Here is a 521,890-nt window from a genome sequence, read left to right on the forward strand (position 1 = left end):
ACCTGACATACCTGCTGTCATCTGACAAGCTGAGCAGAGCTGAAGTCTACATCAGTGTGACGGAGCTGATGCTGGGAGGGGTTGACACGGTGAGGAGGTCACGCTTCTTGAATTTCTGCTTTTTGAAAGGTTGTACACAATTGTGAGGCAAAGCCAGAAGAATAGTAAATTAAATACAGGATTTTGAAGATCAGGATCATACATTGCAGAATAGTTTTGTTGTGATTAAGGAAGCAGTCTGCACAGTCTGATTCTTATCTGATACTTCTAAGTGTGGTTGCTGCATGTTTCTGCAGAGATGTTTGTGCAACTCAACCTACTTCCTTCACCTCTTCTGCTTTTGTTTTGTTCTGATGGTTTTGTTGCCCTAATCTGTAAATGAACAGGAAAGCTGTTAAAAGAGCATTTTTTAGAAATGTTATAATTAGATTAAATGTATTTTGTAATGATTGTCAAAGAATGGTTTTGGGTTGGACCAGCTTGCAGGGAGATACTCGGGAATCTTGAGGTGAGGTTTTGTTCCATATTTATTTGGAGGTTAGCAGCGCAGGACGCTCAGCCAGTGATTCAGGAACAGTAGACAAGTCGAACAGAAACTTACAGGAGCTGAACTGGAAACAGACACAGATACTGGAAACAAAGCAGGAGCATGACAGACGATAGCAGGTATCTGGCAGAACGAGGCGACGGGGATCAAATGAAACCAGTAAGCTTATATACAGGGAAGGTGAATGATGAAACAATGGGAAGGAGAGGAGTAGTAATCAGATGAATGCTTACAGGTGTGGTGGTCAGGTGAAGGGAACTGAAGTAATGGAGGTTGCTATGGTGACTGGAGCTAGGAAACGCAAAGACAGGAGGGGAAACTAACACTAAACTAAACTGGGAGGAACAGGGAAAAGAAACCTAAACATAAGCTAACGTAAATAGTAACTCTAGGAAGAACTAAATCTAAGGACGTGGAAGGAACTACGTAAATGAGCAGAATTACTGAATGACAGAATATAACTGACTGACAGGAACTAAAACATGAGGGATAAACAAAGAGAACCATTACTATAAAAACTAACCAAGAGGAAACTAGACTGTAAAACAAGGCTGGGGAAAGAACAACGAATAATAAGGGGAACAAGCAACTGGGTAAATAATAACAAAAAGGGGTCTAAGGCCAAAGGGGAAAGGGAACTAATAAACTAGAATAATGCCGTAAGAATAAAAAAACCTAACTAACAATGAACAAGCACATAAACACTAGGCGAGAAACTAAACAAGAAAAACCAAAGAAGGAAAAGAGAACTGTACTAATAATAATAATAATAATAATAATAATAACCAGAGGAGAAAACCATCCCAAGTAATTAATAAATGAGAAAGAAACCACCAAGGGAACTATGGGAGAGGGGAGAAAGAACTACTAAACCCAAAGGAATAGAAACACCTAACTGAAAGAGTAAACAAACACAAAATGGCAGATCCTGACAATGAACTAATACTCTTGGTTTTTAAGCAGATAGCACATTAGTTTATCCATCAAATACTGTATTTAGTTTCCAGAAAATGAAACATATGTAAGTTTTTCTCTGTTAGGAAGTTCTGATCATAGATAAAACATATGTGTAAACACTACAGGATCTATTGAGGCAGCCATGATGGACTAAAGCAGAGCTGCTGAGCTACTGGTTGCTACGGTGGTTCCCGCTGTTTCTGGGGAACCATCATCAGACAGAAACACAGACACCTTCATGTTCTTCTGAAAGAATCGGATGTTTGAGTCTCACAGGACTCTAAATACCCAAAGCTAAGATCTGACGTTTATTAGAGTTTATTACAGTTTATTACAGTTTATTACAGTTTGTCCAAATTGTTGGAACTGCAGTGAGATTGAGACTGGAAACATAAGTGATTCAAACTAAAAAAAAAAATCAACACAGTGAGATACTTTAATGGAAAAAATATCACTAAATAATAATAGAGGTGTGGACCTTAGTCACAGCTTGTTTGTCTTGCCTTTCTGCTTCACCTTTAGTCACATCTCTATATTTACCTGACAAACCTCAGGATGAGTCAAAGTTAGAAGGTTTCACCTCGTTTCTCTGCCTCTTGCTGTTGTAATAATAAAATACATGCCCAGACCTGACAGGGAGATAAAACAACAAAGAAAACACATTATCTTTGAGATAATGTTCTGGTCCTCAGCACACTGTGGAGTGGCCTGAGGGAACCAGAACCGCTGCAGACATGTGATTAGGGCAGAGCAGGAGGTGTCACAGAACCTGTCTGGCTGCTTTCCCGGGTTTGGGCTGAAGGTTTCTTACTTGTAGAAATAAAAATCGTCCCAGATGTAGCAAAGATAAATCTGACATGCCTTGATCTGTGTTCACGGTTATTTGTATATGATTAAAAACATACTAATTGATAATCTAATATTTATCTTTTGTTACCCGTGCAAATTATTATCTTTAATTCTGACCTGCAGGGATTCAACAGCTGGACATTTTTAAGTAGAAAAACAAAAACACTTTGTTGTCTTAGTATTTAGAGTTAAGCTCAACGCCTCCAGCCCCCTAGAAATATCTAGAATGTAACTTTCCTGCAACAGCATCAGTATTTCCAGCAGCATGGACAACTATGTCCTCAGTGAACATCTGAGGATCCACATCAGGACACAGATCTTAAAGATAGATCCTAGTAGAATTCCTGTTAGAGCATTTTGTGAAGAAAACTTGTGCCTCAACTCAGACTAGAAATTGTTCCTTCTTTTCCCACCTGATTCCAGACGTCCAACACCTTGTCCTGGGCGTTGTACCGTTTAGCAAGGGACCACAGGGTTCAGGACCACCTGTACAGAGAAGTAGACTCTGCCTGTCCTGACAAACAGCAGCCCACCACAGACGACCTGAGCAGGATGCCCTACCTGAAGGCGGTCATTAAGGAGACGTTACGGTGAGATCTAAAAGCTGAAAATTGTGCTTCTGTTTTCATATCTGCAGAGGACGTGGTTTGGTTGTCAGGTTAATCCAGTAGATTGTAGGTCTGGTTTCAGAGAGGCAACCAAAACCATGCTGAGAGGATGGTTACCTCTAATCTTCTTTTGCTTCAGTACTGATTTCATTTTCTTACTAATGGAAGGTTTGGAAAACTGAAATGAATGATAAGAGGTTTTTCGGAGCCTGATACATTGCCAAGGAGCAGGATGGATTTTGACCTATCACTGAGCAGCCATGATTACGTAGAGGAACCATCAGGCAGCTTCTTACCTGCAGGCAGCATGATGAGGAGATTAGGCACAGGTGTGCTGCAGTCTGCCCCGCCCCCTGGAGTGGATCCAGAAGGAGAAAGACACAAACCCAGAATCCTGGCAGAAAGTGGTTATTCTCATTACCATCAGTGATCAGGCCTGCCGCTGTGGTTCTTCCTGCGTATTTCAGGCTGATGCTGTGCAGATGTGTGGCTGCAGAGTCTCTATAGTCGGTCTTCCATCGTTACTGAACAAGTTTACAGATTTTCCTCAATAATGGCATCATCTTTTAAAGCAAACCACAAAATGCTGACGATGGGGCTTATTCTGCTGTTTATTTAAACAGGACCTAAAGACTCAATATTATTTAGAAACATTCAGGAATTTTAGTTTTCAAAGTATTACATTTTGGCCTACAAGTGCTTCCAGCTTGACGATTTTGGCCTATGTGACAAAAAGTTTGGACCCCCCTGGGATAGACTGTCCACTGGACATTGATCTGAGTGACCAAGATGCCAAAGCTGAAGCATAGAGGTGGGGTTATCATGAGGGGAGGGGAAAGAAAACACAAAATAAATCTAATATTTAGGAATAATGTAATAAATGAATGTTTTTCTATGTAGTTTTGACCCATTTTGGTTTAACTTAACTTTGTGCCACAAATCATTTAAATCAATGAGCAAAATGTGTTTTTTAGGCTCAGTGGAATGAAAAATGCCTTCAAACTTGCATATTCTTCCTTTTATGACCTTTTCCATTAGATTATACAATGCATGGGTTAGAAGCACGGTTTGGATCGAGCTCGCAGCATTTTTCTGGGTTTATGAAGCCTGAAGGCAAAAGTTGTCCAGGAAAGATTTCATTGTTCAACAGGGTGATTAATGACTTGTGTGATTATGATTATGGAAGTAGCGTTAAATTAAATCGCTCTGAGACATTTATGAGTTACTTTACATAAACTGCTGGCCTCAGGTTTCTCATTAGGTTTACATTTATATTATCTTTACTGGTCTGTAATCATTTATATGCAGAAGGTTGTTAACTTTTACCTGGACTCGATTTTCTTTGGAGATTAAGATGCAACATCACTGGACCAAACCATGATACCACCACCACCGTGTTTTATGCTGGAGTCGAGTGTTTCTCTGTCTTCTTTTATCATTTATCATGACAACACATTTACTTAAACATTTCTCTGTTCTTTAACAAGCTGGAGACCAGCATGATTTCTGTTTTTCAAGAACATTTGATTTTCTTTTTCTTTCATTTGCCTGGAAACTCTCTGTCCAGGTGATACAGATATATTGCACCAACAAAAATATACATAACTTTCAGCTACTTTATCATAAAAGGCTATTCTCCGTATCAACTTAGAGGATTTATTTAATGACCTAATCAAAAATAAATGTAATGTGCCCACTTTATTGAAATGCCCCATACTTTAAATCTGCTGAGAAGGACAGAGGAAGTTTTTTTGAAACCGTGCACCACATGTTGCCTCATATCAGAGCTCTGTTTGCACATGCAGCATTAGCTCTAATGTAAGAAAAGTAACTTCTGTATTGTGGCGGCGCCTCTGACCAGCTGTTTCTCTTCAGCCTTGCTCAGCTCAAGCAGGATCCGTGTTTTCTCCTTAAAACTGCCTAAATGGGTCACTTTGTATTTTATTCCTCAGCCTGTATCCTGTGGTGCACGGAAATGGACGCTTCGTCTCAGAGAATGAGGTGGTTGTGGACAACTACTGGTTCCCCAAGAAGGCAGGATCACTGGTTGCTGATTAAACTCCATGATTCCAGCTGTTTCACTCTGTAAATATTTATTCTTGTTTGTCTGCAGACTCAGTTCCACCTGTGTCACTATGCAGCCTCTCACGATGAAGCAGAGTTTGCGAACGCAGAGGAATTCATCCCAGAGCGCTGGCTGAATGTGGAGCCTCCCAAGAGCCACGGTGGCAGAGCCAATCCCGGCTTCTACCAGCACCACCCATACAGCTTCATCCCGTTTGGAGTCGGGGTGCGGGCCTGCGTGGGGAAGAGGCTGGCAGAGATGGAGATGCATTTCGCTCTGTCTAGGGTGAGTGATGGAGACACAGAACGCAGCTGAGAGGATTTATGTCTCAGGGGTCAGACCGTGTGTGTTTTTCTGCAGCTGATCCAACATTACAAGGTGGAGCCTGAAGACGGAGCGCCGGTCGTGGAGCCAAAAACTCGAACTCTGCTCATCCCTTCAAAACCCATCAACCTGCGATTTCTGCCCAGAACCTGAAGGTGGCAGCACTGACAGTCAGCAGTAAAAACACCTTTCTTCAGGTGTCTTAAAATAAAACGTTTTTCCATATTCCACCAGGTGATGTTATAGACTGATTAAAGGTTGGGAAGCTGTTCCTCATGGAGATTTGAAATATTCCCCTCCTATAACACACCTGATTAAAATAAGTGGGTCATGTGTTTAAAACCTGCAGGTTAGTGGCACCTGAGGGCCAAAGTTTGAAATCTCCTGGAGATTAATACAGAACACATTTAATAATAAAGAGACAAAAATGTGATTTTAAGGAAATTATCTAGTTTGTCCTACAAATTAATATATTAAAGGAATGCTTACATTGCAGTGAGCATTTCTTATAATTACATTTTATTGCATCCATTTTAACTGCTGAGTCATACATTTAGGTTAATTGAGCTAAATGCACAGATTTACTCGTACTCGTACTCGTCGTCTTCCGCTTATCCGGGACCGGGTCGCGGGGGCAGCAGACTCGGCAGAGACGCCCAGACGTCCCTCTCCCCAGACACCTCCTCCAGTTCCTCCAGGGGGAGCCCAAGGCGTTCCCAGGCCAGCCGAGAGACATAGTCCCTCCAGCGTGTCCTGGGCCTTTTCCCGGTGGGACGTGTCTGGAACACCTCCCGAGGAAGGCGTCCAGGAGGCATCCGGTATAGATGCCCGAGCCACCTCAACTGGCTCCTCTCGATGTGGAGGAGGAGCGGCTCTACTCCGAGCCCCTCCTAGATGGCCGAGCTCCTCACCCTATCTCTAAGGGAGTGCCCGGCCACCCGACGGAGGAAGCTCATTTCAGCGGCTTGTATCCGGGATCTTGTTCTTTTGGTCATGACCCAAAGTTCATGGCCATAGGTGATGGTAGGAATGTAGACCGACCAGTAAATTGAGAGCTTTGCTTTTCGGCTCAGCTCTCTCTTAACCACAACGGACCGGCACAGCGCCCCCATTACTGTGGCAGCCGCACCGATCCGTCTGTCGATCTCCCGCTCCATTCTTCCCTCACTCATGAACAAGACCCCGAGATACTTGAACTCCTCCACTTGAGGCAGGAACTCCCCTCCAACCTGAAGAGGACAAGCCACCCTTTTCCGGTCGAGTACCATGGCCTCGGACTTGGAGGAGCTGATGCTCATCCCAGCCGCTTCACACTCGGCTGCGAACCGCCACAGCGCATGCTGTAGGTCTTGGCTTGAGGGGGCCAGCAGGACCACGTCATCTGCAAAAAAAAGAGACGAAATCCACTGGTCCCCAAACCAGACCCCCTCCGGCCCTTGGCTGCGTCTAGAAATCCTGTCCATAAAAGTTATGAACAGGACCGGTGCATGTTGGACTCCGGCAGGGCTGCACAGATTTAATTCAGTTAATATTCTTTATATGTAGTTTCCTGCTGCTTCTCTTTGTCAGTATTAATGTTAGCTGGTATTTGTTTATGAATTATTTGTGCTGTTATTTATGAGTTACCAGGAAGAGACGGGATCTTGACTGCTCGGCTCCGTTTCTCTGCAGACTCAGACTGCAAATCAATTAAATGAATCCAAACACAGTCGAGGGAAAGATAAAGCATTTTAAATATTCTTATTAGGTCCTAAAATAAGATAGAATCTCCCCCGCCACCACCTTTTAGAAGAAAAACAACACATATGGTCTCTTGCATTGCCACAAAGCAGTTTTTTCTCACAGCTTTCCAACAGTGCTTTAGTTCTTTGAGGTTTGCAGACATTAGTTGCAGCACAAAACTCTTAAGATCCCACCACAGCATTTCAGTCAGGTTGAAGTTTGGACTTTAACTAGCCTTTTAGTAATACTGTAGACCTGTGTGTGGAATCACTGTCCTGTTGATCAGCCCAAGTTTCAGCTCCTGGACAGATGGATTTATGTTTGACCCTGAAATACTTTGGTATATGGAAGAATTCATGTGGCTGCAGAACAAGCCCGCATCATTATACCTCCTCCACCGTGCCTCACAGCTGGTTTGAGTTGTTTGTGTTGATGTGCTGTGTTTGGTTACCTTCTGGTGTGTTGAACAGTACTTGTTCACGTTTATTCTACCGGTCCTTCTCAAAATATTAGCATATTGTGATAAAGTTCATTATTTTCCATAATGTCATGATGAAAATTTAACATTCATATATTTTAGATTCATTGCACACTAACTGAAATATTTCAGGTCTTTTATTGTCTTAATATGGATGATTTTGGCATACAGCTCATGAAAACCCAAAATTCCTATCTCACAAAATTAGCATATCATTAAAAGGGTCTCTAAACGAGCTATGAACCTAATCATCTGAATCAACGAGTTAACTCTAAACACCTGCAAAAGATTCCTGAGGCCTTTAAAACTCCCAGCCTGGTTCATCACTCAAAACCCCAATCATGGGTAAGACTGCCGACCTGACTGCTGTCCAGAAGGCCACTATTGACACCCTCAAGCAAGAGGGTAAGACACAGAAAGAAATTTCTGAACGAATAGGCTGTTCCCAGAGTGCTGTATCAAGGCACCTCAGTGGGAAGTCTGTGGGAAGGAAAAAGTGTGGCAGAAAACGCTGCACAACGAGAAGAGGTGACCGGACCCTGAGGACGATTGTGGAGAAGGGCCGATTCCAGACCTTGGGGGACCTGCGGAAGCAGTGGACTGAGTCTGGAGTAGAAACATCCAGAGCCACCGTGCACAGGTGTGTGCAGGAAATGGGCTACAGGTGCCGCATTCCCCAGGTCAAGCCACTTTTGAACCAGAAACAGCGGCAGAAGCGCCTGACCTGGGCTACAGAGAAGCAACACTGGACTGTTGCTCAGTGGCCCAAAGTACTATTTTCGGATGAAAGCAAATTCTGCATGTCATTCGGAAATCAAGGTGCCAGAGTCTGGAGGAAGACTGGGGAGAAGGAAATGCCAAAATGCCAGAAGTCCAGTGTCAAGTACCCACAGTCAGTGATGGTCTGGGGTGCCGTGTCAGCTGCTGGTGTTGGTCCACTGTGTTTTATCAAGGGCAGGGTCAATGCAGCTAGCTATCAGGAGATTCTGGAGCACTTTATGCTTCCATCTGCTGAAAAGCTTTATGGAGATGAAGATTTCATTTTTCAGCACGACCTGGCACCTGCTCACAGTGCCAAAACCACTGGTAAATGGTTTACTGACCATGGTATCACTGTGCTCAATTGGCCTGCCAACTCTCCTGACCTGAACCCCATAGAGAATCTGTGGGATATTGTGAAGAGAACGTTGAGAGACTCAAGACCCAACACTCTGGATGAGCTAAAGGCCGCTATCGAAGCATCCTGGGCCTCCATAAGACCTCAGCAGTGCCACAGGCTGATTGCCTCCATGCCACGCCGCATTGAAGCAGTCATTTCTGCAAAAGGATTCCCGACCAAGTATTGAGTGCATAACTGTACATGATTATTTGAAGGTTGACGTTTTTTGTATTAAAAACACTTTTCTTTTATTGGTCGGATGAAATATGCTAATTTTGTGAGATAGGAATTTTGGGTTTTCATGAGCTGTATGCCAAAATCATCCGTATTAAGACAATAAAAGACCTGAAATATTTCAGTTAGTGTGCAATGAATCTAAAATATATGAATGTTAAATTTTCATCATGACATTATGGAAAATAATGAACTTTATCACAATATGCTAATATTTTGAGAAGGACCTGTAGATGTCCTGTCATGACCTCTAACCTTTAATCTGCTAAATGATGCATGCAGAGTCTCAGCTGAAGGTTTTGGGTTTTTTGTCGTCTCTCTGAGCGTTGGACTCCCCGTCCGTGGAGTGGATTTGTTGGGACGTCCATTCCTAAGAAGACTGTTTTCCACTTGTGATAATCAAGCCTTCAAATGTCTATAATTTACTTATATTTACTTTTTTAAAGAATGTAACTTGTCATGATCCAGAGTTGTTGGTTATTGTTTTTATTTGTATCCATGTTTTCAGTAGTAGTTGTTTTGTTGTGTCAGGTCTTACCATATCAGCTCACTTTTCTGTGCTTATATTAGGTGGTTTTCATGCTTCTGTTTGCATCTTAGCTTTCTAGTTTATTCTTCTGTTTTTATTATTATTCTGTTATTTCTGTCAGTATTCTTTCTTGGATTATTTGTAGTATCTTTGTTTAGTTCTAGTTATGTTTTTACCTTTACTCGCTCCCACTGTCATGGTAATCTGCTTCATTCTGCTTATCAGACCTGTCCACCTACTATTTATGCTTCCATTTTCTCATTGCTCCTCGCTGGTTTATACTGCAATACTAATAAAATGTCCATGGCTGCGTCTGCCATTTCCATGTCTGGCTGTACGTTTTCCTCTTTTTATTTGATTAAACTTTTCGACTCACTGCTGCTTCTGTCCGTCCGTCTGCATTTGGGTCCTTCCTGACAGCTACCTTCACATGTGCCCCTTGTCAGTTGTTTCTGTTTAGAGGAAGTTAATGATTACAGAGAAGTTAATGTAACAGAAATATGCCTTTAATTTTTTGTGTGTGGTATAACATCTGGCTTCGGCATGCTCATCCTAACTCGTAAACAATTAACAGTAATATTGATTTCTGATGTATTGTTGTGGGGTTTTTCTTTTGAAGCATAACAAACTAATTTCAAAATTCACAATAAAACAAAATGGACAAAATGCTGTTTTTTCTGTTTTGTATGTTGTTGGGTTTTTTTACCAGAAAAGGCTGCTAGAATTGCTGCAACTTAATCCTGTTGCACATTTTTGTGCTTTTTGTCATAATATTTCAGTTTTTTCATCACTTCCTAGTTTCAGTCTGAGGTTTTATGTCCTAACCTCAAAGTTTTAAATTATGTTTAATGTGTTTGAAAACATTTAACTGCAAGGATTTTTAAAAACAAGAATTGAGTCTGAAGGTTTTAAATTATTGTAGATTTTCTCTTTTTGACACTGGGTCAAATATATACATACACACCACTGATATTTGCTTTAATGCGCCAGACTTAGAGATACTGGACCACTATTCCTGGCAGAACTGGTAGAGTTCATTTCAACTTGTTGGTTTTCTTTTTTAGTCTGAATCTTTATGAGATACAGTGCCTTGCGAAAGTATTCGGCCCCCTTGAACATTTCAACCTCTTGCCACATTTCAGGCTTCAAACATAAAGATATTAAATTCTAATTTTTTGTGAAGAATCAACAACAAGTGGGACACAATCAGGGAAGTGGAATGAAATTTATTGGACGTGTCAAACTTTTTAACAAATAAAAAACTGAAAAGTGGGGCGTGCAATATTATTCGGCCCCCCTGCATTAATACTTTGTAGAGCCACCCTTTACTGCAATTACAGCTGCAAGTCGCTTGGGGTTTGTCTCTATCAGTTTTGCACATTGAGAGACTGAAATTCTTGCCCATTCTTCCTTGCAAAACAGCTCAAGTTCAGTGAGGTTGGATAAAGAGCGTTCATGAACAGTAGTCTTCAGCTCTTTCCACAGATTCTTGATTGGATTCAGGTCTGGACTTTGACTTGGCCATTCCAACACCTGGATACGTTTATCTGTGAACCATTTCATTGTAGATTTGGCTTCATGTTTTGGATCATTGTCTTGTTGGAAGATAAATCTCCGTCCCAGTCTCAGGTCTCTTGAAGACTCCAACAGGTTTTCTTCCAGAATGGTCCTGTATTTGGCCCCATCCAGCTTCCCATCAATTTTGACCATCTTCCCTGTCCCTGCTGACAAAAAGCAGGCCCAAACCATGATGCTGCCACCACCATGTTTGACAGTGGGGATGGTGTGTTCAGGGTGATGAGCTGTGTTGCATTTACGCCAAACATATTGTTTTGCATTGTGGCCAAACAGTTCGATTTTGGTTTCATCTGACCAGAGCACCTTCTTCCACATGTTTGGTGTGTCTCCCAGGTGGCTTGTGGCAAACTTTAAACGAGACTTTTTATGGATATCTTTGAGAAATGGCTTTCTTCTCGCCATTCTTCCATAAAGGCCAGATTTGTGCAGTGAACGACTGACTGTTGTCCTATGGACAGACTCTCCCACCTCAGCTGTAGAGAAGACTGATCAGAGATGCAGCCTAGAGGCCCGAGATTAAAGTTTAGAGGGATGGCCGGGTCTTGGTATATTTGCAGTGGTCTGATACTCCTTCCATTTCAATATGATTGCTTGCACAGTGCTCCTTGGGATGTTTAAAGCTTGGGAAATCTTTTTGTATCCAAATCCAGCTTTAAACTTCTCCACAACAGTACCTCGGACCTGGCTGGTGTGTTCCTTGGTCTTCATGATGCTCTCTGCGCTTTGAACAGAACCCTGAGACTATCACAGAGCAGGTGCATTTACACGGAGACTTGATTACACACAGGTGGATTCTATTTATCATCATCAGTCATTTGGGACAACATTGGATCATTCAGAGATCCTCACTGAACTTCTGGAGTGAGTTTGCTGCACTGAAAGTAAAGGGGCCGAATAATATTGCACGCCCCACTTTTCAGTTTTTTATTTATTAAAAAAGTTTGACACATCCAATAAATTTCATTCCACTTCCCTGATTGTGTCCCACTTGTTGTTGATTCTTCACAAAAAATTTTAATTTTATATCTTTATGTTTGAAGCCTGAAATGTGGCAAAAGGTTGAAAAGTTCAAGGGGGCTGAATACTTTTGCAAGACACTGTACATAAACCTTCATAAAATATGAACCTTTGAAAAGAATCCAAACATCAGCCTGATTTGTCCGTTCCAGAACCAGTTTGGATGTTTGTTTGGGATCATTGTCACATTGGATCATCCAGCTGTGTCTAAGCTACAACCTTCTAGCTGCTGATTTGAGCAGAACTTAAAGAATTTGGAGAACTTTTAGTTTTTATTTAATGTGTTCTTCTGGGTTTTTGATAAGCTGTATACCTCCAATCAAATGAGATTACCTAGGTGTAATTAAAAACTCTCCCTGCAGGTGTCGCTGCAGAACTCTTATTTTTCCTTCCAGCCAGTAAACGCAGCTTCCCACGGGCCTAAACTCGTCATTATATGCAGCTGAGGCTTCCTCCTCCTCCTTCTGACGCACCGCCTTCTCCTCCATCATCAGTCCATCATCTACTCCCCCCATCCGGACTGCAACCTGGATGCTTCAGCACACTGTTTATCCGATCGGAATGTAAGCCGGGTTTTTCCTGTATTCCCAGCCCGGTTCCTGTCCCTGATGGATGGTTAATCAGGTCGGGGATCAACGCCCTGCAGCCTGCCGGGGACTCGGGGATGAAACCGACGGAAATGATCGGTGTTGGGGACTCTGCAGGGCCCCAGGGCCGTGTTGTGAAGGTGGAGACCAGGAGTCCAGCTGTGGAGGAAGATGGTGAGGGTTTTCACTGTGCAGCTGCTGCAGGCAGACAGAGACGGGTTTATCTGGAAGGTGGAGCAGCTGCAGGGAGCAGGACTCTCTGTGGGGATGGGTTACTGCAGGTCAGCGGGCTGTGGGTGATGGATGGTGAGGGTTTGACCCGAATGGACGCATTAGAGTCGATAATCATGTTGGTACTTCTGATTAAAACGAATGGATCAATGCATGGTGTGTTTGTAGGTCTGAGTTGTCCCACAGTCCGTGAAGTGGTCTTTAATTATGTCTTTTACTCTCATATATTTGTATTCTTTAGACAGAAATGTAAAACCTCCTTCTCTTTCTCCTACTTATTTACAAAAATCAGATTCTTTCTCGTAACTCTTTTTTTGAAATATCTATAGATCTAAATGGGAAGCCATAATGTAATGGTTCCACCCTGGAAGATATGACATAAAGAAACAAGAAATTGTTCCAAGTATGAGATAAGACCTCTCATATCCAAGAATTGAATTATTTTAGATATTTGATCTGTTGAACAATTAAACTAGTTCCATATAAATCTGTGATTTGACCAAATGAAGAAAACAAGACTTTAAAACTCACTGATTCTCTTTCATATATCACTAATTGAACAGAAAATGTATTTAATATCTTGACACACAAAGAAAAGCTACAGCGTACCACAATGAAAGTCTGAACACAACTCAAAATACCACAGAAATGCTTTAATTTTCAAAAACAAACCACAGAAAGTGTCTCCTGGACGTTTTGTTGTCTAAAAATCTGATCTAGTGGAGTGATCAGTAGTTAGTTGCTGTAAATGGGTTTTATTCTGACCTGAAAAGCTTCCAGATCAAAGCTAGAGGCTTTAATGCATTTCTGTTTCTGGATGGTTGGATCTGTCTCCAGGTTGGAGAGACCCAGGTGATGAGCTGCATTCCTGGGTTATTTTTCTCTGTTGTTTGCTCTGATTTTAAAAAGAACATCAACGTCTCCTGCTAGTCCAGATGAAGGGAGTTGTTAGAACCACCCAGCTTCATGCAAACCCTCAATGTGACCCAAATCAAAGCCCATCAGGTTCTGACAATGTTCTGACTCTTTCAGATACTGTATATAACATGGACATGGTCTGTGTTTTTTTATTTGTTAAAAAAGCTCCAATCTGTTATTTTTGGAGCTCTTGGTGGTACATTGGTGTTGAACTAAAACTAAACCGAATATCTCAGCTTGACTAAGCTGTGCAAAGCATCACCTGAATGAACCAAAAGACCTCTGGAAGAACACCAACGTGGAGATGTTTGGCCTTAATGCGCAGCACCTCATACCACGGCACAGTGGTGCAGGGTTTATGATATGGGCTTGTCTTGCAGCCACGGGACCTGGGTGTCATTAATCAGTCATGAACTCTTCTGCATATTTTAGCTCTTTCTTTGTTTAATCTGTTTATTTTTGTACACCTGAGGTTACATTTAATTGGCCAGATCAGCTTCATTATGTCCAGGCAACCTAGAAGTGAAAGAGGGTGTACTTTCTTTTTATTGTGACTGTACACCTTCTAGATGTGCCAGCTGCAGTGGTTAGTTTGAAACCAACGTGTCCCTCTGGTTTCTGTCAGATTTAATCGGTGATGTTGTGGTCCATTCGTTAGGAGAAATCTTCTAACGGTGCGTTTCAGACTCATTACAACATGGCTCAGTAGTCAGTCAGACCACCTCATTATTATGCGGGAACATATCAGCTCATCTTGTGTGTGTTTAACGATCTGCAGCTCTAATGTTGTGGTGCTTTTGGGATGGATGTTTACAACAATTACCCAAGAAGAGCCCACTTTAACCACCTCTTTATGCACTTTGTGATGGAAAATGATTCCATTTACAGTATTTTTTAGGGAGACGGTAAAAGTCTGTTTTTATACATAGTAAGGTGGATGTCTGTTATCTGCTGTGTGTGTGTGTGTGTGTGTGCCAGATTACAGAAAAACTGCACAGCTGGATTTCATGAAACCGGTTGAAGATGAGTTAGAGCACTGGTTGAGTGACATCGCTGGAACCGTTTGTGAAGATCTGCTGTAGGGACACATGAAGGATGCAAACCATAAATGATGGCTTTAATTTTTTACCTTGTTTGCTGCAACAATAGGGTGCTGAACCCGATGCATTCCTGCAGAATTCTTGGGACAACGAGCATTTAAAATGATTCAACCTCCCTGAGTGTAAACTGTGTCCTGTGCTGCCATTTTCTCATGTATCTGCAGCTAAACGGCACAAACTGATCACAGAAGAAGAAGAAGCAGAGCCCTTTCTGCATCCACCAGGCCCTAAATGCACTGCTGCTACTTTAAATGTTCCTTTAGTGCAGTCACATGTCTGAGCTTCCTGGCACGCACTGAAAGGCGTTCTGGGTCATTGCTAACTGAAGCAGCTGCAGCAGGTTGAAGGAGAGTGAAAGGCAGCATCTCTGCACAGTGACTCCTGCTGGGAATTTGTCTGTGCAGGACGAAGTTCTAAAACAGATGCAGAACTCGTTGTGTGTTCTCAGGGATGTCAGGTGGCACCGCTCTGGTTCTGCAGCCCATCGGGGGAAGGAAAATGCCACAACAAGTCACATCGGACCCTGCAGCAGCACAGCAATGCGCTGATCTCATGAGTCTGTGTGATGTGGAGTAGGTTGATTGTCGCATGAAGACGCAAACTGCTGAGCAGGTCTGGCATCAGGAAAAATAACGGAAACTTTATTCACTGTGTATCAGATTAAAGCTGCTCTCCAGCCTGGATGTTGAATAAATCCAACTGTTACTGAACTGGTGATGACTGGGATTTAATGGTTTCCCCTGAGATGTGCCTGTAGCTGAAGTTGGTTTCCATAGTGTCAGTGCCAGGGGGCCCTGATGGTCTCTGTTCAGGCTTTAATTAGTCTCCTGTGTTTTCCGAGCTCATTGGGGGCAACTAATGGTGTCCTGAACCTTAGTGTGACTGCCGGGTTTTTAACTTGGAGTGATTTTAGAGGCTAAACCGTAATCCAGAAATATTTTCTTGGTTAAACAATAATTTTGAAGGTTTAGTTTGATTTAATTTAACCAGCTGGAGTTAATACTCTGAATAAAAGACTAAGAGTTGGATGTTTTTATTTAAACCAACATGGCTGCCTGCTGTTTGCTGCAATATTGAGCTGTTTATTGTCACTTCTGTTGGTTTGTGTCCCTTTTCAATTTGTCCACTTTGCTGCTGATACACCTGAATTTCCTCACTGAGGAACAATAAAGGATATTTCTGTTCCATTCTTTAAATCAGTCAGGCACACAGTGCTGTCCTGCCTCTGTTAGCCAACATGTTGCTGCTGCTGCAACATTAGGCTGGTCCCTCATCACAGCACTGAACAAATTCTGCTGGGTTTCTGAATTTTCCAAGCTCAGAGCTGCATCACTCCCAGATTTAAATTCCAACATTCCAGAGGAAATTGAATGCATCATAAGATTCCCTGAAACCCAATCCTACAGCCATACATTATTTTAGTGCATGAAGCTTAAATAATTGATTAGCTTCACTATAAACACTTTTTTCTGACTTTAAAGATAATAAAACTTGTTTCTGACCGCAACCAGTTGGTTTTCTGGAATTCCGAATGATTAATGTCATGACGTTAGCGTCCTGTAGTGACTTGGTCCTGTTTAGGGTCTTGGAGCCTGTTCCAGCAGTCAGTGAGGTGGGTTATTTCCAGAACTGGTCCCCAAACCCATCATAGAACCCATACAGTTGGAGGTGTGTTGGAGCAGGGATGCATCCAAACCTTCAGGACAATGGCACTCGAGGACCGGAGTTGCAGACCTCTGCTTTAAATAATACAGGAGGGCTCCTCAGACTCTGCACACAGGTCCTCCCCATGTTACGGTTTATTACAACAGAGTCCGATGCCCCAGGATTCATCAGTGATCCAGTCAGGGCCCTGCACTGTGCAGCACCGCAGGCGGCTGAGCACCAGATGCTTGTTCAGCTGTTGGATCCGACAGGTGCACAGAGGCTGTTCTCTGCACACAGATGGAGGTCACAAGAACACGGAACAGAGTTCTGTTCTGTTCTTCTGAAAGCAACAAACGGAGCCGGAACCTTTGATTGTTCCTGTGGGAAGCTGCGAGCGTTATCGATGACTCCATCAATGAGCCATGATGAGTGTTATCAAAGCGGGTCTATCAGGGCGAGTTCTGCACGTGAGCTTAATTCCAGTTGTCCCAGCAGAAACCAGAGCAGAGCTTTTGGTTTCAGACATGGTAACAAATTCAAGTAAATCATTCATCCACGTGCAGGCTGGTAATTACAGCACGGTTTGTACTGATGGTCCGTTAATGGATCAGTTGGAGGGTTTATCCTTTTAGAGGCTGGATTCTCCAGGCTGCATCAGAGAAACTGGTTTGTTCCTCTGTCTGTGTGAATGTCATTCAGCTCAGTTGGAGATGCTTCATGTTTGTGAAATTTACTAGAAACATTTCCTGGAGAGGCAGGAAGATTTGAAATGTAGTTTCCTTCCTGCTTGTTCCTGGTTTTAACAGGATCACTTCTCCAAAAACTCAACTTTTAAACTGTAAAAATCGAGGAAAGGGATAAACTATCACTTTAAGGCATCACATCCTACAAAATGATTGAATAAGTTTCAATAATTAGACCAGTTAACTCATATTTCTCTGTTCTGTTATGGAAACCACAGAAATGACTAAACATGTGCCAGAAGAGAGCCCCAAACGGATTTTCAAGCAGCAAGAAGATTTAAATTGCTGCAGAGATAAAACCATCAAAACATCAACAAATGGGTTTGAAATGATAAAAAACAAACAGAAGAAGATATAAAAGCATACAAATCTAAAGCAAAACAATAAAAACAGATACATAATGACCAGAAAAGGACAAATAATGGCTTTAACCAGTTTTAAAATGACAGAAACCTGACACAAAATGACCAGAATTAAATGTGAAAGATCCTGAAAGATGCAAATTGATGATAGTCACACAAAAAAAAGAATATAGGCTTAAATATATGCAAAAGACCAAAATGGAAAATGAAACAAGCATAAAGAGAGAAACAATGGTTGAAAGTCAACATATGAAGGTAGCGGAACAAACAGAAATAGATGCACCATGAGCACAGAGAGGCCTAAATAATAGCTGAGGCAAAACTAGATTTTAGAACCCAAAATGGTTGATAATGGAGGCAAAATGTCCACAAACAGATAACGAATGGCTGCAAAATGAGACAAAAAATATGACAGAAATTCAACACAAATGGAAACCTGCTGCAAAGGGGTAAACGATGATAGATGAACACTGCGAAAATAAGAAAAAGAATGTAAAAATGGTGTTAATGGATAAACAAAAAAGTAAAAAAACAATCATGTGGTGCAGAACCATTAAACCCACATTCAAAATGAACATAAACTCACAAAGTACCAAAAATCTGCTACAGATCTGATCTGAAAAAATGCAAAAAAAAAACATAAAGGAAAGAATGAGTTCAATTCAAGAGCAACAAAAAAATAGGAAAACCAGCACAGAGATTGAAATGGTTACAAAGATACAGAATGACTAAGGACCATTAAAGAGGCTACACTGAGACCAAAATAATCCAAAATCATATGAAAGCTTTCAAATACGGCCACAAAAATATTAGTAAAAGAAGAGAGGCAGAATGTTGACAAAAGACATGTGAAATAATGTGAAAAATAATCAAATCTGGCCTCAGTGAAAATGAAAATCCAGATAAGATGAATAACACTGAAAAGGTGGTGAAAAATAATCACAGAAAGCATCCTAGGCAGAAGTCAGGTTAATATAATAATTTGTACAAAAGAACAAAAAACATAACATTGCAGGGCTGATGGGGCAACACCCAGGATCCACGGTGATGTTCTGATTCTGTTTGCCTTTTCTCCATGGGAGCAGGGATCAAGGATGTTCCTGAGAGGCTGGGAGCTGGATGGATCCTCAGGGAGATGTTAACCTTACTGAGCTGCAGCAAGAAGAAAAAGGCAGGTCTTTGTTGTAGGATGGAGGCGGTTACATAAGAAAGAAGAAAACAGGATTAGGATCTTATTTGTCCTTGGACATGCAGCAGCAGGAGAAACTCAGGACTTCATCGGCAGCTTTTAAACAATTCTCTGGTTGTTTGGGACAGAAAGTGTTGATCTGGAGGTGCAGCAGCAGGTCTGATGATGCCACAGATGTTCAAACCTCAATCTGATGCTTTTTTAGACAATATTCTGGTTGTTTTTAAAGCTCTTGACCCAGCCTTCAGCTACACTGCATCCAGACAAGTCTGATCTTTGTAAAAAAGATTTTAAAAAGACGCCGCAGATAGTAGGAGGATGGAAGCTCAGAAAGCACAGCAAGAAGCTAACAGTCCAAACAGTCCATTAATATCAACCATAAATACTCAGAAACGACGCATTTCATCCACTTTCAAATTCCAGATGAAGGTCCAGCTTTACAAAAATAAATCCGTTAAACATACTTTAGCTTTGCCTGTAACAATGTTGAGAGCCTATTTTTATTTTATAATCAGCTCAGCCAGGGTCTGTTTTGTCCTGATCATAGAGAAGACAGGGATTTATATTAAACATCTAAAGGGGCCTGGATGGAAAACACAGTTCTCTGCTGTGGATTTTAAAACCTTTTACCTTTGAGCTGCAGGAGTTTCTGCCACCAGGTTGGTCATATTTAGCCACAAAACAAACAAAGGAAGGAAGTGTTACATCAAGTGTTAACACCTCTGCAGCACCCTGTGGGAGGGTGTCACATTGCTGATTTCTATCAACGCAGCAGGATCCTGTTTTTTTTCCTAAACTAAACCAGCTGAAAATGAGTTATTAAAAGAAAACGACCAGAAAAAAAGGAAGACAATGACTACATCTTGACAGAAACGGCTGCAAAACAAATATAACGTGACACTATAAAGACAGATTAAAAACTGCTAGAGAGGAATGCAAAGGGAGCAGAATTTAACGAAAAATGACTTGGATCAATCCAAACAGAGTAGTTACAATCATAATCGACGCATGGAAGAGTCGTATAATATGTAAAATAACCAGGACGTTCTGCAAAATGACACATTCTGTTATATTTGATTCCAAACAAGCGGCTGCACAGAACATGAAGTGATCAACAGAACCACCTGAAGGAGACATCAGGTAAATAAAAACAAGATGATCTTCTCTAATTGTTTCAACAGGAAGTTTCTTTTCATCAACAAGGAGATCTCCTCCACCAGGTTCTCTAGTTTAATGGTCCAGGTTGGAGATGTTAAGTAGTCTTCTCGTGTGTTTGGTCCTAAAGCAGGCTACAGGTGTCCATCTACTTGAGTTTCTACCAGAGACCATCATGACCTGCTCTGTCCAAAGCTTTTATTGGAATAGCTCATGTTGGTTCCATGACTCTAACTCTTCTCCTGCCTGGGTTGCAGCCTGTTAATGTTGCTGCTGGGCATCTCTTTGCTGGGGTTTCTAATCAGATTCATTGTTCTGTGCCGTTGTCTCAGGTTGGCTTCAAGTAGTCTTGAACCTACAGAGTTTTCTACAGAGTTGACCAGGTTAAAATCTGAGAATCTTCAGCAGGACCTTGGAGCAGTTTTCTGGGTGTTTTTCAAACCTAAACATTCATCTGAGCAAAGAAATCCACATCCTGTTGATGTACAGGTCCTTCTCAAAATATTAGCATATTGTGATAAAGTTCATTATTTTCTATAATGTAATGATGAAAATTTAACATTCATATATTTTAGATTCATTGCACACTAACTGACATATTTCAGGTCTTTTATTGTCTTAATACGGATGATTTTGGCATACAGCTCATGAAAACCCAAAATTCCTATCTCACAAAATTAGCATATCATTAAAAGGGTCTCTAAACGAGCTATGAACCTAATCATCTGAATCAACGAGTTAACTCTAAACACCTGCAAAAGATTCCTGAGGCCTTTAAAACTCCCAGCCTGGTTCATCACTCAAAACCCCAATCATGGGTAAGACTGCCGACCTGACTGCTGTCCAGAAGGCCACTATTGACACCCTCAAGCAAGAGGGTAAGACACAGAAAGACATTTCTGAACGAATAGGCTGTTCCCAGAGTGCTGTATCAAGGCACCTCAGTGGGAAGTCTGTGGGAAGGAAAAAGTGTGGCAGAAAACGCTGCACAACGAGAAGAGGTGACCGGACCCTGAGGAAGATTGTGGAGAAGGGCCGATTCCAGACCTTGGGGGTCCTGCGGAAGCAGTGGACTGAGTCTGGAGTAGAAACATCCAGAGCCACCGTGCACAGGCGTGTGCAGGAAATGGGCTACAGGTGCCGCATTCCCCAGGTCAAGCCACTTTTGAACCAGAAACAGCGGCAGAAGCGCCTGACCTGGGCTACAGAGAAGCAGCACTGGACTGTTGCTCAGTGGTCCAAAGTACTTTTTTCGGATGAAAGCAAATTCTGCATGTCATTCGGAAATCAAGGTGCCAGAGTCTGGAGGAAGACTGGGGAGAAGGAAATGCCAAAATGCCAGAAGTCCAGTGTCAAGTACCCACAGTCAGTGATGGTCTGGTGTGCCGTGTCAGCTGCTGGTGTTGGTCCACTGTGTTTTATCAAGGGCAGGGTCAATGCAGCTAGCTATCAGGAGATTTTGGGGCACTTCATGCTTCCATCTGCTGAAAAGCTTTATGGAGATGAAGATTTCATTTTTCAACATGACCTGGCACCTGCTCACAGTGCCAAAACCACTGGTAAATGGTTTACTGACCATGGTATCACTGTGCTCAATTGGCCTGCCAACTCTCCTGACCTGAACCCCATAGAGAATCTGTGGGATATTGTGAAGAGAACGTTGAGAGACTCAAGACCCAACACTCTGGATGAGCTAAAGGCCGCTATCGAAGCATCCTGGGCCTCCATAAGACCTCAGCAGTGCCACAGGCTGATTGCCTCCATGCCACTCCGCATTGAAGCAGTCATTTCTGCCAAAGGATTCCCGACCAAGTATTGAGTGCATAACTGTACATGATTATTTGAAGGTTGACGTTTTTTGTATTAAAAACACTTTTCTTTTATTGGTCGGATGAAATATGCTAATTTTGTGAGATAGGAATTTTGGGTTTTCATGAGCTGTATGCCAAAATCATCCGTATTAAGACAATAAAAGACCTGAAATATTTCAGTTAGTGTGCAATGAATCTAAAATATATGAATGTTAAATTTTCATCATGACATTATGGAAAATAATGAACTTTATCACAATATGCTAATATTTTGAGAAGGACCTGTACAGTCTTTGTTTAGAGCTTAACAAGGTTCTCCTGATGTTTGTTGAGGAATAAATGGTATTAAAGGTAACTCTTATTGGCTTAATTGGATCAGGAAAAAAGACAAAGACAAACACCTTGGTGCCTCTACCTCCTCTGACTCCATCGACAGATTTTCCACCTAGCAGGAAGCCACCTTCCTTTGTGGATCGGCTCATTCCCTCTCATCCTTTATGTAATCTGCTGAGGAGGTGTGAGAACGCCTCGGCGTTCCTGCCTCGTCCTCGCAGAGTCACGCAGCTGTTTGTGGGTGAGAGCGCTGAAAATAAGCTGCATGATCCACAGAACGAGTCATAAGATGTGACTCACCTTCTTCCACTCATCTTCACAGAACTTAATCTTCTTCTGAGACAGTTGTCGGGTTATCTGTCTGACTCTGACTTTAAGATCTGCTGTTTTTCAGGTGTTGCTCGATGCTCGAGGTGAAGGCTTTCCTCATTCTAGTCTTGAGGCTAATCCATTATTTTTAAAGCTTTAGTTAACTTTCAGCACCACAAAGATTTAGCACTTATGTGGAGCAGAAGCAGCTTCATTCATTTGGAGGATTAGAAACATTAAAACATGGAAGGTTAAAGGTCTTGCTCCCATCACTATTTATTATTATAATTATGAATGGCATAAAGAAGTGAAGTGAACCAGATTCCTTCACAGTGTCCGTCCATCCATCACTCTGGAAATTTGACGTGGAAGAATGTGTAGCACCTCTTAGTGAGGCTTCAGGAAATCAGATTAATAATTTAATGTTTATGTTGATTTTTTTTTAGCATTTAGACAGTTAGTGTTACATAGTGGTGCAGATGTTTCCCAAGACTTACATTAATGTTCATAAACATTACTCCCACCTCTCCTGTGGGAATGTATTCACCCTTCCCTGGACAGTCTGTCTCTGTTCCTCTGTGTTGGAGACATGTGCCGCCGCTGCCGGTGGCGGCCTCATCTCGGTCACGTTTTCCCATCAGTCCCAGCTCATATTGATGAGCAACAGCACAGCTTCATCCGCAGACCCGATTGACGCCAACAGACCTCTCCGGAAGCTGACATGTAAACCGGTGACACACTCAGTCCTCGGCTGTGAGCGGCGGGACGCTGGCAGCTCATCCCTGGCTGCTCGCCCACCAGCCTGTTACCTCCTGAATCACTCGGGGAGCTCATCAGAGAGCCGGTGTTCAGGCGCAGGGAAGAGAGGCTGGGATGAGGACATGTCAAATCCTGGGCTCTTCAGGTCGGTGATCAGCTTTACCTCTTACAACTGATCAGATTATCCCGTTTCTGTAACTTTGTACCACTTCTTAGATCCTTTCATTTTATCCTGATGGTTAAAAGAAGATATGTACTGCGTTGTATGTTGATTTTCAGAACCAAAACTGGAATTTCTGTGGAAAAGATGGATCTAGTTGGCAGACAAGTATTTGTTTCAACTATTAGGATTTTACCTTCATCTGAATATCAGCAGACTTTAAAGTAAAGACGATGTATTGAGTTGCCATGCAGAAAAAAATCATGTCATGTTTTTATGATTTCTGAGTCAGTTGCTGTAAATAAATCAGATTTACTTATTTCGGCGTATTTGTTAAAAATGCGTGGATGTAACAGAACAGAGAGTGTTATTTTGAACCTCTGAGGGTTTATTTTCCTCTCGCTGCACCTGTTCAACATGTGCTGCCGCTCCATGTCTGTCCTTCCTGCTTTGAGACCCGGGAGAGGTTGCCCATGCAAAGTGACTTGGAAGCAGCTGAAGAGCAGTGAGTAATGTTTTATGAGGCTGTTGCATAACTCAGCTCAGTGGGAAGGATACGGCTGCTTTTATTCCCATTCATCCTTTTTATTCATCCCTCCTCCTCAGCCTTCTTCTTTTTACCCTCCCTTGCTTTCATGTCAGGGAATTCTGCAGCAGTTTGATGTGAATTTAGATAAATCATCATCTGAAAAACCGAAGAAAGTTAAAACTTTAAGAAAATCATTAAGTTCTCTAAAGAAATCCCAAAATTCGGATAAAAAACTTGAGTCAGGTTCTGTTGAGTCAGATTTTGTTTTGAAAAATGAAACCGACTATGGAAAGTGCTTTCTCCAGACTTTATTCCCTCTGTCTACATAATCCGTGTCCGAGTTTCAAAGCTAAAAACTTGCTCCAGGTAGAACGTTTTGATTCTGTTTGTTTAAAATGTTGGATTCTTTTCTTCATCGGCCACATCAGGTCTTCTATTGATCACCTTAGGCAGAGCGATCTCTGTTGTTTTAGTTGGTGGCTGAAAACCACAGATGCAGCTCAAACACCTCTAAAGGTTACTTGATGTTACTCAGGTGGTAGAAGAACAGGTGTGTTGAATTCATCATTTAGGCTTTTCCTCAAGTACCTTAAATATTTTTGACCTTTTTAATTAAAATAAATAGATTCAGTTATTCTTATTGGCTGACTAACATGATGTGCCCTCACAATTCCCAAGGTCTGCATCTGATTGGCTGTTCAGACCCTCATGATGACTCCTTCCCAGGAACAGAACACAGAACCACCCAATCAGATATTGACTTTTAAAATGTGTCTAATAGGCTGGTGTTTTGGTTTGTGGGAAGGAGTCATCAAGGGGGCCTCATCTGATGAGAAAGTAAAAAGCTACGCCTGACCCATAGTAGGCATCTTTTCCCATTCTACCTCTGATGTTCTGGTCCAGTTTGCTGGATGTGCCAGAACTTCAGGAACTTTAATTTTTTCCTAACAAATATCAGATGTTATAACTCAACATTAGGCTGCAGGAGAAAGACCAGTAAGACTTTGGATAGGGGTTAAGGAAATTTTGCAGATTGTAGAATTAATGTTGGGGTCTTTGTTTTGTTTTCAGTTTATTTAATGAAATCATTCGGAAAAAGACATTTGGAAACTTTGGAATGTTCTTTCTGTGTCCAGCTGAGGGATCAGGATGATCTCACTCTGGCAGCAGCAGGTCCATGGATGCTCCTCACCACCGCTTAGGACTTGGTCACGACTGACACACACACACACCGGTCATGTTGTGAGCTGTCAGTGAAATCTGTTCTGTGACACATCACCAGCCGACACGGTTTCTGTTCAGCCGTGAAGTTTTTCACATTTACAAGAAGGTTATATCCTTCACTAACGCGGCAACACAGAGTGTACAGAAGTATTGTTCTGTTTGTTGCTTTGGTGAGAAAATGTCAGCAGCTTTTTTGTGTTCTGAGCTCATACTAAATAAGATAAATAAACACCGATTAATAAATACATTTATTAATCTGTGTTTAATTTAGATAGGTTTAAAATGTATTTCCTTGAAATTCCAGTCTGTGTTTCCTCTTATGACGAATAGAGTTTTGGGTGAAGGTAACATATCCCACCAATGAGGTCACTGAGATGTTTGTCGACTGGTTAGCTAAAATAAGGCAACAGGAAAGGTCAAAACCATCAGACCTCTAACTCCGACCAGTGGTCAGGGAGTTTGTTCCCAAAGCAGTGAGTAGTATTGCTAAAAATGGCTGCATGACTTCATTCATGTTTAATTTAGACAGAGCTCCAGCTAGAAGAAGTGCTTCTTTCTGATTTATTCACGGCGTTGAGAGCAGAACAATTCTCCATGAGTCAGAGGTTATGAAACAGCTTCAACCTACTGTTCAATGAGCAGAAACTGAACAAATTTAAACTGATAACTCAGGGTGAAGATATCTTCATATGAAAGAACAACCAACACTGATATAAAGTCTCAGAGTTTGGATGCTGAGAGAAAAAAACTGGCTCCCTCTGATGATCTATATGCAGTTAGATGAATTAAAGTTTAAATCTAGAGATGTTTCTGTCTGAGCTCCTTAGGAAGCAGAACTGTTACACAGATAAGACTCATTTAAATATAGAACGGACTTTTTCCTGCAGGGATGGTCGACTTTTCAGTCTTGAGACAATTCTGTCTTGTTTGACTGAGTTTAACTGAGTTTGTTCCATTTTAGAGTAAATAAATACATGTAGTCGAGCTTGATGACGAAGACTTTAACCAGGCTGGAATATTTTTAGAAGTAAGAAATATTTTTAATCCAACACCCAGAGTTTTTAGTATGATTTAAACATTATTCTTGCTCTAGTAACCTCTGAAGTTCCTCAGGGATCAATTCTTCTACCTCTTTTTGTTCTCCTTCTATCCTTTAGGCACAAGTAGCTGAAGTAAAAGTGAAGCTGTTTGTCATACCCTGTGTTTTTTATATCAGAAGCACATATGTTTCTTATTGTACTCTTTTTCCTTCACATAGTTTGGTTATAGTTTGCATGCTTAAATATAAAATTCACTTTTATCTGCTCCCAGGAAACATAATTTTTCATAATGGAAACCTCAGGTCATGCAAACTAACTCTGCAATGTGAACACATAAGAATTTTAAACGTTATTATGATTTTTTTTAATTATCTAATTCGGCTAAAAACTTCCTCAAATTAGATTATTTGCCATATTATACAGACATTAAACACAAATTATTGTTTCAAATAATAAATCTCAGACATTGGTCGAGTTTAATGTGAAGGACTTATTGGATCTAGGTCTTTGATCCGGCTTTGTACAGTTAACATCCATCAGGCGTTTGTCTTTAGAAATATGGTCTTACTTTAATAAGGTTTGGACATTTAATAGGACCTGCTACCATGTGTCCATCTGCCTTTAATTGGGTTGGCTTACTAAGTCTGTGTAAGCTTTTTGTGCAGTTTGCAACCCTAAGTCATGTAACTGCCGGCATCATTTAACAAGAAGCGTATGTTACTGTAATAAGTGTATGTTACGGTTTGCAGTATCGGCACTTCCAAATTTTCCTCCACTGTGTACCGTAAGTTTTTTTTTTTTTTCAACCCGCGATACATCAGCTGTGGACAACTGATATAAATGAGAGGCCCGATGCGCTTCATTAGTTAGAACAACCTGGAAAATTCCTCTGAATCCATCAGAAATGGAAATAAACAGTTTATTTTCATGCTGCATGTTGTGCTAAGTAACCTGATTAGCTTGCAAAACAGGCTACTACCAATCTGTCTTTCTGCATTTTAACATTAGATAAATATGTTTTCTGACATAGTTTGGAAAGTGTGACTGATTTTGATGAGATACAAACTTTCAGATACAAAAACTATTTTTTTTATTCCAACATCTTTAACATAGTTTTATACATGTGGCAGTCATCTTGGGTTTGATGTCAGGGTTGGTCCAACCTTTCATGTAAAACAAAATCCAACTTATAGAGGTTCCAGTTGATTTTTTTCTACTCGGAAAAGTGGATTTACAATTTTTTAACACAGATGGGGTGGACCGTAATCTTTACCATAGACTCAATACAAGAAACATGAATGTTGCTATAGTTGCTAACTCATGACCCGCTCTTCTCTGCTTTTGATTAGGTTGGATTTAGGTTGGTTTGTCGGTAAAAAAAAAACAATTTAACTGATTTTTATGCGTTTTATTCCTTTTCATAATTTTTTTAAGGATTTCAGAATCTAAAAAAATTGTTGAACAGGTGTCAAAAAGAGAAAAAAGCTAAACATTATCAACAATCACATGCAAAAATACTAATCCCACTAAATACCATGAATAACTATTAGAAAACTAGAATGAAATGTTGGTAAAATGAGGAAATGCAATCGGAAAACAGGAAAACCATGAAAATTCTGGTATTCTGAAACCAAATTATTAAAATATGTACTTTAACCATAATAAAAATAAAAATAGATAGAACATAGTGAAACCCAAATTAAAAATATAACCAAACAAGGGTGGGCTAACTTAAAATCTGAGAACAGAAAATAAATATTAAATGAAATGGGGATAAAAATAAGACATAATTATGATGGTTTATTAAAAAGTTAAAATAGAAGCTTTAGCTTCAGGTTTAATAGCAACATTTTTCTGTTTTGTGTCCTAATTTAAAGCTGTGCTGCACAGATACTGAGGTTAACCTTCTGATCCATCACAACCTCTCCTTCAGCCTGAACCGATGGTTTAGGATCACATGGCTGCCTCTTTGTCCTCCGGCTGAAGTCGGGCTCTTAGAGTGCAGGCGTGTAAACAAATGAAGGTCCTCACAACGTGAGCAGGAAAAGGCCAAACACACTCTGACGGGATCTCTGATTGGCTCTCACACTGTTACTATGGGAGCTCCGGCCGTGTCTCCGATTGGTCTAGGTTCAGACTGAGATGAATTGCTCTCCTGTCAGTCAGCATCCCTCTGTTGTCATGGCAACAGACAGGAAGCAGGAGGGTGGGAGGAGAAGACTGTTGTTATTGTTGCTGCTGCCGGTCTGCCGGACAGCAGCAGAAGAAGAAATTCCTGACATCTCTTTATTCTTTAATCAGGGGATGATCTGCCTGCAAACACAAAACCTGCAGCTTCTTATCTTCAGAGCAAAATGGCTTTATGCTTTCAAACACACACACACACACCCTTACAGTCATGCTGCCAGGTCACTCGGCTGCGACCTGCTAATCCCTGACCACAGGATGATTATTAAAATGACATGTTTGGATTGAAGAAGCAGATAAAACCGTTCAGCTGGCGCACTTGCTGCAGCATGGTGAAGCGACGTCGGGTGTGTTTTTGTGCATCTGTCTGCAGTCATTTCAGGGCTGTGTTGCATTTTTATTTATCGGCCCTGAGTCTGTTTTCATGCATTCAGATGTAGATGAACCTCAAACACTGCAGGTTTTATCTCCAGCAAACACTAAAACATTAATATCTTAGAAGAATCTCTCTGATTTGTTGCCATGCTGTCATTTAATCGGATGCGTTAAGGTCGACTCTGACTGTGTCAAAGCTTTTTTTTAGCAACCTTCCCTGCAGAAAACTTTTTCTGCCTTCTGTCAGCTACAATAAGCTTTGCAAATGAGCAAATATAACTATAGGAACATTCATTATTTTTACTTTTAAGGCCTGTAATAACACTTTACATAATGCAATATCACCTAAGGGTCTTCATAACTGCCTAAACAGAAAGCATTCACTACAGTTTGGTTCTTTTTCTGTAAATATCTAATCTTTGGGATTTTATACCATTAGTTTTGCAATGTTTTTGCTTTTTCTATTTCAGGTTGATTAAACAGTTAATAGGAGGAAATTTCTTACAGAAGCTCTGAGAAATGTTTGTTATACTGGCTGCAGGCATTGAGTTGCAGCAAAGCCAGAGCTGATTTGAATTTAGCAAAATTTGCACATTTCAAATGAGGCGAGTGAGCAGAGGTACATCACCACTTCCTGTTTTTAATAATAGCTTCAGTTCTTCAAAGGTTCCAGTTAAAAAGGGAAAATGATTGAAAATAATCTAAAGTGTAGTAGATTTAAAAGGGATATACAATCATCTTTACTGCTTTTTATTTTTAATTGTGTTCCCGCTTGTAGCTCAGGATAGTTTTATTTATTTCCATAACTGAAATAGCAACATATGCAAACACGTAAAAGCAAAAAAGTGAAGACAAGGCAGCCGAGAATGAGGGCAAAAGCTGCTGAAGAATAGTGATTTTGCGTTTGGAACATTGAACTCAGACATCAGTGCAGAACACAATGTCCACCAAGATCAGAGTTGTACTACCAAAGTCTCCTGCTCAAATTTAAGGTCATAAGGTGAATATTTATTCAATTATTTGTGAAGAAAGGAGATCAGGAGAACCTTTGTGTGAGACCAATAGCTTTGACACCTAACAAACCAGCACCCTGTCCAGTGGTTTAAAAGTAATCTGTGTTGATCCTGGTCTGCCTGTAATTCATCACTGTGGAGAGAGGCCACATATGATTAAAACGTATTCAAAAAACTTAAATTTTGTTATCATTCAGATGGGCGATGTAATTTCGTACCAAGCAGTGGAACATTTGGTCTCCACCCAGACAACCCACAATTTAAAATAATTTTCTATATTCTACTCATGGTCAGCTTGTAAGAAAATTTTATTTTATGACTCCAAATTATGTGGACGTTACTTAGATCTAATTTTGTTATTAGGGGAGATCATATCATATTTTATAAGAGTCATTTGCCCCAAATAGGGATCAGAACCAAACTAAATGGGAAAATAAAGTGGAATGCAACATTTTTTAGAAAATAGAGATGAACTGACTTAAAATACGTGTGAAATTTGAGTATTTGTATCAACATTTATCTTCACAATTCCTGAAAATATTTTACTACAATGAAAACTAACCCATATGCAAGGGTTTAAGTACATGGGCTGGAAATGGTTAGCTTAATGCTTAGAATGTTGGACCTGTTGTGATTGGTTAGTTTGGAAACATTTTAAAGGGTTGATTTCTGGTTATATGCTGACCCCAGCCATATGCACTCTTTGAAGAGCTTTAGAAACGAGCTGTTTGGGTTAAACACAGAGCTGAAACCTTGTCAAACCTGCCAGACCGGTTTCCATCTCTCTGCAGGTCAGAAGCTAAACCTCACCCACCCGAGGTAGTTCACTGCAGGGGAAAAAAGGAGTTGAGGGGAGGTGTTCAGGGAATAAAAAGGCTGAACAAACAGGGGAAAGAAAAACATTTCTTAACAAAGAACAGAACATCAGAAGCTAGCATATCGGAGTCAGGTTTTCCTCACGCCTGTTGTATAACTACCTCTGACCCAGAAAGCTCCTGCAGTCGGCCTGAGCTCACTTTGAGATGGAGAGATCAAAAACAGCCTGAGGGGGAGGAGGAATGATCTTCACATCATAAATCTGTTTGTCCTGCATCATATACTGAGCTCCTCTCACCTGAAGGGGTGGGGATTGCTCAAAGACAGGCAGTAGAGACCGAGAGAGACGGGAGCTGAAGGATGAGCTGGAATTTGGCAGGAAGTCTGGCAGCAGGTAGCTAAAAGAGGCAGGAGGACGGGAAAATTAAGGAAAAACAGGTGGGAAAAAGGCAAAGACTAAAGCACATTCATGACTGGGTGGATAAAAGAAACCATTGTCCATTTTTCTTCACAGTATAACCCAAACAAGCATCTAATGGGTTCTGATGGATATAAACATCTGATCTACCCAAGGAGCAACAGAGCAATAATTTTCCATGATATCAAAAGTATTTACTAGAAAAATCTGCATTTATTACGTTTTTTACAATAAAAGAGACCTTTTATTGAGGTTTATTTATCGTCTGAAAACAACACTTCTTTTGATTTAACCCTTTCTTCTCGTCTTCTCCCTTTCTGCAGGTGAAGCCATTCTTCACCTGAGCATCGGTCCATAATCTTCCTTCTCCCTCATCTCCTTCCCAATTACCTCCTCCTCCTCTCGCCACCATTGCTATGACGACCACCCTGGAGACGATGTTGCTTCCTCCGGACCAGGAGCTGAGCCCTGAGCGGCTGGACGCCTGTGAGAACCCTAGTGGACGCTACACGGTGGTTCCCTCCGTAGTCTGCTCCATGTGTTGTCTCTTTGGCATCATTTACTGCTTCTTTGGTGAGTGATGAAGGTGCTGAAGGTTCGACCCACTGTGGGATTGTTCTCACTCAGTTTATGATGTGTTCTTTCAGGCTACCGCTGCTTCAAGGCAGTGATGTTCCTGACGGGCCTGATGTTCGGCTCTGTCGTCATCTTCATGCTCTGCTACAAGGAGCGCGTGCTGGACACCCAGCTGAGCGTGGAGGCCTCTGTGGGCATCGGGCTGGGCATAGGGACGCTCTGCGGCCTCGTCACCATGCTGGTTCGCAGTGTGGGCCTCTTCATGGTGGGCCTGCTGCTGGGCCTGCTGGTGGCTGTGGCCACCCTCGTGGGCATGGTGGAGCTTTCCGAGAACCCATCGCGCTCCGTCTGGGTGCCCCTGGGCGTGCTGCTTGGCCTTGGCATGCTGTTTGCCGTGCTGACCCTGCAGTGGCAGCGCCTCTTCACCACACTGTCCACGGCCATGTTTGGTGCTGCAGTCATCACTGTGGCATTGGACTACTTTGTAGAGCTCTTTGCACTCATGATTTACATTTACCAGCGGATTAAAGTGGAGCCTGGGAAGCCTGTGTGCTGGATGACATGGTTGGTGCTCGGAGTGTGGCCGTCCCTCACCCTGCTGGGGGTCATAGTCCAATGGAAGGTCACTGCTGAGGGATACTCCCACACCAAAGGTGAGGAAAACTAAATTGAAATAATAGTGCGATCAAATTCTCCTTAAAAATAAAAAATAACTCCGAGTAAATCTTAAATGTGCACTGCAACTTTAACTCGGCAGCAATATTTTAAAATACAGAATCTCTCTTTTTTTCATTCTTGCTCAAACCATATGACACCATTGCTTACGTACGCGATGCCATAAGAAGAAATATTGCCTTACTGTGCAATTAAAGCTGTAGCACCATTATTTGATCCCAACTTAGCCAGGTTGCCACAGATTTCTGAAACGTTTCTCAGCAGGAGTGCTGCAGCTTTCCTCCAGAGTGTGTACCGCACCTATACACCACTGCTACCACTATTTTTGTTAATTCTGAAGGTTTTCCACTTAAATCTACTGAAAACATGACATTTTAGATTAGAATATTACACTAGACCAATAAAAGCATCTACAATACAGAAATGTGGGCTTAATGAAAAGTAAGTTTAATACCTGCTTAAAGGTTATTTTTTTTTCCAACACATACTTTAAATCTGACCAAAACTTATTGGTACACATATTCTGAATGTTCCTGTATGTCCGCCCCCATTAACCTTCCTATGTCCTTTACAGTGATAATTAGTCGGCAACAGAGGAGGATGCAAGTTATGCGTATTCGTCAGCGAGACGACCGCTATCGCAACAAGAAGAAGAAAAAGCAGCAACACGGCTCCTCACACCATCACCAGGCCAAGCAACTTAATGCAGAGCCCGCCTACCGCCGCAAGCCCAACCCCATCCGCCGCTACGACACGGATGTCCTGTCGCCGGTAGCCAGAACCAGAGACCTTGTCTATTTAATTACCTTTACCTCAAAACTACAAACCTGATGAAGAGTTGGCAATTCTTAGGCAGTTTTTTTGTTGTATTTTTTTGCAGAGTTACATCCAGAGTTTCCGGGACCGGCAGGTGCAGGCGCAGCCCTTCACAGACGGACTGGTCGGAGGCTCTCATGCTGTGGTGGAAATGGGCTACGACTGTGGCTCTACGACGCCTCTCACTGGAGCAGCGTTGCCTCCTCTGCGGGCCTGACCACTCCTCCACCTCCCAGAGGTTTGACCAGGGAGGCACCAGATGCTACAATCACTAAATTTACCACTGGAAAATAATTTACCCAAACACATTAAACTCTTTACTTTACAAAATCCTGGTTCAAAACCTCAGCTGGCTGTGGTCACTATATTCCATTAGTTAATCAAACCGCTCTTTTTGTGAAACCAAATTCACAAAAAAACACATGCAGACATTTAACACGAACACACCCCGCAGCTGCAACCTCGAAGCATGTCATGGAGACCTGAAGGAGCTTACAGAACCAGTTCTCAGAGATTTCTGCCTCCATCTTCAGTCAAAGATCGGGTATCGTAATTCCACTGCAAACTCAGCTCAGGTTCTAATACGAGATCTATCAAAACCCAACTCTGGTACATTGTCCCATCTTTCAACCAATGCTGCAGAAGCAACCACCTCCTCAACCTCAAAGAAATTATTGAATTTCATCAGTAAAGGGACAGCTAAACACCAACTGGAAGTCTTTGTGCTTTCTGTGCCATCTGGACCACAACGATTCTCATTGAAACGAGAAGAGACATCTTTAATGTAATGTTTTTTTTTCACTTTTATGGAGGGGAAACATTTTGTCACCCTTGGTGCTGAACAGTACTCTGCTTCAAGTGTCAAACTGCTGTAAGACAACCAAGGAATCTGTTTAAAGTGGTGCCTCGCCTCTCCTTGGACGGCACAGGTCAGCCAACAGGAAGGGGTCAATGGGAAATTTCCCTTCAGTGGTTTGTTGAACAAACAGAGGCGGCATCCATAGCTACATCTAACAGGGTTTAAGTTGCTTTGCTGTCCTTATAAATGACTTCATAAAAAAGCTAGAAAGCTCTGTTTACACTGGCACCTCCAGAACACATGGAAAATACCTTTCTGTTTTTCAGCTTGAAGCCATCAGCAATCAAAACAATCTGCATATAAAGAGAAAATCAAGAGACCTACATTTTTGTTGGGGACCAGATTACATCAGTTTGATTTATACACACTGTTTTTGAACGCTACTTATGGTCCCCATTAGCATTTCTGGTTCTTGATTGGCATCTATAACCAGAGATGCAAACAGAAGATACACTAACTCTTTTAGGTAGGCACTCTAAGCACTTGAAAAGAGCTGACACTGTTTATAGATCCAGACCTGTTGGGCTCACTTTTTATTCCTGTTGAAGCTCCATTTTTTTAATTGTTTTTGCCTTAAATCGGGCAGATTAAACAAGAAACTCAATTAGTTGTTAGTTTATTAATTTTGTAAGTTGGTTTGTGTCAATTAGTGGATATTTATACAACAAAGAATAGCTGTATTAAATGTATTTCTGTAGTCAGAACTTGGATTTGAGAATAACATTTCACATAATTTTGTCACCTGGAAGTCAGTCCAAGCTACCAATAATTAGCAATATGAGCCAAAAACAGTGTATTTGTTTGCATTTTTTATGCGTTTTTAAGCATTGCATCATGTAGACCAACAAAGATTGGAGAGTATTTTTTTTAAATGTAATAAGAAATGTGACTGTTTTCTACTGTACCCGTTTGCACGGCAGCCATATTGGATTTTGAAGTCAGGGTTCATGAGGAACCTTCGACTTTCCAAGTTAAAATGTTGGTTTCAGGTGGAGTTGGAGATGATTTGTATACATGCCTAAAAAAAATACATACATATACTTATGCACGTAACCTTATGCATCGATAAATGTTGGAAGAACAGCTTAAAAACAGTGGTGCTAAATCTTGACTGCTACCAGAGTTAGCCAATCACAAGAGGGCGGGTTTTCAGAGGAGGGTTTTACAGATACGTCAACTGATATGATTCATTAAATATAAACAAGAAATAAAATGGTTCACTATACAGAAAGGACAGTGAGCGTAAACAGAGATTAGCCAGAGCGTGCAAAGGCAGAGGTGGACCTTTTAAAGCTGAAAAGCCAACATAAAACCAAAGTTATGGTTAAAAATGTGCCTCCTTGAATTCAAATCCAGATTGAGGTGCCAGTGTAAATGAGATGAACTGGATTAGCAGCCATCTAAACTTGTACTTAGACCAACTTTTTCCATCATGTGCATTGTTTTTCTTTATTTAGGATGATGTAACATCTTTGTCTGCGGTAAAAATGTGAAAACTTTAACGTCTTGACCTTTTTAAAGGAAAAAAAGAAACTGTACAGGAAGAGAGGAGCAGCTGGTAGGTTTGAATTTGTCTGTGAGAAGCTGAAATGCATGAAGTGCATCCCAGTTACATGCTGCGATCCGCCCTGAGCGGCAGCGACATGCCCCAACTTCTCATCTGCATCAATATGAAATGTGTACATAAAACACGGCACTTACGTTTTTTTAATGTTTTAATATAGATGGGGACATTTTGTTTTCCAGTGGGATGTATTTATTTGATGTTTTTATTTTCTGAGACGTTTTGTTTAGCAGAGTTTATTATCTCTATTGGCCGGCGACGTCATGCTTTTTTTTAAAACTGAACTATGACTAAGAAAATTAAAGCATGTGTTCCCATGAGCCTGTACACAACTGATGTGTGGGAGTGGTCTTTTAAAGCCAGAACATCCCGAAAGCCATCAATCATAAAAATCCACTTCACTTTTATCAAAGAGTCACAGGGCGTTACCCGTCTCACTCATTTGGGCACAATTTATAAGGTTCCTCATGATAATACAGATTTTATGATACAGTTAATATCTAAAGCAGTCAACTTTCTTCCCTTCAGTTTGTAAATATCTTTTAATATTTCCCCTAAAGAAGCAACTCTTAAATAAATAAAATGACCAAGACAAATAGAAGTGTGCGTCCATAATGTAAAGGACCGGCTTAGATGTAATAAAGGGTTTATTTTTAAAGATTAAAAAAGAAACTTAAATGGAAATAAAAATATGAAATCTTAAAGAATTTGACCAGTTTTGTTTAAATGTGTTATGATCTAATGAGTCATTTACTGTGGAGGGGAAAAGGTTTCACAATTCAGTACAAAGTCTTTAAAGACGTTTATATATGTGATAAATGTATGTATTACAGAAAGAATTTATGTTTAGAAATTTCCTTAAAATTTTCAATACTTTGTAACAATAACTAAATATCAAAAAATATATTAAAATTTGTATTTGTTATATATTAAGAGCAAACATAAGGATTTCTGTAATTATTTTAACTAATTATTTTATTCTGATGTGTTGCAGCTCGTCATGAATTTCTTTTATGCGTCAGCTAAGATCAGTGGGCGGGACTAACACTGCTATACAAGAGAGGATTGGTCTGTTGCTGCGTTGCTGTGCAGGTTAACCAATCAGATATTAGCATCTATTTTACATGCCAGTCTGACAGTTGAAATTATGTCATGATTGACTGCAGCACAGGAAAGATTAAATAAAGTTTTAATGAACAATTTTGGCATTAAATAATAACTTGAAAAAAAGTTTAGTTTGCTACATTTAGTTCTCAGTTTAAATGGCCGACCTGATTTAAGGGTTACTTGTTAAATGAACCAGTTTTTGTTCACTATAGAAATCTGTAACCACTAGTTTACATAAAACTCGCTGAGGTGAATAACTTGAGTGAATAAAAATAAATGTGACTATTATTATGAAAAGGCCAAAAATAAAACGTATATTACTGTTAATGTCTTTGGGTAGTTAGGGTGCCTTATTTTCTGAATGAAGATACTTGTCACCAGAGGGTTAGATATCATTTAGAACAAAGAGTGACCCATGCATACTTTCTAATCTCTTCACCATCTTCTCCTTCAATCACTTTAACTTTTTCCTCATATTTCTGCAGCAATGATCTCTGCATGACCTATAGAAATGCAAATTAGTGAAAAACACTGACAGGCTGATTAAAGTCTACCTGAAAAATAAATGTAGAGACGGCTGAATGTGGGGAAAATGTGAGGTTTCTGTGATATTTAACGAATAGCAGAGCAGCAGTGACTCATCTATCAGGTTTTCTTAAGGAACGTCTTCTGCATTCAACTGCAAACACAAGCGAGGACAAATAAATCTTTCACCTTTAAGATAAAATCAGTACAGTCTTTTTTTGGTTTAGTTTTATTTGCACATCTTTGTTTCAGTAATTTCAGACTGCTGTGGAGCGGCTTCTTGTCTCTTCGTCCTCTGCAGGTCCTCACATGATGTCCTGCTGGTGCTGCGTCGACTCACTGACCACCTGAGTGCAGAAACACAAGTCAGGAGCAACATTCACTAATGCTTTGCTTTATTATCCACACACGTTCAGCACCTAGAAGGACTCATCCAGTCGGGTCCACATACAGACCCACAGTCCAGAATGTTTTAGGTGACTCCCTGCTGCTGCACACCTGATGTAAATGATTGTGTGATTGATAAGTATCTGCAGCCATTGATGGCCTGCTGAGGAGTTAATGCAATCGTTTGAATTCATTGTGCAGGAGCAGAGACACATCTCAAACCTCAGAGTTGGGAATTGATTTAGAGTCCCCGTCTTAACTACTGTTTTGTTTTTGTAATGTTTGCTTATTTTTTGTGTCCACCCTCTGAGTGCTGTATTCCATTACTTATACTATTTTCCAGGTAACTTGTGGTTCTGTGTTGATTATCGTCCTACATTTGTTCTCAGTTCCAATTTCATCCTGAAAATCATTGTTCTCCTGTGAGCTTTTTTAACTTGCTTGTGTTCCTGATTGTGTGCCTGTTTTTTCACAACATTTTGTTCCTCTACAACCTCACACCATGACAAAAGCAAAGTAACTGGAATGTCTCTCTCTAATTTATACCACGCTTTGACATTGATGGACAGGAACTGAAGAGGATAAACCAGATGAAGACCTCAGGTCCCAGGTTTTATAGGCTGGAAACAACTTACCTGATGCCTATAAAAGGGTCAACACGACATGGATCAAATGAAAGTTACGGATATGCTACCAGAAGATGTCCAGAGATGTCAAAGCAGGAAGCTACAATGCTGTGCTGTACCCAGTGGCCCTTTATGCAGCTGAATCCTGGCCCACAGTAAAGAAGCGTTGGCAAACACAGCACGAGATGGAGCTGCTTTGTTAAATGCTTTGACTCGGTTTGACCGAGCTGCATTGGATGACTCAAAATAGCCTCCTACAGACAAGACCCAGCCTTTGATGGTACAGCCACTTTATGCGCCACGAGGAGGACTCAGTTGGAATAACATTCCTCTGTTTTGATGCAGGGAGATGATGCCCACATGGCTGACCCAAGAAAGGTCGAGTGGATCACTGCGCTGAGGGTAGGCGTAGCCTCAGGAAATGTTTAAACGCATGTAAGAAGAAGAGACCGAGCCATGCTGCAGACTTTATGTAGCAGAGCTCAAAGGCAATACCCTGTGTAACCTCATTCTCAGGATAATTTCTAGATTTAAAAAAAATATGTCAAAGACAGGAAAAAAAACAAAAACTCTTGTTATTTTTTTTAACGGTATAAAAAGCATAAGGTATATTTATTATCTTTAAAGGGCGTTGTGTGGTATCTGAAAATGTCAACTCTTTAAATATAAGTTTCTATTTGAAGCTTTTGTTACCATGGGGAATTATTACAGGGCAGAAGGAACTTGTTTCAGCAGGAAAGCTTGCAGTGTGTAAAGATGGAGCAGAGCATGTCCGATTTTTAGTGAGAAGAACCTGCTTGTCCCGGCATGTCTGGGATGTGTGTTCCCCCTGGAAGCTGCAGGTACAATGTACTTTCCATTGGGTGGGACTGGATGTTTCTCTGGCACGTGTTGCTGCATGTGCTGGGCTGTTTACTCCAGAGGGCAATATCATGTGAGGAGCTGATTTAAGTGCTGATTACAGCAGAAAATGAGAACTTTTTTCACATGGTACTCTAAACGCGCCACTTTTATCAGAACCAGAGGGAAGATGGTTATTTAGATTCAGACATTTAGAGCAGAATTAATTGAAAATCAACAGTGATCCTGTTTAAATGCTGATCAATACAGATTGGGGGAGATTAAACTCATCAATTGGGTTAAGGCTTAAAAAGCTGCATGTAAACAATTTTTAAATCAGGAAATGATTCAGATGTTCTGAGATACAAAAGTTAAATTTTACTTTCAGCTGTGAGATGCTTTAGGGGTTTCTAGCATTTAAAGCCACAGCATCTCAATGGGATCAAGATCTGGGCTTTGACTAGACTCAAGGCTTTCCATTTCTTGGTTCTTCGCCAGTCCTTGGTGGAAGTACTGGTATGTTTTAGGTCACATTGCATGGCCAAGTTCTGCTTCAGCTTTGTTTTTTACAGATGAGCTTCCCCAAACCATGACACTTCCACCTCAATGCTTCACAGATAATATGTGGTTCTTTTTCTGAAATGCTGCATTAGGATTATGACAAACATGTCCTCTGTGCTGGTGTCCATGTAATTCATTTTTAACGCATTTGTCCAAACAACAGAGGGTCTAGTCTTTGTCTATGTTCTCTGTGACAGACTTTCGGGTTTTCTTGGAGAGCAAAGGCTTCCTGCTGGAACACCACCCCATGAATTACAGGTCCTTCTCAAAATATTAGCATATTGTGATAAAGTTCATTATTTTCCATAATGTCATGATGAAAATTTAACATTCATATATTTTAGATTCATTGCACAATAACTGAAATATTTCAGGTCTTTTATTGTCTTAATACGGATGATTTTGGCATACAGCTCATGAAAACCCAAAATTCCTATCTCACAAAATTAGCATATCATTAAAAGGGTCTCTAAACGACCTATGAACCTAATCATCTGAATCAACGAGTTAACTCTAAACACCTGCAAAAGATTCCTGAGGTCTTTAAAACTCCCAGCCTGGTTCATCACTCAAAACCCCAATCATGGGTAAGACTGCCGACCTGACTGCTGTCCAGAAGGCCACTATTGACACCCTCAAGCAAGAGGGTAAGACACAGAAAGAAATTTCTGAACGAACAGGCTGTTCCCAGAGTGCTGTATCAAGGCACCTCAGTGGGAAGTCTGTGGGAAGGAAAAAGTGTGGCAGAAAACGCTGCACAACGAGAAGAGGTGACCGGACCCTGAGGAAGATTGTGGAGAAGGGCCGATTCCAGACCTTGGGGGACCTGCGGAAGCAGTGGACTGAGTCTGGAGTAGAAACATCCAGAGCCACCGTGCACAGGCGTGTGCAGGAAATGGGCTACAGGTGCCGCATTCCCCAGGTCAAGCCACTTTTGAACCAGAAATAGCGGCAGAAGCGCCTGACCTGGACTACAGAGAAGCAGGACTGGACTGTTGCTCAGTGGTCCAAAGTACTTTTTTCGGATGAAAGCAAATTCTGCATGTCATTCGGAAATCAAGGTGCCAGAGTCTGCACCAACAGCAGCAAAATGCTGCTGTTGGTGTTATAATTAAGGCGTTTAGAGGTTTTGTTTAGCCTTTTAACCTTGCTTTGACTGTCAGACCTGCTCATGTTAGCAGTTGTTTTGAATTATATTAAATATCCATGTGTATAAATGTTAAAAACACAGATTTTCACAGTGTCCTGCATTTAATTAGCATAAGATAAAACTTAATTTTTTCTTTAGGTGAAGCTGTTCAGGTTTAATGTGAACATCTCCTGACTGTGTTTAACAGGAAAAATGCCGAATTAATTAGTAGAATAAAGGTTTTACCTCTCCATCTCGAGTCTCGATAGTCTTGATCAGCACAGTTTTCTTTGAGTGCATCTCAGAAGAACGCTGCTGGTGTTCTGGGTTGGTCTCTGATCCAACAAAACAAAACAGGACAGGAAAAATCATCATCTTTGTTACCTTTATTCAGATTTGGTTGAGAAACTTGGTCTGGTAAAGAGAATGCATCTTCTGGTGGTGCTTTCAGGGACTAGCAGAAGAATCCGTACCTCGGAAACTCACAGTCGAGTAGCTTTGCATGGGCAGGGCGATCCTGGAAGGAAAAAGAGTGGTTAGGCCTGCAGAGATCATTAAAGAAGGATAGAAGGACTACATTGTAGAAACATTACCTGCTCTCCTCTCCTTCCAGTAGCTTCCTGTAGGTGGCAATCTCCACATCCAGAGCCATCTTTACATTGAGCAGGTCCTGGTACTCCCGGAGGTGACGTGCCATCTCGTCCTTCATGTTGGCAATCTCAGCCTCCAGCCTCGTTATGGTGTCCTGGAAGGTGCCAGCCTCACGTCCGTGGCGGTCTTCCAAATCCCTCATCTGCCTCATCAGGGACTCATTCTGGATTATTAAGAGATGGCAATAGTATAAAATACAGTCCAATTTCCAGTATATTCTGGGAAGCTAAACTGTAAGTTCTAGAAAGGTAATCAGAATGTTTCAGGAGGAACCTACAAGTTCCAGGAAAGTGTGTTCGATGAAAGTATCCTGGATATTCTAGGAAAACAACTTGTAAATGATTTCTAGCAAGTTCCATGTTCTGGACTGGTTTCCTGTACTTGAGAAGCATCCTGTAATGGGCAGGAGCACTGTGTCATGAAAGAATCCTGTAAGTTCTGGGCAAGTAACCCGTAGGTTCTAGTGAAGGAACTTGTAGTTCTGGAAAGGGATCTGTAAGTTCTAGAAAAGTATCTTATAAGTTGTAGGAAGGTTACCTGTAAGTCTCAGAAAAGTAACCTGTGAGTTCCTGATAGGTAGGAGCTGTAAAATTCAGATATGTGTCTTACGTACTGTGCCTTTAAGTGAGTCAATCTCGCAGGTGTAGGCCTGGATCTGGTGTCTGAACTCCATGGTCTCCTGGCGGGCCTGCTTCAGGGCTTCGTTGTTCTTACTCACAGCCTGGTTCAGGTCTGAAACCTGCAGGGACAAAAGTTCTGCATTGTTTTTAATGCTTTCCAGGATATTTTCTTAATATGTCAGTGTTTATAGAGAACCTCTGTGCCACTGTGATCATTTAAATAATGTCTTTTAGTTTGCTGTTTTTCTTGGTGTCAGTCTGAGTGCTCAATTTGTGTTTGCTGACCTCTAGTGGTAGGCTCATATATGACTGACAACAACAGTAAGAAATATTGAAAAAGATTAAATTTAATCTATTTTCTTATTTAAATTGTTAGTTGTTTTTTTTTTAGCTAAAAGCTGAATGAGAAAAATCACAAAGCCCATCAGAATATCTCTGTCTAACCTTGGATTTGTACCACTCTTCGGCCTCTGCGATGTTCTTGGCAGCGATGCCCTCATACTGTGCCCTGATGTCTCTCAGCGCCGCCGTCAGGTCCGGCTTGGACATGTCCATCTGGATCTGGACCTGAGACTCCTGCATCTGATTTTGCAGCTCACGGATCTCCTGCAAGGGGACAATGAGGGGAGATCACAGCTCTATTATGGAGGTTTTCAGGTTTGACTGTGGATGGTTTGGTGTCTCAATTCAGGTAGGATGTGATGTCTTTGAATTTTCCACTGATGCAGTATTTGAAGGTGAAAAAGAGCAGTGAGCAGATAACCTCTTCATGGATCCTTTTCAGGAAGGCGATCTCCTCCTGCAGTGTCTCGATGCGTCTCTCCAGGTCCAGACGGGCCAGAGTGGCAGCATCCACATCCTGCAACGATGGAAAACAGAAAGCAGCTTAGAGGAGACTAATTCTTCCTCTAACCAGACCAGAAATAGCTAAAATGACTTAATATGCTGCTTATTTGCTAAAAACTAGTGTAGACGGAGAATATATCTGGTTGCATAACATAAATGATCTAAAGTATAACTTATTGAAACATAAATAGATGACAGAAAACAGCTAAAATGTTCATAATAGGAGGATAAACCGCATACAGTTTTCTTTTACAGTGTCACAGAAGACATTTTAGACATTAGTTTTCATAATGTAATCAGAAGCTGCTGAAAGGCTTTTGTCTTTTCCATTCAGGTTCTGTATTCTTTCAGTAACTTTCACCCAGATTTAAATTTAACTGATAATCATTATGCTAATGTGAGGATTTTCTTGTTTTTAGGGTTGAAGTGGCATTAAAAGGATCCTGAATGAGCTCCCATTTATGAATGAAACCAGAATAAAAACCTTCATTTAACACAGAGGTGGACAAAAAAAAAAAAACACTTAAACAAGCAAATTCTAATGTGAATGTTGCAAGAAAAGAATATGTATCCATGTTAACAAATATTTATGGTAAACTCATGCAAGTTTATTTTCTAAATGTGTTCATTGTACAGATAAAGTAGTTTCAGGAACCGCAGGACTTACTGCTCTGAAAGCAGCCAGGCTGTTCTCAGCTTCCTCTTTCTGCAAAATCTCCTCATGCAATCTAGACAATAAGAGGCAGAAAAATCACTCATAAACAATGACGGCATTTAATTTCTGCTTTAAATAAAGTCACATCCTGTTTAACTTCAACATTATCACAAACTTCATTTTATCATGGTTAATTTATATTTACTTGCTATCAGAGTTAGCTCGTAAAGATAAGATTAAATAATTATACTCTAAAACAGAGGTGTCTAAAGTGCCGTTTGTGGCCCCTGGGCTGATTTTGTGCCCCCACATTTGCCCCAGTTCTGGGCCCTCTCTCTACCCTGGGCTCAGGACAGCTGACCCAGTAGTCCCCCACTGTCAGCAGCTGTATTTATTTTATTCAGTAAACCCAAAAATCTTTTTTTAAAAGAAACAAACCTTTAGGAATGATATAGCAGGGATTCAATATAATATCCTGGCATTCCCAAGACAAAAAGGAACAAAATCCCTCCTGAAATCCAAGATTTTCTTCGCTATAAGCTTTTTATCTTCTTTAAACGTCTCTTATGATGAAAGCAGTAGCACTTTAATGTTGTTATGAATGATTTTAAAACCAATACTACCAATAATGTCAAGGTTGGCACCAATACTGTAAACTTCAGACAGAGAATGAAGAAGGACAGATCACTGGAGATGTTTCAGACATGGGAGAACCATATTCCTCTCCTTTTATAGAAGAGAGCAGCGTAAACATGTGATGAAGGCTAACTTTGGTCACATTTAAGCAGTGACACACATTAGTAAGCTTTAAGGTTCTGGAGAACATCACTGATCAGACAGCAGAGTCTTAGTTACATCAGCTGTAGTTGATAACCAACGCTTGTGTTTAGTTAGACTAACAATCCAGCTGCTTAAACGTCAGGTATTCATTACCATAACCTGGAGTAGGAACAGCAGTTTCTTTGGTCAGCAGTGGATTATTTTGTCTTTTTGTCACTTTAACATGAAAAACAAAATAGTTTAGACTAAGAACAGAGCTTGGGCAAGTTATACCAATTAGTTGTAATTACATAATTAGTCCTGTTTCAGATCTTCAGATCTTGGTATTAAATTGATTTAATATTAGAAATCTTGTTAAATATCACACATTTCAGTTAAACAGTCGACAATTGTTGTTTGAAAATGTGATGTGGGGCATTTCTTAGGCAGTTAACACGCTAATTATATTCAGCTAATTGTATTAAACAAATTTAACCCCCACAAATCAGAGGTCCAACTAGTTGTCGCCAGTGACATTAGCTTATACTAATAATTGCTTTTTATATTCAGTTTTTCATACTAAACTTGATTTAGTTCATGAAATATTATGGAATTTGTTAAACTTTTAAAATTTCAGTTGCATATTTTAGTGCAGATATTTTTCAGGGAACCCATTGCTCAAATAATCTTTAATTAGCTGCAGCATAAATACATTGCAGCAGCATTAACTACACCTTGTTTCCATGTCTTAAGCTCTGGTGCAGAATAAAAAAAACAAAAAACAGATTAAACATTACAAATTTTACATATTTTTGATTTATTTATAATCACTCTGAAAGGAACAAGTTTTCAGCTTCAGTGTTTTTATTTGTCTGATATTTTTGTGAAATGTTGAAAAATTGCTTTTTGGACAGCAAGAAAAAAACTACTTACATGTGTTTTGCTTAAATAAACATATTTACGTACATATTCACATTTCCAGTATTTCATCATTGACTTTTCTGTATTAATTTCTGACAGTAGGCAAAAAAAAAAATCACCCAAAAACAGTCAAAGCATTTTGTTACAATTAAAAGTGTTACTTTGTTTAACAATTGTCTTTTTGTGTCTTTCTTGTTGCATTAATTTACAGTTTTAGATCCAGTTAAAGACCTGAATAAAAAGAAAGATGAAATGCTACAAATCAGCACTAGTTGCCTAAAAACATGGTACAGGATTGTCTCCGCATTAATATTAAGCAAATAGTGAATCCCAGGCATAAAAAAAAGACTTAAATAGTTCTTTGCAGACAAGATTTATGTGTTAGAGTTTAAAAATACCTCCTGTAACTACAACAGCCGATAACACCACTCCATCTCCTGCAGCCTTTGTTTCATCACATTTCTCCATTCATCCAGCCCTCCATCCATGTGTTCACTGTCAGCAGTGAAACCTCACTTATTAAAACGCTTGACTTGTTCAGTGTGTCAGCACAGCTTCACTTTCTCACTTTATTCCCTGTCAAGGTCAAATATCCTTTTAAAGTCAGCATTTTCACCTTCTTTAATCAGCATATTTATCATGTTTTTGCTGCAGTGTTTTCATCTTTTGCACACGAACCTCTGCTTTTCTTGGTCTATTGCACACAGATGTATGGAGAAACAGGAATACAACAGAATATCTGCATACAGACTGCAAAATCAGGTTCTACGAATAAAAATAAAGTTGAAAACTACATATAATACCTTTAAATAACTATAATACATATTAACTTTTACTGTTCAATGTCCTTTAAGCTGTAATGCTTTTCTCAGATGAATCCATCCTTACCCTAACTTCAACCTTTTATCATGACCTCATCACCTTGGAAAGTATTTATCCCCCTGAATCTTTTCTATATTATCATACTACAAAAACAAACTTGACTGTATTTTATGAGGTTTCACCAACATAAGGTAGTGCATCATTGTAAAGTGGAAGGAAAATGAAAAGTGTGTTTGTATGCAGCCCCTTGTAGTCTGATCAAACCCACGGTGTGGAATGTTATCTCATTATAAATCCAGATGTTCTGTTTCTGGCCTCAGAGGTTTATTAGAGAACACTGGAGAACAAACATGAAGACCAAGGACCACAGCAGACAGATCAGAGAGTAAATTCTGGAGACATTTAAAGCAGGTTTAGGTTCTAAAACAATGTCCCGAGCTTTGAACATCTCCCAGAGCTCTGTTCAATCCATTATCTGAATATGGAGAGAAGATGGACCAACTGCAGACCTACCAAGATATGAAGGTCCACCTAAACTGACAGAAGAGCATTAGATAAAGAAGCGGCCAAAAGTTAAAACCCTGGAGGAGCTGCAGAGATCCCTAGCTCAGGAGGGAAAGTCTATTGACAGGAAAATATTAGTTAGAAATCTGTCCTTTACAGAAATATGGAAAAACATAAAGCAATTTTTTTAAACAAAGCCATCAGGAGTCAATTTTCTGTTTGTGGCAAATCCAGAAGAATGTGGTCTGGTCAGATGAGACCAAAACAGAACTTGTTACGTACAAATCAGTGCACATCCCCCCAGATACGGTCTGAGTTGATGGGAAGATGGATGGAGCTAAATCCAGGACAATCCTGTAAGAAAACTAGTTAGAGGCTGCAGAAGACTTTAGACTGGGGTGGAGGTTCCCCTTCCAGTAGAACAACACACAACCAGAGATACAGTTTGAGGGTTTGGATCAAGGGAGATTCATGTATTAGAATGGCCTAGTCAAAGTTCAACCCTAAATCCAGGTGAAGCAAGACTTAAAAATTGATTTCCACAGTTGCTCTCCATCCACTCAGACTGAGTCTGAGCTTTTTACGAAGAAGAAAGAGGAAAGATTTCAGACTCTAGATGTTTACAACCAGCAGAGATGTGCTCCACAAGGCTTACTGCAGGGAAAGGTGGTTCTACAAAGTGTTGCCCCAGAGGAGCTGAATAAAAATACACATCAAACCAGTTGCTACCCATGCTAACTTTAACCTAAACACTTAACTGTAGAATAAGTCCAGTGTTCTTGTAACTGCTGTTTTTAAACGGTGGCATTAGTACCTCAATTAATTGTTTTAAACTTTAAACTAAAAGACCAATCTTGGTCTAACATTCCAATAGCAAAATTGAAGGTCCTTTCCTCTAACTCCCCGTAACCCAAGCTTAGCCAAGATAACCTGAGTCCCAAGACTTCCTGTAACCACGTCTTCAACCAAGCTTGAAAACCCAAGAAGAAGAACCTTTACCAAACCTAACCTTGCATTACAACAGATCGGTAAAAAGACTTACACTGACTCAACTCAAACCCATATCTCACAACATCAGCCTAAGCCGGGTCTAACTTAAACTAATCTCTTCTTAAAGTGATACACACCCAGCTCTACCCTCCTACCTGATTTTGAGCTTTTCCAGGTCATCCACCAGGTTGTCTCGCTCAACCTCAAAGCGTGACCTCTGATTAGTCAGGATCTCCACCTGCCTCCTCAGCTCACTCATCTCCTCCTCATACAGGTCAGCGATGCGCGTCGGTTCTCGCCCCCGCAGACGCTCTACCTCCACTGACAGTGCCTGGTTCTGCTGCTCCAGGAACCGGACCTTCTCAATGTAGCTGGCAAAGCGGTCGTTCAGGTGCTGCAGCTCGACCTTCTCGTTGGTGCGTGTGGTCAGGAACTCCTGGTTGAGGGCATCTGCCAGGCTGAAGTCCAGCGTCTCACCCATGCCAGCGTAGGAGCGTCCCATAGAGACCTTGGAGGTTCCTAATGGCCTGCCGTAGTAGTTGGAGGACACGCGGTAGGCAGGTGTGGCGCTGTTTCGAGTCACCTCATAGACCCTAGAGGTGACGTGACCCCCACTACCTCCGCTGGGTCCCAGGAAGGAGCGGTTAAGGGAGGGTGAGGCGTAGGTGCCATGACCAAAGGTGCGGCGGTAGGAGGAAGCTGTTTGGGCTGAGGAGGAGTAGGAGGTCATGTTGGAGGACACAGAGATCCTGAAGGGGCTGCAGAGCACTGAAGAATAAAGGACTGCCCTGGGTATTTGTAGTTACCCCCTCCCTTATGATTTGCCTCCTCCTCCCTGTGAACAGCCCTCACTCTTCCTTTCCTCTCTGGTTCTGCCTCTAACCCCTGTTTTCCTCCTGTGAAACTAACGCATTAGCTATGGAAGTTAATGTTGTATTTAGATACAGTCTGTGTTTCTGAAAAGAGATTAATGTTGTAGGACGTAAGCACTTAAACATCACGTAGCTATGGGTTCTTCCTCACCTTTGTTTTCATAGTCTTCAGTGTTTTTCTGGTCATTTTAATTTTCTTCTTTGTTATTTTCTTTTTCTTGGGCATATTGTGTACCTCCTTGGTGGCATAAAGCCTAATAAAATTTAATTCAACTGCTTGTTATATATATATTTTCATTGATTGTTGTTCAGATCCCAGTCTGGGCCCATCGATATTATTAGAACACCTGATCAAACCAAAATACCTCAAAGCAACCTCCTGGTGGTAGATATGATTTATTGGGGTCTCATAAGGATATTTCCTTACTGTAGACTATAACTACATGATAGAAAATGAACCATTGTGGATACAGATTGACTCATGTATGAGTATGAAGGGTGATTTTTGGGCACCAACACTAATATTGGACTAATAAGTGTTAGAGGATGTTTTTATGACGGGTTTGGGGGCCAGAGATGATCATTTCTATTGTCCTATTGTTGATGTTTGGAGGCTGGTTATTTTGCCGTCTTGCTTTTTCACATCGTTGTAGTTTGGGTTATTTTGGATCTGACTTTTCCAAGTGAGGGAGAGTGCCATCTACAGTAGGATGTTTACTAACGTCCATCTAGTCTTCCACCAAGAGGGTGTTTCACACTGATTTTGATAACCTGATATTTAAAGTAATTTTCTATAGTGTCCTCATAATTTACTGTAGAGGAATGTGGTTATATGACCCTGATACATAACACCTACCACTATAATCTATCACATTTCATAAGATCAAATGGATCAGAACCAAAATAAATGAATCAGGTGGAATTTGTGCCGTTTTATGACCACTTCTTGTCATAATTCATAAAAATACTTGAGTGCTCTGTAGAATAAGCTGATACACATGGTTTAAGTTGGGTGTGAAGTGGTTTGTTAAGTAGGAGCGGATGAAGTGGAAACATGAAGGTGTGAATTGTTGAGAAAGGACCCTTGATGTTATTGTCTCAAAATCATTTCAACTCATTCTTCCTGACTTTGTGTTGTTGTCACCATCTTTGGACCTATTATGGTATTGTTTTCAGGTTACAGAAGTTAAAGGATTATTTCAGTTGTGTAAGTTAATGTTTAAGGACGTTTATTTAAGTGTGTTTTATGAGTCTTCTAACATATATTTATTAAATATTTCATTGCCATCTGAATCTATATTTCTGGTCATTTGGCTGGTTTTTGTACCGCTCTCGGTGTTGATAATGTTTGAGTTTGAATTCGTTATTTTCTGTTTTATGATAAATGTATATCTCATATTAAACAAATTGGTTAAAAAAGTGAAGAAATACATTGTTTTTTTGCAGTTAAAGTTTTACAGTTTTACCCTGAAACCTTGTGGAGGTTTTACAGATGACACGTTGTCCCCTCTCTGGCTCTGTGATCTCAGGACATAACAACGTGAGGATGCTCTTCATCGTCCTCACATGGCGAGGTTGCTCCGTTTGTTAATGACAGCGCTGGAGAGGAGAAAGCTGGAACTACCCTGCCTTAAAAAGGGAAAGTATCCCTGCAGTCAGAGAGGTGCAGTCATTGTGTTTCTCATAAAGAACCTCTGAGGATCTTTGTTCAACCCAACATCTGTTAACTCAGACAGTTCTCAGATAATGAGCTTAAAGGTGAAGAGCAGCATCTGACTGAAGCTTTTTGGGATCATAGTCACTGGTACGAATAATTATTAAATAAATCAGCTGTAAATCTCTGAAATCTCACAGCAATAAACAGCTCACTATACTAAGGAGCTGCTAATCTTATTAATAAAATGTTAAATGGAGGAAACTGCAGAGTTAAGGGTTGCATCTCCTTACTGCAGAGATCTCGTATTTACTCTCATGCACATCATATAAAAGACGTTAAAGGGGCAATGCTGACTTGGTTTATTGACTGTAACTTTCCAAATTTAAGGTTTTTACACTTGTACTATTCAGATTTCTTATAAAATCTTATAAACATGAGGATGATACAGGGGATCTACATGCAGAAACCTTTTGTCTTTTCACTGTGTCTTTATTCAACATGAAACAATGTTGTGGATCAGACTGATGAAGAGCATAAACCTGAGGAGAAAATGTTTCTGGAGGAAAGAGTTCATGGATTTATATCATCTTTGGTGCAAGTATTTCTGAAACTTCTACCACTTCAACAAAATTGTAATTAGTACTTCCTTTAGAATGATGCAGGAATATGTTGCAAAATATAATTTACACATGCATTTTTATTATGCAAACCAATGGTATTTTTTTTTGTCATGTTTTGGTCAAAAATATTTCTTTTTTGTACCAGGCTTTAAAGGATTAACCCAGTGTGATGACAGAACATATCAAATCTACATCCAGTACAAAATGTAGCAAAAAAAAAAACAAAAACCCTCAAAACAACTAAAAAAGCATTTATAGAGCGCAGACCTTCACCAAGGCAAAGCGTCATTGACACAAGTCAGCTTTTTTCTATACTGATGAGCTAAACTCTGGATGACTTCTGGCCACCGTATGTCAGCTGCTGACAGGGTGAGGAACCATGTGGGCTTTCCAAGTTGATGCTCCATGGACAAGCAATGATCAAAATTCCTTCAAAACTATCCTGGATCCAGAAGGTTCTTCACATCAACACCAAAGTTTAATCATCTGTTCCTTGTTCTAATACGCACCCTGTCTGAGAATTTCATCAAAATACATAACTTTTGGAGATATTTCACAAACAGACAAAACAACACTGACAAAAACAAAAACATGACCTCCTTGGTGGTGGTAATGACAGTGGCATCACACCCACTAACTGTAAACCAGCAAGAAACCAGCACAGTTTGCTCATTGCTGCACATAGAATAAAATAGAATAGAATAGAATAGAATAGACTGATGTCATTTTCATTTACATAACAATGAGACTGAAGTGTGTCTTCTGCAGTGTAAAACATAAATAACCAGACTAACTGCTAACAGCAGATGGTCCTGCTGCTGCTGCTTAGATCATAAAATCATCATAAAAGCAGAGCACCACGTTCATTTTGAGACATTCGTCTCTGATCTAATCATGTTCAACACTTCCACTGCAGCCTGTTGCTCTCACATCTATTAATAGAGTCTGAATGTGTGCTCCGGTGTGCTTTCATCCCTCTGGGTTTCTTCACAGAGTTGTGGTGAAGATGCAGGCTGACAGCTGAGGTAAACATCTCCTCTATGTCTCCCCTACGCTTGTGTCTGCCTCCTCCTCTGTTGGTGTTCAGGACTATATAAGGCAGGTTCCTGTGATGATAAAGTGAGAAATGTCTGTCTGCTTGGAGAGGTTTAAACTGAGGAAAAATAGAAAGTATTAAACGCAGACAAATTATTGAGTGTTGATGGTAAGTTTCTTTTAAATTTTCTTTTGTGTTAAATAAATAGCTGAATCTTGGGACAAATGTGTTAATTTGGAATTTAAGTTATTTACTGGGTAAAAAGACAAAAATGGCAAATTTCTCTTCATAAAAAGCTTAAAAAAACCCATGACCACTATGCTGTTGAATAATTTTGGCCCAAGATTTTGGCCCAACCACAGTATCTCACTCAGATTTAAGCTTAGACTTTGACTAGACTATTGCAAAATCTTTTGTTTGTTTATTGATCCATTCAAAGGGGAACTCCCTGGTGTGCTTTGGGTCGGTGTTCTGCTAAACAAAATGTTTTTAGTCAATCTGAAGCGGGCCTTTTTAGTTCTTCTGGGTCGGCATTGGTTCTGGCCGTGAAACTCTCCCACTGGCCTCCTGAATGAGTCGTTGATAAACTCTTGGAGTAATTCTGGTAGGTTGGCTATACCTGGGAAGGTTCTCCACTGTTCCATGATTTTTCAGTTTGTGGATAATGGTTGTCTCTGTGAGTCTCAGTCTTAGTAACACTGTTCAGATAGATGTCAGTGACTTTGTTTCCCATCTCTTCTCGATTTTCTTTTTTGTGTGTTGATTTTGAGATTATCTAGTCTACTTCATATTTGTCTTTCAAGTGCTATTTGTGTGAATTATTGATTTTACAGGATTGGGGTAACTCAGCTATCACCAACATTAGTTAATCACACTTAATTCATGATTTAACAAGTAGGAAAAGTACTTTATCATATAGGACCAGGTTGGTTTGAGTATCTTTTTTCCTTGATAAATAAAATAATCTTTTTTAATCTCTTTTTGTTGTATTCATTCAGGTTCTCCTCACCTGATATAAAAAATGGTTTGATGATCTGAAACATTAAGTGTGACAAAAAGCGAAAATTGCAGAAAGCTGTAAGTGGGCAACTACTGTTTCCCATTCTAAAAAATGTGACATTGCACCTCCTGGCCGCTGGGTGTCGCTGACCGTCTAAGGCGGTGTGTGGTGGATAACATTACCTACCTCTTTCCTGTGTCAAAGCTGTGGAGTTTAGACTTTGAAAGTGTAATTCATGCTGGTAAGCGTCATAAAATGATTATTTGGTGTGTGAGTCTTGTTGGAGGTGTTATTTTCTCACTGAAAGCTGATTTGGTTTTGGTCAGTAGAACAAGAAAAGCAGGAGAGAGGAGCTTTGTTTTGCAGGTTAGCTATCAGGTGTTTCCTTTATCGGACAGCACGTCAATTTTAATTTTTACCTAAACGTTACATAGATTTGTAGCGTCTTAATCTAATTTATATTTACAGTTTGTATCCAGTAGGTGGCCATTTGTATATTTTACCCCTAAAAAATAAGTTTGGCAGCTGTTGTTCCGGAGTTGTGGATAGTCACTCGGAGCTTCTAACCTTCTGCGGAGCTCTGATTTCATTTAGTTTTGTTTCTCTTTATTTTGTCTTTTTCAGGGTTTGATCATGAAGAAAGAGGCAGTGCAGGCAGCAGCCAAAGAGTTTCTACAGTTTGTCAACAAAGGAGCATCTCCATATCATGGTAAAATGTCTCAAGAACAAATGTCTCAGATTAAACACTTCTTTACTCCCTGGTTATAACAGCTTTTTAATTCGTCTTGCAGCTTTTAGCTGAGAGACAAGTACTGATTATAAGGCTATTTAAAGGTCATCCTTTTAAAGTCATGGACAACATTTAGCGACATAATTCTGATTATAAATAATAAACAGTTTCTGAAGACACTCAGAAGTTCAGAGGACATTAGTTGTTGCTTTTAGTGTTTTTGGTGTCCATCATAGGGTTGTTTGTGTGAACACGACCCTTCTGGAAATGGTATTGTGGATCTCAAAAGGTTAAGGTGAGATTACGTTAAGAAGCTACCAGTCCTTACATTAGCAGATGTCAGACAACGATTTGGACCTGGTGCTGGTCCTGTTTCTTGCACTCATTGTATCGACATAAAAAGATATCACTGCTGTGTTTGAAAGTGGAAGTTTCTTTAGAAACTAAGTCTAAAAGTAAAGATTGTTGTTTCTGTTTTATTTTATCGGTTCTCATGTTTCTTCTCTGGTTTTCTTCATTACAACCAAAATTATTTGTGAATCGCTGCTTGGATTTTAAACTCTTTAGATTCGGAGTGAACAGATAGTTTTTGTCGGCAGTCGTGTGTGAAGAATGTTTCTCTCTGTTAACAAGACGGCGAACAAATGTTGCTTCTGTCAGCGTGAATTTAAGCAGAACCTGTTTAGATTACTGGACAACTTTGAGCTCAAGATAAGATAAAGATGGAACAGATATTTCCTCAATAGGTCCTATTTTTCTTTCTAGTTTGATTATTGCAGGTGATTTATCCCTAGAAAAAAAATGTGGGAATCACCATAGCAACCATTTGCTCAGTATTTCAGAGTTTTGTATCAGCTTCTTCAGAAATGTTCCTGTTCTTCTTCTTCTGTTCCTGCAGTGGTTGAAGAATGCAAACAGCATCTGCTGGAGGCCGGATTCACCGAGCTGAAGGAGACGGAGCAGTGGGACATCAAGCCGGCCAGCAAGGTGGGTCGGGGTCAGAGGTCAGAAGAGAGTTACCAGTGCCAGCTTCAGCTTTAACAGATTAAAGATAATTGATGATCTTTGTAGTACTTTGTGACCAGGAACTTCTCCAGCCTCATCGCCTTTGCTGTGGGCGGACACTACCTGCCTGGAAATGGCTTCTCCATGATCGGAGCCCACACCGACAGCCCCTGCCTCAGAGTATGGCCCGGCCCACTCTGTGCAGCTTTGGTTGGAGAGGATCAGGTTGTTGAGTGTGTTTGTTGTTCCAGGTGAAGCCGAGGTCTAAGAGGACGAAGCAGGGCTGTCTGCAGGTGGGAGTGGAGTGTTACGGTGGCGGCATCTGGAACACCTGGTTCGACCGAGACCTGACGGTCGCTGGCCGGGTCATGGTCAAGGTATCATCATTATTATTATTGTTATTATTATTATTATTAGCAGATGTATTGGTAGTGTTATTTATATAAAACAAACCAAATAGTATTTTTTAAAAATGGTATCATTGCTATTATTTTTATTGTTAAAATAGTTATTTATAGTTGTAGCTGTGTCATGAGAAAAATAATACTAAAAATTTATTTTATTGTTATTGGAATAACAAAATAAATACATAAAATAAACAAAATAAACATAATACATAATAAAAAGATATAAATAAAAACATTATAATCATGTACTGTTAGTAATATTAGTATTCACTATGTTATTTTTATTATTAGCAGCAGTAGAAGTAGTATCATATTAAAATCATTTTAAAAAACAAGAATTTATTATTATTACAGTTCCTGTCTTCCCCTTTTTCTTTTTTCTTTTCTACTTTGTCTTGATCTGTATATTATTTCTGTAGAATGAAAATCATCAAAGTGCGTTTAGAGGCAGAAATGTTCAGATTATCTCTGTGAACTGATTTAATTTCCCTTTTAAGCTCTGAATAAAACAGATTTTTAACTTTAAATAAACACCCTGTTGTCTTTTCCCTCTCAGATGCTGTAGAAGGGAATGCAAAAGGATTTAGTTTGTGATAAAGTTAAAATTTAGCCTAAATATTTCAGGTTGGTTTTTAATTTCTAGCATGTAGACGAAGAAGCATTTGAAATCTTTACTGTTGAGCGTAGATGGTTACCTGCTCTGGTCAAGCATCACCTGCTGTCAGGGTTTCGGAGCACGCTGATGAATCAGGAACGCTCTCTTCCTTCCTGCAGAGCGATGGGAAGCTCGTCCAGCGTCTGGTCTACGTGTCCCGGCCTCTGCTCAGGGTCCCCCACCTCGCCATCCACCTGCAGCGCGACATCAACGATTCCTTCGGCCCCAACAAGGAGAACCACCTGTGAGGAACCACACCAGCTTCATTAGTTTCAGAGTTTCAGACAGTTTCTGCAGGAACGGCCATTGGTAGAAAAAAAGCAAGCAGTAGTTTGGAGTTCTGATTTCCGAGCTGCAGTGAATGCGCCGTGTAAAGCAGAAAAAGATGAGACAAGCAGCTGATTAGACCTGAAGGTTTTTCTGCATGTTTGTTTGTCAGAGTTCCCATCATCGCTACGGTGGTTCAGGAGGAGCTGGAGACGGGTTCCTGTTCATCTGGAGACGCTTCCTGTGCCGCCAACACGGTGAAAACTCCACATCAGATCTGATCTTTACTACAGTAACGCCACATGTAGCATCAGCAGAAACACTTTAACCGTTCTCTTCATATTACAAGACACAGCCAAAAAAAGTCTAGAAATGTTTAAGGTCTGCATTAATATGGAAAAAAAATAAGACTGGAAAAATCTTCGTATTTCCAAACTTGAATACTGTCGTCTAAACGCTTTCCATCCTTCTGTCCTTCCTTGTTTCCTTCCTTTCTTTCTTCTATGTGTCCTTTCTTCTTTTTAGCTGTCTTTTCTTTCTTGTCTGGATTTTTTTTCTTCTTTTATTTCCTTGCGTCATTCCTTCTTTCCTCTATTTACTTCATTGTGCCCTTTCTTCCTTCTTTTCCTCCTGGTATCCTTTCTTCTTTCCTTGTACTTCTTTCCTTCCTTGTGTATGACCTTCCTTCTTTCCTTGTGCCCTTCCCTCCTCCTTTCCATCTTTGTGCTCTTCATTCTTTCCTTCCTGGTTGTCCTACCTTCCTTATTTCCTTTTGTTGTACCTCTCATCCTTGTGTCCTTCCCTTCTCCCTTTCATATGTCCAGGTTCTGATTGGTCCAGGGTCCATATATAAAGGTTCTAGCTGTATTTATACGTGCCAGGAACTTAGAGGGAACCTGATTATTGCATATTTTGGGGGATGATGAAAGTTGAGTTTGGAAAAGTCTAAAACGTTGTAGCAACCCGGAGGTAAAAAGTTTATGGAGTCACAGCCTTAGTGAGAACATTACATTAGAAAAGGTTCTGACCGTAACCATCTTGTTCTGTGTGCATCCAGGCGGAGAAACACCACCCGGCCCTGGTGAAGGTTCTGTGTTCAGAACTCGGCGTGCAGCCGGAAGCTCTGCTGGACTTTGAGCTGTGTCTGGCCGACACACAGCCGGCGGTGAGTCTGCACTTCCTGTCGGTTACCGTGGAGACCACACAGGAAAAATGATTGAACCTGGTGGCTTAGAAAGAACCGTAACCCAGAGCAGTAGACGAGTATCTTCACCTGGTCAAAGTTTGTGGGGAAAATATTTCTTTTCATGTGTTTTAAAACATTCTCATCAGTAAGAAACCTTGAAGTCTCCTCCTGTTCTGCTCCATCTGCAGGCTTTAGGAGGAGTTTACGAGGAGTTCATCTACTCTCCTCGTCTGGACAACCTGCACAGCTGCTACTGCGCCCTGCAGGTCAGACTGACACACAACCTGACAGCTGACAGCACATCTTGTATCGCTGCTGATTATAAACTCTGGTTTAGAGATGTTTCAAACAGTATCCTGTTGCCTAAAATCACAGAGAAGCAGGTTTTCCTTCTTTTAGATGACTTGTTTTCTCCTCATGCCTGGCCCTCCATCTGATCCCTCTTTCAGGGACTGATCGAGTCGTGCAGAGGAGACTCTCTGGCCAAGGATACAAACATCAGAATGATTACTCTGTACGATAACGAGGAGGTGAGTGGAGATTCAGCAGGTTTTATACCAGAAAACTGGTCAAGTCATCAATAAAAAGCTGATGGATCACAGAAGGATATAAAGACTGAGCTATTTGCTGCAGGTGGGATCTGAGAGCGCCCAGGGAGCTCAGTCCAACCTGACGGAGCTCATCCTCAGTCGGCTCGCCGCCTCCTCCTCCAACCTCACCGCCTTCCAGCAGGCGGCGCCACTCTCCTTCATGATCAGCGCAGACATGGCGCACGCCGTGCACCCAAACTACACGTCAGTACCCACAATGCTGCTGCTGCTGCTGTGGGCGTCGGCAGCTTCATTACTGCAACACAATCACTTAAACAGAAGCGTTTCATAAAGATGCAGAGTGAGAAACTGTTAAATGAACTGGTCCTCAGAGACCAAATGATTTTTAAATCTGGACGTGTGATTTTATTCTGGGTTTTCTCACAGAACCAAAATGATCAAATATATACAAATATTCATCTACATATCTAATAAGTGGTGCTCATGCCTGTATGTATGATCGATCATGTCTCTCTAAACGTTTGTTTGATTATCTTCTCAGGGAGAAGCACGAGGAGAACCACCGACCTGCTTTCCACAAAGTCAGTCCATTTATTTTCCCACTAAACTCCTGTCCTGCTTTATATCTACTGTCAGATTTACACTGAGGAGGTTTTATTGATGGGAACTCTTGTTTTAGGGCCCCGTGATCAAGTTCAACAGCAACCAGCGCTACGCAACCACGGCCGTCACCGCCTGCGTCGTCAGGGAGGTCGCCGGCAGGGTCGGCGTGCCGCTGCAGGTACGTCTACATTTCTTACTGTTCTGTAGACCATCAGGAGGAGGATTTAAGAAGGCATCTGAGTCTTCAACACAGCTTCAGCTGCGCACACTTTATACGAAGCTCCATTAATCACCCTGAAAGTCATTTTCTTTTATTATTAAGGTTGACAGTCTGATGAATCACCGTCACATTAGAGGAGACGAAACACTTGGTTCTAATCATTAGTAATGAGTGTGTGGTCTGGGTTGGATCACTTTTAGTTTTATCCTTTCATCAGTTTTATTTGAATAAATAAATTGACTCACGGCAGAAGAGAAACAATCAGCAGGATAAATGACCTGGATGGTGGAGATAAGCAGGTAAAGAACGACATCAGATAACATCTGAGTTGTTTTTATGACCACAGAGACCCTGAAAGAGCTTCAGCAGCAAGGTTAAGCATTAAATCTAACCCAGGATGGAACAAACTGGAGCCAAATCAGCTCTGATAGTTCTTACTTTTTATGCAATAACCATTTAAACACCTTTCACAGGATAAAAGGTGCTTCAAAGTTGTCAAAACAAAACAATATAAAAACTTTAGGCCATTAGAAACAGAGGGATACAAAAGCATATGAAGGATAAAACAGGAAAAAACAAGCAAATTAAAATCATCCAGGTCAGATAAGACCAAAAATGAAGGTAAAAAACCATCCCCACAGTCAAACATGGAAGTGGAACCATTATGCTGTGGGTCCACTGCAGAAGGGGATACTAGACCCAAAATCAGCCATCAGATCTGGGTATATAGAAAAACTTATACAGCCCAAACTACTTACCAACCTGTCGTATTGACGGAAACGTGGAGCGCATGTCCTGCTGCATAACTGTAGCTTCTTAGATGGTTCTGAAGGAGGGTAGCCGGTTCTCTCATGGTTCTCTCTGCCTTCGATCACCTCACAGTATTATTTAAAACAAATGAATAGAGGTTTGTATTTCAGATTCTTCAGACTGTTTTTACTTCTATAAAAACCTAAAAAGACCAGATGTGAACAGCCTGAATCTTTGTGAAAAGCCCAAATTTGCACATTTTTAATGGTATTTTGTTTAAAGTCAGAAACCACATATAATAACATATAAAAATGAAACTTAAAACTCTGAACAGTCCAAAGCACCAAATAATATTAATAATCTAATCTTAGGTAGTTTTTCAGTTTAGTATTTGTTGAAGCTACAGTTCATAGCAGTGGCCACCAGGGGGCACCCCAGCATATTGAAGGATGTTCAGTGAACTAAAAGCTAAGCCTGAACCCAGAGCAACTTTTTCCTGTGAAATCCGTTGAGTCCTTTCAGAATAAGACTTCCTGTCGTCGCCCTGCAGGACGTGATGGTGCGTAACGACAGTCCCTGTGGGACCACCATCGGGCCCATCCTGGCCGCCCGTCTCGGCATCCCGGTAGTGGACATCGGCTCTCCTCAGCTGTCCATGCACTCCATCAGGGAGATGTGCTGCACCTCCAGCGTGCTGCAGAGCACCACCCTCTTCAAGGTGAAAACACCGCCTGCGTCCTGGTTTTTAGGGTGCAGTTCTGATTGTTCTGTTTGGTATTTCTCTCTGGAGACCTGAGCCTCCACGCAAATGTTTTTCTTTGGATCATTTTTTGTAAAAAAAAAAAAAAAAGCATATTTTTGCCATCTTCTCCTGTTTTAATTTAGCATATTTTATTTGGTCTCGTCATGGTGTGGTCATATTATTTATTTCGTGAGTTTAAATTCAGCCTCGGTTCAAACAGCCGATCGCTCTGAGACTATTTTGACCTGATAGTGTTGCCGTAGGAGCTCAGTTAACAGTGTTGAAGTTATAAATCAGAGACGACGAAGAAAAGCAGCTATTCCTTCCTCTAAAGCAAATGAAATATGTCTGAGAGTATTTAAATACATTGTAGATATTATGTTACATATTGGTGTCGATGCATTTATGCTAATCTTCAGTAATAAAAGGGATTTTCCCTGGAAGTTAGAGCTAGCTAGCTTTCTTGGAGCTAACCTTGTGTAGCATTACTTTAAACATTTAACTTGTCGGATTTCCTACATAAAAAGGTTAAGATTATTACTTAGTTTTCACACTGTAAAAACCAAGACATTTATTATATTAATTCCTAACCTAGTGAGTTAAAAGTCAGAGATAAATCATGCACGGTGTTGACAGTATCATGCTGCGGGTTTAAATCCAATTTATTTTTACAACAAAGTGAACTCCAGGCTTCTGAGCATTGATCTTCCACCGGCGGTCTGTCCTTGAAGGAAACGAGCCCCATCAGTGTTAGCTGAATGCTAAATGAAGGTGTTGTCCAGATGTTTTACGGCTTTTCAGCCAAACCATCCATTCCCTCCGTAACGCAGCTGAGGAACACATGAACCACTGATTCAAATCTTCTGCTGTGAGATGGTGTTTGTGTTAAACCTCCAGCTGTCGCCTGGAAAACAGATGTAAACAATCCTCGCCTCTCATTTGTTACTCATCATTAAGCAGATGGAGATCATTTTCTCACATTCTCATCTCTGCGAGGCTTGAGTCACTCTGTTTCCGCCTCGGTTTTTACTTGTGTTTTAACTCCACATGTCCGCATCCTGTCTGCTTCGTCCTGCAGGGCTTCTTTGAGTTGTTTCCCACCATCAGGACCTCGCTGGTCGTCGACTGAGGACCCCTTGCTAATTTCCAGCACAGAAAACAACTACTGCTCACATTTTTCTCTGTTAAATGTCAGAAATTCAGCTTGTTTTAGCTGACAGAGATTTTATTTCCTCCTTCTGAAGAGCTCATTTAGAAATAAACCTCTGAAATTCTTTGTCTGTGTGGTTTTTCATTGTTTCTCTGTTTTTCCTGCAGAATTGTATTGTGTTAAATATGCAGATAGAGTAAAAGTGATGCTGCAGGAGCTGCTGCAGTAATTTAATTTCACCGACTTGCTTTTAATAAAATGCAACGAGTCGCTTCCTCTGCTTCTCTGCCAAGTTTCTGAGAGGTTTCTGGCACGGTGACATGAAGCAGGGAGCAGCCAGACTTTAATCAAAGTGATTTAGCTGTGAATTTAGGAAATGGGTGAAAAAGTCAAAGCTAAAATGTCCCTTCACAGCACCCATAATGTTGAGGTCTAGGCTCCAGTCCATGGCTAGTTATGTTGCTGTGTTCACTGCTGGTAGGAGGTCATCCAGTTGCACTGTTTACATCAATGTTTGTTAAAATTCCCAGGATTTCCAAAAAGTCCCAACCCATGACAAGACCACCGCCGTGCTTTACAGGTATCTCCAGAGTTACTGAATAACTTCATCTTCAGTTAAGATCTATGATGTTTCAGCATTAGTTGATGCTCCTAAAGGAACTAAATGGATCTTTTTTTTTTTTTTTCTTCAGGTTTTCCTCTTAGTTTTCTTCTAAAGAGCTAGAATGAAACACTTGGACATGGACCATTCATCAGTTTTAGTACTTCTTCTTTGCCTCGTCTCTGGGGGCTGCATGATGGCCCAGATGGTCGCACTGTTGCCTTGCAGCAACAACATCTGGGGTTGGAATCTTTCCGCAGGGAGTTTGGATGTTCTTCTCTCTGTGTATGCATGGTTTCTCTCTGGGTACTCCGGCTTCCTCCCACCAACTAGAAACAGGAGGATAGTTTCTACATTGCTCTTAGCTGTTGAAATTTGAGCAGTGAATGACAGAAACCAGGACGGCATTAGTCTGCGGCGATTATGGATGCTTTAAAACAGTTTGTGATTTATTAACCCTTTATGTTCAAAATAACGCACTAACTTAAACTATTGAATTCAGATCCATATTTATCTGTTTCTAAAATGTTGCTTTTAAAAGTTTAGTTTAGTTTTGCAAAATGGGCTGCAGTGTGTGTGAATTTATGTTGCATGTCTAAGACCTTCTCTGCTACATTAACTAACCTGCAGGATGATGGGCCGCATGGAGGCCAAAGTCCGGCCTCTAATGCGTCAGAACTCTATTTTTAGGGTTAGAGAGATATTGTGTGAAATAATGTTAGTTAGGCATAAATGCAGTTACTAAAATCATTACAGTGTTTGTTTAGTTTAGTGGGGTGGAGAAAGGGGAGGCTCACCCAGGTCGCCATTAATGAAGGAGCCGGCTCTGCGCATGTTTTATTTTATGTAGCAGGAGATATATATATATTGTGTGTGAATCAACTCCAAAGGCTAAAGTGGTCAAATTATTCAGATTTCTCTCAATAATCAGACTAAATTACATATTTTTAAATAGATCTGGTAGTTTAACTAAAGTTCTTGCGGTATAGCGCCCCCTGCTGCCTGTTCTTCCCATCCACCCCCTTCCCCTCCTCTCCATCCTCCTCCAGCAGCAGCTGCCTCTCCTCAGACATGGAGAGCTGCTAGAAGCGCTGCAGCTTCGGTCCTCCTCTCCTCTCCTCTCTGCCCCGCTGGGTGCTGGATCTACCATGGGGTCTCCGGGGCTCTGGGCGGCCCTGTGCCTCCTCCTCACCGCCTCCTGCCGCCTGTGCACGGCCGCCCGACACGGTAAGACCGGCCTGGGCTCTGATGGAGAGGGTTTAATGGAGTGCGCTCTGCGAGGCGCGGTGCGTAAATCACGACTTCCTCAGGACAAGTCCCTGTTATCGATAACTGGCTGCCTGGAGCGAGTTTGCAGCACTTTGGATCGATTTCAGGTTATTTCTGCCGAGTAATGAAATCCATACATTTAGTTTCAATGTTTCTCAAAAAGTTATTTGTTTTGTCTGCATATATTCTAGATTACACCGGATTATTCTCTCATGGAAGTAAAACGTGACCATATTCTCAGTATAAAACGGGGTATCTGATCCATTTAGACTAACACTGAACTCCGCATTTCCTGCTCCGTGTATCTGCCTCTCATCTGGCGCCATCACTGACGCAAACCCTCGGATGCGCCTGTTTGACTCATGGATCATTTTGTTTGTTGTGCAACAAGAGAAGAAGCAGAGAACCTGAATGAAGGATCATGGAGAAAAACCAGCAGCTTATCGGATGTATTGGATCTCCTTCAGCAGAAGCTCTGATTAAAATAAACACAAATATGAATAAATTAGAATGAATTTAAGGAAACTCAAGGCTAACATACAACCAAAGCGGAGCTGTATCACCAATGAACTGTTCTGTTAATGGAAAATCATAGTTTGACAGACAGAAAATATATATTTTTTTGCAACAAACAAGATGATTTCCCAGAGAGAAAACCAAACCAAACATGATAAAGGATGGAAAACACGAGCTGTAGAAGAAGCTCAAATCTGATCCTAGTCGTTGTTTCTCACACTCCATCCCGTTTGCTTCCCAAAAACCCGCAGAAAATCCTAAATGTTCCTTCCAGATAAGATCACAGGGCTTTTAAATCGCGGTGTTTGTGTACCATGCTGGTGTGTGTGTAAATGCAATCAGAGGAGTGATGAAACATACGTCAGATAGTTCTGACTCATAGCTGATCTTTTCCTCAGTAATCACACCGACTTCCTGCCTCAGAGACTCAACACGCTCGGCGTTTCAGCACCACGGATAGATCCCAGCTCCCGTTTTGATCTTCAGGGCATCAACCAATCATCTGTCACTCTTCAGACTCTTTTCTTGCCTAGTTAAATCGGGGCGTTGTTTCCTCAAAGCTATGAAATAGTCAAATCTGACCCAAATATCCAATTTGCGACCTAGAGCTGATTGTTGGATAAACGATCTGAATTTATAAACCATCTTCAGTTATTGCAGAGAGATGTATCAATATTAGCATTCAGAATAATAATGATTTATTCCAACAAATATTGTATTTCTGAGTTTCAAAACAAATGACTGGAGGCTGACTTGAGGTTTGAGGATAAATGAGCTGTAAAACAGCTAAAACAAAACCAAAACACGCTAAAGACTCATCAGTGTGAAACATCCTGACATTTTCTACTACCTCTAGTCTACGTTTCCAATCAGACAGTCTGCAGGTTGTATTTCACTGGATCAGCGTCTGGTGATGGTCCCTAAACACTAGACCAAACCCAACCACGATGGAGCCTCCAGGCTTTCACATCTAAATGTTATTTATTCACTGAGGTTCACTGAAGATGTTTTAATTCGGGTTAATTAATAATGAGTTTCAAACAGATTAATGAGGGTTGGCTTTAGGTTTGAGTAGCAAATCCTCTGTAAAAGAAATAAACTTCTGTCGTCCTAAAATCTACAAACCAAGAATGTTACTCTGAGCTTCTGCCTTTTAATTAGCCCCGGGGGAATGCTTCTCTAATTCACACTTTGCTGTTTCCACCACAGCTGGGGGTTTGTTTCTCCACACTCAGTGTGGGAAGAACCAAACAAAATTTATATAGATTGAGATGAGTGTGCTTTGATTTTTATTAATACTAAATATGTTGTACAGTATTAAAGAAATTCACAACAAACTGTAAAGAGCATAGAAGGTAATGAGGTTTTGGTGAGGATTGAGAGAACCCAGCCCTCTTTGGAGCTCCACAGATCAACCAGACTTTACAGCAGGAACACCATTCATGGTTTCTACAGCTCACAGAAAGTTGGCTTTTACCCGACAGATTTCTCATTTTAATACCTTTTACAGTTTTTACGCAACAACAGTTTAAGTTTGATGATTTTTTTCCCACAGAATGTCCAGCTGTGATGATGTCACACACCTGAATCATACAGAAACATTTTGATGTAAACTATTTTAATTACAAAAGTTTTATTTCCACATGTACAGTTTATACATCAGATTGTGGTTATTTCGATCTATTTTCACCCAACGTGTCTCCCGCTGATGTAGGAGTCACACCTTTCGATCGAGAGAGTTGAACTCTTGTCAAACCATCAGATCTCCGACTTTAGACGAATAAAAATGTACACGTGCTCATCTGAAGGTTCTTGTATTCTTTGATAATTCTTTTTGATTTAACTTATATTTTCACACGGTGAATGTCTGGGTTTTCCTTATTTGCCTGTTTCCAAGACAGAGGCAGGAATCACCATAGCAACCAGTGACTCAGCACTTTTTGACTGGTTGTAAAATTAACGCACTCAGCAGATTCTGCCTTCTTATAGTAATCTATTATGGTGGCCATCATAAACTCTGTATAATTTTATTAATAATAAAATAGGAAATATTATTCTAAAGACCTTGAAGAGCAAACAGGAAGAGATTTTAACTGGACTTTCAAAATAAATCTCATAGATGCCCTTTAAAGAAATTGTCTGTAAATTTAGAAATGTCTTGATTCACTTTAATGCTTAATTTATACTTGTTTAACTCATCGTTGTTCTAAATATGAACATATAAACTACAATCAGACACACACGGTTTTAGACTCCTTAAATGCTCTGTTTCATTTCCAAACAAATTACTGCAAGAAACCCGTTTGTTTTCAGCTCCTGCAGAGCAGCAGCATGAGATCTGAGTAGCTCTGATTCCCAACCAGCAGAGATTCGCTGCTTGTTGAGGTTAATTCAGTCTGTCAGAGTGTAAAGGGAGCAGGTGAAGGGTTCCTCTGAACTGTGGAGAGATGCTCCCCCTGTTGCCTTCAGCTGCCGCTATGCTGGGGTTTTCCAGCTGAATCAGTCCACCTTAAAGCCCGCCTGCTGGCCTAAAGATGATGAAACCAAAGCCTGACAGGAACATAAAGATGCTGATGATAAGCAGGATAAGGAAATGGTCTTTAGATGTTTTACTGCTTCAGATCACTTTGCTGCTTCTATATTTTTGTGACAGCTGGAGAAGCAGTGAACGAGCCCAGCTGTAATCACCCTATCAATCTATAATGGATGGAGAGACGTGATTGGAATCGTCTCATTGTGTTAGCGGCTCAGCCATCATCACGATGGCCTCACATGCTGCCAAGAACACAGACTTTTCCACATGGTGTCATGTTACAGCTACGATCTTGAATGTACTCAGTTCATAAATGTAAAGCCAAAAGAACATGATGCATGGTTTTCAAACGTTCCATTAAAAACTGAAAAGTGTGGAGTTTATATATATATTCAGCCTTCCTGAGTCAATCCTTTGTAGAACCAACCTTCTCTGCAGGTCTGTTGAGGTTTGTCTTCACCAGAAGTTTTTACTCCTTCTTTGTAAAACAGCTCAGGTTTAGTCAGATTGAATGGAAAGCGTCTATAAACATACTTAATCTTGCCACATCTTCTGAGTTGAATTTAGGTCTGGACTTTGACTAGGCCATTCTAACACATGACCATGCTTTGATCTAAACCATTTCATTGTAGCTCTGGCTGTATGTTTAGGGTGATTGTCCTGCTGGAAGGTGTACCTCCACCTCGGTCTCAGGTCTTTTGCAGGTTTTCTTCAGGGATTGTCCTGTTATTTAGCTCCATCCATCCTCTCATCCACTCTGACCAGCTTCCCTGTCCCTGCTGAAGAAAGGCACCCCCACATCATGATGCCCCCATCTGGGGTATGGTATGCTCAGGGTGATGTGCAGTGTTAGTTTGCCTCCACACATAGCAGACCACCTCTTTCCATGTTTGGTTGCCCCCCTACATGACTTGTGACAAACTGCAAACAGGTTTTCTTTCCACAATGGCTTTCTTCCATAAATGATTCTCCCATCTGAGCTGTGGATCTCTACAGCTCCTCCAGAATTACCATGGTCCTCGTAGCTCTGATTAATGCTCTCCTTGCTGTCGGTTTAGGTGGACGTCCATGTCTTGGTAGATCTGCAGTTGGTCCATCCTCTCTCTGTGTTCAGATGATGGATTGAACAGAGCTCTGGGAGATTTTTAATACTTGGTATATTGTTGTAGAACCTAACTCTGATATACGCTTCTCCAGAACCTCTTCCCTAACCTGTCTGCTGTAATCCTTGGTCTTCATGATGCTGGTTGTTCTCTAATGTTCTCTAACAAATTTCTGAGGCCTGAAACAGAACAGCTGCATGTATAATGGGGATAAATTACACCCAGCTGGTTCTGATTAGGTTCTGAAGCTTGCTTTGGATTTAATTTAGCTAAAAATCCAGCGTCAGTTTGCAGATTATGAAGCCGATGGATGGTTCTCCTTGCATACATTTACGATAAAAATTGTTCATCTCCTAAACTTTGAGGTATACCTTCTGTCTGGATGCTGTTTGATGTAAAATGTTGCAGAAGGACTTCGGAAGTCAGTCCCTTTCAATCCGTTAAAACCTTTTCTACTATTGACAGTTCCAGCATGACACAAACATCCCTGCATGGTGTTTAGATCATTTGGGTTTATTTAATGTCTGCAGCTTGTTTTGCTTCCTTTCTTTACCTGCTTTGAAGGTTAACAGATAACTGATAAAGTTGTTTCTTTGATTCTATCTTTGGTTCGTGTTTTTGTTGAGAGGGAGCCTCGACTGAAGCTAGGCTGACCTGCAGAGCAGAACTGCATCCATCTCTCTACTCGTTACAGACTTAATTAGGCTGAAATTAGTCATAGCAGAACGCTGATGGAGTCTAACAAGAGCTCCTGGAAACAGACGGATGGAGGGATGATGTGGAGGAGAGGACGCCGTGCAGATTAATCACCATGAGGACTGTGGTCAGGGATGGAGGTTTAGCCGAGTGTCTCAGTTTGGGGAGATTCCCACATGGATGCAGCTGAGGCAGATTCTTTGGGTTGTCATGGAGACCAGGCCTCAGAGGTGTTTTCACTCCTATTTGTAGCGTTCTGGAAAACAATGTCAGATGATGAAATCCTCATGAATAATGCACTGTGGCATTATAAATCAGACGGAGGTAAAACGTCTGGCTCATGTCCTCCTGCAGCCTTTCATCATGGAAGTTCTCCTCTGGTTCTGCACTGAGGTCCGGTGGCTTTCACTTTCAGAGCTGAACAATTGGTTTGCTGCTGTGGTCAAAAGCTTCCAGTGACAGATTAATCAACAATCGCAACGAAATGCATTCCTCTAAATCTGCTCCCTCAAAACAAACCTTTTTTGACTTTAAATATAAAATAATGTTGATGAGGTTGAAATGAGCTGATTCATGATCACTGGATTCAGATCAGAAGCTATGATATACATTTACCTACAGATCATTAAAACATGAATAAAACTATTTAATTTAAATGAATTTTATTTTAATTTATTCAAAATAGAATAAATGAAGATTTAAAGTACCAGCTTGTTGCCAAGAGTCACCTCGTATGATTTTAATATTTTTTTTTATCATTTTGTGCCTGCAGGTTGTTTGTTTGAAAAGAAGCTGTGTCCCAGAGATCATCGCTGCAGTGAAGGTGACTTTTCCACTTTTGTTTGCTTTAAATACATTCATTAATAACATTATGAATAATCTTTCACAGCAGAACTCATTGCCGGTTCATAAACATAAACAGATTAAACACCAATCAGCTTCACAGTCTAATCGATTCCAGACTGACCAGAGGATATTGATTACTTCTGTAGGGACAGGCGTTTCCTTTAACTACTCTTCAAAATGGGAAAGACTAGAACACATGCCACTTAAGTAAGGGAGGTGCGTATTGTTCTTCACAAGTCAGGAAATAGTTTGTGGCCTAAAACTTGGTAAACATGAAGAAGTGAAAAGATTTCTGAATGTCAGGTTCCAGCTCTAAAGAGCAGGAATGTTTTTAATTTTTGGCATGGAGAATTATGAACAGCCTCCCTGGTAAGGCCTACGCCAGGGTATTGGAGAGGAGAGTCCAGGCGATAGTCAAACCTCGGCTTCAGGAGGAACAGTGTGGTTTTCGTCCCGGCCGTGGAACACTGGACCAGCTCTACACCCTCTACAGGGTGCTCGAGGGTTCATGGGAGTTTGCCCAACCGGTTCACATGTGTTTTGTGGACCTGGAGAAAGCATTCGACTGTGTCCCTTGTGATGCCCTGTGGGGGGTGCTCCAGGAGTATGGAATCGGGGGCCCTTTATTAGGGGCCATCCGGTCCCTGTACGAGCAGAGCAGGAGTCTGGTCCGCATTGCCGGCACTAAGTCGGACCTGTTCCCGGTGCATGTTGGACTCCGGCAGGGCTGCCCTTTGTCACCGGTCCTGTTCATAACTTTTATGGACAGGATTTCTAGGCGCCGTCAAGGGCCGGAGGGGGTCTGGTTTGGGGACCAGTGGATCTCGTCTCTTCTTTTTGCAGATGACGTGGTCCCCCCTTAGAGATAGGGTGAGGAGCTCGGAGCCGCTGCTCCTCCACATCGAGAGGAGCCAGTTGAGGTGGCTCGGGCATCTATACCGGATGCCTCCTGGACGCCTTCCTCGGGAGGTGTTCCAGACACGTCCCACCGGGAAAAGGCCCAGGGGACAGCCCAGGACACGCTGGAGGGACTAGGCTGACCTGGGAACGCCTTGGGCTCCCCCCGGAGGAGCTGGAGGAGGTGTCTAGGGAGAGGGACGTCTGGGTGTCTCTGCTGAGTCTGCTGCCCCCGCGACCCGGTCCTGGATAAAGCGGAAGACGACGAGTACGAGAATTATGAACAAGGGGCCCTTAATATCTCACTCAGACATTTTTATCAAAATCTTTGATGCCACAATTATTGGCCCGTTCCTTTCAAATACAAAATTGTCATTTATGCTTTACTTTTTACAGTTTATCACTTACTAGGAACTTTTTCACAATAATCCACGACTTCTAGTTTCCCTGGCGTATAAAGATGATGTGAGACATAGGCTAATTTCTTTACACCACTCTTCAAAGTGGGAAAGACATGAGAACATACCACTCAACTAAGGCTGATGTGTGAGAAATATCTACAGACCAGGTTTATCCTCTGACACAGACAGTAAAGAGGATGGAGAGGGAGGTAAAACCATTTTCAAAGCTCCCCGCAGCAAAGATTGCCATCTTGGGTTCACCAAGTCTCCATGACCACCATTAGACACTATCCACATACCAACAGATGTGGAGCTGTATTCTTTAAAGGTCCTGGGAACATCTGGAGCCCTCTGACAGAAAACTGGACCTGAGTCTTTCAGCAGGACAATGATCCAAAACAAGAACTGGTTCCTCAGACACTAAGTCAACCTTCTTCCACAGTCTTCTCAGTCTGCAGACCTAAATCCTGTAGAGAACCTTTTCCATCTGAATAAATGTAGTTAGATTAAAGGTCGGATTGTCTGACACACTCAGTGTGGGTTTATGATGGTCCAGTAAAAGATGAATTTATTTTTTAGGCTTTTTGTGCATCTTTACAAGGGAGCTAATAAGAACAGGAACCTGTATTAATGACAAACTGCCCTACCATTGTTCCCAGTATAAACATTCAGCTTGTTCTGCTGGATGAGCAGAACAAACATCCAACCAACAGGCAGCTCTCCTCCATGGCGGTCAGGCTGGTCAGTGCTGTTTGTGTGGGAGTTCGACTCTGTGGCACAAAGATGGCAGCAGGGAGAGACAAAAGAGCCAGAACAGCGTAAACAAGGCCTCTGTCTGGGCCAATCGCAGCTAGGCCTGGGCGTCTCCGTGACAACAGTGACATCAGTAGCCTGGCGACGTGTGTCCCTCGTGTTTGTTTGATGGTGGTGACTCACCATGGCCTGCAGACTCTCCGGCTTCACTGAGTGAATGAGCTGCTGCTCGGCGTATTTCTGACACCAGTGTTTCTGTGCGTTAACGCTGTTAATAAATGAAGTATTATGGCCCCTGAAAATACGACAGAAAGATCATATCTGAGGAAAACAGTTGAGGATGTGGGGAATCATTTCTAAATTCTAGGAAAGTGATCCAACCTTCAGTAGCAGATGTGTTAGTCTGATTTCCATCAATGTTTGTTGCTTCCAGGAAACATTTCTTCAATTCTTAATTATCTCTGAGCTTTTGTTGTTTCAGGGTCATGATCTGGTTCTGGTTCTTGAAACCATTTTTCTTCTCCCTGTATTCAAGAAGAAAAAATCTTTTGGTTATAGTTGTAGTTGCAATAATCAGTGGAAAACAGCATCATGCCATCAGAACAATAAAGTCTGCAGATTTGAGAGCAGTCGTTTGCCTTCCACCAACGTCTCACTCTGACACAACAGCTCCTGGTGCACCAAGCACCCTCCTCTCCTCGGACCCCCGGCCTGGGCTCAACATCTCAGAGAAAGATGTAAAGAGGCTCTTTCAGCGTCGGACGACCAATGGAAAGAAAATGCTCCAGGACCTGACAATGTCTCCCCCTCATGCCTGAGAACCTCCATCTTCACTCAGATCTTCAACAAGTGTCTGGAGCTCTGTGAGGTTCCCTCCTGCTTCAAACGCTCCACCATGATCCAAGACTCCCAAGAAACGGACCATCAGAGGATTAATTGACTACAGGCTTGTTGCTCTGACGTCTGTGGTCATGAAATCCTTTGAACGGCTGGTGTTGAAGCATCTGAAGGACGTCATAGGCCCCCCCGGTGGACCCCCTGCAGCTTGCTCGGGGTCAGTCAGGTCAGCAGATGATGCAGTCAGATGGGACCTCACTTTATCCTGCACCACTGAGGTTTCTTCCTTCTCTTCTTTCAGAGAAATGAAGGAAGACAGTCTTGTAGTTAGAAGGAAGCTGTTAGATCAGCAAAATGAGTCTTAATCTTTTGGCTTTAGATCATGCAGCATTAGTTTGATTACATTAAACTGTTCTCCTGTGCAGATGGTTTGTTTGGACAGTGCCAGGCTCCACACCAGGAGCCCGTCCAGTACCGGGTCTCTGTGCCGGTTCTGCATAAGCTGCAGAAAATCCTCAAAGACCTGATGGTGCAGGGTGAGTTTCTAAACGCGGCAGCTTAGTTTCAGCTTTCAGTTCTGCTCTTCAGCGTTAAAGTAAGGTGTATGTAAAACCTTAGGTCTGACGTGGAAGGACGATCTGACCCAGGCCATCATCAGCCGGGAACTGAGCCAGGTTCCAACCGTCGCTCCTAAAAAGGAAAAGAAATCATCCAAACAGTAAGAAAAGTCCTGTTTCTTAGATGTCAACGAGAAAAACTCTCAGGTGAGTGAGCTGTGTTATTTTTTCAGGTCCTCCAGATTGCTGGGTCCTGGTCCTCAGAGGGATCAAGATCCTGAAGGTCCAGCAGACTTTGAGATGATGCAGCAGTACCTGGACTATATGGTCCTGGACCCGTCTCGGTCCTCAGTGCACATGCAGACGCCCCTACCATACACCTACCACAAGGTAGGAGCCTACTAACCCCCACTTAAACCCATGGCTGTGCCCCCTGGTGGCCACAGGAAGAAATGACGTGCTGTGTTTGTGTGGCTGAACAGCAGTTCGGCTACCAGGACGAGGAGGAACGCTCCCTCAACACCCTGGATGATAATCCAACCTTCCACAAGGGGAACTCTTTGGACCGGGACCGACAGCTCCTCCAGGACCTGATGTCCTTCTACCTCAGCCCCTCAACTTCATCCTCCTCTTCCTTACAGTCTCTGCCCCGTCATAGGGGGGCGGTAGCCGCAAGCCTACCCTCCTCTGTGTTTCCTGAGCTGGACTTCCCTCTGGACTACAGCGAGGACTACGTCTCCCAGGTTTCCGAGCTGAGAAAGCAGCCGGAGCCAGAGACAGAGAAGCAGCAGCAGCAGCAGCAGGAATATGACATCCTGTCAGGACTGGATGGTCAGATGTTACCTTTTTTGTCCTTTTTATGTAATTGTTTTTACTGATTTCCTTTGTGTTAATTTGTTTGTCCCTACATTTTAACTCTGGTTATCACCTGTAATTGTTTGCCTCTACATCACACCCAACAGTCACTAATCTGCTCTCTCCGATGTGTTTTCAGGGCGCTCTCTGCAGAAACTGGCTCTTTTGCTCGACCACTACGGCCTGAATGTGAAGGATCTGTCTCCTGAGCCGAAGGACTACCTGCCGGCGGCTCTGAAGCAGCCGCAGCTCGATGCTTCCTACATTCCCAAAAAGAGCAAAGGTCGGTGAACGAGTTCGCACTGCTGCAGTCAGAGCTGCAAGACTGTGCACAGCGAATGTTACTGCATTCATCAGGTCAGAGGCCCACTAATATCTCTATAATCCACTTTGTTTTCGTTTATCATCAGATACATACGGAGATAACGCAGCAGCAAAGAAGAAGGTGAGCTTCTCTGTGGGTTATCAGGTCATTTGTGTCTAAAGAGGAATTTTAAAGACAGCTGAAAAAGCTTAACTAAGCTCCTAGAGACGATGAACAGGAAAATCGGTTAATTAACACCAATGATAAAGTACTGAGGGGTTTCTGAAAAGTTCAAGATTTTTTGTAACCCGTTTCAGAAAGTGAAACTCATATATTATATAGATTCATTATACATAGAGTAAAGTATTTCAAGCCTTTACTTCTTGTAAGGTTGATGATTCTGGCTGACAGAGAATAAAAACCCAAAATGTAGTGTCTCCGAAAATTAAATAATTACATCAGATCAACAAAATGATATTTTAAACAGAAATGTCCGAATTTTGAAAAGTCTGTTCATTTCTATGCACTCAATACTTGGTTGGGGCTCCTTTTGCATGAATTACTGCATCTATGCAGTGTGGCATGGAGGTGATCAGCTTGTGGTTCTGCTGAGTTGTTCTGGAAGCCCATGTTGCTTTGATAGAGGCCTTCGGGTCAACTGCCTTGTTGATTCTGGTGTCTCTCATCTTCCTCTGAACAACACTCCATTGATTCTCTATGAGGTTCTGGTCAGGCCAGTTCGCTGGCCAATCAAGCACAGTAACATCATGGTCATTGGACCAGCTTTTGGTACCTTTGGCAGTGTGGGTCGGTACCAAGTCCTGCAGGAAAATGAAACCAGCATCTCCATACAGCTTGACAGCAGCAGGAGGCCTTAAGTGCTCTATAATTTCCTGGTAGATGGTTGTGTTGACTGTGGACATCAAAAAACCCAGTGGACCAGAACCCTCAGATGACATGGCACCCCAAACCATCACTGAATGAGGAAACTTCACACTGGACTTCAAGCAACATGGATTCTGATCCTCTCCACTCTTCCTCCAGACTCTGGTCATCTGAAAACAGGCCTTTGGACCATTGAGCAACAGTCCAGTTCTGTTTCTCCTCAGCCCTGTTAGACACTTGTAGCCCCTGTGGAGGAATCATCTCTACCTAGTGGCTTCTGGTGTGACTCCAGCCTCAGTCCACTCCTTGTAAAGCTCCTCCAAGTTTTTTTTAATGGCTTGATACTCCTCTCAAGTCTGCAGTTATCCATGTTGCTGGTGCAGCTTTTCATACAACACTTTTTCCTTCCTCTCAACTTTCTATGAATATGCTTGGATACAGAACTCTGTGAACAACCACCTTCTTTAGCAATGACCTTTTGTGCATGTCCATGACTGTGTCTCCTACTGACCCCGACTGAGACCATTTAGAGGCTCAGGAAACCGTTTTCAGGTGTGTAGAGTTAATTGGCTGATTAGGCTGCTGTCTAATATTCTGAGACACTGAATTTTGGGTCTTCATTATCTGTAAACCAGAATCATTAACAAGAAATAAGAGACAAAAAGGAGTGAACTTTTTCTAAATTTTTTCTGATTGTTTTAGATGTACCTGTAGTTTACAGAATCACCGTTTAAAGTTCCCAAAGCGCTGGACTTACCTCCATGACTGAGTTTTTGTTTTTATCAGTTTTACAGTTTAACTCAGTTTAGAGTTTTTTCAGATTTTCTCACTGAACCTTCAGCTCAGAGAGGGAGGATGTGTTACGCTCATCCTGTAAAATATTTAGAAACCTTTTTATTTTAAAAGCTCTCATGCTCTCAGTTTTATCTCCACATGTACAGAATTGTCCCTTTCAAACTGGAGTTTCCTCCATAAAATACTGAAAAAACACAAACATTCACACATGTGACCACCAGAAGATTCTGGTTCTCACCTTTCTGTTTTGTTTTACCTGAAGAAGAACCAATAAGTCATCATTAAGGTTCTTAGAAAAGAAGAAGAAAGTTCAATGGATGCATAAATTCATCAGAAATCCTGATATTGATCATATTTGTCTCCACCAATCAGCTCACGGAGGCTTTAATGGCATATAAGACGGTTTTCCAGAAGGCTCCTCCCCTCGCCACCAATGCAGGTGGAGAACAGAAGGAGGCACCTCCACCTGAGGCAGCGAATCAGGATAGAGGAGGAACAAAGGAGTTTGGATTTATCATCACCAATCAGAGGTGCAGCAGCTTTAACTTCCTGTCTGATCAACCAATCATGAGTCACATGTTCTGTTTGTGTGAGCGGAGTTTGTTCGTCATGTCAGAGGGGGAAAACGTGACCTCTGATTTCAGCAGATATTGACCTCATTTAGTCATGGAGAGAAAATGAAGAGAGAATACACGAAGAGAAAGAAGATGAAGGAAAAGTAGGAGAGGAGGAGTGACCTGGGTTGAAATAAATGGAAAGAAAAGGTGGGATAAAAAAAAAAAAGACATGGTGACCTGTAAAATAATTGTAAAGAAAAGAGTAAATGAAAGAATACATGGTTGCAAATTATATAAAGTAACAGAAATAGGAGTAAAATGGAGGAAAGTAAAGAAATTCAAAACAAAAAATACATTATAAGGCAAGTAGTATGAAAACAACTGAAAACTAGCCAAGATTCATCTAGTACTGACTTTGTATTTTAGATTTTAGACCAGAGATGGTCAAAAACTGTCCAGACCCCTAAAAAACACAGTCCTTTAATATTTAACACCAAATTCAAATTTATTACAGTGTGTGCGTCCCACAGACACATGCAAATATACTTTTCTCCTGCCACCCCACACGTCATGCCGCCCCGAGCTCAAAGCCATGCCGCAGATATCAAAAACCACCAGTGAGGACAGGAATCAGGAGTTAATGTAGACGGCTCAGAATACGCTGAAAAGCTAAATAAAGTGACGATGGAGGCAGAATAACTTAAAAATGAAGAGAAGGATGAAGCAGAACGAGCTTCAAGCTGCAGTTGGTCTGTTGTTTAAACCCCTCACTCTGTGTGTGTGAGAGTGAGTTAAAATGTGTGTGTGTGTCCATGTGTGTGTTTGTCACCGCAGCCCCCTCAGTCTGAACGACGGGGTGCGACTGCTGCAGCTGCTGTCAGAAAGAATCGGCCTCTCCGCCACCGCCATCATCAACATCAGGTGGGTCAGAGGTCAGCAGCTCATGACCTAAAGGTCGAGCTGCTGCGTCTCTGATGAATCAAACAGGACAGAAACTGGGGATGTTTCCTTGTTTTCCTCATCATCTCTCCAGCTTTCAGTCCAACTCGGATCTTCTCATCTGTTTATCTGCAACATCTTCTGATCCACTTTTTATCTAAAACCAACAAAAAGTCGGTCAGAATAAGTCCGGACAGGAAGGCGATGTTCACCACATGATTAAACCAATAAACAGTCACCAGCAAGTAAAAAGGACGGCGTTATTAATTCTGAAGAACTTTTATGCAAGTTTGCATTTTATGCTACAAAATGATAGATGATCAGTCACATCACTTGTAAAAAACAATATTTTGGGATCCATTTTTTTTTTTTTGAATATTTATTATTTAATTAAAAATAATTTCATTATTTGAATTGTATTCAGCTTTCTTAAATTTGATCATTTTTATGTTTCTATTTTATTATCATATCATTTGTTTCACAGATTCATTTATTTTTCTAAAGATTTTTGGTTTTTTAAGTGATTTGTTTTATTTTTAGTCCAGCTGATAAATAATAAACAAAGCAGGAACAAAAACTGCCAAAAATACACTAAAATATTTCTTCTAAGATTTCTACAATAAACAGGTAGAATAAAAATATAATTCTAAAACTTATTTTGTGCAAATAAACTTTAGCGTTATTTCAATAAATTTAACTATAAATAAATACAGTTTTTAATTATTCATCCAATTCCTGGTTATTAAAACAAAAACTTAAGCAAGACAAATATTATTTGGAAATTTGAATTAATAAATGTAAATGAAATTATGCAAGAAGAAGGGATTATTGATGTGTTTGTTTATTAGAACTATTAAGGAATAAACTACATTTTAAACTATAATTTTTTCATTTAATATTTGTTGAAGAAACTATTAGAATAAAAACTAATACCTTTTCTCCTTTGAAAAATTCAAATTTATTTGACAAAAGCATTTAAAAACGTTTTGAGGAGAAAAATGTTGATGAATCAGAATAAATAAAAAACGAATATTATTTTTGCATGAATTATAAATAGTCACTCATGTCTGCTTGAACAGTAAAATCAAGAGACTTTAGAGAAGAATGTTTTCTTCTACGGGATCATCAGTATTTTTATCGGAGGTTCAGTCTGTTTGCTCACCGTTTGTCCTCGGACCTGTTTCCTCCTCTGCAGCGTGGTCGGACCGGCCGTCACCTTCAGAATCAGACCCAACTCCAAGAACCTGACGGCTGCAGATGCTGCAGATAAAGCAGGTAGGATCAGCAGCTGAGAGAGGAACAACCGGTCCTGGTAGGAAGGTCTGAGGATGAAAAAGTGAGAAGAAGCAGAAAAAAAAAAATGATGGACTCCCCAGTTTGACTGAAACCTTCGGTCCATATGAGAGTCGTTCTTTGTGGTAAAACCTAAAGAAAAGCTATTTTATTTTTCATGCATGATGTCTTTGGTTTGTAGTTGCAGAGAAGAACTTCCTGGAGTCGGAGACGGGCTTAAAGGTTCTTCAGAGCGGCGCTGAACAGGTGAGAGCTGAGAGTCCATTCACCAGCATGTTTTCTCTGACTTAATGTGATATGAATGTTTCGGACCAGCACAACCAGAGTACCGACTAGAATTTGATGGAGAACTGGTGGAGGGTGCTAAAGATTAGGATGATGGCACAGAGGCCTTCCAACCTCAAATACTTGGAGCTCATTGCAAAACATAAAAGGTTAAAAGTACAAAGAAGCACATAAAACCTGCTCACCTAGTTTCTGACTCAGGTTGATCCTGGTGAGGATGAGGAATGAAGAAGATTCAATTTTTATAGATGAGCTTGTTCTTTATGTCAGACAAATGAGGGGAAGTCGTTGCCCCTGGCAACCAGAGTGCAGCCCAACTCCCGCTGGGTGTTTGCCACGCTGGTGTCCATGGCCTGCATCGGTGGCATCCTGGTGGCGGCCATGACCATCGCCTGCCTGCGTCACCACGCCCATCGACTGGCAGCAAAGAAGCTGGGCCTGGGACCGGAGGGGGGCAGTTTCACCCACCAGGAGTACCAGGTGAGAAGTCCACCCACCTGCATCATCTGGCTCCAGCTCCGTAAACGTTTTCATCTACAGACCATTAAAAAAGGAAACTAAAGCATTTCATTGGTTGAGCTTCTTCTTCACCTGTTTCTAATGGTGAGACATAGAGGTGAGAGTGTGATGTATGGGTTCCTATGAGTCTCACTGGATAAACCAAAGCTTAGGGCTGCGGAAGCCTAGCAGAAAAAACATATTTCTGTTCGGTAAGGATCCAGAAGCAAAATATTAATATCACAAAATTTAATCTGGTGGAAATATCAAGATTTAAATGAAATATATTATATTATATATTATTATATCATATTGTGTATAAATTTGTATACCGTGTTATATTACAAAGTACTATATGGTGTCATATATCATATTGCATTATATCATATCATAGTGGGAAAAAACATTTTGAAGCAAATTTTAAAGGAATAATTTCTTCAGGGCCTTCATTAAACATCTCTGCATCAATCAAAATGTATTTTCTAAAGCTTCCAGTGTTGTAGAAATGTAGCTGTAACAACATGATGCATGCCAACGTGCTCACCAGGACCTGTGTCGCCAGCACATGGCCTCTAAAGGTGCCTTCGGACGGCTGGAAGCCGCTGCCCTGGGCGCGGTTGGAGGGAGTGGCGGAGCGGCTGGAAGTGGAGGAGGCGCAGCAGGTGGAGTCGGGGCGGGAGGAACAGGAGGCGAAGGGACAGACTCCAGGGTGAGCAGCGTGTCGTCCCAGTTCAGCGACGGAGCCCAGCCCAGTCCCAGCTCCCACAGCAGCACACCGTCCTGGTGCGAGGAGCCGGCGCAGGCCAACATGGACATCTCAACTGGTCACATGATTCTGGTCAGGAGCTGAAGCTAACATCACATTGTTTTAGTTCAAGTTAATATTACTTTCTGCAGGACGTCAGATGAAATGTAACTCATATTTAAAAAGTAAAACACAAATATGTCTGACAGGCCCCTCCCCTTTCCTCTCTGCTGTGCCAAAGCTCTGCCTTTTAAGCTCCGCCCACATAGAGGACAGTAGCTTTAATAAAATCAAAGACAGGCTTCCCGAGTTAAAATACATGGTCTGTTTTATCGGTTCTGATCTTCCTTGCTTAAGGCTTACATGGAGGACCACCTGCGGAACAAGGACCGTCTGATGAAAGAGTGGGAGGCTCTGTGTTCCTACCAGGCAGAACCCAGCTCTGTATCCGTGGCTCAGAGCGACAACAATGGCAAGAAGAACCGCTGCCCCGACTCGGTGCCCTGTGAGTCTCTGCAGATGAATGAAAGTTGAACTGAATCACGATGAAGCAGTTAGTCTTGCTTCCGCATTAAGGTTTCACTCTTAACCGATTCATGTTTCCACATAACCTTTCTGCACATGTCTGAACAAGCTAAGAAAGCACAAGCAGGGTATTTGTGGAGTTGAACTGGTAAAACCAGGACTTAATGGGTCACATGTTCTGCAGATGACCACTCGAGGGTGAAGCTGAAAGCAGACGGCAACCCTTCGCGCTCCGACTACATCAATGCCAGCACCATTGTGAGTCACTGTAGAAGTGTTCAGCCTTACAGTTAGATTTCTGTTGGTTCTAGCTGGAGAACTGATGTTTGTTTGAACTCCTTCTGAACCTGCAGATTGAACATGACCCCAGGATGCCGGCCTACATCGCCACTCAGGGGCCCCTGTCCCACACCATCTCTGACTTCTGGCAGGTCAGCTCTTAGGAGAACCTGGTCCTGTTTAACTCATTTTCCATGATCATGTATTATTGATGTGTTCTCCTTGTTGTTCTGCAGATGGTTTGGGAGAACGGCTGCACCGTGATCGTCATGATGACGGCTCTGGTGGAAGATGGAGAGAAACAGTGTGACCGTTACTGGCCCGATGAAGGCTCCTCTCTCTACCACATCTACGAGGTGCGTGTTTTTGACGTGACGGAGGACCAGCTTAGGTCTTCAGATGTAACAGGTTGGAGTTTCTTCCTCTTCAGGTGAACTTGGTGTCAGAGCATATCTGGTGTAACGACTTCCTGGTGCGCAGTTTCTACCTGAAGAACGTGCAGACCCAGGAGACCCGCACGCTCACGCAGTTCCACTTCCTCAGCTGGCCGGCGCAGGGAATCCCCACCTCCACACGGCCCCTGCTGGACTTCCGCAGGTACTATTTTAATTGGTTACAGTGCTTGGTGAAAGTATTCATACCCCTGGTTACAGTGGTTTGTAAACTTTTTCACATTACAACCTCAAAATGAGGTGTCTTTTATTTGGATTTTATGTGACAGACCAACACAAAGCAGTGTCTGCATGTGAGGTGGCAGGAAACTGATGTATGGTTTTTAAATTCTTTGGAGGTGAAAATCTTAAAATATTTGGCAAGCATTTGTTTTCAGCCCCTTTGTAGACCGACCTTTCTCCAGGTCCAGCTGCAGGGTTATGTCTCTACCAGCTTTGCACATCTACACACTGAAACTTTTGCTCATTCTTCTTTGCAAAATAGTTCAGCACCTTTAACATCAGTTCAGAGTTGGATTCAAGTCTGGACTTTGACTAGGCCATATTAACTTTAAAACATTCTATGATCTAAACCATTCTATTTTATATCTGGCTGTATGTTTAGGGTTGTTGTCCTGCTGGAAGGTGAACCTCCACCTCCATCTCAAGTCTTCTGAAGGCCTTAACAGGTTTTCTCCTGGAATTTCCTGGATTTAGCTCCATGCATCTTCCCGTCATCTCTGACCTGCTTCCATGTCCCTGCTGAAAAACATCCTCATAGCATGATGCTGCCACCCCCATGTTTCACTGTAGAGGTGGTGTGTTCAAGGTGATGTCCAGTTTGAGTTTCTGCAAAGCCTAGCATTTTGCTTAAAGGTCAAAAAGTTCAGATTGGTCTCATCTAAGCAGAGCAGCTGTAGATGTTTGACTTCAAGGCTTCTGGCTAACCTTACATGGAAGAACTTTCTTGTAATGTGGGCTCTTTTAGATAATTCAGAGAGGGACTGTATTGCAGCTGAAAGACCTAAGGTTCAGCTGCCGTAACATCCAAGAGTGTCCAACAAGCTTCAGGATGGTTGCATGATGCCACCGATGCAGAGCTCGCTCAGCATCTGCAGCAGGTGGATGCCAGCGAGGTGAAGATTTTTGGAGAACAAGGGCAGCAAACATCCAGCTACTTCTGTCCCAAAAAAATCCATCTAGAAAAGGCTGAAATTATGCAGGAAGAATAGGAATGGACTGCAGAAGACTGGCGCAAAGTTATGAATCCCAGTAAAATACTTAAAGTTTGCTGTTGTAATGTGTTTGTGTTACTTCATTATGACTCAGTTAGAGGAGTTTAACATTTTTTCTTCATGTTTCCTTCTCATTTGGTCCCAGGAAGGTGAATAAATGTTACCGAGGACGGTCCTGCCCCATCATCGTGCACTGCAGGTAAAACCTCCCCAGCACATTCACCCTGTCACTCTGACGTCAGCTTCACACGTGATGAAGCATATGAAATAAACTCATGTTTATTTCATATGCTATAACAAAGGGACTTTTTTTATGCTTGTGCACAAAGTTGCACATGCAACCATTTGATTACATTTTGCTGTGTCACCATAGTGATGGTACTGGCCGGACTGGAACTTACATCCTGATTGACATGGTTCTGAACCGCATGGCTAAAGGTGAAGTAGAAATGATAGGGGTCCAGACTACTTTAAATCTCTAGATGTTTAAAGGAGATTGATCCTGAGAGTCTGTTTTTCTTGCAGGGGTGAAAGAGATAGACATCGCCGCCACACTGGAACACGTCAGAGACCAGCGGGCGGGGATGGTTCGCACCAAGGTGGGTTTGGACCGGACACAGCGGATGGGTTAGAACACAGACAATTCTGTCCAGAGACCTGAAAAAATACTAGACTCTGCCATAAAAATCTTGAACCAATCAGAACAAAGCTCTGCAGGTCCATAACTGTAGTGAGAGGTATTCTGGTGTGTTGGAGAATGGATCCATCCCAATGTTGAAGGATAGCTGCTCTCCAGGGCTGGATTGGGCACCCCTGCTCTACAACTGGGTTTCTTATCTTTGATAGTCTTCATATGGTTGACCACCAAAACTTTGGAATACAAATTACCCCACAGATTAGAATAAATTCTCACTGATTGCAAAAGTGAACGAATGACCAACACTGCCACCTGCTGGTAGCAAACAGCCTAGCCTTTAGCAGAGGGATTAATCCAGTGTTGCCAGGTGTACGATAATTTTGCTCTCTGTACGATGAATATTCCTAAAAAAAAGGTCAAATGTACGATAATTTGACCATTCCGTGAATGTGTGGTTGTAATCAGTCGTCATCAGCGTATCGCCAAAGTCTGTCGGAGGTTTTTTGTGAACCCTGAAGGCATCTGTGTCCGGATTCGGAAACAAATGCTGGAAATTCCAGCCAATCGTGCTTTTCTAAATGTGACCTACGTGTGACGTGTATGCGTTGGCCTCAGAACAACGGCCATGATTGGCTGAATAGTCCACTGCGCCCGCCATGATAGAAGAAAAGAAAAGAAGAAGCAGAGCCCAGCCCTGTGGGGCTGCAGCTGTTGATAAATTCATTTCATTCTGACGCCACAAAGCTGCGAGTGTTTATTAGACGTTATTCAACACATCAACAGACTTGTTACTTTAGTTATGACGAGTGTACGATAATTTCCCTCAAAATACGATCATTTTATGTCTCTAGTTCGATAATCCTACATTTCTCACCTGGTAACACTGGATCAATCCGAACCAGACGTGTTTTATATTTGCTGTGAAAATAACCAGAGGTTGGGTTAAGAGTTTCAGGTGGAGTTCTGGAGAACTTTACATTCCCACCATCTTTCTCTCCTCTCCAGGACCAGTTTGAGTTCGCACTGACTGCGGTGGCAGAGGAGGTCAACGCCATCCTCAAAGCTCTGCCCCAGTGAAACCAGGATAATCTGGACCGGTCTCCTCACATTTATAGGGATTGAGTGAATGCACCACAAGATTTATCCATTTAAAAACACCTGGTTTTATGTCCTGTAGCTGCAACTGTGCTTCATTTTGGACGGAGTTTATCTGCTTCTTGTTACATCTTCCTGCTCGTGATTTTCTCCTGTAAGGAGGCTTTGTGCCATTTAACTCATTTTCTGTCTCTGGGTATGTAGTAGTTTACCTCAAAGCAAGATAAAATATAAAAAAAAATAATTTAAAAAAGATATTTTGTATATGTGAGACGTACAATAAATCTTTGTGTTTAAGTGTTGCAACAACTGTGTGACTTCCTGTGTTTAAATTAATGGATTACTGCAGAAAGATCCCAGAAGGTAGTCTGGACCAGAATCACTAGTGCAAGCATTCCTAAAACCCACAAAACACACAGACCATTAAACCAGGCAGAGTTTGGGAACTTTATTTGAAGACATGATAAAGCTGTTCTCTGCACACAGATCTCTGTGACAGAGGTATTACAAGCTTATTGAAAACTGCCAGAACACTTCAGTACTCCTCTCCCTCATCTTCATCTCCAACGCTGTCAGTTCCCACCTCTTCGTAATCCTTTTCTAGGGCAGCCATGTCCTCCCTGGCCTCAGAGAACTCTCCCTCCTCCATGCCCTCTCCGACGTACCAGTGGACGAAGGCCCTCTTGGCGTACATCAGGTCAAACTTGTGGTCGAGTCGGGCCCAGGCCTCTGCGATGGCTGTGGTGTTGCTCAGCATGCACACGGCTCGCTGCACCTTAGCCAGGTCCCCTCCAGGAACCACGGTGGGCGGCTGGTAGTTGATGCCAACCTTAAACCCAGTGGGACACCAGTCCACAAACTGGATGCTGCGTTTGGTCTTGATGGTGGCGATGGCAGAGTTGACATCTTTGGGTACGACATCACCTCTGTACAGCAGGCAGCAGGCCATGTATTTCCCATGGCGGGGGTCACACTTCACCATCTGATTGGCTGGTTCGAAGCAGGCGTTTGTGATGTCAGCCACAGTAAGCTGCTCGTGATAGGCCTTCTCTGCGGAGATGACCGGGGCGTAGGTGGCCAGGGGGAAGTGGATCCTGGGGTAAGGCACCAGGTTGGTCTGGAACTCTGTGAGATCTACATTCAGGGCTCCATCGAAGCGCAGGGAGGCAGTGATGGAGGACACAATCTGTCCGATCAGCCTGTTCAGGTTGGTGTAAGAAGGACGCTCGATGTCCAGGTTCCTGCGGCAGATATCATAGATTGCTTCGTTGTCCACCATGAAAGCACAGTCTGAGTGCTCCAGGGTAGTGTGGGTGGTCAGGATGGAGTTGTAGGGCTCCACCACAGCTGTGGACACCTGAGGAGCTGGATAAACGGCAAACTCCAGCTTGGACTTCTTGCCGTAGTCAACAGACAGACGTTCCATTAGCAGGGAGGTGAAGCCAGAGCCAGTTCCTCCTCCAAAGGAGTGGAAGATGAGAAAACCCTGGAGACCTGTGCACTGGTCGGCCTAAAGCAGGAGAACATTCAAGATGTCAAATCTCAACCGGACATACTCTGGTAGAACCGAACGAACCAAACCTGAACCCACCAGTTTGCGAGTCCTGTCCAGAACCAGATCGATGATCTCCTTGCCGACAGTGTAGTGACCCCGGGCGTAGTTGTTGGCTGCATCCTCTTTGCCGGTGATCAGCTGCTCCGGATGGAAGAGCTGCCGATAAGTTCCTGTGCGAACTTCATCTGTGGAACAAAGACACTTAAAACTCTTCTGCATAATTCGGTTTCCTGAAATTATGTTTAGCTTCATTTTAAAGTTTGTGGAGTTTATATTAAACACATTCTGAAGTAATTTTGTTCTTAAATGGCTGTACCAAAAAAAATTTAAAAGTAGAGATGTTCCAATTTACCCAGATTTGCATTTTGATGGGAGAATTAATGCATTTCTAGAGATTTGTTGTATGCAGGCAGAATTTACCAATCACTGTTGGTTCCAGATCCACAAAGATGGCTCTGGGAACATGCTTCCCAGATCCGGTCTCGCTGAAGAACGTGTTAAAGGAGTCATCTCCTCCTCCAATCGTCTTGTCACTGGGCATCTGACCGTCAGGCTGGATGCCGTGCTCCAGGCAGTAGAGCTCCCAGCATGCATTGCCCATCTGGGCACCGGCCTGGCCGACATGCATAGAAATACACTCACGCTGTGGAGGAGATGAAGAAAAAAGGATCAGACACGTTTTCTTTACAGCTTATTCACCATCCCTAACCCAGTTAAAAACAGCGCCCCCATCCTTTAAGATTCTATTTTATTTTAAGTCCACTGTTGTGAGCAGCTCATTGTTTGGTGAAGTTCATCCATTCTACCCCACAGCAGCAACTAAACTCTAGAAACACTGGACACCAGACTTCTAATTTTATCCACCACGACGACTAACAGCTAACAACCGTAAAGTCTGCATCTGCTTTGTCATTTCCCCATCTGCTAAACTAAAACAGCTACAGTTTCACGGGTAAGTCAAAATCCCTCTTAAATAAGTCATTCTACACACGTACAGATTTTGTAAAGACAGATCGGCATTTCATTTTCGCAATTTTGATGCATTATGGGTAGAAGGAACTACCCATCAAGGGTTAACAAGAACGGGGAAAAAAAAAAATCCCGCCGAAAGAAAAGATCGTAGATAAAAAATACATTAAATTACTACAATACTCAACTCACTTTCTATTTATTTTCCTAGTTATTTTTAGGGCGCCCAGTTAACTATAATTTTGTCATATTCTTCATTTCATCTAGGATATCCGAATGCGCATTGAACGCATCACCCCATGTTTCTCCCTCAGGTGGCGCGTTATGCAGACCTGCTGGATCATTCTCGAACTGGGTCACATGAGTGCTTATAATCCCGCCACACACCAGGATGGAGAGCCCAAAAGAGAAAAAAAAAAAAACCATTGACGCAGACAGGAAGTCGAGTTTCTCCCTGCCCCCACCAAGCGCCATGTAACGTTCACGGACCTGCAGGGCGTTATCTGTCCGCCTTAAAACACTTAAGTTACCGCCTAGAAATTACCGTTTGGGCAAAGTACGCCAAGCAAAATGTACCTGGGTTTATTTAAAATAACCAGACTTAATGTGACAACACTGGCTGGTTGTTAGGTTAAAATCCCTACGTTTTAAGAGGTAAAACGTCATTTTTGCTCATTTTCAGCTGCGCCAGCTGGGCCTTGTTCGACGGAGCCTGTAAAAATGTGCAGAAAAACCTCGATATAAACGAACATTAGCTAGATTAAAAACAAGATGAAGCTTCAACAATTTCCACCAGTAGCCCTTTGATTGTAATTTTTATGATTTAAACGGTTTCCGCCGTTTTACTCACCATTTTTTAGCTATCTGTCTCCTTTTCTCCGACGTTCAAGGATCGGCTGTTGGAAGCAGTGTGTGATGCAGCAGTACCGATCACTCCTATTTAAAGGTTCATCCGGGGGCGGGGCTAACAGCGGTTTGAATCTGCTCTTGGCGGGAGATGACGGTGAGCAGATAAACGGACTGTTATAAACAGGCCTGTCATAAAATACTTAAAATACAGACTTATTAGCTCACTTGTTCTATTAATAGTACAATAAATACATTGGCTATGTTATCCACATTACAAACCCTGAAATAGGATTGTTTAATACTGTATAGTGTTTGTAGTGGTCATTAAAAACTATACTTTATACGCTCATATATTTAAAATAGGATATTTTTAATGTGCCTTAAATACTGTTTTTTTAATTAATGTGAGCTTGCATCTCCCTTACTAAGGTGAAGCACACACTTACATTGATTAACAGGTTTGTTTTTGTAATCCTCTTATTTTGAAGACCACTAACCTCACTCTCTTTGAAGTCAACGTCCTGAAAGCAAGATTCATGAACTACAGAGGTTGGACAATGAAACTGAAACACCTGCCATTTTAGTGTGGGAAGTTTCATGGCTAAATTGGACCAGCCTGGTAGCCAGTCTTCATTGATTGCACATTGCACCAGTAAGAGCAGAGTGTGAAGGTTCAATTAGCAGGGTAAGAGCACAGTTTTGCTCAAAATATTGAAATGCAAACAACATTATGGGTGACATACCAGAGTTAAAAAAGAACAAATTGTTGGTGCACGTCTTGCTGGCGCATCTGTGACCAAGACAGGAAGTCTTTGTGATGTATCAAGAGCCACGCTATCCAGGGTAATGTCAGCATACCACCAAGAAGGACGAACCACATCCAACAGGATTAACTGTGGACGCAAGAGGAAGCTGTCTGAAAGGGATGTTCGGGTGCTAACCCGGATTGTATCCAAAAAACATAAAACCACGGCTGCCCAAATCACGGCAGAATTAAATGTGCACCTCAACTCTCCTGTTTCCACCAGAACTGTCCATCGGGAGCTCCACAGGGTCAGTATACACGGCCGGGCTGCTATAGCCAAACCTTTGGTCACTCATGCCAATGCCAAACGTTGGTTTCAATGGTGCAAGGAGTGCAAATCTTGGGCTGTGGACAATGTGAAACATGTATTGTTCTCTGATGAGTCCACCTTTACTCTTTTCCCCACATCCGGGAGAGTTACGGTGTGGAGAAGCCCCAAAGAAGCGTACCACCCAGACTGTTGCATGCCCAGAGTGAAGCATGGGGGTGGATCAGTGATGGTATGGGCTGCCATATCATGGCATTCCCTTGGCCCAATACTTGTGCTAGATGGGCGCGTCACTGCCAAGGACTACCGAACCATTCTTGAGGACCATGTGCATCCAATGGTTCAAACATTGTATCCTGAAGGTGGTGCCGTGTATCAGGATGACAATGCACCAATACACACAGCAAGACTGGTGAAAGATTGGTTTGATGAACATGAAAGTGAAGTTGAACATCTCCCATGGCCTGCATAGTCACCAGATCTAAATATTATTGAGCCACTTTGGGGTGTTTTGGAGGAGCGAGTCAGGAAACGTTTTCCTCCACCAGTATCACGTAGTGACCTGGTCACTATCCTGCAAGAAGAATGGCTTAAAATCCCTCTGACCACTGTGCAGGACTTGTATATGTCATTCCCAAGATGAATTGACGCTGTATTTGGACGCAAAAGGAGGCCCTACACCATATTAATAAATTATTGTGGTCTAAAACCAGGTGTTTCAGTTTCATTGTCCAACCCCTGTACATACATGATTATGACAGCCTAATGACTTCACCTGTAGGGAGTTCCCTAATCATCCACCTCATTGGAGCAGACCAGTGGAGATGAGGGTGGAAGTGGACTGAAACTTTAGTTTAATTTGATTCTTGTTTGTTTTGTATATTGGTTATTCTCTATTAGTTGGCAGCCTGATGTATGTGTGTGTGTGAAAAAACTTTAGTAGCAAATGGTATAGTTTTATGTGTAAATGCACTGTTCAGGTGAAACCCCTAAGATGGATCAGTGGTAATGTCTCTGGCTATTTAGGCAGGATTGTAGTGCAATTAAGGGGATCTACAACAACCACCCTTGACAAAACTGACGTATGCTCTAATAGCTCAGCCTGAGAAAAAACAAAAGTGTTAAAAAAAAAAGTCTTACAGTAACCACTGCTTTTTGTGGGTGTGTAATTGGTTAAATTATCATAAAAGACATGTTTTAATGAAGATAAATAATTCCTCTCTGCAGCTAAGATTTACATTTGGGGTCCATATATGTGTAGGAAATCTGCAACAAAATAGGCCCCACATGGGATGGCTCACAGATAGCTTAATAGCCTCAAGTTAATCATCTATATGCTGTAAATCTGATGCAGAGCAACTCTGGGAAATCTTAGACCCAACAATACTAAGTTAGTCTACTGGTTTTGCCAACAGGTATTATATTTCAGTCACCTATGTGGGTCTCATACAAGAAGCTCATTGTGAGTCCTGGCCCTCTAGTCTAAGCAAAATGTGTATGTGGCCCACATACACATGTTGGCTGGACTTGCGTAAGTCTTTCAATTAACTAAAACAGATAATGAAGATGTTAGAATGATCAGAACAAATGCCAAGAGATGCATATTGTTCATATTGCATTTATAACCTGTTTGTATTCTGTTGTATCATTAATATCTGATGGATGCAATTAATAAATTGTAGGACTATTAGATGAATTAAGAATACCTCAAAGTAATTCTGAGTAGTTTAAGGGGAAAAATGTTTAAAAGAATAAAATATGCAGTGATGTAAAACTATGTCACATTATATTGAAGTTAATAAACCAGACAATCTAATAACTCCTAAATCCTCAATAAACATAAGGACTAACAAAGTCAAACAATGCAACTCAATCTACATATCAAATGACTAAAGGTGAAATTTAAACAAGGAATTGGGGGTTCCAAATTACCACAAATAACATGTTTAAGAATCTCCTGTCTGCTCATTGGCCCAACAAAAACCCAGCAACTCATGACAGTCAACTTTGCCAACACAAGAACAACAGAGCCTTACGTTGGTCTGGCACAGGTTAGATCACCACTCTTAAGGAACCAGCTTGGATCTTCATTAACATCTCCATATTCACTGGAAAATTAGCTGGGAGGCCAATGAGCCTGACAATGACCTCTCAGGTCCCTCCTGACATTGGGCTTGGTAGATCTTGGTTGTTTCACTACTAAAACAGCAAAGCCAATCCAAGTGATCTGGAAGAGAAAAGCTCCTGTAGGTGAAAGGCCAAATCCTTAGTGAGTGTGTGTGTGTGTGTGTGTGTGTGTGTGTGTGTGTGTGTGTGTGTGTGTGTGTGTGTGTGTGTGTGTGTGTGTGTGTGTGTGTGTGTGTGTGTGTGTGTGTTTGTGTGTGTGTGTAAAATAAAAGCTGTCAGAATAACAATCTTTTCTATAAAAATTTCTTGCAAACCTCATTAAGACAATGATTTAGGTTCCTTTATTGGAAAACAGTAACAACATGAACTATCATATTGCCATCAATGCAACATCTACAGAGCAACACAAGTCTAATCCTGAAGTATTTTTGTTATGTAAGACCTAAATCTTAAAGCTTATTTGGGAGGAGTGATTTGAAACCTGAGCTTCACGGTGTATGCTCAGCGAAACATGACTTGTTTCAGGACAAACAAAGGAAATGCAATATCTAGGCAGACCTCTGTGGAACACAATGTTCTGTTAGATTACATAAAGTAAATCAGTCTTTGCATTTTTATAAATTAATAAAATCTACACAACATACTAAAACCTAGCTCTGTGAAACATTTTGTGTATTTCTTTCTTTGTACATCATCACATCAGGCTTCCATGATGTTCTACTCGAGCATCATATCATTGAAGCCTCAAGTAAAAAAACAGTTTTTAAAATCAAACGTCATAGCTTCCAACTGAGAGGCTGTCTTACAGACTCGGTTAATCCAAATGAGTGATGAGGCTGTACTGGCCATATATGGTGGAGGCCTCTGCTTAGGAAATCTTTCATTTATACCTTCAGGTGTCTGCTGTTGACTATATATTTACACCTCTGGGTGTCTGGCCAGCTGGGGCCTGTCTGCTGTTTCTCTTGAGAAACAGCAGACAGGCAGAGAAGGACTGCAGTTTCTGAGACTGCAGAGGCTAAAGCTTGGGCCTGGGAGGAATTCTGAGATACGATGGAGAAGGATTTTTAGCAGGCCTTGAGGAAGTTCTTGCAAGCCATCGAATGACTAAGAAAAGGTCCATTGGTTTGCTGGGAAATGCAGACCCAGACTCAGGATTTTGAAAGAGAACATCAAAGATCTCACCCATCACCATTTCTTCTGCAGACGAGGCATTGTCTAAAGACCTTGATGTGTTGTTGGTGATGGTAGGATGGAGTGGTTCCTGGGACTTTGTCTGCAGTAATGCAGGCACTACTCTGGTGGTTTGGTGAAGAAAGAGCTGAGCTGAAAAGCAAAGCTTTTAATTCTATGTTTTGACATGCTCCTGTGGTCATAATATGTATGTTGTGACTGAAAGAATGAGATCCTGGATGCAAACAGCTATATTGAGATTCCTCTGTAGAGTGGCTGGTCTGTCACTGTTACAGAAAGGGTGAGGAGGTTGGACATCTAGGGGAGCTTGGCGTAGAACAGCTGTCATGAAAGGGGTCATCTAAGGTTTTGCAGGTATCTGATCAGGATCCCTCCTAGACAATTTCTTTTGTAGGTTTTCTGTTCATGGAGAAGACCCGAGGACAGACCTACAATTTGCTAGAAAGGACTATAAATATCTACATGACCCAGCATATCATTTTGAATCTAATTACATAATTTAAAACAAAAAATAGAAGTTTCTACTTTACTTAAATTTTATGGCAGGGTTTGCTGATTCAGTTCTGATTGCAGAAAGATTCTCTTTGATGCAGCTTTATTAAGGAAACAGCCTGGTTACTTCGGTATACTGAAGGAAGAAAGTACACAATAAAGACTAGTGAGTGTAAATTATGTCCAGGACAACCCGATCAGTCTTCGGTTTAGACTTTTAACTGTTGATTTAAACTGCTTTTGGAGTTCTTAACAGTAGGTGATTCATAGAAAGACAGTCCTATGTCTTTAATCTTGCAGAGAAGAAAAAACGGATATCTCCATCCGTGTGAGCAGAACTGGCTTTTGTAACAAATCCCTCATTACATCACCGCACTGCTGATAAGATTCATTTGAAATGTAAACGTAGAGAAAACTTTAGAACCCAATGCCTTTAAAACATTTCAAAATTCAAATCAGTATTTATCTTCCAGCCGTTTAATGACTGAACAGAGAAGCAGGATGGTGGAGTAGCTGTTTGCATGAGTCTTATACCTTGCTTGGAGATTGAAGAATTAGGGTTGCCTCTGGGAATTTACCTAAAGAGTTTAACACCACTGAATTTGAAGGATTTTCCTTTTACATTAAATTTTTATGGGCTGAATATTTAGGAAGTCATGAGCCCCAGACAGAAAAAAATATATATAAATATATATAAATATATATATTAGAGGTTATAGTGTATATTATATTAGAATATAATTTAGGTATCAAACTTTACTAACCAAAGTTTTAAGAATTCCCCATTTTATGTTTTCAAGTGACTCTTTCTAAAGTGGTGAAGGAAAAAGTAACTGGGTTTGTACTTCATATTGTTTATTTTCAACAGTTCTCTGCACAAACAGTCCACAAATGACCATCATAACATGTATATCGTCAGTGTCTTGTGAGCAATCACTGGATCATGATGCAGCTGCTTGAAGTAAAACTCTGAGTTATGCATTGTCAGTATTCATCTTCCTCTCCATCGGATATGCTGTACGTTCCATCCTCTTCATGATCCTTCTCCAGGGCAGCCATGTTCTCCCTGGCCTCAGAGAACTCCTCCTTCCTCCATCTCCTCTTCACAGTGGGTGGCTGGTAGTTGATCACTACCTTAAACCCAGTTGAACACCAGTCCTCAAACTGGATGCTGCGTTTCGTTTTGAGGTTCTCAATGAACACAGGGTTAGGGGGTTACTTCTTCAGGCATTTTGTCGCCTTCTTAGGTAGGTGAAGCTGGTTCCTCCTTTAAAGCAGTCGAACATGAGGAATCCCTGGAGACTTGTGTGCTGGTCAGGCTACAGGTAAATAAAATAGAACACCAGTACAAGGTTGAATTTGTATTGACTGGAAAGGAATATGTTGCTGCAAGCAAACTCACCAGTTTACAAATCCTGTCCAGAACCAGATCAAGGATCTCTTTTTCAGTGGTGAAGTGACCACGAGCATACTGGTTGATGACCTCTTCTTTGCCAGTAATCAGCTGCTCTGGATGGAAAAGCTGACAGTATCTCCCAGTACAACCATCGTCTGTAATCAGTCTGTAATCATCTTGTATGTTCTTGTAACCAAGAGAGTACTACCTAAGACTTTTATTCTTTGGACTACATTATCTTACCAATAATAGTTGGTTCCAGATCCACAAAGATGCCTCAGCTGACATTACAAATGCTGTGTTTCCCAGCTCCAGACTGACAGAAGAAAGTGTGAGAAGAAACACCTCCAATCATCTTGTTGATGGGCATCAGTCCACCCAGGTGAATGCTTGGGAGAAACTTAACAAAACAAGTATATCAGTACATGCAAAGAGCCCTATGGCTAATGGTTTTGTTATGTCAATGAGATCCACAATGAGATGCAGCAGAAGCTTGCCATGACTGAAATACTGCTGCTGATGTTAAGGATCTGAGGACAGCTGCTATCAGTGTATCTATGAAAGCTTCTGATACTCAGTTTCTCACTGCTCCATGGCACAGGAGTCAAAGTCCAGTCCTAGAGGGCCGGTGTCCTCCAACCTTTAGACGTGTCTCTATTTCAGCATCCCTGAATCAAATAATTAAGTCATTAGCAGGACTCAGGTGAACTTCACTGCATACTGAGGAGGTAATTCAGCCATTTGACTCAGGTGTGTTGGACCAGGGACACATCTAAAAGACACCGGTCCTCGAGGACTGGAGTTGATACCCCTGCTCCATGGTAAACTTAGTTTGGGTTAAATGTTACTGAAATTTAGCAGAACATGTGCAGGCATGCTACACCACACATCAATAACCCTTCATTCTGCACAGAGATAATGTGTAACCCCTATTCCACATGACAGGCATGTAAAACTCATTTATTTCCAGGCAACGGAGCACACAGACAGTTATTTGTGGTTGTGTTGCACACTTGAAAAAACTCAGCACTCCACAGAGGTCGAGGATTTCTATAGAAATTTGTTAAGGTGAAGGTTTACCATTTTAGCTAAACATTAATTAGCTGTAAGTTTTTACTGCTGATTGATATGTTGTGTCAGATTCGCAAATGTGAAGCTGCTTTGGTCTGGATTATGTGTGTAAATGGCCTTGGAAGCAGTGCTTAGCAGACACTTTCTTTTAGTTGAGAAGGAAATTATTTGGATTAAGTCGCTCATCTGGGATTCTCTCGGAGAGGAAGAACTTTTGGTAATTTAGTTACTGACTTGCTTTAATTCATTTCCTGGAGGACGTAGTTACCATGTTATCCAAAAGTCCATTTGTGATTGGTTGATCAGTCCTGGTTGAACTAGTCTTGGAAGAAGACCCAGTTTTAGAAATGCCTAAGCTTGTCCCAATAGAGTCAGAACCACTGACTGATCATCCTATTTAGACTGCAGTTACTTGTTTGCTACTATATTTGAAAACTCCTGTAAACTATGTGAGATAATCTGTTCCAATATGGTCAAAGTGTGACTGTAAAACCTCTCCGATTCCTCGTTGTTGAAGAAAAGGAAGTACATTTCCATGTCTCTGTGAGGCCCAGCTGGGCGGTTGTGTTTGTTTTCCACACGGTTGATCATTAGTTTATAATAGAAACACTGAAGGTCATCCTGGTGCTGCAGACTTGGAGCTCAGTCACCATGACAACAATGTGGCGAGGAGGAAACTGATGGCACTGTAGGCCATCTGTAACGGTGTTGCAGCTGTCCTACAGGTAGAGAAAAGGGACACCAATGGTCTTCTGTGCTGCTTTCAGAATGCGCTGGAGGGACAATGTGGTGCAGGGTCTGCACCACATTGTTATGCAGCTGGTCAGGATGCTTTCGATAGTGCCCCAGTAGAATGTGAACATTGGGCGTGGTGGTGGCACAGGGGTAAAAGCGAGCCATATTCAGAGGCTTCAGTCCTCAAAGCAGTCCGTTGCGGGTTCAACTTCCGGCCCAGGCAACCTTTGCTGCATGTCTTCCCCCTTTCTCCACCCCTTGCCTGTCAGCTTACTGTCGGAAAAATTTGAAAAATAAAGGCCACTAGTGTCACAAAAGAACATTAAGAATGTGACCATGATGGGGGGGCTGCAGCTCTTCAACCTTTGCGGAGGAAATAGAGATGCCTTCTTGGTCAGTGATGAGGTGTTGGTGGTCCAGGTGAGGTCCTGTGACTGGACACTGAGGAACTTGATGCTGCTCACCCCACCACAGCTCCATTGATGTCCAGAGGAGTATGCTGGGGGCCTGTGTTCCTGAAGTCCACAACAATCTCTTTCTTCTTCTCTACTTTCAGAGAAAGATTGTTGTGGCTGCACCACTGGGCCAGGACGCTCACCTCACTTCTGTAGACTGTGAGGGTGAGTAGTGTCACCAGCAAACTTGATGAACAGGTTGAAGCTGTGCAACAGTGTGAAGTCATGGGTCAGCAGAGTGAAGAGGAGGGGGCTCAGCACACATCCTTGGGGGGCCCCCGTATTTAGTATGATGCTGTTTTGTTGCTGGAGGTAGGAACTAACAAATGTTCAACACATTTATTTCAAACAATAATCAGTTCTACGTTTTAATTTGTTGGGATGTTCTCTTGTTTTGGAAATTTCTGGATATTTAATGTGCCCACAGTAAAACTGCATTATTAAAAACAAACATATTAAAACTTAGACCTTTTTCCAAAATAACAAATCAAAAACACGTTTCTTTACATTTGTTTTATTTTGCTTGCACAAATTTACTAAAAATTCATTAGAAAGCAGTTTATCAACTTTCAACATTGCATAAATGTGCATCGACAGGCACTGTTCTCCATTGCTGCGTTAATCATACAAGATGTTATGTTTCAGTGCACATTTCTGGCTGTAATCATAGTCATGTCAGGGTATGCATGAAAAACAACATTATTGAGGAGCTGGAGCTGGGATCAGTGTGCAGCATTGACATCAAACCTTCTGAGTAAAGTTCTCAGGGAAAACACCTTTGGCTGAAATGTCTTTCTTCTGGAACCAGTGAGACTCCTTTACGCCTAAGAGCCAGCCATCATCCTGCAAACAGACACCACGTACAACAGTTCTCAGGCAACCACCCCAACGATTAGGTTACAAATAACTAGTTGCTTAGGATATCATTGTTTAAAAACAAGTAAACCAGCATATGGAAAAAAAAGCTATGGCTAATTATGGTTTTGCAGCACAAACAGCTGTTGACCAACTGCAGTTTAACTAATCTGACTAATTTAACAAATTTTCAGGTGAAATGTTTTTTTTGTTTGTTTTTTAATCTTACAATTTTGTTATTTTGTCAAAGTCTGCAAATTTTGGAAGCAGATTTAGCTTTAGGGATTAATATCCAAAACAAGAACAGTGTAGCAAGAACCTGTAATATGATTATGTTTTAAAAATGCCTTTAATGTGCGAAGCAGATCTAAGTAAACAGCGTTTTGGTTAAAAACCAAGTTTTAAGTAAAATCCACTATCTGGAAACCAACAGTCATCCAGGTCTGATCATCACGGTCGCAATAATTATTTGCCATTGTACTCTATGTTGTCTATTTTTGACTAAAGCTCGGCTAAACACCAAATTTGTATTTCTTACTCATCACACGTGTTTAAGCCTCCAGAAAATTGTTCCTGAGTACACACTTTGGCATTATTAACAGGGTTCTGACTAAATGCAGTAGACTCTGGACATCCCAGAAGTCAGAGCCAGCAAAGGCCAGCTCAGCTTGACTATTTAGGGGTAACCTATAGGCAGACTGAATGCTCTGGCAGCCGAAGCTGCTACGCCTTCAGCAGCAGGTGGAGGACTATCACTGTGACACTGAAGTTGATTTTATTTTTGAGTCCAAAACCCATCCACGAGCAATCTGAGGTGTACTCAGATTGCCTGACCTCTACTCGTTCTAACCAAGGCTCATCCTTCCTCCTCATTGGAGAATGTGTTGACAATTCATTTGTTTGACAGCCAAAATCCTGAATTAGTCTTATTCATCGTAATAAATCCTCTTTTACACACAAAATACAGTGCTCCCAATCCTGAATTATGGTGACGTATTTTACAGGTCAGCCTCAAAAACCCTCCTCCACAAACTGGATATTATTTATCACGTTGCCATCCGTTTTGTTACTGGTGCTTCACTTAGCACTTACCACTGTCATCTCTACTTCTTGTGGTGCTTGCTTATCTCTATTCTTGTAGGTAAACCAATGGGTAGTTGTATATTTACAAAACTCTCATCAGAAAACCCTGACATATCTACAATAATTTCTTATTTTTCGCAGCATAAACCGCAGCCTGCCTCACAAATATACACTCAGCAGTCGGTGTTGCCTGGCTTTAATCCTGTTTTGGGTTGCTAAAGACATATGCAGATGATACTAACCTGTTCATCAGGGTTGTCAAAAGCCAAAACCAGCACAGCATCTCCAACCTTCAGCTCCAGCTCATCGTTGTCAGTGGCTGTGTACTCATGTACTGCTTTTACCTGGAGAAAAGTACAAAGCAGTGTATTAATATGACATAAACCAATATATAGACTTTATGGTTGCCATTACTGGAGATAAACATAAGGTGGATTCACCTTGTAGAGGAACCCTGGAGGAAGTTCAGCATCAGAGCCATTGGTCACAGAGCTCTGTAGAAAGAAAAGGCCGGGTGTATTAGGAAAAGAGATTTTCGGTAAACACAGTGGAAAAGGGCTCAGAGTAGAGGAAAAAGTAAAAAGATTAAGAAAAAAGATCATCATTTAGGAGATCTGGGGTTGATCAAGGTCTTTTGAAGGTTCAATCTACTTCCTCTAATTTTCAACTCTACCTCCTCCTCCTCGCCCCAGTCACCCTGTCCCACACTGGCACCATCATTGTCCCAGTTTGGCTCGATGTACGATTGAGCTGCATATTCCTGGTCTTCAGTCCAGCTCTCCTGACCCTCAGTTGTCTCCGTATTTTCCCTGCTTGGCTGAGCAGAGTTCTGATAACTGCTGTCGCTGTAATCCCAGCCACTTTGGGTCTCTTCTTGGTGCTTGTCATCCTCATGCTGGGATACCTGATCTGTGTTGGTCTGATCTTGCTATAACAACAAGGGTTGTGCAGCAAAGCAAAGGGTATTTGGGATCATAAGGAAGATCAACGAGATATGCAGGAGAAGGATGAAGGAGATGCCAGAGTGTTTGAGTTTAATGTGATTAAAATCACAAGAGAGGAAGGTGTGGGATTGTAAAAAGCCAAAGGAAGTAGGTATAGAGTTGGAAAGTTGATTTTTACACTCCATAACAATGGATATAAAGAGTAAGATGTACAACTGGAGTTTTCTGAAGCAACATGATAAACCTCTGCTTACCCATGATTCCCATGATGGCGTCTATAGCGAAGCAGTGAGGAATAAGAGGAAAGACCTTTGTCATGACATTTACCCAACATTTGAAATTTACCCACAAATACGATTCCTGATAACTGGTTCTGCAGCTTTTGTCTTTCCTGTTCATGCATCCACCTAAATATGTGTTTATTCCTTAACTCTAACCCTAAAAACAAACTACACTAGAGGTCTCTACATTGTAGAGAAATCAAAATGGCTGTCCTGGAACTGGAAGGGACCTTGGATTGTTGTCCTCAAAATGTTGTCATTATTATTACTATGAATGGTAAATTGGTTGTTGAACAAATTTTGTGTCTCATCTGAATTCATTTTTAAGTTGGTGGATAAAAAACGCCCTGTGGGTTGTCTGGGTTGTTGCATCTTTAAGAACCAGGAAATATTCTGTTTAAATTTATTTTTTTTAAAGGAATCCCGGTGATTCCTACATTTTCTGACACAAAAAGCAGTTTTTAGGTTCCGGCCTGCCTATTCACAAATTAAACAGTGGATAAATTCCCAGCTCAAAAAACCAGATAGAAGAGAAAAGTCAAAGGTTGTTCGTGCAAACTGAGGTAAACTGAGCTCAGATACTAGAAATGCAAAGCCAATGAAATCAAGAGGCTTATTCCCCATTTGAGACACACATTAGTTGTGTTTACATGCAATCTGAAGATTTAGAAAAAAAAAAAAACATTTTAACAGACCAAACATCAAATTTCAAGATGATAAATTGTGAGTACTTACAGATTGCAAGCAAGACTTTTGATAAGCTAAATTCAGACATGGAGAAATTGAAATGCATGTAAACACACTCACTTCTGAAATAAACCGTCCACACATCACACACACACCCACCTTGGGAACTGGAATTGTAACAGGCTGAAAAACCTCAACATCCCAGTCCAGCAGGTTCACCCCTGACCAGGGCTCACACTGCTACACACACACATTTTAAGTTAGAGGATCCAGACAAATATCTCCGTATTGTAAGCAGAAATGAACAACATAAAATCAAATGGTTCATTCAACCAGTCTATGTTAGCATATGTCTTCTGCATGCTTGTGGTGAAACTATCAAATAGTTTTAATAAGAGTTTAGAGACGAGGAGTTCTACAGGGTTGAATCCTCGGGTCTCTTCAGTTTAACCACTACAATCTCTCTAGAGAGTAAAATATTGGAAATGCTTGAAATCTTTTAACAGTATTGTAATTAACAGATCATAGACTGAATGTGTATGTCTACAGACTTAAATAATAGCGATATAATTTTTTACTGGTATCAATACTTGCAGATAAAATTAGGGATGTCACAGCAGGAATCCGGGTCTATTTGATGGAGGTTATTTCTATTTTAAATTAGGATATTTTAGTTTCTGTCTGACCTTTTGTGTTGTGCTGGTGGAGTTTGTGTTTGTATCTGGCGGCGAAGCCTCTTCCTCAAACATGCCAACGTTTTGCTGTTTTGGGTCTGGAGACGGTGTAAATCTGGGAGGAGGTCGGCTGGGAGGAGGTCCAGGCTTCTGCACCACAAGCAGGTTTAAAAACAGCAATCACCCATGCATGCATGCAAATGCAGTAAGGAACACACAGGCATGTTGACAAATACCACAATATATTAGGCTGTTATGCTGTGGAGGTTGATAAAATATTCATAACTGTATATTTATTTGTTGAGGAAGAAAATCAATCAACAACCATCTTTAAACCAGCAAAGCTTCATTATTTTTTCTGAGACGTTTACCTTTGGTGCTGGGCTTGTTGATTCACTGTGGTTGGCTTCCTCGCTGAGATGAGAGAGGAAGATGACAGGGATTAAAAGCCATGATAAAAAAAAAAAATCGGATATAAAGGAAGAGGAGGAAACAATCTCAGAATAGGAAACTTTAAAGACACAAAACCATCACCGCAGCTGTTCTATGTTTTGTCCATACGAGGGCGCCAACATGCTTTAAATTACAGAATTTCTTCATTATATTCAAGTACATTTTGGGAAATCGGTCATAGTGGAGAGCAGCAGAATCAGCCAGGGCCATCTTAAGTTTTATTAGTACTTTATGCAATGCCATATTGGTAAGTTTGATGATGCAGTTTATTTATCAACTAAAATCCAGCAGATATAGGATCTGCAGGCTGGGCTATTATAGTCCACAAAACACATGCAGCAGGAGAAGCATGCATGCGGCACATTTTACCTCTTTGCACCGTCTCCTTTCTTTGTTGCTGCAGTAGCATCTTTTCTGCACCAGATGGCGTTCTGACGTTATTTATTTTAATTTCTGGCTGTTCATGATTCTTTGAAAGCATCAGGTTGAACTTACTTGAGCTCCCGCTGCTCCTCCAGTTTGGTCATGACGTCGTTCAGGTTTTGGCTGAGCTGCTCAGAGGAGACTCAGGTATTACTGACTGACTGAATAACCTTTAGTTTGATTGATGGAAAGGAAGAGTTTTTACTCACTTTGCTCATTTCTTTGTGGAACCTGTCCTGTTGACCTGCCAGGCTCTGGAATGTGCCAACATAGACACCAACACGACTAAAACACAAACAAACACATCGTTGACAGTTTCATCCAACGGGTATGAATACCAGGATCTGTCAGATTCTCACCTGTCCCACAGAACTGGGAGCTCGTCCTGTAACTCCACATTCAGCTCCTCGAAGATCTTTTGAGCCCGGCCCAGTTCCTCCTCCGCCTGCAGAAACAAAACCAAAGACAGTGAGAAATGATGAATATTATTAGGTGTGTCCAACAGAAATCGCTGAGGAAAGACATCCAGCTGGCAGACAAGCAGGGTTTCATACAGCAAGTTCAGAAACATGAAGGTTGGTGAGATTCTGGTTGAAACCAAAAGGTCCGGTTCTAATGAGTCTCAGCATCAGCAAATAATTTAGTAATCAATGCCTAACTATTGACGGTATTAGTCCATTACCTACTTGTTAACTTTGTTTATATGTCAGCCAATTAGCTAATCATTTAATTTGATTAGTCATTCAGTTTGCTTCCTTGTTATTCTGTAGCTAGTCTGTCCTTTTGTCTGTATGATTTTGTTAGTTCAATTAGGTCTATTAGTTGTTAGTTAAATAATTTGTTGTATTTTTCTGTAAGTTAGGCTCTTATTTTTCAAGATTGGTCCCTTAGTTAGTTAGTTAATTACTTAGTTAGTTAGGCAGCTGGTCAGTTCCTTAGTGTATTGGTCAGCATGTTAGTTATTCAGTAAGTAAGTCAATTATTTATTTAGATAGTTTGATCATTTTTTATTCACTAGTCAGTCAAATCAGTCAGTCAGTTAGTTAGTTAGTTGGTTAGTTTGTTTTTTGTAAGTAAGTCAGTAGTTTAGTTTGTTCATGTTAATTTATTAATCAGGCAAATTATTTGCCAGTCTATTTTAGTTAGTTAGTTAGTTATTAGTTAGTTGATTTGTTTAGAAGTTAGTTCAACACTGACGAACATGGTCAATTAGTTGTTAGTTAAATAATTTGTTGTATTTTTCTGTAAGTTAGGCTCTTATTTTTCAAGATTGGTCCCTTAGTTAGTTAGTTAGTTAGTTAGTTAGTTAGTTATAAACAAGTCAGTCATTTGGTAATTAGTAAATCAGTTAGTTAATAAATATTTTAATAATTAGCTAACTTGGTTATGAGTTAGGTAATTTAAAATTAATCATTCAGACAGCTGTCAGTAAGTTACTTTATCAATCAGTTGATTGGTTAGTTATTTAATTTGTTTAATAGTCAGTAGTGTTTTTTGTCGATAAATTGCTTAAGTTTTATGGGAACCCAACAACTCCAAATAATCCAGTCAATCTTTAATTTAAACAAGGTGATTGACTTTAATCATATCAATAAGATGGACACATTTAAATTTATTCAAAGGATTTAGATGAAAAATTTGTAAAATAAAATCTGTATAAAACAGATAATTGTTTGGAAGATCAATTATTAAGTATTTAAGTTCTGACGACAGCTTTACTCTGCGATGATCATGAGAAGGAGACAACTCTTTATTTCTCTTTTTTTTTTTCAAAAGTGAGGAGGATGAGAAGAACCAGAGCTTCACCTGGTTGTAGGAGAGGTTAGTCTGAGCCACCTGGTGGGCAGAAATCAAACCCTGAGCCCAGCTGGGAGCGGCCATCTCCAACAAGGCTGCTGGCTAACACCACACACCATGCAGGACGGTCAGAGAGGGGAGGAAGAGGAGGGAGTAGAGGCGGTGAAGAATAGAAGGAGCAAGACAGAAGGCAAACAAGAACAATTCAAGACAAATGCAAACATGTGCATTAGTTTCTGCGTAAAGGAAAACGGATTATTGCTTTAATACATTTAATTAGCTGCAGATTCATGTGAAACTGTAAGTCTGATTGATTCAAGGTGGTATAAATCTAAAAGGAGCATGGTAACAACTAAACTAATGGAGCATCAGTTGTTCATGAGCTAAGAATGACACTACCCCTCATACCCCCTTAAATAAAAATGCTTTCAGTTTTTCAGTTTGTTACCAGCCATGCTCAAATCCAAACCATTGAAACCAGCATGCGCTCCCTCCTGGCTGCTTACCTTGGCGATCTTGGCCTCATCCTTCTTCTTGCCTTTCTGTAAGGAGGCAAAGTGATGGCGGGCGCTGTCAAAGTCCACCAACTTCCTCTCTCGCTTCGCTATACGAGCCTGTTAGACATTGCAGTGACATGTGCATCAACTCAACTTTAAGCTTTTCATAAAAGGGGTTGCTGGTATTATGTGTCAAGATGTGTCCCTTATAGTCACTTTATGCCCCCTTGAGTCTTTTTCTTGTCCCTCTGTGGTCAAGTTATGTCTCTTTATGGTCACTATATGTCCCTTTGTGTTCGTGTTGTGTGTCTGTGGACAAACTGTGTCTCTTTTTGGTCTTTTTATGTCCCTTTGTGGTGTATTGTGTCTCTTTTTGATGATGTTGTGTGTCTTTTCTGTCGTTTCATGTTTCTTTGTGGTCTATGTGCCTTTTCTGTGTCTGATTCTCAAGCTCACCTTGATTTCCGGAAACTGAGCCAGGTACGTGTCCATGCACAGCAAAGTTTTGTCTGTCAGGTTCTGATGATAACCCAACCACAATGTGTCTGTGTCCTGGGAGGAGAGAATTATAATCTTGTTTATTGTAAAACTCTTTGATGTTTTCACTCTGCCAGGCTGCTTCTGCATTATACTTCTAAGCATAAAGATGTGGACTGTGATTTAGGCGTCTCTGCTGTGAAAATAAGTGCTTTGTGTTTTTAGTATAGTTTTTCCTGTTGGAGCTGATTGCATGCGCTACAATTTTACTATTGAACGCATCAGAGCTTAAATGTTGCTGGACGATCCCTGTGGTCCAATGCTTGTGTCATGTTTCATGCATGGCACTGTGAAAACACTGTGATGATCTCATCTGCACTTGGTTACTTCCTTTCATTCAATGTGTCTCAAGACACCAAAGTCTCTGATCAAAAACGTGTGATGAGCGGAACAGACTTCAAGGTATATAAACTTTTTTACCTCCAGGTTATTGTCCAACTCCTTCTCTATCATCTCCTTCAGGATGAAGCATGAGAGGGGCATGCAGTTAGAGAAGAGAGAGTATCAGCAGGAAGAAACAGGAGGAAAAACGCTGCTCAGCTTCACAGAATCACAAACAGCCATAAAAGGAACACAACAACATGCAGGAAAGTCAGATACGTCTTCTCCAGCTCTTTCATGCACCTTTCAGGATGTAGTGTTATATAAACTCAGAGGAACCTCTATAGGTGTCTCACCTCCACCAGTGCATCCATCTCCTCTTTTCCAAACCAGTCCGGTTCGTACATGTCAGCGAGACAGTCCTGCAGCCGCCGCGACGCATCGTGCATTGCTAGAACAAACAGAAACGCAGTCATGCAAAGCAACCCTAACTTCTTTGATTGGCTGCTGTAATCTGCACACATTGGATCTGCAGGGAAACCTTCAGACTGCAGTGTGTCTAAAGCAGACTCACCTTTGACTGCTGCTAGGTAGGCCTTGAGGTCTCTCTGCACTTTGCTGCCTTCAGTCTAAAAACAGCAAACACAGACAGTGAGGAAAAGGAGCAAGAAGACGACTGTGAAGTTGGTGCCGTTGAACGAGGAGAACTGTTGCCCACCATCTGCTTGTTGAAGTTAGCCACCAGCTCCTCGAAGGCAGTGTCTCGAGTCTCATCGGCTTTACCGAGCTTCTGCAGGACCTGCAGGGAGAACCGGAGAGATTTTATCCATCCATCCATCCAACTCTGGTTTGGATCAGTGTCTCAGGACTGAACAGAACATATGAGCTCAAGACAGGCTCAGGGCCCCTGGAGAGTAATAAAAATAATCCCAAAAAGAGGCAACCGCAGAGAAGGATTTTGTTCAAAAGTCACAGAAAAGCAGACTTTTACCTTCAGTCTACAGGAGTAAATGTGGTAAACAGTAGAAGGTGACGGTGAAGCTCGATTGCTGTTAAAATGTGATTTAATAGTTGTGACCTTCTTATTTATGTGAATTTGAAGAGCATGTTAGGCCTGAAAAAGCCCAACACTATATTGTTATTTCTGGGCTTAACAAAGACAATGGTTGGCCAAACTGAAATGGCCTAGAAAACATTTCCATGGACATTCAATGTTTGGAGGAGAGAGACAAAATCATCTAAAATGACCTCAAATGTGAAGAAGATATGCAGAAAACCCATGTGACACATGACAAAAAACAAAGACAAACAAAAGACTGCTAATTTATACAATTAGTAGATGGAAAACAACACATTTGGGCCACTTAAATAATCCAAAATGGCCTCGACACCAGGAAAAAATAAATAGTTACTAACCAAATAAAAATCTAGCTAAAGTCAAGTGAAGTCTACATAAAGACATAAAACAGTGAGAATAAAGAGCAACGGTAAGGAGGAAGCAGATTTCATCTGGGAGTTCAGGGAAGTTTTATTAGGATGTGATGGTATGTGCAGGTCAAAGGTCAAGTCTTTAGCACCCCAATTTTAGTTTGAAGCATTTGAAATGATCGAATTTAGGTCATGTGTGTTTCAGTATTCATCTTTCTGTTTTCTATACTTATTATCCAACAGTTTCAGAAGGAGTTTAAAAAGAGAAACATTTACTGAAAAGAAAAATGTGACTTCTTGGTATATATGTAACATGATAAATCCAATCAGATGAAGCAAAACAAATATTATCTATAATAATAAGTATAGAAAACAAGTAATGTTTCTGCTTTTTTTCCACTCAGTTTGTAGTAAATCATTGACCAATCTGAGCTCTGCCTCTTCTCACAGGTGAAATGAGTTACTCTGATTCTACTCAGGTGTGTTTTCAGAACTCAGGATGTTTTTGGCTGCAGCAGGTGAGAAATTCAACAAAATAAAAGTTTATTTTCTGCAAAAACTGAAAGGATGAATCTGCATCCTGACAAACAGAAGGTAATTTATATTTATAAAAAAAGAAAAATACAGAAATATCACCTTTTAATCAAATGGTTCCTTTAAAAAGTGATTTGTTTAATATCAGACATTTTTCACCTTATACTTCTTTGTTTTCAGTATTTCAAACTTTCCTAAAATTGTTTTTTTTTCTAATTAGTTTGAAATATTTTTTAATGTTTGGATTATTTGAAGTTTTACACTGATTTTTTTTAAAGTTTACTTAAAGATTATGATCAATTTATGCATTTGTTTTATTTTTTGATTTATATAATTTTATAATCAATTATCTTAAAAAAATGTTAAATGAGAAAGACCAGTTTTTTTAATTTAATCGAATTTTTTAATAAATTGGAATAATCGTAGTCTGATAGATTCTAATTTGTGTCATATATTTTCCTAATTTAATTGACTCTCTTGTCTTCTCTGGTCTCCAATTCCTCCTCCGTTCCTTTCATCTCAAACTCAAACATACGGCAGCAGATGAGGTGGTCACAAACATGTTTCTCTGTTGTTGTCAGGGGAACGAGGTCAGCAGCTAATCTGATCAGATGACTGACTGCGAGCACATGGACCAGCCTCCACCACCGCCACCTCCACCACCTGCCGCCGTAATCCGGTGACGAGGCGACGTAGGGGACTTCCCCTCTGCTGCTCTGAGTATGGCCATCAACACCTCACTCTGTAAGACACACCATCAGTCAGGATGAGGTTCAGTGAAGCTGCTCTGAGGGACTAAGCTGGTTGAGTTCAGGCAGCAGAATGCTGCTAAATCCATCCTTATTCCGGGAAAAAATGACCATTGTTTCTGATTCTCAAGATCAGACCTTAAGAAAGTGTCAACCAGGTGAGGTTCATAGCTCATCAGGGGTGGGTTCTTGCCCACCTGTCTGTGGAGGGACCTGTCAGATTTACAAGGACATTTAGATTCAGTTTGGAATAACGAAACATTTCAGGTTTTCACAAAGACAGAAGAACAAAGTATCAGTCCCCCATCTGCCAGTGTTTGGTTTCAGGCACCCAGAAATACCCCCAAACATATTTACAGGCAGGCTGAGGGGTATTAAGGGCTGTGAGGAGAAGGTCTGAGGGTTAAATATAGCTGCCCTGCCCACAGCAGTGAGACAGGACAGGTGCTGAAGCCAAGCAGGACAACTTCCATGTATGAGGAGGTTGGATTGAAATGACTCTTTTTAGAGAGCCTCAGACTCCAGTTTAATATCTGTAATTTTGACTGTAGATGGTTGTTTTTACATTATAATGAAAGAAAAGGTGCTATGTTCAGTCTGTTGTTCAGAAGCTCTTAAAAGTATACACACCCCTGGTAAAATAAAACACAAGACCATGATGAATAATTAAAAAACTATTTCCACCTTTTCTTACTGAAAACAAACACATCTGCTGGAAGGACCAAAATGTGATTGTTGCAATAATCTGGTTGCATGATTGTGGACCTCCTCAAACTAAGACTTAAAATCACTCTTCATCTTCTTTGCTTTTGAAGAGAATGTAAGGCCTAAACAAGTTCAACCTCCATGTTTTACTGTAGGTGTCTTTAATGTGCCATTTGGACTGATACCTTTGTATGATAACATCCTTCAATTTTTGTGGAACCTCTTTTCAAACTAGCCCTTTAGCTAAATTATGCTAATGTTAAAAAGTCAGTAAAACCTTCCACAGACGGCTGAACCTTATTTTAGATTAATCAGATTCACTATAACTGATGGCAGGTGTCAACTAGAACTGAAAAAAAAGCTGTTTAATCAAAGTTATTAGCCCTCATGTGGATAAACACAAACACACAGCAGTCAGCATGTTCTCACCTTTTAGGGAAAACATGGTGACTGGTTTCCGCATAAAGAACCAAAGTTAACCCGGGTATTTTCCAAGTTTTAAATCTTTAGTTCACTCCTAAATAGAGCGCTGTTTAACACCATTAGGAAGAGCTGCGTTAAATTGAAGGTTCTAAAAAAATAATTCCTGCCAAAACTTTCTTTTTCTACCTACAAAGGAAATGTCAACGTTCTTATTAGTTGGCTTCAATTTATTAAATCTCTAAATAAAGTTTTAATTCATTAACATTCTTGAAGGCTAAGTTGGTTTTCACCCCACCACCAAACTGGGTCTTCAGTTGTTCTATAAATGCCTTCCCTTCCATTATTAAAACTCCACTATTAAAACATTATTAAAAACACTGTCAGACCAGCATGAAGAAGGTCTTTATGCAGGACAGAGTCGGACCCAAAGTCTGATCCATTTGATTAGGTCTTTTTAGTTTCTGTTCCCTTGTAGAACTTATTAATGATTCAGTGCTGCTACTTCAGAGACAGATGAAGTCATTGTGGTTTCAGTTAGGAGGCTTCCACTGATAATACTAAATAGGTCAGAGGAAACAATACTAGAGGTATATTTACTAAATATTAAGGGAAATTAGTTTTACAGCAGTCAGTTGGATGTAGAAAGTAAGAATGATCGCTCACAATGTACACAGTTACACATTCCAGTTGAAAATATGACTGATGATGTCTTTCTGAGCTAATTAATTCTTCCATTCCATTAAACAAGCTAATAACAGCATTTCCTGAATGAGTTATTTGTGAGTTTAGTGGTATGTCTCTGACAAACAGCCACATTTCTGCAGGTTATCATTCCCAGACTCTGAGCTGACTGCAGGGTAAATTAACCAGATCAATTTCTTGCAAATCCGAATAACTAATGTAATCAACTGTCGACTACAAAGATTGTAAACGTAAAATTTAATAACAACTCATCGTTTTGAACCACGACGATGATTTTTATAACTGTAACTCTCTACAGGACGCAGTGGTGAGGAAATCAAATGCTGCATTGATTGTTTTGAGGCCTAATTTCCCACATAGAAATTTAACAAATGTATTCCGATCTTCAAACATTTAGTTTTTTTATGAGTTGCTGTGTAAGTGGTCACGGGGGAGCTGGTGCCCATCTCCAGCAGTCTCCAGGCGAGAGGCGGGGTACATCCCGGAAGGGTCGCCAGTCCATCGCAGGGCAACACAGAGACACACAGGACAAATAGCAATGCACATATCCATATCTAGGGGTGATTGAGAGAGAAAAATTAAACTCTGTCATGTTTTTGGACTGTGGGAGGAAGCCGGAGTATATTGCAGCCAATATAAATATGCATTTATGTTGTAAAGGAATTGGAGAATAACACCTCTCAATGTTGAATTTCTGAATAAATCAAAGTGCTTTGTAATGACATACAAACTACCCTCACTGCAGCACTTTACAGACACATAATGAATTAGAACATTAGTGTATTTTGGTACTTTAACTTAAAAAGTGATATACTTATATAGATGAATTACACACAGAGATATATTTTAAGGTTTTTTTCTATTTGATTCTAGCTAACAACTAATGGTAATAAAAAATTTACTTTCTCAGAAAATTTCAACGTTAAATAAGATCAATTTTAATTGTGTGGATTTCTCTTACAGAAATGTGGATCTGTGACTCTCCCCAAAACTCTATAATTTGCTTTTACTGATAATCCTCTCAAGGCTGCAGTTATGCTTATTGCTGGTGCACCTTTTTCTACCATACTTTTTCCTTTCACTGAACTTTCCATTAATTGTCTTGAATATAGACTCTTTCGTGGCTTACCCTCCTTGTGCAGGGTGTCAACGACTGTCTCCTGGACATCTGTCCAGGCAGCAGTCTTCCCCATGATTGTGTCGTCCAAAATGTAACATTTCTGTATTACACACTATATGTAGGGGTTTGGACCGCGGGGAAGGGGTGAAGAGAAATGTGACTGAACCTTTTGTGTGTTGTAGGCCCAGGGGTTTATTATAAGTACAAGTCCTAAGTAGGGTTACGAGTTTGTAGAAAGAGGAGATCTCTCATTGGTTCTGATCTCAGTCCATTTCCTCTGTTTCCTATAAATGCAGAGACACTTCCTGGGTGACTGGAATGCTCCTAAATAAGATCCCTCACCAACGTGCTGGGAATGTGGAGGCTGTTTCAGTCAGCAGAGAGTCGCAGAGGCAGCAGCTGTTCTTCACTGTTCATTACTAGTACTGGTCCGAATGTCAGCAGAAAGGCTCGTTAGACTCACTTTCATCAAACAATGACTTGTTTTTCACAGAGACATAAATGACTCAGCAGTAATGATGAAAGAAAAATATTTAGTCACAGCTAAGGGGGAGTTAAGGGAAGGAGTTTGCATAAAATTGACCAGAAGCTTGATTAATCGCTCACATTCAACATGAGCATGAAATACTTAAACAACTAAAATAATCTACATTAAAAGAGTGAATGAAACCCATACATTTGTCTTACTATCCCCTTTAACTAATTAACTTAGACCTTAGGGCAGGGGTGTCCAAGCTTTTTGTCATGTGGCCCAAACTGGCAAGTCTAATGTTCTTCAAAAAATAAATTTCTTCTAAAAACTAAAGTCAAAAAAATGATGTTGAGAATGTTTTTCACCTGCTCAATGATTAAAGTAGTCAGAAAGAGATGTGTAAATCAATGTGGATCAAAAACTTAGAGGGTTTTGAACGTTTGCCTCATTAAAAGAAAAGCATCCAGTTTACAAATTATTTTGGGCTTGATTGGAAAAAAATAGAACAAATTGAGTCTGTTCTCAACAATGCGAACAGGATTAAGTTAACTGTTCCTTTTTAAAAACTCCAGCTGTATTTAGCTAAGTGTAATATATTAATTAAAAGCAGATTTGGTGCAACAAAGACTTTCTTTGACTAAAAGTCGCTGATAGATGAGGTCCTAGTTACTAAAGCAAAAAGCTCGGTTAAGATGAGTAAAAGACGAAAACTGTGTTGTACCTAAGATTTTTTATTGTGAGAAGATTTTAATTTGGCTGTAATAATTTTGCGTTATTCAAAAATAAAAAGTCTGCAGCTGCATCAAGCACCTGTGCTGGGGGGTTGCGTTTGGTTCTTTATCGAATTGCAGTCAGGGGGGGCCCACAAAATCAGGAAAGGAGCCGAAAATGGCCCCCGGGCCGCATTTTGGACACCCCTGATTTTATTTCTTATCTTTGAAGAATGTCCTTTCGCTCAGGGGTTCCTTCATTTTGTGCTCCAGCCCTTAGAAACAGAGAATAAGCTAAAAACAACTAAAGTTCAGCAAAAAATACAATAAAAAAACACAGAAAAGTGACCCAGGAGGTTTAAACCCATTAATTTATGCATTAAAGCGGTGTATTTATTCCAAAAGTGATGGAAAGTGGCACAAAACATGTAAACATTTTAACACTGTTATAAATATTTTCATATTTTCTTATAAAAACCACAATGTCTAAATGTTCTCCTTCACTTCGTATTTTTCTAAAAGCCGATCAGCGGCTTGTTGATCCTGAACCAACCTGCGGCTGATCCAGCCCTAAGTGCCTCTCAGAGCTCACGTATGGAGGCTGAGGGATGGGTGTGGGGCAGAAGGTTGAGGAGGAGCTGCAGTCTGGACCATGTTGGAGATTTTAATGTGCTATAAAGAGAACCAAAGCATCCAGAGAGAGCCGAGGAAGCCCCAAGCCTGAGCTGTCCGGGCTGACAGAGTGACGGCACTCCTGGTGTGGCTCCGAGGCGATTAAAGGGTAACACCTCTGCAGCTTAAGGAACAAGTGATTAGAACCCACAATAATAACTCTGAGCCCGACACAGACCGTTGATCGGGTTTCGTCTAAGCACTTCCACACTTCTTTACAGGATGTCTCAAATCTAACGCTGCTGCATTTATATTGTTTGAATACCATGGAGGGGTAGAGGTCTGCAAACTTGATTCATGCAGTAAAAACTAAGATGCTTATAAAAAGGCTACACCCAAAAGCTATGTTTACAGTCTAAGAAAAAACTAAGTACACCCCATGATCCTGAAGGTTCTAGAATCAGCTTCAGCACCAGTAACACCCAGTAATAATTTTCTGCCTAACTATATAGTCTTTCACTTTACTGTGGAGGAATTTAGATCCACTTCAGGTCATTGAGGGTTCTCCACAGCTCTAGCAAAGTTCAAACCATATCATTTCAGTAAGGTTCAGTCTGGACTTTGACTAGGGCATTGCAACCTCTTGATTCAGCCATTTTGTTGTAGACTTGCGGCTGTGTTTGGGATCATTGTTCTGCTGATGATCCAGTTTGGGCCAAGCTTCAGCTGTCAGACAGATGGACTCACATTTGACTCTAGATTACCTCGGTGTATGGAGGAGTTCATGGTTCAAATTTAAAGGATAAAGAGCATCGAGGATTAAAATAAAAATTCTGTGAAGGGTCACCGAAGGAATAAAGAACAATACAAACTTTGCCCTGGTGCTGAACTGCTAACGTACAACAGCTTCCTGTTTATTTTCTATTTATTTAGAATTCAGAGCTGCTTCTTCATTATCAGAGACCCATAAAAGCCTTTCTTCATTATTATTTTAATTTAAAATGTGCCTTTGATACATTAAGAATTTTAATTCATTGTTTATGGTACCTTAAAAACACAGTAGTATAATTGAAAATTCTCCACATTTCGTCGCATTACAACTGCAGACTTTAACGTGCTTTACTAGGATTTTCTGTGCCATCACAGTTGTGCATAACAGTGATGTGGAAGGAAAATGATTAATGGTTTTCAACACTTCTTACAAGTAAAAATTTGAAAAGTGTGGCATGCATTTGCCTTCAGCCCCCCTGAGTCAATACTTTGTAGAACTACCTTTGGCTTCAGGTCTGGCCATTCTTTCAGAGTGTCTGTGGTCATCTTGCCACAGATTCTGTTGGATTTAGCTCTGGTCTTTGACTAGGCCATTCTAACACATGGATCTGCTTTGATCTAACCCCTCCAACTGTATCTGTGGTTGCATGTTAGGGTAGTTGTCCTGCTGGAAGGTGAACCTCCACCCCAGTCTCCAGTCTACTGCAGCCTCTAACAGGTTTTCCTGTAGGAATATCCGGGATTTAGCTCCATCCTTCTTCCTATCAACTCTGACCAGCTTTCCTCTCCCTGCTGAAGAAAAACATCCCCACAGCATGATGCTGCCACCAACATGCTTCACTGTGGTCATGGTGGGGTTAGGGTTTAGTTTGGTCACATCTGACCAGAGCGCCTTCTTCCACCTTATTTGCTGTGTCTTCTCCATATCAAATTAAATACATTCAGGTTTGTGGTTGTAACATGTAAATTAATAATTTGCTAACTTAATTTAACGTATTTTGTTAAGCCTCTTTCAGTTTTGAGTTTTTCTATTAGTTTAAAACGTTTTTAAAGAAACATTATTTAGTGTATTTTGCTTTGTTCAATGGTTTTAAAATTTAAAACTCCGTAGTCAGACCCTTAAACTTAATGCCCGCATGAAATACCCTAATATTTAACATTTAATTGTATTAATTAGAAAATTATAGCCCTCATCTTTAAACTTTTCTCTTAAATTAAAACAGAAGCCTACTAAAACCCCTGCCATTTCTCCTGGGAGCTCCTAGACCTGATCCGGCCCAGTTTAAACTGCTGCTGTCTGACTGGACTGAGCCCAGGGATCCAGTTTCACTCTGACACCATGTCCCGCTTCCTACCTTCTCCTGCGCCCTGCTCAGTCTCTTCTGGACGTTCAGGGCCAGTTTCCCGGCGGTGACCCCTTTCCCGATCTCGGCCATGTCACGCTGCGTGGAAGTGGTGTCCGGACCCACTAAGGGGGAGAACCAGAGGGACAGATGTCGCTCCTCGGTGCGTAAAAAGCGCTCCGGTGCGCAACCTCGGTCAGCCGTGCGTAACTCTAATCCTTCTGACAGTTTCTTAAAGGCGCAATGCGTAATTTAATCCGGCCCGTGTTTCTGCGTGTGTGAGAGAAAGAGACAGAGGAGAGAAAGCAGAAAGAAGCAGTTTCAGTTCGGGAAACAGAGCCGCAGGTCCAAACTCTTCTCTTCGTTAATTAACTCAAAGTTCAGCGGGGTGTGAGTAGATATTAAATTAAGCCATCAGCCTCTTAAAGGCGCAGCGGGCTGGTATTATTAGCCGACAACTGTCGCACACATGCGCTGCTGCTCCTATTTAAGAAGCTCCGGGTCAGATGTGAGGCTAAATCGGTTCTGAGACCCGCAGAGGAGCACAGTCATAAGCAGCAAAGGGAGCTGCGCTCACCTGAAGCCGTCAGGCAACAGCAGGGGGCGCTGTCTGGGACAGGTAACTATTCAGAGGTCCAACGGCGCCACCAGAGGGGGCCGGAGGGGCAGCAACACCCCCAAAGAGCCTTATGTCTCCATCCATTTCCTCAGCATTTGGTGGAAAAACCTTTACTGCCCAACTTGGGTCAAAGACTTTGGGTTTCGTTGTGAGAGGGTTTGAGGTGCCTGCAATACACCCATGTATGTGCCTCCAATTAACTCAAATGCAGTTTATTAACATATAGGAAGCTTATAAAGCCATGATATCATCACCTGGGCTTTCCCAAGAATATTTGTCCATGTTAATGTCTGACTTTGATTGACATCAATTATTCTGGCATTTAGCAAATAGAAATAATTTGGTCATCCTAACTGAGCTAAAACAGGAAAAGTTTAGTCTGATTTAATTTCAGGGAGAGGAAATAAAATAATAAAAAAAAATGTCTCTTTATAGAATATATAAAACACATAAGGTATTCTGCTGCAGAATCCAGAATTTACAGGAATGTTTTTAACACAGATTTTTATATTATGACGAACAAAGTCATATGGAAGACAGCACCTCCACAAGGAGGGTAAGTGACATATAGTCACTGCTAAAGAACATTGCTGTTCAGTACTAGATATTATTTAAGGATATTAATTGAAAGTTAGGTGGAAGGAAAAAATGTGGTAGAAAAAGGGGCACAAGCAATAAAGATAACTACCGTTCTGAAACGGCAGAGAAACTGAGTCCATTCCAGAGTTTTCAAGGAGATTCATAAGGTGTGGACTGATGTAGAGTCAGTTCTCAGTCTCCGAAAAGTTTAAATGGAGATGCTGATTTCATTTTCTAGCAGAACCTGGTACCAGCCCACACTACCAAAGGTACCAAAAACTGGTTGAGTAACCATGGTGTTACTGTGCTTGGTTGGGCAGCAAACTGGCTTGACCAGAACCCCACAGAGAATCTACGGAGTTCTGTCAAGAGGAAGATGAGTGACACCAGAGTGTCGTTTGAGGTTATTTTATTTTTGCTTTTGTGGTCTTATATTTGGACCAATACGTAGAACTGAAACATCACAACAAAGACAACAGCTTATTTCCACATAATTTAATTTCAAAAAATAAATCTTTGTATTTTCAATAATAATAATAATAATATTAATAATACATTGACGGATTTTCTGTAAACAAACTTAAATACAATCTAACCTTTATCCTAAAATCAGGTAAATATTTACAAACCTCCCATCTCACCATGAAACAAAATCCCTTAAAATTCCACCTTAAATCTCCACCAGTTTACTCATTAACTTGCGGCAGGACTGGACCTTTAGCATAAACAAGCTTTAATAAAACACATACGCTGATTTTTAATCATGATCAACTGTTCAAAATGCTTGATTTTCTGAAGGAAGCAAAAAATACTCATCTGCTTCAATTATCAAATAAAGTCCATTGTTGTGGTTGATTTTATAAAGTGCTAATGAAATATTGTATTTATGTCAAAGTATTTCCCCCTAAAAAAACATCTTAAATCAATGAGGGAAATTCAATGAAACCTTGAAACCTGCTGAGATTTGAAAATTTGTGTTTTTGTTTAGAGTAAATCTGTGATATTTTAACTCCTCCAACCACCGTTTGTGTGCTGGTTGGAGGTGTTCAAATAAGGCCTCTTAATGAGGTTTTAAACAGGATATTTCAAAGGGATTTTTGTGTCATGGTGTTTTTAATGTCTCTGTGTTATTCCAGAAACTTTTCCTCTGTTTCCAGTTTGTTTCTGGTTCTTCTGCCACCTCAGCAGGAAGTCCATCATGGTCCCATTAGGGTTCAAAGTTGAACTTTTTCTGGTCTCACGTGTCTTCCCGAGCCACGCCCAGTGGGTGGAGGCGCCCTGAGTCCAGCACCGTCCTGCCCAGCCAGTGTAAAACCCAGGAGTACCAGTGCATCCCGTCACTGTGGCCCCCAGTGCTTCCAGTCCAGCTGTACATCAGCCTGAGGGGGGCAAAGGCCCAGTGGGCCAGCCCGTGTTGGTCCACTACAGCATAACAGGACGTCATCACCCCATCCACCACGATGGTCCCCTGCCGGGTTAGTGGGGCAAACGCCCCCCTGGTCACTTTCATACCGACCCGACTGATCCGAGACAGATGCCCTGGTCCCCCATCTGACACCAGGACACATTGTCCTGGCCGGGCGTCGCTGGCGTACATCGTCCTTAGGACGCCGGGGGCTGGAGCCGTCCCCTCTGAGCAGTTCTTCTGTGAGGCAAAGATGAGGTGGGCGGCGGTGAGGGAGATTTGAACCCCAGCTTCTGTCTGCAGGGTGACAAAGAGCCTGAGGGTGGTCGGGTCCTGGTCCAGGAAGGTCAGGACTTCACTGAAGACCAAATCCCCATGGCTGCCCAAGGAGGCCAGGACCCGCTCACCAGGCTGCAGGTCGCTGATGGACTTCTTCGCACCGCTCTCCAACGTCACGGAGGCGTTGCCGGGGAAACAGCCGCCAGACTTGGCTGCCACTGAGTGGTCTGAGGACGGAGAGAGACAGGACAGTGAACAGGGGATCCATTAGAGGGGAAGATGATGTCTTGCCAACAATAATTAATGAAATGTGAAAATTATAACTATGGCTTAGGAAAAAATCTAATTTTTATCTGATCTGAGTGTTGATCTTTTATTTCCTACAAGTTAATTTGGACCCTTTTGACAGTTGATACTTGAATTTTTTTAAATCATGATGGGAAACAATGAAAACAAGAAGTTAAACATTATGCCATATAGCAACTAATTCAAGGAAATTCTAACCAAGTAAAATGATAGAGAAACAACTTTACTCATCAGTATTTGTAAAATACTTTTCCTAGTGAACATATTCTTCAGTATTTAGTTTCCATACCGTTTTTGTATAATTTTCACTATGCTAAGCTGTTTCTGCCAGATAAAAATCGAATTTTCCTGTTCTGACCTTTCTTTTCAGATTTAAAGTCTTGTTTTTTGCTGGTTTATGTTGGTGAAAGTATATTCATACTCTTGTAGTATGACCATGTTGTTGTTAGGACCATGTTGAGTTTATGTGAGGATAAATATTTGTAGGAAGGCAGGACAGTGTGAGGGTTAGACAAGATAAAGTCAACTGAAGGAGGAAGGAAAACCAGATTAATCATCAGACAAAAGCAGGACTGTTTAGGTGTACAACATAAATTTACTGCTTAGATGATAATGGCATCTTGAAATATGGGAGCAATATGGTTTTACCGTTTTAATCAAGTCATTGAACACATTCCGGGATCAGAACCATCACTCAACCGAATATATTTTTTACGATTTTGGCAGAAAAAAATAATATTCAGGCGTTTAAATCAATATCTTTTGTTCGAAGGACAGGCAGGACATGATGATTGTGCAGATTATTCAGCCGTCCTCAAACTGGTAACTAATTACAGTTCAACCTTTGAAGAACCAAGGCCCCCTTTTCTAAGACCACCCATCGGTCTCCATGGTGTTTCAAACGCTGTTGGATCGCAATAAATTGGGATAAACCCTTTTAGTGTGAAGGCAGGGATGGTACCTCAGCACCACCCAAACACAATGCTCCCACTAATCACATCTACACCACAGTGGATCTGAACAATCCATTTATTTGTTCAGTTTCTGTACCTCTACCATTGGTTTCAGCCTCAGACATGAGGCTGGTGTGGTTAGTCCTGCTTCTTCAAATATAAATCCCTGTTGGTCCCTGTTTAAATATATCGAGATGCATTCGGAGGTCTTCTCATTATTTATTCCAATCAATATTGTTGCTTTGTCATCCTCTAGTGGTCATTTTGTCTTGTCCAATTTCCTCTAAATTGCATGAGGATGATTGTTTTATTTTCTGTTTTGACAAAAACTGAGTTTCTGACGTTAAGTTTTAAAAGGGGAAAAAAGAAGGAAAAATCAAAAATACCAACTTGATTGGTTTCCCTTCTGATCAAGTCAAGGACTGGGCCCTCGCCACCCGATCTGGGGGGGAAGAAGACAGGAAGAGGAAGGGAAAAGAGAGAGGAAGCAGAAGAGAGTAGAAAGAAAAGGGAAATCTCAGTTACCAATCAGTGGAAAAAAATCTCACGGGTGACGTTTTTTTTTTTTTTTTTTTTTTAAGTGGGCCTTTCAACTTTCAACTGCTGCATTTTAACAAGAGGTTGTGACTTTCTGCACACCTGTGTTCATCTCTGGATGACACATTTTGCTTTTTTTCTTGTGTAGGCTGGACATTCTCTCATCATGCAGCAATGTTTTACACTGGTGATGATTTGACTGAAGAAGCCAAGATTCAAAACCCTTACAAGATCAACAAACCAGGAGCTTGTTTGGGTCTGTTTTAAAGTTGATCTAAAGTTTGTTCGGTCTACAAATTTACAAACAGACTACTAGTTACATTTGGCCAAACTAAATCCCAGTTTTCTTTAAAGGTCTGGTTCGGTTTGGTTATTTCTGACTGAATGCTCATGTTCTAATCTTCCACAGGCTCTACAATTACTTAAAAATCACCGCATGAGTCTTAAATCACAAAAGCTTCTGTTTTTCTACATAATTTAAGAGGAAGTAGCAGCCAGGTGCTGAAATGATAATTTAATTACCGGATCATGGCCTGTTTGAGCACATTTATAACAACAGGAACCTGTATGCACTAGATGATACATGTGTGTTGACACAATGCCAAGATGGAAGGTCATCAGCAATGACCTCAGAGAAGCAACTGTTGCTGTCTGTCAATCCAGGAGGTCATAAGACCATTTCCAAACTCTGATGCTTGCAGAAAAACAAACACCTCAAACCAACTGTCAAGCATGGTGGTGGAGGGTTGATGATGTGGGCACCTTGCAGTTGACCATGAACTCCTCTGTAAAGCATAGCATTCTAGAGGCAACATGAGACAGCTGAACCTTGACCCAAACAGGGTTATAAACAGAACAATAATCCCAAACACAGCAGCTAATCTGACACAAAATGGCTAAAGAAGAAAAGAATCAATTGTGATGCAATGGCCTAGTCAAAGTCAGGACCTCAGCCTGTTTAAAATGGTGCAGTGGGGAGTTGAAAAAGCTTAGTGATTAGATTCAAATAAGTATAACCAGAAGATTTTTATGTCATATACTAAGACTGAAACAGGATGTACCTTCTTTTTACCACGACTGCTTATGTTGACTCATTTTGTCAAGTATTACAGAACATGAAAGTAAAAGTGGTTCACTAAATCATTATGACAAGTGGTGTTTTTTCTACCACCTGTGCTGGAGTTTGAAAGTAAACTTTGGGGTAACTTTTAGGATAAGGGAGAAATCCTCATTATGGACCTGGTTTCTCTGAGGTTCTATCTCACTTGACAAAGTAAAGAAACAAAGACGCAGCAGATTAACTCAAAAATCGCTCGAGGGATTTCTCATCTGAATAAACATGGAGAGCTGACAGGTGCCCATTTAGATGCAAACAGGAAGCAAAAAGAGGAAAAGGGTAACAAAGCAACCAGTAAAAGTTCTGTTGAATTTTTTGTGATTTGTACAACATGTTAATGATAGATAGTTAAGCCTTTGCAGGTGATTGTTCACCAATAAATTGCTTTATGTGTTTAGGAAAACATCCTCCTTTGAGGAACCCCATTATTGTTTTATTACGCCATCCCAGGAAAATATACAGGAGTGACCAGATTGGATAAAGTATAACTTTTCTGCATACATTAAGTTAGTTAAACAGGATAAACTTCCAAAGTTTTATATTCTAATGGCTAAATCCAATTGTTTATAAGGACTGGTCCAAAATGTCATTTCTTGATGTCTCAGGTATGGCTGTTTTCAGTTTGGGTAAGAATGTTCTCATCCGTCTCCATTAGAACACTAAATATAAGATGAGTAAAAAACTGAATTCACTGGCATTACTTGTGTTGTTAATTTTGAAAATTAGTGGCACAACCAAGAACAAGACAGAGAAGTCTAAAGTCGACATTGTTACAGGTAACAAAGCACACAGAGGGAGGTACATGGACCATGAATAATTTTGCGAAGAGAACACTATGGTTCAATCAGTTTGAAACTCCTTGAAAAATAAGACATAGCTTCTTGTAAACAACAACAAAGCAACAATACGGATATACATGCAATGACCAAACACTGGAGGAAAGATATTTATAGCTAGCTTAAAACAAAATTCCTCAGGTTCTTTGCCCACCTGACTTGACGCTACAGTGGATGTGGGCTCTGGACTCGTAGTGGACCCAGTCAAACCCGGCCTCCACCGCCAGCCGCGCCAACATGGCGTACTTGTCCCTGTCCCGGTCCGAGGTGGTGATATCCACTGCCCGGCCCTCGTAGTGCAGAGAGTTGGTGGAGTGGTGGCCGTCCTCGTCCCAGCCCTCAGTGACCCTCAGCCGTACCCCGGGCCAGTGGTTCATCACAGAGATGGCCAGGGAGTTCAGCTTGTCTTTGCAGCGCTACAGAATGAGAGACATGAAAGGTTTAGGTTCGACAAAAAGTAAATCCCAACTGAAATTTTATTAGAAGATAACAGATTACTGAACGTCAACAAGTATTCATGTCTAGTGAAAGCAAGTCCGAGTCTACACTCCTTCCCTGGGTAATGGAATAATTGACCAGATCTTTACATTTGCTGAAATGCTAAGGGAAGTCTTATAATCCTGTCCATATTGGTTTTGTGGATCTGAGGAGGTTCCTCAGGTATTTTGTGATGGGTGACATGGTCATCTCAATTAACTATCCAGTATCTGTATCACTAAAGTGAGAGCTATGTCCACATTCTTGGCACAAAGACTTGTACCCAGTGCAGGTTGAACTCATATACTGCTTGTGGAGTTGATGGACAGTATCTCATGGTTTAGTCGTACAGAGGAGGGTTTTTGGCTTGGGACCCTCAGGGTCTCATCTGGGCTTTTGGGGGATGATGTGGCTCTGTTGTCATCTTCAAGTCATGACCCTCAGCTGGACTTGGAGGCCATCACAGCCAAGTGGGATGTACTCAGGATGGGAATTAGCTCCACTATAGGCAAGGCATCAGTTCTTAACAGGCAAAAGGGAACTGCTTCCTCTGGGTCAAGTTGGAGTTAAAAAATATCGGTGTTTTGTTCTGGTTGGGAGATTCCTGTACAATAATGCATACGATTATGTTCTACTTTGATATGAGGGCAATGGTAGTAATACGGGTTAAACATCTATGCAGATGACAATCTCATGCACAGTGAAAATTAACTTCCTGAGAGCAGTCAAAAAGGTCAACACTTCTGTAAAAAGTGATCAAAACAGCATGTATTTTAATTGGTAATGTAAAGTCTTTCCTCCTTCACTAAATTGTTATGCTAAGCTACAATATGTGAAGGGAATACAATTTAGTCTTTAATGCATATCCCACATTGTTCTTCTAATACCCTCTTAGATAATCCCATGCATACATCAAACATTGAGTATGTGCGATTGAAATGCCTTAATATTTATTTAAACTACTCTGCTTCTGTTCATTTAAATCCCCATAATTTGGTATTCAGGTCCCGTTCTCTTCTTCTCCTGCACAACTTGAGAATCATTCAAAAAACATGGAGCTTCACAAAGACCCATTCAACCTGCAGCAATAGACTCCCCACTACCCCCACCTTACTGGTAGCTCCAGCCTTCCCACAATGCACCCCTGCTGTCCCAGGTCAGCATGGTGTTTACTCTCTGTGGTGAGGTGAGGGGAGCAGGGAGGTTGTTAAGGATGTATGAGGGGGTAAGGGGGGACTGTGAGGTTAGACGGGTTGGTTGGTCCTGACGTTCTGAGCGTTTCTCCAAACCTTGAATCTGAACAGGGTGAGCAAACAGGCGGTCAGATGGTCTTTTAAACAACTCATTGAACTCTTTACTTCTTCAGCTTATTAAAAAAAAATCCTGCAGATTATTATCTTGGATAGATCCTTACAATTTTAGTTGACCTCTTAGCTACACCTGATCGGGCTTCCATTACAAGGAAAACTAGAACTCATGAAATCATACCAGCTGTCTGAAGCTTCAAACCCAGTTTACCAATAATCTTTTTGTCAGTTTTTTGCATTTTATAGATGTTGTTGAAATTACTCCATTTGTGGTTATAGGCTTTAAATAACCAGTCCTCAGCATAGATTCGGTTTAGAAATAAATTTAATTTAACACAACCATAGGGCTTCACGCAACCCCCAATGTAATCCCTATCAAATTCCTTCCAGTGCTGCTGGTATCTGATGTTTCTACAAGGCATCTTCTGTGTCTGCTGACCTTCACTCAGTGCTCTGACTTACTGTGGGACACTCTGGTCACTGCCTGATAATAATCACTACACATTTTAATGTCTCCACTTCTGCCTTCTAGTGCTACTTAAATGTGTCTCAGCTCCTTGCAAATCAAATTATGTACATACATGTGTGCTTAGGTAAGTGAAGCTGTGTTTTTCATCAGTGGTGTGATTTTTTTTTTTTTTTTTCACATCCAGCTCATAATACATCCATAAAACGCTGTTAGCGGTGGAAGAGGGGCCCCAAATCAAACTCTGCTTAAGGCCCCATAAGACCTTGGGCCAGCCCTGTTTCAACAAACTGTTGAATTCGGAACCAAATTCAGTTTAATAAAATAAATTGTCTTAAATAAGATCACTACTTTAGGACAAACTTCATTGGATAATTTACGTCGCAAATCCTGTCAATTCGTCACAGGATGATCAAAAATATGAACCAAAAAGAGGATAAACATGCTGTATATATCTCTAGTAGACTTCAGTCTTCTTTCTTTCACAACAAAAAGGTGTCTAAAATCTAATTTCCGTGCTTCAGTCTAACTACCTTTTAAAACGTTTTTACAGCACTTACAAGGCTGGAGCATTTCAGACCCAACCCGCATGTCACAGCATCTAAAGTGACATTCTTTAAGTTTCCAAACGTTCAAATTTTCACGCTTTAATGCATTTCTGTTTATAAAGATCCGAATAGTACGTGTGCAGTGTGAATGAGTCAGGTTTGTTCCCCGTGAAAGCGGCCCTCAGTGAATTAACCTCGCTCTATCAGGCCTGCAGACTGGGATTAAACCCTATAAATGTCTTTTTCCATGCTGCCTGTGATAAGAATAGCTCTGGGCTCGGTGGCCACAGATGCCTTTTCACGGAGTTCAGTGTGGATTTTCTGCGGTCAGCGCAACGAGCTGGACTTCATAAATCAGACGATACATGTTGTTGGTTTTCTTTTTAAGGTATACACGGAGCGACGGGGGTTTCTGTCGCGGCGGTCGCGGCACTAAACCGCTGGCTGCACAAATACTGAAAGCAGCGGCTGACAACATGCGCCTGTGCGCACCTTTGCGCTGTAAAAAGAGTCAATTTGAGTGCCCGTTTGCGCTTAAATTAGCATTTTTCTTTGGAATAAATGACAATATATCTAAAAAATAATTGTTCTATTATTGATATGTTATTTAATTTCTTTTACAGTTTTCTTGGAAATAATCTGCAATACGCGGTTTTTTTTGTGTGTGCAAAAAACATTCTCAGAATAGAAGAGAACGTAATGATTTCTTTATTTCGCTTTGCCCGCACGATATAAATATAATAAACAACTGTTTAAGAACGACTAATTAAACATGAAAGGTGCCACTTTTTACAGTGTGGCTTCCCGTTGAACAGGCGCGTCTGTGTGCAGCACAGGAGCGCCCAGGAAAAGCGGATAAAAACTAAAGTATGGTGGCAGGGCTTTAAAAAAACCCCGCATAATTAAGGCTCCAACACAAGTAAAGAGGGCTATTTTCACACACGAGCGCTGCGAAAACAAACCAAAAAGTCACAGGGAATAGTAAAAGACAAACAGGAGGCTGTCTCCTGCGGCTTGGAGCCCATAAATTGTGAGCAGGTCTGCGCCGAGAGCGCTGCAAGAAAATGCGCTCAACGTATAATGGAAATATATAAAAATACTACATTGATCACACTTTTATTGCCATTTAAATAAGTTTCAAAGTAACACTGGAAATTTTAAGAGAGAAAAGCAAGTGTTTATTTTTTGCAAATAATCGGATGCAATCGTGCATGTTTGCGCCGCTTTCCAGGTGTGTTTTGCAGACGCTTCAGTAGAAGTCTGTTTTATGCGGTGCGCGCTCCCGTTTGACAGCTCCGAAAGGGAGCGTGTCTGCCTTTCCCACGTGGGTTTGTGGACATCCACGCTGCCGCTCGGGAGGAAGCCCGCGGTCGCAGAAAGCAGATATAAATACTCTATTCCAGGGGAAATTGGGAGCCCAATAAATTCCACGCGGGGCCACATCAATGCAGACGTCGTTAAAAGTTCTGACAGTCCAAAAGGCGACTGTTAACTCTGGCCAGGAGGGGCTAAAAGCGGTAAACATGGGGACACGCGTGACCCGGGCTTTAACCAAATAAGACATTTGGCTGTTTTTCCACCAAAAAGAAGCTGATGTGAAACAGAGGACAGAGTGTTTTAATTAAGAGCGGCCGCCGTGCAGACATTTTTAGAAGGGGTCGCCCTCTTTTACGCATGAGCTGCCCACAGTGAAGCTCTGAAACTCCAGCTTGGACTGTTCACCTCAGTCAGACTCCACTGTGTCAACAAGCCGCAGGCAGCTCTAAGAATGGGCTGCAGAAAGAGCTGCGCAAACAGGCTGCTTTTATAAACCAAGGATCAAGCTGGGGGAAAATTCCATTAAAGCTCGACATTAACAAAGTTACTCATGTATTTAAAACAATCTGTGCACATTAAACCCCAAATGCGTTTGCGCTGCAGTTAGAAGGAAAACTTGCCGCAGATAAGAGCGAACAAAGTGCAGCGTGTTACCTGTGTCATCAGGCGGTCTGCACCTGTGTTCTCCTCATCCTTGAAGATGATGTCTGGGTTATAGTTGGGGATGAGCTCCTTGAATCGCTCCGAGCTCCTGGTGATCTTACCCTCGAACTTTCCGCTAGCCCCTAGCGTTTGCTCGGCCACGTTGGGACTGAACTGCTTTAAGATGAGCGGCACCAGTTTCCGCGGGGCCCGCCTCCGGCCGTGGCCCTTCCCCGGCCCGCAGCCCTCGCTGAGCGGCGACAGGAGGAAGGCGCAACCGGCCAAGCACGTCACCAGCGTGGGGAGCTGCATTACCCCCGGCGGGTGGCCAAAGATGCGTGAAGGTGTCCCCTTTACCTCAGGTGGGCTCCCCTCTGTGATCTAAACTAGAGAAGGTGGAGCAGGACTCATCGCAGAGTCCCCACCAGTGACCATCCCCGCGCGTAAAAGTGTCCAAAGCGCCGCTGGAGAGGAGCTGCCCCGAAGCAGGGGCATAAATAGGTGAGGTGAGTTTATTTTGGCAGGCAGGTTCAAAGCTGCCCCTCTCTGTCGCAGCTGTGAGACAGACGTGGAGGCGCGCCGCTGCGTGGGCCGGCAGGATGTCCCGCAGCGGTTTGTTGCGTCTCAGTGCGCTGCTGGCAGCTCAGTGGAAATGGAAGAGATCCCGCTGCAGGACCGATGATGAGGAGGACCGCGCCCTGCTGGACTTGCCCTCTGCTTTGTGCTCTCCTCCCATCGCGATGGCTCAGGATCGCGCTCAGACTGGCCCTTTGGACCCGCGTCCTCAGCACAGCAAGGCAGGTGTTTTCTCTCAGCACAAAGACCCCAGAGTGGTGTCAAACCGAAAAAACAAAACTAAATTATGTTTAAAAAAACCTCTGGTCCGGTCCTGGTTTGTTCAGCCGAAGTACTAGAACAAGAATCGGTCAAATGTTGTCTAGAGTCAAAAACAACTAAATAACCTTTAAATTCAGCACCAGCCAGCAGCTGTGGTGCTTTATCCTCCCATAGAGGGGCGCCCTGGGCAGAGAGCCACATCAGTACTCTTGAAGATCTTTACATGCATATAAAATCTTTTATTAGGTAAATACTGCCATTGAATATATTAGCAATGAAATTAAAAAGTGATATTTATGATGCACGTGTGTAAGATCTGTGAGTTTCAGAGAACTGAAGCTTTTCTCATGACGTCTGCAGCAGAGAGAGACTTAAAAGGATCTGGGAACCAATGGGGCAAACAGTGACTCCTCAAACGAAGACTTCAATCACATTCCCGGGATGCTGCAACACCTTGAGTCAACATCTCGGTGTGCTCTGAGGAAGAGGAGCATGGCTCATTGTGTCAGTCAGAAAAATGGAAAAAAAAAAAACTTCTTCAGTACCTGAGGGAGCAAATCATACAAGAAAAGAAAAAAAAAAAACTCCTAAAAGTTTAAATCCAAGTTTATTTGACAGAAAGTAAAAACTGCATGACAGCTGATGGCTTAAAACAGTAAAAATGGAAAATCTGAGCAGGTTAAAGTTTAAAAGCTGAGCTCACTGATGGAACTCGGCAACATCAGAAAATTTAATCTAAACAACCATTAAAACCCAGTTGATTGTCTAAAACTTTCCATCAGAGGTGAAGTTTGACTTAATAAGAAGCTCTGAGTGAATAAATTTGTTTCTGCGTCGTCATTTGAACAGTCCCACTTTCTTCTTCTTTGGTTTGGAGGTGGGTCGCTCCACAGGACAGGTTGTGATGGGTGCAGGCTGCTGGAGGGAAGAGAAACATTTTAAATCAATCTAATTTTGTCCTCCAAACTCATGAAATAAAATCTACTTGATTAACTACAGAAGGAACATTTTTAACTAAGAGGCTTTGGTCGGTTTTTTCGATATATTTTTGTCAAAAGTTTTTAAAACCCTTGAATTCATCCTGATTTTGAGCCGTTCCGACCACAAACATCAACGCGTTTTTGGGAATTTATTTGATTAAGCAACACAACGTAGAGCCTGAAGATGAATAAAAAAAATTGACACAGTTTTCAACTTTTTCTCCCAAATGAAAATCTGAAAAGTGTGGCCTGCATTTGTATCCAGGCTGCCTTCAATCAATACTTTGTAGAACCACCTTTATTTGGAGGTCTAGCTTCAGGTCTTTATGGGTTTGTTTCCACCAGATTTGAACATCTATAGACTGAAATATTTACTCTCTGCAAAACAGCTCAAAATCAGATTAGATGGAGAACATCTGGGAACCTAAGTTTCCAAGTCTTGAGACTGATTCTCAGGTCTGGACTTTGACTAGGCCACTCTTACATGACTATGCTTGGATCAAAACCATCCTATTGTATCTCTAGCCGCATGTTCAGGGTGGGTGTCCTGCTGGGAGGTGAACCTCCACCCCAGTCTCAAGTCTTCGGCAGCCTCTAACAGGTTTTCTTCCAGGATTGTGCTGGATTTAGCTCTAACTCCGCAGCATGATGCTGCCACCACCATAATTCACCATGGCTATAGTTTATTTAGGGTATAAGTTTACGTCTGTGCATAGAGTTGCCATGCAGACTAAAAAGCTCAGTTTCTTCTTCCTTTTTCCACGTTTGCTGTGCGCCCTACATGGTTTATGCTGATGTGCAAAGAGGACTTTTATTTCGACAGCACGTTTCTTCTTGCCACCCTTCCTTAAAAAGGCAGATTGGTAACAGTCATTAAATCCTAAAAACTGGATCAGTGAGAGTGTGCTGGTTGTACCTTGGTCTGTGCTGCAGGTCTCCTAGCCTCAGATGGTTCAACCTGCTTGCTGGAGTTTTGATTTCCCTCGTCCCTCGTTGGGTCATCTCCATCTAATGGATGCAGGCATTGGAGAAAACGAACAGAAAATAAGTCAGAAAACATCAACAGAAAGAGTCTTTAATTACTGCAGGTCTTCTTTTATTTAGAGGTATCAGGTTTTTCAGATTTTTATTTGTAATAAAGTTTGAAAACCTGCTTTTCTTCAGCCAGTCATTTTATGCTTCAATGTGATGGCTTCAGACAAACGTTCTGGTCCATCACAGTCCATGACTGCTTCTCTTCAGCCCACTGGAACCTTGTTTTGTCCTGTTTCGTTGACTTTTTGTCCTTCAGCTGATTTCTTCCAGATCACAAACACTAGTTTCTGTTTCTGACCATTTCTTTTTCATTTCTTATGTTGGAGATTTCTGAAATCATTCTCAGGCATTTTGCTTTAGGTTATCTGTCCTGATGCATCGCCTGCCTTGGTCTGTCCAGGCGTTTCCTTTTTACATCCAGAACATTTTGTTTGGACTTGCTCCAAATGTTAGATCCAGCTGAATGAGAACAGCCAACATCTTCGTCCACACTTGTCACCTTGTTGGCGGGGTTTATAATCTTCTCCATTGTTTTGGGGGTCGTGCTTTCTGTCAGTCTGCTCAATATTGTCTGCAAGTTCTCTCCATAATTGCAGACTGATCTGCAGGATGAGACTTGTGCAGGTATTCGTTTCAGATTTGCAGTTTTTCAAATGAAATATTTTATTTTTCAGCCAATTTCTGAAAAGTTCTAAAAAGTTGTGAATGCAGCAACTTCTTACCCTAAAATAAAACTTAGTTTCACTTTCACTTTCAAAAGCAACATTTGGTTTCCCCAATCTCAAAATGCAAACTCAACTTCAATTTGATTTTATTTCTTTATGTTGATATTTAACATTTTGACCCTGATGTAGCTCCGTAGGTTTTCCAAATTCAACAGAGAAATACCGAACTTAAACTTCCTAAACTTCTCCCTAACTGAAACAACTGAAGTTATCAGAAAGTCGGCCCTGCAGCCAGATCCTCGTTTATGTTTTCAGAAACAGGAGTAGAGAAATATCAACTTTGAATCTTCCCTAACCTAACTGTCTGAGATAAAACTCACCTGGAGTTAACGTCTGGGCTGATGGTTCTGGCAAAGGCTGGTTCTGTTCAGCACCCGTCTCTTCGGGCCGCTTGCGCTTTCGTGCGCTCCTGTAAGCGACGATGGTGGCGTGCAGCTGCTGGAGGTCGGCGTTGAAGCCCAGAGCGTCTGATGGTTCAGACCACAGCAGAGGAAGAGTCTGAAGGAAGGAGGAACGAAAAGAAACTGTAAGGAAAAGTTTTCAGATTGTTACAGTGACATGAACAAAGTATTAAAATTCAAGTATTTACAGCCTGATATTTGAGAATTTCATTCCCAAGGAATTTAAACAATAGCTTGAAATAGTAGAAGAAAAATGAACATTAATTTCTCTGAAGCCCATTTTTATTTCCTCTATTTGGTTCATAATGTTTTAAGGAAAATAATTACCCTATGGGAAAAAAACAAAAAAAACATTGTTATACAGTAGCACACTTAAAGACACTTGAGATTCCATCTTTTATCTAAATTTTCTTGCCGGTTTGTAGATCTAATAAAAACAAAAAGATTTTCAAAATATGAAGCATACCACCTCCTCAGTTATCTTCTAAAAAATGTTTTGCAGAAATTTCTGCAAATTTATTTCAAGTCCCGTCTTAATTTCCAACTCCGCCCGGATGACACATCAATCCGTGCTGTCTGCTAGCACAGTTTCAAGAGCATGTAGGAGATTAAAGGAGACAGACAGTTCCGCTAGGACATCTGAACAGGGCCGTCAGAGGTCCTTTACCCATCAGCAGGACCGGTATCTACTGCTGTGCAAGGAGGAAGGGGATGAGTACTGCCAGAGCCCTACAAAGTGACCTTCAGCGGGTCACTGAGGTGAATGTCTGATCAAACTAGTAGAAACAGAATTCATGAGGGTGGCTTGAGGGCCGACGCTTGTGCTCACTGCCTGGCACCGAGGAGCTTGACTGGCATTTGCCAGAAAACACCGGAATTGGCAGGTTTGTTCTTTTCACACTTCTCTCAAGGCTGCAGTTATCCCTGTTGCTTGTGCACCATCTACTATCACACTTTTTCCTTCCACTTAACTTTCTATTAATATGCTTTGATACGGCCAAGCCAAAGACCTTCCTTCAGGCTCTAACCATCCTTCAGGGAGTCGATGACCGCCAACAGGACAACGGTCCTGTCAGCAGTCTTCCTCTTGTTATAGTTAAGTAGACCATAACATGACCACAATATAGCATTTTTTTTTATTGGTCTGATGTAATATTCTAATGTTCCAATAAAATTAATGTTGGTTTTCATTAGCTGTAACGCAAAATTAATCAAACAAAATAAATGCTGAAATAAATCACACTGTGTATTAATTAATCTGTGTATTATATAACTTTTACTTTTTGAATTGAATTACTAAAATAAACCAACCTTTTGACGATATTCTAATTTATTGACATGCTCCTGCAACACTTCCAGCTCCCTGACCCAGCCTAACTTTTTCAGTTTTACTTTTCCTGTACAACAAGGAATCAGAACCAGTTTACATCCCATCCATCAGTTCTATGCCAACTTAATCCTGCTTAAGGTCAGCGGTCTTTATGTTTGAGATAATAAACAGAATAACTGTCAGCATTTGTTTTCCAAAAAAGGCTTAATTTATTGTCCAAATTGTAGCTATTTTAAAACCTGCCTTAAGTTTTTAGTGGGATATCCGTTAAACAGGAACAGTATGGAAATACAATTTATTTTTCAGTGTATTTATCGTTATTACTATATAAAATCACATAGACCAACATGTAAACATCAATCCTCCTGAAATCAAAACTTCTCATTTTATAAAAGTACTATTTCTTGCTAGTTTTGGATGCGGCTTTTACTTGTAATGTTTTTGAATGTTTTTTTTTCTAATTATTTAATAACTTTTAAATGTACTTAAATTAAACTACACTTTGAAATTACCCTTGTTTTTATTGAACTTGTTTTTATTCGATGCTTAAAGGATTATGCTCTTTCTGTGTCGGTTTGATTTTTTTGTTTTGTTTTTTGGAATGGATGATTTCATTTCTTACATGGAGAAATTTCTATTATTAAGTACAGTATGAACATATGTAGACGTGTATATATATATCCACATTTTATTTCTAGTTTTTATCGACATGGATATTTCTCTTTATTTTCCGCCCTGGTGTGACTGGAATTGGAGGTCATGAATCCTTGAAAAGACTCGTCCCTCGGTGCCTTTGAGCCGAGTTAGATTTACGGCGCTGCTGCAGGAGTCACATGCCCGAGGTGTGATGCAGGGCGTGCCGGCGCTGCGATAAGCCTCTAATCAAAGCTACATTATTGGCACAGCCGACCACATGCGGTGAGGCGAGCAGCAACAACTGACAGATAAGGCAGTGGGTCAGCTCCTACTACATTATGCGAATGCACGACTGATAGAAAAACACTCGCTATTCACTAAATCCCTCTTTTTTTCTGCAAAGGAGAGGACAAACTCTCCAAATTAGCTCCTCAAATATTGACCAGGAGAAATTGGTGGTCTCCCCCTCGCTGACAGGGCAGAGGGGCTCCTAAACACACTTTGGTCAGGTTTCGAGGTTTCTCATTGATTTATTTTTATTTGTTTGTTTAAATATCGTAAAAATAAATGTCAGCTCTGGTGCTGCTCAGGACAGAGAAACCAATGTGTTGGGGGTAGAGAAAGCAGCAGAAAGCCCACCTTATACTCTCTTTATTCACGTTTTCCCTCCCCCTTCGTCTCGGGCTGCACACCAGTTCACTTCATATCATTAAATGTGAAACGCTAAGCTCAATTTGTTGGATCCGGTTGCCCCGAAGCAATGAAATCAACACTACATTTAATGGTTTGGATTCTCCTCCTGACCTCCGTATAGAAGCCAATTAGCATCACTGACAGGATATTTTAACTGAGTGCTTCCGGGCTATTTATAGCAGCCATTTTTAGCCTTGAATTTGAGCTTGAAGAGCATATGAATGTCTGCTATGGAAAATTGCCCTCAGATGAGAAATCAAACAAAGAGGGTTTGAGGATCTGAATGAAGGAAGACCACAAAAATTGCCAGGGAGGCTAGGACACCCTACTAAAGCCAAGCCCGGGTGGCGAGGGAGCTTCAAGCAGCTGGTGGTAGAGTCTTGGACCCTGGGCCTCAGCTAGGCTCAGAACTATCAAAAATCAGGAAGCCCTCACCAATTGGGTCCACTAATGGTATGCAGGGACACTGGTGCTTCTCTAAACCCTTTAGGTTTCTCGGTCGCTGCTTGACAATTTGAAGCTTCAGCTCCCTCCAGAGTTTCAGTAGGACTAAGGTTTGGAGACTGGCCAGACCACTCAATGTGATTTTTCTTTAGCCACCCATTTGTTACCATGGTGGTATGCTTTGGGACATGCAAGTGTACTGGCTGAGAGAAGAAAGTTCTCATTTTTCATGTATATATTGCGCAGTCCATTGGCCTTTCAAGCAGACCACAAGCAGTTCAATGCCATTGTTCCTATTGGACACAAAAAGTAAATATTGCTTTCTCTAAATACTAAAATTTCTACTTTGTATGCCACCTTTGGTTTATACATTTTCCTGGTTACTTTTTGCTAAACCGGCATCTTTAAACCAGCCAAAAGCAAAATCTCAAACCTGTGACATCTTAAGGTCAATGGGAAGCTCTATAAACCTGCAGATTCAGTGGGTAATCTATGGAAATCACTGCCAAAGTAGAATAGAAGATCTTTCTCCTCTGGCAGAACTGGGCTTCCATACCACTGTATTTTTGGAAATGAGGCCCCAGGGAGTGTGTTCACTCGATTGTTAGCTACAGCTGACCAAAAAGGAAACACCAGACGAGGGAATAACGAGGTGATTACAGCAGGTCAATAAACTCACACTCATTCTGTCGAGATGTGTAACCTACTGAAAATGTCCTCCCTGCTTCCAAAACAGAACAAAGTCCACTAAGGACAAATGAAGGAGGAGGAAGGAGGAGCTCACCTGGTGTCCCCGCCTCCACAGCCGGCCTTTCAGACCACAGTAAAGCATCATGTGTGAGAAAGGTGATGAGAGGACGGGGAAGAGTTGGCAGCCTGTTGGTGTTTTCTCTATTATTAGCAGGTAAATAGGTCTGATTTTAGATGAGCTGCTGTTGTTTTTTCAGTGTGGGGTCTGGTGCCAGAGAGTCTCCCATTCCTCATCCTCGCTTCTGACCTCATATTTACTCTCCCCCATTTCTTTCAACATCGTTTTCGCTCATTGTGACCTCAGCTTCCCCTTCTGACCCAACGAGTACACTTTAACCCAACGTCCTTAGAGATTGTGTTAAATGTTCTGAAACACCATCGGTTTGATAACATTTAACAACCATCAGACAAAGCCATTTCTACATCATAAATGAATAATAGATTTGGGCCTGCACTATTCCAGAAGGGTTTGTGCATATATGTTCCTCAGTTTGGGAGAGGATATCCAATCAGGACAGAAATCTTAAAATGTAATTGGGAAGATTTCATAACAAAAACTCTAAATCTTTAAGTTTCTTAGCAGATGAATCGTCTTCTCTCTCCAAAGACTTTCCCTGAACTTTATGTGAAGCTTCATTTACCGCTCTGTTGAACTGGTGATGTGTTTGTCATACTGGAGGTTCCATCCATGACCAATCTTCAATGTTCTACCAAAGGGAAGAAGGTTCTGGTCCAATATTTTAACTCTTCGTGGTCCCGTTCATGGGCTGCTAATCATGCTGAACTCGTCCTGTAGACTTTGCAAGAAAAACAGCTCCAAAGCATGATGCTTCCTATGTGCTTGACTGTTCTGATGGTGTCTATTGGGTTATACTTTGGCGATATAATTTAGATGCTTTTATTGAAAGAGAAGAAGAAAAGCTTCCAAACAAGATGATGACTGTAGTTAAACTAGAGCAGGAAGCATGACGTAAGAAAACATGTACCCGAAATGTCATCATTCGAAGAGCAGAGGTGTCTGTGTGAATTGAAGCTTTACATAAACCTCCAGCCTCACCCACACCTTGACTTGATTTACCTTTCACCTGCTTCACATCGTCGTCAAGTCTGCGGTGGGCAGCTGACAGACAGAGCAGGTTTGGATCAAAGTTTATATGTGGTGCCTGATAACATCAGAGCTAAAATGTTATGAGTGGAAAGCTCTGAAAACGGCGGCCGTGGTCGGCCGAGCAGAGCAACTTCACATGCAACTGCTCTCATGTCGCTCACCATCCCATGATGTCTTAGAGGGACATCTCGCTCGGCCGGTCCAAGCTGGGAGCGGGCCCAGAAGGCGGGGAGCGGCCCGGCCACAGAGGGCCTAATTACAGGCCCTGAACCAGAAACTGTGCAGTTGACACAAGACTCAGGAAAAAGGAGGATCTGTCACTGTTTGCAGGATGGATGGGATTTGTTTTTACCCAAACTGTGGAACGTCTGCAATTCATTCATAAGAAACTCAGAAAACGCTAAAGACTCGACATCAGGAGCAGAGATTTCAAACAAGCAGAGAAACCAACCAACCCAAACAGTTAATGAAACGGTGAATCAGGTGACTCTAACTTGCAGAACTCCTTTTTTGAGGTGGTCACACTGATGAAGATTGATTAACCAATTAATTTAATCAGCAGCATGTGACTGCTACTATCCCCCTTAAATCCATCACTTTTTATTTTATTATTGGAGATAAAATTAGGTACGACCTTGAATCCGTTAACAACTGAACTGATTTTGGCCTCCAAATCAGATCTCAAGTGTTATCACTGATTATCTGGATGGTAACATAGTGGCATTCATCGTTTCATACCTTCCCTTAAATGGACAGTGAGATATGGGTGTAGTTTAGATGGTTTTGTGTAAAAAGACGAGAAAGGATCTAAAGGATATGATCATCACCACCTGGTTGCTTCTTTCTTTACTCTGTGGTTTTTGAACACCTGATGTTAGATTTAAGTAACTTTAGAACCTGATAAGGCCAAATTAGTTTTATAATGTCTTAAAACTTGAATGAACATGTGGTATCTGAACTGTTCGGTTTGTTTTTGTGACGTCACCATCTAAAAACAAGAGAAAATCCTGGATTTCAGCACCTTGTTGGTCTGCGGGGGGGTCAACCGATGTCCCAGCTGTCACATTAACAACCGGCTGCCTGACATTTTGGTCTCCCCGTCTCGACCCAGTTTCAGTGACAGGTGGATTGATGTGGATTAAACCCCTTGATAAATCAAAGCAAACCTGTCAAACTAAAGAAGGTCCTGGATTGTTGAGCACTACCTAAATGAAATCATAGACGAGTAGTTTTTAATTTGATTTATAGATATACAACAAATAAACCGTAGAAACTATTTAAGACTTAATTCCTTAAAAAGAACCGGCTAGGACTCAATCATGAGTCAGAACCTAAATTTATCTTTTAAAATAATCTGACAAGCATTCATTGAAGCCTCCCAGCTAAATATCTCCATGGTTTTCACACCAATGTGTGTGTTCCCACTTCATATGAAAACCCAGCTCCTTCCAGCTTCACCCACTTCCCACCTCAGCCATGAATTTCTAACACAGGTGAGATAAAGAGTCGGTAGCTGCTGTTTGTGAGCGCAGTCAACGGTTTACTGAAGTAGAAGACAACTTCCCATCTTCACTTCTCTACAACCCCTGGTGAAACATATGTGATCCCTCTTCTTAGAGGATGTTCAGTCAGAAAACAAAGCGTAGATATGACACACAGCTATTTCTATTGAACAGCCGGATATTCTGGTTTTGTGAACCATGCCATAAAATCTAATGACATTGTTGAAGTTGTTGGCGTATCTATGTTTTTAGAAATAGCAGAAGGAAAAGTGCTGGAATCGCGTAACATTCTGGAAAAGAACATTTTAAATCCGTAGCTTGAATTGTTTGAGGACTTCAATATTCCAATATTCTCCTTTCCCGAAGAACAGATGAATGCTCTTTGCTCACTGGAAAGATTAATCTTCATTATAAAACAAAATCACTCCATCATCAAACCTGCTTCCTTTAACCAATGTAGGTCTTTATCCTCAATAATGGTTGAATTATGCTGCTTTTTAAAAATATATTTAAACATTGGTTAAAGAGAGTTTTTTAGACCGGACCAAACAAAGTAATGCAGTTGCAACTGATTGTTTCGGGGGGCAGTATCGCGCTGACTGAGAAGAAACAATCACCATGACGTCTGTCTAATCTGGGTTTTGTTGCTACTTTGGTGTTCAAATCTAGTTGTGCACTTGTACCTCTTCACTACTCCACATAGCCCTACGATACATTCTCAAACTCCTTCGTCTTTGGATTCGTGCTCCTACTTTGTTTTTCCTCTACTTCTCACATCCTCTCTTTCTGCTTTTGGTACGCTGGCCCGGCATGGATTCACACTACAGGCGGACTGCTCCAGGGTCCGGATAAACCATTCCAAGGCCAGCAGTTGTAAACACGGCAGGGTATGGTTCTCTGGTCCATGATGGGTTCACATTGGCGTGATGTGCTCCAATAACTGGACTGTGACACGGTACAGTGTTCCAAAGGTTTGGTGTGAAAGCACCGTAAATCCACTCAATGTAGCTTGGTTTTTGTGCCAGATAGGGTGGTCTGAGTTTTTCAGAAACTACTGGATCTGCTGGGATTTTCATGCACAACCATTCCTCTGGTTTACAAAAAATTATCCAAAAAGGGGAAAAAATCCAGGGAGCAGCAGCTGTGTGAATGGAAATGTCTTGTTGATGTTGGAAGCAAAAGGAAAACAGGCAGAGTGGTCTGAGGTATGCAGAAACCGGTCTCTGAATGTTCAACATGTGGAACCTTGAAGCAGATGAGATACAGCAGCAGAAGGTCTCCCTGAGTGCCACTTCTGCCAGCCAAGACGGTTTTCAACTTCAGCTGAAACACTCAGGTGTGCGGGCCAGAAATTGGACAACATGAAAGGATGGATCCATCCTTCTGTCTCACAGCTAAAACTGGCGGTGGTGTCATGGTGAGGGCAGTATTTTCTTGGCACGAACTGAGAACCTCCACAGCCTACCCGAGTACTGTTGCTGACCATGACCATTCCTTTAGGACCACAGTGTACTCATCTTCTGATGGGTGCTTATAGCAGGATGATGCTCCACATCACAGAGCTCAGATCATTCCAAACTGGTGTCTTAAACATGACTGTGAGTTCACTGAAGCCCAGTGACCTCCACAGTCAGCAGATGTGGATGTGCAGAAACAGGGGAGTTGAATCATGGATGATTATCTGACAAATCTTCAGCAACGTTGTGATGCTGCCATGTCAATATGAACCAAAATCTCTGAGGAATGTTTCTGATTTGAAACTCTGCTCTGAAGAAACTATCAAGGTGCACCTATTAAAGCAGCTGATGAGTTCGAGATGTTCCAGAATTATCTTTTGGCCAAAGCAGATTCAGGATTCATCCCTAAATCCCACATTCATCCATTCAGCCACAGATCATGGCTTCTTCGCTTCAGTCCACTGGAACCGTACTTTCTTCTGTTTTGGTGTTAATCATGGCTCTGGTTTGGCTTCTTGGCTTATCTGGATTTTCCAACATGAACATTTTGCCACACTCGGTGTAGACTTACCGTCTAGGAGGAGTTTCATAGCCCTTTCTATTGTTTCAGCTCACATCTCTCTTGTTGTGGCCTTGTTTTCTGTCAGTCAACTCAAGTTGGTCTGCAAGAACCCTTTTAGGGTCTTGATAAACTGAAACCTACAATTCTTTAAGGCTTATTGTAGTCAGACAAGCAACACAAGCCACATTTTGTAATTAATCATCGCAAAAGTTTCTCTACAATGCCACTGAGGGCTAAACGAACGACTCAGTTCTGAGTTTAATCAGGCATTAAACTGATAATTCATCCGTGTTCTGTTAACGTGGAAGTTGTAGTTAGAGGATTAAACCTGTCCAGTTCTGCTGTTTTTGAATACATCCATCAGCTGCACAAGACTTTAATTTCATGGATAGGTGCACGTCTCTGTAAAGATGGGTTTTCCTCATTTATTGTTTTTAGGCTCATTCACTTGACAAATATTTAGCTGAAGGAAGAAAACCAGAAAATCTGGAGTCAGGAATGCCACATTTGGAACCCACAGTATTTTTGCCCAATTACGTGATTCATGTAAACCTCAAGTGAGGTGTTTTGGTCAGGAGCGGCCACAAATTGACAGATGCTGTTATACTGCTGACCGGTTGCCATGGAGCCACGAAGCCGTTGTCCAAAGAAACAGGAAGCGGGCGACGTTCCCAAACAGTGACAGTTCAGAGCTGCAAGCGCATGGCACGCGTCAGGGCGGCTCACAAACGTGCACACTGATCAGTGTAAACCAAGAAATGAAACGCACTGTCTGTCTCAGAGCCAGTTCAATCACACATTTATCAATCTCCACTGCTAGAGCTGTGACTTTACACTGGGAAAACTGGATCAACAGATCCCCAGCAGACTAAGTGGTCAAAATACCTCCTGTCTGAACATTTAACTGGCTTGAAGACAACTCTACAAAGCTGAAGCTTTCAAACCAAATAACACAACTTACTGTTGAGCATGGTGTCGGCAGCATCATGTTGAGGTGCTTGATTCACTGCCAGTGAAAATCTGAACTTCTAGAGGAAAGTTTTATGGTCAAACGAGACGATATCAAAATGATTGGCTGCAATGACAAGAAACATGTTTCAGTCAAGGTGAAGTAGAGCAGCATCATGTTGTGGGATTGTTTTGCTGGCAGTGGTACTGGGGCATTACACAAAGCGGGTGGAATAATGGTTGTAGCAGCATCATGATGTGGGGGCGTATGTGAATTACGTCTAGAAGTTGGGTTCGTGGCAGGAAACTAACCAGATCAAATAAGCTCCTACAATTGTGCCAAGAACAGAGGACAAAAAGCATGTGGTTGAGGGACTTTTAACCAAAACGTCACCAACTTTGAGTCCGTATGTATAATTTTGACCTTGTGCGAATGAGAAAATCCACAAGAAGGTAAACAGACTCCAACCATCATCCCTACCATGTGGACATGTTCCAATTTTTTAAAAGAGTACGAAATGGTTTTGAAGAGCTGATAAAATTGACCCTAGGTGGCGCCAAAGCTGTCACAGGCTAAGAGTATCCCAAGTATGACCATGGTGTTTATTTAGACAGAACCTTGTTAAAAGTAAAATCACAGAAGTTATTTTGTTGAGAAACTATGAAAAATTCCTTTATTTTAGAAAGATGCTGACAACACATTTACCACCATTTAAGCTGCAGTGTGAAAAACGTAGATCAATGGCTCACATTCTTGGTGACAGTTGGCCTTTAAATAGGGCAAAAAGGACAATGTAAAGAGCAAAGTCCCAATGGCCTTGCATGAAGAAACCTTCTAAAATGTTGCAGCTTAGTCTGAAGAACAAATACGTTAAACCCGGGTCAAGCGAGGCTTACAGGACACGTCATCCCTGTTATTATTAAAGCCTTTGTGGGATGCGACTCTGCAGTGTAATGGAAGTCCTCTTTGCAGTGAAGGACAATAAACTACAGAAAACTAGGAAGACTACTTGCCTTGTTTTCAAAACAGCATTTTACCAGCCTTCTTTAAGCGTAAAGGTGCTTTGTGAGGATGCTTGTTGACTAAACACCTTCCAAACCAACATACTTTTGAAACCATTTCAAAGTCTAAAACTGTGATATTTCTAGATAAAGTTCATTGACAGGGACCCGGCGACTAAAATCAAACAAAGCCAACCTGCAACTTAATTCTGACCCATCTTTGCTTACATGGTCCAACACCAAGGCCCTGACAAAGATAGGGACACAAGAACACGCACACCGACACATACTCAAAGAAGCTGATGTGATCCTGAAAGGATTTGATTTTTCTTTTTATCCTTCAGCTCCACAGCTAGCTTTAACCAGTGCCCAACTTCAATCCAAGTGTGTGTAAATACATCTGTGTGTCAGTGGGAAGCTCAGACTATTTCCACCCGTGTAAATGTTGACCTGAGCTGGGCGGGGTGTTTGTGTGGTGACCCGGTGGGGAGGGGCTCCGCAGGGAAAGCTGCAGTAAAAAATAAAAGCAGCAGCTCCTGTCATCATCGACTCTTTTCCGCCGTCCGTCTGTCCTTCACTCCCCTTGCTGTGGGAAATGAAAGCCACAAAGGGAACAAACACTCCCGGTAAAAGAGGGGGTTGATGAGGCGAAGATTTCTGGGGACGATATTTGCTCCATGTTGGCACATAAATAACCCTAAAATGTCAAAGAAGTTCAACTCCGAGGGAAAAATACTGAAGCTGAAACTGAAGCTGGGTGTTTTACAGGAACAGGACAAACCATTGAAGCTGTGACGTACCTGCAGCTCGGATCTTAGAAATGCACTTTGATGTTAAAGAGCAGTCTAACATTTCAACAGGCTTTATCTTTGTCTGCGATGAAGACGAGCTGATGAGTCTACTTCATGTGACGACTTTTACGTCACCAGGAAGAATTACCGATGACTCTTTCCACTAACATATTCCTCTTAAAAACATAATCATTCACCTTTTCTGGGTTTTTGAAAATAGAAAACATTAAAAAACCTCTAAAAACATAAAACTTTCTCTAATGATGTATTAAAATGTTAGAATATATTATAAATTAAAACGGATTTTCTAACTATAAAAGTTTGGACTAAATAAGAAAAAAAAAAAAAATTTAAATTAGAGGAATTTCCTTTGCAAATTGAAAAATAAATCCACAACTTAAAAAACGCATATCTTTAAATTGAAAACGACATTTTTCTTCGCAAATTACAAAACAGTTTTTTTTACAAACAACACTATGGATTTTAAATTCAAATAATACGATCCTTAACTTTAAATGTATTGTTTTAGATCAATAAGAGAAGCTCACAAGTCTTAAGACAAATCTTAATAGTTCTGTTTATTATACAGCAGGTTTTAAACCTGTTTATTTAAAATATGTAATAAATAAATAAAAACAACATAAGTGAAACAGATTCTCTGATTCTAGTTTTAGCCGATAATTTCAAACATTCTATTATTTAAGATAAATGTTACAATTTTCTCCTCGGCTTTTTTTTTTTTTTTTTAACTCCACATGTAAATTAAATTAGGGATTTTCTTTGGAAATTAAAACAAATTTATAAAAAAACAAAAGAGGCCAAATCTGAAATCTACAGAAGTTCTGAGCATGAGCAGAAGGATCTGTGAGGATGGTTGCCATGGAGATGGAGTCAGACAGCAACACAAACATAAAGTCAGCAAGTGCACAAAGGGTAAACTGACTGGCCCTACCCTGATAGATAAATACTGCACACACATGCTAAACGCCTCCCTGATTCACACACACACACGGCCACACACACATTCAGCCCTTATCCAGCGTCTGATCCGCCGTTTGACGCATCCTGGCGACATTTTTCCCCACACATGTTTTATTTCAGTCTGGACTTCGGTTCGTGGGTGGCTTCAACGCAATAGAGAGGAATTTGCCATGAGAGAGAGGACTTTGATCCACTGCAGCTTTTTCTTCTATGGTTTCTGACTGACCCCTTCGACAGACATTACAAACCAAAAGCACAGAGAACCCCTGTAACTCTGGACTAATCCTTCCTATTGGAGGTGCACCAATTGCGGTTTTTTGGCCGATTACCGATCTTTAATAAGCCTGACCAGCCGATTCTGATTTTCTTTATATCTGACACTGTCAGGTGTCATAAGGTCACAGCACACCTTCAGTGTTCCAATCTTATGTTGTCAACAGGTGTGAACTGAGCACGTGCAGACATGACCTGGTGGGCAGGTCTGTCAGTGAGTCCTCTCTCCCAACAGAGCAAGACGGGACAGTGGGTGATTTTCAGACCTTTGCGGAGGTAGATGAGATCGGTTTCACATTTAAGTATCGGCTGATCACCCAAAATTAAGGAAATCGGGGCCGATCAATTGGTGCACCCCTACTTCTGGTACCTGGGCTGAAAATGTGTTTCTTCTTAGATTAAAAAAATATCAAGAAAAATGTTTATTTCCTGAATAATTACAACCACCTGATGCATGAGCTATTCTGAAATGGACTCAATTGGATCATCTTCTCAAAAACTCATTCAGAAAGTGGAGATGCTTTAAAAATGAGTCGAATGAGAAATGTATTACAGATATACCCGATGGCCCCATTTCAGCACATTATAGCATGTTTTCAGCAATAATAGAAGTATTATAATGTTTTTATAACAAGATCTTTCATTTTTAAGCATTTTTTTAATGTATACTGCTAGTAAATATATATCAAGTGTTTCTGTATTCCTGTTTTTGTTTTAATACATCTAAACTTGTCAAATCTCCACAGACTCTTCATAATTATTTCTAAACAAGCCGGAAGAAGAAAACTGAACTGTTAATAAAACAAAAGCATAAGAAATAAGCAGTCAATGAGTGGTTCCCATGAAGATTTTAACAAACAAGCCTACACAGTGACTCTCAAACCACCCTGCTGGGGTTTGTTTGTTCTGAAACATCTAACCACAGATACGTCTTCAGGTTAAAAAACATAACAGAATTTAGATGAATCAGAAACATAAATACTGAAGGTGATGATCAGCAGAGAGAGATGAGAAATCCCACGCCTGAATGGAGCAAATACACCCACCCACACTCAGGGACTCGTTCTGATTGGCTGACAGCATCTGATGTTCAGATTCTTGGATTTTATTGTTCAGTTCGAGGGTAAAAGCAGCTCTCTCGTGTGTTGCTAAGCTCTTACCTTTTCAATGAAGTCCTCTGCGTAGGGTTGCTTGTCAAAAATGTCCGTCTGCAGGCGCTCTGTGACAAAACACACCTGAATCACCAACAAACACCTGTACAGTTAAATAATCACCGTCTCCACTCATCAGAACAGCTGAAGTCGGGGAACTTCAAACACTGCAAGTTCAATTAATTTCAGACAAAAAGAAAAAAACAACTACTTGCATCTTTTGGTAAGCTGTTGGCTTTATGTTTCTTCACACATTCATCTATAATGAATTCCATCATATATTAGTGTCAAGTTTTATATTGTTGAAAATATGTGAAGTTGTCCACCTTAAAGTTCATATTTCAACAAAGTTTCGTGCCAACAAACCTTCAAATGGTAAATGGAACGACTCACAAGCCTGCACACATTCATACACCCATTAACAGATCGGTGGGCAACTTTTGGCTTTAAGCACCTTTGCTGATAAAGAAAGAACAGAAAACGGAGGGGGGAAGCACTCCTACTTCCCCCTATTTGCAGAAGAACTGAGTGAGATTTGGGAAAGAGGGCAGAGTCCTCATCTTTCAATCACAACATTTATCTCCAGGACTGTAAAAGTTGTTCAAATTAAGGCATCAAGGGAAAGAACAATCTAAAGCTGACTGAAACAGACTATCTGAAGTAAAGTTAGCTGCCAGACCATCAAGGTGACCGTGGGTGGTGTTTGTAGGCATAAAGTTTCAGGAAAATGCTCTTTTCCTACAGTTTTTAGTTGTGGCCTCTGTGCAAACCTTCTGCGGATGCCCACAGACCACGATCAAGTCCTTAAAATAACATTTTCAGAGCCACGTTACTGTAGTGCAGATAAGGCCTTGAGATTGCAACATGGACTGGTTATGTGGAGAAAGCTGAAACTTCCAATCACTGCTGCTACGTTTAACAACCTCTCAGCTTGCTGATTTTCTGACAATGCACTGGTTTAGAGAGTTAGGAGTCAGAGTAATAATGATGGTCAGAACAGGCACAGAAACCACAACATTTACTTAAATTTACCTAAATGTTGCCAGAATTACTTTCTTTAAATCGAAATTCATTTCACAAGCAGTCATTTCCCACAGTGGTGAATTACAGGCAGAGTGAACTTTCTTCCACATGTTTCGCTCTTTCGGATGTGGAAATGAATATAACTGTCACGATGAACACACGGAAAGAAAGGCAAATATGTAAAAGCATGAAATAAGCCTTTTGAAGGAGCATCACTTCATGATGATCAGCAAAGCTGTAGTTGTTTAAGACGAGAACAAAGCAAGTGCTAATAAAAGTTAAGAAATCTGTTTTGAGTCTGAAAAATAAGATTTAAAGTAAATTCAGATGACTAAAATCAGAGAAAAACCTGGTGAGGTCCACTGCTGATGACAAATGAACCATCACCATGGTAACGGGTCAGAACAGGTCTGGAGGAGGAAGTGTCCTTGTCAGAGACTACTATCCACAGAAGACTACATGAACAGCAATAGAGGTGCTTCAGTACAAGTTGTGGACCACCAGTTAGGCACAAAAACAAGATGGTTGGACTACAGTTTGGTGAAAAAAAGTCATTAACAGAGGCTGCGGGAGCCTGGAAAAAGTCTTCTGGACAGAAGAGAACAAGATGAACCTGGACTGCAGTGATGGACAAAGAAACCTATGGAGATCGAAAGGAACCGAAGAGCAAAAGTCGAGAAGCTCTCAGGTAAACACGGTGGTGGTACTGTTGTGATATGGGTCTGTAAAGCTGCCACAGCTACAGGAACACTGGCTTTCTACGATGATGCCGATTAGGATGGCAGTTGAACAATCACCTCTGCGCTCTATAGAAACAACTCCTCTGCTCCAGTTTCAGCAAATGACCTCCAAACCTGCTGGATGGAGCGCCATCCTCCTACAAAACCATGACCCCAAACATCCTGATGAAGGCACCACTGGAGTTTCTTCCAGATGGAAAATCAAGCCGAGCACGATTTCACTATCCGAGGAAGGAGCTTAAAGGGAAAATCACCCAGAACGAGCAGGAGCTGAAGGTGGCTGCAGGGGAAGCTCTGAAGAGCATCACTAGAGAAGATCCTGTCTCTAATTCACAGACTTCAAGCAGTCTTTTCACTGAGATAAAAGTTAAGACTTTAACCTCCTCAACAGGCCTTATTCATTATTCTACGTTGTTATGTTACTATAATCTCTTTTATTTGTTTAATCCTTTGTTGTCAGACTTACATTTTTCTGCTTTCCTGCAACAATCTTCTTGTAAAGATAAAAATCACACTCTTTAATAAGTAAAATAAAAAGGTCTGGTGTTACTTTAATGTTCTGTTTCTTGGTTCTGTACCTCTGCTGAGCGTGGCTCCATTCTCCCGGTAGTCCTGAATCTCTTCGTCCTTCCGGACCAGCAGATCTTCCAGGTGCTCCACCTGCCTCTGCAGCAGGCGGCTCATCGCCAACAGAGGGCGCACCAGCTGAACGCAAACCTGAGATGCACAGACATGTTTAGATCTAAGGAAAGCATCAGCCGGGTGTTCCGATGTGTTGAAACATACCAGAGCAACAGGAGCGGGGCTGCAGTGGAACTCCCAGTAGAAAGGCAGCCCTGCCAGCTCGCTCTTCAGCCTCAGGGTGATGTTTCCATCCTCCCACCGTCTCACAGAGATTTGAGCCTTGTCACCAGTTCGGCCACCTCCTGACAAGCAAGGCTGAGCCACCTCACACAGGTGGGAGAAGAATGCTCTGACCGACGCTCGCAAACGCCGGTTCAGCCCCTGGAACAGCAGAGCTGGATTCATCAAGCTGGTTCTGATGAGGCTTAGTCATATGCTTAGGGTTCACAACGTACCTGCGCTCGGCTCTCAATGGCCACTGCATCCATCCTCTCCTCCCAGACACACTGCATGTCAGTCAGCAGGATACGGTACGCCGTCTCTCCAAACCAGCTCTTCACCAGGAGCTGGCAGCCATCGATGGTGACAGGGCGCCACGGATGCTGGTGGAGTACGTCCTCAGCAGGATCAGTTCTGGGATTCATCACAGCAGACGGGCAAGCAGACACTTTAAAGAAGAGGAGCACAAGTAATCATTACTAAACAGAAATAAAGATTGGAACTAATACAGACGCTTGGTTTCCTGCTACAATCCCAGCTTTTGTTGCAAAGTAGCAACTTGCTCAGGAACACAACCAAATATTACAGGAAGTGTATGTATCATTTTGAGCTTGCTCAGATTATAGAAAATCTACATGAAATTCTAACTTGAGAAGCCCATTATCAGTTTTAAAAATCATTGAAGTTGTTATAAAAGAGCTGAAAGAGTCAAAATCGTCACCTTATAGCCAATTTTACTTTTAATCAGACCTGCATTTTTTTTCCTGGAAATCTCTCACCTCTGAGGAATTTGTCTCCAAAGCTGCTCTGAGGTCAGTTAGAGCCAGGCCACATCACCGCCTGCCTGCACGGCGGGGCAGACCGCAGTAACAGGTCCTGTTTTTGGGAAAATAAGGGAACAATTTCTCGTTAAAAACACGGATCGTGTTATACAGACTGACTCACTTAGAGCTGAAAAAATAAACAGGGCTGATTCTGTGACTTTATGGCTCCTTTAAACACAGAAACCTGAAGGAGCGGGAAGTGATTCATAGAAAAGCCCTGAAAAAGTTAGGAACGCCCACCATGTTCCGTTTAAAAATACCGGATTTTACACTTCCATTATTTTATTTGCACAGCCAAAACATAAACAGCTTTTATATAACATGGACCTACATTAACAAATACTTATCTCCAATTCGGCATCACGTTTCGCCGCATTAAAAGGTGATATATATAGAAAAATGTGACACATTTTAGTTTAATATCCTAAAAGTTGACCTACCTTTATAAAATACGAGAGCTAATGTTAGCTGTTATATGTTTTTAAAAATAATTAAACACACCTAAGTACTTATTCTGCTAAAACTGCTAATAACACATTAAAATAGTTTAATAAACATGTAAAAACAAGATTATTCCTTTATAAAAGACTAAAGTTTCTAAGAACAGCAGCTCATTAGTCGGTTGTTTTTGACAAATTCCCCCACCGACATGAAACACTGAAACGCACTACTATGGTTCCGCTTTTGATTTAAGAACTGTGACTATACCGCCACCAGCTGGTTTGAAGTGAGAACTACAAACTCCAAATAAACATTTTCTCAAACGGAGTCTTTAGATAACATGTTGTATTTATATTAGTATAATGTATTTCAATAGGATCCAACTTTACATAGTTTTTTTTTTTTTACTGTGACATGCTTCTGACAGTACAGGAAAATATTCTCTTCAGTCTCATCATATTCAGTCAAATTTTACTAAGCATACTTTACAATAATGTTAAAGATAAGGGTTATGGCTAAGAATGGGCTCTTTTCATTCAGACACAAAATAATTAATAATAACCAGAATTTTGACTGATAAGCCTTTCATGATGTGGAAAAAACGACAAGATTAAAACTACAGAGAAAATCTTGAGAAGGTTGGCATCTGTAATCAAAGTTTGTTTCGTCATCTGTAAGGTCATGTGATCTATTCGGGTAAAACAGAAACTCGGGCGTGACGCTCTGTTGGCTGCTGCCCTGTAGGGAGAAGCCTTGAATGTGCAGCAGCTCGATTCTAATTCACTTCTGTCGGACCGTCTGTGGCCAACATGGATGGAGAACCTTCTGCAGAGGTAAAGGCGTCAAGCTGCACCCCAGTCGTGTCAGAAAGCAGGTAGTTAATGCATTCATTCATTGGCTGTAGTCCTGCTGCTACTGTAGTGTGATGCTTTCAAATGCGATGTTTTAAACTTTCCTTTTCTCCTCAGGTGATTCCCAGTATTTCAGCTTGAATAAACTTTTTCTCAGGCAGACAGCTGAGACCTTGAGAAGGTCTGATAAGCTTTGAAAGCTAGAGGATTTTTACTTAAAGAGAGAAAGTTGTAGTTAAATCATTTCAAATGATTTTGTAGCTGAAATTATTAATAATAATGTAAGTTGATATAATGCACTTTAATGTTTATGAATTCCGGCTTTGAATAATTTTAGATATCAATATGGTTACAATGATAATTTCCATGTTTATTGTATTTTGAAGTGTTTTTGAGGGAGTAAGGACTTCTGAAAAGGTCTGTTGAGAGCCATCACCCAAACGTAATGGCCGCCCACATGTCCCCTCCTGTCTGAGTCTCCTCCTTCGAGTAATGTCTCAGATGTGGCAGGAACATTTAGCTGTGGATATAGACTTTTAAAATTGGTAAATACATATGAATAGATTTATGTCTGACTGAAAACAAATCATAGGACTGAGAAATCAGTACACATTTAAATATTTGATATCAGTCCTTCCTTAATGCGTCGATCAACTGATAAAGATATGAGCCTAAATGAATAATTATACAGTAGTATAACTGAATATGTAGTGGTAGTAGCCTCTAAAGTAAAATAAATCTGACAATGACGCTGCTGTCTGCAGGGAAGGACCAACAGGAAGCAAAGAGGATGAGGAGCTGTCGCTGATCACCTGGAACATAGATGGACTGGATGGAGAAGAGCAGCCAGCAAGAGCCAGAAGCCTCTGCTCATATCTTTTGTCGTGAGAAGAAACTCCTCCAGTCTTTTAAATGATCAGTTTAAGTTAGTCACAGACATGTTTTTAACAGATCTCTCCACAGATACTCTGCTGATGTGGTGCTTCTTCAAGAAATGGTCCAGGCCTACATGCGCTTCATGCACAAACGTTTGGCTGATACCTACACTTTCATTGAAGGTCCTCCAGCCCATAAAGGCTTTCTGTGGAAGATCTTACTTTACAGGTTTGTGTTAAAGTGTCTCAAAGCTCTGTCTCCTGGTGCTGACAGGTGGACGGGAGGGTTATTTCACCATGATACTGCTGAAGAAGTCACGACTCACACTGCTGGACAGTCAGAATCTCTTCTTTCCAAACTCTCGCATGATGAGAAACCTGCTGGTTGCTCAGGTTCCTGCACATTTATAGCACCTTGAGAAAGCCAAATCCTGAGATCCAAGTTTTTCTTCTAAAAATAAGGTTTGTTGTCTCATGGGTCAGGTGCTGTTCAGAGGCCAGAAGCTGTGGCTGATGACGTCTCACTTTGAGAGCTGTAAGGCCAACTCCGTAGAGAGGATGAGGCAGCTGAGGGTCGTGATGAAGAAGATGAGCAAGGCTCCGGATGACGTGACGGTTCTGTTTGGAGGGGACACCAACCTGAGAGACTACGAGGTTTGATTCCTGCTTCAGATCTTCACTTGGAGGCACTTCTTGCTCTGTTTTAGGTTTTTTCCAGCCTCATTCCTGGTGTTCCATTCCAGGTGGCTACAGTTGGGATTCCCAGCAACGTCTGCGACCTGTGGGAGCAACTGGGAGAGCCGGAGAAGTGCCGCTACACATGGGACACCGTGGCAAACACTAACAAGGAAATTCCGTTCAAGTGCCACTTCCGCTTCGACCGGGTGTATCTACGACGGGCCACCCAGGACGGAATCCCCCAGCTGGACCCCGACAACATGCAATTAATCGGGCTGGAGAAGCTCAGGTGTGGCCTCTTCACCAGCGATCACTGGGGGATCTACTGCACCTTCTCTGTCAAGCAGAAATAAAAACTCAAAGTATTCAACTAAAGAGATTATTTTTAAATAAGATCGATTTTTTCTGTGATGTTCTGCATACAAGGTTGGAGAACTTCAGTTCAAGAATCTCTGACTACATTCAAAAGAAATATCTTTGATAACTCTTCATGCTCAAGCATTTGTTGTTCTATGATAAAAGTTCCTTTTTAGGCTCCCAGTACTAAACCCAGAATTGTTTAGCTTATGTTGCTGTTAGACAAAACAAAGCAGAAAACGGCTTCCTGATCTCGGACAAAACTGAAATAAGCTTTCCTTGTCCTGATTGATGTAGGCTGTGATGTTTGGTTTGGTAAGAAGCAGTCATTTTAAGCAACATAAAGAGAGCTCATGTATATCTGGTGACATTACATTGGGAACTGGTTCTACTGGTGTTTGGTGTTAGTTGGGAATATCTGTTTTAATATCTAAAAGTTAAAACGAAAGGAAAAGAAAACTAGACAAAGCTGCAGTTATCACCTTTTTGACATACAAGGCAGCCATCTTGAATTATGATGTTGCTGGGAATGAAATCTGGGACTGACATCACTCCCAAATTGTGATACTGGCTGATTATTGTTCGGTGACCAGGATAACAATTATTAGTAATACAATCTTCTAAGAATGTATTTATCTGCATTGTAGCAGTAGCAAGCATTTCTAGATCAAGGATAATACACTACTAAGATTTTTAAGTGATTAACAAGTCTAAAGTTGTCCGTGATGGAATTTCACAGTTTATTACTGCAGCCATATTGGATTTTTAGTTTGGGGTTGGAGAGAAACATCCAACTTCAAGTCCAACCTCTGGAGGTTTGCTCGTTTATATTTATAACTTGGAAGTTCAGACTACTGAATAATGGTTTGTGGGTTCAGATTATATAATCCATGACAAAAAGCATCACTTAAAGCGGAACGCACACCTGGAGTCCTGCAGTGCATTGCTCAGATGCCTTTAACACATTGTATACAATGTGTTGCAGTGCACTGGACCCATGGGCGGTTTTTCCAGAAGTGCTGCTATTTCTGAATAGAACAGATTCCAAAAGGCTTGCTTGGGCGTTGGACAACAACTAGATTTGGTTTTGCAGGGCTGGTGTGGATTTTTTAATAGAAAACAACAAAAGGTGTCATGCGACAGAAACACACCCTGGGCGTGCACCCTGTCACTTGGATGTTCTGTTATTTCGGCCATTCTGTTATTTAAGCTGAGAGGAAGGAAAAACTGTGGTAACAACAGATGCACCAGCAGTAGTGACAGGTCGTAACATAGTAGGAACATAAAATCTGTGTATTACAAAAACATTTTTATTGGTCTTATAAACTGATGAAATTGTCAGAACGGCAGAATTTGGGGTTTTCATTTGCTGTAAGCCATAATTATCGTAATTAGCATAAATAAATACTTGGAATATATTCCTCGGTGTTTAATGTGTGTACACTATGTACACGTATAACTATTTTAATTGAATTACTAAAACAAATGATCTTTTAAATGATATTCTGACTTACTGAGCTGCACCTGTTGAACAAAGTAGACAGAAACTCATAAAAACCCAGAGCTTTCAAAATCTGTGCTGCTCCTTTAAGAATTCAAAGCCAGCGCTTCGTATCCTAGGAGATGTTTTGTTTACTTCCGGGTTATCACTGTAGAGAACATCAACACGCCCAAAACACTGAGCAAAGCGGATTAAAGTCCCGCAGAGATGGCAGAGGAGTCTGAAGACGAAATACCTGGTAAAATAAATAGAATTAGTGTTTTATTACCTTATTGTCTTAACGGCGGATGTTTGGTTATTAACGTAGTGTGTTTGTAAGCTAGTCACATCCGGCTAATTAGCTGCGTTAGCCTCTGACATTAGCTTCTGACTTAGCTCGCAGGCTAACGAATAATGAACATTTAAGTTCGAACTTTTTCCACCGATAACTTTGTCAGTTCCGGTTTTTATTCTTCGTGGATTTGTTACATCTACTGCTCAGAACATTTTTATCTCTAAACCACCTGTTTGCTTTCATTTAAAGTGCATTAAAAGTCCTAGAATATTAATACCTGCGTCTGGTAATGTTGGTGCTCAGCTTGGAGCTCATTTCATTTGAGCCTAACTAATGGTCAACAGATCAAGGCTGAAGATAAGAGCTGGAAAAGTCCCAAAATAAATAAACACATTGGAATATGATGGATCATTCCTGACTCAGAGCTTTTTTATGTGCTTTCCATCCATCACCCTAGTATCCATCCATCCATCCATCCATCAATCACCCTAGTATCCATCCATCCATCCATCACCCTAGTATCCATCCATCCATCCATCCATCCATCACCCTAGTATCCATCCATCCATCCATCCATTCATCCATTCATCACCCTAGTATCCATCCATCCATCACCCTAGTATCCATCCATCCATCCATTCATCACCCTAGTATCCATCCATCCATCCATCCATTCATCCATTCATCACCCTAGTATCCATCCATCCATCACCCTAGTATCCATCCATCCATCCATCCATCCATCCATCACCCTAGTATCCATCCATCCATCCATTCATCACCCTAGTATCCATCCATCCATCACCCTAGTATCCATCCATCCATCCATTCATCCATTCATCACCCTAGTATCCATCCATCCATCCATCACCCTAGTATCCATCCATCCATCCATTCATCCATTCATCACCCTAGTATCCATCCATCCATCCATCCATCCATCCATCCATCACCCTAGTATCCATCCATCCATCCATCCATCACCCTAGTATCCATCCATCCATCCATCACCCTAGTATCCATCCATCCATCACCCTAGTATCCATCCATCCATCCATTCATCACCCTAGTATCCATCCATCCATCCATCCATCACCCTAGTATCCATCCATCCATCCATCACCCTAGTATCCATCCATCCATCACCCTAGTATCCATCCATCCATCCATCACCCTAGTATCCATCCATCCATCCATCCATCCATCCATCACCCTAGTATCCATCCATCCATCACCCTAGTATCCATCCATCCATCCATCACCCTAGTATCCATCCATTCATCACCCTAGTATCCATCCATCCATCACCCTAGTATCCATCCATCCATCACCCTAGTATCCATCCATCCATCCATCCATCACCCTAGTATCCATCCATCCATCCATCCATCCATCACCATAGTATCCATCCATCCATCCATCCATCCATCACCCTAGTATCCATCCATCCATCACCCTAGTATCCATCCATCCATCCATCCATCCATCCATCCATCACCCTAGTATCCATCCATCCATCCATCCATCACCCTAGTATCATCCATCCATCACCCTAGTATCCATCCATCCATCCATCCATTCATCACCCTAGTATCCATCCATCCATCCATCCATCCATCCATACATTCATCACCCTAGTATCCATCCATCACCCTAGTATCCATCCATCCATCCATCACCCTAGTATCCATCCATCCATCCATCACCCTAGTATCCATCCATCCATCCATCCATCCATCACCCTAGTATCCATCCATCCATCCATCACCCTAGTATCCATCCATCCATCCATTCATCACCCTAGTATCCATCCATCCATCCATCCATCCATCACCCTAGTATCCATCCATCCATCACCCTAGTATCCATCCATCCATCCATCAACCTAGTATCCATCCATCCATCCATTCATCACCCTAGTATCCATCCATCCATCCATTCATCACCCTAGTATCCATCCATCCATCACCCTAGTATCCATCCATCCATCACCCTAGTATCCATCCATCCATCCATCCATTCATCACCCTAGTATCCATCCATCCATCACCCTAGTATCCATCCATCCATCCATCCATTCATCACCCTAGTATCCATCCATCCATCACCCTAGTATCCATCCATCCATCCATCACCCTAGTATCCATCCATCCATAACCCTAGTATCCATCCATCCATCCATCCATCCATCCATCACCCTAGTATCCATCCATCCATCACCCTAGTATCCATCCATCCATCCATCCATCACCCTAGTATCCATCCATCCATCCATCCATCCATCACCCTAGTATCCATCCATCCATCACCCTAGTATCCATCCATCCATCCATCCATCACCCTAGTATCCATCCATCCATCTATCACCCTAGTATCCATCCATCCATCCATCCATCCATCCATCACCCTAGTATCCATCCATCCATCCATCCATCACCCTAGTATCCATCCATCCATCCATCCATCACCCTAGTATCCATCCATCCATCACCCTAGTATCCATCCATCCATCCATCACCCTAGTATCCATCCATCCATCACCCTAGTATCCATCCATCCATCCATCCATCCATCCATCCATCACCCTAGTACCCATCCATCCATCACCCTAGTATCCATCCATCCATCTATCACCCTAGTATCCATCCATCCATCCATCCATCACCCTAGTATCCATCCATCCATCACCCTAGTATCCATCCATCATCCATCCATCCATCACCCTAGTATCCATCCATCCATCCATCCATCCATATATCCATCCATCCATCACCCTAGTATCTATCCATCCATCCATCCATCACCCTAGTATCCATCCATCCATCCATACAGCCATCCATCCATCCATATATCCATCCATCCATCACCCTAGTATCCATCCATCCAGCCATCCAGCCATCCATCCATCACCCTAGTATCCATCCATCCATCCATCCATCACCCTAGTATCCATCCATCCATCCATCCATCACCCTAGTATCCATCCATCCATCCATCACCCTAGTTTCCATCCATCCATCACCCTAGTATCCATCCATCCATCCATCCATCCATCCATCCATCCATCCATCACCCTAGTATCCATCCATCCATATATCCATCCATCCATCACCCTAGTATCCATCCATCCATCCATCCATCCATCACCCTAGTATCCATCCATCCATCCATCCATCCAGCCATCCATCCATCCATATATCCATCCATCCATCACCCTAGTATCCAGCCATCCATCCATCCATATATCCATCCATCCATCACCCTAGTATCCATCCATCCATCCATCACCCTAGTATCCATCCATCCATCCATCCATCACCCTAGTATCCATCCATCCATCCATCCATCACCCTAGTATCCATCCATCCATCCATCCATCACCCTAGTATCCATCCATCCATCCATCCATAAAACTCATAATAGTTATTGGTCACAGTTTTTAATGTATGTAAAAACAGTGTAAAAGTGAGTTAAAGGATTGCACACATAGATCTGAAGATGTTGAGGAAGTTCATTCTGCAGTGGAAAGAGCAGATGAACACCCACTGTTTTTATCTTTTTTGTTCATAGTTAATTATCTGGTTTGATCTTCTGGTTTCCTCTGTGTTGTATTTTCCTGCAGAATCAGGAGCAGTTTTCACATTTGGAAAGAGCAAGTTTGCAGACAACATCCCCAGTAAGTTCTGGCTTAAAAATGATGTACCTCACAGGATCGCCTGTGGGGACGAACACACCGCCTTAATCACAGGTAAAGACTCTCTTCTCATTTTTTAAACACTTCATGTAGAAACGGTGGAGTTCAGAAGGAGCCGGCTGTGTTACTTTACCTGAACTTCTCTGTGTGTCTCCTCAGAAAACAGGAAGCTCTTCATGTTTGGCAGCAACAACTGGGGTCAGCTGGGCCTGGGCTCCAAGCACACTGTGCATAAACCCACCTGTGTCAAAGGTAGCTTTGATTTTCCACATGAAGGTCTCAGTGTGAGACTGGGTGCTATTACTGAAGAGGAAGGAGACACTATAAAACATAAATGCTCAAAATAAATCATTCTGATGGAAAGAAAAGCTGCAGATTAAAGATGGAATCCTAATCTTGGGTTTCTCTTTTGTTTAAACCTAGAGGAGCTCAGAGTGAGGGAGCTTCTCCTCTTCATCAGAATTATAACACAAGTATAACAAGGAGTCGTCTTGTGTTGTTTTCCAGCTCTGAAGTCTGAAAAGGTCCATCTGGTGGCATGCGGACGGAACCACACTCTGATCAGCACCGGTCGGTTTCTGGTGCTCAATCAAGGTTTTAGTCCTCAGTTTAAGGTTCGGCTCGTTCACTTTGGGTGTTTGTCTGCAGAGCGGGGACACGTGTACGCCTGCGGTGGGAACGGCGAAGGTCAGCTAGGGCTCGGCGACTTCGAGGAGCGGACCACCTTCCAGAGAATCAAGTTCTTCGACTCGCAGGGACCAATCAGGATGCTCGCTGCGGGTTCTAACACCTCAGCTGCTCTCACAGGTGAAACGATTGGAGCCGCTGTGGGACTGTTGTTTATTCCACATTTTCTTCTAAAATTAGATTTTAATACTTTACAGTTTATTCATTCTTTACAGTTCAAACCTGATTTCATTTTTAAATTTATTTTGATCAAAAACAACTTTTCTTTTTCATTTTATTTTTCCTGATATGTTCTAATTAGAAAAAATCTACAGTATTTTAAAATTTCATTTTTCTTATTCATTTTAAACCTAATCTATTAAAACATTTAATAAGTGAATGTGTTCTTCCTAGTTTTTATTCTGAAATGTAAAATTTTCCATTTCTAAATTTTAACAACAGCAACGTTTAAGAAAATTTAGGTTTTAAATGTTGTACTTTTTTTTTTTTTTTAATTAGTACAAATAAAGAATATTATAAAATTTCTAATTTAAAAAAAATAATGGTTAAAATTTTTGAGTTAAAAATTGAATGTGCTATTTATTTAAAGATGAACAAAAACTGATTGGTTAGATGTTTTATCGCAGTGGTATGATTAAGGATTTAAATAAATAAAATATAATTTAAATATCTTTTTTATTGTAATTTATGTGTTTTTGCTTAAATCCTTCATATTCGTATGTAAATGAACTTCATTCACTGCATTTGTCTTTTTAATGTTTCCATTTTCATTGAATTTTAGAGTAAATATTGCATTTTATTAATAGATTAAAGCTAAATGAATTGAATTCTAAAGAAAAGTAATTTGTTTTTTAATATTAACATTTTCTTAGTGAATAAAAAGCAGAAACAGTGGCTGTAAGTACAAAGAGATACATCTGTGTAACATGAACCTGGTATACTGATTGGTTTAAGTATTAATGGAAGTTAAACAGCAACACATCAAGGAACAAATGGCGGTTCTGTTGCAGTTTGTGTTCTGAAACAGCTCATTTTTTTTTTTGCAGCGAGCGGGAAGCTGTTCATGTGGGGCGAGAACACGGAGGGTCAGATCGGTTTGGGGAAGGCGAGCCAGGCGTCCTCGCCACAGGAAGTCAGTGTGGGTCGTCCCATCAGCTGGGTGTCCTGTGGATACTACCACTCAGCTCTGGTGACGGGTGAGACGAAGACGAGAACGACACAACTGATGAAAATGTAAACGTGGATTATGCTCAGCTTTATCCGTGCTGTCTGTGGCAGCGGACGGAGCTCTGTACACGTTCGGGGAGCGGGACAGCGGGAAGCTGGGTCTGGGCACGGAGCAGCTGTCCGGACACAGAGTTCCTCAGCGGGTGAGGAGCATCAAGGATCCGGTGAAGCAGGTGGCCTGTGGTGGAGGACACACTGTGGCTCTAACAGGTAAACGAAAATAACAAACCTACTGGGAAAACTGGGATTTACGGTAATAGGATGAAGTGAAATTAGTTTTCATTCGTCCTGCAGGAATAGAAAAAGCTAATTATTTAAAATTGTTTGGTTGAGGAAATGTAACAAAAAATTAGTAATAAATGTTTTATTTCTATAATTTATCTTGTCCTAGTTTATTATATTTGAGTTGTTTTAAACAAATTGAGTGTTTTAATATTATTTATTTAATATTTCTATAATAATTAGTTGAATCAATAGAAATGTTATTTTTGCTTCACTTTTTTTATATATATTACATTTTTAGCATTTGTATAAAATTGTATAATTTTTTTCCTGCTGAATGAAATGATCTGTCATCCTGCTCATTATGTTTGGGTCTCTTGACCCGTTTTCTACCCGCCAGTTTTGTTTGCTGAAGCGTTTCTCTGCTGGACCGTTTTGGTGGCTCTGTGACTCGTATTTAATACTTGGATGAATAAAGTTGTGTACTGGCTGACTTTCTGGGCTTTCCTGGCTTTCAGAGGACGATGTCTACTCGTTTGGACTCGGCCAGTTCGGACAGCTCGGTCACGGGACGTTTATCTTCGAGTCGCGCCTGCCTCGTCCGGTCGAGCACTTTAAGAAGGGCCGGGTGAGTCAGGTGTCCTGTGGGGAAAACCACACGGCTGTCGTCACAGGTGAACAGCGCCGGGTCCTTCCTTCACTGTCTGATCTGAACCGACGGTCCGAGGACTGAAAACCTGACTCTCTTCTCAGAGGGGGGGCTGCTGTACACGTTTGGAGACGGCCGGTATGGAAAACTGGGCCTGGGGGAGGAAAACTTCACGAACCAGTTTAAGCCCACTCTGTGTCCCCGGTTCCTGAAGTACAACGTTCGGGCAGTGAGTTTCGGATCTGTGTTCTGCTCTTATTGATGAAGTGTTGACCCATCAGATTTACTGCATCTGGTACATGTGTGTCCCTGCCTTCATGTCCAGGCGGTGTGTGGGGGCTGCCACATGGTGGTGCTGGCCCAGCCCAGAGATCCCGGTTCCTCTGACGTGACTCTGGAGGACGACGACGTAACGGAGGACATCTTAGAAAAAGCCTACGTAGAGCTGCTGGGGGACACGGCCGACTCCTCCACTCTGCAGCGGAGCCTCTCTGCCCGGGTTCGCCGGAGGGAGAGGGTGAGTTCTGAGGCTGGAACCTCCTCTTAATGAAGCCAGAACCAACCGTCCACTGATAGAACTTCCTTTACGGCCTTCAGGAACGATCTCCAGACCAGTTTGGAACCATAATCCGCCCGCTGCCCACTACGACTCCTGGTTTCCTTCAGCCGCCTCTTCCTGTCTCCGGTCAGACCGTCCCACCCAGACTGCCTCCACCTGAGCTGAGCCACAAGAAGGTTCTGAACGGGGCCCACCAACAGGGGAGCACAGACTCCATCCATCAGGGTACCTACGTCACCTCCACCTCCTCCTGCCAGGATGACACATAGTCCATTATTTATCCAGCGTGGTTCTTTTATTTTAATGATAGATATTATTTCATAAAAAATAAATTTATGTAAAATTAGATTTGATCTTTTTAACAATCGCTTTGATCATTTTTTTATTTGATTTTCATGACCAACCCAGAACAGGTTAGAACTGACACCACTCGTTAAAAAAGGATAATTTTATTAGTTTCTTCACTTTTTCTATTCAGTTTATTTTGGTTTAATTCATTTTAATATTTAAGCTTTCTTTGCATTCATTTAAATGAATTTAAAAAGTCTGTTTTATTTCTTTCTTTATTTCTTTATTTTAAGATTTTTCTAAAGCTTTTTCTTGTTAACCATAAAAGAAATGATATTTGGTAGCGTTGGACGCTGGTGAGTTCTGTTGTGTCTCTCAGAGCAGACGGGGGCCGGGGCCCACAGCGTGGTGGAGATCCTGACGGACACAGACAGCGTTAGAGGTCTGGGAGAAACCACAGACTTCCTCAACATGGTGAGAATTCTCTGAATTCCTCCTCATGTGGAAAAATGGGGATCTTCCCGCTCATTTGACTGTTTTTCTTCCACTAACAGACGCATGTGATGAAGATGGATCCCGGTGATAAAACACTCACTCTGTCTCCTCTACAGAAGGTCAGTCAGCTTCAGTCTCCTCTGGTCTTCAGGTGCTTCTGTGAATCCTCTGCTGTAAATCTTTCTAATCTCTCCGTCCTTCATTTTTTGTTCTGTTTCCTGCATGTTCCTTTTCTCTAACGCTCGCCTCTTTTCCGTCCTCTTCTTGCTTTCTGTGCTGGGATAGAGGAAGGGTAAGCACTCTAAGCCAATCACAGAGCAGAGTCAGAAAAAGGAGAGAGAGCCCTCAGATCGGAGGAGTTTCTCCTCCACGTCTCCGTCTCATCAGAGCGACGCCAGGTCTGCTCGCCGGGCGCTACCCACCAAGCTCCTGAGGGGCGGCGACACTTGCTCTTCGTCCACCCAGAAGCAGAAGACGGGTCAGAACAATGAGAATCTCCTCTTGGCTGCGGAGCAGAGGAGGAGAGCGGATAAAAAAAAAGCTCAGAGTGCTAATGAAGTCAGAAAGGGAGCGTCCAGAAACCAGCTGACTGGGAAGATCCAGAAACCAGTAGCAGACTGGAAACGACACTCAGAAACCAGACAGAAAGGTTCTGAATCCGTTTCAGCTGGAAAACAGTCCAAACCTCTGAGAGTTAAAGGTAAACCATCAGCTGGTTCTCTATCAGACTCACAGAGCTTTAACCGGACCACAGAGAGCTCTCAGCCAATCACTGAAGAGAAAAAAGCTTCCAGATCTAAACAGAAACCAGATTTATCCAAAAAATCCAAAGACGAGAGAAACAGGAAAGAAGCTGATAGCAGGGAAGAAACTGAAGCACAGAAGAAGTCTTCAGACCTGAGTCTGCTCACTGGAGCTGCAACCCTGGCAGCAGGAGGCGCCATTTTAGTCCAACAGATGGCATCCAGGAGCCGAGGCAGCTCCCCGTTTGGATCAGAGAGCAGTCGTGGTGTTCCTCAACCAGGAAGTGATCCAGAAGAGTCCGAGTCCCGTTCTGCTGAGGAATTCAGCCGCAAATCGGCTGTCAGCATCAACGTCATTCCTGCAGCTGAGAGTTCACAACAGAGTCAGGAGGAAGCTGAGGAGGAGAATGGTTCTGGTGCAACTGGACAGGAAGAGGAGGAAGAGGAGGAAGGATGGAGAACCAGCCCAGAGGCAAGCCAACGGGAGGAGGTGACGGTTAATGAGGAGAAAACAGATGAGGAAGAGAAAGACCGCGAGACTCTTCAAGCAGAAGACCTGTCCCAGCCTGAGGAAGAAGATGAGGAAGGTGACAGTGCTGCTGAGGAAGAGGAGGAGGAGGAGAAAAAAAGGGGCGCCACAGAAAGCGAAAATGAGACTGGAGAGAAAGGAAGCAAAGGAGGAGATATAGAGGAAGAGGAGGAGGAGGAAGGGTCAAGTCAGGAAACTCAGAGCAAAGGAGCAGGGACTGATGAAGAGGAGGAAGGCAGTTTAAAAAGTGAGAGTGAGGAAGAGGAGGATGGAAGTGACACTTTAAAGTCATCAGAGAGAACAGCAGTAAGTGAGGAAGAGGATGAGGCAGAGAGCAGTGAGGAAGAAGAACAAAGTTTTGAAGGGGAGGAAGAGGCAGAGAGCAGTGAGGATGAGAGTGACAAGAGAGACATGGAGGAAGAGAGTGAAACCCAAGAGGATGATGAGGAAGAAAGTGAAGAGGAAGAAGGTGAAAAAGAGGAAGAGAGTGAAAGTGAAGAGGAGGAAGAGAGTGAGGAAGAGGAAGAGAGTGAAAGCAAAGAGGAGGAAGAGGAAGAAAAAGAGGAGGAAGAAACAGAAGAAGATGAAGAAATTGAAAGCAAAGAGAAGGAAGAAGAGCAAGAGAGTGAAGAAGAAAAAGAGGAGGAGGAAGAAGGTGAAGAAGAGGAAGAGAGTGAAGAAGAAAAAGAGGAGGAAGGAAGTGAAGAAGAAGAAGAAAGTGAAGAGGAGGAGGAAGAAAGGGAACAAGAAGAAGAAGATGAAGAAGAAGAGGAAGAAAGTGAGGATAAAGAGGGGAAGAAAAGTCTTGATGAGACTCAAGATGAAGAAGGTGATGAAGACGAGAATGGAAGTGAGATTGAAGATGAAGAAGAGGGTGAAGAGGAGGAGGTTCTGAAGAAGAAACCTTCAGTAAGGAAACAACAAAGCAGCAAACCTGCGGCTAAAGTCCAGCAAAGACGAGGAGGAAGAGGTCCATCAGCGGGTGAGGAAGAGGAGTTCTGGGAAGATGTTTTACCTGAGTACCTCAGCCTGAAATAACCATCCATCCATCCATCCATCCATCCATCCATCCATCCATCGGAACCAGAACCTGGTCTCATTAAGAAAACCTGAAGCAGAGATGAGCTGTTTTCATTAAAAAACCATCAGGAACTCAATTCTTACACAAAAGTCTGGATTTTATTCAGATTTTTACATTTATTAAAGATTTATCTGTAAATGTTTTCATTTTTGTTCTTTTATAAAAGTTTGTTGCATAGAAAGCTCTCTGGATTTCTGGAAGATGTTTCACACATTCTATTTTATCACAAAAAACTAGAAGTCAGCCTGAGTTTATTATGGAACTTTATTATGGTTACTTCCTGGAACTTACAGGTTACGTCCAGGAACTTTGAGGTTACTTCCTACAGGTTACTTCCTGGAACTTACAGGTTACGTCCAGGAACTTTGAGGTTACTTCCTACAGGTTACTTCCTGGAACTTACAGGTTACGTCCAGGAACTTTGAGGTTACTTCCTACAGGTTACTTCCTGGAACTTACAGGTTACTTCCAGGAACTTTGAGGTTACTTCCTACAGGTTACTTCCTGGACCTTACAGGTTACTTCGTGGAAGTTACAGGTTACTTCCTGGAACTTTGAGGTTACTTCCTACAGGTTACTTCCTTGACCTTACAGGTTACTTCCTGGAAGTTACAGGTTACTTCCTGGAAGTTACAGGTTACATTCACAGAACCTACATGTTACTTTCACATAACTTTTAGGGTATTTTCTAAAACTTGCAGGCTATAAGGAGACAAGTCACTTCACAATGTTTCTAAAAGTAACCAATAAGTCCTTGGAAGGTAACCTGTAAACTCTGAGAAAGTAGGAACTTTAATTTGAATGTTGAACTCATTGGTTTACCAAAGAAAGCCAAAAGGGATGTTTGACATAAACATGTCTGTGATTTCTTGGTATTTTTATTCCTTAATTTAAAATCATATTTCACCGCTGGATGTTTAGGTTGAGGAATAAGTTTTGTTCAGATATTTTTTACATTTCTTATCAACTTGTTGGGAAGCTTATATGACTTCCAGATGTTGTTGTTGTTGAGTTTTCTTATTTATTTTTAAATAACCTTTCATGAAATGATGATTTCTTCTAAAAGATGTTTTGGTGCATTTGAAATGTTACATAATATTTTTATGAGCCCAGTTTATGACTGTAATATCTGAGGTTACAGATAATTGAGCATTTAGTGCTGAGCTATAGAGTCGCTCTAACTTTATTCTCTGTGCCTTTTATCCTGTTTCTTGTATAACTTGTGTCTGTGTAGTTTTGCATTTCGGTCCTGCTGTTTTTCTTTGGGTTTGTTTCCATCTTTGTCCTTGGCTGAGTTTTTCAGTTTTCTTCATCGGAGCTTCCGCCTTGTGTCTGGACTCATTAATGAACAACTTTCTGTTTCTCTCAGTTTTGTGTTTGTAATAAATCAATCCGTTCTCATCTTTTTAAACTGTTTGAGTTCTTAGAAAACAGGAATAAAGAGATTCTCTTACCTTTAACGGGATGCATTTAAAGCTGTGAACATATAGGAAGGACTAAATATTGTGCTGCTGTGTGTCTCAGAGATGAAATTGTAAGCAGCTCAACCACATGTAGCAGTTGAAGGCCTTAATCTTTTACTGCAGTAGCGTGATCTACCTCTGAATCAAACTCCAAAGCCTGGAAGGGCCTTTGGAGAAACAGGCCCACAGCATCACAGATCTTCCACTGTACCAAGTATTCATCCTTTGTTTTCGGCCAGACCCACTTGGAGTGGCGTGCAGATGGCATCTGTTGGTTGTTATGGAGACTTTCCACCTCACCTTACCATCCTCCTCACTGTGTACGATGACGAGATAATTACAGGTCCTCATCTAGCTGACTGCAGATAGGGGCAATTTTTCTGCTTTATGAAGATCAAAACTCATCTGCTTTACTTAGATGAGCGTCTGTGTCTCGTCATATTTATGCCCCATGAAAACAGGACGTAAGGGGATTACTTAAAGAAAGGTTCCTAGACACTCTAAACAACTTAAAAAAGAAGAAATATTAAAAATACTCTGGTTGTGTTTATTTAACATGAATTGTTATTATTCATACTTCTGTATGATGTCTGGAAGGGTTGTTCTCACTGCATCTAGGCTTAGGTTGTATTAATCAGTTAAGACTTCTTCACATGGAAGACTTGACAGCTGTACTCATTTACATTGTCAGTCACCCTGTTCTCTTAGTGTTTTAACTACAGTGTTCTGATTTTCCATTTCAGTTTGTAAAAATGTAGTTTTGTTATTTTTGTATAATTTCACGATGAAGACTAACAAACCTGCCTTTAAAAGTCAGTAGTTTGGAACAGCTTCAGCGTGGCACCATAGATACATATTTATTAAAAACATATTTTAAATAGATAATGAGTGTAGAATTTCAATAACCAATGATTGTTTATTTTATTAATATTGCACTATTTTCTTAACTTTCCTTAACTAAAAGAAAGCACTTTGGAAATCCAATGAAAGACAGATTTCTTCTATTATCACATTCACTTAATTAAATTACTGTCAGTTTTTATCCCACCGAAATTATATTTTGTGAAAACATTAGTGGTTCTAAATGGCCTCCCTGTGGTGCTCCATGAAAACTATAAAATTCAGCTCACAAATTAATCGTGTCATGACATTCTGATTGGTAAATGTTAAGATTTAGGGCAAGACTGTTGGAAGAAAATAATATCTGGTAAAAATATCAGTGTACCAAAACAGCCTCCTTGTGGTACACCAATGAAAACAAAACAGCCTGTATTCCATTAGTTAAAAGTCTTATAAATCCTGATTTGATAAAAGTTGCTAATTATTGTAACAAAATTAAAATTTGGACCCAGTTTCTTGCAATAAAATTCTCTTTGGGGCATGCTGAGACCTTCTAGAACTCTTGTTTAAAACAAAACCACACTAAATATGGTTTTTATGTCTGTTATGGACATCAGGATGTGGTGGAGACAGCTGACAGAAAGGATGTGGAGGAGGAGGAGGACAAAGCGGATGATGAAGAGGAGATTGAGACATCGGCTTCCTCCTCAGCAGAGAGTCCTGTAAATATGCCGTTCTCTGTTTCTCTAATCAAGGTGATCGTGTTTTTGGCACTAACGTGTTTCTTCTCTGGTCTCTGAAGCTGAAAGCAGAGTCGGAACCTGACCCAGAGCAGAAAGGTGACTGAGTTTTAGTTTCAATCAGCTGAATGTCTGAAGAAACTTCCTGAATATTCCCAGAACAACCTTAAATGTCTGATATCAACAGCAGGTGAGATCGACACATCATGTGGAGAAAAGACAGAAACTGAAACAAAAGCAGCCAATGGGGAAGCAGACGTCAGCTCCAACAACCAATCAGGCGCCAGCAAGAAGGTAAAATTACACATAAACACCCAAATCTGACCTGAAAAAATGGCTTTTGACGCTGTTCCATGTTTTCAGCTGTCTCTCTTCAGACGGCTGTCTTCGTCCAGGTCCAAGCAGACAGATGTCCCCTCCACTGAGAGCCCTGTCAGTGGGGACAGAGCCGTCCTGGGGGAGCCTCCATCCCCGGGTCAGGGGACTGTGAAGCCATCCGGAGCCAGAGGGCCTCGCTCCGGAGCCTGCAGCCTGCTGTAGTCCCAGGAGATGATCTCTCAGGTGGAATCGGCTTCTGGAAACATCACAGACCAATTAACAGCTCGGTCTCCTAGAGGAGACGAGAAGCAGAGCTGCAGGTCTGTTTGTTTAGCTCCTCACCACAAATCTCCAGAACCAATGTGTTTGTTTGCAGTGAGCAGCAGAAGCAGAGACAATTCAGTTCAACTCGGGAGGATTATTTCTGTCAAAATCTGTTACTTTTGGAAAATGTGAACCAACATCTACTAATTGAATTCTTCAGCGGATGAAATCTGAGCCTTGTGATGCAGTTGGCATTTAAATCCAGTCTTCAGGTTACTTTTAAAGGGATATTCCACTCAAATCCTGCCTGCCTTATTTTCCTGTCAGCGGATACCTGAACCAGACTGTAGTTCAATCTGATTGGACCAACTTCTTCCAGACTCTGCAGCCAAACGTACAAATAACCGTGTCTGTGACTCTAAATTAATCAAATAATAAAAGACAGGGTAAAAAAACAATAAAATAAAATAAAACCAACATGACTAGAATACAAATTAATAACAAAAATAAAATAAAATCATGCAAAACTATTAAGACAAAATACATGTATTAAAATAAAATATAATGGAAAACGGAGAAGTGCAAGATAAAGCACAATAAAAATAAATAATACAAAATAGGAAAAAATAAGGCAAAAAGACAAAAATACTAAATAAATAAAAAAAGATAGATTAAAAATAAAATAAAGCATAAAAAAAATTTTAATACCACAATTAATCAAACAATATGAAAACATGCAAGATCAAAATAAAGTAATACAAAAGAGTATTTAAATGAAAGGACTAATTAAAATATATTTAAATAAAAATCAAATAAACACAAAAAAGTCAATAAATATTTGCATAAACCGAACAGACAAAAACAAACTAACTCTCAGACTTGAGTTTGACGACATTCAGCCGGTTCATCTATAAATTTATGGACCTGTGCAGGTCTAGGGTCTGGAACAGGGCAGCTAGCATCTCTGCAGACCCCACACATCCTGGACACAACTATGCTATTCAGACGTTTACCTTGAGGGCGGCGCTACAGAGCGCTGTTTGTAAAAACCAGCCGCCACAGAGACCGTTTCTTCCTCCAGGCTGTCTCTGATGAACACAATGAACACCTAACAGTAGTCAGACTCTCTGCTGGGAAACTAAATTAGATTATTTGCACTTTGTCTTTTTTTTCTTGCCTTTATATTAAAGAAATGACTGTTCGTACATGTTTATATTGCTCTTTTTATCTTCATATTTATACTGAATGTCTGTGAACGCTTGAAACCGAAGTCAAATTCCTTGTTTATGCAACAATCTTGGCCAAGAAAGCTGGTTCTGATTCTGATGTTTTTAAGACTTCGATGCTGTTTATTTTTTAGATGCAGTATTTGAATCCAGAGAAAATCCCAAACATCTTATATTCAGCAGAATTTGTGGCCGTTCCTCATGTTTCTAACAGATCTCGTTTCAGCCATGTCCACGTCTGTCACCATTCGTTCTGTTGACTGGACCTGTGGGTCTTCAGAGCTCCCAGGTTAGCTGGATGTGGCTGATTGGTGCTGATCAAATCATGCTGATGCAGTAAAGCGAGATAAAGAGTGGAATATTCCTTTAAACTTCCTGTAAATCAGACAGAGCAGCTATTATCTTAGTTTTTACCTGAAATATTGGATGTTTTCCTCTCCGCAGCTCTGTGTGTCTGTGTGTGTGTGAATCTGTGTGTGTTATCAGATTATTTATTGTGACATGATCCTTAAGCACATTTTGCACTTTGACCCTGGACACACTTTTATATCCCGACACATTAATCTTATTTTAATCCAACCTGTGTTTTTCTATATCAGATCATTTTATTGACAGTAAAGAGTTTTGACATAAAGCTAAATGGGTTCTTTGTTTGACTCCTCAGAAGAACAGCAACATTTTCCTGTCTTATTATTGGAGTTTTATTGAAAAGAAGAGCTAAATGTTAAGATTAGGTTGAAGACATGAAAACTGTTTCAGGACACATTTTGGAAATGTGATTTATTTTTTGTTTCATGGTTTGGGAAATGTTCCTCTGAATACCAGAGAAACTTTCCAGAACGTTTCCACTTCTGCAACTGTCTGGACTGAACATACGGTACCACACCAAGACTGGATTACATGCTTAAAATCTACTGTAAACAAACCTGGACACCTGGAAACCTTTAAACAGGATCAAATGTTCTTTTATCCAGAGATAACTTCCGAAACATTTCCTGGTTTTATTCAAAGTGAAATAGTTGATGGAAAATATGAAGATTAAGTAAACCATTAAATGAGTTAAAGGTTAAATTAAGATAGGATAATAATTAAGTAATTAATTATAAAGATTATTTTTAGTTTATTTCACAAAAATAAATTGTTTTATTTCAAAAAATTACAAGGCCAGCTTACCTAGTTTGTTTATTTGAATAAATTTCATTTTTATTAAATTTGATTGTACAAAATTTGTTTTTAATATATTCTTATTGAATTAAGTTATTTTATTTTACAAACTCATTCCTTAGCATTTCACTTAATTTAATTACACTTCATTTCTTTAGATTTGAAAATATTTTCATTGTTTTTTAGTTTTCAGATAATTTTTTTTTTGATCAATTAAAAAAAAAAATGTTTTACCCTTATGCAATTACGTATGGTTGCTGTTTATATGCACTACATTTGTATGATGATCTGTAAATATATGAAATTTTGTGCAAAACGGAGAAAACTATGGAAACTTGTAGGGGTAAGACTAAAGAAAAAACGAGCAAGAAAACGATGTATGGATATTTATTTCTAAAGAATAAATAATTCATAGTTAATTATGCATAACTGGTTTTTTAAAAACTACAAAATTGTGTAGAAAACGACATGAAATTGAATGTTTGTTGTGCTTGTTCCTCGGAGCCACCAGCAGGTGGCAGCAGCTCCTCGTCTGTCCCTCTATTGACTGTTTCAGCTGTCAGGAAGTCTGGACCAGACTCCGGTTTTTCCTCCCAGTAAACCGGTTTATACTCCGGTTTTCTGCCAGTAAACGGAGTCAGAAAGCGGCTTGAAGCGGGTACATCTCGCCGGGATGGAGGAGTATCAGAACGGCAGCGAGGTTGGTCTCTGAGCCAATAGTTTCCTTTGGTTTCTGGAGGTTAGAAAGGAGAAGTTAGCCGGAAGCTAACCGGCTAACATAATCGCTCCCAGTATCCAGGCTGAGCTCCCAGCAGCACCAGGGAGGTTTTTAATAAAAATAACTGTCTCTTTCATCTGTTACCTGTCTGTTTAGACCAGTTTAACTGCTGCTGATCATCTGTGATCATTTTCAGGGTTCATTCAGCTCAGAGGAGGCGGAGAACGTCGTCAAAGAGGTAATGCTAACCAACATCTCTACCAACATTAGCCCAGAAAAAACCGCATCAAAAGCTTCTTATTTAACAGTTTGATCAACATTCCCATGTAAAAAAATGAGGACATTGACTTTTACGCTTATTTGACGTCTAAAATAGACAAAGTTAATCCTTGAAAACTGCAAAATAAAACATATTTTCCCTGAATTCAGAAAAGTTTGGGAATTTTCTTCACTTTGCCTTAATGTTTCGTTAGATTTTAGACCCTGGAAGTCATTGATTATAACGTCAAGAGTTCAGAAATGTGATGAAAAACATTCAGGTTAAAATAGAAATGTGCTGGATAATGTTTAAATTTTAAACCCCGTGTTTTCAGCTGGAAATAAACGGTTAAATGTGTCAGAAACTCAAATATGAATCTGTTTATTTTCTCAGCAGCTTAACTTTTAAGATGTTTTTGTCATAAGACAAACGTGGCTTTAAAAGGAAACATTACTCTAAAATAGTTTTTTACTTTTTTAATACCTTTTAGCTGGATTTATCTCTGAAGCTTGTAGATCATATAAAGGTTTTAAAAGATTTAAAATCTACTATAAATCCAGCTCTGTCACACGCAGGATGTCAAACATGGTTCAAAGGTCACACTGACTATTGGAGAATTTCTTTTATCTTTGCTGAGTTTATTTCTGGTTTCAGATTGAAATAATCTGTCCCTCTTTCTTGTTTTCACCGTTTCTGGCTTTGATAACAAAGAAAACAGAATTTTCCATCATAAGGAGCAAATACCAGACGTAAAGCCCGGAGCTCCTTATCAGTTCCAAGTAAAATGTGTTTCCTGTTAGATCTGCATCGTAAATCACCTCGTGTTGTTGTTTGGGATCAGTGTTCCCGCTCCGTACCCGCTGCCTGCGGCGCCGCAGCCCGGACTGGCTGCCACATGACTGATCACACCCGTGTGTTTGTGTCAGGGCATTGAGAGCGTGCTGGGAGGAGACGACTACAGCCAGACTCATGTGAACAAATGGACCGCCGGCATCGTGGAGCGCTGCCTCACTCAGCTCGTCAAACTGGGCAAACCCTACAAATACATCGGTACCACATCTATCAGCGGCTTTCACTGCTCCTCAGACGTACAGTTAGTCCAGAACCAGATGAGGGTTAGAAAAGTCCAGAGAACTAACTGGGTTTGTGTTCACAGTGACGTGTTCTGTGATGCAGAAAACTGGTGCCGGCCTCCACACAGCGAACTCCTGTTACTGGGACACCAGTATGGACGGTGAGCAAACATCTGCAGCTTCCTCACAGGTTCTGCTTTAGGAGCTCCAGATCCAGAAGGTTCTGAAGGTTTCTGGATGCTGAATACTTCGCCCTCTGATTGGCTGATAGTCTCTGTAGTTTCTCTAAAACCACTCACAGAGTTCCTGCTGAAATGTAGAAGATGGAGTTTGCTTTTAGCACTTATTCCAGTCTGGATAAATGTGGAAAAAACAAAAAGTGTAGCAGTTTAATGAACAAAAACTGGTTCTGCTGGATTCTCCTTCAAGGTTCTGTTTGTCCGTTTCCCCTGCAGGAAGCTGCACTGTGAGGTGGGAGAACCGCACCATGTACTGTGTGGTGAGCGTGTTCGCCGTCTCCATCGCGTAGGATTCAAACATTACACACACCATCAGAGGAGGGCTGCAGCGTGCTGATCCAAGCAGCAGGGGGAGACAAAGCGCCACAGTGTTAACGCTGAGATTCAGCTGCAGACGAATCACTTCTGCCTGGATCATGTAGGAGAGACTTTTGTATGAGAGCTGCTGCAAAATAAACACAATTTCTTGTAAAATCATCTTTTCTTGTAGTTTTGTATTTTATAGCTTTTACTTTTCATTTCAGTTTAAAGTTGCAGGTTTGACTTTCATTTTCCATCAGCGGCTCGGAGATGTTTCTGTCTGCATCAGATCATCCTAGATAAGTCTGCTTAGATGTTTGTTACTGCAGAACATTTAACTGATTCATACAATTAAACTGAATTCATTCTTATTTAAGTGGAAAAGCTGCAAATTTTTATGGGGAAAAAGCCTCTCCTGGTTCACAGAAACCAGCTTAGCAGCTGTAAACATAAAGAGAAAAAACAAAACTATCCAGAGATAAAAGGAGCTCAGGTTTAAGCAAAGTGTCTTTTTATCTTAGTAACTTGGTGGTACAAGAAGCATTTATTCAATCATCCTACAACCTATAGAAGGTGTTATTTTCATTAAAGCAGGACCATCTGACTATGAGGTCAGTTTATTTCTCATTCCAACCAAATCAAGCGTATTCTGAACCTGCATCCTAATCTAATATTTGTCAGTTTCTTCTGAAATGTCAGCTTGTTATCGACGTAATGAGACAAAGATGATCCCAACGTTTCTACTTTTAATGTGACATCCACCCTCTACAGTCCAGCAGTAAAATGACTCTACCTCGCAAAGATCTTTGACCTCGAGGACATTCCCTGTCTTCAGGTGACCCCTCAGAGTGTTCTGGTTACGCCGGTCCAAAATGTCCCTCTTAGGTTTTAGACCAAAGTCGACTCGTTCATGATTTCATCCATGTCACCATCTTTTTTTTTTTGTTTTGCCAGAATATTTTTGTTGAGATTTTGACCATGAAATCAATCAATCCTACAGAAGAATACAGTCTGATCCATACAAAGTTCCTTCATGACTGCTCGACATAGTTTGTTTCCAGAGAGAAAAAAAAAAAGTAACCCCTTGAACAGCTCTTCTCTCATCAGCAGAGGTAATTGAGCATTATAAATTAATATAACATGCATGTAATTATATACTTTTACTTGAATCCTGAAAACGTAGGTTACATTATCTCAAAGGTCCAACAAATCATCTGTTTTAACCACTAGGTGGCGATAGGTCCATTCACAGTCCTTCAAGCCAAAGCTGTACATTTCTTTGCAGCTAACTCTATGAAAGCTGCACGCAGCTTCACTGGAAATGAGCTTCTCAATTCTGCTTTTTGTTTCCTCCCAAAAGGGTTTTATTTGTCTACACTCCCTACATACAATGAAATCAAGTCCCTTTAGAGCAACACTGTATGCATACATCTGGTATGCCGTTATTATAGTTGTTTAGTTTAACAGGTCTAACATGTACTCACAGTAGTATTTTCTATCAAGCTGCACGTTTAGTCCTACAGATGTCCATTATTTGAAAGTTTCATATCTTCCTGGAACAAAGGACTGATTACTTCACACCGTGACAATAATCACGATTCTTTGAAAAAGTTTCATGCCTGACTTGAATCATGTTTTTCAGAACAGGATTTGTAGTTTTATTCCGTAGATTTTTGTTATGTCAGAGTATAAAAATAAGGGCAGGGCTCCAGACTCCATTTCAACCCAATGTGGATTGTCTGTGTTTGAGAAGTAATATATGATAGCCCTTAATTGTGTGGCCCAGTAGTAAAGCTTAAAGTTGGCAGCCCCCGTCTATCAGAGTAAATGGAGATGCAACCTAGGCCTTCAATCTTTCCATATAAACCCTGCAGTAGTTTTCTTCAACCATATAAACAATTCAGGAGGAGGCGGGAGGGGAATGCTTTAAAAAAGTTAGAGTAACTTTGGTAACGCATTCATTTTTAGACTATTAACTCTTAGTATAGGCAGGGTTGTCCATCTATTAATTAAAGCATTAGTTGTTTCCATTAAACAGTCATTATTAGTTTTGACAACCTCTTTCAATTCTGGAGTGATCTGAACACCTAAATAGTCAAAACTTCCCACTACATTAAATGATATAAGCTCTTGAATTATACAATTCTTGTGGCGACTGTGGCTCGATTCAAATTAATGACATAATAGAGGATTTAGAAGACCTAAAAGAATATAAAAAGTGAGATTAAGAACTGATTTATAGTTTGTGTTGTTCCCAACATTTTCCATTTTAAGATTTTAATGTCTATCTAATTTGCTCTAATTTAAGAAAAAAAAAAAAGGTCTCCACCTGTAGCTACCATCTGTGCTGACGGTTCTTAAATAGCGGACGGCAGCCGCACAAAATCAGTCCAAGGGTCCCAAATGGCCCCCTGGCCGTACTTTGGACACCCTGGTTTAGACCAGAACTCATTGTCCCAAAGGTTTGGGGAGCTCTCAGCCAGGCCTGGATGTTATCTTTGGAAGAAAGCTTCTGTATTTCCCTCCAGTACCTCTTGGTCCAGGCATGAGGACCATACAGGACACTGGTGTCACATGTAGATTCCAGCTGCTCCTTCAGTGTCTTTTTAGAACCTTATCCTGACTGATACCTTTGTGCTTCTAGATCCAGAAACAAATTTTTGTTTAAAGTTCAGTTTTATAAACAAAAACCAAGAAACTACATAGGTGCAAAAACATAAAACTACATTATCTACTTCTGAACGTTCCTTAAACATATGAGAAAAATGTAATATATTTGGATGTTAATTGATGTTTTTGTTTTAGCAGAAAATATCTAAAATCGAGGTTATTTAGTTGTAAAGAAGCAGAAACATTTCAAGCTTATTTTTTATTTAACCTGGAAAATGAACAACATGACACATACTTTTATTTTGAAAAGCAAAATTCAGACAAAAATATTAACATCATTAACATGAAAATATTAACAATATTTACATGTTTTTCACGCTGTGAGCTTAAAAAGCTTAAAAGCCTTTCTTTGTCTTTTTGTACTTTTGTTTTTAATGTCTTTGCAGCTGCAGCAGAAGCTTTCATGTGTTTCTCCAGCATTTATTAAGCCATCTGAAGATTAGTTCTTCTTCAAACTCTGACAAAACTCTGTTCGAATGAAAGGAAGTTTTGAAATGACGCTAAAGGAGAAGAAGTAGTAGAAGAAGAAGCAAGGTGGTTGGATTTCTTCTTTTTTTGGGTTAAAGCAACATATTACAACATATCTGTGGTCTGAAGGAGACCAGAAGCTTTCCCGCAGAGGTTATCAGAAGTTCTCCTTGTTGAAGATGAACTTGACGTCTGCCTCGGAGTGAGACAGGCACTGTTTCTCCAGAGACTTCCCGAGCTGAGGAGGACCACACAGGAACACTCCGACTTTGGACCTGGAGGCACAGAAGTGTTAGTGTTTAGTACTCAGGAGGCGTTTCAAGGAACCAGGGTTCTGATTTACATGAATGATCTGCAGGTTTCATCCATCCATCCTTGGTAGCATAGGTTTAGTACAAGGCAGCTAACCCTACCAGCAGCTCTCTTTGTTTTATTATTCTCATTCTGTTGCACATAGTTTGTCTTCTTATTGCATAAAACTGGATGTGAAAAGTACTGACAAAACAGTGCCTAATAACCGCTTGTTTTAATGAATATTTACTGCTGTCACATGCTACCAGCCTCACCGCGGGTGGTTCGATGCGATGTTGGCGAACTCATTGTCCCAGTTTGGCTTGCCGTAAAGAGTCTTCTGTTTGAGCCCAGTGATTGGATCATTCTCCGCCTCATGATGGACACGGAAATGAGCCGCCTGATTGAGGAGGAGGAAAAAAGATGTGTCTGCAAGTGCTTTCACTATAGCCCCAAATTTGGATAAAAATACTTAAGGTGGAAACTAGATGACTATAAGCATTATCAGAGGCATTGGTCATAATGTTCTGGCTTATGAGGTACCTCCGTGTCTTTCCAGCGGGTCAGGTAGATGTTGTAGCTGAGAAAGTCGGCCATGTCTTTGTCTGCCATTTGGCGCTCCAGAGACTGCAGCAGGTCCGCGAACCACTCGAAGGCCTGAGTCTCAGGACACAACCAGTAGAAGTAGATCTGCAACAGAACCACCTCATCAGATAAAGTTCTGAGCTGTTTTTACAACAGAACCTGATTAGCTTAATGCAGAGAACAAATAAACTGAAGCATGTGAAGCCCCTCCTTTTATGTTCTCATGCGTACCAGCACAAAAAAATGGTTCAGTAGACGAAGTAAAGCAGATTTAAACAGGTTGAAGTAAAACTGTAGCTAAAAAGGTTCTGCTAAAACCTCATATTGACCTCAGAAAAAACTTGGACCTTTGAAATTTGGGAGCTAGACGCTAAAGCAGGTAAAATGTGTCTGGGTTAATAAAAGCAAACTGTTTTGGGGGGAGAGGTTAGAAAGTTGCCCTTCCCTCCAAAATCACAGTCTGCTGTCAATGGCTGATCAAGCTCCAACAACCATTTCCATGTTGAATTGGACAAAACAAAAATCCAAACCCAATTTCTGGATTTATTCAAAAATTTTTGCTAATAATTTTCCAGGAAATACTATTAAACATCAATTTATTTTCTTTTTCAACCAAGATATTTACATTTTTAATTCATAAGCATTCTGAAAAGCTAAGCCTAAAATGTTTTCTTTCCTTTGAAACGCCAGCATTCAATATCTTCTCATGCAGGCAGAGGAGTTGCAGTGTTTTGGTTCCCTGGAGCCAAACTTACCTTCTTGGTGAAGACGTCTTGGTTGTTCTGGATGTGTTTGTACCACACAGACTTAAGGATGGAGGCGAAGGGAGTCACCCCGATTCCTGCTCCCACCAGCATCACCACCTCATACCGGAACACGTCCTCGCTGGCAGTCCCAAACGGGCCGTCTATGGCTACCCTGAAGGCCAAACAGTGAACAAAGAAAGCTGGTTATGGCTAGATTGTTGTCATTTTTTTTGCCACTGAACTCTGTTTGATGCTTTTTGCCGCATTACTTTTATTTCTCAGCTTTGAATTATTTGGTTTGAAGAAACGAGGTGAAGAACAACTTTAACCCTCATGATTTCCTGGACATTTTTCATTTTGGAATAGGCTTTGTTAATGCATAGTTGGCCCAGTTGTGTATGTTGGGCTGAATTTTATTTTTTTCTCTTATCATGTCTTTTATACACTTTTTTGAACTAAATCAAGAAATCTGTGTCCCTATGTCACTTTTTGTCCCAATGACCTTAAATACAATACCAGTGCATTTTTTTTTATTTTATATTTTTCATTTCCTGGCCTAGGTGAAGATTTGTTTTTGTAATTTTATATATGTACTGTAAATATACAGCTTTGCACAAAAAATAAACCTAATCAAAAAGGGTAATAAAAAAAGAATACCCTGCCCAAAAATGTCCAATTTCCATATAAAAAATAGGAAAAGAGTACTTTTTCTCTTTTATAGGAAACTTTAAAAATATCCGAAGCAGCCTGAAAGGTTACAGTCCCAACAGATTTGGTTTAGTCTAATAAAGACAAATTGACCATAAATTCTGGCAGCATTTGTTGAACATTATTTCTTTAGCTGCGATATTCTTGATTTGTCTGCTAAGAAGAAAATCCAAGTGTTTCGTTTAAAGTACTTCATCTTTTTGGGGATTTAGATATGATGACAGTTTAAATAAGAAAGCAACAGCCAGGTTTCATTGAGGCAGCAGGTCCTAATGGGCTTCAGGTGAGAGCTCCAACCTGCTCCACTGGATGTTGTGGTTGTAACTGCACCGTTTATATGGTTTCTATGGCTTCCAGCTCATTTTTAGAACAGACAGAAATCTACAATAAACCACCCGCAGCTTTGAATGCAACTCCTTTTGTTGGCTTCACAAAGCCAGGTTTGATCAGAGGGGAGCAATCAAAGCTGAAGCAATTTCACAATGTTTGCTTTAATATAAGCCAATTTTCCTAGATTTATACTTGGGCAATTTCCAGGCATCCTGCTGTTCAGGTTTATCTCCTCCGCAGGCTTCGTACAGCGCCTGAGTCCAGTCTCCAACAATGCGGATGTGGGCGCTGAAGTAGTCCTCCTCCGGGGCAGAGGTCAGGGTGAATGGGTGCCACTCTAGCCTGGAGACGGATGGACACTGGATGAAGACGTACTGTCCCACCTCCATGCTGAAGCCTTTCTTCTTCATCTGCAGCTCCAGGGTCTTGGAAGGGTGCATCACCACCTGTGGACCAGGTACAGAGTCAGACATTGTTCTCTGAATGGCTTATTATAAAAGAAATGTGTTTTTAGTATAGAGTGGATCTCAGAGGATTACACAAGCCTGTACAATGCCAGGTTTTTGGGTTTAACAATTAGGAAGTCTGATAGATATAAAACTGTCTGGAAGGTCTGCATGAGTCCAGCAGCAACACTGGAGGTGCAGCGGAAATGTCCAACAAGTTCTGGTTATTTTCTATATGATTTATATTCTGTATTTCCCTTGTGTCTGGTCCAACAAGTCAAGCCTGGCTGAAATCTCCCAAAGGTGTTCTGGTTTTGGACCAAAATTCCAACAGGTATGTCTGGCATCAGCAAAAGAAAACTATACCAACAGTAAAACACAGTGGTGGCAGTATCATGATCTGGGGTTGCGTTTTTTTGTTGAGGTGAGTGAAATTATTAACCGTTCCAAACACCAGCCCAAAACCAGCAGGAGTCTGCTAGAAAGCTGAAAATGAAGAAGGATTTAATACATTTGGTTGTTTTTTTTCCTTTGTTCAATTATAGAGAACCCAGAAAAATATCATGGTTTTAAAATGATTTGTGGTCTAAAAAAACTATATTTTTACAAGAGTGTGTGAACTTTGAAGATGCCCTGTAGAAAGGAGAAAAACCGCATTGGACATTATTTCTGTTCAAACTCTTTGAGACTGAAACACACCTTGGTGATGACCACTTTCTGATGGGACCGATAGATTCGAACAAGCCTCTCGCACACATAGAGGATCATCGGGCCCAACACCCACTTCCATGTCTGAGGAAAGCAAAAGGTTTCAGGTATGAAATCATGAAGTAAAAATGTGACTGGAAGTACCATATATCCCAGATATCCCTGTGTCAGCATCTCACCCCTGGTGGATTTCCTGCAAACTCGGGTACGGCACAGTTGGACTCGTTTTTACCCCAGTCTTCAAACCTGTGGGCACAGACGTTGGGCTTGTTCGTCTGCAGGCTAACTGGAGTCTGTCCTCGCACAATTCGCCTGCAGTCAGAAACATAAAGGGAAAAACACTAAATATCCACCAAAAAGTGTTACAGCTGAAAAATAAATTATCAAAATGCGTAAGCAGTATAAAAAAATCAGGTTAAGATCAGTCTAATGGTGCTTAAGCACATTTCTTTCTCATTTATTTTAAATTTCATCTGAAAAGTAAAGTAAAGATTTAAATTTAAACAGTCTCAGGAAGCTTCAAAGCCGAGCAAAGACCCAGTAAAAACTGTCTGTCTACAAACCCCAGTTTCTTCAGATTATTTCCAGTCAAGACAAGGTCAAATTAAGTCCAAACTATCTGAGTCCATTTGTCACCCTGCTTAAGTTAAAACCGAAAGCATCTTCGGGCCACAGGACATTTTTCAGAGATTTTAGAAATTAATAAAGAAAGTTCACACACTTAGAGGGGAATCCTGATACCCTGAAGCATTACTTCTTCTCTGTGGTGCAACGTCTCGGTCTTCGTTGTCCTCAACAAGCCCAAAGAGTTGTTGAAAGTCCAAAATTTTAAATGGTGCTCAGACCCTTTCAGGCTGGACTTTACATGGAATTAAGGTCCTTGCCAGGATCTTCTCCTACAGGTCCCTTATAGGTTAGGATTACATCCAAGGGTGAAGGACCTCCTCCTTCCACAAGGGCTGGAGTTCTGCATATTGTAGATGTTTCCCTGGGTCAGTAACGGGTATTTGCAGAACTTGATGACTGGCTGAGGAGTTAATTGAACAATTTCAGTCAGGTGAGTTTGAACATGAGATGCAGGAGACTGATCCCCTGGGACCCTGAGCCAGAAAGTCAGATTAAAGTAAAATCCCCATCTAAATGTTTCTTTGGGTCCACACTTTGCCATGGTGCTTTGTTTTGAGCCAGCAAGTGGCCAGGTCCAAATCACCTCAAAAAATATGCTTTTAGCAAGCAGTTGGTTCTGTAACAGACGCTTAAAAGTCCATTAGAGTTCAACCTGAAGTCAGTGAAGCTACGTTCAAGACCTATTTGTTCTCAAAGCCGTACAGACCAAGGTTAGACTGCCTTGCCATTACAGGTCACCCTTGGAGACTCCGAACCAAGAAGTGTCCCCGAAGGACAATGCCAACGTCAGTTGTACCAAAGGAGGTACAATCAAAGTCAAGTTTGTCCTCAAATATTGTCTTATTTGTTTCATTGCCTGATTCTAACGTGTTCCAGTCCATCTTAGGGGTGTAAAAAACATGAGTTAAAACTTGGTCTTAGATCTACAAAAGTTCTGGCAATTTTGGTCCCAGGCAGCTTCTCACCGCTGAAGCTACAAACTTTCACCCTGACCCTGTGTTTTTCTGATCTTACCCATAGCCGTGGAACACCAGGCCGATGAAGAAGATGACGAAGAGATGATGCGTGTACCAGAACACCTCAAAGTACGACCTGCGGATGACCTCCATGGACGAAGTGATGATGAGGATGAGAGCCAGCGTGATGGCCACGCCCGTCAGCCCAGCGATGGTGGTGAACATGACAATAGTAGGGCTCTGCACCAAAACACAGACATTTTACCTGTATATCAGGTGTTTTTGCCTGATAAAGTCTGGTCGGTCTGCATGTTGGGGGTTGGCACTACAGTTCCTGGTTTATTTTTATTTTAACCATCCTCCCTATGTCGACCTTAGCTGTTGACTAACTTCCCACATTTCCCGAACACTGTTTTGTCACAATGTAGTTCCTCTTACTGCTATAATTAAAGAGCACAGATAAGCCTGCATGTTGGTTATTACAGAAGTTAGTTTGAATAATGAATCAGACTCATTTTAAAAGCAGGAAACCAAAGAAGGTCCAGGCTCTGCGTTGGAGTAGCTGCACAACTCAAGGGTGTTAAACTGACCCGAGGATGAGATTGACAGGAAAGAAAGTGATTGAAGTTTATTTATTTATGCTGAAAAGATGGAGCTGTGTCAACAGCTCAGCAGAAATATGAATATTTAATGCAGGTTTGTGGTTCAAAGGAGATTCTTTAGATCCAAGGCTACCATATGTGAACCATTGGCTTATTTTACATATCACAAGGTTTTTCTGGAAGATAACTTCTGCTTTAAGTGTTTGATGAAACCAAAATATAATAATATTCATTATGATATTCATTTTGACATTTCAGTGGAAATCTGGACTGCTCATCGGGTCAAGAAAGAACGTCTGAGTCTTTTTAAAGTTCAAAAGTGGCGAGTTTCAGTGAGGGCAATTCAAACTCAGCGATTTAATAATAAAAAAGATTTGTGGATTTCATCATAAATGTTTCACAACGTCATAAAAAGCCCAGAGAAATCTCCGTATTCAAGGGAGAACGACATAAGGAAACTGATATGATAGTCTAGTGGAAATGTGTGGTTTAAAGATGGACCGAGGGGGAAAAGGAAAGTGTCCTGAGATCAGGCCAAGAAGAATCTGAGGTTTGGAAATGAATGAAGCTTTGACAACTGGAGTGAAGGGGAAAAGAAAGGCTCAGGCTGTTATTAGCTCCCAGTTTAAAGGATCAGTGATGGTGTGATGGTTTTACAGAGACTTTCAGTGGGAAAGTTCCTGAACTTTCTAACTTCTGGCAGAGAGCTGTGACTCCAACTATTGTTGGATCAAGTTTGCAAACAGCCTCAGCAACCTGAGCACTGTTTATTTTAACATTCAAGACTATGTTTCTGTCTTTATGGAAATCATAGTGAAAATATGATATTACTAATTATTTTCAACTTAATTTAGGTTTCTGGATCCTACCTTTAGTGGTTTATAACTCATGGTGAGGTCTTGACCCCAACTTTGGGATCCATTGGGATAAATCATTGCGTTCCCTACTGTTAGATCCCAGTATCTGTGGCTCTGATGCTAGTTGGCACTTAAATAACATTTGTGCGGATGTAATCTACCATCTAGTTTGCTCCCTTGTAAAATATGTTAGATGACTGTCTCTGTTTTTTGAACAACTAACAGTGAAAGAGAAATTCTGCATGCTGACCTCTTATTGTCTGAATGTCTGGTGTGCAACACTGAAGAAACTATGAAATCTCAGCTCAAAATTGTGCAGATGTGACAGAAACTACCACAGAAAAAATAGCGATACATTATACCTAAAAACCAAGGAGATGTCAAGCATCTTTCGAGGGAGATACAGCTGGAATATTACAGCTCTTCTCCATATTAAAGCCGTGAGAAACCCATTATATGTTCTGATGACAAAAAAGATGCATTTGTCATTATTGAGTCACTGCTTTTGAAGAAAATTATGAGAAGGAAAGTAAAAAAAGAAGTTTCCTTAATGACCAAAGACCCATACTTAAAGAGGACGTATTAGCTCATATTACTTCTGCATTGTTCAGTTGTGACACCAGATTTAGCAACTGACAGTTGGGATTTTGCCACATGTAGCAACACTGGAAAGCTTCTAAGTTGACCTCATTTGAAAACAACAAACAAAAAGCATTTCTTGTTTCTCAGGGAACCGTGACTCACCGTCTCATTGCTCCTGATGGGGTTCAGGAAGGAGGCGTTGTCTCCGGTGCCGATTTCAGACAAGATGAAAGGCAGATGGCTGTTGTTGCGATTCAGCTGAGCGTCCATGAAAAACTCAAAGTTGAACAAGTGTGCTATAATGTGTACAGCTGCAAAAAAACAAAACAAAGACAACGTTCATAAATATTTTGTAAGGTAATACATTCTTACCTTCAGCAAAGAGCTGGTTGGATAAAGTTCAAATATCAGCTGTTTTCATCCAAAAAACATCTTTTTAAAGTCACAATTAAACTAGATGTGGATGCTTCTTTGACAAAGTTTGCCTAGTTTGTGAAAGTACCTGCAAAAGTCATTTACTTATTTTAGTGGAGTACCTCATGGTTGTATATGCGACCCTTTCATATTTTATTTTTTCCCAGACTAAAAAAAAGTTAACATAAAAAATGTATCTTTATCGCTAAAAGCACTGACACGGGCCTTTGTTTTCCCTTCAGTCTTGGAGAAGTATGCTCTTACAACTGTACCTGTGTGGAAGGCAATCATGTAAGCCACCAGTTTGTGAAAAGTGAGGTTTCGGTCGAGCTGACGAGCTGCAGTCCGGCTGCAACACTGAGGACAAGATAAAAGAAAAACACAACCGTGGATGAACACATGCGATCCGACCCACCGGAACCCCAAAACCTGAGTGTATTTATGAGTTCACACCTGGATGGTGCCTCGAATTATGGACAACAGGTTTCTGCAGACTGGCAGCAGGATCAGCATGCAGTTAAAGTTGAGGCAGGCAGCAGGAGCTCTGGCCCATGACAAAGCTTGCTGTAGGTGAAAGAAATAGAGTAAATGCATCATTTAATGTGAAAAGTGTTTCACTTCTGCTCAGGTGAAACCATATGTGCTGCTGGCCATGAATCAGTGAAGCCAACAGTGAACACAGCTTAAACCTCCACTGCAGACCCACTTCCCCCTAGTTTCTGACAGTTTGCTTTGAGATGGGAACTCAACAGCTTCAAACTTGTTCATCAGCTCTGGTGTGACTAAAGATAGAGGCAGTCAGATGTTTGCATCCAGTCATCATGGGCATGAACATGTTATGATTTGTGGGTGTTTTTGGGTTTTGTTGGTCTGTTTCACAGTTAAGGTTTTGAATCATGTTTCTGTTTATTTTTCTGTTCATGTTTTAGTCTTGTTCATGTTTTGTCAAGTTTGGTTTTTGGATCTGGTTATGCTTTCGTTACAAGTTTTTCTAGTTCTGTTTCTATTAGTTTGTATTCTTGAATTCCTGTTTTGCTCCAGTCACGTTTGTTCTCTCCTGTCAATTAAGTTTATTCGGTTCAACTGCACCTAGTTAATCTGTCTTGCTTCACCTGGTTCACCCTCCATAAATACACACCTGTTCAGTCACACATCGCGGAAACATTTTTCATGCTCAAGTCCTGCTGTTCCTGTCAAGCCTGTCTTGCCAGCCTGCCCATGTCAGTTTTGCCTGTCCATTTATTGTTTTGGTATCTGCCTCCTAGTGAGTGAGTTTTTTGTTATTAAATCTTTTGCACTTACCGTCATGCTGCCTACTAGTCTGCATTCCGGGGTCCTCTATCTCGCGAGCCCTAACAGAACAAGTTGGGCCCCTGCTTCTAAACTGACACCTTCAAACCGGACGGAAAATCAACTACTCACCTGGACATTGTTCTGTCATAGATAAGGTTTGGACAAATCGGTTCTGGAGAAATATTTAACGGTCAGTCTACACACAAACTTAGCAGTTTGGTCACAATGACAAGAAGTTTGTTTGGAGGAATCGAGGTGAGGCTTTTAAACCTAAACTCACTGTGCCAACTGTCAAGCATGGGGGAGGCAGCATCATGCTGTGGGCCAGTGGAACTGGTGCATTCCACAAGTGAATGATAATGAAGAAGGAGGAACTTTGCCAAAATTCGTCACCTCAGAGCAACAGCCAGGTGGTAGAAAGTTGGAGAGCACTAGGTGTTCCACCTGGAGGTTGATCTAAAAGATGCATCCAGGCTTTGAATGGATAAAGGAGGCTAACATGAAGGTCTTAGAATGGCCTCTGCTTCAATGCTACTGAAAATATATGAACGATGTTAAAGAAATTCACTCTGCTACCAGATATTCAGTCACAAGCTTGTTTATGGTTGCAAAAAATGTGTGGTTGAAGTTCAGATACTAAACCAAATATTAATAGAGCTGTGTGTATACATATTTGAGCCTGTTTAGCCTCGCGGTGATTAGAAAACAATCCAATAAAGTGAAACTTGTCCAATTCTTGTTTCTAAATTTTATTGCAGCTGTATGTTTTCCATTCTGGGAAAAATTTATTTCATTCTAAATGCTAATTTTCCATATTGCAGCAAAAAGCCAAAATCCTACTTTTGGTTGTCATATTTTATTTAAATTTGTTTGATTCAACGTTTCACCCCTGAGCTCCAACCCTGCAGCCTTTTCCCCAGATGAAAAGTTTGATAAAAGAGGAAGAAGACGTGGGTGGGCTTACAGGTTAATAATGAGGTTGAGAACTTTAGGCAGCTGCTGTGTTTTAAGGAAATGAAAATGACTGGCTGCTGCTTTTTGACACATTAAAACTCAAAAGAAGAGATTAGTTGTTCTGTTTGTTAAAGCTTTCAAACTCACCTGTTAGAGCTGTTTGTAATGACTGTTTTGGGTCAGAAAGTGGACTTACCCCGAGCAGCACCCTGGTGTAGAACCACCGGTCCACCAGGAAGGCCATGTAGAAATGGACAAACAAGAAGGCGTTGATTCCCAGCCATACCAGCTGAAAAATGCACCCAGAGTTCAGTTCAAAACATAAAAATGGAAAGAAAATGATCAACAATACAGCAAAATAAGGCATATAAAGTACAGAATTTCAAAGGGAAATTTATTATTTAAAAGGCAAAAAATGCTTTGTAAATTCCGAGGTCTTGGAAGAGTTTTCTGTGATTTAAACCTGAAGAACTTTGCATTTTAGTTTTGCATTCATCAGGGGTGGACATTGTTCTGTCATGATGTGGTTTGGCTTAAAAAAGTCATTTTTGACCCACCATAAAATGCCTAATTATTTTCTTTCTGATGCTTAAAAGGACCAATATGTTGCAATTATTCACAAAAACAAATTAGAAAATAGATAGAACAAAACAACATTTTCAATTTCAAACAATTTGCAGCAGAAAATCAAAAGTAATAACTAAAATTAAATCTAAAATATTTCTAGATGAAGACAGAGGATCTCCATACCAGTAAGAAGAATCCTGAAGTTAAAGGGGTATTAATTGTACTCACAATAACAAAGATGGAGAGTCCCTCGTTGGCAACAAAGTTCCCCATGATGAGAGGAGCCTCTGAAAGAAGAGAGTTGATGTGAAAGTGTGATGGAGGAGAATGAGGAACTCTGAGGGCCCTCCACTCGTTTTGTACTGTCAGTTCAGAGACAAAGAGGAAGCAGCTGTTTCCTTTTAGAGTCTAAGCTGATAGATCAAATTTACATAATTCAGAAAGTCAGTCTTTTTAAAACCTCTCGACTAAATATAAGCTGCCAAAGAACATTAAAAAAGAACCTTACACATAAAGGAACATGTTGCACGTGTTTTCAGACCAAGGCTCAAGCTTAACAAGATGTAGACTGCATTTCACTGCAGTCAATGAATTATTTAAAGAAAAAACAGACCTATTTTTCTTGGATTAAGAGCTGTGTGGATCAAGCTGCAAAATAATAAAGTTTTTAGTGGCTAAAGATATTATAGGTGATGTTTTTGGGCACTTGGGAGTAGCAGAAACAAGCTGTAAACAGAAAATGAGCTAATTATCACCTTTTAAGTGAATTTTTCTTAGCACGCGTTAATGCACTAAAAATGTAAAGTTAAATGTTCTCGACAGGAAAACTGCCCCAGCTGCTAGAACCAATAGAGGGGTGACTTTGACCCCATGTTAGAGCAGCCCTGAAGAAGGCTTGTAAAGAGGCTACATTTTGTTTCTTCATCATTTCGGTAAAAGACCTTCAGACGGTCAAGCATGGTGGTGGTGGTAGTGTGATGGTCTGGGGACCGCTTTAGCCTGGGTGACCTGCTGTATCGGGTGGAACCATGTATTCTGCTCTCTGTGACTTTAAGCTTAAGTGCATGTGGGTTTTGCGAGTGGTCTAGTTAAAGTCCAGACTTAAAGTCGATTGAGATGCTGTGGCAGGCTGGTGGCTGAATTAAAACAATTCTGCATAGAAGAGTGGGTCAAAATTCCTCCACAGAGATGTGAAAGACTAATTGTCGGATGAACTACTTCACTCAACAAATTAGGTCATCACTTAAAACTTCAGTGTTTTCACTCGGCTTATCTTTGTCTCATATTAAAACCTGGTGGTGATTTCAAACATTTAAGCATGACAAAATAACAGAAACCAGAAGAAATCTTTGTTATTTGTTCATAGCAGAACATGGTAACCGTAGCAACGGTCAAACTATATGTGACAGCCAGAAGCAGCACTTCAAGCTGTTTCCATGGAGGTAATGATACCTTTTTGGGTATAAATGGTCACAACACTGTTATTTCATGTCACAAATAACCTAGAAATGAAGCGGTGCTGAAGAGATGAGGCACCAGTAAGTAGGAGCCACAGTGGGTTCAATACAGGTGAGTGAAAAACACTCGGGGTCAAATTAGTCCAGAACCTCAACAGGGAAGAAGGATGCAAGGCCAAACTATTCAAATGCAAACTCAAATAAATGTTAGAAAATAAGTTGCTCAGAATGTAAACCAGGCAGAAAAGTGTTTGTTTCATTAAGAATCAGAGAGTTTTATAGCAGCAAACTTTACATTTACCCGGTGAGTTAACTTTAATTGCTGAAACCTGAACCAAACATACAGATAATAAACACAAAAGCTAGAATTTCTGACACTTACAGAAATAAAGTGGATCTGGTGCGTCACGCCACCCAAAGCTGTTTGCTCCTGGAGGCCAGGTGGCAGTTTAGGAGGAACTGGAGACCCAATGTCAACACTGTGAGATTTAAGAAAGGAAGTGGCATATTTCTAAACCTGACGTAAAGCAGAAGACCGAGTGCTTCGAGCTTCCTGTTTCAGTGTGGCTGCAGAGAGGGAAACACCTGAACACAAACCTAATCCTGACCCAGAAAAAACACCAAGAAGATGGATGATTGTTCGTCTGAACGCTGTTGGTTGTGTATAAATCACAAGCCTTTAAAATCAGCTGAGAGGAGCTTTCAGAGCCTCTGGTAATGACTGAGTCCTGCAGGTCCATCATGATAAATGTTGGAGTTCAGGAGGAGCAAAAATAGCTGGTTAGGGTGTTTTTGAAATGAATGAAGAAATGTTTTATTCAGGAATCTCCAATAGAGGGTGTCGAGAGCTTTACAGAGTTTCCAAAGTCACTGATTAAACCATTTGTACAATCTCCAAGGTCTGAAGGTCAGATGTCCTCAGGGTGGATTTAAAGAATGCCAGGCAGTTCTTCAGATGGTCTTTTAAGATGGATTCTGTGTTGTAAAGAACAAGTCTGAGGATGAAAAATCTTTTGAGATCGTTGAGTGAAGTTCTGCATTCTCTGATATCTCTTCCATGGGTCTTCAACTTAATCATGATTTATTGATGGTGCCCTTATTGTTTATTTTCTATGGTTCCTGAAGAACCTTCAATAACGTTCATTAAGGTGGTCCACTGTCTTTTGTCTTTTCAAAGGTTCCTAGAGGGTTCCTGCAGGGTTTGATTCCTTCAGAACGATCTGTTGCTCTACAATGAAGTGATGATTTAAAGGACTCAAGGTTCTTCCAGCAGAGGGGGCTGAAGGTTAAAGATTTTAAATGGTCTCTGATTCTTTAATAGATCTACAGTTAAAGCTTTGTGTGATAGCTTGAAGGGTTCCAGGCATCATTTGAGGAAAGAAAATACTTTTTTAAAGGTAAACATCTTTACTTGGTGATGCTTGCCCACTTTGAATTGCACAAGTTCTTCAAATCCCTCGGACTGGGAGGACATCTCTTGTCCACAATCCTGTTCTGGCCATTGCACAGATTTTCTGTTGGGTTTAGTTCTGGGCTTTAGCTAGGCCCTTCTGGAACTAATATTTTCACACGGTGAAGTCATTCGTTTGCTGATTTGGACTCAGTGTGACGCTGTAAAATAAAATCCCTCTTCATCTTCATCTTTCTAGCTGAAACCTGAATGTTGGGTCAAAACTGACTGACATTCTTAACCGTTCCAGATTTCACCCACCTAAACCAAAAAACCCAGGTCTATCTGAAGAAACTTAAACCCTGAGCATGATGCTGCCACCTCCATGTTTCACTGTAGGTATGAGGTCTTTTTGGTAATTTTCATGCCTTCCTGTTTTTGAGCTCTGTCTGTTTTTAGACCATGTCTTGGGATTTTGGATTGGTGTTCTACCTGCGGAGTCTTTCAGTGTACCGACCTGGATTACCGCCTCTGTCTTCATCACTGACAGCTTTTATTGTCAGCGTCTGTTTCTCTGCCAGAGTAGTGCTCTGCCAGCTGAAGAGGACTGCAAAACAAATCCTCAGTTTCAGCTTCTCCAGAGTCCCCCTGCCAACCATTCTCTCTCTGACACCTCAGAGGCTGCTTCGTTCCCCCCGCTCGTCTCTCACCGCTGCTACGAAATGGTGATATGACCAGAGCATCAACCTTGATTTCAGATAAATAAATCTATTCTTTTCAAATGCTTACTTGTGTGTTGTGGCCGAATTACCATGTCTTCAGTGTTATCTGTTACAATCTCAAGCAAAGGTTCATGTCTGTAGACTAGATTGGGCAAAGATTTCTTGGTTCTGTGTGTCGCTTTGTCAGTCCATTGCTGTGTTTCTCCATCTCTCTGGTCTGCTTGATTGTTTTTGGCCAAACGTCTTTGAAACACGTTAACATACCAAGGCTGGAGAGAATATCAATAATTAAATCCTGTTTGTTTGCATGTTTAGAGGGAGAATAAGCAATAAGAACCAACTGGAAGCAGATGTCAAGGTCCCTGAGTGGGTTTAAGTATTCTTGGCAGGGGGAAAGCATCGGAATAAGATATTTTACTTTTTTAAGCATCATCTGAGACATATTCACATGCATCCCAAATATTTTATCGTAAAACCTTCAGTCATGAACATTCTTGACCATCTCAGAGGGAGACTGTGGAATAAAAGATGTTATCTCAATCTAATCTCATCTGAAAGAGACCCTTTTAGAATTTAAGAATTAAGAAGAATTTATTTATTTCAGACAATGATTTCAGACAATGACAAACAACAGTAAATAAATAAATCAATTTCAGAAATGCTTATAACAAACAAACAACCAAATATCCAAATACCATACGAAGAAGTGTTTGGTAAACATTAAATTAAATTAAATTTCCAGTTCCAAATAAATTAAATTAACTTAAACATTTTCCAATAAGTAAACTTGTCAGTATATTTAACCTGAGATCTGACATTGATTATTAATTAATATAAATTGTCTGAAAATTGTCTTTTCAACCATGTTGGTCACATCGATCCTTAAGGTCCGTTCTTGTCTGTTCTTCTATGCTTCAGGAGTTACAGCCATGTGTTTAAAAAAATCAGCACATGTTAACATGGGTGTTCATCTTTCACCTCTTCTTCTATAGTGATGATTCAGGTGATCTCCATCAAAAGGAAATTTTTTCTATCCTTTTTTATCCACTGCTCTTTACATAAGAGCTTTTAAAGGACAAGAGAACATTCCAGCTAAAAACACACATCGTTCTTAGAAAGTATTAAAGTCTGGGTAAAAAAAAGGCAATGATGGTCATCCTTTTTATAAGTTTTATCTGGCTTTAACTCCAGATAACTACTCCAGTGCCCAGGCTTTTACTCTGCACAATTGCTTGTTTGGAAATCCAACTTTCACTCCAGATTATTGACCATCAGATCACTGCTGATTGTCTCTGGGATTTAGCAGCCATGATTACATCACGCCCATTGTACTAAAGTCTCCAAACGCAACAACGTGATGTTCGCTGGGAAATTACAAGAGCTCTCTTTTCATCTGGAAACAACTACAAATGGCCGTCACTCTGACTTCCAGGATTTATTTCTTTGTTTTTTTTTTTGCTGCTGTAAATTCTGCACAATTCTCAACATTGTCCCAATAAAGATGATTCATAACTCATAAAGATTATACAGCCGGTCTTTACCCTGCAAATGATAAACATTATGGTGACTTTCCGTCACCTAGAAGGAAATGATTATGAGTGTCGGCTACAGGAGAGCAAAGGAGGGTCAGGAAGTCTCTTTTTTCCTCACAGTGAGGAAAAAAAAAGAAAATAAATTATCACAGTTTCATCATTTGTCCCTTTAATGAATATTCGACATGTTTTCACCTTCCTTATCATCCTGCTCACTGTGCTTGGTGGAACGCTAATCTTGTTATTACGATCAACACACATCAAACTTAGATGCCATGTTTTCTTGTCTTTCCCATTTTCAAGAGTGACTAAGAGAAATGGGCCTCTATGTCACGCCATATACATGTAAAAACAAATGTTTTCATACACAATATATGAAGACACAACAGTATTTCCTAACTGTCTGACATTAAATCTAACTAAACTCTTCCTAGTTATGGTGATGTCACGGCTTTATAAGCTTCTGATAGGTTCACAACATCTGAGTTCAATGGAGGCCCACCTGTGGTTGTATTTTAAGGCAAAAACTCAAACACTCTGGTTCCTTATGTAACATCACATCAAATCAGCCAAAACATCAGGAAGAGAACATAATCATAACGCTCAGGACATTCTGTGTCCCAGAGATAAACGGGTTCTGGTGGGAAACACATAAATCAACCCCAGAACCTAAGCTAAATACCTTATGTAGATGCTGGTTGAAGATGGAGAGAGTGTCATTATCCCCAGTGAAACGAGTCCTGGAGCAACATTGGCTGACAGGCAACTCAGAGAGGAAGAAGCAATCACTCTAAAAGCAACATAAAACGCCAGATTACAGTTTGCAGATGCAGTCAAGGACAAGAGGTTCATTTTTAGTATTTTAACTCACCACCTTCACATCTGACAGTTATTTTCACAATATTAATGATGCTAGCTTTTACTGAGGCCCTGAATGTCCTCCTGTGAACCTGCTGGCAGTCTGATCTAATCCCAAAAGAACAACAATGGACAGTCAAAGTGATTAATACAACAAAGAAAACATGTCTTGTTCTTTGAGATAAGAGGATATCTGTGTGAGCCAGATTACACACAGGAACAACTGTTGGTTAGAGAGCCTGAGCAGCTCCAGGATCCAGCAGCTGGGTGTCCTGATCAGCTCCTTTTCTATGCAGCTTTCCCTCCATGATGGTCATTCTCCTTTGAAGGCCATCATTCCCTTGTTTCTCAGCACATGAAACTGAAGGAACCTGGTTGTACTTGATTCCAGTGGTGGAGCAGACTGATGGCTGTGAGAGAGAGCGGTGGAGGAAATGTTTTATTCAGGCTGAATAAGATTGAAGTTTAATGGTAGAGGGACACACACAAGATGTGACAGAATGAGTCCAATACGACCCTCAACATTCACTCAGAGAGTCCCTGCTGAGAGCTGAAACATGCAGCAGGAGACTTCTGACATTTCCATGTTGATCTAATTATAAACATGTCCGTCTATCTGTAACTGCTCTGTTGACATCCTTCATACAAGTTGGTTTCTTGCCTTTCACTCATGTTTCCTCCCACGAAGCCATGATCCATCAGTCATCATTGTTAGAGTGGGACAAATAGACAATTATTTCAACATTTAACTACCACAAATAAACAGAAATGATCTTTTCTTTCTTACCTCATGAGCCTGAAAATCAACCCTAAATCTGAAATATTTGAGATGCAATAAAATAAAAGAAGTACTCTGACTTTGACGAATCTGGATATAGTATGAACTACAACAATTTCATGTTTTATGCAATGAAACTCTATTAATTTTGTCGATATAAATCTGTTACTGGGCTGCACAGCTCTGCTGTTGGTAGCGGAGGTAGCTTGTAGCAAGAAGGTCTTGTTCAGCCATCCGGGGGAAGCTCCGATCACAGCTGCTGCTCCTCTGCATCCAAAGAAGTTGGCTGAGATGGCCTTCCACTCATTTTTCTGGGCACATCCTACTGGAAGGAGGTGGCAGAACCAGAAACTGTTAAAGAAACTATGTTTCCTCTCTGGGAACCCCTGGGAATTTTCTTAAACGAGCTGGAGAGTGTCACTGGGGAGAGGAATGTAGGGATTCCCTCTTGAATCGGTTATGCTCACAACCTGTACCCTTATTCACAAAGATTCTCAGAGACCTCTCAGAGAGCTCCTATCTTAGTGAGAAGGTGTGGTTATCGCCGTTGCTTGGTGTGATGTTGTCTTCTAAGAGCTGTGATAGGTGGTTGCAAAAGACAAAACAAAAAAAAGCCAAAAGCGCTCCTAGTAATCAATGGAGAGAAATTAACCAATGACAGAATTTAGACTGGATTCAGAAATGTTTAAACCAAGATAATAAAACTTAGCAAATTTAAATTAATTGTCAGACAGCATCAAAATGTTTGAACGTAGTTCATTTACATGCTCGTCATTATTTTGATTTGCTTAATTACCTGCCATGCTGGTCGTTTCCCTACAGCATCTCTTTCATATTAATGTGAACACTCAGATGTCAGCATTTTACTGAGATCTCCTTCTTGTATAATGGGGTTTAGTTTGGTAAAACGACCAAAATAAGAAAAAAGGGTGGAAAAATCTGAACAGAGGAGCAGAGGCTGCTGGTGAAGGAGAAGAGAGGAGTGTTGAATGGTAGATTTGGTCCTGGGATCACGGTCGGAACCAACAGGCATTCCCAGCAGATCAATGCGTCGTTCCCTCTGCTTTCAGCACCAGGCTGGAATGTGAGCAGCTCTGGTACCTGCTGCAATCAGAAGCTAGAGAGGAGATAGCAGCACCAGAGAACTTCTCCACAGATGGGGAACGTTGTAGACAACCATTTAGGCTGAGGCTGCTGATATCATCATGTACAACACAGCAAATACTTCTTCACCTCATTTATATCTACCTTCTATGTATATAATGCTTAGATTATTGGACTGTATCTTTTCTAGAGTTTGTATTTATGCATGTATGTTTTCTTCAACTTTTCTCAATTTTTTCTAAATGTTTATTTTTGAAAGCATTTTATAGTAAATAATATCTTCTCTATTTTAATAATAATAATACATTTTATTTGTATAGGGCTTTTCTAAAAACTCAAAGACACTTTATAAGAATCAAGCAAAATTACAAAAAGAGCAGTTAAGAACATCATACAAATGAAGGAAGAAAAAACTAGTAAATACATAGTCATCCATTAAAAGCTGTTCTGAAAAGGTGAGTTTTATGATTCGATTTGAACGTGGATAGGTCTGTACAGACATGAATGTGTTTTGGGGAGAGGGTGGGAGCAGCTGTGGAGAAGGCTCTGTCACCGCAGGACTGGTGCTTGTTTTTATTTTTCATTTCATTTTATTGTTTGTATAGTTTTTCAGTATTTATTTATGATAATTCATTATTTGTCTATTATTTATCTTTACTAGAGGTTCACCTTCAACCTGTCCTGCTGCTAAAACTATTTAATTTCGCCCTAGAGGGATAATAGAGTTTATTCTATCTCTATATTGATAATTGTATAATTGTTATAGAAGTTATATTGTTTGGAGAATATCTCTCCTTTCTCTCTGTCTTTCCACCTTCTTAGACACTCTTAGGATCACTAAAAGTCCTCCTCATTACTCTTAACATTTCCTCACGTCACGAACACTTAAGGCCTAAGAGGGATCGTGAATACCATTTATCTTACCGAGGGAAAATTAAAAGAAAAATCTGAAGATTCAATGAATTCTCAGATTTTTTTTTTTTTTTGTGAGTGGGAACAATAAATTATTATATTCATCTGACTCCTGGCATCTCCTTCTCTGTACTTTGGTCCTACCCACAACCACATGACAAGCAGTCTTCAAGTATCTTGTGTTCTCTTCATCCTTCTTTCTCTCCTCCATTCTTTTCTCCTTCTCTCCCTTTTTCCTTTTGCCCCATCTTTCTCTCTTTCTAGCTTCTTTTTTTTTCCCTTTTCATTTCCGTCCCTGTGTCCATTGCAATTGAAACGATCCCAAACCAGTTTCCAATCAAGTTTGTTTTATATATACGTTTATCAAGCGGAGCATTGGTTGTAATGCTCCACTCGTGAAAGTAAATCTGTTGGGCTTCGTCTTGGCAGACAACAATTCTGAGTGCTACTCAGGGCACATAAAAAAAAATAAAGTAAAAAAGTAAGAAAACCTCTCCAGTGGGACAATACCAGGAGAAGATGAGATTCGCCCTGAGCTCTGGCCTAGCTGTTGCTTCATGTTGTCTGGAGGACTAGGACAATGCTGGTGGAGGCGCAGAGAGTGTGCTTCCATCACCAGGAGATTCAATTCAATTCAAAAATACTTTATTAAATACTTATTATAATATTATGAATATAGATCTGCAGCTGTTCAGTAGATCCAAATGAAGACCTCTCACCTAAAATTCACCCAATCCACACTTCAGATGTTATATTTTTTAGTTTTTTCTGAGATAAATATTAAAATAAAATCAGTGGACTTTCAGACGCAATGGATAGAGATATGCATATTTGATGCCATGTTCCCATGAATGAGGCAGCAACTACAGCTGCTTCCCCATCTTCCAAACTCTTCACTGTTAAATAATAATGAAGCTCTTTTTGATTTCAGGTTCAAGTAAAATAAGCCTCTTATGTTATTTTTAATTTCTGTGGAGTTCAAAAAAGAGGTCAAAGGTGAGCCCTGGTGTGAGCAGACAAGCATATGGTACCAGTAAAACCTGCGACAACGAGTGAAACCATCACATCAGGGTGTAATCTAGACAAAAGGCTTTACAGTGATTTTTTTCCCTTCCTAATCTGAGAGAAGGGGGATTAAATCTGTTGCATAGCAACTGTGACATCACTGCCGACCCATTTCACAACGCACAATCAAAAAGTGAGCTGTTGTGCTGCTTTTTCCTGTTACACCTGCAAGACACTGCAGCAGAGAGCTTTCTGTGAGAGAGGAAAGTCCATGGACTCTCTCCGTGTCTCCGTGTTCTGTGTTTCCATTAAGGCTGCCCCCCGAGATCCCACTTCACTCTCTGTTGTCGCCACTTCCGCCCTCAGGAAACACACAACAACATGGTGATATAAAACGGCTCAAGGAGAAGAAGAAAGTGTCCTGGAACAACACTGCAGTAGCCTCGTCCACCGATATTCCAAGGCTAAAACTGAAGATATTGCAAAAGAAATGTGAAAGTTCAACCAGGATGAGGCAATCCTTGAACGTTTACACAAAATGATCCACAACAGAACAAATTATTCATTTTTAGGATAATTATTTATTGAGTCTTACAGTTTTGAGGACATCAACCACAGGGTTTTTATAACCATTACCATTAAGCTTCTGGGATCATTCTGGATGTTTTTTGACCACTGGCAGGATTGGTGGAGCTCATTAAATATGCTCAGCTTTCTGTCACGGACCTCGCCACAAATTTGGGTTGAGGTTAGAACTTTGGGAAAAGCCTTTCCAGTTTAACGTTGGGCTGGGTGATCTAGTCAAAAAAAAAGTTGGGACATGTGTTTGGGATCAGCTGTGTCCAGGTTTTCTAATTATCCAGCTGCTGATTCCCGATCACTTTGCAACACACCTGTACCACTGTCAAGGAAACAAATCTACAGCATGATGCGACCACCTCCATGCTTGGCAGCTGGTTCAGTGCTCAAACGTCTGTCTACAGAAAGATAAATATACTTATCAAGTTTTCCAAAAATTATTAATTTTATTAAATAAGGAAAATCGTTCCAAACCAACCTGGCTCTATGGGAAAAAGTATTTACACCCTAAATCTTTTAACTGGTTGTTCCACCCTTGCCAACAACAACTGACATCAAGCAATTGTGATAGCTGCTAATGAGTCTTTTACATCACTGTCGAGGACTTTGACCCTCTCTGCTTTGCTGAATTGTTTTAATTCGAACACATGAGGTTTTCTCAGCATGAACAACCTGTTTAAGGTCACTTCACAGCATCTTGATTAGATTTAAATCTAAGGCTTTGACTAGGCCACACCAAGTCTGTATTTTCTTTCCTTTTTGAGCAATTCTGAAGTGGACTTTCTGATTTATTTTAGATCATTGTCCTTCTGCAGAACCTAATGCTTTAGTGGAAGATCACAAACTGATGATCAGACATTCTCTACCTGGATCTTCTGGTAAAGAACATAATCCATGGTTCCATCAATTACAGCAAGTTGTTTGGGTCCTAAAGCAGCAAAGCAGCCCCAGACCATAATTCTACCACCACTATGTTTAATTTTAGGCATGATGTTTAATTTTTTTAAATCTGTGTTAATTTTACACCAGATGCAATGGGACAAAAACTTCCCAAAAATAACTCTTTGGGATCTTTACTACGTTTTTATTGGTAAACTTGATATAGATCTTTGTGTTCTTTTGGGGCAGCAGTGGTTCTGGCCTTGGAACTTTCCCATGGAGGCCATTTTTGCCCAGTCTCTATTTATTGTTGTAAAATAGTGAACTCTGACCTTAATTGAGGGAGTAAGATCTGCAGAGCTTTAGATGTTGTTCAGGACTCTTCCGTGACCTCCTGAATGATGCACTCTTTGAGTAATTTAGGTAGGCTCACCATTCTTGGTAAGGTTCACAAGTGTTTCATGTTTCCTCCATTTGTGGATTATGGCTCTCGCTGTGGTTCTCCAGAGTACCGAAGCCTTAGTTTTGGCTTGGAAACCCTTTCCTGACTGATGGATGTCAATGACCTTCTTTCAAATCTCTTTTTGGAGATGCTCTTTGAATTTATACAGGTTATTTTTGTCTGATATTAGAATAACTTTAATGATCTGAAACTCTGAGGTATGACAGAGAAGTAAGTGAAAGTGTAAGTGAAATAAACACATCTTCACAACACTGTGATCTAACCATGTTAGAGCCGCATCTGTGGACAGAAATGAAGTCCAACTGCTTTTGCTTTCCTGGTCTGCTCTTAGAGTTTCACTGCTAATCTGCTTTATTTCTATGTAAGTGGAAGTATTTATGTCGACTGCTATCCATCCCAAACCAAGGCTTGAGTATAACACAGTTTTAAGTGCTCTCATGTGTATCGCATCCGTGTTGCAGCCAGTCGGCCGCCAGCAGAGCTCCTGTCCCATCAGCTTGCATTTAGCTGCTTGATTTTCCCCAAGGCTGGATCTCCTGATCTGAATCTGTTGGATGAATCATTCAGAGGAAGATGCTCTCTGCTTAATTTGACTCATGCCCCTCGGCTATGGGGAGCAGTCATGCTCTTCTTGCTGGTTAAACGTGGGTGAAGAGGCTGTGATTAAGGAGAGTCCTGAAACAAGGCTAGCTGCTTCTCAGAGTGATTAAATGTGTGTCTCCGTGAGGCAGACATCACACTGATCTGAGGTCAGTGGTTCTTCACACATTGTGTGAGCTCTGCTGCAGAATGGATAACCTCTTGAAAGCTGTGATGGCTTTATATAGGATATATTTGTTACTTTTGAAGTTAGTCGTAAGAAATCATCTTCAAGCTGGCACTGCTTACTCTGGTGCCCTTTGCAGTCTGATTTGTAGGCATCCCAACCAGTACTTTGTTGCAGAATGAAGCCTTGTCCCAGACCAGATTGTCCATTTTCCCTTAATAGGGTCCAGCTGGACATAGAGCTGTGTGCTGGTCACGCCTTTGATTTGATCTGCCATTCCTGAAGAAGAAATCGAATGTTTTTTGTTTGGTAAACAGATGCATTATCATCTTAAAATAACACTTTATCGTCAGCAAATTTGCAGACTTTGCATCAATACATCTCCTTATCATCACTGACTGTGGAAATGTCAATCGGTCATCATGATCTCATTGGTTAATGCAGATTCCGGATCCATCTGAGAACCTAATTTTTCATCTGGTCGTGCATTCATGTTGGAGCTAGATTATCCTGTGAGCTCAGCGATTATTCCCACCTGTCGTAGCGGCTGACGCGGTTGTTTTGGAACTGCTGACAGGACTTATGGTTGATGTAGGAAAATAAAGTCTGAGCATTTTAGTTTGACATGATTCTCCTTATTATTCTCCTTGCCAAATTTTCTGGAGACCTAGTGGGGTTTTCAACATGCAGCTTGAGGAGTTTTCTGCAGCTGAACAGAACACAAGTGTACCCAAACTGAAGAACAGATCTGAGTTAAAAACATTGATATAACAACCCAAAAGGTTGTTCTCTGAGGAAATTCTGGAGACCAACACCTACTATGACAGACCCATTTGAGTCCCGTGCACACAGTGTGGAAGGTGGTTTGCTGTATGGGTGGTTTTTTTCCCCCAGTTATTTACAGAATCAGCAAAACAAACTAAAGCTGAAACTGTGATAGTTTTTTTTTTTTTTTTTTACAGAGTGGGAAATAATCTCAAACCTTTTAGTGGTCGGTGTAAATGGAAAACGCTATATAAATTCAGTCCATTTACGTTCATCATTTAAAATATATGTGGATTAAGGCCATGACAGTGATTTGATTTCTCTTCAACCGTGATTTTATGTCTTTATCATAAAAATGTATACATATCTAATCATACAATGAAAAAACAAAAATAATAATATTGTATATTTTTTATGTACTTCTTTTCAAAATGAAAATCTTGTAATTGTTTTATCGGGTCGGTCCATGTCTGTTTTTCAATTTGTTGTTCTCATCATAAACCAAGTTGTTACCTGTTTTTGTTTTAAAATGCAAAATGTCAAATTGAAATATTAGTGGATTTCCTGCTTTTTAGGTCAAACACAGATGAGTTCAAGTACAATGGTACAAAGCCAAGAATGCCCTGAAAAATCTCTCTTTTGTGTGTTTTCAAAACTTAAAGGAACGTTTTATAAAACTCAAACTGTTCTTTTTTAATAATCTCAGTTTAGTAAAGAATAATCCAGTTGAGGTCTGACCAGTCTAAATATTTAAGATTTTAAACTACAGATAGACAGACCTCTTAAAAAATACCCTTACATTTGGCACCAAATTATTAGCTACAAACCAAATAAGTTCAGCATCATCAGGCATATGCAGTGTAGAGAAATAAACAATAGTAGTATAATTAAGGATGTAACTGAAGATAACCTTTAAATTTCTAATTATTCATATCCCACCCCTCTGTGGCTGCCCTGGGCAGTATGACATAGCCCATTATGGGCTCTGACATCACAGGATGAATTTGCTAGTTAAGTTTTGGGGGGCTTATTGCTGGTGACTATATGTTTTTATTTAAAATATAATCAGATGATTAAATAAAATTAGAACTTATCTGTGTTTGATGCTAAAATCGACTCATTTCAGTTTCATACTCCTTGTCTGTGTTTTTACTGCAAGTTTCTGAGCGGAAGATCTGTAGGAAAACATGCAAATTTAGTATCTGGAAGGTAGATCTTTTGGTTTCTGTGGAACCACCTCCCAGTTTGAGTCCGTGAGGCAGACAACCTGTCTACCGTAAAGGCTAGGCTAAAAACTTTCCTTTTTGATAAAACTTATAGTTAGAGTGGCTTAGGTTATCTTGAACTATCTTTGTAGTTATGCTGCTATAGGCTTAGGCTGCTGGAGGACATAATGACCACTTTGCCTCACTCTGCTATTTTCTCCTACTACTCTCCATTTTTTATGTTCTCCTTCTAGAGATGATACTGTCTTTCAGTGTTTAACCCTGTCTCTGCCCTAGCTATTGGTTGAGCTTTTGCTGTGACTAACTTCATGTGATTTCTTTCATCCTCTAGCCTTGAAAACTGGCTGATTTATCTGCTTAGCTGTCTTTCTTTGATGAAGCAACTAGAGAAGCTACTACTATCTTTAACATTCTACTTTTCTTTCACATTGAAAGTACTCCTGGATCAGTACTTTTGTGTTTCTTTGTGTGTTCTGCTGGATGTTTTTTTTTCCCGTTAAATGGTAGTTTTCCTTTCCACTGTCCTACATGCTCACCCAGGAGTGAATGCTGCAAGTCACTGACTCCATGCAATCTGCTGGGTTTTCTTAAATTGTTAACCAATTATTATAATATACTAAACTTGACTGCACTGTTTGATAATTAGGAACAATTAGAATGTAATTGACTTGAAATATGCATGAGTCGAATGAATTGGCTTTGTAAAGTGCCTTGAGACAACAGGGGCTGTGAATTGGCGCTATATAAATAAACTGAATTAAATTATATAGTACTTGTGCGGTGCCCTTCGGGTGCTTATCAGGCAGCTTTAGTTGTTCTCCGCCCAGTCAGAACGCTTATCGGGCCGCTGACGGAGCTCCACCCGCCGCTCCACAGCCTGCAGGGTAAGTGGAGGGGCAGGAGCTCCAGTTGGTGCTTGGCGGATGACGCGTGATCAGGTGGAGGCAAAACTCCTTACTGCGGGAGGGGGAGGCTCAGAAAGACTCCTCTTTTTCCGTTGGCAGCAGCTGAATGAGCAGCACCGACCTCTCCAGGAGCAGCGGCTGTACACCGACGGGCTGCCCCGGCCGCTCAGAACCGTGGAGCGGGCTGCAGGCTGCACTGAGCCCGAGAAGGAGGCTCTGAAAGCGTTTTGCAGGAGCTTCAGGTAAAACGGATTCCTGTCTGTCTAATCTGCTGCACAGGTGCGCCTCCTCGGTCAGAAGTTGATCCTTCAGAGTTCAGTTAAACTTAAAAGAAGAACCATAAAACAGATTTACTGCAGGAGGACAAACGGAGACAGAAGGTTAGAAACGGCTGTTTTAATCAGATTAAATCTGTATGAGCTGGGATCTGAAGAGCTGCTCCTGCTGCTGCAAATGTTCCTTTTCCTTTTATTAAGCCTATTCATGCTTTAAATGTTCAGTTTAATTATCAGCCAATTTATGCGTGCATTTATAATATTTTGCACAGTTTTGTGCAACAAAAACATGCAAAATGTGTTCTGTTATTTGTTTTTCAGAGTGCAAAGTTTATACAAGCTGCATGTTTAACTTTTAACACAAGCAGGTGGCTTATTGCACAGTGGTGCTGCAGGGAGAAGAGCTTTCCTGTGTTGGTTAGAGGTTTCAGCAGGCAGCCTGGATGCAAGCTCCTTTAAAACACTCAGATAAACAGTTTTCTACCTGTGGCGCTCTGAACTCCGTGAAGATGTTTTATAGCTGCATCAGCATTCAGAGCTGGACGCCGCTTCAGCAACGAGCGGCAAAATATGAAGATCTGTGTGGAGTTTCCTTTAAACAGCATGAAGACATCTTTAATTTACTTTGATCCGTCTAATGTGTGCTTTTTAGTCATTTCAATACCTTCCTCGTCTCTGAACTGCAGCTGCTGGACTTCAAAGATGTTTCTCCTCCTTGTTACTCAGGGATCTATACAGGTCCTTCTCAAAATATTAGCATATTGTGATAAAGTTCATTATTTTCCATAATGTAATGATGAAAATTTAACATTCATATATTTTAGATTCATTGCACACTAACTGAAATATTTCAGGTCTTTTATTGTCTTAATACGGATGATTTTGGCATACAGCTCATGAAAACCCAAAATTCCTATCTCACAAAATTAGCATATCATTAAAAGGGTCTCTAAACGAGCTATGAACCTAATCATCTGAATCAACAAGTTAACTCTAAACACCTGCAAAAAATTCCTGAGGCCTTTAAAACTCCCAGCCTGGTTCATCACTCAAAACCCCAATCATGGGTAAGACTGCCGACCTGACTGCTATCCAGAAGGCCACTATTGACACCCTCAAGCAAGAGGGTAAGACACAGAAAGAAATTTCTGAACAAATAGGCTGTTCCCAGAGTGCTGTATCAAGGCACCTCAGTGGGAAGTCTGTGGGAAGGAAAAAGTGTGTCAGAAAACGCTGCACAATGAAAAGAGGTGACCGGACCCTGAGGAAGATTGTGGAGAAGGGCCAATTCCAGACCTTGGGGGACCTGCGGAAGCAGTGGACTGAGTCTGGAGTAGAAACATCCAGAGCCACCGTGCACAGGCGTGTGCAGGAAATGGGCTACAGGTGCCGCATTCCCCAGGTCAAGCCACTTTTGAACAAGAAACAGCGGCAGAAGCACCTGACCTGGGCTACAGAGAAGCAGCAATGGACTGTTGCTCAGTGGTCCAAAGTACTTTTTTCGGATGAAAGCAAATTCTGCATGTCATTTGGAAATCAAGGTGCCAGAGTCTGGAGGAAGACTGGGGAGAAGGAAATGCCAAAATGCCAGAAGTCCAGTGTAAAGTACCCACAGTCAGTGATGGTCTGGGGTGCCATGTCAGCTGCTGGTGTTGGTCCACTGTGTTTTATCAAGGGCAGGGTCAATGCAGCTAGCTATCAGGAGATTTTGGAGCACTTCATGCTTCCATCTGCTGAAAAGCTTTATGGAGATGAAGATTTCATTTTTCAGCACGACCAGGCACCTACTCACAGTGCCAAAACCACTGGTAAATGGTTTACTGACCATGGTATCACTGTGCTCAATTGGCCTGCCAACTCTCCTGACCTGAACCCCATAGAGAATCTGTGGGATATTGTGAAGAGAACGTTGAGAGACTCAAGACCCAACACTCTGGATGAGCTAAAGGTCGCTATCGAAGCATCCCGGGCCTCCATAAGACCTCAGCAGTGCCACAGGCTGATTGCCTCCATGCCACGCCGCATTGAAGCAGTCATTTCTGCCAAAGGATTCCCGACCAAGTATTGAGTGCATAACTGTACATGATTATTTGAAGGTTGATGTTTTTTTGTATTAAAAACACTTTTCTTTTATTGGTCGGATGAAATATGCTAATTTTGTGAGATAGGAATTTTGAGTTTTCATGAGCTGTATGCCAAAATCATCCGTATTAAGACAATAAAAGACCTGAAATATTTCAGTTAGTGTGCAATGAATCTAAAATATATGAATGTTAAATTTTCATCATTACATTATGGAAAATAATGAACTTTATCACAATATGCTAATATTTTGAGAAGGACCTGTATATTTAAAGCCATCCGATGTTGTCCTGCAGAGCTCACCTTTATTCCAGTTAACTTTAAATTTCCAACATTCAGATCAAACCACACCGAGGCAGACCATTTGTTATGCGAATGAAAAGTTTAATCATTTATTGCCCAAAGATGTCTTACTGCAGGCATGTTGGCTTGTTTTGAATTGAAATCCTGGCAGATTTTACCCTTATTGACTCTGATCCGACTCTTAGCTTCATACTCGCATCAAAACTACAAAATAGACTATTTTCAGTCTATAAATGCACCAGCCAACAGCAAGACTTTGGAGAACTTTTTGTAGTTGAATAAAAATGAGTTGAAGATTAGGGGCAGATGCATAAATGGGAATAAAGGTGTGATTGTTTTTTTTTTTTTTTTTTTACGTTTTCTGTTTGATTTTAGACTGTTTTCTCCATCAGATAACTTGTAAGAGATTTTTCCTCTTCCTTTTTTTATTCCTTAGATTCCAGAATCAGAATGAGTAGATGAGACCTCAAAGACAACTAGAAATCTGTATCTTTCAGGAGCAGTTGGATTCCTAATTTAATGCTGGATTTAAGAAATAATGCTTGATGTCTATCAAACGGCAGAACCTTATCTTATCTTACCTTTCCTTATCTTTCTATGTAAAACACTTTGGTCGTGCTCCTGTCTCTTTAAGAACTCTCTCTTGTCTGATTGGTCAACCGATTTATAGACATCTATTTGATCTTTTCCTTTTGTTAGCCAAAATAGTGACTTGTCTGAGTAGAATACAGAAATGTTACATTATCTGTTTTGTGTCCAGTTTAAACTGAGAATGACAAAGATGCTGCAGAGTTTTCTCCAGTTGGATGTAGCCTAAAGTAGCACTAACCCTCCCCTACTTGTTGCTGCTAGCTGTCAGTCAGCTGGGTGTGTCAACTAAATAAGAGGCGGTTTGATAACTGGTAACTGCAAAAATAGCAGACAAGTAGTCTGATGAGCTGTTGTTAGCTTGTGAATTAGCCTATAGAAGGCTGTTTATTTTAGCGTTAGCCATGCTAACTCCTATAGATTGTTGTGTTTGCTTTCAAACTGTGTTACCTTCAGTTGAGTCATGGTGGCTCTCATCTAGTCTCCAAGATATGACCAGCTGTGGAAAACCAGCTGCTCATTAGGTAGTCATACACAGATGACTATCAGCTTGCAACAGGTGGGGGAGAGGCAGTGCTACGTTAGATGACATACAGCTGGAGGAGACTCTGAGGATCCTTTAGAGGATGTGGTGCAAAAAAGGTTAAACAGGAACCGGCCCATTAATGCCTCGTATGGAGAGGAATCAGTGCATTCAGGTGCTTTACTAGGACCTGGTAATTTGCTCTAATAGTGATTTAAACCCACTTTAAATGAAGAAGACAAAGCTAACGGAGGAAAACAGAGGACCCCTCTGAGACATAAAGCAATGTAAAGATAGAGAAGGTTTAAAATCAGCAGATTAGAGCAGAGGAAAATGAACTTCTGCCTCATGTTCCATGTCTGAGGATCTATAACAGTTTAAAAGTTTAAACAAACTCCAACCCAACACAACAAACATCTTATGGTTGGATTTCTTCATTTTTTAAATATATTTATTATTCAATGGATGTTTGGAACAGCAGGGAATTTCCTGTTATCTACAGGAATGTTCTGTTTCTCTGCTTATGTTTCCTGCTGTCTGAAGTGGAAAATCCATTTAGCCACATATTTGGATCTATAGGCATTATTGTGTCATGTGGCCTTTACCGCCACACATTCATCTTTCTTGCCGGAGGCATCTTGTTTGCCTGTGGGGTGAAATGTCTAAAAGCAGAGATAATCTAGTTGTCCTCACATGGTGGATAAAAACAGGAGAGGAGGCTAAAGCTCGCCTGTCCCATCTGCTCTGGAGTGATGGGTTTCCTTTTTAAATGTCTGGCAATGTCCGATCGGCTGGCTCTGAAAGAACCGATTGGCCCTGTTGAGGTCTCGTATGATGACCACTTGAGGCAGCAAATCTTTAAGTCAACATCACAAGCAAACAGTTGAAGGAGAAACTGATCCGTTTGGCAACAAGCCGAGGCTGCTGGTCCTCGCAGTGCATCTAACCTTGATTATTTCTTCCCCTGATGCAACATTGGTCTTGTTCTGACCTGATCCTACAGCTCCTGGGGTCTGGGGTGTAATATCTACAGCCATAGGTTCAATTTACGTCTGAACACTGAGAGTCAGGAACAACCTTAACCAGACAAGGTAGCTGGTTCCTCATATCCCTCGCTACAGACAGGGAAGCAATAAAACACCAAAAAGGTTCTGATGCTAATTAGTAATTGTATACTAATAAGATTGGACTCGTTCATGTAAAGTAGTCCAAAAGAGACTCACAGCAGTCCCATCAGAGCTTTAAGTCCCACCTTACCTTGGTTCTCACATCGTCTGGAGAAGTAAAGGTCCTCAAAGCTCGATGCATTCCAAGGTTTTGGTGGCACCGTATTGGGGTCCTGGGTGGAGCGGGGTAAATACTTAGCCATGATATGGCTTGGTTGTTTGGAGTTTAAAGCAGGACTGGGCTTACATTACCATGATGGAGTCAGATTTTCCTGGTTTTGCCCAGAAAGTGGTGCAGTCTTGGCTGTGTGTGATAGGATCGTCATGAGAATGTGCCTCAGAGTTATAGTCACTGGTGAAGATGTAGGACAGGTGCTCAGGGTTGGTAAAAAAACTTGTGCTGGTCTTTACGCTAAAGGAGGTTCTCCATATTGGGTCAGGCTGTAGGGTAGTCTTCATCCAGTGTGGAGGTACACTAAGTGATGGAAATAGAATCACTAACTTTTCATTCTGTTCAAATGTTCAACACAGTCTTCTGGAAGTACCAGAGCTTTGCAAGGACACTTTTAGCAACTTTTAACTTTTCCAAAAGTAGAAATATGCAGAAATTACTTCACCAAACAGCTAGCTGCGATACCTTCACCTGTCAATCCTTTCTGCACTATGACAGGTGATGTCTTCGGGCTTCACTCTCCACCCCGAGTCCCACTCCGATGACCGGCCGACCTCATCAGGTGTGATTTTAATGCAGAAGGTGTTAATGCTGTGAGAAGCACTTCAAGCACAAGTCAAAGCAGGAGAGGCTTGGGTAGAAAGTTCTCACGCTTGTTTTCATGGACCAAACACGGCAAATTTACAGCTACGTCTCTCAAGCTGCAAAACATGTAAAATAAGCCATGAATATTCAGCTTTAACGTACTTCTGCAAACTCCTGCTATGAAAATGCTGTTTAAATCAAACAAAATATGCTTTTCTTTTGGCTGCCGAGTTGGAACTAATCATTGGAGAAAGATTACAAAACATCAATAATTTAAACAACTCTAAAAGCATTTGGGGATAAAACATAAAACCTAAGAAGCAGACATTTTCTTTTTTTGTTTTTGTTAATATTTTGGGATTTAGTTTGCATCCACTCATCATAGGTGTAAATATAATTTTTATTTAGGTATTTTAATAATTTATTCAAACTGGTCTTTTACCAGGCCCTCATGAGATCACAGTATTCTTGTGTCCATGGCTTTAGGTTGAGCTCCCAAGGCCGAACAGAGAGGAATGCAGCGTTCCTTCCTTAGATAAAGCAGCGGCAACGACTGAAACATGTTCCCTTTGACAGGCACCAACCTCCTCTCCATGACGGAGAGCAGAGCAGGTGCATGATGGCAGCTGACGGCACGCCACCCGTCAGTCAGAGGCTTCTGGTCTCCTCAGTCCTTTCTGCAGGACCTGCAGGGCATGATTTAATGACTTCCTGATTCTAAAAGTGTGTTGAGTTAACATCATCTGCTTTAACGTCGGCACACAATCTGTTGGATCTACAATAATCTCTGCAGCTGATTATTAAATGAGCTCCTATCCAATCTTCAGGTGATCTCCCACCTTGTTTTCATCAACCAGGCCCTGATACGAGGCCTCCCTGCAGTAATTAGCCTCAGAGCATGTTCATGTTCAGGTTACATAACAGTGTTGTGTTTACAGCGGACCTGGCATGTGACTCCCAGCTGATCGAACGCTGCTGTCTGCTCATATCTGGGATCCCCGTCGTGTGAATGCTCTGCAGAGCTGCAGAGGGGTGTCCATCCTCCAGATAAGACTTATCGCCGCTCCATCTGCACATGATGGCCATGGCCACAAAGTACAGTTAAGTGAATGTAATCTGGGACGATATGAAGTTGTTTGCTTGGCTTCACAGGCTCTGGTTTGTGTCATCTGGAAATAAATTGGCAGAATTACCAAAGCCACCAGTTGCTGGGAAGCGTTCACTGAGCTTTGATCGTCTCCATTAAATGTTTTATTGTGGCTTTGTCATGACTTTGTGGACGAAGCTGTTGTTCTCTTGGTGATTTGTGGACTTTTAATGTTTGTCACAGCACACAAGCTGAAATGGGAACTGTTTGAGGTTGGAAACAGTGTGGGCCTGTTGCGTAATGCCCACGTTATTGAGCCCAAACCCGGGCTAGGAACCAGATCATATTACTGGTGTTTTTCCAGTACATGACCAGTGCAGCGGCCTCTAATGCTACATTGATCTGTGTCAGTGTAATGTGAACGCTTGGTAATACTCTGGGCATGTACACTTGACATTAAATCACACACAGGGATAAAACGTACGACCCATATTCAGAGGCTTCGGTCCTCGATGCAGCTGTCGTGGGTTCGGCTCCCGGCCCCTGCGACCTTTGCTACAGGTCTTCCCCCTCTCTACACCCGTTTCCTCTCAACTTACTGTTGGAAAAACGAGAAAATAAAGCCCACTACTGCCACAAAAAACATTAAAAGAATCCCCAGCAAAACTGGCAGCTAAACTGCCCACAGCATGATGGTCCCACCCCCATGCTTGGCAGTTGTTTGTATTTCTGGTGTTCCAGCAGTTTCCAGTTCATCTGACGGGGAACGTTTAGGTTGACCTTCACAGAGTGGCGACACATCTGAATATCAAGCAGCTTTTGAAACCTATGATGTCTGAAGGTGCGGTTGTTTCAAAATGGTCCCCAAAGACTTTCCCAACTTGTTCTGGTTCTCTAATTTTTACAGAGTTCCTTGGACGTCCCCATTTTTCAGAGTATCTCTCAAAGCACTCCTTTTTATGTTAGCAACCCCAAAGGACCATTTGCATTTGGTTCTGATCAAAACTAGAAGAAGATGAGAGTTTAAGCTGGTTTAGTTCCTTAACTTTTAAAAATCGCTAAAATGACAATCAGAATGATTTTGGTTTTACTTTGTGTCATTATTTATTTGCTTCTCAACTTTTCGATGCGGAAAAACAACAAACAGTGCCTGTAATCTGCTTGATAAAGCCTCTTTAAAATTACAGATTTGAAGCATTTGTTTTGTGGAAGTTGGATAAAAAGTCAATGCAGGATTTTAAGTTCTTTATGCAAACGTCTGGAAGCGTTTCTGCTCTTGTCAGCTGAGAAGTTGGCACTCTGATTCTTTTTAAATGCACTGCGTTGCTGTCCGTCAGTTTGCCAAGGTTTAATTAGCAGCATTGTTGTTGCCAAAGGTCAGCTGCTTGCCTGCAGGAATGCCACAGGGATGAAGTAGCAGCCGCTCCTTGAATAAGCCCCATCTGGTGTTTTAAAGGACGTTTTTTTACAGCCTGCTCTTTAGTTGATTATTAATCATTATTAGCGTCAGATAAGCAGTTGATTTCTTTATATTTCTGAGTTAGTTGCATGAGGAAAATGTTCCTAAAGCTGCTGTCTCTATTGGTTTTGTTTTGAAACAATTTCCTTCCAGAGTAGCTTATGGCAGCGACAGAAACCAAGACGTTATTTCTATACTCATGCAAAAGTTGACCTAAGGTTCAATAAATGAAACTGTCTCAACAAGCTGCATGGATCATGAAAGTTCGGTCTCGGTTCTGGTTAGATGAAATGTTTTCTGGATTCTAACATATTTTAAAAATTTTTTTAATTCCACATTTTTCAGGACTCCGAATTCCAGATTTCTTTGTCAATTTTAGCACTAACTTTACAAACATTTACTGAAATATTTGTCCTCCTTATCAGATGTTGTGACCTTCACTGTCCACTTTTTAAACCCATTTTTCATCCTTGGCCTTTCACACAACCAGAGACGTTTTGTTTTTTACTCTTATTGTTTTATCGATTTTTATTGTTGTTTTTAACTGTTGTTTTCTTGTTTTATGTTATGAATGGTTCTTGATTTTACATGTGCAGCACCTTGTTGCTGCTGTGGTTGTTTTAACGTGCTTACATAAATAAATAAATAAAGTAAGTAAAATTAAGTAATAATCTAAAGCCGACTGAAAAACACGCAGATGAAGCTTTTTATCCAGCTAAATGATGCTTAAAAGAAAGACTTTAAAGCAGAATTGACACATTTTGTACAAGGTTGAGGTCCGGTCTTTGGGTAGACCCTTGAAGAAGCTTAATCTCAGCCTGCTTCATCCAGTCTGAACCATCTTAATGCACATCCTCCTCATTGTTCTACTGGAACACCCAACTGGGTCCATGATTCAACCATCACCTGCTTCTTTTGTGGTAAAGTTAAACAGATTTAGAGTTGGTCCTCCTCCGTCTTGGCATCCACTTTCTCCAGTTTTCTAGTACCTCTAGCAGCCAGTCGCCGCTGCAGATTTCAGAACAGTTTTTTTGGTTATTGGCACCGTCTCAGTCCATACTGATGGGAAACTGGCTTTAATGTGGCAGTGAGACAAAAGAGTAAAACACAGATGGTTAAACTGTAAAATCAAAGATAAATCTGAGAAATGTAGATCTGGAAACGCAGCAAAGACTGCCAGCGAGTAGGTTTCTGCATTTTTGGGTATTGAAGTGAAATAAAAACTTTAAAACATTCTCATTTAAAACCCTGAGTTTGCTGAGAAGTGACAGATCGTTGTTGAAACGTGTCAGGAAATGAATGATTTTGGAGAGTTTACATGAGGTCTAATGGAGGAGAACCTGGAGGATCCAGATGTCAACAGAATCTTCACAACTTGCTTGGCTTTTGGGCTCCACTCCGCCTCAGCGGACCTCTCTGTGGAGTCTAGAGCTGACGCTCACGTCTGGACTGTGTTCTGGTGCCGATCAGATCTGCTGCCACCAGGAGCTGCGTCAGAAACTGATCTGAGAGTGAAGTTCTGCAGAGGGTTCAGAATCCCTTTTAAATAAATCTACCGTTCAGTTGTCGGGCCGTTTAATCGACAGTTTCAGCAGATAGTCTGATCCATAATGCACAGGTATCTGAGAAGTTTATCTTTGTCTTGACAGGGTTTTAAATGACAAAACGGAAAACGTTGTTCTCTCTGTGGATCCATAACTTTCTTGGAAAAACTGTGAAAGTCAGACAGGGGTCCCAGTCTCGGTGGGAGATGCTCTTGCTCTTGCTCTTATAGATTTCCAGAGGAGGAGGCGGTAACCACGGCAGCAGGTGAGAGATTCCTGCAGAGCCTGTGATTGCAGCGGCTTGTCATCTTTCAGCTTTTGAATCTTTGTTTGCCGGAGTGGATTTATAGGTCCTGGCAGACACGTGGAATATTTCATCCCTGAATCCCACGTTGATCCAATCATCTTCCGGCCGGGTCTGCTTTCGCTTTGCAGCCACTTGTCTGCGTCAGTCAGCTCATTAACGTCTGCAAGCTGTCTCTGAACCTCACACTCATTTCCACTATTAGATTTGTGCAGGTAGTTGTTTCAGAAATGCAAATTAAATGCTATTTGATCTGCGGAAATATTTACCATCAGTTATAAAAATTTCATTTTGTTTTTGTTTTAGGTATTTTACTGTTGACTACAATAGGTTATTTTATGTAGAAATGCACAAATATTGATAGGTTTTGCATAATAGAAATAATTAACTACGCTTTTTTATTTCACACGTTTAATTTTTCTTATTTTTGCAGCTGTTAATAAACAGCCAGCTGATGAATGTTTATTTGACTTGTCAAATAAAAATAAATGTAAGTAATTATACTAACAGCTGCTTTGGTCAGTTTTTACAGACCTTCTGTCTTAAAACAAGCTCACCTTTTAATTAATTTAAACAATGAAATGGGAACACATTTTTATTGTCATTCTTTCAGATTAAAAGAATTTTATGCAATATGTATTTTCAAATTAATTGAATTGAATTCAATTAATTTAAATAAATAATATTGATTAAATAATTTATCAACTAATTATTTTTTACAAGTTAGTTTTTACAGTGCATTCTGGCCAAAAAATAAACTAAAATAGTACTTTTATCCAAGCTGTTGCACACAGCTACATCAGTATAAATAAACATTGGAAATCAAAGTGGAAATGAGTCAGAAGCTGTGCAGGAAGTGGTGTAAAATTACAGGGATGTTTAAGCACAGAGCTGACCGCCAACCCTAACCTTCCTGGTGGGTTTAAACCACTCACATGGACTGAAATAATAAGACGGCTTGATTGGAGTTGGAGGAAGTGTTTCATTGGCCCAGTCAAAGTCCAGATCTCAGCCTGATTGAGATGCTGCTGTGGCAAACAAAACCTCAGTGAACTGAAACATTTGGAAGAAGTTTATTTGATTTTTAACTTGCAGAAAATGAGAAGGTTTCCTGAACTGAGTTTGGGTCTCAGACTTGTTTTTCCTCATGCTAACGAATTAATCATGTAGAAAAGATAAATTACTGCACAGCTTCTTACAAAATGTTTTAAATTCATATTTGGATAAAATAAGACACAGACTGGATAATAATTTAGACATTCCCAACCCCCGGGATTTGGATTTGGTGTGCCTTTAATGAGGCTTATTTGATCGTGGTGCAGAGTCCTTCAGTGAGATGATTTGATTACACGTTACACGAGTCCGGCAGCCCGTTCTCTGTGTTTTTAAATATCAAAATGGGCTCTATTGATTCTGACTCTGGCCCCCATTAATCATGTTCATCTCCACACTAGCTCCCCACTGAGATGATTAAATTCAGTTTTATTTATTCAGGAGAAGAAGTGGCCGCTCCGATGGAAAAACTACCAGGGTGATTTTACCATCACGTTACAACCACTTCAGTGTTTTTCATCTGATAGTAGAAGTGGAAGCATTAGGATACATGCTTTTCGACATTTTGCTTCATAAAAATCTGAAAAGTGTGGCGTGCACACTCAATTCTTCAGTCAGAACCACCTTTCTCAGCTGTAGGTTTATTTGTGCTTGTCTCACTCTTTACAAAACAGTCCAAGCTCAGTCAGAATCTGCCAAGTCTAGCCACAGATTCCCAGTTGGATTTAGGTCTTGACTTTGACTAGGCCATTCTACCACATGAACATTCTTTGATCCAAACATTGCCATGATAGCTCATGCTGTGTGCGTGTGCTGGGATTGCTCCATTCACCTTCTCATCAATTCTGATTGGCCTCACTGCCCCTGCTGAAGAGAAGCATCCCCTCAGCATGATGCTGCAACCACCAAAGGATGAAACCTTAAATATTGGTCTCATCTGACCAGAGCGCCTTCTCCCACATGTTTGTTGTGTGGCAAACTTTAAATGACTAACAGTTTTCCTGTTGACAGATCCTCCCGCCTGAGCTGTGGATCTCTGCAGCTCCCCCAGAGTTAATATGGGCCTGTTCACTGGTGCTCTGTGGGGGCAGAATATGTACACACACCACAGTTTTCAGTTATTTGTGAAAATTGTTGACAAATATGCATCATCTACACAATGCTACACTACTTTGTCACATAAATCCCAATAAACACATTGAAGTTTGTGGTTGCAAAGTGACAAGGGAAAGTTCAAGGCAGATGAGAACTTTTAGTAGCAAAACCACAACCTAAACAGACCATAAAACTAAAGAAAAGTTAAATATTTTTGCATTGTGTTCCTTTTTTTGAAGACATTTGCAGCTCTACTCTCCCAACCTGAACTGGGGTGTTGCATACCAACACCTCTAGCTCCTCCCACACTGTTGTTTAGTTTCGGATCTGATGCAGCATGGTCTGCTACCTATTGCTGTCAAAGGACTGTGACTTATGATAAAAACGTTGCATAAAGCGCCTGAAGCTGCTTTCAAGGAATTCACAATCTCTCAGGTGTTGGAACATTTCAGCTCGTGTACCTTGTGTTTCCAGGCCATAAACCAGGAGGTAAATATAATCTGAGAACAAAAGCTGCATTCTATCTGGGGTAATTAGCTTTAATGGCACATTAGATGGGTTGAACAGCGTTTATTTGATGGGAAATCTCAGCTTTAAGTTTGTTTTTTAGCATGAAGGAGCTGCATCAAAAAAGCTTTTTGTTTTTCTGCAGCATAAATGAACCACAGTGGACATTCTTTAGTTTATTTAGGCCCTCGGGTGGATTTATATCACGCATCATGACAGAAATAGACCTGTGTGGATGTTCACAGTCACATGTGTTGGGTTTAAAGGGGGCTTTTTAACCCCTCAGGCTTTTATATCAGCTCAATGTGAGAAGACATTGAGCTGATATAAAAGCTCCATTCACCTTCTCGAGGTTAGGCGGAAAGAGGCGACTCGCTCCATAAAAAGGCCGCTCCTAAAGCAGACCTGTGTTGATCGTCCAGCTGATCTGGAAAGTATTTATCATGTTCTCCAGCCTAAGAATGGAACACACTCATCTAATAATGATCAATTTAAACACATCAAAGAGGCACCAAATTACATTAATGGTAAAAACACCACAAAGACGTAAAATATAGCATTAAATTAACAAAAAAAAGCCCCAAAATGATACAAACTGAATCCATTAAGAACAAAAGTGTGACTAGATAAACTCTATATAAAGTCAGTCCTGCTAATGAAATCTGAGACTTGCAGTACCCAAGCAGATGGAAAGAGAACCATTAAATGATCACAGAGGGACCAAATAATCAGATAGAAAATAGATACCAGCACATGATGGTAAAACAATCAAAATCTAAAAACAACACTAAGCTATACTTTACCTAGGAGCATCAAAATATACGCTGAAAACACATTAAACGACGTGCGAAGTGCTGGGATTAGAAGAACATTCAAAAATGATATAAATATGACTTTAAATGTTTGTAAAACAAAATAAAATCATGAAACCAGGCCCTATAGCTGCAAAAGAAGCCCATATCACCAGCCCTCCACCATCGTGCTGGACATCTGGTATGAGGTGTTTGTGCTGTGTTTGGTTTTCTGGTAGCATGTATTGCTGTGTATGATGGTCTGCCATCTTTACTTTGGTCTCATCTGTCCAAAGAACAGTAGTATCGTTCTTCATTCAGATGCAGCTTTGCAAACATAAGTTCTGCTGCCATATTCTCCCTTCCAAACAGCCAGACTTATTCAGTCTTTGTCCAACTGTCTTTTCATGAACTTTACCGTTTAACCTGCCAACAGAGGCCTGTAGCGTCTGAGATGGAGCTCTTAGGTTTTTTGAAGATTCTCTGAGAATTGCACACTCTCGGAAAGCTCCTAACTTAGCCTAAAAGTTCCTGCCAAAGCCTCCTAGCTTATGAGGGATTCAGTTCGTTGCTGAGAGCGACTCTGAGCGAGGAGGTGACAGAAATTCCTATCTTAGTTAGGAGGTGTGGTTGACCCTGTGGCTAGGTGTGACGCTGTCTTCTAAGAGCTGTGATTGGCTGTTGCAAAAGAAAATAATCATGATTAAGAAACTTAGCAAGTTAATTGTCCCAGCATCAAAATGTTTAAACCTTATTTAGGGTTAGGGTTAGGGTCATTATGTTTACTCCATGTTGGTCATTTTCCTGTTTTATCTATATAATTTTAAGGTGGACACTCAGCTGTCAGCATTTTACTGTGATCTCCTTCTTGTATAAAGAGGTTTGATTTGACCAAAGCAGAGCCTGCTGTTGACACAGCTGGTGGAGGAGAAGAGAGGAGTGTTGAAAGGTAGATTTAGTCCCTGGATCACCATGCGAACACAGAGGCAGACTTGGGAGCACGTTACCAGTAGATCCATTCATCGTTCCCTCTGCTTTCAGCACCAGCCTGGAATGTGAACAGCTCTGGTACCTGCTGCATTCAGAACCTAGAGGAGATAGCAGCACACCAGAGAACGTCTCCACAGACAGATGGCCATTTAGGCTATGGCTGCTATATTGTTTGTAAAGTTGTTCAGTCTTTTTTGTTCTATTAATTATTTATCTTGCTAGAGGTTTACCTTTAACCTTTCCTGCTGCTAAAACTGTTGGATTTTCTCCTGGAGGGATGATAAAGTTAATCTTATCTCTATAGTAATAAATATATGATTGTTATAGAAATGTATGTGCTCATTCCTGCACAGTCGAGTCGGTAGCGTTTTATTGATTCACTGTTATTCATTGTACAGAGTATTTCTGTCCTTTCTTTTGGTCTTTCCTCCATCTTCTCTGTTTAAGACAGTCTTAGGCTCACTAAAAGTCCTCCTCACTACTCTTAACATGTCCTCCTTAAGGTGCTTCATGAAAAACGTTTATCTCACTGAGGGGAAATTCTAAGAAAAATCTGAGAATTCCAGAAATTCTCAGATTTTTCCAAAAAACACGACACTTGGAGCTACTTTTCTTCTTGGGATTCTTTGTGAATACGGACCCAGATGGTGTGGAAATGACCTTTATAACCCTTCCCAGATTAATGCAACAGTTGCTTCTTTAAGGTCATTGCTAATGTCTTTCCACCTTGGCATTCTGTTTACACACACCTGTGAGCTGCAGAAACAGAGACAGTCCAGATAGAGTCGTGCTCTGAGGTAATTGGAGTGAATTAGCTGGTAGGTGGATGCTTCCTGCGTTCTAAGGTAAACTGAGGGAACAACCAACTCTGATAAAGATGGATTTCATCTCTGTTTTAATGTGTAACTTGTAGACGCGGAGGATAGACTGCCCTGGCTGGCGTCTGTAATCTTCTCTCCTCTGAGATCAAGGCAGGGATTATTCTCTATGATTGTTGTCTTAGCACTCGAGGTCAGACCGAATGTCCTATTGTTGCTGTTCGTATGTTGGTTCTGTCATCTGTTACGGTATAACCAAACCGTGTAAAGATTCTCAGCCTCTCGTCTGACCTCATTACATTTTTATGTTTTTACATAAGATGCATTAATGTGTTGTTTTCCCTGACCCTGACGCTAGAACAGCTGTGAGCAGCTGGATAAGACCAGCAGCCAGACAAACGTCCACACATCCCGCTGTTGACAGAAAGTAGCAATTTCAGAGACTATGTGAAGGCTGGGACTGAGAAAGAGGTTGAAGCAGGTGTAGGAATGGGCAGAGAAGGAAATTCAGGAGGGAATAAAAAGGCTTAGAGCTGCCACTGATTTTGTTTGTTGAACTGGGTAATCAGATCAGCAAACAAATCAGTCAGCAAGGATTTTATTTTGGCTTCTGGTCAGTTCCCCTGCAGGAGGAAGAGGTGATGGAGGCACCTGGCCTGACCTTTAAACCAAATTTAACACACATACACACATAGTAAAATAGTAATGCACATGGAGCTTTCAGAAGTAGCGGACATGCGGGAGAGCGGATCAGAGGTTTCTACCTGAATGGACCACAAGGTTTAAGTCCACCATGGTTCAAATAAATAACAAGAGGCTTTAAAATCTGGGCCAGGCACTCCCAGACCAACCTAATCTATCTGCAGAGAACCTGTGTTGGGACCATCAGAGTGTCAGATGAACAGTATCAGAAGATCAGATGGGTAATGAATTCAATCATTGCGTGCACGGTTCCTGAGCCTCTTAAATGCTTCCAGGGAAGGTTAAAGACTATTTGCAGTTGCTTTAGCTGATTTACAGCAGGAAGCTTCCAAAAGTTAGGATCAGCAGCTTGTGAGGATTTTGACTCTGGTTCCAGGAAATAAGAAGCAGGTATTCAGTAGTTCTTCAGAAAAAATGTTCATCTGGATTTAGGGAAACTGCAGCACTGGAAAAATGGTAACTAGTATGGAATAGTGACAAAGGGATTTTTAAAATGGAAACTAGGCACTTTTGCTGAATTTTTTTAGATATAAAAAATATGTCATGATCAGCCAGAACCATCAGCTACCTGCACTCTGATCAGAGTCCGCAAACAGCGCCTGGAACATTTCAAATGGTGTCCAGGAGATCAGATGCATGAATCACCCCAGCTTACTCCTGTTGCTTAGGACCAGGAGGTCTAGTCCAAGCATCACCCAGATGAAGAACATCATTCCTGTGGATCTATAGCTAAGTCGGGTCATTTCCAGGATCTTGCTTCTCATCAGTCATGACTATAAGTGAGTGTTTTAATGTAGGTGCTCCTCTGGGCTCAGCTCTTTCTTCTCAGTGACAACCCGACCAACACCGCTACAGAACCATGACAGAAGTTGAGCTGATGTTCTGAGACGTCTGTCAGATTCAGATGATGACTTTTATTAAATGTTTATGTGATGTAATGTCTTAGTATATTACTTCTGCTTGTTTCATCATCTCCCTTTTTGTTTTAACGTACATCCCTAACCTGTCGCGCTGCATAGCCTCAGCGGTCAATGATGGAGCGGTTCACTGGACTAAGCGGATTAAATTCATGAGTTTTCAGCGGCCCTTATATCCCAACGTCCTACTGCTTTCGTGTTAGAGAACAGAAAGCTGCAAGCTTTCAAGTCTTTAGAATGTCCTGTTTAACCATTTTCTGGTTGTGTTGTGTGGGAAGGTCTAATTACTGGAGCTCCAGCGCCCCTAATAGATTAGCGAACATTGAGAAAGTTGGTGTAGTAACCAGCTGAGTGGATGAACCAGGATTGTTTGGAAAAAGTAGAAATCACCCAAAAAGCACCATTGTTACCAAGGCATTTCCAGAATCCTCAAAGTCTCTTTAAACTCTTTCATAAACAGGATTTTGTTGAGCAGATTAAAAGTTTGTTTTGGAAATATTAGGTGTTCTGATTTGAACTCCAGCATTTGGTCTTGATCCAAATCAGAGGGTTTGATTGATGCAGCCACATCTTTGCTATGTTCTGTTTTATATCAGCTGTAACAGTGTGTTCACTGGTAGCTAATAAGCACATTGCTAATTAGTATGTAAATCCAAAGATATGTAAGCTGTCTGCAAAAATATTTGCACCCCCACAGATTTCTTCTATTTTTGCTTTTAGTCTCACTTAAATGTTTCAGATAATCAAACAGGTTTTAAAATAAGACAAAGGCAGCCTGAGTGAATACAGAATGCAAAATAATCCATCCAAACCAAGATGAGGGTATAACTGTTCCTGCCACTCTTGGCAGCAACAACTACCATGCAGAATTTCCAATAACTGACTCTTCCATCTCTGTGGAGGAATTTAAACCCACTCTGCTTAGCAGAATTGTTCTAATTTAGCCACATTAGAGGGTTTCCAAGCATGAAGGTCCTACTTAATGTCATTCCAGAGCCTCTCAAACAGATTTGTTTTTACTTTGCCACCCCAAAATGTTTCTGTTTTGTTTGAGGCAGTCAGAGGTGGACTTGTTGGTGTGCTTCAGATCATTGTCCCGCTGCATAACGCAGGTGTGCTTGAGCATAAGGCCATGAACTGATGTTGGACTTTCTCCTTCAGGATTGTTTCTCAAGTTTTTAAATTTTTTTAGATCGGGGCATGATGGGTTGCTTTTTGAAATCTTTTAACCTACTTCCTGTTGTCAGACAGGTTCTCTTATAATATTGATTTATTTTGATCTCTTCTATTCTTAAATGCCTTTTATGTACAACACTTTGGTCAACTTCTGTTGTTGTTGAATGTGCTTAGAAATAATTTAGACTTTCAAGATTTAACAGGTCTGGCAACAATCAGGCCTGGGTGGGGTTAGTGAAACAGAACTCAGATGTCCTAACATGCGGTTAATGACTGTCCATTCATGTAACAAAGTAAATCGTAAGCTAATTAGCAGTTAGCACAGCAGTAGGTTAATTAGCAGAGACATTTAAAATTAACACAAAGAAACAGCCTTTTTCTGGTCTTATTTAACACTGGTTAATAAAGTATCCACAATCTTTCCTGGTCTTATAATTAATATTTCTGCAGCAAAGAGGCCAGATGCAACTTCTGCATCCATGGAACATTTTCTGGTTTGGTTGTGTTGTCTTACTATTAATGTCTGCACAAAGTAAGAGACTTTCTGTAAAGCTGAGGGGGGAAATATGTTACAGAAATAAACCCCTGATTGTTTGTTTTGTTTGGGGAAGGCATGTGCCCCCTGTGGGACATGTCACGATGCAGCCATGTCATTCATGACTGATCTGAGTGGAAGAAAGAGGAAGTGGAGGGGGAGCTTATTCCTTGTAATGTGTACCATGACTGGAGGAGGTGATGGTCATGATACTCATGCAGCTGAGAGGAAATCACTCTCTGCCTTTGAAATCCTGTCTCTGGGGCTTCTCACACTGAAACTAGACATTCCCACAATCATCGAAGCACCGTGGGGACACAGATGGAAGAGAAGGACTTTCTCAGCTCATATTTGTTTTTGTTTGTGTGGACAGGTTGGCAGACGGTGGCAGGATGCTGTGGTTGCTGTTCTGTCTGCTTCCTCTGGGGGGCAGCAGCAGCATCATCGCTCAGGAAGTCGCTCATAAGGCGAGACACAACCACGGTAAGTTTACAGCTGCTAATTGGTTGATGTACAGTCAGTAAGACTACACCTGTACAAGTCCTTCTCAAAATATTAGCATATTGTGATAAAGTTCATTATTTTCCATAATGTCATGATGAAAATTTAACATTCATATATTTTAGATTCATTGCACACTAACTGTAATATTTCAGGTATTTTATTGTCTTAATACAGATGATTTTGGCATACAGCTCATGATAACCCAAAATTCCTATCTCACAAAATTAGCATATCATTAAACGAGCTATGAACCTAATCATCTGAATCAACGAGTTAACTCTAAACACCTGCAAAAGATTCCTGAGGCCTTTAAAACTCCCAGCCTGGTTCATCACTCAAAACCCCAATCATGGGTAAGACTGCCGACCTGACTGCTGTCCAGAAGGCCACTATTGACACCCTCAAGCAAGAGGGTAAGACACAGAAAGAAATTTCTGAACGAATAGGCTGTTCCCAGAGTGCTGTATCAAGGCACCTCAGTGGGAAGTCTGTGGGAAGGAAAAAGTGTGGCAGAAAACGCTGCACAACGAGAAGAGGTGACCGGACCCTGAGGAAGATTGTGGAGAAGGGCCGATTCCAGACGTTGGGGGACCTGCGGAAGCAGTGGACTGAGTCTGGAGTAGAAACATCCAGAGCCACCGTGCACAGGCGTGTGCAGGAAATGGGCTACAGGTGCCGCATTCCCCAGGTCAAGCCACTTTTGAACCAGAAACAGCGGCAGAAGCGCCTGACCTGGGCTACAGAGAAGCAGCACTGGACTGTTGCTCAGTGGTCCAAAGTACTTTTTTCGGATGAAAGCAAATTCTGCATGTCATTCAGAAATCAAGGTGCCAGAGTCTGGAGGAAGACTGGGGAGAAGGAAATGCCAAAATGCCAGAAGTCCAGTGTCAAGTACCCATAGTCAGTGATGGTCCGGGGTGCCGTGTCAGCTGCTGGTGTTGGTCCACTGTGTTTTATCAAGGGCAGGGTCAATGCAGCTAGCTATCAGGAGATTTTGGAGCACTTCATGCTTCCATCTGCTGAAAAGCTTTATGGAGATGAAGATTTCATTTTTCAGCACGACCTGGCACCTGCTCACAGTGCCAAAACCACTGGTAAATGGTTTACTGACCATGGTATCACTGTGCTCAATTGGCCTGCCAACTCTCCTGACCTGAACCCCATAGAGAATCTGTGGGATATTGTGAAGAGAACGTTGAGAGACTCAAGACCCAACACTCTGGATGAGCTAAAGGCCGCTATCGAAGCATCCTGGGCCTCCATAAGACCTCAGCAGTGCCACAGGCTGATTGCCTCCATGCCACGCCGCATTGAAGCAGTCATTTCTGCCAAAGGATTCCCGACCAAGTATTGAGTGCATAACTGTACATGATTATTTGAAGGTTGACGTTTTTTGTATTAAAAACACTTTTCTTTTATTGGTCGGATGAAATATGCTAATTTTGTGAGATAGGAATTTTGGGTTTTCATGAGCTGTATGCCAAAATCATCCGTATTAAGACAATAAAAGACCTGAAATATTTCAGTTAGTGTGCAATGAATCTAAAATATATGAATGTTAAATTTTCATCATGACATTATGGAAAATAATTAACTTTATCACAATATGCTAATATTTTGAGAAGGACCTGTATACTCGTAGACTTATGGTTGCTAGATCAGACAGTCAGACAGTTAATGTGAATATGAAGGTTTTATTTCGGCTCAATCTGGACATCATCTACAGATCCAGAGTGAAGAAGACCTAAAACATCACGGTTATCTTCTGTTACTGTAAGAAGGTGGTTGGAGCTGATGTTACCTTCAGTCTTTGGAGTTCAATATTTTTATAGATTTACATATTCAATCCAATGTATTTATGTAAAATATAAATGTAACCCAAAGTGTTTATTGACAGATCTATCACAAAACTTACAGTTATATAAGGACAGAAAATGAAACAATCAATAATATAGTAGTCTTTCAATACATCTTTTAAATTAACACTTAAAGGTTGAGAAGCGTTTTGATTAATTTGTAAACAGAATATTTGTATTTGCAACTAAATATTAAATTAATAATCATCAGATTTTTGATTTCACTCTGGAATTCACAAATTAAACTTTCGTATTTCCCAATATTTATACGTTTACTAAAAGAAAACATTCTGTGTTTGGGTTTGTCCCTAAAGACAATTTTTAAACATTAAACATTTTTCAAAGCCAACATTCAGCCACATTTAAAAGTAAAACTATTTGAATTTTCAAAACAGAATTTAACAAAAACATTGTACCATAATCAAAATGTTTGTATTTGCAGACAAATCCATAAACACCTTAAAAACATTTAGAAATTAGGAAGCACATGATTTTTTTCATATTATATACTTATTTACATTTATTTATTCTTTACATTTGCCAATTTAGAATTGCAAGTACACGTTTTAAACTTTGGGATTTGTTTCCACAATCTTGCATTTACCAAAAAAATAATAGTTTTTGCAATGATTTCTAAAAAAAAAAATATTCATAAATATAATTTTGCAGGCCAAAAGTGTGTGAAAAATCATTTGAATTTACAAATTTTGGATTTACAAACAATCTAAAGGTCCCAAAGAAATCAGTGTAGTGCCACGTCTACTGCATAAAAGCTGACTGAAGCAGATGTTGCTAAGTTTGCCGGGTCAAAGGTCAACATTTAGCTTAATAAAACATATGTATTCACTGACAGATTCTCACACATATCTTTAGGATTGTTCCAGACAACCCATACATTTCTTTTAGATTCAGAAATGAAAATTTTACATTTCTGAGCTGGAATTTTGGTTGCCTAAAACTGAGAAATTTCAACTGTAGCATTTGCACATAAAAAGAAATTGAAGTGTGGTTTTTAGTATTAACTTTAGACACCAAAATATGTTTTTTGGTTCTAAAAAAGCGACCATTGCATAAGGTGTTCTATTTAAACTTTATTAAAGTAAAACCCACCATTAATGGTGTCAGACTAGCCCAGCTGCTGAGATTAGAAAGGCTGTTAGTTGGAGACAGATGTAGGGCAGCAGAGGCCCAGAGGCTGAAACCCTGAAGGTACCGACCTGAACGTCACACACAGCTGAAGCCAGATGTTTACATACACGGTATAAACAGACATGGAATCTTTTATTCTCACTAACATTAAATCAGACTAGAATCTTCCCGTTTTAGCTCAGTTAGAATGAACAAATTATTTGCTAGAATGGCAACGAAGGATTTTCTTCAAATGAATGTTTCTATTCATGTCCTCAGTATTTGGTAGAATTACAGTTTAAACTGTATAACTTGGGTCAAATGTTTTGGGTTTCCTTTCACAAGCTTCTCACAACAGTTTACTGGAATTTTGGCCCATTACTTCGGAAAGAACTGGTAGAACTGGGTCAGGTTAGTAGGCCACCTTCCTCACGCACACCTTTTGAGCCCTGCTTAAATCTTCGTTGGGATCAGGGCTTTGTGATGCCGACTTTGTTGTCCTTCAGCCACTTTGTAATTACCTTGGTGGCATGTGAAAAGTCATTGTCCATTTAGAAGAGCCATTTGTCCCCAAGCTTCAACTTCCTGGATGGTGTCTTGAGATGTTGCTTTTCAAATAATGCCTTCCTGTTGAACCCATCTATTTTGGGAAGTATACAAGTCCCTTCTACACCCTCACATGATGCTGCCACCTCCGGACTTCACAGCTTGGTTGGTGTTCTCAGCTTAGAGTGCATTTATTTTGCTTTTGGATTGATGGTTTGGACTGAGCGGTCTTTTAGCCCATGTGGATAATGATATTCTGAAACTTCCATCAGGATGTTTGCAAACATTACTCTGCACACTGCTCAGTTATACATTTGACCCATTCATTATATATGATCTGTACAAGATTCCTCTAATAGTTTCTTTCACCTTCTTTCTTCTGATTGGACCCATAAAAATGACACTAGATACCAGCAGTAATTCAAGAGCAGCTCAGATAAATCCTTGTTATAACAACCACCCCAACAGCTGCTCCTGATCAGCTCCCAATTACCTCCTGCGTTGCTCTAAGTTAAATGTGCGCTGACAATCATCCTCTGGAGGCACACAGCTGAGATTTCCGACTCATGTCTGTGCACACGAACATGTCGATACCTCAGCAGGGAGGATGAGTCTTTGAACCTTTAAACATCCATATTCACCTCTGAGCGTCATGTGTTTTCATCCTGTAGTTGTAGTCCACTTCTGGAGAAAGAGCCTCCAACTGGCAGGTATCCAAGGGAAGTTTATTTAGTTCATGAAGCTGAGGATAACATCTACATCTCACTTTTCCATCATTAATGGGTTAGATATACTGAAAAATGCAGTGACCCACATGCTGTCTGCTTATTTGTGCCTCGTGTTGCATCGGAAAGGTCACATTCAGGGTTATTTTGCTCTGCTTCCTTTCAAATCTAATATTAGACGCTTAGACCTTCCTCACTCAGATGCTCCAAACAAAGGAACTCCAATTAAACCGTGTTATTTTAGCCCATGAAGGTCTTCTTGGTATTTTTACACCATTGAACTTCCATTTCCTGGAGGGGATTTGACTCATTTCCACTTTGATTTACAGCTTATTTGTGCAGCAACCGCAGTTAAGATGAAGAACAAATGTAACTTATTTTTACGTAGACTGGATTTTCAAAGGATGTTAAGAATGATTAAATTAACAAATGTTACTTATTTCATTTCTTTTAATTGACACATTCAACATCAAATTAAATATTTAAATGAAAAACTACCCCAATATGAGTAATACAGAAATAATTTCCAATTTTATGGAAAAAGTTATATTTTATCAATTAGTTTTGTCAAGTCAGATAGATGAGAACATTGTGTTTTTTGCTTTTGAGTCAGAATGCACTGTAAAAAAGGATTTTACAGGCTGTTTTATTGTTGTTTTTAAAGCTTGTTTTATTAATGGCTGCAACTAGTGAAATCAGACATCGGAAAGAAAAATTACTGTTGGATCAATTTCCAATATAGTCTGAACTTTGTAGAAAAAGCAGTGATATTTAATCTATTATTTTATTTTGCCAGCTTAATGTGAAGATTGTGTTTCCACTTTGACTCACAGGTTGTTTGCGCTACATTTAGGTCGGTTTTAGATAGAATATACATTAAAAAAGGATTTCAAAGACTATCAAAATTAATTACACAAACTAGATTTTTTCTAAGACACACATGTGAGACATGTTTTATTAGATTTCTTTTTATTAACACCTAGATCATAAGAAAATTAATCTTTCAAATACAAATTATATAGAAAACAATTTTTAATTTTGCAAAGAAGGAAAAATACAAAGAAATGTAGTTTTTTTTATTTTAATCCACAGTATCTCTATTATAGAGTGGCCAGGATGGACTGTGGCTCTAAAAGTACTAAAGGTATATTTTATTACTGATGTTGTAGGTCACCATTTATGTAAAAAAGATGAGAAAAGGAAAAAATAAACATGAGCTAAACGGCTAAAACTAGAACAACAGTAGAACTCTAAACCCAGAACAGAAGCCTGAAGAACAGTGACAAAAGAGAAGAAATTAAATATTAAAAAATTAAAATTGTAGTGATCAGTTGGAAACGTTTGACAGAAACTCAAATGTTTGACAGGCTCAGAGGCACCAAGGCTCTCTACATGGAGCTAATTGATGCAAGCAGAGAAAATCAGCTCCCAGCTTCATGCTTCAAGCTGCAGTTACCAAAAGACAGTTGAAGGGACCATGAGAAGGTGCCAACATTATTTTATTCATTAAGTTAATAATTTATTCATTTAATATCCAAAGAAAGTACAGTGCTGATGGCTAATCTGGGCGAATGGTTCCCCTCAGATCGGTGGTTTTGTGTCATTTCTCTGACTGAATCTGAGACAAACTAATTGAATATGCAAAGCACAGATTCACTGTTGGCTCCTGCTGAACTCACGGTTTTATTAGACTGCTGCCTCTAAAGCCTCATCAGACCTGTCTGCAGCTGAAAGGCTGGAAATGACAGTGAGAACAGCTTCGACGTCTGCCACAACAACTAAACCGATTGATGACCTGGGGCTGTTTGTGGCGCTGAACTTGGTAATTGCTTTATTTCATCTCCATGTGTGCATCTGCAGCAGCTGTTGGTTGGTCTGAGAAGCTCACAACGGGAGTTTGACTAATGAAATCCGCCTGATAAGCAGCAGCAATTTCACATGACTGTTGTTTTCTCTGAGCTCCAACACAAGCAGACATGAGAGAATCAGAACTCAGCCCACTTAATGGCCCAGAGACGGTTTCTATTCATGGTGTCGGTTTTGCTCTTCGTCTCTTCAGTCCTTCCCATAAAAATGTCATTATGAAGCAATCCGCATCTAATTGGATTATCCTCATTTCTTGTTACATTGTTAAACTCGATTTATGGTTGATTTGTTTTGTTTCTTATTGCTCTTTTGCTTGTTGACTTGTGTACACGCTGTGTATTTTAAACTAAATGATAATTTTCTGCTCAGTTTTTGCTGTTGTTGGCTGTACTGTCTGGTCATGGAGGCTAGTTTTTCATTTAGTTCTTCGCTTTCATGTCTCTATTTATAGTATCTTAAGCTGAAACCAAGTTGGTCTTATATAGCTAATCTCAGATGTTTATTTACGCTATATAAAAGGGCAAATAACCATTTCTCTCTTTCTCTGGTAAACAAAATTTTTTTAAATAAATTTTTTTTATTTCTTTGAAATTAGCCAAATTGATGATTTTTTTTGCTTTGCAAGCAAAAGACAGCATCTCAAACAGACTTGTGTGACAAGAAAACCACAGAAATATTAGGAGGACAATTTGGACCTCCCTAAGTCTAGGTCCTCCTTGGGTCCAATTTCAACATGCCTGAAGGTGCTGCGTTCATCTTTTGTGAAGATGCTGAGAGTGTCATCATCCACAGTGAAACAAGATCTGTACCGACATGGACTGAAAGGCCACTCAGAGAGGAAGAAGCCATAACTACAATGCAACACCAAAATTCAGATTACAGTTGGCAAGTCAATTGTCCTGTGATCTGAGGAAACTAAATTTGAAGTGTTTGGCCATAATGATCATTGCTACATTTGGAGGAGAAAGAGGGAAGCTTGCAAGCCTGAGAACACCATCCCAATTGTGAAGTACAGAGGTGGCAGCATCATGATGTGTATGTATTTTATTGAAGGAGGGACTAGTGCATGCCTCAGGGCAACAAAGTCAATGTTTTGGAGTGGCCATCACAAATTCCTGATCTTAGTTCAATGGGACATTTTTGTCCCTCAGTTTTATTCTTGCTGACTATGTGAGGGGGAAGGGGCCAAAATTACAGCAAACTAAAGTGAGAAGCTTATAGGAGGATGCCCACTGTTTGACCCAAGTTAGACAGTTTAAAAATAAACTCTACCTACAACACAGAAAATGTGTGTAAAACTATTGATTTGAATAGTTTTAAAATTTATAAAAATAATCCCTGCCATTATTCATTTTATGAATTTAGCAAATGAAAATAATTTTGGTAATCTTTACTGAACTAAAGCAGAAAAGGTTTAGTCAGATTTAATTTTAGTTTGGTTTTGATTTAATTTGGTTTCAGGTGTTTGTGACATTCAGGTTTGTACCTGCAGGGTTCCAACCTGGTTCTTGTGAAAGATATTGGGAACAGAAATTTAAAGTTGCATGTTGAATCTACTGCTGTAGACTTGTTGGTTCCTCCTGTCCTGCTTTCTGAGGAGCACTTATTGTTGGTTAAGTCCAAGCAGCCCAGCTTGCTGAGCTTTTTAAAGTAAACAGAAGGCCTTTGTTTGGTGCTCTCTAATGGATTACTCCCTGCCTCCCGTCAGGATTGGCAAAGACCACATGACTTTCTCATTGCTTACAACGGGATGATTTTAAAGTATTTTCTCCTGTACTTGATCTAAATAATGCATTCCTTAACCTCTTCACTTCCAACAGAAATGACCTAGTATTACTTCACCAGTACAAGTTGTATGTAGGAAAAGGCTAACATGAGGTTTTAGGGGATGAAAAGTTTGAGTAAAAATAAGTTTTTACCAAGTTTCCATAAACATTTAAAGAAGAATGTAATATAAACTAATATATGCATGAGTTATTTAAAACAGAAAAGCAACAATTCCTATTGCTGCTAAAATATCACCTACTGATTTTTATATTATCTGTAACATTCATCAGTGTTTTGATTTTGATAAATATCCCTAAATTAGCCAACAAAAGTAATGTCAGCATTGTTGCTACAGAATATAACTGTTTTGCAATATGTTAATGTTAGCATTTCAGCAAATGAATACTTTGAAGTTCTCTTTTAGCATAGTAGATAGCTAAGGTTAGCTTACACGCTACTGTTATCCAGCATGCTAATTGTAGGATATTAGCTAATTGTAGGATCTTAACAGTTTAGCTAATGGCACCTAATGTTAGTGTGTTTGCTAATAGCTAATGAGCTATTGTTAGCATAAAAGATAGTTTCAGCTACTGTTACTTAACATCATATTCGTAGCCTGTTTTCTAGTATATTACATAATGTGAGCATAATACCTAACAGTAGCGTAGTATAAAATGTTCGCAGACATTTCTCACTTATGTTTGTGTATTTGAGAACATTAGACTAAATGTTTTTCAAAGTTAACTATACTTTTTAATATTTTAAACTCTATTATATACCCATTGTTAGAATTGACTTTTGTGATTATTTATATTAGTCATTTACTGGTTATTAACTGTGTTTGAACTAACACCAGACATACTGGTTAGTTTGTGCGTCAGTACTTTGTAAGTTTCATTGTATTTATGTAACTTTTTTATTTTCATACAATGTTCTTAGAGCCAAGAAATGGTCTTCTCTCTAATATCAGTAGGTCTGTTGCAATTAAATACAGGCCTGGGAACAACACTCAAACGCCTTTGTAGTACATTCCAGTGACTCAGTGTGCAGAGGCGGCCTGCCCACAGGATTAGCATACGGCCAATTAGATCCCAGTGCATGCCTGAGTCCAGCATATTGTACGCTGCGCGTGTCCCAAGAAGATAATTATTTATTGTATACTAATTATGGGGCTCTTTTCTGAGTCCAGAGTTGTACAACTTTATATGTGGTCAAAAAAATTTGGTGTTGGCTTCTGAGAACTTAAGACTGACTCCAGCTCCTTGCCTTAGGCTTCCAACAAAAGAACTGGGTAATAGAAAAGTTGACTCCATCATGGGTTAAGATTTGTGTTGTGCACAGATTGAATTTCAGAGAAATCTACTTTGTTTTACGTAACTGTTTATAAACGACTATGAGAGTAATATTTTGAAAATGGTTTAGAGTTGAATTAGATTCTCAGAGTTTTAGTCAGCTGAGTTTTCCTGCTCTAATTTAAATTTCATTCATGGCACCTAGAGTCCATCAGGCAGACGCATGGATTGAATAATTGAGTGTGCGTTTGTGGTAGGAACTGATTAAATTAGAAAATAGATTTTGTGGGAGTGCTGCAGAGAGGGATGAAGGCTGGATAATTGATTTATTTCCTCCTTTGCCGTAGGGAGTTGTTGCAACTGGATGGCCATTTGGTTCCGTCATCCAGACTGTTGATGACTTCTCATTAGGTGCTTTTTAGACTGTTATCGGGACCACAGGTTTGATTTTTCCTCTGAGCAAAACATAGATGTTGTCACTGCTTCAGACAAGTTTCACCACGATGATGCAAGATTATTGGAAGTAGCTGGAAAGACTGAAGTTTTAAACAAAACAAACTCTATGTTCTGATTGTGGTTCTCTTATTAGAGATTTTTACAATGAAAGCACATACAATGTCTGTTATGAGATAAAATGGCTGTAGAAAAATAACAAAAATGGCTATGTATATTTATTGAAACATCTGCAGCATGTTTTTACTCAAATTCAAACATATTCCAGTTCGAAGGTTCTCCAGTAAACTTTGTCTTCAGAGCTCAGATGTGGTTGTGTGACGCTCAACTTTAATTCGAGACCAAAAAACTTGATTAATGAAAACTTGGTTGATGTGATTTAAAAAAAAAAATTTTATTTAACTTTTTGAAGTTGTTTGGATGATCTTGAAGTTTGCGTGATAAGTTTTTTCATCAGTTTTAAATATTTTTAATATGACTCTGACCTTAAATCATAGATATTCTTGTACAGTACCCTCATTAAACACTTGACTGACATAACCTGGATTCAAACTTCCAGAATCCAGGTTATACCAGGATATAACAAAAGGTATTTAGGATCAGAACTTACAGGTTACCAAATGCTACGTACCGGTTCCTTTTGGCACTTTTCTAGGATTTACAGGTCATGCACAGGGAAATTACAGGTTTCTTACCTAAACTTACTTTCTAACAACTTTTAGAACCTGTTTAAAATTTCAGGCCATTTTCCCGGACTTACAGGATACTTACCAGAACTTAAATGCTTCTTTCCAGATCCTGCATGGTACTTTCCTCAATTTTGAGATTATGATCTGGAACTTAAAGGTAGCTTTTTATTAAACTTACCGTTTTCCCATCTGGAACTTCTAGGTTACTTTCATGAACTTTCAGAACATACAGGTAGCTTCCAGAACTGACAGGTTACCTTCTGAATCATACAAGCATCTTTCTAGAACTTGTGAGTTGTGATCTGGAACTTACAGGTAATTTTCCAGAACTTTCTGGACCTCTCAGGTAGCTTTCCAAGTTTCCAGTTAATATATTTGTTATTTACCAATATTAATGTTTGTTAAGAAAACAAACTAAACTTATTTACTACACATTTTACATGTGTTTGTAGTTCTGCTTTTAGTTACTGTTGTGTATTTAAAGCTTTTTCTGAACCTGTGATCTACATGAATTAGATTGATTTTTATTTTAAGAGAAAATACATATTGGGTTTTAGTGTTTCTCTGATTGTTCTGGTTGTTTGTGCATTTGGAGTTGTTTGGATAAGTGTTGCTCACAAACGTGGCAGATGACTGATTGATCTGCACAAAGGGTCCTGTGTAACTCTGAGGCATTGTTTCCAGAGCTGTCTGTGCTGCAGAAACATATTGTGGTGTTGCTCTTATTAATGAAAACTCTGGCCAGCAGGCTGCTATATGAAACACAGCAGTGAGCCAGATTTGCTTTTCTCTCAGGGAACCTGTTTTAAAATAATTTAAGAGCTTTTGGTTCCTTTGAATAGCAGCCAAGAAAGGACAAAGTGAAACGTTGTTTTGACTGAATCAATATGTAATATCTTGTTGACAAGAGTTGAGAACATCTGCCGCTTTCAGATATGACTACAAGCCTGGTGTTTTAACTGCAGGCCTTACCGGTAAAAATACAGTGTGCTGTGTAAAGAAGCAGTCTGCTTTTAGGAGGTGAAGTAGATTCAGATCAACTAAAAACCTCCCAGGCAACATGTTTGAGTTGTGATATAATCGACTTTATCAGGGTTTGGGTGAAAGCTGCAGCTTTCCCGAAAAGCTGCACAAAACTGCATGGTCACCCACACTTTGTTTTTCTTACTCAAATCAGAACAAACAGGAGAGAAGTCTGTTTGGCTCAGATGGCTTCATTTAATTCAAGACAACATTGGAGTTACGGATGGGTGGTGAAATGTTCTGGAATCATCCATTTAGAAGTGCTTAATGGACCACAGAGAAGGTTCATGCAAGAGGATATGCAGAGGGCTGGTGTGACAGAGGTGGAATGATGTAGATGAAATGCAGTGGTGCCCCCTAAGGGGAGCAGCCATGGTGTAAAGCATGAATTGCAAAGAACAACTTCTAAAAATTGACTAGTCTTGTTAAAGATTAGTCCGCAGGTTGCGAAGGCAGAAATAAGGCCTCTTATGTGACGTAGCTTGGCAGTACTGCTTACAGAAATCCCTCTTTGTCTCATTATTCCACTGTTTCATAAAACTAAAACCTGCCCAGATTGAGACACCTTAATTCCTGGTGAAAAGTTTGGTTTTACTGAAATGTCATTCAGGGACACAAAGCACATGGAGTGACCAGAGGTAAGGAGAGGCCGATTCAAAAAGACATGCAGCAGCAGCTAATCAGGCAGAAGAAGGCCTACAAAGCTGTAGCACAACAACGTGATAAATCAGAGGTGGCAGGCCGGAAGTAAAAATACTAAGGATGAGGAGGGGATCAGGTGAGGGGTAGGTCATGTGACTCACAAGAGGAGGACGTGCAGGCAACCGGTCAACAGGTTAAATCCTATGACGTTCAGTGCACAACAACCAACATGAAGGAAGACCTGGTTTCACTAAAATGACTGTTGGCACAGTTATTTTAATATATGCTTCACTTATTCATGTGGTAAAAAATACTAATAGGTTCTGTAATAAATGACCAAATACAAAGAGACTTATTTCTCTTAGCTATTCTTCAAAATAGGAAAGACAAAAGAACGTAGCATGTGTGTTGATTTTCTTTTACTGCACGCGGTGAGGGAGGTAAAAAATCTTCAAAGCGCAGCAAAGACTGGCAGCTTGAAGTCTTCATAGCAACCGTTAGCGACCTGTCAGCAGCTAACCTTCTCCATGGTTTCTGCAGGTCTTAAATATTCATACATTTGAGAATCCAAACATTTGACCTGAAAAATTCTTAAATCTTGGTTTTAAATTACATTTGGTCAAGTATTAAATTAGTTTGTGTTTTCATAAATTTACCTTTTTTGTTTGTTTTATTTGTTAGATGTAGACTTGCTGCATTGCCTGGATCAGTGATTTGTAGTTCTGCCTGAGAAGTTCAACTCTGGCAAAACTACAAGCCCCATGGTACAGAGAAGCCGAAATCCTGTTTTTAAAAAAGAGCTTTTAAAGTTTGCTATAAACCTTTAAAGTAAGATAACGTTGGTGTAAAAACACTCAAATTACATGCCAGAAAACACCAATTTAAATGGATAAAATGCCATTAACTTAAAAAAGGTAAATATAAGTTATTAGAAAAGTAGGTTTTTATTGTGTTTTACATAATTCAACTAGGTCTTAAATCTAAACCTGAATGATTTCAAAAAGTAAAAATTTAACTAAAAGAAACTTGGCCTGTTTTCTGTCCAATCATCACAAATATAAACATGTGGAGCCAAACTTTACTAGAACCATCTGCTTCCGTCAGCTGAGACTAAGATTGATCTTCCCAGCAACAAACACTACAGGTGGGTTTAAGGTAAAATAATACGTAGAAAATAACCTCATTCCTACGGTAAACCACGGTGGAGGATGTGTGATGCTGTGGGTCTGTTTTTGTTTTCAAAACACTTGAACTATAAAGACAATTAAGTTGATATGCATTGGTATAAGTATGTGGAGAAAGGATTTGAACAATGTGTCCCTAAATCTTGAAGACGATGCATTGGCAGCCTCAGCATGTAGCCTGAATAATTAACTGTGGAAGTGATGGACTAATTAATTCATGCTGGGTATCAAAACACTTTTCAGTCTCAGTACATAAAGTATTATTCTCATTATCGGTCTCAAATCTATAAAATCAGAACCGAGTTGTTAGCAAATAAAACCTATTTTGCAGACAGATGAAAGAACTTTACTGTGAACAGAAAAAGAAGCTGATCGCATTTTAGATCAAATCTGTTTGTAGACCCGGAGGGTTTATTCAGAGGACTGAAAGGTAAGTAGAAAGGGACAAAATGGCAGTGCCTGGGTAAGAAAAGTTGTGCTGATGCTAGTCATTTCATTGGTGATTAAAATAATTTTATAAATGATCTCCAATAATTCATATAAATACCAAACTAACGACAGAAATAAAACAGCATGCAAAGTATGAGGTTGCCAGATGGAGGAAGGAATGGAAGAAACAGCAGCATGTGAGTTTGAAATGAGGGTGAGACTTGGTGGCAAATTAACTGGGAACTCTGGTTTGTTTGGGAAAGTTTTTAGATTTTATTTGAAACTTTTACTATTTTTGATTTCTTTTTTGTTGTTTTTTTAAAATGCAATTGCTTGTTGATTCTATTTGTTTATTAAACATTTTTGCTCTTTTTTAAATATCACAATGTTTTTTCCTCATATTTTAACCATTTTTAACTCCTCATTTTTTCCAGAATCGACCTTGTGTGTTTTTGTTGATTTGTTTTCTTGTATTTATGAAATCTGAGCTGTTTACTTCTCTGAAATGTAAGCGTTTTCATGTTTTTATGTATGACTCCGTATTAAAATCAAATTGTTCCCATTAATGGTTGGTTTGTTTTTGTACCAGCAGATGCAGCAGCTAATGTGACTGGGAGGCCTCAGATCTACTACTGCCGCTCACCCAACATGGAGGACTTTACCTGCTGGTGGCACCCACTGGACAACCTGACGGCCGGCGAGGAGGTCACCTACGTCTTCACATACACCAAAGAGTGCGTTCCAAATTTCTGCTACAATCTCACCTAAACAGTGAAATGATACAAAGGGTCAAACCCAGAGCAACATGAACGTGTAACACATCTGTTAGGTTTAAACACCAAACACTTTCACAATTCTGCACAAAGAAAGACACAGAGAAGTTAGTTCATTTTAACCTGCAGGTGAGAGTGTTTCAGAGGCTGCTCAGTTACAATCCTCCACCACACTCTGAGACAGCCCCTGCTCTCTCTGCCTTTTATTGATAAGAGAAGAGGCCCTGGTTACAAAATATTCCAAGCACAAAAGGGAGGCATGCACACTCATAAGATTAGAAACAGCTGCACCGACAGAATGTTCCAGAACATCCTGTCTCTATCTTGCAGCTCTTGTACATATAAGATATAATCACTCTGAACAGCAAGCTTCACTTCTATTAAAGTTAAAACATATATAATCATTAATTAACCCTAACATTTTCCTCCTCTTTATAAATGTTTTAAACACTTGATACATCAATCATTAACCTTTTCTTCTCAGATTTTCAGTTAAGACATCATGGTGTGTTTTATCTGTACATGTCATTAAAAAAGTAGCAGGAGGTCTTTAAGTTTACTGTATACAACTAATTGTCGTTAGGGTCAGGATACAGATCAGGGAAATGCAGAGAAGTCTCTTCTTCTTCCTGGTCATCATCATCATCATCACTGGCTCCTTCTGTCTCCTCAGGTCTCAGGAGGGCATACATCTCTGACATTTCTGTTTTGACTGGCTGAATAGCAGAGGTTATTATGCGAGTGCACAAAGCTCTTATACACGGAATACAACAACATCCACACAATGTGAGAATAGCTGCAAAGACTGCTATTGACATAAGGATAGATAGCACTAATTGTTTATATTTACCAAACATTTCTCCAAACCCATCCCACATTGTGGTGTCAACTCCAGAATGATCTTTCATTTTGCTGTTAAGTGACCTAAGGCCCTCCAGGGCCTTGGTGAGGCTCCCATCAGCTGCGGTGTTATTTGGAATAAATGTACAACATTGATGCCCAAATATTGAACATACTCCACCTTTTTCAGCTAAGAGCATATCGACAGCAATTCTATTTTGGAAAGCCATTAGAGAGGTAGCTGACAATTGTTCATGGATGGCTGAGAATCCTTCTTCAGTTTTATTTCCTAGTCGTTGCACATTGTAATGGATGTAATTGATTCTATCAACGTTTTTATTTATTGTGCACCACCAGCATATGGTGGATTCAAAACCTGCTGCTACTTGATCTGCTAACTTATATTCATCAGGAACTCCTCTTGGTATTCCTATGCTATCTATATAAGTAGGGTCATCTTTACTCCATCCTGATCTTTTTTCTCTATTTTTCCAGGTATGTGGAAATATACTGGCTACTGTTCCCAACAACTCTGCCACTGAGAGTGGAATGACAGACACGGGAAATATTAATGACACTGATGCACACAAACCAGTTGTGTTGTATGGCAACCTGTCATACAGTTTATCGTCTCCACACCACCACCAGATGTCGCTGCGTGCTTTAGGTTTAAAGCTGACACCTACTGTTATGGTGGAGGTACATTGATCTTCATTAAGTCTGCTTATGTTTGACCCCACACCTGTTCGGTTTATGCAAGAAAAATTTCCTGGAGCAACCTTATTTGAAAACATCGGTTTTTGTTTTTCAGCTGTAGTCAAGGGATAAATCTTATCCCACATAGTACAGTTTGTTGAGAGTCTTGTGCTGTTCATTACTTCTACTAAGCATTTTTCTGTCAACGTTGAGGGAACCACTTGTAGCAGGGGTCTGGCTCCCATGCATACTACACAATCTGTTTTTGCTGCCTGGGCAGCCTGTTCTGCCATTAAAAGCCAGTTGTTATCTATTTTAGATATTCCTGTAGATATTTTGAACCAGTCATCTGGGGTTACTGGTTCTGTCTTGAACTCCACTAATAGTTTTAGCCCCATATGCCATTTGTTTGTTTTGTTTTCAGGTGTGGCTGCATCATGCCGTATTACCGCAAGTGGCTCAGTAATGTTTTTAACGCATATTTGAATCTGCCAGTAATATTGGCCTTGGCTAGAATCTACATATGGTGCCGCCACAAAGTCTGTACATCCCGTGTTGTTGGGGGAGATCACAGTCAAGGTTAGACCTCCTCCATCTTTTATCAGGGTCAATTGTCTTCTCCATTTAATTGCTGGACCTGTGGACCAATCAGACCAGTCCTGTCCTGTTTCTGCTACTAAGTATTTCCAACTCCACCATTGCACATCTCCATAGGTCAAATACCACTCCCATTTCTTATACATTGAGGCTTGTTCATTTGTGCCATCACGTGCTGTTCCAAGCGTTCCCCAGGGTATTTTTACTGTAGTGGTTTTTTGTATTGGTACACATAGTTTTGTGGTTCTGATGCTTACATCATTTGGGCAGGAATTAACATTTATTTGTCTTTTACTCAAATCTTTTCTTTCTTCGTAAAAACGTTCCCATAGTAAAATAGCTCCTACAATTACCACTGAGATTATTCCAGCTACTAGCACTATTTTCTTGTGTGTGGGGGTGTACATCTTACTTATAGATTGGAACCTTTCCTAAGCACCTTTAAACAGAGTTGTGGAGATCTTCACCGGTTTGAGACAATTGTAAACTATAATTACAATTCCCTTTGTAGCCGGACTTTCCTCTGTAGGTTTGTTGAAAAGTCACAATGCTACAGCAGATACCACAATGCTATAACCACAACACAAATTATGATGGTTAGAATAAACACTGCTATTAAGAAACTTATTTTAGTCCCCTTTTTGGTCTGAAGTTCCCTTGTGCATTGTGTTTAGCACAGATCAAACATGTTCTACAAAAATTTTTTGAATAAGAGTTAAATCCATATGTTGTGTATATTTTGTTCACTAATCCTACCATTCCTCCTCTCGAGACATGAGAAACTCCATGACTCGAAATTGCTGCCCATTTGTATAGGTTTTTTGGTAGGATAGGTTTATTTTCTGCACAGTGTCTGTTCCTGTGGTGTGTGCTGCACATTTGCATATTGCAAGCTTTTTTGGCAGTTGGACTGCTTGCAATAGCTCTGTTAATAGTGCTGCATGTGTTACAGGTTTTCCAGTGGAGGTAATCATACCCCTATTTTTCCAATGTTGTGCAAAAGTATGCGTTGTTGCATATGCATACTGGCTATCAGTGTATATTGTTGCACTTTTTCCTGTCATTAATTTGCATGCTTCAGTTAAGGCTACTAACTCAGCAGCTTGCGCTGAGTAGTGTGAAGGGAGTGCTTCTGCTTTTAGTACTTTATTAAGAGTCACTACAGCATATCCGGTTTTTGTTTTACCTTTCTCATCCTTTTTGGAAGACCCGTCTACAAATAATATTTCTCCTTCTGTCAAAGGAGTATCTTTTAAGTCTTTTCTGCTTTTTGCTATTTCCTCAGATAATGTTTCACAATCATGAGTTTCTCCATCCTCCTCTGTGGGGATTAATGTTGCTGGGTTTAGTGCTGTACACCGTTCTATTTTGAGATGTGGTTGTGACAGCAGGATAGACATACAGGAAAGATGTCTTGCAGGTGACAGAAAACTCATTTTAGTTTGCAAAAGCAGTGCTGAAACTGCATGAGGTACTTTCAAAGTGAGTGGATGGAATAGTACAACATCTGCGCTAGACGTGACTGCTAGGGAAGCAGCCACCACTGCTCTAACGCAATGTGGAAGGGCACACGCCACTGCATCCATTTTGGTTGAATAGTAGGCTACTGGTTTATATTTACTTCCATGTAGCTGTGTCAACACGGAGGTCATGAAATTTCCTTTGCAGTCTACCATTTGTACAAAGTCTTTGTTGTAATCTGGTAATGCTAACACACAACTTCCCACCATAGTTTGTTTCAATTTACAGAGTGCATCTTCTGCTTCAGAACTCCATTTTAGGTAGTCAGACATTTTAAGTTCCTCTTTGTACATCAGGCTTTGCAAGGGTGCTGTTAGCTCTGCATAATTTGGCACCCAACTTCTACAGTAATTAGTGAGTCCTAAAAAAGACATCATTTGTTTCTTTGTCAATGGTTTTGGTGCTTGCAGAATTGCAGTTTTCCTTTCCTCCATTATTGTTTTTCCCCCTGAACTGAGCTGATGGCCCAGATATTTCACACTTTCCTTACAAAACTGTAATTTGTTTTTGCTGACTTTGTGGCCTTCTTTAGCCAAATGTTTCAGGAGTGCTATGGAGTCTTTTTTGCATTTTTCTTCGGTTTCAGATGCAACTAGTATGTCATCCACATACGTGAGCAATTGGCTCTGTTGTGGTGGGTCAAAAGTGGCCAAGCTGGATGTAAGAACTTGGGAGTAGATGGTGGGGCTTTCACAATATCCTTGTGGTAATCTGGTATAAGTGTATCTTTTCCCTTTAAAGGTGAAAGCAAACCAGTATTGACTGTCTTTGTGTAGTGGTACAGAAAAGAATGCATTGCTTATGTCCACCACAGTGAAGTATTTTGCTTTTGGGTTCAAAGAGTTTAATAACGTGTGTGGATCTGCTACACACGGAGATCTTTGTATTACTGCATTATTTACCGCTTGTAAATCTTGAACCATCCTCCATCCCACAGATGGGGGTGCCTTTTTTACAGGGAATATTGGTGTGTTACAGGGTGATTCAGCACACTCAATTAATACTCCAGCCTTCTTTAAATCTTCAATAACAGGTTCTATTCCCACACATTCACACACTACTTACTTATTTCTCTGTCAGAGTAATTTTTATTTGCAAAGATTTGAACATAATTTGACTTCTATTATTCTTAAAATGCACATTGTTTCCTCATAACCCCTTTTGTTTCCACAAGGTCTGTTTTGAACGCTTCAATTCTTTTTTTTTTATTCACCAAGAATCAATAAGGTGGTCTTAGTGGATCCACCTTAAAGGTGTTATCTGTTGGGTGTCATGTTATCATTGTCAGGTCAGTGAGGTTCATAAGTCAGTCAGAACCTTGGTCATTTGGTCTGTGCTCATAATGTTTCATAGATCCAGCCTATGATTAGTCAGCAAAACTTCCACCTATAGGAGAAAAAATGATTGTTAATGAATGAGCTGCATTTCCTAGGAACACTGTCTTCCTCCTGGATGAGCATCACCTGTTGAAAAACTTTCATCATTGTTTGTTTCACATATTCACTCACATCTGACATAGCCTCAGTATTATGGCTATGTCAGTTAAAAGCTGCTCTTATTGTTGTTTTTTTTAATTCATCTTTTTGTTTTAATCTGTTTATCAACTGTGTGCACTCAGGGACTGAAAAGTCCCCTTTGAAATTATAATCTGGCAAGGTTTTTTATTGTCTCTTGAATCTTTTAAATGCATAATCTCCAGTTTAAGATCCCCGTGTAGTTTTAGGATTTCAGTGATAATTAAGTTACCTGAAAATCCGTATTTTTATGCCATCGTGTACATATTTCTGTTAAATCAGAGCTTTTTCTCTGTTCTTCCCCCATTGTTCTTTGTTATTTTTCTCTTTTTAGTTTTCATTATTGCTAATTTTAGATCCCCTTGTAATTTTAAGACATCCTTTGTATCTAATTTGCCCAAAAACCCATGTTTTTTATTTTTTATTCCATCTATGACAGATCATACCTGCTCCTTTTACATAGTTCTCCATAAACTTTACCTCCCCTTCTAAGTCAATTAGTTTACTTTGTTTCTCTTTACTTTGCCCCTTTCCCATTTTGAACTAGATTTAGATCCAGTATGTTTTTTAATACCTGGTGTATTCTAAATACTGGATTTATGTATTTGAAAACAAGATGGTGATCAAGAAGTCAGTTGTGGTAAAATCCACTTCAACCCTGTTCAGGTGGGATTTTCTTGCCTACAAGCATCCACAAAGGCTCACCATTTACTATTTGTTTTCAGTTTATATGAAAGGTAAGGACCTAATGGTCGTTACGATTCCATTCACTCTTCCACTCGTTTTTCAGTCACACTTTTTTACGCGTTTTACTCTTACTTTAATTACTTTCACAAAAATATAACAGAGGACTCCGCCGTCCTGTGTAGAGTTTAATTAGTCTATTTCAACTAAGGGAGTCTACCCTCCTGCGGAATTTAACTGTCTATTTTAATACAACAGAGGACTCCGCCGTCCTGTGTAGAGTTTAATTAGTCTATTTCAACTAAGGGAGTCTACCCTCCTGCGGAATTTAACTGTCTATTTTAGTTCACCTGATAGTGTCTAGAATTGTCAGGGTTTCTCTATACTGTACTATTTTAGGTCATTTGCATTTCATCACTCATTCCTTTTAAATGAAAGACCTACTCACTGGTTCTCTGTGTCCTCGGGAGTACCGTCAGCCGTCAGACCCCAGCCTGTCAGGGAGGGACCAGTCCCGGAAAGGGTATTAGTACTGTGGCCACAGATTTGTCTGGAATCTCACTCACCCACTGGGATCGTCAAGCATCTTGGTCTCCGGCTCGAAGGACCATTTATGTTAGGTTTAAACACCAAACACTTTCACAATTCTGCACAAAGAAAGACACAGAGAAGTTAGTTCATTTTAACCTGCAGGTGAGAGTGTTTCAGAGGCTGCTCAGTTACAATCCTCCACCACACTCTGAGACAGCCCCTGCTCTCTCTGCCTTTTATTGATAAGAGAAGAGGCCCTGGTTACAAAATATTCCAAGCACAAAAGGGAGGCATGCACACTCATAAGATTAGAAACAGCTGCACCGACAGAATGTTCCAGAACATCCTGTCTCTATCTTGCAGCTCTTGTACATATAAGATATAATCACTCTGAACAGCAAGCTTCACTTCTATTAAAGTTAAAACATATATAATCATTAATTAACCCTAACAACATCCATGACAGGAGCCTCAGCTTAAAGCTCCTGTTTTCTCTGAAACTTGGAAACCAGCTGCAGATCTGCAGCACTCAAGTTTCAGGGTCAGGCTGTCGCTTAAATCCCATTTGATTTCGCCTGCCATGTTCCGGCGTGAAGCTTTTAGGACGTCGATATGTGAGAGCAGGGCTTTGAAATCCTGAACGCTGTGGCATGTGGGCCCGGACGGTTGCCAGGCGTCCCGTGTGGCCTGGAGCGCGACGCAGAAATACCCTGTCAGTAATCAGGACAAATTGGATTGTACCTCTGCCCCCATATGGCGAGAAGCGCTCTCAGACACATTGATTGTTGTCGTTCTGCTGCTGCCGTGTTTCTGTGACAACAAATTTAAATCTGGAATTATCTGATTAAAAAATGACCAAAGCAGCTGGAAATGAATCAGCACTTTGGATTTGATTTGTAGCAAATACACCTGTCAGTTTCACTCATTTCTACACTAAACATCCTTCTGTTAAAATCTTTTCAGGCTAATTTCATGAAAAACAAAATGCTGCTCTAGAAATTCTGTTTACAACTTTGTTAACATATCTAATTAAAGTCTAAATGTTTTGATGCTGATTTGAATTAGAGGCATATTTGTCTTTTTGTATTTAAATCCATTTAATAAGTCCGTGTTAACATTTTGATGGCGTCACTAACGCCTCTTTTAGACATCCACAGGTTTCCATTCGTGTGTGAACATGTTGGTGTCACGTCTGAGTCGCCCCTGCAGTGCTTTTCCATCCCACAGACAACCTCAGACTAATTAATCAGGATGGAGTAACATTAATCACTAGTAATGAGTTTACGCCGCCTCAGTCACACCAACAGAGAGCCGACAGAGAGAGGCATCCGACACAATTTAATCTTAATTTAATCAGCAACAGCTCTGTTCAAGCCTTCCATTTCTACTTTTGTACCTGAAATGCAGCAAAAAGTTCAGGTTTCTTTAGTTGCTTCACCGTTTTTGAGTGATCGTTGATTTGCTTCATGGCATTCAATTTAGTTCATGGTTTTGGGGTTCATAATTTTGGGTTCATGGCATTGGGGTCTTAGTTTTTGGGTCATTGTTTCCAGTTTGGTTCATGGTCTTTGGTTCATTCACAGTCTTTCGGTCATACAGTAGTTTTTGGAATGGTTCATGTTTTTTAGGCGATAGTTTCAGGGTGGTTCATGGTTTTTAGGTTTATGGTTCATTTATGGTTTAAGGGTCAAAGTCTTCCATCTTCTTCATGGTTTTTGGTTCATTTTGCAGTTATAGTTTCATGTTTCCAAGTCTGCCTTAAAGGTTTGGGGTCACATTTTTAGTTCTGCTAATAGTTCTTAAGGTTGTGGTTTTATGGATTTTAGTTCAATTCGCAGATAAGGGTTGTGGTTTTTGGTTCAGTTCTTGGTTTTTGGGTGATGGTTTTCAGGCTGGTGTTTGGGTCACAATTTATGGTTCATTTACAGTTGAGAGTAAAAGTCTTCCATTGTCTTCATGGTTTTTGATCAATTTTATGGTTATGGTGTCTCAGTCTTTGGTCTACTTCAAGGGTGTTGGATCATATCTTTAGTTCGATTAATGTTTATTGAGGTTGCTGTTTGTTCAGGTTTTAGTTCAGTTTACAGTTTTGGGGTTATGGTTTTTGGTTCGGTTCATTGTGCATTCATGGTTTTGGGGTCTACATTTTCAGTTTATTTTCATGTTTTGTTTTCATGTTACGGTGTTGGGATCACATCTTTGGGATGTGGAGTCGTGTTTTCAAGTCACAGTTCAGACAGGATTTTTTAGTTCAGTTCAGTTTAAAGGTTGTTCACAGTTTCGGGGTTATAGTTCTTCGTTAGCCTCATCGTTTTTGGGTCACAGTTGTTTCAGTATGTTCATGGTTTTGTGGTCATTGATTTTGTGACAGCTTGTGGGTCACTCTTTGTGGTATGGTTACTGATTATTGGATTATGGTTTTAGATTAAGTTCACCTTTTTTATTTCCGTTTCTGTCGAGACTTCTCAAAGTTCTAAATAGTGGACAAATAGTGCCAAATTCGGATTACAGGAGTAAGATTTACTGATGCAAAAATTATGATAATGAACGCATACAGACTGGACTTATATATATATATATATATATATATATATATATATATATATATATACATGGCTTATATATATATATATATATATAAGCCATGTATGGTGTGTCTGGCAATTCAAATCTAAAGTGCACAGAAATCATAGAGTGATCTGGTCCACATGTACCTTATACAGGTCCTTCTCAAAATATTAGCATATTGTGATAAAGTTCATTATTTTCCATAATGTCATGATGAAAATTTAACGTTCATATATTTTAGATTCATTGCACACTAACTGAAATATTTCAGGTCTTTTATTGTCTTAATACGGATTATTTTGGCATACAACTCATGAAAACCCAAAATTCCTATCTCACAAAATTAGCATATTTCATCCGACCAATAAAAGAAAAGTGTTTTTAATACAAAAAACGTCAACCTTCAAATAATCATGTACAGTTATGCACTCAATACTTGGTCGGGAATCCTTTGGCAGAAATGACTGCTTCAATGCGGCGTGGCATGGAGGCAATCAGCCTGTGGCACTGCTGAGGTCTTATGGAGGCCCAGGATGCTTCGATAGCGGCCTTTAGCTCATCCAGAGTGTTGGGTCTTGAGTCTCTCAACGTTCTCTTCACAATATCCCACAGATTCTCTATGGGGTTCAGGTCAGGAGAGTTGGCAGGCCAATTGAGCACAGTGATACCATGGTCAGTAAACCATTTACCAGTGGTTTTGGCACTGTGAGCAGGTGCCAGGTCGTGCTGAAAAATGAAATCTTCATCTCCATAAAGCTTTTCAGCAGATGGAAGCATGAAGTGCTCCAAAATCTCCTGATAGCTAGCTGCATTGACCCTGCCCTTGATAAAACACAGTGGACCAACACCAGCAGCTGACACGGCACCCCAGACCATCACTGACTGTGGATACTTGACACTGGACTTCTGGCATTTTGGCATTTCCGTCTCCCCAGTCTTCCTCCAGACTATGGCACCTTGATTTCCGAATGACATGCAGAATTTGCTTTCATCCGAAAAAAGTACTTTGGACCACTGAGCAACAGTCCAGTGCTGCTTCTCTGTAGCCCAGGTCAGGCGCTTCTGCTGCTGTTTCTGGTTCAAAAGTGGCTTGACCTGGGGAATGCGGCACATGTAGCCCATTTCCTGCACACGCCTGTGCACGGTGGCTCTGGATGTTTCTACTCCAGACTCAGTCCACTGCTTCCGCAGGTCCCCCAAGGTCTGGAATCGGCCCTTCTCCACAATCTTCCTCAGGGTCCGGTCACCTCTTCTCGTTGTGCAGCGTTTTCTGCCACACTTTTTCCTTCCCACAGACTTCCCACTGAGGTGCCTTGATACAGCACTCTGGGAACAGCCTATTCGTTCAGAAATTTCTTTCTGTGTCTTACCCTCTTGCTTGAGGGTGTCAATAGTGGCCTTCTGGACAGCAGTCAGGTCGGCAGTCTTACCCATGATTGGGATTTTGAGTGATGAACCAGGCTGGGAGTTTTAAAGGCCTCAGGAATCTTTTGCAGGTGTTTAGAGTTAACTCGTTGATTCAGATGATTAGGTTCATAGCTCGTTTAGAGACCCTTTTAATGATATGCTAATTTTGTGAGATAGGAATTTTGGGTTTTCATGAGCTGTATGCCAAAGTCATCCGTATTAAGACAATAAAAGACCTGAAATATTTCAGTTAGTGTGCAATGAATCTAAAATATATGAATGTTAAATTTTCATCATGACATTATGGAAAATAATGAACTTTATCACAATATGCTAATATTTTGAGAAGGACCTGTACACTCTAGTCTACGCTGTTGCTAAAATGCAAAAACCAAGATTTAACTTGTATCCTATGTTAACATGCTAACGCTGGCATCCACAGCTAGGAAATGTAATTTTAAGATATAGTTTAGATCTCTTACCCGATCTAAATAATCCTTGTATGTTAAAGCAACAGAATTGTGCAGAAATTCACAGTATGGTGATGGAAATTAACCTTTTATTAACCACAGCCTGAGCTGATGGCAAACAAGGTGCCGCTGGTACTGAGTTCATTGGACGACCGTGGAGAAGTTCTTAAGCTAACCTGTAAGAAGATTGTTGAGCATTAGCCATTTGTGTCTCTGAGGATTTAAAGTGTCTCAGTGTCTAAACGTAATCAGCTCTGTTTTAAGACAATCTGCTGCCTACGTCTTTACCAATGAGGGAGTGTTTGATCTTATCCTGCTGTAAAAAGAAAAACAAAGTGCTAAACTTCAAAGCACAGCTAAATCTCTAGTAACTGGACCAAATATGATTAAAAGGAGAATATTGGGCAAGAAAAAATTTTAAACAAGTGGCTTTTATCAGCATCTTTTCTTTAATTTTTCAGTAAGGGGCCCAAACATGAGTGTCCGGACTACAAATCTGCTGGTCCCAACAGCTGCCACTTCGACAAAAGGCACACGTCCATCTGGATGTTGTACTGTATGAACGTGACTGCTGTGACAGCCCAGAGGAACTACAGCTCCCAAAAGCTCTGCCTGGACGTGGAAGATATCGGTAAGGACTGCCCAACATTAATTAGACCAAAACAAATGAAGGAGGAAAGGTAAGAAAAAGGTTTCAGGGCTGACCAACCTCTGTTTCATCCCCTGGCGCTCATTCAGACAGTAAAGCTGCCCGTAGAGACTCGAAACACACAGAGCAGAAAATGATATGAAACACCTTTAGGACTTGTTGGTTTTTATTTAGTCTGGGCCTGGAGAAGTGATGATGTTCATAAGGATGATTTAATCCTGTGCATTCCCAGATGAATTTGGGTTGATTACTGCCTTAAGGCAAGCTGATTTCAACTTTAAACATAGAAACCCACAACCTCAGAACATGATGATATGGTAATCCTGAAGAAACTGAAGAAATGGCAGGAAAATAGAAACGTAAGCAAGTTAAACAATGCTTATTGTTCCTCATTAATAAATATTGACTTCAAGAATACCAGAAGCTTAAAATAAGCTTTGTGTGACGTGTCTATTCAATTTTTACCAAGTCAGCTGTTTTTTTTAGTGGTGTTAAAAATGTATATCTTTTAGTACAAGTGCACCAGAGAGTTATCACTTTAAACAGTAAAGTTAAAATAAACCATAATGGATTGTGTCCTGATCTGATGAAACATACCATTCGGCAAAGGTATGCTAAAACTACAACTGACATTACCTATATGTGCTAATTTAGCATGCTGATGGTGAGACCCACAGCTTACTGTTGCAATAAAACTCATTGGCTATAGACACTAATCTCAGCATGCTAATACTAACATTTATAGCGATTTATTTCAATGTTTAGATTTGTTTGTGTTTTTTGGATTAGAAATACCACATGAAGACATGGTAAATGACATTTACAGCAGTCATGCAGAATCTTAGTCAAAATGGACAATGATGCAGCCTAAGCTCTGACAATTTGCACTAAAACTGTTATTAGCTATAGAAGCTAATGATTGCATGCTAACACTAACATCCAAGGCTTATTGCTGTGTACACAAACAGCTTTTTGTTTTGTCAAATTAAGGGGAACATCAAGTAAAACATAAGTGGCATTTCAAAAAGTACATTTTGTCAGGATTACACAGTTATGACTGTTCTACATGAACTCACTAACCGATAATGAAATCAGGACCCTGAAGCTCTCCTTCTGTTTTTATAACATAGACGGTCCCCGCAGGAGTTTTCAGGACAATTGTTTCGGGCTCCAAGATGGGGTTAACTGGCTTTCAGAAGCTAAAAAGCTAAATAATGTGCACCACCTGCAATAGCTTTGCAAGCTGTGCACGAAACATTGGCTGCTGTTGGATTAAAATAGGCTGCAGAAAGCATGGCCGCAGGGGTCACTGACTACCACTGTGCTGTAAATAAAGGTTGATCTACAGAAAGAGCAGAACAATTGACACAAGTTCTAGAAGTTCTTTAAACATGTTAGAATCTCTGTCTTTGGACAGAGAGAGGAAACCGGAGCAGTTGGAGAAAACTGGTCTGTTTCTATCTGGTTCATCTGGTACTTTTTATTAGCCTGGTTTTTCACAGATTCTGTTGGGTTGGGCTTGTCGATCTTACCCTGCTGCTTACTGGGCTCAAAGCTTGGAATCGGACTCCTATTGTTCAGATTCTGCTTTTATTTACAAAACCCCTGCAGCTTGGAATTTAGATGTTTGAATGACTGCGGTCATTTGTGATAATTAATTAAAACAAATTAACTAAAAAATAAATGTGCTTAATTGTGTTTCAAATGATGTCTGTTAACCTTGATTTATATTAAAATTATAATTTTAGAAACTGGACCTACAGATTATCAAAGATCACAAGTTTTATGTTAAATTCATCATTTATTGTAGAATAATCCAGCCCAAATCAGTCAACCAAGTCAGTCAGTCAGTCAATATATAACTTTCCATACACAATGAGGGCCAAAAAAAGTGTTTTAAATAAGATACAAACAGGACACCTTACTTTCATTATCATTTTAACATTTTAATTCCTTAAACTAAATGTTTAATAGAATGAATCAATGTTAAAACATATGAATATTTAAGTTTAAAAAAATACCTAATTAATGACAATCAATTGGAAAATGTAAAATTCTTATTGTCCAAACTTGAGCTTTAGTGTCTTTAAAAAGAATTGGAGAAAAGCCTTTAATTGGCCATTAATCTGATTGACCATTAATCTGAGGATAGGATTTCACCTGAAACAAATAAGTTAATCAATGATGTTTTAGAGCACCTAGTCTGTCTTTAAAGGCTCTTTTATTATTAATTTAATAATTACCTGGTGATGATCAAAAATTTGAAACTGGCTGGGTGCCAACATTGTACCCTGGGGAACTCCACAGGATGTAATGTTTTATAGGAACTAGGCCACCTGTTTTAAAGCTGAAAATAGATGCTGTCAGGATCCTAAACATTCTGGTGTTGCAAATACGATGTGTAAATATGAGAGGATGAAAGAGTTTTTACTGCAGGAATGTGGAGAGTACTTGCTTTGAAATGCCACATCCTTAGCATGTTAGCAAGAGAAATGTGAAATAAGCAGTCAATTTGTGGAAATTTGAGAAAATCTGTAAAGAACATATTTTTTTTTTTTGCAGCCACCTGTTATTTTAATGCATTTTAGGAGCAAATAACTCCTAAACATCACAAACTCACATTTTTAGTAAATCATTTGCACAAAGTAGCATAATAACTGTTCTCCATCAGTCAAGGCTGAACTTTTGTACGATACAGTTTGAATTTGCATCAAATCTATCATGTGTGTCTTGGTCATAAAAATGATCTCATCCACTATGAAATACCGGTTTTAAAAAAGTTAAATCAGATGGTTAAACTTCATGGTTCCTTGTTTTCACTCATATAATAGAGGCTGCAGATGACTTTCATATAAACAGAAAGTTACTGTAACATTGTGAAGGTCATAAAAATCCATCATAAGAAACTAGCTTATTATTTCAAGAACATTTAATCAAATTATAAAACCAGTCAGGCACAAGTTAGATAAGGAGCAAAGCTAACACATGCATGTCTTCAGCCATCCATTAGAGGGTGCTGCAGCAGCCACCACACCTCATTTCAGAGTAGCCTGGTTAGTTGTAGTTCTTGACAACACCTTTAACTCGACCTTTGTTGAACATTTATTACATGTGTGGTTTTGACACCACTGTTGACTAGTTTTTGGACTGAGGTCAGTGAAAATCTGATCTCCCTTTGTTTCAGTGTTAATTTTGTTTTTTGGGAATAAACCGGGTGTAAAATGGTGAATAAATAAAATAAGCTTCTGGATGCAGCTCTCGGGTGAGTTTATTGTCCTTTTACAAAACAGTTTCTGCAGTCCGGCCATAAAAACAAGCCGCTCTTTAAGTCACTGCTGCCTATTTTATTAATCACGAACAAAGAAGCCAAAGTTGTGCAACCAAAGCAGACATAAAGTTATTGTCTTTGAAACAATGTGTTCAATATGGGAAGAAGCCAGAGTTTTATTAGTTTTAATCTGACTGAAAATGTTCCCAGAGTTCCTGATTTTTACCTGAACTTGTCTCCATTCTCACAGTTTTACTAATACCTCCATAAAATCCCCCCCTGACCAACCTTCCTAAAGCCTGTTTCATAGATGAACGCCTGAGTGAAAAGCTCCTAAAGCCTGCACTTATGTTGCAGCAGATGTTTAGTATGAACAGCATGAGTCCTCTGCCACAACTTAATCTCATTTATCAGGAACCAAATGTCTGTGGTTGTTGTTGTTGGGATCAGTCTACTTCTTGCATCACGGGACCAACCACAGGTCATATGTGTGATTTTTCAGTGCTGCCATTCGTGCAGCGTCTGTACTGCTGGCGTGTGGTTGCCACGGTGATCTTTGAGTTTGTCTCAGATGTCGGAGCGTACCGGGGACGTCGCTCTTATCAGACTGGTGCTGGGTGGCAGCCACAGAAAGGTCACTGTTTCCTAATGTCGGAGCTCATCCACCAAAATGTCGTGTTACTGAAGTGACATTCAGCTAAAACGGGCCTCACATGCTTTCATTATCAGTTCATCCTTCTGGCATGAAACTATAGGTCAGCTTAACCAATAAAGGCAGATGGTAAAGCTCTGATTTATGCGCCTACATCTTTTCTTTCACAGATTTGGAAAAACTAAACTGTTGCACAATAAGAACATGATTTAGGATCAAATTTAAAGGCCAAGTTTGTGAGCACAAACAAGGAATTTGACTTTGGTTTTCATCTCTTACATTGTATATCAAACATCAGTCCAAAGCAACAACCACCATATGTAAAAACACTTTAGAGTTAGAGATTAAATACACAGAAAATTATTAGAAAATACTTAGAAGAGGATTGAGAGAGCAAACAGTTTCCAGGGGAGCTCTGACTTTGACCATTTTGAGATTTAGAAGCTACGTGTTAAATAAACTCTTAATATCTGGACTGATGTGATGTTCTTGCCATGAGACCATGTTGAGGTCCTCTTTCAGCTCGGGTCGTCTACCAGAGGACCTGTAGCTCCAGGGTTTTAGCCATTCCTTGGACTGGGCTCTTCTGGACATAGGTCTCAAGAATCTACCAAAACCACTTTCCTAGTCTGAAGCTCTCAGATGACCAGGGCCTAGACTGTCCACAACCTCTCTATTTCCCTGCTGAGCCTTGATTCTTCAAGCTTCTCATGATCCTTCTTCTTAATGTTGCTGCCATGTGGGAACACTACGTCCATTACTGTGGCCAGTTACTATGTTCACCAGTGCAGCGTCTCGTTTTTTAGACTTCACCTGTAGATCAGTGTGGATCTGAAAATCCCACAAGAACTAAGAACATATTATGCTCAGATCTTCTTCTTTTCCAGTATCCCACACCCTGCTATTATTTGCTTGACTGTTTTATGGTCATCGTTGCACAACCCATATCTTGGATTGCTCTTGTACTGAGCGCGAACCTGCTCTTTTGGAAGGACTCCTTGATGTGAATCACTCTGTTGGCATCAAAAAGGCCTTAAAAACGCTGTTTTCTAGAAGAAGCCCCACCAAAGTTACACTGTGTCATTCTACTGGCTGGAACAGTTGCTAAGCAAATTTACCCCTTGGTCCATTAGAAAGCAAACAGAATCTGCGAGAAGAGAGGCCGGACCTGAGTGAGTTGCTTTCAGACTTGCAGGACGGGAGTTTGAGCGTTAGGAGAAGGATGCAAGAGGAGGAGAGAATATTTGTTTAAGAGTTCCATCTTCTTTCTTTTATTCATGTGGGTTTTGCAGTTGGTGAGACTGAGTAGATGAGAAAGTCCACCTGCCATGTTGGATTGTCTGATTGGTAAGAAATTAAAAAATGACTTCAGTCGCTGCACTGCATTATTTCAATACTTTTGACCAGAGTGTTTTGTGAGCCAGAGATGAATTCACAAAATAAATACCAAGTTTGGAACAAAATAATTCTACGAGCCTGAGAGAGAAAAAGATGAGATGTAGGGAAAGAAAATCCAGGCTGGAGACGGAGGAAAACCAGTGACTGGTCAAAAACAGGTAGAGGAATCAGGAAGCATGAATTCAGTAACACAACAAACTTGGGTTTAAGAAATACAAAAAGCATAAAATTACAAACTAATCCAACAACTTTTTAGTGGTTTGTTTTCTGTCTTTTCTATCAGACTATTTCCTGCAGTCAGGATTGTGTAATCTAATTTTTCCCTCCTGAAACTGTCAGGAAGTGTTTGTGAATCTGAAATAAGGATGTTGTTGCATGAGAAAGAGCTCGGTTACATGCAACAGCTCCAGGCGGACACTGTCCTCTCTGTGGCTGCAGCACAGTTAGCTCATTGTAAACATGTGATGGAGCCATTAGTTCCAGTCCTGAAGATGTTTTAAATGTTCCAGGCCGATAAATAACAACCTCTGAAGTCTGAACAGGCCTCTCTTCATGTAACTTGTGTGTTTGTTCTCCATGAACAGTGGAGACGGAGGCTCCAATCAACCTGACCTTCTCGTTGACGGACGCCGGCGGCGACGAGGCGGGCCACAGCGCGCTGCTGTCCTGGACGTACCCGGTGCCCGAGGACCTGCTCTATGGCTGGATCACGCTGGTGTACGAGCTGCAGTACAGACGGATCAACGAGGCCGACAACTGGAAGGTTCGGAGGCCTTCACTGAGTCCTGATGCATCCTTTTAAACAGGAAAACCAACAACAACCTGTAAAAAACAAACTGAACCGTTATTGGTATTCAACAGACCAGTGTTTGGGTCAGATTTAATCATTTTTTCAAAGTAAAACACGGAAAAACTGCACAAATATTCTTTAGGAACCGGACTATAATGTTTCCATGTCACAATGAGAGATGAAAATTTCATAATTAAAAATGTAGTTATGACAAGATAATGAGTATGTTGCGAAGAAAACGACTCCTCATTCTGGACGCATCCGTCCCACTGCTCATTTAACCAGAACCCTTCAACTCTGTCGCTGATGGTTCGAATGCTTGAGGTAAAGTCAGGTTATTGGCTACTTTGTACCAATGAAGATTAGCTGTTTTCAGCTGCTTCACCTCCATATCTGACCATGGTGTTCCTCCGGGAGACAGACTCTGGGTTTAATGAGCTGAAAGTTGATAATGAGGACCGTAAATACCTCTGCATGTCTTTATGGTAATGATCGAATTAATCCATCAGTAACGGATGAGATAAGATGAGAATAAATATGTGACTTTTCTCACCTCCTCCACATCTCCGATGGATTCAGGGCATTATTCAGGTCAGGTTCTTCTCCAAAAAAATCTGCTCCTTTACAGATAAGAGCTTCTGAATCTGATTTGGCGTATTTCAAAAACAGTTACATTAAGATGCAAAATCTAACATGGAATTGTAAAAGGCCAGGCAAGGTTTTTGTTTAATGAGAGGGTTAGAAAGTAAAACGAAATGTTTTAAATGAGTTATTAAAGATAAAATCACTGAGTAATGTGTGCATCCTTCAACATCCAAGTAGTTTTTTTGTTTGCTCTGCCTAAAATCCTCTAGTTTGTTCAGAAAATTAGCGAGCTCCACTTAATCTTATTCATTAAGCTGAACATTGTGAATTAGTGAAAGTGGTTAAGAACCTGATAAAAAGTGACAAACAATATCACAGTGTCATCAGCACAGAAGTAGGAAATAACAAATAATTGATGTTTGGTGAGGAACTGTCTGGTTTATAAAATTAGTGTTGAGTGGCACTAATAATATGAGTGTAAAGTGTAAACAAACTAAATCCAGCAGACCTGACCAGAAATTGTGTTTCTGATTATTTTATCCAAGTGCCTAATGATCCAACTTAAAACAGTTTTTTTTAATTGTCAGTTATTTTGACCCAGTTCTGTTTACAAACTTGAGTTTAGGAGCCACTTTGCCTAAATGATCCATATGTCAGGTTTGTATCTTTTCAACAACAAAAACCATACAAGCCTGCAGTTTCCTGATGTGAACTGTCATCTGTCCGCAGGTGAAGCATCCGCTGCGCGAGCCTCACGTGGAGCTGCTTGGGCTCCGCGCCGGGGACTACATGGTCCGAGTTCGGTGCCGATCACACAACTATGGCCTGTGGAGCAAATGGAGCTCCACACTGCTCATGAGCATCCCCAACAGTCCACCCACAGGTACGAGCAAACTTTGGGTTTCCATGGCGATGAGGATGCTGAGAGAGCTTTTATTTTGACAAAAAACAACTTGTGGCAGGTTTGCCGTTACTGTCCTTTACATTTTGTCCAGCTTTTAGTTACTAGAACTGTTTAACCAAATAAAGTTGTTTCTTAAGAGTCAAAGAACGTCTGTGGTTTTTCCTCTGCAGGTAATGTTTTGGTTCTGGTTCTGGTGGTGGGAGTCGGTGTGGTAGCTCTGCTGGTCATCGCCTTTGGGGTGATTTCTCAGAGCAGGAGGTAAGGAAACTCTTGGTTTTTACCGTAATGTAATTGTGTTGCCACAGAGGGCGCCATCATCCTGTTCCAGCTTTGGAGAAAAGAAGCTAACGTTTTATTTTCAGTAGGCCTCATTTAAAGTTCTTGTTGTCCTGAACGGCTCCCAGCTCTGTGTTTGCACTCTGAACTCCATCAGGGTCAGTGAGCTGCAGCTGAAGCATCGCTCTGCACAGAAACAATGTTTTTGCATTAAAGCAGACTCTCTCCTGAGCTCCTGCTGCGTGATATCTGTAATCTCTGATGGGACCAGCAGCTTTTCAGACCCGACTTGGTCAATGTATGATTGTTTTGAGCAGATGCAGCATCCAGCAGCCACAGATACTCAAATTATCGGGGACAGTTTTAAGCTATTTAATGGCTACTAATGTTTAACCAAAACCTTACAAAATCAACCATCATCATGAGTTTTAAGGTGGCCTAGTTCCCAAACTTCTGACTTACTGATGTTGTTTTTAAATATGTAGTAAAAATAGTCAAATCAGAAATTGACACACTTCCCCATTTTAAAAACAGGCACATTTTTCTATATTTTCCATATTTACGTTTAATATTATTTAATTTATTCAGGAAACCCTTGAAGACAAAGCTGTCCCTGCACTTCCTTGTATGCCTGCTCTCTATTTCTTTACTGTCACCCCCGATTGAACCTGATCGGTCTCCTCTCTAAGTAGCTCATTGTTAGCTTTGATATTAACTGTATTGTCCTGTCCTCTTTATAAGTTACTTTGGATAAAAGCGTCTGCCAGATGCATAAACAGTGACGAGTTCAGCTTGCTGGTCCGTGACCCTTTGGGAAGATTAATTAACAGAACAGTCCACGCTTATTTTGAAGATCATTTCCAGCCACATTCAGTTGTTGGGTTTACAGCTGTTAAAGTGAGGTAACAGTTTAGTTAGACAGGGGAGTTCAGATTTTGAATCCTAATTAAAAACCTTCAGTATTAACTTGCTGGGCTTATTTATTGGCCAGGCTTCGTTGCTAGAGCATAGGGTAGAGATTATGTCTGTAGCTTATTATTAAGAGAGTAGATGCTTTCTGCTTCTGGTTATATATTTAAATAAGAAGGAATGCATTTCTTATATTAAAGTGCTCCCTTACCACTATACCACCACCTCTCTGCTATATTTTCCATGCAGTTTACTAGAACTGAACATTCTTAGTTAACACTATCTCACGTTTTGGAGATAAACCTGTAAGATTCAGATTTAACCAATACTGTCATACACCCTTAGATAGAGAAACATATCAGACTTCTCCGGTGAAATTACGGATACAGCAGGGAGGTGCCTGTCAGTGTATGCGGATGGGTGGGTCCCATGAATCATGTTAGGAAAGATCTGGTCTGAATATGTATCTATTTTTAATTTGATTTCTGTATTTTCCAGTGTGAAAATAAGTTCTTCCTTACGTTACTCCCTTTTTTACTATTTCCTCGCTCAGTTTTTCTGCGGCTTCCATATGTAAATCCAGACAAGTGTTGAAACATCTCCTATGAATCCGTGGAGAACTGTAGTATTTAATATTTTCCAGTAAGTGAATAGGAGGTCTGAAAGTTGAGTGTTACTATGAAACCTTTTAGGAACCCTGTCACTCCCCTAAACATCAGATCCTAGAATCGTTCCTGCTGATCGCTCCGTGGACTCACACAGACTCTTGGGTTGAAATTAAACGTATGGACTGTGATGTGGATGAATAAAGACGTGTTTGGCTCGTTTCAGGGTCAAAGGTCGGACCGATGCTTTGTCTGTCTGTGTGCATTTGTGTGATGCTTTTTCATACTTCCTGTTTATCTGTTTTTATCCTTCAGAATAAAGGACTACTTCTTGCCGCACATTCCCAATCCGCGGATCATCGGGATTGATCCACTGCTTCTAAAGGTATCATGATGCATTCTGGGGAATGTGGTGGGCTTTTGTACTGACCTATATGTCCTTTCTTGTTTGTCCATCATTTGTATTCTTTTATTTTCATGTTTTCCGACTCTTTCTGTCGTCCTTTTCAACTTGCTGTTCAATTTTTTTCCCCTTTTTCCTCCTCTGCATATCTTCCCCCTCCATCTTTCTCACAAATTCTAACTTTTTTCCCCTCTTTTCATTATCTTTTCATCCTCAGAAGGGGAATTTTGAAGAAATAAATCGTCACTTCAGTAACTTCCACGGCTACAGACCTCCGAGGTACTCTGTGGAGTTCTGGGACCAGGTCAGTGCTGATGGGATCTATCTGAGCACGCCCAAGGACTTCAGCATTCTGGCTAATGTCCTGGACAGAGATAAAGGGACGCCAGTCACCATCCAGAATCAGTTTCCCATCCAGAACCCATCGTCGTATTTCCGGAGCGTGCCCTCCTACTGCACCTCGCCTCCTGAGGCTTTCTCTTCGCTGCAGGACACTCTGACTCCGGGGCAAAGGCCCGAGATGGTGTCTGTTTCAGAAACTGACTACAGCATGATGGAGCATCCCGGCCTTCCAAACACCACTGTCTCAACTCCAAATCCAGCCAACCAACAGGTCCAGGATTTCTACACCTGTGTCCAGCTCATGAGGGACAGTGGCGAAGTCCACCTGGTACCATGTTTGCCCTCAGTGTACTGCCAGGAGTTTTTCCCAGGTGTGGACGCAGCTAAGAAAGAGGAGGAGGAGGAGAAGAAGAGAAGGAGGCTCACAGAGTACCAGGCAAGGAAGACAATAATGAAGGACGAGAACGAGAGGAGTGAAGCCGCCGACCCGCTGCTGCCCATCGGGGCGGAGGATACGAGCTAAAGGACGGGAGACCTCTCTGATCCAACCTGGACTTCTGCTCCGGATCCGTTCTGTTCCCGCCCTCTCCACGACTCACAAAAAGACCTTTTAGCTCACAAAAACGTCAACCCTGCTTTGGAACCTGTTGGCAGCCATGTTTCCTGTGGATGTGAATCACACTATGACTGATTAATCTTACAATAAGTTTATAAAATGACTGCTTCTGGTTTTGGTCTCAGCAAGTTTGTAAAATCCACATTTTTTAGGAGCAAAAATCCCAATAGGCACTCCGCCCAGAAGAAGCTGGACTTCCTGATTAGTTTGGTTGTGAATTATGGGTAATGTAGTCCATGAAACTTGCATTTTTAAATAGGCCAGGCTATTCAGGGTTGTCTCTCTCAGGAAACAGGAAGGTGTGGTGGCGTTTGATGAAGAGGATTCAGGTTTTCCACATCCAAACCCTGCTGGTTTTAACTCCTCTTCCAGGAGATTCACGTAAGGTTCACGCCAATAAAACCCAATGAAAACGCATTTTATTTCCACTTCACTCTCAATGTGCACTCACTCCTTAATTATCCACGTGCTGGGATGCGAATAGGTAATTATCCGGAACATGAAGGGAGTCTAAGTGGACCTTGAGATTCGTTTGTCTTATTATCATCGGTGCTGATATGTCCTCAAAACATTTTTAATACCAGCAGATTTTATAACAAACACAAAAAATCAGCAATTAAATCCAGAAATATGTAAGCAAGATGAATTATTTGTGGTTTTGGTCAAACGTCTATATGTCTCTTTATGTTCCTGCAAATATAAAAAGGTTTGTTCCAATGCAATGCAAAGCTAGCTGCCTCTTTAAACATAGCACAAATATATTTTTCTAATAAATCACTGCCGTTCTGTGTGACACTGTTAGCAAAACAGATTTTGTATATTGTGGAAAAGCTAAATGACCGATCTCAGGTAGAGTTTTGTCTTTTTCTGACACCTTGAAGACAAACTGAATCATAAACCAGAAGGTCTGACAGGAAGTAGGAGGAATGTGTTTCAGCTGCTGCTTCTGCTGGCCATTGGTGCTGGGGGTCGGGTCGCCTTCATCTTTTTACTTGGTTGTGTTTAGTACAGGGTTCCTACAGTCTGGAAAAGTCAGGAACTGCATTTTAGTGTTTTCTAGTTTTTGATAAGTTTGGCAAAAGTGAGAATATTTATGGAAAATTGTATTTTCAGAGATGATTCCCTATTCCATTGTTTAAACATTGTCCTTCCTTCCTTCATGTCAATCCTTCCTCATATACTTCCCACTTTCCTCTATTCCTGCCTTCAATCCTTCTTTCCTTCCTGCCTTCCTTCCTTCCTTCCTTATCTAGAAGATTTTATGTGTAAATCGAGTCCACTATTGAAATAAGTGCCATACATTTATGGTAAACCTTAATATTTAGGAGAACCATAAAGGAAAGTTAAATCTGGGTTTTGTAACACTAAAACATACAGTAAGGCTGTCATTTAAAAGCCACACTCCATACTTGTAGATCTTATTTTAGGATGTTGTCACCACGATCCAACCATTACAGATTTGTTTGTCCAGTCACTGTGCTGAAGTCCTGACCCGGTTTATCAGAACAATCGGACCACAGCTTGATGATGACTCTCTCTCTGTCAGTTCAGAACAGCAGTGTTTTTGGATTTTTCCTATTTGTAGAAAATCGTGCCACAGGTTCCTCCATGCACCAAAGCAGAGCCACTGACATTCCTCCAGTTGGTTAAAAACTGGAAGCGCAGCGTTGTAGATGATCCTGTGACCCTTTAGTGTTTGATGTGAACCATGTGAAGGATCAGTGGAAGCCCCTTCCTCCTGCCTGATGTTGGGAACTCCACAGTCCACAGCGATGTTTTGTCTCTGCAGTCTCGTAGTCGCCGTCATCTCTTTGTGCCTTTTGTCTCTCAGAGCGGTGTTTCTCTCTTCTACACCTCTGTGAGCGTCTGATGGGTGAACATCTGCAGTTTCAGGAAAGCAGCTCGCTCAGTGTCGGTGAACTTCTCCTTTTTGTTTGCTACTGAAACAGAGCTCCAACTAAATGAACTTTGGGTTTGATGTAATACAAGGTAGAAAAGCTCCTGAATTTATTTTTGATTTTGTTAAATTGTTCAAAGTTACTGATTGTAAGTGGAACGGCGACTTTTGGTGCCTATACAAAAGTAGTGACTTTGTAACCTTATAAATAAAAAAAAGTTAAGACAATCTTCTTAACCTGGTTTAAATAAATTGAGGGTATCTGTGAAGACGACTAAACTTTAGATGAACTTTCCCTGAGTCCTCTCAAAGACTGAGTTTAAATAATGTGCGTCCGACATTTATTTCAGTGTTATAATGGACCTGGAAGCGTTAATCTGCTGTGTGTGAGATGAACGTCTGTTTTCAGGGTTTCTGTTCACCTCCTTTCACCCTCTGTAGAGTTGTGTTGTTATGTGTCATCAGCTCAACGCGCTTTACCATCAGAGTAAATAAAGTCTGTTCATATTCACATCGTCGTGCCTTTATTTGCAACACAAAGGGGATTCTGGGAAGGGTAAAAATCATACAACTACACAAAAATCGAACTTTTAATAGCTGAATGAGTTAGTTAAGCTGTAGGAACTTATTTGACGACAGAAAGATGAGTCTGGCGGTTACCATGGTTACTCCAACCTTTTCTGGGGAGTGCAGAGGAGGACGTTCCTGCGTGGAAACTATTACTCATACCATGAAAATTGTTGATTCACTACTGATAGAACCCTCTGGTGAAAACACGAGTGACTTTTAATGAGGTTAGAGTGTTCTTAGTTAAAGATATTACAGTTTAAAGAGAGCTTCCAGTTTTAAAAAGATTTACAATGGGGGAGGGTCATAAATTAAAAACATTAAATCCTAAAACTTAAATTATAAATCTGTAAAAACCATAATAGTTATTAAAATGCTGATCCAGTTAGGTAAAGTCCTACTTTCTGTGTGTCATTTAAACCTTGAGGTCTGGCTGAGTTGTGGAGCTCCAAGGAGAGGCAAGTGTTCTTCCTCCTTTCATCCGCATCCCATTACTCGTGCAAAATCTTCTGTTTTGGGTTCATTTTGTTAACGGTTATTGCAGATTGAGCTCCACATTTTGACTGAATTGATTTCCAACCCTAGGTGAGGAGCAGCAAACAGTTGTTGCAGAAGCAGAATGATAAGAAAAACTCTGGATGATCTTATCAATTAGGAAAACTGGTTTAATAGAGCCGTGATGACATCATGTGACTCATCTGAAGCATCATCTTTTTATGCTTTTTGCTGCTAAATAATTAAAACAATATTTTGTAAGATGTAAGACAATGGCTGTAAGTCTTTTATGGTTGGTGTTGCATTGAAATCCCTTCAAAATCTTTACGTCTTACTGTTTTCCACTAATAAATCAGTAAATCTAACAATCTTACTGTATCCGATGAAAACACATAAACCTTTTAACAGGTTTTTAATGACTTTGCATGAAAAAAAACGATCAGAATCCCAAATGGAAAAAATTTGCAAGACATTAATGGCCAAAACTGACATTTAAGGGGATAGAAATTTAGAAAACCTGAAGAAATTTAATATTTGAAAAACAGAGGAATACAATCACGTGCACTCAAATACATGTACTATTATATAATTGCATTTATGTAAATGGATAATGTTTAAAAAACCATTTTATTGAGGGTCATTGAAAGAAAACATGCCACATAGACAGAAATCTATTAACTTTAAAATCTGCTTGGATTTTATGAATTTTGCATCAACGTAACCAAAGTTCAGGGAAAATAGAGCAAATAAAACTGTGAAACTATTCAGGGGCCTGGGAGAATTGTGTCTTAGTGATAAACACTGATTTCTCTACAAAGTTTTTACAATAATGACTGACTGATGAGAGCTAAATATAGCTTAAATACACATAAACATCAAAATGGACACTCAAGGATCAAGGATGCATGAACTGCCCTAACTTGTCCCCTGTCCCTTGGAAGCACAGCTCTTATCAGCTCAGCCTCAGTTAGAATCCATGAACTCACACTCTGACACTATGATCAGCAGCAGTCTGGGTAAAAATAGTCCTGATGATGGTCAGCGGGCTGCAGATAAACACACAGGCTAGGCAGCCTTGGAGCCATTCTTCCTGACGGAGTGAGAGCATCTCATCTGCTTCTGGAGACCAAGGTGAAGCTCCACATCTTTCAGTATCTTAAACATGACTTCATTCATGGTCAGGTTGGAGATAATTAGATCTAAAATTGCTGCTTACTCTTTTTTTTTTTTTTTACCACATTCTTTAACCGAGAAGAAAGTGAGCAACAAAAACATGATCTCCTGCTAGAGCCACTCTCTCTTCTCAGGCTTTCCAACCAATTTTTCTACAGATCCATCAGGAACTACTGAAACTCATCAGGGATTATTTTACAAACGATTTCTAGATTTTAAAGTTAATAAAATAAAAATAATTAATGTGAGACAGGTATCAAGTCAGGACTTTGGTAAACTGTCAAAGTCGTGCAAGGGCATCTTCAAGGTACCTGGATGAGATATCTGGGGGGTTCGTGGTCATTCCAAGAGAAAGAATGGAAGAAACAAGAAAATCCGATGGTTACGGGGAAGAAAATGGGAAAGACTGCTCCAAGAAATGTAAATATGAGGACAAAAGGAGAAATGGGATAAAAGATCACAGCAAAGGAATCATGTGATGGAGAAAGGAAAGCTTTTGATAGGAAAAGGATGGGAACTAAGGAAACGGGAAGGAAACAATTAAAGAAAGATATCAAGAAACTTGCAAAAGATTTAAAGAAAGGGTAAAAATGGAAAGAAATAAACTGAAGAGAAGCACAGATGAAAATCTTAAGAAATAGGAAGAAGGAAAGAACATTGTTTTTTTACAAAAGAAGGAAAGAAACATAAAATAAAAATTTAGGAATCAGGAAATGATTACCGTGAAGGAGAGGAAGAAGGAAAGGAAAGCATTCAGGGAGTAAAACTACTCGGATACCTGCAGGCGTGGTGTCGGGTATCTGAACGTCCGCAGGCCTGTTGGAGGAGGGGAGGAGGAGGAGGAGGAGGTGAGGGTCTAAGTTTAGGAAGCAGAGTCAGAGGGGCCTCGGTCAGCTTCAGAGGAGCAGCTTTATTGAGCCCGAGGTGAGAAAACACACACTGACACACACACACACACACACACTGAGGTAAGAAGGGAGGTTGCTGTTCACTTTCTCATGTTTTACAGTTTTCTGTGTGTCTGATCTGAGATCTGCTGCTCTGATTTTGAACCTCAGAGGTTTCTACTGCTGCTGAGAGGCCAGCAGGCCGAGGCAGCTGTCACTGGCTTAAAATAGATCTGCTGGAAGGACAAACACACACTCCACATCACGTTTGGTTTAATAACCTCAGCTCGGTGGAGTTTACACGTCAACAAGGAACGTCTGAGAGGGAGTTCTGACAAAAATCATTTCTATTAAAGAGGATAAACAGGTTACAGCTTCGGGTTGGTTCAGATACGGCCAGAACTTTAACCAGGAAGGCCTTAAAGTGAAGAAGAACATTTCAGTCTTTTATTGGCTTCAATATTTTAGTTGGAAGACAGATAAAAACAGAATAAAGCTGCTAGATACCAACAGTTACAGCAGGTGGAATCTGCCTCTCAAACCTTTTATTTTGCTTATGGTATTTTTTTTATTTAACTTTAGTATTTTCTTTAATTTTTTTATGTTATTTATTGAATTTAATTTTTTTATTTTTGTTGGTTTATTTGGTATTTTATTCTATTCAGTTATTTTTTATGTTTAAACATTTACTATTTAAGGTTTATTTTAATTTTTTTATTATATTTTTATGTATTTATTTTATAGCCTTTTTATTTGTACATTACTTTAGATTTTTTTTATATTTTATTTAAAAGAAAGATTAAAAACATAATAATCATTAACAGCAGCTGTAGTCAGCTTTAATAAACGGTTATTTAAATTTGTTTTAAGCATCTTAATTTTATTTTATTGTATCTAAATAGTCTTCATTTTTAATAAAAGGTTTTTGCTTTTTAAATTTTTTGTGTGTGTATATTTTATTAACTCATTTATTTATTTATTTAATGGTGTTTTTTGTATTTCATTACTTTTTTTTATTTCCTAGTAAATTTAAGTTGTATTTTATTCTAGAATGTATTGATTTTGTTATTGTTTTTTTTTTTTTTTTTTTTGGTTAAACTTTTTCTGATGGTTTAAATGTCTTAGTTAATTTATTGGTAAATTAACTAAGCAATACAATTTTAGCTCCAAACTTTCAGGAAGGAAAATGACAACAAACATTTGTTTTCAGAGGAACAGAGGTCGCCTCATAAAACTTGTAAAAGGGATTCTTTAAAAACTATTTCCACCAAAAAATCCGACTCATGTTTCAAGAAATTAAACGTAGAGTTAAACAGGCTTCTGCTCATTTTACCTCTTCATTCAGGTGTGTTTCCCTTTCATTAGTGGTGATAAGGAGGGATCCTGGTTGCCATGGAGTCAGCCAATGAAAACAAGGAGCGCAGCGATCAGACGCCACCTGATGGAGGTGAAGAGCAGGAGGAGGAGGAGAAGGTCAGAGGAGTTCAGGCTCATTACCTGCGTTGCCCGTCTCCCAGGTATGAGGAAGAAACCTGGTAGCTGCACCTTTTATAATATTGTCTTTTAGCATTACTGATGTAGAGACATTACATTTTTATTTATTCTGTTCACCTTTAATAATCTTTAACTATGAAGCCAAAAAACAAAAGGACTTTAAAATCTAGTGGAGCAGATGTTGAACTTTCAAGAGGATGGTTTTCAAGGCCAACTTAATTTTTGCCTCCATAAATTTAACAAAATCAGCACATTAACAGTTTGCTGAACATTTTTAAAAGTCTCCTTTTATTAATTTCCCAGATTAACCTGGACTTTTCTTCCTTCTTTGTTTTCATTCAGCTTCTCCATGGCCTCAGACTCAAGGTTTTCCATGATCTCTGGCTCTGACGCTGCCAGCATCTTCATGGAGCCGATCCATCTCTCTTCGGCCATCGCTGCCAAGAAAATCATCAACGAAGGTGAGACAGAAGTACAGAGGAAGCCTATTTCAGCAGTTTGTACCTCCTCCTTGGGGTCTTCTTGGTGGGTGATGGTTAAAACCAGTAAATCCAGATCTTCATCTTTCTGACTCTTCATTCTGCAGGTTTTCTGATGAGGATAGCAAGTTTTCCTCCCTCCTCATTCTCATGCAGAAAGTAAATTAATAAAATCTCTAAATGGGTCGAAAGCTTCTCATTGCCAGCAGATCCACGTTCCAGCCTTTCGTCTTGTTAACAGATGGACAGATGAGGACATGCTCCTCACAGGAGGAGCAGAGTGACACTAATTGATGAAATTAGCCCCAGTGGCACATCTCTAAGATCAGTTCCTGTGTCTGTCCTTGGTGGCAGCTTAATGGACGATCCTTGTTCCATCGGCAGAAGGATGTTTTCTGCATGATCAGATGTTTGATTTCAGGGCAGCGGCGTTCAGAAGCAACAGAAACATGTGTGGCTGTTCTTCGGGATGACAGTTGGAGTGCTTTTATTCCCTCTGGATGTTCCATCAGTCTGCATGTATTATAGTAGTTAAACCATGCGGAGCCCATTGCTACATTATAATGGAGAATCTTCCATTTTAATGTGATCCTCAGTGCTTTAGGGAGGGTTTAATACCATCAGTTTTACATTTCTTCTGCTAAATTTATTTAGAATTGGATTTTAAGAGATAAACGTCCTAAAACTGAGTTCATCCTCATTGCTTCAATTAGATTTAGAGCGAGGAAATGAATACACTTCATTATCATTATGAGTACCTCCATAAAAGCAGTGGTTCTCTCAGTTCACAGCTCTGGAGCATACAGATGTATGCCAACACAGTGCCAAGATGGAAAGACATCAGCAATGGCTGCAGGGAAAAAAAGCTGCAAGTCTTCTTGGGAGCGGGCGTCCCAGTAAATTCCCCCCAATGTCAGTGTCAAATACTTAGAGAAAAAAAAAGACTCAGGAGATTCATCCCAGACCCCACAGGCCTCAGTTAGCATGTCAGATATTTATGTTCACGACAGAATAAACAGATAAAAATGGGATAAATAATAAAAATAAACTTATTTGAAAGTGTTGAAGGAGAAAGCCTCTTCTCTATAAAGGAATATTTCAGCACATACGAGAAAGTTCATGATTTCTTGGACCGATGTTTGGGCATCAAACCCAGTGCCATGTTTAGGTAAAACCAAACACACAGGGTGCTGGTCGTTTCACCTCTTCTGGGGCAGGAAATGATGCTGTCCACTGCGGAGCATTTCATACCCACTTTGACATCCAATTATTAAAATTAGTTTTCTTTATTCTACAAAAAATCTGCTGTATGTAAATGTGATTTTGTGACTGAAGGTTATCTATGTTGGTTTGATCAGGGTTTCTAACTGGTCATATTTCACAAATCTGCAGAACCATATCAGAACCAAAATAAACTGGAACGGAGAGCAATATAAAGTTTTAATCAACTGAAATTTGTGAAATCTACATTTTTACATGGAAACAAACAGTCTCCTGCAGAGCAAATCTGAGTAAAAAACATTTGAGAACTTTTGCATAATAAAAGGGATAATATTGTCATATCAGTGCCTTTGATTGGGGCGATGAAGCTTCTTCTCTGCTGGCCTGGTGGGGTCAGGATTTTCATCCATCCTGGGTGCTTTAAAATGAGATTCTTCTTCATCCACACTCGTCTGCTGGTAACAGATGAAAAATAATCCTCTGATGGGAGGAAAAATCCAGGTTGCCTTTAAATGTGTACTGCACTCACTAGCTGAAACCACTGGTTCTTTGTCTGATTGAAGCCGCAAACAGCACAACAAGCAGGTCAGACATGTCCCCAAGAAGCTTGGACACGTCCTTACGTGTGTGATTATCTTAGACTGAAAAGAAGCAATTTAGCTAAACTTTAAACTAGTTGATTCAGAAACACTCCAGCTGCTGATATCATATTGGAAGTAGCAAACAAGTAGGTCCTATAGCAGCACTGCCTGGAATAAAGAGGATACAAATGATTCAAATGATGAAATCTGAGTAGTTTTATGTAATTTTATTGCAATAGTCCAAAAAATACAGACAAATAAAATCCCACTCAGTTTAATAACAGCTTATGATTGTTTTCAGGTACAAAATCTAAGTGGGAAGGGACAAAATGGTAAATTGTGGATGGCGTGGATTAGTGAAAGGGTGGATTAACCTTGAACAACAAAGCCAATTCGCACCTCTTACCAGCTGTTAAGCATGGTGGTGGCAGTGTGATATCATGGGCTGACCCCGCCTTGCAGTTACAGGGCTCTATTTCAGACTTTGCTGCCATAAGTTAGCAAATGAAGGTCAAAGTTTATTACAGAACAGTTCGAGTAAGACTGAACTGCACAGGTGGCTCAGTGGGAGGAGTAGTCTTCTTGCAACAAGAAGGTTGTGGGTTTGACTTCAGCTTGCTAATGCCTCTTCTTGATGTTGGTGAACCGCAAGTTGCTCACCGATCTGCTAATCGGTGTCTGAGTGAAGTGAAGTGAAGAATTACAGCTCCATGTTTGGAGAAAACCAAACTCCCTTCTGCCAGCATGGTGGTGGCAGTGTGATGATTTGGGCTGACGGTAGCTTGTAGTCACTAAGTCAACCATCAACTCCTCTGTATATCAAAATACTCTACAATCAGATGTGAGGCTGAAGCTTTGTCCAAACTGGGTCATCAGCTGGATAATGATCTTACATACACACAAAAAAGAATGAACGTGTTGCAGTGGCCTAGTCAAAGCCCAGGCCCCAACCTGATTAAAGTTCAGTGATCGGACCTTCATAGCACTTTGCAGAAACAATGTTGGTAAACCTAAATATACGGAAGCAACGTTGAAGAGAAGAGTGGACCAAATTTATTGCTCCTAAAAGCGGTTCTGCTGTTGATCAATCATTGCTCCAACCTCATTTTTCACTCACAGCTCCAGGTTTTATGAGCTAAATGTTTGTCTCATGCTTAGGTTTTCAGTAAAAGGCAGCTTAGCCAAAAGAATCAACTCCTCAACACTCCATGATTGTTGTAAGGTAATTATCATCTTCATCCTCAGAGCTGCCACCTCGAGCCATCCGGACCGAGTCCATCCCAGAGTCTATGCTGGAGTCCGCCGAGCAGCTGATGGTGGAGGACCTCTACAACCGAGTACGGGACATCATTGATGACCGCAGCCCCTACAACACCCCCTGTGTGCTGGACATCCAGAGGGCCATGATCCAGGACCGCCTGGAAGCTCCCATCAACCCCGTGGACGAGGTGTGGCCCAACATCTACATCGCTGAGAAGTGAGTAGCCAGAATTGGAGAAAGAACGAAATGAATGAGAATTTATTTATTTTTTTGATGTAAGATTGAACAAATATAGTTTATGATTTCCTGGTCTAGGACATACATTGTTGTGTGGAGGAAATAATTGTATTTAAGAAGGTTTTTTGGAGAGTTCCCCTACTTTTAATCTAATACCACTAGAATATGTTTTACATTTTGGGAAAGGGGAAATTTTCTTGACTTTTTGACCTCTGTCCCAAAAGAATCCAATATGTCTGAATGCTTTGGTTTTCCATTTCAGATCCATTGCAGTCAACAAGGCCCGTCTGAAAAGAATGGGCATCACACACGTCCTGAACACCGCTCACGGCACGGGGGTCTACACCAACGAGTCCTTCTACGTCGGCATGAACATCCAGTACAAGGGAATCGAGGTGGACGACTTCCCTGATGCGGATATCGCGATTCACTTTCGACCCACTGCTGAATTCCTGGACGAGGTTCTGCTCACTCACAAAGGTAGGAACTGATCCGTTAGTCTGGTCGAACCCTCGCTTTCCCTTGGTGCAATTTCTGTCTGTCAACCATAGAAATTAGGTGCTTTCGCTGACCGTCATCCAGACTTTGGAATTTATTACCTTAAGACATCTGTACAATAACCCACCTGCTTCCTTTCGGATTACATAGTGAACCCCAGATGTCTAGATTAGCTTTCCGCTGATGTTTGGTGCCATCATCATCACCACAGTTACCAGTCTACTTTTATTTGAAATCTTTTTCTTGTTTATTATTTTATAAAGCACCTTGAGAAAGTTTTCACATGCCTTGAAATGTCACTTTACAACCACAGACTTGCTCCTTTTGGGGTGTGTGTTTTTCAGCTCTGCACACCTAGAAGCTAAAAATGTTGCCCATTCTGCTTTGCAAAATAGCTCTAGCTCAATACTTTGATCTAAACCATCTCATTGTATCTCTGGCTGGATGTTCATGGTGGTTGTCCTGCTGGAGGGTGGACCTCCACCCCAGTCTCAGGTCTTCTGCAGCCTCTAACATGTTCTCTTCCAGGATTGTCCTGGATTTAACTCCATCCATCTTCCCATCCGCTCTGACCAGCTGTCCTGTACCCAATGAAAAAAAGTATTTCCACAGCATGATTCTGCCACTACCATGTTTCACCATGGGAACGGTAGGTATAAGCTTACCTCCACACATCTGTCCTGCTATGACCAGGGCACCTTCTTCCACATGTTTGCTGTGTTTCCTACATGGCTTTTAGCAAACTGCAAACAGGCCTTCTTATGACTTTCTTTCAACAGTGTCCTTCTGATTGCCACTCTTCCAAAAAGGTCCAAGGTCTTTGCATCTTCTCCAGAGTTACCATGAGTTTCTTGGCTCCTTCTCTGATCAGTGCTGTCCTTGCCCAGCCTCTCATTTTAGGTGGACCTCCATGTCTTGGTAGGTCTGCAGTTGGTCCATCCTCTCTCTAGGTTCAAATGAAGGATTGAACAGCGCTCAGAGATGTTCAAAGCTTGGGATATTGCTGTAGAACCTAACCCTGCATTAAACTTCTCCACAAATTTGTCCCTGACCTGTCTGCTGTGGTCCTTGGTCTTCACGATGCTGTTTGTTCTCTGATGTTTTCCAACAAACGAGAAACAGAACAGCTGCTTCTGAAGGTGTCAGAGTAAAGGGGGCTAATAATCATTCATTTAAACTGCTTTGCTTCACTTTTACCAGTAAAACATGTTTTGTGTCCGTAAAGTGACAAAATGAGGACAAGTTCAAGTTCAAGGGATTTATTTAATACTATTTTTTTGATGATGATGAATAAGAATTGAAACTAATGGAGCTTCAACTAAGACAAATTGAGTGTTTCTCTGCGTTAAGCAAGATAAAGTTCAATAACTGAACTCGGAACAACAGTTTGTGTTTTTCTGACAGCATTTATACTTTTAAAAGCAACCAAAGACTTTGCATTGAAACATGCTTTTATAATATTTGTGGTTTTATGTGTCCCTTGCAATTATTTATGCTTGTTCCAAAATGTCTCTCTCTGCAGTTCTCTTTACTTCAACTTCTATGCAATTAAGTACATGTCCATACATTTCTAAATGAGAGAATGGAAATGAAACCATGTTACAGAACCCATCAAATAAATGTTATTTCATTTGAAAATGAGACATAGGAGTTGTTTGCACATTTCCCATAATTTTCCTCATTCCCAGAATTCAGTCATTAAATAAAGTCATCAAAATGTTCGGTTTGTTGGGTTTTCTGGGGTGTTTTGAGGTCTGCAGAATTTTCTTATTTATTCATTCTTCTTGTTTTCACCCTGAAGGATAAAGCACAAAGCACTTGTTTCACTACATTCAACTGAAAGCAGAGTTTTATCCGTGTGTGTCCCTGAGCGGCAGTCATCACTGACGCACTAAAAGATCCAGAACAGCTGATCTTTAATGTCTATAAGCTGCTTTCTGAGAATATTTTATGAGGCTGCAGATTACAGTTCTTGGAAAAAGTATGATAATGTCCACTGTAGTTATTCATGGGGTTCACCCTGGGAAAATAAGCCCCCAATTAGCTGAAGACTTTAAATTTCAAAGGCATCTTTTCTTTTTCTATCAACATGCCACTAAACACACAACTAAATGGTTCACTGTCCTTAAAAGCCTAGACTTACTTAAAAACACTTTCTTTTGCTTTGCAGGAAAAGTTCTGGTTGTTTCCATGATGGGCATCAGTCGGTCTGCCATTCTTGTGGCGTCCTACCTGATGATCTTCCAGAATATGACAATCATGGAAGCTCTGACTGCCATACGGAAAAAACGTGCCATCAACCCCAACGAAGGCTTCCTGAAGCAGCTGAGGGAGTTTAACGAGAACCTGATGGAGGAACGTGACGACGATGATGAAACGCTCAGCCAGTGCTCTGTGATTGACACTCGTACCCGTGCCCGGATCTTTGGTGAAGAAGAAGGAGACGACGATGACGAGACAGATAAAGAGGAAGAACAAAACATGGTGGAGGTGAAAGCTCAGTCCATCATGATGGAGGAGGAGGAGGATGGAGAGAGTGTGATGAGCAGCATTGCTTCTTCTGCAGCGGCTGCAGTACTCCGTAGTGGACTGATCCAGAATGGGATTCAGACCCAGCAATCAGGTCAACAGGAGATGGTCCTGCCAGGTCAGATGGACAGGAAGGATAAAGGTGATGATGATGACGATGGTTTGGACAGCATGATCCGCGAGTGGCAGCGCAGAAATGAAAAGTACCAGAGTGATGAGTGGTGGGAGGCCCAACTCAACAGTGAGGGGGAGGACAGGGCCTCTGTCATTGCCAGTCATTCGAAGAAAACAAAGCAGGAAGATGACGATGGAGAGAGCATCTCTAGTGAGGACATACAAGCTGTAAAAGAGAGGTTAAAGCACAGAAACAAGAGAGCATCCTCAGACGCAATGTCCACCTCCAGCTGCACAAGTTACTCTGATCTTTGGAAGCAACGTCTAAAAGAGATTGAAGAACAAGCCGCAGCTCGCTACCGCAAGAAAGAGGATGACGAAGGTAGTGAGAGCACAGCCACAGAAGGAGGAAACAAGAACATTGATGATGAAATTGACAGCATCCTCTCTGACACAAGTTCCATGTACAACTTTTGCCAGAAGAATAAGGAGAAAATGACGCCTTTGGAGCGTTGGCGTGTCAAAAGGATCCAGTTTGGCTGGAACAAGAAAGACCGTGAGGATGGAGACAAAAGTTCAGTAGCTGATGGTGAGGAGGAATCTAAAACTCCATCCTTCCAGGATGTCAATCTGACAGCATACCAGGCATGGAAGCTACGGCAGCAGAAACGCCTTGGTGAGGAAAACACACAGGAGATTCTGGAGCTAAGCCGGGGTGAGAACTCTGCTACCATCAAACGACGGCAAAGACGCGAGGAGATTCTGGAGCGTTCGAAGAAAACTTTGGAGGAAAGTCAGTCCATGTGCGGGTGGGAAACAGAAAGCTGTGTCAGTGGTGGTACAATACCTCTGTCTGCTTTCTGGGCTGGAGCAGGGGTCACTGGACCACCGAGTGTCGCCAACGATGACAATATGTCCATGCTGAGTGGTAGATCATCTGTCATATCCTCGGTTTCACAGCCTCGAAGTATAAGATCCACTCAGTCCGCTGTTCAAGGAGTGCCGCCAATCCTCCCTGTTCCAACGGTACAAGGGCCTGGCGGTGAACCAATGGTCAATCTGGCCAGCATACAGAACTGGATTGCCAATGTTGTGACTGAAACAATCAAGCAGAAGCAAAGTGAAATGAGCCTGCCTCCTCCGTCACGTGCTGGATCTGAGCTCAGCTTCAGTGGAGCACCGAGTATGCTTGCAGGCCGTGGTATGGAAGACGACAAAACGTCCTTGTTAAGTGGTCCTTCCTACTCTAGCACTCTTTCGAAGGATCATGGCAGAGCAACATCTGTCCTCTCAGCTGACAGGTCGACCAACATCTCCGGTCTGAGTGGGCGACACTTAACTCCGGGTTCGGAGTTAGGCTCCACTTTGGGCTCCAGGAAAAACAAGATCACCACTACCAGCGTTCCTCTTTTCAGCCTCTTTCAAGACCAGGTCAACCTTGGAAAACTGAATGCCATAGAGAAGGAAATTCAATCTGAAATGAGGGACAAAATGGAAACCTATGAAAAGAAAAAGATCCTGGAAGACAACAAACGCAGCACTCTGTACAAGAAAAAAAAGCCAAAGGAGGATGAAGACGAGGAGCAGGACAGAAAGAGAAAAGAGGAGGAGTTTCTTGAAGAAACAAAGAAAAAAGAGAAACCGAAAAGAAATTATGGCCTTTCCGGCTGCCTTAATCTCAACCCAGCTTTAGAGAAAGACAGGACCACCAGCATTGATGACTGGCTAAAAAGTGTAAGACCTCCTCCAAAGAAATTGTCTTCAGGTGCAGAAGCTGATGCATCTCAGGATCCATACGATGATCTTGAAGCATCTGCTTCTGAATTTGACTTCTCGAGTCACAGAGGCTCCTATGCTGTTGAAGAAGACGATGAGGAAACATTCGGTGTAACATCCAGATATCAGTCAAGGTTCCGGGAAGATCCATCAGCTGAAGATGCAGACTACTACCACAATGGGTTCACGCAATCCCACAGCTTCAGTCGAGTAGGAAGATCCTATGGAGCTTTTGAGGAGAGCGACGAGGGAACAGAAAGATTTTCAACCAAAAGGAGATTCACTCATAATTCACAGTACGAAAGCAGCGAGACAGAAGAGATCAGAGGGAGGAGAGAGCAGACTAACGAAGATGACGAGGATGACATCGAGACATTCATTGCTCAAACCAGGCAGAGGATCAGGGCTCGGGCTGCCGCAGAGGCCGAGGACGATGAAGTCCTGGCAGCATGGAGGGCACAGCAGGAAGCCAAGTCCCAGCTTAGAACCTTAGAACATCAAGAATGAGAGCTTTAATTTGATAACGCGGCCGCTAAACACAACTGTTTGGTGTTTCTCATCCCAACCAAGGCCAAGTCTGGGATAATGCAAACTTTCTTCTGTCGTTTGGACTGCTTTTCTGCATCTGGATAGCGTTTCTTTTTATTGGTGTTTAAAATCTGTCACCATGTGCCACACATGGGTATTACATCACTTGTTTAATGTTTTGCTTTCTTATACGAGCAGTAATTTTTCTTTTAAAAACAAAGAGAAAATATAACTTTGAGAATGTCTGGAGCAACGCTGGTCTACAACAGGAAACATTATTCCAAATCTATTATTCTTCCCTTCATGCATTTAGATTTTAACTAGGAGAAAATCTTTACAGACGTTATCAATACAATAATTATTAATTATTAGTATTTTATTTCTTCATTTGCACCAGTGTGAAATGTAAAACTGTTATCAAAAGTGCATATGTTCTTCTAATAAGGTGAAACTACTGATGAAAAGGAAAATTTTCCTTGGTTTTTACTGCTATAATTTAATAATTTTAATAAATGTTCTTACAAACAGTCACTTGCATTTTTATTTTGTTGAGCAGGGAGACAAATATGAATGAAAAAGAGGGAATTTCCATAGTTTAGTTGTTCTAAGATGGTGTATGCTCCTATTGGACCATCTTACACTGTCAGATACATGGACATCCACTCCTGGAGAGCTACCATCCTGCAACCTTTAGATGCATCCTTTCTCCAACACTGCTGAATCAGATGGATGATTCGTTACCACGCCTCTGCAATACAGAATGACGTGCTGGTGAGGGAATTCAACCATTTAATTAAGGTGAAGAAGGGATGCATCTAAAACGTGCAGGAGAGTGGGTCTCCATGACCAGACTTGGGCACCCCTGTGTTAGAGGCTGCAGAAGTCTAAAGACTTAATCCTACAGCAGGGCAACAACCCTAAACATGTAGCCAGAGACAAAATGGAATGGTCCAGATCAAAGCAAAGTGGTCCAGTCAAAGTCCAGATCCAGATCCAAATCCACCTGAGAATCTGTAGCAGGACTTGAAAATGGATGCTCATTGCATAGATGCTCTCTGCCCATTTTCCATGAGCTTGTGTGCTTTGGCAAAGACAAATAGGAGAGATTATTTAGTCACTAGTCACTGACTCGTGTAAAAAAACAAGAGTGCTGAGGACCGCACAATTGTCTTCCTCATATTATATTGCCATCTAGAGGACAACAAGAGGAAGTGCTTCTAATGTTTCAACTGAGAGCTGTTGAAGTGTTTGTAAAATCACATTAGTTTCTCTAAATGTACTCAGAGTATGAAATGGTACATACTGTGGAGGTTTACATGCTGCAGGGGAGTGTGCTACAGCAGAGATGGAGAGATGAGGAAGAAAAGAGGACTAAAACACAGGTGAAGGTTAAAGAGGAAAATAACTTGGAGGAGAAAAGTAAGAAGAAGACCCAGGATGATGGGAGAGAGGACAATATTATAAGAAAGCAAATCAGGAGAAGGAGATCATGATCAAGAGAAAGGGATGAAGGAAAACAGACTAGATGAGGCGTCTGCAACCTGCGGCTCTGGAGCCCTAAGTAGCTCTTTGGACCTTCAACAATGGCTCTTCGTAACTTTGGCTAACACTAACTGTTTTCATGGTAACAAGTGCAGGTTTTACAAGTTTTCTGTTTTTTATGGAATAATTGCATTAAATTTTTACAACAAAATGACCAATTAGTGGGCTGTACTGTGGCACAGTTGGTAGCACTGTTGCCTTGCAGCAAGAAGTTCCTCAGTTCGACTCCTGGCAAGGGGTCTTTCTGCATGGGGTTTGCATGTTCTCACTGTGCATGTGTGGGTTTTCACCAGGTACTGCGGTTTCCTCCCTCAGTCCAAAAACATGACTGTTAGGTTAATTGGTGTCTCTGAATTGCCCTTAGGTGTGCATGTGTTTGTCCTGTGTGTGTCTGTGCTGCCCTGCCCTGTGCTGCCCGGCTCTAAACGGGTTTATGTTGCTGGGCCGAGGGCAAAAATGACTCTTTGGATTGTGAAGGTTGCAGACCTCTGCAGTAAGGTCAGGTAAGTTTATGTATATAGCACTTTGCATTAACGAGACACTCGAAGCACAGTAGAAAAAGAAGAGAAAGAAAAGAACTGATCAAAAAATCAATTACTGAAGAAAATGTAGAAAATGAGTAAGAAGGTAAAAAACATTGTTTTAAAAATGGTAGTGAATTTAAACAGAAAAGCTGGATGAAGACCAAACAAATGCTGCTGAAGACCACAGAGAAAACATTGAAGAAGAGGAGAAAAGATGGAAAGAGGAGGTGAATAAAGGACTAGAGAACCAGCCTGATTGGTCTAAACGTTTTCCAACTCCAGCAGATCCAGAATCTGTTTAAAGATATCTTCCAAAAGCAGAAGAACAGCCAGACTGAAAGTCTGCCAGACTCCATCGCTGTGGGAACATTTATCCCACACCACTGAGCAGCAACAAAGACTGGGAAGACCTGGACTTGCTGCCAAAACAGGCTCGATTAAATCCAGCAGCGGGTTTATTTAAACCTGCGTCAGAGGCAGGAGACGTCAGACTGAATCTGCAGAGACAATTCACCTGAAGGTAAACAGTCTTTATGTTTCGCCTTGAATTCTTGTAAAGATTTAATCCTGGGTAAAATGGCATAACCTGTAGTTCCAGAAAGTAAAGTTAGTTTGCTTTATTTATTTTAAAATAAGTTAGAATTGCTGGTGAAAGCAGTTAAACAATGTGTGAAAAAATTTAAATGAAACAAAAGAAAAACATGTCAACCTGCTGTTGAAAATTATTTCAGATTATCTAAGTGTAATAACTCAGTTTATCTACAGAAGCATGTTTCTTATAGAGATCCAAGGAGTTTACCCACTGCTGGTTGGATAGTCACTCAATCAGTAATCTCCTTGGCTAAAATAAGTCAAAGAAACATCCACCCTGACTCCAACAAGATTTCTGCTGCAGACTGCAATCAAACCCAAACACTATACTAAATATCTCTACATACATTAGACTGCAAAGAAGCTCTAATCTGCTGGTAATTAATGATGTTTTCTAGACATACCAGCTCCTTCACACACTCTTTCCAATAGAGAAGCTTGTGATTATTCTAGTTAAACACATTTATGTTGGAAATAATATTACTTTGGTTTATTTAATTTGGTTTAGGTGGAATACTGGTGAAAATGAATTTGAAAAGAATTTGAAAAAGAAAAGGAAAATCTAAAATTTTAACTGCGCAATAGATTGAAGAACAATTTGTTGTTCTAGAACAACTACATACACCAGGGAGTGCTAGAGAGACAGATTCAGTGATATGTAGGATTTGCTATGAAGTTCTGCAAATGCATGAAGACAATATAATGAAACAAGCCCCAGATGCATAAATGTGGCAAATAGTTTCTCCCCTGCTTTTACATTGTTGTAAATGCAGATTTTTGGGGTATTTTAATCTGTAAACTGCATCCTCTGTTTCTTTTGCAGTGTTAGTACAAGTTACATAACATTGCTAACGACTGGCTGAGCACAATATCTGCCAAAATCTAATTAAAATTCCATAATGATGACACAAACCCGTTTATGAAAACAAAACAAGCCTCTACACAGCAAATGACATTCCTTTATCTCATATTTTACCGACCATTTCAAATAAACAAAGAAAGTCACAGAGAACATTTCTGTTTCCTTGAACTGCAGATTTAAGGCTGCTGGACGGAGAGAAAAGTAAGGCTGATGGACGCTGCTGTTCAGCCATCTGTGGAGGACAGAAAAAAGGAAGCTACAAATGACAAAGCAAACAAAGAAGAAGGAGGTCATAACTCCGCAGAGATGAATGATGAGCCTGATGCGGACAATGATGAGAAGACAAGCGGCAGTCAATCAAAATACAAAACTGTGTCTTACAAGAAGATCCGCAGAGGAAACACAAGACAGAGGATTGATGAGTTTGAGGCCATGTTTAACTTGTGATCACAGGTTAAATAAAATGGAAACTAAAAAGTAGAGGACTGAGGACAGAGCTTTATGGTGCTCCACTTTCAGTAACTAGACATTCAACTCAGTTTAGTTCAGTTTATGTAGCACAAAATCCTAACAAAACATAACCTTAGAGCACTTTGAACAAAACATTGTCTAATTAAAATCTAATTGTTTTGAGTCAAGCCACAATAGTTTTGTTGTTTTGCAGTCTTAAGAGTCCAGTTCATGGATCAGCTGCCATGACAGTACCTGACCCAGCCGGGTAGTCCAGGATTCCTGCGCACAGATCTTATCCTCACACTGGCGTTTCTCTTGAAATTTCAGAAAACTGAAACCTAATGTTTTAATTTCCAGAAATCCAAATGTTTACAGTCAAGATTCAAATGTTTTAATGGGGCAACAGAGAAAAAATATAATTTGTTAGGATTATTAGAGTGTGTACTAGTGGAAAAGTACTTGATAGAATAAAATAATATATGTAGTCATTTCTGATTAACATTTTCAGGCATATTTAAAACACTTTTAAAATATTGAATTCGTTTACATGCAAGTTATATTTAAGGAAATAAAAGATGGCTTCAATATCTGTATAATGTTTGCTAAAATAAAGACCTTCTAAATTGTTATTCAGACTTTTGTTGTTTTTAATGCTAAAAAATGAATATCTATTTCTATCCATTTCTAAACCTCAAAACTAAAGTCAATACTTGGTCGATTTAGACCTGACGGTGAGAGGAAAGCTTTACTCAATTTTTCATTTTATCATCATGCATTATTTTTACTTTACATTTTTATTTTGTAAGCTATACATCTACTAAGCTCTTTAGGCTCCTTCAGATCATACAGTTTATTAATCTGTTTAAACAGGTTTTTTTTTTTTTGTATTTGAAAGCTAGAGTTTTACATGTTCCATAAATTGGATAAAAACTAGTTTATTACAAGTGGGATTTGCTATTTGTTTTGTTGCTAACAACTATTAGCAACACAGGCTGATATAAATGAATACCTCTCACTTGTATGTGCTCAAACACCGAGAGGCCATGTTCTCTGATATAGGCTTCTCTCGTATCTACAAAATAAGAATTGCAAAACCCTTAATTGAGCGTTCTGTTTCTTCAAAGGTTGGATTTTCACAGTTCCCAATCGTGAATACAACAAGAACATCTTCTGAACTCTGAGTTGTGACTGGGAGAGTAGGAGCTTGCCGAGCAGCCAAGGGCATAGCAACCAATATAAGAGCTGCAGGTAACAACTGTTTATTAGCGGTTCTGTTGGTTTGTATCTAATGCAAGCTGTTGAACACATATCTATTTGTTAACATGTTTTCAGAGTTTGAACACGCTAAAGGGGGAGAATTTTATATTTATTGGTTTGTATTGCCAACAGTTGTTTGTAGCAAAACAAGTAACAGTTAGAACACTCTTAACAATCATTCCCAACTACGAGCTTTTACTTCCAGGACACATGAAACGCAGCATAAATAGTTGAAACAGGGACCTTTTACTATGGTTTATTTGCATGGCGGCCATATTGTATTCTGAACTCTGTTCTTCTTGGTTTTCCAACTCTGAACTCGAATAATCCAAGTTTCAATCTAGTGCCAACACTTGTTCATGCTGGGTAAGGAAAGACTTGTTTGGAACTGCATCTCCCACAATCCCCTGCTGCTAAGTGAGGTCACGTGAATCGCAGACGCCGGTGTCAGCAGAGTCGGTCTGACAGCAACAAACTGGATGTAAAGTTTTAGCGTAATTTTCCGCCCTCGGCTCGTTCCTGGACTTTATCGCAGGTAAGTCTGTTAGTGAACTGAGACCTGAAGCTTGGAGGTTTAGCTTCAGTGTGAAGTTTAAACAGAGTCTTGTTTATGTTAAGACGAAATGAACTGGCTTTAAAGCGGAATGGCTCGGTCTACTTGCTGGAAAACAATGAGAGAGACAGCTCAACTCGTGGAAAGTTAAAGTTGTAGATGGGTTCGTTGTGTTGTTATGTGTTAAACCGCAGCTGATCATCCGTGTAGTTTATTTAGAACTGGTCTTATTACAGTTTTAGTTGCATTCAAACACTTTTCTGTTGCTCGGTTCCAGGCGGCAGTCGGTCGTGATGACTCCGCCGCTGCTGCTGTCCGTTGGAGGAAGAGGAAGAGGAAGGAGCTGATGATGATGAGGGTGAGGGTGATGATGACATGCAGTTAGCTGGCTGCCCGGCTGGCTGACGGACGGATCGGAGCCTCCGGCAGACAGAGCGGTGTCTCCCCCGGCAAAGAAGCGCAGGATCCCGGCTAAGAGTGTCCAGCATGCCGCGGAGGAAGCAGTCCAACCCCCAGCCGGTGAAAGGTGAGTTTACCTCCGACTCTCTGCCCGCTGTCCTCGCCGCCCAAATCAGAACCGCAGATTGAGGAAGTGCGTCTGTGTTTGCCTCAGCTCAGCGATGTCTTGTTTTTAACACAAACTTGAGGTTTCAGCAGGGATCCTCAGTAGTTAAAAGTGGTCTAACTGGTCTGACATGCTGGAGGCTTGTCCACTTCCCCATTATCTGTCACAGAGGAAGACTCTTGTTCTTCCTCAGGGCGCTTTATCTCATCCTCCTCTCTGCTTCCTGTCTCCACTTCCTGACCTCCCACTGGTCCCCTCATCCTTCCTTCCCTCCTCACAGTGTTTCCAGTCTGCCTCCAGAACTGCGACATACTTTAAATCTCAGATTTTCTAATCTGATCCAGTTACGTTTAGCTCATTCTGTGCTAGTCGGAGCTGATTTCCGTTTTCAATCCATAAGAGAGATGGAAACAACTCATGTAAAAGCTAAAGCTGTGTGCCATTTAATCTCAGTATGAATTACTGCATCTATGCAGTGTGGCATGGAGGTGATCAGCCTGTGGTTCTGCTGAGTTGTTCTGGAAGCTCAGGTTGCTTTGATAGCGGCCTTCGGGTCAACTGCCTTGTTGATTCTGGTGTCTCTCATCTTCCTCTGAACAACACTCCATTGATTCTCTATGAGGTTCTGGTCGGGCCAGTTTGCTGGCCAATCAAGCACAGTAACATCATGGTCATTGGACCAGCTTTTGGTACCTTTTGGCAGTGTGGGCCGGCACCAAGTTCTGCTGGAAAATGAATTCAGCATCTTGAAAAAGCTGTCAGCAGAAGGAAGCATGAAGTGCTCTAAAATGTTCTGGTTGATGGTTGCGTTGACTGCGGACATCAGAAAACCCATTGGACCAGTACCATCAGATGACATGGCACCCCAAACCATCACTGAATGAGGAAACTTCACACTGGACTTCAAGCAACATGGATTCTGATCCTCTCCACTCTTCCTCCAGACTCTGGGACCTTGATTTCCAAATGAAATGCAGGATTTACAGTCATCTGAGACGAAGACTTTGGACCTCTAAGGAACAGTCCAGTTCTGTTTCTCCTCACCTCTGTTAGATGCTTGTAGCCCCTGTGGAGGATCTGTACGTAGTGGCTCTTGATGCACTGACTCCCGGCTCAGTCAAATCCTTGTGAAGCTCCTCCAAATTCTTGAATGGATTTTGCTTGACAATCCTCTGAAGGCTGCAGTTATCCCTGTTGCTGGTGCAGCTTTTCCTATCACACTTTTCCCTTCCACCCAACTTTCTTTGAATATGCTTAGCGACAGAACTCTGAACAACCATCTTCTTCAGCGATGAGTTTTTGTGGCTTCTCCTCCATGACTGTCTTCTGGACATCTGTCCAATCGGTCTTCTCCATGAGTGTGTCTCCTACTGGCCCAGACTGAGACCATTTAGAGATTCAGGAAACGTTTGCAGGTGTTTTGAGTTAAGCATGAGTTTCCAATATTTTAACTTTTTCACAATATCCTAATGTGGGGTTTCAATCTCTGGAAGCCATAAGTCATCAAAATTACAAGAAATTAAGGCTTGAAATATTTCACTCTTTGTGTAATGACTTTATATAATATAGAGTTTCACTTTCTGACAACGTTTTGGACTTTTTCATGAAACTCTTAATTGTTTTAGATGCACCACATCATGAAAACCATGTTTCCTTTTCTTTAAGCTTTACTATTCCGCACCACTTTGTGTTGCTTTTTCTCATGAAATCCCAATAAAATAAAATGTTGGTTTTAGTCTTAATGTGAAAACATAATTTTAACAAAATAAAAGGGGGAATCGTCAGCTTTTTGTGCTCCTTCAGAATAAAGCTGATCATGATTTGGACACAGCTCCTCCCTGTTTTTTTGGTTTTGTTTCAGTTTTTTTCTTCGTGGTTTTACTTCCTGTTTAGGACCACTGCTCTAATTTAGTCCTGCCACATGAAAGCTTGCCGTTACCATTATCTACTGACCTCACCACCAAGCTGGTGTGTGCACTTCTCTATTCCTGCAGAACGTTCTCCTCACTGACTGCAGAGCAGTTGGAGGAACTTGTTTTAACGGTGCTGTTCAAATGCATTAAAGGCCCAATGCAAACCTTTAAACATTGTTTAGGGAAAACGTACAGATCTGCTCATTAGGTGACAAAACCTGGTTGTTTCCATAGCGATGAACCATTTTTTTTCAGCTCTGTGATTGCTGCACAGGTCCCTTTAGATCATGTTTTCTGAACATGTTTCCCAGCAACGTTCTGCATCTCCACTCTTCCTCTTCTCAACTTATCTCATCCTGACTGATTTCCTCCTGCATCCATCCTCCGTCATCTCCTCCTGTTCTTCCTCTGCACTTCTCCTTTTTGTTGTTCTTTGGTTTTTCTCCAGTTTCTGCAGCCATGTTTAAATTTTCTCTGCAGCCCCACAGTTGTTGTTTCATCCTGCTGATTCAGACACTCGTGGCTCTGTTATTTGTAGAGACTCACAGAAGTAAATCTTCTGACTGGGTTGGACATGTTTAGGGAAACTTTTGGAAATGTCTCTTTTGATAATTCCTGGTTAAATTCTGGTTCCTGTCTGCAGTGGAGTTGGGGGATGGAGCGGCACTGTGTGAGCCGAGCTGCCTGGTTCTGGAGAGCGACTTCCTGCTGAACGCAGAGCTGGAGTTTGGAGACTCGGAGATCATGGGCCTGGACAGAGACGCAGGTCAGTGACACTCAAACACCATCTGAAGACACTGACAGGTTCTGTCCATGTTGTGCTTTGAAAGAGACAAACTTTCTTTAATACCGAAGCTTAAGAGGAAACGCTGGATAGATAGGTACTGACTTGATGGTGGGTTTGTGACTACATCATGAGGTGTATCGGGGGCGTGATATTGGTGGAGAGAATAAATGTGTAGTTTGGTTCTCAGACTGACGTCCTGCAGTCTGTTCTCCTTGAATCGTGTTGGTGGGGTAGAAGTGCTGTGCAGCAGGAGCTTGTGTTGAAGGTTTCTCTCTCCTTTGTTCTTTAAGGTGTGACTGTTTTCTCTCTGAGCGTGGAGGAGGACGAGCCCTCAGCACCTTCAGCCTCCACCTTCCCTGCGTTCCTCTCCTGTAAGGGCTGTGGTCAGCTGCTGGGGGACACTCCTCTGGGAGCCAGACTGGGGCTCGGTAACTGCTCTTTATGTTGAGTTTATTTGTTAGATCTTCACTCTGACACCTTCTTCTGAATCTTACTTTGCTGTTTTTCTCTCAGGTGTGGGGCTGGACCTGGGGGCGGAGCTTTACTGTCTCACCTGTGAGGAGAACCAGCAGAACTCCATCCCCTCCTCTCAGGAGGACAGCTCTGCGCCCTCTGAAGGAACCGTCAAGAAGAAGAAATCCGTCAGTAAGACCGACATCCCCTCCAAGCTGTTCTCATGCTCTTTGTGCGCCTTCACCTCGCGCTACTCCAACCACCTGAAGCGCCACATGAGGATCCACGACGGCCAAAAACCCTACCACTGCCCCGTCTGCCCGTACTCGTCGGCCCAGCTCGTCAACCTGCAGCGCCACCTCCGCACCCACACCGGGGAGAAACCCTACCGCTGTCCACAGTGCAGCTACGCCTGCAGTTCCCTGGGCAACCTGCGGAGGCACCAGCGCATGCACACGCAGGAGAGGCCGCCGAGGAGGGAGAGGGAGAAGAAACAGGGGAGGAGGAGAAAGACGAAAGGTGGAAGTGAAGAAGGTAAAGTTAACATGAAAACCTTAAAAAGAATGATATTGTATAAAATGAATGTTTTAAATGACAGATAATAATGATAATAATAAAATAAATTTGTAAAAAACAAATATTTATTGAATTAGTGTATAGAATAATAAGAGTAAATGGCCAATTTATTACTGATCATAATAATAATCATTTATTATAAAATATAATGAAAGACAAATTAAATATTTAATAATAGTAAATCATTTTTACAATAAAAAGCTGTATTTGTAACAAATAAGATGCATGTGTTGAAAAATTATCATTTTCTAAATATAAAATAAATGCAGAAAAATAAGTGGACAAATTAATAATTGTACCATATAAATGAATCAGTATTATTTATGTAATAATAATAAGTTAATTTAAAACTGAATCAGTGTTTACATTGATAAACAGCTTCTTCAGTCCCTCTGCTGTTAGTCTGGTGTCCTGCCAGGTTCTTTTAGAGCTCGAACTTTCCTGTCACAAAATATTTCTTATCCAGATAAATTACAGTTATAACATACAGTAGTTTATACATATATTAAAGCTTGTTTCCTTGCCTAATTTATATTCTTCTCTGTTCAGAGATGAGTTACAGTTGTCATCACTGCAGACTCTACCAGGTTCACACTCATCTGTAGTCCTTAGTGATGTTGTAAACATTCGATTCTGTTTCTCTGTCCTGCCATCTTACTTCTGCTCCCTTTTAAACCTCCAAGGAAGGTTTCTTTGCACGTCACCATGAAGCCACAGAACAAGTCAGATGCTTCACAAAACAACAAGAAGGGAAAAAAGCTTTGAAATTTCAGCAGAAGGGATGGTAAGGCAAGTTGTTGTACTCTGTAATCACCGCTAGGGGGAGTACATAGGTGGTGAATAACAGTGGGCTGAGAGTGCAACCCTGAGGCCTTCCACATGTGATCCTTGTTCACTGAGATTTATAACTCCCAAATGACACAAACTAGTTCCGCTTTTATGCAGGAACGTCCAAACATTGAAGCAGTTTTTATGCTTCTTCATCAGAAATCTGAAATATAACACACCATCCTACATTACCCATTATGCAACATTTTAACATTGATTTAGACACATGACGCAGTGTATAAGTTATGATGTCATAGAAAAAGAATCTGATGTTGTCAAATGTTATTTATCTTCGACGTACCGAGAAGAACACAGGAAGCAGAAAAAGAGGAAGAGAAAATCTTTCTGGTTGGTCGATGGAGCTAAAAACGAACCTCTGCTGAACTGAGGCGCATCAGATGAATGTTTAGGAAAACGCCTTCACAGCTGAGAATACTACGTTCAGACGGTCCTTTTACGGTTTTTCCTCTCTGTGTTGTTCTCAGAGCTGACTCTGAGAGTGTCCCAGGAGTCCTCCTACCTCCACACACTGGGTGGTCTCGGCTCTCCCTCCGGGCCCCTCCCGGTGCTACTCTTTCCCCTGTGCTGCCAGGTGTGCGGCCTCACCCTGGAGGAGGCTGACCTGGAGGGGGACAAGGGCGAGGGGGAGGCGGAGGGTGACGGAGGACAGGTGAGTGATCTCTGGACGGAGTTTCTGCTGTCAGACAGATGTTAAAACTTCATGGGGTGTTCCTGGTATCCATAGCAACAGCAATCAGCTGTAAGTCCACCGCCCACTGCTCATGTTCCTCATCATTATCTTTATGACTTCCTGCTTTATAATGCTTTACCATTTTTAGCCATTAATTGATTCAGCTGAGTCTGGCTCAGCCTGAGGTTCCTCTCCATGATGACATTGTGGTTTCTTCTTTTGGTACCACTTTGGCTCAGATGAGTTCAGTAAAAGTTCAGAATGGTCTGAATCGGACTGATTCGGGACTTTTTGAAGCAGCAGTTCTTCTCAGCTGATGGACCAGCTTTAACCACATTATTCTGGTTTCAGGTGTGTCGGCGCTGCTCGCCAGACCTGTTCTCCAAAGATGGGGCCCTCTGCAGCCCTGACGCTCCTCAGGGGTCCCATCGGCGTCAGAGGGGCAGCAAGCTGTACCGCTGCCCCCACTGCCCCTTCCTGTCCCACTACCCCAACCACCTGAATCGCCACTCCCACACACACTCTGAGGAGAAACCCCACTGCTGCCCCCACTGCTCCTACACCTCCTCCCACCTCGACAACCTCAAGCGCCACATGCGCGTGCACACGGGCGAGAAGCCCTACCAGTGCCCATCGTGCAGCTACGCCTGCGGTAACCTGGCCAATCTGCGGCGCCACGAGCGCATCCACTCGGGGGCCAAGCCCTTCCACTGCGGCGTCTGCAGCTACTCCTGCAACCAGAGCATGAACCTGAAGAGGCACATGCTGAGGCACACGGGCGAGAAGCCGTACGCCTGCGCAGAGTGCGGCTACACCACGGGCCACTTGGACAACTACAAACGGCACCAGAGGAAGCATGGACACAACACGGACAGCTGGGACAAGCACAACCCCATCAATAGGCTGAGCTTGGGCCCAGAGGTTCCAGAGAGACAGAGTCTGGAGCAGGAGGAGCGCTAGATCTTCTGCAGCCATCAGTCAAATGAGACAAAACTGAGACGAGTCATTTCTTCAAGTTCATAAAAACAAAAAGGTCAATTAAACTTAAACAGAACATTTGTCCCTAAACATTTGTCCCTAAAGACAGCAGTTTAACTAATGTCTTCAGGAACCAGATTTCTGTCCCGCTTTGGTTTCCCAGTAGCAACAACAAACCCTAGCAAAGCCTGCTGGGATTTTTCTTCTTCTTCTGCTGAAAAGACACTGATTCAGATTGAAACACTGTGAGTCATCCGTTCGGGTTGCTGCTGACTAAATTAAAATGGACAAATAGTAGAAGAAGAAACACCACAGTGCCTGTCCTGTGAGGAAGCCCGTTTCTGCCTCGTCTTCCTCACAGAGGAGCTCAGACTCATAACTTTCTGCCTTTGCAGGAATAAAACCATAAAACGTCTGCAAAGAGAAACGTTTTAATGTCAAACCTGCAAACAAAACTGATTCACTTTAATGGACTGTGGCTGCACTGGTTTATATATGCAGTATAATGTGTGTTTGGGTGGGTGTGTGTGTGTGTGTGTGTGTTGTTAATCCACTGGCTGGCCTGCAGCTCAGGTTGGAGCTAAACTCAGGAGCCTTTACCAGATTGTACTGCTGCACTGACTGCTTTAAAACGAGCATTAATGCGTTTTATTTACACTGATATTAACCAGAGATGTGAACTCTTTTCCTCTACATCTATATTTTCTAAAGATGGTCTCTATTTTATTTAACTCTGGATCATCTCAGCAGCTTTAAGGTTTATGTTTTTATTCTGGGTTGTCTGCTGCTGCTGTCCTGTGTTTCTATTGGCTGAGTCTGTTTTCTGCTAACCAGAGATACTCGTGGTGCCTGTGGCCACATCACTGTCAGTAGTAGATCACTGTGAGCTCAGGGCAAATTAAATCAACTTTAAACATAAAAAAATAAAGAATGTTTGCAGCTTTTTTAATTTCAAGCTGGATATTTTGGGCTTAAATGTTTATAAATTCCAGTTGTATTTGGTTATTATGTTTTTGCTTGAAAACATTAGTAGTTTCCTGAATAAAAGTCAAAAAAATGACAAACATGTCCTTTTCGTTATTTCATTTTTTTTCTTTCTGTCCAGATAAATTTCAGCTTTAGGAGTCAAGTTTATGTTTTTTTTTGTTGAGATGCAAATTAATGATGTGTGAGGAGAAAACAGCTGGGAGAACCAATAACCAAGGTTTCCTTGTTACTTTGTATAAGCTGGACTCTTTGGTTCATGGAAACAACACAGGCTTGTTTCCATGGAAACTGGACAACATGCAGCAAAGCGAGCCTGTCCAACTGACTCCATGTGGTCCGGTCTAACAAACCGGGGTGTCTGTAGTCCAATCTACAGAGAGCTGCAGATTGGACTACTGCAGCTCTCTGTGCTTTGGTTCGGACCGGTCATCTGCTCATCGCCTCCAGTCGGTCCAACATCCAGCTGCTGGCTGGTAGGACGCAGAAGGAGCGTGGAACCCCAGTTTTGGTGTCTTCTTCCTGTTGTTAAATTAGCCACTTCTTACCTGCCTGGACTTCTGTTTGTTCATGCTCCAGGAGGAACCATGAGGTCCAGTTCACAGCTGATGTGATCCACTCCCAGCTCAGAGCTGGAGGTGAGGGAGCCTCCTCTGAACGAACCAATGGACACTGGAGGCACATCTTTATCTACTGGCTTTTAGTTCAACTTGACCTCAGTCATCATCTTTTTATTGTTTTTCTATTTCTCTGTTTCTATTTTTATTGCATCATTGCCATAAATTTGATTAATTTTAGTTTGTAAAGCACTTTTGACAGCGTGAGTTGTTTGGAAATGTGCTGTAGAAATAAAGCTGACCTTATTTTTGTCATTTAAGTGCAGCTCTTACTTACCATGACAAAATGGCCCTAAAAGCTTCTTTACATTTTTCAAATGATGGAAAAATTTTAACAAAAATTGTTAAAACAAATCCCAAAAATGTTGTTCAAGCTGATTTTCTAATCTGTTTTCCATACATTAAAGGATGTTTATCTGAAGGCCTGAAACGTTGAGAAACAAAGTGCTAATCTGACTTAGATGAGAAGGACTTGATGGTTTTTATTTTTAGCCTGAGCATCAAATCTTTTGATGGCTGATGTAGTTTCGAAGCTGCCCTGTTTCATGTAATTTTCTCATTCTTTCTACTGTCTTATCTCTAAGAAGAAAAAAAAAAACCCAAACAGACCTGAGCTAGTTCCTCTTTCAGCTGATCTGCGTAGGAAACACCTGCTAACACACCCAGAGGTCCTGGGAAAAAGACACTTTATGTTTTTTTGGTATTCTTATGCAGAAAAAAATCATTTAAAACCACCAAACTGAACCAAAAAGCCAAGTGGAGCCTTGAAGTTCCCTCTGAAGGAGGACCAGAGGAGAAAGTAAGCTGGTAACAGGGAGTGTTTCTCTTGGAGGTGTGATTTTCACATGCTTGGTGGACCGTGGCAGACTGATGGACTTCATCGTCACATTGGTTTGGTCGGTATGTAAAGCAGCAGTGGGTTCACTTTCTGAACAGTGGAAGAAAGCTGCAGAGAACATCAACAGCCATGGGCCTGGTGAGTAACCTTCAGACATTTACAGAAATATAGTGAGCTGCTGCTTTTTGACTCTGTTTATGTCCAAGGTTTTTATTTTAACTCTCTTTCCTGGTCAAAAGATGTAGAGGAAGTTAATATTTGTTAACAGAAGCTGGGATAGAAAATATCTGGGAGTTCATTTGCTGGAAATGGTGAATCTGTTGGCTGAACTACTGGCAGAAAGTCTGTTTCTCGTCAGAACGTGGTTTTATTTGAATCAGTGGTGTTAATGTAACAACTGTTGTTTTCCAAATCACCGCCTGCTGCCATTATGTTGCTACAGTAGCCCATGAGGGATAAACTGTTCTTCAGGCCTTCACCAAGCTCCTGGAAAACGTTAGGCTGAATATTTGACCGCTTTTCCAAACAGAACATCCAACCTTTAAGCTGTTGGTTTCCGACACACACTCGGCCTGACGTTAGCCTGTGGTACGAGTTTCGGAACCAGTTTGGATGTGTCCAGTTGGGACACAAACTGGGTCCATTATTCAACCTTTTTATCTGCTGATTGGAGGTGAAGTTTGAACTTGGAGGTGGTCCTCCTTTATCACTTCCCTCCACTTTGCAGAATTCACCAGTACCACTGGAAGTGAAACCACCCCACAGCATGATGCTGCCACCACTGAGCTTGACAGTTAGTACAATGTTCCTCCCAACATACCTTTGGTCACTGTGATCAAACAGTTCAGTCTTCATCCTGCCTGACCATTAAACCTTTCTGAAGGAGACATTAGGCTCGTCCACGTAAAAAAAAACCTCAAGCTGATATGAGATTCATACCATGAACTGAACCGTAAATTCAGGTGATGATTGCTACTGATGTTGAGTTCCTTATTGTGTTCTTAGAAAACTGCTAAAATGAAAAGACCTTTGGTTGGATTTATCTGTATACAACTCCTTATCTTACATTCATTACACAATGTACTGCATTTTATAACAAACTATTTAATAAATTGCACCATTAAAAACATTGTTCAACAAGCCTATATTAGATTTATATGTTAGACCTACGTTAGATTTGTAGGATGACTTGATTACTCACACCTCAGCTATAATCACAAATTTTCTATGGGACTAAGATCAGGACTGTGATGTACACTCTAAAACATTTACTTTATTGTCCCTAAGACACTTTCTAGCTAATTGGGAGGTATATTGAGGGACATTGTCCATTTGGAAGACCCGTTTGTGTCCAACCTTTAACTTCCTGGCTGATGTCTTGAGATGGTTCCACATAACGTTCTGTCCTTATGATGCTATCTGTTTTAAGACGCCACACCATGACGCTTCCACCTCCATACTGAAGAGTTCCAACGCTATTCTCAGAAGATTTACCCTTTTATTTTCTGATGCTCTGATGCATCCTCACATGGCCTTCAGCTTTAGTTCAGAAGCTTATTAAACCATGACATCATCATCTGGGGGTTTCTCAAGGCGTTTACATTTAAAAACATGAGACTAATTGTAATAATAACACCTCTTTCAGAACAGACAAGTCTATCCTCATTCTTTCAGACTAGCACCACCATCTGGTGACAATTATAAAGAATTTTGCCTGTTTCAACTTGAACAAAGTTGCTGAGCTGCATCAGTCATGGAGGACATTTATTTGTTGCTTCTGCAGAAAGTGGAAATATTTCCATGACTCCAGTGCAGTCTGAGTAAAAAGGAAGAAATGATTAAGAGGGACTTTTAGCAAGTTTATGATAAAATGAATCAGAGTTGCTGGGTTTCCACTTGGGAAAAACGAGGGCGCAAACTCTGTTGTGATTGGTCAGGACTATCCACCGTAGCAGGCTATCTTTTGTTTAATGCAATTTAAACCACATAGAAACTGCTGTAAATCATATTTCAGTTACATCTGAGATGTTTTAAGCGTCTCAAAGCCAACCAGGCTGTGTTTTCTCTCCCTGCAGAATCACTCCAACCCTAAGCTGTTCCCAGGAGACATCGTGGAGTATCCTAGGAACAAATACTTCTCTCATTTTGGAATTTATTTTGGAGAAAGGGACGGCGTTCCTTACGTGGCACACCTGACATGCAGAGGTCAGCGTTTGCCTTCAAAACCCCAACATGCAGAAATCTAGTTTGACCATTAATTTAAAACAGCAGTACATGTTTAAGTGTTACAGCCTGATTAAAAAAATGATGAATTATGTTCATAGAGTACAGAAAACATTGTGATCATGCAGGTTTTCTTCTGAGTCACAAAATCCGAAAATGCTTAAATATTTACTGTTGATTTGAAAATGACCCTGAAAACCTGCATAAAACGAGGGAAGGGTTTCAGAAGACAGAAGATCTAGTCCAAGAAGCCTTCCTGGTGGAGCTGTATCTCCATCATTTTTCTTCCTGCAGGAAGCTGATATTTTAGGGGTACATTACCTTACCAACGTATTTGTACCCCATGAACCTTTTCACATTTTGCCACCTTAAAACCAAAAACATCAGTTTTTGGGAAGATTTTATGTTGATGAACCAACACAAAGTAGCTATGAAGGAAAGTGACGGTTAATCTTTATTTTTTTTACTTTGTGGAATGCATTTGTATTCACACCCCTTGCTCTGATAACCATAAATAAAATCCTGTGCAAACAATAGCCTTCAAAGGTCAGCTAATTATTAACCACACTCTGGAGGAGCTGCAGAGATCCACAGCTTAGACTGACCACACGACAACTATTGTTTGTGTTCTCCATAAATGTAATCTTCATGGAAGAGCAACATTGTCATTGTTGAAAGAAACCTATAAGAGGTTCTGACTGCCTCGTATAGACGTGGAAAAAGCTGTTAACATGTTAGAGGCTGCAGAAGACCTAAGACTGGGGTGGAAGTTCTCCTCCCAGCAGGACAACCACCCTTAACATACAGCCGGAGATACAATGGATGGTTCAGATCAAAGCAGATTTATGGGTTAAATGGGTCAGGGTTCAGGCACTACTTTGTGTTGGTCTGTCACATAAAAACCCCAGGAAGAAACAAAGTGTAGAAAACCACAAGATTTGAATCCTTTTCAAAGGTTCTGTTTGATATCTTCAAAGAACTTCTTAGGTTTTTAACAAGTCAGCTATAGTTTATTCGCTTTAGAGAACATTTTCATTATTTTCTGTCTCTCCACAGCCGTGGCCTCTCTTCTGAGGTTTCCCTGATTTCTTTAATTTTCTGGTTAAATTTGTTAGATGCTGACACAAAGATCCCGCTGTTCGGCCGAGCCCTGAGGTCAGAGATCAAACTAGATCCTCTGGAGATGCTGGGAACTAAATACAAGGTGAAACAGACCCGGATCCTGCAGCTCAGACCATTTCAGTTCAAAAGACTAACCCTGAGAGATGTGTGTCTGCAGGTCAACAACATGCTGGACGACACACACTCTCCCAGAGACTTCCACTCTGTGGTGAAGCCGGCCATCGAGGACATGATGGGCCGAGAGGTGACCTTTGACATGCTGTTTCACAACAGCGAGCACCAGGCGACACTCTTCAGATACGGCGTGAAGAAGTCGCAGCAGGTGAGCCGAGCAGCAGGAGGAGAGGAGTATGGGTTAAAGGTGGGAGGAGGTTAACGAAGCTGTGTTTCTGACAGATCGAGCTCATCTACAAGCACATCATGCCGGCCTGGAAGAAGCTGTTTGACAAGAAGCAGCTGTGAACGGCGCTGTTTGTACAGTTTACCACCAGAGGGAGCCCTCGCCTTCAGTCTTAAAGACTCAGTTTTAACCACCTTTTCCATCCCTACTTCTTCCAAACTTTCATCCACTTTATAAATATTCCTCCCCTTTGCTATCCATCTGTTGTTCATTCCGTTCTCCAGACTTTCTCAACTTAAATATGTGTTTTAGTTATGTTTTTATATCTGTAAATGACTTACAGATTTTTTGGTCAGATGCTCGTTAAGTTTCTAATTGATGTAGATTCCTGCAGGGACTTGATAATGTTTCAGGATTTGTTGTTAATGATATATGTTAATATTCAGGTTGTGAAATATTAAATCTTAAATATAATGTCTTTGATTTAAAATGTTTAAAAAAACACCATGACTAATAATTAATAATGTAACTTGAAAGCACCATCACATGATCAGCATAAAACCTTCTGTTTATTGTAAATCGTGCTCAGATGTAAATTAGTCTAATAAGTAAAATATGAATTAAAAAGGCTCTGATTGGTGAATCTTTTATTTTGAAGGTTTCTATTTTTGTGATATAGAAACAAAGCCTTTATTCATCTATGATGCTTTCAATCCTTCCTTCTTTCATTGTGTTACGCCTCCCCTCAGCTTCCTGTTATCTTCCTTTTTCCTGTTTTCCATCCATTTTCTTCTTTTCAATCTAGTTTTTCTTTGTTAAATTTATTTTCTTTTTGTTTTAATTTCTTTTTTCAGTATTTCCTTCCTTCTTTCATCACAGTTTGGGGGCCACTGGGAGCCCCCCAGCCTTCCCGTGTGTCTCTTTAAGCCATGATATCAGGATGTTGTTTGTCTCTGCCGGTTTGTCCATCTGGGTCCAGTGTCCACAGTCCTCGATGTGTCCTCTGCTCAGGTTGGGGATCTGCAGGGAACAGATTCATTCGTCATCGCTTGTCACTACTAGGCTGGTTGGTTTTTTTGGCGGGCCCTCTTACCAAGTCCTCCATCCCGTGTGAGAGTGCCGGCAGCAGGACTGGGTCTTTACCTGCTGTCACCATCAGCGCTGGCATCAGAATCTGGAAACATCACAGTGTGGTCGCCACTTCTTTAATATCTGAGAGGTGCAGTTTTTTAAACGTTGACCTGCTGCACCAGCAGCTGAAGGATAACTCATGCAGAAGAATGTAATATATATAATATATTATAATACATTTCTGTAGACCAGAGGTGTCCAAATTCAATCCTCAAGGGCATGTCCAGGAGCCTCCTGCAGAACCTGATGCCCAACTGAAGATACAGTTCAACCATCTGAACCACCTGTGTTGGAGCAGGAACCATCTAAGCTCCTGAGGACTAGAGTTGGACAACCCTGTTTTAGATGTTTTCCTGCTCCAACACACCTGAAACTCATCAACCTCTGCTGATGACCCTCCAACCTTTCAGGTGCGATGAAGCAGGGAAACATGTTACATGTGCAGAACAGTGGGCCTGAAGAACCGGAACCGAGAGAACATGATATGGTTCTTTAAAAAAAAGGTAAACATACCTTCAGAATCTTTCACAGACATCTTAAAAAATGCTTCTGATGACATTTTAGCACATAAAACATAACTGAGCCAAACAAACATCTCAATAATTTAACAACTTAAATATGCAGGTTCTGCTGTCTGGATAAGGTTTCTTCATGAAGACTTTAACAGAAAATCTTGAAAAATGAGGTTATGTTCCCAGCTGTTTATAGGTCAATAAAGGATGATAAATAGCAATAAATAACCCAGACAGCAACATGCATTATGTGGCTCTAAATTTCACCATTGTACCTTTAAGCCTAAAACTTAACACCTAAAAATATGCCGAACATCATGGTTAAAATGTAAAAACTCAGAGTGTCGCTAGCATTAGCTTATGCTTTGGGATACATTTTTTTTTATTGGAAATTTAACCAAAAAATTTGTTAATTGTAAGTTACCTTTTTAAAAGGGAGTTGAATGTAAGCCGATGGTCAAAACATGCAGCAAACTGTTAATTTATTTACTCTTCCATGTAAAAAGCAATGCATTTTTATGTCTAAAAATGGATATACGTAATTCCATGTTTCAGTCTGTAAGGGTGTTAATGTGAGCAAAGAATGAGTCCAGGATCTACTTCACAAACCTTCCCAGTGGGCTGCGAACACATCCACTTCCAGTTGGCCTGGTTGTTTCGATACCAGTTCAGTGGACCCCTGTTACACGAGATAACAGTACAGTTATCACCTTATTATCCAGCTCTATTGTTTAATCCTGTAAAAAGCACAAACTCCCTAAAGCCAACAGTAATATTATTTAACACCTCAGTGTCTCTGGTCAGCATGATAAACACAGAAAACCATCTGGAATTGCAGAATATTCCTCCAACCCTCCACAGTGATGCCATCAGAGTAAAATCACTGGAATCTAATGAAATGGGTCAACCTGAAGCCGCTGTGTTTGAACTGGCTGACGTAGTAGTGTAGGTCGGCCTCAGTCAGCATGGAGCTCCGAGGAACCTGCTCCGGCAGACCCACAAACAGTCCGCCTGAGGAACACAGAACCCAACATGAGCTCCAATCATTCACTTTAACCCAACAAGTAAACCAGGAGCTCTTCTCACCTCGAGCACAGACTCCTGAAGTGCTCAGAGCAGGACGGCTCGCCTAAAGAAACACTTATCAGATTTTATTCCAGCTTTTCCGACCTTAAACAGCATGATGTGGGTTTACTCACTGCTTCGCTGCTGCTGCAAAAGAAAATCTTGAATGTTCTCTCCAGATCCTTCTCCAGCTCAGCCTCGGCTACTCCCTGAAACATGCAACAGAGTGGTGGAAATGCACAAAACAACCTCTAAATGTTTTAGCTCTAAAGGCTGGAGAACGGCAGGTACGTTTCAATATCATGGTTGAGAACAGAGAAACAAAACTGGTTTGGTTGGAAGCTGCAGTTTCAGTTCCTCCAATTAATTCACTGCTCTGTTAAGCTTTCGTTTCATGGTTGGCCTCTTTAATCAAATACTATTGTCTTATGATTCTGAGTAAAGATATGCGTAACATCTACTTCTGGCCTTAAATGTTTGGTCCCCAGCAGCTCTGTGGGGACCCAAGATGTTCCTGAATATGTTTGAGAAGCTCCATGTCTTTAAGGGTTCCTTTGGAAACTTTGTAGGAGTGTTTTTTGTTTCCAACGATAAAATCAAACATGGTTTTATTTGATTAAATTCATTAGCTAAGAGTCAAAATCCAACACTGAAATTCTGGACTTTAGGACAATTAAGAGAGAGGAGTTAGAGTACCAACTATGATCTACTTTACTCTCATACAACCAAAGGAAACAAAACTAAGCCCTTCAATGAGTTAGTAGAGGGCATGTCCCTCGACTTCCAAACGCCCTTTAAGATGCATCTTTTGGAAGATAATCGAAGAAATGTGACAAGATGGAAGAAATCTAACCTGGCCTTATTTATCCTGGTTTATAGAGGGAGATTGTGTGTATTGCAGAGATGGGACCTCGGCAGTCTGAAATATCACCTAATGTCTAAATCAGAAGAACATTAAAATTGTTTTTTTTAATAATTGGCTTGTCATGATTGAATTAAATTTAAATGGTTGGGCCGTTTGTCCCAATCACTTATACCCTCGTTTGATTAGCTAATTAATTCAGTAGAGCTTATGTATGATGCAGTGCAGTTGATAGCAAACTACACAGCCTGTGTGTCCAAAACTATGTAGTCCAAAATAATTCAATCCAGTGAAATCAGAGCTACATCCACTGGCACATTCAGATTTGGTGTTAGTAAAAAGTTGTTTATCTGAATAAATCAGTATTTTTGCTTTGAATCTTAACCCTGTCCATGAGCAAACTTTTTAAAAATTTTAAAGTGCAAATTTGTCCCGATTGGTCCAAGTGGTGAACCCTGAGGAACTCCCTAACTAACTCTGGAGTGAGGAAGATGAATCTTAGCCATGAGTTGTTCCATTTACTGCATTTAAAATCAGGCGTTTTCTTTGAGGAGACTGCATGTTGTGTACATGTGTGAGAATGGTTGTTTCTTGTTTGTTGTGTGTCTAATGAACTGGTAACCTGTACAGGATGTACCCTGTCTGTCGCCAACAGACTTCCTAACCAAGATGTGCATGTATAGATAGTTTGTCTGTAGGTAATGGTTGGATGTTCTTCAACCAGTTATTAGTTGCAAATTTGTACATGTGGTGGTTTGTAAGTTGAAAGCCGAGCATTTTGGGAACAACTGGTTTAGGTGATCCAGCCTTTGTTCTCCTAGCATGACTTGGGAAGCAAACACTTACTGGCTTTTGGAAGTAAATCTGGTAGTCAAATATGGGCAGAGCCTTTAGTTTTGCTGAAACAGGAGCCGAAGGGTCCGCTGGGAACAGGGGAGTATTCAGGGAGGCCACCGCCCTTCACAGGAACAAAAACATATTTTACTTTGACCATCATCTACCTTTTAACCTTCACTAACATAGAGAGTGTTTTTGTTTTCACCTGACTCTCTCTGGAAAATACCAGGCCATTGTCCAAACCAGCGCTCCCCCCCAGTCGTGACCCACTAGGGTGACCTGTGGTATGGACTTGGAGAAAAGAGACAAGTCAGCTAAGATAAACCTTGTATATGAGTATGTTAATTTATTTCTTACCATTTTGTCCATGAAAGTGATTAGATCCTGCAGAAAGAGAAGTAAATAGTTAAATAGTTTTATATTTTCAGCCGTAATATGTTGCTAAGCTAGTACCTTGCAAAGCTGCTCTTGAGAGTATTCCTCTATGTCTGGGACAAAACATTTGTCAATCATAAAATACAAATAATGAAAGATGCTTCAGAAATGTAACAATAAATGCATGAAAAGATTTCAATATTTGCACACCAGGGGGCGCCGTGGACCCGCCGTATCCCTTCATGTCCAGAGCCAGGACTCTGAACCCTGCTGCAGCCAAAGCTGGAATCTGCAGGAGGAAGAAGGTATGAAAACACAGAACAAACCACTACTCTTCTGAAACTTAGAGCTTCAATGGTAGGCTCACCTGGTACCTCCAGGAGTACCAGCTCTCAGGGAAGCCATGGCACAGCAGAACCGCTGGACCGGAGCCCATCTCCACATAGTGGGTCCGAACACCAGGCTGAAAATATACCACTGATTTAACTGTATTTCTATGGTTTGATTATTTGCTGTCAGACATATGGATTATTACTTTGATGGTGATGCATCCATGAGACACTTGGTCAGGGCTGCAGATTGTTGGAGGACTCTCTGCTCCAACAGTCTGGAAAAAACAGACAGATATGTTTTAGCCTAAATCACAAAGATTCGGTCCATTTCTCATAATGGGCATTAATATCAATTAATCTACACTTTTAAGGATTTATTTGAACAGTTCTACAGCTTCAATGAGTTTAAATTTCTTGATTTTAATTTGACCCATTTCTAAACAATGCATGAAGGTCAATGTTATTCACATGTGTCACCTCTTTGCTAAAGTCTTTGCTAAAGTCTTTTTGAAGGAGTCATCTTGAGGCTTTCAAGCCCTGGAGCACTGTACCAACTGTCAAGCATGGTGGTGGTACCATCATGCTGTGGGGCTATCTTGCGTCCAGTGGTAAAGACACAAATCATATGGGGAATAATAAAGAGGAAAGGCTACCTCTAAATTTTTCAGCCTCACCAGAAATAAACAGCTCGATGGCTGGACTTAATATTATTGACAACAAAAGGAGTGGTCAAGGTGTGACCAGCGTAACAGATATTTAACCAAACATTAATGGGGATGTATGTTTATACTTGAAGCTCTCAGTATAATTCCGATCTTCTGTTGATTAGAGAAAATCAACAGTACAGACAGCTGAGAGGGTGGAGATGTACCTGAACTCCAGTAAAGTCAGTCAGTTTCTGCAGAGCAGCCTCCAGGTTTTCCACCAGGATGGCCTTCATCCCTGCTCTCTCTGCCACCTTCACACCCTCCTCCTCCACATCAAGCCACAGAGCCTGAAACAGGGTTTGATGAGCTCAGATCCTCCATCAAGGATCAAGTATTGTATTTCTCATATAGGCGAATCAACCACCTGCTTTGATGAGATCCCCAGCTGATCCAAAGCAGAGTTGAACATGGCCAGTTCTGGGACCCTGTGACCTGAATGGCAGGACTGCAGGACAAGGTTAAAATTGCTGCCTAATAGACAGAGAAGACGAGCCGGGTCATCTCGAGAGGTGCTGTCGTCCAGCCAGTGATTGGCCAGAACCGCGGTCAGTATCCCTTTAAATTAAGATTTAGAGTAAAAACCTGCTCTGAAAGCTCCACAATGAGAAAACTGCATGAAAACCTGTTCATTGTTTGACTGCTGTGTTCATTGCGTGACATTCAGTTTGTTACCGTTGCACTGCAGACTTGCAGACGTCTTTAGCACAATCTCTTGAATGTCCATCATCGCCTTTCTGACCTCCTCCAGCAGAGAGTTGATGCACCAATCAGCCGGCAACGTCACTCCTCTGGCCTTAGCTTCTTTTGCACACTCAGCTTGGAAAGCTGGGATCATCTACACACAAACACACACGTCTCCATCTCTTTAGTAAATAAATAATCCCAAGTGGCATAAACGTAACATTTTTACCCACCTGATTAAGAGTCATTTTGCCTTTTTCTGCCTGCATCAAAGCACCTTTATTTTGGGACGCCACACTGGACAGAAAACCTCTGAGAACAACAGAGAATAAATCTAAAAACAGCCTGAGGTATAATGACAGAAAATAACCTGTAAATGTAGGAAAAACAAGACAATTTGTTCGTTACTCATTCAGAGAGTAACATGATTCAATTCATGATTCAGTTCAAAAAGCAGAATCGACCTGGACCTATGTAAAAAAATAAAAAATTACCTGAGTGATTAACTACATTGTTTTTGTTCACTTTCATCAGTCACACCCTGGCCTGATTTTCTGACCTGTACAATCAAGCTATAAGATCTCAAAAAGAAACTCATCATGTCCCAATCTAAAGAAATTCAAGAACCGATCGAAGTCATTAATGGATTACAAAGCCATTTCTAAGGTTTTGAGACTTCAAAAAAACCACAGCAGTTCTTAACCTCAGGTTCAGTTGGGTTATGCATCAGGATAGTGACCCAAGTCACACCTTCTAGTCCACCTCTGATGGGCTTTAAGAGACTAAATTAAGGGTTTGAATCCCCTGCATAGTTAATGAGATGACCTTAAAGAGGCCATTTGTGCTGAACACCATCAAATATCTGATTAAAATAAATTCTGCATATAAGAGTGGGTCAAAGTTCCTCTACAGAAGACTCAGGCAGTTATCACAAACACTCGAGGGCAGCTGTTACAACCAGTTATTAGGTATAGGTGGCAATTACTTTTTCATATAAGAAATCATTATTTGAAAACTTTAAGTGTGTATACTCAGGTTATCTTTGTCCAATAGTACAGTTAGTTTGAGGGCCTGAAACATTGAGGTGGGACAAAAAAACAAAGCCTGAATTTGAACAACTTTCTTTATGCAAAATTTGAACATTTAAGTACCAATAATTAAACAATTTCATGTATTTCTCTAGGCTAAAATGGCTAACAAGTGGTGACAGAAGTGGGTTTTTGGAACAAGTCCCTTATTGATTAACTTTTTGCTGGAGTGACCACCACCTGTTCAAAGTCCAGTGTCTGAGCACTAAATCTGGTGCTCAAACACTGACTATTTTTTGTACCATTTGTTAATTATTACATAAATTAATAAAAATAGTCCAGATTATAAACATTTTAACAGTGTTTACACTGCTTTATTATTCAGATTTACTAGTTGTGTTTGCACAACCAGTAAATCTCCTCCCCTTGGGGCCACGTCCAGAACCTGATGTGGTCCAGGACCTGTCCTGGGTGTAGCCCTCCTCTCCCCCAATGACCGCTGGAAATAGGAAGCGGCTCCCACGCGACCGTGCATGGATATGTGGGAATAAACCATGGCTAGATGGTTCTATTTTGTTTTCTATAAATGCACTGATGATAAATAAAAAATTAAACTTAAATTTGATGAAGTTGTTTAGATTTTCTTGCTGGAAATTATTTAAATGCTCAAAATAAGTACAAATACCAAACTCTGATATTTTTCGCAGCCTACAATAATCCAATCTAACTTCATTTATAATGAACTTAAAAACAATAGAGGTCAAAGTGCTGTACAGATAAAAACAAGACGGCACCAGTAGAACCATTAAATTTAATACGAGGACATAAAACCAACACCCCACAGAGTATTAAAATAGATTTAAAAATGGGGAGGATGCCTGCCTACAGCGGCAGATAGTTCCAGAGTTTAGGACTGGTGTGTTACAATAATCCAGCCGTGTGATCACAGAGGCATGGATTACTGTCTCAGAATGGGCCCCAACCCCAATCTCAAATTATCTACTCACTTTGAGTCACGGTTTTGACAGATATACAGTGGCTGTCCTGGTTTACAATCTTGATGTTCCCACTGTATGCACAAGACCCATGTGACAAGCAGTCCCTGAGTGATTGTTGTGCTTGCTGTTGTGCCAGCAGGAACATGCTATAGTCTAGCAAAGAATAAAAACTATTGTAACTATAGCTCCCCCTTTTTAAATCGGTAATAAGTGTTTAATTATACATCTATTGTGTAAAGTCCATCATAATGGAACACAGAGAAAATAAGTTACATTATGATTTAAAAAACCCTAAGTGCTCTAACCTCAAAGTCAAGTTTCAAATGAAAACTGACAACTATTTTGAAAAGTTACACAAAAGAATGTTGTGACAGCGCCCTCTAGGGGGCGAGTTTTAGCGGCTGTGACAACCAACCAACCCCTTTCTTCCCTATAAATACGTCGAAATATGTTCAGTAGATGAGTTTATATGCAGTTTTTAACTGGATCCGAGCATACATGTATGGTTATTGTTTTACAGTGCAGTCAGAGCCTCTCACCCTGGCAGTTCGTGCAGCTCCTCCAGCTTGTGGAAAACATCACCGGGTCTTGACGGAACAACAACACCCCAGAAGTTGAACAAAACCGCCTTTTTCTCCACCATCATGCTCTGAAACCTGCAGGCTGTTGATGTGTCAGCCTGAAAACCCTGATGTTTGTCTGCTGCGGCTGCAGGGATCAGGGGTTGTCATCAGGCTGCAGAGCCCTCTGTACACACTGACGCTGAGGTTCCGCCCACTTAACACGCAACCCACGCTCAAACTCACTTTAGGCTTGTTTATATGGAAGCAAATCGTTACCATATTTTCAGAAATGCTTTTTCATTTTAAGAATGTGGCTGCATTGTTTGACTCATAAATGAAATTAGTAATCAATCATCCTATTTGCATTTTAATTTTCTTCTTCAAGACTGCTCATTCTTTCACTTAATTAAAATGAAAAAGAAAAAGACATTTGAGATTTATTTTTCAAAATATGCCCCTGCAAATAGATACCAAAATTCGATTTGAAATGTAAAATTTGAAAATGAAAAAGCATTTCCAGAAATGCTTTTTCATTTTAAGAATGTGGCTGCATTATTTGACCCATAAATAAAATTAGTAATCAATCATCCTATTTGCATTTTCTTCTTCACGACTGCACATTTTATGCCATAATCAAAAAGAAAATAAAGCAGACATTGCTTTTGCGTTTTCGTGGTCTGCCCGCAAAGTACTGCCCAGAACTCGAAAACGAAAAAGGATTCCGAGCTGCGGGCGCAGAAGAGTGACGTCAGCATCCGCTCTTCTTCAGCTCCTTGCTGACCGAGCTACCCAGCTTGTTCGGTAGGGGGCGCTGTGGGCGTCTGCATTGCATTACATTGCAAACGTGCCGAGAAATTGATTGAATTGCAGCAGGACCGAGCTCAATTTGTGGCAGTGGCAGGCAGAACTGGCAGTTCCGGTGGCATCCTCATGGCCTGGGAGATCCAGCGTGTTTTTAAGCATTTATTTATAATTTTCTGTGAGTGATGATTCAGAATAGCCGCTCATGCTCTATAATAAACCGGCTGTTTGTGCAATAAATCTTCGTCATCTTTTCAACACGTCACACATACACATAGTGCTATTTATTTTCCATGTCAAGTAAATACAATCACCTCATGTTATGGGTCTAAAGCTGTTTATTAAATAATCAATAATGAAATCATAATTTAAAGGTAACAGGCTATAACAATAATGACAATCCATTTGCCGATAATCAGCATTAGCTTCCACAAAAACAGCGGCAACCGCATTGGCAAACTTTTACGGCCGGTCTGGCACCTTCTGGCATCCTCGCGGAATCCCCTGTCACCCTGCGGCAGGTTGTGGCAGTCCTGGTGGCAGCTTCGGTGGCAGGCTGTGGCGGAACTGCCACAGCCTGCCACCGGAACTACCAGTTCTGCCTGCCACTGCCACAAATTGAGCTCGGCCCTGCTGCAATTCAATCAATTTCTCGGCATGTTTGCAATGTAATGCAATGCAGACGCCCACAGCGCCCCCTACCGAACAAGCTGGGTAGCTCGGTCAGCAGGGAGCTGAAGAAGAGCTGCTGCTGACGTCACTCTTCTGCGCCCGCCGCTTAGAATGCTTTTTTGTTTTTGAGTTCTGGGCAGTACTTTGCGGGCAGACCACGAAAACGAAAAAGCAATGTCTGCTTTGTTTTCTTTTTGATTATGGCATAAAATGTGCAGTCGTGAAGAAGAAAATGCAAATAGGATGATTGATTACTAATTTTATTTATGGGTCAAATAATGCAGCCACATTCTTAAAATGAAAAAGCATTTCTGGAAATGCTTTTTCATTTTCAAATTTTACATTTCAAATCGAATTTTGGTATCTATTTGCTGGGGCATATTTTGAAAAATAAATCTCAAATGTCTTTTTCTTTTTCATTTTAATTAAGTGAAAGAATGAGCAGTCTTGAAGAAGAAAATTAAAATGCAAATAGGTTTATTGATTACTAATTTCATTTATGAGTCAAACAATGCAGCCACATTCTTAAAATGAAAAAGCATTTCTGAAAATGCTTTTTCATTTGAAATATGGTAACGATTTGCTTCCATATGTTCACACATGAAACTTCAGCTTTAAACAAGTTTTAACTTGAATTATTGTAACAGAAACTCCACCGAAGAAATACAAACCGGTATGACAACCTCTATGCAAACACAAAATTGGTAAATGACGCAAGTATTTTGTGTGTTTTGCATATAGTCCCAAAAAAAAGAGTGACCTGCCTTGTTTTTTTTAAGGGATCTTCTGACTTATTTTATCTGTGATAAATGTCAGGGTAGAAATGCAGCTTGTACTGCTTTGTACTGGAGCGGTACTGTTAACTAAGATACAATAAAAAGTTCTGATAACCTGCTGTTAATGGATGGCCATGGTCTGGCAGTATTACCAGGCAAAAACTTAAACTTTAACTTATTTATGCAGAAAATAACAAATGCATGTCTGAAGTTGGAGCTCCAGGGTTGGTTTTAGAGGCTATAAAAGGCACACTTCTCACACAGTTTGCAAAACCATTCACAGTCATGGTAGAAAGACAGTACACCGTTTTCAGTGCAAAGGTTTTACTTATGAGGAAATGGTCCATTCTAAATTTCAGCTTAGATTCTAAATCTATTGAAATCTAACCTGAGAAATGAGGGACATGAAGCTGTGAGTCAGTTTCTAACAACCCAGTCTGTTTTACATCAGCTGCTCTGTTTTGGATCATTGTCCTGTAGACGAACCAGCTTGAGATAAACTTCAGCTTTCAGACAGATGGTCTTACATTTGATTCTGGGCTAAATGAAAAGTTTGTTTAATAGCTAAAAGTCCTCACTACTCTTAACATTTGTTCACTTAAGGAGCTCTCTTAAGGCCTAAGGTGCTTTGTGAATAACTTTCATCTTACTGAGGTAAAACTCTAAGAAAAATCTTCAAATTCGAGAAATTTTGAGAATGGAACTGTGGGAGATGCAGTTCCATGAATGAGCTTTAGATCAGCAAAGTCGGCACTCCCTTTATTGCTTTCTCTGCTAAGGGGTTTACTGTTAAAATGTATGTTTTTAGGTGGTTTAGATTCCTCTAGAACTCATAGTATATGAACTCAGGGTTCTATGCTGTTATACCCTTTCTTTAAACTAGTGAAAGAGACCAGTAAAACCTTTTGATAAAAAATGCCTTACATTATATTTCGAATGCTTATTTCTTATTCACAAAAATGTATCCTTTTCCCTGTAGAAGGAGATTGTAAGATTAATGCTGATGCTTTTGTTTAATCTTGTTTATGTCTTTCATCCTTAACAAATCTTTGGGAAATAGACCTAAAAGTAGTGTGATTTACAATAAATAAAACGGCTCATTGTGCGTAATTAATTTGAATGGTAAATAAATTATCACAAATTATTACAATAAAGCTGTTTCTTTTTTTTTTTGTAATGTGAAGTAAAATGATCAATCACCAGAGCAACCTCAGGTGCCATCAAACTAGCTCCACTGTTGTAAACTTTATATGGAAAATGCTTAACACCCTTATATTAGTAGTAGTAGTTTCTTTTCTTCAGTGCCATACACCGCAAAGGTGCCCAGCCCTCACAAGCTTATAAGACACACAATCATATTCACAGATGCAGACAGAGATCAACATCCTTCATCAAACACAGTGTCCTTAAACAGTTTTAATTAAAATATAAGTTCATAGTTTTGGTTTATGCAAAATGTTCAATATTACATCTCAGCTTATTTCTGTACATGTAAATTGAACCCCCTCTAATATGCTCTCCACCTGTCAAGCACAAGTGTATACGTTGGACACGTACCAGTTAAAGATGTTTAGTTAATCCATTATCTGACATATCAATAAACCTGTTCCACAGTCGCACCACATCTCCAATGTATTTGACTTCAAACGGTTCCCATCCCATGTCTCCGTATAAAGCTATATAAGTAAAATTGACAACTTTATATGTGTAAAACTGTTCGCTCACAACACTGCAGAATGATCACATGCATTCAATGAAACATGGTTTCTACTGCCTTTCTAACTCTTCAACTAACTAGTAGTCACATATGGACACTGATGTATTTAGCCCAGACCAGAAACCAAATCCTAGGAATACAGTCGGTGAAGGTACAGTAGAAGGAGTGGAGGTGGTGGAGGGTATTAGAAGCTACAGTGTAGAAGGACAGAATTCCTGCAGGTTGGTCCAGAAAGACTCCTACTTTCTTGGTGGATGAGGAGCAAGGACAAGCTACAGTTGTGGTTTTGTTATGCAAAGCATGGTAACCATGTTTATCACAGTGTAAGCCCCAAGAGTGCTTGTTGCCTCCAAAAAGGCTGTCTTCACCTTCTGTGGTATCATTGTAAGTCAATACTATGCTAATGTCTCCTTTCCACTCAACCTCCCAGTGACAGCAACCAGTCAGACCTCTTCTGCACCGAACTAGGGACCAGGTGACATATCTTTCTGGATGATAGGAATATGGCTGCTGTTCATTCAATGGTATGACCGGTCTGTTGCCGTCATATAAGAAGAGATATTTATGTGCTGTGTTTGTATCCAATCTGGGATCACAGGCATCTAATTTAAAAAACATCATATGTCAGAGATTTAAAATGGACAATAAATTAATTTTGTAAGATTGTAAATAAACAGAAGAACGGGCTTACATTTCCTTAACCCTGGTTGTAGCCACTGTACTCCACGCGGGTATAATCTATGGGAAAAAAAATAGCTTTAAATATCAAGACTATCTTATTTTCAGCCACCATTTAACGCCATCTTTGGTTTTAGCTTGATTCTCCATATCTGAGTGTCCAGTCTCCAGTGTGGAGCATTTTGTCCTCTAGGAAGGAGCTGTACTCCTGCCTCTCCAGGAGGATTGTTGCTAAGGTCCAGCTCTCTTAGATGAGATGGGTTGGAGGTAAGAGCTGAGGCCAGAGAAACACAGCCTTGCTCTGTGATGAGACAGCCAGACAGCCTGTACAACCAGCATGAAGCAATGGAGAGATTAAGCAAATGTAATAAAGATTAATCTATTTTAAACCAAACATCTGACCTGAGAGTTTCCAGTTTACAATGTGGACTCTGCAGTCCAACAGACAGCACCTTCACTCCTGAATCCTGCAGGTCGTTGTTACTGAGGTCCAGCTCCTTAAGACAGGAGGACTGAGAGCTGAGGACCAAGGCCAGAGCTTCACAGCTTCTCTCTGAGAGGTTGCAACTATTTAAACTGAGGAAGAAACGAAAAAGGCAGTGTTAAAGCAATACTTTTTAATTTTTATGATTTGTTTTAATACCTACAGAACTGTTTTGGAAGCTGTGACCACTGTAAGAAGCCTGAGAAGAGCCTTCTCCGAAGCATAATATTTCTTCAGGTCAAACACATCTGATGACAACAGGATGAAAACTAGAGCTGACCACTGAGCTGGAGATAGTAAATCGGTGGATAGGCTTCCTGATTTAATATACTGTTGGATCTCCTCTACTAGAGAGCAGCATTGAGTTCATTCAGGCAGTAAAACAGATTGATGCTCCTTTCTACTTTCAGATCATCATTTAGCTATTCCTTTGTGTACTGGATTGCCTGTTGATTTGTTTTGGAGCTACAGATTCCCTCCATGTCCAGTCCTCCAATCCTCGGACCTCGCAAAAGACTCTGATTAGTTTGTAGTGAAAGGCCAAGAGGAAAGCGAAGGGAACAAGTCCAGCTGTCCATTGAGACTTTGCAACGCCTTCTCCACAGCACGCTGATAGAAGTGAGTCGTTAAAAATTATTTACTCTGAATCAGTGTTGTTTGTTCTTGAGCAAGCAGGATAACGGAATAATTGATGAAGGTCAGATGGACATGAAGAGCAGCCAGAAACTCCTGAACACTCAGATGGACGAAGCAGAACACCTTGTCCTGGTACAGCCCTCTCTCCTCTCTGAAGATCTGTGTGAACACTCCTGAGTACACTGAGGCTGCTCTGATATCGATGCCACACTCTGTCAGGTCTGATTTATAGAAGATCAGGTTTCCTTTCAGCAGCTGATCAAAAGCCAGTTTTCCCAGAGACTCAATCATCTTCCTGCTCTCTGGACTCCAGTGTGGATCTGTCTCAGATCCTCCATAATACTTGACCTTCTTCACTTTGGTCTGAACCACCAAGAAGTGGATATACATCTGAGTCAGGGGGCTGGGCAGTTTTCCTCCCCCTCTGGTCTTCAATACATCCTCCAGAACCGTAGCAGTGATCCAGCAGAAGACTGGGATGTGGCACAAGATGTGGAGGCTTCTTGATGTCTCAATGTGGGAGATGATCCTGCTGGCTTGCTTATCTCTGAATCTCTTCCTGAAATACCCCTCTTTATGTGGGTCAGTGAACCCTCTGACCTCTGTCACCATGCCAACACACTCAGGAGAGATCTGATTGGCTGCTACAGGTCGTTTGGTTATCCAAAGGCGAGCAGAGGGAAGCAGGTTCCCCCTGATGAAGTTTGTCAGCAGAAAATCCACTGAGGCAGACTCTGTAATATCAGTCAGGATCTCCTTGTTGTGGAAGTCCAGAGGAAGTCGACTCTCATCCAGACCATCTAAGATGAACAGAACCTGGAAGTGTCCAAAGCTGCAGATTTCTTTGGTTTCAGTAAAGAAGTGATGAACAAGGTCCACCAAGCTGAACTTTTTCTCTTTCAGCACATTCAGCTCTCTGAAGGTGAATGGAAATATGAACTGGATGTTCTGGTGGGCTTTGTCTTCAGCCCAGTCCAGAGTGAACTTTTGGGTTAAGACTGTTTTCCCAATGCCAGCCACTCCCTTTGTCATCACTGTTCTGATTGGTTGATCTCTTCCAGGTGGGACTTTAAATATGTCTTCTTGTCTGATGGTTGTTTCTGGTCTGTGTGGTTTCCTGGATGCTGTTTCAATCTGTCTGACCTCATGTTCATCATTGACCTCTCCAGTCCCTCCCTCTGTGATGTAGAGCTCTGTGTAGCTCTGGTTCAGAAGGGTTGAACTTCCTGCTTTAGCAATCCTCTCAAACACACACTGGAACCTCTTCTTCAGACCAGACGTAAATTTCATCTGTGACACAGGAGTTTCTGGGTGAATGAGAAAATAAGGTTATAAAATACTTTTTCAGACTACATGTCAGAAAAATATGCACATAGATTTTAGTTTTATCTATCCATCATTTAGTCGCAGAGTTAACAGATCCAGGTGGGTAACCTGGATAAAACTCTTTGAAGCCTCATTCCCCAATGTTTCCTACAAGAGCAGCATTCCTAGGCCAGGAGAAATATATAACTCCTAAAGCAGGGATGTTTTCATGACTACTTCTAGGAATGAAACGTTTCACAGCTGGAATCACATGATGTTATAGAACTACAAAACTCTGCATGGAGCAGTGTTCTTCCTCTTTGCCCATAGCTCTTCACAGGTTGCATTGGGGAGGACACGTGCATGGACATCTTAATATTTCTAGCCAAGTAAAAGACTGCATCCTTAAAAGAACCTTGGATCCAAAGTAAAGTACAGTCTGTTTGTGTATATGATGACCAAACAATATTTAAATAGATGTATCCTAAACCAATTTTCTCTGCCCAGACACAACCTCCTACTGTAAAGTGACTCTCTGTAGCATTCTCAGAATACAGAGTCCAGGAGTTCCAAGGGCAGAGAAGACGTGGCAGCTACTCTCAGTTTAGCAGCTGGGGAGAGTGTATGCTCGGACTGGCACATTCAAAATTTTAATTCACATCAGAGATATCCTTTTTCTTTTCAAGTAGCCCCCTCTAGGTAACTATTATTGCCCACGTGGGCATTGAAGTCCCAATGAAATATGACAGACTACCTGGATATTCCCCCTACTAAGGCACCATCCAGAGAGTTCAAAAAGGCTGGGTAATTGAAACTGCTGTGTGTTGCAGAAGTAAAAACCTTCCTGTTGCTGAAATTGGCAGATAGGTGACCCTCTCACCTTCTGGGGGGAAAGCCACTCTCTAGTTACTGAGCGGAGTTCTTGAGTGTTCCCAAATCTGATGCACTATAAGAGTACAGCTCTTCCCAAGATTTTTTGTTTAAAGGCTTAAGCCAAATGTATCAAACTCCAGTCCTCAAGTACTAATTTTAGGTATGCTTGGATGTGTTTGTGGTCCAACACATCTGAATGTTTTGTTGGCATGCTCTGGCCAAAGCTGGATAATTTTAATTCTGAACATTTTCTGGGGACCGATTTTCCATGGCAGATCCTAACAAGAACTGACACTCCCAATTGTTCTGTTGATGAACCATCTTGAGCTGCTGGACAGACTTCAAATTTGACTCTGCAATACTTTGGATAACAATGGAGTTTGTAGTCACTTTAATTACTATTTTGGCTGCAAAATAAGCCCAAATCACCAGCCCTCCACCACCATGTTTGACAGTTAGAGGTTTACATGCTTATAGGCTGTGATGGGTTTTCTTCTAACATTGTTCTGTGCTTTATGGCCAAAAATGTCTGCTTTGGTCTCATCTGCCCAAAGGACATTGTTCCAGACGCTTTTTGCCTCATGTTCAGATAAAACTTTGCAAACCTAAGTCGTGTTGCCATAATTTGTTTATGGAGATGGGGCATTCTCCTTCAACCATTACAAACAACCCATACATATTCAGTTTTTCTAATTGTACTGTCATGAGCTTTATTACATGACATACTAACTGAGGCCTGTAGAGTTCGGGACATCTTATGGGTTTTGTTTCAATTTCTCTGAGGTTAGGGTAGAAATGGCTGGGATGTTCAACCCTAGGAAGTTGGCAGTTGCCATGCATGTTTTAAAGTAGTCATTCTTACTGAAGGTTGATTAATCAAATGCATCTTGTTAACAGCAGATGCAGGCTACCTTCTTCCCCTTTTGTAAACAGATCGTTCCCATTGTTTTGCCTAAAAACAGAAGTTTGTAATCTGTTCTATGTTTTAAAGATGCATTTAATCATTTCAGATTAGGTCAAGATGCTGGAATAGATGAGATCATTTTTTACTATGCCTGGAGTGTAACGCTTTATAATGCCCTGCAACAAGGCATGATTTGTTTTACCATGATGGGCAACACTCAACAAGTTTGGTCTTTTCACTTAATTAATGTTCAAGCTTATTTTTTGTGTCCGAGATATTTGAACATTATTTCCACAAATAATCTTTAAAAGTTGTCTTACTGCTCTGCAGACAGTCAACCAGCTGCTCTTGCTTCATGTTTCTCAGAACGTTCTGTACAATCTTCCGTAAAGCCTTTTTGCTGCTCCTCTGCTCCTCATTCTCCTCTTCTGGTTCTTTCTCACTCTTGTGTTCTTGATGATTTGGATTGAGAAGACGACACAGTTCATTCTTCATGTTCTCTACCTCATTCATCATAAACCTGCAAATGTTCTCCTCAAGAAGCTGTGAAAGAAACAATGGTTCAGCATAACCTTTCTACACAGGTTGCTCTGTATTCAGCTACGGTGTTCTTCTACAAAAAACTTGTGCTTACCAGAAATATGTGTTCCAGATGTACTCGAGGATCCAAAGCAGTATGAAAATGGGATACTTTCTCTTTCATTGTGCTTAAAAATAAAAAGATAAATCATATGTTTTTCAAAGTTTTTATAGCTGACCTTTTCACATTTTCCGCAGTCTAAACAAGATGAAGTTAAGCAAAGAGATGAGACCACATCTGGTCTCAATCTCACATTTTCTGAATATCCACCTATTTAATATTTATTCTGTAAAATGACCATTTATTCTAAGCAGTATTGTGTAGAACTACAGCAATGACCTCCAGGGGGCAGGATAAACACAATATAGGTTCAGAGGAACATTTGCTTCTGCAGGACTAATTTCACCCTTAAGTAATTATAAAATGCAAAGGTCTAAAAAGTTTATTTAAAACTTCTCACCTTTCAACATGATTTTGTTCTTCTTTGAAGTGAGCAGGTTTACCCATGGATTTCTCTCTCGTTATGGACACAGAGTTTTCTGGTGCTGCTGATTTGTCCTGCAGGATGCTGTAAGAAATTAATATTCTATTATTTGTCATTCAGTAATTTAATAGTTTTTTTCCTCAAAATACAAGGATGCCACTTGCAGATGTAGGTTATTTTCATTTTTCAGACAACAAATTGTCACATTAATTATGGGCATTATTTGCAACAAAGCTGTAGTTATTAATAAAAATAAAAAAAAGAAAATCAACAAGCAGAATACTGAGTACTTCCTGCCTGGTAATTTCAGACAGAGTAAACCTTAATGCAGAGTCATTGTTTACATATGAAACTAATTCTTATTTTAGTAGACAACATCCCCCTGTTAAAATTTCAATTATAACATTGCAATTTATCTTCATTTAGCAGAAGCTGGCAGCTCGGAGTGAAACGTCTTTATTTACTTCTACTGCTCAGATTGGTTGCCCATCTAGGATGTAGAAAAAGTTGAAAAACCTGCAGTGCCTTGTTAGATTATGAAGTGACTTTCTGGTGTTTGTATGAGGAGGGACTCGGCAGCTTGTTTTATCTTGAAGAATTTATGAAAACAGCAATTTGAACCCTTTGAATCACAGTTTTCCTTCCATAATCATTCTTTCTTCACCACAATTGTCATATATTTAGCATCTGTTCTTTTTAATGGTAACTATAATTGCAACTTCGATTTCATTTATTCTAGACATTTTACAAAAAAAATAAAACCTCATTATCACACATAAACCCAATGTGACTGAAAAGGTGTAGATTGAAGTAGTGCTTATTTTACCTGCCACTTTTTGAACAGGTTCAGTATGTAAAATTTTTGACAGAACTAAAAGCCCTTTTGTCAGTTTACAGTTTGCAGAGTCAATGTATTTCAAATATTATGATCAACAAAAGACGTTATTCAATAGAAATTTGTAATTTCCAGAGAGATTTATGTTTTCAGTTTATCTGCGGCGTTCCTGAAAATTAACTCCAACTGAAAAACTGGAAATGGGCTCTGAAGAATCTGCCACCTCCTAATAAATCCTGATACAGCAAAACAGGTATGAAAAACATCAATTTTCTTTCTGAAATCTTGAATAGAAGTGATTCGTAACTTGCAGACTGAAAAACAATGTAATCATTCTACTGGCCCGAGATGAGTCAAAGTTCAGCACTCTCAAGATAAAGATTAAAATTAGTTAACCATTAATCAGGTCAGAGTTCAGTTATAAACTGTAATTTGTATTTCATAGCAATACATTTTTATAACCCCTCCTTGAATCACCACCTTAACGTGGTGGAGGGGTTTGAGTGCTCAAATGATCCTAGAGGCTATGTTGTCTGGGGCCTAAATGCCCCTGGTAGGGTCTCCCATGGCAAACAGGCTCTAAGTGATGGGTCAGACAAAGAGTGGTTCAAGAATCCCTCATGAAGAACAAAATATCGAGGCACGTGACGTTGCCCGGTACGGCGGAGCCGGGGTCCCACCCTGGAGCCAAGCCTGGGGTCGGGACTCGTCGGAGAGCGCCTGGTGGCCGGGTTGCTACTCGCGGGACCCGGCCGGGCCAAGCCCGAACGAGAGACGCGAGGCCATCCCCCAGTGGGCCCACCACCTGCAGGGGGAACCGTGAGGGACCGGTGCAAAGAGGATTGGGTGGCGGACGAAGGTGGAGACCTCAGCGGTAGAGGGTGACACGGGAGTGGATTTTCTCTCCTGTCCCATCCCGCTCCCACAGAAAAATGTCTTGTCCCATCCCAATCCCAGGCCAGCATAACGAAAAAAATCCTGTCCCGTCCCACTCCTGGTAAATTGACTCCAACTCCCGTCCCGCTCCCATTCAGAACGACTCCCACTCCTGTGCCATTCCCATTTTTGTTTTCTTCATTTAGTCTTTTGGCAATTTCTTTCTTTGAAGGACCAGTTAGGTCCCTGTTTTTAGCTGTAGTAAAGGCCAGTTAAAGTAAAAAGAATAATAATGAAGAAATAATAAAATATTAAACAAGGAAACAGACCATGCCTATCTTAGTTGAATAAACAAAATGTACATAGTTGTATTTTACTCATTTATTAAGTGATTGTTACCTTTGAACAATGACATTACTTTTATGTTTCAAGTTGCTGAAACGAAAGAAAAATGCACCTAGCAAGAGAACTGTACTTGTTGAACAAAAGGCCAAAAAGGCATTACCTTCACAATTTAGAAACTGTACCTTAATGGTTCACAACCCTGGTCCTCAGGGACCCCTTCTCTGCAAGTTTTAGATGTGTTTCTGCTCCAGAACACCTGATTTAAATTCTGTCATGACCTCCTATACAGGCATCAAGAATGGAGGGTCAAACTGGACAAAATTAATACAATAAAATCATCATTAAATAAATAAATGTTGTGAATGTCCCATAAGTGAAGTAAATGTAACATGAAAAAAATGTAACATTAAATGTGCCATTAAATTAAAGGTACCATTTATTTATTTAATACATCATTAGAAACGATAAATGTACCGTTATATCATGAAATGGACTATAATGCAATGAAATATGCCACTGAATAATTAAGTATAATTTTAAAGATGACATGACGTAATTAGTGGTACACTTAATATTTAATGATGTATTAAATAAATTGTACATTTAATGGTACATTCAATTTTTTTCTATTTCACAACATATTTATTTAATATCTTCCCTTGATGAAGCCTTTCTACGAGGTCTGCGATGGGACATGGGGAATTTTTTCTCTTTTGTGTCCCCACGCAATAGTCTTTGCGTTATTTCGCAATACTTTGTGGGATAGTTTCCAAACCAGATAACTGCAAAATTGAAACAAACACTACACCCGTTTTGAGATTTATTGAGTTTTATTTTGAAATCAGCATTAAATAAAATTATCTTCAATCAGACTAAAAGACAGTTTTTATCCACAAGCTGTCAAACAAACTACTGAACTCTGGACCATAAAACTGCACAAAACCACATCTGTGACACTTTATTTCCTTATTACTGCTGCATGATGTGTACTTTTTTTTGTACGCCATTGGTGTTTTTGTTTTTATCGTGATTTGAACGGTTCTTCTTATCCTAAGCATTTTATCACATTGTTTACTGCGTGTTAACCTGCATATGACAAATAAACCATATCAATGACATCAGTGCTGTTTGTTTTATGAGCAGTTTATCATCTGTGCTGTTGCTCCAAAATGCCAAACACAAAAGTATTGCGTTGAGACGCAAAAGTAATAAATTTCCCCATGTCCCCTCACGGGCTTCCGTACCTTACCTCTTAAATCTTTAGAGCACATGCAGCAATTTTGTTGGTCAGACTTGACACATGATGGTACTTTTGGTTTGATGAATGAAGAGATGCAGAGTTGATTTAATCCAGAATCTGTTTTACAAGTGTCCCTTAATCACTGGTGAACTTGATTACAACTAAACACGATTTACAAGCAGCAGACTGCGTGTTAACAGCGCTACATTCAACTCTCCTGAAGTTCGGTCATATTTGCGACTTTCTTGTCAGCTCTATGAGTTTAATAGATAAGTCCTTATTTCTGACTTTATGTTACAAATCCAATTTTACCACGTCCAGTTCTCCACCTGCGTTTGTTCCCTCCATCCTGAACGCAGGTGGAAAACACCGAGCAGAAGCACTGTTGGCTTGTGGGTCGTGTAGTTCGTTTGACTCACATTATAGTATAGGCTTCTTGGAAAAAAACTACACGATCCAAGTTTTTTTTTCTTAAAGTTTATAACAAAGTCTCAGTTTACATTTCCAGAGACAATTGATCCTTGTTTATTTTTCCTCCTATTGGTTAGCTCCCGCTCCCGTCTGCTCCCGTACATTTTTTATCCTGTACCGTCCCAATCACGGGATCTTTACTGATGCTGTCTCCCGTCCCGCGGGTTTCCCGTGGGAATCCCGTGACCCGTGGGACTCCCGAAAAAATGTCAGCCTCTACTCAGCGGCCCGATCCCCGGATGTTTAGGCTGGCTCTAGGGACGTGGAATGTCACCTCGCTGGGGGGGAAGGAGCCTGAGCTTGTGCGGGAGGTCGAGAGATATCGACTAGAAATAGTCGGACTCGCCTCCACGCACAGCGTGGGCTCTGGAACCCATCTCCTTGAGAGGGGTTGGACTCTGTTCTACTCTGGAGTGGCCCACGGGGAGAGGCGGCGGGCTGGTGTGGGTTTGCTTGTTGCCCCCCAGCTCAGCCGTCTCGTGTTGGGGTTTACCCCAGTGGATGAGAGGGTCGTATCCCTGCGCCTTCGGGTTGGGGAGAGGTCTCTGACTATCATTTCAGCCTATGGGCCGAGTGGCAGTGCAGAGTACCCGGCCTTTTTGGCGTCCCTGTCGGGGGTGCTGGATAGTGCCCCTCCCGGGGACTCCATTATTCTGCTGGGGGACTTCAACGCCCACGTGGGGAACGACAGTGACACCTGGAGAGGTGTGATTGGGAGGAATGGCCTCCCTGATCTGAATCCGAGTGGTGTTTTGTTATTGGACTTCTGTGCTAGTCACGGATTGTCCATAACGAACACCATGTTCAAACATAAGGGTGTCCATCAGTGGACTTGGCACCAGGACACCCTAGGCAGGAGGTCGATGATCGACTTTGTTGTCGTATCATCAGACCTTTGGCCGCATGTTTTGGACACTCGGGTGAAGAGAGGGGCTGAGCTGTCCACTGATCATCACCTGGTGGTGAGTTGGATCCGCTGGAGGAGGAGAAAGCCGGACAGACTTGGCAGGCCCAAGTGCATAGTGAGGGTCTGCTGGGAACGCCTGGCAGAACCCTCAGCCAGGGATGTATTCAACTCCCAGCTCCGGGAGAGCTTCGACCAGATCCCGGGGTATGTTGGAGACATAGAGTCCGAGTGGACCATGTTCTCCGCATCTATTGTCGATGCTGCTGCCCGTAGCTGTGGCCGTAAGGTCTGCGGTGCCTGTCGCGGCGGCAATCCCAGAACCCGGTGGTGGACACCGGCAGTAAGGGATGCTGTTAAGCTGAAGAAGGAGTCCTGTGGTTGGCTTGTGGGACTCCTGAGGCGGCTGACGGGTACCGTGAGGCCAAGCGTGCTGCGGCACGGTCTGTGGCAGAGGCAAAAACTCGGGCCTGGGAGGAGTTCGGTGAGGCCATGGAGAAGGACTACCGGTTGGCCTCGAAGCGATTCTGGCAAACCGTCCGTCGCCTCAGGAGGGGGAAGCAGTGCTTCGCCAACACTGTTTATAGTGGGGATGGGAGACTGCTGACCTCGACTGAGGACATTATCGGGCAGTGGAAGGAGTACTTCAAGGATCTCCTCAATCCTGCCATCACGCATTCCGTGGTGGAAACAGAGGCTGGGGACCCAGGGTTGGACTCTTTCATCCCCCAGGCTTAAGTCACCGAGGTGGTTAAAAAGCTCCGCGGTAGCAAGGCTTCGGGGGTGGATGAGATCCGCCCTGAGTACCTCAAGTCTCTGGATGTTGTAGGGATGTCATGGTTGACACGTCTCTTCAACATTGCATGGCGGTCGGGGACAGTGCCTCTGGACTGGCAGACTGGGGTGGTGGTCCCCCTTCATAAGAAGGGTGACCGGAGTGTGTGTTCCAACTACAGGGGGATCACACTCCTCAGCCTCCCTGGTAAGGCCTACGCCAGGGTATTGGAGAGGAGAGTCCGACCGATAGTCGAACCTCGGCTTCAGGAGGAGCAGTGGGGTTTTTGTCCCGGCCGTGGAACACTGGACCAGCTCTATACCCCCTACAGGGTGCTCGAGGGTTCATGGGAGTTTGCCCAACCGGCCCACATGTGTTTTGTGGACCTGGAGAAAGCATTCGACTGTGTCCCTCGTGATGCCCTGTGGGGGGTGCTCCAGGAGTATGGAATCGGGGGCTCTTTACTAGGGGCCATCCGGTCCCTGTACGAGCAGAGCAGGAGTTTGGTCCGCATTGCCGGCACTAAGTCGGACCTGTTCCCAGTGCATGTTGGACTCCGGCAGGGCTGCCCTTTGTCACCGGTCCTGTTCATAACTTTTATGGACAGGATTTCTAGACGCAGCCAAGGGCCGGAGGGGGTCGGGTTTGGGGACCAGTGGATTTTGTCTCTTCTTTTTGCAGATGATGTGATCCTGCTGGCCCCCTCTAGCCAAGACCTACAGCATGCGCTGTGGCGGTTCGCAGCCGAGTGTGAAGCGGCTGGGATGAGGATCAGCTCCTCCAAGTCCGAGGCCATGGTATTCAACCGGAAAAATGTGGCTTGTCCTCTTCAGGTTGGAGGGGAGTTCCTGCCTCAAGTGGAGGAGTTTAAGTATTTCGGGGTCTTGTTCACGAGTGAGGGAAGAATGGAGCGGGAGATCGACAGACAGATCGGTGCGGCTGCCACAGTAATGGGGGCGCTGTGCCGGTCCGTTGTGGTGAAGAGAGGGCTGAGCCGAAAAGCAAAGCTCTCAATTTACTGGTCGGTCTACGTTCCTACCCTCACCTATGGCCATGAACTTTGGGTCATGACCGAAAGAACGAGATCCCGGATACAAGCGGCTGAAATGAGCTTCCTCCGTAGGGTGGCCCGGCACTCCCTTAGAGATAGGGTGAGGAGCTTGGCCATCCGGGAGGGGCTCGGAGTAGAGCCGCTGCTCCTCCACATCGAGAGGAGCCAGTTGAGGTGGCTTGGGCATCTATACCGGATGCCTCCTGGACGCCTTCCTCGGGAGGTGTTCCAGGCACGTCCCACCGGGAGGAGGCCCAGGGGACGGCCCAAGACACGCTGGAGGGACTATGTCTCTCGGCTGGCCTGGGAACGCCTTGGGCTCCCCCTGGAGGAACTGGAGGAGGTGTCTGGAGAGAGGGACGTCTGGGCGTCTCTGTTGAGTCTGCTGCCCCCGCGACCCGGTCCCGGATAAGCGGAAGACGACGAGTACGAGTACATTTTTCTAAGATACAGTGGAGTTTAAAGGGAAGCACAATATGTATCTCTATCACCACCAAAGTTTAGCCAAAGTAAACAGGAAAACATCTCAAATTTAAACACAAACTTTACTCTTGCAGGAATTCTGTTTTTTCAATAGAATTTTGTAATATCTGCAGAGTTTTACATGTTTTCATCTGCAGTGTTTAAAAACACTAACTCTTCTAACTGAAAGACATCAACTTCCTCATAATTTGTACTTATTTAACCAAATTTAGAACAACTTTTGGACAAAAGCTTGGAAGCAGATAGTTTATTATTTGAGCAACATAAATATACAAATCCTGAAAGTTTTACGGTATTTGTTGTGAAAGTATGATAATCTGCTTTAACAATCATTGTTTGCCCCTTTTTTGCATAACAACAATTTGCTTTTGACCATATATGACCACCTAAAATTGATGTCCATATTTCAATTTCTACAACTTTTTTTGTGTGCTGAATAATACCAAATTTATATCATATTTTTAGTTGAATTTAAAGAAAATAGATTTTCCTTTTTACATTGTCATCTTTTTAACTGTTAGGTTCTTACTGCGTCCCACAAGCTGGCCTAAATTCTCTTTAACAAACATTTTGGAATCATCAGCCAACAAAACAATCTTAACTTTGGTCAATCATAAATATCATTAATTTACAAATTAAAGGACTTTGGTCCTAGTATACAGGTCCTTCTCAAAATATTAGCATATTGTGATAAAGTTCAATATTTTCCATAATGTCATGATGAAAATTTAACATTCATATATTTTAGATTCATTGCACACTAACTGAAATATTTCAGGTCTTTTATTGTCTTAATACGGATGATTTTGGCATACAGCTCATGAAAACCCAAAATTCCTATCTCACAAAATTAGCATATTTCATCCGACCAATAAAAGAAAAGTGTTTTTAATACAAAAAACGTCAACCTTCAAATAATCATGTACAGTTATGCACTCAATACTTGGTCGGGAATCCTTTTGCAGAAATGACTGCTTCAATGCGGCGTGGCATGGAGGCAATCAGCCTGTGGCACTGCTGAGGTCATATGGAGGCCCGGGATGCTTCGATAGCGGCCTTTAGCTCGTCCAGAGTGTTGGGTCTTGAGTCTCTCAACGTTCTCTTCACAATATCCCACAGATTCTCTATGGGGTTCAGGTCAGGAGAGTTGGCAGGCCAATTGAGCACAGTGATACCATGGTCAGTAAACCATTTACCAGTGGTTTTGGCACTGTGAGCAGGTGCCAGGTCGTGCTGAAAAATGAAATCTTCATCTCCATAAAGCTTTTCAGCAAATGGAAGCATGAAGTGCTCCAAAATCTCCTGATAGCTAGCTGCATTGACCCTGCCCTTGATAAAACACAGTGGACCAACACCAGCAGCTGACACGGCACCCCAGACCATCACTGACTGTGGGTACTTGACACTGGACTTCTGGCATTTTGGCATTTCCTTCTCCCCAGTCTTCCTCCAGACTCTGGCACCTTGATTTCCGAATGACATGCAGAATTTGCTTTCATCCGAAAAAAGTACTTTGGACCACTGAGCAACAGTCCAGTGCTGCTTCTCTGTAGCCCAGGTCAGGCGCTTCTGCTGCTGTTTCTGGTTCAAAAGTGGCTTGACCTGGGGAATGCGGCACCTGTAGCCCATTTCCTGCACACGCCTGTGCACGGTGGCTCTGGATGTTTCTACTCCAGACTCAGTCCACTGCTTCCGCAGGTCCCCCAAGGTCTGGAATCGGCCCTTCTCCACAATCTTCAGGATATCAGGATATCAGGATAATTTGAGTTCCAGGTCAATACAATAACATTTATGTATATAATACATACTATAAGAACATTTATATCTTGTTTTAAATAAAGAGTTAGTTGTGATGTACTGCTCTCAAAAATTTGTCTTCACTTAAAAGATATGAAACAATGATCTGAAAGTCCTAAACCGTTTAGCAGAGTTTTAATCCATCAGCTCACAAAGAGATAGAAGAACTTTGTAAAGCTCTAAATGCTGGATAAAGAGCTTCAGTAAACGTGGTGCTGAAGGTATGAAGGTGGACCAGTTTGTCAGAGGACACTCTGTAGAAGGACAGTGTGCCAGAAGGTTGGTCCAGATAGACTCCCACTCTGTTGGAGACAATGGAAGGTGGTGGGATATATTTTCTTTCGTCATTGTGAAACCCAAAATAATCATTTTTTGAACAGTAGAGCATCCAGGACTTATCATTCCCTCCAAGCAAACGACTGGACTGACTTCCTTTCCTGTTGATGCCTCTGTAAGTCACTCCAATGCCCACCGTCCCCTCCCATTCAACCTCCCAGTAATGGCGACCAGACAGAGCTTCTGCACAGAGCAGCTGGACCCAGTGGTCAAACCTTTCTGGATCCTCAGTACATGGTTGTTCCTCTGTCATCACTGTGGTCTTTCTGTTGTTGTCAGACAGTTTAAGGTTTCTGTGAGCTGTTCTTGAATCCATAGTCAGTTGATAAGTATCTGTAATTGAAGAGAGCAATCATAAGAAATTCAGGAGAAATCCTTCATTGTTTTGTGCTTTTTAGTGAATTCAGGTGGAAACATGCTTACATTTTCTCAGTCCTGCTTGCAGTGTCCATTCTCCACCACAGTCCACTCTAAAACGGAAAAAAACAATCTATTTACTCAAATATGGACATGTGCAGAAAACCCTTTTAAAATGACATGTGGAACCGTTCTAAAAAGGTCTACCTGTCAGTCGTGTAATCCAATGTTCATTTCCTTTTTAGTTTCATTGAACTGCTTTACGCAAAGAAAGCCCTGCTTATGTTGAACTCACTTTGTAGTATACGTCTCAGGTTATAGTTGGTCAGTTGAACATCAATAGTCATCATACTCCTAACAGTCTCATCTCAGGCCAGCTCTGCAAGTCTCTGTCTCCATCCAGATGGTCAAGGTTGGCCTGCCTCCAACAGCTCCAGTTCATGTCACCAACAAGGGGAGCCAGGAGGGTTTATCTCCTTCAGTTTGTTTTTTGTGTCCTATGAGGGGACCAAGATGGTTTGGCCTCCTCATTTCTTGTTCCTGTCTTGTTCCTGGGCCACCTCCTCAAGTTCAAGTCTCTGTCTACCACAAGGGAGCCAGAGAGGGTCAACCTCTTTAAGATCTTGTTCCCGTGGCCCACAACTGAGCCAAACGGTCTGCCTTCTGATGTTCCCGTCTCTGCTGAAGGGCTCTAGAATGTCTGTTGCAGACCATGTAGATCCCTTCATGGAAATGCTATTCTCTGATGGCTGTGGCCTCTATCATCAGGATAATGCACCCTGCCACAAAGCTAAAATGGTGTAGAAATAGTTTGATGATAAGTTTGCTGTGTTGACCTGGCCTCCAAATCCCCCAGGTCTCCACCCAAATCCGCAACTGACTTATGTATTATACAAACAAGATTGATCCATGGAGGCCCCATCTGATAACTTACGGCACTTGGGGAGCTTTTCTCTACTCTGTTGTTAGAATCTCAAGCACAACTTAAGATGACCCACTGAGCTATGTCTCATTGGGTCAGGTCTGTTTTGGGAGCAAAAAATAAATGAACAAACTTTTAAGGAGGTTATGCCTGATTTTTGTATCTTTCGAGGTGTACCCAGCCCCTCACCCTGTGACCACTGAAGATAACCCTGCAATAATTGATGGATGGATGGACATGGTCAAATTGACTACGTTTTTTTTTCTTTAGTTGCAAAGCATGAAACTCTATCAACTATTGTATTTTTATAGGAAAAGAGGTAATGATGAATTCGAACATGACTGTAGATGTTAGTGGAACAGCAGTGGTCACCGTAGCTTTCAGACCATAATCATTTGTGACTTCAGAATATCTTTTCATACCTGAGTGTTTCTAGCCTCCAATGTTGATTGTCAAGTCCAGCAGAAAGGAACTTCACTCCTCCCTCTCCTGGATGATTGTAGCTCAGGTCCAGCTCTTTTAGATGAGAAGGGTTGGAGGTGAGGGCTGTGGCCAGTGAAGCAAAGCCCTCCTCTGTGATCAGACAACCTGACAGCCTGTAGAAACAGCATGAAGCGAAAATAAGACTATTAAACTCTTTTACTTGGTGTGTATACTCAGTCAGATGTTATCCCTATATATTTAAAGAGATGTCCTTTTTTCATTTTAGCCAACCTCAGACTTTCTAGTTTACAGCATTGACTCTGCAGTCCAGAACACAGCTGCTTCACTCCTGAATCCTTCAGGTCGTTGTTACTCAGGTCCAGCTCTCTCAATTTAGAGGACTTTGAGCTGAGGATTGAAGCCAGAGCTACACAGCTTCTCTCTGAGAGGTTACAACCATCCAGCCTGAAACACAACGGCATAAAACAGAAAGATATATGTTTCAGCATAGGCTAAAATTGTTTAATATGTGTAAACTTACAAAGCTTTGTTGGATGTTCTGAGGACTGGCAGTAGCTTCAAAAGTGACTTCTCTGAAGCAGAATATTTCTTTAGGTCAAACATCTCCAGATCTTTTTCTGATGACAGCAAAATGAAGACGAGGGCTGACCACTGAGCAGGAGACAGTTTTTGTCCAGAGAGATTTCCTGATTTTAGATACTGTTGGATTTCCTCCACCAGAGAATTATCTTTCAGTTCATTCAGACAGTGGAAAAGATTAATGCACCTCTCAGGAGATGGATTCATTTCAATCTTCTTCTTGATGTATTTAGCTGCTTCCTGGTTGGGCAGAGAATTGCTTCCTATCCACTGAAGACCTTTTAATAACTTCTTATTGGTTTCGAGGGAGAAACCTAAGAGGAAGCGAAGGAACAAATCCAGATGTCCATTTGGACTCTGTAGAGCCTCATCAACAGCAGTCTGGTAGAAGTTTCCCACTGGAGAAACACCCTTTCTTGTTTTTGAAGTCTTGAAGGTTTTCTTTTGTTCCTCTGGCAGGTTAACCTCAGACTTGAAGATGTTTAGGTGAACATGAAGAGCAGCCAGAAACTCCTGAACACTCAGATGGACAAAGCAGAACACCTTGTCCTGGTACAGCCCTCTCTCCTCTTTAAAGATCTGTGTGAACATTCCTGAGTACACTGAGGCTGCTCTGATATCAATGCCACACTCTGTCAGGTCTGATTCATAGAAGATCAGGTTTCCTTTCTGCAGCTGATCAAAAGCCAGTTTTCCCAGAGACTCAATCATCTTCCTGCTCTCTGGACTCCAGTGTGGATCTGTCTCAGATCCTCCATCATACTTGACCTTCTTCACTTTGGTCTGAACCACCAGGAAGTGGATGAACATCTCAGTCAGGGTGTTGGGCAGCTCTCCTCCCTCTCTGGTCTTCAACACATCCTCCAGAACTGTAGCAGTGATCCAGCAGAAGACTGGGATGTGGCACATGATGTGGAGGCTTCTTGATGTCTTCATGTGGGAGATGATCCTGCTGGCCTGCTCCTCATCTCTGAATCTCTTCCTGAAGTACTCCTCCTTCTGTGGGTCAGTGAACCCTCTGACCTCTGTCACCATGCCAACACACTCAGGAGGGATCTGATTGGCTGCCGCAGGTCGTGTGGTTATCCAGAGGAGAGCAGAGGGAAGCAGGTTCCCGCTGATGAGGTTTGTCAGCAGAACATCCACTGAGGTGGACTCTGTAACATCAGTCAGGATCTCCTTGTTGTGGAAGTCCAGAGGAAGTCGACTCTCATCCAGACCATCAAAGATGAACAGAACAAGGAACTGTTCAAAGCTGCAGATTTCTTTGGTTTCAGTAAAGAAGTGATGAACAAGTTCCACCAAGCTGAACTTCTTCTCTTTCAGCACATTCAGCTCTCTGAAGGTGAATGGAAATATGACCTGGATGTTCTGGTGGGCTTTGTCTTCAGCCCAGTCCAGAGTGAACTTCTGGGTTAAGATTGTTTTCCCAATGCCAGCCACTCCCTTTGTCATCACTGTTCTGATTGGTTGATCTCTTCCGGGTGGTACTTTAAAGATGTCTTCTTGTCTGATGGTTGTTTCTGGTCTGTGTGGTTTCCTGGATGCTGTTTCAATCTGTCTGACCTCATGTTCATCATTGACCTCTCCAGTCCCTCCCTCTGTGATGTAGAGCTCTGTGTAGATCTGGTTCAGAAGGGTTGGACTTCCTGCTTTAGCAATCCCCTCAAACACACACTGGAACCTCTTCTTCAGGTTGGATTTCAGCTTATTTATATAGAGCGGTGCAAACATTTCTGGAAGAACAAAGATGATTCAGCAAAGTGTAAAACTAAACACTAAAGCTGTTACAACCTTGACAAGTTTCTCTTACTGCTGTACAACAAGTCAGCCAGCTGCTCCTGCTTCATGCTCTTCAGAAAGGACATTGTGATATTTAGAAATGCCTCTTTGCTGCTCCTCCTCTGGTCTTCATCTACACCCTGCAACACCTCCTCATCCTTCTTCCCACTCTGTAAATGTTGTGTAGGATCTGGATGTAGAAATGTCTGGAACTTCTTCAGCTCACTTTTCACAAATTTAACAATATTCTTCTCAAGTTCCTGAAAAAGTGTTGCTTAAATTAATCAAAACAAAAAATAAATGAAATAATAAAACAATGCTGGGTGACATAATGAAACAATTTGTATTTCAGTTCCTTCTAAGGTGTTATTTTAATTAAAACATATGAATGGATACTTATTATCAGTTTAACCCTTTACTGGAAAGCTCAGCAATAAGATATTTCTAGAAGTTGGTCACCAGGTTGCCCATCCAGCTGTAGGTAGATCTACTATCTTCTACTTTGGCAGCTTTCTTTAAACTTTTGGAAGTCTTTTTAAACCCCTGAGCTGGTTCAATAATAGATGCATCATCCTCCATAAAACTTTATAAAAGCTGATATAGCAGCCATTATCTGAAGATATTAAACTAGGTGGAACAGATGTTTCATTATTCAGGGGTGTGAAATGTGCTCTTCATGTCAAAACCTTGAAGATGAGGACCAGCTCTGATGGATTCTGGTTTGCAGACTGATCACTGAGCGTTTCTGTCCTCTGCTCGTCCAATCTGAAGTAAGATCATGAAAACACATATAGACACAGCTGGTTCAGACCTTTTCTAGGTGACTCTACATTCAGATGGTTTGGTTATGTACAGTATGAGGCACACACCCAGCTTTGATGTTGATAGGATGATCCATGGATCTATTACTCTTCAGGGAAACAGAGCTGAGTACTGAGGTGTCCATCCTTTCTGGAAAACTCCTGGAAGAAACATTAAAGATGGAAACAACAACATCATTGTTCTCTGAGTGTAGCAAAGATCCCATCAGATCAGATTTCTGACTTTATAGATGTAAACTTTCACCTTGTCTCAGATGCGTCTCGTCCATCTTTGAAGTTTAGGGGATGACGGGCAGATTGGTCACTCTTCAGGGAAACTGAGGTTGTATCTGAGCTGCGTTTCCTTTCTGGAATATTCTTGGGAGAATCTCTGAAGCTGGAGGAGGAGGAAAATAACAGGATCTTGAGAGGTACTGTGAGAAATAAATCTGTCTCTGCAAGAATGTTATTATATGATGGGATATTTCTAAGAAATGCAGACATGAACCTCCACCTTTCATCCAATGAGTCAGCTCTTTTAAAGTTTAAAGGATGACCAGCAGAATGGTCACTTTTCATGGAAACTGAGCAGGAATCTGATGTGTGTCTCCTCTCACAGTTTTTCCTGGGAAAAACCGTAAAGATGCAGAATAAGGTTGATGAGACCAGGACAGGGAGCAGAAGATAAATCCGTCTAAAAACAGAATTTAATACAAGACAGGAAAAAGTCCCTCATCATCTTTGAAACGTGTCCCGTGTAGATTTAAAGTTCAGAGGATAGTCTGCAGAGTTATCACTCTTCACAGAGACACTGCTGGGTTCAGGAGGCTCTCCTGTTTTCTTTGTAGACCTGATATGAATAAAACATGTCTAAGATGAGTTTTACTGTTAATAACATGGTTTTGTAATGCTGGGTTCATCTATTGCAGCGTCTCATCATGCAGCTGGATCTGGTTTGGTTTTAATTATTGTTTATCGTGAACAATAATAATTCCTCACAGGAAATCCCTCAGGGTCAGTTCAAATTATCCTGAGCATAAATCATTGAACATTTATGAACTTCTTTCAGGAAAGCAGAAGATCTCAGAACAATCAGCTCTAAACTGTAAGTACAGATTAATCTTTATGGCTGCTTCATCATAAAACACGTGCCTTTTGAGTTATTTGATTTACTGGTAGAATATCATAAAAGGGTTTAAAATATAACTCCTGCTACAGTAAATAGTCTGTTTTCCAGGCACTGCAACAGTTTCCTGTACAAACTAGAAGACAAATAAGGAAACAAGACCTTCTCCAATATCTAGATAACTAGGTAGTTGGAATGTGTACACATCTGGCTGTTTCCAACAGAACAATGGACCAACCCCAGTGCTGTTGAAATTATGCAGATACTTGAAGCCTAAATCAGTCAGGAGTATGAATAATTTTGGGCTAAACTGAGTTTTTCAGCCAGTATGTATAATTTTAATCATTTGGGAAATGATTTTAAACATTTTCAAAATGACATTCAGCCACCTTTACTCTAGGACCCGTAAATATTTGACCAGAACTCTGTTCAGTCCATCATCTGAACATGGAAAGAAGATGGAACAACTGCAGACCTACCAAGGCATAGATCTGACAGGCTGGACCAGGAGAACATCAGAGAAGCAGCTAAGAGGTCCATGTGGTAAATAAAACAACGATCAAACTCAAAACCAAAGCTTTAAGACAGGAACTCTTTTAGACTGAAGGGTGAGCCTGTTAGTTTCAATCTGTGATTTTCTTTTTTTAAATAACATGCAGTAACCAACGCAAGAGTCTCATTACGAAAGCTCAATGTCCAACTTCAATAAAACTCCACCTTATGGTGAATCATTTTGAAAAGGGATTAAGCTTACTTACAGACAGACAGACAGGAAAAACACATTTTGTTTGGTGTACCTGCTCATGTTGGAAATTGTTTGAAGCTACGATGATCAGAGAAGAACCTGAAACAAAAGTAATGTTAAGGTGAGACATCAGCTGCTCTGTGAGGCTAAACTACGACACAAGCTCACGGTGACGACACAGGAGCAGATTAAAACAGCTCTGATGTGAAATTAGCTCCTGATTTCATCCCAGTAGAGAAGAAACAGCATTTTGACATGTTAAACATTGAAATAAAACATGATGTTTACCTGTCTGCTCAGCAGCCTGCAGTCCTGGCTCGCTCCCGTTTATCTGACTGCTGCTGCTCTCACTTCCTGAGCTGTTAGGAGCAATAACACCATGGGGTCGGAGATCACTGCAATAAAACAATATAACAGAAACGCATGTGTTGTCTTCTAGAATACAGTTAAATAGATTGGAAACAACATTTTGCATTACATAAAGTAACCCAAAGTATAATTATTCAAGAAATCATGTAAACATGAAATAATTAAGTGACTGGATGTTTGAGAAGACAGAGCACACACAGAAAAACATTGAAGCAGTGATCCAGGTGTACTTTCTATGTTAAAGAAGAAGTAGAGGGTTAATGGCAGTAGTAGCTCCTTTAAGGGCTTCATCTTGAAGAGAAACACAGTTGAACAGATAAGCTCTGACATACTTTTCAAGTCTGTACCAGCATAACTCCAGAGAGAGAGTTGAAAGTAGAGACGTTTGTTTCAGTATTTGTCTCACAGTAATGTGAACTGACCCAAGCACTGAACCCTGTGGTCCTCCACAAGTAACCCTAGTTTGTAAAGAAGGTTAATCAGGAACATGAACAAAGGGGGAGACAAGAAATTCAAGTTTAAAGGATGGGTTCATGTTAGGAGTTAGGATGTATTGGTTAGACTCTGGCAGAATTCACTGATGAGTTACATGAAGTTACTAAGAGATGAACTTGATGAAGAAATGATGAGAGGCAACAGAAAACATGACAACTGCATACAGAATCTAAAGAGATATAAACATCCGTTTCCCTTCCTGAAGCTACAAGATTCAATCTGGGAAGAGGCAGAAGACCAGGGTGAAGTTTATCTCCATTGTTATTTCTTCCTGTGGCAGAGCTGCTGTCCATCCTGTTAAAATCTCTGAAACTGAAGGCTTTACTATAGATGGACAAAAACTAGTTCTCAGTCAATTAGTGGATGACTCCACATTGTTTTTAATCAATAAGGAACAAATACCTGTCGCCCTTCAGGTGGTGAAGTTCTTCTCCCAGGCTTCAGGCCTGTTTCTTCATCTGAACAAGTGGGAACTTTTAAGTAATAATATTTTGACTTAATAATGAGATGGATGACCCCTGATTGAGGTGCTACATTATAGTCCTATACAGGTCCTTCTCAAAATATTAGCATATTGTGATAAAGTTAATTATTTTCCATAATGTAATGATGAAAATTTAACATTCATATATTTTAGATTCATTGCACACTATCTGAAATATTTAAGGTCTTTTATTGTCTTAATACGGATGATTGTGGCATACAGCTCATGAAAACCCAAAATTTCTATCTCACAAAATTAGCATATCATTAAAAGGGTCTCTAAACGAGCTATGAACCTAATCATCTGAATCAACGAGTTAACTCTAAACACCTGCAAAAGATTCCTGAGGCCTTTAAAACTCCCAGCCTGGTTCATCACTCAAAACCCCAATCAGGGTAAGACTGACGACCTGACTGCTGTCCAGAAGGCCACTATTGACACCCTCAAGCAAGAGGGTAAGACACAGAAAGAAATTTCTGAATGAATAGGCTGTTCCCAGAGTGCTGTATCAAGGCACCTCAGTGGGAAGTCTATGGGAAGGAAAAAGTGTGGCAGAAAACGCTGTACAACGAGAAGAGGTGACCGGACCCTGAGGAAGATTGTGGAGAAGGGCCGATTCCAGACCTTGGGGGACCTGCGGAAGCAGTGGACTGAGTCTGGAGTAGAAACATCCAGAGCCACCGTGCACAGGCGTGTGCAGGAAATGGGCTACAGGTGCCACATTCCCCAGGTCAAGCCACTTTTGAACCAGAAACAGCGGCAGAAGCGCCTGACCTGGGCTACAGAGAAGCAGCACTGGACTGTTGCTCAGTGGTCCAAAGTACTTTTTTCGGATGAAAGCTAATTCTGCATGTCATTCGGAAATCAAGGTGCCAGAGTCTGGAGGAAGACTGGGGAGAAGGAAATGCCAAAATGCCAGAAGTCCAGTGTCAAGTACCCACAGTCAGTGATGGTCTGGGGTGCCGTGTCAGCTGCTGGTGTTGGTCCACTGTGTTTTATCAAGGGCAGGCTCAATGCAGCTAGCTATCAGGAGATTTTGGAGCACTTCATGCTTCCATCTGCTGAAAAGCTTTATGGAGATGAAGATTTCATTTTTCAGCACGACCTGGCACCTGCTCACAGTGCCAAAACCACTGGTAAATGGTTTACTGACCATGGTATCACTGTGCTCAATTGGCCTGCCAACTCTCCTGACCTGAACCCCATAGAGAATCTGTGGGATATTGTGAAGAGAACGTTGAGAGACTCAAGACCCAACACTCTGGATGAGCTAAAGGCCGCTATCGAAGCATCCTGGGCCTCCATAAGACCTCAGCAGTGCCACAGGGTGATTGCCTCCATGCCACGCCGCATTGAAGCAGTCATTTCTGCAAAAGGATTCCCGACCAAGTATTGAGTGCATAACTGTACATGATTATTTGAAGGTTGACGTTTTTTGTATTAAAAACACTTTTCTTTTATTGGTCGGATGAAATATGCTAATTTTGTGAGATAGGAATTTTGGGTTTTCATGAGCTGTATGCCAAAATCATCCGTATTAAGACAATAAAAGACCTGAAATATTTCAGTTAGTGTGCAATGAATCTAAAATATATGAATGTTAAATTTTCATCATGACATTATGGAAAATAATGAACTTTATCACAATATGCTAATATTTTGAGAAGGACCTGTATCTCTGAAATTGCCCTGTGATGGACTGGCGACCTGTCCAGGGTGTACCCCGCCTCTCGCCCATAGACTGCTGGAGAACGGCACCAGCTTCCCTGCGACCCACTATGGAATAAGCGGTATAGAAAATGACTGACTGACTGATATCTCTGGAATCAGCAGAACATTTGTTTTCTGAGTGTGAGGTTGCTCTAATTTATGGAAGAAAATACACAACTGGTTGGTCTTGGAGTCTCTTAAATAGATTTGTTTTCCTGGAAAGGCTCAAATATGGAATATTAATAAGGGACAAAAAGATGGAATATTTGATAAATAATATTTAGTTTGACAGATTTTACATTTATAAATTTTGTTTTACAAAATCTTCACCAACTAGGAAGACGTCCAAAAATTTGTTGGGTTTGGTTTATTGCATCGGAGAATAAAGGTTTTAAGAAACAAGACATACTTATACAAGTTATTGGATTTATTTGCTTAACAGAGACCACAGGATTGTTTGGGAGAACGGTCCACTGTGCATTTCTCCATCACAGGAGCAGATGATTTCTAGAGGTCGGCCTGTGATGAAACTAAATTTTATAAATATGTTTGGACATGGTTTGCATAGTGTCCTCACAGTTTGCACTGAAGTCCTATAAATTATCATGGAATTTATTTATTTATAGTTTTCAAAACACTTAGAAGACTCCCCACCTTAACTTCCTGTAGGGAGTTCTGCTAATGATTCAATTCAATTCAATTCAGTTTTATTTATATAGCGCCAATTCACAACACATGTTGTCTCGAGGCACTTCACAACAGTCAGGTTCATACATTCCTATTAATCCTAACAATTGAACAGTGCAGTCGGAGTTAGTTATTTATTCAAATTGGATAAAAAGTTTTTCTGTCTAAGGAAACCCAGCAGATTGCATCCAGTCAGTGACTTGCAGCATTCCCTCCTCCTGCATGTAGAGACAGTGGACAGTCACTGGTGTTGACTTTGCAGTAATCCCTCATACTGAGCATGCATGTAGCGACAGTGGAGAAGAAAAACTCCCTTTTAACAGGAAGAAACCTCCAGCAGAACCAGGCATGATGATGAACTGAATCAGTATTTTGGATCAGAGGTAAAACATCTTCAAGTAACAGGAAGTCCAGACTGTCTCCTATTTGTCACTTAGGATTGTCTGAGAATCGACACCATGGAAATCGAACTAAACGGTCTAAACTCACTCCACATGCAGCCCGTACGCCTGTCCCCTCAGGTCCCTGTACTCCTTCCAGTGAGGCAGCTCGATCCGGACCGGGTAGCGGCTTTCCTGCTGGATGACCTGAGCTATGAGCTCTGGAGATGCTACGTTGACCATGTCAAAGGGCCCGAACCTGGAGCGCCAGATGGGCCCATATAGACTCTTCTGTAAACACTGGAAAAATGATGGCAGGGTGTTAAACTTGGGTTTAAGGTAACATCCATCCATTTTCATACCTGCCAGTTCCTTGCAGAGTCATGAGGGCTGGTGTTTATCTCCAGCAACTAGTGGGGAAGAAAGTCACCGGTCCAACACAAAGCAATACAGACACACACAAGACAAATAACCACACACACTCATACAGCTAAGGACAACTTGGGCAAATACCCTAACATGCATGTTTTTGGTCTGTGGGAGGAAGCTGGAGTACCCAGAGAGAACCCACGTCTGCAAAGGGAGAACATGCAAACACCACACCAGAACCAGAACCCTCTCTCTGCAAGGAAACGGGCTCTTTTAAAGCAACAGAACATTTAGTCAAGAAATCCAGACAGAGCAACATGTAACTTCTAGTGATACAAGACGGGTAAATAAAATGTGACCCAGGTGTAGTTTCTACAGCTCAGAGGGAATTCTGCCTGTTTCTGGTGAAAGATGAATATATTTATATATTTAAAGTTACAACTAGATTTGAAAAGAAATGTATTATTGTGTTTCTCAGTACAGATAATCAATTCATAAACAAACTTCTGGTACTTTGGTCTTTATCTGGATTTAAGTCAAGTAAAGGCAAACATCTAAATGTACAAGTAAAAAATCACTTTTGGAGGTTTTAGAAGGATCTTAAGATAAAAACTGAACTTTTGATGGCAGATATTTTCACCCTTATTTTGACTATTTTGAAATGTAAAAATAGTATTTTCCTCACATTAGAAGAACAAACTCTTTCTAGGGTTAGCATGTTATTAGAATGTATCTATTTTTACTAATATGGCTCAGTGTCAGATGTAAACCTAAATCAGACTTTAAGCCTTTGCCTGGATTAGAACATTTCTAAATTCATTTCCAGTATTTAATAGTTATAATAAAAGACAGTAACAGTAGAAAATAACGCTCATGTTATCCTACTATAATATCAGGACATGAACAAATGAAAGAAACCTACATTTGACTTGAGATCAGTTCAGATGTTGCTAAACTTCCCACCAGCTGGTTCCAGCAATGAGAGACTTTCTGTTCTAACCTGCAGCAGCAGCAGGTTACATCACACTTGTTGATGTTTTCTTCAGAAACTTCAGGACTAAATGAATAAAACAGCTCAGAGACTGTTTGTCTTCGGTACCTGCAGTAAGTGGCCCCTGTCAGCGTATCCTTGGACGAACAGCCAGTACAGAGTGGTGGACCAGCTGGGTCCCGGCAGATCAGCGACGCTCTTCAGCTTCCCCTCCTGCTCCCTGGCCGCTTGGACATTCAGGTTCCTCCTGGTCCAGACTGCAGCGGAGGCTCCGGGTCGGAGCGCTCTCAGTGTCCGGGTGGAGAGCGCAGTGAGGCGGAGAGGCCAGGCTGGAGCTGCCCGGCAGCCCATGGTGCAGGCCGACAGGACCGACTGTTTATGGACTAAATTATCGGGTGATGCAGCGCTTTAATACAGATGGAGCATTGTGTGGCGCCCCCTACAGGCTGCAACTGTGGTAATATCAGAGAAATAAAGAGAGATGATTTCTCTCTGACCAGGTGAACTAATTAATATTACATATGAATTAATGTGTGGTTAATTATGGGCTTTCACTATATGTAGATTGGTATCTGTCTCACATTGTGTGCCACAAAAATGTATCTCTGCATATTCTTCATTTATGTTTACAGTAAATATGAAAAGTTTACACAGCCCAGTTAAAAAGCGGGTTTCTGTGATGTAAAAAACGAGACCATGATAAATCATTTTAGGTCTTCTACATATGTGACTCATTGAGGCACAACCCCATTGAAAATCCACTGGAATGTTTTAAGGTGAAAAATCTAAATAAAAAACTAAAACAACACAGCTGCAGGATTTATAGGGACTGTTTTATTGTGGCCTGTTTATAAATCAGTAGAATTAAACCTGATAGAGTTCATATAATTTAACTGCAGTTATTCAGCAAATAATCTGCTGCTTTCTTCGCTGGTGTCAGTCTGTTCTGGTACAATGCCGCCATCTAGTGGTGATTCACTGAATGTACAGTCGTAGTGAAACCGAAAGAGTTGAGGCACAATTTCCTGATATCAACGCGGAAATAACGGTCAAGAAAGCCGGTTGCTGTGTAACACAATGTCGTAAAGGTAAGATTCAAACATATTTTAATGAGTTTCAGTTTTGTTTATGTGTTCAGAGAAGACGTTTAAATTCCCTCTGAAGAAGAAACTACTTGGACTTGTTCTTTTCCTTCTTCATGTCAGACGGAGGGAGGCGAGGTTTGATGTAGGACCCACAATGAGTAAAGTTTGTTTTCAGGAACTATCTTTAATAACAGACTTCGGTAAAGTTAGAAATATATTCACAGATTCGGCTTTTCCAGATCAATAACTCATCAGCGGAACATTGCCTCTAGAAAACCAACACTTCTCTGCAACCACAGCAAGACAGACAGTGAACTACAATCATATTTTCCTCAAAACGAGCCCAACACCGCGACCGTCTGCAAGTTGCAACACCAGGAAAATATGAAGGAGAAATATTCAATAAAGTCGTCAAGGAGAGGTGTATTGTCATCAAAATCATTTTATGAGTATGTAATCTCACGTTTTTTATACTACATTTCTTAGATTGGAAATTAATACAAAAAAACTAGGAATTTCCCAGACTATAGCCTAAATAGCCAAATATTCAGTAAAATATGCATAAAATGGTCAATAACTTCACTATAGCATGTTGTAGTACCATCAAACTCATAGCACACATAGATCACCATCTTGAATCTTTTGAATAAACATAACATTGCCTTTATTGCTTATACTGATAATAACTCTGTATTACAACCAAATAATATTAAACTTTTCCTTTACTGTTTGCAGTCTGTCACAACCTGAGAGACCATTACACGAGCACAAAAAAGTCTTACAGCTTGTTCATGCAATATGACATAAAATCAAATCACAATGAATAATAAACATCCCAATATTAAAGAAGCTCTTACAGCTGCACACAAAATCCTGTTAATACCATTTTCTGTCTTGTTTCTTGCATTATGAGGAAGACTGCAGTGGGAATTGCCTGCAGGCTCCACATCACTCCAACTTGCTCACTAACAAAACAAGAATTTAACTGGAATGACATATTTTAGTTCTAGTATTTTCAATTAAACTATGATTTTATGTATAGTAGATTCATAATACATTAATAAATAAATTAACAATGTGTTATTTGTAATATTTTGAGGAGCAAACAAGCAGTAACAGATATGAGAAGTCCCATTACAGTCCAGTTTTAAATGACCAAATAATACTTTGGGTTTATTTTAGACATTATTTTACATTTTAAATGTCCCTGTGGTCTTCATTTTGATTTTAAGTGAACATTTTTTAATAGTTTAATATTTATTGTATTAGAATATATGGAGAGCTTTCCAATTCCTCAAAATTAAGTACAATGTTTTATACATTTTCTTCATGACTTGTAACCATAATTTTACTATCACTGTAAAACACTGTTTCTTAGAAATATTTCAAAGTTGAGCCTTTTTTTGTTACTGTTTGAATATGATTGTTGTTCAGTGATATGCACCTTGTTTACCTTGCGCCTGCGCATTTGAGGAGCAGCGATATCTGCATTGAGGCCAATGCGACTCTACCAGCGCGGTGTTGGGCTCGTTTTGAGGAAAATATGATTGTAGTTCACTGTCTGTCTTGCTGTGGTTGCAGAGAGGTGTTGGTTTTCTAGAGGCAATGTTCCGCTGATGAGTTATTGATCCAGAAAAGCCGAATCTGTGACAGAAGCTGTTCTGCTGCTGTTATTAAAGGCTGGAAGCCTGTGAGAAGATGTCGATGTTCACGTTGTTCATTTTATTTTCAGTTGTTCAGGGGAAATAAACCAGACTTGTGGTTAAAATGAATCATTGTTGATGAATGTTTTCTCATCACAAACTATAAATGGAAAAACGCTACTAGTTTACCTTTTGTTATAAACTATAATCCGTTTCAAAAACAGAAAATTACATTTTTACATTTGTCAGTTTTTTAATATATATTTAAAAAAAAAAAAAAAATCTCTGTATTGGAGAACAGGAAAATGACTAATTTTTTTACAGATTGGGGCCTTGCCTCTGCCAATGACGTCACAATACGGCAACTCCGTTCAGACAAACTACATTGCGCCCCGTTTCATAAGGACAAGCTACATGTGCCCATTCATAAGAATCAAATCTGCTCAGGGTCTCTATCATTACATATTTTTGCTTTTATTTCACATTTCCTTTGGCAACCTAAACCTCTTTACATCATATTAAGGCCTTTTGAATTTGAAGATGATTCAATTTCATTTATTTAGTTAGTTTACGGTGTGTGTCTGACCAAATTATACCTTAATATGGCAAAACACACACCCTATTATTGATAATAGGAACACATAAGGGCAATGCTAACGTTTTTCCAATGTTAATAAATAAATTTGAGTGTATATATAATTGTATTCATTTACGGTGTGCAGTCTGAGATCATTTATTAGAACAAATATCAATTCTAATATTTACATCTATCGATTGATAAAAATGTTAATCAAAGGCAGCAACCTCCCACCCTAAAGTCCAAACGTTTAACATCAAACCCCACATTTTATAATCAAAGAACCTTATGTAAGTCAACTTTACCAGCTATGTTTGCAAATTTCACATTTCCCTTTTAAAATGTTGAAAACACTAACAAATCAAATAATCACAGATAAAAGAAAAGTGCATATCTCTTTTTCAGTTCCAACTTTATTGTGATCCAAACACAAATACTTCATAGAGCTGGTCCAAATGACAGAATGAGGGATTGCTGCAAAGTCAATGCAAGCGACTGTCCACTGTCTCTACATGCTCATCCTAGAGAAGTTAATGCTGCAAGTCACTCACTAAATGCAATCTGCTGGGTTTCCTTAGAGAGAAAAACTTTTAACCAATTTGAATAATAAATTGAATCTGACTGCACTGTTTGATAGTTAGGATTAATTGGAACATATCTACCTGACTTGAAATCTGTGGGATTCGATTGAATTTACTTTGTAAAGTGCCTTGAGATGACATGTGTTGTGAATTGGAGCTATATAAATAAAGCTGAATTCAATAAATAAATAACTAAATATATAAACTAGATGAACTCATAAATAATTCATACAATTAACATCCATCCATCATCTTTACCTTGTATAGTTGCGGGGGGCTGGAGCTTGTCTCCAGCAGTCATTGGGCGAGAGGCAGGGCCCACCCTGGACAGGTCGCCAGTCCATCACAGGCCGTTTGTTTCAATAATGTCTTCACATATTTTATGACGCTGCAATTCTGTAGGGCTCCTCATTTTCAAGATGTTTTGTGGCTCAAATTATCCAGGATCACAGAAAATAAGTAATACTGCTGTTTACTGGTGGGATGTATAAGAAGTTTTAACTTAGTTGTTTCTGTAGCGTTCAAAGGTGCAGAAGTTTATGAAGACCTGAAACATAATGAATATGTTGTCCTGAGTTCATACATGCTGTCTTCACTAAAATGACTCATTTAAACTGTTGTTTTCTCTTTCAGATGAGTGAAGTTGGGTTTGTCTGAAAACAGAAATCTGGAGTCATGGCTTGTTCATCACAGTCTGCCAAAGATTATATCACCAATGCCAGAGTTCACCTTGTTGGAGAATTAAGGAGTCTCTCAGTAATTCTTGAGAACTTGTTTCAGCAAGGAGTTCTCATGGATGAAGAGGTCAGCAAAATAAAGGCAGAGAAAGATGACTATGATAGAACCAGAGCAATATTGAACTCAGTCACTAGAAAAGGTGAAGCAGCCTGCTACAAGTTACTGAGGATTATTGATTTGACGAGGAGGAGGACCTTAGAGAGACCAGCTCCTCTCTCCAGGATCAGACATGAAGCTTCAACTGAGGTTAAAACGTTTGACCTTCATCACTGGATCAGCTGCTTTTCTTTCAAGGAAGATGAAGAAATTAATGTAAACTACATTCAAGGTATTTAAAACTACATTTAGTTTAAAATGTGTCCGTTTTATCAGGTATAGTTTTGTTGTGGTCATTCCTTTACAATGTTAGTGTGTTTATGTCAAAAATATTTCTTATTAGAGCAACCAGACAAATGTTATTTCAATATATTCACCTATTGTTACTTTTATCTCAGGGCCAAGGCCGTGCCACAGATATCAATCACAGTTGAAATCAAAAGGAAAACGTTTATCAGAGAAGTTCTGGAGGACCAGTAAGAATCTTTTTGAGGAGAACAAGAACCCTGATCTGTCGTACACTAAACTTGTATTAGACACAAAAGAGAAAATCTCTCCATCCAAAATAAAGAAATTTAAAACCAAGAAAAGCAAACTGAGTCGTCCTAAAAAGTTAAGGACTTACGTTCCAGAGAACAAACCAGAAATCTCTCCCAGTGACCTGCTGAAAACTGATAAAAACATCCTACTGGTTGGGAAACCTGGAATTGGAAAGACAGCACTGAGCCATGAAATGTTGAGACTGTGGACAGAAAGAGACGACAAGGAGCTGGATTACATGTTTTACTTTGACATGAGGGAAATGATCAACATCCCACCAACCATGAGTTTGGAGGATCTTCTTTTCACTGCATACATTGAACCAGATGAGGGAAAAGATGAGATCTTCCAGGATATGAAGACCAACTCTGATAATGTTACACTCATTTTAGATGGAGTCACAGATCTCTCTTCATCCGTGGTGAAGAAACTTGTAGATAAAGATCTGCTACCTGATGCAAAAATCATCATTACCTGCAGACCAGCTGATGAAGAAGACCTCTGTCTTGAAGACTGGCTCAGAGTGGAGGTGAAAGGCTTCAGTGAGGAGACAATAAGAACATATTTGTCTACAACCCTGGGTGAAGATCACAGGGAGGTTCTGAGCAACGTGGAGCTGTTGACTCTTTCTCATGTTCCAATGTATGCTCTGATGGTGGCTGCCAGCTGTTCATCAGAAGACTCTCTGCAGCCCAGAACTGTGACTGAAATATACATCAATATTGTTCGGTTCTGTCTCCAGAACAGCAACAAAACCAGCATCAAGGATCCCAATCAGTTCATCAGAACCAAGAGAAATGAAATCCTGTCTCTGGCTGAAGCTGCTTTTAATGCAACTCAGAGAAAAACTGTGAACCTGGAAGAACTTTCCTGTGAAGACAGCTGCATCCTTTCCTTCCTGAAACCACTTGTTGTCAAAGTCACCTGTACCAAAAGACCTGTTAAATATTCTTTTCTCCATTACACGATGCAGGAGTTCTTTGCAGCTCTGTGGCTTTTAAAGAGTCCTGATAAGATCAGGGAGGTTTTTCAGCAGTGCTTCACTGAGGAGATGAAACACATGAAACATCTGATCCCTTTCATGTGTCAGTTGTTGAACGAGGAGAACCCCAGTTTGATGAGCTGTCTGATTCCAACTGAGGAGCTCAAGGAGACATTTAAATGGTTCTTCAAGGAGATGATTGACACATTTTCTCCTAAAGCTGATGACTGTGAACTTTATGTTGACCCACTGTTCTTATGCCAGTGCTTGTATGAGTCCCAGAGCTCTGAAGCCTGTATTTACTTTCTGGACAAACTGGACTTCTATCTTGACCTCAGTGGAGAGAATCTGGACCCTTATTCTTGCTGTGCTGTGGCCTATGTGGTCACTCAGTCAAAGGAAAAGAAGATACGTCTGAACCTTCAGGATGTGACGGTATCTGAACAAGGAATGAGACAGTTCCTTGGATGCCTTCAAAATGTTCAATGGTATGACCTCACATGTTTTGTTTTATGTTCACTGCCCATAATTAAGACATATACTGAAAATGAAATTTATAGTAGATCAGTTTTGTAATACAATGCTAATATTACATCACCTTCTTGTATAGTTATTTAGTTTTCTTTACATTACAGGTCTGACCCTCTGCCTCAGCAGCTGTGGACGGTTGTTCTTCTCACTGAAGGGCAGACAGAATATAAAACATTACTGCATCTCTGTAAAAACCAGCTGCATCTTCCAGTTGTAGGTAAAAAACAGCTGTTTGAAGGAGCTGTGAAGGTCATGCAGAGGACAGCCGCAAAGGTCAATGTCTGTCTCCACTGGACCCGAGGAGGGACTGTCTGCCAGAGTCTGAGTGAATCCTTGTTCCAGGCACTGCCAGACATCAGTGAACTCAGGTAAGAAAAATAATTTCTGTAGAACTGGGTTATATGACCCCAAAATAATGTCCTGACATCTTTTATTTCATTCCAAGCAGTTCTTTGTGATAATGAAATTGCGTACAGTGACCTCAACATGCAAACATAAACAAGTGTCAAGTGTTTGTCAAGCATGATTCATTTTAATATAACTTTAAAGGGTTCTGTCATGTTCCCCGTTCAAAATCAATTGTTCTTTTGTTTCCACAATTAAATTTGTTGACCTTGTGACACTATTTAAAAATGTAAAATTTGAAACAGAAACTAACAAAGCTAATTTATTGTGTCGAGGTAGGAAAACTTCACTGGCCGTCCGTTAACTCTTACATTACTCCTCACCTCTCATTGACTCTTTTTATTTGGCACCCAAAGGACAATCCTCAGTCAGAGATCAGTTGTACGTTTCCACAAGTTTATTAAAACCAATCTGAATTCAGAGAGGGAGACATCACACTCACACTGCTACCTGGAAACCTCTGTGTGTTGTCTCACTAGGGCTGTGTTCCATTCCGTTTTATACCCCACGTTGTGCAGCACCTTTTTTCAGTTACATACACAATCATTCTGTCTGTGGATGTCTCCCCAGGAACAGTATCACAGAAACAGAGATACATTTCATCATTTAATAAAGAATTGTTTCCCACACGTCTTCAGGAAGCTTCAGGGTGGAATAGTTATCAGAAGTTACAACCAGCACAGAGAGGAGTAACACACCTCCACAATACACTGCCGGCTCCTCACGATACAGACAGAAAACACCTGCAAGCTTTAACCTTGAATAATAAACACTCATTGTGTTATAATACTAGAGGCTACTGTTAAGGTTTTTTCTAACTATCAAAAGCATAACTAAAACTCCTAATAAAAATCAATCTATAAGCTGCAGAGTCCCAAATATATCTTAGTCTTAGCTACTAATAATAAGGCATTTATATTTCCACAATTGTTTATAATGTTCTAAAATGTGTTACATGCCTTTTCACAAACATATTAAATAAACCCTAAAATGTCAGTGTATCCTGAGGAATACAAACTGTAAATTGATAAATTAAGGACCTATTTAAAGAAAAACATGGAAGTGTCTCATTTTAGCCTAGATGCAATAAAAAAAGGTAATGAAATAATTTTCAAATGTATTTTTGTGTGCCTGTCCATAAATTGTTTTCACCTTAACACACTTCATAATAATTTTATAAGAAATCACAGTAAGGGAAGTTTATTTCTATAACAGCATTTACACAGAAGGCAATCAAAGGTGCTTTAAAGGACATCAAACAAAAGAGAGAAAAGAAAATAAATCTTAAAAGCTTAAGCTTAAAAGTAAAGTACAAACATTAAAGACATACAGTGAGGAAAATAAGTATTTGAACACCCTACGAATTTGCAAGTACTCCCACTTAGAAATCATGGAGGGGTCTGAAATTTTCATCTTAGGTGCATGTTCACTGTAAGAGACATAATCTAAAAAAAAACAAAAATCCGGAAATCACAATGTATGATTTTTTAAATAATTTATTTGTGTGTTACTGCTACAAATAAATATTTGAACACCTGCCAGTCAGCAAAAAGTCTGGCCCTCAAAGACCTGTTACTCCTCCTCTAAAAAGTCCACCTCCACTCCATTTATTATTCTAGATTAGAAGCACCTGTTTGAGGTCGTTAGCTGCGTAAAGACACCTGTCCACCCCACACAATCAATAAGACTCTAACTACTAACATGGAAAAGACCAAAGATCTGTCCAAAGACACCAGATACCAAATTGTAGACCTCCACAAGGCTGGAAAAGGCTACGGAGCTATTGCCAAGCAGCTTGGTGAAAAAAGATCAACTGTTGGAGCAATTATTAGAAAATGGAAGAAGCTGAACATGACTGTCAATCTCCCTCGGACTGGGGCTCCATGCAAGATCTCACCTCGTGGCGTGTCAACGATCCTAAGAAAGGTGAGGAATCAGCCCAGAACTACACAGGAGGAGCTGGTCAATGACCTGAAGAGAGCTGACACCACTGTTTCCATGGTTACTGTGGGTAATACACTAAGAAGTCATAGTTTAAAGTCATGCATGGCACAGAAGGTTCTTCTGCTTAAATCAGCACACATCCAGGCCCGTCTTAAGTTTGCCCTTGACCATTTGGATGATCCAGAAGAATCATGGGAAAAAGTTCTGTGGTCAGATGAGACCAAAATAGAACTTTTTGATCTTAATTCCACTCGCCGTGTTTGGAGGACGAAGAATGATGAGGACCATCCCAAAAACACCATCCTTACTGTGAAGCATGGAGGTGGAAGCATCATGGTTTGGGAGTGTTGTTCTGCACATGGGACAGGATGACTGCACTGTATTAAGGAGAGGATGACCGGGGCCATGTGTTGCGAGATATGGGGGAACAACCTCCTTCCCTCAGTTAGAGCATTGAAGATGGGTCTTGGTTGGGTCTTCCAACATGACAATGACCCGAAGCACACAGCTAAGATAACCAAGGAGTGGCTACGTAAGAAGTATATCAAGGTTCTGGAGTGACCTAGCCAGTCTCTAGACCTAAACCCTATAGAAGATCTTTGGAGGGAGCTCAAACTCCATGTTTCTCAGCGACAGCCCAGAAACCTGGCTGATCTGGAGAAGATCCGTGTGGAGGAATGGGGCAAAATCCCTGCTGCAGTTTGTGCAAATCTGGTGAAAAACTACAGGAAACATTTGACCTCTGTAATTGCAAACAAAGGCTACTGTACCAAATATTAACATTGATTTTCACAGGTGTTCAAATACTTATTTGCAGCAGTAACACACAGATAAATTATTTACAAAATCAAACATTGTGATTTCCGGATGGTTTGTTTTAGATTATGTCTCTTACAGTGAACATGTACCTAAGATGAAAATTTCAGACCCATCCATGATTTCTAAGTGGGAGAACTTGCAAAGTCGCAAGGTGTTCAAATATTTATTTTCCTCACTGTAAAAAGAGTAGAGTTGAGACTTTGAATGTAGGGTTAATGACAGATAGAGGCAGAGATGATGGAGAGAAGGAAGGTAGATATTCTATGGGTACAGGACACAAGATGGAAGAGAAGGAAGACCTGCAGCCTCAGGGTTGGTTTCAAACTGTTCTATGATGGTACAGATAGAAGCAAGAATGGAGTAGGGATAATCTTGAAAGAACGGTTTGTCAGGAGGGTTTTAGACGGGACTAGAGTTTCAAACTGAATCATTATCTTGGAGCTAGAAGTTGAGGGTATGTTGTTGAAAGTTGTCATTGTTTCTACACCACAAGGTGGATGTCATTTGGAAGAGAAAGAGGATTGCTGGAGTAAACTTGATGAGGTGGTAGAAGGTGGAGAAAGTTGTGATTGGAGCAGATTTCAATGGACATGTTGATGGAAATGGTGACCAGGAGGTGCTGGGTGGGTATTGTGTAAAAGATTGTTTTACAAAAGGACAGATGGTTGTGGATGTGTCTAAGAGGATGGAAATGCTGTGATCAACACGTACTTTCAGAAGATGGAGGAACCTTTTTTTAACGTGTCCTGTCTGGCAGAGTAGCACTCAGAATTGATATATATATATATATATACATATATCCCAACAGAGCAGACACCACCAAGCACTGTACTCACAACAGACCCCCAGACCCCACACCAATGGCGCTGGCTTGCTGTGGCGACTGATCCATCATGGATTTGGCAATGTTTCATAGTGTCTTTTTCTTTAATGAATATCGTTTTTCTAGGAACTCTTTTGAACTCTTATTTTAACCAACCTGAGCAACTCCTGTATAGCCATGATTTACTTATTAAATGCAGGAACTCTGCTGCTGGAGATCTACCAGTCAGTATTTTCCCTGCAGAGTGTCTGACCTGCCTGGATAGCATGCAGAGGAGTGGAGGTGGTGAAGGGGTTCGGCTCAGACCTGGTAGTAGCAGAGTGGCGCCGAGACAAATGAGGAAGTGGGGTTGGAGAGGAAGAGTACGTCGCAAGCTTGGCCTACGTCTTCTACCGCTTCCATCTGTCATTCTTATAAACGTGCAATCCCTGAGGAATAAAATTAACTCCAAGTTTTCATTAGAATTTATAAATATTTGTATTATTGCCCCATTAATGACACCAATAATTTAGGCCTATCAACAATGCCAAAAGTGCAGAGTTCGTTTTAACAGGTTTCTGCTTACCTTGTAAGAAGTGCGGGGGTACCCCGGTGTCAGACGTCTTTTGGTGAAGTTCTGATTTAGCCGAAAGTCCTCGCTTTTCCCAAATCACGTCGGGGTCACCAAGTTGTTGGAGTTGTCCTTCTAAACTCCTGCGTGTTCGTTTATTTGGTCAAAGCATCTTAATTCTGTACGAGAAAAACTAAACTTAAATGTCTAAGAAAAGAAAACACGGACAAGAGGTTGAAGCTGATTCACCCGGCCGGTGGAAGAGATGCTGCGTCTGCGTAGTCAGGAACACATCTGTTTGTCTCTCCCCTGCACCGTTCTTTTATTGAACATACACATACTACAGAAATATACATTTTACATTTGTTGTGCAGCCTTTTCTCAGTTTCTCACACATTCTGTTGCTGAAGTATACATTATACAATGCTTATGCAGCCCTTCTCAGTTTTCTCACACATTCCTTTGCTGAAGGACAGTTTCTCACACGTCTTCCTAATAATAATCAATCTATAAGCACCAAATCCCAAATATATCTTAGCTTTAGCTACTAATGATAAGTCATTTATATTAATGATAATGATAAGGCTTTTATATTTCCACAGAACTTATGAGTAATATTCAAATTGCCTTTAATGTGACTCGTCTGTAGGTTGATGAGGTTTATCAGTATGGTGTCCTGCATTCATGTTTCCTTCTTGTTGTTCCAGGTTTGATCCTCTGAGCTCAGATCTTCATGAACTAACCAGGTTCTTAGTGAATCTGTTCTGTGCAGCAGCAGAGAGAGACCAGCAGACAGGAGAGAAGATGCTGGAGATGTTAGCATCAGTCTGTAGATATAAAACATTCCCTTTAGAGGAACGATACATGAATGATGAATATCAGAGTGACTTCCTGCTGGATCTGTACTCCCAGATGAAGGACTGTGAGACTAAAACTGGTCTGAGTCTCCTTCCATCATTACAGTCAGTTTTCCAGTCAGCTCCTCCAGTCTGGACCATAAAGCTCTCAGAGAGAAAGACCTCCATCCTCCTGGAAGTGATGAAACTCCAATCAGAGAAGAAACCAGTGAAGCTGATGGTCTGGTCACATGAAGAGAGTGAAGTGAGGAGTTTCCTCCAGTGTCTACCTTATATCTCAGAGCTCAGGTACGATTTATCTTTGTAACTACTGTTATTGTCACATTCATGAACATAAAATAACAGAAAAACAAAGTTTTTTCATTATTATATTTTCAGGTCTGTGTTTGAGACATCAGACAATTTCAAGGAAACCAGGTTCTTAGTGAATCTGTTCTGTGCAGCAGCAGAGAAAGACCAGCAGACAGGAGAGAAGATGCTGGAGCTGCTATCATCAGTGTACATTTTTAAAGCATCTCCTCTTAAACTGAAGTGGTGTGAGTTCCTGCTGGACATTTACTCGTATGAGACTAAAGTTGGCTTTAGTGTCCTGCCGTCTTCACAGAGAAAGTCTTTCATTCTCCTGGAAGTGATGAATCTCCATTCAAAGCAAGAACAAAGAACCAGGTACATTCACTGATTTATGTTTGCTGTTATCACACAAACGCAGAAAGCAGAGCTTATTCATTTTATTATATAGGAGACAAACATGATAGATAATATGGCTGTCACCTGTACTAAACATTAAAATGATAGAAGTATGTTTAAAATACAACAAAATGTGATTTTTCCAAGGTATAATATTTTATCACAAATTTTACCTAAAAAGGTAAACCAAAATTTTCAACCTCATGGTTTTATCAAAGGAGTGAAGACACATTCAATGTCAAAAGCAGTTTAATGAAAAATATCTCTACTTACATTTTTACAATGATATATTTAAAGAATGACCATTTATTTCAGAATCAAGTGTTATTGTGATACTTGAAGGATTTTTATGTCACTGTGATTAAGAAATATCGTTCTGTTGACTGAAAGCAGAAATCTCAGTTCTTAAACATGATTTTTGACAGATTGTATAATTTAGTGTCCTGTCTGCAAGAATCCAAGTCCGATTAAGGAAATGTTCTCCAGTTAAAGTACATAGTTAAGGCGACAGTGATGAGTAATGAGTAAGTTGGCTTTTTAATGGTGAGCTAATCAGACCACTGGAGCAGAGAGCAATGATCTAATGTGGGAAATGTAGTGAATTCAAACAGGAGACAAAACATTCAAGTTTAAAGGATGGGTTCATTTTCAAAGAGTTAGGATGTGTTGGTTAGACTCTGGCTGACTGCACTGGTGATTTACATGAAGTTACCAAGAGCTGAAGTTGAGGAAGAAATGATGAGCAGAAGATCTGCTTACATGATCTAAATCCAGCTGAACCAGTAAAGTGGAGACGGGGATCATATTGGTTAGAAAATATGAACTAGGGCAGAGACATGACGGCCAGATGTGACATAGACCCATTTATGTGCTACAGACTGTGGATCAAGAGGTTCATGGGCTAAAAGCAAATGAAGTGAACACTTGCTAAAATAGATTTAGTTGAAGATCAAGTTCAGCATCTCTCTCCCCTGCCTCCAGCCAAACAAACCTCACATTGCCCCTTGGCCCTCAGGTTTCCTGTAACACCTCAGATGTTTCATCTTCCACCTTGGTCATGGATCCTGCTGCTGCTCCATTGTTGTCTTTAACCACATCAACAGATTCTGGTGCTCCCAATGTTGTCCCTTCCCTCCTGTCAATCTCTAGAAGCCAGATGAAGAGGCCACTGGAGAGACTGAACTGGAGCAAGACTGCAGGTCCAGATGGTGTCAGCCCTAGAGTCCTGAAGGACTGTGCAGAGCAGCTCTGTGAGATTCTGCAGCACCTTTTCAACCTTAGCTTGACCCAGGGGAAGGTTCCAGTGTTGTGGAAGACCTCCTCACTTGTTCTGGTACCAAAGAAAACTCCCCCATCAGTCCTCAGTGACTATAGACCTGTTGCCCTGATATCCCACATCATGATGGTCCTAGAGAGACTCCTGTTGGCCCACCTGAGTAATGAACTATCAGGACCCCTAGTAGTTTGCTTATCGCCATAGAAATGAAGATGAAGACGCCATCATACAGTTGCTTCAACAAACCCACTGTCATCCGGAAAAAGCAGATGTGAGGATCGTGTTCTTTAATTTCTCCAGTGCATTTAACACAACTGAACCTGATTCGATCTGTCAGGTGGAGCCTCAACAATCTCCTGGATTAAAGACTACCTGACAAACAGACCACAGTTTGTGAGACTGAAGGGTTGAGTGTCTAACCAGGTAGTCAGCAACACAGGAGCACCACAGGGGATTGTACTCTCACCATTCCTTTTCACTCTGTACACCTCAGACTTCCAGTACAAGACAGACTCCTGTCATCTGCAGAAATACTCGGATGGTTCTGCAGTCATCGGGTGGATCAGAAGCTGAGTACTGGGAGCTGGTGGACCGCTTTGTGGCATGGTGTGGAAACAATTATCTAATCTTGGACGTGAATAAAACAAAGGAGATGATTGTAGATTTTAAGAGAAACAGAAATAGGTTAAACACTATTTCCATCATGGGAGAAGAAGTGGAGGTGGTGGAGGAGTATAAATACCTCCATGTTCACCTGGACAACAGACTGGAGTGGAGATCCAACAGAGAAACCATCTACAAGAAGGGACAGAGCAGACTGTACTTCTTGAGAACATTTAGGACCTACATTGTTTACAACCAGGTGCTGCATATCTTCTATAAATCTATTGTGGAGAGTCTGATCTCTTCTGCTATCATTAAATTGATAAAAAATATGCAACTGTTTTGAATCAATGTGAACAAATGGTTCCCAAAGAACAATGAGGGAGAACATCCATGTTTTAATGAGAACTATTGAGCTGCAGCAGGTTGGAACCATGTGACAGTCTTCTGTGTGAGAGAATAATGAAATGATGTGAATAATAAGAGCTCTGTAGCTCAGTGACAACAACACAGCCATGTTAACAGCTCCTCACACACAGATAAAAACATGCAGTTAAAGCTGATGTTGGTTGCTTGAATTTCTCTGCAGCTAAAAACTCAAAGTAGAATCTCTTTCAGTTTCATTTAACAGCTTTTAACACAAACTGAGGAAGACAGACAATGTTACATTTAGCTGCATTTGAACTTCTGACTGCAGTGAACTTTACTGAGCATGATGAAGATCCTAGCAGCTCTATAGAGAACAACACATTAGGATGACAGACACCAATGAGACATCATCACTTTGTGTCTCCACCTGCAGATGTTGTGAAGCAGAACTGAGATTTATGTGTTAAATGAGGATGAAGGTGAAGATTTAGCTCAAGTTGTTCATGAGATGGACTGAAGGTTTGGTTGTTTCACTCATGTTTGTTTCTAGTTTGGATGTTTTAGTCTTAAATATCAAATCATAAAATCCCAAAGATAATATTAATTTAAAAATCTGATGCTCAGGATCAATGTTTGTGTTGTGAGTCAGTAACAGCTGCTCTGATCAAACATGTTTAACATGTAATTTCATCACATGCAGGACAGACATGAACAAGATGGAGTCCATCAGTAGTGTGTGGTTGTATTTATGCAGCTCAGATCAAATCATCACTAAATGTTTCCTTCTTGTTGTTCCAGGTTTGATCGTTGGAGGTCAGATCTTCATGAACTAACCAGGTTCTTAGTGAATCTGTTCTGTGCAGCAGCAGAAAGAGACCAGCAGACAGGAGAGAAGATGCTGGAGATGTTAGCATCAGTCTGTAGATATGAAACATTCCCTTTAGAGGAACGAGACATGAATGATGATTATTTTAAATATCAGAGTGACTTCCTGCTGGATCTGTTCTCCCAGATGAAGGACTGTGAAACTAAAACAGGTCTGAGTCTCCTTCCATCATTACAGTCAGTTTTCCAGTCAGCTCCTGCAGTCTGGACCATAAAGTTCTCAGAGAGAAAGACCTCCATCCTCCTGGAAGTGTTGAAACTCCAATCAGAGAAGAAACCAGTGGAGCTGATGGACTGGTCACATGAAGAGAGTGAAGTGAGGAGTTTCCTACAGTTTCTACCTTATATCTCACAGCTCAGGTACAGTCCTTCTACTTCACTGTTTTAACTATTCAAGAACTTGTTAGTTCTGTCTACAAGTCTTTAACATTTATAAACAGCATCACCATGGCAACATTTATATCATACTGTGATATTTCTTCAGTGTTTTATTCACACATTGAGACTTTATTCACATGGAGTCATTTTTCAGTTACTTTATAAATTGATCCCATTTCAGAAGAAAACATTGTTCTCATTGCAGCTCATTATGGTTCTGATTCACTTCAGTTTCTTTATTATCAGCCTGAGATTATTATAGATCTATGATCACTTTGTTAAACTGAGGTCCTGTTATGTAGAAAAACATAAAAGTTATTAATTAGCTTAAAATGTTGATCTAATTATTGTTGAAATCAATGATGTGTTCAGTTAGTAGGAAGGTTCAGTTTTTACAGCTTCTTCCTTCGGTCCATCTTGTCAAACCACTCCTGATGTCTTCAGTCCACTGAACCTTCAGGGTCTAACAGGACACATGAGGCTCGGTTCTACATGTAACTGGGTTTTCATGGTTCTGTAGAACAGGAAGAAGAAAGAAATGCCAAATGTTATGTTTGTTTTATCTTTAACAGGAAATGATTGTGAGAAAAACACAGAAAACCAAACCTCTGTTGTTAGTGAGGACGCTCTAAGGTAGCAGTAAATGTCCAACAAGACAGGATTTGAAGCTTTAACATGAAAACATTTCAACAATATTAACCCAGTCTGAACTAACCAGTTCCTAACAGCTCATCTGTCAAACCAAGAAACCAACGTTTAAAACTGAAAGGTTTCTCTCTTGATATGATGATAAAACAACATAGAAAACTAACAAGCAGTGTTTGTTTTCATTGATTTGGACTCAAACTCATGCTAAATAAAAAGAAATGCAGAAAGTAATCATTTCTCCCAGTGTGACAATAGAAAATGAAGAACAGCGCCCTCTTCAGCTCGCTGGCTTGATCCTTCATTCATATGGACCAATGTATGAATGTTCAATAATGAAACGGCTGATTGATCATTTCTTTGTTAGGAGCTCTGATGTAAACTAGATCATTTTCTCTCCATCAAAAAGAAGCTGAAATAAAAAGCTACAGGCTGGTTTTATGGTGATGAGGAGCTAAATTCATGGAGAATAACTTTAAAACTCTGTTTGGTCAGATTATCATCATCCTACTGGAGATTTTTCTCTCTCTCTGAATCAGCTTGAACACAGTTAATTTCATCTCAGCTGAGGTTTTGAATGTCCTCTATGATGAAATGTTAAAGTTCAAAGGTCATGATTCCTTTGATCAGTGACCTTTCTGTAGACGTCTGGAAAACTGGACGTTTCATTTCTCTGGAAGCAGTTTGCAAATCTGTTCATGAAACAAACTCTGGACATTTTAATCTGTCTTGCTGCTTCCTGGATGATATTTTTCTAACTCTGAGTTTCTGTTGGAACATCTGGTTTTAGACGCTGCATCTGATTGTTGGTCTCATTGTAAAAGATGATTGTGTCACATGACTAGCTTCAGCTTTTAGTTTAGAAAGTTCAGCCTGAAAGATCAGACAGTAAATAAAATCCCAGAGATGATTAGAATCAAACATGTTTAACATGTAATTTCATCACATGCAGGACAGACATGAACAAGATGGAGTCCATCAGTAGTGTGTGGTTGTATTTATGCAGCTCAGATCAAATCATCACTAAATGTTTCCTTCTTGTTGTTCCAGGTTTGATCCTCAGAGCTCAGATCTTCATGAACAAACCAGGTTCTTAGTGAATCTGTTCTGTGCAGCAGCAGAGAGAGACCAGCAGACAGGAGAGAAGATGCTGGAGATGTTAGCATCAGTCTGTAGATATAAAACATTCCCTTTAGATGATCGATACATGGATGATAAATATTTTGAATATCAGAGTGACTTCCTGCTGGTTCTGTACTCCCAGATGAAGGACTGTGAGACTAAAACTGGTCTGAGTCTCCTTCCATCATTACAGTCAGTTTTCCAGTCAGCTCCTGCAGTCTGGACCATAAAGTTCTCAGAGAGAAAGACCTCCATCCTCCTGGAAGTGTTGAAACTCCAATCAGAGAAGAAACCAGTGAAGCTGATGGTCTGGTCACATGAAGAGAGTGAAGTGAGGAGTTTCCTACAGTTTCTACCTTATATCTCACAGCTCAGGTACAGTCCTTCTACTTCACTGTTTTAACTATTCAAGAACTTGTTAGTTCTGTCTACAAGTCTTTAACATTTATAAACAGCATCACCATGGCAACATTTATATCATACTGTGTGTTAGGTATTATTATGTCAACTCAGAGGCAAGAACGATACAGTCAGTTTTACTTGCAGCAAGGGTAGCTCACTTTGCAGTCCAGACTACAAAGTTTTGACACCCTATCTCTTTATTTATACGCACAGTTCAACAAACAGTTCAGACAGGGTGTGTGTGTGTGGCTGAAAAGAGGCTGGTTCCCATGGGATGTGATTCAGCCTAGTGTGTGTGTGTGAGTGTGTGTGAATAGATAACGACACACACAGGGAGGGCTGCATACCAGAGCATGGTACAAAGCGGAGTGCAGCTGCACTACAGCACAAAGTTTTTACATGAGTGATAACAAGTTTTCACACCCATCCAACAGTCCCTCCTTTTTATCACGAGTAAAAACATTTAATATAAAAACAAATAAGAAAAAATACTCTGTATGATCAGAAACCCATGGACGGTAAACAGATTATATTTTGTGGGAAATACACATACGGCCCCGCCGCCCTCGACGACCAATAAAAGTTAAATGTTGATTAATACTTGAAAACATAAAAATAAAAGAATAATACTTCAGGAAAACAGTGAAACATAATAAAGGAATTTAAAAATCTGCCCTGTTTATGTCATCATTGTACTTTTTCACATTTCACTTAAACAACAACTTCTTTCGATTTTTTGCTGTAAGGTCATTTTATGAAATACAATGTCTGAGTACACTCAGGCTTTTGATGTAATTTATTTACAACATGTCATCATAATCGTCCCCTTCATTTTCGTGCATTTCTACCTGGTTCAGTGTTGCATATGTTACCGTGACTGACTGAGTTACTATTCTTTGTACCATGCATTTGCAACATGGGATAATACATATTGACAGGAGACACAGAAGGCCCATGCATGCTATTACTGCAACTAAGAGAACCTTAGAACCTTGGGAGTGCATGGGCATTATGGAACACACATAACAATCAGTTTTATTTTGAGTTTTAGCTGTGTCATACACGATACCAGTTATTCTGCAGAAATGGATCTGCGTCATGTGTCCGTCAGTGGTCTGAGATGGGTCCCGTCTGTTGTCCACCTTTTCTGCGGTGTCCTCTCTCCTGGGTCCTGTAGTGATAGAAGAATAAGTAATGCTGCCAGTATAAAGCTCAGGCTTATCAGTCCTGTCCACATGGTACAGAGAGCCATTTTATAAGTTGGGCGCAGATCAGCTGTTTTCTTCACCGGTTTGAGACACTGGGCCCTATGGGTCTTCCAGTCCCTTTGTAGCCGGGCTTCCGCTGCTACCCCGTCGGTTGATCTGGCTCCTGTAACGGCAAAACTGTCTTACAGTGGCTTTTATGGATCCAGGAAGGCCTCTCTGCTATTTTCAGAGCTGTGGGCGTTGTCAGGAGTACTTGAAATGGCCTTTTCCGACCGAGGAGTGGTCCAATATTTCCTGTGGAGTGTCTTAATCAGGACCAGGTCTCCAGGCCTCAGGTCGTTCTGTGGGATAGGAGCAGAGGTTATCGGCAGACCACTGGACATTTGTGCTTCTTTTGTCTGCAACATTTTATTCATCCACTCAGCTAATGAAGTTTCCTGTTGTGCTTTCTCTATTTCATTCATATCAGAAGGCAGAGGAAATGGTCTGCCATGTACTATTTCAAATGGAGTGAGGTCAGTTTGATTTGGAGTTATTCTCATCCATAGTTTGACCAGAGACAGACAGTCTGGTAAGGTTAATGTAACTGTGGTTTGCAGTAAGTTCTTTAAGTTAATAAATGCTTTTTTCCCCTCTTCTGTCCAAATAATTTTGTCCCTTAATGTCATGTTTGTCCCATAAATCATAGATTATAATTGTTGCACTATGGCTGCATAGTCGGGCAGCCACTCTCTACAGAAATTACAAAGTCCTAAAAAGGACATTATTTGCTGCTTTGTTTTTGGTTTCGGGGCTTCCTGTATGGCTGTTTTTCTGCTATTCAGCAGGGAGCGGCCGTTTTGTGATAAGATGTGCCCCAGATAAACCACTTCTGTCTGACAAAACTGTAGTTTATTTTTTTATTTATTTTTTTTGATGTAGATGTTTCAACACGGTTATTGTGGCCTCTTCACAGTGTTTTTCTGTGTCTGATGCTACTAAAATGTCATCCACATATAGCAGAACTTGACTGTGTTCTGGTATTATGCAGGTGCTCATTGAGTACCTTAATGCATGTGTATAAACATGTGGGCTTTCACTGAAGCCTTGTGGAAGCCTAGTATAGGTGTATTTTTTCCTTTAAACTGAAAACCAAACAAATGCTGTGACTCTTCATGCAGTGGTACTGTGAAGAAAGCATTGCTAAGATCTACTACTGAGAAATACTTTTTGTCTGGGGTCAGTGAATGCAGTAATGTGTGTGGATTTGAAACATCAGGAGCTGTATGCTCTACACGTAGCGTCAGGTGCTTCTCTTAATATTCCTGATTTTAACATGTCCTGTATTACTGGCTTAATACCTTCTTCAGCTTCTGCCTTTAAGGGGTATTGGCGGACTAATGGCCTTTTTTCAGATATTAGTTTAACCTTGTATGGTGGGAACCCCTTTATTATCAGTTGATGATTGTGACCACAGTTCAGGTGGGACAGCAGCTAGGGCAGGATGCATGTTGCTCTCTTTGCTCTCAGCTAAACCCTGTATTTGTCCCTCTGACTCATCTAAATGGGTCCTTGGATGGACTTTGACTGTCCACCCTAGAGTGAGCTTCCAGATTCCTGTATTAGGATCTACTTTTGACATGTCAGTGCTGTTCCTACAGAGGTTTAAAGCCTCTATTTTTCCAAATTCTTATTATTCTTTTTTATCATATTTTATTTTATTGGGGACTTTATTTTATCTTTTTTTTTTTTTATAAAGTAAGTTCTTATTACATTTAAAAATGAGATCACTATTTTTGGTAGTTGCTATTATTTTGATTAATGCTTGGTTTAGTTCTTATTAAAAATAAAAATAAAAACTCACTCACTGATGAACACAAAAAATGAAGGGCATATTATATCTTATAATCTTAGTTTATCTTACCCAGTTTTATAGATACACCGTACAGTTTCAGTCAGCTTTGTATTTAATTCAAGTAACTAAAGTTTGTTTCAATTAACTCAAGTTTTCTCTATTTCAGTCCAGTCCAGTAATTCTGTTAAGGTTCATTTCATCTTATGTTAAGTTTGAGTCTAATTCGATCATTTTGAACCTGACTGGAAAACGTCTAAACATCTGTTAAAATCTTTTTGTTTTACCATAGAAAACTGACCTAATATTATTATGGTAATGTTGAGGACTCTAATTTTTACATAACATGAAACAGACATTTATTTCACAAAAACAGAAAATCAAACACAGACATTTGGCCACATGAAAGTTTAAATACCCTGTTTGTAAAATAATTATGAAAAATTGAAGACAGATCTATGAACTTTCTTATGGTTATAAGTATTTTCAATACAGGTAGAACCTTTGCCATCTTTATATGATTTTTCGGAAAAGATTCTGGAAACCTTATTAAGATATAAGTTTGGCAAAGATCATCAGAACATCAGACCTTTATTAGCGCTTTTAAGGTCCCTCAAAGATGTATTACAATGAAATCAGTCATTCCCATTCACACACATTCACACACTACTTAATTATTTCTCTGTCAGAGTCATTTTATTTGCAAAAGGTTGAACATAATTTGACTTCTATTATTCTTAAAATGCACATTGTTTCCTCATAACCCCTTTTGTTTCCACTAGGTCTGTTTTGAACGCTTCAATTATTTTTTATTCACCAAGATAATAAGGTGGTCTTAGTGGGTCCACCTTAAAGGTATTATTTGTTGGGTGTCATGTTATCATTGTCAGGTCAGTGAGGTTCATAAGTCAGTCTGAACCTTGGTCATTTGGTCTGTGCTCATAATGTTTCATAGATCCAGCCTATGATTAGTCAGCAAAACTTCCACCTATAGGAGAAAAAATGATTGTTAATGAATGAGCTGCATTTCCTAGGAACACTGTCTTCCTCCTGGATGAGCATCACCTGTTGAAAAACTTTCATCATTGTTTGTTTCACATATTCAATCAGATCTTTATATTATACCAGTAGGTGAAGTTGTTAGTATCTCATGTAGACTGACATATACTGTTGCATTTGGAGAAGATCTCAGATTAAATAAACTTAGTTAGAGCTTCAATCCAGGTTCATTTTGTGTCTGCAGACTTTAGCCAATGTTTATTTATTTATTTTTTATACATAATGAGCAAAATTCAAAACATTTTCAAAAGGCAGATTGTGGCAGAATGTAGACAAAACTATTTATTGATTGACAAAATAACATTCATGCACACAATCACCATATTAAAAGTCTCTACTTCTAGAGAATCACTAAACTTCTGGGGGCCAGTTTTGGCCCGCGGACCTTGAGTTTGACACATGCAGGGTAGAGTTACAATCTTTATCAGACGTTTCAGCAGAGACAGACTTCTGCTGTTTGCAGAAGTTTTATCTTTGTTTTCAGGCAGCTGCATCTCTTTGTCAAGGTCGTTTCACAGAGCTGAAATTTAACTTCTCTCAAAGAGGAAAAATCAAGAATGCACAAAATCTGAGCCAAATATGGAATTATTTCCCTGTAAAATGAATCTTTTGCATTTTATCATGGTATTGTTGGTAGTATAACACCATTATAACCATTATAAACTTCTGTTGTTAGTGAGGACGCTCTAAGGTAGCAGTAAATGTCCAACAAGACAGGATTTGAAGCTTTAACATGAAAACATTTCAACAATATTAACCCAGTCTGAACTAACCAGTTCCTAACAGCTCATCTGTCAAACCAAGAAACCAACGTTTAAAACTGAAAGGTTTCTCTCTTGATATGATGATAAAACAACATAGAAAACTAACAAGCAGTGTTTGTTTTCATTGATTTGGACTCAAACTCATGCTAAATAAAAAGAAATGCAGAAAGCAATCATTTCTCCCAGTGTGACAATAGAAAATGAAGAACAGCGCCCTCTTCAGCTCGCTGGCTTGATCCTTCATTCATATGGACCAATGTATGAATGTTCAATAATGAAACGGCTGATTGATCATTTCTTTGTTAGGAGCTCTGATGTAAACTAGATCATTTTCTCTCCATTAAAAAGAAGCTGAAATAAAAAGCTACAGGCTGGTTTTATGGTGATGAGGAGCTAAATTCATGGAGAATAACTTAAAAACTCTGTTTGGTCAGATTATCATCATCCTACTGGAGATTTTTCTCTCTCTCTGAATCAGCTTGAACACAGTTAATTTCATCTCAGCTGAGGTTTTGAATGTCCTCTATGATGAAATGTAAAAGTTCAAAGGTCATGATTCCTTTGATCAGTGACCTTTCTGTAGACGTCTGGAAAACTGGACGTTTCATTTCTCTGGAAGCAGTTTGCAAATCTGTTCATGAAACAAACTCTGGACATTTTAATCTGTCTTGCTGCTTCCTGGATGATATTTTTCTAACTCTGAGTTTCTGTTGGAACATCTGGTTTTAGACGCTGCATCTGATTGTTGGTCTCATTGTAAAAGATGATTGTGTCACATGACTAGCTTCAGCTTTTAGTTTAGAAAGTTCAGCCTGAAAGATCAGACAGTAAATAAAATCCCAGAGATGATTAGAATCAAACATGTTTAACATGTAATTTCATCACATGTAGGACAGACATGAACAAGATGGAGTCCATCAGTAGTGTGTGGTTGTATTTATGCAGCTCAGATCAAATCATCACTAAATGTTTCCTTCTTGTTGTTCCAGGTTTGATTTTTGTATGTCAGATCTTCATGAACAAACCAGGTTCTTAGTGAATCTGTTCTGTGCAGCAGCAGAAAGAGACCAGCAGACAGGAGAGAAGATGCTGGAGATGTTAGCATCAGTCTGTAGATATAAAACATTCCCTTTAGATGAACGATACATGGATGGTGAATACTATTTTAAATATCAGAGTGACTTCCTGCTGGATCTGTTCTCCCAGATGAAGGACTGTGAGACTAAAACAGGTCTGAGTCTCCTTCCATCATTACAGTCAGTTTTCCAGTCAGCTTCTCCAGTCTGGACCATAAAGTTCTCAGAGAGAAAGATCTCCATCCTCCTGGAAGTGTTGAAACTCCAATCAGAGAAGAAACCAGTGAAGCTGATGGACTGGTCACATGAAGAGAGTGAAGTGAGGAGTTTCCTACAGTTTCTACCTTATATCTCACAGCTCAGGTCAGTGTTGCTTTGATATAAACACAGTTGGTAAAACTCATCAGAATCAGCTGCTACATCTGGTCTCACATTATATTTAATGCAGTTTTTCTCCCTCTTTGTCTCATCTTTCCTGGTTTCTCTGTGTTTCAGTTGTGATCCAGGGTTCTTCCAGAGTGTTTGTTCGTCACTATCAGTGAAATCCAGAGAGGAGGTCCAGCAGCTGGTGTCTCTGCTGCAGCTCCTGAACTTCAACCTGCTGCTAACAGGAGAGTTACGCAGGAAAACCTGCAGCTCTGTGGGCAGAGTTCTCCAACTGTGTGGATCTAAAGTGGATCTGATCCTCACCGCCAGCAAGATGTCTGTTAGAGGAGCCTCCATCCTCTTTAGATCTACAACACAGCTCCACAGTCTGAGGCAGGAAACTGGAGAACATCTCTTCTTCTTCTAACACCACTTATCATCCGTCATGTTGAACCATCAGTTCTTGATGTCCATCATCTCTGTTCTTCTGTCTGATTTCAGACTTTCCAACAACGTGGCCTTGTTCTTGTCTCAGTGGGTAAGAAGAGGCAGAGTGTCCTGTCCTCTGGTTGTTGAAGAGCTTTCTGTGGTGTCCACCAAAGCTCCACCATCACAGAGAGTCTTGTTGAAGGTTGGCAGCAGTTTGGCGTCTCTGCTGAGGTTCTGGACAGTTGGACGGTTAGACCTGACTGAGTCCGGCCTCCCTGCTCAGAGTCTCCTCAGTCTGCTGCTTCATGATGCTCCTCTCACAGTCAGGTAAATGTCTTCCTCATCTCCATCAGCTGAACTAAACACAGATACCTTCAGAAACACAGTAAGGATTTTATCTGTGGACTCTGCAGACTGAGTGAAGAGAGTCTCCAGCAGCTTCTGGTCCTCCTCCATGAGGTCCAGGATCAGGACCTGACGTTGTCCTTCTTGAATAAGTTTGGTGGAGACCTGAGCTCCTGCCAGTTGAACTGGGAGCTTCTTCACTATCTGCTGCAGCAGCCGTCAGCTCAGACCATCACTGTGAACCTGAAGAAGAACCGCTTCTTACAGGAGAGAGCTACACAGCTGCTGCCCTTTCTGCACAGGATGGTGCTTCAGAGGTGGAGGTTTTGTCTTCTTCTAATAAATAGTTAGTCTGATCTTCGTCCAGCAGCTTCTGGTTCCTCTAACTAAACTAAGAGTTGCTGTGGATCCTCTGTCTGCTTTCAGGCCCAGTCCCAGCTTTGTGAGGACTTCCATCAGAGAGATCTACAGAGGTCACAGCAGTCACATGATACCCAGTCTGCTGAGGTCATTGGATCATGTGATCAACCTGAGCTGCACAGAGATGGACTCAGAAGACTGTGCTGCTCTGATCTTCATCCTCAGACACAGTGATGGAGTTAGACTGAAGCTGCTGTGGAGCTCCATCCCAGCAGAGGGAATACAGTCCATCCTCCGTATGCTGCACACAGTTTCTGATCTCAGGTCAGATATTAGCGCCTGTTCCTCAGGGCTACCTACCATAACAAACCGTTCCCTCCTGAACTTTAACTGGATGGTTTTCTATCTTCTCTGTTCCCACCAGTGTGGACAGGAACCAGCTGCTGAGCTTCATCCACTGCTGCGCTGCCTCTGACAGCCAGCAGGAGGCAGCATCATCCCTGCTGAGGACTCTGCAGCACAGCTTGGACCTGTCCTGCTCCTCCTTCGTGGAGCTACCAGAGGAGGACCAGGCTGAGCCTCTGAGAGTGACGGCTGCTGACTGCAGGGCCGTCTCCACCATCCTGAGACACAGCAGCAGGGACACACAGCTCCACCTGAGAGACTGTGAGGTGGAGGACAGCGGGCTGGACCTGCTGTTTCCGGTCCTGGACAGGGTCCGTTTCAGGTGAGGAAGAGCGCTGATGAAGATGAAGCAGGGAGAAGCTTGTTCACATTCATGTTGATGTTCTTTGCTCTGTTCCTCCTGTTTAGAGTCAGTAAGACGGTTCTGGTCCAGCTGCTGACCCTGCTTGCTGTGGACAGCGAGACGGACACAGTGAGACGGGCCGTGTCTCTGTTTAGAGCCCTGGGAGAAGAACTGGATCTGAGTCACATCACACTGGATCAGAGGCTCTGTGGAGCTCTGGTTCTGATGCTGGACAACTCTGAAGGTCTAACAGAACTGGACCTCAGTCACTGCCAGCTGACGGACCAGCTGCTGCTCCAACTCATCACACATCTGCACAAAGTCCAAGTCCTGGAGTAAGTGTCCCAAACTGTCCCCTCTGTGGGAGACAAACACAAACATTCCCTCAGTTCTGATCCAAACAAAGTGGAGCAGCTGATCCACAGAGTGAGATATCAGCCAAACAGGCTTCAATGAGCCGTGATGCTCCATCCAGATCCAGGAGAGACTCCTGTTCCTGTCAGTGTCTGTATGATGAGGACACTTGTGTCTGTCCAGCAGGACCTCTGGAGCTCTCCTCTGTGGTTCTGATTGATTGATGGATCATGAACATGTTCCCAGTAGAACCTAACATAATGCAGAGTGTTGTGTTTGTGTTCCAGTCTGAGTCACAATAAGATCACTGATGCTTCCACTGATCAGCTACTCCACCTGGTCTCCATCAACCCCTCCATTGGTTCTGTGAGGTGAGCAAACATTCATTAGTTCATGTGAAAAATATTTATTTGTTATTTTATCTCTAAAATATTTAGATACAAACGTTGCTTCTCTTCTTCCAGGAGGGAAAACATAAATTAAATGATGCTTAGTGACCTTGAAGGGTCCAAACCCTCTTTAGCTCCTCGTTTCTAGTTTCTTGACAGAAAACATGATGTTGTCTTCCACATTAAAAGTTTGAAAATATGGTTGGAGAAAAGTGAAAGACACCATCATGAAGATATCTAAATATGGATGAAAGGTGGTTGGGACCAAGAAGGATTTCCTACGTCGTTGTTTGTCTAAATCTGGGCAGGACCTGTGGGCACTAAATATAGATAAGGACCAGCTGACCTTAAATAAGTCATAAAAAAGAAAATTATTGCCTAGAATCAATAATATGGAATTAAATATAATATTTTACAGAAATAAAGCTCAGATTGAAATAGAGTAGAGCCATGGATTGGAAAAAAAATCAGAGTTGATTTTGAACAAGTGTTGGTTCGTCCATTTTGGTCAGGAAAACGTCTGCGTCGAAGCTCTGACATCATCAGAACTTATAAAAAGCCCAGGAAACAAACTTTTAACCATCATTTCCTGCTGTAGCTCACAAGACTACGTTCAGAGGGATCTCTGGAGAAACAGAAGCTTGTGGGCGGGTTTACTTTTCCTCCACACTGGTCATTCCTGGAAGAACTTGAAAGCTGGACATCTGTCTGATACAAGAAGATCAGAAGATCCATATCCTGATCGAAGACCGTCAGACGCGACCCAGGCGTAGGTGAAACCAACAGGTTGTTACCAAGGAGACGAGTTTCCTCCTTGTTTTTCAGTCGACTGCAACGGTTCCTCATATGTTCCCCGTTTTGGATGCAGGAGAAGTTTACCTTTTTGAGTTGATCACAGACCTTTAACACTCTGGTTCCCCCTGGTTTATTCTTCAGACCCACGACCCATCCTCAAGCCGGTGAAAAGAAGAAATCAACGTCAAAGTGATTGCGTTCTTTTTATAATAAATGGGATAGGTGTATTTAGAGGTCTGGGCAGGATGAGGCATAGTTAAGGTGATTTAGAATCAGCATTAGTTAATCCAAGGTATCAACTAGTTGCATGCAACACTGATTGAAGAGTTTTATGCTGAACTGGTTTGATTTACTGTCTGAATACTGTGGAAGCGCAACGAGCGGTTGGCCTCAAGTTTGGATGCGTTCGTCCTGCTGATTGTCAATCAGCCAGGAGTTAAAGCTGAACTGTGGAAGTTTTTCATTTGAACCAGACTGCAGTCTGGACCTCGTGGCCTGGCCACTCCATTGTTCGTTCCATCATTTTATTACCCTTGGGGTTTTTCCACTGAGCTCCTCAGAGTTTTATGACCCTTCAAGGTTTGGGGCCACCAGCTGTTAGTGGCTAAGGCTGCTAGACGCTCTGGGTCCGGGCCGTGGACCTACCGTTCTACCAGCTGATAGCCGCCGTCGAGACGCAGCAACGGAGAAAGTCTTCACAGCGTAGTGGTTTTGTTCATCTTTCCAAGTTGATCCAAATTGTTGTTTTATTCTCATTTGTCCATAAACTGCTGGTTTGATCTCATCTCCCCTCCAACACATATCTTTATTTTTGATTATTAGTCTACGTCTTTTTGTAGAATAGTGAATATTTAGTTAGGTGAACATTGTTGGACCAGAATAGTTTGATTGAAAGAGGAACTATTGGTTTAATTAATGTTCACAAAGATAAAGAGTGTTTGTGTTAATTTTGTGTAAAAGTGATTATCTGTCAAGATAAGGTTAGCGTTCCAAACCATTCAGAGAAACGGTTAATAACACAGTGACATTTGGCCTGGTTTTGTTTAATAATTATCAATTATTAATAATAATTAAAAGTCCCACCTTGGTCCCATCAGAATATTTTCCCAAAGATCTTGTGGATCATCAACATGTTTTTTGGGCCTTTGTGTTCTTCATGTTCAGCAGTAGTTCTGGTCTTGGAGATCTTCTGTTGAGTCCAGTGAGGTCTGCAGAGCTGTAGATGTTCTGGGTTCTTCTGTGACCTCCTGGTTGAGTCGTTGATGACTTCTTAGCGTAATGTTGGTCGGTCATCCTCTCCTAGGAAGGTTCTCCACTGTTCCATATTTTCTCCATGTGTGGATCAAGGTTCTGACTGTGGTTCTCTGGGTCCCAAAGCCTTTGAAATGACTTTTTAACCCTTTCAGACTGACAGATGTCAGTGACTTTGTTTCTCATCTGTTCTTGAATTTCTTGAGATTGGGCCATGATGTGTTGTTGTTTGAGATCTTTCAGCCTGCTTCATGCTGACAGAGAGGTTCTATTTAAATACATCCTTGATTGTAGAGGTCAGGCAGTGATCAGGTCTGGGTGTAGCTACTGAAACTGATTCAAAAAATACAGTTAATCACAATTAATTTATGATTTAACATGAAGGTAAAACATTTTTTCACATCGGACCAGGTTGTTTTAGAGCTGCTTTCATTAATTTATGAAATAATCATTTGAAAACTGCTTTTTGTATTTAGCAGTAATACAGAAATGTATCACTAGGAGTGGTGAATCCACTCATAACAAGTTCAGGGTGAACTGAAAGCAGCATCAGTTAATTATCAGCTTGATTTATAATTATGATTGTTGCAGCTGGAGGCTTAGATGAGCCTGTTCTGCTGAGCCAAAAGATAAATCATTATTCACAGGGTTTAGAGCTGAAAGATGATTTTATATCATTTTATTCCTACTTTTGATTTCCACTGTTTGCCAGTGTCTTTATTTTGCTGACAGGGAAGTAAAGTTTATCACCACAAAGCATCGTTCTGTGTTGTTAAAGCAAGAAGACGCTACGAGACTTCAGATTTCGTAGCGTCTGTGATTGACATTTACTCCATCTTGAACTCAGTGATGGAGTTTAGAACATTTTAGCTCAGTAGGACCAACAGGTGGGTTTTAATGATTTTATTTTTGCCAAAGTCCAAAAGTCCAAAAGTCAGAATGAGACCTTCACTAATAGGCCACGCCCACTGAGACCATTAATTACCATAGTGACCATCTAACGAACGACACTTATTGACATGATTAGACGCTAAGGTTTCTGTTTAGACTGTTTGCAACATAAACTTCTCCTCATTATAGCGCCACCTAACGTTGTATGTTTTGAAATAGTTGAATTTCATCCTTGTTTCTCTAACTATATGTGAGACGTATCAACTTTCAGCTCGCTGCAATAAAAGGTAAAAACGCTGTCATCCAGCTTGTTTCTGTGACCAAGTGTTCAGTAAAATATGTTGAATCTGATTATAGCCCCACCTACAGGCAGACTCAGATAATTATTTACTAATTATAATTATTCAGCTACTTGCATAGAGTCTGTGGTCCAGTTCTGTAAACAAACCCGTTAAACTCTGATTGGTTTAGGCTGCAGTTTCAGTTGCTCACAGACAGACTGCAGTTGTTTTCTGTGATACAGACATGATGTTTGGAGAAGATCCTGGAACAGCAGTCTGCTGAAGATGAGCTCTGTCTACTGACCTCCTAACATCTCAGCTCTCAGAGGAACCCTGGCTGATCTCAGCAGCTGAAGCCATGTTGTCGTGTCTGAATGAGTCTCATCTGCTCTCTGCTTTGCTCTGTTTCTAGACTCTCCAACAACAACATCCTCAACAGAACTCCTTATAAGGTCAACAGGAAGTTTGAGATCTGGTGAAGCAGCTGTCAGCAGCTAGTCATGTGACCAACAGGAAGTCCCTGTCTCCTGGTCTCATCAAAGACTGTCTCCTCAGGGTCATCAGATGGACATATTGGCTGCTAACACTGTGAGGTGGTCAGCAGTGGTCAGATCTGTTCTTCTTCTGGTTTCCATGATTCAGTCCAGACGTCTCAGAGGAACCATGCAGGAACTGAACACCAAGGAGGAAAACCAGTTTGGTACTTTAACTGGGCCAAAAGGTCTGAGAATGGAAACATTGGAACCATTTTTAGTTCAGGTTTGAAGTTAAACCAGTTTAACCAGTTTACAGCTGGATGCTCCACAAACACACTGATCTTAGAGCAGTTTTCTGTCACATTCATTATTTTATCTGGAGAAAAAGAGCTGCTCTACATATTTTATCTTCAAGTTTATTTTCTGAACAGAGAAATTAGGATTTTATTATTCTAAAGGTTTTTAAAATCATTCCTAAATTTCTAAACGATGAGGTTTTATATCAGTCATTTATTTTCAGTGATTTAATATTTCTCAGAGTTTGTTTTGGTGATGTACGTTTTTAACACCATAATTCATGTTCTAATTTTAGGTTTCCATTAAATTTAGAGACGTTTAGAGGGACGGAGGTTCGATTTACCATATCAGGGATCTATGCTGTAGTGGTGCTGTTTTTATTCATACCTCAGAGAAACAGTGGGATAATATGGATGTATCTGATTGGTTAATTAATTAGGGTTTTTTTATATTTCTTGAAATAAAATGTTGGTTCCTGGATGATGAATGATGAGCCAATAACGTTTTAAATGATGCGCAAAGTGTTTTTTATTTATTTATTGTTAATCTCTAGTTTATTCATAGTTTATGAATATTATTAAAAGCATTTATTAGTTTCAGAGCAGAATCAGAATTATCCTCCAGTATTAATGAGCCTAAACAACAGTTTTATTTATTAGAAATAGAAACATCATGTTATGTTGTTTATAGCACAGCAGCTTTTTGTAGCTTCTTATTGGGACAGCAGATTATTTTAGTGTTATTCAGAGACTAATGATGTTTAAATAAAATATGTGAACCATTTAATTTACAAAGACTGTTGGCCTCCTCCTAGCTTCTAGTTAAGATGCTTCAAACAACAGCAGTATTATTGCTCCTGTTGCTTTATTTTGAAAGAAACTCACAGAAAGCGTATTTATAATTGTTCTAGCTTTATATTAGCTGTAGTTACCACTTGTAGCCACCAGAGGGCGGTCGGGCGAGCGGAGCAGCGTCCCAGATTAGTTTCTATGGAAGTGTTGAATCTCCACTTTGGAAACGTTTTAGTGGAGTAAACTCACCCGGAAACCAGATGAAGAGCACCAAGAACCCTACAAGAACCTCATTCTGATGAAACCAGATGAAGAGCACCAAGAACACTACAAGAACCTCCTCCTAATGAAACCAGATGAAGAGCACCAAGAACCCTACAAGAACCTCATTCTGATGAAACCAGATGAAGAGCACCAAGAACCCTACAAGAACCTCATTCTGATGGAACCAGATGAAGAGCACCAAGAACCATACAAGAACCTCATTCTGATGAAACCAGATGAAGAGCACCAAGAACCCTACAAGAACCTCATTCTGATGAAACCAGATGAAGACCACCAAGAACCCTACTAGAACCTCATCCTGATGAAACCAGATGAAGAGCACCAAGAACCCTACAAGAACCTCATCCTGATGAAACCAGATGAAGAGCACCAAGAACCCTACAAGAACCTCATCCTGATGAAACCAGATGAAGAGCACCAAGAACCCTACAAGAACCTCATTCTGATGAAACCAGATGAAGAGCACCAAGAACCCTACAAGAACCTCATTCTGATGAAACCAGATGAAGACCACCAAGAACCCTACTAGAACCTCATTCTGATGAAACCAGATGAAGAGCACCAAGAACCCTACAAGAACCTCATTCTGATGAAACCAGATGAAGAGCACCAAGAACCCTACAAGAACCTCCTCCTAATGAAACCAGATGAAGACCACCAAGAACCCTACAAGAACCACATTCTGATGAAACCAGATGAAGAGCACCAAGAACCCTACAAGAACCTCATTCTGATGAAACCAGATGAAGAGCACCAAGAACCCTACAAGAACCTCATTCTGATGAAACCAGATGAAGAGCACCAAGAACCCTACAAGAACCTCATCCTGATGAAACCAGATGAAGAGCACCAAGAACCCTACAAGAACCTCATTCTGATGAAACCAGATGAAGAGCACCAAGAACCCTACAAGAACCTCATTCTGATGAAACCAGATGAAGAGCACCAAGAACCCTACAAGAACCTCATTCTGATGAAACCAGATGAAGAGCACCAAGAACCCTACAAGAACCTCATCCTGATGAAACCAGATGAAGAGCACCAAGAACCCTACTAGAACCTCATTCTGATGAAACCAGATGAAGAGCACCAAGAACCCTACAAGAACCTCATTCTGATGAAACCAGATGAAGAGCACCAAGAACCCTACAAGAACCTCCTCCTAATGAAACCAGATGAAGACCACCAAGAACCCTACAAGAACCACATTCTGATGAAACCAGATGAAGAGCACCAAGAACCCTACAAGAACCTCATTCTGATGAAACCAGATGAAGAGCACCAAGAACCCTACAAGAACCTCATCCTGATGAAACCAGATGAAGAGCACCAAGAACCCTACAAGAACCTCATCCTGATGAAACCAGATGAAGAGCACCAAGAACCCTACAAGAACCTCATTCTGATGAGTCTGAGGTTAAACTTTGGTCCCAGCAATGAGGAGACTAAATTATATTCAGTCATGGATCCAGTCGCTCAGCAGGAGCAGCGATTTGTTTTCCTAAGTTTCCTGATGAACTTGTTCCAGAAAGGAAGGATGATGAAGGTCACTGGGTCGCCTGAGTCTGGAAATAGAAGAAGCCTTTTTTATTTGGATCAATGTTTATGGAAACAACAACGAACCTAGAAACAGAACTTGGCTTCAGCAAATGACAAATGTTATAGAAGAGATGAAAACAACATATTTTAGGGATCTAGTTGTAGTTGGTGGTGATTTTAATATAGTTCCAGATGAATGCATGGATAGATGCTCCTCAGAGTTTTCACAGAGTCATCAGAACCCAGTTATTGGAAACTTTATGTAAATAACCATAAGCTTCTTTTGTGACAGCAAATTAAAATGATTTTTGTGGGACTCCTACAGGTGCTGGTACCCATAAAAACACTAATATTTATCATTGCCCTCTACTGGACACAGATGGTAACTGCAGCTGTTTCGTCAAGGTGAAGAATTTACATATCACTTTCACTTCCGGTCTGCCCTTTCACATTAAAGCAATAAAAACGAGTTAATACTTTACTCTGGTTTTACAGAAAAAGTTAAAAGCTTTTTCTTCCCTGGAACATTATACTTTTAGTCAGAAAGCAGCCAATTAAACTCTTTGCTGAGGCGGCTCTGCAGCAATAAACATGATGGAAATATGTTAAACACAGAATGAAATGTTTTAACAAAAAAGACAAGACAGCTGATGGTTTTTATTTACAGAAGTTTTGTGCATTTTACCGTTTTTTACTTATGTGTGATCGTAGGTCCTGATTCATCCTGCAGTCCACTTGTATTATTAAACTAATTTACTCCTACTTTTGGTACAGTCTGAACCCCTGTTTATAAATGCAACTGGAACCTTCCACTTCCGGTTTCCAGTTTATCTGAACTGGTTTAAATGGATGGACCACATGGAGCAAACATTTTGCTAACTGCACTGTGACATCAATCAGTGAGATTCCTCCATACATGTGGAGCTAAATGTGGTGACTGAGGAAGAGGAGGAAGTTCAGACATGAGATTTCTGCTTTCGTTCTGGAGTCTTTGGATGGAACAAACCTGGATTCAGTTTGAAGGATTTTGTTAAACCAAGAGTTAAAAGGTGCTTGGAAAACTTTCTGGTATTTCTTTGCTTCTTGAAGACATTAAATGTCCTCCGAGACATTAATATTTTCAGGAACTCATTCTTAAATATATCCTGATACGTTTGTTGTGAATATTGTTTTAGTATAAATAACCATTAGATTTAAAATAACATATTTTACAACTTTAAAACTAATTGAAGTATGAAGTCTGAAATATGAAGATTTTTATTTCCAGGATAATTCATTCAGTCTATTTAGATTTTTTTTCTATCAGCGGGACATTATGTCAAATTCTTGTTATATTTTATTGATTTATAATAAATTTATTTATTTATAATAATAATAATAAATACTCATTTCCCACTGGTGGTAAGATATTGTAATCAGTATTATTTATATAAATTGTTCAGTCAGATGTATTTTATATCTTTGTTGTAATTTAAACTTTAATCAGTGAGATAAAATCAGCTTAAATTACTGTTGTTAAACACATAAGATTCACTGCAGGGTTTAACTCAGTCTGAACAGAAACTTCCTGTTACAGAGATGTTTGTAACACAGCAGTTAGCTTTATAATTCAGTTTATTTATATAGAACTAATTCTCAACAAATGTCATTTGAATTTTGTTGTATCTGATTATTTGAATAAAATAAATAAATAAAAATATATCTATTTTCAATATATCCTAAAAGTCAAAAGGTATTACTTATAATAATATAATATTGTAATTTATTTGGTGAATCTAATTAAAAGCTGAGTAAAAATATGGTAAAATCATGAATAAAATGAATTATTTTAATACTTACGGTGCTAAAGCAGATGATAAAATAATTTAAACTGCTGCTGTGTCTCACTCAATAAACACTGACATCTGATTGGTTGACCTGCACAGCAAATCAGCTGCCGACCAATCACATTTCTATAGTAGTTTTAGCTCTGATAAGTGATTTTGATTCGTAAGTTGGAGAGAAAATAAATTCATGATGAAGCACATGGCTATGAATTAAAATGTTTATTAAATAATTACTAATAATTAAAGTCATTTCTGCATTTATTTATCAAAGAGTTATTACAGAATGATTCATTGAGTTATCTGACACATAAATCTCCAGTTTTATTAAAGTTTCCCCGTTTATAAATTGTAATTTTGGCTTTTCAAACATGTAACTTTACTTTGGCTGTAGTTACACCCTGTGTCCACTAGAGGGCAGAAAGCTCAGTTAGCAGCTAGCTGGATTCCAGCGGTTGATTAGCAAATGGAGACTTTTTGTTGATGTTTGTGTTTCAACTTTGTTTCTTTCCAGCTCTTCAGCCTCCTTTACAAAAAAATCAGCATTTTCTCTGTTAGTGTGAATCAGAAGCAGCTCTAAAAGAGCAGCTAACAGACTGAAGCAGCAGCAGCTTCAGAGGAGCTGTGGCTCCTAAACTCCAAGCAGAGGTTCAGCTCCAACAGACAGATGAAACTAAGCTCTAAAACTCTGCTTTAAACGTTAAGATGCTGAGCTTCTACTTTAAAGTTAGGAAAATATTTATGAAATGTTAAATTATCAAGGAAACAGTCAGAATAATGTTGATGTTTTAGATGCGGAGCCGCAAATTAAAACTCTTTATCAGAGCAGGGCGGTTATTATTGCCCTCTACTGGACACAGACGGTAACTGCAGCTGTTTAAATCAAGGTAAAGGTGAACATGATGGAAATATGTTAAACACAGAATGAAAAATCATATCCTCTGAACTTCCGCTTGAACTGCAGGGCTTGCAGCGTCGCTTCAGTGAGGAGACATCAACTCTACAGAAGAAAACTGTAGTCAAGTGAGTACGCGGTGACGTCAGCTGACACCAGCTCTCTCTTAAAGATCAGCGTCGCGCATACAAGGTTCATTACGGTAATGGAGCAGAAAGGACCCCGATCCTGGCAACGGTTGAGAAAATAAGAGGAAAACAGAAAAGTAACCTACAGAACATTTATATTAATTACATTTTTACAACTTTCACATTCATGTTTTATGTAAAAGAATAAATATTTAATATTTTACTGTACTTTTTTGGAGAAATATCTTGTCAAAATACCTCAAAATGCTCAACCATTATATGCATTTGTCCCACATTCAAGAATTTATTTCTCCAAAACCATGAAAGTTGACAACACAATCTCTTCAGATTATATTAGAGGATCATCTACGCTATAACCAGAATTAGTATTACACAAAGCACCCAAGAGAGCGTACAAATAATTGGTCCATGACAAAATTATGCAGCTTACAGTGGAAAGGTGAATATTAAACAAGTCTCTCTCCTTAAGACCCACAGCCAGGTCCTTTCCACTTAAACAATAACAGAACAGCTCCTTTATTTACTGTCCTTCTCCCCCCAGAGGTTTTAGGCTGGATGATCTGATCTGGAGTGAAGTGCAGACTGCAGACCTTGCTGTGTGGTGTTACACTGAACCTGATGCAACGAATACTCACTAACCGCCGTCTTCTTAGTTCAGCATTGCTTGGAAAGCCGTGGAAACTTAAAAGTTCATTATTTTTTGAAGATGCTGTGCATTTAGGGACACAGCAGTGTTCATGATATTGTTTCACTTGCTTCTGAAACACGAGTTTGTCTTTGCAGTCATAGTTCCTCAAAAGTGGAAGAAAGTAAGGCGCATTACGTTTATGCGGATGTGACGTCAGCGTCGTGCGTGCAAAGAGCCTACAGGGGCTGAGAACGTAACCCTGTGGAGTGCCGGTGTTGAGGATCAGTGGGTCAGATGTGGGTTTCCCTATCCTCACCACCTGGGGCCTGTTGGTGAGGACGTCGCTGATCCAGGAGCAAAGTGGTGCAGATAAACCGAGGTTGTGGAGCTTCATGGCCAGCATGTCATGAAGGCTGAGGTGAAGTCCACAAATAGCATCCTAACAGGTGTTATGGTGCTGCAGATGACTCAGAGCCATGTGAAGTGCTAACGAGACAGCATCCTATGTAGAACGATTCTCCCTGTAAGCAAATTGCAGGCTGTCCAGACCAGCAGGGACAGCATCCTTGATGTACTTCAAGATGATCTTCCAAAGCACTTCATGATGGCCGGGGTCAGAGCAACAGGACGATAATCATTAAGGCAGGTTGATTTTCTTCAGCACAGGCACAATAGTGGAGGACTTCAGGCAGGCAGGGACCATGGAAAGCTGCAGGGAGAGGTTGAAGTTGTCCAGATAAACTCCTGCAAGTTCACATGATTTTATCGTTCAACCTGACATCATGTCTGGACCTGCAGCCTTGTTGATGTTGATCTCATAATGGAGGTCACTTAGTGCAGCTGCAGGACTAGAGGCTGGTGCTGCACCTCCAGCTGAGGTGGGTGTTTAGTCCTTGTGCTGCTTGGAGTGTCAAAGCGTGCAAAGAAGCTGTTTAAGGTGTCGGGGAGAGCTGGGTCATGGCTGAGCTGCTGACTGCTCTGATTATAGGCTGTGATGGATGTGATGCTTCTCCACATACTGAACGGATTGCTGTTGATGAAGTGCTCCTCGATGCGCTGCTTGTACCTTTGCTTAGCCTGATGGATGCTCTTTCTCAGTTCTCTCTGCTGTAGGACAGTTGGTCACCTGATCAGTAAGCTGCATCCAGAGCTCTTAGCAGGGTCCACAGTGTGCTGTCTACCCATGGTTTCTGGTTAGGAAAACCCCTGATTGTTTTTGTTGGTAAGACAGCATCCGTGCAAACGTGAATATTTAACATGTTTTAAATCGGGGCAGCAGAAGGTTCTGATTGTTTTTGTAGTTGTGCACCAAGAGTTGTGAATGTACAATGCCAAACCTCCACCTTTGAGCTTCCTGTCAGCCCAGAACAAATGGTTGGCAGAGTGGTTCCAGATGCTGTGAGCTCCATGATTCTGGGTTCAATCCCTGCCTACAACAACCTTCAGTCTTTCACCTAAATACTTCTCACCCAGTTAATATGTGAAAGTTACCATCACAAGTAACATCACAAGACTAAAAGCTTATGTCACTTTGTGCTATTTGTAGCAGCAAGATCTCTCTGCTTCTCAGCTGGTTGGTTGGCCATGTGATTTAAGGCTCTGAGGTCCTGATGATCCTGGGTTTAAATCTTGCTACCTCCAGTCCTTCACCAAGAAACAAATTCAAACTTAGTGTTCCAACGTTCACATGGGACAAATAAATATTCCAAAAATAAGCATCACAGCTAGAGATTGAGGAGGTACGATGCTACTGCAAGAGGGAGCCAGGAGGACAGGTCAGGGTGGAGATGTATCATCATCACCACCATTTTAGAGGACTTTAATCTTTCAGGGCAGCTGACCTGAACAATATAAATGAATAGAATGAATAAAAGTCAATGCAAGGGTAGCCTGTAAGGATAGAAAACCCAAGCATACATGTATATTACAGTATCCCAACCAGGTTTACTTTTGAAGGAAGAGTCTGTTGTAAATGCACTGATTTCACTCATGCATCCATTGAAGTAGTTCTGCTGCTTGTTACAAAGTGTTCTGGGGAGTAGATAAATGGTTTGATTTTGTTTCAGGTATAAGATCACTAGAAACACTAAGTTCACTACGTTAAATCAAGGATTTAAAACCTCGTTTGTTTAGAGTTGCCTTGTACCTGTGTCTGCTTAACATATTAACTGAAACATTAGTTTGTGGTCAAACTTTTCTTTATCTGCATTTTCTGCTTTTAGATCTCACCTTAATGTCACTTTAATGACCGCCTTCAGGTAGGGCATCCTGCTCAGGTCAGCTGCTGTTTATCAACACCCAGGACAAGGTGTTGGACGTCTGGAATCAGGTGGGAAAAGAAGGAACAATTTCTAGTCTGAGTTGTGGCACAAAACCAAATGTATAAACTCTGAGCCTCTCATTCTACTTTAAAGTTAATTTGAAGAAGGCATCTGACAAAGTTAATACCATCTTAACCTCCAAACTCTGAAAATATGTCTTCGATGTCTTCTGAATCACATCTAAAAGACAGTAAACAATATGTTATAATGATAACATTAAGTTTTTACAAAAATACTTCAGCAGGAATTGTGCTAGCAACTATTTTAGGTCCCATTCTTTCCGTCCCAGCAGAACGCGACGCATTCCTGGACATCTGGAGGACTTTGAGCTCAGCCACCCACCTACTGGTTTTCAGCCATCCACAGTAACATTAGTATATCCACCACAGCCAAAATATGTAGTACCGTCAAGTCCAGATAGATGGTCCGCTTCATCTGTACCTGCTTATCAGTCGGCTGTGACTGAAGAGAACAGAATGTAGCCTTTAGAGGCTCAATAGCAGAACAACCTCAGTTCTGCTGCCTCCCTCAGTTTGAAAGAATCGGCCATTCGGTACCACCAAGCCTCACTCCAGTATTCACAGCTCCATTGCTGCCAGTAAGAGTCTCAGCTCTGACTACAGAGACTTCAGCACCACACATGCACGGAGAGAACATGCAAACTCCATGCAGAAAGCCCCCCTGGCCAGCTTCTTGCTGCAAGGCAACAGTGCTACCTACTACAGCCCTCAATTAAAGTCATTTCTGCATTTATTTATTAAAGACAAAGACAGATTGATTCATTGATTTATCTGACACATGCATCTCCAGTTTTATTCAAGTTTTAAATTGCAATTTTGGGACTGTGAATTTATTGAAATATGGCAATTTTGTTTGTTCATACATACCAAAGGAAATGTTGAATATAAGTTATGTAGCTTTACTTTGGCTGTAGTTACATACTGTGTCCACTAGAGGGCAGACAGCTCAGTTAGTAGCTGCTTGGTCTCCAGCTGCTGATGAGCAAATGGAGACGTTTTGTTGATCTGTTTGTGTTTCTGTTTCTTTCCAGCTCTTCGGCCTCCTTTACTACAACATCAGCATTTTCTCAGTAAGTGTGAATTAGAAGCAGCTCCACAGAGACTCAGAGCAGAGCTACTCCTTGGAGGAGGTTTTTAGCTCTGAAGTTATTCTTTACTTCTGTTCCCTGTTTTACAAACAAACTCTGATTATCAGCAGCTGCAGATCTACAAGCTGATGCTGAACAGCAGCATCTGTCTTTCAGTTCACGAACAGTCGCTTATATTTTTTATACCATTAATCTCATTCATTATTAAAATATTCTGAAGAATTGTAATAGGTAATTACAGTCTGTGACCTATTTGTAATACTTTACTGAAGATTTGTATTATTTGTATACATTAAAAAAAATTTGCCTTGATCTCAGCATTTGTTTATCACTAAAATATATATTTTTAACAATGTTTATAGTTTAATAGTGTAATTTAATTAGTGAATCGAATTAAAATCTCAATAAAGATAAGGTAAAATCATGAATAAAATGAATTACTCTATTGCTTCCAGTGCTAAAGCACATGATTAAATAATTTTAACTGCTGCTATCTCTCAGTTAATAAACCCTGACATCTGATTGGTTGACCTGCACAACAAGTCAGATTTAGACCAATCACAGCAGTTTTAGATAAGGTAGAGAGAGAAAATAAATTCATGATGAAGCACATGGTTATGAATTAAAATGTTTATTAAAATGAATTAAAATGTTTATTAAATAATTATAATTCAATTAAAGTCATACAGTCAAGACAGATTGATTTATTGATTGACTGACACATGCATCTATAGTCTCATTAAATTTAAATTGCAAGTTATGTAAGTCATGTAATTTTAAGATTCAAGATTCTTTATTGTCATTATGTCACCATAATGAAATTTAGACTCGGCTCAAAAGATACACATGTAGGTTATAGACACTTACAAAATCTAAAAACACTTAGAAAAAGAGAAAATATGTACATGGAATGTGGCATGTAGTATTTAGTAGTTACATAAAGTGCAGCTTGTGCTGAAACAGTCTAAGATGGGCTGGTGGTTTGTTTGATTATCAGCTAGATGTTTAGTGTCTAGCAGAGGAATAATTGCCTTCACTGCTTTGGAAATTAAACTGTTTCTGATGTGATGTTTCTGAATCGGTTCAGGAAGTGGGACAAGCAATGCACTGCACATATAATTGTGTTATTAATGAATCTCCATCTCTAATATACATAAAATATGAAGTTTAACTGTTTTAGGTTTGATTATGACTCCTTACTACCCCCTGGTGGTGATATATTTGTTTTTGTTTATTCTTTTTTTTAAATCTGAGACCGTAGTCCTAAATATGTAGAGATTATCTGTGGTTGTAATCTACCCCCTTCTCAGTCTTCTGGCTGGTCAGAAGAGTTGCTGCTGCAATAGCAGGAGTCTCTGCTCGCTGTACTCAAGAATGGATCAATTAGACTTTTAACAATCTCTGGTACAATATAGAAGAAACATATTTTTTTATATATACACGAGTTATGTAGATTTTTCATTTATTTGTCTGACTGTATGTCCTGATTCATTCTTCATTTGGTTGTATTAATAAGTTACATTAAGTTCCAGCTTCTCTGAGAGCACCGCAGCTCTTTCCAGAAAAATAAACTCTTAATGTTTCTGTTGATGTTGCTACTTGTGACCTGATTGATTGGCAGAGCGGTTCTAGGTGCTGTTCTGTAAGCTCAATGGTTCTGGGTTCAATCCCTGCCCACAGCAACCTTCAGTCTTTCATGAAAATATGTCATACTTCATCATGTATGTATGTGGGTGTTTCAATCAAAAATAACTTTTAGAGAAATGGTTGTGCTATCATTTTAGAGAACAAGTTGTTCTATTTGTAGCAGCTAGATCTCCAAGCTTCTCAGCTGGTTGGTTGGCCATGTGATTCAAGGCGCTCTGCTGTGGACCTGATGATCCTGGGTTCAAACCCTACCACCTCCACTCCTTCACCAAGAAACAAATTCAAACTCAGTGTTCGAAAGTTCCTACAGGGAAGTCAAAACCGAGGAGGTACATCTTCAATGCTACGGCAAGGGGGAGCCAAGACGATAGGTTAGGGTGGGAATTAATCATCATCCCACCATTTTAGAAGACTTTAATCTTTCAGGCAGCTGACCTGAAAGGTTACAACTGGACATAGGTGACAGTGACCACAACCCCAAGAATCAAATCTAATAATGTGCTCTACATCTATAATGTGTGAAGGTTCTAGTGATGGACTTGTTCATGACCGTAAGGCACCAGTGGTGCAGTGTCTGGTTCAAATCCTCACTGGGCCTGGATCACTCAAAACATGTTAACTGTAGTTAAGTTCATCTCCAAATAATCCACAAAACAGAGTCAAAGGTGTAAAGTTTGTATGCATGTGTGGGTACACACACAGTTTGCTGTTTAAGTGCCTGTTTTGCTTCAGAAATATATCACCAAGATGTTTGCCTTTAGCAAAAAAAAGCTCTTAAATCACTCAAAACAGGAGCGAGATATACAAATATACTAGTGCAGCCACAAAACTGATTTGAAAACATAAGAGTAAAAAAGCTCTTAAACAACCATTTCTTTCCCTCGAACACCATCCTTGTTTTTGTCGTTCTTGTAACAACTTGGAACAACTTTCTGTTGATTTACTCTTTTCTGTCGTTACTTATTTACCTTGTTGTGTTTGTAAAACAAGAGTGTTCCTAAAAATTAGTTAAATCCCACAACAGTTTGAGCCTTTATGTAATTTTATGTTAACGACAGAAACTAATAAATTGTTTGTTCTTCTAATGGTTGTTGGAGACAGTAAAAGGTTGCTGTTTCCAGATGTATAACCCCCACCATTCACTTCTCTGAAAGTCAGGGAGGAGACACAGCCCCCTCCCTGACCCACCACAGTGGGACATGTTTTGGATGATCCAGGTCCAGTAATGGTCAGGATTAGAACCAGACACTGCACCGCTGGCGACTTACGGTCACGAACAATCCCACCATGCTACCAAGTCCCTTCACACTCTGACCAGTTCTCCCAGTGCATTTATCTTTTTCTCTTCTATAACTCTGATAAGTCAGGTGACCTGGAAAAAGGTCACAGCAACACTGAACACCTTTGACACTCTGACCTGCTCTCCAAACATTATTGAACCCATGACCTTGTGACCTCCTAACAGTTCTCTCTACAATCTGAGCTAAGCAGGTAGATACCTGAGAGTCAGCAGAACTGAGCTTTAACTTTTTAGTTACATTTAAGGTTCTTTATGTCTAGTCTAGGACTTGAACTTCCAACCACTTGAAGACCAAACATGCTTCCCAACCTATTGAGCTACTTTCTCAGAGGAGACTGAGGTCTCACAGGTCCTTATGTTCCTTTCAGGTCGGAACCAGAAATCTGGTCACATGATGCTTGACCCCATAAGTACGACTCTGCAAAGCTCAGGTAGGAACACAGCTCTTTGGTGATCCAGGTACCTGGAACAGGTGGGGTTTTAACCAGACACTGGACCACCAACAACTTCTGATCAGTCATGGAGAATCTGTCACAAAACGTTTCAGTTTGGAAAAATGATCTTTAAAATTTAGTTACCTATAAAATTCGGCACCTTTTTTTTTAATCATCTTTTCAATAATTTTTTTATTCTCTATAATTATTTAAATACCTTTATGCCCCTTTTATGTTTCTTTTTTTTCATGTACAGCACTTTGAATTGTCTTGCTACTGAAATGTGCTATAAATAAACTTGCCTCAACGTAGAAACCATTTGCTGAAGAGGCTGAAACACGTGAACAGACAAACAAGTCTGGTATTCAGAAACTAATCCCTTGTTGCTTTGGTTATGGACTAGAACTTGATATATTTGTCTTAAAACCTGAATGAACAGGGAACCAGTGAGGAGAAGTAAGTACCAGGGAAATATGTTCATTTTTAGTTTGTTTCAGAATCAGAATCAGAAAAGCTTTATTGCCAAGTACGTTTTTGGACATACAAGGAATTTGTTTTGGCGTAGTCGGTGCAATACAGTACAAATTAAACAGTACAAACATATCTACAATATAAATATAAGTGCACAGTTTTAAGTGAGTGAGAGTAAGTATAGAGCAGTATAAGATGCAAGAGCAGTACAACAGTGCAGGTGATCATTGTGCAAGTAAAGCAGGAGTCCAAGCTGAGCGTTAATGTAACGCATAGAGTTACAGGTTACAGGTGTCCTGTCAGCAAAAACAGGGGGGGTGTGGGGGAAAGGGAGAGTGTCAGGGTGGTTTCCGGGCTTTGTTAACCAGGCTGGTGGCAGATGGGAAAACACTGTTCTTGTGGCGTGAGGTTTTGGTCCGGATGGACCGCAGCCTCCTGCCAGAGGGGAGAGTCTCAAAGAGTCTGTGACCGGGGTGGGAGGGATCAGCCAGAATCTTCCCTGCCCGCTTCAGGGTCCTGGAGGTGTACAGTTCCTGGAGCGACAGTAGACTGCAGCCAATCACCTTCTCAGCAGACCGAATGACACGCTGCAGCCTGCCCTTATCCTTGGCTGTAGCAGCGGCGTACCAGATGGTGATGGAGGAGGTGAGGATGGACTCAATGATGGCTGTGTAGAAGTGCACCATCATAGTCTTTGGCAGGTTGAATTTCTTCAGCTGCCGCAGGAAGAACATCCTCTGCTGGGCTTTCTTGATGAGGGAGCTGATGTTTGGCTCCCACTTGAGATCCTGGGAGATGATGGTTCCCAGGAAGCGGAAAGATTCCACAGTGTCAATTGTGGAGTCACAGAGGGTGATGGGGGCAGGTGGGGCTGGGTTCTGCCTGAAGTCCACAACCATCTCCACTGTCTTTAGAGCGTTGAGCTCAAGGTTGTTCTGGCTGCACCAGTCCAACAGATGGTCCACCTCCCATCTGTACGCAGACTCATCACCATCAGAGATGAGTCCGATCAGGGTGGTGTCGTCCGCAAACTTCAGAAGCTTGACAGACTGGTGACTGGAGGTGCAGCTGTTGGTGTACAGGGAGAAGAGCAGAGGAGAGAGAACACAGCCTCGGGGGGAACCGGTGCTGATGGTCAGGGAGTCAGAGACGTGCTTCCCCAGCCTCACGCGCTGCTTCCTGTCAGACAGGAAGTCAGTGATCCACCTGCAGGTGGAGTCGGGCACACTCAGCTGGGAGAGCTTCTCCTGTAGCAGAACTGGAACGATGGTGTTGAAGGCAGAGCTGAAATCCACAAACAGGATCCTGGCATAGGTTCCTGTGGAGTCCAGGTGCCGGAGGATGAAGTGAAGGGCTAGGTTGACTGCATCATCTACAGACCTGTTGGCTCTGTAGGCAAACTGCAGGGGGTCAAGGAGGGGGTCGGTGATGTCTTTTAGGTGTGTCATAGGAGACATAAAGATTTACAGCTTGACTCGTGTTCATTAAAGCATCCGTCTGCTTTAAATTTACTGTATTTTCTCTTCTCAGTCTCTGACATTGTGTTTGCTTCTCTCTACAGAGTTTCTCCTCAGATATTAAACACACAAATCAACCAACCAGGTGTCTCCAGCAGCCAGTTATTGGTTTTATATCACAAAAAGAACATTCTCCAACCACTGATGCCAAACCTGTGTGTGAAAACCAGAGAGTGGCAATATTTAACGGCCACCATGTTGTGTTAATTGTATTAATTAAGGTAGTTGTTTAATCTCTGCTGTGGAGGAAAACACCAGAACCAGCAGCTGATGTGAATCCAAACCTTCAAACATTCACTGATGTGGTAAAACGTCCTCAGACGATACAAATAAACACATTTAAGCAACATTTAAAGTATTAAACTGAAAAATAACAACAACCCAAAGGATAAAGCGTGAACAGATCAGACTTTCACTGTCAGCTTGATTTACCTGGTTTGATTTAAGTGCTGGAATGGAGCAGGTACCCTGCGAAGTTTCTCTCAGAGATGAAGTGCAGCAACACGTCTGATGTTAGACTGAGAGACAAACGAAGCATGAAACATGCCAGAGACTCACAGTGGTTCTGGCAGATCCAACAGTTGGTCCAGAGCAGCTGGGTCATGCTGAGCTTGGTTCTGCTGCTGGATGTGGAGTCACTCCCTTTATGACCTCATTAGCAGGAAAACCTGGATGTTAACGTCTTAGAAACATGTTCTTATCTATCCTTCCTGTTTGCTCTAAGAAGAAAGAACATCATAGGTGGACAAACTGACTTCAGATGGAAATACCTCCAAATTCTCTGCATCTCTGCTGCCACTGTTGTAAAAAGTTAAAAATAACTTCATGCATATTTATCTACATTCTTTTGCTTTGTATTCTTTTGACTTGTGTTTTAAATGTTTTAGTGAATTCTTGTGTAGTTTTTCCTTCTTCTGTATCTTCCGGTAGTGCTGTTTTTTGGTGGCTGGCATTACCACCACTTACAGGATTGGAGTGTCTTTTTCAGCTGTCAATAATGAATCTTATTATATTGTTTTTTACATTTTTCCTTTTTGTCTGTGTAGATCATTTTATAACTTTAATCTTGAACAATACATATATATCGGAAAAAATCACTCAGAGCAAAGTGTACCAGAGTCAGATTCCTTGTTGGTGTGCAAACTTGGCATTAAAGCTGATTCTGATACTGATATTGATTCTGAGAGGGTCAACTGGACCAACTTTGACAAACTTTATAAAAAGATGTCAAGTTTTTTGTTCAGGTTCTATTAATTCAGTTTCTGTTTACATCACAATCTGGATCAGCAGAAACCATTCCTACTGCAGTGGGTAGGGGAGGCTGTCTTCAAACAAAGTTGATTTCTCGACACACTGTCACAACCTCCCTGTTTTGTGTTCCTGGACTAAGCACACTGTTTTGTTCTGTATTTCTGCATTGAAACAAACCTGCTCTATTCTCATGGCATATTCCTGATTGAGAGAAGTCAATGTGTACAGGAGGAACAGCGCCACCTAGAGTCACAATATGTTGTTTACTGATCGTTGAAAAGGTGCCCGTCTAGAAATATGAAAAAAAAAAGTCAGCTTCTGTTCCTCTAATACAGATTTTGTGTGTTAAATACATTAAAAAGAAAAACTAAAACGTGAAACGTCTTATATTTGACAAATAAAAGGTAAATAACTAGTAGTCTTTTTCATCTATGATTTGTGATGAAAACGGCCTGAATGTTTCAAAACATTCATCAACAATAATTCATTTTAACCACAAGTCTGGTTTATTTCCGCTGAACAACTTCTACATCAAACCTCGCCTCCCTCCGTCTGACATGAAGAAAAAAAAGAACAAGTCCAAGTAGTTTCTTCTTCAGAGGGAATTTAAACGTCTTCTTCTGAACACATAAACAAAACTAAAACTCATTAAAATATGTTTGAATCTTACCTTTACGACATTGTGTTACACAGGTAACGGTTTTATTGACCGTAACTTCCTCGCTGAAAAGCGGAAACTGCAGTCATTGGGCCACGCCTCTTTTTACAGTAACTGCGCCTGTACATTCAGTGAATCACCACTAGATGGCGGCATTGTACCAGAACAGACTGACACCAGCGAAGAAAGCAGCAGATTATTTGCTGAATAACTGCAGTTAAATTATATGAACTCTATCAGGTTTAATTCTACTGATTTATAAACAGGCCACAATAAAACAGTCCCTATAAATCCTGCAGCTGTGTTGTTTTAGTTTTTTATTTAGATTCTTCACCTTAAAACATTCCAGTGGATTTTCAATGGGGTCTGATATTCAGAAACTTACCCCTTGTTGCTTTGGTTATGGGGCTTTTTCTTTAACTCTTGGCTGAAGAAATTAATAAGAGGATGGATGGATGCTTTTCTGTAGAGATTCACCAGTCATGGTCAATAAAAAAGTAATTCCTCTTTGAGGTTTGACCTAACATTTTAAGGCCTGGATCATCAATACAATAATATAACTAGCTGGTTGCAGAATGTGTTACATTATGAGGTCCATGTACTGCAGCATGATTGTTGTGGAGACCACAAAGCCTGAACCTGTCAGGAATTAAACGTTTAGGGGTGCAGGTTCTTGGCCTGAGCAGGCGACTCTCACCAATCAAGTAACTTCTCTGTTGTGGATCCTTGTATGAAACCAAGGATCAAGACTCGGTGGCATGTCAGTCAACCATTGAACCATCTTTTAAACATAAAGTTAACTCTTTGCCCTTACCTCATACTAACCAACCAGAATATTTATTCTGTATTGTGTGACTGCAACAACCATAATGGTTGTCTAAGGTTGATTCTTTGCTCTAGTGTGTTGCTTTATACAGGTTTACAATTAGTAGTTGATCTATTTAAGGCTTTGGGTGACGTTAAGGTTGGACAACAAAATCCCTACTCAACACAAGTTGTTTTTGGTAGTACCAGATTATCCTATGAAGTATCAGATCTTAAATATTTCTGGAACATTATGAAGTACTACCTACCCTACCGTTCTGATTTAATATAGTCTACATAATTAAATTAGTTTCTAAATTAAGTTGATCAAACATGGTAAAATAAACTATCTGTAAGTAAGACAGTTGTTACAGATAGTTTGCTTTGCTCATCAACTAGTGAACTAACAGATGTAGCAGGTTCTGTTGTAACCAACTATTGCTAGGCTGGTCCAGGAACACATCCTTACCTTGTGATGTATTTCACCTCTCCTCGGATGTTGGTGGAGGGTTCCTGCTCGTCTTAATCCACCACAGAACATATTTTGGATGAACCAGGCTCACTTACAGTCCACATATCAGAACTTTACAGTTGCCTCTACACTCTGCTGACAAAACATTTCTGCATTGGAACTCAGGATTTTGAGACCTTTGATCATCGTCTCTACACCATCAATACTAACAATCCCACCACACCACTAACCTTTCACACTCAGACCTGTTCTTTGACTTTTTCACCTGGAGTTAAAGCCAGGACCTTGCAAAGCCCTAACAGCCTTCTCTACACACAGAGACATTGAGGAAGTAACATCATCATGCTTTAACTAGTCTGTAGACACTTTAATTTCCAGGTTTAACTTTGAATATGTCAGCATCTTGGAGTTTTGCAATTCAGAAACCTAAACATAGCTTTGCTAGATTGTTGACTGAGACGTGCACTCCCCAACCACCAAACATGCTTCTTAACTTTTTGAGCCATTTGCTGACAGTGTCTGAGGTCTCATGGATCCTTTTGTTCCTTTTAGGTGTCAAAAAGATGTTGGATCACAAGTACGACTCTGTAAAGCTCAGGTAGGGGACACCTGGTGATCCAGGCACCTGGAACAGGTGGGGTTTTAAGCAGACACTGCACCACTAACTACTTCTGATCATTCATGGAGAGTCTATCACACAGCTTTTTAGTTTGGAAAATAAAACTAAAAATCTAGTCACAGATGAGCATCGATACCATTATTTTGGCTTAAAACCTCTGAGAGCTGCTCAGGCAGGTACTTCCAGCTCACATCTTTACTTTCTCTACTGAACCTCAAACGTTGGTCACTCCTATGACCTTTGATCTCATAAACGGCATAGTTCACGTCTTTTAAACCTCCAAAACGCCAAACATCTCTACAGCTTTCAGAGTTTCTCAGACAGTTGCTTCTAGAAGATTCTGTTCCTTCTGTTCTTCATTTCTGTAGGCGTGGCAGGCAGGCCTGCCTATCACCAACATATTAATTCAGTAGGCATGTACTTAAAGCCTGGATCACCTATTATAAGTCTTTAAGATATAGAAATGATTGCAATATAGATGAAAGTTACATGGGGAGGATTGCTGTACAACTGGTTTGTGTCCAGAATGTGCAGGATCTGCAGGGATGTTAACTGCCCTTTTTCTGACCCTAAACCTGTACAAGTTCAGGATGGTGGGAAGGTCAGCCCTGATGATCTTCTCTGCAGAGCCTATTGTCAGTTGAAGGTTGCACTTCCTGAGTTACAACAGGATGTTCAGTCTCTGCTGGGCCTTCTTCCAAACAGTGTTACTAAGGACCATCACAAGTCTTGAGAAAGGGTGGTTCCTAAGAACCACAAGGGATAGACACATATACATACTGTGGACACGCGCGCACACACACGGTTCTGCCATTGTTCCAGGTGCTGGTGTTTGTTGGCATCCGACCCTGCTCCATCCTGCGATCCGCAGCCAAGGGTTACGGTGGGGAAAACATGCACTGAAACCAAAGTATTGCTGTGAAATAAATATCTTTAATTGATTTCATCATCATCTTCATAATTTTGAACACAGAGCTGGTCTCAATACTCCAGAATTTGACCAAAAACAGCAACCATTCAATGGCACTGCTGTGTCTCACAGACCCAACCATGCAGAAAATCTCCCATTTAAAAAAAACAAAGAAAATAAAAAATATATATTAAAAAATTATGCGTACCACTGATATACAGATCTGATATAAACAGGCGTATTGGTCACAAACCAATCAGAATTATAAACATGGCTTCTTTTACAATACAGACCGAACAGGAAAACAATGGGACTTATTTTACACATCTGTACATTTGATTATTTTAATGTTCTCATCCTCTGCAGATCAGAACACACACACACACACACACACACACACACACACACACACACCCAGGAGAGGCAGCAGTGGCTAAGAAGAGAACTATAAGTGTGTCTGCAGCTGACAAATACTGTTACTGAAGAGTTCAACCACTGTGGTAAGTGATGCCCCCTGGAGGTGAAAATGACACATTACATTCAGCAGAGGTGACCTGTACATTCACCATGTATACACACACACACACACACACACAGAGAAAAACAGTGTTTAAAATGTGCAAAGAAAAGGTTTGTGAAGCTGCTTCAGCGACAGCCGCTGAGGAAACGGGGAGAAAGCATCAGTGGATCACCCACAGTGCCTCCTGGTGGTAGAGCTTCAGTTTACTTACAGCCGCCTCAGAAGCAGCTCCTCTCTCAAGCGTTTAATCTGCAGGGCTCCATGTTTGGACAAGTACCGACCTGAGCGGATCAGAGCAGAAACATTTCCCACAAAGCTACTACATCGGAACTGCTCACTTTAAGTGCCTTTACCATTCGTCTTCCTGCTGCCACCTAGTGGCCCCAGGAGACTCTACAACAAATCGATAAGTACCATGTTTTTTCTGAAAACCGTCTTTTCTGGAGTGGAATCACTGAGCTGAAGCTGTTTCTGTAGCGTTCACACAGAGGCAGTAAAATCTGCAGACAGCACCTTTAAAAAGCTACACCCACAGCTCAGCGTTTGATTGGCTGCTCAGAAACATGACTGCCTCCGCTTGAACACAGTGGAAAATGAAGCTGTGCTGATGTCTAGAAGCTGAACTCTGATGCTTTTAAGTTGGCGGGAACAGGAAGTTCTAAAGTCCAGACTGGTTCCTACGCTGCCATTAAAAACAGAAAAGGCACACAGTAAAGACTGAAGAGGAGGGAGGAGGAGACGTAGATCAAGGCAGGTGACGGGGAACTTTTCTGGGAGTGTTAAGTTTGGTCTGAAGAAGTGGGTCATTGGCATTGCTCTGGGTTCTGGGAAGAGACTACATTCTGGGGTCGGGTCAGGTCCACAACACCAACATGTACCAATCTCCAAGGTTTGAGGAGAGAAACCGTACCAACGTCTCGTCAGGAGGAAGAGCTTGACCTCTCCACGTCTGAGAAATTAAGGTGCACGTTGTCAACAAAACGAACTAAAAATCAGGTCCTCTGCGGCCGTCTCAGCCCAGGAGAACCGCCCGACCTATTCCAGCCGGTCCATCCTGCTCCAGAGTGCTCTGAGCATGTAGGCAGAGGGGGCTGGGCCAGAGGCAGCACCGCCCCTTCAGGTAAGGCCTTAATTGGCAGCTCTGCAGGTGGGCGTGGCTTTGCTTTTCAGGGTTAATGGACAAAAAAGTGCCTCAGCAACTCATCTGCAGACGGACGCTGCTTCGTCTCTACAAAGATCCGTCTGAGAAACTCTCTGCAGTGGTCCGACACGTGGGGGGGTAGGACCGGGTTGGTGGGCTGGGTGGCGATCTTAAAGATGGCCGCCATGGCTTCAAACTCCGCCCATGGGGGCCGCTGAGTCAGCATCTCCACAACGGTGCATCCGACGCTCCTGAGAACAGAAAGCAGAGACAAAGGATCCACTTTATCTTCATCTGGACCAGTAAGGAAGCGATGCTGCGCTGTCCTGAGTGTTCCAGATGAGCGTCTGCTGCAATACATCTTATAGCTGAGTAACAAATTACTGGCACCCCTGGTAAAGATGTAAAATTCATGGTTTGTTGCACATTTAGAAAAATCCAACCTAAAACACAAACGTAAGTATTTAAAGGTCTTCTCCCAGCCATTTGTTCACCATAAAATAAATAAAATAACCAGGAATAAGTCAAATCAACAGGTATTTAAAATATGGATGATTTCAGAACAAGATAAACACATTTGCCCTTACCATATATGGTAAATGACATCATGGGATGCCAAAACAGAGAGCTGTATGGAAGGGTTGTGATTGTTTTTATTATTGGTAAAACTTTATTTAGTTAGCTTATTTTCTTGAGCCTGACTGGCAGGAAATGAAGCAGCGCTGTGCCTTACACTGCAGTACTAACAACTATATTATCAAGTTAGTTTCATTCAACAACGAAGGACAAAAATACTGTTGGTCAGAAATGCTGTAAATACCACTGCTGCTCTTTTAACTATTCTGTAAATATCTTCTACAAGGGTTTAGGAGTGTGTTCGTAGTTAAGAGGAGAAAACCTCCACCCTAATTTACCCCAAAGGTGTTCAAGCAGGTTGAGGTCAAGCCCAGTCCAGTTTCTCCACATCTGCAGCCATGGAAGTGATTGGAACACCAGGATTCACTGATATGATGGTGTGACCCAATACTTGCGGCAACATATGGTGCATTTTGTTTCCGTCAGCATGCTTCAGTAAAATAATCGATTCAAATAATAATTTAGTCTCTAAACATAAAGATACTACAGAAAGGGAATTTCACCAGGAAACGCTCATCTTACATAATGACCGGAATTACTATAAGCGACAACATACCGATCTGGGTCACCAGGAGGCAGCAGGTCATTCAGCTGCTCGGTCAGCTCATTCAACCACATCTCAGCTGTTTTGTGGCTTAAACACCAGCTCATGCCTCCAAAACAAAATCCTTGAGGTATCTTGAGCTTCACTTCTCCACTTTTTAGAAGAAACCTATTGTTCTCCCGTAGGCTCCAACTGTTCAGCTACACTAAGTCTTATCCTTGGGTCACAAATACACTAAATATTTTAAGAGGTTCAGCGAGGTGAGCTAAGCACTTTAAGCATTGGTGCCAAACTTAATGCCGCCTTATCAATTCCTACAAAATAAAATGCAACTAAAACTTTTTTTTAAGTTAAATTGATGTTCTATGAACTTTGAATTAGTAACCCAAGGCTTCCAGTCTATCCTGGGTATACATATGACATCACTCATACCGAGGCCAGATTCTTTTAGGGGCTCTTCAAAATGGGAAAGACCAGAGAGCAAACCACTCAAAGACAGTAGCACAAGTCATAAAACTGGTCATATCTACAGCCAGAGTAATAAGAACGTTTGACTTAATCACCAGATCCATCTACAGGTCAACCAGCTGTCCTACCATCACAATCATCAACATAAACTTTAACTGGAACAGTGAGCCGTTAGGTACAGCCAAGGATCCATGATGCTGGGGCCCTGTTTCTATTCAAAGGTCCTGGGATCGGTGTCTGAGATCGTTTACGTAAATTGAAAGATTGCGTTTTCCTAAATTTTCCAGATTGAAATTTTGTTTTTGTAAATAAAATATTGATTTATTTCAAAGTTTTTTCCACATCTTTAAGACAGGAGGTGTCAGTAAATATGTTGACATATTTCACAAAGCTCTGCAGCCTGATACAGGTGTGCTGAAGCAGCAAAACATCTGAAACCTGCAGGACACCAGGCTTGGAGGACCAGAACCGCCCAGCTCTGACCTTCAGCCTCTGAACCATGGCAGCTTCAGTCAGAAGCTTGTGACCTCTCACCAGATGTCAGCTTTCCTGCCGTATCCTTCTCCACTGATCACCTCCGGACTCATCCAGTACGGCGTTCCAGTCACTGACTTGATGCCCGTTCCTGATAGGCAGATTGTCTGTAGACGCCTGCTGGCCCCGAAGTCCCCCAGCTTCACGTTTCCCACAGAGTCCCGGAGGATGTTGGCCCCTGAGAGAAGAAGACGACGTTTCTTCATCTTCATCTTCTTTGAGCTGTAAATTAAGTCTGAGCTGAAAAAAGAAAAAGCCCAGCTCACCTTTGATGTCCCTGTGGACGATCATGTTGCTGTGCAGGTATGAGACGCCCTCCAGGATCTGCCGGGTGTAGCGGCGCGTCACGTTTTCCGTCAGCACTCCGTACGACTTCAGCTGGTCCTTAATGGAGCCCTGAGAGGCCCAAACAGGAGGAGCTTGTGAGTAAAGAGGATTTATTTGTTGAATTCACCAGAAAGAAAACTCAGCACTTACTCCGGGCATGTGCTCCATGAAGATGGACAGCGTCCGCTCCATGCTGTCGCGCAGGCAGCCGTAGTACTGGACGATCCGCTCGTGGCACAGGTTCTTCAGAAGCTGGATTTCACACTCCAGTGCACTGACCTCCTGAAGAGAAACAATAATGATTCAGCAGATCTTATCTTCCACCAGAGCAGCAGTTCTCCCTCTGATTCAGGGCAGACACACACACCTTACTAGTCTCTGGGCTCTCCGGGTCAAACTGGACCTGTTTGACTGCCAGTTCCCGTCCTGTATCTGCATCATAACACAGGTAGACGCGACCGAAAGCCCCCTGGCCCAGAAGCTTCCCCAGCCGCCAGTTGGTTGGAGCGCGTGGAGCTGAGGACCAAGACCAGACAGAGTGAAAACACTGGGAGAAGAACAGGGTGGTCCAAAAAGATCCAGGAGAAGGACTCACAGCGGCTGGGTGGGCTGATGTCCATGACGGAGAGGGTCGGAGCCGTGGCTGGATTGGGCTCAATGTCGCTGCCCCTCCGCCTCCTGCCGGGCCCAGGGGCCTCCTCCAGGTCGGGGGTGAAGACGCTGCTGCCACTGCTGGTGCTGGGAGACTGCTCCGTCGGGCTGAAGCTGACTGGAGAGCGGAAGCTGTGGACTTGCGTCCGTCGAGCCCGAGGGAACGTCTTCCTCCCTGTGAGGACCATCAGAATCTTAGTTCATCTGACCCAAAAACTTTCTGTTCTGGAGTCAGAGTGGAAAAGTGCTCACCGTCGCTGTAGTCCTGCAGGCCAAAGGGAATGCCGTATCTGCGGGGATACGTCCCGCCTTTCCCCGACTTCTCAAACACAGGCAGGTCGTACTCTACAGACCAAGAACAACTCAGAGTGAGGAGCTGCATTACAGACACGCTCAGGATCATCAGATGGGCTGGTGACCAAGCCTCAGTGTTTGTTCTCAAATTAAATCAGCTCTACTAACATTCTGTGCTTCCCATTAATCATTCGCTCACACTGAACACGATCATTGACGCGATACGGACCAATAAACTGGATCCTATCGGATCAGCTGGGTCCTGTTGAAGATTTATGTACAGATTAAGTTTTTGGTGTGAAAACAAACTAAAAATGTAATTCATAAAAAATAATGTTTTAGGAACAGTTCATTACTGCTTAAAGTAAATACAATTTGGTCCACATTCTTCACTTTTTCATTGATCATATTTGAATTACCGTCTCAGAGTCAGCGGTACCTCTGAGCGCTCGGGTTGTTCTGTTCCTGTGAAGATATTTATTTAACTACTTAACCTTCCTCTGTTTTTCTAGGCGGTATCGTAAAGTGGTGCTTCCTGCTCTGAAAACTCAACTCGTAACACTGATACCGATGTGGTTCAGACCAAGACCAAAACAACTAACACTGTGTTTTTTTCCTCCATCAACCACATTTCTTATTTGTGCTTTAGATGCCCTTCTTAGTTCGTCCTACTAATACTACGTTAATTACAACAAGAAGCTCCAACTGATGCAGAAGTGAAGGTTGGAAGTCACCTGGAAAGTCCTGGTGGTTGTCAGGGTAGCTCTGTGCTCGGGGCATCCTGGATTTGGGATAATCGCTGAAAGAACATGCAGGAGAAAGAAAAACAATCCAGATTTGAATTCTTCTCTTTTGTGCTCTACGGATAAACAGAGCCACCACCTAAAGATCAGTGAGGCTTCATGAGGAGGTCCTGACCTGTCCAACGGGCTGTCTAACGATGGACAGCTTCCAGACGCAGAGTTCTCCGGACTACTCATCGACAACGGGTCCAACATCTGAAGGAGAGAAAAAGCTCAGAGAAAGAAGCTCACACACCTAAGATCCTAGATTACTTAGGAAACGTGAATCATTTTGGCTAAAACGGACTCCATACCAGGAGAAAAAGAAGCAACATTTAAAGCTGATTTCTGGGTCAATTTTCAGCTCCTTGGCTTCATCTCTCCATATCTGCAGTCGCTACTGATCATCCTCCGGTTACAGTGCAGCAGGTGAAAATAAAGGGATGATTCTGAGGCGGGAATGTGGGAAACAGGTTGCCTGGTGTCAGGGATTTCTGACGCACACAAACATGCCGCCTGCAGCACATAAAGACCTGTACCCACCACCTTCCCTGCTGTAGAATGGTGGGGTCATCACAGAACTCAGGGGTCACGGCAGGGAAAAGAAGAAGAAAGACTAAAACTAAAGCCTCCAGCTACTCACAACCTCAACCTAAATGTCCCCCAAATCTAAAATACCATCTAATTAGAGAGTAAATAAAAGATTTCTGTGGATTTAAGCTGAAGCCGGAGCGTGCTGGTACCTGGTCCATGCTCTCTGGAATGAACTCCCCCTCACTGTTGATGCTGGTGAAGGAGCCGTTCCTCGCCACCTGCTGGAGAGCGTCGGGAATGTACCCCGGAGGAGGAGAGCTGCGGTCCGTTGAATGAGAGCCTGAAGGGGAAGAGAAGGACATATTTTAGGTCTAAAAGGGAAACCTGCGGGCGTCAAGGTGACCAGAGCTGAGGGGAGAAATAAAAGCCCAGGTTTTAATTCTGAAAGAGACTTTACTCACCAGTCAGAGCTCTGAAGCCTGTGTTGTCCAGCTCCTCATGGGACGGCAGGAGGTCCATGTTGGACGAAGCGTTCTGGAGGGGAAAAAAACAACAACACATTGTTGACTCTGAATAAAAAATACGTTTGGAAACAAGACCTGGAGTTACTCACAGGAAAAATGTGTATTTATCCAACTAAAGCCACCACAACCTAAGTTGTAACATCATTGTGGTCAAAAAACTACTTTCTGTACCCCTGCTACCGTGTAGCAGCAGCCAGTAAATAACCATCTGATATAGAAGTGATGTTGAAACAGATGTTTTTTGCTGCTTTTTGATGATTCTGGACCGAGTAATGACCCCTGGGGGTCAACAAGAGTCTGGTCATCGTATCTGATTGTGCAGAGAGGAGAATCACAATGAAGGCGTGTCAATAGAGGCGCTGGGATTCCTTTATGTGGGTTTATTGAGCTTGGATCCATACGTGTACATCTGGACGCTTCAGTAAAAAATCCAGGCAAGAAAACCTTTCCGGACTCCAGCATCCAGATTTCCAGGACCAATTGTTAGACCGAGAACATTTAAATGTTTAAGATGAAAATGTCAAATAAGACGGCAGAGAACCACATTTCAGGAGCATCTGTTCAACTGGCTAACAGCCTTTAACTATGTGCTGACAACAAGCATGTTGATCTTCTATTTACTCAGGAACATGCATTGCATCGTGAGACGTCAGTGATGACATTTTCCCGTACTGACCAATCAGACCTAACTGCCTAATGAATGAACCAATAGAAATGATTCCTGCACTGAGCCAGGAGGTGTTTCCCTGCTGCAGAGAAACTGCATTTCCTGCTTAAAAGCTGAATTTCTGGACCACGCCGGCTGATTTTTGTTGAATAATTTTTTTGTTTTGGCCACAAAAATAACCTACAGGGTCAACAGCCCAACTGGGCATTGAAACGTAGCTGCACAGCTGGCAGGGCAAGCCTCTGCTAGGTTAACTGGTTTAACTGTGACTGTGGGAGTTGCTGACCTGCAGCACCAGGAGGATCTTCAGGCTCTTCATGTGAACACTGCGATCCAGCAGCTCCACAGCCTTGTCCAGGTCGTCCTGCGTCGTCAACGGAATCACCAGCTGCAGCAGAACCAACAACACCTTAATAAACCAGTCCATATAACACTGTTTAACACAAAGCTTTCTGCTTGGTACCTCATTGTTGGTGTAGTGGAGGTCCATGGCCTGACCAAAGGCTACTTTGGCTTTCGTCTTAAGGTCTTCCAGCTTTAGGGGTCGAGGAAACTGCAGGATCCTGCAGAGAAGAACAGAAGTCAGGAGGCTGCAGCTTCTGATCTGCACTGATAACGTTAGAGTGATGCAACACATGAAACCTCACCTCTTCTCTCCTTTAAACTCGAACTTCACTCTCACATCGTTCTGTTGGACCAGAAGCAAACACGGTTAAAAACGAAAGCCTTTACATTTGTTACCCACACTGCCGAGGCGCTTACCTGGTTCTTGGGCGAGGAGGCCTTGGGTTTTGCCAACTCCGACAGGAACGTGGCAGGACGACTGGATCGGTGCAGTTCGGCCAAGTCCTGCATGATGGAGTTCAGGGCCTCCTGCTCATCTGGGAGGTGAAACAGGTTTGGTTCACTGAACACATTTCACCCTTCAGAGGAAACATGAAAACAACCGGATCGCGGCTTCTAACGAGACCGCCTTCAATCTGCCTTCTTTTCACACTGAAATACATGATGCATCAGCCGCTCATTATAAGCTGTGCACCTAACATAAGGGAACTGTAAGGGTTCTGTATTAAACAGAACAGACTTACCCATTATGGCACGGTGATTGACCCAGGAGGCCCGGACGGAGGATTCTCCCATCAAAGGGATCCCTTTCTCCTGCAACAACATAAATCCTGATCAATAAACTGCTGATTAAATCTACAGATCTTCAGTCAGTGACTCCTAGAGGAGGTCGCCCAGAAAAGCTCTCCGATAATTAGAAATGTTCTTCCTGATGTCTCTAAAAAACAGTTGGTGCTGCTTGCATTTGAGCGACCGGAAGGTGCAACACAAGCCCCGATCATGCCTCCTCCACCACCGTGCATGGGAGCTGGTATGAGGACCTTGTTCTAATTTTCTCTTGGTGAGCCCAACTACTCCAATCTCTACCAACTTACATCAGAACAATTCGACCAGGAAAATATATTCATATTATAAAAGCTGTGGGTCTCAGCTGGGATTATTAAAGAAACATCTGTTTTTCAGATTCATCTTCTAGATGCTGGATTCTCCTCAGGTTGAGCTTTCCTGAGTCTGTTGGTCTGGCTCTCCTCCATCGGAGACCGTCTTCATTTAGAGACGCGAGTCGTCCGGCGACGAGCAGAACGCCGCCGTGAAGCACGTGTAACTGTGAATGCTTCGTTTTCCAAGCGCCGTTTCCGTGTTTTGTTACGTATTTGACGAACAACAACAGGTCGTTAAAGATCAACACAGAGTAAAGACGTGAGGAACCGGTTTTGGTCTCATTAAGACAATGACGAGTCTTCGTTTAGAGCTGGGTTTGGAGGAAAAGCTGCGTAAAAAGTGTACAGGCTCTATTATGGACTCAGGCTTGTTTAGGTATCGGTCCTAATACAGGTGTACCTCAGGTGTACATCAGAGCATCATCAAAAAGTTAATTTACTGCATGATTAGATTTAAAAACTACATCTCTGATTACACACATAAAGACTGAAGTGTTTATTTTTGTTTATTGCTTATTCACAGGGAAGCTGGTGCCTCTCTCCAGCAGTTTTCTCCAGCTATTTTTATTTTCTTGTTGCTGCATTTACTTGGATTTGATTTCTAAATAATTTCATTTGTTTTCAATTCTGATGTTTTGTTCATTCATTTTGGTTTTTAAAGTGTTTTATTAGGTCCATCACGATAGCCAGTTTTGCTGGACGATATATTATTGGGATAAACGTTAATATTGTCATTTGGAGATCATTGTCAACTAATATAGCGATAACAGCATAAATATGCAGTTAGCTACACCCTCTCAAGACCAATAAACTACAGTTTCTAAAGAACATTTAACATTGGAACTGGACGACATTTTAAATATCCAAAATAAATCAACAAAAACAATAAATAAAACGGATTAGGAAGTCTTTGTAAACAGCATTGCTCTTTAACAAGTACTAATCATTAGGCTCAGACGGGAAAAACAGGTAAAACTGACGGTTTTATAAACAGAAAAGTGCAAACGAACAACAAAAGCATTTCATTTGAATAAGTGCAGATGCCTCAACAGGCCACATGCAAATCTGGAGCTACTTTAGTCTGGCAGATTAAACGATTAAACGCTCCGGGGATTGTGGACTTTCAGGAAGTTCACCCAGTTTCTTCAATAGAAAGAGACGGAGACACAATGAAAACAAACACGAATACAAACTAAATTCATTTTAATTTATCATGTGATTAATTGATGTATTGCTTATTGCGAGAGGCCTAATAGTGGTCATCAAAGCAGCTTTGGTACCTTTGGCAGAGTGGACCGGTACCAAGTCCTGCTGGAACATGAAATCAGAATCTCCATAAAGCTTGTCAGCAGAAGGAAGCATGAAGTGCTCTAAAATGTCCTGGTAGATGGCTGCTCTGACACTGGACGTGATAAAACCCAGTGGACCCACACAGATGACATGTCTCCCCAGACCCTGACTGACTGTGGAAACTTCACAGTGGTCCTCAACCAGCTTGGATTCTGCACCTCTCCACTTCCCCCAGACTCTGAGAGGATCTCCAAATGAAATAAAAATGGTACTTTCAATTCAAAGAGGACTTTGGACGACTGACTACAGCCCAACCCTTTTTCTCCTTGGCCCGTTGCTGGTTCAGGAGTGGCTCAACATGAAGAACAGGACAGTTGTAGCTCATGTCCTGGATATGTCTGCATAGTGGCTCTGATGCCAAAATCCTCTCAAGCCTGCGCTTATCTCTGTTGTTTGTGCACATTTTTAACCACACTTTTTCCTTCTACTAAGCTTTCCATGAATATGCTTAAATACAACATATTCATGGACATCTGTCCATGGGCATCCCATAACATTTTTGCATAATTTATTTTGTTTTTTGCTTTGTAATACTGCGCTGAATGAATGAATAATCATTCAAATTAACTGAAAAAACACTTTAAATATACCACTCTGTGTTTGATGAGTTTATATAATACAAATGTTTCATTCTTGAATTAAATTTCTTGCGTAAATTAACTTTTCACCTGTAAATTCAGATCGGCTTATAATGCTTTACTCTGTTCCAGTAACAACTGGGGATTTTTATTAAAGAAATGTTCATTCTGAATGCCGGTAAGCTCTCAATTTCCCTTCAGTTTGACACAGAAAGCCGTTTAATGTGATTTTACGGAGACTGAAAAGGGTTTAATCAGTGTACCTGCATTTTAAACAGAGAAACGTCATTTAGAGAAGTACTGTATTGTGCAATTACATTAAAATTACATTATAACTCCACTACTGCAGAATCAATGCTAAAGAAGATGGTTAAACTATTGCAAAAAGTACATTTAAGAACTTAAACTGAACTTATTATTACATTGATCATGTTTTTGAAAAAGAAATGACAGCTAAAGCTGTCAAACCTGACTGTAAAAAGCAGAAGCAGAGATCAGGATAACCCTAAACATGTAAGGGACGTAGTTGATTATTCATCAGTTATTATATATGACCTAATGAGCACATTACTTTGTTTTATGGCTATGGATAGATAATTATTACCTAGCTTACTTAGCTTTAACTGAACTTACCAGCCCCCGGAAGCTAACATAACAACTGTTGCTAGCAGATTTAACATTATAAATTAAACCAGTATGGGTTTTAAAGAATCCCTCAAAGCATTTACACATAAAGTCCAAAACACAGTTTGTCAGATTAAATATTAATATGTCCCACTATGAACGAAGTTATTAGCACCAAGCAGGTCCACAGCGAGCTGTCAGGCCAGGGAAGTTATCAGGCTAACCCGATGCTAAAGTTTGGGGTTAGCCGCAGAGCTAATTAAGCTAATCTACGCTGCACCAGAACCGAGACAGAAACATTGACGACCCAAAGCAAATTCCACCGCAGGTGTCCTCTCACCTGCGGGCTGGTTTAATCCTGACTCACTCCCTCATCCACAGGGCCGGTGACAGGAGCCCCGGGCCCTGCGGACAGAAGCTGGAGGAAGCAGAAGTTTGGCAGTCCGCTCCCAACTTCACTCGAGTCCTGCTGGGCCACGACGACGAGGCCCAATAGCTGTCGGTTTATCCCGCAAGGTCCCTCCGGTGGTGGAAATGACTAGACAAGAATATGTCCGCCACACTATCCCCGTGTGTTTGAGGCAGTAAAAAGCAAGAGATGACCCACAGCTTTCATTTTATGGCGCTGCAGACCCTGGTGGATGGTAGCTTCGCTGGTTGTTGACCCCCAGTTGCGTCAAGTTGGGATGTGACGAGTAAAATCAACCGGAAGTCTGTTGCTTTGATTGATAAAATAAAAGCACAAAGTCTGGTTTTAAAAACAAGTGAATATCATTGTTTTATCTTGAGAGGAAACCAACGGGAGTTGCGCTTTTTATTTCAGAATGCTTGATTGCTGCTACCCCTAACCTCATTGGATGAGTCCAACAAAAACACGAGTCGTTTGATGTCACAGAGGCTGATGTCAGATGAGGACAGAAGAAAAAAAAAAAGCAAGTTAAATGTTGTAATCTGTGTAAATTGTCTTTTAAAACCTGAATTTGTTATTGTATGTATTTTAAAAAAAAACATATTTCATTTAAAATATTATAATACATTTTGTTTAAAAGATATTTTAAAAAATATAAATGATCTATTTCACTAGAAATATTCTCACTGCATATCATAACAGCTAATAGATTCCTATAATAGAATTGTCACTTAATTCATTATCGGATTTAATTGATTTATATTCAGAGTTGATGAAATTTAAATACGTCGCGCTGCTTGGAAGGGAATTATAAAAAGAATTTGGACAGAAAAAAGTACGTTTCCCCCCAAAAGCAGGTTTTATTTTTTAATAATTTTACTACCATCCTTTCCGGCCTTTTTGGCGTTGTCTTTATTTTGAAAACCCCTTACGTGCGTCATTTCCGACTGCTGTAGAATTCTCATAACATCCACCGTTTGGGAGCTAACGCGACAGCTATTGTCAGGACATTTACTGGGACGGAGAAAAGACGGACATGTCGGACACGGTGAGATTTGATCGGCTGAGAATTATGTTTGTTTTTCTTTCCGCAGCACCCGGAAACACAAGTTTAACGCGTGTTTCTGTTGCTCCATCGGTTCTGGTTAGCTAACGTGCTAACAGCTAGCTAATGTAGCTTCAGGCCACAAACTCAGCAGTTAGCTTCTGTTTTGTTCGAAAGTTCTGCTGGGAAACAAAGACGGTCCAAATTCTTTAGTTGTAGGACGTTTTAGGTGTGATGGTGACGGGGTCGGCGGAACCATCAGAGTAAACACTCCGGCCTCGGTGACGTCTGGGGTCTGGTTCTGATTCTGTTCTGCTGCTGTTTTACATGTTTGTTTATCTTCCAGGAGACAAAACCATCCAGTCAAGATGGGGGCGACAAGAAGGATGGAGAGTATATAAAACTAAAAGTGATTGGTCAGGTAAGATTAACTCGGACTTGTTGTCATTTCACACTGATTAATATGATTTATTACGAGTAGCAGCCATTTAATTAAAGCCAAGATTATAGTTGAATCATAATCTTCTAATCTTACCTGCGTTGTCTAGATTATGGGAATAATAATAAGTGATTATATGACTCCTAGATCATGACACCACTACAAGCTCAATTCTGGGAGTATTTATTTGGCTTATCTGATAAAAGCAGATCGGATCAATTTAGTTGCTCGTGGCTCGTTTACAAAGATGCAGAAATACTTTAAGTAGAGATGCACCAATCACTTGTCGGGTCAGAACCTAAAACAATCTGTTTTGTTATTGAATCAGTGGTTTTAAGTGTTCCTAAAAGAAGCACCGCTTCATTAAATACTAAACTATCTAGGTGTCGCCATGCTGGTGTGACATTTTGAAACGGTACCAGAACTGGGAGTCAGATAAAGGTTAGGGACGTATGCTTTGACCCAGACATGGTGATGATCTGGTAATTTATTCATTTTCTCTTGGATTATCAAACCTCCACCCATATCCAGGAGCCTGCAGTCTCCCTTCTTCTTCTTCTTCTTCTTCTGTTACGGTTAATGTTTGCTGTACTTGATTGAATGAGTTTGGATCTGCTGCAGCCAGTAAAACAGCATCTCCAGCTTTAATAAACCCAAAGTTCTTCAGGTGAATCAATGCATTTATCGTCTGCTGCGCTTATTTTCTAGATAGTTTCAGTGTTTCTGCTTGATTCCTCGTTAAAAATGCTGCTGAGGTCTTGATGGCGCACGCAGCTGATGCTTCCTCGCTCTGTCTGTTTGTCCATCACAGGACAGCAGTGAAATCCACTTCAAGGTGAAAATGACCACACATCTAAAGAAGCTGAAAGAGTCCTACAGCCAGAGACAGGTATGTCCTCACCAGCTGCTCGCTGTTGCTGAAGGAGTGGACAGATTTACTGTAGCTGGTGACTCCTGACTGCATGGAGCTCGTGTGTTTCTCCTGCTTCCTGCAGGGCGTCCCGGCGAGCACGTTACGGTTTCTGTTTGAGGGACAGAGAATCGCAGACAACCAAACTCCAAAAGAGGTAAACGTGTCTCTCCTGGCTCCCGTTTTCCGTCACGTCGTTCACTTCTTCTTCGGTCTCAGCTCCAACATAGTTCAACCTGATGAAGATTTCTAATCCTAGAGAGATCGCTGTGCTCTTCGGGGAGAACATGTGCAGCAGCTGAGATCCCAGGCAAAAGGAATGAGGCCTGAAGCTTTACTTTTATCGCTGACTGATTATTCATTTAACTTCAGAACTGTTAAAGACACCAGTATAAAGATTTCTTTAACGAGCTTTTGTCCAATAGCAGTTCAGAACCCCCAGAATGCTCTGCTTTGTGTACGTTTTCTTCAGGCTGATTTGTTAAAGGTGAGCGTAACATCTGAAGAAGTCTCTCTGTCCTGTGTCTCCTCTGCAGCTGGGGATGGAGGACGAAGACGTCATCGAGGTGTATCAAGAACAGACCGGTGGATTTTGGAACGATTAAACCTCCTATTTTTCTCAATCTTTTTTTCATTTTTGTTTTCTTATTTTCTATTTTATTTTTGTATGTATGTAATTTTTGTTCGGTTTCAAACCATCTGGATCAAAACGGACTCCAATCGGATCTTCCATGTGTCGGGGAGAGGACGAGGTGCTTCTCCAGGAGCCACAGGATTCGCTGTTTTATTCACACCGAGAAGCTTCTGAGGCTTTTAATCCAAACTGTTTATTTTATATAAAGGAAAAAATATTAAACTGCTCTAAAGCCGTGGGTCCCCCTCAAGTTAAACTTTTAGTTTTTTCTAGGCTTCCTTGAGGTTTAAAGTGACTCAACATGTGTGTTAGAAATATAAAAACGAAATACGTTTCCTAAAAACGTCCATGTTTTGATGGATTTTATAAGTTTTCCTGGTTAGATTTTATTTTAGTGAAAGCTGCCGACTCGTTTTAGGTGATCCTCAACAAAAATGACTCGTAGGACTCGAAACCAAGGATTTAGTTATTGAGATGAGACGGAAAACCGAAGCATCTCCGCTGCATTCGTTCTAGAATCTGCTTCTCTCCTCCGCGGAGCTGATTTAACTGCCTCTGCTGGTTGGGGTTCTCTAGATGGGAAATGGTTTTTATTTTGACCTGACGAGATCTTGTTTGCTCCAACATGGAGCTGCTGATGTCGACGGGTCATTAAACGAACCGACACCAATCGAAGAATCCTCCCAGCTCTGATTGCTTACTTTCAGTCAGGCTCGAGTCGCCGTACGTTAAAACGCAGGCGTTCTAGTTTGTTAAAGATGAAGGAGCTGATTGCTCCGCGTGTTTTTAATTCCTTTTAGCTGGGAGGTCTCACTCTGACCGAGTATTTGCAGGATTCCTGGTTTTTACGCCGCCCAGTGAAAAGTACGGGGTCAATCATTCGATCTAAAACTAAAACTCAATCTAAAGACATCATGTTTGATATCTGAATCGTCCTCGTCTCGTACACGTTGTGTTCAGTATTGTATAATGTCTCTAATTTATAGCTGAGGCTTCCTTTCTGTAATCAAGTCAGAATATATATTTATGCTCGTGTTAAAATCCAATCATTTTGAACCTTAAGTTTCCCAAACTGAATATTCAGCTGCACTTCTTACCTTCTGTTAGAATAAAATGTATCATCTGTGTGTGAAGTTCCTTGTGAGGGTGAAGAGGCGGAGATGTTTGCATGATTAACCTCTGATGGTTCATGTTAAGCAAGGCTGGTGGAAGTCCTCTCTACTGCCACACATGAGGTTTCTTCCACAAGAAAATGGCTTCAGAGGTTCAAACATCCCAACCTCTCCTCACCTGGACAGTTGGAAAAAAAGGTTTAGGTGTGCCGGTCTCCACCCAAACCCCTCCTCCACGCTGAGCAGGTTGATCGGATCAGAGCCTCTTGGTTTAATGGGGTGGAGGGGGTGTTCATCATCAGGGGAACATTGATGCAGATGGTTTGAAATTCTGGAAATGAGCTGTTTTTCTTTTTTTCAATAAAATATTTAAGAAAAAAATACTTTCCTCTTCAGACTGCTTAATTTTTCTATTTATCTCTGGTTCCAAAGGGAAATAATACAACAATAAGAACAACAAACACACATGGATTAACAATGAATCCCAAAATATTCTAGAGTAACATTCACTTGTGTTCAACCCCCCTTTACTCTGATTCATCTAAATAAAGCAGGGTTATCCCAAGCTTTGAGCATCTCCCAGAGCTCTGTTCAATCCATCATCTGAACATGGAGAGAAGACTGCAGCCTTATCAAGACATGGACATCCACCTATCTGACTGAAATTCAGCTGTTTCACAAAGAAGAGTTGGTAAAACATTTAATCTGCAGGTGTGCAAAGTTGGTAGAGATGAACCCAAATGGACCCGCAGCAAAAGCCGGTTCTACAAACTGATCATGAGGACTGATGACTGCTACATAATGCAATAAGGTTTGTGATCGTAATGTGAAACATGGTGGAGGCAGCATCATGCTGTGGGGACGCTTCAGTTGGAACAGTGAAGTAGATGTGAAGACGGATGGCGCTAAACCCAGGAAGAACACCTGTTAGAAGCTGCGGAAAACCTGAGGACAGGTGGTTGTGTCTGCATGCAGTAGAACAGCAGCTTCCTTCTTGCCACATTTCCACAAAGTCCAGATTTATGGAGTAAATAATAGCTGTTCCACCTGAGCTGTGGATCTGTACAGCTCTTCAAGAGTTACCATGGGCCTCTTAGCTGATTCTTTGATTTATGCTCTTCTGTCAGTTTAGGTAGACTTCCATGTCTTGGTAGGTCTGCAGTTGGTTCATCCTCTCTCGATGTTCAGATGATGGATTGAACAGAGCTCAGAGATGTTCAAAGGTTGGGATATTCTTGTAGGACCTAACCCTGCTTTAAGCCTCTCCTCAACCTTCTCCTTGATCTGTCTGCTGTGGTCCTTGGTCTTCATGACGCAGTTTGTTCTCCTCCGAAGCCTTCAGAGAGCAGCTGCAGTTAGACTCAGATTAATGCAGCTGGTTGTGCTACATTTTATTTAGGGTTAACAGAGTCAATGGGACTGAACTCGAATGCACGCCGCACATTTCAGATTTTTGTTAACCTCCTTTCTTCTAAAACAAATAAGATCACCTTTAAATAAGAATAACTTCTGTTTGGGGTGTTTTGATGGATTTTATTTATAAAAACGAGTTTTCATTGGACAAGCAGAATCAAAACTCCAACCTAAGACACAAATATGACACCATGTGAAGACAGTTTCTGCTGCTGCAGCATAGAAACGAACCAAAACAATAAAACAAGGTGCAGCTGGTGTATTTTAGTGATAAATGATGCTTCTTCTTATGCTTGGTCAGTGTGGAGCGACAGTGACATCATCATGTTTAATATTTTATCAGGCCTGTTGACAGTGTGGATATGAGTTATTCTGTTTTATTCTCCTTCTTGTTTTCCATTCTTAATGTTTTAGTTTGTGTTTCCCTGATCATTTGAGCCTCTCGTTAATAAAACTGATCACATGTGTTCATGACCCTGGAAAGCTGGGTTATCTTTGCCATCGAAGCTCACCTCCTCCTCGTTTCTTGCTCCTGATGCTGCCGAGCCGTTCTGCTGCAGTTGTTCCCTCTTACTGAGATCCCTCCTGGGTTTGAACCTCTGTGGGAACCGGTAAGAACAGAAAATCATCCCAGACACCACCATCAGGACTGAGCCCACTATCCCCACACCGATTCCACAGCCAACATGCTGCGATCTGGGCGCTTTGGGGAGTTTGAACTCAGAGGGGAAGTCGATGGTCTGATTTGTCACAACTGACTTCAGGTTCCAGATGAGAGGAACGAGCGACAGCGCAGCAGCCAGCAGGACCAGCACCCCTGTGGTGATGAAACCCCAGAAGATCAGGGAGACCCTCTTCACCCCAAAGTAGGCGTTCCTCATGGCATAAGCACCAGCAGCGTTCCCACAGAGCCCCACCAGCAGAGACAGGAGCATGAGAACCTGACCTGCTGCGATCTCTGGTGGAGTGAAGTTCTCAGTCAGGCTGATAGACCTGCAGTACATGGATATTAACCCCTCACTTACATGAGTGTGGCTGTTAAAGCAGGCCCTCCAGATCCCCACCCAAGCCACACCTGAGGTCACGACCTCATTGTCAGGAACCTCCCACTCCCTCCACTGGACAAGTCCTGGAGACACGGCCGTGAGTGTCCAGCCAATCAGGGCCAGCCAGAGGGCGGCGAACTGGGTGTGAGCTGTGTGAGCTAGGTAGGTCATAGCAGGAGGTCCAGTAACACCGGGAGATTAGAGCCAGGTTTGAATCTGGAGGAGTCCTGCTGGGAGATCTCCGTTTCCACTCTCCTGCAAAGATGACTCCTCCTCAGTTGTGACGCTGCCTCATCACCACGGTAACCCTGGAAACACCTAGAACCACCTCCCTGCGAGAGGACACAACACAAACATGATCTTAAGCCGGCAAATGCCTCTTCAGATGGTTCAAATCATCCAAAACAAAGAATTACTGAAGCAGTACAAATGCTGGGTGTTACCCAGTGTTGACAGAAGGGGGAAGGTTCTAACAGGACCGGGTCGTCTCACTCATACACGACTCTGCTGTCAGAAAGCAGGTTTGTCCTCTTCTGTAATCAGCAGTAAGTAGACAGAAGTTATAGTAGAAAATGTTTCTGTCAGTACATCCACATCTGGTGCATCACAAGATGAATGATATGTTAGCTGCTTCTTTGCTGAGATGAACATTTCATCAGTCATCACAGCAGGAAACCATGTGAGCTACACGACAGGAAATACAGTTCGCCGAAATTACATAGAGGAACAAAACCACGAACAAAAGCAGCGAGAAAGGACCAGAAAAACCACAGGGAGACACAAAAGAGAGCAATTACTACAACAAACAGGTCACCAAGGGATGAAAATCATCTTTATAAAAAGGTTATAAAGCAACCCACTGAAACAGAAAAGTATTTACCCTTCTAGATTTCTCCTGAAAAAGATAACCAGAGTATAAACAAAAAACACTTTTGAAACGATACGTTTGTTTATTAAAGCTATCAAAGGCTTTGGGACTCCAGAGAACCAGTGAGAACCATGATCCACACATGGAGAAAACATGTAACTGTGGAGAAAATTCACAGGAGTGGATCATCTACCAAAATTACTCCAAGAGCTCACCTAGGAGGACAGGAAAGAGCCTCTTTGTCTAAAGCTCTGCAGGTCTCAGTTAAGGTCAGAGTGGAAATTCTTTTTCATGGCACTGGAGATGCCCTGATTTAGTTTCAAAGACATATAAACCAACAACAGAGACATTAAGCCACCATTTGCACAACTTAAAGTGACAATTTATCCAACATGCACGTTTTTGTACAACAAAAAGCAGAAGTACTTGTAGAGTACATACAGACACCACAGACCTTGACCAAGACCTTAACCCTTGACCTGGGTAAGTTTCTCCTTCTGCTTCGGATTAATGTACAATAATACCATATCTCAAAAGAATCTGTTTCTCTGCAGTAGTTAATATTTTAGATTTTAAACTACAGAGCAGATATTTCACATTATTACAAAACAGTGTAATAGTCCTTTAATTTAGTAGCAACTAGGAAGCTGGGAATCAGATACCAACTGGTATGTTCACTGTGCACAACATGGGGGTACCCACCCCCCACTGGCTGGAGACGCAATGGGCGAATTCAGTGCCAGTAAAATATATGAAGGAAGTAAAACTCCAAGAACCAAGGCAAAAGCCGACAGCAGGAAAAATGTAGATAGACAGAAAAGTAACAAAACATTTAGGCAAGATGGCTAAGAGGATCCGGCAAAGAGCAAAGAGATGCTGCTGGTGATCTAAAAGCTAATAAACTACAGGGGTGGAGACCTGGAAGCAGGACAGAGGGGATTTAATGGCTGTTAACAGCAACACATGATTAACACTGAACTCAAAGGCAGAAAATAAACATAAATATAATAACCTTCACAAACAACAACACAGCTGCTACACACAGACAAAAAAAGACCCAACCTGCGAATATAAAATGTGAAGAGACACCATAACCGCAGAGAAATTCAAATAAAAGAGGAACAACAAAGACAATAAGCCAACGTTCAGTCATGCATGAAGCTAACAAAGCCTTAAAGTGAAAACTCCTGCAGTCCAACTCTAGGTGTGGTTTTATTGCACGTTTAACTAAATGTATCGCTTTCATGAGCAGCTCTACAGTTCTGTTTATGATCCATCACTCACTTTTTATCACTTGACCTTATATAGGCACTGTGTCTGAGGATTTTTACATACTGTTGTACCCATATGCCATTAAGTGACAACTTTTAACTACAAAAAAGATCAATTATTTGATCATTTTAGATGTTTAATCATCCAATGTAATGGAAGACAGCTAGAAACTAGTCTATTGTCGTGTGTCTAATATATGAAACAATTTTTCTGTAAATTGGGATTTAAAATGAGAACAAATTCACTCTAACAGGTTTTAAAACCTTAAAGACAAAGGTTTGGTCACGTACCTGGAGACTCGCAGTTAGAGAAGCAGAGTGTGAATGATGAACAGGAAGGGTTTTTATATTCTCTTAAACAGCTCCACACTTCCTCATCCTGTAACAATGTAAACACAGTTCCTCTGTCAATGATCGACAGGATAGAACGCTGAAGAAGAGCGTGTCATATTTTACATCGTTTGCTTCAGACCTCTGGGATTTTTTTCTTATAATAAGGTTTAAAACACAGAAAAGTTAGCAGGATCCAAACAAGTCAAGAAACACTTTAAACTTGCAGCAGCATTTTCTTTTTTTTTTTCACTAATTTCCACTCTTAGAACCAAACAGTAGCTTGAAGGTGGTTAAAATGTGATTAAAATGACATTTCTTTTCATGAAAAGTGAGCTTGAGTTTCATGTATTTCTGAAGTGATCTACAGAAGCAAACTGTAGATCTTTCCAATGATTCTGCGAGTTTCATTTAGTTTAATTTCAGTGAACATTCTTCACCTTAAAGCAACTCAGGTTATCCAGATACATCAGTGAGACATTTAATGATTGAGCACATATGAAAGCAACTGAATGTGACCAGTGTGCTTTACAGGAAAACAAGTTTTTAAAATAAAAGTTAATTGATAGCAATAGTGAAGATCATTCATATATTTTGTCATCTTACAACTGAAAACAATAACTATTCAGATTTTAAATGATAGTGTTTCTATATGATTTATAAACAAATGCAAAAAAAAACACTATATTGCCAAAAATATTTGCTCACCTGCCTTGATTCGCATATGAACTTAAGTGACATCCCATTCTTAATCCATAGGGTTCAATGTGATGTTGCTCCACCCTTTGCAGCAATAACAGCTTCACCTCTTCTGGGGAGGCTGTCCACAAGGTGTAGGTGTTCATGGGAAGTCTTGACCATTGGAGAGGTCATAAGCATTCAGCTCCTTTTTCCTGGAACTAAGCAGCCAAGACCAGCTCATGCAAAACAACCCCACAGCATAATCCACCCTCCACCAAACTTTACAATTGACACAATATAAGTACTGTTCTCCTGGCAACCGCCAAACCCAGACTCGTCCATCAGATTGCCGGATGGAGAAATTCGTCATTTCTGAGAGTGACCCATCCGTTCACGAATATTTGTAGAAACAGTCTGCATGCCTAGGTGCTTGATTGTATACACCCGTGGCCATGGAGGTGATTAGAACACCTGATTTCAATTGTTTGGATGGGTAAACGAATACTTGAAGTGGAACGTTTTTAGGAAAGACAAATCCAAATACTGTTTAATTCGTTTTCAGTCCCATTATGTTTTTGCCCAGTCACAGCGCCGTCACATATGCAAGTATTGCCACAGATTGATAATAGATATTGATCCAGACTTTGACTAGACCATTCTACTGTATCTCTGGCTGTATGTTTAGGCTGGTTGTCCTGCTGGAAGATGGACCTCTGCCCCAGTCTCAAGTCTTCTGTAGCCTCTAACAGACTTTCTTCCAGGACTGTATTGGAGTTAACTCCAACCATCTACCCTGAAGATCAAAGATAAATAAATACTCCAGTGCAGAACTGAGGTTTATCATTTTAATGCCTTGAAGATGTTTAAGGAGCAAACATGAAGCCACCAGTCCCTGGCACCTCTTAAAGCAAACGCGTAGAGCAAACGTCTCACTCTGCTGCAGCTTGTCCTTCTGGAGGTCTGGCAGATGAAAGCAGTTTATGTGAGAAACTGTGAGAAAACATGTTGAAGCAGCATCTAAATGGGGTTAAAGTCCAACCACATCTCAGCCCAAACCACTTTCACTCCAAAATCAGAGATTCAGCAGATACATTTATGGACAGAACAGCTCTGTTTGAATCTAAACCTTCACTTAATTTAAGAAAAAAACAGAGTATATCAGGAGTAGAATAAATTACACTAAAAAACTACAATAAATTACTAGAAAATATTACTTTAAATATTAAAATCACCTGGTGATAATTTAACAAACTTCCAGCCATGTTCAGCAGCGGAGGACAATCAGGATGCAACAGGAATAATAAAGCAATCAGAGCTTAACATGAAGAAAACATGATGTGGTTCTTTAGGGTTTCTAGCCAGCTCTCAGTGAAGTTCAAATGGTTTGATCTCAGGAAGTGGCTCTTCTTTCATCTCTCTACCTGATCTACAAGTAGTTTTGTCTTTATTTCTAGAAATTCAGCTGCAAAGAAGATGTCTTTCTCAGCTTGAGGACCAGTTTAATTGGAAAGTCACCAACAAGATGCATAAAACAGCAAACAATGCTCCATATCTCCACTTCAGATGTGGTCTCCTCGTCATGAGGCCTAATATCAGAGTCCAAGCGGCGGCCTCTGATCGAGCGGCAGACTCTCTATCAGGCACTTCAGCTGCTCCTCGCCCAGCTTGATCTTATCCTCCAGCTTTCGCTGCTCGATGATGAGCGCAGACTTCATCTTCACAAAGTGTCTGTAGTCGTCCAGGCTCTCTGCGTCCAGGTGGGCTCCCATGATCCCAGACACCAGCCGCTCCCTGCGGTCCAGGTTCTCCTTCAGCTCCTTGGCGTCGTCGTGCTGCCTCATCAGCAGCTTCCGTTTCTCCGTCAGGGTTCGCTGGTGGAGGATGGAGGTGAGTTAATGTCAGGCAGATAAACATCCTATCCCACATCACAGAGTCTCTGTTCAGTCAAGTTTTCCACCATCTAATCTTTACTTTAAGGAAAAAACAAGATCACCTAATTATTCATAGATATACACTGTTACTGATTTGGTCAGGGTTGTATGTAGAGGACGCCGCATGAATAGCAAAAGGATGCTCTGGTCAGATGAAACCAAAACTAAGTGCTGTGTGTTCAGGGTTATGTGCACCATCCCCACTCTGGCACGGTGGAGGCAGTGTGATGCTGCATGGATGCTCCATCCTCACATAAACAGTAGAGCTACAAAAGGAAATTATTATTATGATGATGTAGACCAGTTGAACAGCTCGCTTTAGCCAATTCATCACAGACTACATCTGTTTAAACAGAAAGGTGATCCATGGTGGAGGCAGCATCATGCTGTGGGGGATGCTCTTCTTCAGCAGGGACCATGTTTGCTCAACTGCCTTGACTCGCATATGGACTTAAGTGACATCTCATTCTTAATTCGTAGGGTTCAATATGATGTTGCAGGGATCAGGACACATACCCCTCAGAGTAAAGGAGGCAGAATACAAATACACACCACACTTATCAGATGTTTCTTTGCATCATTTCCCTTCCACTTCACAACTGGCTGAGGTGCTTACCTTCTCCTCTGGTGGAGCTTCGTCCTCCAAGCTGTTGAGGGCGTTCTCCACCCGAGCGAGGCGCCCCGACAGCGACAGCAGCAGACTCACCACCTTGTCCAGGTCGCCCACAAACATGCGGAACTTGTCTAGCTGGTTAGGCTGGCAAAGACGCTGGACGGTGACCTCCACCTCACGACCCAGTGCCTCGTTGTCCTCCACGTCCTCCTGCAGGCTCTGCCGCGCCTCTCGAAGCACCTCCAGCTTCCTCGCCAGGCTGGAGATCAGCTCTTGCTGAAAAGGACAGAGTTTACTTAATTTCTCTTCGACATGAATGATGCTGTGTGGGTTTGAAAGGGTTGGTTCTACCTTTTTACTGGCCAGATCGACGTCCAGCTCGTCCTCAGAATCCTGATCCTCCAGCTCCTCCTGCATGTCCTTCATCTTTATGAGGAGCTCAGCTTTGGGAGCTGATGTGTTGTAGTAGGAGGAGCTGGGGACCAGGGAGGCTGACGCTGATACAGACACATCCTCCTCTTCTCTCCTGATAAACAGAATGTCAGAGGTTCTGAGGGTTCCTACAGACTTCAATTAAATCTTAAGCGTGCTAAAAATCATCAAGACGTTTCTTCTTTTATATTAGTTCTCACTTAATGACTAAATACAGCTGAAATCAATCATTTGCACCTCAGAATTTGCACCTCCAATTTTTGATAAAAATTATTTTATTTAAATCTACTACTAAATACTGAAATACAACATTTGTCCACCAGAGGGCAGACTAAAGCCAACACAGCGTTAACTGTGAAAACGTTTAAAAAGTTGACATTTAAAACAATCTTCACGTTTTTATTTCCTTCTGAGGTAAAATGCTTCTAGATATTTTTAAGAACAGGAATTTGTTTGTTTCCTAAAAAAATGCTTTAAGTTTGTTGTTTTTGGAGCTCATTCCAGAATGCAGTAATATTAACAGACATTTTCTTCTTCTGATTTGTCTCTGATAAGTCCCACCTGCTTGTGGTTGGCAGCCTGGAGCCCAATGACGCCCTCCTCCGCAGTTGGACCTCCTCCAGGATCTTCTCCTCAGGTGGAAAGAGTCCCTCCATCAGGTCCATGGTGGTCTTCCTGCCACTCTGATCCAGTATGTCCACCAGAGACTTATCCCTGCCCATGATGTCCCTCACCAGCTCTTCTCTTTTGGCGTCCTCCTCCAGGTTTCGGGCTCCACCTGACTCCTGGCTTGACACTGGATCTGGTGCTGGTTCTTGTGGGTCCTGTCGGGTGTAGGCGCTGAACAGAGATGAATCTGTCCGCTCTGCGGTCAGAGAGGACAGGTTGGTGGATGGTTTGGGGACGGTGCAGGATTCGTTGCTCTGAGGCAGGTAGGCTTGGACCTGCCGATCCGAGCTGCTCTCAGTGTGGATGATCCTGACGGGAACTTTTCTCACCGGACTGCTCACATCCATCACTGCTGGGATCTGTAGTTCTGCTAGTGAGCTGGAAAACATTAGAAACCACCATTTAACAACTGCAAACTTGAGATACAGACCAGTGTTCTACTTATAATCTTAAATATGTTGTATCATTTATGCATTTTTTATTAATTTATCAGAATTTTAGTTCATTAAAACAAGCGAGAAGTATGTCCATGTACTGCGGTATTTACACCCAGTAAATATGGTTGGGGCCGGGGCTACTTTTATATGAATCAATACAGCGTGGCATGGAAGAGATCAATCTGTGGTTCTGTTGAGCTGTTCTGCAAGCCCAGGGGTTTCACTTTGTTTTATAAACGTTTCTTCAATCCTGAATTTGTAAGGTTAGGTCAGTGTGCTGACCAATCAAGTATAAATAAATGGACTTTTCAATGTTATTCTAAGTTATGGAGGTTCACCAGAACATGCTGTACAGCGGATGCTGATCTTCCCAGGGATGCACGTCCCAATGAATTACCCAGGAGCTCCATCTGAGGTTCTACATGCCTCATGTGGAGAACGTTAGATGTTCCTGAGACTGAGCAGGTGTGGCTGATGAGCACTGCAGGTAAAGGTGGCTCCACGAGCTGCTGAATCATGGGCTGAACTTAGGTTTTTACTCACCATTTCTGTGTTTTGACTTGGTTCCAGATTCAGTACCTGAGCTGTTAAATATGACTAGAAATCTGGGTTTTATCTGTGACCAGATGAGGACCAGAGCAATTTTTAATGTGGAATATGGAATAAAGCAAAGTCATTAAAACTGTCTTGGAACAATGGAGAAGCCACTTTTCATCTTTCTAGCTTCTTCTGAGGCAGTTTAATTTAGAAAACTTTGCAATGAATGAGTCTCGTGTGAATTAAGGGGTTCAAATAAATGATGAAAAGATAACGAGCAGCTCCAGTCCAGGCCGAAAGGGTAATAGGTTTTTAATTTGATGATAGACCTGAGGTCACAGCAGCTGTTTAACAAAATTACAAACTCTCTTTGATTTAAGCTCTGATCTTTATGGCCCAGTTAAACATAACTAACCCAATGCTGTATCTATGTTTCAAAAAGGAGAAATCAATTTGTACATTTGTTCCCTGCTCATTGTTTCCTGTTGAGCTTGTTTACCTACAGCTGTAACTCAAAACCTGTTGTGCTGGAGCTTTACGTGACACGAGGCGGTGAGGAGACCTGAGGAGCCCTTCATAAGCTGCTTACCTGAGCTGCAGGTCATCCTGCACCGACACGGCCGGCGGTTTGTCGGTCAGCCTCAGAGGAGCGAACTGGGGCGAAGGAGAGCGGGCTCGATCCGTCCCTGTAAGGGACAAAGCAGCTGACGGAGAAGGAGATGGAGATGAAGGTGGTGCTGTCGAATGCTCCCCCTTGGTTTCTGCAGATCCTAGTCCTGACTGTTCGCTGAGGTGAGGGGAAATGGTCTGGGTGGGACCAGCAGAGGAAGGGTGTTCAGCTGCATGGTGCTGGATGTCAGAAGCAGAACCGGACTGAGGCTGCAGTCGTGCCGGGTCCGGCTGGGCGCCGGCGTGGAATTCCTGGGAGGAGGATGTGGTTTCTGGACCTAAATGCAGCCTGGGTGGTGGCAAGAGGCTCTGGGTTTGTGGCGGCTTGCACTCAGAGTTTGGGCTGGTGCTGCAACGACCAGAGGAGAGGGAAGCGTGGGAGGGACTGGCAGGGTCGGGTCTGGTTCTGTGGTCAGGAGGGCCTGGAAATATCCCCTCATTTCTGGGTACTGATGGGACCAACTGTGGGCTGTGGTCCGGCGACCTGCTCCCTGCTGTCTCTCTAAAGGTCAAAATTAAAACCTCATCAGTACCTGAAGGAGAAACACTCCAAAGTTCTTCCTCCAACATAAACAGAAGAACTTAGAGACAATATCTCTAGAGCAAAAAGAAAGAAATCCATTTAATCCATCTAGAATAAAACAATATAGATAACTTATTCACCCAAAGAAAATCTTCATATATGTCATTTTAAAACTCAGTCAGTCAGTCATTTTCTACCGCTTATTCCATAGTGGGTCGCAGGGGAGCTGGTGCCTATCTCCAGCAGTCTATGGGCAAGAGGCAGGGTACACAAACAACCATGCACACACTCATTCAATACACCTAAGGTAAATTTAGAGAGACCAATTAACCTAACAGGCATGTCTTTGGACTGTGGGAGGAAGCCAGAGTACCCGGTGAGAACCCACGCATGCACGGGGAGAACATGCAAACTCCATGCAGAAAGACCCCTGGTCGGGAATCGAACCCAGGACCTTCTTGCTGCAAGGCAACAGTGCTACCAACTGCGCCACCGTCATTTTAAAACTCTTTAATATATTTTACCTCTTGTAATATTTTGTCTTTTTTCTTAGTTCTTTGGTTTAGGCTGCCTTTTTCCCTCTTTTATGGTCTAGTTATTTGCATTTTAAGCCACTTACAGAAGTCATTCAGATGTAAAAAATGCGCCTACACTTCAGGGAAAAAGTACTCATTACAGACAAGTTGGTAAAGAACCCGTTTTAATTGGACATTTAGGATCTTTGTTACCTGCAGCCATTTTGCTCTCCTTTCTCTAGATGAATTGAAGAAAAATCTAAAGGAGTCAGTTGAGGTAGTTCTGGCATTTGATCAGGATGCCACTTGGGCTCCTCCCTTTGGATGGTTTTTTGGGTCTGTCCCACTGGGAGGAGACTCTGAGGCAGACCCAGAACTCACTGGAGGGTGTCTGGGTTTCCCTCCTGGACCTGTTACCACCTGCGACCCGATCTAGAGTACGTTTTTTCTGTTTCATCTAAAATGAAATCTTGCGTTTGCTTTCACTCATAAATAAAGTCTTTCTGCACAATCATTAATTGAGATGGTGGGAAACTGGGACACAAGAGTCAGTTTGAATGTTTCCTCCAGCTCAGAATAAATATTTTTGAGAGCAGCTTAAGCCACAGAAGAATTTCAATCTGCTAATAGTTCAGGGGCATGCTACTGATAAAATCTAGTTGCTCATTATTTTAAAGAATGTTTTCCGTGGCTTTTAGAAAGGCAATGTGCATAAAATGACGTTTATTCTGTAAAAGTGCTGACATTACTGGCTAATTGGTGTTGACTGAGATGGATAGAGTGCTTTAGAAATCAAGGTGAGGCTATGTGAGGTCAGGAAATGTGACCCCGAGTGTGAAAAACCAACGCTGAGGATGGATTACATGAGAGCAGAGACAGAGACATAGCAGGACTCCCAGAAACTCTTCATGTAAATGAATGATTCAGCTTTAAACGTCTGCGTGTTTGCACGGAGGGTTGGTAAATTATTTGGCACCTTTAACACATAAGTCTGCTAACCTCACCTAAAAAGTGGTGTTTTCCATTATGTCTGTGCAGTGTTCTGAAATAAAACCATTGTAGCCCTTATGATGAAAACAAACAAGGTGCAGTTTAACAATAAAAAGAAAGAATTTGGAAACCACCTCGTACAGCGTAGAGTAAAACATCCGGAAACATGAGGATAATTTGTAAAGGTTCTAGTATCACCTTAGGCAAAGGAAATATTTTAGTAAGAGGACAAGCTGAAGATTCATTTCATGGTTGTCTAAAAACACTGATTATGTGTCTTTGTGAACAGAAGCTCAAAGATATATTGATACTCTCTGAAAACCACCCTTTTGTAATTCTAGGTGGGGTTTACAGGTGAGACAGGCAGATCCTGATCACCTCAACATGAGATTCTGAAGTTAGAGAATAGAACAATCCATCCATTTATTGTCTTGTGCTCATTTGGGATCGGGTCGCAGGGTAAGAGGTCCAAAGGGGAAACCCAGACATCTTCCAGCTCATTCAGGTGGACCCCAATAACCTCGAGCTAGTGCTCTGGGGCTGCCACGGAGTCGCCACCCAGCGGGACGGGCCCAGAAAAGCTCTAAAGGAAGGAAACCAGGAAGCATCCTCATCGGATGCCCAAACCACAACAACTCCTGACTCCTTTCGATGCAGAGAAGCAGTGACTCTACTTTGAGCTCCCTCCAGGTGACAGAGCTCCTCACCCTATCTATGTGGCAGAGAAAGCTCATTTAAGCAGCCAGGGTCTCCTTCTTTCACAATTTTTCACCTTTCTACTACTACACATATGGAGAGTGGAAAGATCAGTTGCTCCTCTTATGTCCTCTGCCGACATTTTGTTGCACAGAGATATTTGGAGGTACAAACCTTAAAATGTGTCTTAATATAAAATTTGAATGAAATTATTTGATTAAATCCTCACTAGGTCTGTGGTTCTTACACAACATCAGAAAGTTAAGCTCACCTTGTGGTCAAACTGCTCTCCTGTCCTTGAGGATCTCTCCAATCAGAGGGAATATTCTGAAAGAGAAATGTCATGTTTGGTGTTTCTTAGCAGAATGGAATAATTAAAGTATTGGTAGCTGAATCAATTCAAACCAGCCTTCATCGTTATCAGCAGTTTCTATGTTAGTGTAGATGTTTATAAAGCGGTACACGTCTTTATCATTTATCTCCTAACCTCGCATATTTCTGAAACATCAAACCAAACATAATCTTGGTCACCTGTGTGTAGACGTCTGCAGAAGGTGAGGATCTGGATCTCTCATGGATGCAGAGAGCCTTCTCTTCTGCACTAGGATCTAGAATGTTCTCTGCTGAGTGAAATCGTCCTTGTGTTTTGGTATCAGATGACTTTTTCTGTTTGTTCCAGGTGGCCTGGTACTCAGCAAAGGTACCCAGTCTCTGTTGTTCTAGTAACACCTGCTTATGTCCAGGACTCTGCTCGTCAGGGTCTGTGCTTGGTTGAGACTGATCACTTTCTCTAGAGGAAAGGGTCTCTTGTGGTTTGCTTCTTTGATCTTGGTCTGGGTTCAGGTTTGTGCCATGACTTGACTTCAGTACAGGCCTGGGGAAGGCAGGTTTGATCTCAAATAACTTTCTCTGTTGCTCTGAGCTACGTTGGGATTCTCCATCCACTCCCACTTTATCTATCTTATCCGGCTCTGAGAAAGAATGTGTCCTCTTGGCTGGGTGGAAGCGCTTACGTCCTCTTATTCGCCCATAGGATGCTTTAAGAACGGGTGCCTCTGGCCCCAGGGGTTCGAGGTCTCGTCTCTGGAAAGAGGTGGCCTGAAGGACTCTTGCCTGGGCCTCTTTTAGGTGGTCCTTGTACGTATTTGAGGAAGCAGAGGCTTCCATGAACTTCCATTCTTCTGCATCTTCTTCCTCAGCCTCATAGGTCAGGGTTGCAGCACTTCGGCTCTTCTGCAGTTGGGCTCTCTTCTGCTGGATCTCCTTGCGAAGGGTGGTAGCGTAGCGGTCACTACGGCGACATGCTTTGCCAATGCTGGTGGTTGTGGTATTACAGACATCCTGGGTGGAAATCACAGACTTTGTAGCAGCTGTTGGCTGCCTCTCTGTCAAAGTCTGACTCTCTTGAGCTAGGAAGTGGAGAAGTGGTGTTTTCAGAGCTGATATTCTGTGATCTTCTTGAGGCACCCAAGGATCTTGGTGTCTTGAAAGACCAACTTTATGATCATTACTCTGATGTGTTATATAAAGTCTTTTCATTTCATTATGGGGTCCTTCAGCTCTCTTTGAAGCCTCTTCTGTGCTTTGAAGAGAAAGTTCGTACGTCTTGTGGTCATAGTTTAGACCATTCCCATTTCGGTCTTTATTTTCACTGTAAGGCATCTGGGGCTGAGGTGTAGGGTACTTTGCCTTATTGTTTGCCTTCAGGGAACTCTGCAAACCTGATTCACTGCTGGTCATACATTGGGATTTCTTCGTCTCCCCTCTCCACCCCCCAGCTTTGCTGGCCTTTAACTCACTGGTCTGCATGGGATGTTTACCTGCAGGGCCAAAGTGCCGGTTGTGTCCTCCATTCTCCAGACTTGAGTTTGCAGAACAACCTGTTATGGCTGCTGTGGAGTGCCGTATGTGTTTTCGACTGAAAGCATTGGTGGGCAGGTCTTGGAGGCTGCGATAGTAGCTTCCAACACTTTGAGTCTTCGTTGGTGGAGCTGCCCTGGTTTGCTGAAAGAAAGGGCTTTCATCACTGTATTGCCTCTGATGGGCAGCTGATTGTGCATAAAAAGACTGGCTGACATCACAGTTGGACAAGGAGAATGGTTTGTTGGGGTGCAGCTGGTTCTGAAATCTGAGGCAGTTCTGGTTGTTTTCTGTCAGTTTTTCGAAAGAGCTGCCATGACTCTTTGGTGGACCTAAAGGCCCTTCAGAGTATGGGAACACCTTGGTGGCAGCAAAGCTGTCACTGCGCAGGGGCGGTGGAGGAGGAGGAGGGGACTGGGATATTTTCTTCTCTGGTACCTGCCACACTGGGCCAACACTGGGTCTTCCTGCAACGGAAACCCGAGACGTAGGCTGCTCCTCAACCCGTGACCCCTCCCAGCCTTCGTTCCCGAGGGTTGACTGCAGGTATCTGTGTCGTTCATTCTGCTGAGGTCCTTCACTCTGAAGGCCCTTGAAGAAAATGTTTTCAGTGCTGGTACCTTTCCTCCCAGACATGCTTGAATCAAGAACAGGAGGACTGGAGCTGCCAGAGAAACAGCTGAAGGCAGAGTCCCTTTTGGCTCCTGATCCAGAAAATGGTTCAGAACTGTCGATGTATTTAGGTGGAGAAAGACAACCCGGTGGGTAGGGATGGGAAGGACGCTCCAGTTTCTCCATGCTGTTCACTGAGCTGAGCTGATTGGTCTGCTGATTCTTCTGGTTTCCTGGACTGGTTGACTCTCTGCAATAAAAAAAAATGTTTGAACAATTCTAGAATTATTTAAATGAAGGAAAGCAGAAAGCTTAACCTAAAACACTTACCTTGCTTCATGTTTTGGCTGCCAGACAGGCGCTGGGGTGGCCCTGGACCCGGCAGGCTCAGACTCCTCTTCTGTCAGCTTAGAGGAGTGCCAGGAATGGGGCCGTAAGCCTGGGTCATTTTTTCTGTGCAGCGGAGAGTCAACAGAACACTTTACACAAAGAGGGAGCACTTGACATCCAAACTTCTTTCAGTTTTACACAGGAAGATAAATGCCAGGAGTTTACAGAGTTCAACAGTTCAGCATTCTTCCTATTAGAGCCTTCTGTTCATGTCATTAGATCAAGATCACGAGTTGCTCCAAACACCAAAGATAAGGTCACGATCCAATAATATATCGTAACACTGGTATACTTTGGTTTCTGTTGTTATAGGAAAAACAGAAATCTATAAGAAAACTATCCAAGTAATTCTATCTCTGTAAGAATTTCTGTTTTACAGGGAGTTTAGATGCAAAATAGGTGAATAATTCAGGATTTTAGGGGATATACGTTGGAACTAAGCCTAAATGAGTGGAAAATGTATATGCATAACAACCCTTACAAGGAGATATAATTGATTTTATATGAATATTACAATATCTGTGCAGTCATTATTTTTTGAGATATTGCCATAATTATATAGAGGTAATCAGTATTCATGAATTTTATTGCTTTATTATCTGTGCAGCGTTGCTGAAATTAAATTATTGCAAAAATAATAAGTTTCAAGTTATAGACCATAAATTTAGTAACAAGGATGCCTAAATACTTTTGCCAAACATTGCGATCAAATGATCACATTTGATTTGAGTCTGCTGGCAGGAATTCTGATCTGGAACCAATTAAGTAAGTTTCTAGAAAACATTTAGCCTTCAAAACCTTTCATTTAAATTTATGATTCATGCCTGAACAGAAAACAGAAAAATCATTTGGTTCGCATCAGACTGGACGTACCCCCTGAAACGGTTCCTCCTGGGGAGCATGTTGAAGAGGAAGAGAATTGCACACATTCATTAGATTATTTGCTACATCAATGATGAAGGAAAATCTAAAACATAATCCCACGAATTCGCAAAGAAACTCCACATGATGGAGCTGAACATCTAAACAACTGAAAAATGATGGTTTAATGGTGTAATCAAAGCTGAAACTACCATGCAACTGATTCTCACTCCTAAAAAAATAATTTTTGCACATCACAAACATGTTATTTTAGACAACTAGTAGCAAAAAATGAAGCACAAGGTGGACCAGACATCACATGGTGACACCAACATCTACCAGGAAGCAGCCGAACGCTGCAGGCTAATCACAGTGATACCTCATGGAGCTCCGTAAAATCTTGGTGAGGAAATTCCTCGCCACATGAACCTCATTTTCTGACGGCATCGTTCTTGGCGATACAACATCGACCATTTTAGCCCTGAAGGGCAGCGAGTGGAAGATGGAGAGAAAGGAGAAGGATATGTTGGGATCAAGGGTTAAGAATCGGAGTCCAAAACTGTTGTTTGAAATCAGGAATATAAACGTCAAAAAATCTGAAACATGCAAACAGCCATTTAGAAGTTTTCAGAACAAGCAACTGAACTACCATCAAAGTCCTTGCACATTAAGGTTTGGATTTTATTGTTCAGAGCGGAAATGTCTGGGCTGAATAAGTAGAAGCACAGCAAATCACAGTGAGATTTGGCTCAAATTTGGCTGATTTAACGAGAGTGATCTAAAGGGGGTCCCAACACATTCTTCATGTTGAAACTTCAGGCTTTTCCACTTCTAAACTGTCAGAGTCCAATCAAAAGATCACCCATAGATGGATGGATGGATGGATGGATGGATGGATGGAAGGATGGATGGATGGATGGAAGGAAGGAAGGAAGGAAGGAAGGAAGGAAACCAAATGTGTCAGACTGTCAGAATCCTGGTTTGTAAAAAACTTCTATTGTGAAGGGCTTTCAAAATAAGAGCGGGGGTTGGATCTGTTACAGCCATTAGCTTAATGTTCAGTAAAATTAATCGGATTCGAGCCGGATATAATATAATTCCAGATTGGAATTATGTTGGCCTCCACCTCCTTCTGACAATCCAACATCTCGTGTAATGTCTCAAAAACTCAGATTAAAGATATTGTGTTCTTCAAGAGAATATTAAAAGTTTAGCTTCCAAAGTTCACATAACCCAGAGGTGAAATATCTCAGCCGGATGAAGGCTTACCTGACCTGGTTTCAACTTAAACCAGGCAACCAAAAGGCACACTGCATTCCTTCAGCACAGGAATGCAGGGAGGTGCTTTCCCTCACTGCCATACTCCCACTTGTAGTGTGACATCTATACTGGCCATCTCCCAGTAGACTGAGAGTGTTTCAGTCACTTCAAGGCATTAAGGACAGTGTCCAACTTTCTAACAATATTTAAGGCAGCTCTGGTTTCTCTGTTGTCGCTGGTTTGTTGTAAAAATACCTCTGGAAGGAGAAAAACAGACACACAACTACAGAAATCTGTTTAATCATTGAACTGATTTCTAGTCAAAGTTATCAGGTTTCTGATTGACTCCTCAGCTTTTTCACAGAACTTAAAACCTGAAAACCTCAAAAAATACTGCATAATGCATCTTTCATTAGGTCCATATGAGTATTTTATCACAAAGTGTTGCTTACATGCCCCCATCCCCCTCTGCTCAATGCGAAACATAAAAGTGAGAGCTGTGCTGCCTCCAAACAAGCTCCCCCACAATGAAAATGCAAATGTTTCTTTTCTCTGAAGAGCAGAAGGTCTGTTTTGCTGGGATACAGCTGCTCTGTTATAGATCTCCTACAGGAGGGAGGAGAAGCCACCGTTTGCTCCCAGGAAATCCAATCCGGATCATGTTCATTATAGAAAAGATCTCCGCATCACACTGAAACACAGACGTCCTAGTTTACCCCTTCTATGAGCCAGAGAGCTAAAAACTCAGAAACAGGTCAAAGAACGCCAAAACTATTCTTTAAATTTCTAAAATTATTAGCTGGACTCAACACATTTTCTCTCAAGTGTTTTTTGCTTCTGGACGTACGCAGATAACAAGAAGGTGAGGTGATGAGAAATATGGGAATACTGAGCAGGAAGGAGAAGCTGAAGCTGCTTTGCTATCAACACAATCACCGTCTCCAAGTAATGCTGTGGTTCCATGACATTTCACATTAAACAGACCAGCAAACACATGCAGGTAGAGACTGAGCTTCTCACAGAATGATGACCTAAAGGTTTGACCCTAAAACGTACAACATGATCTAATAAAATTCCTCATGCTGCAAAACACATCATATCATGTTGATCATCTCATTTACTGTTATTTTGACACATAGGTCAAAGTGAGTGAGTGAAAATATAGCATAAACACCTGTTAAATTTAGTAGTACTTTTCAAGGCCTTATTGCTTATGATATAATCCGTTTTTGCCATTCTGACATTAGCTGGTTTATAATTCAGGCTATCTGCCGGGGTAGAGCTTGTAATCAGCTGCCTAACAGACATGCTGTTTTAAAACATCTTTACCTGAATAAGGAGCAATGTGTGGTGCTCCTTTAGTCCACCGTTTGCAACTGGAAATATTTCCAACAAGCCGAGTTGTCTTTTGTTGTAGGCATGGGAAAGGTGAAGCTCCATTACTCTATGCTCTATACAGCTAAAGAAATCCCAGATCCCTTAATTATTTTCTTAGACATCTTGCTAAACGGACTTTAAGCATCAGGAACGGGTTTAAAAAGGTTTCTGTTTCAATCATGGTCTAAATAGGTTACGGGTGCGGCTGTATTTTTTGCAATGTGCATCTTAATATGATTTTTCTATGGAAATCCCTGACATTTTCACTAGGGACATTATGATCCGATCACAAATACTGGTTCAGAGTGAGGGTTAAGACATTTCAAATAATTAATACTGGAGTCCCTGACTTAGCCTGCAATACTAGTTGTTGTACTGTGTGGAAATTTATGAGTCGCAAATCATTTCACATTTTCTGGGTTTTCCCTAACAAGCCAAAGTGTTTTTCACTTTTTACACAGTGGAAGAACGACTGCACTGGCTGCTGCAGCTTTCCGTCTGTCTGTTATGCGGCTCAGACATCCCAAGATGCCACAGGAGAACTGTGTTGAGTGCAGCTGAAACATCGCTCTTTAAACCTTGATGATGTTCAAAGCAAATTGCAAACTATATCTGTCTTTGTTCGCACACATATCAAAACAGCATGCTAATGCTGGTCTAGCAACTATGCTAACATCCAGAAAGCCTGACAAAGTGTAGCTCCAGGCCAGTTTCGCTCTTTGCTAAAATGTCCCCAAGGCTGGTATGAAATGACACATGGTTGGTAGGAAACATCCCCTGCCAGTTGGTTCCATCTTTTTTTTAATCCTACCCCAAAAATATCACTTATGAAACAACCAAAACAGCAAAAGTTCAAAATGCTGAAGAGGTTAACTGTGCTCCAGATCAATACACTGTCAGCAGGTGCATAATAGAAGCTTCCCTAACATGTTAACCCTATTTTGGAGCAGCAAGGTCATACCGACAGGTCTCCAGGGTCAACTGGGGAACAGTAACACTACTAATGTAGACCATGTACTACTGGTGAAACTGTAGGTGTTTTACTGCTAATACAAAGCTTTAATTTAATGAATATCAAGATGGGACTCAGCAAATGTTGGTTATTGGATGAGTCAGATCAGATTTTCTTTCAGCACAAATGGAAATTAGTTAGAGATCAACATGGCTCAGTTAAAACTAGTAAAAATAAGACAAGCTATAACTTTGGAGAACATAACTGTTAACTAAAACGACAGCTGGTTTTAGAAAGCTACAGAAATCTCCTAATAAAACGGATTAAAGTGACATAGTCAAACTTACCGACAACCAGAAACACAATCCAAGCTGTTGAGCTCTCCCCTCCCCACTTCACTTCTCCCTGACTCCTCCAGAACCACTGCAGCAGGTTACAGAAAACCACTTTAACACTTTACCGTCTCTGGTAGCGCTCCGAGGAATCTGACCACTCCCTGACTGACGGCCAGAAGCCTTCCTCCCTCCTCTTCCTCACACAAACTCTCTGTGCTGGAGATTTATTTTGGGGATTATAAGAGAGGGATTTGAGAGGTGGAGGGGGTGGGGGGTGTTATTGTCGTGTGCGGCGTCCTTGCTGTAATCTAGTGTTTGTGCAGGAAGTGGCTGTGAGGCTGCTAGAGAAGTTATTCAACCTAAACAAGGTTCTGTGTGAGGAAATTTATGAGTTTGCAGAATGTGGAGCTAGTGAGTTAAATGTTGTGTCTATTTGTTGGTATTCATTTGACTTTAAATGTATTTTGAGATGTACACAAACCACCAATATGCTGCAGAAGTGAAGTGATTCCACTGTGGGTTCCTCCTGTTATCAGCTTCTTTTGGGTCACATTCCTCTCTCTTTTTTTTTTTTCTATATAGTTTTGTTGAACATCTACCTCAGTGTCCTTGTCCGGAGAGACAACACACAGAGGAATGTGTGTTTTTTTAAGAGATACCAGCCAATGTCAGACTGAGGGGGAGGAGATGGTGTTTGCAGGACTGAAGGGAGGAGAGCTCTGCATGTTTAAAACACAAATCATGTGTGTCTGAAGGGAGATGACGGCTCATATTGCTCATACAGTTGCTCATTACAAGGCTGATGTTTCATTGTTTTAAGTGAAGCAACTATATTTTAAACAAACTGCAATAAGCAATCAGTTTAATTGGGAATGATTGTATTCGAATTGTGTGTGGATTTTATTGCACAATGTTTTACAGAGTGGGGGTTTGACGTACATCACGTCAGCGGGGTCCTCCACCTGCAATATGCAGACAAGAGGGCCCTGCACAGGATAGTCAGGGGAGCCGAGAAAGGTATCAGAATGTCCAGGATCCGTTTCAGAGCCTTTCAGAACCCAGACATCCTTCTCCATGAAACTCACAGACTCCTCTGCTTACTCAGAGGGATCAGAAGGTGTTTCCAGGCCAGGAGGGACCGATGCTCCCCTCCAGATAGTCATGGGTCTGTAGCATGATGTCATGATGTTTTGGGTAGTCCCATGACATCTGATCCTATCCGATCATGAAGGTTTAGACGCAAAACTGCACAGTCATTAAATCTGTTCAGAGGTTTTGTTCAGAATCTCTTAATGCTTTTAATCTCTTAATGCTTTTATGTAAGGACGTTTATGATACAACTGGGATTGTGACAAAACAGTAAAACAATCTTTATATCTTTGCCTCCCATAGCGATTTTATTGTTGAATCCTACAATCACACTATAATTTATAGTAAACCCAAATACTGACTCTTCTGCTTCTTTTCTGTCGCTGAGTCTCAGTATGTCGGCTACAACCAATCAGGCTTGAGAATCCATCCAAAGGTGTGCCAAATGTGAATTTAAATACATATAATTATTTATTTTTCTATTTGATTTGTGGCCTGCAATACATGCTAAGGTTTATTGCAAAAGACAAAGGCATTCCTGAACGGTTTATAACAACTGGAACTGTTAGTTTTTGTTTTCAGGGAGCAGCAAAGTAAGGAGGTAAAGATCTAAAGCTCACTGATGGAGAAAAGCTACAAAGAGCAGCATCTTAGGGTCACCAAGTCTCCACAGCAACCATATACAGGTCCTTCTCAAAATATTAGCATATTGTGATAAAGTTCATTATTTTCCATAATGTAATGATGAAAATTTAACATTCATATATTTTAGATTCATTGCACACTAACTGAAATATTTCAGGTCTTTTATTGTCTTAATATGGATAATTTTGGCATACAGCTCATGAAAACCCAAAATTCCTATCTCACAAAATTAGCATATCATTAAAAGGGTCTCTAAACGAGCTATGAACCTAATCATCTGAATCAACGAGTTAACTCTAAACATCTGCAAAAGATTCCTGAGGCCTTAAAACTCCCAGCCTGGTTCATCACTCAAAACCCCAATCATGGGTAAGACTGCCGACCTGACTGCTGTCCAGAAGGCCACTATTGACACCCTCAAGCAAGAGGGTAAGACACAGAAAGAAATTTCTGAACGAATAGGCTGTTCCCAGAGTGCTGTATCAAGGCACCTCAGTGGGAAGTCTGTGGGAAGGAAAAAGTGTGGCAGAAAACGCTGCACAACGAGAAGAGGTGACCGGACCCTGAGGACGATTGTGGAGAAGGGCCGATTCCAGACCTTGGGGGACCTGCGGAAGCAGTGGACTGAGTCTGGAGTAGAAACATCCAGAGCCACCGTGCACAGGCGTGTACAGGAAATGGGCTACAGGTGCCGCATTCCCCAGGTCAAGCCACTTTTGAACCAGAAACAGCGGCAGAAGCGCCTGACCTGGGCTACAGAGAAGCAGCACTGGACTGTTGCTCAGTGGTCCAAAGTACTTTTTTCGGATGAAAGCAAATTCTGCATGTCATTCGGAAATCAAGGTGCCAGAGTCTGGAGGAAGACTGGGGAGAAGGAAATGCCAAAATGCCAGAAGTCCAGTGTCAAGTACCCACAGTCAGTGATGGTCTGGGGTGCCGTGTCAGCTCCTGGTGTTGGTCCACTGTGTTTTATCAAGGGCAGGGTCAATGCAGCTAGCTATCAGGAGATTTTGGAGCACTTCATGCTTCCACCTGCTGAAAAGCTTTATGGAGATGAAGATTTCATTTTTCAGCACGACCTGGCACCTGCTCACAGTGCCAAAACCACTGGTAAATGGTTTACTGACCATGGTATCACTGTGCTCAATTGGCCTGCCAACTCTCCTGACCTGAACCCCATAGAGAATCTGTGGGATATTGTGAAGAGAACGTTGAGAGACTCAAGACCCAACACTCTGGATGAGCTAAAGGCCGCTATTGAAGCATCCTGGGCCTCCATAAGACCTCAGCAGTGCCACAGGCTGATTGTCTCCATGCCACGCCGCATTGAAGCAGTCATTTCTGCCAAAGGATTCCCGACCAAGTATTGAGTGCATAACTGTACATGATTATTTGAAGGTTGACGTTTTTTGTATTAAAAACACTTTTCTTTTATTGGTCGGATGAAATATGCTAATTTTGTGAGATAGGAATTTTGGGTTTTCATGAGCTGTATGCCAAAATCATCCGTATTAAGACAATAAAAGACCTGAAATATTTCAGTTAGTGTGCAATGAATCTAAAATATATGAATGTTAAATTTTCATCATGACATTATGGAAAATAATGAACTTTATCACAATATGCTAATATTTTGAGAAGGACCTGTATTTTAAGGTGTGGCTCTCCGATATAGTTCATAATAAAGGAAACCTGTATTTTATTTATATACACTGCTCAAAAAATAAAGGGAACACAATATAACTTCAAGTAAATCAAACTTCTGTGAAATCAAACTGTCCACTTCGGAAGCAACACTGATTGACAATCAATTTCACATGTTGTTGTTCAAATGGAAAAGACAACAGGGGGAAATCTTTGGCGATTAGCAAGAAACACTCAATAAAGGAGTGGTTCTGCAGGTGGGGACCACAGACCACTTCTCAGTACCTATGCTTTCTGGCTGATGTTTTGGTCACTTTTGAATGTTGGTGGTGCTTTCACACTCGTGGTAGCATGAGACGGACTCTACAACCCACACTAGTGGCTCAGGTAGTGCAGCTCATCCAGGATGGCACATCAATGCGAGCTGTGGTTAGAAACCGACTCCATGAGGATGGTATGAGGGCCCGACGTCCACAAATGGGGGTTGTGCTCACAGCCCAACACCGTGCAGGACGCTTCGCATTTGCCAGAGAACACCAGAATTGGCAAATTCACCATTGGCCCCCTGTGCTCTTCACAGATGAAAGCAGGTTCACACTGAGCACATGTGACAGACGTGACAGAGTCTGGAGACACCGTGGAGAGCGATCTGCTGCCTGCAACATCCTTCAGCATGACCGGTTTGGCAGTGGGTCAGTAATGGTGTGGGGTGGCATTTCTTTGGAGGGCCACACAGCCCTCCATGTGCTCACCAGAGGTAGCCTGACTGCCATTAGGTACTGAGATGAGATCCTTAGACCCCTTGTGAGACCATATGCTGGTGCGGTTGGTCCTGGGTTCCTCCTCATGCAGGACAATGCTAGACCTCATGTGGCTGGAGTGTGTCAGCAGTTCCTGCAAGATGAAGACATTGAAGCTATGGACTGGCCCGCCCGTTCCCCAGACCTGAATCCGATTGAGCACATCTGGGACATCATGTCTCGCTCCATCCACCAACGTCACGTTGCACCACAGACTGTCCAGGAGTTGGCGGATGCTTTAGTCCAGGTCTGGGAGGAGATCCCTCAGGAGACCATCCACCGTCTCATCAGGAGCATGCCCCAGCGTTGTAGGGAGGTCATACAGGTACGTGGAGGCCACACACAATACTGAGCCTCGTTTTGACTTGTTTTAAGGACATTACATCAAAGTTGGATCAGCCTGTAGTGTGTTTTTCCACTTTAATTTTGTGTGTGACTCCAAATCCAGGCCATTGGTTAATAAATTAGATTTCTATTGATGATTTTTGTGTGATTTTGTTGTCAGCACATTCAACTTTGTACAAAACAAAGTATTCAATGAGAATATTTCATTCATTCAGATCTAGGATGTGTTATTTGAGTGTTCCCTTTACTTTTTTGAGCAGTGTATATATATATATTCTTTTTTTTTTTTTACTGGAATAGCCCCCCCTTTACCACCCCAAGAACAGTTAATCTGCTGCTTTTTTCCTCTCCAGCTCCTATCAGGTGGAACATCCTGCTGATTCACAGCCATCAGCAGCAGGTGCAGCTTGTGGGGCCGATCTCCCGGCCGCTCTGCTGCAAACACAACCACACAATGAAAGTGCCAACGTCATCACAGCTGGGCTTATCGCTGCGCCGCTGCACGTATCAGCAACAACAACAAGTGTTCAAGCTGGACATGCAGGGTAAAATCTTTGATAGGGTGCAAGCATGAAGCATATTGAGACTAATGCACATCAGGAGATAATCCTCCGTACCAGCAGAGGCCATGTCTGGATCCAACAGCAACATAACTTCATTTAGATATAAAACCTATTTGTGACAACAGAGTAATTGAACAAAAACACATTTAGAAGATTCCTGCTTAATTTGGAAATAGTTTATTATGTTGTCCTCTATAATGCACCTTGTGTTACACCTGGATGCATGAAAAGTGCTCTATAAATAAAGTTTGACTGATTGGTTGGTTGATCTCATTAGAAAACACTTCACATTGTCACTTCACAGTTAAACGTTGCTGAACGGGGAGAACAAGAACAACTCTGGGTTTCTTTTCAGTGAAGTAGGCAGACTAGTGCATCCCTTCAGCTCTTTGTAGTGATCATGTTATTGGATGCTCCCTGAAAAAAAAGGTTTCTATTGCAAATAAAAAGCATAGCATCCTCCCCAACATGGTCCAATCAGGGCCCACAGTCCTGTAGAAGGCTCTTCATCACCCAGTCATTTAAGTCATTTCTTGTCCTTAACCACGCACCTTAACTACTAAAAATAGACAAGTGTGGGCATCCAGTGCAGTGGAAGTCCAATTCAACAGGACCAGAATATGTAGTGTTAAGGCTCTTATTGTGAAGGTTTGCAGGAATTTCTGTCTCAGTTCATCTGGTGTTCCTAACAAAGTAGAAACTTGTCACACACCTTGGGTGAAACTGTATTTGTTATGAACTTAGGTATTTCGGGGTTTTGGTTTTCTTTTGTCAGTGCTTTCTCCATCTAGCTGTTGTTTATTATTTTCCTTATTGTCTTGTCATATTTCTTTGTGTTCATTAATTACTGTCAGTAAGGTCTTACCATATTAGCTCTTTCGTTTAGAGTTAGTTTCTTATTTATTTCTTGTGTTCTGTTCCCTGTGTATTCCCTTAGGCTAGTATTAGTCTTTTTCCATTGGTTTAGTGTTTCCTTGTGGTGCAGGTCCTTGTGGTTCCACTCCACTTAACCCATTTTGCAACTGTTTTTATTACCGGCTGCTGGTCAGCAGGTTCTGTAGGGGCTATGAATTTGGTCAGCCGTATGTCAGTGGCATAAGGAAGTGTTTGCCAAAAGCTCATAATGGTCAGAGCCGGTCATACAGAAAGCGGGGAGAGTTTATTTTACTTTGCATGTTTGACTTATCTCATGTTTGGTAGGTTCATACTAGATCATATGACAGGAGATGTTAATAGTGGCAGAGCACATAATGTCGACAGCTGGAGGTGGGGCTTCAAGCCATGGCTCCAGCCATCAGTAATAGAAACAGAACAGGTTTAGTGCGTAGTACAGCTGTGTGTTACTGTAACCGTGAATGGAAAAGAAGCATTAATCTCCTTCCCTCAGTCTCTCTGCTTACCTTCTGCCTCAGCTGCTCTACATTATTTCCTGATTTACACACTGGCTACCCATGTCATTTTCCACACATCCCTCAGTAAATAAGCTCTCTGGTTCTCTTTGTTCTCTGCTGGATCTCCCTATTACTCTTCCCAGTGCTCCATTTCTAGGCCTGTTTTTTTCCCAGTGTTCCTCATCCTGGTCTTCCTGTGCTCTCCTATAAGATCTAAATTTTTATTAGCAATAAATCCTGATAGGCAGCTAGTGGCAGAAGACTCCTCAAGGTATTTTCTTCTGAATGAAATGAAACCCAAAATGAATCTTAAAGGAGCTTTTTTTGTGCAGTTGTAAAATGCACATTATGGCTACATTTAAAACTTAATGCACTTTGTGTGGTTGACATATCCCTGTTTGACTAATATTAAACACTTGGGCTTTTTAATATCAGGCTTATAAGCTGTCATGTTGATGGTCCTTTATATTTTAAAATGGTATTACCGACTTTAGGAAATGTTATTGTGGCATTCATTAAAACCAGTAATCATTTCATCTTTAGTTTAGACTGTTTTTATCTGGTTGAGAAAGATCATAAAAGTTATTTTTATTTGTTAGAAAAGCAGAGACAGTTCTTTTGAACTGCTGCAAAGCCAGAATTCAAACAAAGCATTGAAGATCAGCTGTTTCTGCCTGTTAGTTACTGCGCAACAGGTTCAAACATTAATTCACCCTGTAAATCAACACACTATCCTCTACGAGGCTTCAAGAAACACTGACATATTTAAATCAAACCATTTAAATCTGATTTCTTCTATTTTTTGCACCGTTTCATCTTTATGCCCACAAATATAATTTTGCTCACACAGTTTGAACTGGATTTACAGCTATGTAAATCCAGTTCAGAGCTCATGTATCTAATCCAACTTCTCAGGAAACCAACTGATTCCATCAGAGATGAAACACAAAAGGGCTGAAGATAGAGAAAAAGAGGAAGTACCTGGGAGCAAGATTCTTCTCCTTATCTTCTTTGAGCAAGTATGTCCAGAGAGAGGAGACAAACCGACAGGAGCGCCCACTTTGAGCCAAAGCCCCTTGAAAACAATGTTCTCTCTGCTGATATGGCCTATCCCACTAAGCAGTGTCAACTCACCTAGGCAACATGGGCTGTACCATTCCTGCTGGAACAGGGGTGGCCCCCAGCACAGAGGGAGCTCCGACAGAAACCCAACGACCTCTCAGATCTGCTCTGAACATTTCTGCTCTTATTTCAAACCCATTGTTTGCTCTCTTACCATCCCCAGATTAACTGTTTCCATATCAACAGGTTGCTGAAACACACCAGCAGGACCACCTTTCCCTGTTGACTCAGCCTACTCTGCAGAGCTGAGCTCACGCCTGTGGCTTTACAACCTGTAATTGGATTCAGGCTGTAAGACTCTGTTGCCATTTGCTGGTGGGGATCCGTGTGTCTAACTCTGCCTGGAAGGGACAGCTGAGGGACATGTCGTGAAAAAGGTTTTAGGCAGCAGTTAAAGAGGTTATTCTTATCGAAAAGCCTGTGGGATAACGGAGACTTTAAAGCCAAACTGAGCTGCAGAAATTGAGAATGAGCATCAGTCGGCTAGTGAGCAACAAATGAGGTTTGACTGCAAGAATTAGACAGAAAAATGGGAAAAATTATGGTAGTTTTAAATTTTCAGGTTTGGGAGGTTCACATAAGGTCCACTCATATCAGAAAAACCCAGGCTGCAGATTTCCACACGTTGGCTTGCAAACTGTTTTAACTTTCTGTCAACATTTTGTCAAGTTGCACCAACAAACGTCTATGTATTTTATTGGGGTTTTGAATAACAGGCCAACAACTAGGGCGTAAATTGTAAAGTAGAGGAAAAATGCAGCATTTTATTTTCTTTACAAATCTGAAAAGTGTAACATGCATTTGTATTTATCCCCCTGTGTCAATGCAGAGAAGCATCTTTCTCTGCAATCAAAGCTTTAAAGCAGTTGGGGGGATGTATCTACTACCTTTGCACATCTAGAGTAAAACATTTACTCATTATTCTTGAAAATAGTTTCAGATTGGATGGAGAAGATCTCTGAACATCAGTTTTCAAGTCTTCCCACAGATATTCAGATGGATATAGGTCTGGACTTTGACTAGACCATTCTAATACATTTGATCTGAACCATTCATCTTCCATCAACTCTGATTAGCTTCCCTGTCCCTATTGAAGGTAAGCATCACTTAACCATGATACTGCCACCACCATGTTTCACTCTGGGTGTTCAGGGTGATTTGCAGTGTTAGTTTTCTGCCACACAGAGGTTTTCCATGCAGACCAGAACGTTCAATTTTGGTCTCCTCTGATCAGAGCTCCTTCTTCTACATGTTTGTTGTGTCTCCTACAGGGCTTGTGACAAGCTGCAAAAAAGATTCTTATGGTTTCTTTCATCAATGGCTGTCTTCTTGCCACATCTGTTCTATCGACAGATTCTCACACCTGAGCTGTGGATCTCTGCAGCTCCTCCAGTGTTACCATGAGCCTTTTGGGTGTGCAATCTTTACAATCCAAAGTGCCATTTATGGCCTCAGTCCAGCTAAATAAAACTCATTTAAAAAAAGACAACTTAAAGATTTTAATAATGATCTACTATAGAAATTCTGCTATTTTTAAAGAATCACCATTTTATTTCTATTTTTAGGTTTCAAAATAAAGAAAAACAAAAACTTTGGCAAATGGATACATTCTTCTATGGGATGCTGACATTCGTGGAAAATTCTTTAAAAATTATGCACATAGTTTCCAACCTGAACATAAGAAAAATAAATCTAAAAGAAGATTAATGATACTTTTATTTTCATTCTGTTGGTGAAATTCAATGCAAATGTTCAATATAAAACTGCTAAAACCTGCATTTGTAATTATATCTATATTTAAAACATTAGTTGGGTCATTTTTAGCCAAAGTTATTGAGAGCCATGGTGGAAGGTCCAAAGACACGCTTGTGGCTCCAGAAACGCAGGTTGCAGACCCGACATAAACCTAAATAAAATATGTTGAACTTTGTAGATATAACTTGACTACCTGCGAAGATGTTTGAGGTGTGTCACTGCGTTTCTTCTCTAAGTATGCTTAGATGTAATCTAAGCATATGTTGATAGTAACCACTATTGAACCACTGTTAGTTTTATGAATTTCCCTTCTGTTAAATGTACATTTCTGGTAAATTGTTTGTGATAATGTTTCTTTGTATAAACTCACCATAGTTTATCCCTTTGTTCTGATCTATCATCCAGGACAGGTGTATGGGAGGGGCCAGACCAGCACTTCCTGTTTGAGTAGCCCATGATGCCACTGATTGCATCACTGAGCAGAACCAAATGAAGGGTTTTCTCTTTTTTGGGATAGTATTATTTATTTTCCAGATTGTGTTGTTTTTTTTTTTTTTTGGTAAACCATTCATTTGTGTAGAAGTGCTTTTAAATTAGAATAATAATCCTATTCCAGTTTTTTTTCTGTTTGTCTGATGAGTTTCAGGTGTGTTTTTAGTTTTCTATAAAAGCAGTAAAATGCTGGCAATCAGGTTGAAGTTTGAAACTTGAGTTAATAAAACGGACCAAGAAGAAACCAAAATGGTCTGCCTACCACCTTCCTAACCACGTTCTCTACACTACCTCACATCCTCAATGGCTGCTTTCTTACTTTGTCTTTGCTTCTTTGTTGTATTTGCTAGACTTTGTTAGACTCTTAGAAACAGATTTTCCATACTCAGGAATAAGTTATTTTTGGCCTCAAAATGTGTTTAACATTTTAAACTTTGCCTGTTTTGTAACTAAAATGGAAACACATAGGAAAATTGTGCATATATGCAGTTTTAAAAAAATTAGGATCTGTACTTGTAGCTTTTAAGTTCAGAGTTTGGGTTTTGTTTTGTGACCTGAAAGTCAAACTGGGCTGAAAAGTCAATCATTCAGTTTTCCTCAGGAGGCTGAGGATGGTCTGACTGAGACTAATTTACGAGTTGTTATCTGGGCTCTGAAATAACGCTGCTGGCTTCTGCTCAACTGCCTCCACCATACAGGCTTTTGTTGAAGCACCAGGCGCAAACAGGCAGCAAGAGGCCCATATGAAACCCAGTCAGGCCCATTCTGCTTCAGCTGGTCCTCCTAGTTTTCATTTGGAGCAGAAAACATTTATAGATGTTAAAGATCAAACTTATTTCTACATTTTCTTGTGCAACTCCTTTCTATTCAGAGTTGTTTGACTTGCGCTAATCTATTTTCAGAGCACTCAGCCTTTGACCTCTGACTCTTTGATGACTCAGAGGTAGCTCATCTAAAACAGGTATTTCTCTTCACACGAGGAAAGCAAACGAACGTCACACTGGCCAGGAAAAGTGTCAAAAAAAGACAGAAAATTGGTTTCATATGTCTGCTCGGGTGTACAGAGATAAAAACAAGCAATGTTCTGCTTTGGTACCTCCGGACCACCAGGGTCAGGGTCTTCTGGGATCCCTTCACCAGACAGATGGCCTCCTGCCGGGAGCCGCTGAGGGGAGTGGCATTCACGCTCACCATCTCATCGCCGGCCCGGAGTCGGCCAGTAGCCGCCATGCTGCCCTGCTCCACCTGCATGTAAAGACTGTGGTAGAAACGTTAACCTGAACCCAGGCAGCCAGGAACAGTTCAGATGGCCCACTCCTGTGAGCATTGGCAGCTGTTTTAAATGTTTTCCACTGTTTTATCTGTGCAGAATGATAAACTCCAAATTATCTGGGAATGTCCTTCTAACCCTCCCCAGCAGTAGTTTTCATTTGCTGATGTCTTTCCTTGGCATTGTGCTCCAGAGCTGCAAACTTCCCAAATGTCTGCAGTCATGGAGGTGCCCACACTGATGATCATCAGCTCATCAACACATTTGATCAGCAGCTACGTTCCCTCTTAATTCTTCTAGACTCGCAATATTTTATTTCTAGCAACTGTTTGTTAATGAAAGAGAAGGTGATTAGATAACATCAACAAGAAAACAACAAAGCTGGGAAGAGTTTTCCCCTACATACATTTTCTTCTTCAGGAGAACCTGTGGAGGATGCAACCTGACGCTCTGATTAATATTTGAAGGCTGCCCCGGCTGTAATGTGAGGTACTGCTCACTGTGAACCGTTCAGGAAGAAGAAAGGCATCAGCTATGACAGAAAGATGGTTCAATACGGCTTTTAATGTGAACACACAGGAATAAACTCTGCAATATCTGTCAATGGTTAACTAGATATATGTGAATAAAAATTTATACTTTTAAATGTATTCTTCTAAATAAGTCACCTGTACCTTTGTGATGATGAGAGGCTCTCTATGCTCCGTGCCCCCCCTCAGGGTGAAGCCCCATGGAGCACTGCCCTCCAGCAGCACCTCCACCAGCTCTTCATCATCCTCCTTCCTGTCCATCCCAGCACGTCTCCACCTGTCCCACTTCATCCTCCCTGCAGAAAGCCTCAGGTTGTCTGCGTAGCGTACGGCATCCATGATGCCTCAGGGTCGGCCGACTCCATCAATGTCGGTTCAGGCTAACAAGATTTAACGAGAACAAACACATTCGAACATGATACTTTAATCTTCTCGTGTCACAGCTTTAAACTTCAATGTATTTTACTGGGATTTTATGCTACAGTTGTGCACTCCACAAATCTGGCCTTTGGCAAGAAGAAAACCACAATAGGTTCTATTTGCAGTTTGCCATAAGCATTGTAGGGCACACAGCAAACATGTGGGAGAAGGTACTCCGGTCAGATGAAACCAAAATGTTTTGACCTACATGCAAAATGCTGTAGGTGTGGGGAGAAATCTAACACTGAACACACCATGAAACATGGTGGAGGCAGCACCATGCTGTGGGATGCTTACTTCAGTAGGGACAGGGAAGCTGGTCAGAGTAGATGGGAAAATGGATGGAGCTAAATCCAGAACAAACTGGGAGGAAAATCTGTTAGAGACTGCAGAAGACTTGAGACTGGGGTGGAGATTCATCTTCCAGCAGAACAACCTCCCTAAATATACAGCCTGAGATGCAATAGGATGGTTTATATCAAAGCATATTCATGTGTTAGAATGGCCTAGTCAAAGTAGAAAACTGATGTTTATAGATGCTCGCCATCCATTAAAGTCTCATGGTGTGTTAAATAGAAATGCAATCTCCCTTTGAGATTTTTCTTGTATAAATGTTGAACTATGCGTCATTTTCCTTAAAATTCACAATTTACACACTACTTTGTGTTGATCTGTCACCTAAAATCCCAATAAAACACATTAAAGTTTATGGTTGTAATTCAGGCTGCGACTACTCGTACACGTACTTGTCATCTTCCGCTTTATCCGGGACCGGGCCGCGAGGGCAGCAGACTCAGCAGAGACGCCCAGACGTCCCTCTCTCCAGACACCTCTTCCAGTTCCTCCAGGGGGAGCCCAAGGTGTTCCCAGGCCAGCCGAGAGACATAGTCCCTCCAGCGTGTCCTGGGTCGTCCCCTGGGCCTCCTCCCGGTGGGACGTGTCTGGAACACCTCCCTAGGAAGGCGTCCAGGAGTCATCCGGTATAGATGACCAAGCCACCTCAACTGGCTCCTCTCAATGTGGAGGAGCAGCGGCTCTACTCCGAGCCCCTCCCGGATGGCCGAGCCCCTCCTCACCCTATCTCTAAGGGAGTGCCCGGCAAGCCTATGGAGGAAGCTCATTTCAGCCGCTTGTATCCGGGATCTCGTTCTTTCGGTCATAACCCAACGTTCATGGCCATAGGTGAGGGTAGGAACGTAGACCGACCAGTAAATTGAGAGCTTTGCTTTTCGGCTCAGCTCTCTCTTCACCACAACGGACCGGCACAGCGCCCCCATTACTGTGGCAGCCGCACCGATCCGTCTGTCGATCTCCCGCTCCATTCTTCCCTCACTCGTGAACAAGACCCCAAGATACTTGAACTCCTCCACTTGAGGCAGGAACTCCCCTCCAACCTGAAGAGGACAAGTCGAGAACCATGGCCTCGGACTTGGAGGAGCTGATCTTCATCCCAGCCGCTTCACACTCGGCTGCGAACCGCCACAGCGCATGCTGTAGGTCTTGGCTAGATGGGGCCAGCAGGACAACGTCATCTGCAAAAAGAAGAGACGAAATCCCCTGGTCCCCAAACCAGACCCCCTCCAGCTCTTGGCTGCGCCTAGAAATACTGTCCATAAAAGTTATGAACAGGACCGGTGACAAAGGGCAGCCCTGCCGGAGTCCAACATGCACCGGGAACAGGTCCGACTAAGTGCCGGCAATGCGGACCAAACTCCTGCTCCGCTTGTACAGAGACCGGATGGCCCCTAATAAAGGGCCCCCAATTCCATAGGCTGCAACTAACAATTATTTTACTAATTCATTAATCTTTCGTTTATTTTCTCAATCGATTAAAAATCGAACAGCAAAAGGTACTTCATAGGAGGTTTTTTTACAGAATTTGAACCAGATGAGGCCTATACGTTGCCACTTGGGCAGTCCTGGATAGAACATATTTACAGAAAAAAGGGTTTTATCGTAAATGAAAAATTTATATATTTTTTGTAAATTCTTTGTCTAATTACATCTCTGAGTGGGTTGTTCTTTCATCAAATGTTATGTTTTAGAGTCTGTATACTCTTAACGATTATTCAATTACTAAATTAGTTGACAATTATTTTAATAATGAATTTATCAAGATTAAACCGATTAATAGTTTCAGCCCTAGCTGTAATAGGACTAAATGTAGAAAAGTATAATGTAAGTGAATACTGTAGATCACCACTGTGATGTATTTTATTACCAAAAATTAGATGACTGGAAACAAAAATAATAATATTACATATTACAATGATGACATTTGTCTGTTTCTGTTGACAAAGTCTATCCTGGTTTTATAATTGTTGGTTGAGCAAAAGGAACTAAATAAATAAAAGTGATAATTGTTTAATTAATAATAAAATGAATTAATTTAGGTCTCAGCCACAATGCTTTAAGTAAATTAAAGGAGACAAATAGTCAAATAAAGAAATCCACAAGTGAAAATAACCTGAACAGAGCATTAATTAATTAATTAACTTCTCAAAATGTGTCACATCTCTTTTTTGATTAATTTAAAAAGCTCAAAAGAAAACACTTTCAGTTGTTTTGCGGCTTCATACTCACAGTAACATGCTGCTCCTCGCACTGAAGCTCTCTAATGAAATATTAAATGACTTCATTTATCTGATGACGTCGCAGCTCTTCGGTCACTGAGTTCGTTAACTTTTCATCAATTAAACGCATTTCTTGTCCTGAGCGGGATTCGGGTCCAGTTCAGCCCTTCACAGAACCTTTGAGACGACCTTCGGCTCTCTTAAAACAACAACAACTCTCTGATATCATCTCCTCCTCCTCCTCCTCCTCCCTCTTTCTAATCATCATCATCCTCGTCATCCTCTCCTGTCAGGCTCCATCAGCTCCAGCTCAATGCGCCACCTAGCGGTCACATCCCTGAAGTCGGGGCTAAAATGTGTAAAACTATTAAATAACTTTAGTTGGCAGCATTTGATCAGTTTATGGTTTCTCCTTGTCGGTTTACTTCATATAAGACAAAAACAATATGAACCTAAATTAAAAATACACATTTATTACTAAGAAATTAGCACTGCAAATCTTTGTAATGTGCTAAATATTGTTAAATGTTTTACACCATATATACGTTAGTCATCCATAACAGTGTCATCAAGTGGCCAACTGAGGATGTTGCACAAACAAACAAAAAAAACCAGCTGTGTTCAAAATATGTTTAATGTGCGCATAATTCTTATATTAGATTTAATTTTTTTAACATGCAAATGCATTGGGGACAGGACACTGCACCTTCTACTCCAAAATAGAAAAAAAAAAAAAAATTTTGTTGTTAATCTACAGGAAGGTTAGGCTGATCAAATAAACAGCAGTCAGCGATTTTGTTTGAACTCATATGTTGACTGTATAAATTGGAAAATGCATGAAGACTGCCCTTTGAACTCTGAACTAATGTTTTATAAGCACTGGTTCTGAGAACTGCTTCACATCTGAGCAGGTATTCAACGATTGGATTAAATTACAGTTTCTCTGCATTTCTTGGTATTCTACCAGATGTATCATGTTTGATGAAACCCCACAAGTTTTCTATTGGAATAAGGTCCGGTTGGTCCGCCTTCTCCAGAACATTAACCTTATTTTGTCTGGAGCCAAGATGCTGCTCCTTACTTGTGTGTTCTGGCCCTTTGAAACATCCATTTGAAAGATACTTCCTCTTTAGTATAAAACAACGTGAGTTCTTTGAGTGTTTTGATGTGTTTAAACTCCTCCATGATGTGAAAAACACGCCTGATATAGGTAGAAAAATGTCCCCATACAATGAATCCTGAGCCACCATGCTTTCTCTTTAGACCAGACAGTTTGTTCTTTGGCAGTCTCTAACTTCTTCAGCCCATATTTTCCCAACAGCTGGACTTTGTAGGGACTTATTGCAGACAGTTTTCTTTCACATATGGTAGACGTCCTCTAACCGTTAGAGGTTTCAGAGGTAACTGTCGATCTTCGAGCACTTTGGAGCTAATTAATGGCTGACCGTCATTTATGCTGTAGTTCGTTTTCTTCCAGGTTTCCATTATAAACATCTGCACTTCATAACACGTTTTCCTGTCTCCAAAAACATTTTAAACACAGAATCCTGTCCTTCTGAACAATGTCTGGATACTATCTTCGTCCTTAAAGAAGGGTCACCCGTTGGACACCACCACGTCTCTTATTTTTCACAGGCCTGTTTCAATTAATGAATGGTTTTCTTTTACTCTACTACACCCATTAGTAAATTATGTGTCATGTAGAAATATAATTTCGACAAAAAACAGTGACTGATCTGGTTGGTGATATTGGAATACTAATATTTTAATCACAACTGTATCTGTTTCGTTCTCAAAATTTACATTTTTGATCATAAATAGGAAATATGTCAGGATCTGTATGTGTTAGGTTTTTGTGTTTGTTTACTTTCTTTGGTCATCCAGGTTCTTTGTTCAGTTTAGGTTTATCAGATTCCTTTTGTTCAGTTTTTTGTTACTTCCTGGACTCCTGGGTTAGATGTGTTTAGTTTATATTTTCTTATCTGGTTCCTCCCTGTTTATGTTCTTAAGTCTAGTAATTGTTTACTTGTGTTCTGGTCACCTCCCTGCTCTCCATGCTCATCATGTTAATTAGTCATTCAATCATCCAATGATTAACTAATAAATACTGTATTAAGCCTCTTCCTTAATTAAAGGAAAACATGTTTTAGGTGTAGTGACTCCCTCAACCACCAGGGGCAGCAGAGCTACCTTTAATAGCGGACTTATTCTTACGACGTCCTATTTCTCACTCAAAAATTAAAAATACAGATATTATCTTTTAGTTTTTTTTGTCTTTGCTTAGTGATTCAGATTGTTGATAAACTAATAAACACGTTTGCTCTGGTTGGAAGTGATCTTTGGGGAAGTTCTCTCTGTATCTCCAGGGCATGGACCTTTCATTTACATGTAGAAACACGATGCTTGTCAGTTTCAGATGTAAAAAGGCAGCTCTAGGTCATCCTGAGCTCAAACGTTTTAAGATTGGTTAGTTCAGGTCTTCATGAATGTTACAAATGAGACTCCATTAAAACATTTGTTGTCGTGCATTCAGCCATCATTCTGCCATAAGGTGGACTTTCCAGGTTTTTGCAGTTTAATGTTAACAGCTTTTCCCTCTTGTAAAAAAAAAAAAAAAAAATCCTTCTGATTTTAGAAAGCTGCAGGTTTAAAATATTTGGAAACAAGGATATTGAAAGGAAAAATATTCCTGTGTGTTATTGAGATAGAAGACAAACGACTTATTTATTTGAAGATTCAAGGCTAAGTAGGTACATTGAACATTTCTGTTCAGAGAATTGCAGCTGGTGATCTGCAACCAACCTCCCAGAAACGGATAATGCTCAAACAGCGTGTTGTAACACAAATGACATAGAAACAGATTACAATGGATTGGTTTTAAAAGGTGGGGAGTGGCCGCGTTCAGATTTAGCTCTCCCTTCATTGGAGCACAGGCTGGCCCCAACTTCTCGGATCTTTTTGTCTTCAACCATCAACCATTCTCTGGAGACGACAACCTGAAAGACCTACTCGACTTGCCTCTTCTGCGGCCATATGTGTGCAAGTGTGTTAAAGGACAGGATGGACGACTGTAGACTGCAGCCTTCTAGCGACATAGTGCTGGTTCCTCTGCCTACAATCATTATGTGTGTTTGTGTTAAAGCTGCTCTGCAAAACACCAACTGGTTATTAGTTCTTTCAACGTAACTAGGTACTTTTGACCTTCATCTTTTCTTCAGAACATCACAAGACTTAAAAAAAACACAATTCATCTGTATGTTGAAAGCATGGTTAAATTTGTCATAAAAGCACCCTCGTGTGTTAAAAAGATAAAGAAATAAAACAAATATATCCAAACAGTCCGGAATAGAAATTGAGTCAACCCATTTTTCCCCAAGAATGTGGACGTGTGATTCACAAAGCAGGTCATCTGAAATGCTTTTTGAATTTCATGCATGTTGGACACATTCAGCTAAAAGCACTAGCAAGCAAAGAAACAAACACCAAAACAGCAAAAGAAAGAAAATCTATCAGGCAAAATCACAATCGGTTATAAGGAAGACTTGATTATTGAGATTCATTATCTTTATCCAAGCAATATTAATAATATTCCGCATTCTCTGAACTGCTCCACAAGAACATATTTATTTCCTTTTCGTCTCCTGGTGACTGTGGGACAGATGTCTTGCTGTTATTTTGCATGCTCCCTCCTAATCCTATAGGAAAACAAACACATATTAGGATTCTCCAGCATTCTCAAAAACTAAATGAAATACAGGAATTTTTCTAAAAAAACGGTCTTTTTGTTTACTAAGTCATTTAGATTTGTAATGTCAGCATGATCAAGAGAAAACACTGTCCTCGTTACATGAAATCTCAATTAATAACATAATGAAAGATTTGTGGGAAGTTTATTAATGATGGCCTATCTAATCACAAAACGTTGGATATCCAGACCCAATTACTTAAATTTCTAGATCTAAAAGTTGTTGATATGAATCTGCATTAATAACCTTTTACAGAAATTATTGTTAAGGTTTGTATTGTCTGATATGACTCTGCTCTAAGACTGACAGTTTGCTCTCATTTGCCTTATAGAAGATTGTTCAAGCAACAGTGTTGGGACTTTTGTTATGTTAATAATGTTTTATATGCTGATGACACAATAATTTATTGTCATGCAAAGTCTAACATTGATCTACGAGAGTCTGCAGTCCACATTTGATTCCATCCTTCAGATCTACCTCAACTCCAACTTGTTCTTAAAGCTGTTGGCAAAAAGAAAGTGTTACAAACTATACCACCTATTAAGTCTATAAATGGCACAGCTATAGAGTTTATAGAAACTTTTAAATACCTCGGCATTGATAAAAAGCTTTACTTCGAGTATCACATTGGCCAAGTTTAAAAACAAAGCTTTTTCTCTTTTATAGAAATAGTCAATGTTTCTCTCTTGTGACTTGTAAACATCTTGTATCTGCAACCTTCCTACGACTGCTGGACTATGGTGATGTTGCATACATGAACGCCCCAACCAGTTCTCTGCATATTTTGGATGTTGCTCCTCATACAGCCTAGTGATTAACAACAAAATGTAAACCTTTACACATCACTGTACCCTATACTCACTGTCCATCATTATGTACTTGCAGACCTCTGCACTGGTGTACTTTCATTTACAAATCCATCCTTGGCCAGCTGCCGCCCTATCTACATTCTAAGATGTCACAAAGACAGTACAGGCATTTCTTTCAGTGTCCCCTGAGCTTGCAAAGAATTAGGGAAAGGCATTCTTGATCCTTTCCAAGTCTGCTTTTATTTTTAAGTTTGTTTTTAACTCATGTATATAAAGTCTTCTGTCTGTTCTACGGATCTCACCTGTAAATAATACCACCAGTCTCAGTGAGGTTACCCGTCTAAATAAAAGTAAATTGAGGTGAATCCTCTAAATCCTCAAAAGTCAAATATAATTGTATGTTGTTTATGATGGGGATTAACTGTTTGCATGGTCAGTACAAAACATCCATTGGAAGATGGTTTCTTTTGGTACCAGGAAAACACTAGGTATGAAAGGCCAAACAGCCAACACCCAATATAGTCTCGGAGACATTAAACAATTATTTCACAACCTTAACTTATGGACTTATTGATACAAATCGGTTGTTGTTAATAGAAAGTCTGTCTATGTTTAATTTATCAACTCTTTGTAGATTATTGATGTACAAAATTAAGCCATTCCAAATCCTGAGAGTAGGATCATAAAGCCAGGGGCTGGTTTGCCAAGACAACTGCCACTCCTCTCCCACTGCACCCGGGTTTCACCATCCCAATGTTTCCTCCAGCTGAGAATGACCGAGGAGATGACAAGCTCCAGGAGAGTACTTCAGGTGTCCAGGCATCGTTCCTGCTCCACGATGTATAGCTCCATCAAGGTATTTGGATTTTGAACTGGAAGTCCTCACAGGAGACCAAACCACTGGCCACAGCTCTGTATCAGTCAGTGGACAGTACCACTAGAGTACTAAAACCCATCCACTGAATCAAGGTAGTTATAATGCAGAAGAGACTTCGCTTATCTTAGTCTCAATTGGGCAAGTTCATGTATCTTGGTGTTTTGCTGAGTGACAGCAGGATGCAAATGAGCCTAAAGGTGAAGGCCTTGTTGGTTATGTTGGTCTTCTAGGACTCTACTACACCTAATAGTAAATTGTTTACCACGTGGTGATATCATTTCTACCAAAAACAGTGACTGATCTTGGTTATTCTAGTTGGACTGCTATTATTTTTGAATACAAGCGTTTACAAAAAAATAAATATCTGATATTTCTGCACCTTGTCGTCATCAGACGCAGTATCAGGTTTGCTGTCCTCATCTGTTGCTGATGGGTCAGTCTGCAATAAAATGACAATAGTTGTGTTAAAATAACCTCATTTCATCCAGTGAATTGCTTTTATTAAAGGTATGTCCTCAAAAGATAGAAACCAAAACGTTTGTCAAAAATATAAAATGGCTGAACACCCCTAAGGGGAAATTGCTAATTTAAACAAATGTAATTTAACCAAGCATGCAACATTTTAATTTTAAACTGTTCCATATCTACATTATAACAGGATCGAGATAATTTTTCTACTTATAAAGCTCTTTCAAATAAAGAAATAGTGTCCTTGTTATACTTAAGTTTAACATGAAAACTGGTCATATGTCCAATAATTCAGCAGCAAAGGATCTACCATGTCATCGCTTGGGGGCTCTTTCTTCTTCTCAGATGTCTCGTCGTCCTCTAATAGAACATAATGTGAAAACATCAGAATGAATGTCATAATTCTAAAACGTTAATTTTTAAATACCCCAAACTTTTTAGAGAAATTGAAAAAGCATTTCAAATTGAATTGTGAGCCCCATTCAGAAGACACTTTCAAGATGAGATCTAGACATGTTTTACACCTCGGTGGGTAACAAAAGGACCCATATAGAGAGAGCGGTCGCTGCTGATCCAACCCTGGACGCCTCTGAACTGCAGAGGTCAATTCATGACCTTAACAGCTCCAGACATTTTATTATGTTTGTTGTTTCATGCATTCCCTGAAATATTTGCTCTCACACCCTGACCCCACATCATAACTGTAAGCACAACGTGCATTTTAAAGTTGCAGAATGGTGTTTCCATTATAGTGCAAATGGGAATCGGAAGAGAAGCTAACCAGCTTCCATTTGTGTATTCGTGAACCAGAAATGACTCCACTGGAGCTGGATGTTTCCAGGAGATTTCCTGGGAATACCACCGTGTGGTAAAAGGATTTCAGGATTTCTAGAATAAGCACACAGAGGTTTAGATAGTTTGTCTATCACCTATTAGTAAATCTGCAGTGTGTGGATCACTGCCTTACTGTAGGTTGTACGTTAATCACAAAATGGTTCATATTCTTTCATTCTTTCCTTTCTTCACTAGGAAATGTTATTTCTTTTATCTTTTTATTCTTTTGTTTCTTCCTCATTTCTCTACGTAAGTAATCCATTACTTTGCCTTTTTTAGTTCTAAAGAGACTATTATGTTGGGAACTGACCTTAATTTGTTGATTTATGGTTATTTATTTCCAAACTATTTTGGGAGTTTGTTGAAAATGAGAGATAAACATTGCAGTAACTTCAGTTTTCTTTAAAGTACCATCACGAATAGAAAAGAAAATACAGGAATGATGTGGTCGTCCAATATCCAAAACAGCTGAATGATCTTAAGTGTGTTGTTTGCTGTGGGGTCTACAAACAAGTTGAAGAAAGTTCATGTAGTTTGTCAAATTGTCAACTTCCAAGGACAAATTATCTGAATGATTGCCAACATGTAGACTGAAAAAACCTGAAAGAATGATCTTTCTATATTTGTTGTGGATAATAGAAAGACATTTTCAGGACAATGTGTTGAAAAGCGGAGCATTGGTTAGTTGAAAGGGTTGGTTAGTTGGTTAGTAGAAGGGTTTAAGCTAGAGAAGTGGAGAGAGATGTCTTTAAAACAAAGACAAGTGGAGAGTTGCAGAGTCTCCACCTCGTTTATCTGACCTCAAGCAGAAGGAAAAATTGTAGGGCATGTTTTTAGAACTACTGTTTTGGTTAAAAACACAATCATTGTTCTTATTGGTGGTCTGATTATTAATGAGAAGTCTTATTTGAAAATGGACATATTTAAGGCACACATTTATTTGGAGAAGCAATATTCTGAAGGGAAATGGCTTTAAGTTTGTTAAAATTTATGTCAAACATTCGACTAATGTCAAGAATCCGAAGTAAATGGAGTTTCTTACTATTACAAGAGGAATATGGGATTTTGGTCTGTGGATTACAATTGTAGGAATTATTTAAACAGGATAAAAACTACTCAGATAATAATATTAGTGGCAAGGTTGCAAGGCCAGTATCCATACCAAGACGATGGGAGCCCTAAAGATGTGCATGAACTTAATCGGATTTACATAGACACGCACAATTTAAAAAGGCAATGTAGTTGTCCATTAATGTTATACTTAGCATGCAGCAGTAGTCCTGGAGCCATAGCAAAGTTGACAGGGACAACCAAATCTGACGTCTCCAAAGCCAGCACAGGGCAGGAGACCCAAGATAATAAACAGCTGGCCAGGTTGCAACAGGTGGTCAATAATAAGCTTGCTATGAAGTGCCTCACACTGCATATATGCCCCGTGGTTCATTCATTGTGGTTTCTGATTCAGCAACTGCTTTAATTAATGTCAATATTCCAGAGGTGGACACCAGGTTAACAGACGTTCAGTGATGTCAGTGATGTGTCGTATCATGGATGACCCAACAAGCACAACCGACGGAGTCAAACTGGAAGGTGAGCGACGTCTAGGTTTTTTGGGCGGTTACTTTACATAAAAAGGGGTTCCTGTTTGGGGATGTATTACAAAACTGTCTTCTGAACAAGGTTAAGGACTCATTTGTTAGTCTGCGGGTGGAGAGCTTCTCTCAGTTTTCAGTAGGACATTTACCTTCGGAACGGGGGTTGAATTCGTTTGGCACGGTTGGGTTAATTCTGTAAAGAACCACATCAATTAGAATGGTAAATCTTGTGGTGAGAAACTAGATCTTTGAAAACATTACCTGCTCTCCTCAACCTCTAGTAGGTGCTTGTAGGCAGCAATTTCTGTTTGCATCTTCAACATGGCACTTTGCAGATCTTTGTACTTGTTAAAGCGAGACTCTATCTCCTCCTCCTTTACTGTCATGTTCCCTTCAAGGGTTTTGATGGATTCCTGAAATGTTGAAATTTCATCCTGGTGGATTTTATTTATTTCCTCTATCTGGACCTTTAGGCCTTGAATCTGGGTGTTCTGAGAGAGAATAAGAGGTGAATTGTTTCTAAACTCAGAAGAGAAAGAGTAAACTTCAGAAATGTGTCTCACATACTTCGATCTTGAGAAACTTGATCTCAGATTTGTATTGCTCAATCTTGCGTGAGTACTCTTCTTTCTCCCGGCTGACTTTAATGAGTTCTGTTTTTATATCACTTTCTGTCTTCTTCCATTCCACCTCCTGCAGGAACAAAAGTCATTGGTAAGATGTCAGTCATTGACAGGTCAAACCAAGACACACCAGAATGACTGCATGAAAATATAGAGTTCATATTTCAAGAGAAACGTCTTGGCCACTTGTTTTGTTTTTTTGTTTTTGTTGAATCTTTTAGTTGTGTCTGCCATGCAGAACATTAGTGTTCAACTCCATTTTGGATCTAACAGGTTCATCCTCGTTCACAGGATTTGTATCATGAGATTTTGAGGTTGTTGTATTAAAACCTGTGTTTAAAGAGATTTATTTTGATCCAGCAATATTATAAATGTAAAGACATATATATCCAACCTCACATTTATTTCATAGATTCTTGAAACACATGTAGCCAATCGGTTTTTGAGCATTTACATTGTAAAAAGTTTTCAATAGAAATGCTAAATGTTACTAGAAATATTCTGCTTATTTGAGAGACATACTCTTCATGTTAGTTCTCATTGCTGCAACCACACATTTGAATATCATTGTGATAAACCCTAATCTCTTACCTTGGACTTGTACATCTTCTCAATCTCGGTAACATTTCTTTTAGCAATGGCATCAATCTCCTCCCTTATCTTATTCAAGTCAATCTTGGCGCCATCAGTAGTGTCGCCAGTGCAGGTAGTGCTAACATTGTTTGTTAATTTTGTTCTGCTGTACTCCTCGTTCTGGGTCTGCAGAAGGACAATGAAACAGTAAAGGTTCCATGAATGTATATATTTTCATTAATGTTACTAATAAACCTTTGGAAGCCAATTAGAGACATCCTCATTTGCTTAGAACATATGGGTTTTTAATACGTTTGGATTTTCAGAAAGTCTGTACAGTGGTTAGTTGTTAGCACTGCTGCTTTGCAGCACCAAGGTCCTAGGTTCAAATCCCAGGCATGGACCTTTCTGCATGGAGTTTGCATATTCTCTCAATGCATGGATGAGTTCTCTCCAGCCCAGAATTTTAATGTAGTCTATTTGGTGTATATGGCCATTAGGAGTTTTAAACACCACTATAAGTATCTCAAAAGCAATTCTAAAATATACAAGCAGCTATATGAAGTTCATATGAACAACTGAGATCTAACCTTTCGCACATTTAACTGTTGTTCAGTAGATGCATTTACCATGACTTTACATCTTGTCAAACAAAGCTCTCATCCTGCAGTTGATGTCCCAAAACTGGCAAGATGTGAATGTTTTTAAATGTTTTGCTCTGCTGATGTAATTTGAAGCAGTTTGTTTAGAATCACACCAACATCTCTTTTAAATGTGAATAATTTTATTTTGCTAAAAATCTCAGAAAGGCTTTTGATTTATTGCATAACTTGTGTGCCGACCTTCCTGGAGTAAACAAGTCATCTGGCTGCAGTTTGCCCACAGTATGCTCCCTTGTTTATCCACCTGATCTTTCTTGTTTTCACTTTGTTCACATTTATAGGCCTCCTGTTTCCATGACATGAGGGGAAGGTTAGTATACCATCTGCCCTCATACTGGTCCATCAGTGCAGGATCTTCTGGGACAGAGCATGATGCACCATTCTGCAGAGATCTTCAATGTAAAAGAAAGCAGCAGATCGAGTCCGAATCCATCTCCAGTGTATCTTGTGGGACAGAGGGTGTAGTTTTCTGCTCAGGACATTTCACTGTAAACTGACTTATCTAATCATGTTTCTGTGACACATAAGCTCCCTAGGTCTGTTAGCTGCCATTTCACCTTTTATACAAGCTAGGCTAAAGGAAAGTAAGTTGGTCCCTGCGTCCAGCTAATATGCGGATCCTTCACCCAATCAAGACTTTATGAACAGACAAAATGTGGGTCTATTTGGAGGTGGAAAATGGGTGGAGGGGTTTGAGTACCCTATGTTGTCATGGATCTGGTTGTGGTCTGCCTGTGTGGCCTCTCTCTCTCTCTCCTGGAGCGACAGGTTCACATGGTGGGCGGAGCTGAACTGCTGAGTCCTGTGCCCCTGCACCTAATCAGCCTCATCACTGCAGCAAAAGGGCAACTGGCAGCCGGTCATTAAACGCCTGAGTGTCAACCACAGTGCTACCTTTAGGCCTCTGTGTCTTGCTTTATGCATTTACCTTGTTTCCATGCAGTTTTTGATCTAACCCTTCTGGATCAAACCTAACAGCTTTAAAACCTCTCGGATCTCAGCTTCCACCACCGGCAACCATCAGGCTTCTCTAATTCGCCCCACTCTGGTAAACCTTCCCACTCCTAATAAACATTCACCATCTGTGTGCTTCCTCCCGCACAAACTAACACCTCTGGACTCTGCTTACACTCCTTCTGGCCTGGATTCCTCCACTACCAACAGCATGAACACTACCATTTCAGAATCCCACTCTTTATAATCGATTTTCAACGTCGCTTACCGTTTCCCTTCCTCCCTCTCTGTGGCTCATCCTCCTGTGGAGGTATTCCAGGCTCAACCCACTGAGACCCCCGTGCTGAAGCAGCACATGGATCATACTATTAGTTTTATTGATAATTTCCAAATCCAAGCTGTGTAAACTAAGCATTAGTATGTGTGTTTGTGTCATTAGGTTGCAGGCCAATAATTACGTTGTCAACACCCCATATCAAAGTGAGAAAGGTTTCTTCTATTCCTAAGGGACAAAATGTGTCAAAAGAGATCTAACTAACTCTGAAAAGTGAAAAATTGTAAAAGGTCTGTATAAGATTTCGGCACTCTTGAAATTGCCAAGATATGTGGGCATAATAAGCAAATAGTCAACAGGGTAATAAGAAACCTGCAGTGGAAAAAAAGACCCAAATTAACTGCCAAAAATTTAAGAACATGAAGCTACTGGGAAACATTACACCCCCTCCCTTAAGTGTCCCGCAGTCATGGATTTGGGCCCTCTATTGCTGTGCCCTATTACAATTACTTCAGCCTGATGAAAGGACGAGGAGTATAAAGACCTTTTTGTTGATCTGGACCTCCAGGTTAGAAATCACCTCCGTCTGTTTGCTGTATTTTTGCTGCAGACTCTGGAACTCTAAAGTGGTAGATTCCTGCAACAATCCATGAGGAAACTTAGTTAAAGAATAAAACTAACTTATTGTATAAATAATCTAAGTCAGGCAAGTTCAACACAAAGTAGGAATAACGTGTCACCAAAAGAAGAATTTAATGTTTTGACTGGGTTTAAAGGCCAAACTTAAGCAGTTGTGAGCTGATCTAATCTAATACCCATCTCAGCCTGTTTATCGCCAGTTACGGATGGCTTGCTCATTACAAATAATTAAATTATAAGAAGATGTCTTTTTTTACCAGTTTCTATCCTTAGCTTACCATCGTTAGAATGAAACAATTGAAAAATTATTAGACCCAGAAAACATTAAAATGATTTATTAAACTTGTAAGACAAATTTCATTTTAATTTAACATAAATAATTCATGCAATAAAGTAAAAAAAAAAACAGCCTAGCAGGCTATGAGCATTGCCTTAATTTTAATTTTACTTTCCCCATATTTTTAAACGAAGGCTAAAACTATAGCTAAAATTGCCCACATGAAAAATAACATGAAAAAACAAAGCACAGCAACAAATAAATGCTCTGTGTATATACTACTACTATTACTGTAGAATTTATTTCAGACAATGATAAATAACAGTAAATAAATAAATCAATTTCATGTGTGGAGGCTTAAGAAGTGTGTTTACAGTTAGGCAAAAAGAGATGTTAAAAAGTGATCGAAAAAGTAAAGTTCATTATACTGCAGTTTATTGTTAAAATAAACAATAAGTTAAAAATAAACAAATGAAGAGACAAATATATTTTTTCCATGACATTGTGTTTTAAATGGTTACTAAAATGCCAATTTCATTGTATTGTACTGGTTACTGTGGTATGGTGGTACTTTATGAGGTCACCAGGTGGCATATAGTACTCAGGAGGAGCTTAAAGGGGACATATCATGCTTTTAAATCATTCCTTTTCACACTGAAATCCTTCAGTTGTGGTCTATATAAAGTGGAACTGCAATGTTTTGGTCTGAACTTCTCCACCGGCTTCTTTTTTTTCCCTGTTCTGAGGGGCATCCGAGAGCAACTCGTTTTGGTGCCGTCTCTTTAAATGCTATTGAGGCCCTTCACACCCCGCCGCCCTACAGGTGAAAGAGCGCTCCACTTTACCCTGTTCGAACATTTTTGTAGTTTGATAGCAGAGATACAGTTATCTACCGGTGCAGAAACAAGACAAAAACGGCAAAAACTATGCAAAACTGTTTATGTATTAATACTATTCAAAACACGCAGTACAGTTCTGTCCTCAAGGAGCTAAAAGTAGCGCTAACATAAGCAGATGGCACAAAGCTACTGCTATCAAAACAATGTCAAGGACATTATATGAACACAGAATAATTTATGTTTAAAATAAAGAAGGAACTAAAGTCTTTCAGCAAATGCTGCCGGAGGTTGTTGAAGGCATTCATCCTTGCAGTGTTTTACACAGACAAAGAGGAATTTCCCCACTGATGTGGGAACATTTCCATGAAAAATGAAATTTACCCAGGGACTGTGAAGAGGTTCTGATGCTGGAGGACGGTGTAATGAATTGTGTGGGTTAATACACCCAAGAACCGAACCAAACATATCCTCTTGCAGCTACAGCATACTTGAGCTTGGATGATTGAGCTTGCGATTTTGGACTACAAAATCGCAGCTACAAATAAAAATGGCGCATATGTGAATTGGTGAGCTGTTCCGCAGCAAATACTAAGACATAACAGTTCAAAAAACATAACAGAGGATAGAGAAAACTGAACGGACAGAAAAATATGAGCCAAACAGAGAATGAAGATATCTACGCAGCACTTGGAGAGACTAAATTTAACTTTTCTGCATTCCTAGAGAATCCAAGTACACAACAAAATGTATTTAAAGGCAAAAAAGTTGATTTTCCATGATATGTCCCCTTTAAAACCCTTAGGGAGGCAAGTGCTGCAGTCCAGCTGAACGCAAGCTAAAGTTTCTGCCTCATTGTTCCAGGATTTAAGAACCCCCTGCCATCCACCAGGCAAGGGGGGACAACTTGTTTGACAGACAAAATGTACTGGACTTACTAACAAATTCGTAATTCTCTCCTCAGCTTCAAGTCTTCCATTGGACTCGTTTGTCAGCCTGGATAACAGAGGAAATACGTTTGTATATGTTTGTTTTTTACACAAAGTAAAATGATACTTACCCAAAACTTATTTTAAATTAACAATTTGCTTTAGGAAAAATCCCATTGAGGTCTCACGCATTCTTTAAGTATAGTTAAGCTAAAGGATATAAGTTGAGGGGATGAACCTCTGAGCTACCCAGTGAGGGTAGAAACTTTTCTACATTCTGAATGAAGAGAAAACTGCCCTTCTGTCACTCATGGCATTCACTGCTTCCTGTCCAACAAAATGTACTAGTACGCCGGGGTGCTTCTTGCATAAATGGTGCCCTGGGTGAGGCCTTTTTCCTGCACCTCACCGCTATTTTGCAAAGAAGAATGAGCTAAAACTTCTGTCTGCAGATGTTCAAAGCTGGTAGAGGCATACCACAAAGACCTGCAACTTTAATTACAGCTAAAAGTGGGTCAAAAAAGTATTGACTTAGGGGGCCCCTGAGACAAAAATACAACAGTTTTCACATTCATATTTGTTAAAAATCATTGAAAACTAAAATGTTTCTTCTGCTTCACAATTCTGAACTGCTTTGCATTGGTCAATTACATAAAATATATTAAATTCTGTGTTTGTAATGTGAAAATATGTGAAAAAGAGGTATAAATATTTTAAAATACTTTTGCAAACACTGTACATCTTCTGGAAAATAGAAACAAACTTTTATTGCTCCCCTACCTTCTCTCCAGCTCCATGATCTTCTGATTCAAAGTTGAGTTGTCAATTTTCAGATTCTCATTCTCTAAAAATAGGCTGCTCTCTTTGACAGACAGTAAATCACGTTGGTTTTCCTTATCGCATTGTGCTTGCTTAATCTGCACAATCAGTTTCTGGTTCTGCTTCTCCAGAGACCGGATATTTTCGATGTAGTTGGCAAAGCGGTCATTAAGCTCCTTCATCAGAATTGAATCTTTGCTCTGTGTGCTCAAAATATTCTCAAAATCTATCTTAAATATGGGGACGTCAGTTGAGGGCTCGAAGACTGGATTATTCTTATTTGGTTCATTCATATATGACTCGTTGTCCCGGGACATGCCGGCCTGAAAGAGAAACAATGATAAACATACAAAGAAGCGAGTATATTATATCAACTCTTAGCTTACCAGCTCCTTCCCCTTCTCTCTAATCAGTCTCTCACATCTTTTTTTTTCCTCCTTTACTTACCTTATTTCCTCTTTCACCTAATTTTGTCCCTTCACCTGTCCCTCTTTTCTTATTTTTGTCCTTCATTATTTCCTTCTTTCAGTTTGTTGAAATAACAAACTTTTGATGACGGCATGTTGTGTAATGAGACTATTGGAAATAACTGTGAAACATTTTCTAGCTTTATGTCATAAGTTGCTTATTTTGTGTTTTGTTTTGGTTTACGTTCCTTGCAAAGTTTTAGTAATTAGTTACTAAGTTTCCTTTGTAAACCTTTATCTCCTGTTTTATTTGGATATCTGTGCACCGTGGTTTCTGTCATTCGTTGTCATCTTTAGTCTCTGTATTTGAGCCTTTCTGATGTTGAGTTTTATTCTGCTCTGTGTGTTCAGTTCTCTAGTTTCTATCATATTCCCTCTGTCTCTGCTTTCAGGTTTGTCACTTAGCTGTGTTCATTTAATTAGTCCTCCACCTGTGTCCTGTTCCATTAACCACTTCCACAGTATATATGTCTGTCTGGTTAAGTCAGGCTTTGTTATTTTCTTCTGTTCTCTGGCATGGATTAGTCTCTGGCGCCACCTTTTTTGGATTTGTTTTAGTGCATCTATTCTGCCTTCTATCTGTCTACATTTGGGTCCTCCATAAAAACAGACCTTTGAGGAACGAAATTAGCCGGTCGTTGAGCCAGGGACAGGGGAGAAGGTTACTCTGCTCTAATTATTTCTTTTTTCAGGAGAAGCCAAGACATTTCTTAATGGGAGGAAGAAGAAGATCAGCAGTTACCTTTCTCGGGGACTCACCTAACAATTTAGTCAACTAACCCGGAAAACACTCCCTAAATCAAACACTGGTCCATACCTTAGTTCTATCCGCTAGAACCACAGCCTCAGCCTGTCTCACCAGCCAACCAACCACCAGAGCCCTTCCTACTCAGCTACAGCAATAACGTTTTTGATGCTTAACTGTCAAGACAATCAGGGAGAACATGGTCTCCAGCCTAATCAGACAATCAAGAACGTGAGATGAGTAACTCCTTTATGCTCTGATTAGAAAACTGCAAACAGGAAGTTTAATGGCTTTCTTTGAACGTTGGCTCGTCTGCCTCTCTGATCAATGCTGTCTTATCTGGCCTGCTGGTTTACAAGGATCTCCATGTCTTGTAGCTTACACAAGGGTATAAGTACCTTTGAAAGAAAGCTCGATTTGAGACTGTTTGGACATCTCCGGACATAATTTATGTTCAGATTTCTTTAGATCAAAAAAATATATTTGATAAGGTGGCGTAGCAATACATTTAGCTGACGTTTGAGGCTTTTCATTCCTCTCCTGCTTTCAAGGTTTGTGTTTTAAGGCCATGGGTGGCTTATGTTCTGCTTTTTGTGTAAAAAGGGATTCAGCAAAGCAGTACACTCAGGTATGCTGCATTCTTTACAAATTGGACCATTGTTTTAAATAAAAATCGAAAAGGTAGGTGATGTAAACCATCTTACCCTTTCTTGTTGTGCGGATTACATATTGGTGTCAATGTTTTTGTTTTTATTTGTTTCCACATAGTCCAATAACTCGACGTTAATTACCCAGGAATTGATTTTGTAAATAAAATGAAGTGTTTTTGTGGGCTAAAAGACTAACCGGAGGTTGTGTGGTCTGTTGGTCACCAAAGTTTGGAGATGAATCTGTCTTTTCCATTTTGATTGGCAGCAGCTGCAGTGGCTCTGAACAAAGACATAGAAAATTAGTATATTAGTGATGAAAATCACATGGACAGCCTGAGGTACCACTGTCAAGGTTTTTTTTTCATCTCTGTACACGACTCATCAGCAAATAGACCTGTACTCGGAAACCCCAGAGCTACTACAAAAACTTGGTTTGCTTTAGTCAGTGGGTGAGGCCCACCTAGCTGCCAGGAGAAGGAAGAAGCAGTGCACATAAACAGAAGAAAGGCTCTTGCACTGGAGCCAGTGCCAGGCTACAAGCTGACCCATGTTGGATGCCGCTGCCATCCATCTTCCTCTCCAACATTCACTCCCTGAAAATAAATTGCACCACATCTGCCTGGAGCTAATAATTAACATGATTGTCAGCAACACTTTAGGCGTTGGAATTTCCCACGCCCACAAACTATCTTCAGCTTCTTCTTCAATAAGGCTGCTCCACTCCTCCCGATGGACATCAGAAAACAGGTAAAAGCTTCTGCTTTTTCTTAACACACTGCTCGGTGCTATACTTCATGTAAACCCACATTAGTGATAGAAGGTGACACACATGGGAGAAGATTTGGGAGTGTATTTTTCAAATATACAATAATTCTGACCCCTTTCTGACCCACAGTTTTTGGAGTAGCACAGCACACAACTTCGTCTTACTGTCATTCTTGATGTCAGCAAAACAACAATAAAGGAATCTTGAATCTTGATTCTCGTTTTGCAGTTTGTAGTAATGGCGGTCGATAAATGCTTCCAAATCCTTGATTTCAGCCACTGTGTAAGATAAAATGCTCAGTTTGTAATTCAACAGCTTGTCAGTTGTTCTCATTTTGCCATCTCACAAAGCCCCACTTTGATAGATTTTTGTTTTCATGGGTGCAATTATAACATTAATGTTTAACCTTTTCTTAAAATTGTAGGCCTATTAAATAATGTTTCAAACACCTATTGTCATTTTGACAGTTTTAATGTGTTTTGCTGTTGCTTTGTGGTTATTTGTGACTGAGAAGAATTGGATTTTGTCAGCCTCATAGCACAATTGCCTTAGTCATATTTTGGCTAACTCTTATATTATTAATAAAAAATATAAAGTGCTTGCTAAAAAATTTCTTGTTTTCCGAAAATTTTCAAATATGACCTAGGCAATTATGCAATGAAGCTAACAGTTTGTGGTAATTTTACTGTGCCTGAGAATTAATAATAGTAAATACGGCAAAAGGATAAATAATTTTTAGGCAGTTGGGGTATTTATACTTAAAGGGGACATATGCTTTTAAATTCTTCCTTTTTACTTTAAATCATTCAGTTGTGGTCCGTTTAATGTAGAACTAAAATGTTTTGGTCTGATTCCTTGTTTTTGTAGCTCCACAAGCTCCTCTTTTACCCATGTTCTGAGGTGTCCGAGAGCAACTAATTTTGTTGCAGGCTCTTTAAATGCTGCTGAGGCACTCACACCCCACCCCTTCCATGTTGCAGTGCGTTCCACTACACCCCTTTCTGCCATGTTTGTAGTTGGATAACAGAGACAATTATCTAGCGGAGCAGAAACCTTTTATTCCCAATTTGATTAAAAGATGTCAACAACAAAAGACTTGTCCATCCAGCCTTAAATGTTTGAGCCAGAGTCTGTTCCAGAGCACGAAGAGCATGAAAACGACTAACCTTAAGAACCGTGCCTTCAAATAAATACATCACAATGGTGTGTTATTACTGTATTTACACCCTATCCACCCATACCAAATAACGTAGAAAACATAGTCCTAGATCTGTGCCCTTGGGTCACCGCCAACCCGTCTGCGTTTCTAACAGACTTTCCCTGCTCAGCGTCACATTCGCTGAGAAGCCAACTCTGGTAAACTCTGGTAATTGGCAGCTCCATAGTCAGAAATGTGGTTGGTGCTAGTGACAGCGACCATAGTCAAATGTTTGCCAGGGCCAGAATGGACGACATCAAATTACCTGAAACTGCTGGATAAGGATAAACGTAAATTCAGTAAGATTTCTATACATGCTGGTGGTAATGACACGCAGTCACACCAATTGGAGGTCACCAAAATTAGTGTTGATTCGGTGTGTAAGTTTGCCAAAACAGTGTGAGACGTCCTTTTTTCTGGTTCCCTCCCTGATCTGACCAGTGACGATATCTTTAGCCGCATGTTGTCATGACACCTAGACTACTGCTGGCTATCTAGGTGGCTAATGACGTGGGCTACATTTATAATTGGCAAACATTTTGGGGGAATACCTGGTCTGATTTGGAGAGACAGCATCCATCCCACTTTAGATGGAGCAAATTTTCTTTCTAGGAATCTGGCAGAATTTCTTGGTTCACCAAACTCTGACAACCCAGGGTTCAGACCGGGAAGTAGGGTCGTAGTTTAACACTGCTCTCAGCAGCTTCTGTACTGTTACCCACCCGTTACCCTATTAAGACAGTGTCTCGTCCACACCAAAACTGAACAGACTAAAAAATTATCTAAAAGGAGCAAACCATGAAAATCTGAAAAGACAAATAAAATAATTAAATTGGGCTTATTGAATATAAGATTTCTCTCTTATTTTGTCAGTATACAGGTCCTTCTCAAAATATTAGCATATTGTGATAAAGTTCATTATTTTCCATAATGTAATGATGAAAATTTAACATTCATATATTTTAGATTCATTGCACACTAACTGAAATATTTCAGGTCTTTTATTGTCTTAATACCGATGATTTTGGCATACAGCTCATGAAAACCCAAAATTCCTATCTCACAAAATTAGCATATTTCATCCGACCAATATCACAATATGCTAATATTTTGAGAAGGACCTGTAGTTCTAATTATTTAAATTTTCACATACCTCAAAATACCTCCTTTGAATATTTAATCCTTAGTTTTCTAATGAATATATCATCCACCAGGCCCTTATTCTCAATTTTTAGACCGGTTCTCAGACATCTTATCTTTAGTGTTAAATATAGATAAGGTTAATATAGTAGGGGATTTTAACATTCATGTTGACACTGACAGTGATAGCCTAAATATAGCCCTTTAATGCTATGTTAGACTTAATTGGTTTTACTCAAAATATTAACAAACCTGCCCACTTTTGTCTTCATTCTCTGGACCTTGTGCTGACATAAGGCATTGAGTGTAAAGAAATAACAGTTATTTCCTCATAACCCTAAAGTAGCCACTAAAGGAGCTACCACTGGTTTTATTGTATTACTGTTCTTTCACATAGAATGTATCCCTAGATTATTAAACAGTAATATAGTTGTATTTAGCGTGATTTTGGCATGCAACGATGGAACCATGCCAGGGACACGTCACGCCTGCTTGTGCGCTTCTTGCCATATTTTCTTTTTCCATTGCTGCAGCATGCATGCTGCATCTGCCATGTTGTTTAGCTGCTTTTCCTCTGCATCTTTAGTGATTAGTGCTGGATGACAGGGTCCTCTATCAATGAGATGTGCACAAGGTTTGGAAAATAATAAATGATAAAGAACTGTGAATCCCCCAAACAAAGAGTTGGTTACTATAGAGGATATCTCTGGACTACTTTCAGTAAGATTTTAAATACAGGCAGAAGTAATTTCTCTGTGACCAATTCTTATTTGCAAACCTAGAGACATTTGCAGTGAAGCAAATGTTGGTTGTATCGATGTTTGTATGGGATGCCAGAGCTGCCACAAACGTTTGGCTTTGTTCTAGGTGATGTACCCAAGGGCAAAATCCTTTAAACTAGAGCACCACGTAATGTCATAACTGAATTCATAGCTGAAGAATTGTTTTCTAAAAATAAAATAAAATAATGAATTCATTTCATTAATTTGTTTATTGATTTATAAAGTGCTTTGAAACATCCGAATAGGAGACCAAAGTGCATAAACATGACACCATAAAACACAAAATTGCACAGAAATGCATTCTTTGTCTTTTAGCTTAAGTTTCATTAATGTCCCCAATACGGCAGATCCTCTGTATATTTCAGTGTCACTAATACGTTTACAAAATACTTTAACTTTAGATTAAATCAGTTGGTAGTAACGTCTCATAATGCCATATCTAACAGAAGAGAACAATTATAAATTTATGAATTTAAGTCTGTAAAATATGCGAGCTGAAATCTGTAATAGAGAAGCATAAACATCTCACTTCATTTTGATATTAAAATGTACACAAGGAATAATGAGTCACGGCTGATAAGGGGAATAATGTATGCTTAATGTTAGCTTAACATAGTTTTTCACAGCACTGGACAAATGTTGCACATCTAGTAATTTTCATATTTACACAGGCTTGTGTCACTAAAAAATCGGTTATGACATAAACTGCGACCAGAACCCTGTAAAATAGGAAGTCATTAAAAAAAATGTAGTTTGAATTCTTTTTATACAAAAATGAAGTGTATAAGTGGAAAGAATAAATAAAATGTGTGTAATATGGCTTAAATGTTGCTTTTTTTTGCAAAAGGTTATTGACCTCCATTTCTCATGCCTGCTAAATATATTCAGCTCATGTGCAGTGTGTTGACATCATGATATTGAAACATGTAAGCTGCTTGTCAGAGGGATGATTATTCAGCACCACTGAGTAATTGTTTTATTATTTTATTACAGTCAGGATCCCAATTTGAAGAAAAGAAATCGTATGTCATCTCCATCTTGTTTCATACCATATTTCAATTTATAACAAAGCACATGAAAGTAGAGAAGCTCTAAATCTATGCAGATTCATATTTAGACTGTAGAGTAAAGTAGAACCAGAGATTAGTGACTTTCAGACATCATTAAGTCCATTAAAGTGGATAAGAAGAAAACGACTCATCTTACCAGCTGTTAGTTGGAGTTGGAGAACCTCTGCAGACTGATGTCCCAGCTTTCTGTCAGATGATCCTGTTGTGGATTTCTGTGTCTTTTTATGCAGATAGTGTTGTTCACACCCATGCACATCCAGATTCCTTACATTTTAACATCAAGGAAATAGACTGCATCAAGAGAATGTGTGGGTGATGACTTTAACACAGAAAATACTTTCTTTTTAGGAGCTCAGGGACTTACTTCCTGCTGCTCTTCTTTCACTGATCGCTATAAACGACATTCTCCTCAGTTATGAAGAACTATGATTTTTTTAAATTGTATTTTCTGAAATCTTGTTTTTCTTTAGCTATAATTTATTCAAATGTGAGCAAATATCTTTGACGTTTTTTATGTAAGTTTTGAGACATTTAAAAATGCTGCTGCATTGCTTTGGGTCAGAGTAAGAAACAATGATTTATGTCACTCAACTAAAAAAGAGAAAAAGTAGATTGTTAGTTACATGCTCTAAATGTACTTATTCAACTACATGTACATGTATTTCATTTTCAGATTATAAGACACTGTTCCACATCTGAAAAGGAACCATGACTACAGCAAAGAATTATGGTTTTCTTTTCTTTTCAGAAACAAAACTGTAAAACATGCGAGGTGTGAGGTGGAAATCCTGGTCATGGTTTAAGTTCAAACTAAAGTAGAAGCCTGACTCTTCCATTGTGACCGCATCTTGGTGTGTCAATTAAATTTTTTTTTCTAAATGTAAAAAAGATTTAAAGGATTCTGAGTGTTTAAGGCAAAATATGTTGAGTTGGTCTTTCATGTGTCTGCAGAGGCCAATACTTAAAAATGAGGTTCCACCTGTTCTTTGCTACCTTTCTAAAGGTGCACTTTAGCCTCTAGGCTTTAAAGTTAGTTTAACCAGTTTGTGACAACAGCTTTGAAACTAAAGCTTTCCTGAGTATAATTCAGTTGCATGCCATGACCTTGACCAGCCAAACCTTTCTGTAGGTTTTTATCAGTCTTTTCACATTGTTTGTTGTCCTCTCTTTATGATAGTGTTGCTTTATTGCTTGTATCACTGAACTAAACTTCCACTGTGAGATAGATGGCTTCATATTTGACTCTAGGATACTTCGGTATGCAGAGGACTTCACTGCCAATTCAATGAATGCAAGGTGCCCAGTTCCTGTGGCTCAAAACCAGCCCAGATTATCAGCCCTTCACCTCCGTGTATCAGTTAGTGTGAGGAGTTTTTGCTGATTTGCTGTCGTATTTTTACCCAAACAAGGTACTGGGCATCATGGTCAAAGCAAACATTGGTTTAATATGTCAGGAGAATATTGCTCCAGAGATCATTCAGATACAAATTCGAAAACTTAAGTCATACTGCAATATTTTTTTAAAATGTCTTATTCCTTCAAGACTTCCAAACAAGCCATTCTGGTTGCTGTTACAAACTTTAACATTGGTGACATTTATGGGTAAAGTTCATGACTGTTGGACCCAAGGCCTCACTGATCGTGAACTGCACATTTTTGAGTTTTTTGTCATTTATTTGATCGTTGCACATTCTGATCTTGGAGTGAATCTACTGGGACATCCACTCCTAAGAAGATTATTACACGTACACCTTTTACAATCAATTAATATTAATGGCCAAAATTGCTTCTTTAAAAAGCCAAATAAGAACAAACATATTGAGAGATATAATTCTACTGCATTAATTTAAGTAAATCTCAGAATTTGTTTACTGCCATTTTTATTTTTTATCACTTTGGTTTTGAGTTTTCAGTCACTTTTGTCATTTTTAGTGAATCTTGGTACTTTATGTTTCGGAGGGTTTTTGTGGTTGGTCATTTTCCGTTTGGCTATGCTTCCTCTTCTTCCTGAGTTGCCCTGTGTGTATTCAGTTCAACTGTTCCCTGGTATTAGTTCCCTCACAGCTGCAGCTTGGTTGTTATCACTCACCGGTTCTCTATCCAATGATCAACCTACATTTGCTCCCTGTTTTTATCCACTTCTTGTTGTACTGTTCTCCCTTTTAGTGGACTCATGCATTTTATTCTCCTTGTTGATATTCTGATTTGCCTAATTTTTCTTCTGTTTCTGGAGACCAGAGTATAGACGTTTGCCTATAATAAATAGATAAATAGCACCATGTTTAAAGAAAACCAAAAGAATCTCAACAAAAACACATCAAACAAAATTTCATCCATAAGACATTGTGTTGACCATAAACTCCTCTATATAGCAAACTATTATAGAGTCAAATGTCAGGCCATATGTCTGACAGCTAACACATGGCCCAAACTGGGCAAGCAATGAAGAAACAATGCAATGAAGAGTGAGCCAAAGTTCTTACACAATGATGTGAGAGACTGACAAAGGTCTTACAGTAAATGCCTATGGAAAGTTGCTGTTTCATGGAAGGAATTTGAACTTTACTAAGAAGATCGTTGGTGGAGAAACTGCTGTCACAAACTTGTTAGACACAACTTAACATTGTATTCAGGAATGCATGTATGGGATGTACTGGTAGTCATCACGACAGAACGTTTGCTCCATACGTGGAATAGGGTGTGTGCATGCAGGCTGGCTCTCATTTTTAGCATTACTGAGCATCTGAGCCTTTCTGTCACTTTCCAGTGCCTGCAAGGTGTTATAATGGTGATGTATGGAGAAGGAGTGGCATTAAATAAGTTTGTACTTCAACACACTACTTTGCATATGTGAAACTACGCTCCTAAAGCTCCTAACCTCTTTAGCAACATCAACTAGCCGCTGCCAGCAGCTCCTTTTCAAAGCCAGGCAGGAAGCCATAAAGAGACTCACGTACCTCCTAGAGGCTTGGCCCCAACCAATAGCAGAGAAGTTGATGTTTTCCAAAGACCGCCTCCTTTGTCTCTGTCCCGCCCCGTTCATTTTTACATTTCCAGATACCTGTTGAGATGGAAAGGAATACAGCAGGAAAAAATGGGCTCAGTGGAATATAACAGTTGTTTACTCCTCGGTTTTGGAGCTGTGGTTTTTTAAAAGTGCTTTAAAAATAAAACTGGTATGAAATGGGTATGGTAGGAGAAAATACATCTATGTTTCGTAATTAAAAGGAAAAAAATGTAAAACAAAAAAATTATAATAATAATAATAAAAACATTTTTGTAAATATATTTGTAAAGGAAAAAATATAAAAAAAACACTAATAAGCTGGGGAAAATATTATATTAATATACTGTCAAACTGTCAAAAATTAAAGAACAAATAGAGACACTAAAAAACAACAATAAGGGCACAGAGATGCATTAGAACAGCTAAAGATCGGAATTGAAACATTAATTTATGTCTGATATTTTGATAAGTTATTAAATAAACATTTTCCTGATTCTGTTGCATTAATCCATTAATTGTTAAACTATTCATTGGGTGAATAATTCATTTATTAGGCTTTCTATTTTTTTCTGAACATCTTAATTATGGCAGGACTGGTCCTCCATAAAATGAATCGGAGACAAAGTTCCAGTCAAGTCAGAAAGTTCTAAGATGCTGAAACTTCAAACTACTTTTGGTACATCGCCTCCATGCTGACAGCTGCTGAACACGAGACATAGGTACTCTATTTTTCTATCATAGAACAGGTTTTCATCACAGTTTTTTTAGATAAACCTGTTGGGAAGTTAGCTCATTCTGCATCAGCATATTTCAGTTGGAGGCAGGGAGTCATTGTATTTACTTTGATTGAAAAATGAACTTTAGCCCAACATGGAAGCAGACTACGACCTGGGCCCACAACCAGGACACCAGTGCTCTCATAGAGGTGATGGGGGGCATGGTCCTGGGTCAGACCATTGAAAGTATGGTCTCCATGGAGGAAGCACCACAAAGATCAAGGTCAAGGAGGAGACCACTAAGATCATCATGAGGAGGGGCTTCTCTGACCGTTACCATGATAGGGACAGACACAGCCCTGACCACCATAACAGTGGGGATAGAAGTCCACTACAATTGACACTGGTAGTAACAGCAGGTGAGATTTACGGTTCCTTTTGTTTGTTTTCTCAGTCGGAGTTGCCCTCTGACCTCCCAACTACACAACTCTGAGCTGAATTTGAACCACTTTCGGTTTTCTCTGAGCTCTTCTAACTGAACTGTGAAGTGTGTTGATCTCGGAGGGAAAATAACGTTACATGTTTGTGAACCAGTAACATTTGACATTCTAACATCGTGACATTTAAATCATATGACAGGAGCAGCTAAACCAGGAAACGTAGTTCTATAGACCTAGAACATGTGATAAAAACTACAAATGTAAGAGAAAAAGAAAATCTGAACTTTCTCTACTTGTCATCGACCCGAGAAGAAAGGTTCTAGGAAATATGATATTTTGCATTATATTAAGTTCTTTTATGTTTGAGCAGCTTTTGTGAGACCAGTGTGTGTAAAGAAAAGGCATGAAGCTGTTTTGGTTTGTAATAAACTGAAACATTGTTTCTTTTCAGTCCAGATATGAAGTTGTTAAGCTATTGTTAACATGATGCTTTTGTCATTCAATTTAATGCTTGATTTTACCTGTTAAATATAAGGTTGTTGGAGTCTTAGGTTTGTTTTACTTTAAAAAAAGAACATAACTAACCTTTTAATAGTACAAGATGTTCTGTCCCTGGGTTTGTCTGTCAGGCTGTTAGGTTATTTTTCTCTTTGCCCTGCAGTTGTAGCTGCATCCGTGGGTGGGGACATTTTAGTTCAGGTGACAGGTTCAGTTTTTTCCCCCAAACTTTGTTTATTTGTTTTTAACAGAGATTATACAGTCATGAAAGATTACAACAAGATTGTACAAATAAAACAAACTGTACAACTCCTTATATGACATGCAATACATACAAAAGATTAACAAACAGCCCCCATTTACCTTATTAAAGTATAATAAATAACCACCACCCTTTAAATAAAAGAAATCAACTCTGCACCCAGAAAGATAGCTAATCATACACACATATGTGAACAAAGGAAGAGAGGAGACCTCCAGAGAAAAGATAGAGGATAAATATATAATCAAAAACTAGTCTAGGATAAATGAAAAGCTAGTTTGCCTAACCAGTAGGTGTAGTGGTTTCTAGGTTTGCATAAATTGATCCCCGCAGAGCTCCTGAACTCAAGTGTGAGATAATAAAGAATATCCCGCAGCCAATGTAAGAAAGAAGGGGGCTGATGTATTTTCCATTTAAATAGTATCACCCTCCTGGCAATAATGGCCATAAATGCTAGAGAATTTTCCTGAGATGGAGATAAAGAGGACGGTCCAGAGAAAACTCCAAATAAAGCGCTCAAGGGGTTCGGATATACCTTCTTTCCAGCCACATCTAAAATAGCCGCAAACACCTTAACCCAAAACGTATTGAACTGAGGACACAGCCAGAACATATGAATAAGATTTGCAGGGGACCTTTAACATCTGCCACAAGTTGGAGAAATACCCCTGTAGATTTTAAATAGACAAGTTTTGGTTTAGTTCACACAATGTACAAGCTTACATTGGATGAGACAGTGCCTAGCACATATTGAGGACTTACAGGGGTTGGACAATGAAACTGAAACACCTGTCATTTTAGTGTGGGAGGTTTCATGGCTAAATTGGACCAGCCTGGTAGCCAGTCTTCATTGATTGCACATTGCACCAGTAAGAGCAGAGTGTGAAGGTTCAATTAGCAGGGTAAGAGCACAGTTTTGCTCAAAATATTGAAATGCACACAACATTATGGGTGACATACCAGAGTTCAAAAGAAGACAAATTGTTGGTGCACGTCTTGCTGGCGCATCTGTGACCAAGACAGCAAGTCTTTGTGATGTATCAAGAGCTACGGTATCCAGGGTAATGTCAGCATACCACCAAGAAGGACGAACCACATCCAACAGGATTAACTGTGGACGCAAGAGGAAGCTGTCTTAAAGGGATGTTCCGGTGCTAATCCGGATTGTATCCAAAAAACATAAAACCACGGCTGCTCAAATCACGGCAGAATTAAATGTGCACCTCAACTCTCCTGTTTCCACCAGAACTGTCCGTCGGGAGCTCCACAGGGTCAATATAGACGGCCGGGCTGCTATAGCCAAACCTTTGGTCAATCATGCCAATGCCAAATGTCAATTTCAATTGTGCAAGGAGCGCAAATCTTGGGCTGTGGACAATGTGAAACATGTATTGTTCTGTGATGAGTTCACCTTTACTGTTTTCCCCACATCCGGGAGAGTTACGGTGTGGAGAAGCCCCAAAGAAGCGTACCACCCAGACTGTTGCATGTCCAGAGTGAAGCATGGGGGTGGATCAGTGATGGTTTGGGCTGCCATATCATGGCATTCCCTTGGCCCAATACTTGTGCCAAGGACTGCCAAGGACTACCGAACCATTCTTGAGAACCATGTGCATCCAATGGTTCAAACATTGTATCCTGAAGGCGGTGCCGTGTATCAGGATGACAATGCACCAATACACACAGCAAGACTGGTGAAAGATTGGTTTGATGAACATGAAAGTGAAGTTGAACATCTCCCATGGCCTGCACAGTCACCAGATCTAAATATTATTGAGCCACTTTGGGGTGTTTTGGAGGAGCGAGTCAAGAAACGTTTTCCTCCACCAGTATCAAGTAGTGACCTGGCCACTATCCTGCAAGAAGAATGGCTTAAAATCCCTCTGACCACTGTGCAGGACTTGTATATGTCATTCCCAAGATGAATTGATGCTGTATTGGCAGCAAAAGGAGGCCCTACACCATACTAATAAATTATTGTCCATCCCCTGTATGTACCCATGTTAAAATGTGCAACCAGAGCTCATCTGAGATACCCTCACACAAATCCATCTCCCAGAAGGTCTTTGTAGAGTTTAAAGATATTACACGGATGGAAGTGATTAAATTATATAGAGTCAAGATGAAATCTTTTAATTTAGTACTGGGCAAAAGCAAGGAGTCTAGGACAAAGTCTGCAGGCAAATAGGGAAAGGTGGGAAAGTTACTGCTAGCAAAACTGCGAGCTTGCAGATATCTAAAAAAATGTTGTAATGTAATAGGAAATCTGCCTGAAAGTCGTTCAAAGGTGGGAAAAACACCATCCATAAATTTGTCCTTAAAGGTCCATATGCCAAGGTCGGCCCAAGCTGTGAAAGTTTTGTTTAAAATAGAGGGAGAAAAGAAATGACTTGCTGCAACATGTACATGAGGGGACAACCCTTGCAGGCCAAAAAACACAGAAACTGGGCCCATATCTTAAGAGAAATTCTAACTATTCTGTTCTATGTTTATGCAGTAATGGAAGGTTGAATTGGTGGGTATAAGAGGGCAGTGAGAGATACAGGCTACATAGAATTTATCTCCATAGCTAGCCAGTCAGAAGGAGTGGAGGTTGCAGATTTAAGCCAGATTTTCAAAAATCTTGAATTTAAAATTGGGTAGAGCCTTCCCCTCTAATGATTTAAGTCTTTGCAAATATTGCCAAGACAACCTAGGAAACTTTTCCTCCCAAAGAAAATCTTAAATAAGAGCATCTATCTGCTTGAAGGAGTTGGAAAGAAAAATTGGGACACATTGAAAAAAGTATTAGAAACACGGAAGGACATTCATTTGTCATGATTTGGGGTTGTTTGGTTTTTGGTTTCGGGTTTTTTCCTTATGTTTTTCACTGTTCAAGTTTTGAATCATGTTTCTGTTTATTTTCCTGGTCATGCTTTTGTTTTGTCGTCTTGTTCATGTTTTGTCAAGTTTGGTTTTCGGATCTGGTTATGCTTTTGCTTCATGTTTTTCTAGTTTGTGTTCAAGAGTCTCTGATTTGTTCCAGTCACGTTTTGTTCTGTTAATTAAGTTTATTCGGTTCACCTGCTTCAAGTTAATATGTCTCCTTGCTCCACCTGGTTTTCACGCCATATATTCACACCTGTTCTGTTAGTCGTTGCGGAAACATTCTCAAACCAAGTCTTGTTTTTTTGATCATGCCATGCCCGTTTGTTTTGTTCCTGCCTCCTGCTGAGTGTGAGTTTTTGTTATTAAACCTTTTCTTCACTTACCATCACACTGCCTGCTCGTCTGCATTCTGGGGTCCGCATCAAGTAAACCATAACAGAATGTTTCCGCCAACAATGGACCTCGCGGATGAGCATCAGGCTAGCTCCATTGACCTCCTTACTTTCCTGTCTCGGGAGGCGGAGAAGTCGTTGTGCCGTTCTGCGGGGCTGTCAGTGCCGCAGTCGGCTTATGATGGATCCAGGTTGGCGATTCCAGTTCCGGGGAAAGGTCCCCTTCGTCGCCGTTCTCTGCCTGCTCCCCTGGTTGTGCACACTCTGGTCTGGCAGTGAGGCCCACGTCCTCCTCCCGCCGCAAGAAACGCCGACGTGCAGGGGTTCCCAAAACGGTCGGCTGGCGAGGAGGTGGTTTCCCAGCCAGCTGCAAGTAAGCCCGCATCTTCGTCTGCCACAGCACTGTCTCCCAGGCTCGTTGCACCTCCGCCCATGCCGTCTGCGCTCGCTCCAGCCCGGTGATCTGAGGCAACACCTGACCAGCTGGAGCAGCGCTTGAGGTTCACTGCACGCCAGATAAAGATCCTCAGGACGACTGATCTCCTGTATTCCTCTCCTGAGCTGATGGAGAGGATAAAGCAGATAGAGATGGAGTATGAAACGGCAGTAAGGTTGTTTTACTGCCATCCTCCTTCATCCACACCAAGCCACAGGAGCGCTGCTGCAGAGCAGCCCACGTCAGGTCTCCAGAGCGCTGCTGCAGAGCAGCCAACGTCAGGTCTCCAGAGCGCTGCTGCAGAGCAGCCCACGTCAGGTCTCCAGAGCGCTGCTGCAGAGCAGCCCACGTCAGGTCTCCAGAGCGCAGACCAGCTCACGTCAGGTCTCCAGAGCACTGCTGTAGAGCAGCCTGACACACCACAGCCTGGAGTGACGCCTGACCCTAAGTCAGCCTCAACCCCCTCCACATGGCGCAGAGGACACCGGCGACGCCTCTGCTCACGCCACTGAGGGTCCGGCTGACGCCTCAGCCACTGCTCACGCCACTGAGGATCTCGGCCACGCCTCAGCCTCTGCTCACGCCACTGAGGGTCTCGGCGACGTCTCAGCCTCTGCTCACGCCACTGAGGGTCTCGGCGACGCCTCAGCCTCTGCTCACGCCACTGAGGGTCTCGGCGACGCCTCAGCTCCTGCTCACGCCACTGAGGGTCCGGCCGACGCCTCACCTCCTGCGCACGTCACTGAGGGTCCAGCCGACGCCTCAGCTCCTGCGCACGTCACTGAGGGTCCGGCTGACGCCTCAGCTCCTGCGCACGTCACTGAGGGTCCAGCCGACGCCTCAGCTCCTGCGCACGTCACTGAGGGTGTCGGCGACGCCTCAGCTCCTGCTCACGTCACTGAGGGTCTCGGCGACGTCTCAGCCTCTGCTCACGCCACTGAGGAATTGACGCCTCAGCTCCTGTTCCTAGTCTGCAGGGAGTCAGTTAGGAACTGGTCCTTGTTCTGGCTTCTGAACCCTGCGACGAGGGGTTTGAGGAGGAAGCACCGCTGAACCCTGTTTTTGAGGGGTTTAAGGAACGTTTTGTCCTCGTTCTGGCCTTTGAACCCAGAGCTGAGGGTTCAGCCTCTGAGGGTTTACCAGGCTCTGCTTCAGCCTCTGCGGGTTCGCCAGGCTCCACGCCTCCGGAGTTCCACAGAGTTTCTGGGAGGTCCTCTACTCTGCTCAGTCGGCCTTATGATCTACCTGCAGTTTCCCATCGCAGGCCGTCACGGTCTCTACGCTTCTGTCGGCCTCCACGTCTTTGGTGCAGGTCGGGTCGCCCGCCTGAACTCTGTGCCTGCTGGGGACGACCTCCTGGTCGCCCGCCTGAACTCTGTTTTTGTTTTTGGCCCTCCTACCAAGGCCTCCACAGCCCGCTCTGGTTGGGTTGTTTTTGTTTCTGGCCCTCCTACCGAGACCCCCACCGCCCGCCCTGGTCGGGTTGTTTTTTTTTTTTTTATTTGGACTGTTGTGGGCGTCTGGTATCCGCCCTTAAGAGGGGGGGTTCTGTCATGGTTTGGGGTTGTTTAGTTTTTGGTTTCGGGTTTTTTCCTTATGTTTTTCACTGTTCAAGTTTTGAATCATGTTTCGGTTTATTTTCCTGGTCATGCTTTTGTTTTGTCGTCTTGTTCATGTTTTGTCAAGTTTGTTTTTCGGATCTGGTTATGCTTTTGCTTCACGTTTTTCTAGTTTGTGTTCAAGAGTCTCTGATTTGCTCCTGTCACGTTTTGTTCTGTTAATTAAGTTTATTCGTTTCACCTGCTTCAATTTAATCTGTCTCCTTGCTCCACCTGGTTTTCACGCCATATATTCACACCTGTCCTGTTAGTCGTCGCGGAAACATTTCTCATGCTCATGTCTTGTTCTCTAACCAAGTCTTGTCGTTTTGATCATGCCATGCCTGTCTTGCCTGCCCGTTTATTTTGTTCCTGCCTCCTGCTGAGTGTGAGTTTTTGTTATTAAACCTTTTTTCACTTACCATCAGGCTGCCTGCTCGTCTGCATTGTTGGGTCCAATATCAAGTAAACGGTGACATAATTTTTATACAATTAATGCGAGCTACCAGAAACAGCTTAAGCAAGGACCAGCACTCAAAATCTTCCTTGATGTTCAAGTTAGCTTTGAAAAGGTCCTCAATTTTATGCGTGAGTTGAATTCCAAGATATGTAAAGATGTCATTGGATACCTTAAAGGGGAAGTCATGTAATGCAAAAGTCTTAGCCACTAGATTAAGAAACTACTTTCTTTTACCTAAATTTAGCTTGTATCCTGACAGCTGACCGAAGTCTGAAAGCAAACACAAAATGGTGGGAATAGATGCTTGCAGATTTGAAGCATATAGAAGCAAGTCATCAGCATAAAATGAGACCCTCTCCTCTAGACCACATCGATGGATACCTGCAATTAAGTAGCTCCTCTTTAAATCAGCCTAAAGCATTGGTTCAAGCCATAACAAATTTTAAATTTAACACATTTAGGGCAGATCTGAAAACAAGCATATTTAGAAGCTGCTTTAATGTTTTTTTTCTTTGTATTTTTCAACCAGATTTCAACAGATTTATTTTGTGGATGTTTGAGAGAGATTTCAGGACCTTTCACTCTAATAGAAAAAAAAAACAACTGAAAAGGCAATAATTTAAATTATGTTTTTATCACATATAAACTACACAACTGTGAAGTTTTGATGTGATTATTCATTCATTCCTCCTTAAATATAAATTTCGCCAACATTTCACAAAATGGGATTCTTATTCAGATAAAAATGATTAAAATTAAATTAAATAATAAAATAAGATGCATTTTTGCAGTAACAGCAGTTCAGACCCTGACGTGCTGGAGAAAATGCATGATTGTGATGATTTAACCCTATGTGCTGCATATATACTTCTTTTTCCAGGATGCAACAGTAAAAGGAGCCCTAAATCACATCCAGTACAATCAGCTACCTGCAGAAAACACCTAATTGATTAACAGAGTCCAGCTGTGTGTAATTTCATGTCAGGAAGAAAGTTCTGGAGAAGTTTGAAGCAGGATTAGATTCTAAAACTATATCTCAAGCATTGAAAATCTCACAGAGCTCTGTTCAATCTATCATCTGAACCTACACTGACATTAATCAGAGAAGCAGCCAAGAAGCTCATGGTAACCCTGGAGGAGTTGCAGAGATCAACAGCTCAGGTGGAACAATTTGTAATCAGTTGAGCTGTCCACAAATCTGGTTTTCATGGCAGAGTGCCAAGACAAGACCTTTTATTTCTCAACAATTATTGTTACACATTTGCATTTAAAATGTCTTCATTGAAAGTAAAGAGGAACCAAAGTCAAATACCTTTTTTGTGTGTACAAGCTCGACAAATACAAGTGATTCTGATTCTACAGTGGAGAAAGAAAGGTGGAATAAACCCAATCTTTGTGCTTTGGGGAGAAACGTTGATAGGCCAGTGGGATGAGGTGTCCAATCAGTATTTGTTGCCATCTAGAGGTGATAATGAAATAAAGTTCCTGAGAGGATGACAGAAGCCCCATGCATTCCCTCTGAGTGCTTAACTGTTTGTGTTAGTACACATGGAGCCTCAAAATCTTTCTTTTCTGCATCTTTTCTTGGATCTTAATCAGAAACATAAACATGGCATCTGAACATTTGATGTTGTGATTTCTTCTGCAAAGGGTTCTCTTCATCCATCTCTTTATTGAACCATTGAATAAACTTCTACTGCCTCTTTAAATATCACTTCCATGAAAAGGAAAACAATTATTTTGCAGCCAATCATAAAGTCCTGAGAACAGCTTCATTTCAGAGTCACAGCGCTCTCTCCTTCCTCTCTGCAGGATGCTCCTCTTCCTCTCCGTCACCGCCATCCTCTCTGCGGGCTGTGCCATGGAGATGAACCAGACCTTCAAGCTGCTGCCAGACAGCTTGGAGCCATGCTCAGCCTGCGACTTCCGGGAGCACAGCAAGCAGCTTAGGCTCCACGGCATCAGGTCCCAGATCCTCAGCATCCTGCGGCTGGAGCAAGCGCCCAACATCAGCCGGGACATGATCCGCCAGCTCATCCCCAAAGCACCTCCTCTGACGCAGCTGCTGGACCAGTACGACCCACGGGTGGAGGACAAGGACCACGCCACGACCGAGACAATTATCACCATGGCAACAAAGCGTAGGGGCAATTTATTCCTATGCTTTTAGCTGGGGATCTTTCTAGAAACTTTGTATGTAAAACAAATTCATTCTGTGAGTAAATCTTGAGCATAAAGGTGCTTTTAGAGAAACTGGGGTAAAAACTAAGAGCACATGGTTAACTTTTCATATATATTTATAAATTTCTTTTATTAATTTTTTCCAGCAAGTCCCATCTACCAAGATGAGCTGTCCTCCTGCTGCCTGTTCCGCCTCAGTCCGAAAATCCAGCCCAAGAACATCCTGAGTGCCCAGCTATGGGTTCACTTGCGTCCGTCCAACACCGTCAGCACCGTCTTCTTGCAGGTGTCCCGCCTCAGAATGGCCAGGGAGAGAAACAACACCCGAGTCCGGATCCGCTCCCTGAAAATCAACACCGAAGCCGGAGCCAGCTCCTGGCAGAGCATCGACATCAAATCCCTGCTGCAGGCCTGGCTGCGGCAGCCTGAAACCAGCTATGGACTGGAGATCAATGCTTTTAACTCGAACGGAGAAGATCTGGCGGTCACATCTGCAGAGCCTGGAGAGGAGGGATTGGTGAGGAAACCTATGCTGGTTTCATTTGTAGAAATGTTTCAACCAAACTGGCAGGATGTTTTCTGGGAGTCCAAAAGGTCCTGTTAATACTGAGAAAACAATCTGCTGGTATTTACCTCTCCTGAGATGAATCACTGGTGTTCCACATGGAGAAAGGGGGGTTCTGTGAGAATCTGCAGAATTCATATCCTCACCTTTAACACCATTAAGGATATTTAACAAACGTGTTTGTGTTGCTCCCGCCTCTTGCCCAATCACCGTTAGACATACGCACCAGTGACCCTTATAGGGTCCTTGATGCTTCCTATCAAGAACAGATGGGAAGCAAAATCCTTGACATCTATTAGTTGAGGAATGGTTAAAAAGCTATTTCTTATGCTTTGGGATTTCAGAGAACCACAAGGAGAACCATTATCCACAACTGGAGAAACATTCCCAAGATAGGCCAGGCTACCAAAATTACTCTAGGAGCACGTCAACAATTCAACCAGGAGGTCACAGAAGAAAGCTTGAACATCTAAAGCTCTGAAGCGTTCACTGCCTTAGTTGAGGTCACAGGTCATGGTTCAATAACGGTTGCGTCTCACATTTACCAAAAAACATTGCAATGATTTCCAAGAGAAATCATGGGACTTGTTTGCTGCTTGAGGATTCAGACCACTTGCTGTCATTAATGGAAACATGAATTCTGCTCTTTACCAGAAATTCCTGAAGGATAATTTTCAGCCATCAGTTTGTGACGTTTGACTAAAGCGTTTAGTTATGCAGGAGGACAATAATTCAAAGCACATCAGCAACTCCACGTCTTAATGGCTGGATAAGAAATACCCAAATGAAGCTTTAAGACTGGCCTAGTCAAGGATCAGACTTAAATCCATTTGCGCTGCTATTTTATGAAATTAAACAGGTCATTCATGCTGGAAAATCGACCAATGTGGTTGACTTAACAAACTTCTGCAAAGATGAGTGGGCCACAACTCCTCCACAGTGACGGAAAAGACTCATCGCCAGTTACAGCATATGGCTGATGCCAGCTGTTGCTACCAAGGGTGGAACTACCAGTTATTAGGGTCAGGAGGCAACTACTTTTTCACAAAGAGTCAGGTTGGTTTGGATAGCTTTTATTCTATAAATGAAGGAAATTTGGTTTTACTCAGGTATTTGATATTAAAATTAGTTTGATGATTAAACTATTTAAGTGGGACAAAAAGCAAGGCACTGTATGCCACACAGGCTGTGTAGCAGACATGGAACACTACATTAGTCTTCTACATCAACTTATCATCATGTTTGAGGTATTGAACATATTACAATTCCCCTGGGTCAGCCTAAAACTCTGTAATATTTAATATTATCCTTCCGATGACTGACCTCCAGTTTTATGATCTCAGTAAAGTTATTACAAACCTCCAAGACCTTCGTTTTGCACCCAGTAATTACTTTTCAATCTTCATTTTGTTTCATTCCAGCAACCGTTCATCGAAGTAAAGACCCTCGACAGCTCCAAGAGATCCCGCCGAGACTCCGGACTCAACTGTGATGAGGAGTCTTCAGAAACCCACTGCTGCCGCTATCCACTGACCGTCGACTTCGAGGAGTTTGGCTGGGACTGGATCATTGCCCCCAAACGGTACAGAGCCAACTACTGCTCAGGGGAGTGCGAGTTCCTTGACCTGCAGCAGTATCCGCACGCACATCTGGTGAACAAGGCCAACCCACGAATCACAGTCGGACCCTGCTGCACGCCCACCAAGATGTCGCCCATAAACATGCTTTACTTCAACCACAAAGAGCAGATCATCTACGAGAAGATCTGGTCCATGGTGGCTGACACTTGTGGCTGCTCGTAAGGGTACCAGGTTGCCTGCAGGAAGGTTGTAGGAGACTAATTTACTGCGAAAATCAAAAAACGCTTAAAAAGAACACAATTTAAAGAGATTGTCTGTAGATTAAAGAACCTAATTCATTTTTGAATGAATGGCTTTCACCTCGAAGACTGCCAGAAACCATTTTCCCTAACGCAACACAGTAGCTTCAGTAAAAAAAGCTTTAAAGTAGATAAAATATTCGAGTGGAAAGAAATTTTTTTAACCACTGCAAGCTGCATTAAAGCTAATATTCTAACCAGTATGAGAGGATATTATGAAAAGCCAAACTGAATGTTGTAAAAGCACCAATGATTGTTGAATAGACGTTTGAGAACAATGTAAATTCTCACTGACATGTTGTGAATGTACCAGCCCTAGTCACTTTATAAGCTCTAGTACTGGCTGGAACCACTTGGGTCCGGTTGAAGCAGTCTGTTAACCAACATGGATTCATTGCCTTGTTCCACCTCTGAAGCTGGAACACAGATCTGGGAACCCAGCTTTAACTGGGTTCCAGTTGCTGGGTAGAAGACCTGCAGGAATCACCAACTATTGTCCTCAGTGACCTGATGCTAACTTCAATTAGTACTATGACTCAATAACAATATATTTATCATGAATTCCCACTTTAGGATGATCCTGCTGATTTTACTGATTTAAAACTTGGAAAATCCTACTTCTGATTTCTAATTGAATGCACCACATGATCCAGTTAGAAGTGAGAAAACCAATAAGCTTGATTACTGTTGAGCTCAGTGACAGGCCTACCTATTATTGGCAATAGGAACTGATAAGGCTGCATTTAATAAACACCTAGAAGGTCCTGAGCAGCTGAATAAGGAACCAAGTTCCTGTTTAAAGATAAAATAAGTGTTTTTTTGTTCATTTCTGATTAATGAACACTTCCTGCCTTGAGGAGTGTGTGTTTTTAGATATGTTAGGGATATTTACCACAAATGCAAGTTTATTTTCAAGCTACATGATTTCAGATGTTGAGTTTTCAGTGAGTGGAAATCTCTGTATGAAACCAGGCTTTCAGCAGAAAAAGCTGGTAGATGCATTGCCTCCTGCTGCTGACTGTCCTGATTTGAGCCTTGACCAGAACAAATCACACAGGGCGTCCTTCTTATTTTGAAAAACATGAACCGAATGACACGTCACCTTTGTCTGTTTGCAAATTTCTCGCTGTGATTGGTTGGAAGATCATCACAGCTAAAACAAGGCAGAGAAACTATTAATCTATTAATCAGTTTTCTGGAGAGAGATTATCAAATGTTTCTTCTTAAGGGCTGTCCGGATGCAAATACCGTTCTTATTATATATACACACAAAACTGTAGTTGATGCTTTGATTACAAATTGCCCTGAAAAGTAATTTTTTCATATATTTTTGAAACATTGTTTAACTATTTGGCCAAAAAGAACCGTAAATACTACGTCCAGACTTGAGATGTAAGGACAAGGTCCTTTAACTGCAATATCACTGGCACCCACTAGGGGGTTGTTTTCACTCAACTCAGCAGAAATTCAATGATGAAGCTTCTTCATAACCTCTGAGGTGCCCGCGGGTTCTCAGTGGGGTTCAGATCTGATCACAGGTCCATAATTTCAAAGCTCTGATGTTTGAGTTATTTTATTATCATTTTAGCCCTTTGACATGGTGTTTCCGTCACCCACACATCACCAACTGTTCCTGGTTTGTTGAAACAGTTTTATCAGGAAAAAAAATTTGATCCCATTTTCTAATCATGGTTGTTTTGCTGGGGAGACCTGGGAGGAAGCCCAATTATTTGGATTGGATCAGGATAGTTTACTCAAGGTCCACACATTGAAGGTCTCACCTTTCTTCTCCAGATGTTCCAAACAATCAGGAGGTTTACTGTGAGAGTCGCTGCATTCTTGATGGTTTTCTTGGACAGAAGTGGCTTCTTTCCGAACGTTTTCACCTTAGTATGCATGCAGATGCACTCCTACCCACCTGCTGCCAATTTTGAGCTCTGCAACGGTGGCAACTTGAATTTATAGTATATTACTGGACTGGGCAGAAACTCTGATCCTGAAGGTCTTGATGAACCAGAAACCTGCTCTTTCAGCTGCAATGCTCTTAGCAGTAGCTTTCAGCATGTGATGCAAATCTGTGAGGGACACTAAATGGACTCAGCTGGATTTTAGCTCACAGCTGCATGTGACTGTGCTGACATGAAGTTAGCTGATCAGTTTGTGCAAAATGTATGTTTTATTGTTGCGTTTCAAGCTTAAAAAAAGCATCTGTGCAGAGATAAAATGCATCTTATTGCTCTGCACAACGAACTGACCTGGCTGTGTCTCTGCCAATAACTGTGGAGCATCATCTAGTGGTTGATCAGAAGAACTGCAGCAGATTGTACTCCAGCTTGAAGATGAAGGGTTGTTTTTGCTATGAAAAGGGTTAGTTGTATTTGAGAAACAAGTCGATCTCTTGAGCGGGTCTGAAACATTTAATCTTCATTGTTAGTACCATATTATCCCAGGGAGCTAAAGATGAATCAGTGTCGGTGCAGAAACTGGGATCCCAGAGGGAGGCTTCATTACTGCTTAATGCCAAGAGCAGATGTCCTGACTGTTGTTGTCTTCGTGGGGGTTTCTGACCCGAAAGGTTCTGCTGAAACAAAGCTGCTCAGATTTACGTCACTGATCTAACTTTAAATAAGTTCTGGTTAAATCTTTTAAAACCAGATTCTGTCCATTTATAAAGTTCAAAAACTGCACTTAAATGCTTTGATTTTAGGATTTTGTGATTAAATCATGCGGACTTAAGTGAGTGGACATGAATGGATATGTGTCATGAGTTGTACATTTCTCTGAGGGAAGTATTGTTCTTAAATCTGCACTATATGTTCAACAGAATGCTTTGTTTCTGATGTCCCCATCAAACGTTGCATTTAAAATCAGTTTCTGAAGAAAAATGGATTGTTAAATAATAAACTAGCACTTCTCAATCATGTTGATTCTCATTCTCTGTCCTTGTATGTCTCATTTGTTTGTATCTTGTGTCTTTTTTGTGTCATGAATTACTTGGTTTAAGATGTAAATGACTAACATAAAGAAGGATGATTTAAAAACAGCTGAACTTAAATTTTCCATGTCTTTTTTGTTTATGAACAGTAATAAATGAGCAGTTAAAGCCCATATTCCTCTAAAATGTATATGTTCCAATGTATTTTAATAAAAGCAATACCACTCATATGTATTTTCGAACTTAAAGTAAAGATCTTTGGTTATTTTGTAAAGTGTGCATTGCTCATGTTTCTGAGTAAAAGTAGATCAACACAAAGTGTATTGTGAAGTGAAAAGAGCATGCAGCATATTTCCTAAATAAAAATTTGATAAGTTGTTTTCAGCCCCTCTGGGTCTTAGCCTTAGTGTTAGTACTTTGTAGAATCAAGTATCTTCCTACCAGCTTTGTTCACATAAAGCATAAAATTCTTACTCATTCTTTGTTAAACAGCTCATGCTCTGTCAGAATGCACTAAAATGAATATTGTAAAAAGATTATAATGTCCACATCTTGCTACTGCTTCTCAGATTTAGGTCTGGACTTTGACTAGGCCATTCTATCACATTATTATGCTGTTAGGACCACAGCCATGGGTACAAAATGAAAGGCCAGTCCAAACTTTTCTGGAACTTTCAAAATAAATCGCATTTACCTACTTCCAGCACAGCCAGGAAAAGGGGTAACAGCGGACTTCCTGTGACGTCACTGTCCGAGTAAAAACCCCGCTTTTGCAGAGATCCTGTCTCTCCAACGCGGGTCCCCAGCGGAACTGGACGGAGTGACAGAGCGCGCTAATGTCTCTTTGCTGGCAAACAGACATAACTCTTCAAACGAGATCCAAGAGTGCCATATGATCCCGCGATCATCTGCACTAAGTTAAGTACGAATTTTGTTTGCCAATCTGACCCACATGCTGAAAACACTCAGAGAGAAAATGAAGTTTAACGTGTTTATTTGTTCACAGGTCCGATAGAGGTGGGATCTGGGACTGGAACCTCTCGGCTGCATGGAAGTGTAACAGGTAAGTAGAGGATGATGACAATGGGGATTTTGCGGCGTGAGCTATCTCACAGTTTGTTGCAGGTGCTGGTTCGCCGGAGGGGAGTTATTCCGGGTCTGGTAAGTTTGGTAAGCCTGGTAACTTTGATAACTAATCCTTTCCACAGATCAGAACTTTGATTCATTGTTTCCTTATTGATTTGGTCCAGTGGTGCTGCTCGCTGGAGGGTGGACAGGTTTCGCTCGGAGAATCTGAGGTTATGGAGTCCAACGGCTGCCACCAAAGCCTGACTGGAAATCTTGGCAATGGAGGTGAGGTCAGGTAGGTTCTTCAAGGAGCTTGAACTGGGTCCAAAATTCGTACTCGTACTCGTCGTCTTCCGCTTTATCCGGGACCAGGTCGCGGGGGCAGCAGACTCAACAGAGACGCCCAGACGTCCCTCTCTCCAGACACCTCCTCCAGTTCCTCCAGGGGGAGCCCAAGGCATTCCCAGGCCAGCCGAGAGACATAGTCCCTCCAGCGTGTCCTGGGCCGTCCCCTGGGCCTCCTCCCGGTGGGACGTGCCTGGAACACCTCCCGAGGAAGGCGTCCAGGAGGCATGCATCCGGTATAGATGCCCGAGCCACCTCAACTGGCTCCTCTCGATGTGGAGGAGCAGCGGCTCTACTCCGAGCCCCTCCCGGATGTCCGAGCTCCTCACCCTATCTCTAAGGGAGTGCCCGGCCACCCTACGGAGGAAGCTCATTTCAGCCGCTTGTATCCGGGATCTTGTTCTTTCGGTCATGACCCAAAGTTCATGGCCATAGGTGAGGGTAGGAACGTAGACCGACCAGTAAATTGAGAGCTTTGCTTTTCGGCTCAGATCTCTCTTCACCACAGCGGACCAGCACAGCCCCCCATTACTGCAGCAGCCGCACCGATCCGTCTGTCGATCTCCCGCTCCATTCTTCCCTCACTCGTGAACAAGACCCCGAGATACTTAAACTCCTCCACTTGAGGCAGGAACTCCCCTCCAACCTGAAGAGGACAAGCCACCCTTTTCCGGTCGAGTACCATGGCCTCGGACTTGGAGGAGCTGATCCTCATCCCAGCCACTTCACACTCGGCTGCGAACCGCCACAGCGCATGCTGTAGGTCTTGGCTAGAGGGGGCCAGCAGGACCACGTCATCTGCAAAAAGAAGAGACGAAATCCACTGGTCCCCAAACCACCCCCTCCGGCCCTTGGCTGCGTCTAGAAATCCTGTCCATAAAAGTTATGAACAGGACCGGTGACAAAGGGCAGCCCTGCCGGAGTCCAACATGCACTGGGAACAGGTCCGACTTAGTACCGGCAATGTGGACCAAACTCCTGCTCCGCTCGTACAGGGACCGGATGGCCCCTAAAGGGCCCCCGATTCCATACTCCTGGAGCACCCCCCACAGGGCATCACGAGGGACACAGTCGAATGCCTTCTCCAGGTCCACAAAACACATGTGAACCGGTTGGGCAAACTCCCATGAACCCTCGAGCACCCTGTAGAGGGTATAGAGCTGGTCCAGTGTTCCACGGCCGGGACGAAAACCACACTGCTCCTCCTGAAGCCAAGGTTCGACTATCGGTCGGACTCTCCTCTCCGATACCCTGGCGTAGGCCTTACCAGGGAGGCTGAGGAGTGTGATCCCCCTGTAGTTGGAACACACCCTCCGGTCCCCCTTCTTATGAAGGGGGACCACCACCCCAGTCTGCCAGTCCAGAGGCACTGTCCCCGACCGCCACGCAATGTTGAAGAGACGTGTCAACCATGACAGCCCTACAACATCCAGAGACTTGAGGTACTCAGGGCGGATCTCATCCACCCCCGAAGCCTTGCCACCGCGGAGCTTTTTAACCACCTCGGTGACTTCAGCCTGGGTGATGAAAGAGTTCAACCCCGAGTCCCCAGCCTCTGTTTCCACCACGGATTGCGTGATGACAGGATTGAGGAGATCCTCGTAGTACTCCTTCCACCGCCCGATAATGTACTCAGTCGAGGTCAGCAGTCTCCCGCCCCCACTATAAACAGTGTTGGCGAAGCACTGCTTCCCCCTCCTGAGGCGACGGACGGTTAGCCAGAATCGCTTCGAGGCCAACCGGTAGTCCTTCTCCATGGCCTCACCGAACTCCTCCCAGGTCCGAGTTTTTGCCTCTGCCACAGCCCGGGCTGCAGCACGCTTGGCCTCACGGTACCCGTCAGCCGCCTCAGGAGTCCCACAAGCCAACCACAGCCGATAGGACTCCTTCTTCAGCTTAACAGCATCCCTTACTGCCGGTGTCCACCACCGGGTTGATTGCCGCCGCGACAGGCACCGCAGACCTTACGGCCACAGCTACGGGCAGCAGCATCGACAATAGATGCGGAGAACATGGTCCATTCGAACTCTATGTCTCCAACATTCCCCGGGATCTGGTCGAAGCTCTCCCGGAGGTGGGAGTTGAATATATCCCTGGCCGAGGGCTCTGCCAGGCGTTCCCAGCAGACCCTCACTATGCGCTTGGGCCTGCCAAGTCTGTCCGACTTTCTCCTCCTCCAGCGGATCCAACTCACCACCAGGTGATCAGTGGACAGCTCAGCCCCTCTCTTCACCCGAGTGTCCAAAACATGCGGCCGAAGGTTTGATGATACGACAACAAAGTCGATCATCGACCTCTTGCCTAGGGTGTCCTGATGCCAAGTCCACTGATGGACACCCTTATGTTTGAACATGGTGTTCGTTATGGACAATCCGTGACTAGCACAGAAGTCCAATAACAAAACACCACTCGGATTCAGATCGGGGAGGCCATTCCTCCCGACCACGCCTCTCCAGGTGTCACTGTTGTTCCCCACGTGGGCATTGAAGTCCCCCAGCAGAATAATGGAGTCCCCAGGAGGGGCACTATCCAGCACCCCCGACAGGGACGCCAAGAAGACCGGGTACTCTGCACTGCCACTCGGCCCGTAGGCTGAAATGATAGTCAGAGACCTCTCCCCAACCCGAAGGCGCAGGGATACGACCCTCTCATCCACTGGGGTAAACCCCAACACGAGACAGCTGAGCTGGGGGGCAACAAGCAAACTCACACCAGCCCGCCGCCTCTCCCCGTGGGCCACTCCAGAGTAGAACAGAGTCCAACCCCTCTCAAGGAGATGGGTTCCAGAGCCCACGCTGTGCGTGGAGGCAAGCCCGACTATTTCTAGTCGATATCTCTCGACCTCCCGCACAAGCTCAGGCTCCTTCCCCACCAGCGAGGTGACATTCCACGTCCCTAGAGCCAGCCTAAGCATCCGGGGATCGGGCCTCTGAGGTCTCCACCTTCGTCCGCCACCCTATCCTCTTTGCACCGGTCCCTCACGGTTCCCCCTGCAGGTGGTGGGCCCACTGGGGGATGGCCTCGCGTCTCTCGTTCGGGCTTGGCCAGGCCGGGTCCTGCGAGGAGCAACCCGGCCACCAGGCGCTCTCCGACGAGTCCCGACCCCAGGCCTGGCTCCAGGGTGGGACCCCGGCTCCGCCGTACCGGGCGACGTCACGTGCCTCGATATTTTATTCTTCATGAGGGATTCTTGAACCACTCTTTGTCTGACCCATCACCTAGAGCCTGTTTGCCATGGGAGACCCTACCAGGGGCATTTAGGCCCCAGACAACATAACCTCTAGGATCATTTGAGCACTCAAACCCCTCCACCACGTTAAGGTGGTGGTTCAAGGAGGGGGGGGGTCCAAAATTGAACCTGGAAAATAAACGAGGACAAGACTGATAAGTCAAAGTTTAGAATAAACATGGCTATCATAAACTTGGCCAGTTGAATGTACCACAGAGGCAAAACCCTCAGGCGTCGAAGTGCTGGCAGCAAGCTCCTTATAAACCTCCCAGCTTGATCAAGGAGATGGAGAACACCTGTCCAACCCAACAGCACACAAGCGACACCTAAAGGCGAAGCAAAGTAAATAGCAGGCACAAAAATACAAACTGGAACTCCCAGAGCCCGACAGAATTGCTGTTTGTGTATCCGGTTTTCATTCATGAACGGGGGTTATTAAGGTACAAGCGTGGCTTGACTTTTCTCTCTGAGGTCTACAGAAGAAACTGTGTTCCAGAGAGTTCCCAGCAGAGACCTTGTCTCTACAACGCTGAGTAGAGCAGTTTTCCCGGTCTGAAGGAAGGACAATGGGACCGCATCACCGTGGTTACAGCAGTAACATGCAGTTCGGCCGGCCGACAGAATGAGCCGCTAACCTATGGAGGTTAACTGCAAACTAACCCTTTGTTCACTGTGGATGCCTTCTCCAACTTTGTCGCCCAGACAACTTTTCCTCAGCACAGTTCACATAAGAGGTTAGGTTTGGGCAGAGAGAAATAATTTAGAATAAATAATCTAAACATTTTTCGTTTATGACGTTTGGTTTAGTTTGTGTTGAAACTCAGACATCTCAGTGCTAGCAGATTATCTGCTCACCACATGTGCTCAGTTTGTGTGTTCTGTGTTTGTGTTTTTTTTTTTAAGTTAAGACAAACTTTATTTAACGGGTGATTTTAAACACAGAAAATCGGCCATAACGTGCCATCCACGCTTATGCATTTTAACCCTTTTATTAATGGTATTTTAAAGGTATGTGTTTGATTCTGATGATAAGCTATAAACTTCTTTTGTTAGCTTCAACCGCTAACAGCTACGAACACGTGCTTGCCTACTAAAGATCATTCACCCAAAAAGGTTGTTAGTTTTCAATCCAGTAGGATAATATTTCCCTAAATAGTGTTTTACTAAACTTGATAATTAAGTAACACAATTAAGCCAATTTCTCAAAAGATTTGGTTCTTATTCAAAATAATATTTCTTAAAATATTATTTTAAAGAATAAAGGCAGCTAATTAAACACTGTTGAGAATTGGTCATTCAGAAGGTTGGTTTTATTCAGCAAATCATTCTTTAAATAATATTTCATTAAAATAATATTTTATCTGATCTTGCATTGTGAATGGTTGTCTAAAGGTATGCTGATTATTGCCTAAGTTGGTTCCAAGACTAACTTAACTGCATTTACAGATTCTTTGAGATAATCCTTGGTTCTCAAACATAAACATTGCATGGTAATGTTGCATCACTCTTTGGGTCATGGTTTTCAATCATCTTTAATCAACTTGTTTATATTGTACATAGCCCATTAGTCTTCCCTATTCTTTAATTTTGCTAGGTAGTTTAGTTGGATTGTTTTAGCATAGTAAAGAGTTTGTTGATTGAAATATGTTTGACTTTGAGTTGACTTATTTTTGTTAATAAATTCTTGTATTTTAAGAAATTGTGTGAATTCATTCCGTGTGTGCAGAGTTTTGTTGTTCAACAATGTCAGAGCTTGGCCCACACCTTTCCATTTTGTCCTAATGCCACCGCCTTATTAGGCTGGTATTCACAGGACAACCATTAACAGACTGAAATATTATTTAATAAAATATGAAATATTATATTAAATAATATATTCATCTTCATAATTACAACAATGCTTTGATCTTAAGCTAAATACCCACACCAGTTTCAAGTCTTCTGCAGAATCTGACAGGTTTTCTTCCAGGAATTTTCTTGGATTTAGCTCCATTCATCATCCAACTCTGACCAGATTCTCTGTCCCTGCTGCAGGTAAGCTTCCCAACAGCATGATGCATGTATCTGTGATCTCGTTCTTTCGGTCTTGACCCAAAGCTCATGACCATAGATGAGGGTAGGAACGTAGATCGAACAGTAAATCGAGAGCTTCGCTTTCTGACTCAGTTCTCTCTTCACCACAGCAGACCAGTACAGCGCCCGCATCACTGCTGATGCAGCACCGATCCGTCTATCATTCTCTCACTCCATTTTGCCCTAATTCATGAACAAGACCCCCAAGATACTTGAACTCCTCCACTTGAGGCAGGACGTCCCCCTCTACCCTTATCCGGCTCAAGACCATGGCCTCGGACCTGGAGGCACTGATTCTCCTCCCTGCTGCTTCACACTCGGCTGCAAACTGCTCCAGTGAGAGCTGTAGATCACGAGCTGATGAAGCCAATAGGACCACGTCATTCGCAAAAAGCAGACACAATCCTACGGCCACCAAAACGGATCCCCTCAACACATTGGCTGCGCCTAGAAATTCTCTCCATAAAAGTTATGAACAGAATCAGTGACAAAGGGCAACCTTGGCGAAGTCCAACCATTACCGGAAACGAGTCAAACTTACTGCCGGCAATGCGGACCAAGCTCTGACACCGGTCACACAGGGCCCTAACAACCCGTATCAAAGGACCTGATACCCTATACTCCCGGAGTATCCCCCACAGGAAATCACGAGGGACACAGTCGAACGCCTTCTCTCAGTCCACAAAGCACATGTAGACTGGTTGGGCGAACTCCCATGCACCCTCCAGGACCCTGCTGAAGGTATAGAGCTGGTCCAGTGTTTTATGGCCAGGACGAAGAACACACTGCTCTTCCTGAATCCGAGGTTCGACTATCCGACGGAACCTCCTCTCCAGAACCCCAAGATAGACCTTACCAGGGAAGCTTAAGAGTGTGACTCCCCTATAGTTGGAGCACACTCTACAGTCCCCCTTTTTGAATAGGGGGACCACCACCCCAGTCTGCCAATCTAGAGGAACTGCCCCCAATGTCCATGCAATGCTGCAGAGTCACATTAGCCAACACAACACTACAACATCCAGAGCCTTAAGGAACTCTGGGCGAATCTCATCCACCCCCAGGGCCCTACCACCAAGGAGCTTTTTAATCACCTCGATGACTTCAGCACCAGAGACTGGAGATCCCACCCCAAGATCCCCAGGCTCCGCTTCCTCAGTGGAAGACATGCCAGTGGGATTGAGGAGGTCTTCAAAGTACTCTGCCCACCGACCCACAACATCCCGAGTTGAGGTCAACAGCACACCCTCACCACTGTAAGCAGTGTTGGTGGTGTACCTCTTCCCCCCCCCTCGAGACGCCGGATAGTGGACCAGAATCTCTTTGAAGCCGTTCGGAAGTCCTTCTCCATGGCCTCTCCAAACTCCTCCCACGCCTGGGTTTTTGCCTCAGTAACCACCCGAGCCACATGCCACTTGGACTGCCGGCACCCATCAGCTGCTTCTGGAGTCCCACAGGCCAAAAAGACCCGATAGGGCTCCTTCTTCAGCCTTACGGCATCCCTCACGAACACAGAAGTCCAACAACAAAACATTGCTCGAGTTTAGAACGGGAGGGCCATTCCTCCCTACCAAATCCCTCCAGGTGTCACTGTCATTGCTTAAGTGAGCATTGAAGTCTCCCAGCAGAACAAGCTAGTCCCCCAGAGGGGCGCTCTCCAACACCCCTCCAAGGACTCAAAAAAGGGTGGGTAGTCTGAACTGTTGCCCAGTGCATAAGCACAAACAACAGTCAGAACCCATCCCCCGACCCATAGGCGGAGGGAGGCTACCCTCTCATTCACCGGGGTGAACCCCAACGAACAGGCGCCGAGATGGCGCCTCTCACCAGGGGCAACTCAAGAGTGGAAGAGTGTGTGTTGAGGTGAGCCCGACTATTTCTAGCCAGGACCTCTCTACCTCACACACCAACCCAGGCTCTTTCCCAACCAGAGAGGTGACATTCCACTTCCAAAGAGCCAGCTTCTGTAGCCGAGGATTAGACCGCCAAGGTCTCTGCCTTCGGCCACCACCCATAACACATTGCACCCGACCCCTTTGACCCCTCCCATGAGTGGTGAGTCCATCGGAAGGGGGATCCACGTTTCCTCTTCGAGCTGTGCCTGGCCGGGTTCCATGGGGGAAAGCCCGGCCACCAGGCACTCACCAGCGTGCCTCATCTCCAGGCCTGGCTCCAGAGTGGGGCCCCGGTGACCCACGTCCGGGCGTGGGAACACTGTGTCTATCTTCGGTAATCATCATAAGAGGTCTGTGGGCTGCGCTTTGTCTGATCCCTCACCTAGGACCTGTTTGCCTTGGGTGACCCTACCAGGGGTATAAAGCCCCTGACAACAAAGCTCTCAGAATCATTGTGACAGTCAAACCCCTCCACCACGTTAAGGGGAACCTTATGTCATTTGAAAGTAAAGTATCATTATCTATTAAAAGGTCACTGATTAAAGCATCAAAGTTAAAAAATATATATATTTTACAAGTTATTTTACACAGTTTTTAGTGTAGATGGCAGATGTGTATTTTACGTTTTAAATTCTGTAAAAGAAACCAACAAAAATACAGTTAGTACTCATTTATTTAAAATTCGTAATATTTAATTTTGGACAAACCTTCTTATACACTGCTAAAAAAAATAAAGGGAAGGGAACACTCAAATAACACATCCTAGATCTGAATGAATGAAATATTCTCATTAAATACTTTGTTCTGTACAAAGTTGAATGTGCGGACAACAAAATCACACAAAAATCATCAATGGAAATCAAATTTATTAACCCATGGAGGCCTGGATTTGGAGTCACACACTAAATTAAAGTGGAAAAACACACTACAGGCTGATCCAACTTTGATGTAATGTCCTTAAAACAAGTCAAAATGAGGCTCAGTATTGTGTGTGGCCTCCACGTGCCTCTATGACCTCCCTACAACACCTGGGCATGCTCCTGATGAGATGGTGGATGGTCTCCTGAGGGATCTCCTCTCAGACCTGGACTAAAGCATCCGCCAACTCCTGGACAGTCTGCGGTGCAACGTGACGTTGGTGGATGGAGCGAGATGGATGGATGGAGCTCAATCGGATTCAGGTCTGGGAAACGGGCGGGCCAGTCCATAGCTTCAATGTCTTCATCTTGCAGGAACTGCTGACACACTCCAGCCACATGAGGTCTAGCATTATCCTGCATGAGGAGGAGCCCAGGGCCAACCGCACCAGCATATGGTCTCACAAGGGGTCTGAGGATCTCATCTCAGTACCTAATGGCAGTCAGGCTACCTCTGACGAGCACATGGAGGGCCGTGCGCCCTCCAAGGAAATGCCACCCCACACCATTACTGACCCACTGCCAAACCAGTCATGCTGAAGGATGTTGCAGGCAGCAGATCGCTCTCCACGGTGTCCCCAGACTCTGTCATGTCTGTCACATGTGCTCAGTGTGAACCTCCTTTCATCTGCAACCCCATTTGTGGACGTCGAGCCCTCATACCATGCTCATGGAGTCGGTTTCTAACCGTTTGTGCAGACACAGGCATATTTGTGGCCTGCTGGAGGTCATTTTGCAGGGCTCCGGCAGTGCACCTCCTGTTCCTCCTTGCACAAAGGTGGAGGTAGCGGTCCTGCTGGGTTGTTGCCCTCCTACCGCCTCCTCCACGTCTCCTGGTGTACTGGCCGGTCTCCTGGTAGCACCTCCAGGCTCTGGACATTACGCTGACAGACACAGCAAACCTTCTTGCCACAGCTCACATTGATGTGCCATCCTGGATGAGCTGCACTACCTGAGCCACTTGTGTGGGTTGTAGAGTCTGTCTCATGCTACCACGAGTGTGAAAGCACCACCAACATTCAAAAGTGACCAAAACATCAGCCAGAAAGCATAGGTACTGAGAAGTGGTCTGTGGTCCCCACCTGCAGAACCACTCCTTTATTGAGTGTCTTGCTAATCGCCAAAGATTTCCCCCTGTTGTCTATTCCATTTGAACAACAGCTGTGAAATTGATTGTCAATCAGTGTTGCTTCCTAAGTTGTGTTGAGAATTAAAATCATGTACTTTCATGCTATTAGTTCAGTTCGCATGTATAACCATAAAACTGAGACATAACATGTATTGTGAGCCTGAGAGGGAGAAGTCAGAGGTCACAGCAGGCTTCAGGTTGGAGCAAGGGTGAAGCAGAGGTTAGGAGGTTCTCAGCAGCTGCAAGCAGTAAATGCTGGCTGTATGGGCAATAAAGCAATAAATATTGACTGTTGGGCATGGTATAGATATAAAGTACCCACAAGGGGCTTGGCTAATTTACAGCGCAGACACAGACTGCATAATAATTCTTGGAGGGGAGGGTCAGTCAATAAGAAGTAAAAGGTATAAGATGTTCTAACATTTATGATAAGGCAGACCACTCGGTAAAAACAGCCTTGCTTTGCTGACACCCGAGGTCTCCCTAAGGGCCCTTAGGTAATCTTTATTTGTATCATTCTTTTTGTATATTAATATGCATTGGGAATTATTGGACTAATCATTTACCAAATTAAACTTGTGTTAATCTTAATTTCCTGCTCTTCATCTGTTCTTTCTCACAACATCCGGACTGGGGTGTTGAGGCTGTATTATTATATATGATGGAATTATTTTACCTCAACAGTGGACAGTTTGATTTCACAGAAGTTTGATTTACTTGGAGTTATATTGTGTTGTTTAAGTGTTCCCTTTATCTTTTTGAGCAGTGTATTTAACATAAGGTCCGGTTTCCCGTTAAGTTTCAGTTTCAATGTTGTCGCAGTCTTACCTTCTTTCTCTGAAAACACGTGATTTCATCTGGCTGTTCCTGTGTACTGCCTTTCCTCCCCGGAAACATACAATTTATTTTCTATCTGATACTCTAAAACGTATTTCAAATACAAAGGATACATCTAAGTTCTATAAAATATTAAGATTTGTCCTAGAGCGTGGGCTAAAATCAATAAAATGAGGTTTGTGCGTTAAAAAGTGTGTTTAGATACTGTTATTGTGGATGTGTGTACTGATTGACGGAACAGCCTCTTTATCCTTTTCTGATTGGCTAAAACCAAGAACAAGGCGGCAGCTTGTTGTCCGTAGTCCGTTATAATTGGCTGGGAAGTGTTACCAGTATTGCGTACATAAAAGAGGTAGTGAAGCTGCCAGGAGCACTTACCGAGCATTTTAGGAAAAGAAAAGTCCACCAGGATCCAAAACCGGGTTTCACAGCGAGATTATAACCTTCCACAGAATAAAAGGTAAGTTTATTCACCTGTCTGGCAGGTCATGGAAGCATTTCAAGAGCTAAATGTTTTTGTATTAGCAAATCAAAACATTAGGCTAAGCTAGTTGCTGATAGTAGTTCCGAGACAAGTAAGATAAAAATAAAAGATGGCTGTTTCTTGGTGGTTCTCTTATATACGGATAATTTTAACAGTGGAAACTAAGTAGCTGTAATATCGGTGTGAGTTAAACTTTTCATAGGAGCACATTGTTAATCACGCCCACCTGTACAGCACTGCTGCTAACTGACAGGTTAGACAGGAGAGTAAAATCAGCGTTGATGTTAGCTTCTGATGCGCATTAAAAAGCTGTTTTACTGTTTTCAAGCGTCCTGAACCGGATTTGGTCCGGTTCCAATTCTAAAATACTAACTGGGTTATTCCAGATGGTTTATAGATTATTTAAAATGCAGTTAATGATTAGCGAGACCTTGATTTGATTTGTAAACAAACAAAAAAAATTCACTTTTATTATTGTTAGATTTGTCATTTGGGCCTGTAGAGCACCGATTGTAATACTTAGAATAGTCAAACCTGGATTGCAATATTCTACTCTGATGAAATTTATTTATTTATTTATAATAATGAACCCTTATTTCTTACATTAGTTAGGCTGGTTTAACATAAATTTAATTCACAACCGTAAAAACTTTAATTTTGAGCTTTTCAGATGGAGCTGGTGGTTGATTTGAAGCTTACAAAGTGCAGAAGCTATACATTTCATGGATTAAAAATAGTACTTTCAAGACTCTCCGTTTAGTGCAGAATATTGCAGAACAGTTTCGAGCTTCTCAGGATAAACTGGCTCCAAGTTGGTCAAGATTGCCAAGAAGAAAAAAAAAAACATTCAGTGGTTTATCAGGAATCTTTAAAACTGCTATTATTTGTGTGGAGTTTGGTGAAGAAAACGTTTAGCGGTATCGGTGCCACAAAATAATAGGCAGGACTAATTTAATATAAGGCAGGTAAATTAAATGTATTTTAATAGGTGTTTTTAAATGAGTTCTGATGGTTTTGATCTGAGTTATTTCACTATTCTCACGGATTTGACAGCTTATTATGGCATAAATCCATAAAAATAATAATAATAAGAGGGCCAGACTGTAACAGACAGTCTTCCTCAGCAGGTTATAATCTGTTTGTTTTTAGCTTTCCGTTTCTAGTGAAGAGCTGTCTCGGAGAAGCTTTAATATACTTCTGATTTCTTATTTCCTGCTTCTGTGGCCAAACATAAGCAAGTTTGGTGGCATTGTTTGAATTTGATGAATATATCAAAAACCTTGAAAGGAAAGAACTGTTGATGAAATGATTATCGGCTCATTATTCTAGATGTTTATCTTTGGTTTTGGTGGAACAGCAGACAAACCATTTATTGAAGGCATGTTAAAATATACAACAGAAATCTATATTGGTTCACTTTACGTTAGGTAAGGTAAGGTAAGTTTATTTATATAGCGTTTTCAGCAACGAGACACTCAAAGCGCTGTACAGAGCTTTACAGTTTGAGCCCCTCAGATTGATTGATTAAAGCCTCCTGCTGATTTTGAGTTTTAGTGCATAATTCCTTTTAAATAATATTTCAGCACTAAGTAGTTTTCATTAAATTCTGTTTGGTTTATCCTTAATTTAATCCAAACCGCTTGAGTCCTGATGCAGCTGCTCTTTGTGACCATTAGATGGCGCAGTGGTGCCAGCTGCAGATGCTGGAATGTAAGTACCTGGAGCAGGTGGACCAGCTGTACGATGACTCTTTCCCCATGGACATCCGACAGTACCTGAGCAGGTGGATCGAGAGCATCGACTGGTAAGGAACTATTCATGGAAAGTGATGGTGATGCAGCACAGGATTGTGGGTGTTTAACTGAAGCAATGTCAGCGGTGTGGTCATCTTTCATGATGTCAAAAGGATAGTGAAATATATACAGTACAGACCAAAGGTTTGGACACACCTTCTCATTCAAAGAGTTGTCTTTATTTTCATGACTATGAATATTGTAGCTTCACACTGAAGGCATCATAACTATGAATTAACACATGTGGAATTATATACTGAACCAAAAAGTGTGAAACAACTGAAATATGTCTCATATTCTAGGTTCTTCAAAGTAGCCACCTTTTGCTTTGATTACTGCTCCACTCACTCTTGGCATTCTGTTGATGAGCTTCAAGAGGTAGTCACCTGAAATGGTTTTCACTTCACAGGTGTGCCCTGTCAGGTTTAATAAGTGGGATTTCAAGTCTTATAAATGGGGTTGGGACCATCTGTTGTGTTGTGCAGGAGGTGGATACAGTACACAGCTGATAGTCCTACTGAATAGACTGTTAGAATTTGTATTATGGCAAGAAAAAAGCAGCTAAGTAAAGGAAAAAGAGTGGCCATCATTACTTTAAGAAATGAAGGTCAGTCAGTCCGAACAATTGGGAAAACTTTGAAAGTGTCCCCAAGTGCAGTCGCAAAAACCATCAAGCCCTACAAAGAAACTGGCTCACATGAGGACCGCCCCAGGAAAGGAAGACCAAGAGTCACCTCTGCTGCGGACGATAAGTTCATCCGAGTCACCAGCCTCAGAAATCGCAGGTTAACAGCAGCTCAGATTAGAGAACAGGTCAATGCTACACAGAGTTCTAGCAGCAGACACATCTCTAGAACAACTGTTAAGAGGAGACTGTGTGAATCAGGCCTTCATGGTAAAATAGCTGCTAGGAAACCACTGCTGAGGACAGGCAACAAGCAGAAGAGACTTGTTTGGGCTAAAGAACACAAGGAATGGATGTTAGACCAGTGAGAGTGATGACCTGGCCTCCACAGTCACCGGACCTGAACCCAATCGAGATGGTTTGGGGTGAGCTGGACCGCAGAGTGAAGGCAAAAGGGCCAACAAGTGCTAAGCATCTCTGGGAACTCCTTCAAGACTGTTGGAAAACCATTTCAGGTGACGACCTCTTGAAGCTCATCAACAGAATACCAAGAGTGTGGAGCAGTAATCAAAGCAAATGGTGGCTACTTTGAAGAACCTAGAATATAAAACATATTTTCAGTTGTTTCACACTTTTTTGTTCAGTATATAATTCCACATGTGTTAATTCATAGTTTTGATGCCTTCAGTGTGAATCTACAATATTCATAGTCATGAAAAGAAAGAAAACTCTTTGAATGAGAAGGTGTGTTCAAACTTTTGGTCTGTAATGTACAATATCAGTTATTGTCTAAAACAGCAGTAATATTATCGGATATCAATATCGACCCAGATGTTCATATCGGTGCATCCCTGCTTGCAAGTTTAAACTGTAAGCGTTGATCGTTCAGGTGCAAGCAGAAACCAGGGAAAGTACAGCAGACCTACAGAGACTTCAACGTGGCTCGATTCAGGACAGAAGGTTTGTTTTAAATCGCATTCAGTAAGGAAGAACAGGAGTTACGTCATGTAGTTGTAAATTAGCCGCTCTGCTGCATAACAGCTAATATAAAGTAGATTAACTTCTAATGTGGCCTTTCGATTGTAGCTTTTCTGTTAACGTTTTCATTAAATAGGTAAAATTATTCAGACTTTGACATTATAGGAGAGGGTTATGAGAGCATCCACGGCTCCTTTTCATACCCAAAAGAGAGAAGAACAAATTGAACAAAACCCCAAAAGTACAAAATAGTAAAGGCCTTAAAATGACAGCAGATCCTGCAGGCGACTTCTCTGTGGCCGTCTAATGAACAGCTGACATGCCTCTTAAGAAGTGACAGTTTTCCTTTTTAAATGAGTTTATTTTACCCCTGATGTTTTAGTTATTTTATTTCATTTCAGAACAAGCAGAAAGTTTAGGTTTTTTTTTTTTTCCCCCCAAACTGGAGTTATTAGTAGGAGATATATTTCAAATCTAGGTGGTGTCAAACAATTGGCAGCAATGCTAATTCTGGGCATTTTTTAACTGTTGTGCAAATTGCTAAAAATAGGACAGAAATTCGATTCTTTCCTTTGCTCTATTCGCTAACATGAAAAATATCTTCACGTGCAAACAAACAATAAAACCTGAAATTTTGAAGGGTTTTCCAAGCAAGCGGATGAAACCAAATAGTGGTTTTGTGTTTGATACAATAGCATTTCTGATGGGAGTCAGTGGCACAAAAAGCAGAAGGGAAACAAAAACGTTTTAGTTTAAAAGTCTCAAAACCCAACCTGGCCAGACTGTTGGAAGTTTGCAGCCCGAGTTTAGAAGAAATGAAATTTAAAAACACCCACAAACACAATGTGGAGCGGCCCTGGAGGGTTCCTCCCCTTCACTGATCATGTTTACTCAGTAGCAGCCTTTTATTTTTAACGTGACCTGCTTGCTCTTACATATGCTGCCTTCACTGATCAAGAAAAGATCCGATTTTTAATATTTCAGGGCTGATCGAGGGGAAAATATGTCTGATTACCAACGGCAGCCGTTTTCTTGGTACATCTCTACTGACATGAACAATGAGACGATAATAATGTTGATATTTCACTTTTAATCCATAGAAAGACCAGAGAAGTTCTCTCTTTGTGAGAAAGGTTATTATTTCCAGAATGTTGCAACACATTTCTACCCAACTAACTGTGAAGTTGGGCAAAATAATGGTGAAGCAAAGTTTCCACATTGCTCCATTCCTAGTCAGATGTTTTCTGTCTGGTTCTGCTCAGGGACACGGTAGCCGTACAGGACTCGCTGGCCACCATCCGGTTCCATGACCTGCTAGCTCAGCTGGACGACCAGCACAGCCGCTTCGCTCTGGAGAGCAACTTCCTGCAGCAGCACAACTTCCGCAAGATCAAGAGGAACCTGCAGGTCGGAGGCCCAGAGTCTTTGATCAGATCCGAATTCGGGCGGGTCAGCGTTGAACAAGTTCTAAATCAAGAGCGTTTGCCTTTCTGCAGGATCGGTTTCAGGAGGATCCTGTTACCATGGCCATGATCATCTCCAGAAACCTGAAGGAGGAGCAGAAGATCTTGGCCTGTGCAAAAGAGGCAGAGGTAAAACCTGCATCTGAGCTGAGAAGAAGCTTGTTTGGACCTCCTGTCTGGAAACGTTGAATTTAAATCTGACGCCATTGTTTACGCAGCAGGAAGGAGAAGGAACGGTGTCGGCCATGGTGGTGGAGAAACAAAAGCTCGATAACAAAGTGAAGGACCTGAAAGATAAAGTCCAGGTTTGATGAGCACCTGTTGACCCGGTTATTAATCCTGTTGGGTTTCAAATAAAACCTCATTAAGAAGGTGAGTTTGTGTCCTTTCAGTTCCTCGATCAGCTGCTGAAGAACCTGGAGGACCTGCAGGATGAGTACGACTTCAAAATGAACACGTTGAAGAACAGAGGTAAGAGAACGTGGAGAAGCACGTGAGGTTTATGTGCGGCTGGAGCTGATCTCAGGTTTCCTTCTGCAGAGAACGAGCTGAACGGCATCTCGGTGAAGGAGCTGGAGAGAGAGAAGTTTAACACGGCCCGGATGTGCATCGAGCTGAAGCAGAAACGTCATGTGAGATCATGGATCGCTCCATTTTTGCACGCATGAAAAGCAGCAGCTTCCCAGTGAAAAGAGCTGCTGGAAAGCTGGAAACATAAAGGTGTCTGTCTCCTCGTGTGACAGGATGTGGTGTCCTTTCTGACCGAACTGCTGAACCTCACTCAGAGCTTAATACAAGACCTGATCTCTGAGGAGCTGCCTGAGTGGAAGCAGCGGCAGCAGATCGCGTGCATCGGCGGCCCGCCCAACGCCTGCATGGACCAGCTGCAGAACTGGTGAGGCATCTTTAAGCCCTGAATTCACCCGTTACACCATAAACCTCTTATTCCCTTCGACGGATCTCAGAGAAACCCTGGAGCAGCAGGGATGAGTGAGAATACGTGTCCTCCCCGCAGGTTCACCGCCGTAGCTGAGGCTCTGCAGCAGGCCCGGCAGCACCTGAAGAAGATGCTGGAGCTAGAGCAGAAGTTCACGTACGAAAACGACCCCATCTCACAGAAGAAGACTCACCTGGAGAACCGAGCTCTGGAGCTCCTCAAGAACCTTCTCTCCAAGTATGTGGAGTTTTTCCTCTGAAATATTTTGGCTGCAGTCAGTTCTGAGTTGCTTCTGTTTGTGTTTGCAGCTCTTTGGTTGTAGAGAGGCAGCCCTGCATGCCCACCCACCCACAGAGGCCCCTGGTGCTGAAAACAGGCGTCCAGTTCACCGTGAAGCTCCGGTAAGAACCAGAGGAACCAAAACTGACCCTAAATGTGATTTTTTAAAACAGAAACAAGAAGATCCTACCAGTTCAAACTGGTGAAGTTGCCTAAATATTTCCGGTTTTACTTTGAGAAGGGCTGAACGTTTCACTTCCTGTTGTCTGTGTTTCTGTTCAGGTTTCTGGTGAAGCTTCAGGAATTCAACTACCAGCTCAAAGTCAAAGCTGTGTTTGATAAGTAAGCTTGGCTCATGCGGACACAAGTTTAGACCCGCTTCTGTCGCTGCGACAATAACCGTGGTGTTTGTTTCCCACAGGGACGTCACAGAGAAGAAAGGGTACGTCTGAAAACTTCCCAACTCATCTACTTATTCCCATCCAGACGGCTGCTCACAGGCTTCCTACACAGTCCTGAAACCTACTGGATCAGATTTTAGCATCTTTTCTTATTTCATCCGCCCCAACATAAAAATCAGACTTTTACAAATAAGTTTATTTAAAAAGGTTTTCCTAAAGTTTGGCAGTCAGGGTTGATCTGTCTGGTGGAGTTCAACACATTCTGGTAGAATTCATGTTTTTGTGACTTTAGAAAAATCATTTCAACTGTTTTTCCACCGTAGATGTTTTTCTTCTTTGAAATTCTGCCGAAGATTCAACAAATGTGGTGGAAAACCTAGAAAAGGTTCATCCAACCTTCAGCCTGGTTGCGCATCATTAGACTGATGGATGAGGAGCTTGTGATTCAGCCCATCTGGACTGGGCGGGTTTTGCCCGCTCCACCTTGCAGAAGTTCTCCATAAGTCTCAGATACTGAGGACATCTCTTGTGCACAGCTCTCTTCAGGTGACCCCACAGATTTGGGATTCTGTCAGATTTGGTTCTGGATTCCGGGTCGGTCTTTCCTCTCGTGAAGTAACCACACAGCATGACGCTGCCACTACTGTGCTTCACAGTGGCTATGATCTTTCAGTGATGTCTCAGAAATGTACCTCTGGTTTCATCGGACCAGAGCAAATTCTCCTACAGGGTTTAGGAGATTTCAGTCAGACCCAGATGCTTGATTTGGAAGAAGGAGACCCTTCTCCTGACAGATACCTTTAAACATAGAGATCCATTCGATCCTCTGACGTCTCTGCTTCAAATGTCAAGGAAGTCCTGCCAGCACAGCTGACCTTTACTCTCAGGTTCATCAGATTCATTATAATTTATTATCTTAAGAAAACTAAACGTAATTAAATCCAATTAATTGTTATCGCAGCTTATTTAATTATTTATTCTAAAAGATGTTTATTTGTCACTTTAAAGGTGGAAAACGGGTTTTGAAATGATCTCCTGTTTACTAAAGTTCATATGAACCTCAAGCTTTAATTTCTCAACATAATGACATTTAATTAAAAACGAGCCCGAGGATTGGACTGTATCCCATGTTGAGATAAATCCCTCATAAAATAAGCCTCTGAACATAGTTTCTAGTTTCTGCGTGAAAAAGCAACAGCAGCAGCTTTATTTCCCTCCTCTCTGACTGCTGCTCAGCCGATAATCTGGGATTTATTGGAAGCTTGTGGAGCTCAGGACACCAAATCACATTAAATATCTTGGTCCTGAACCTTTTTTAAAAGGGAACCGTAAACAGAAGAGTCTTTTATTCCCCGTTCAAAGCAGACGGTTTCTAACTTATTGTTGCTGTGTCTGAATCCAGGTTCCGGAAGTTCAACATCCTGGGGACAAACACCAAGGTGATGAACATGGAGGAGTCCAACGGCAGCCTGGCGGCAGAGTTCAGACATCTGGTGAGGACGGTTCTGGTTCTGGCAGGAACACGAGTGTGTGAAGGACTGAGGGGGGGAAAAACTGACAAAAATGTGGGGAAACATTCACTGAACCCATTTATTACCCTGACTTATAAAAACTAAATCGGTTATTTAATGAATTATGTTTAGCTTTAATAAAAATAGAAGTTTGTTTTAGTGTCTTTATTGGCAAGAAGCGACTGCAGATGGGAATTAGCTGTGAGCCTGAATCTCTGTCTGAAAGGCAGCAGTGTTGCAGGAAGTGGGGCCCCCTAGTGGTCAAGGTCTGACCCAGCTCGGATGATGCAGGAGGACGACCCGATAATAAAACCTGGGAACTTTATTTTGGGTTGGTATCGCTGTGAGAAAAGCGTCTCTAATCTGAAATGTTTAAAATTTTTTTCTTTCCGCAGCAACTGAAAGAGCAGAAGTTGGCGGGCAACAGAACCAACGAGGTGAGAGCCTTCTGAACATCTCAGATGTTTTAATTCTCCCTTTTTAACTGAAAGATAAAATATGCAGAAGATCCTGAAACATGAGGTTCATCTTACTGTGATAGATCTACTGAAAGTAATATCATCATGGAGAACTCCAGTTAACGGAAACTGCTCCACCAGTTTCGGACCTAAAACGGGTCCAACTACAGTAAACCACCAGGATTATGGAGACTTTGTATCTGTTATTCTGAGGAAACTCGGATCAGAGATCATTAGATTGGACCTTCTCCAGATTTGATATGGTATTAAACTCGTCTTAAATGTGTTGTAACCTGCAGAACCCCCCTGACACCACCTGTCCGGTCGGTTCTGCAGCTTGTTCCTGTGTCTAAGACCGGCTCTAGGTGCCAGTTAGTTGTTTCTCTTTGTCTGATCCGTGTTCTGCGGCGTCCCTCAGGGTCCCCTGATCGTAACCGAGGAGCTTCACTCCCTCAGCTTTGAGTCAGAACTGCACTTAAACCAGTCTGGACTCTACATCAAACTGGAGGTGAGCTTGGACTCTGAGGCAGCCTCCACCTTCAGATCCCAGTCTGACCAGTAGAAGTAAAGTGTGTCTGTGTTTCAGGCCATGGCGCTGCCCCTTGTTGTCATCTCCAACGTCTGCCAGCTGCCCAGCGGCTGGGCCTCCATGCTCTGGTACAACATGCTCACCACTGAGCCCAAAGTGAGGACCGGTTCTTCTTCCTCCTCCATCAGCTCCTTGCTGCTCTGATGCTAACACATCTCTCTGTTCTCCAGAACCTCAAGTTCTTCCTCTCCCCTCCGGCCGCCAAGTGGTCCCAGCTGTCCGAGGTCCTCAGCTGGCAGTTCTCATCCGTCACCAAGCGAGGCCTGAACCAGGAGCAGCTCAACATGCTGGCAGACAAGCTGCTGGGTCAGAACCACGACACACAAGCACAACCTGCAGATCCTCACAGATGTTCTAAAGTTACTGCCAGTTTTAGTCTGATTTAATCCTAATATCTCCCTGGTTTTGCTTTGGTATAATCAGTTTTAGTCCAGGATTGATGTTAGAAACGTGATGGTTTCCTGTGAAGGTTAGAATGTCATTTCCAAACAGTTAGAAGTAGAAATGCACTGATCAAAGTTTTTCCTGGCCGATTCCAACCAGATTATGTAGATTTGTGGTTTAGAGCAGGTTGGCAGAGGAAAACGAAGTGAAAATGTGTAAAGCGATAGTTGTTGTTGACAGGAGCCAAAGCTCAGAGGAATCCAGACGGGTTTATCCCCTGGACCAAGTTCTGCAAGGTGAGCCTCCGTGGCTGCGCATCAGTTTGTCACCCAGAGCTTGTTTGTGCACGAACCCACGTGTTTCTATTGTCCTCCAGCAGAGTGCCAATGAGAAGTCCTTCCCCTTCTGGCTGTGGATCGAGGGAATCTTGGACCTGATCAAGAGACACCTGCTGTGCCTGTGGAACGACGGGTGAGAGTTGCTCTCTTGTTGCTGCAGCGTTTCCACCATTTTTAGGCTCATCGTGTGTGTCCGTCCATGCAGCTGCATCATGGGCTTCATCAGTAAGGAGAGGGAGAAGGGCCTGCTGAGCAACAAGTGTCCCGGGACATTCCTGCTGAGGTTCAGCGAGAGCAGCAAGGAGGGAGCCATCACCTTCACCTGGATCGAGCACGACGTTCACGGTAACACAGAAGGCAGATTTTATTGTGAAAGGACTCTTTTTGAAGCAGTAGAGTTTAGGAAGCCACTTTAACTGTTGCTGTAGCTTCATCTGCTCAGCTCTGAGACATGCAGCCGTAGATTTACTCCCAGGGGATCTTTAAAACGCGCCTCCTCCTTCACTCTGCAGGCGGAGTCAGGTGGACTCCCCCTTGGTATGGTGGACACCTGTTTTATGTTCAGTTATTATGTTCAATAAAAATTTGCTGAAATGCAACCAGCTTTCAAGCATGGTGGTGGAGGGTTAATGATTTGAGCCAAAGTTCCACCAAGATGTGACCAACATTTCTTCCTCCTGGATCAGACGACGTTCCTGTTTCCAGATGTATTTTCTCTTGGCAGATGAATCTAACTTTGTTTTTCTTTCGACCCAGACAAGCCCGTTTATCACTCCGTGGAGCCGTACACAAAGAAGGAGCTGTCTGCCGTGTCCCTGCCGGACATCATTCGCACATACAAGGTGATGGCTGTGGAGAACATCCCGGAGAACCCGCTGCGCTTCCTGTACCCCGACATCCCCAAAGACAAGGCCTTTGGGAAGTACTACCCCAAACCCTCAGAGAGTAAGACCCTCAGCGGCTGAGCCGTTTCACTCGGTTTGGTTAAAAATCCACCTAGTCAAATGTTCTTTAAAGTTCTGGTCCTGTTTCAGCTGAAGAGCCGATGGACTTGGAGAACACGGAGAAGACGGGTTACATGAAGACGGAGCTCATATCTATCTCAGAAGTGTAAGCTCTCAACACACACATGATACAATAAGAGAAGTTCATGAATAATTTCTAAAAACATTATTCACCTTTTAACACCTGCTTAACACGTGTTTAACAGATGTGATACAAAGTTAACACATGAAATTGAAAAAATCCTGATTGGGTAAGGCGTATTGCATCACCACCTGCTTTCACTGTTCCACTTCGTAGATTGTTTGTGTCAGGTCTGAATTGTTTTTAATGTTACATCTCTGACTTATTCTAACACATAAGCACATTAAAACACACATTTTCTCTTGCTGCACCTTACGTGTGGGAACGCGTGGGACCTCAGGTCGGCTGGGTGACGGTACGTAGAAAACGTAGTCCTAGATCCCAGCCCACAGGTCACCACCAACCCGTCTGCGTTTCCAGCAGATTTTCCCCGCTCAGCGACACACCCGCTCTGGTAATTGGCATCTCCATAGTCGGAAACGTGGCACTAGAGACACCAGCGACTATAGTCAAATGTCTGCCAGCGGCCAGAACGAGCGACATCAAATCATTCCTGAAAGTAATGGAGGCGTCTCCCTCCTCTGTCCCAGTAAATATCTGACTGTCAATCTGTCTGTATAACATCCAATCAGGGAACCCATATTTGCTACTCCTGATTGGTTGCATCGGCAATCCCTGTGGACTGATAGGTAAAGGTTACAGTTTTTCCAGCTGACTGCATATATACTACACATGTTAATCACACTTTATAATGAAACATCGCCTAACATCTCTGTTCTAAGTCTTTCCTCTCGATTTTGTCAGGCTGTCCTTTTGCCTAAAGCTTTCCTTTCATTTGACATTTTTCAGTAACAACAGGAAACGTCCTGTTTTTATTTATTAGTTGTTTTTTTTTTTGTTAAACCTAGTGAAGAGCAGAGTGGCAGTAAACTGTTATGGATCAGTTTGGGGGTGGGGGAGAGCTCCTTCTAACTCCAGCTGCTGTCCACACTGCGAATGGGCTTTGCTTAACAATCCTCACAAAACTGCCGTTTTCCCTGTTGTGCTTGTGCTCTTTCCCTACAAGAGTTTTTCCTTTCACTCAACTTTCCCTTGATCTGCTTGGATACAATACTTTGAACAACCAGGTTCTGTAGTAATGGCGAATCCTCCTTGTGGAGCGTCTTCCTCACGACTGTGTCAACCATAGTATGAGATTCCTGGGTTGAGAACCCATTTTATTGGTATTCTGTAACGTTCTGAGAAACTGAATTTGGTTGTTTTGGTTAGCTGTCTCTGAGTTCTCATTACCGTAATCGGAAGTTCTCTCCTGACCCTAAACTGTAGTAGAGGATGAAGATCATTTGCATTTCATGCCAATGAAATAGGAGCTGTAATGTTTTTATTCATGGTACAGAAATGGATGTGAATGAAGAATATTGGCTTGAATATAAGATTGCAGCTAAAAATGTTTCTAAATGTCGGAAACAATCTGATCTGCTCACATGGTGGCCATCTTTAAGCTAAGGTCTTGCTAAATTCATATACCGTTTAAAGCATTGTTTGTGTTCACCGTAATTTTATGTTGCGGTAATGAGGAATTCAGCAGAAAATGCAATAAAATAGCAAAAAGAATCATTTTCACATATTAAATGTCCTCTTTGTGTGATTTTTGATACTTTTGTTCTCTTACAAAATGTTTTGCGTTTGAAATCATTGGTGCTTTAGTCAAAGGTGTGATGAAAAGCACTAACAGCCTTGTTGTCGGTGCAGACCTCCATCCAGACTGCAGGACAACATGATGCCCATGTCTCCTGACGACTACAAGGTTTTGGAGCGCTACGTCAGCCCCCGAGACCTCGACGCAGTGGTGAGTCCTGACACCGCTGCCCTGCTTCATTGACCTGCAGAGGTCTGCTTTTAAATATGTCCACATCCCTGAAATCCGCGGGCCAGGAAGGTTCCTCCGCCAGAATATGACCTCCTCGGTGCCAAAGACGTCTTTTTGCAGCTGAAAAGTTTGGGGAAAGCTGACACTTCCTGTTCTAAAAGGGCCCAATGTGTGTGCAGTCAAGGGTACCGGTGCCTCCAATGCGCCTCCTGCTGGCAGACGTTGTATAGCAAGCCCAGTTTGATCCTTCCAAGCCTTGAAGCCTTTTAAATTGATCATTTATGACAATGTTTATGCCTCATAAAACACTGCAGCACATGAGAGGGGATGAAATGACAGAATACATCTTTAAAACAGATTTAACTTTACTGTTAATTTGTTTTTGTTTTTTTTACCATTTCCCTGCTTTTATTTCCAACAAGAAACAATAAATGTGACGTATTTTATGGTAAAGTGTTCATAGCGGGCTTGCCTGCAGAAGACGCGTGATCCGATCCCATGTGACCCGGTACGTTGAGACCAAGCAAAGGAAGCTGGTTTATTGCTCATTTTCAGGAGAGAGCGTGTCATTTCCTGTGAGTAATGGAACGACGAGTCTGAGAGCTTTTAAGAAACGGCCTCTTCAGTAGCAAGGAGGACGGTGTAGCTTTCAGAAGATCAACCTTCTAGAGAGAGGTCCTCAGAAAAGGGTTTCCTCAGGAGGCGAGCTGCTCCTCTCGCTGCAGTTAACCTCCCCAAACAGTAGGTGTCCCTACGGTGGAGATGTTGGGGACCTGCTGGTCTAGATTTCACTAACCACAGCTGCTGTAGAGATGATGTCACCTGGAACTAACCTGTCTGTGTCTCCTGATCAGCCGTCTGTCTCCGTCCTGTCCAGCTCTGACTCTGTCTCCTCTGTCTCTCGTTCTGTTTCCAGACGGATCTACAGGATTTGTGTTGCCAGGTAACGTTGTCATGTTGTTCAGTTCAGCATGTTGTGCAGCTGTAGTGGTTCTGCATGGTTAGAACCCACCCCGCCCCCACGTTAACACTGCCAGGTTTGCGCTGTAACGGTTTGGTTTCATGACAGAACCGATCCAAAAGGAAATGAAGCCAGAAACAAAGCTGATGATTGTCCTGTTGGCGTCACACCTGGTTGGTTTCTTTTGGACTGGGTTGTGAAGTGATTCAGACCAACATCTAGCTTTGTACTGGTTTCGGCTGGATTCCAGACTGGTTTTGATGAGATTAGTTTTAAATTCTATCTTGTCTTTTCATTTTATGATTTCTGGTTTCAGCCTCTCAGGTCTGGGTTGTGACTGGTTCTGGTGATTTTTGTTCTGGTTTCAGACCGCTTGCCTGGCATTGTTTACACTGGACCTCAGTTTGGTAAATTGTTCTAAAGAGGCTTGACACAGAACCAGTTAAAGGCTGTGGGTTTTTTTCTCTTGCTTGATGAGCTGTCGGCACCAGAGTCCAGGTCCATAAGCACCGGTCCTCCAGTGTTTTCTTCTCAGCAAACGGACCAAAAGATGAGGAATCTTTTGGACCAACCTAAGCTGTGGGATAAGAGTTCCAGTATTTGTAATGAAGGACTGGATCTTTGTGGGGAGCCATTGGGAATTAATTGCATGTTTTTCCTTTAAACCTAACATGGAAAAGTAGATGCATGAACAGTTTCTGCATGCTTGGTTCTGTTTGCTCCCAGAGCCGGTCTCTAAACGGGTCTTTGCTTGCAGGAGCTGACCAACAGCTTTGAGACTTCCTTTTTTTCTTGAAGCGTTGTAGACGTAAGTATAGCTGAACTATCAGTGCTGTTTTCTAATGACGTGACGCTTTTATGAAAGCTGCTCTTAGAGCTTGAAAAATGACTGCGGGTTTATTTATGTGCTGTGATGTAGAAAAGTTTGTACACCCTTGGAGATTTTTTTTTTTTTCTGCTTCAATTTTTCTTTGTCTATACCGGGCCCGATTACTGCCAGACCTGTAGAACCAAGTAATCCTTCAAATTGGACCTGTCCGACTGTACGAAGCAGGCTGAAAAATGTCATAAAGTAACACATGAATCTAAAGAAACTGATGAGGGATATCTATCGGTCTGGGCCACAGTGGGAACCTTTATCCACAGAGGTGTTTAACCTACCAGAACTACTCCAAGAGAACATCAGCAACTCATCCAGGGGCTCACAGAAGAACCCAGAACAACATCTAAAGCTCTACTGCCTCAGTTAAGGTCAGAGGTCATGATTCAGATGGGCAAAAATGGTGTCCACAGGAGAGTACCAAGGACAGAACCACTGCTGACCCGAAAAGTGTAAACTCTTACATTTACCAAACAGTGAAGTATGGTGGTGGCAGTGTGATGATCTGGGTCCTGGACGACCTGCTGCCGCTGATCCGTTTGGCCAATTTGAAGGTTGCTGAATCAAAAACATGAAACGAGTTTGTTTTTTGTTTTTTTTTACGTTCATAGACGTGATGCCGATAACGCCACTCAGAGGTTTTAGTTGGGGAACTGTGAATGTGAACGATTCATTCATCTGAACTGGTTCTTCTGAACAATGACTGATTTATTAAGAAATAATGAGCTGTTCTTCTCTCCACAGATGAGTTCAGACTTTCAGGATCAAAACTGAGGACGTCTCTGTTTCTGTCTGACATCTGTGAGCCCCACGTCCCTCCTCCTGGTTCTGGTTCTGCCCGTCCCGTTTGCTCCCAGTGCCTTCATCACGTTGGACTTTCTTTAGTTAGTGGAACTTATCTTATCACTCTGCTGAAGCTGAGGAAAACTCTCCATATTTACCTGTGTTTATGAAATGTGACTCCATGCCTTGGTGGGCTCTAAATGTTTGCCTCTGAGGTTCAGGACTGTGCTCAAGTGTTGTGATTGAATTATTTATCTTTATATGAAGATATACTGAGCAAAAATAAACCCTTTTTTATGTAACAAACTGACTCCTGGTGGATTGAAGAGGTTTGGTGACCTTGGTTGTTGAGCTTGAACCGAACACATGGAGGTCCAGGAAGCAGAGCTGGGTGAGGAGACTCTGAAGTTCATCCTCCAGGACCTTGAACAGGTTGAATGTATCTGTGGAGAAGTTCTGGGACTTGAGCGTCTCCACCTGTAACACGAGGTGAAACACGAGAACCAGCCGTCTTCCTCAGCTGGAGCTTCAGCTTCCTGCCTGTTTGTTTCCTGGAGCTTTTTATTTTTTTATTTTTTACCAAAACTGATCCGATTTTGATGATAAATGGCAGCCCAGAACCCTTCATGATGTGTTGAGAAGTAGCTCAGAGGAAGAAGAAAGAGGTTGGGCTCCTGCAGGTTGGAGGTTCAAGTCCTGACCTTTACTGCTTTCACCTTGTTTTTTGTTGTTTTTAAGCCAAAACACAGCAAGACCTCCTGAGGACTTGAACCAACAACCTTTAGATCACCAGGCTGCCTTCTCACAGGCAGAGCTACCTACTCATCTCTTAGATTAAGCTTTTTTATACATTTGTCTGTTATTTTTCAGCATTTGAGCAGAATAAGACATTCTTGTGTCGCCTGACGTTTTTAACTTCAAAACACCTCGTCTTCTCCGGGGAAAAATGCCCAAAACCATCAGGAGTCAGAACCAGGAGGTCCAAACAGAGCTCTCTACTCGACAGCTGCTTTCTGAGGCCACAGGCTCTGCTCTGGATTCACTCCAGAACTCCAACATTTGCTCGATTCTTGACCAACACCTTCAGAACTTCTCAGATTGAGTCCCTCAGACATCCGTCCTTCTGTTAGAAACTGTCCAAACATCAGATTGATGAAAGTGGGATGTCCAGCACTGTCAGAAGCTCTGGTTCTGATCAAACTTCATTTTTGGTGCCAAGTCATGAAATACATAGAAATAAAATATATATGCAGATAGGTTTATTTATAAAATATGATCTTCACCTGGAGACCAGAAGACATTTAAATAACACTAATTGTGTTATAGTGTTAGCCCTAAAATGAACAACCTCTCATTAGATTTCTAATTTTTAATCCATTTGCATCAACAAGGATATAAAATACATTTTAAAAAGTCCAGGAAGCCAGAAAGTTTAGAAGCCGTTATTTCCTGAATTTAATTTAAAATGAATAATAATAATAATGATGAGATGACAGACTCGCAGCTCGTTTTTAGTGTTTTATTAGATTTTTTTTTTCAGTGTGCATAAATATCTGAGGTGTGGCGCAGCGGCATAAATACACATGAAGAAGAACCAGAACAAACACGTTACATTCAGGAAGCTGCACCCACACAAACACACGTCACATGATTCAAAGAGCTGCAGCGAGGGTCACTGTGCAGCTTTGTGCTTCTTTAATCACAAATAACCCATGAAGAGACCGGTTCTGACCCAAAGACAGGAATGCTCCGAAGGGTTTTCTGCTGGTTTTGGGGGAAAAAAAAAAAGTTGATTGTTTCAAACTTTTAACGCAAAATAAACACAGAAACAGAACCGGACCTCTGCAGAACTCTTCCAGTATGACCGAGGTTAAAAACAATCTGCATCGTAAAGCTTCTCAGCGTCCTGAGTGGAACAAACCACCAGGGTTTACCTCCCTCCCTCACACACACACACACACACACACACACACACCTTTAAAGTGTTTCACACGGAGCATGCTCTCAGCAGGGAGAATATTCCAGATTTGTTGCTGGATCTTTGACCAGAACAGAAAATGGAATAAGAGGGCGGTTCATTATTCAGGATGATGGATGTTTGGGTCTGGTTCTGGTCTCAACTCCAACTGAGCAAAGAACCGCTTCATCAAGAGTTAGAAGCTGGTGTGTAGAAGTCCTGCCAGAATCAGCAGGTCCAACTCCAGCAAGTCCAGGACTAGGAGTTCAAACACTTGACTAGAGATAAATCACCAGGACCGCTGATGTGGTGTAGAAATGGGCTGGAAACCCCCAGCTGGTTCTATTACTGGTTCTGGTGTATGTCAGGACCATGACCGTTTTTGCTAAATATTCATCCCTTCTGCTTGCAGCTCAGTCATTCTAACATAAAGCAGAAGCGGGTCCATGCAGCCTGGCAGTGGCACGTCTGATATGTCCAAACCCCCTCTAGCTAACTTTAGCTGCTTCCTTCGTGTTCCAAAAACAGGAAATAAATAAAAATAGGAAGGTGGAAATAATTCAAGTTAAGCTTTCCAGGAAAGATAAAAACAACCAAAAGCTTTGGGCTGAAGATTCAATACTGACAACGTTTAAGATTTCTGTAAAATCACAAACAGCTACACCTGAACATATTTACACTGATTATATGAAACACACACACCTCCTATATACAGGAAGAAATACACACACCCAGGGTCAGGGATGCATCCCAACTCTGAAGATGATCAACTGAGGAACGATTAAAATCCTGCTGCTTCCTGTTTTCAAAATAAAAGCAACTTGAGCCTCCTTGTTTCATTCGAGCTTCAACGCAGAGGAGGGAATGAAAACAAAGATTTCTTCACTCAGAGAACAGATAAAATACATGATGAGGAGCTTTTATACTGAAGGAACCTTTAAGATGTTGGGGTTGTTGAGTGTGGGGTTATTATGCAGGACCAGTCAGCTACAGACCGCCTCCATCACAGCAACCCGTCCAGGTTCTTCTCGGCGCTCTGCTTCTCGGCCTCGCTGTCCTGAGGGCTGTACTGGTTGTGGTAATCTCTGAGGATGGTCACCACGTCGTGGTGGCCGAAGTGCACGGCCTCGTCCATCGGCGTGTTTCCCCACCTGCAGGGAAATCACACAGGAAGGTGGTTATTGCTTCACCTGTCGCTGGTTTGGGTGTTCAGCTTTAAAATCTCAACCACATAAAACGATTTATTTCAAAACTGCCATCTGGACCTCCTACGGTCCAGAACCTCTAGAGACTGGTGATCTCAAAGAACAAGGGTGATGTGTTTTTGTTCTTTACTCTGATGCCAGTTTGCCACAAGCCATGAGGGGACACAGCAAACATGTGGATGAAGGTGCTCTGCTTTCTGATCTAGACTCAAAAAGAAAAGCTAACTCCCTGAACACACCATCCACCCATGGTGGAACATGGAGGTGGCACCATCATGCTGTGGGAAAGCTGATCAGCGTTGATGGGAAGATGGATGGAGCTAAATCCTGGACATTCCAGGAAGAAAACCTGTTAGTGGCTGCAGAAGACCTGAGACTGGGGTGGAGGTTCACCTTCCAGCAGGACAACCGCCCTAAACATCCAACCAGAGATGCAATAGAACGATTTAGATCAAAGCATAGTCATGTGTTCGAATGGCCTAGTCAAAGTCAAGACCTAAATACAAACTGGTGGCAAGACTTAAACACTGACATTCACAGATGTTCTCCATCCAATCTCACTGAGCTTCAGATATTTTGAAAAGAAAGAGGGACGTCTGTAGACGTTTAAAGCTGGTAGAGACTCCAAAGACCTGTAGCTGTTGGTTTATCACATCAAATGATCAAAGAAATAATTAAACTTTAAGGTTAAAACGCTACAAAATGTGAAAATGTTCAAGAGGCACAAATGTCAGCGTTCCTACGTCTTGTTCTTGTAAAAATTCCAGATTTCTCGGTTCCTCACTTCCAACTGAAAACTGAAGTTTACTGAAAATTCATTGAAGATATTTCTACAGTGGGCAGGTTTATATATGGAAGAGGAGGAAGGGAGGAAGGATAGATGGAATAAAAAAAAGATGGATGGAATAAAGGAAGGAAGGAAGGAATAGAGGATGTAAAAAGAAAGGAAGGAAACAGGGCAGACACAAGGGAGGAAGGAAGGAAACAAGCAAACAAAACAAAGAATGAATGAATGAATAAATAAATGACAATATAAGGAGGCAGGAAGGACAAAAAGAAAAAAAGACAAGGATGGAAAGGAAGGTAGGATAAGGGACAAAGCAATGACATGAGGAAGGCGAAGAAGAAAGGAAGACATGCCAAGAAAAATGAAGGAAGGATTCAGGGATGGATGAAAGGAAGGAAGGGCAGACAGACACAAGGAAGTACAGAAAGAAAGAAGGAAATGAGGGCACATTGAAGAAGAAAGGATGAAGGACGTAAGGGGACAGGGTAGAAATAGAGAAGTAGGAAAGATGCAGGTGTAGATAAAAAGGACAGAATAAAGTAAGGAGATAAGGAAGGCATGACATGGAAAAAAGAAGAAAAAACACAAAGTCTGGAAAAATTAACTTTTTTTTCATGGTTTTATTTTCTTATTAATGACCTTAATAAGTATTAAGTAAATATTCTGGGTCTGACCTAAAAAATACTGAAATCAGATTCTAGACTTCTCCAGACTGTTCTGAAGGCCCTGTAGATGTGAAGAGATGTTCTGTACCTGTCTTTGGGAACCGGGTTGACCTTGCAGGCCTCCAGCAGGAAGCGAACCACCTCCGCGTGACCTGAAACACACCAACAGGACATAAGCTTCCAGAACATCCACACCACCCGGTTCTGCTTCCTGACTGGGTTTCACCTTCAGCAGCAGCCACGTGCAGCGCGGTCCTGGAGTCGTAGTCCCTCTGCTCCATGTCCATGGAGGACAGAGCGAACCTGCGCAGGGCGGAGACGTCTCCGGTGTAGGCAGCAAACAGCAGGTTGATCACAGACTTCACCTGGACACCAGCAGCAGCAGGAGGAGGAGGAAGAGGAGAGAAACCTTCATCCAGCTGCTTCATGTCTAGCTTCACCACCTTTATTTCCCCTTAAAGGCCTGATATTTAAATACTGAACTCTGATTGGATATTTTTTACATAAATGAGACATTTGCAGATGCACTGAATGACCTGCCAGCAGGTGGTGCTGTCTAGAACACATAGACACCATCAGAATATTTGAGGCTGAACTCTTGGTAATAACAGCAGAAGAAATGAGACGATGTGAAGCAGCAGACCCACCCTCTGGTCTCCACCTTCCCTGCGAGGGTCCAGCTTCTTGGCAAAGTGCCTCAGGTTGTCGTAGTTGTGAAAGTTACAGAGAGAAACGAGGTCCTGCAGGAAGAGAAGCGGCTCAGATTCAGGTCTTTCTGGATCCAACAGGTTCTGGTGATTTTTCTAAACTTCCTAACATCAGAGGATAAATGCAAAGCATGGCAGAAGATAGGTGGTACCGTGCAGAACTGGATTCCTCTCACGCTGTTTCCCAGCTTGTCCAGTGGAGGAGACCAGCACATGATGCCCATCACATTGGGAACGACCAGCAGAATCCCACCGGCGACACCAGATTTAGCCGGCAGCCCCACCTGGATTAGAGCGATAACAAAGCGTGACTCTGCCGTCTCTCGTCTCCATGGAAACCAGTTAAATCCCAGCGATTTACACCATAAAGCTTTGTATTGGATCTGTTTGAAGGGACCAGAGGGAGATACTGACGTGGAAGGCGAACTGCCCGGAGAAGTCGTACATGCCGCAGGAGTGCATCAGACTCAGCGTGTTCCGGACCGCCTCGGGGTTCAGCACGCGCTCGCCTGTGATTGGACAGAAGCCGCCGTTGGCCAGCGTTGCCGCCATGACGCTGGCGCTCTCGCAGGTCACCTCGATGGAGCAGAGCTGCAGGAGAGGAGCACATTCAGTAGTTCAGACACAGAAACCCACTGTTGTTCTGACACTCATCAAGCACAGGCAGAACCTGGGACTGACCTGGAAGTAGAAGTCCAGGATGGAGGTCATGTCGGTCCCTTCGGGGAAACACTGCGAGGAAAAAAACCTGATCAGGAACTAGAAATGCAAACAACCTCCCTGCAGAGCTTAAGGGCTGGAAGGAGGAAACATCCTCACCTTCTTCTCCTTCAGATAGTAGCCGATGGCAAAGTTCCTGTCTCCAGACTCGCGCTCCGACTGGAAACTGGGACACAAACAGAAACCCAAACGGATCTGTTAAATCTGGACCGCCTGCAGTAAACTGGTTTTCTTTCAGCTCGCTGATCCGAGATCAGTGAGTTTCTGGTGTGTTGATGAACTCACGTGGCGTTGCTGAAGCCAACGTACTCGTTTCCTGCCAGTTTATTCATGAAGTTCATCACCTGCAGAGAGGGAGTCCCGCTTAAAGCTCCGGCAAAACATCACATTACTCACGAGTCCTTCACAAGGTCTACCGATCTGTGGTCACCTAGGAGCTTCTGCACATTTCATCTCAAAATGTCAGATTCGCTACAGAGTTCTCTGTAGCTTTATGCAATTTTTGAAGCATGAACACAGAAGTTCACCTCGATATGGGAAGATGGGACAACCAGAGACTAATGGATGGATGGATGGAGGAGACGATAGAAGGGATAAAAGAAGGATGGATGGAGGGAGGAAGGAAAGATTGAGGAAGGGAGGGAGGACGGACGGACAGAAGGAAGGAAGGAATGAAAGACAGACGGAAGAAACAATGAAGGGAGAAAGGAAGGAAGAATGGATGGATGGAGGGACGGAGAGAGGGGGGGACGGAGGGAGGAAGCATCGATGGAGGGAGGATGGACAAACGGACGAACGGAAGAGAGGACAGATGGAGGGAAGGACAGGAGGAAGGATCAAGGGAGGGAAGATGGAAGGAAGGAAGGACAGACAGAAGGATAAATGGAGGGAGGACGGAAGGTAGGAAGGATCGATTGAGGGAGGATGTATGGCAGGAGAGTAAAGGCACTATTTCCATTCCCTGTCTTCTTTTTCAGACTGCATAGGGCCCTGGCACTTTGAGCCAAAATGGCGGCCTCCTTCATTTATCTAAATAATCAGAACACACTCAGCAGGATCATTTTCCTTCATACTCACATAATCAAACTTCTCAGCGTTGCTGGCTCCTTGCTGAAACACAAACGATCAGGTTAAACCCAGCAAGAAATCATCAGACAGACACACGAAGAGCTGGTTCTCTATGTTAGACAGAAATCAGCTGAAATCACTACAGGTGTGTGGGGTCAGAGGTCATTCAGTCCAATCAGGTCAGATTAGAGGGGAGTTTCAGAGAAGTTAAAACTGCCGTTAGCTTTACTGCTGCTCTGTCTCCATGGTTACTATCTTAAGCCGTGATTAGCCAAACAGTCAATGAGTCAGTGATGAAAACAGTGCAGCCGATTATCACTAATCCAGACTGAAGAGAAAAAAAGTTACCAACGCCATCCATCTGCTGCATGGGAAACTATCTCCTAAAGGTCCTGCAGCTGGAACATGGGAACAAACACAGAGAAGCAGAGAGTCCTGAGCCTTCAACAGGTCCAGCAAATACAGCCCGTCAGAGTAGAAGCCACTTAAGGTCCAAATGTTCAGAAAAATGCAGGAAAGTTACATTTCAGTTTGGGTTTTCTTCATCTGTAGCCATACAGAAACACTGTTCCAGCACAAACATCTGCTCATAGGTTTCTACAGTCGTGGTTGGAAGCCCCCATCTGAAAAACACCCATCTAGTTAAACTGACTGCATCTAATCATCAAATCACATCTGGCGGCATCAACTCTGTTGCCACCGGTGCAGAGCTTGCTCAACAGTAGCAGCAAGAAGCCACTTTGCCAGATGTTCTGTTCTCTGGTGAACCGTTCTCATGGACGTATCCAACAGCAGGTGGAAGGTCCTTCATTAAATGAGATTCTGTAATGAAGCTGCTCTCTGGGATCCTCCTTGTCCTCATGAGGAGGTGCGTTTTTAAATATGACTGTTAGGATCAGCAGGTGGCGCTCTTGTGTTTCCAAGTGGGCACAGAGAACAACTCCCAGAGTGAGAATGAAGGTCAGAGGAGAAAAGGAAATGAAACCTTCAGGTAACAGAACCTGTATCCATGATTAAAGCTCCATTTAATGTGCTAGAGCTTCATCTCTCCTTGCTGTGTGTGTGAGTGTGTGTGTTATAACGGTGCTGCTGCTTTCAGACTAATCCCCTTTTAGCATGATTCTCTATAACCATAATCTGCCTGTAAACAGTAATCTGCGGAAGCACACTCTGTGGATCATTCCCATTTTGTTCCAGAAGAGGTCCGGGGTCGGACCAGGCTGCGTTGTCCAGCTGCAGACACATGCTCAGCCAGATGTTGGAGGAAAACAGTGGAGCTTACCTTGATGAGGGAGGTGCAGACGATGGCTCCAGCATTAACCATAGGGTTGTGGGGTTTATCTGCAAAAAGGTTCAGATCGGGTCAGACAGCGTTGGGGAACATTTCTGTGCCGGAGGTGAAAACCCGGCTGTATAATGTGCTGAGTGAACATCAGCATAATGAGGAAGGTAAAACTGCTTCCTCTGTCTCTAAACCTTCACAAACAGAACAAGACAAAGCCTAAAAGAAGATGTGGTGGGAGATCTGCTGACAGCAACGACTCAGACACGTGAGCTGGATTTCTGTCAGAGCTTTAAACATCTGGTGAAACTGCAATATGTTTAAATCCAGGAACCACCGAGGTTGATGGAACACTACAGACCAGAGATGGCGACTCAAGTTTGAGACTCCGACTTCAGTCGCACTTAAATCGCAAAATTAAAGACTTGAGACTTGACTTGGACTCGTGGTCTGAGACTTGAGTCTTAGTACCAGTTTTTATCTCGTGATGAAGAGTGAAAAGTAGCCTGTATGTGAGCTTCAGACTGCAGCTGCTGCATGTTTTACTGTGAAAGGATGAGCTTGATTATTAGCCACTGATGATGGTGGCATATTATGGGATGCTAATGGCTAAGAACAATGTGATCATGTTCGCTGAAGCTTCATAATATAATGACCATGTCTCTAACTGAACGCTGTATTAAAGCCGTTAGCACGTTTTTGGCTGGTCAATTAAATGTTAAATGATTAAATACAACAGTTTACAAAAATCACAAGATTGAATGATATTTGTTAAATGTTGATGTAATAATTTAGGCCTGAGGATAAAACGTCCAGGTGTGGATTCCTAACCTGCAGCGACGCCGGGCTAGAGATGACCTGGATGTTGGGAACGTGATGAGAAAATGTGTGCGCGACATGATCTGTGAACATCTCTGACATAGACTGAGGGAGCACCGACCAAAGAGAAAGCTCCGCTTCAATATCAAAACCTTCAAGCTTACAGCGAGCCTACCAAAATTACTCCAGGAGGTCAAAGAAGAACCCAAAACATCCAAAGCTGTGGAGGCCTCACTCGCCTCAGTTAAGGTCAGACTTCATGATTCAACAATAAAAGACTGGGTACAAATGGTTCCACGGCCAGAACCACTGCTGACCCAGAAGAAAACAAAGGCCCATCTCACATTTATCCAAAACATCTTGATGACTGTTTAAGACCTTTGGGAAAATATTCTATGTACCTAACAGGACAGTAGTGGGGACCAATTGGAAGGTGTAAAACATGGTGGTGGAAGTGTGATGGTCTGGGGTGGATTTGCTGCTTCAGACCCCAGATTCCAATAATTGATGGAACCATGAATCCTGGAGGAGAATGTCTGGACAGTAGTTTGAAGCTTAAAGCTCAGAGCTCGCTAGGGTTAAAGCACAGTAGCAGGTCTATCTCTCTGTAGGGGCCTAGTCAAAGCTCAGAAATGTAATTGGGATGCTGTGGTGTGAACTTGGACAGGCTGTTTTAAGCTGGAAAATTCTTAAACCAGTTCTGCCATGAAGAGCAGACCAGAATTCCTCCACAATGAAGTTTAAAGACCCATTGACAGTTATAAACACTTAGGGGGGCACTTACTTTTTCACCTAGGGCCAGGTTGGTTTGGATATTTTCTTCTATTAATATATGAAGTTATCATTGAAAACTGTATTTTGTATTTATTCAGGTTATCTTTGTCTCTAAAATTTGTTTGATGATCAGAAACATTTGAGGGTGAAATCTGCAAAGAGGGAAATACTTTTCCTCCGCCTGTCTGTATAATGTTGACAGGTTCTTGTTTTTTAAATAACTGTAGTCATTCTTTGCGATAGTTTCCCCCTGGAAAAAAGAAGACCTTCTCAAACAATCATTAAAAAAGCCAAATGAAAGGCGTTCGTGTCCAGTGTGGGAGGACGGGGAGGTCTCTCCTTTAAGAGAACAAAGAAAGGATTCAGGCAGAGCAGTAACCCGTGTTTTTATCCAGCCTCCTATTACCACTGTGTCACAGCTGCAGGGTACCAGAGCTGAGACATGGATCCTCTAAGAGACCGTATGTGAACCAGCTTCTTGGGTCAGTGATAGGACACACACTGCCATATGAAACAGTAGACGCGCGTGTCTCCTCACCGTCGTCGTTCAGGAACAGCTTGTTGAACCTCAGGCCGCTGGGCTCTTTGCCAATGAAGCGGTGCACGTACTCGGTGCCGTGGTTGTGGACGGCGATGGCGTATTTAAGCGGCTTCACACATGACTGCAGACAGAAGGGAACCTTGGTGTCTCCTGCTGTGTGCCTGAGAAGAGGAGGGTTCAACGGGTCAAATGTTTATAAAATACTGATGAATAAAGTTTCCGTATTTATCGGCGTCCTAATAAAAATCTGCTGCATCACAGCTGAGATGCTACCAGGTGATGCGCTGCTGCACCTTACATAAACAACTAAAAACCTGCATGGTACCGTTGTCCGTCGACAGTGCACAGAGCGACGCCCCAAAGGTCGGGACTGAAGCGAGCCAGCTGAGGAATGTAGTCCGCCACCTGGAGGAAGAAATCAAAATAGCGAGTTTTAGCAGAAGTTGTTCATGGATCGGATAGCCGGTAGGAACGTGCACAAGTAAATCAGCAGCAGCTGTGCGGTGCTCCCCGTTGCTGTACCTGCCCTCCGGACAGGGTTTTGCCGTTGTCATAGAGCTCATCGATGTGCGCGCAGAACGACTGGAAGTCTGGAATGACGAACTTCTTCCTGAAGGCCTGGGTGAGCAGGACGATGTTGCTCTGGACACATCTGAGACAGAAAAACCACAAAACACTCAGTGGCAGTTAATCAGCAGCCAGACCATTGAGGCGACAGTGGTTGTTAGTGAGCTTCTAGTTTATAATGAGTTGCTTTTATTTTTTTGTTGTCTTCAGTCAGTTAAAATGGGCTGATGTCTGAGGATCACATCAATAAATCAGTCATCGTTCTCCAAAATGTCCGTCCTGCATGTTACTGAGGATAATTATCTGCAGCAATAGCCTTTTTCCTCAGTGTCTGAGCCAAATGAATGAGGGATTGTATATCAGTGTTTTACCTTCCCTTTTAACCCCTGCATGTGTAACATTAGCTTGACGTGCCTTTTTGGGGCCAAACAACATTTAGCTGTGAGGAAACCAACAGTAGACCAACTCAGAGTGTGACTGGTGTGACAGACGGTGTGCTTAAAGTAAAAGCTGCATTTAGGCTGAAAATTATTCGCACCACTGGCAGATTTAGGTTTGAAATAATCTTTTAATTCTACTAAAAGTCTGGATTAGTACTTTCAGTCTAAGGTTCAAGTCTTGAACCGTCTTGAATCTGTGTTAGGAGCTAAAGATTAGGGTGATGAAAAGAAGGCCTTCCACCAAATACTTGGACCTCATCATACCAGTGGAGACATAGAAACAGCTGCTCAGCAGTTAAAAGAAGGGCTTGATTTCTGAAATGTCAATTAACATTTTCCATTGATTATAGAGAATGGTATGAATAATTATCAACATGCCATTTTTCAGAGAAACTTAAAAAAAACAGATAATTTGTTTTTCAATGAAAGTAATATTAAAATCTTCATCTGCCAGGAGTAGAATAGCGGCCAACCAGAGAAACAATGCCGGTCAGAACCAGAGCAGAAACAAAAACGGCTGCCTGGGATCCTTTTTCCCCCTAAAATTACAAGTAAACAAATAAATCTAGAACAGTTATGCAGGAGACCCAAATCCCACACATATCTTCTGTCGGACAAACCTATGTAAATCATTGGAATATGACCAACATGTCATGAGTCATTCTGGACATATACATGAGGAACAGGACTTAAAGTGACAAAAAAAAAAAAAAAACCTCCGAGCCGCGGTGAAGAAAAATGGCTTAAAATAGATCAAGAAAAAACAAAACCGAAGACTGAGATACAAAATTAGGCTGAAGCTGAAACAATTTGAAAGAGACTGGGAGACATTGTTCAAATACGAGCAACATGCAGAGCGGGAATCTGTTCTAACGGGAACATCATCTGATGTTTGGTCTGACATCATCAAAAGCTTTTTAATTTCTGGGTAGAGTGCTGGTCTGTTACGTCTCTCCATGTGTAATCTCTGATTACTAACATTTTGAAGAGGAAAAGTTGCTAAAATGTTTATATTAGTGCCCACACATGCACTCTGGATGGGTGATTAAGTTACCCTAACCCACCTGGGCGTCAGACAATTATTCATTTGTTAATTAATTATTGATGAAACTTTGTTTGATCAGGTTCTTCATAAAGAAGCTCTCCACAGAGCCCACAGACCTACCAGAATATTTCATTTTACGGTGCTTCTACAACAATAAAGACAAACTAAATCAGTAAAGGTGTTGCGCTCCCTGCATGCTGATTGTTTCTGAACGTCAGGGTCAGCTTCGGTCCGATGACCCGGCAGTGAGAATCAGTGACGGTGACGTTTCCCTGCAGCCACTGCAGCTTCTAGATATGATGTTCCATGTAGCTTAGAGCGACACGTTTCCAACACTCAGTCATTATGGGTGTGATTTGTTGCTGCGTTCTCCACCAAACGCTGGCAGCTCCACATTCCTGCCTGACCCTTTTCATTCGGGTGATTAGGGTTCCCGATCCAGCATTAATCACACAGCTTGACGTGGAAGCTGCGCCTCTCCTGTAGCACAGAGATTTGGCTGTTCTAATCCCTGCGGAAACAAACTCTCCCCCCACTCACCACCAGCTCACGTGCTCCTCTCTGAGAAGCTGAGCTCTATAAATAAGCCGCTGGAGCAGGAAGTGATGGATGTTGGCCAGGAGCAGCTCTAGGGTCTCCTCCCTGGCGAGCCATCATATGCCCCGACTCACCATGCTGCCGCCTCCCCAGCTGTCTCTTTCTCCTGAAGGAGGAGGGCGTCCTGGTGTCTAAATCTTTACGCAGCTCTGTAGCATCTCCTCCTGCTTGCAGCATTTTCTTTATTGGACCCTGATCTTCTTGTTCTTTTCTGAATGGAGCTGGAAGAAAACATCCAGATTCTACAGCTGGCGTGCAAACGGAGCAGTCCTGAATAATTAACCCGACAGAGTGACCTTGTTCAGCTGCAGGGACGAGCAGACTACTCTGGGCTGCATTTAATATTTCTGGAGGGACGAGGGTAAAAGATTATTGCTGACAACAAAGGGTGGAACAGAGACGTAGAGCTTTTGCTTTAAAAAAGACAAAAATAAAGGCTGGAACATGAAAGCTCTCCTTAAAGTAAACAACGCTGACTTATAGAAATGAAATATTCCAAATAGATCAGAGCAGAAATTAGAAAAATGAATAAAGCATACTTTTTGAAGAGGTGTCGGTCCAGTGCTCCATCTGAGGTGGTCTTCAAAGTGACCTTCAGCATCTCCATGCATTCTTTGAGCCGCGGATCTCCTGTGCGAAGCCCCGTGGATTTAAGAGCCTGCAGACAGACGAGAGGAGCATCGCTGCCACATGAAATCAATAAAGCAATGAGGCTCTGATCAGGATTTTCCAGTCAGAGTTATTCCCAGCTCTCTCTTTAACGTCTCCATCTTTCTCTCCAGTCTCTAAGAGTTCTCCTGCTGCAAAAGTTTTCTCTGGAAGACACTCACTGTGGTGAACTTGTGTGCTGGGATCTTTTCCTGTCCCTCTGCGATGGTGTAGAAGAGCAGATCCTCCAGGCTGGGCAGGATGCCTGCCTTTCTTCTCCTGCAGGAAACGCACACAGAGGCAGGAACATGAGGGAAACATGGAGGGCAGCTGCAGCAGAGGTAGAAGAACACGCTGCAAGCAGAAGCACCGAGGGAGAAAAACTAACAGAGGCCTTACAGCAGCATTAACACCTGAGGGAAGGGGTTCTTCCACAGGTAGACCTGCTGCCACAAGGCCATGGTGGTGAACTGGTGTCTGGGAGCTTTAATACCAGCCAGGACGGGTTTATGATGATTCAATACACTGGGATGCCGCCTTAGAGGCATCTTCATCAAACTGGGTGAGGTTTCACAGTCTGCGAGCTGCTGCAGTTGTGAGGTGGAGCTCTGCCAACGCCTGGGGTCAGCTGGTGTTCGATGGCTGACGCAGGAAACAATCCACTGATGTCCTGCTGGAGGACACCAGTGGGGGCGTTAATAAAAAACCCACTCATCAGACCGAATAGACTGGTTTTCAGGTCCTGGCTGGTGTTCAGCACACCTCCACACCAAGCCTCTCAGGGAGGAGCGTTAGTAAGACGTCAGCAGGCCGACCAGCTCGCTGCAGGATCTCTGCTACGATTCATTTCAAAGAGCCTTTACTCAAAGCTTGGAGCGCTCAGGCTCACCATGTCCTGCAATGCATCATGGGAGCTCTGGTCTGAGGGTAGAACTGAACCAAGACCAAATCAGTCTGAGCAGGGTCTAAACGGGTTCCTGGACCTCACAGCTGCAGGAAACAGAAGCGGCACCAAAATGGACCGAGTCGATGTTCATCCAGTGCTTTCATACACCTCATACGTCCACATTTTGTCACGCTACAAACACGAACTTCGATGGATTTTAAGGGACGGACTCACACAGACTGGGGCAGACGGGAACGGATTCAAGTTGTTCTGTTTGACGTGCATTTGTTTTCACCCTGAGCTCCACCTTTCGTTGCAGCTACAGCTTCAAAGCAGATTGGGATACGCCTCCAACACTCCTGCATAAGACATGACTGGAGACTGGGGTGAAGGTTCACCTACCAGCAAGACAACCCTTGTACAGCCAGAGATCCAATGGAATAGGTTAGATTAATGCAGATTCATGTGCTAGAATGGCCTAGTCAAAGTCCAGTGCTAAATCCAGTTGACAATCTGTGGCAGGACTTGAAAAGTGATGCAGCCAAAAGGTGGTTCTGTAAAGTAAATACAAATACAACTGCATGCCGCACTTTTCAGATTTTCATTGGATCAACGTGTTGCAAACCGCGGCCATTTTTCCTTCGACTTACAGTTAGGCACCTCTTTGTGTTGGTCCATCACATAAAACACACTGAGGTTCCTGGACGTTATGAGACAAAATGTGGAAAAACCTTACAGGGTATGAATACTTTAGCAAGGCCCTGCGTGTGTTAAAATAAATAAAAAACGTAGCGGAAAACGGAAAATATTCTCCTCCACTGACACAGAAAAAGTTCCAGATCCTGCATGGAAATTCTCTGACCTCTTTAATGAAGCCACGCCTGCAGGTCAGAGTGTGTGAGTGGGAGCGAGGGGGAGGCAGAGGGGAGGAGGGGGGGGTTAAAGCACAGCCACTAGGAGGAGGTGAGCTTGTTTCAAGGTAAAACCAGCTTTCAGGAGCAGAACTCTACTTCTACTGGGAAACAGATTCATCACAGTGTGAAACTAAAACTTAAAACGCTAAATAAAAAGAGAAACATACTTACAAATGCAAAGCAAGCAGATCAACAACATGGAGAGAGAGATATGCAGAGGGAAGAACAATGAATTAGTTAGAGACATTTACACATGGTTCATCAGCAGAAACAGAAACAAAGCAGACACAGAGGGAACGATGCCTCCCAACAGGAGCTGCTGTCAGAGGAAAACAGCTCCCAGCAGACAGAAATCAGTCCGCCTCCAAAACGGGACAGAAACACGGAGCTTCGGTTACTGATGAAGCCGAACCTCCAGGATCCGCAGCTGCAGGCCAGAGGTGTCCTCCTGTACAACATCTGGAGCAGCCTCATTATTTTACTGAGTTCAAAGCTCAGCTGGGACCTTATGACCAACACACTATAACATTAAACATGATGGAATCAGGTTGAATGAACTCATCTCTGTGACGCCGAGCAACAAACCTAATCTGAAGTCCTGGTTGTTTAAAACTCTTTCATTATTACTCTGACTGCAGATATGAGCCTGTAGGGGGCAGTAGACCTGACTGAGGATCAACACTGGTCTGCCTTACTTGAATCACATGTACTCTTACCTTTCCCATTTTGAAGAGTGGAGAAAGGGCCTGTTATTTACATCCCCATAGAAACAGGAAATCATTGATTACCATCGAAAGGTCCTAAAAACCAAATTAAAAGCGCTCCAGTTAGATTTATTTTACAGCTTTTATTTTTCTCTTTATCGTTTCTTTAACACGGGGGTTTTGTTTTTTGTTTTTTTTGCCACTGAATACGTTTTCTCAGAGGAAATGTTGGACTTATTATTCTGTGGAAATAAAAGATGCATTAATCAGAGGTGATATGGACTGGGCTGCATGATCCTCGATGAGGATTACTGAGCAGCTCCTAAAAACTCCACAGGGGGAAAAAAAAAAAAAAAAAGGCCACAAATTACACAAACGTTTAAATAAAAAAAATAAAAAAAGAAGTCCAGAAGCTTCAGAAATACTAACTGGAGCCTAATTTGTCCTTTTGACGTCACTCAGTAAAGATGATTATAGTTATAAATAAACATCTGGATCTCAAAGTGATGGAAACGTCCAGATTTTCAGAACCATGACCTTCTCTGACCCTTTAAAGTCCAAACTACAGATTGTTTGGAGGACAATCTGACTCCCGAGAGCCTCAGAACTAAACCCGCGCTACATGGCAGACCCGATAGCTTAGGAAACACTAACACTCGTCTAAAAGGTAACGTGAATTATCTTTAAACACGCCTGGTGATTTCCGAGCTCCTCATGGATCACTTCGTGTGTCTGGTGGAGCTGTAACATACTGAATATGATCGATGGTTCTGGTTTCAGTCTCTCATGTCGCGACTAATCGGCGTGTAACGTTGGCAGACGCCGCCGTATGGATCAATCGGTGCGAGCAGCCGGCCAGCGATCACCTGGAGGTTCTGACAGCTGCTGGGCAGAACGCCAGCTCCAGGATTTAGTGCACACGCTGTGGAGGAGATGGAGGCGGAGACGCTCCCACTCGTTAGAAACACTCCTGACCCAGTTAACAGACAGGAGCTGATCCGTGAGCTGCCTGGACCTCCAGCCGTCGGTATTCAACTAAACACATCCAGTTCAGTGGGTTCTAACGCTGATTCGTGTTCCGTGTCGGCTCATCTGGACTCGTCATGCGTCTCTGTGATGAACTAAAAGCCTGACGCGGATGAAGGATGTTTCCAACCGTGACCATCATCCATCCTGAGGTTTCATCTCTAATCTGCAGCGTTGGCGTTTCACACCAGCTGAGTTTAGCTTCCAGGGAAACAAGATGCTGGAGGAACCAGTCGGCCGAGACCGACGCCAACGGCTCCGGCTAAACGGAGCAGAGCTGGATAACTGTGTCAGGCAGGCAGGATGGAGCATTTTATTACCTCAAAGAGGATCTTAGCTGCTTTATGATGATGTCAAACATCTGCAATTACAACAGACCTCCTGAGGAGCGTGACCTTCTCAGCATTAAACATTCTGGTCCTCTTTGATGCCTCAATATTAATGCTATCTGGTCTCTTTTTGTGTTTTAAACAGGAAATAGTAAAGATTATTTGGCCATCATAAAACAACTGAGAAATAAATGTATTTAATTCTGTAGATCATTAGTAATACAGAAATGATATTTTATGTCCAGCAGACAGTCACTGACACCCAGCACAGGGCAGGGTATGAAACAAAAGGTCACTTCTGGAGAAGCTGACTGTTCAGAGTGTAGTATCCAATCATGATCATGGAAAATTGTGTGGAAGGAAAAAGTGTGGTAGAAAAGGATGCAGAAGTAATAATGATAACCGTAGCCTTGAGAGAATGCAACGATATAGGGGAGATTCACAACGCTTCGACAACAGTTGGACTCAAGAGATTCAAGGCGAATCCCGGACCTGTTCTGCTACCATCGTGTTCCATGAGTTAAGCCAGTCCTAAACCAGAGACAACATCAATGTATTTCACTAGGAGAAAAATAACTGGACTGCTGCTCAGTGGTACAAAATCTTTTCAGATTAAAGTACATTTTGCATTTCATATGGAAATGAAGGTCCCAGAGGACCAGAATCTAAGCTAGTTGAGGTCCAGACTGAAGTTTCTACCGTCAGGGGTGATCTACCAGAACATTTTAGAGCACTTCACGTTTCCGTACGCAGAAAAGCTTTATGAAGAAGCCGATTTCATTTTCCAGCAGGACTTGGTACCGGCCCACATTGCCAAAGGTACCAAAGGCTGGTACCTTTGAATCTATGAAGTATTGTCAAGAGGAAGACGAGAGACACCAGAACCACGGATCCAGAGGACCTGAAGGCCGCTATCAAATTACCATGGGCTTCCATTACACCTCAGCAGAACCACAAGACAATCTCCTCCATGACACGCCGCACTGATGCTGTAACTCATGCAAAACGAGCCCCAACCAAGCTGATAGAAACATAGCAAAATGTGTGTAATGAATCCACTTTTTATTTTAGTTTTTTCTGCGTTGCATTCCAGAAATAAATGAACCTGATGATATAACGTCGCTGTAGCGACTGGGCTGCTGGTTGCACTCAGACGCAGTCATGCCTGACCTTCATCAGACATTGCGTTCAGGCTGTTTGAGTTGTCATGGAAAGCTTCAACAGCAGGTCTCTATGGGATGGAGATAAAGAGGAGGAGGATGACGATGAATACGAAGTTGATGCAGAAGCTGCTGGTCACCTCGCATGCTTCCATTTTCGGACAAGCCTGTATATTTTGCATTTTCATGCCTGATCTGAATCTTCTGTCACAGTTATAGAGACATAAAAACATGCTCGTAGTTAATTCAGAAGTAACTGGGAACTATAAACGTTTCAAATGATGTGTAAGTGCTTCGGCCTATAACCCGGGTCACTCACTTCTCTGCTGTAGTCTCGCTGGTAGCTTCGCTGTGGCCCTTAGCCGGGGTGCAGTAGCCCCTGAAGCCGGCCTTCCTGCCGGGCTGCGGAGCTCTCCAGCCGCTGAACGGACAGGCGAAGTTGAGGCCAGCCGCGACCGCAGGCGGGGCTCTGACAGCGGCTCTGAGCGGCCACTTCAGCTGGCTCTGAAGCAGCTCCTTCAAAGCTGCCGTCGAGCGAAGAGGCAACATTTTACGTCCGCGTTTAATGACTGAGTTTAGCTAACTTTATCGAGCCTAGCAAGGTAAAATAGGGAAAAGTGTGTGTTTTTTTCCTCGGTTAACCGCCTCCTAACTGCTCCCCCCGCGACTCTACGGATCTGAATGTCACAACCTACCTTTCTCCCGGCGCGAGTTTTCATTGGACTAACACAGCCCATGTTTGCATCTGATTGGCTGAAACGGCCGCCTGTCACCAGGACCGTCCCGCCTACTGTTAGACCCAATGTTTTCAACCAGTGTTGAAACACGTTTCATTATTAATTAGACCTATTTCTGACGTCTTAATCCCCACAATGAAGACATGATTTTATATCAGTCTTTATTCAACTAACAGAATTAACAAACGATAAATAAAAATTCGATAAAATAGATGAAAAACGTAGAATTATATCCGGTCTATGTGTGTTTTAGTAATCGGATGCTCTAATCTGAAACCAGTAATAAAAACACAACCAAGTGGTTGTTTCGTTTCAAACTCAACATTTTTACTTCCTTTTTAAAAAAAAATCGTGGTCATAAACGGATGAGCAAAAAAATTTAAATTAGTTTTGATTTACTTTGAAATAATAAAAACAAAATGAGCAGCCATGAGAAGAAAGAAAACAATGAAATCCACTAACTTGCTACTGGAGCTCTGAATTATGTCCATGTTTATAGTTTCGCCATTTTTACGTCCACTATGTAAATTAGATTTTTATTTTTACTTTTCTATTCGCTGAAGGAGGTAATCTTGACCGCCTCTGACACCTTGTGGATATTGTTGGTACTGCATCCAACCACTTTAGAGGTTTCTTGGTATATGTGATCTTTTCTGGCATTAAAATAGCTTCAGCGCCATCTCCTGGAGGGAACAGAGAAACATTCACATGATATTCAGCTGCACACATTTCCACTGCAATAAAATAGTTTAAACGTATCTAAATGTTTATTCTGACCTGTAATAACATGTGGGGGTTATATTTGACCCACAACATAAACTAATGGCCTACTAAAACCATTACTAATTTGAAAGTATTTGCTGATCTTGTTCTTTTGACTCTCCCTCGGTTGTTATCTGACTTTATCCAAATCTCTACAAAGTCCACCCACCTGGACCTCCAAGGAGGATAAAACAAACAGATTAGAGCTGACTCCTGTGAACTTGGACATGAAATATGCATGAGTCTGAGCTGAAAACAAAGAAAAAAAATCATCCGGTGATCAGAAATGAAGGGGACTTCCAAGGAAAATGACAGGAATCTGCATCTTAGATTAACAAAAAAATCCCTTTTTTGTACAGATGCAGAGGAAGATGTGACCTGGCCTCGATTAGTATAGGGCAAAGACTTTTTATCTGTGAACTTACAGAAAAGGTTCTAATCCAGCTGCTTTTACAGCTTTGTGCTGACTCTCTGCAACTAAAATCAGCCCAATAAAAGTTAGATGTGTCCAAACATGCCCTGAGCATGTTGCATCTTTCAGTTGTTTGTAATTTGACTCTAGACTGTTACAGAAAACTGTAAAACAGTGGCATGCAAAAGTCTTATTTCAACTCAAGTTTTCACATTCTGTCACATTACAATCACAAACCTGAAAGTGTTTAACTGGGAAGTTTATTTGTAGGACCACCTTTAACTGCAGTTGCAACTGTAAGTTCCTCTGTGGTATGTGAAAAGGTTTAAGGGGTGGAAAAACATACAAAGTTATGGCCCTCCACAGCCTGATTTTGCTGTTTGTAGTTCATAATATAAAAAGAAAAACTGTGAGTGAAGTGCCACTTATTTAACCTAAAAGCAGCTTTTCAAGTTGATTTTTTATTGCTTGCAGCTTTAAAGCAGAAAACAAAGGAAGGAAGGAAAGAAAGAGAGGGAGGGAGATAAACAAGGCTTTCCCTGACGGAGCTGCAGGGAGGAGAGGCGATAATTCACCCACACCTTCTCTAAAGCAGTCAGCTTCCTGCTCCCTCTAAACCAGGGTGATGGCTGCACATCCCTCCTACGCTGCTCAGCGGCTGGCTTCCACCCACCACCGGTGGAGCCGCCGCCCACCTCTAGCCGTTGCCATGGATACACATCACCATCATCTGTGACTTGTGCTGGAAGAGGAGGAGGGAGGAAGGAGGAGGAGGAGGGACGGCCATTTGAGCCGGGCTGCCACTGTGAGCAGAGCTCAGCGTGGGCGTTCATGAGCCGAGCTATTCTCCAGAGAAAATCTGTCTACGTATGTGTGTGTGTGTGTGTGTGTGTGTGAGGACGATGGGAGGCATGTGAGAAGGAGACCTGCGTCAGAGTGAGTCATGAGCCACTTTCACAATGTGTTGATGTGACGCTGATGCAAATAGCCTGCACAGGGATTCATCTCCAACTAAAAAAAACCCTCCTGCTTCTGCTCATCCTTTGTTTATCAGACATACCTGCCTCTGATGACCAAGCACTTTACCTCCTCCCAAAGGCGCCTGGGCCAAGTAAGAGAGTCCAAAAGGCTTGAGTCATCCCTCATCCCTTTACATTGTGCTTCCAAGCAGCCCGGTCCATCTGTTCAGTCAGGTTGGACGGGAAATGGGAGAAAACGCAGAACGAGTTCAAAGGAAAATTTTGATCTGGAGCAAATTCAAAGGGTAGTCCATGGAGTCCCTTCATTTGCAGTTCTCTATATTTATGTCCTTATTAACCTTAGCATATATAACATGCAACTTTTAACACCCTCCAGTGACAACAGTCCGTCTGATCCAAACTTGGGAGGTTGATGACGTTTTATTTTTTTATGCAAAGTCAATTAGAAATAAAAAGAAACTTGCTCCTTATTATGCATCAACGTATTTCTTCTTGGTTTTTATGATTGCCATTAAC

The 521,890-nt window shown here is 41.4% G+C and overlaps 28 protein-coding genes, 6 long non-coding RNA genes and 1 pseudogene across 83 annotated transcripts in view; 18 read left to right on the top strand and 17 right to left on the bottom strand.

Moving 5' to 3' along the window:
• si:ch211-113j14.1 (sterol 26-hydroxylase, mitochondrial) overlaps positions 1-6,054 on the top strand; it is a 9,538-nt gene extending 3,484 nt beyond the window's left edge. For both annotated transcript variants that reach the window (XM_047355934.1, XM_047355935.1), the window contains exons 5-9: positions 1-89; positions 2,777-2,943; positions 4,914-4,995; positions 5,075-5,311; positions 5,387-6,054. The exon at positions 1-89 is cut by the window's left edge and continues 75 nt beyond it. In XM_047355934.1, coding sequence (XP_047211890.1) covers positions 1-89; positions 2,777-2,943; positions 4,914-4,995; positions 5,075-5,311; positions 5,387-5,503 — 692 coding nt within the window. In that variant the 3' untranslated portion in view covers positions 5,504-6,054. The remainder of the gene's footprint in view (positions 90-2,776; positions 2,944-4,913; positions 4,996-5,074; positions 5,312-5,386) is intronic.
• Positions 6,055-12,523: 6,469 nt separating this feature from the next.
• Positions 12,524-35,795, top strand: tmem198b (transmembrane protein 198b). Of its 6 annotated transcripts, none has more exons than XM_047355946.1 (5): positions 12,524-12,828; positions 31,297-31,546; positions 31,621-32,202; positions 32,799-32,995; positions 33,105-35,795. In XM_047355946.1, the coding sequence occupies exons 2-5, from the start codon at positions 31,390-31,392 to the stop codon at positions 33,255-33,257; spliced, it is 1,089 nt and encodes a 362-aa protein (XP_047211902.1). In that variant the 5' UTR covers positions 12,524-12,828; positions 31,297-31,389; the 3' UTR covers positions 33,258-35,795. The 6 variants fall into 6 exon arrangements, with proteins under 6 accessions (XP_047211902.1, XP_047211906.1, XP_047211907.1 ...); XM_047355950.1 differs by lacking the exon at positions 12,524-12,828 and adding an exon at positions 12,846-12,960; XM_047355951.1 differs by lacking the exon at positions 12,524-12,828 and adding an exon at positions 15,238-15,515.
• Positions 34,500-48,178, bottom strand: desmb (desmin b). Its single transcript, XM_047355943.1, has 9 exons — positions 47,562-48,178; positions 43,423-43,483; positions 42,673-42,768; positions 42,354-42,515; positions 41,903-42,028; positions 41,232-41,452; positions 41,112-41,155; positions 40,885-40,973; positions 34,500-37,442 (listed from the first exon to the last, which is right to left on the bottom strand). Exons 1-9 carry the CDS (start codon positions 48,134-48,136, stop codon positions 37,401-37,403), a joined length of 1,416 nt encoding a protein of 471 aa, XP_047211899.1. The 5' UTR covers positions 48,137-48,178; the 3' UTR covers positions 34,500-37,400.
• Positions 48,179-52,698: 4,520 nt separating this feature from the next.
• Positions 52,699-60,983, top strand: LOC124861942 (aspartyl aminopeptidase). 2 transcript variants are annotated; one of them, XM_047355942.1, is made up of 15 exons: positions 52,699-52,832; positions 53,216-53,300; positions 54,220-54,308; positions 54,393-54,506; positions 54,578-54,703; positions 55,508-55,632; positions 55,828-55,912; positions 56,713-56,820; positions 57,030-57,107; positions 57,291-57,371; positions 57,475-57,635; positions 57,934-57,973; positions 58,072-58,173; positions 59,516-59,683; positions 60,786-60,983. In XM_047355942.1, exons 1-15 carry the CDS (start codon positions 52,827-52,829, stop codon positions 60,834-60,836), a joined length of 1,419 nt encoding a protein of 472 aa, XP_047211898.1. In that variant the 5' UTR covers positions 52,699-52,826; the 3' UTR covers positions 60,837-60,983. The 2 variants fall into 2 exon arrangements, with proteins under 2 accessions (XP_047211898.1, XP_047211897.1); XM_047355941.1 differs by having other exon boundaries at positions 52,824-52,957.
• A 1,496-nt stretch (positions 60,984-62,479) lies between these two features.
• Positions 62,480-83,530, top strand: ptprnb (protein tyrosine phosphatase receptor type Nb). Of its 2 annotated transcripts, none has more exons than XM_047355900.1 (23): positions 62,480-62,685; positions 68,348-68,398; positions 71,735-71,845; positions 71,928-72,027; positions 72,100-72,256; positions 72,352-72,697; positions 72,861-73,004; positions 73,132-73,166; positions 75,078-75,235; positions 76,097-76,183; positions 77,397-77,476; positions 77,676-77,740; positions 78,050-78,259; positions 78,825-79,115; positions 79,380-79,527; positions 79,732-79,805; positions 79,901-79,978; positions 80,063-80,182; positions 80,257-80,423; positions 81,638-81,691; positions 81,866-81,930; positions 82,018-82,091; positions 83,135-83,530. In XM_047355900.1, the coding sequence occupies exons 1-23, from the start codon at positions 62,607-62,609 to the stop codon at positions 83,204-83,206; spliced, it is 2,766 nt and encodes a 921-aa protein (XP_047211856.1). In that variant the 5' UTR covers positions 62,480-62,606; the 3' UTR covers positions 83,207-83,530. The 2 variants fall into 2 exon arrangements, with proteins under 2 accessions (XP_047211856.1, XP_047211855.1); XM_047355899.1 differs by having other exon boundaries at positions 62,481-62,685; positions 72,349-72,697.
• LOC124861967 lies at positions 70,255-75,059 on the bottom strand. Its single transcript, XR_007036803.1, has 2 exons — positions 74,944-75,059; positions 70,255-70,996 (listed from the first exon to the last, which is right to left on the bottom strand). It is a non-coding gene; the product is annotated as an uncharacterized LOC124861967 (long non-coding RNA).
• Positions 76,190-78,101, bottom strand: LOC124861962. Its single transcript, XR_007036798.1, has 3 exons — positions 77,965-78,101; positions 77,364-77,523; positions 76,190-76,358 (listed from the first exon to the last, which is right to left on the bottom strand). It is a non-coding gene; the product is annotated as an uncharacterized LOC124861962 (long non-coding RNA).
• A 127-nt stretch (positions 83,531-83,657) lies between the features above and the next one.
• Positions 83,658-86,729, bottom strand: LOC124861944 (tubulin alpha chain-like). The gene is made up of 4 exons (XM_047355944.1): positions 86,599-86,729; positions 85,200-85,422; positions 84,816-84,964; positions 83,658-84,734 (listed from the first exon to the last, which is right to left on the bottom strand). The coding sequence occupies exons 1-4, from the start codon at positions 86,599-86,601 to the stop codon at positions 83,760-83,762; spliced, it is 1,350 nt and encodes a 449-aa protein (XP_047211900.1). The 5' UTR covers positions 86,602-86,729; the 3' UTR covers positions 83,658-83,759.
• An 8,909-nt stretch (positions 86,730-95,638) lies between these two features.
• bin1b (bridging integrator 1b) lies at positions 95,639-113,752 on the bottom strand. Of its 8 annotated transcripts, XM_047355924.1 has the most exons (19): positions 113,274-113,749; positions 104,411-104,491; positions 104,267-104,321; positions 104,049-104,143; positions 103,792-103,827; positions 103,291-103,386; positions 102,844-102,951; positions 100,900-100,985; positions 100,750-100,825; positions 100,613-100,668; positions 100,487-100,531; positions 100,036-100,078; positions 99,677-99,814; positions 99,150-99,230; positions 98,277-98,297; positions 97,752-98,006; positions 97,519-97,572; positions 97,321-97,422; positions 95,639-95,983 (listed from the first exon to the last, which is right to left on the bottom strand). In XM_047355924.1, exons 1-19 carry the CDS (start codon positions 113,352-113,354, stop codon positions 95,882-95,884), a joined length of 1,611 nt encoding a protein of 536 aa, XP_047211880.1. In that variant the 5' UTR covers positions 113,355-113,749; the 3' UTR covers positions 95,639-95,881. The 8 variants fall into 8 exon arrangements, with proteins under 8 accessions (XP_047211880.1, XP_047211883.1, XP_047211881.1 ...); XM_047355927.1 differs by lacking the exon at positions 100,487-100,531 and having other exon boundaries at positions 113,274-113,752; XM_047355925.1 differs by lacking the exon at positions 98,277-98,297.
• Positions 105,584-115,755, top strand: LOC124861960. Its single transcript, XR_007036795.1, has 3 exons — positions 105,584-105,714; positions 106,236-106,398; positions 115,617-115,755. It is a non-coding gene; the product is annotated as an uncharacterized LOC124861960 (long non-coding RNA).
• On the bottom strand, positions 115,597-125,619 carry LOC124861945 (indian hedgehog B protein-like). The gene is made up of 3 exons (XM_047355945.1): positions 124,662-125,619; positions 120,047-120,308; positions 115,597-116,370 (listed from the first exon to the last, which is right to left on the bottom strand). Exons 1-3 carry the CDS (start codon positions 124,959-124,961, stop codon positions 115,697-115,699), a joined length of 1,236 nt encoding a protein of 411 aa, XP_047211901.1. The 5' UTR covers positions 124,962-125,619; the 3' UTR covers positions 115,597-115,696.
• A 457-nt stretch (positions 125,620-126,076) lies between these two features.
• On the bottom strand, positions 126,077-146,335 carry nhej1 (nonhomologous end-joining factor 1). Of its 3 annotated transcripts, none has more exons than XM_047355957.1 (9): positions 146,126-146,335; positions 145,641-145,737; positions 145,098-145,275; positions 144,805-145,023; positions 144,597-144,735; positions 142,265-142,323; positions 128,547-128,724; positions 127,383-127,474; positions 126,077-126,404 (listed from the first exon to the last, which is right to left on the bottom strand). In XM_047355957.1, exons 3-9 carry the CDS (start codon positions 145,152-145,154, stop codon positions 126,324-126,326), a joined length of 825 nt encoding a protein of 274 aa, XP_047211913.1. In that variant the 5' UTR covers positions 145,155-145,275; positions 145,641-145,737; positions 146,126-146,335; the 3' UTR covers positions 126,077-126,323. The 3 variants fall into 3 exon arrangements, with proteins under 3 accessions (XP_047211913.1, XP_047211912.1, XP_047211911.1); XM_047355956.1 differs by having other exon boundaries at positions 126,077-126,401; positions 145,098-145,309; XM_047355955.1 differs by having other exon boundaries at positions 145,098-145,309.
• Positions 146,336-146,835: 500 nt separating this feature from the next.
• Positions 146,836-148,905, top strand: LOC124861952 (tyrosyl-DNA phosphodiesterase 2-like). 2 transcript variants are annotated; one of them, XM_047355958.1, is made up of 6 exons: positions 146,836-147,000; positions 147,742-147,861; positions 147,941-148,035; positions 148,127-148,245; positions 148,336-148,506; positions 148,596-148,905. In XM_047355958.1, exons 1-6 carry the CDS (start codon positions 146,936-146,938, stop codon positions 148,881-148,883), a joined length of 858 nt encoding a protein of 285 aa, XP_047211914.1. In that variant the 5' UTR covers positions 146,836-146,935; the 3' UTR covers positions 148,884-148,905. The 2 variants fall into 2 exon arrangements, with proteins under 2 accessions (XP_047211914.1, XP_047211915.1); XM_047355959.1 differs by having other exon boundaries at positions 146,843-146,959.
• A 1,542-nt stretch (positions 148,906-150,447) lies between these two features.
• On the top strand, positions 150,448-162,237 carry rpgrb (retinitis pigmentosa GTPase regulator b). Of its 4 annotated transcripts, none has more exons than XR_007036793.1 (15): positions 150,448-150,626; positions 154,285-154,410; positions 154,516-154,608; positions 154,864-154,926; positions 155,005-155,163; positions 156,090-156,239; positions 156,322-156,480; positions 157,011-157,166; positions 157,246-157,370; positions 157,467-157,658; positions 157,739-157,925; positions 158,368-158,462; positions 158,543-158,602; positions 158,769-161,108; positions 161,165-162,237. XR_007036793.1 is itself a non-coding variant. In XM_047355886.1 (14 exons), the coding sequence occupies exons 1-14, from the start codon at positions 150,596-150,598 to the stop codon at positions 160,791-160,793; spliced, it is 3,621 nt and encodes a 1,206-aa protein (XP_047211842.1). In that variant the 5' UTR covers positions 150,448-150,595; the 3' UTR covers positions 160,794-162,237. The 4 variants fall into 4 exon arrangements, 2 of the variants coding, with proteins under 2 accessions (XP_047211842.1, XP_047211843.1); XR_007036794.1 differs by having other exon boundaries at positions 161,221-162,237; XM_047355886.1 differs by having other exon boundaries at positions 158,769-162,237.
• A 5,153-nt stretch (positions 162,238-167,390) lies between these two features.
• Positions 167,391-169,617, top strand: LOC124861955 (dynein light chain Tctex-type 1-like). Its single transcript, XM_047355962.1, has 5 exons — positions 167,391-167,551; positions 167,766-167,807; positions 168,755-168,878; positions 168,985-169,062; positions 169,357-169,617. The coding sequence occupies exons 1-5, from the start codon at positions 167,525-167,527 to the stop codon at positions 169,428-169,430; spliced, it is 345 nt and encodes a 114-aa protein (XP_047211918.1). The 5' UTR covers positions 167,391-167,524; the 3' UTR covers positions 169,431-169,617.
• Positions 169,618-172,294: 2,677 nt separating this feature from the next.
• LOC124861933 (cytochrome b-245 heavy chain) lies at positions 172,295-185,159 on the bottom strand. 2 transcript variants are annotated; one of them, XM_047355921.1, is made up of 14 exons: positions 185,084-185,159; positions 183,473-183,531; positions 182,874-182,966; positions 180,884-180,994; positions 180,703-180,787; positions 180,179-180,327; positions 178,034-178,215; positions 176,572-176,704; positions 176,384-176,476; positions 175,431-175,684; positions 174,210-174,372; positions 173,413-173,559; positions 173,145-173,269; positions 172,295-172,853 (listed from the first exon to the last, which is right to left on the bottom strand). In XM_047355921.1, the coding sequence occupies exons 2-14, from the start codon at positions 183,515-183,517 to the stop codon at positions 172,736-172,738; spliced, it is 1,698 nt and encodes a 565-aa protein (XP_047211877.1). In that variant the 5' UTR covers positions 183,518-183,531; positions 185,084-185,159; the 3' UTR covers positions 172,295-172,735. The 2 variants fall into 2 exon arrangements, with proteins under 2 accessions (XP_047211877.1, XP_047211878.1); XM_047355922.1 differs by lacking the exon at positions 185,084-185,159 and having other exon boundaries at positions 183,473-183,590.
• Positions 184,698-186,823, top strand: LOC124861968. The gene is made up of 3 exons (XR_007036804.1): positions 184,698-184,813; positions 186,402-186,486; positions 186,551-186,823. It is a non-coding gene; the product is annotated as an uncharacterized LOC124861968 (long non-coding RNA).
• An 11,683-nt stretch (positions 186,824-198,506) lies between these two features.
• Positions 198,507-256,767, top strand: LOC124861931 (prolactin receptor-like). 2 transcript variants are annotated; one of them, XM_047355919.1, is made up of 9 exons: positions 198,507-198,827; positions 217,631-217,740; positions 231,951-232,095; positions 243,424-243,593; positions 249,514-249,692; positions 251,034-251,187; positions 251,379-251,466; positions 253,314-253,383; positions 253,619-256,767. In XM_047355919.1, the coding sequence occupies exons 1-9, from the start codon at positions 198,604-198,606 to the stop codon at positions 254,264-254,266; spliced, it is 1,788 nt and encodes a 595-aa protein (XP_047211875.1). In that variant the 5' UTR covers positions 198,507-198,603; the 3' UTR covers positions 254,267-256,767. The 2 variants fall into 2 exon arrangements, with proteins under 2 accessions (XP_047211875.1, XP_047211876.1); XM_047355920.1 differs by having other exon boundaries at positions 231,954-232,095.
• A 2,529-nt stretch (positions 256,768-259,296) lies between these two features.
• Positions 259,297-270,623, top strand: dusp27 (dual specificity phosphatase 27). The gene is made up of 6 exons (XM_047355896.1): positions 259,297-259,415; positions 260,744-260,895; positions 261,215-261,333; positions 264,399-264,630; positions 264,914-265,131; positions 267,320-270,623. The coding sequence occupies exons 2-6, from the start codon at positions 260,771-260,773 to the stop codon at positions 270,073-270,075; spliced, it is 3,450 nt and encodes a 1,149-aa protein (XP_047211852.1). The 5' UTR covers positions 259,297-259,415; positions 260,744-260,770; the 3' UTR covers positions 270,076-270,623.
• A 4,498-nt stretch (positions 270,624-275,121) lies between these two features.
• LOC124861939 (zinc finger protein 513-like) lies at positions 275,122-283,733 on the top strand. The gene is made up of 7 exons (XM_047355936.1): positions 275,122-275,860; positions 276,156-276,404; positions 279,000-279,122; positions 279,434-279,571; positions 279,657-280,130; positions 281,486-281,670; positions 282,043-283,733. The coding sequence occupies exons 2-7, from the start codon at positions 276,365-276,367 to the stop codon at positions 282,649-282,651; spliced, it is 1,569 nt and encodes a 522-aa protein (XP_047211892.1). The 5' UTR covers positions 275,122-275,860; positions 276,156-276,364; the 3' UTR covers positions 282,652-283,733.
• Positions 283,734-283,949: 216 nt separating this feature from the next.
• Positions 283,950-289,436, top strand: plaat1l (phospholipase A and acyltransferase 1-like). The gene is made up of 5 exons (XM_047355961.1): positions 283,950-285,246; positions 287,184-287,313; positions 288,447-288,535; positions 288,611-288,775; positions 288,850-289,436. The coding sequence occupies exons 1-5, from the start codon at positions 285,238-285,240 to the stop codon at positions 288,913-288,915; spliced, it is 459 nt and encodes a 152-aa protein (XP_047211917.1). The 5' UTR covers positions 283,950-285,237; the 3' UTR covers positions 288,916-289,436.
• On the bottom strand, positions 289,424-297,993 carry ephx2 (epoxide hydrolase 2, cytoplasmic). Its single transcript, XM_047355923.1, has 18 exons — positions 297,861-297,993; positions 295,529-295,607; positions 295,287-295,449; positions 294,979-295,169; positions 294,779-294,901; positions 294,111-294,182; positions 293,943-294,038; positions 293,786-293,864; positions 293,654-293,688; positions 293,558-293,584; positions 293,406-293,491; positions 293,210-293,321; positions 291,636-291,710; positions 291,523-291,565; positions 291,345-291,447; positions 291,046-291,115; positions 289,887-289,967; positions 289,424-289,813 (listed from the first exon to the last, which is right to left on the bottom strand). The coding sequence occupies exons 1-18, from the start codon at positions 297,965-297,967 to the stop codon at positions 289,667-289,669; spliced, it is 1,689 nt and encodes a 562-aa protein (XP_047211879.1). The 5' UTR covers positions 297,968-297,993; the 3' UTR covers positions 289,424-289,666.
• Positions 297,994-303,171: 5,178 nt separating this feature from the next.
• On the bottom strand, positions 303,172-307,243 carry LOC124861170 (annotated as a pseudogene).
• Positions 307,244-316,529: 9,286 nt separating this feature from the next.
• Positions 316,530-324,021, bottom strand: LOC124861919 (NLR family CARD domain-containing protein 3-like). 8 transcript variants are annotated; one of them, XM_047355889.1, is made up of 13 exons: positions 323,951-323,994; positions 323,715-323,761; positions 322,528-322,641; positions 322,306-322,416; positions 322,057-322,188; positions 321,861-321,953; positions 321,678-321,756; positions 321,023-321,251; positions 319,151-320,945; positions 318,901-319,074; positions 318,609-318,782; positions 317,331-317,377; positions 316,530-317,240 (listed from the first exon to the last, which is right to left on the bottom strand). In XM_047355889.1, exons 2-13 carry the CDS (start codon positions 323,720-323,722, stop codon positions 316,720-316,722), a joined length of 3,477 nt encoding a protein of 1,158 aa, XP_047211845.1. In that variant the 5' UTR covers positions 323,723-323,761; positions 323,951-323,994; the 3' UTR covers positions 316,530-316,719. The 8 variants fall into 8 exon arrangements, with proteins under 8 accessions (XP_047211845.1, XP_047211848.1, XP_047211844.1 ...); XM_047355892.1 differs by having other exon boundaries at positions 321,023-321,161; positions 322,300-322,416; XM_047355888.1 differs by having other exon boundaries at positions 322,300-322,416.
• A 6,130-nt stretch (positions 324,022-330,151) lies between these two features.
• LOC124861171 lies at positions 330,152-361,120 on the top strand. Its single transcript, XM_047354697.1, has 17 exons — positions 330,152-330,235; positions 333,667-334,099; positions 334,266-335,877; positions 336,025-336,288; positions 341,169-341,606; positions 341,697-341,984; positions 345,052-345,498; positions 347,212-347,658; positions 353,537-353,986; positions 354,119-354,382; positions 354,491-354,745; positions 354,832-355,080; positions 355,190-355,447; positions 355,548-355,850; positions 355,937-356,206; positions 356,513-356,596; positions 360,245-361,120. The coding sequence occupies exons 2-17, from the start codon at positions 333,709-333,711 to the stop codon at positions 360,309-360,311; spliced, it is 6,087 nt and encodes a 2,028-aa protein (XP_047210653.1). The 5' UTR covers positions 330,152-330,235; positions 333,667-333,708; the 3' UTR covers positions 360,312-361,120.
• Positions 361,121-365,232: 4,112 nt separating this feature from the next.
• On the top strand, positions 365,233-370,416 carry LOC124861965. The gene is made up of 3 exons (XR_007036801.1): positions 365,233-366,066; positions 368,938-369,044; positions 370,088-370,416. It is a non-coding gene; the product is annotated as an uncharacterized LOC124861965 (long non-coding RNA).
• Positions 370,417-375,313: 4,897 nt separating this feature from the next.
• LOC124861961 lies at positions 375,314-377,775 on the bottom strand. Of its 2 annotated transcripts, none has more exons than XR_007036796.1 (3): positions 377,435-377,775; positions 376,072-376,232; positions 375,314-375,666 (listed from the first exon to the last, which is right to left on the bottom strand). It is a non-coding gene; the product is annotated as an uncharacterized LOC124861961 (long non-coding RNA). The 2 variants fall into 2 exon arrangements; XR_007036797.1 differs by having other exon boundaries at positions 376,942-377,775.
• Positions 377,776-380,230: 2,455 nt separating this feature from the next.
• map3k2 (mitogen-activated protein kinase kinase kinase 2) lies at positions 380,231-392,624 on the bottom strand. The gene is made up of 17 exons (XM_047355916.1): positions 392,247-392,624; positions 388,938-389,007; positions 388,612-388,730; positions 388,497-388,537; positions 388,313-388,412; positions 388,136-388,237; positions 387,120-387,192; positions 386,868-386,998; positions 386,261-386,340; positions 386,077-386,141; positions 385,301-385,393; positions 384,993-385,223; positions 384,765-384,913; positions 384,548-384,679; positions 384,337-384,466; positions 384,071-384,248; positions 380,231-382,139 (listed from the first exon to the last, which is right to left on the bottom strand). The coding sequence occupies exons 2-17, from the start codon at positions 388,987-388,989 to the stop codon at positions 381,920-381,922; spliced, it is 1,896 nt and encodes a 631-aa protein (XP_047211872.1). The 5' UTR covers positions 388,990-389,007; positions 392,247-392,624; the 3' UTR covers positions 380,231-381,919.
• Positions 392,625-393,236: 612 nt separating this feature from the next.
• On the top strand, positions 393,237-396,838 carry sumo1 (small ubiquitin like modifier 1). The gene is made up of 5 exons (XM_047355964.1): positions 393,237-393,363; positions 393,707-393,781; positions 394,611-394,688; positions 394,795-394,866; positions 395,246-396,838. Exons 1-5 carry the CDS (start codon positions 393,352-393,354, stop codon positions 395,312-395,314), a joined length of 306 nt encoding a protein of 101 aa, XP_047211920.1. The 5' UTR covers positions 393,237-393,351; the 3' UTR covers positions 395,315-396,838.
• Positions 396,839-397,967: 1,129 nt separating this feature from the next.
• On the bottom strand, positions 397,968-402,749 carry LOC124861953 (claudin-34-like). Its single transcript, XM_047355960.1, has 4 exons — positions 402,092-402,749; positions 401,345-401,432; positions 399,358-399,447; positions 397,968-399,246 (listed from the first exon to the last, which is right to left on the bottom strand). The coding sequence occupies exon 4, from the start codon at positions 399,083-399,085 to the stop codon at positions 398,327-398,329; it is 759 nt and encodes a 252-aa protein (XP_047211916.1). The 5' UTR covers positions 399,086-399,246; positions 399,358-399,447; positions 401,345-401,432; positions 402,092-402,749; the 3' UTR covers positions 397,968-398,326.
• A 146-nt stretch (positions 402,750-402,895) lies between these two features.
• On the bottom strand, positions 402,896-432,541 carry LOC124861916 (protein Shroom2-like). 6 transcript variants are annotated; one of them, XM_047355880.1, is made up of 13 exons: positions 432,373-432,541; positions 429,514-429,749; positions 428,666-428,814; positions 414,179-414,280; positions 413,812-413,829; positions 412,879-413,001; positions 410,608-412,798; positions 410,348-410,403; positions 407,273-407,854; positions 405,602-406,087; positions 404,960-405,134; positions 404,612-404,884; positions 402,896-403,935 (listed from the first exon to the last, which is right to left on the bottom strand). In XM_047355880.1, the coding sequence occupies exons 2-13, from the start codon at positions 429,706-429,708 to the stop codon at positions 403,657-403,659; spliced, it is 4,629 nt and encodes a 1,542-aa protein (XP_047211836.1). In that variant the 5' UTR covers positions 429,709-429,749; positions 432,373-432,541; the 3' UTR covers positions 402,896-403,656. The 6 variants fall into 6 exon arrangements, with proteins under 6 accessions (XP_047211836.1, XP_047211838.1, XP_047211837.1 ...); XM_047355882.1 differs by lacking the exon at positions 414,179-414,280 and having other exon boundaries at positions 432,373-432,540; XM_047355881.1 differs by lacking the exon at positions 432,373-432,541 and having other exon boundaries at positions 429,514-429,812.
• A 2,515-nt stretch (positions 432,542-435,056) lies between these two features.
• Positions 435,057-469,004, bottom strand: LOC124861937 (glial fibrillary acidic protein-like). Of its 2 annotated transcripts, XM_047355932.1 has the most exons (15): positions 468,878-469,004; positions 457,053-457,156; positions 454,232-454,359; positions 450,070-450,183; positions 449,336-449,418; positions 447,239-447,600; positions 446,468-446,525; positions 444,322-444,414; positions 441,906-442,073; positions 441,259-441,384; positions 440,953-441,182; positions 440,841-440,884; positions 438,573-438,622; positions 438,174-438,233; positions 435,057-436,057 (listed from the first exon to the last, which is right to left on the bottom strand). In XM_047355932.1, the coding sequence occupies exons 2-15, from the start codon at positions 457,136-457,138 to the stop codon at positions 436,052-436,054; spliced, it is 1,608 nt and encodes a 535-aa protein (XP_047211888.1). In that variant the 5' UTR covers positions 457,139-457,156; positions 468,878-469,004; the 3' UTR covers positions 435,057-436,051. The 2 variants fall into 2 exon arrangements, with proteins under 2 accessions (XP_047211888.1, XP_047211889.1); XM_047355933.1 differs by lacking the exon at positions 450,070-450,183.
• On the top strand, positions 466,332-472,560 carry LOC124861948 (growth/differentiation factor 8-like). Its single transcript, XM_047355952.1, has 3 exons — positions 466,332-466,913; positions 467,100-467,470; positions 468,940-472,560. Exons 1-3 carry the CDS (start codon positions 466,586-466,588, stop codon positions 469,318-469,320), a joined length of 1,080 nt encoding a protein of 359 aa, XP_047211908.1. The 5' UTR covers positions 466,332-466,585; the 3' UTR covers positions 469,321-472,560.
• Positions 472,561-484,143: 11,583 nt separating this feature from the next.
• stat1a (signal transducer and activator of transcription 1a) lies at positions 484,144-499,948 on the top strand. 12 transcript variants are annotated; one of them, XM_047355903.1, is made up of 27 exons: positions 484,144-484,282; positions 485,983-486,110; positions 488,965-489,109; positions 489,199-489,294; positions 489,384-489,470; positions 489,558-489,636; positions 489,706-489,797; positions 489,909-490,060; positions 490,181-490,339; positions 490,411-490,503; positions 490,664-490,723; positions 490,803-490,823; positions 492,185-492,275; positions 492,689-492,730; positions 493,170-493,259; positions 493,338-493,436; positions 493,511-493,646; positions 493,965-494,020; positions 494,101-494,195; positions 494,268-494,407; positions 494,819-495,007; positions 495,097-495,172; positions 495,781-495,837; positions 496,901-496,997; positions 497,935-497,961; positions 498,737-498,787; positions 499,604-499,948. In XM_047355903.1, exons 2-26 carry the CDS (start codon positions 485,983-485,985, stop codon positions 498,773-498,775), a joined length of 2,346 nt encoding a protein of 781 aa, XP_047211859.1. In that variant the 5' UTR covers positions 484,144-484,282; the 3' UTR covers positions 498,776-498,787; positions 499,604-499,948. The 12 variants fall into 12 exon arrangements, with proteins under 12 accessions (XP_047211859.1, XP_047211860.1, XP_047211861.1 ...); XM_047355904.1 differs by having other exon boundaries at positions 494,104-494,195; XM_047355905.1 differs by having other exon boundaries at positions 489,387-489,470.
• A 1,199-nt stretch (positions 499,949-501,147) lies between these two features.
• LOC124861930 (glutaminase kidney isoform, mitochondrial-like) lies at positions 501,148-519,189 on the bottom strand. Of its 2 annotated transcripts, none has more exons than XM_047355918.1 (17): positions 518,803-519,189; positions 513,647-513,737; positions 513,356-513,474; positions 510,690-510,819; positions 510,493-510,572; positions 510,165-510,328; positions 508,034-508,092; positions 506,761-506,793; positions 505,969-506,027; positions 505,783-505,849; positions 505,645-505,695; positions 505,378-505,554; positions 505,116-505,247; positions 504,904-504,996; positions 504,483-504,621; positions 504,345-504,408; positions 501,148-502,750 (listed from the first exon to the last, which is right to left on the bottom strand). In XM_047355918.1, exons 1-17 carry the CDS (start codon positions 519,030-519,032, stop codon positions 502,603-502,605), a joined length of 1,836 nt encoding a protein of 611 aa, XP_047211874.1. In that variant the 5' UTR covers positions 519,033-519,189; the 3' UTR covers positions 501,148-502,602. The 2 variants fall into 2 exon arrangements, with proteins under 2 accessions (XP_047211874.1, XP_047211873.1); XM_047355917.1 differs by having other exon boundaries at positions 513,647-513,743.
• Between the last annotated feature and the right edge of the window lie 2,701 nt (positions 519,190-521,890).

This window comes from Girardinichthys multiradiatus, chromosome 24 (assembly GCF_021462225.1).
Source record: "Girardinichthys multiradiatus isolate DD_20200921_A chromosome 24, DD_fGirMul_XY1, whole genome shotgun sequence".
Classification (NCBI taxonomy): Eukaryota; Metazoa; Chordata; class Actinopteri; order Cyprinodontiformes; family Goodeidae; genus Girardinichthys; species Girardinichthys multiradiatus.

Coding starts and splice junctions, on each gene's coding strand:
- tmem198b (XM_047355946.1), top strand. CDS start 31,390: ATGACGACCACCCTGGAGACGATGTTGCTTCCTCCGGACCAGGAGCTG. Junction 32,203..32,798: donor GGGATACTCCCACACCAAAG/GTGAGGAAAACT, acceptor TGTCCTTTACAG/TGATAATTAGTCGGCAACAG. Junction 32,996..33,104: donor ACACGGATGTCCTGTCGCCG/GTAGCCAGAACC, acceptor ATTTTTTTGCAG/AGTTACATCCAGAGTTTCCG.
- desmb (XM_047355943.1), bottom strand. CDS start 48,136: ATGACCTCCTACTCCTCCTCAGCCCAAACAGCTTCCTCCTACCGCCGC. Junction 43,484..47,561: donor CTGGAAAAGCTCAAAATCAG/GTAGGAGGGTAG, acceptor CTTATTGTCTAG/ATTGCATGAGGAGATTTTGC. Junction 41,453..41,902: donor TTGACTCACTTAAAGGCACA/GTACGTAAGACA, acceptor TTAATAATCCAG/AATGAGTCCCTGATGAGGCA.
- LOC124861942 (XM_047355941.1), top strand. CDS start 52,847: ATGATTATTTGGTGTGTGAGTCTTGTTGGAGGTGTTATTTTCTCACTG. Junction 52,958..53,215: donor AGAGGAGCTTTGTTTTGCAG/GTTAGCTATCAG, acceptor TGTCTTTTTCAG/GGTTTGATCATGAAGAAAGA. Junction 53,301..54,219: donor AGGAGCATCTCCATATCATG/GTAAAATGTCTC, acceptor CTGTTCCTGCAG/TGGTTGAAGAATGCAAACAG.
- ptprnb (XM_047355899.1), top strand. CDS start 62,607: ATGGGGTCTCCGGGGCTCTGGGCGGCCCTGTGCCTCCTCCTCACCGCC. Junction 79,979..80,062: donor CCATCTCTGACTTCTGGCAG/GTCAGCTCTTAG, acceptor GTTGTTCTGCAG/ATGGTTTGGGAGAACGGCTG. Junction 80,183..80,256: donor CTCTCTACCACATCTACGAG/GTGCGTGTTTTT, acceptor CTTCCTCTTCAG/GTGAACTTGGTGTCAGAGCA.
- LOC124861944 (XM_047355944.1), bottom strand. Junction 84,965..85,199: donor TCTGGAACCAACAGTGATTG/GTAAATTCTGCC, acceptor TTTGTTCCACAG/ATGAAGTTCGCACAGGAACT. Junction 84,735..84,815: donor TGGACAGGACTCGCAAACTG/GTGGGTTCAGGT, acceptor CTCCTGCTTTAG/GCCGACCAGTGCACAGGTCT.
- bin1b (XM_047355924.1), bottom strand. CDS start 113,354: ATGGCCGAGATCGGGAAAGGGGTCACCGCCGGGAAACTGGCCCTGAAC. Junction 103,828..104,048: donor AGATGGATGCACTGGTGGAG/GTGAGACACCTA, acceptor TTCATCCTGAAG/GAGATGATAGAGAAGGAGTT. Junction 98,007..98,276: donor CGCCATCATGGGAATCATGG/GTAAGCAGAGGT, acceptor TTGTTGTTATAG/CAAGATCAGACCAACACAGA.
- LOC124861945 (XM_047355945.1), bottom strand. CDS start 124,961: ATGCAGCTCCCCACGCTGGTGACGTGCTTGGCCGGTTGCGCCTTCCTC. Junction 120,309..124,661: donor CAGACCGCCTGATGACACAG/GTAACACGCTGC, acceptor CTCATTCTGTAG/CGCTGCAAAGACAAGCTGAA. Junction 116,371..120,046: donor CCACTGTAGCGTCAAGTCAG/GTGGGCAAAGAA, acceptor CTCCGTCCTCAG/ACCACTCAGTGGCAGCCAAG.
- nhej1 (XM_047355955.1), bottom strand. CDS start 145,286: ATGAATCCCAGAACTGATCCTGCTGAGGACGTACTCCACCAGCATCCG. Junction 128,725..142,264: donor CAGAGGACTTCATTGAAAAG/GTAAGAGCTTAG, acceptor TCCTTCCTTCAG/ACTCTTCCTCTGCTGTGGTC. Junction 126,405..127,382: donor GACCTGCAGCACAGACCAAG/GTACAACCAGCA, acceptor TCTTCCCTCCAG/CAGCCTGCACCCATCACAAC.
- LOC124861952 (XM_047355958.1), top strand. CDS start 146,936: ATGGATGGAGAACCTTCTGCAGAGGTAAAGGCGTCAAGCTGCACCCCA. Junction 147,001..147,741: donor CCAGTCGTGTCAGAAAGCAG/GTAGTTAATGCA, acceptor TGCTGTCTGCAG/GGAAGGACCAACAGGAAGCA. Junction 148,246..148,335: donor GAAACCTGCTGGTTGCTCAG/GTTCCTGCACAT, acceptor CTCATGGGTCAG/GTGCTGTTCAGAGGCCAGAA.
- rpgrb (XM_047355886.1), top strand. CDS start 150,596: ATGGCAGAGGAGTCTGAAGACGAAATACCTG. Junction 154,609..154,863: donor TAAACCCACCTGTGTCAAAG/GTAGCTTTGATT, acceptor GTTGTTTTCCAG/CTCTGAAGTCTGAAAAGGTC. Junction 156,240..156,321: donor CCACTCAGCTCTGGTGACGG/GTGAGACGAAGA, acceptor TGTCTGTGGCAG/CGGACGGAGCTCTGTACACG.
- LOC124861955 (XM_047355962.1), top strand. CDS start 167,525: ATGGAGGAGTATCAGAACGGCAGCGAG. Junction 167,552..167,765: donor AGTATCAGAACGGCAGCGAG/GTTGGTCTCTGA, acceptor GATCATTTTCAG/GGTTCATTCAGCTCAGAGGA. Junction 169,063..169,356: donor CTGGGACACCAGTATGGACG/GTGAGCAAACAT, acceptor TTTCCCCTGCAG/GAAGCTGCACTGTGAGGTGG.
- LOC124861933 (XM_047355921.1), bottom strand. CDS start 183,517: ATGGGGAACTTTGTTGCCAACGAGGGACTCTCCATCTTTGTTATT. Junction 180,328..180,702: donor CATGATTGCCTTCCACACAG/GTACAGTTGTAA, acceptor GTTTTTTTGCAG/CTGTACACATTATAGCACAC. Junction 175,685..176,383: donor AGAAAGTGGTCATCACCAAG/GTGTGTTTCAGT, acceptor CCTGGTCCACAG/GTGGTGATGCACCCTTCCAA.
- LOC124861931 (XM_047355919.1), top strand. CDS start 198,604: ATGACGCGTGATCAGGTGGAGGCAAAACTCCTTACTGCGGGAGGGGGA. Junction 251,188..251,378: donor CCCCAACAGTCCACCCACAG/GTACGAGCAAAC, acceptor TTTCCTCTGCAG/GTAATGTTTTGGTTCTGGTT. Junction 251,467..253,313: donor GTGATTTCTCAGAGCAGGAG/GTAAGGAAACTC, acceptor TTTATCCTTCAG/AATAAAGGACTACTTCTTGC.
- dusp27 (XM_047355896.1), top strand. CDS start 260,771: ATGGAGTCAGCCAATGAAAACAAGGAGCGCAGCGATCAGACGCCACCT. Junction 261,334..264,398: donor CAAGAAAATCATCAACGAAG/GTGAGACAGAAG, acceptor CTTCATCCTCAG/AGCTGCCACCTCGAGCCATC. Junction 265,132..267,319: donor GGTTCTGCTCACTCACAAAG/GTAGGAACTGAT, acceptor TTTGCTTTGCAG/GAAAAGTTCTGGTTGTTTCC.
- LOC124861939 (XM_047355936.1), top strand. CDS start 276,365: ATGCCGCGGAGGAAGCAGTCCAACCCCCAGCCGGTGAAAG. Junction 279,123..279,433: donor GGGCCTGGACAGAGACGCAG/GTCAGTGACACT, acceptor TTGTTCTTTAAG/GTGTGACTGTTTTCTCTCTG. Junction 279,572..279,656: donor GGGAGCCAGACTGGGGCTCG/GTAACTGCTCTT, acceptor TTTTTCTCTCAG/GTGTGGGGCTGGACCTGGGG.
- plaat1l (XM_047355961.1), top strand. Junction 287,314..288,446: donor GGCACACCTGACATGCAGAG/GTCAGCGTTTGC, acceptor TAAATTTGTTAG/ATGCTGACACAAAGATCCCG. Junction 288,536..288,610: donor TGCTGGGAACTAAATACAAG/GTGAAACAGACC, acceptor GTGTGTCTGCAG/GTCAACAACATGCTGGACGA.
- ephx2 (XM_047355923.1), bottom strand. CDS start 297,967: ATGATGGTGGAGAAAAAGGCGGTTTTGTTCAACTTCTGGGGTGTTGTT. Junction 294,902..294,978: donor TGGGGATCTCATCAAAGCAG/GTGGTTGATTCG, acceptor ACCCTGTTTCAG/GCTCTGTGGCTTGATGTGGA. Junction 293,689..293,785: donor CGGGTCCACGGCGCCCCCTG/GTGTGCAAATAT, acceptor GTTTTGTCCCAG/ACATAGAGGAATACTCTCAA.
- LOC124861919 (XM_047355888.1), bottom strand. Junction 322,417..322,527: donor CGGGACACGTTTCAAAGATG/ATGAGGGACTTT, acceptor GGTTTTTCCCAG/GAAAAACTGTGAGAGGAGAC. Junction 321,757..321,860: donor CCTATCAACATCAAAGCTGG/GTGTGTGCCTCA, acceptor ATCTTACTTCAG/ATTGGACGAGCAGAGGACAG.
- LOC124861171 (XM_047354697.1), top strand. CDS start 333,709: ATGGCTTGTTCATCACAGTCTGCCAAAGATTATATCACCAATGCCAGA. Junction 334,100..334,265: donor TAATGTAAACTACATTCAAG/GTATTTAAAACT, acceptor CTTTTATCTCAG/GGCCAAGGCCGTGCCACAGA. Junction 355,081..355,189: donor CACAGGATGGTGCTTCAGAG/GTGGAGGTTTTG, acceptor GTCTGCTTTCAG/GCCCAGTCCCAGCTTTGTGA.
- map3k2 (XM_047355916.1), bottom strand. CDS start 388,989: ATGGGAGAATCCTCCGTCCGGGCCTCCTGGGTCAATCACCGTGCCATA. Junction 386,142..386,260: donor TTAGACAGCCCGTTGGACAG/GTCAGGACCTCC, acceptor ATGTTCTTTCAG/CGATTATCCCAAATCCAGGA. Junction 385,224..385,300: donor CCTGCAGGACTACAGCGACG/GTGAGCACTTTT, acceptor TGGTCCTCACAG/GGAGGAAGACGTTCCCTCGG.
- sumo1 (XM_047355964.1), top strand. Junction 394,689..394,794: donor AGTCCTACAGCCAGAGACAG/GTATGTCCTCAC, acceptor TGCTTCCTGCAG/GGCGTCCCGGCGAGCACGTT. Junction 394,867..395,245: donor ACAACCAAACTCCAAAAGAG/GTAAACGTGTCT, acceptor TCTCCTCTGCAG/CTGGGGATGGAGGACGAAGA.
- LOC124861953 (XM_047355960.1), bottom strand. CDS start 399,085: ATGACCTACCTAGCTCACACAGCTCACACCCAGTTCGCCGCCCTCTGG.
- LOC124861916 (XM_047355880.1), bottom strand. CDS start 429,708: ATGGATGCCGTACGCTACGCAGACAACCTGAGGCTTTCTGCAGGGAGG. Junction 410,404..410,607: donor CTGCAGACGTCTACACACAG/GTGACCAAGATT, acceptor TTTCTCTTTCAG/AATATTCCCTCTGATTGGAG. Junction 404,885..404,959: donor TCGATCTGGCCAGTAAAAAG/GTAGAACCAACC, acceptor TGTCCTTTTCAG/CAAGAGCTGATCTCCAGCCT.
- LOC124861937 (XM_047355932.1), bottom strand. CDS start 457,138: ATGAACGGGGCGGGACAGAGACAAAGGAGGCGGTCTTTGGAAAACATC. Junction 444,415..446,467: donor AGAGAATTACGAATTTGTTA/GTAAGTCCAGTA, acceptor GGATTGTTGCAG/GAATCTACCACTTTAGAGTT. Junction 442,074..444,321: donor AGGTCCAGATCAACAAAAAG/GTCTTTATACTC, acceptor GTCCTTCTGCAG/ACCCAGAACGAGGAGTACAG.
- LOC124861948 (XM_047355952.1), top strand. CDS start 466,586: ATGCTCCTCTTCCTCTCCGTCACCGCCATCCTCTCTGCGGGCTGTGCC. Junction 466,914..467,099: donor TATCACCATGGCAACAAAGC/GTAGGGGCAATT, acceptor AATTTTTTCCAG/CAAGTCCCATCTACCAAGAT. Junction 467,471..468,939: donor AGCCTGGAGAGGAGGGATTG/GTGAGGAAACCT, acceptor GTTTCATTCCAG/CAACCGTTCATCGAAGTAAA.
- stat1a (XM_047355903.1), top strand. CDS start 485,983: ATGGCGCAGTGGTGCCAGCTGCAGATGCTGGAATGTAAGTACCTGGAG. Junction 486,111..488,964: donor TGGATCGAGAGCATCGACTG/GTAAGGAACTAT, acceptor GGTTCTGCTCAG/GGACACGGTAGCCGTACAGG. Junction 496,998..497,934: donor CCCGAGACCTCGACGCAGTG/GTGAGTCCTGAC, acceptor TTCTGTTTCCAG/ACGGATCTACAGGATTTGTG.
- LOC124861930 (XM_047355917.1), bottom strand. CDS start 519,032: ATGTTGCCTCTTCGCTCGACGGCAGCTTTGAAGGAGCTGCTTCAGAGC. Junction 505,850..505,968: donor GTTGGCTTCAGCAACGCCAC/GTGAGTTCATCA, acceptor TTTGTGTCCCAG/TTTCCAGTCGGAGCGCGAGT. Junction 504,622..504,903: donor GGGAAGGTGGAGACCAGAGG/GTGGGTCTGCTG, acceptor GCTGGTGTCCAG/GTGAAGTCTGTGATCAACCT.